The sequence below is a fragment of the Annulohypoxylon truncatum genome, assembly GCF_022578515.1.
Source record: "Annulohypoxylon truncatum strain CBS 140777 unplaced genomic scaffold F4807scaffold_13, whole genome shotgun sequence".
In the NCBI taxonomy this organism is placed as follows: Eukaryota; Fungi; Ascomycota; class Sordariomycetes; order Xylariales; family Hypoxylaceae; genus Annulohypoxylon; species Annulohypoxylon truncatum.
Genome location: NW_025953799.1, coordinates 1 through 408,827, shown reverse-complemented (window position 1 = coordinate 408,827; position 408,827 = coordinate 1). Strand labels below are relative to the sequence as shown.

Here is a 408,827-nt window from a genome sequence, read left to right as displayed (position 1 = left end):
TGTGGGAGCTTAAGTAAGACATTCGCTGATGCCATCGGGAGCTTCCGCCATTGGCACAGTTCAGGAACGCACGCAGCTAGATCGTGGAGCACCCAATCTGGCTGTTCTAACGTTGTTCCGACGCAGGCAATGAAACAAATATCCACGCTAGAAGGATCCGTGGAAGGAGTGGAAGGGAGGTAGACGAATGAGAAAGGCTGACAAGAAACTAGCCATGGCTTATTTCAATGACTGCTGGGGCGAACCCGCATTGCTTCGAAGGAAGGCCAGTTAGAAAAAAGCCTCTGAAACGTGGCATAGCAGCGGCCCTAAGAAACGTGCCTTGATAATGATATGTAGCAGTGATGGGTCCAGGTTCTAATGTGGTCTGAAAGTGGATAACGGACCCGACTGGTTCAGTGGTTCAGCCTTTTCAGCCAACGAGGCCCATAAGATGACGGATGGAGTAAGATGGATCCAGACAAGCCTGACCGGTGTCGGTGAGTTTCTGGAAGTCCGGATATCTTCCCTAGGTTGACACGTCGTCGACGCAGATTCGCTCGAAGGAAGCATTGACGACTTCCTGCTATCTTAGAGACGTGGTCTCGGTAGCTCGCGATGAACGAGTGGTCTGCACTCATGGCCATAGTGTCATGGTGGGAACTCTCCGGCAACCCTTTAACCCTTTAACCCTAGCACAAACCCCATGGATATGCACATCTGAGGTCGGACCGGGGGCCACCGGGGCGCGGAAGACAATCCGGGACGGGAGGGAAGAGACATAAGATCTCGCGGGCACTCACACACACATCTCAAACCGGTAATTGAGCGAGTGCCGAGATGCCTTGTTGCCTTGTTGGAGTTCCCTTAGAGTGTGATTGAGTCCTAATTGAAAGAACTTGGATTGACCCGGGGAAGACATTATGCAACATTAGAACCGTTGTCCTTGTTCCCGAATCTCGATGCCGTGGCATTGAAAAAGCCCAGATCCATAATTTTAATAGAAGCACCATTGTCTTGGATTGCACGTCAAAGAAGAATTGGATGGAATGCTTTTTTAGGGTGCCTTTGGGTATTCTGGTACTGTAACACCATTCGCGCTAACGGCACTTGGGGAGTGACGTGCCAGCATACCAGGGGTATGGTTGGTAGATTTCGAGAAAATATTCCGAAAGCTATGGGTAGCCCTTGCTATTTTCATTTAATGTCATTAACCGAGGGAGCCTTACGGCCTATGTACATAGTATCATAATAAGATTTGAATGCTTGAAGCGAGAATTATCGAGGTAATAGCTCATGGCAATGGTGAAACTTTCGAGGTTCGCACTTTCTGCTTGGAACAACTCACACAACTCACGCGGGCTGCACGGTACCTTCTGGAATGATAGGCGGAATATAGTGCCGTATCTAAGTGATAGATATGGAGAGGTACCACGTCTGTCGAATTAGGTAGGTAGGTACACGTAGACGGATAGTGGAGCATCGATTCATTAATTTAGATGTACATCCTAGCCTTAGCTAGGCCAGAAGTGAAAAATTCACGATGTTCATGCGATAAGGCCATAAGGCATCGCGTCTAGAACTTACTACACTTACAATACGTGGGGACTATCATTGCTTTTTCGCCTCGTTTCTCTCCCACCCGAGTTGTTTATGTATATTATCTTTTCCTTTGGGTCGATATGGATGAATCTTGTGGGGGTCACCCTTCTCATCTCGGCATATGCTCCGCTCACGAACCTGGTAACGAGGCGGGTTAATAAAAGAATCGAAAGAGCTGGAAAAGGCTAAGGGACCCTCAATGTTTGGTTGTAGGCCTCAATTGAGTAACACGTACTCAGAACTGTGTAGGGCTTTTGCTATGCCTGTAAGCCGAGGTGAAACATGCTCTTTGGAGTGAACTTACGATGCATAAAAAACGCATCAAATGGAATATGTAATTGTTAGAGCCCAAGCGTCGTGTCCGTATCGTATCGTGTCGAACGAGTGGGAACGCTCATACGAAAGGCTTTAGCTCTTAACACCGACGTCATGTTCCATATCTGGTTCATCCTCACGAGGCGCTATTCCAACGGACGCCCTTCAATCCCCGCCTTAGCCGCAAAACACACTGCGTATTAATAGCTATGACTGGATGTTTATTGCTCTTAATATGGGATTGATTACATCGTACAAGCTTACCGGACTAAGTAAGCATAATGGGCCTATGTTGTGTGTCAGGGACTTTCATCTCTTTGGCTAGCAAGCTATTTCTGATCGAGGCTGAAGTGCAAGAAAAAATTTTCATCTCTCTCGAGGCCTGAAACATGGCATCATATTTTCGTACCAAAACAAGCGAGACCGAATTAGGGACACGCCCTCGAGTTGCCCGGCGCATTAAGAGACAACTTGCAAGACAACCCGATTCTGCATACTGTCCAAGGCAAGGCAGGCAGCTAGGCTTTTTTCTTCTTTCTCCTCTTCTTCTCTCGCCTGTAGATAGTTGCCTCGATCTGGGAACGTCTGTGGCATTTCCAATCTTTCGATATTTCTGTCACTGTCCTACCGGAAAATTCCCAACAAATTTTTACAGTCTTCAGCCTGCTTGTGAGAAATTTGCATTGAAACTGTTCAACTTCGCTTAAGGATGTGTAGGGAGAACAAAGCATAACAATAAACATCAATAGAACACCATAGACCAAACATATCCGAGTATGGGTATGCTGGGGGCTGCCGTGTTTCTTGGACATCTTACGAGACACGGGAAAACTCTTCAAAATTTCTGCCGTTCACAGTATACAATCAATAGTCAGCAGTTCGCCTGTCGTCTGCGCTGTCTGGATGTCTATGGTAATATGCGTACAGTGAACCGGTACTATGTTCACTACATGTATACGTCTCGGCTGAAGTTATTTGTAATATGTAAAAACAGGTTTATGACGGTTTAGTGAATAAGGCTATCGTCGATAGACCAAGGATGATATCTAAATTTATCCCAATCCATTTTTATGTAATTAGGTAGGTAGGCAGGTAGGCAGGTAGGTGGTATTAGTGGATACATGTATTTGGTTAGGTATGCAGCTGCACGGTCTGCACGGCCTGCACAGCCAGTGCTCTTCCCCCCCCCCAGGAACCCCTTGCATAAACACACGTTCGTACCTGAGCTGGCTCGACTTCGTCTAAAGCATAACTTTGATAGGACTTCAGCGCCTTCATAGCGGGTCACCAGTATACATACCTACTGAGTAGATCATACATACCTAGGTCCATGGATGTGCTACCACGGCATTAGCAGTTCGGACCATTGAAAGTTAGCATGAACTTCGATAACTTGTAAAACGCCTATTAGAGGGACCCCTACCTAGTTCTAGGGCTCCAGGAAGTTATATGGCAGGATTGGGTTGACGCCAACCGGCAGATGCTCATTGGACCGATTGTCCGTCTGGCGTCTCGCGCGGGAAAATTGGTTTCGTTGACGCAACTCGGAATGGTGCAATTGGCCCTAATCTTGAGCCACTGGACTGGCATATCCATCCGCCAACGAGCCTCTTGCTTCTCGCTTCTGCTATGCTACTACAGCGTATTACTCAGGCAGCTCACGTCCATCGGCAGCTACGAGATTCTTTTCGACTCGTTAGCACAGCAGCCTTAGTGAGACTGGGCGCTGTGCGTGCATTTGACAATATCTACGTGGATGGAGAACTCGCTCTAGACTGTCTGGACCAGACGGCTCTCACCTCATGTCCGAGACCCCGGCGCCGTGCCGGAATTCTCTCTTGGTTGGTAATTTTCCGTACGACATGAGGCCTACCGCAAAGAGGTAAAATACGTTCCTCACAGTGTTGCTACGCATGCCCAGGTGCCCAGATATGCATGTAGCGAATGGTGCTGCAGGCGAATCCGTTTTTGGCCTCTCATAGAGTAGGTACTATAGTACTTCATACCATGGCCTCATTCTCAGCAGATCCATCTCTCGGCTGTGGTCGACAAGTAATTATCTAGTAATGTCCCTTATGTCCCCTAAAGTTCCTGATGTTTCCAATAGTCCTTGGGAAATTATCGCACCATTTCCCTCTAGGCAATACTCCCTTCCAAAGGGACACCGCATAGTGATATAGTAGGATAGATAGGACGTACATACTCTAGACTTCTCGGCCGCAGCGAAGCGAGAAGTGCAAAAATTCCTAATACAAACACCCCTTTTTCAGAGTTGACGTCCCCACGGGGCTTGGGGGCCAGTGGCGATCGTGGTGTTGTTCTAAAAGGTTTATCCCTGACTGAGAGTTATTGGAGCTAAAATAGTATGTATACTTGCGATTGTAGGTAAAACATAATAACCTTGGAAGTCGTTGAAGTTTTTTTCTTCTTTCTTCTGCTACCTTGGCACGCCGTTGTAGAACTAATTGTAGAACTTGGAATTAAGTGGTTTAGCTTCAGGGCGGTCGATAGCTCGTGGGCGGAAAACAGCATTAAGCGTTCCCACTACCCCAAATGCTAAAGGATGTCAAAGATGAGCTTAGCGATTAGGTGTTGCGCCTTGGGCACGATGAGTCTGACGATCACTTCTGAGCATATCCGGGGCAAAATGATGAAATCGGGCACATTTAGATATTCGCAAGAAAACCCCACCATCTATTCAATTTCTATTCAATTTTGCGACTCTGTATCCACCTTGAGCACTAAAATATGTAGCCTGCTAGAAATAATTGACTTTATAGTGATACCTACCGCTTTCGACTGGGAATTCCCACCAGAAGATGTCACCCAAGTTTCCCTCATTAGGAAGGTTGCTTGCTTAAAGTCTCCAAACACACTAGTAGCAACATCATAAGTCACAAAGTCACAAAGTCACATATTGTTCAGAAACATGAGCATGCACATGGACCATGGGAATAGACATAATTATAGCAAATATGCAATTGAGTAGAGAAACGCTTTTGTGAGGGGCTTGAACTGTTTTTCGATTCTTTATCTGAACGAAGCTCCGATGGTTCCGCATGAAGCAGAACCAGTTCGGAGAGACAAGCATAGGCTAGTCCTAGCTGCCTGAAACGAGTATCAAGTCCCATCAATCCACGGTGTACGCGGATGAGCCTGTGAATCGGGGATTCCCGTCACGGCTGCTTTGTCCTAATTCTAACGCCATCGCCTTGACAAGACGGCTTCCAAAACATTGTTCTAACCGACTGGTCTAGTCGGTTCCTGTGCCAAAACCCCCGGTTCCCGGCATCGACGTGCCATGCAAATAGAAAATCAAGTGATATCTCAATATTGTATCGTGGTACAACAAAGTCCGTGCCTATACCGGTAGCCCCCAATCGTACGCCCGCGGCTAGAAGGAAGTCGAAGACAGAATCCCGAAATGACCCAAACTTTTTATGATGCTGTGCTCCAAAAGATGCTCTTGTACAACAAAGTAACAAATAAAACGGAAATGTGATCCTTCATGCCTAGTCGTTCTGGTAAAATAGAGAGTAAGGAAAATCGAGAAGTGAATGAGTCGTGTAGGTTGCGTAGAACCGAAAGTTATAACATGCTTATTGGGTATAATAAGTGGAGTGTTGAATGTCGAATTGCGAGTTGGAATGTAAAATATATCATTAGTTCGGTTCGTCCACGTTTAGTAGGATCGTCGTCGTGATTGTTGAAGGCGGGTGTGCTCAAAGGAGCTGGCGTAGTCCCTCAATTGCTTCTTTGCCTTGTCTGACAGCTGTGACCCTTCACTTCCCGAGGAAGACGTGCTTCGGAGGGAGCAGAGGCTACTGTGGGAGCTAGATGGGGTGAGGATTCGGGCAGAAGACGACGAGGACGATTCCGAGCGCTGGGACAGGTATGACTGGGGTAGTGGTGTTGAACCGTACGGTTGAGCGTTGCTGAAGTCGTAAGCGGGAGGCAGGAAGAACTTGGCTTGAGGCCTTGGTGCTGTCCAGTTGTAGGAGGACGGGCTGCTAAGTCCCGGGGTAGTGACTGGTGTGCTGGCTGTGGACGACGTCTTCTCGAAATCAGAGAGCCTGCATGACTCAGAGCAGTAGGTAGCGCCGTCTGTTTGCCTGTCGCAGGCAAGGCAGTACTCGGGTTCCCAAGACAGATCTGAAGACATGGTGTGCGATGTTTGGTGTGGACGTTGTTATGTAGTATGTGAGAGGATGCGGTTGCTGCTTAGGCCGTGGTGTCGAAGTCGACTCGGTGGTGGTAGTTGAAGACGAAGGCGGTAAGAGAATCCGGCTGAACTGTTTATGCGTATAGGAGGCTATTTATCATATCCAATTTGGAAAGGTCGAGGTGAAGCCTTAGCAGATCGGAGCTGTATGTGTTGTATATGGTCGACGAGACGAGAGACGACAAGACCTAGACGTCCTGGTTGAAAGTTTTATACTCTTACAAGTAGGCGGTCGACAGATTGTATCATGTTCTACTCTGGTGTTGCAATGAAGCACGCAATAGCGGAGCAGCAAAGGACGACTGGTGAAAAGTGAGAGTTGTTGTCGAAGTTTACGGTAGCTAGCAGTAGTCCTGTTGGAAATAGTTGGAGGAGACGATGTTCATTTGTATGAATCCAGCTTACACAGCCAGCGGGTTGTACCTATGTACACACGACTTCTTGGTTGGGAAGGGTGCATCGATGAAGGTAGTCACATCAGAGAGCGTTTTGATCAGCGAAAGACAAGTTGACCCACATAGCCCACATAGAAAAGACAAGGGCAATTGGCTCGGTGGGGCCATTTTGCAACTCTACGACAGTACGAGGGTACCTACAGGGAGGGTAGGAGAGGGTCTGCTTTCCAGGCTTCCCTTGTCCTTGCAGGTGAATTTCGCATACGGGCTAGGCCGTGTTAGAATTAGCGCCAGAGCTGCTGCCGATCATAACTGGAGGGTTTAGCACCTGGGCAGGACTAGGGCAGGCAGGTACCAAGGTACCGTGCAAGGGCCTCCTCTGACGATTTTTTGACAACTTGGAAAAAATGTCTGCTGCAGGTGTGTAAGGAAAAATTAGAAGGGGGGCGAGAAATAGAATGGTGAGAGAAGAGAAGGGGAGGGGTGAGGGAGGATGGTGGGGAGGGGCGTGTGATCTATACCTTCCCCATTTTATTCTACGAGGCACACCCCTTTTTCCTCTCTCTCAGGCCTCTAATCGTTCATTGCTCCTGGCTATTCTGCGACCCTGATGGTTCTGCAACTGATCATTAGCAGATGTTTATGTATGTACATATCCTACATATCCTACATATCCATCCATGGATATTTGGCGAGTTCCGAGTTGTGGATGAATAATACGGACTTGGGTAAGAAAATAGATCAATTTGATGTATGTATTTCATTCAATTGCTTGGATTCTTGGATCCGTTCGGTATTCGAATCGTGATGCCTACGTATTCTCTCCCTGTTTTCCCTTGCTGCCTCACGAAAAGAGAAAAAAAAAACTTTTTCATAAGGGGTCTTTTGATACGCTGAAAGACTATGATCCCCTCCAGTACCTCGAATCAGAATGGCCTCGAAATCAAAGACTATGCGTAGCTCTCTATGTACGGTGCCACCCACACACGCTGCTGGCATGATTTGCAGATAATATGCAACATAAGAGGCTGTCGCCTCGTCTTCTCATTGGTCCCCTGGCTTAATGATAGTGTTTACTGTAGTCGAGCTATGCAAGCACTTGTTCTATGCTTGTTGCTTCGCTCGGTGAATTGGTTGGGTGAATAGTCTCTTCATCTTATTCTGGTATATTACGGGCTATCAATGCCTGTTTTCTGCGACTTGCATAGCAATGTCGCCTTTAGAACAATTACACAGTAAAACACTAGACCAGGTAGGATATTCCTAATACTTACATACATACGCACGACGTAGGTAGCAACAGGTTAGTAGCAGAAGAGAAGCCGAGAGACGAAGATGGAGATGGAGTGGAACCCGTGGGGGTGAATTTCTCAAGAGTCGACACCTTCAACCACGGTTGCCACATCGTAAGTGTAGAGCGTGCGATCGTCAATTAATTAGTTTACTGCGTAATGTCGAGCCGGAATTAGCTAATGCCCGCAAAGAGAGGGAAAAACTTGCGCTTCCTACATATGTCAATCTGGTTGGGCGATCTAGGCAGAAAGGACAAGATTGGTTCGTAGAGGTAGGCTAGGAACTTGGCAAGTTGCAAGTTGAGAATACGCAAAGGCGCAAGGCAGGACAAGACATGACAAGACAGGACTAGACAAGGCATACGTAAGGGTATGTAGGTCTATAGAATGTGTATATGCGAGTATGGTTGCACGATGATTATCATTTCATCAGGGTGTACGCGTTTGCGCAAGACGGGCTAAAGGACGAAAGGGTCGTCAGGAGTAAAGGATGGCGGATGGTAGATGGCGGATGGGGAGAAAGAAGGAAAATAAAAAAGTGGGTTACGTAGAAATTACGAGCAATAGAACAATGGGTAGATGAGATTGATGAGGAGGCGACGATGAACTGCGTGTATTGTGTTGCTGTTGCACTCGAAACATAAGAGAAAGCGCTCTCCTTCCCAGCCGATTCCGTGTTTTGCGGGGAAACAGCCAATTTTCGCACGATAATCAAACCATAATGACAGTCTTCGTTGCACAGAGCACTTTGTAGTGCGCAAGTAAAAGCCACAGGATACAACTTGGAACTCTCGGCCGACCACTCACCATACAAAATAAACCCTACCTACGTCTACTATACCTGGACATCTTCTACCTACCTATACTTTTACTGTCTTATTCGACGTACCCCCGGAGGAGGTACTGCGCTTTAACTAACGAAATAGGCAGAGAGTTGCGAAACACCCGAAGTACTTCCGGATGGGTGAGCTTTGCTATTAAAACTATGTATATAAGCCTAGATACATAGCCCCTATAATTACATAAACTATTTATTTAAGAGTAGATCAGCCATCATAAGCCCTATAATGCAATCAAGTAACACTTATTTTATCTACTTAAAAAGCATAGGATAATCTTCGGGTATTTTGCAACTCTCTGCCCATTTCGTTAGTTAAAACGCAGTACCTCCTCCGGGGGTACGTCGAATAAGACAGTAAAAGTAATGCCCGCGGTCCATGGATAGTGCATACCTAGGTATATAAAGGGACTGGTAGGGGATTAAGATGGGATCCAGTAGGATAGGATAAGATGGCATGGCATGGTATGGAAGTGGCAGCATACCACCGACGAAGACCACCTGAACTGCCCACGATGTCCATACAATCCACACAATCGTTGCAGGTCTTGCATGCGCTTCTCCGGACGCACTATCCGATCTGGACAATCTCATTGGTTCGAGCATACTTCTACGCTGGAGGATGGCAATTTATGAAAACCGCCTAAGGTGGCATCGAAATTACCACCTCTCTCACTATATTCCAATCATATTCACCCTCTCCCCACGAAACTTCTATCCAGGCTCTAAACGTGTGTGGCTATACCCCCTCTTTTCCTCTATCAGTTCCCTACCAGCATCGTTGTCGTTCGTGGGAAATGCCGCTGGAAGATGATACATACGTTGGAAACACGACTACATACATCTTCGCCTGCATCGATACGGCAGTCTAGCACGCATTGCGCGGAGACGAGAAACCAACGTCAGACAATAAACAACAATGGACATAGATAAAGAAGTCCATTGTTACGTATTTAAGGGCGCCACGGCTTGTGACATCATCGTACTTATTCCAAAACTTGACTGCTACAACGACACTAGCTATACTGAGCGGGAAAATCCCAGGATAAGGTCATTTTCATTTCATGGGTGTTTCCAACCACATCCACTACGGCCGGTACCTTACATCGGCCGACCAATCTACCAGTCATTTTCCGACCCATCCGATGAATCACGGGGAAAGGCTGGGATGGAGGGACCCTTCGTTATCAACATCATCACGGGTTGCCAAAAGGAGATTTTGGTGGTCAATTAGCTTCCCCTTCCTGCCTGCGATCCAATTGGGAAAACAGCTGACATCCCCATACTCCCTAGACTAATAGTATTAGCAGTATGCTGCCAGCATGAGCTGCACGATGCTCACGTCGTCAGCTCATCTGTATCATTCGCCCTAGTCCTCGAGGTTAAATCTATTGGGAATATTGATGCTGAAATGCTACCTACGCGCATTTCGGGGGCACGGTAGATCTACAAGAAAGGGCATAGACTATGGGGAAGATCTGACGCCTCGTGCGAGTCTGATCGTTGACTAAACCGAAATAAAGAAAAAAGGAGGCCATTGACGAAATCTTTTCCGCGTTATTTCCTCTAGCCTGGAGCTGTGTACGTAAGGTCCCTGGTACGCTAATCGAAACCCCAGCTTTTCATCTTTACCACTATCACTATGTCAATCCGAGGCCAAGTGGTGCCATTGAGAGCAAGCCTTTCAGAGACGAGCTTGACTGGCAGCACAGCAGTGGTCTAGGATGGTCGATTCGCAAGTAGCACGCAAAAAGCTCTTAATTGTGTGGCATTCGAAGGCGTGGCGCTAGGCCGAAACCGATTCGACCTGCGTCGAAAGGCGGGGGAATCTCCTGCAGGTTCTCGCAGCACTACAAGCAAGTTGGACCAAATGGTTCCAATCGACAGCCATCGTTCGTTCGTTGGACGTCGGTTTGGGAGTTGGTAGTGTGTGTGGATGAGCCACACCTTTTCACGTCGACTCAAGCTTGCCACCTGATGGCTCGTACCAAACTTGTCTGCTCCAATACAAATTGTCCTCGTGGAAACAAGAGTCTACAACCTTCGGTGCACCAGCAGGAAAGGAGACCGCAGGCACTCATAATCCAACAGGCCAATTCTAGACCTCTCATTTTGTCAGGACCCTGAATCTGCAGTTCTGCTATGTTTGTCGCCTCTTATAAAGCACATCCACTGTCCATTCGGCCGACAAATCTCAAGGCTTTCCAGGGACCGCAAGGTTGTTGAGATATGGTACTAGGTTGACGAATGCTATAACGCTACAACCTCGTCTAGCGCCATTGGCTTTGTCGATCTGCTGTAGCGGGTTACGAAGCCAACGGAGGAAAGGTGCTTAGCATACTAATCCTTTCAATTAAGCAATGCTCGATGATCCTTTCGTGCTACTCCATACATATTCCGCACTTGGACTATTAAGAGACGAATTGGTGTATCGATACCATACCTAGTAAGAGTCGACAACCATAGCTTACGTTACCTATACAAGGTTGATCTAGTCGGATTCGAAGAAATGCTAGGATTAAGTCCCGCGACGAGGCTGCCGCGGTTAAGACATAAAACAGAATTGAGATCTTCGATGGCATTGCATCTAACGTGGCCCTTCAAAGTAGTGATAGATGCTAGCATAATACTGCACGCAATTGACTATGGCAATATATCCAGAGATAACGTTCTCATCGAATAATTGGGGTCGTAAAAGCTGCTGAGCTGACATGCGCGATGCTGCGCGGCAGGCACCTGCGAATGATACTCGTTTCTAGAGGCCTACATACAGAGGCTGCAAGGCTTCGACCACATCCCTTGTTTCCAACGCACACCCAGCATCAACGGAGACGCCTACTGTTACCCTAGGTAGCTGCACCGTCGACGCAACGATACGGATTACTTGAATCGGGACATGTATATCTTCCCGTGTCGGCGTGTCCACCTTATCCTGGCTAGTTCCACGGCAAGAATTTAACCTCGAAACTCGAAAGGAGGGTCCGCGTGGGATGTATACTATGGTGTGTCTTGCCTTGGATGCCTATCTCTCTGATATGAATAGGCATGCGTCCAGAGCATGTGGAATATCCATCTGAAACTACTGGAGAATAGGTGGGTACATGATAGATAGGATAGATGGAGACCTTCAAGTGCGAGTGGAGCTCGCTCCCGCGATATAGTCACATTAGACTCCCCACCCAGATCTGGGTTTAATCGGTAGGGAGCTTGCGCTAGAAGGGGACAAGATGAAGTCTCCATACATAGCCACGTTATAATCAAATGTTAGTAGTCATTCAGTCTATTCCCTTCAGGTATGCCAAGCTCGGACTCTGAATAGCTAAGAAATATAGTGTCTAAGCGATTACGACATCTTGGTCTGTGGCTCATGATCATCAGGCCTTTCGTATGTAGCTACATACTAATAGATCTAGGAATAATTCAGAATTAGTGACCAAAATGCCGACTACCCGTGTAAAGTCAAAATCAAGGCCAGCGCTATCAGGGCTCCATTTCGTAGCGCAATATAGGTAGATGAGATGCTGTACGATGTAGCGTACATGTATGCGGTTGGGGATGAGGGTACTACATAGTATGTATTTGATCTTAGGTACTAGAAGCTCACTATTCTCCTAACCTGTCGCTAGGTCACATTCGATGCACATGTGCAGAAGCAGGCCCCGTTATATTGGGTAGGCAACCCCGTGAAGCTAGGTCATTTGCGAAAGAAAGGGGCTATTGTCTTGAATGCTGACGAAACAGCGTAGCACGCGGCTGGTTGCGACTTAGTACGAATGGGGGAAAGGCAGATTTCTCTTGACTGTCTCTACTCCTCTACTGCTGTGGCTTGGTTACCTTAATCTATTCCGAATATTCGCCGTTATCCCCTCCCCCAATCTTTGCATCTTATTGCGTCTTCTGCAGATGCGCAGATGCGGACAGGGGCATTCGAGGTGGGGAAAGAAAGAAGGGGGCTCGGAAGATACCTATCACATCTCTCATACATGGCGTTATGTATGCGAACGCCTCGCGACTAACTAACTAACTAACCAACGGCCTGACAGGTAACTGGCATGAACTGGCATGGAATGGCTTCGAAACGGGCGAACCGAAACGGGCTCGGAAGAAGAAGCTGAGCTACGAAGCCCTGAAGCCCAAACTCGGCCCGTAGCTCAATGCAAAAAAGGAAGAAGCTAAACAAAAGGAGCCGGTTTCTTCCATTTCTCTCCCATTATCTGACCCCCACGCGCAACTTTCGTCATGTTTCCATGGGTCAAGTTGACGTTATGTGACTCTTAAATACGATCAATATCCCGATCCAATCCGGCTACTTCAGATATGTAACAGTTTTGTTAGCTCTCGTACCGAGTCTACCCTTTCCCTTCGAATAGGATAGAGGGCTATTGATTGGCCTCCGCCCTTCACCCCAAAATATTACCTGTCACTTTTCCATTTTTGTAACTGAGATGCCAAGTTCGGCGAGGTCGGCAGAGAACGTGTGCATGAACAAGTGGGTACCGTGCAAATCCGTAGGGTATCCAATTAGCGACGGCGAAGGCATCATAGCCAAGAAGCTGTGGTCACTCGGATCCCCAGTGCTGGGAAGTTGTGTGACGATGGAACCCCTTAACCTCTTTTGGGGGCAGAGAATGCCAACTTGCCTCCGAGATTCCCTCGCTGCAAACGTCGTGAAATGAAACGATCCAGGCCAACGGGTTGGCGCTGAGTGAGTATGTTTGCGCGAAGACCCGACGAGGTGGTCTTTTTCTCGGCACGCCGCGATTCCGAGACCAAGGTAGACATAGGCAGGAATGTCGAGAGGGACGGGACGCGGCGAACTAACGAGCGCACGGCTTCGATGGGGCTTGTTGGTCTGTGACACGGCAAAAGACGTTATCCTTTTGAGGATATTTTTCAAGGTGCACCCCTACCTGTCGTCCTAGATAGCTAGACTGGGTGTGGCCCTCATCCACGCTAGAGCTCGTTCAGGGACAGCTTGCGACCCGAGCGCGGTTAGGGCTAGTGAGATAGGGACTTTCGTCAATCTGTTGATCGTCATCAGTTCGTCTGTTCTTTCAGCCTCTTCGGCGTCCACTGTTGAAATTGGCGCTAATAATTATACAAATCTTTCGCGAGCAGGCCAAACAAATCTTGGCCCGAAAGCCGAACAAAATATACGGCGGGCCGTCGCTACCAAGCATTCTATAAACATCGGCACACTAAAGGACTTGTCTCTGGTTCACATGGCTTTCATCCCTTGGAATCTGAGTCGCTAAAAGTCCGATGGCTTGACCGCAAGTACCAAGTTGGTGATTTTCGCCTAGCTAAGGAGGGCACGAAAGCCGCCATTCTCACGTAAGAGGTTTCTCTATTTGGAACGGAAGGGAAGCTTGAGCACCGAGACCGTAGTCCGTATCAGGTTCGGGAATCTCTTTTCCCAGATTGCTGGGACTTAATTTCTCGTGGTCATCAGCAATATTTTATGCACACCTTGCAGGTTCTACCACTCCTCACTCGCTCCTTAAGGTCTGGAGCCGAACCGAATTCCGATCGAGGTCTAGCTTGCCAGGGCTGAGTTAGACGTCAGATTAGGTGTGTTGATAGTTGACGGATCGATTGGTTAAGACGGAGCGAATACCGCGCATACTATGCGTACTATCGCCAGTTCGGCTAGGCCAGAGGTGGCCCCGTCGAATTTTTTTGGTCCTAGAAACGCTAGAAACGCTATGGGGCTGTACTTTTGGCAAAATAGTAGGCCTTAGCTTTCTCCTGAACGTGGTCGACAAGGTCGACGAGACCTTCAGTGGCGAGATGTACTATGTACGTACATCGACCACCCGAACAATAAACAATAGTGCATTCCAGCAATTTGGGTCGGCGACCAGATCGTGAACACTATTGGGCGCAAAAATTATTAGTAAATAGGTTAGTTAGGCGCAAGCTGGAACTTCCAGCTGCTTACTATAAAATTTACTAGACTACGTAAGTAAGGTACATAACAAAGAGCTTCATTTAATACATGAGCTGAGCAGACATCACTATTCGACAAGAACTAGTTTCGTTCGATTTCTTAATGAATATCGATGAATATAAACAACGAGGATCTTTTTTAGGGCCTCCACCACTCGACTATCGCAGGGTTTCATATGCAGGAACCAAACAGTCACACAATCCTGGACTAGCCTTTATGAAAGGCGTTGAGCATTTGTCAGATTGTTCATCTTAAGCCATTCCTGGACTTTAGTCGTGACTCTCTGTATCGGCTTGGCTAGGTGAGATTTTGGTGTTCCTTAGAATTGGAGTAGGTAGCGCTATGCAGGCTGCTTTGGGTGCCTTGCAGGTAGGCCCAATATCACTTAAGACAAGCCTAGAAGCGGAGGATTTTGATGACGTCTGGAAATGAGGTATGATTCTAGCTTGCTTACCGGCAGGATAATCTAGTCACATGAACATTGTTCTATACCATGTGGCACAGCCATAAATGATGTGATGAATAGAGAAGTAGTATGAATCCATCGTCGCTCTCGACTCCCCCTACCCATGTTATCAGGGCTCCTATCGCGTATACATCGTATTACCGCGACCACGCGAGAATTGGCATTCGCAGGGGCCGTTAGCTGTCTCGGCTTTGCGGCATGCTTTACGTGGTTTCCTGGTAAAATCCCTTGCTTCTAATAAGAAACCCTAGGGATTCCAAGTCACTAGCGGGATCTTACTGAAGAGAAGGGACCAGGCCGTTTAGCGAGAAGCCTTACCTACACCATCGCGACCATGGATTGACATCATCACGAGACTAGGAAAGACTGGAGCGACTCACATTGTTGAGGGACAGGGCTGTTGACGATGCCTTCAACCCTCAGATCTGGGTACTTTGCTACGCTAGCTTCTAGCCCACCAAGGTTGTCACCTTGATCTTGCCTTACTTATCTCGGATATCGATCGTCCTAGCACCCTCAAGGATAAGCGTGTCCTTAATACCAAGGCATAGCCTGCCTAGATTTGTATGATAACTAATCATGTATTATTAATGATCACGAATTTTGGACTATGTGGGCTGCCTACCACTTATCTCCGTCCGCTGGCCGTACCGCATCCAATTCAAGGTCAGGCATTGCGGGTGTAGTGTATTATCGCTAGGTTAGGACATTTATTGATCTTGTTATAGGCGAGCCAAACTCGAATTGACCTCGCCTTGTTCATATTTAGATTTTTTCATTATAGTGCCTGCGTAAAGACCGTTAAGACCCGTCTTGTCATGAGCTCCAGCGGCGCGAAAAGGCGGAATTATCAACCCCAGACCGTTCTTTTCCCCACCCCTTTCTCAGACGAAGCTGTTTGATAGCAAGGAATAAATGTATCCATGTGCTTCGCATCGGGGCTTTACCTGAACAAGAATGATATCCCCGACCAATGTACCGGCCGAGCCATAGTTTGCCTCTGTAAATCCCGGATTATGAATTATGAGCATTCTTTTCATGGTATCATATTTCGAGATTTATCAGTATTGAACCGGGTTTCGTCCAGATCTAGTTAAGGATCCTAAACGATTAAGGGGTAATCTTCTTGCGATTGTTCTAGTAGGGACGAGATCTACAACCTCCTACTACATACATAAATGATAAGATATCTTCTTTCTTCCACGCTGGCGCTCATTAAACGATCCCGAAACATCCATGGCTACCTACCAAGAAATTGGACTATCGCACTAAGCCAGAGAGATGGGGACATTTTTCGACGCCAAGCGGGAATAAGCGCCATTTCACCACGCACTTATCTTACGCCCGAAAACCATCCCTAAAACCGTTAAGTGGCAGAACGGATCCAAATTTGACACCCTCGACAAAGGGCTGCAAGGGTTATAATAGTTTCTCGATGACGACCAACACTACTATATTGATCGATAACATTGATAAGATCATCGCCCTTAACTGTGCAGTCCCTGAACATACACACGTGGGGCATAATGCGAGTCTGAGAAGAGCCTCCTTGACCTCCTGAGTTACACAGCAACGATATTCGTGAGATGGTGAGATGGAAAATTCCGCACCACAAGCTCACATACATGATAATATGTGTGTATGTATAACGCTGAGGGTCTATTCCATGTATCAATTCAAGCCTCATACTCTATAATGCTTTACATGCATGCCAGCCATATCATGCAAAGATGGAACTTCTTAAGAGAAAAGTTATCGGATGTCCGGTACGATTATGCCCGCACCTCGGCAGCCTCATTTATGATTTCTTCATATGACACGGTAATCATGCCGAAATGGAGTTATGGGAATAATCAAGCGACTCGTGATAGATTTAGACGAAATTTCATAGACCAAACTCCGAGACTCATCGTATGTTCTATCGTCGCTTAGACTGCCCCCCTTATTCGCCTCTAGGTAGTATGAATAAATACGTATGTACTATTTGGATAGCCCTACATTCATATATTCACATCTCAAGCGTAGTTCCATTTTATGAATAATGCAATCCAACTAAAACCCCGCATTCTTCAAGCTTGGCATATGCACGTACCTGTATTCTGTAAGTAAGATTCCCTTTGTCAGTTTTGGGCAATCCGCTGTCAAATCTCATTTTTACTTTTTCCCTTCAAATCCTCAATCTGCGAGAGTGAGGATTCCCAACCCTGCACCCAACCATGGAAAAAGTCGTCGTCAGCCGCATCACAGTATTGAGAGGCCTGAAGTGTACGTACCTCTCCAATCTCATCCATGGGTGAATCGCAAGTTACGAGATACGCCCACACCTTATCGAATAATGGAATGGATCGAGCCCTTGGCGATGGACGAAACTTGGTTCGCCAGAGCTGCCACTACATGCCACGGCGATCATACAGCCATCAGAGCTCTGGGGCCATTTCAATCCTGCCTGAGAGCTTCGATATTGGATTGACGAAAAGAGAGCTTGCCATGGCACGAAGTCAACAAAAGCAATCTACTGCATCCCTAGCGGCCTGAAGCTCCCTTCGTATTGGTGACCTCGTTTCATCCATCCCAAGTCACCGGCGGCAGCTTTCCTTAGGTTGCGTAGTAATATGTACAAAAGTTCGCCGAGGCAAGGTAGTCAAGGCGTTGGTTCTATCTAAGGCTAGGCCTGGTGGTCAAAACGGACGAGAGCCTGCCTGGAAGACGACATGTCAGGTCATACAGCGGGCTGTGCCCAACCAAAGCCAAACGCTTCCACTGTAGGTCCGCACACACTACAGGCGCTGAATCTTGCCTTTGCCTTGGGTCACACGGCACACGGCAGTGTTACCCAATACACAGAGTTATACACAGCATTCACGTAACCTGCCGCGTAAATTGCAATATACTGCCTTGCTGCACGCAATCTCTGCCGGAACACCGGTCATCGGCTGTTTTCCTGTAACAATCGTCACCCAGTTGCCTGCTTCTTGCAAAAGTTTTCATTTCTATCGCCACTGATATGCCAGTCCTAGCGTCGTGCACAATGCATCGGGCTAAACATCGATACGTTGAGAAACTTAGGCCGGCGAGACCGGCATCAGTGTGACGAGGCAAAACATGCCGTCCGTGACGATCGAACGCCTTGTTTTACGATTATTAAGTTGGAAGGGCAACATGGGAATTTCTCTTGCGTCATGCCCTGTAACATTCCAAGGTGTTTACGTAAGGTGTCCAAAACTGTCTTCTACATTAGATATGTTCCTAGTTCGTTCTTTTGCAGCATCACGATGTTACGAGGCCGTTTCCCTGTGTTCGAGGCCCGGCCAGACTCTCCCCAGCCACAAGTTGGCAAGGGCACAGGAGCTCTATAGCAGCTATGAATCTGGTCGGCTAGACGCAGGACCAAAATGTCATGCATGTCTCTGCTAGCAGAATTTGCTTTCTCAGTCAGGCACGCGATTTCCACGTTCTCCAACATGGAGAACTGATGAGCGCTCCTTGAGGATCTATCACGACATATCCGCACTAGTGGCAACGATGCTCACTCAACTTTACGTCAATTTCGCGTTATTTCCAGCGTGGCTGCGACGTCGTGTCGTAAGGTCACGCATGTTTCTCGTTAACGGCACACCCACTCCTCGTTTAAGGCATAAGTAAGCTAATGTGGCTTACCGTAGCATAGAAGGATGCCACCCTGCCCTCTCATTGGCCCCTCCGCGCCGACACAGCGGTTCCCATTTTCCTATCACATTCGTGGCTGCATCATGAAGCTTGGGGAAAGCCATGATGTTTACTGATTTTTGCTTATCGTCACCAGGATTCCACAAGGCGAGCCTGAGACGTTAGCGTCACACATTACCGTTGACTGGGTCGGCTCCCTTGCCTCTGTGGCTAGCTACTAGAGGTCCGAAAGGGCGGACGATGGCTTCTGATCCCTGGCGTAGACATGCCAACTCTAACATATTGATGTTAGTGCTGATGTTTTTCTTCCCAGACTCTGAAGCCACTCTTGGGCACATCTAGGATCGAAGCCCTATGATCGACCCAGGGAGGGAACGCCCATTACCTCGTTTGTCCCACCTGGCTGGCGCACGGAAATTTTCTCGCGTTATTATTCCCAATCCATCGGATAGGAGTTGGTTCCGACCGAAGGATCGCCACCGGCAGGCGATTGTGCTTACCACGAGAAAGGGGAACGACAGCTAAGCTGTGGCAAGCCGTGAGAAAATGTCCGTAGCTTGGACCCTGTTTCTGAGCAACGCAGGCACGGAACCGCGCTGCCGAAAACAAAAGTAAGATGGGCACGCTAGGTTCACTTGTGGTTCGGAAATAGTAAACTCCCTATGGTGAACCATCTAGGAACTACGAGGTGGCTTTGCCACTTCTTGTTTCTGTAGTACCATAGTACGATGATTGTTCCCCTTCGGGACGGCTGTGCGTACAATGGAAATGCGCAATGAGCAAGATACCTCATCAGCGCCTAAGGACAGCAATGCCCGTCCCGATGGCTTGCGAGCATCTCCAATTAGCGCTCACTGTACCGAAGGATCACAGTAAATCAGACCACGTCCAGATCTTGGGCGTTCCAATTGAAGGGCCCTTAGAAATCCCTTAAGGGACCAAGGGACAGAGCCCAATAGAGCGGGATGGGATTAGAGCAACAATCTGCGAACCAGGTTTATACAACTCAATGCAAAACCGTCTTGCCTCAATGCTATTCGATCCCCGAACAATCCTGTCCGGAGCTATGGACGGGATCGTGACGTGCCCCCAATGCATCTAGCTTCGGAGCTTTTTACTTAGTGACGGCACCTGACTTGTGCACCCTGAGCTTATTCGAGACTTCAGGGACATCAGGGATAGGAAGAGGTAACCCCTTTGCATAAGGTTGTGTGGCAGCACATTGCCTCACTTCGATGCTCCCCTAGACGGCCCTGCACGGGTAAATGACAGTTGTGCGACGCCGGTAAATCACCTTCTTTCATCGAGAGGAGGGCAAGAAGCGACCCGGATCGCGATTAGGGTCCGTCTCACTCGCCAAATAGATCCTCGATTTCATCTACGTTTCCCCCGGTCTTCCCCCTGACCGGAGAGGTTTTGAGTGGACGGTAAGAAATCGCATACATATTCGTACATGCCATACATGCCATACATATATTAAATGTGGTGTTAACATCGCAGTCTCGCCCAACGCTCCTCTGCGTGGTAGCCTTGTTAGGCGTCAGCAGTCATGAGACTTTCCGCGCATGCATCTTGCCGTCCTGCTTGTCTATCTCGTAGCGCGCCTGCGTCCGAGATCGCAGAGCCCTGCAATACCACGCTGGTCTTACTTGGAGGTCATCACCCTACTACCACGGCAGCCCGATTGTTTGCCTCCAATCGCGCCGCTTCTTTTGTGTTATACGCGCTTCTTTCTTTTTCGAACCCCATCGCGAAGTCTTGGACTTTTAATCTACATAGATGTTCTAGTCGCGGCTCTGAAACGTCGAATGTTGGTCGCCTTCGAATCGGCAGATACGAGCATTTGGGAGGTGGTGACGCGCAACGCACTGTTCTCGCTGTTCGCCGGCATCCTATTCTCGGGTTTCCCATAGACGTCGATATCGAATATTGAAATCGCGGTCTTGGTTTGATACGATTATTGCATATTGAATATTACCTACGGCTACGGGATCATTTCTAGAGAGATGCGCCCCCGTTCTGGTGAGCAGGAGGATCGTAGACGATGACACCTCTACTAATTTCTCACACCAGCGACAACTTCCTAACATGGTAAACCGTGTCATTTCGATCATCGTGGACATCACCTTCCTTGACCGATGACCCGCTGTGGACATCAACTACGACGAGGGGTACGTAAGTATAGTGGGCGATTGCTGATGAATACCTTCGAAGGCTTACCGCTTTCTCGTGAGAAATGTGTAGGAAGGCACTTTAGCCTGAATGGACGTAGGGCGGATATTGGTATCGTGTCATACTAGAGTGAAGGCGGATTCATGAAGCCGACAGCCGTCAAGCCTCAGTATTGAGTTAGGAGTAAGGTGGATATCTTCGAAGTTCGCAACAACTCACGTGAATAAGGTGGAATAAGCCGCCGGCAGACAAGATGGATCTCGTCTGTCTAGAACGTCTTCTCCAAGTAGCAGACGTATGTTTCCGACGGCGGCAAGAGGTCATACTCTCAGTTAGGCAAGCCCACGCGTGCATCAAAAATGGTCTCACCGTAGATATATCTTTCGATATTTATTCCCGAATTTTATATACTCGGGGTAGGATATATATCTAGGGTTACCATCGATGCATTAGCCCGCTTGAATCAGGAAGTAAAGAACGAATGTCGGCTCGTTCCTAGACTAATTTGTAATGACATGCCGTAATGGTATCGAGATATGTCATGATCTCATATATCTTATGAATGCTTCATAATTCCCGATTGTCAGGTAATTTAACCTTGGAACATAGAGTAAGAAACAATCGGCCAGATAATTTGTATTCTAGCAAGTACGCCTTCTTCGCCTTTTGAACATCTTGAACAATTGATAATGGCTACTAGGGCTGCACCGCGAGTGTTCCTTGCGTTTGTTGCACCGCAGAAATTCCTTATGGCTTCGTGTCGTAGAAAACTTTTGCAGCTTCTATCGAAAGTACTAAAGGCTTAATGTCACGGACTGGCCATATCCCCTGCAATAGATCGCAAGTTGTCCAACTTGTAAATTCTCGTCTTTTGATGGTTTAGCTCAATTGGCAGGTGAGAATCACCAAGCATAGGGCTCAGTCCTTACGTCCTGACACTTGGTCAAATGAATAGGCGGGGATGGAATAATAATACTACAACGACGAGAAGCCTCTCTCTGTCTTGTTTGACTGCTGATGCCAGACACTTATCTTTGACTATATCAGACACGAACCAGACTCTAAATGGCCGGCAAGCGTACGATTAGGATCTGTTAGAGTTAGCAGATTTGCTGTATAAGATGTTAAAGATGGATACTGCTCGAGCTCTTACTGAAATAATATCAGCAAGGAAATTATCGTGATCCTTGTCGATTGTCATTGATCCATCTCTAAGCACCATGGTCAGCGGGCTTTCCGCGGAAGTGCCGCTCCAGTTCATCGATACGATCACGAAATCTCTCGTATCTATATGTTGACGATTTGAAAAATATAATTTCTATACAAATTAGAATCAACCTTTCGAAGAGAAGGAGAGTTGATATAGGTATCAAGAAGTAGCTCTTGCGTGGTAAATGAGTGTAACAGTACTTTGGTACTTATATGACGTTGATTTAAAGTGTATACTTCGGTACATATATGCACAGACCAGGTGCCTTGCATGTGGATCCGTAGGCGCGGTGAAATAGCTTTTCCACTTCCCGCGGGGAGCTCCAAAATTTCTAGGTCGACAAGCACAATTTCGAGATTGGGATACCGGCTACGCGACGTGACATCTCAACCAGATATTGTCCTTTAGTCACTTGTGCAAGGTTCCATTTGGCGACTTTTATTCTGGTCCATTTTAAACATCCCAAGGAACCCTAGAATACACAAAAGCTACGCCGGCGAACCTCTTCCAAGATGCAGGCTCCCGTTGTGGTTATGAGTGAGCCCCTCCATAATCCATGAGCTTGCCTAGGTAGCTTCTACAAATCCGAATATGGCTAACCACCCTCAAAATAACAGACACCCAAAGCGGTGAAAGGCAAACTGGACGAAAAGCCCAGCTGTCGAACATCGCCGCCGCGAAGACGTATGATTACTCTTTCTACCCCTTCTACGCCCCGTGCCCCGCCCGCTAAACCCAATCTCTAGCGTCGCCGATATCATTCGATCATGCCTCGGCCCCAAAGCTATGTTAAAGATGTTACTGGATCCTATGGGTGGTATCGTCTTGACAAACGACGGCCATGCTATCCTGCGAGAAATCGAAGTGTCACATCCAGCTGCCAAGAGCATGATCGAGCTTAGCAGAACACAAGATGAGGAAGTAGGTGACGGCACAACCACGGTCATCATCATGGGTCAGTAGTCCAATATCTATAACTAGGTGTATTTGGCGGGGTTTCAATGCTGACAATAACATAGCTGGTGAGATTCTAGCATATGCCCTCCCGCAACTGGAACGAAACATACATCCCGTCGTTATCATTTCCGCCTTCAAGCGTGCGCTTAAGGATGCACTAGAGATCATCGACGAGATATCCTTACCTATAGACATTAACGACGACAAGGCCATGTTTGGCCTCATCTCCTCTTCTATCGGTACCAAATTCGTTTCGAGATGGACGGACTTAATGTGCAGCTTAGCTCTTAATGCTGTCCGGACAGTCACTTGGGAGGCTGGAAGTGGCAAGAAAGAAGTCGACATCAAGCGATATGCGCGTGTAGAGAAGGTCCCTGGTGGCGAGATTGAGGACAGCAAGGTCTTAGACGGTGTTATGCTCAACAAGGATATCACCCACCCGAAGATGCGACGGAAGATCGAGAACCCGAGAATCGTCCTTCTGGACTGTCCGTTGGAGTACAAGAAGGGAGAGTCTCAAACGAACATCGAGATTACGAAAGAAGAGGACTGGAACCGTATCTTGCAAATCGAAGAAGAGCAGGTTAAGGCTATGTGCGAGGCAATCCTTGCCTTCAAGCCTGATTTAGTCATTACCGAGAAGGGTGTTTCGGATCTCGCCCAACACTACTTCGTAAAGGCAAACGTTACCGCCCTACGTAGAGTTCGAAAGACCGACAACAACAGAATAGCCCGTGCAACTGGTGCAACCATTGTAAACAGGGTGGATGATCTTCAAGAATCCGATATTGGAACCAAGTGCGGCCTATTCGAGATCGAGAAGATTGGCGACGAGTACTTCACTTTCCTAACACAGTGCAAAACGCCCAAGGCCTGCACAATCCTACTTCGCGGCCCCTCCAAGGATATCCTAAACGAGATCGAGCGAAATCTCCAAGATGCTATGGGAGTAGCTCGCAACGTTATGTTCCACCCCAGATTAGCGCCAGGCGGCGGAGCAACTGAGATGGCAGTTTCTGTGCGGTTAAACCAACTGGCGAGAAATATCGAAGGCGTGCAACAATGGCCATACAAGGCCGTTGCCGACGCTCTGGAAGTTATCCCCCGAACCTTAGTTCAGAATGCCGGTGCTAGTCCAGTCAGGGTTCTCACTGAGCTCCGTGCCAAGCAAGCAGAGGGTAAGAGTTCGTGGGGTATCAACGGAGATACTGGAACGATTGTGGATATGCAGGAGTATGGCATCTGGGAGCCCGAGGCGATCAAGCTTCAGAGCATCAAGACCGCCATTGAGGTAAGATTATGTGGTTATTTTATTGATATACTGAGGTGCTAACATTGCCACAGGCTGCCTGCCTCTTGTTGAGAGTTGATGACATCTGCAGCGCCAAGAAAGCACAACAAGCCGGAGCCCCAGGACTAGGCGGCGGAGACGACTAAAGGAAAAAAGGAAAATAATTGAAGATGCCAAGCAAGCCTATTACATATGGAATACCAAGAGGACATACCCCTGTACTATCGACTGGTCTAAAATTCACGAGATAGATGAAATAGATGGATGGCTTTGCTATACCACTGACTGAGTCACGACGTTTGTGAAACCTTATTCACTAAATATTAGGGCTTTTCTTGTTTGATAGCACAAGATTAGTTTGTCCCAGGTGAGGTGGCGTTTGCTTCTGGCGTGTTATAAGTATCCCAAGATACGTGTTTCTAAGAACCTCATAAGCTCTAACATGTCATTATGAATATAGGCGATATCTCATGACTCAGATCCATATAACAAACCTCATCACGGAGAAAGAGCAAAGTAGATCTATTATCTGGTTTCTTGAAGCAATTCTAATATGTATAACACGTCTTACTCTTTCGAAGCTGGATTCTGCCTTGTTAGCGGGTATATAAGCTCACCAGCATCGCATCTAAGTGTTTGAGATCTCTACCCCTGAGTATAATTCTGGTATGTAACCTCTAACTCTTGATAAATATAGTATTTCGAAAGGTAACATAGATTAAATAATGAGTGAGGCATAATAACGTAGTCGAAAATGCAAACACGACCTCGTCACTTTCATCCTATATAATCGTATCCACAGTAGGAATGATTAGGGAAAGCCGTAGAGACATGCATCATGATACACTCACTGACTACTCTATGTATCAGTTTGACGCAACCATGATTACCGTAGAAGATAATCTATATTGCTCATACTTTCGCTCTCTCCTAGCAGCTAATATTTAAAAATTATATCTTCCATACACTCATCCTCCTTTTTATTCTCTTCCTTCTACATACACCGAAAACCTTTGTGCAACTCAATAACAGCAAGAACAACAAATACTTTGCGTATCGCAACAACCATACTCGGTACCTCTAAGAAGTCTCTGCTTTTACTTCTACCTTCACATCCATCATTTCATCATTTTTACGCCCCTTTCATTCTTCTATTCGCTTGCATCTAGCACCTGTTCTCATCATGCCTGTCCTTACTAGAAAGCGTAAGGCCGAACTTGAGGCTACAGATAGAGAAGCACAAGAGCAGCTGCTAACGGAAGCAGAGCATGCTGCGGAAGAACCTCCCTCTAAACGTCAGAAGCGTGATGATCCATTCAAGAGAATAGATCCATTCCGCCCTCTTGTATGCATCCCCCTTTTTATTTTCCTCTCCTGCTTTCTGTGTCGTCCAGGGCTTCCCTTATCAGCTCATGGGAGCCATCATTCCTGGGCTTACTTGGAGCCTCGAATATCTAAGGAAATATTAATTTCTCTTGTTGCAGTCTCCGCCTCCCAAGACGGTTATGCGCCGACGTAATCAGGTCAGGCTCTCCACGTTGAAGAAGAGGCCTGCCAAGTCGCAGCACCCACTGCCTATAGTTTTCTTCACCGTGCCAGAAGCCAACCCGGCTCGACAAATTTCAGCCAAAAGCCGAAGCAGCAATGATGTGGCCACCATAATAGCCACCAATTCTCTATTTGAACATGTAGAGTAAGTCATCATTTTTAACATGTCTTATTCTCCTCCCTCTTCACCCCTTCTAAATTCATCAACGCACAAGCTATTTCGAAAGACGAAGAACGAAGAAAACATGTACACATCAAAATATATACTAACAAAATGGATTAGTAGATATGGCGTCGAGGCGATGCCGAGCCACCAGGCTCTCGAAAACTGGCTTGAAGAGAATAAGGATAAGTTTGTTCAAGCCAGAAGACAGAGAACTCGTGAACAGCCCACTGCGGTTCGCCACATCCAAGCAGCACCTCACACCGTGGGCCCTACTGGATCTGTATCAGAAGCTCCAGGTGTCCACCATCCAGCCACGAGGCCTCATAATGACCGACCGGTAGTTCCCGTAGCTAACGGAGGAATATTTCGAAGGATGGCTCGCTATGGTCGCCGTACAATCGACGGCTTCTTGAGCCGAGCCGTTACAGGTCCCGACGAGCCTATGCCTGAAGAGCCGGCTCTCATAGTACATATATCTCAAGGGAATCTAGAACATCTCGACCACCCCGAACACCTCATTCAACTCAATCGCCTAAATCAGCCTGTCGCGGAACCTACCCAAGTTAGGCCAATAGTGCCCCCTCTCGACCCTCGCTTCTTCCACCCTAACGGACAGTTGCATTCCGTCTACAAGTATCTCACCGCTCAAATTCCCCTTCCACGACAGTGGGTGAGATGGGCCATTACCAATAACATCACCACCGTTCCCGGGCGAGGAGATATCCGACATCCTGGGACGTACATCGCCGACGACACTTTCGACTACGACGCGCTGTACCAAGCAGTCCACCGCGGCCACTTCAGGACCGGGCGCATAGAGATCGATTACCACCTGGACCATTGGCCGGGAGTGGAAGGACGGAGAGATGATGTGGTCGCGGACTTGGAATTATATGAATTCCGCGCCTCGCCAGACGAGAAGAGGATTAGTGATCGCACGTCAGAGAAGTCTGGTGCGCCGTCACCTGAGCCACCACCGCACGGGGCACTTCGAGTATCACCTGGTCGGCCCGAGCCCGGACTTCCCCACTCCAATCGCATGTACAGCCTCCTGAATAGCTCTTTCGACCCGGTCAACATTTGCAGGTGATGAGGATAAAGATCATCAGACGGCTTGGACGACCTAGGTCCGTGGAGTGATTTGCCGTATCAAACCCTAGGCGGCGGCAAGGCTACCATCAGCAAAGCCTTTGCAGCCGCCTGCGGTGCCCCGTCCTCGTTGATGGTGGGATATATATAAGAGACGGGTGGAGGGAGTGGATTCACTTACCTATTTACTCGTCAATTAAATGGGATAATATATAGGCCTGCCCTTTTCCCATTCACGAAAAAGCTGGCGACTAATTGTCAAGCACGACCTCGACGTCTGTGCGATGGGGTACAGGAGGTTAACAAATTCTAAGGGAGACACCTACTGTCCATATCGTAGGCTATAAACGGAAAGAGCAGCAGTTGATACGAAAAATACGCTTAGCTCGGGTTGTACCCGAGGAGGATGAGAATAAGAAGGGAACTCTCGCCCCTTTTCAGCAATCGACCGCAACCATGACCACATGGTGAGAGAAAAGGAACAACAGTAACCACAGCCAAGTTTGTTCGTAATAGAGCTATTATATTGACCGCAGTCCAATATTAGAAGTTCTTATTACAATGTCTTGCCCATCGGCATTGACCCAAGGGTTACATAGCTACCTAGCTGCCCAACCCATACATTTCTAACATACACACACATATATATTTATTCTGCCCCGATCTACAACGTAATGAGATGGTGCCTTCTCCAAATACTAGGATGAAGAAGATAATGAAAAGGTTGAAAAGAGGAACTCTCCCTCAGAACACCTGCTCCCGTTTAACACCATATCTCAGAAGATATAAGTAACCGCTGTCCTTCTAAGCGGAAGATGCGAGCCAGAACCTGAGCATAATGGGATGATGCTTAGGGCCGCTGCAAAGTTTCTGGTTAGACTTCTAGAGGTTGACGTCGACGGTAAGAAAGAGTTACAGGCTCCTTGGGTATAAGGAGAGGGAAATTCATGGGTGAACGGTGTTGGGTATCACGCCCAGTTTCCCTTAGCCGCCATTACGCAACACTACCGTATGTTATCGCAGTAATTTTCGTCGCGTTAGTCGGCATACACAAGCACCTGGAGAAAATCAACCGGAACACTTTCCTACGCTCGCCTGGCAGTATTCGTCTAAAGATCAGATTGAATAACAAAACAAACCCAGCAGCTTTAAAGGCTAGCTGTGCTCTGGGCCAACAGGGATGGGTTTTACCGAGGAATTTTTATCTATCATTCCATACAACCCGTCTGTTTGTTCCTAACAAGAAACAGTTCTGTGGACTGTTATGAAAAACTCGAGCTGAGTTTAGAGACGTGCGGATGGCCATCATCCGCATAGTTTACCACATTCCGTATCGAATTCGACGTGATGCTTCCACTCGTCCTAACGAAAAAGCAATGGATCAATACCACAACGACAATGTGGATTTAATAAGTTTTTTCTAATACGTCTGGCGTTATGACCACCAACAGTACAAGAACTCCATTGCTCGACAACGTAAAGAGAGACAGCATCAGAAAACGAATTAATCTAAATCACAAAAACAATAATATCAATATCAACAACATCAACAACCATTTCCTTTGGGGACTCCTGTCGATACGATCCTGGCCTGACCAGTGATCAACATGCTCAAGAGACTCGCGAGCAAGCGAGCGCGGTGGAATCTGCTCGGCAGCGAAGTTGATAAGAACGACGCCGTCCCAGAGTATTCCTCCGCCCACAACTCCACATCTACACGTGGACACACCACCCACATTCCAATACCATACCTCGAATGACAAAGTCGTGCAACGCCTTGGGGGGGAAGCCGCCGCAGTATGACGGCCATACATTTCCCACCTTTATAATGGATGCTTAGCCGAAGAGAACTGACCTTCCGTCACGAGGTGGTGAAAAAAGTGACGAGCCTTGGGATCGAGTTAGCAATGATGTGCTGAAGTTATATATACATTAATTAAGTCGATACGTATTTGACCTCAAGGTTTTTCTTTTTTTCTTTTTACCAACAAAATCCGCAGCAGAATGACGCCCAGGAAACCTGACACCGTGTTCTCGCGTGAATCGGAGAGGTACTTGGTTATCCAAGAGAATGGATATCCGACAATGTCAGAGGCACCCAATATAAGCGACGAGATCGCCGCTAGGAGCCTTCAGTGACATTCCTCACTCGGTAAATCACATCACACCGTGCGTCCTGGAGGCAACGGCAAGCTCGGGAAGGCTAACCGATACGCCAAGATGATTACGCTACGAGGATACCAAACGAAGGTATGGAGATGGGAGGCTAGACGGAAGGCCTTTCGATCGCTTCGGTTTTAACTTAACAGCGACCTTCGCCATCACAGATTTCAAATCACAAGGTATGACCTCGTCCCAGGCATACCTAAGCCTAACCAATAGGCGTTCCCCGACTTTGAATTCGGATTTCATAACTACATACGTGCAGTTATCACGGGTGATAGATCTGAAGGGGTTGTACTTGCTGTCAAAAGTAGACCCTGACCACTGGATGAGATTGAGCCTCCCCCACCGGTTGGCGGATGGGATAAGAAGGTTAATGGAGTTGGCGTTAGAAACTACGACGACTTATGAAGATTCTAAAAAATAAAACTATAAAAGTTTCAGTATTTCAGAGTTCCTTTTTCAAGAGCATGCGTAATTAGCAGCTTACTATTCAAGCACGAAAGAAAGGGTCGGAAAAGGTCCTAAAGTCGGGTTATTGCGGTATCCCAACGGGGTGCCCTCCAGTAGAGATGAGTGACCAGAAGGCTAATAGATAAGTTACCTTCCGGGGGAAAACTACGAAAAGAAGTTCCATGGTTGTAGTAGAAAGCAACTTACAGTCCAACACGAAGCTCCCATGGCGAAAGGTTATTACAATGGCCTGAAGGCATCAAGGGATCAGATGCGAACTATCTCCAGGAGAAAAAGGGATATATACGTACGTATGCGCCAAGAGATTGGGTATTGCGTGTACGACGGGAGCAGGGAGAACATGAGCCATTTTATGATGGCCTATGAGTCGTGTGCGGTCGTCATCTCGGGAGCACATACATGATTCGAAGCTCTGGCGGCTCGGTCCTGGATAGCAGATACAGTGGGACCAACTTATTCTCTGCCTGCGTAAACGATAGGCACCACATCCGAAGTGGAATGGCATGCTAACGAACGGATGACAGAGCTAGATAGACCAAAAATTACAAGGGCGACTCAATGAATAGGGATGGTTATGAGAGAAGGAGAGGGATGTGGATCCTACAGCCGCGGGTTTCTTAGGGTCACGTTGTAGACTATATTCTACGTAGCTTGGTTTCCCACAGACCCAACTTTCGATTAATCAAGTCATCACATATAAAGGTTTATTAGCCTAGTCTATCATCAATAGATTAGACCCGAACCCTTCGTGTTCACCATCGTGTATACGCACTGATATGTCTCAAGAAACAATACTCAACCTATAGACTCTCCTCTTCCTCTTCTCAACCCCAGCCAGAAAGCCCGTCGTACCATTCACAAGCAGCCTCGCCACAAGCCTAACACCCGTAAACTCATCGCCAGACCTCTCCTCAAGGCCATCGACCCATACCTCGCCGCTCAGCAGACCCGCGGTGCGGATACGAGCCCAGATGGTCCTGGTGGAAGGCGATATCTTTCCCGAAGACGTCTAACTGTATTCGTTCCTCCCTGTCCGGAGCATACACTGCCGCGCCCGCTCGGCTCAGGGGATTGCATAACCCTTTTCGTATTCCGCGTATTTAACGATGAGTAGGTTTTTGTCCGCCCGGATCTCCTCGGAGATGTAATGAAGTTTCCTTAAGTTGGGGAATGGGTAAGAGATTGGTTGTCTTGTTTCTCGTATACGCCCTGACATCGTGGATCCGACTGCGGTTCCAAGCAGTTCTAGCTTCAACGGACAGCTCCATATTCGCCCACAGCCAGGAGGCAAATATATCTTGGGGTGATACCGCTTCGGGCTCATCATGTTCTCGATGTTCTAGAAGCTGTTCCACCGCCAAATAATAGCTTGTCGTAGGAGGAATTGAGCCGAACGATTCTCTGGTCTGCAGCGGTATCCTGTATCGGAGTAGATTCAAGGAGAGAAATGTCTCCTGTTAGCAAGAGACCTGGTCTATGATGAAGCATGAGCTAGGAAAGACAGGGAAAAGTAAGAGGGATAAGACGTTGGGAGAAGTGAAGTGAATAGTAACGATAGATAACCGTTTGTAGAATGATCTCAGGTTGGGCGTCACGAGGGCCAAAGGATTCTAGTTGACCACCAGAAGCTTTGTGAATAGAAAACCAGCGTCTGAAAGTGCAGTACGTTCTTGAAAATGTGCACTCTTAGCTATTGGCACAAGAGCATCATACAAAGGTCTCGTATTTTCCAGTCTATTCATATGCGCAAGTCGTAAAGGGTATCTCCAATAGGCCAGAAAGAGGTAACATACATTGAAACCAACCACATTCCGCCTCAATAGACACTACCTCTAATACTTTTATCCTCGCGTTCTGCCTTGTCGATATCTTCGGCTTCGTCACCTCCGTCAGATCCTTGGTCGGAGTTGTTCGGCGCATCACCAAGCTTATTGGCATGCGCGTGTCGTGTAGCCGACGGATCTCTACCATTAAGCAATGACCTTTCACCATTTCTAACTCGCGCGACTTTAGCAGCAAGGCGTTCGCGGGCATCGTTTTCTGAGAATTCCTCCTCACTAGCGTGCCCCGATAACGTGCCGCCGAAGTCGCGCCCAGTATGTAAAAACGTCGACTTCTGTGGAGTCTTGAGCGCGTTTCGAAGCCGATCTTCGATCGTGATATATGAAGGTGTTCCATCTGGCGAGGAGACAACTTCTTCCTGGGCCTTAGTTACGTCGATGTGGGGTGCGACTCTGCCACGAGGATCATCAGAGTCGTCGTCGGAATTGTTAGGTCCTTGAACTCTCTTGGCTGGAGTACGGCGACTGGCTATAGTTCCATTCGTCTCAGGAACAGCATGGGCAACACCATTCGTAGCGTTGTCTTCGTCATGCTGGCGTAGCTCGGCTAGATCACGTCTTATCTTGAAATCCTTCCCATGGTCACAACCGTGAGGGCAGCCGCCCCATCGACGTGGTGCAATCGGAGTGCTGTTCTGCCTCTCTATCTTGCTTAGTTCCTTCTTCTTTCCGGTATCAGTTAGTTCCTTGTCTTCTTTTGCCTTTAGGGCTTCTCTCTCACGGCGTAGCTCAGACCACGTCCTAAGCTTATTCTCGAGGTCGTATCTGCCGCTGTCCTGCTGTTTCTTCATGATGAGAAATTCGCAGTGGTTGACATTGCGCAGGTCCTCAAAGTACTCGACGGAGAAGTGGTACCACTTCATCAGGAAGACTCGAGACATGAGACCATGGGTTACTAATCGGATGTTAGAGTGTGTTTTACTTGGTAAGGGCAATGAATGGGACGAAGACTTGTGTTCTTGTTACGTACCTAGGACGCAGACACTGGGGAAGTCGTCCTCCCCGAACTGGCGCCACAGACTCTCGTTGAAGCCCGATACACGGTCGTAAGCGTCGGCGGCGCTCTCACCGTTTGGAATACGATAGAAGAAATGTCCGTAGTCAGCGCGCTCTTGCCACATGCGTTCCATCTCAGCACTGCATGGTTGGAAGTTTCCAAAATCTTGTTCTCGCAACCGCGGCTCCTCATATACCTTCATGTTCCTGCGTTTGAAAGGTGAAGGGTCGGGGTCGTCGGATGTCAGGGTTTCTAGAATCCCTTCGGTCGTCTCTCTTGTTCGTCGGTAGGGCGATGTATAGAACTGGAGGGTGTCTTCTGGACGGAGCATGGCTCGTAGCCGGCGACCGGCATCACGAGCCTGCTGCCATCCTTCCTGAGTCAACTTGACTCGGTGGTCAGGAATGGACTGGTGAATCTCGCGATTCTCTGTTGTTCGTATTTGTAAGCTGCTGAACTTGAATCTTCGGTGGGGTTGGGGATTAGAGGTTAGGTGACGACGTACTATTGCCCTCAGACTGGGCGTGTCTGATCAGTATAATCAATCTCGGACGACCCATGGTTCGAACTAAATTAGATATTCGAGATCTTTCCCTGCAATGCGCCAACGATGACGCGATATCCTGGAGAACGAGGTTATGTGCTAACGAAGTTCGGGTGAGATCGAGTTTCGAGGTTGAGGAGCTTGTCGATTCAACTAAAAAGACACCGAAAATGTTCTAGGAGTTATCAAAGTAGGTGTGGCAAGCTGAGCAAGTCACTCGGTCGAGAACGTCAGAAGATTGGTCGGGGTAAAACAGAGCTTTGGCCTGCTCTGTGTGACTAAGACGGGTGATTCCAAATCATGAATAGATGGACACTCTCGGGATTTAAAGTATTTAGATTATATATCTCTTTACGGACTATCAGGCTGATCAAGGCAGCGAGGGCAGTGGCCAGGTGAGGTATAAAGTGATATAGAGTACCGCAACACGTTGCAGGCGTTGTGTTGTACAAGCGACTTTCAGATGATCTGGATGATATATGTATTGGAAAGTATTGGAGAATATTGAAATGTATTGGATGTGACGATTTTAGAAAATGGTGATTCTTGGAAGTAGGGGTTTTAACGCTGCAACTATGTTGGGCTTTTTGTTTCACTCCTGCCAACCATATTCCATGTGCTCCTTCTGCTGTGCCGAATTGTCGGGGTTTCCCTGCTAGCCATGCGTTAAGAAAGCCTAAAACGCTCAGTCTTCTGTAAATGCGAGCACCTGATTGGCCCCAAACACGCTTGCCATCTGGCCGACCCCCTCCAACCGATTTCGGCTCCAGCGTTGGGCTACGCTTGGATCTGCCTTTTAGCGCAACGCTGCAGGGACAACCCGGGGTCTTCTAAGCTTCTTATTCCTTACTGCTGTACCTTTGTACCGTAATACAATACAGAATGTACATCCGGTGAGATGTGGCGTTCCAATCCCGTTCTTTTCTCAGATCCACTTTTATTTTCTCTGACAGCCTCATCACCTTCGTCATCGTAAAACATTTCAACTCTCCTAATTTGCAGCCTTGCATCAAGAACTAGTCGCACAATCTTCTCACCACGTCTTAGAGTCAATAAGGGATTGACGCACCTGTTCCTTCGCGCAATCAGACTCCGTCGCATGCTTCTAGAAGCATCCAAGATCATCTCTTTTCGAACCACTACCTCTCGCCATTACAAAAAAGGCCATCGTGTCACGCCATCAACATACGACCACGTACTTCGAATCGCGAGAGCCTCTCATCCCAACGTCCCGACTATCGACGCAGAAAACGACTCACTATTACCTCGCTACCACCTACACGGGTAGGTAAACGGGAAAAAAGGGGGTTGGCGTCAAGCTCCACAGCTTAGCTCAGCTGTCATCCAGACGTGGATAAGCCGCCAATAACGACCCTACGTGCATACAGCCCAGGCAACCAGCCAAGGAAATAGATCCGCCTCCAAGTGTCCCGCAGCCTCCCGCAGCCTCGGCCGTAGCCTCATCCCTCCGGAAATCAGCCCATCCCATCCCACATCCCACCGCACCCGTCCACCCCATCTCGCAACAACAAAATGTCCGGCGAAGGCCCCGAAAGCATCCCAACATCCGCAGACCCGCGCTCCAAGCGCCCAACCAAAAAGCGCGCCCTCACGCCCCTCTCCGCGCAAGCGCGCGAAGTAGAAGTCCTCTTCTCCAAACCGGACCAAGAGATCCGAGTGCCAGACCCCTCTTCCTCCTCCGCGCTCTCCTCCAAGAAGCGCGCCCTCCCGCCTCCCCCCGAGATCGTGACGAACGTGCAGGGTTCGAGCGCGGGCGCCGGTTCCGGCGAGTTCCACGTGTACAAGGCGAGCCGGCGGCGCGAGTACGAGCGGCTGCGGCGCATGGACGAGGAGGTCGCGGACGAGCGCGAGCGGGCCGCGTTCGAGCGCGCGCGCGAGGAGCGCGAGAGGAGGGACGACGAGAAGACGCGGAAGAACCGCGAGAAGCGGGAGAAGGCTAAGGCGAGGAAGGCGGGGAAGGGGAAGAATGGGGGAGGAGGAGGAGGAGGAGGAGGAGGGAATAAGAATGGTGGTGGCGGGGCACCCGGTGCTACTACTGCTGCTGCCGCGCCGACGACGAAGGGAGTGAAGGCTCGGGTCGATGTGAAGAGGGACAAGGCGGATGAGGCGGAGACGGAGAAGACGACCGATGCCGAAGCTCCCGCGGCGGGAGATGCGCCGGCGGAAGAACCGAAGGGCATTCTCATTGAGGAAGACTAAGGGATTGGAATTTAATACCTACCTAATGATACCCACCAACCCATGATCTACTTGAGTGTGGAAAAGATACATAACAGGATCGGGAGGGCATACTTTGACATCGGAGTTACGGGTTGACTGAACGGACATCCAATGTTAATAAAAATGCCAACATTACTGTATTCTGGTATTGTAGCACCACCTGTAATTACAAAAGGACATATAAACTTGCAAAAAGGTATCATAAAATTACCTAAGCCCACGGTGAAAACCAAGTGATATCGCTCTCATCAGAAACCTTACCTGCCTACTAGCAAGAAAGCAAAGGCAAAACAAAAGAACATATTCAAGTCTCCGACCCCTTTATGGGAATATGAACATCTTCATCAAGGACCTTCGTGGCTGGAAACAGAAAAAGCCCCCTTATCCAGCCATTCCTTGAAGTCATTTCTAAGTAATGGAGAGAAAAAAAAGAACTACCCTGGTTCGCTTTTCCTCCAACGAAATTTCTCTATCGAACATCCCATTATGAGCCGTGAAGTCATCATGAATGCTAGCGGAGGGATATATGGGCCGCCGTCGATTGATTGCCGGCCTGCTTTTTGTACAAATTCCTCCTAGTAAAGTAGTAAAGCATCGCCAATCCCGCAATAAAAAAATAAAAAAGAACCCCCCCGATTGTCAACCCTGGCGTCTTTGGCCTTTGCCCTACCTATCATAGTGGTACATGCGCCAATTCAACAGAAAATACAAATGATTTTTTAAAATAATCTCCATCCTCGACCGCCCGACGATGCATTCGTGGTATACAACGCTGTCCTTTTTTAAAAAGCTCTATCTCCCGGGAACGCCGTACAGATGCACTTATCATGTCTTAAAAAGCACCCATTTGCTACTAATTGGCCGCCGTGTCATCGGGCTGATCAGAAGAACTTAGACATCGCCGTGCTGAGGTCAACGAAGTCGACCGGTTTCGTAACGTAATCGTTGAAACCTGCCGCAGTGCACTTCTCTTGGACGTCCGACATAACATTTGCCGACAGGGCGATTATAGGCAACTTGCGTAGGTTAGCCTGCTCCTCCCATTGTCGAATTTCTCGGCAAGCTTGATAACCATCCTTGCGAGGCATGTGAAGATCGCACTATCACAACCAAGTCAGCTTATTATCATAACAAATGATAGCACCGGGTCATTGACTTACCAGTATTAAGGAATAATAATAAGGGGGGTGCGCGAAGACCTTCTCGGTGCACTCCACGCCGTCTGCAGCGATCTCTGCCTCAATGCCCACCTTCCTCAGATACCTAACCAACACTTTCTGGTTGACCGGGTTGTCCTCGACAAGGAGAACCTTGTACCCCTTGTTTCCGATCCGCTTTTCTACATCTAGGTAGCTTTGTTTCTGGTTTTCGACCATTTGTGCGGCGCTGGAACGGTTTAAGTCGACGCTGAGGTCACGTTCTCTCCCGGGGTCGAAAATCACTGCAAATCGGGACGGCTTCACCGGCTTGTAAACGAACATGATTCGTTTTTCCGCCAGAAGCTGTTGGTGTTCGGCATCCGACGCCAGTCTAAGAACCGCTTGCCTCTGTACAGAGTCTGTCAGGACAAGTACTGACGTCTTACCGCCAGAGCCTGCGATTATCATATCAACAACTCCTACGATCTCTTCAGCCGATGGGAGGTTAAGGACGATATGAGTGAATGTTACGGATTCGTGTCCTCCGATCACCTCTTCAGCTTCCGACACGCTTGCCATCGCTGTAATCTGGTGGGGAACATCTTTCGGCAATGTCATTTCGATATGTTTCGTCGTGGCCTCTCTGCTATAATTCTGAGGGCAGATGATGAGGATCGAATACATCGGTGGTCGGAATTGTATTAATTCTGTGGGAAATTTGGTCCCATCTGGAGTTGGCATCATCTGGGGCGACATCTTTCCAGAAGGCATCTCAAGTTTCATCTGGGATATGTCTTGCCCACTGGCCTTTGCGGCTTCACTGAAATGTGATAGGCCGACATTGATAGACGAGACTGAGGACCGTATAGTATCCTGGGTACGGATGGAGCGGAGCGAAGGGTCTGAACTACCAGACGACTCTAACGCCGGTGATGCAACATCCATTTCCGAGCTGGGACTAGCAGTCGAGACGGAATCCATAGTTCTGTGCAGCAGAAGCGGTTTGATAGCATGTATTGGCTTGCCTTCTGTCGGAGATCGCATGGACGCGGTCATCGGCGGAGTGCTAATGACACTCGGATGGTCTTCAGAGCTCGGCAGACCAAATTTAGCAGTGAATGTAAATGTTGATCCCTTGCCAGGAACAGCAGTCCCGTCCATTCTCCCTCCATGGAGTTCCACAAGCTGCCTTGAGATCACGAGACCTAGCCCACTGCCACCATGCTGGCGAGTGCTGCTCCCGTCGATCTGACTAAAGGGTTTAAATATGAGTTCGGCCTCTTCTTTGGTGAAACCTCGCCCGGTATCGATGACCGAAAACTCCAGCATTATTTGGTGTTCGCCAAGCTCAAGGGCGTCACAGGCATAAACTCTACACCGACTGAAGACCTCCCCTACGGCGGTAAACTTGATGGCGTTGCCAATAACGTTGAGAAGTACTTGTCGAATTCGCACTTTATCACCTTTAACCCAAGATGGTACGTTTTCCTCCACGATGTAGTTAAGCTCGAGCCGCTTAGCAATTGCCATTGTCGAAACCAATTCGTTGACGTCCTCGATAAGGGATCGGGTGTGAAACCATTCGAAATTGAGTTTCATCATACCGGCATCGACCTTAGATAAGTCTAAAATATCATTTATAATCATGAGAAGACTGTTGGCGCTGGTCTGGATTGTGTTTGTGTAATCTCTCTGTTCTTCGTTCAGTATTGTATCCTGTAAAAAGCTCACCATTCCGGATATCCCAATTAGCGGTGTGCGGATTTCGTGTGACATATTACTCAAGAATCTGCCCTTTGATTCCATGGCTTCTTTCAGCTTCCCCTCTAGCAGCTTGTGATCGTTGATATCGGTCGCCGAGCCAAAGTAGGAGCTTGCACCGCTACCAAAAACAACGTCGTCGGTCTCCACGCATCTTATTAAGTGCCACCGATACTCCCCAGACTTCGATCTGAGTCGTACTTCAGTAGTATAAGAAAGTCGCCCATTGCTATCTGTTGCAACTTTGAGAATACCCTGTCTGAACAGTTCGCCTAGATCTGCCGTGACAAAATCACGTGCTGAGGTAGGACCGTTATTTCGAGATACGGCTCCAGGTTGTTTTTCCGACGCGCCCGTCAGTAGCAATTTAAATCCTGTTGATGTAGGGTCTTGTATAGACGCATCAACGTTCTCCTCGCAAGGCTGCGTTGCCAAGCGCTCTACCGGTATTCGACATTTCGCTAGGTCATCAGGATGCACAAAGTCTATAAAACCAAGACCTAGTGCATCTTCGTCGCTCTGGCCGGTGTAAGACAGCCACTGCTCATTTGCAAATGTTATCCCATCGTTTTCGGTCGCAGTAAATATTATCTGAGGAATCAAGTTCGCAAGTAGGCGATGCTTTGCTTCGGATATTTCGATTTCTTCTTGTCGGAGAGCCAATAACTCGGCAACCTTCTGATCGTGAATATCCATATATGAGCCGATGAATTGGACGATGACACCTCGCTTATCCCTCGAAGCTACCGCTCGCGCCTGATGCCACCGATATGCACCGTCGAAGCGACGTAGGCGTACGGATTGAGCGAATTGGTCACCGGATCGAAGAGAATGACCCCAAGCACGCATATACTCCTCGCGATCTTCCGGATGTAGACTTCCCCAAGGGTCTGCAACCAAATCTGCAAGAGTCTGGCCCCTGTAAGTCAAGTACCTACTATTAACCCAAACAATTTCCCCGTGTACCGGCAAGGCGACAAATACGTGTACCGGTAATAAGTCGAGCATAAGTCCTTTCAAGCGGTCTGAAGGCGGGAGCATAGTGACTTGTGGTGCAGACGAAGATCCAGGCCGAACTGGCGCTGTGGACTGTGACGTAGGTTTTGTGAGAAGGGATGTGCTGGGAGGTAATGACTGAAAGGATGACGAGAAATCACCACCGTAGGAATGCAACATGGTATGTCTGTGGCCACCAGATTGCATGCTCTGATTAGATAAACGTCTCCGGCCATCATCGACGTCTTGCCTGGACTGCTGGTTCTCGATTCCGGTATTCATATCTGAGGAGTCTTTCGACGCAGGTCTCTGTTTTGATATCTGACTAATGGTTGCTTCATCAAAGACGCCACTATTTCGAACGATATCCGAGCCTTCAGTATCCTTCATAAGTGAACTGAGATCCTGTTGGTGATGTAGAAGACTTCCCGACCGTCTTATTTGCTTGGCCATCGTAAGCCCACTTTCTTTGGCGCCAGCCCTAGAAGCGCGTTGAGCCTCTGCAGAAATGCTTCCACCTCTAGGGACCGAACTGAAGTAGCTGTCGCCGCCAGGTTGATTAGGGCTAGCGCCGGTGGTTCGCCTCTCAACAACGAACCCGAAAGAATTAGATTCCCAAAGTGGCGTCCCACTAGGAGAGGCATTGATGCTTCGGGATGGTCCTGAATATTCGCTGGGGCTGGTGAGGCTTCCGGTAGCTGAACGTTGAGACAGGTCCTCGGGCGAGGCGGCATTAAAGTGAGCGAGCATGGCAGGGTCTGCTACTGGTCGTCCGTCATGGCCAATAGCACCGAAGCCACTAGTAGAAGGTCTTTTCCGATGAATACCCATAACTTCTGTTTCGAGATTTGAGTAGTGTCGAGAAAGGGAAAAGGTAGCCGCTAAGTGAGGTGCGAGGTGTTCGAGTGAGTGGCGCAGATTAGCGGGATATGGTATAATGGGGGTTAAGATCGACAAGATTGCAATAGGCAAATTTTTGTTCTTCTTGGCTAATTCTTCGGTAGATGGACGGTCATGTAACATCGCAGAACTTACACTCGGCTCTGGATGGCTCCGTTGTGAAGCCTTGTGTTCCAACGCAGAGGGATCTAACTTAAATTTTTGAGGCGGCTTGGATAGGAGGACATGGTTGAGGGGTATATGGAGGACAGTCCAAGAGTTATCAACACCGATAGTCTCAGGCGGTTGAGTCGATGAGTAATCGTGAGGGCTCGGCCCAGGGTTGAACGACTCCTCGTCAACTACAGCATCCGTAAAAAAGGGGTTCTCTGAGGGATCAGCTCTAACGGCAGGCGAAGGCGCCGGTGATTGGGACCACGGAGACGGGGGTGCCTGCTCGTACTCTTCGTACCTCGGAGTCGGAGGTCGAGGTAGAACGTCGTCGAACGCTGAGAACAAACTAGGGATTTTCTTATCTACCGACAGTGATTTCCTATTCCGACTCAGGGAGCGTGGTGCGCCCGCGCTGGCTAATAGCGAGGATAGCTTCGTTTGGGACTCGGATCTAATGAATTTGCTTGACAGTTGTTTCCTATGGTCTTCCATCGGGACGGGCTTGGTGATCTTGGGCTGCTGCTGTTTCTCTTCAGAAGTTGAGTCAAGATAAGGGTAGGTGCGAGTTAAAGCAATCACTTTCCCTCGCTCGACAACGCGAGTGATGCCGTCATGGTCGATGAGCGGGTCAGCTTCAAAATCGAGACCTTGCAATACCTGAAGGAGACGGCCCTTCACTTCCTTCTTCGGCTCCATCTTGGCCTCCCATGTGGGAACAGGTTGTTGCTCCTCGATGGCGTCATGCTCTTCAAGTGTTTGCCTATTCAACGCCGGGTGGGGTGAGGCCGGGTCTAATCTGTCTGTCCCTGGATAATAACTTTTGCTCCTTTGAGTCAAGCCAGGCCGGTGAGAGTTTGAGACTGCCCCCTCCGTTTTGACTTCCCGGTTTCCCTTTTGATCTTCATACGTGGTGAAGGAATGCCGGTTCTGTATCACCGGTCGTGTAGGCTTGTCACTCTTATAAGGGTCCTCGGAAGTCGATCTAGGGTCAGGCTGAGACTGATCACCTTCACTACAGGCGGCGGTCCCTTTCGCGAGGTACCCCATGCTCAGATCATCCTCCTCCAAAGCGTTATAAGTAGCCTTCTGTCCCCAAGGCACATTTTCGACATCTGTTGGGTCAGCTGGCACAGAAAGAGTTACCCTCTCAGCTTTGTAATAATCAGTCATGATCTGGACGACACTAGTCCACCATGCCTCCAAGCCAGGCTCGGCGGATAGCATTAATGTTAAATCATAAAGACTAGGTGTAGGGAAGTCGAGGTTCGACGGTTTGCTAGACACGCCGGCAGGTAAGAATGTCATGGCCGATGCGGGGGTTGACGGATCGGATCTAATTTGGTCTTGCGTCATGAACCCACCAAACTGTGCGCCCACCGAGTTGACGACTCCGGTCGGAGGTTGTTGGTTAAGAACATGCTGCAGGTATGCCGCGGAAAAGTTGGGTGTGGTCATGCGTGGGAAGGGGTACGATGGTGTCCGAGCCGAGAGGCCGGGGGTCATACCGCCGCGGACTGTTCTGTTAGATTCTGTTGAGGTGGTCGGAATATCCGAATCAGTCGGCGGGGACGGCGTGGTACTGGATTCCTCCTTTATGGGCGATACGCGCGTCGCCTCTGACGCATTTCGCGTAGGCGACGGAGGGCTTCGAACGGCTTGCTCTCGACGTTCCATTTCTCTAGCGAGCTGTGCCCGGTACTCGTTAATAGATAATTTGTTATCTATGACTTCCGGCGAACCTCCTGCAATGCTAACTTCTTTACTCTTTCTCCTTGCACCCGAGCCAGCTCCTGTCGTTCCTCTCCTTGGCTCATCCTTTTCCGATTGCACATCTCTAGCGACGGATGGGGATAACCCAACACCGATCGCGTCTAAGCCACCACCCTTCAAATTAACGTGATTTACACTTGAAGATCCGAGAGTAAGCCAGGGTGCATCAGGATTCGTCGGCCCTACCGCGTTGCCTGGCAAGTTTCGCATGGAATCGAAAATGTCGTCAGAGAAACTAGTCCGGAGAGGACTACTCTGTTTCTCGGTATTCAATGGTTGAAATGTAGTTGGGTCATGGCCAGGGGAATAGGAGGCCGTTACGGTGTTGTGGTTACGTGGTTCGTCCGGTCCTGGGTAGTGGTGATGAGATGGCATTCCTCATTCACGGCGCCCCCATGCGGCAAAGTCGGGGACGAATCTCACTGCGTGCTCGTGATCTCGGCATTCGCATTCGTTTAATACCTATGGGTTATGGGATTTATCGTCGCTGTAGAGGGAAATTAGAGTATACGGACTATACAGAGCGAGCATACGACCGTGGGGAGGTGTGTGTTGAATTGCCGTATGTTGGTTGGGTGACAGTGAGGAATAAGGATGGTGATTCTTTTTCGGCTAGAAACAGTTCAAAACCGGTAAGTGGCATCGTCTTGTGTCGATTGCAAGGCTCATCGCTAGCGGTCGGTTGGGTCACTACCTACGTCAGACAGTGCCCCTGGTGGCAGTTTGATACGGACTAGCCGCGACTCGGGTACATCCGTAGGCTGTAGGCTGGAGCTGACGGTCCCTTAGCTTTTCGAAGTATTTTAGGTACACGTTCGATGTACGTAAGCAGGAGGCGATGACGATTTATCTGGGTTCCCTCTGCCTATCCTCCTATTTCTTCCCTTTTTTTAATTTTATATATTTCAGGTTGCAAAGGAAGGGTAAGGTGCTCAGGGTACGAAGGGTTACGAAAGTGTATGACAGGTCGACAAGTAAATTATTAGCAGCAAGTAATAATCATGATCTACCATTACCACTGGCAGCACTGGCTAAACAGAACAAGAAAAACGTCAGGCGGAAAAGGGAAAAGGGAAAGGAAGAGCATAAAAGTTGCATCGGTACATCAATACAGCGGGTACGCTAAAAATTTAAAAAGGGCAGGAAAGGGCAACATTGGCTAGTGATGGTAGGGAATAGGGCAGTAGGGGACATGGCAGGTGGGTTTTCTGTCCACGTTGATAATTGCATCTGCTTACCTAGACTGCTTAGACTTTCTCTGGATCCTCTCTAACCTAATCGAAGCCAATCAAGGAAGGCCTAGGAAAGTACTAGGTAGGGTACAATGGGTACAATGGATACAATGGATGCAGTGGTTAACGATGGTAATCTGCTTCCCCCGCCCAGCCGAAGTGTGAGCCAGTTCCTTCCAACTTCTGCATACCCAGTATCCAGCATACCTTGATCTTCAATTCTTCATTTACAGCCCACAGCCCACAACCCACAGAAACACGATTTCCATTTAACCACTTGACAACCACACCCACTCCCGCCTACCACCTCTCCCACCTTCTTCTCAGCTACACACTAAACTAGCCCTCCGCGTTCTCATATGACTTCGCCTTGTCACGAACTCGCTAGCTGCCAAGTTGCGTTACCGAAAAAAAGTCCGAGAGGTGGTGGTATTGGTGTCGGTGGTTGTGTTGGTAGTATCGTAGTATCAACACTTCAAATTTATTTATAACCTGCGCGTACGGAGAGAGTACGAATACATCACACCTCAAGCAGGGTCCGAAAGTCCCGTCATAATATATATTTTATATTTATTATATTACTCTGGTGTTATTATTATGTATTTATTTGTTTTACCACTTTATATTTTTATCGTTTAAAATGTTGAAGTACCGGTACTAAACGGTTAGCAGCAACACACCGCGTATCGATGCAGCATTATGTCATCGAAGAGGGAGAAAAAAATAAGAGAAAAAAAACTCAATAATAAGACCTTGTCGAAATAAGAGCGGTCAAGCATGAGTATAAAAGTCACACACGTAAATACGTAAATAGGGGGTGGGGGTTAGTGATCATGACCGGACGAATACCTAGGTACACGATCTTCCCGACCCCAGCCCTCCTCGAAGCTAACCAATCGTCATAAATACAGCAGATGCAGCTAAGAATCAGCTAGTTCGACTGGCGCTTTTTGCGGGCAGATCAGGTCAATGAAGGGGACTGAATCCAATGGTCTTTCGTTGCTGAAACGTCGTCCTAACTCTCTTATATCTTAGAGTGTCCAATCCAACTTGGGACATATAAGGCGAAAGTACTGTAGTTCGACGCAATGCATGGGAGGTGAAGAGGCATCTCTGCAACTTTGGTAGCACGAGCCAAGTGCGTCATTGCATTGTGTACGTCATCTTACCTGCATGGATGAGGGATGGAATTTTATAATTTGTTGCACGGTTGCTAGCTGTTAACGGATAAGGATGTCCGACGGGAATCCGCGTTTAAGAATAACTGTCGAACTATGTATGTCGCGGGAAAATACTTAGGTAGGCATTTCACTTTTCTTTGGTAGGTAGGCTTTGAGAAGTAAATGTCAAAGCGATGGAGTTATGGCGTTGCTGATCCCGAAGGAAGAGAGACCGCTGATACCTACCTAAATCTTCCGAATCTCGGTGTTCTACAACGCTGCAGGGCGGGCTGAGCGGGTTAATGAAGCGATTAGCAGCCGATGGACAATACCTGGGTACGAATCAATACCAAGCGCGCTCAGAAATCATGTCATTTATATCCAAGCTTGATGAAGATTAGCATACAAGCATGCGCACATTGTTGAACACGGTGTTCATTGGACTGCACCATCACAGAAACTTGCTGATGCCCCGAGGCTCATACATACATACCAGCTTACTGTACTCCAAACAGATAGCAACTCGCAACTCGCCAAATTCGCAACATTCACGTTTTCAAACTCTCAGCTGTTTCACATCTTGTATACAGTATATAATAAAGCATAAGCCCATCTACCATTCCAGTGTTTCACAATGACGAAATGTGTGTCAATTCGCGTGACACCGCAGGTAGCTCCTCAGCCTATCAATTGACGTTGTGAACCGAAGCATTTTTTAAAATGTTTTTAGTGTTTGCGGCCAATAGAAATACAACGGCAATTTTTAGGGGTCTCAGTTATCTAAACCACTCACACGGGTCATACTAAAGTTCAGGAACCTAGGTACCTACCTCATACCTGGCAGCTGCTACCTAGATAGGCACTTAGGTGGTATAAAAAAACCTTGACAGGAATTAAGGGTCTTGCTCTTCTCTAAACCTATTACAACCAAGGGACCGAAGCAATAAAATCGTCATTTCAACTTCTTTAGCATCTGGCATAACGAGTCGTCATCTCAGCTCTCGTATAACCCAGGTCGTCGGAATTAAGGCTCAATTTGTAGAAATCGAAATCTCAATTCCTGATTTCGATCGATAATATCTGGGTAGGTATTCATTCATACCCGGTACGAGGAAGAGATTGAGCTAGCCAAGAAAGGGCAAGAAGAGAACGCGTTGGCTGGTCGGGCATAAGTGACGATATTAAGATGCTCTATCATGTGCCCTAATCCCTGCATTTAGTCCTAATATTAGGATAAATACCAGGGACACCATTCGGTTCCTTGCGCAAGCAAGCGACGCTCACTGACAACGTCCACGCAGCCTTATTCTAAAAGAGTCCTAAAACAGTCTAAGAGGAACAAGGTAGTCCCGGTATGCCCTATAACGATGCAAGATTTTCAACCTCGCCGGCCGAGTCGTCCCCTCTTCTTGCTCGTGCCCCGTCAATCTACTGCTAGTAGTCTCCTTCACCATGCAGCCCAGCGGCTAAGAATACATTGATGGTCACTGCTCCAGGTCCACAGCGCATTAATCAGGCTATTATCCACCTCCCAATTAAGTACCGAGCACTGCAATGGGCCTTTTCTCGACACGGACGATGCTTGATGGGGTTAAGAGATGCGCTTAGGGCCGGCCACGGCATCACCAAGGGTCCTTTGCGCGACTATCGACTTCCCACGCCCTTTGGCTTCAATATTCGATATACCGTCCATTGACAGACGGGAAATCGTACGACGAATATCAGAATTGGGGTGTTTGACTAAGATCATTACGCACGATCTACGTTGTCTCATACCAAGTTCTCGGGTGAGTATTGTCGCCACGTTGAGCGGCATTGCTGGAGAATTTAGTGACGTGCCTACGCAGTCGTACAAACAAGATCAAGACGGGGGATACGCGAGCCTTGGGGTGTCCCCCACCAATGCCGGTCCGTAGATGACCTTCCGAGATAGTTACACGACAGCGTGCGCGGAGGCGGAAAGCCATATTCCATGTGACACCGCATGAGACTATCGCGCTCGGGTGGCTTGCCCCTTACTAAACTAGGTACAGCCATGCTGAAGATAGCCTCGTTTTCCCTCGCATAATATTAGTATTCCGGAAAGGCCAAAGTTATATTCATACAGTGTTATAACCCAGCCAGCCCGTAATCGCCACAATATCCCTAGCTTCGAGACGCTCGATATACCTTATGTCTCTGAAGTAAGAACGGAGCTGCCAGTAATGGACGCTAGGCCAGGAATCAAATATCGCAAACACTGTGACTTCATAATGAGGCGAAAACAATGGTCTTGTGATCCGCTCTCACGCGGTCACGATCTAGCCAAGCCAAGCACAAATCGATCCTTTGTTCCGTCTAGTAAGAACGCTCCACCTCGGTTTAGGCTCATGGATGAAGATCTCACTTTCATCTTCCTCCCTAAGAAGCCGGGACGCCATGAATTGGTTATCAGCGAAAGCCTCACCATTTCCCGGGGCGCTTATATGATGGCGATTTCGAGACAAACATGCTCAGATGTTCAAGCCGGACGGAATCTGGGGTTAGTTGGTCATAATTTGCCACGCGAGCCTCAGCTGGCGTCCGAAGCTGTGGGTCCGAAGCTTATGACTTAGTGGCCTGGAAAGAAGGCTGGTTCTGGAAATTCATATCTAGTAAGGGATGGTTCAAATGTGTAAATGTGTCAATATTTGCTGCATCTGTGGTTTCTGGTAAAGGTGAATGCATGTATGAACAGAATTAGGTAAGTAAGGGGAATGTGTTGAATAGGGGTCGGCTTTTGGCTCAGTCTCCCTGAACCAACTACATATACCACAACTAATTACCAACTGACCCCATCGAATATCAGGAACACTGGGGAACTTGACCATTCATAGTTCAAGGGATAGAAACAATATATTCATTCAAAAAGAAGATAAAAGCGTATACCACTAGGGATTCGCTAGTCGTCGCCGACCTTAATTACTGATCTAGCAGTATCTAATTTATCTAAGAGCAAGCGGACGGGATCCCGAGTTCCCCAGATCCTATAGTTGTATGCCGGGGCAGATAGGATCATGGCTGCCATTCCAAGCAAGGGTCTCCTTGCATGTATAAAGTGAGATACCTAGGTAGGTAGGTAATCAATTTACAACCCAGGGAACTATGCTTCCTCAGCAAACCTGAGAATCTACGCTAACATAGAAGATCTATTTGATAGGTATTCTGTCGTGCCCGGTTGGTATACTTACTAAAGCCACAGACGTCGAAAAGGTGCAGAAGGACATGCGAGGGTGTGATACTACGTCTCAAGAAGCCCGTCATCCGTGAACTTAGATGCGGAACAATACTTAGTCTGCAGGCTCCTCGGGGACTAGTGATAGGAGTTGACGTTGAGGGCACGGATGTGAAGTGGGTTTTAGACCCTGTGTTCTTCAAATCCATGAGGCCCGATCTTGTTTTAACGTGACGCTATTTCTTTCCCTGGGAGTGATGGGGAGCTTCACAGGGTGAAAAAAGATAGAACAGAGTCACTGGTGAAACTGTGCTATTTTATCTTAAGTTATCAGACTTGGGGGAACGTTTACCTATGGGTTATAGACATCTCGAATGGAGTGATGGACTAGATGGTAGTTTCGTTTGGACTAACACGTTCTCGACTTAAATGTTCTGAGATCAAGCAAAATGAGAAAACGATTGAAGTTTGGTTTATTAGGTTATAGAACGCCGATATGTATGAGGCATATGCCGTCTCTTGGAGACGTCGGCTATTGAGCGTGAAAGATCCTATTTTCTATGAATAGTATGCTACATTATCCCGATGATTAAGAGTTGGGATAAATCCTGTGTCAAGCATGTTGAAGCATACCTACCTAGGTACCTAACAGGTAGACAGACTGTGGACTCAATGCTGATTACCCAACTCAGCTAGGTTCAGCGATCTACCAGGTCTCTCAGATAGGGTCAAACTACGATGTCTCTATACAAATGGATGAGGTAGCAATTCGGTGATATGCCTCTGCCTCTTCCGCATTGAAGTCGAGTATGGCTCCTAATAACCGTACTCAAAGTTTCGGTTGGGGTCTTAAATGATGCCATTTTCCTTTGCCCCTGTCAAGTGAAACCTGGCATAGAATGACGTAGAATAAGTCTATTTTATCTGGAAACCAACTGATCTTGAAGATATTATATGATGAATTAACTCACTACACTACCTGGAAGATTGTCCAGATGCCCACTTTCTTGTGTTGATTCTGGGTTCGCCCTAGATAAATCCGATCCCGCTATATCAATATAGAACGTGCAGCAGTCAGTACACATATTTGATAGATATCGAATCTTCAGAACCCGCATATTTTGAACCACCTGCCGAACATTATTTAGTGGTACGATATGAAGGGATCCAAGCCTGGATTTCTTAATGAGTTCCACGCGTCGTGTTGCTTCACGCCATCGAAAGACCTGTTCAAACTCAATATTCTCAACAACAATCTGAATGAAAACCGTGGAAACTAACCGATATGATTAGAGGGTTGGAAGCGGTGATATATACAAATTGCATATCGATGAAGTTTCGAAATTGCCACGACGTTGAAAGTTGAACAGCACATAATGGATCCATCAGCTGTTTCGCCTTTCTGGGCGTGCTAGGATAAGCTTCCGCTAGCTTTAGCATATGACATGTCCTAAAACCAATCAGGTCCCGGCATTCGTTATAAATAGAGTAGCTACCCCAGAAATTGGTGCTTTTAGGTACCGGATGTGTCACTCACCGTCCAATCAAATTCGGCTTGTGGAGACCTTCTTTGCTCCGCCAACAGCCGTTGTAGATTTCTTGTTACCTTTCCCATTTACATGCCATTGAATCCGAACGTCACCTCATATATTATTCATTGCTACACATAAACGACCCCATTAACGCGGATATGTACAAATCTCTTGGATAGACATATTCGATTGTACTATCACGCTGTGGGCTTTGTCTGCGGGGATCGGGTTATACAGCTACGTTGATCGTAGCTTAGAAACTGGAGTCGACTTTGCCGGTGTCTCTTGGCTCGAATCCATCATATCCATCGTCACCAACTAGGCTGTAAACACAACATTCGAACATGGCTGACCGAAGTCGAGTTCAGAATGACGAACAAACACCCCTGCTTCGTGGCACGGGAAATAACCATGCTGACGGGAATGGAAATGATGCTGTCGGAGATGAAGATCCCTCCCAACTCGACGACGATCAGGTTAAAACCTGGAGGCGTCGTCGTTGGATATCGCTCTTCGTGAGCGCTTTCATCATTATCGCCTTTATCGTAATACTAATTGTATCTGGAGGTAAGTAATACCCATTAACTCCCAGCTCCAATGTTACTACCGTTCTCCAAGGCATATTCGAGATTGGACTTGCCGTCCGTGTTGTCTATTGTGGACACAAGTATTCTCCTAGCCACGTATCTCAAGTGCTGTATCAACCTCGAACTCTATCGTGTTACACTGCTTGCCTAAGACCCATCAATTCAATGTTCTCAGCCTAGAGCTAAGGTCACCCAAAATTGTATTCATATTCTGAGGAAATGGCAGAGTGGGAAAAAGAGAAGAGACCTATTCACCCGCCAATTCATCCTCTTCACCGATCTTGGGCTCCACTCGCACCTACACCATCGCGTCTGTACCTGCGAAACCTCGATCTATGCCTGCTTTTCCACTGAATCTCGAACTCCTCTTTTACCTATCCGCTTTCAAAGAATTCATCTGGAAACTGGCCTCTAATAGCTCGCGTTTATATAGTGCTGTCACGTGGTCGTCAGAAACCACCACCAGGCATGAATTCGTCGTTGTGCCTGACGCCGGCCTGCATTCACGCAGCGTCTGAAATTCTCTGTTAGTAAGGTCTAATGATACAATTTGAGAACAGAAGAACTTATGAAATCATTAGATAACTTGTCTCCGGATTATCAAACAATCGATGCTTGTACTCATTTCGATAACCTCGTCTGTGATGGCTTCAGCGACCGCCATGATATCCCACAGGATAGATCCTCCTACTCGACGGGAACTATCATGTCTGAAAATGGACAGACTACCTTGAGACATATCCTAGAATCTCCATATCCAACTAAGTCTGAGGTGAGTAATCATTTCGTATGGCTGAACACTTTCCAGACATAAACTTCCCAGCTCCTATCTCTTAATTCATGCTCGATCTACAGCTTCAATACGTGCTTCGAAAAATCAATTTATTAGACCGCAGCTGCGCATATCAAATATTTTATATGTATAACATGGTGGCCCTTACTAACGCTGATTTAGCATTCTTCGTTTTCGCCTCAGAATCTTATGAAGGTTGCCGCCTCCTCGGACGAAGACAACTTTAACATGATACAGGAGGCTTACAATTCATGCATGAACGAGACCACCCTTCAGAAAATAGGTGTCGCTCCTCTCGTTAGCTTGATAGACCAAATTATCGCCTCCTTCCCTGTTGCCGAGGGTGCGTCTGGATCAGTCCAAGAAGCAGATTATGCTGCCCTCAGCGAGACTATCGTTTTCCTAGAGAAGATCGGAGTTGGCTCATTTGTAGGTCTTGGTGCTGGAGCTGACGATAAGAACCCTGACGTTGTCATCGTCCAAGCGTACCCTGCGGGACTTTCGCTGCCTTCACCAGAGTATTACCAGGATGCCGACACCGTAGCCTCATATCAGACCATGCTCGGAGAAGTTTTTGCTGCTCTACTTCCAACTAACTCTTCAGGAGCATCGGCTCAAGGCCTTGCTCAATCTGTTGTTGACCTTGAAAAGAAGATTGCGGCTATTACACCGCCCCCTGAGGACCAGTCAGATGTTACTGTGAGACTCTAAGTTTATGCCTTAACTGACGAGGGAATGCTGACGAGCCTAGAAATACTACAACATTGTCCAACTTGCCGATGCTGGAAAGATTGGCCCAGCAATTGGGCTGGATTCAATTGTGAAGGCTTTGGTCCCCGAGAACTACACAGCAGACAGCTTAATGCTAGCATTCCCGGGATTTCTGAGCAACGTATCTCAGATCATCTCAAACACGTCGAAGTCCACTATACAGAGCTATCTAGTTTGGAAATTAGTTGACGCATACTCCTCCTATGTCGAGGGACCAGAGGTTCAGCCCATCGTCCAGTTTGGTAATGTTCTATCTGGAAAGGTACGTGTCCGTCCCGGATATACTAGGGTGGTAAAATGACTCATCATTCGTAGGATCCAAATACAAAGTCCGAACGGTGGAAGACTTGTGTTAGCTACGTCGATAGTACCCTCGGTTGGATACTCAGTCGATTTTATATCGAGGCAGCATTTTCTGATGAGGCCAAAAAGTACGGCGACCAGATCATAATGGATATCAAGCACCAATTTATCTCAAAACTGAACGATTTGAGCTGGATGGATGACTCGGTTAAGAAATTGGCCGCGAACAAGGTGAACAACATCGATCAAAAGATCGGGTTCCCCACGACTTCTCCGGACATTACGAACCCGGAGGCGTTGCAGGCTTACTATAGTGGCTTGACTATCTCGGACTCATTCTTCAATAACACACTATTGAGCAACAAACAGGAAACACAAAGAAGTTGGGCAGCCCTCGGAAAACCTGTTGACCATGGCGAATGGGGTATGCAAGCTGACATTGTCAATGCTTACTATAACCCCGTTGGCAATGAGATTGTTTTCCCAGCTGGCATCATGCAGTTCCCCGTCTTTGAATTGGGCTTGCCTGGCTATGTGTCTTACGGCGCCTTTGCCTCGGTTGCTGGCCACGAGTTATCCCACGCGTTTGATAACTCCGGTAGACATTATGATGAGCATGGCAATTTCACGGATTGGTGGACAAATAACACGGTCCAGGAGTTTGACAAGCGCGCCAACTGTTTCGTAGATCAGTACAGCAATTTCACAGTCCAGGGAAACAACGGCGAACTCCTGCACGTTAACGGAAAACTTACCCTCGGTGAGAACATCGCCGACGCTGGTGGCGTCTCTGCAGCTTTCGCAGCGTGGAAGGATCGCACGGCGTCTGCGCCCGATCAAAGCCTTCCAGGGCTGGACTTCTTCACACATGAGCAGCTCTTTTTCGTTTTCTACGGCAACTGGTGGTGCGGTAAGGTTCGAAAGGAACAGGCGATCCAGGGCATCTACACGGACCCGCATTCGCCAGCGTTCGCTCGTGTGTTAGGGACTACGGCGAACTCGAGGGCATTTAGGGAGAGCTTTAACTGTCCAGCGAAGGAACCTACTTGTGAGTTGTGGTAATCGTGGTGGTAAGTTGAAGATTGGAAGAGCATATGTAAGAGGGGAAATTGATTGACGTCCTCCATTTCGAATCTTGTTCCTAGGGAATCTTGGAGTTATCTAAATTGAACGAATTTGACATGGAATCTTCCAATATTCTGTTTATGCATTTGTGAGTGACGGTAGACGTAATCAGCCATTAAGAGGTACTTGGAGAGTATATTGACTAAGACCGTCTCTTTTCGCCTCAATGTTATAACGATGCCCGTATGAGTTGTTAGGACTACCATGGATCTGGTTTCAGATATTATTAATCGTATCTTGCTGTCATTGCTACATCAATCTCGCTTGCTTCAACCCTACCATAACATCAATAGTATCGTGTATTGTCGATTCATGCTATTTTGGATGCCGAGCCAGGACGTAACTAGGTACCTATCCATACTTCCAGTTTTGCTAGAACTCCGTCAAAACGAATGCCCTCAGTACCGTGGAAACCGGCCGTGCTACCTAATGAGCTAACGCCATAGCTAAAACCCTCAAGACGAGAACCAGAAAACAGAAATTCGCCCAATTTTGCCTTGAGACAGTAGAAACGGGAAAATGAATATCGCCGTTTCGTCGTCGTGCGTCCCGTTATCCGCCAGTCGGAGATACCCTCTTCCTACTAACTGGACGACCAAGTCGCCGTCGCCGTCATCGTCCCTTCACAAGCCGAGCTTGTGCTTCTTGATCCTGGGGAAGACGCCGACGATGAGGAGAACGAAGATGACGATGGTGGCCCAGAGCTTGATGTTGAGGACGTTGAGGTTGTAGTCGGTCTGTGTGGCGCTGATGACGGTGGCGGAGAGGAAGAGCAGGAGCGCGTAGCCGCTCGCGCGGTGGTACTTCCAGATCTTCTTGGCGGCGGCCTCGCCGCCGTACAGGGCGGGCGTGGCGAACATGGTGAAGCCGACGAGGTACTGTGCCAACAACCAAAAAGAAGCGATCACGCCCAGGTACCCGTGCGCGGAGTGGAAGTGGGCGCCGTTGTTGGCGACCTTGTTGTACTCGATGCTGATGACGCCGACCGCGAAGATCAGGAACCCGAGAACGTTGAGCCCGGCGTGGGCCCGCGCGCCGGCCTCCTTCTGCGCGCCGGTGTGCGTCGGCTGCACGACGAGGATGGACTGGATGAGCACGAGCAGGCCCGCGGACTGCGCGAGCGGGTGCACGGAGAAGAGGATCAGGGGCCCGTTGAGGAAGACGGCGGCCCAGACCGAGGCGACGAGCAGGACGCCGGCGGCTTCGGCGATTATGCCGGTGCCTGAGGATTGTATGAGCTGAGGCATGTTCACGGGGTGATGGATAGGCTAATATAGATAGGTATATATGGTATGTAACATCAAGTGTATATTGTAGCTAATGTTAAAGCGGAGGGACGAGCGTACGTATGCTCCAAAGGGAACAGCGAATCTAGCGACAAAAGAGGAGAATATCGTACCAAGAACGAGATTTTTGATTAAGGGAGCATCTTCTCTTTGAGAAGCATCTCCCGGCCGACCCAAAAGAGGCTCTAGATCCCCTTGTTCACCGCCGTCGTCCGGATTATTAATCGGGGGGTGTTGGGGTATTCCCGTCGCGGAAGCCATTCTGGCAATATTTCTTATTTAAATTGACGTAGCGCCGTTAGAGGGGTTCTACCGCACTTCCAGAAGGCTGGCGTATTATTAATGACGTTTACGAGGAAAAAGCTCGGTTCGCGATTCGCATCCGACAAAGAGTAATGTAATGATGTAGTGGAAATATTGGCAAACGTAGGCCCGTGGGACAAGAAAAACTCTCTTGGAGTTTTAGGAGTTTCGTTTCACATATTTTATCAAGTCGGAGTCGGAATTCCCTAAGGGCGAGGAGGCTGGCTAGGTGAGAGTTCGGAAAAGGATCGAGCTCACCATCGATGACGGACATGACGGAGTCCTGCTTAGGCAAGCTCCCGCCTATCAGAGCGCCGCGATTCTTAAGCAGCACACTGTACGTAGTGCAGGGCCCCATACCTAGTGCGGGCTGCGCGGGGGAGCTACAGGGAGCTACACAAGCAACCCCTTAATCAGGAAGGTTGTTGAGACCGCGAATGTGCGAAGTACAAAGAGCCTAGTCTAGTCTAACAATTGGTTTCAGTATTGACGTATCACAAAGATAAGCACATGTATATAGACTCTTTAGTACCTATATAAAAGAAGAGCATGATTCCGAAGATGAAGATGGGATATCAACCCTAATTCGCGTGGACCCAGGTAATTCATGAACCATCCATTTTAGGGGACATCCGTGCTGAAAAGGAGGGGAATATGGGGCTGAGATAACTGGAGGTGATATTAGGTGATATTGCACATGTCATAAGTGCCTCCAATCGCTGATTGCTAGCACGAACTTCATCAATTCGTCAACGCACACGATTGGTCGGTAACTCAAAGCGTTCACACTCAGTTCCATAATACAGCACTCCAATACATAGTCAAATTGGCAATGAGACTCCATATCGGGTGTGGCCGCATTCCGGAGCTCGCCCCACCAGGTTAGCGCTTGGAGGTTTCGAAGTCGGAATGTTGCTGCTTCGAGGTCGGAGGCTTCTAAATCGGGCAAACAGGTTGAAAGATTCCGCATTTGCTGTTCGTGCCATCCTTCTACATAGAAACACCACTCCGATCAGTGTAAAGCAAGGATATCATCCAATATGGCTGAAGACATCGAGTACAAGTTAGAGACCGTTAAGGTCACCCCAATTAGTTCGGACGAAATCGATAAGACGTTCCGATCCAGTTCCATCGGTATGTGTTCATAGCAACATGAAGGGGGAAGAGGAATTGTAAAAAAGATAATCCAGAACACAAATTTTCTAAGGCTAACTCATCCAACTAGACTTGATTTCTGGAACACTGGGAGGTAAAGTTCTAGGCTTCTCAGACCAATGGTTTGCCGATGCCGACAACCTATTGACGCCTACGCCCCCTATAAGGCAACCGGGAAAGATGGTCTACACAGGCGCTTGGTATGATGGCTGGGAAACGAGAAGACATAACCCAGAACCTTTCGACTGGGTTGTCATACGACTTGGTGTTGCATCGGGTACCGTGAAAGGAGTTGAAATCGATACCGCTTTCTTCAATGGTAATCATGCTCCGGCAATTTCTGTCGAAGGTTGCTTCTCTGAAGACGACAAGGTCCTGTCCTGGAAAGGAGGAAGAGGGGAATGGGAGCCTATTCTAAGCATCCAAGAGTGTGGACCCTCCCAGAGGTTTGGTTGGAAACTAGACAACCCTACTTCGAAGCAGTACACCCATGTTAGGCTCAACATGTATCCTGATGGAGGAATCGCGAGATTTCGACTGTTTGGTCATGCAGTGCCAGTCTTCCCCGAAGACGTAGATGCAATTTTCGACTTAGCTGCTGCTCAAAATGGTGGTGTAGCAGTCTCGTGTAGTGACCAACACTTCGGCACTAAGGACAACCTCATCCTGCCAGGTCGAGGCAAGGATATGGGAGATGGTTGGGAGACTGCCCGTTCCAGATCCAAGGGTCATGTTGACTGGGCCATCATCCGTTTAGGGGCTCCAGCTTTCATTCAAGACTTCGTGGTCGACACGGCCTTTTTCAGGGGAAACTTCCCTCAGAAGACGAAGATTGACGCCATCGAATGGAGAGAGGCCGGAGAACCTGGAGCTGATGCTGAAGGGTGGACTGAGGTACTGGAGCCTAGTAAGTGTGGTCCAGATCAGGAACACAACTTTACTAGCACGATAAAGGACAAGCCTTTCACCCACGTGAAATTGACTATTATTCCTGACGGGGGTGTGAAGCGATTGCGTGTTCTGGCTAAGAGAGCAGTCTAACCCAAGCTCTTTGGAAAAGGAATCACCTTCAAACTCATAACTCCATATTGGATCAAATTTTGAAAATGTACTCAAGTTAGGATGATGCTTAAAAGTTATACACGAAGACTTGTGATAAGTGCAAGTGAGGTTTAATTTGGATTATGACGGTCCTCCATAGGATTGCAAGTAGTTGCAAGTGAGAAAGAATATAAGTATAACCCTAGAAGAAGATTCGATGTTCGAGAAATAGTGGAAGTAGACCAATGAGATTGAGAATCCGGGATATAGTACTTAATTGGGATGGAAGGTAGGACCTGATAGAAGGATTGCGCACGGGCCACAAGCACTGCCATAACTGTGGCAGTTCCCAATGTGGCTACCTCATATCATCATCCTTAGAACCTGTCCGAACATTGAATGTCTAGTTTGATTGCATATAATACCTGATACTGTTTAATGACGAACGCCTAAAAGTCTGGGACGCAATATTAAAGAAAGACCCACAGCTCGACTAGAAAACACTCCTGAGAAGAATGGTTGACCTCTTGTTTGTTCCGACGAGTTCCTGAGCGAAATATTCCTATGCCGCCTCCTATCTAAGCCATGGATTTTGGGGACCTGGACTCTGATGGCGGGGGATTCGGCAGCGAGATGCGGACGAAGCCTCGTCCTCTCCCGGCTGACCTCCCCAAGTCCCTAGACGACCGTAGGGTAGTGTCGACCGAGTTGGTCCCGGAGACTGAGATGTACGATGGCTGGCAAGGTTAGCAAGCAACGGTTATCTATTAAATGACTACGTAATATACCTCCTAGATGCTAATTGTGACAAACTTTCCTTTAGGCCAATCGCAGTTTCTGACGAGCCCGATGATAGCGAAACCCCTTCAGTTTAGCAACCTAACTCTAGACGATCCAAACTACGATGAAGACTTGACTAAGGGCATGCCCGATAGCGATACACGACTGATGCAGATGCTCGCGGCGCAGGCACAGCATCTTGGAGGGCAAGCGTTCGGTGACGTAAATGCCATCGCAACAGACGATAAGCTATCGGACGACGAAAAGAAATCGATGCTACAAAAGGTTCTGATTATGTCCGCAAGCAATGGAGACCTCGACAATGTAAAGAGAATACTTGACGGCAAGGCGAGGCCGTTCGTCGACATAAACGCGCCTGATGATGAGGGGACGCCATCCCTAGTTTATGCAAGCTGCTTTGTTAGTCAAGAAACTCATACCAACCTTGTTCTTGTCACTAATGGTGCTTAGGGACACGAAAGTGTCGTGCAGGCCCTTGTAGATGCCGGTGTTGATGTGGACAGGCAAGACCGCAACCATTGGAGCCCCTTAATGTGGGCGATGACGAATAGGCACAAGAGCATCGCAAAAATATTGCTGGACAATGGGGCATCCCCGGAGGCGAAGACTTCTTCTGGGAGAACAGCTTTTGACTTCGTTCCACCAGACAGCGAGATGTCCTTCTATCTCCACGATAACGGCTACGGCATTGGAAACGCTGGGGTGACAGATGATTTCTACAATCCAGGCTTCTCCCAAGACAGATTCGAAGAAGAGATGGCCGAGAATGAAATACGGCGGCGCATGATGATGGACAGTGCACGAGATCTTGAGGTCGACTTAGGCAACATGGGAATAGATGACCAACCCGAGGTAAGCTGTTCCGAACTCAACGGAATTAAAGACGATATATTGACCGCAATAGCCCATGGACGAATTCGAAGAAGAGCTGCAGGAATTTGACTGGAGTCGATGTTTACATGATCAGATGTTCGTCTTTCAAGAGAGCGACCTGGATAGGATACTCGATATTGTTATTACCAATATGCAACCTCAGCGCTCGCCGTCTCAGAAGCCTGTCCCGGCAAATATGATATTCCTTAGCGCTAGATATGCTCACTACCATTCTAGTCGCGATTTATTGACAAAGTTGCTCGTCACTGCTCAAGATAAAATTAACGAAGTCGTGGAAGCTCATCAATGGGACATGACTATCTTGGCCTTTTGGATGTCAAACGCAACCCTCTTACTACACTATCTAAAGAAAGACGCCGGTTTAGTTGAGGCGACAACTGAGTTCCAAGCGCAACTTGCAGAACTCATCAATGAGATCTTCATCCTCGTCGTCAGGGATGCAGAGAGACGATTAGATAAGGTCCTAGATGCTGCGATGCTTCATCATGAGACCATTCCCGGATTAGATGATGTCACTTTCCAGCACGAATGGAAGATATTTAAGAGAAAAAAGGAAGTGAAAGAAGAGCCTCTCGAGAAGCGATTCCGACCTCCTTCGCCAAAGCAGCGAGCCAAGCCGGCTCCCCGAAACGTGACATCGCTTCTTTCATCTACTTTATTTGTCCTTGACCTTTACGATATTCATTCAGTCATTACGGCGCAAATCATATCACAGTTGCTTTACTGGCTAGGCGCGGAACTTTTCAACCGAATTATGAATAATAGAAAATACCTCGCCAGAACTAAAGCCATGCAAATCAGAATGAATGTTTCAGTACTGGAGGACTGGGCTCGTTCCAACAATCGCCAACCCGAACATTATGAGCATGGGGAAACAAGTTCATCCGGCGAGACGACGATGGAGGCGGCGCGCAGGCATCTAGCGCCTGTTGTACAACTCTTGCAGTGGTTGCAATGTTTCTCATCCCTAGATTCGGATGACTTGGAGGCGTTGGTTGGAACACTACAGCAGCTCAAGCGGCTAAGTCCGCAGCAGCTAATATATGCCGCTAAGAACTATCGACTAGAAGTTGGAGAAAAGGGATTGCCTAAGAGCGCATTGAAGTACCTTGATGCGATTCAGAAGGAGGCCGCACTCAGGAGGGACCGCAGGAGGACGGTATCCCCCATGCCGTCTAGCACGCCATCGACACCTGTCAAGACCACGTTCAACGGCGTTACCGCAGAAACTCCAGGCAGCTTCCAAGGCACACCGAATCCAGACCAAGACGACGACGATGATGTGCCAGAGGGCATCAATCTAGATCCCTCCTTGATGTTACCGTTCACTCTTCCAACTGTCACGGACATGCTTGTGACTTACGGTGCCGGATTTGGAGGAGTTAACCGGGAGCGGGAGAGGAAATACATACCAACAATCCCACCGGAGTTTCTTGATAAGCTAGAAGTGAGCGGTAATTCAAACCGACCAATCTTCGGCGAGAGAGATTGGGAGAATGAAGAAATTTGATGAGCTGACGGATGTTCGCTTAGTAGTCAGCGAATGAGTAACGACCGGTAGCTAGGGCCAGCTCAGCCTGCATGAAGCTCTACTCATCGCTACAAACCTACATACCTACCTAATACGTTGACATCACCGAAAGCCGTCGCGTTGGCGCCAACGGGAAGGTTATAGTTATCGACGCGGTAATGAACCCTATGCAAGCTGCAAGGGACAGACGCGTGGCGCAGGGGGAACTGGGGGTTTCAATTGCATACAGTAGCATGGATCTTTCGGGAGAGGCAACGGGATGAGTCAGATGAAGCCAGTAATACATCTCGAAACTAGCACTAGTGCATCTTACCGTAGTGTGCTGGACACGATAGGGATGCCTATTGGCGGACGTCTTAATAGGTATCAATTGGGAACCCTTAGGCAGATAACTTGTATGCACGGACAAGGAAGAGAAGATAGAAAAAAACTTTTTTTTTCTACCAACAGACTGGGCTGACTAGGTTCATCTCGACGGGAATGTGAGAAATGTCGTGGCTGCTGTCTAGCGGTCCCGTTCAACTTCAGGTAACCAACCAATGGAATTTTATGTTACCTACCGCTTGCAGAGTTACTCTGTGGTCTGTGATGCGGTCAGAATATATGCAGGCATGCCATTTGCCAACTGTCACGGTCAATATAGTGCAGCCACGTCCAATCCGGTGTTACCAATTCACTCCGTCCCTCGCTTTAGGGGTTACCGTTCGTGCTTGGCACGCAACCTGCCTCTCGGTCTTGGCAACCGGTTCTACGATGGGTTCAACTGAGAATCACAAGAAACTATATGGTACAACTAGCATCACGTTTCGATGCTACTATATCCGAATCACAGAATCAATTAGACACCGTCCAAATTTAGGACCCATGCTTCCTTCGGTTTTCGTAAAACCACCCGGACAGAGGTAAGTTCTAAAAGCCATCGTAGCCTTGGAGGTTACCTCTAATCAACCCCCGCGCTATTTAATTTTTTTTTTCTTTCGCCGTTCGTCTAATTGGTGGCGGGCGATGGAACTGACTCGGATGAGCGCTGGCTAAAATGGCCACGTCAATAATCTAGTCGAGGTCGGAGTTGAGGGACCCGCGGGATTATTCGAGCGATTCCTCCGTTTTTAGGAGGAACTTCTAGACTTGGCCCGGTTTCCCTCCAGTTTACGAGAGTGACGTATACTGATCGCTTCTTGATCGCTTACCCCGCCAGAAATCGGTGGGCATTCACTATATACCGCGATGACCGTTCGGTGGTCTCTGAGCATATAGTGGGCGTCGTTTATTAGTCGAATTATAGGCCAGAGGATGGTGTAGCAACGGTGGTATGGGTGGAATTTTCCCATCTGTTTTATCCTCCGCGCTCCCGGCTTGGCTAACCTGAGGTTGATCCTGGGATCTCGCATCCTTAAGGTAAACCAATAGAAAAAGAGAATGAGAGGAGCCTAGCCCCATACTTGCCGGCTTAACAACATTTTTCTACTTGACCTCCAATTTGTGTGGGGTTCTCTATACAGCATGAACGGACTTGTCGAGAGAAAGCTTGACATCGCGGACAGACGGAGTACCTATACCATTATTGACTACACTGAAGCCGTTTGCCACATGTAGGTATTGGATAGATGTGACGGAATCACAGAGAAATGACTTTGCGGGGAAAGTAAGATCTACCTAAAGAATTTAGATGTTCAATGTTGCTTGTTCTAAAGTCTATAGCTTCGGTGTTGCCAAAGTGGCTGTAAAAAGTGAAGTGATGTGACAATGTTGAACAACGGCTAACTCTCACCTATTTCTCTTAGGTGCCTACCTAGTATGAAGTGTTTATTATGTACCTAGTAGTTCCTGCAATCAGTAAAGATAAAAAGTCTTGGCAACATTAAATTTAGCAAATTATATACCGCTACTAGGTAGATTTTCCCATTCGAGTATACATATCTAGAGCAAACGGGAAAGAACGGTATGTGACCGCTCCCAATCTATCGGTCTAGCTTCGAAAGTCGTAAGTGCCGCAACTCGGCCAATGCCCAACCTTGTGAGCGGGCCACCTGTAAAGAGTGGAAACTGCGTCTCTCTATTCTGGCCAATTGGGAGAAAGGGTAATGGTGGTTGTAAGTGGTTGCGAGGGCAGACATGTTCGATGATGTGCATTGCTTCTATTGACGCCTTCCGCGTCCTAGTAGATGACCTACTAAATGACCTAAGTGACCTACTACCTACTAGGTATAGTAATACCGCAATACCGCAACACCGCACAACGTCCTAATGGAATTGCTGCCGCCACGACATCCGCTTTTGCACCTTTGCAACCTGCATGCTGGCCAGATCAGATGAACCCTGGCTAAGTCCAATTTTCCCTGGTTCTTCAAGACAAACATATTAAAGCAACCCGCAGCCACGGGCTTGTGATAGCCCAAGAAAAAAGTATGTACTTGTTTGCAAATTCACGACGTCGGTTGTGTAAGTCACCCAAAACATCCAAGACATTTCAGTCACAAGCACATACCTACATGTACTAACACTTAACAGCATTGGTTGAACATTGAACGCATGCCATTTCCCAATTCGTCTTTTGGTTCCAATATTTTAAGTTCACAAACATTTTTTAACGAAAGAAACGAGGAAGGTATAGATCACAAGCTTCATTTTTAGTCTAGGCTTCCTTCTCCCCAGGTACTGAAGGCACTGAATCGTGCTTGGTCATATACACACTAAACTTTCTCTCCTCATTGCACCTTTTCTATAATTGGCTTTTTCTCTCCTTGAACAACCCTCCCATTACCTAGAACAGAATCGCGCTAACATATAGCTAGTTATTTGGATCGGTGGGAGTGGGGGACTAGGCTTAAGGGACCTTATGCCGTGACTCGCAACGAAAAACGGGGATACCGTTCTTCACGAAGTAAATAAAGAAGAATCGCCATCTCTACCACGATCCCTTGGACGTGTCTTTACTACTTAAACAAGCTCCTCGCAGCTTGTCAAGGTCAAGCCCTTCAACCGTTGCTGGCAGCTTATGCTCAAGTGTCACACCAGACACCATATAAGCCATAGGCCAATTTCCGGAAATTGATCCTTGAGCGCAGTCACAGAGACAAATGTATTCGGTACACTCAGCCACAATGTTCGGAGTTACACCAGGCACAGTACCTTATGTGCCTCCGCCAACACCCCAAAAGAACTCACCCCCTCGGTACAGGTCTAAGTCTTCGAGTCTTGTTCCTTTCAGGGACGAGTCCAAGTTAGTTGCCTTGCGATACGACCAGACCGTACAAGCTGAGCCGCCAATACCAATACCACCACCTCGATCTTCTCGTCGTCCACCACCACGCCCTATTTCTTGCGACACGGCTCGGTCTCCCGTAGTGGTACCACCTCCTCGACCCGCTCCTCCTACCGAGCAGCACCCCGCTTTGAGAACCATCAGTAGCCCGCGAATAGAGGCAATTGAAAAGCGAGATTCCGGCCACTCTCCCGCGACACCATCAAGTTCTTGGACCATTCGCGAAGATAGCGAAACAGATGACGAGGACCCTTTCGCTTATGAAAACATTCAGAAGTTTCCTGAAATTAAGCCGCTCGCTTTAGTAACCCGCTCTGCATCCCCTTCCATTTATGCGAGAGTGAGCGAATCCGGTAGTAGGGCTAGCGCTCCTTCTATCTCGCCTGCGCTGTCAGATGGCGAAACTGTTTCACCGACATCACCAAATACGCCATCTTCTAATTTCTCAAGGTTTGCTCGAAGCTTTAGTTTGCGATCGAGCCGATCAAACTCGTCTAAATCCTCGTTTACGAAAATGAAGCGTCTACGGAAGAAACCTGCAAATGATGGACACGATGGGGGCCCGGGCGTTGGGAACCCCGGCTATCCACTAAACGGGCAGGACCGCTCGGCGCCTAAATCCCTTAGCGGCAGTTTATCGCCAGTATCTGACCCCCATGGTTCTCCAATTATTTCTACGACTATCCCCACCGAGAGCTTATTAGAAGACGACTTTATGACCCAGCTGTCCTTCTCCAAGCGTGGTAGCATCATCTTCGGTGCCAAACATCCGCGTACATCTTTTAGGGACGCGGGCACCATGGCCGACCAAGAGACCGCTGTCGCGAACGAAAACGCCGACCTTGAACAATCTAGAGAACCGCGCTCTTTTCCTCTTGTTCCTACGAAGACCTCTGCCAGCGCAAACACGAAGGAACCTGCCAAATCCTCAACGTTAGCCTCAGGGGCACCCGACAATGCCAAAACCAACTCCCTACCGCCCACACCTCGTCACCCCCCTCCTAGCGTCCGGGTGATATCTGCCGAGGCCGAGAAGGAATCTCAAAAGGTGAGATCGCTCTATGAATCCGGGGAAGGTCTCAATTGGGAAGAGGGAGCGGGATGCTCGTCGATTGACGGACGTCCCCAATCCTCAGCAGAACACCCACCAAGAAAGAATGAGAACGACGCGTACGGTTTCCTTATCTATCCAAATTCAATACCTTTTTATCGTGCTAACAAGTCGTGCTCCGTATAGGTCAAGCGAGCCGGCTGGAAACCCTATACCACTCTCGGTTTCTATTTCGTCGCCACAAGATAGGGAGTTGCGACGACAACACGAATTAGCCGGAGGAATCGAAGATTGGGAAGGGGTCCACGTTGGGGACGTCGATCGTTACGGTTTCATTTCTGTTCAACAACCACGCGAAACGCGACCGGCCACGGCATACGAAACCACATCTGTCCACTATTCGGAGCGCAAGCAGCGAAATGTTCTGGTCCGCAAAGATGCGGCGTCGCTTTCGTCGAGACTTAAGCGCGGGCCCCGAAGAAAGCTGTCGGCCCGCTCTTTGAACACGCAGGCGTCGGGATTATCCACAGCATCCCACCGATCCGCTCTGTCGGCAATTCGCCAAGCCACGAACTTATTGCCGCACAACCGGGACAGGAAATTGTTAGATGAGGCCGGAGATATCCTTGCCTCACACCCAGGCCTGTCGCATACCGACGAAGATGGGTCGGCTGAGAAAAAATTGACCGAGTCGAAGTTGAAGGAGACGGAGCGCGCTGAGAAATGGCGAAGGATGGCCAAAATAGTGAAAGCCGGTGCGGATGGGCAAGGTATGGTGTTCGAGTTTGACGTGAAACATCCGAAGCTAGTCGAACGGACGTGGAAGGGCATTCCTGACTGTTGGCGATCGTCAGCTTGGTACTCGTTCCTCTCCGCCAGTGCCAAGGCTAGCAACGAACCGTCTGCCACAGACGACGAGCTTAAGGCCGATTTTCACCGGCTCATCGAGGAACCGTCGCCGGACGATGGCCAGATAGACCTAGATGTACCCCGGACCATCAACCAGCACATCATGTTTCGAAGGAGATACAGAGGTGGCCAGCGGTTGCTTTTTCGAGTACTGCACTCTCTATCTCTTTACTTCCCTGAGACGGGCTACGTTCAGGGCATGGCACCGCTGGCAGCAACCTTTCTAAGTTACTTTGACGAAGAGAGATGTTTTATAATGCTGGTGCGGCTTTGGAAATATCGCGGTCTCAATCGAATATACCAGTCAGGATTTGTGGAGCTCATGGCTGCTCTGAAAGACTTCGAGCAGGATTGGTTGGCTAGCAGGGACGTGGCTTCGAAGCTTGTAAGTTATTAACTCTTGATACCTGATTCCAACTTCTGCTGACATCTGTTAGTCTGAGCTCTGCATCGATCCAACCGCGTATGCTACTAAGTGGTATCTTACTCTCTTCAATCTATCGATACCCTTTGCCGTCCAACTTCGTGTATGGGACGCTTTTCTTTTGCTTGGTTCATCGCCAGACGTTCCCTCTACTCCGAGCAAATCTGCAGTAGAGCAGCCGTCATCCAAAGGACTGGAAATTCTCCACGCGACCAGTCTTGCCATTATCGACACGCTCCGACCTGCCCTTCTCGACTCCGATTTCGAGAACGCGATGAAGTCTCTTACTTCCTGGATTCCTATCAAAGACGCCCAGGGATTCATGGACCTTGTGCAATTAGAATACAAGCGGCATCAGAGCAAGCAGAAGATCTAGGGGACACTACTGCTATTATGATGCACTGCTTGAATTGGACTTGGTATTTATTCAGCGACTTCCACGACTCCAGAAGGCGGAAACACGGGCTGCCTTCTTCAAACTAATATTCTCGAATGTATAATCTCGCTACAAGCTGGGTGGAATATATCATACTGGCTGGCGAGCCAGCGACGACGGGATGATCTCGTCCCCCAAACATCGTTCAGGTCGCGACAAGGACTTGACCTAATATCAGATTCCCTTTGTTTTCCGGAGAAGCGGTGATGTTTGTTGACGGTGAACTACATGGTGTAGGGCACGGGAGAGGTTGATGGATGGTTCTCGCACTATACCCCCTATGCATTCGATGGACGGTTAACGAATGGGAAAACTGGTTGCTCACGTTGATTATTCCTCCTACACAATACTATTATTTAATAAGGAGTCATACTGCATAGCCGAATGGAAGGCCTGTTGGCTATGCTCCCTAAACTATGGTCTAGTACTTTGTCCTAGAACTACTATGATAATATAATTTGATTTACCTCGTTTGCCTGTCTTTGATCGTGTCTCCGGACTTAACTCCAAATTATATTCTAGGCACCGACTTTTTTATATGAGACTTTTTTATATGAGACTTTTTTATATGAAGTAGGAGTAAGTGGCTTGAACATGGATTACCCTCCCTTCGGCTAAGGCGTTATCTTGGGCTAGCTTGCCACCATGGATCTCACTGCAGATAATCATGGCGTCCGGTTCGTGATAGCCGATATTAAATAACCCCGATTGGGAAATCGGGCAGTTGGAGAAGTTTCGCGCGGATAGGGCTGAATTCACGATGGCTTTTAGTTGATTCAGCTTATCCCACCATTCCAGGGACCAGAAATTTTTACTCAGAGCTCTGAATACCGCTATTCTTCTCGTAACATTGCATTAATATGATGTTATATGACAATCGACAACGTTGTTGCCCCGGGATGATCCCAAAGAATATCCTAATTTGGAAAGATGCTGCGCTGGGCTGAGACTTTAGCCCACGCGTAGTTGGGCAAGCAATTGGTCTGTCGTTACACAAGCATCCATGCGAGTTATCGAAGCCGTCGAAGGATCTGGCTTCACACCACACACCCCGGGCGGTGGGGGCTGTAAATGCTGGCCTGATAGGTGTATCTGGTAGGACTTTCTATATGTAAATGTTATAAGCGCGCTTAAGGATAGTAGCTGAAGAACGTGTATCACGAAGACCTTCTTTTAAGAAGCTAAGATACCTATTTAATTGACTAGGCCTCCCTCACCTTGTCCTTCCTTTCACATACACGTACGTGCGTACAGAGCACATACTACTCATTTCCATTCCCTTCGATTCAAACACACCTTCAAACATCTAAACCTCTAAAAATGGGAGACAAAACGGCAGAGAAAATGGTAGTAGACGCAAAGGCGGACTCCAAAGCCGGCTCGTCATCATCATCAAAAGCAGCAGACTCGAAAGACCCGCCGCCGCCGTACTCGTTCGCGGCGCCTCCCGGCGAACTCCAGCCACCGCAGGCGCAACCGCAAGGCCGACCGGCCAAGATCCCGCGCCAGTTCCCCCCCGCGTTCAACATGTACCGCGACGGCGGGCTCGGCGGGCGCCACTACACGCTGGGCGAGCACCAGGACCGGCCGCTGTACGCGGTGGCGCTGCACACGGGGTTCTCGGGCAAGCCGGACGTGGTGCTGCATAACGGGCCGAGCGATAGCCGCCCGCCCCTCGCGGCGGCGGAGAAAAGCGGCTGGAGCTCGCGCGGCACGGTGTACCTCCCGCCCGTGCCTGGTCTGAGTCTGGGTACGGGACCGGGAAATGGCGGGATACCGGCTGCGCAGGAGAAGTTTGAGACGGGCGGGGGACCGTTCGGGCATAAGACTTTTTCGTTTGGGATTGAGACGGGTGTAGGGGAGGGCCAGAGGAGGGAGATGTTCGAGTGGAGACACTCTTCTTCGGGCGCGGTTAAGGGGCTCGGGGGGCGAGGTGCCGGGTGGAAGCTTTGCCGCTTGGCGAATGGGCCGCCGGCGGGTGTGCAGGCTGCGGAGTTTGTGCAGGGCGGGGAGAGGGGGAGTGATGGGCGGGAGGTCGTTGCTGTGGTACGTCGTATATTTTTTTCGTTCCTGTTCACACATTTACCTACCTACCTGCTTAACTAGTATACATACTGACATCGTGGCGATAGTGGGCCTGGGCTAGCGGGAGCATGACGAAGACGTGGAAGTTCCAGTTCCTCGGGTCCGGCGCGAACGGCGTGCTGGGCGAGCGCTGGGCGGTCATGGCGGTCATGACGGCGCTGAAGATGTGGGACATCGAGAGGCGCGCGAGGCAGAACGCCCGCGCTAACGCCGGTGCGGCCGGTGGTGGAGCTTAGGTTGCTCTGGCTGCTGGTATGTAGTCCTCCGGGACTACTTTCTTTTGAAAAGGAAATATGCGTGGCTCGCGCATTGCTGTTGCTTGTTCATCATATTCCTTATTGTTCCCGAAGTCTTATTATGGCGCGTGGGTCCTCGACTGCTGGACTGTCCCCTGAGAATTCAACTCTAAGTATGTACTTATACCCTATGAAGTAACAAAATCTATTTATCTCGTTGTTTGAACTTGTTGTCGAAAAGTATCTCCTTATGTTCAATGCTATGAGCGTTGCTTGGTTGACAAATCAAGATCTATGATGTTTATCTTTACCATACCAGTACAGGCCCATAAAGGACCCTGGATCGACTCCCTGTCTGCGGCGAGGCTTAGCTCAACCTCGATTAACGTCGAGTCCACACTTTACATAGTGGACAGAGTGGATGATATGACATTCTATGCAAGTGAGGACCAACAATTTTCTTCTTTTGGATTCATGGTCCGTTGATTCCCAACCACCGTACCACCGTACTCGTGGCTTATCACCGTCGACTCCTCTGCTCCTGTAACAAAACTCACCGCATCCATACTTGTGGAATGGGTCTCTTATTAGTGATCACTAATCGCTAGCATCCTTCGGCCTTGCAGTAGTAATTGCTTGATGATTTGAAATAGTATAAAAAGCTCCGCTAAACGGGTTCTAATGGGCCATTGAAATACTAGACAGACTAGATCGACTAACTATATTTTCCAACCGCGCGGTGCTCATCGTTGACGGTGTCGATCGAAAAGTCCCCGTGGAGTAAACTGCTAGGCATACAAATTACAAGGGGTGTTGTAGGGCGCTGGTCAAGGGTATGGATGGACAGCTGAAGCTGATCATTTTGCTGTGCCGCATGGTGTAAAATAACATATCGACTCAGGGGATCGCGCACGACGATTTCTTTTCGTCTAGAGAAATCTCGATACACGTACTCCCTCTCTCGCGACCTTTTTCTCACTTTGGCATCGAGTAGAATCAGCCCTATGGCATGATAAGTCATTACTTTACAGACAGCGAACTCGCCGCCCTAACCCACACTAATTCCCACGTCATCGACCTTCTAAGAAAATATTTTGAGTTCACGATACTACCGTCATTGACGAGTTAATCCGGCGGTAATCAACAGCGAGTTCCAGCGCCATCACGGAACCGCCCGTGGTGACGGACATGCTATGCCGCAAGACGGGCACCTCTCTACCGGCTCTATAGTCGGTATCGTATTCGCCGTCATGGGCTTCCTCACCTCCATCTCACTACACATATTCTTCCACCTACGCAGGGAAAAGAAAAGAGAGCAGAAGGAGAGGGAAGAGAAAGAAAAGGCAGATAGGGAAAAGGCGGACCTCGAGAAGGGAAACGCGGACGGCTCCACCCCTACGATCGAGGAAGGAGGCCTCGCTCCCAAGCCGGAACTCGAGGGTACTATGGTCGGCGCCGTGATGCCGAAGATGGAACTCGACTCGCAGCCCGTAGCGGAGCTTCCCAACGTATCACGCGTAGGAGAATTAGACGGATCGCCGTCCGCATCAACGTCGCAGCTTGGCCAGAAATCAGCATCGACGCCGACCAAACAGCCTGGTGTTGCATACGAGTTACCTGGTTAAACCACTACTTCATTCGAAATCGATTACATACTTGGCGTTTTATATCTTGGATACGGAAGGGTTATATACCACGGCCTTTCAGCCACACGGAACGGACTTCCCCAACTATCGTCGAAATCCAGAGCGAGTATCTTCAGCGGGTGTTTTCGGGGAAGAATCTAGATTATACCATGTTCATTTAAATACAAATACAGAAACAATTGAGATACCCAGAGGGTTTTAGCATGGCAGTCCAATGGCTCGAATTTTGATACGCTGTCTTTTTTTGCCTGACCTTAGATCGCGGAGGATCTAATCCTCGAGTCTGACAAATATGCGAGTCTACCGAGAGAAAAGATTAGAAGGGATAAAGATGTTGTATTGGTTAAGTTCTCTTAGACCTTGGATCTCATTGTGGAGATCTTAAATACTAGTACAGTATTAATCGCACCTTCCTGCCAAGTATACTCCATCTCCGAGACGGCAACGCCCATTGTGGTACCTTGACTAGTACCTAGATTTGAAGCTTATTTTGCTTGGCATGACACATGGGGGTCTTTAAAGGTTTTATTGAATTGGAAGTCGCTGACGAAATATAACCCTAGAAATCTATAACAGACGGCTCACCACGAATACCTAAACATGGCATGTATGAATGCCGCCAATAACATCATGAACAAACACATCTCTTGTGAGGATACCTACTCTTGCGCTGCGGGTCTAGTGGCTATTTTTTATTGCTATTCTTCAGTAGGTATGGTAAATTAACGCCAAGTGACATCCTCGAATATTCCGCGTTTCTCCTCTAGCAACTCCGTATCTCAATGCTAAGTGGCATATCGAGAATATCCATTGAAATCTCGACCAAGAGTTCCCCAAGACCGAACCGCTTCAAGGCAGACCCCACCAGCTCTCATGCACATCCCTCAGATCGACCGTAGCCGGGTCCTTGATATACGGCGTAATGTCACTGCTCAAATCCTCCTCCTTCCTCGTGCTCCCGTTGCCGAAGTACCAAGCCAGCCTGTTGCCACTCTCGGACAAGTACTCGTACTCCCAGTCCTCCCAGCGCGGGTCGCGCAGGACGATAGTCACATGGGCCGCGCTGCCGGGCCAGAGCCCGTGTATCCTGCCGCCGGCCCGGCCGCCGTTGTACCAGGAGCTGCAGTTCTCGGAGAGCACGGTCGTAGCGAAAAACGCGTCGGAGTACGCGACGAAGTCGTCCGTAGCCGCGCGCGAAGGCTGCACGGTCCTGATGCCCTCGCGCGCCACCTTGCGCAGCAGCTTCGCGAAGAAGCTGACCTGCACCTCGACGCTGTGCGGCACCGTGCCCGACCTGCCGGACCCGTGCGGCCCGTGCACGAAGCCCAGATTCGGGAAGCCGGGCGTCGCCGTGCCCAGGTACGAGTAAGGGAACCCGAACTCGCCGTCCTGGCGCCAGAGCTGCGAGAGGTCCTTTCCGAGGGCCCGGATCGGGAAGGGCGGCACAAGGTCCACGTTGGCGCCGGTGGCGCAGAAGACGGCGTCGACGGGCCGGTGCTTGCCGTCTACGGTCTCGATGCCGGTCGCGGTGAAGCGCGCGATGCGCGTCTGGATGTACTCGACGTTGTCCTCGGTGATGGCCTCGAAGTAGTTGGGCCCGGGCGTGAGGCGGCGACAGTGCGGCGAGAAGTCCGGGATGATGCGCTCGAAGAGGTCCGGGTGCTTGGCGAGCCGCTTCCGGATCAGCTCCGTGTACTCCGCGCGCGACTTCTGGCTCAGCTCCGAGCCCTTGAGCCAGCTGGAGAAGCCGCGCCAGTACTTGGCCTCGAGACCCTTCCGGAACTTAATGTACTCTTGGGGGTCCTTGAAGGACTCGCGCAGCTCGGCCGATATGGGGATCGGCTCGATGGAGGTGTCGTCGCCGGCGAAGGAGGCCGTCACCCAGGTCTTGTTCCGCGCGTAGTGGTCCAGGTGCTTGACGCGCTTCTGCAGGTTGGAAGTGAGTTGTATGCCGCTTGCGCCGTTGCCGATGATCGCTACGCTCTTCCCGTTAGGGTCAAATGTCGGATCCCAGTTGGACGCGTGTCGGAGAAGGCCCTTGAAGTCGTTTATGCCGGGGTAATTGGGTAGTTTCCAGGCGTTGAAGCGGCCGATGGCCGTCAGAACAAAGTCAAACTCTTGGCTAGACGTCTCTCCGGTGCTGAGGTTATGCACCTTTACGTTCCAGACCGACTTCTTCTCGTCCCAGCTTAGCTCTTCTACCTTCTGCGAGAGCTGCAGATGCTGGTACACGTCGTACTTCCGCGCAAGTCCCTGCCAGTAATCGCGGATCTCCCGACCCTGAGCGAATTGCTCCGACCATTGGGTATTCGGGGAGAAGCTGGTCTGATATACGTGAGCTGGTACATCGCACCTAACTCCTGGGTATATATTTTCAAACCACGTTCCGCCCTGTATTAAGTTAGGTTAAATCTCTTGGGCTTTTGACAGCAATACTTACCACGTCGGCGTTCTTCTCGAATATTGTTAGCTTTATACCAGGGACCTTAGCGGGGAGAAGTATGCCAGCTAGGACTCCGGAAAGCCCTGCGCCAATGACGGCAACTCTTAACTGTCTTGGTTCATCGATATACCGGTTTTCTAATTTGAGGGTTGGGACAGGATAGCTTGAGAATTCTGGCTCTTTAAGGAGTTGCTCGGCCACTTCTTCCGCCTTTACTACCGGTACTTTTACGCCATTAGTTGACTTGTCCGAGGCTTCTTGGGGTAATGGAGATGGCGTTGCTCCATTTGTATTAGGAGTTTGTTCTAAGCCCTCGACAGTCATATTGCCCAAGTTAACCACCTTCGTACAGCAGAAACAAAAATTCAACCAAATGAATTTTATGTCTAATCATACTAAATATGACAGGTCAGGATCCGAGACTTATAGCCGCCAGACTGAAGTTATCTTGAAGCGCGTTATCATTCGACTAGAGCCAAGTCGCCCACCTACTACGGCATTTATAGGCAAAGCACGCAATAGCCCCCGCGTCTTTGCACCTCCGCTATAGGACGTCCGGGTAGCAATCAACACTCACGACTGACACCATCCCCTAGTTACTATTGTTGCATTGAGATTAGTTCAATGTCGTGATACACTTGCCGACATGGAAGAGACCTCTCTATATCATCTCCAGCTAGGCCCGTCCGGAACGTATGATGATCGCTTATCAAGAGTGGCGTCGTTGACTCTGGGCAAATTATACTGAAACAAGCTTCTTAGAATAGCGCATGTCAATAAACTCAAGATGGCTTCCCCGGAGAAGAAGCAGATTTTCTTGAACGCATTTGATATGTCCACTATTGGTCATCTCTCACCTGGTCAATGGAAGGTAAGTGTCTAATACCTTAATAAGACGTCTCACTAACAACTCATCAGAATCCCGTAGATAAATCAGCTACAAAGCGCAATCTTGACTATTGGATAGAGCTAGCCAAGCTACTAGACAGGGGAGGATTTAATGCATTATTTCTCGCTGATACATACGGAGGTTACGATACCTATGAAGGGAGCCTTGACAACTGTATCAGACGAGCCGCTCAATGGCCTGTCACCGATCCTACGATCGTAGGTTAATTAGAAATATTATTCAGTCAAACGGCAAGAAGTCTAATCATTTCGAAATAGCCAATCGCAGCAATGGCAGCGGTGACGAAGAATCTGTCTTTCGCCATTACCGCATCAACATCATTTGAGCCCCCTTTTCTGCTAGCCAAACGATTTTCTACTCTTGACCATTTTACGGGAGGTCGTTTTGGGTGGAATATCGTTACCTCCTGGAAAAAAGCGGCCTTCAAAGCCATTGGTCTTGAGAACCCTATTGAGCACGATGAGCGGTATCGCCAAGCTGACGAATATTTGAAAGTGCTATACAAGTTAGTTATCAGAAACCGCCCTTCGATAATGCGATGAGACTAAAAGAGTACCTGTAGGCTCTGGGAGGGGTCGTGGGCAGATGATGCCATATCCCCTGACCCGGCGAACGACAGCTATGCGGATCCGGATAAAATTCGCACCATTAATCATAAGGGGAAATACTTCTCTTTAAACACGCGACATATCGTCGATCCGTCTCCTCAGCGGACTCCATTTCTATTCCAAGCCGGAACCTCAGCGGCGGGCTCCGAATTCGCCGCGACGCACGCGGAAGCTATCTTCGTGTCCTCGCACTCACCAAGTATTCTCCGGCCAAAGATAGCCAAGATCCGGGAGCTAGCCGCGTCCAAAGGCAGGGACCCGCGCTCGCTCAAGTTCTTCGCGACATACACGCCCATCATCGGGCGCACGGACGAGGAGGCGCGCGGGAAGTACGAGGAGCTGCAGAAGTACACCTCGGTGATCGGGGGCCTCGTCCTCGTCAGCGGGTGGACCGGCATCGACCTGTCCAAGATCCCGCTGGACCAGGAGCTCTCGGCGGCGGACTCGCTGGAGGCGAACAAAGTGCGCAGCATCCTGGACGCGTTCACGACGACGAGCGAGGACATCCCGAAGTGGACGCCCCGCGTGGTCGCGCAGAAGGCGTCGATCGGCGGCCTCGGACACATCGCGATTGGGAGCCCGCAGACCGTCGCTGATGATATGGAGCGCTGGATAAGGGACGGCGATTTGGACGGGTTCAATATCGGCTACGTGACTACGCCCGGCACGTTCGAGGAGGTCGTCGACCTCTTGATCCCGGAGCTGCGGCGTCGTGGGCTTTACCCTGATCCGTTGCCGGAAGGGGAGAAGTTGACTGCGCGCGAGAGGATATACGGAAAGGGGCAGAATGGGCTGAGGGATGACCATGTTGGGTCTACGTATAAGTATGACCGGTACCAAGAGGAACCGCCATTTGTTGAGGATGAACGTGCTCAGGGTGGAGATGAATAAGGTCTTCTTGTAAGAAAAAAGCTGGAGGCTGTCATTTTCTAAGGATTGCTCTTCTACGGTCAATTAAAGGAGCTCGGAATAGTTGCATTATCATACTGCTCATCCAGTTGTTTCCGGTGAATATAGGTAAGTATGACAACAGTCTCAATAGCAGAATAACTATCTAAATGTGAAAAAATCCATTATATTGCTCATAGAACGGCTTGTTCCGCTAATCGTTCTGGTTGATCCAATGCGAGGAGACTCGTGATAGGGGTTGGTTCTAAGGTGACCTCATCTCACTTAACATCAATACCTAGCCAGACAACGATTACCAATTATTAAAAGCTATTATCTATCAATTCCCCACTCCCCATTGGATTGATACCTTCTCCTTCTACCGGAGTACGACGATGATCGCGGTTGCGACAATCTACCTAGAACCCCGCCCTAGTAGCTCCATTGCGTGATCGAAGTCGTCGTGTTGCGTGATCACAGCCAAGCAAGCCGGGACGCCAAACCATGCGGATAGCAACGCGCACATGCTACCGATACGATATCACGTAGTGCCGGCTAGCGGGCAAAGGTTCGCCGGCATTCGGAGGCGATGCTATTCGACTACCAAGGTAAGATGTTTAGCTTCGGTATAGTCAAGGGGGTATATCATCCGTTCTCCCGACAGCAGTCACCGAGGGGACTTTGTCAGTAATTCAACTTCCACATACGTATCTATTCTATCGAAAGAATACGATAGGAGCAGGAAATATGAGTAATGAGTCAAAGCCGAAGAAGAGCCTTGTGCTCAATGCTTTCGTGGAGATGTGTAAGTCCCAACCACCCTCAAGAGTGAAATATCACCGGCTTATACCGTATTTCAGGCAGCGGGCACCAGAGCCCTGGTCTATGGAGACACCCCGAAGATGAGTCGTGGCGCTTCAACGAAGTATCTCACTGGGTTGAGCTGGCAAAGTTACTAGAAGATGCCAAATTCCACGGCATCTTCATCGCTGACGTTCTTGGTCTGAAATACCCAACGTCTCGTCAATATCCACCAGACAATAATCGCTAACCGTAAAGGTAGGGGGATACGACGTCTACCGCAACTCCTTAGATCCGGCCAAGATCTCAGGGGCTCAATGGCCGGTAAATGAGCCTTTCGCGGTTGTCGCTGCCATGGCTGCGGCGACGAAGAGTATCGGCTTCGGTGTCACAGCTTCCACTACATACGAGCAGCCGTATCATTTTGCAAGGCGATTATCTACAGTCGATCACTTAACTAAAGGACGGTATGTTCTAACGTCTCATCCCTGACGAAACTTGACTGATCGCATGTAGGCTGGGCTGGAATGTTAGTTAACAAGACCTATGGAATCGTCTACCTGGACATTAACTGAATAAATATCTAGATTGTCACAAGTTACCTCGACTCCGCCGCCAAAAACTTGGGCTACACCGAGCAACCAAAGGTAAGATCATATAGCCCCAATAATACTACGTGGGGGCGCGGTACTAAGAAGACACCAACACCAGCACGACGACCGCTACGCGCAAGCCGAAGAGTACGTCAAAGTAGTCTACAAGCTCCTCGAGTCCTCCTGGCGCGACGATGCGGTGAAACTCGACCGCGAGAAGGGGATCTACACGCAGCCGGACCTAGTGCGACCCATCAACCACCGCGGCAAGTACTTCAGCGTCCCGGGGCCGCACATCTGCCAGCCGAGCCCGCAGCGCACGCCGCTGATCCTGCAGGCGGGCACGTCGCGCGCGGGCAAGCGGTTCGCGGCGCAGAACGCCGAGGCCATCTTCGTCTCGGCCCACGCGCCCGAGGTGTGCGCGCGCAGCATCGCCGAGGTGCGCGAGCCGGCCCGGACCGCGTTCGCCCGCGGCCCGGCCAACATCAAGGTCCTCGCGCTCGTCACGCCGATCCTCGGGCGCACCGAGGACGAGGCCCGCGCCAAGCTGGCCGAGTACCGCAGGTACGCCTCGCACGAGGGCGCCCTCGCTCTGTTCGGCGGCTGGACGGGCATCGATCTGAGTAAATACGGGGAGGATGAGGAGCTGAGACAGGTCGAGAGCAATGCTGTGCGGTAAGCGATGTGTTCATGCACCACCCAACCCCCTATTCCTATTCCTATTCCTCTTCATGATGTTAACGTTGGGTGTTTTAAGATCAACTGTCGAGGGCTATGCTAGATTTGCCCCGGGTACTTCCAAGTGGACGAGGCAGACAGTTGCGGAGCACGTCGCTATCGGCGGCAACGGCCCAATCTTCGTGGGGACTCCCTCGCAAGTGGCTGATGGACTCGAAGTCTGGGTCAACGAGGCGGACGTTGACGGGTTCAACTTCGTAAGTATTGCACCAATAACACCCCCTTAGCCGAATCCGCCTTCTTACATGAATTTACCTAGGCATACGCATTATTCCCACAGTCGTTCAAGGACATCATTGAGCTCCTACTTCCTGAGCTCCGCCGCCGAGGCCTGTTCTGGGACGATTATGCCGTACCCGGAGGGACTTACAGGGAGAACTTCTACCAGAAGCCGGGCCAGGCCGGCCCACTTGACGAGCATATCGTTTCGTCGTATAGGTGGAAGGCGGGCGTGCCTCCAGGAGAGCACGTCATTCCGGAATAAGACACCCCCTGAAAACGTGTCCGTGGGCTATGGGATCCATATCATCAACGAATATCTAGGTAGCTTTGACGGCGCGTAGGTACCTAGGTAGATAGGTATCTTGGGATGATACTAGGCGGAAAAGCTTAGGACGCAAAAGTTCATGTACTTGTAAATTCTCACTTACCCATAGTCGGATAACGAAACAAAAGTTCAAAGTCCTGCAATTAGTAATAGGAACCTATCATAGCCCATATCCTCTCCCATCCTACTCCTCTCGTAACGACGCCCGCTTGCCCCATCCAAATATCACACGTGCGTATACGAGGCCTCCGGCGCCCGTTTAATTACCAAAAGACCCAATGTGAGATCGTGAGGCTTGATTTGACGTTGGCATACGGCTTACATACGGCTTCACTGCCGGGCGATCATCACAGCCGCACCAAACCCTAACCATTCCTGGAAACAAAACACGAAGAGGCCCCGACTAAGCAGGAAAGAGGGCCAGAAAACGATATTAGCATCGCAAGGCTAAACGAAAGAAGGCAAAGCAGAGACGGGCGAGACCATTAAAATTCGGAGGAGCGTCGATAGATAATCCCACAAACATATCCAAAACGAACAACGAAACTAAGTATCGAGCCCCCCCATCGCGGCCCATAACTTCGATCTTCGTTGACGCCACCGTAGAAGGATCCGGCTAACGTCTCCCGAGCGTACCAGCTTATGTACTGCGCCCTAAGTAACTAGGTACGGTACATACACACTATCCCCATATCTATCGACAGGATTCTCGTCCCGTACCCACCGCTCGCTGCACGCTCTTTTAGACGTGCGTACATATATAGGTAGATACACACATATGTACCCGCGCGCACGCACGCACGTTCCCAAAGCGTCCGAGCACCTCGTCCCCATTAGATCATCGTGCGCCGGGAAGGACATGTGGCTGCCCTGCCTAGACAGGTCTCTGGGCGTCCTTTTTTTTCGTGGCTCCCTCCCTAGCGGGTGCCCGATTCGGAAATATCCTCATCCCGAATCGGGCAGGAAAGGAAATCCTTCAGCTAAGCTAGCCGGGGGAGGAGGGGTTTAGCTGAGCTTCCTCGTCTCCCGCTCTATACATATACCTAGTAGCAGCAGTAGCAGCAGCAGCAGCAGCAGTAGTAGTAGTAGTCTAGGTATGTATGTAAGTTAATAAATGGGAACCTAGGTATTGGGCGGATGGGGATCCTCCTCCTCTTCCTCCTCCTCCACCACCATCTCCTCCCATTTTCGGGAGTTGTAGTAATGTGGGCGGCGCCCGTTAGGGGAAAGAGAAACGTAAGGCTCTCGTCGCATTCGGATGAGGGCAGCGCTCCTGTACCTACCTAGTAATTTCGCGTGCGTTTTTTGCGCCCACGACCACGCGTTTTTGGCTTTTCTTACCTGCCGCGACACATGCGGTTGTAACGAAGAGAGAGAGAGAAGCGTCCACTGAGCCTCTCCCTGCCTAACTAGGTAGGTACCAGGTAGGAAGCTAGTAGGTAGGGCGCAAGGCAGAGGAGGCGTATTTGGCTGGGGAGTGATTCCGAAACTCATCTCATTACATAGGATGTATCTGTGTATGTAGGTAGGTACGTATGTAGGGTTGAGATGAAAATCCGCATGTCATGGCATGCCACTGACACATCAATCACACATGCCGACAATCAAATATCAGATCAGCCACGGGGCTTGCTTTCGTCAACAACAGCAACAAATAACAGCTTCGGATCGGAAAACGGCCGAATAGACGTTCCGCGGGGCTTGCTTGCCCAATGCCATTATCCAACGTTCTTACGTTCTCTTTTTGCTACCTTAGCTTGAGGGTACCGTTGCATTCCTTGCCCTGTATTGAGTATGTAGGTGTATGTGGGTGCATGTAGGTTGTGTTTCGGATAGATTGCTCTTATTAAGAAGCAGCAGCGCCAGAAAAGACAACCTTGGAAGAGAGACACCCACCACCAAAAAGAGCCAAGCTTTTTCTGCGCCTGCGAGGCGCTGCTGCGCCCGGCATTGGCTGCTCCCGTTTTCTGCCGCAGATGGGTGTTGCTCTGTCGAATGAGCGAAGAGGTAATGGACATGCTCTGCTGCCTACTAATTGCACCTAAGGGACCTAATGTATGTAGGTACCGGGGCGTCGCGCATGCAGTCAGCGTCTCATGCCGCCACAGCGTCGCATCGCAGCTCCGCTTTGGGCTGTTTGTCTTTCCCTGCTGCGTGAGTTTCTGTTGGAAAGGAAAAAAAACAAGGACGGTTGCTGACGGCGACGGCAATGGTGGCCTCGGGCCGCCTGTTGTGGTCGCGTCGCGTCCAGTCCAGCGCCAGAAAGGGTGAGCCAACCACGCTTCGATGTCGATGTCGATGGGATGTTCCCGCGAGCGGCTTGGGTAACAGTAACAGCGGAAGAGGCGCCCGGCGTTATTGTTACCTACCTACCTATACCTGCCTACAACCTCCCTACATACGTACATGCAGGGCCAGACGCACCCGGGAATTAACTACCTGGGCAGACAAGACGGAAATATTCTCGAAATCTTGGTTACTCTTCGGTGAGAGCTATGGTTCCTGGAGCCGTCTTGGTCTGGATCCTCTCCACTACGTTACCTACCGACTGGAACGCGCTTGTGTGTCGTCATCGTCGAAAGAATGCGGAAGAAGAAGAAGCGAAAGAATACTAAGAATACTACCTTTCTCTTGTGCCGGGACGCACCCATCTGGATTACATACCGTAAGTCTCTCTTCCTGTCCTAAGATCCGATGGTGAGATATCCGCCACGGGTTTCGCGAACGAGACGGCAGATGACGCCGGCCACATTGCTGAGTCCAAATTGGGATCTAAATAAAGAAAAGGCGCAGACTACGGAAGGTAGTTTTAATGCAAAAAAGAAGGTGATAAGTGTTCGTGAGGAAAAATTGACCGATTCTGGCTCGAAGGAATCACACCAAGCTCCCGAAAGGGGCCCTGATCTGCGGTCGCACTTCTCATACGCCTACTCGTAACCGGGTGTCGTCATGGTTCAGAGGCCGAGATGCGAGCCGCTACTGCGAGTCATCATGCATCTTCGTGCAATTGATATGCAACCCGTGGCGGCTATATAGCGTTGCCTGGGAAAGAGGACGCCCGTGATGCATGTTTGTATGCATGTAGGTCTAGGTAGGTAAACAAACAAACATGCAAGTATTTGCGCAGGTCGTTTCGAAGGCGGCTTTGTCGCATGATTTGGAATAGCTCGAACGGAGTCGCGTCGGTTCCTCCTGGAACCATCCCATACATAGGGTAGGGACCATCTCCGCGGTGTAGGTGAAGAAGTTACCTAGGTAAGTAGCACTGACGGGGTAGCAGGGAGTTCCGGCGACTAGCTTAAGAATCCCTCCCCCTTCCGAGGGGAAGGGATGCGTCTTACATCCATATCTCGATGCGGATGTGTATGGAGGATTACCTCGGCATTGAAAATGCTGTGCCTTTTTGTTCTTTCGACTGAGGCGCATCCATCCCTAACCCCGGAATGGTCAAAGGGCTGGTGAGTAGTTGGGAAGGAAGCGAGAGTAAAGCAAAAACTGCAAGGTTAGTGATGGTTGTTTCCCAAGTGCCGTCGATATCAGGTCACGGATGGTGGGTAGCGAGGCGGAAATGGCGTCGAGATGGTGCTGATATAAGCTCAAGCCTTCGAGAACACTTAGCTTACGAATCCGCGGATGGCGATAGGCATTGCCCATAATACAATTGCCGTCTTGGCTTGATCCCAGTTTAAGCCCGTCAAGGTAGGTACCTACTTAAGGCTTTTAGTTCTCATCTCGTGGTTTAGATGAACGCACATCTGTGGAGTTGACAGCGGCAATTGCAACATAGGGCCTATTCCGTCCACGCGACGTCTTCAACTCCTTAGTGCTATCCGATCATGTATATCTTGCTAATAATAGCAGATTCTAGATCGCGACGTAGGAACGCTATTGAGTAGTAGCATACTGCGGAAGAAACTTAAGCACCTAGAAAGATCATGGTCAGCAAGTTTATTCTATTCTCGGAGACTTGTCCACGACCTTACGTGCGTCGACCGCAGTTGCATGTCCGATTTGGGATTTATGATATGAGAATGATGATGGGATGAGGTGAGAAAAGAAGAAAGGGGAAGAGCAACCTCGGATCTGCCACACCTTCCCTCCTCATCCCCTAAAAAAAGAGCAGGAACTCCCCATTTCCCCCACGGGGGAAGGTAGATGAAAGAGGTGGTTACAATGTACATGTCGTTGCATCGCTTGATGGGATAAGCGGTTGGGGCGCATGTGGGCGCGAATCACGATTTGGTCAGACTAACCTACTTAGCCGTCTGGCGCGCGGGTATTTTCGCATCTTCTTTTGATCACTTTTTTCGCTTATCCTTCCTCGCGTTTCCTACCCTCTCGTCCGCGGACGGTGGACGGAGGTAAGTAAGTAAGCAAGCAGACAATGTGTAGGTACCTACTTTGGCAGTAGACACAGTCAAGTATCGTGCATGGGAGCCCGGGCATTGCTACGTGCCTCTAGGCGTAGGTGACACATGTGGCTGGCGGTCGTGTCGCCGCCACGACTCGGATAAGAAAGCCCGTTCTCTTGGCCGATGAATCACTTGTCGACCTTCTCCCTTCTCCTGTATGCGACGGTGGTCGAATGTGCAACTCTTAGCGAACAAGCACCTTATTCCGTACATACATACAGCCCTCTCACCTCTCTGTTGTGCGACGGTACCGAAGAACCTATATTAAGCAACCGACCAATCTTCCCGACGGCCTGCGCGCTGTCGTGCTTAATCAGTCCAGATTTCTCCAGCCCTTTCCCGTGTCACCCAAACAACGCCTGTGGACAAATCATTAAATCTCCGATAATTGTCAGGCCTGGCCGGCCAATGGCATCGCGCTAGTAATATATCGTAGATGTACAAATAACAATACGAACGTCCTGGGCGTCGGAAGAAGAGGCGAGCCATTGTATTAGGATACGCGAGAAACTATCCGCTTCTGGTGTCTCTGCGTCTCTGCGTCTCTGCATGAGGCTCTCATCAAGCCATTTTTCTGCGTACGAAAAAGCTTGATTTTTTTTTTTTTTTTTTTTCACACGAGTGACCATTCTCGAGAGAAGCCAGAAATCGATGAGTAAAAAAGTTTCAGTTCGTGATCGGATTGATCATCATCATCTCTCTGAACTCGACTGCGGCTATAACCATAGTTACCTAGATATATAATACACGCCGCATGAATAAACTCCCAGTCTTGTCCCCAACCGTAAAGACGCCTACCCCTTTTTTCACATGGTATCTATTGTAATGTACAGGCTCAAATGCGAATTTCCCGAAAAAAATGATGTGGAAAAAAAAGTCCGGTGTCCAGAAACTCCAGGTCCTCTTTTTCCTGACCCTATATTCTCCACACCGTAGAATGCTTTTTGTCCGTCGTTGTGTCCCCAAGTATGCAGATGGATGATTTAATACAGTTGTGATGCGAGCTAGTAGTTACAGTGAATTCCAGATGATCGTCGTAGCCGAACCATCTCATCCTAGACTGCGTTCTTTCTTGACAATATTTGGAAAGTTGACCTGGCGCATCTGTAGTCGCTTGTGTCCAGCCGTGGTCTCGATGGTCAGGTATTTGAGGAGAAAACCACCCTCTTCGATTGTTTGTTAAATTATCGCGTGCTAGTAACGTCCAGGATAATCTAAGCAATATTAGATATCCGAATTTGTCTGTCGTGAGATCTGGGCTCGCTTCCAGAATCTAGCATGAATTCCCCCTCTCCCAAAATTCGCCTCGGAGGCTGAAACGCGGTCGGACGCCATTATCCCACGCAAAAAAGTATGATCTTAATCAGTTTCCCGCCCAGGACCAGGATGACCCGTGGCTGATCCTACCCCAGCTGCGACACCACCACGCGACCTTTCTTCCGACGTCGCCGGCGAATTTCGTCGTTCGCCCTCGCCCTGCTGCGTCCTCATTTCCGACGGATATCGTGGAGATGGCTGATCTGACAGTAACGACGAAACCGAGTGAGCACCGCTCCGAGGTTGCTGCTGCTGCGATGGTTCGCCCCCGCCTGCTTCTCTCGACGGTCCAAGGCCAGGTGAGAGTCCTCGGTGAGGACCGAAAGGTTCAATTCGACCACGTCCCGCAGATCGATAGGTCGAAATGTCACTTCTCTGCCGGGAATGGCCTCGCCGTCGACCCGGTGGAGGGTTTGATAACGGTGATCCTCCATGTTGCCCGAAAGGTGGTGACCTAAATCGCGTTTGGCTCGGCGGAGGCGCTGGTTGCTGAGGACCAGTCGCTTTTCGTTTCTTAGGCGATTCTACTAATTATCGAAAGGCAACATTAGCCAAGACAAGGTTTTTTTCACTTGCTCGTTTTGGATTTTGACAAACCAGAAGGCGTTCCTGGCTGGTTAGAGCCTCCGTGGGTAGTCGGTGGTTGCCAATGATGGAAATATATCGATGGTGACTGAGTCTCTTGTTGTTGAGGAGCTCCCTGTTGCTGCGCTAATGCGTGTGCTGGGTGAGGAATACCAGACGGCCCGCCGGGCCCTTCGCCCGTACTTAATCGGGGCAGAGCAGAGCCTCCCAATGGTCTTCCCACGCCTCCACCCATACTCAAAGTGTGCGCTCTCGGCCTTGGAGAGCCAGGCCCTGGATAAGGGACAAAGCTCGCCTGGGCGCCCGATCCAGATCCTGGCGTTGACGGAACTCCGTACTGCTGTCCTCCATACTGTTGAGACTCTCTCCGGGCCTCCGGTGACGGCATAATCTGTGCTGTGTGCGCCTGCTGCGACATTATATACTGTTGCGCCCAGTCGAGAGCCGCCTGTGGGAGCGTTCCGCCGCTCATACCAGCAAACATAAGTGGCACCATTGGCGGTGGGATGCCGCGATCCAAAGATGTTCGGAGCATATCGTATTCTAATCTTCTCTGTTCTAGACGCAACCCCTCTTGTCTTGTCTTCTCTTCTTCCTGTCTCCTCCTCTCTTCTTCGGCCTTAGCCATCAGCCAACTTCTCATCGACTCCTCGGAACTCTGGTGCGGTGGTGGTGGTAATGTACCAAGCGACTGACTATGTGGTGAAGGGACTGGTGCCCCTTGTGAATGTAAAGGTGGCCCCGGAGCTGGTGGGTGAGGAGGGCCAGGAGCCGGGGGCGGTGGTGGTTGAGCTAGTGTCATGGCTGCCGGGAGAGGCAGGCCACGATGAGGCGCTGACATGGGCTTGGTAGATGGGCTCTGCTTCTGTGGGAGAGCTAGATATGGCTTCTGCAAAGGGTCCTGGATACTCAAGGGGGGCGAAGATCGAGGCGGCGTCGGTAGGTCATGGACAGGCCGGTACCCGTGATGAACTGGCTGCTTGGATGTGAGCATCATCTCGGTAGTAGAGGTGAAGAGAAACTAGACGATGACGTGGGGATGCATGCTAGGGGTTAGAAAAGAGCCGAGCGACGAGAAGTTGAGGGTGTATGCGGGAAACGAAGAGGTGGTGAATAACCTTTGCATAAGAAAGCTGGTGAGGGCGGCCAGCTAAGAGAAGGGATAGGACACGATCGGGGCTTATGGAACTTTTGGATCCTTAAGCCCAGCCTCATTTGAAGATCGGTGCCAGACACATGGGTAGTACTTTCTAAAGGATTAACTAGGGGGGAGGAGGAGTTGTGGTAGTTTGTTGCGTGGTATTTTGGGCGTTGCAACTGGACATGCGCCGACACAGCAGCGGTCGAGGAACCCTGGACGTCCTGGGAGGATCGGTGCCCAAAGTAGCTCCAAGTCTCGGGAAACACCAAGTGGGAAAGATCTTGGAACGGGACGAGAATGTGTGCCGATAGACAGATTCTACCACTTGACGCCGTTTTAGGCAATGCCCGAAGCGGAAAGTAGACGTCGTCCTGAGTGTGGAGTAAACGAGGGCCTGGCTTATCTAGAGGTAATGTGCGAACGTATGGACCTGGGAGATTTCATACAAGAACCGTAGACCGTCCTAACCGGATAGGAAGGAAATGAAAATTGAGAAGAAAACTTAGGTAGCTGAGCCGGATAGTTGGAACAGTTCTTAGTACCGGGTCCGTTTACGAAAGCCGCGATGAGAGTCGTCCGAATCAGAGGTAACCACTCGCTGTCAAAGTGAGCCGTTGCCTAGGCATGTTAGGTGAAACCGTTGCTAGCAAGAAACTAAGTGGTCTAGGTCGCCGGTTCAAAGAGTAGAACAGGAAGCTACTAAAGTAGAAGAGTGAGAGAAAAAGAAGAAGCTGCCGAATAGCAAGCTCGAGAGCTAGAGAGGTTTAGCTACGCAGGGTTAGCTCGAGGTAGTAGTTGAAGAGTGGCTGAAGAGTTGACGAGGCGTGCCTGAAGAGAGGAGGAAAGAGGAGGGGAAGCCTTCTTTTCACGCCACTACAATGACGAGGCTGATCAAGCTGGCGAGTACAGATCAGATCAACTTGGCCTGTCCTTGCTCTCCGTTAATAATTTTTCCAGGGTTGAGAGGCCCTGTCCCTCGCACAATAGGGCAGGGTTGCCAGCCCGACCTTGGACCTTGGGATGGCGTGTTTATAGGGCTAGTGCGGTATCTTTTCGCCGCAGGACCCCTTTTTCTAGTACATTTTCCATGGTAAATACATAAATACATCCTACATGGTGACATAGTAAACGACTAACCTACCCCGTTTCGAACTCGAGTTTGAAGGAAGCACAGGGCCGGGGGGTGGAAGACTTACCATGCAGGGTCGATCCCTCGACGTCGGAAAAAGAATGTCAAGGAGGATCCAAGAGTGACGAGCGAATCAGCAAGTGTGGGGGGGTGTGGGAAGTATTAGCAAAGCGGCTACCTAGCACTGTTTAGCTGCTTGCTTGACTAAGTAAGTAGGTAGAGGTGAATGGAGAATGGTGAGTGGTGAGTGGTGAATGGAGGTGGATGGATTGAAGAAGTGGAGTCTCGTAGAAGAGTGAAGACTGCACGGCGCATATGTGGGCAGATGGGACGAAAACTAATAAATAGACGCTTTTCTGTTGTAAGACGTGTCAAGAGCTCGAGACTTGGGCATAAGACGGCGCAGAGAATTCTCGCGAAGAGATCTAGAATTCGGCCGATCTCTTTTCTGCTCTTCTCTCTCCGTAGCGCTCTGCCAGGTTGAACGTGTAGGTATGTAAGTGTACAAAGTGTAAGTGTAAGTTGTAAGTTGTAAGTGGTAAGTGGGAGGAGTTTTACCAGGTTAATGAGCTTGGTAAATCTACTTACATAGCAGTATAATCGGATACATAATACCTGATACCTGATACCTGGATGGATATAGGCAATACTATGTAGTGTAGGCAGGCACACAACGTAGAAGCTAGACCCGGGTCTAGGTATATGGATCTATATTATGTATTTTTATGATCCAGTATACATAGCATACCATGTATGCATGTATGTGAGGGTATGTACATAGGTGAGAGTTATGTATAGACATTATGTATATTTGTATATATGTAGTTAGGGGATCCAACAGAGACCGTTGGTAAGTGCGAAACTAATATGGATAGGTTCTAAAGGGGCAAGTACAGTGCAGAATGTACTTGCTCAGCGTTCTATACCGGGCTTGGAAAAAAGAGCGTCAGCAGCTGAAAAGTGGAGTACCTTTTTTTCGCGCTCGAGGTATGTGGATAAGTACATGGTTACAGGAATATCTACCTACATTCGATAGAAAATAGCCTAGATCTATTGGTTACTTGATGGGCTGAGCAGCATACAATCCACATACATACATACGTATGTACCATACCATATGTACTTTCTATACCTAGTCAGGAGGCCGCCTTAGACAAGACCCAACTCTCGAGTCATGCCGCGAGAAGGGATAAGAAGGAGTGTGCAAATAACTGATCTCCTCCAGTCTCCCCCCAGTCAACAGAGCCCGTAACCCAGGTAAAGTCGTTGTTTGTGTGGGTGCGTGCGTGTACATATGTATGTAGGTAAGTATGTGTGTATGTGTGGCTGTACGAAGCAGACATATCTATCTACTACATCCATTGAAGCTCTCCCACTCGCACTCTCCCCCAGCTCGTGTACCCCAGCTGCCTATGTGCCGTATGTATGTTGTATGTATGTACAAGACCGAGAAACTAGAAAGTTGCTAGGTCGGGACGTAAGTACTCCATACCGTGCGTGACTGTACGGAATCGACGCCGGTTCTTCCAGTTTAGCGTATGCAGGCATGTAGGCATGTGTAGGTAGTCTGCATGGAAGAATGCACTCGACAAAAACCCCAAGCTCAAGTGATGTGAGCGAGCAGGTAAGCAACGAGTTTCAATACGTCTCGTTGCATCAAAGTATGATATACGGTAGATACCTAAGTATGAGGTTTGAGACTCTTGTGCAGTGTAACCTACCATAGCTTGGATATAGTCTAAGTGTATACTATGTAATGAAGTCTTTCATAAAATATCAAGGCATCATGCCTAGCTGACATGCGTCCCTCCACGGTTCGAGCAAAAGCAAAGTATGCACGATGGCGGGGTCTTGCTATTATTCCTCAAAACCAGGGGTTCGCCCATCCTGTAACCAACCTGTAAGATTCCAACGCCAACGATGTAAGCTGTAAGAGGGTTGTGAATATTCCCGATCTCGCAACAACCTGATAACGCGCAACGCGCAACGGGAACAAACAATCCTAGCATCTTGGCAGCTGACTTCCCCTTTGGAAAGATCAGCATTACCCGTATACCTACATAGGATCAGTCTAGGTTGGGTAGGTCGAAAAAAGGGTAGTTGGATAAATAAGATATACGAACAACAGTAATACAATTACCATATTACATTAGAGAGGTAAAGTTCGATACTGCGGCTGCTGCGGCCGCGTGGCTGCGGGTGCTTGTCCCTTGCCTGGGGGAGGAGACTAACACTTAGGAGAGATCTGACCTGACTAACTACCTAGGTAGACCTGACTCGACAAAGAAAAAAAAATGGCGATTTATTTACATATCTAGCAAGAACGCCGTGTCTCGGGACCGAAAGTCTTGACCGTGTTATGTTGTTTCGATTATGTATGGGTAAAGAAACAATCTAGTCTACTGTACAGATCTGTAGGCATTGAGCAATCAAAAATCGAATAGGCCAGGTATTTGCATATCTGCATGGTTTCGCCTTCTCGCAGCCCTTGTCGGCAATGTTTCAAAGTCAGCCTGATTAGGCAAGTCGATCTTTCATATTTAGACGTTTCAACTAAGGCGGAAGACTGGGGGGTTCGGGGAATTGAAGGAGGGCTGCAATAACGTGGTAGTAGCTCGTCACATACATACTATGTACCATAATACCATACAATATGTAGTACATAGCGTATAAATTGCGGTCATTTTCCAGAGTCGCTCAGCCGGGTCGACCATCCCAGTCCGCGGAATGAGAATTACCTCATCTAGATCCGACATTCGACATTTGACCAATGCTGTCCTGTGGAAAGAAGGAGAAGGAGAAAAAGAACCCGCTCTGAAACATCGATCATGTACTTTTACTGTTTTTTTACGACAAGGGGTTTCGGGTTTTCGATGCCGGGGGTTGACAATTATGTCGAAATAGGGAAAGGCTATCGTTGTTGCAGACATTTCAGTGGCGGAGCGTAGGGCGATTGACGGGAGGGGTTGTGGATTAAACCAGTTAGATCAATTGAGACTAAAGGAGGGGCAGGAGTTCGAAAATGCGCTAAGCCACAAGAATTCTTTTCGAGTCGAGTCTCTTTCTTCTCCCTCCTCCTCATAGGACGAACCAGGATAGCGAAGGGAGAGTACATACACTTGGTATGTACATACAATCCCAACGACCCTGAACATGCAGCCCAAGTGCTTCACACCTTACATGGGATAACATGGGTTGCATGCAGAAATCTGGTAACGCTGCTTATTTACACGAAGCCATCGCCCAATGTCCATGTCGTATTCTCGAGCGTTTCCATTCTCTCGTCACGACCTTGATAGTTTTAGAACGGAGTCCTTACAATTAACGAGTAATTATGTTGGTAAGATTCGTCGTAACAGATAGACTCAGATGCAACTATTCCCAACCGAATACGGTCTTTTCGTCCTTTTATCACGCCCAGCTTACATAGTATCCAGCTTGTCCAGCTCATCCCGCTCATCCAATTCCAACCCCGTACTTTCTTCCGTGCTACATGTGGCACCCCTCCGTGTAAGCCAGCATACATACCTACATACATACATGATGTAGTGCCATAGTTGACCTGACCCTGGACCACTTCAATGTTCCTTACCCGGATTTAACTCCTTGTCAAAAGCCTTCCCGTGTGTGCTGAAGATAGCGAACATGTCGAGTCATCAGGTGATGAATGTAAATGCCGGCATTCAAGGTTGCTTTTAACCTTACGTCATGCCTGGCTCAAAGCCCTGCCGAGGGCGAAGAGTTTACCATATGGATATGGACAAGGAATACCGCGTGGATTTTGCATTGATGCTACTGTTTTGGGTCACGTTCGCCGTTGCGATTCTCGTTATAGTAGGTTTTTGCTAGGTACGAATTTCAGCTTCGTGGCTACTGGGTGGCTGCCAGGTATGTTACAGTAGTCTATCGACGCCATAACCGAATGCTGCCGCTTGGCGCTAGGACGCAAATTCGGTACGGCAGAATTTGCTAGCTGTCTGGGCCCTTATAGCCGCAACCGTTTATAGAATAGTATCGATCACTGTCAGTCGATACGTCAGTTTGTGGCTGATGATGGACACAAGCAACATGAGAGCCTCACTGGACGTCGAACAAACGTTATCGACGGGGTAACACGGGATGCGGCACATGAATCCAATGCTAAGGATTCAATAAATATCGAAGATACAGAACTCCAGGGCTCCAGAGTTCATTCGTAAACGAGCCAGCCAGTTCTCGACCTACGGCGCAGTGGTTGACAACCTGGCTACCGCCTGCACGAGCACGTGTAATGTGGTGCAGCACAGCGTGTAACCAATAATTCCTGGGTAAACAGATCGTCTCTCGAACATACCTAGTTCCTATGCGGCACACCTCGTAAACATTGTCGCTCGTATGGGCCGTTGCCTTAACATTTAATGATTTATGACGGAGTGCGCAAGCATTGCCAATCGCTTCTTATCTGTGATACCGGAAGTTTTTCATAGGCAACTGTAGATTCTGTCTTACAGCAGCATTGGATACGAAGCACGGGCTCGATATTTATATGATCTTAGATGCCTATCAATATGTGTGGCGTCGTCGACTACCCATTCTCGTGCAACCGAATATACATAGCTAGCGATAAAAAGGTTCGACGAATGCGCTTAAGGGAACGTAAGTGGCTGTAACCTGTATATTCTGACAGGTTACTCAATATTCGCTCGCACATTTATGAACATGGCGTCTCATATATGCATCGTTTAAGTATGTATAAAATATCGTCATGCATGGTTGAAAAGGCTAGCCTACAAGCAAGAAAGAGATGTGTTGAAGGATTCCATTAATCCCATTTGAGCCGGAGGTACGGGAGTACTTACGTCTCGTAATTCCTAAAAAGGGAAGACGAAACGCCAGCAGGCCAATCAGCGACAGGCCACATAGTATAAGTCTTGGCCGGGATAGTTGGTAAGCTAACCTAGAAGCTACTAGGTGGAGGCTAGCTAGACCCATCCATATTCCAGGAGAAGCTACAACCAACAGGCAGATGTCGTTCGGTACGGAATAGAATAGTTAGGTATTGAATCAGGCAGGCTCGAGTAGCAAAAGACGGGAATGCATCCTTAAACCTTGTCCGACCCCTAAGACATCAGCACAGTATGTGCATCACCGCGCCTTCTTCAATGTTGGCTCTTACGTTTTCGCCCAGTTTGGAGATTAGGGTTTCCCGATGGAGACGAGGAGGCCACCTTTGAAACGACACCATTAATTCTAGACTTTCTCAACTCTAAAGAGTCGACAAATGTATCATCCCTTGAGCACTTGTTACCGGCTCCACGCTCCGTTACCGATACCAGTCCTCTTGCATCATCTACGCCGTCGTGGTGACCTCATCTGTGTATGTATGTTGGTAACTTGATTGCGCGCCATGCAAATCAAACACCAACTCGGCAACCGTTACCATGCCGGCCTAATCCATAAATCCGAGACTCGTCAGCCAGAGCCAAACAGGCCAGCGGTCGTGAATGAGTACAGAGATTCTCACGTTTTAACTTGTCATTTTCAAAGGGTTCTTACTTTTGCCCTTTAAGATTCAAACGAGCGGAAGTTATTAGTAGCTCATCTCGAATTCTATAACGTAGGTATCCTTAGGGACTCACTATCTACACAAATAGAACCTGCAGATACAGGTGCTGAGCTGATCTCCTTACAATCTCTGGTAGCGACAGCGACCTAGTGGAACCTATGAATGTTCCAGATCGAAAGCACTGCCCAGTTCCGAGCTTGCATGGTACAGCGCGGCTCTAAAAGAACGACAGCAGGATGTCTTAAGCAGGACCATGCAAGTTCATCGCGATGTTCGAGAGCAGCTTGACACTTGAAGCGTCGGCTTGCGGATGGGGTTTCCTCATTGGGGTTATTCCCTCCCTTCTAGCACCTGGCTCTAAGCGGCAGCGGTTCCTATTGCTCGGTAACTTTCGTGGCCATACCGACCCAGTTAGGTCATTGCCCTAGGCTGATGGGTCGTATACTTTGACCCGGTAATTGTCGCCTTACCAATTATAATTCGGGTCCCCAGGACTCGCTGTTACAACCGAATGGGCCTCCAGACTGGAGATAGTGGAGAGCCAAGAAGACGCACAACAGCGGATAGACTAATGTTAGTTTATTCGTAGCCGCCGACGCCTTGAACCGTCTCGGGCAAGCTAGCCTTAACTATTCGACCATAGCGTGCCCCGTTCCCTACATTTACTAACGTTGAACTAAGCATGTACGTACATATGTGCTTCCCTGTTACGAGAAACGCTGATATCAATAATACAGACAGGAAATATGATTGTACACTACTCACTTGACAACGTTCTCGCGCCTAGAATGTTGGCAAAAGGTCCACTTACAGTATCGAGCGCTCTCTCAGCAAACTGAGCCGGTAGCACGGGTGGAATTTGAACGGACTTCCGGAGAGCAGTACATATCTAGGTACTTTGCGGTAGGCTAGCTGCCGAGAAGCGCATACTGCATTCAAGTGATGCATCCGAAATGAAGATTGTAATCAACGTGTAAGCAAGGACTGAAATAGAAGGTATTACTAAACTTCTAATGTTGATTTTCTGCTATTTCCAGCTAACCAAGATCCCAAGGAAAACTTTCTAGTCGACTCTTCAGAGCCTTTACACCACTAACTTCTTAAATTCAAACCGACCTAGATAGTCACCATAAGTACGGTTTTATTTTTTTTATTTTTTTTCTTTCTTAATTCTTAACGATAATCCCGAAATTCTCACGAACAAAATGCAAGGGCTGGTTCTTCGGAAGTCTCATGGTCTCGTTATTTCCTTGGGATGGCTTTTAGTAACTCTACTCCCAGAAATGGCGTCGTTATCGCCCTCGTGGGCATCCACGAACCCCCCCTAACGATGCATTCCTCGAACGATATAGATAACTACCAGCTCGCATCAGCGTGAGCAAGTTTGTTTAATCCAACAACCGAGGTCCGACCTCATGCAAGAGAGGTGGTTAAGTATCCATTCCGGTATAAGCTGGACGAACTGATTGTTACCAGTCCTGCGTACCTACCAGGTTATTCCTGCCCTGGTGGTGTCTCTTAGAAAGGCAAGAATCCCGGGAAACAGTATGTACCTAATAAAGCAGGCTAGCGGCTACGGCGGCCGATCGTTGACCGCAGCGCGAGACCACGAGATTCCCAGTCGGGATGTCAAAATATCATACATGGAGGCGTGTGCTACACGACATGCAAGTATATACTGGCAAGCTTCCCATATTCCTGGCTCGCGCCGATCCTTTGCGTGTGAACCTTGACCATGGCATTGACAACGAGGTATGTAATCAATACGTTATGGTCAGTCTCTGACAGGCCTAGCAGCCACCTCTACTACGATCATCCCTTTCATCACAACGGTCAAACTTTTAATCTACCCAAGCGGCGGTCTGACCAGATCCTGCACCGAAAATTTGGAATTATTGGAACTACCGCTCTTTTGAAGCCTCTTTCTAACCCCCCACATGTTAACACGACTCACCGTATCTAGTGTGCGCGTGGACGCCACACCCTCCCGTTGCCACGGCCCTGTATCGACCGGAAAAGCAAGTATTATATATCTAGTAATTTCCATGCTTATTTGCCATTAGATTGGATTTTAGGTACGTGGCTGAAACACGCTATCATAACGCCTCCCGCTCTTCGGGGACGGGGTACTCCTGGCGATATTCTTTACTTCACTCCCACATATGGGCTAGGCTCCGAGCCTCGCGTGTGAAAGAAAGGGAAAGAAGGAGTAAAATGGATCGAAGGCACGTGCTACGCCTTGTTCGAGCCGCAATATTCCTTGTATCGTCGGCCGCCTGGTTCCGAGCCTGAGAACTCCATCGAGAAAAGTCTAACTAGCCCCGTTGAGTTGAACTTGGGGGATCCGACTACAGAAACTATTAGCCCTCAGACCTAGGAGGCTTGTCCTTGCTTATACATGGCCGTGAACCCTCGGTGTTCAAACACACGCTATCTGCTTTCAAAATATTCTCGAATACCTACTATCTATGGCATACCTAAACATGATAGGTACCTACCTACTCTACCAAACGCATTAGCACCGGAGGGCTTACGCCCTTTACTAGTCAATTTGGTTTGCTTGACTAATAAATAACGACAAGCCTTAAGGTCTCCGAAAAAGGCATCCCTAGAAGCCTAGTACCCCGACCGTTTGTGCTACCTGCTGTTTTCGTCCCTCGATGGCCTTTGCCCGGTTGATGGAAGACCCAACCATGGGACCATACAGTTTAACCAAGAAGCGGCCGGAGATAAGACCGCCGCGTAATTTGTTACACCGACTCTATAGTACCTCCCTTTCGCATCTATCCCGATCTACATCAGGTATCACAAATCGCAGAGGCGATCACGGCTACATTTTACAGCGGACCGACTAGTACGACTTATGAACCCGTCCCAGACTGTCGGGGCTATAGACGTCCATACACGAAGTGTGTACGTGCCAATTCACCAACCTAATTGGACGAAAACAGGCTAAAGGCCTTTAGTGGTGGGTCGACGAGCTCTTCTTTTCCTTCTAGATTTTCTCTTGCCTTCTCTTCTCGTTGGAGTAATTCTTTTATTTCCGGTGGGCCGCCTCGGACCGACTGGAAATCTCTACACGAACCGCCGTTACTTTTTTTTTCTTTCGCTCCGAAGCCTCGGGCCTTTCTGAGCGGGCGCCTCCTAATGAGATAGAATACGTAAGTCTCGACCACTGCTGCCGCTAACAGCGCCTCCCTTCTCAATTACCGCTTTAGGACGTCGACGGATCTGCATTTTTGACCGGCGAAGACTGCGCCTGGCGGTGGGAAATGGGCCTTCCACGTGGATTTTAGACATTGACTTAGCCAAGTGTATATCTAGGTAAGTGGCAATTCTCGCTAGCGAGACGTCGTCATCGAAGAGGGGGGAATAAGCCACGATCCGTCGTAAGTTGACGCCATCATGAGCGGACATCACTCACCGCAGGATTCTTAGTATATAGATTATAGCATAATACCTAAAAGTAGTCACATAGATCAGCACATCCAAAGACTTGTTTCTTTATTCCTAAATACGTATTCGCGTGTCCGGAGACTCTTGGCAACGAGGCTAATATCCTGACCAGGCCAATCCGACCTAATGGAAGGAAGGGGGCTTAGATCTTTCTTTCTTTACTACGTTCTTCCCTCGCCTCCCAGTAGGTTCGTAACTAGACCTGCCAGCTCGCCTTTTCACGAAGTGGAAAGACTTGCTAGACGATCGTTTAATAGGTAGGTACCGAGGCAGATATCCCGTCAAAACCACCGCGTCGCGTCGCCCAAACCATATGTGTATGTAGGTAGGTAGTTATTATCATGAACCAAACCCACTTTGCTTTGCCCAACGAAAAGTCATCTCCCCGTCCCGGAAACACGCCGAGGACCACGTAAACTCCGTGTGCGTATGTGTGTATATGTGTGTACCTAGGTAATGTATGGTGTATGCGTGTGCGTGATCATGTAACGCCGTGCCCGTGCCGTATGTGCGTGTCCGTCCCCCTTCATGTGTACGTATACGTATTCTATACTTGCGATGATAACGATCTCGACGAAACGCTCGCTAGACAACATTCAAGTAAGAAAGCACATTCGAAGCCCGTTCCACCATCAACCAATATCCCTTCCCGTTGATATTTTTTTTCCACCTGCAGAGAAAACCCGATCCGAAAACACATGAATAATGATGATAATAGTAATAATAAAAACATGAAAAGGGGGTTACAATAGAGAAGAAATGCCGTGTATGTTCCATGATCCCAACACCAAAATTCGCCCCGGCCGCCCCCGTATTCCTTGACCATGACGATTAGATACCGATTTGTTATGGTAGAAAAGGGATTACCCGCACGAGTTATCTTTAAACCCGTACGGGCGAGAAGTGAAGTCAAACAGAAAATAGCGTGGAAGAAAATAGACAACTTGAATAGATTCTAAACAAGCTACTTAGAATGAGCCTGTATGCGATCTGTCCATGAATAATCATGGTTCCATGGCAAGAAAAAAGAAGCATTCATGTTGACTACTTAGGTAGACATGATGTTTCTATAGAAGATGATGGGATTGCCATCAACCCATCTCGATGTACTTCGAGTTTCACTTAGACGCCCATAACTCCAGAATGCGTCTATTTGGGACTAAAAGCCCTCTACCGATCAACTACCGGCCCTGCCTGCGTATTCATAAAGCAACTTTAACCCTTATCATCAATCGTCATGGCTCGTATCGCTTTCTAGAAGAGACGAACTGCTTGAATATGGTTTCGGGTTCTTCTTAGTTAAGACAGCCCTCGGCTTATCGGCGCTACTGGTGTATACGATCTTCGTCTCGCTGTTGTTCCGGCTCTTCGTCAATTTCCGCGGCCGGCGCGTTGTCGGCGAAACGATCTCGTCCGATGTTTTCTCGCTGGATGAACCGCTGGGAGTGTATGCAGAATCTATATTCTGCATTGGTAAGATTAGAGGTGGAGAGCGGGCCATGAAATTGAGCGGATTCACCGTAGGAGGACTAGGGACGGGCGTGTCATTGCTACCCGATGATTCTGTCGGAGTTGTTTGCGTAGAGATAGGATCAGGATGGTGTGTAGCAGGTGGTGTTGGAGGTTGGATGATCCCCGTAGTGTAGGTATCTAACTTCCTCTTGAGCAAATCTGCCTTGACCGGTTTGGCAAGGTAGTCGTTCATTCCCGATGCGAGGCATCTTTCTCTGTCGCCTTGTATCGCAGAAGCTGTCATGGCGATGACCAAGACTTTTCTCACCTCTTCGATAGGATCTTTGCGGACAAGCGCTGTGGCTTCGTACCCGTCGAGGATGGGCATCTGAACATCCATCAAGACTACGTGGTAAGGAACACCCTCCCTAGCCTTCTGCCGTAGACCTTCTACCGCCTTAAGTCCATTCTCATAAGCATCAACCTTGTTATATCCAAGCTTGTGCACGAACTTGATAGCAATCTTCTGATTTATGAGGTTGTCTTCTGCGATGCAGATGCGGATTTGATCTTTCGGAATTTTGGCTAGGTCCATGACCGGGTGCACCAGATGCTGATTGTGTGTCGGCTGAGGAAAGTTGTTACGTCTTCCAACCACTGCAGGTGTAGTAGCGGGTTGGGCTTCTCCGGCTGTTACATCGGGCGTCGTCTTTTTAAATGTGACCGTGAACCAGGCTTTCGTACCCTTATTCTCTGTACTCTCCAACTTGATCTCGCCTTTCATCATGTTCTCAATAAGCGATTTGCAGATGCTGAGGCCGAGCCCGCTACCGCCATATTTGCGAGCAGTGCTTGCATCCGCTTGACTGAAGGGCCTGAAGAGTTTAGCCAGCTGTTTGGGTGGGATACCAATACCAGTATCTTCGACCCAGAAGGTAAGTTTCGCTTGTTCTGGGGTATTCATATCCACCTTGGTACCAATAGTGATAGAGCCATGTTCTGTGAACTTGAGACTGTTACTAATAAGATTCCCAAGGACTTGGTGTAAGCGGATTGGATCTCCATATATGAGCATTGGCGGTATGTCGATGTTTTGAATGATTTCAACGCTTTTCTTGGACGTCTTTTCTCGGTTGCTGTACGAGGCAGCTCTGACTACCTCGCGTACCATCTCTTCTGGGTTGAATGCAGTAATGTAAAGCTTCATCTTGTCGGCTTCCATTTTAGAGAAATCAAGGATGTCGTTGATAACCGTAAGGAGGAGGTCCGCCGAGACTCGAATGGAATCTGCCATCTCGAGTTGTTCCTTATTGAGATTACTGTCTCGTAAAAGCTCAGAATTACCGATAACACCGTTCAATGGCGTTCGTAGCTCGTGGGAAACATTGGCGAGGAAGATACTCTTGGCTTTTGCTGCTTCTTCGGCAATCTTAACGTTACGTTTAGCTTCAGCTTCGGCGTCTTTGGCTTTGGCCTCAGCATTTCGAGCTTTAGCGACAGCTTGTCTTTGTATCCGAACCATGGCCTCGTTCTCTGAGGACACCTTCTCGACTGCCTTCATGGCGAGAGCGTTGGAATAACTGATGCCAATCTGATTCACCAACAATTGCAGAACAGTGACATTCCTATCAGTGAAACTACCTGGTTCGCCCTCCAGGTATAGTACTCCAAGCAGCGGCTTTGAACCATGGCAGATGGGTATCGCAATGACGGCCTTGCTTAGCGAATTGCTTTGTAGCCAAGAATGGCTAACTTTCCCAAATCGCTCGTCGCTGATAAGATCAGGGATGAAGACAACTTCGCGGAATCGAGCGCAGTATAAAACGACGTTCTCGGCAACGAGTGATGAACCGATGAGCGGTTGTCCAGGAAGGTTGGCTGTGGCACCCCTTTCTGGATCCCCGCTAGCCGCGATACACCAGTTGTCCTCCTCGTCGTCTTCGTCCTGAACAATGATCGCTGCTTGGGTCGCGGACCCACCACAGGTTTGGAGGATAACGTTACACATCGTCTTGAGCAGGTCGTCAACTCGTAAGACGGATGAAATAACTTGGGACGAAACTAGAATGGCGTGCAGGTCGATCATATCAAGAGCAGGCAAGCCAGCTCCAGCTTCGGGTTGTGTTGAGCCGCGCCAAGCAGCCATCCGGGTTTCCTTCGTTTCTTCATTGACAGGTTGGACTGACTGTGGGACGTCTTCAGTATCCGCGGCAGCATACGTCACTGATGCGGAATCTCCGGCAAAATCGGTCTGTACGGCAACTTCGGCCGTTCTCGAATGGCGAGCAGGACTATGGAGAAGGAATGCGTGATCTTCCTCAATACGCTGTGCAATTCCAGCCGCCCCTAATTGTCGCCAGAGGGCAACTGATTCTCTCAGGCCCGCCGTTGCTGATCGCCTTGCCGACTGCCTGACGAAGAAGCCAGCCATTAAGGAATTCCCGAGGGCTTCCTCGAAAAGAAGACTGTACTCTGAGGCGTGGTCTAATGCTGCTTCGTAGTGCCGTATAGCAGAGCCATGATCTTCGCGGAGCTCTGCGATTTGAGCGTCTAATAATTTTGACCAAGCAAGATAGTTTGCGTCTGAAACGACCTGCCAATCTTTAATCTTTTTATTCAAGCACTCGAGCCGGATGATTGTATCTTGGACTTCGTTCTGCAAGTCTTCAGTAGCTGTTCTCGGGTCGTTAAGTTTGCGCTGCATCAGACCCGCAAGGGAAAGGCCATAGAAAAATATGACGGCTCGACTGTTTCGGGCGGACCAAATTAAATCCAACTTATCGAGACACCTTCGCCCCATCTCGCAGGCTTCTCTGTGATAACCGTACAAGTATAATGCAATAATTTCCATGGTCTCGTAGATTAGAATAGACCTGCCACCGTTCCGCGTTTTTATGCTAAGCCAAGACTTGTAAGAACTCGAGTTATGCTGATCGTCTGTCATCACCGTATCTGCCTTCGTTGCCCCCGTCTTGCCTTGGAGCGCACGACATATCTGTCTAACCGCTATCAAGAAAGTCCCGCCCCTAGTATCTTGGTGCCAAGCCGGTACTTCCTCACAGCAATATTGGCAGATCGATTCTAGATATGTAACATTCTCGCTCGCGAAAAACCTCATCTGAGTCGAGAGTCCAAAGCTGAGGATAACGGATATGCGGTCACCGGCGTTGGACGCGAATTCGACAGATTGCTCGGCGTGGTTTAGAGAAACGCTGATAGGAACTTGAATATGGCTGACGAAGCTGGCATACACCATATAACCACGAGCCGAAGAGAAAGAATCTCGGGACCGCTCGAGAAGCTCCAGACATTGGCTGCCGAGTTCGGCGGCAAATTCGACCATGTTGAACCGAGATAATGCGATCATGGCGACGTAGAGAAAGGCGGTACTGGAATGAGGGAAATGCTTTTGTTTCAAGGCGAGGACAACATGTGTAAGTGAAAGGTTGTAGAAATCCAAGTTGTCACTCCACCAAGCAGCACTGATGGCATCTATGAGAATAGCCCCAATGGTAACCTGGTGACTGTCTATAGCACCAAGGGGATCCAAGATCTCCGTCCTGTCCATACTTTTGATTTTGGTCGCTAACTCCATGAAGAGCGCATCGCACTTCTCCAAGCTAGGCTCTGGATCGACTTCAACTTTCAACTGAGACAGGCTTTCTTTTAGGATAGCAAGCGCTGCCTCCGCATTTCCATTCTGAGATTGAACTCGGGCCAGGAGAAGCCAGGCGGGGGCTTTGTCCTCGGCGTTTTTGGCGCTGCTAAGAATGGTATCCGCGAGATCGTGAGCCGTTCCGTTATTTCCCATGTAAATATAGCATTCCGCCGTACGCAAATGAAGTTTTAGGGTTTCCTCGTAGTCGACATCTTCGAGCCCATCCGTCCACGGGTCTGGTTGTAGAAGCAAGATAGCGCTGTGGTAATACTTCGCAGCGGTCGGTCTGGCGCCATTCTCTACAGACCACAGAGCACAGTCCATCAGATGCTTTCGGTATGGTTGTCGAATATGGACCTGCCGCTTAATTATGTGAACTGCTTCGGTGATATGCGAGGCGGTGTTATCTCTCGATTTGACTTCGGGTCGACCATGCCTTAACAAGGTTTGTGCGATAGCGAAATGCATTTGAGGGGTGTTACATTCTTTTAAGGACGCCGCCGCTTGAACATATCTATCGTGAGCAAACCGAAACCTATCATCAGTTTCACCTTGAACTATGATGCAAGCATTGATTGCCGCTTGTAGCCCTGCCACTGCCTCTTCTTTGGAATACTTGGTACGGTAGAGTATCCCGCTCATCTCATGGCCTTCTTCATCGTCAGTAAGTTCGTAATCGCCAGCTAGAAGCTGACATATCAGGCCAAATGAGAAGGAGTTTCCCAAAAGGGCTGCCCATGCCAAGATAGCTCGCGATGCCGCTGGAAGCTCGCTCAGTCGGCGTGTGATGAAGTCATTATTCAAAACATCATAATTATCCTCTCCTTGGAACTGTTCGAACAGCCAATCCAGGTCGAAGCGCCACCTGTTTTCCTTATAGTCATACCATATACACCTTTTGCGGTAGCAGGCATTCAACATCTCTCTCATATAGAAAGGATTGCCAGCGGTCTTCGACTGAATCACGACGGCCAAAGTAGCAACGTCTTCTAGGGGCCGACATAACGTCGACGCAACATACTGCAGTATCTCATATTCGGTTAGTGGCGAGAGAACAATTCTCGTAATTCTCGGGCCACTAGATTTGGGGCGTTCTGTTTTGACTTAAAACTTAGCTTTTATCATTGAAAGTGGAAGAGAAAAGGAATGAATTACCATCGGACTCGGCGGGCTGGAGTATCTTTTGGACCTTGTCAGGAGATAATTCTTCAGGCCGGTAGGTTATAATTAACACCATCTTCAGCCGAGCCGAAATCACTTGGGTGATCAACTCTAGAGACTCGTCGTCGGCAAATTGGAGATCATCCAGGCATAGACAAACGAAGTGGTGACTTGTGAATATTCTTAGTAAATCCAGGAATGTGTTCATTAAGCGGATCGTTTTTGTAGATCCGCCAGTTCGTAAAAAATCTTGGGAGCTCTGTGATGTTACGCGTGGACTCTGATGGCCTGGCCTCCCTGGCTTCCCAAGTGAGCTCACAGGGGATGAGTTACGCCTACTCGAAGGGATTTTGTTGGTTCGTCCGTTCATAGATACTTGTGGCAAAGGAGACGGGGCCGGTGTTGAGTCTTGCGGACCTAGGAGAAACTCGGGGAGCCCTAGTAAATTGTGAAGCATCGGCCATATCGGACGGACATAATCTTTCAGAGAACGGTGGAGAGGAGTATCGGTATTGCTTTCACCCCATACTTGTTTGAATAGAGAGGATACCAATTTCAGCAGTGGCCCAAACGCGGTTCTCCTGGCGGTGTCGAACTTCGCCGTAGCGCAATATCCTCTCCGCCTTGCATCAGCCAATACTTGTTGAACAAGAAAACTCTTTCCCAGCCCACCCGCACCCTCGATAGTAACGACCTCGCAATAGCCCCGTCTTCGAAATTTCGCTGACCCCAATTGCCTTGAGAGGCTGGAGGTCTCAGTGCCGCTGTGGCGTGAAGAAGTTTGTCTTTGCTCACTAAGGGTATCGAAGACTGTCTTAGGCTCAAGTGAGACCGATTGATGTCTATCCGAAGCTTTGGCTAACTTGGGGCCTGACTGGCTCGAGGAGATCGTTTCACCAGAGATGGTTTGAGTGTCGGTCCCATTGACCGAAGGTGGGAGAACGCTTCTCGCTGGCCTTGAATCTGAGAAGGATTGTGAAAAGGAGCCGCTGCGTCGAAGCCCCCCTTCCACAGAACTCGCACCTTCGCTAGAAACTTCAGCGGTATCGATGAGCTCGCTTGATAGGGCTGAATTGTCCGAAAATCGATTGGCTGCTCCAATACTCGCAATAGCGTGGCCCTTTGCGACTCTTTCGATGACTTTCACGATCTCGCCGTGCTCTTTCTGACGTCCAACCATAGCCGTAGGTAACATGAAGAATGATGAAATATCCTTCGAGGCTATGTGCCATTCTTTCAGGGCCGTCCAATCTCCATTTCCCAGTAATTTCTGGACCGTTTGTAAATCATGACGCAGACCACTAGCTGAATGATATCGGTCGGAGATATTCTTGGATGTGCATTTCTGTATGATGCGGCCAAGGACTTCGGGCACATCCGTCCGAATACTAGACACCAAAGGAATGCGACGATTTAGCACGCACTGGACGATATCTAAAGGCGTGGTCCCGGTAAACGCAGGCTGCTGAGTTAGAAGCATCCAAAATAGGACACCTAAAGAATAAATATCAGTCCTCGTATCTGGCTCTGCTGGCATGCGACCGGTCTGCTCTGGACTAATATAAACTAGTTTGTTCTTCGCTCCGAGCTCTTTAGAGAGCGTCGACCATCCAGTGCTAGTGAGCCCGTGTTCGAACGACCTTACTCCCGAGCCGAAAGATATTAGCTTTACCTTATTGGTTTCGATGTTGAAGTGAAACGCATCTGCTCTTATTTCTCCATGGACCATACCGTGGCCATGATGTAATATCTCCAAACACTGCGTAGCACCAATCGCGAAGTCGAGAAAATGTACTAGACTGATGGGAGGCTCCAGAGTGAAGTCGGTCCTTCGATAGGCTTCGAACCGGTCCTCGACTTTCCTAGCATAGTAAAATGCTGGCCCCAGATCCAAGGTTTTAAAGAGATAGTTCTCTCCTGGATGCTCGTAGATCGACACGATTATGGCCGCACGGTCACCCGGTTGCGGACTCAAGCGAATGAGGTCGATCGGCTTTACATTATGTATCCCATCTGGATCAGCCGTGGCCATCAGGTTCTTTGCTATATGAAATGTTCTCTCCTCGCGAAGGACATGGTAAGATACCCGCGCAACGATATGTTGCTCTTCGACATTGGAAAGGTCGGTATTTAAGCTAGAGAAGGCGGGAGGAGAAGTCGAGGAACGTTCGCTGCTCCCATCGCTCTGCGAGGTAAAGCCAACGACGTGGACGTCGCCGGGCGATGGGCGACTCGGGACTAATTTGACGATCCCCGGCGGGCTGTTTAGGGCTTGCAAGGGTGTTATCGTTGTAGTGGTGGAATACGGCGATACAAATCTGGTGCCATAGATATGCCTAGACAAAGACGATCCGTGTTAGACAGCTACCATTGTAATTATGCGAGACTCATCGCATTCGGGTCATAGGATACCAGTTGTCATAGCTTGAATGGAATGGCCTTCTCGACTCATCCCAAGTAAAACCGCCTAGTTGTCGGAGCCGATCGAAGATACGGGCTGGGGGATCGAGCTGGTCATCCGGCATGACCGCGGTCCCGTCCATGATGATATCCCGGCATACATAGGTAGGCAAGGTAGGCAGCGTAGGCAATGTAGGCAATGTAGACAAGGTCGGCCGGCCACGGTGTCGTTCAGTGGGAAAAGAGCAAGCGTGATGCCACCGTCGCGACACACATGGCTTGTCTGGCCACCTTCAAAACCGGAACCGAAGAATTCAAGTGTTTTCAGTGTCTGGGCTGACGATCTCCGCCCGGGGCTTTTGTGCTTCGGCTCGTGTATAAGTTGGCCCAGGAAACAGATGCACTAGTGTTTAGGGTCGTCATCTGCTGGTTTGACTGGTTTGTGGAATTCTGCAAGTGGAACTTGGTGCTTTGGTGCTTTGGTGCTTGTCGCTTAGTCTCTCCTAGGACCGGTTTGCTCTATTGTACATTACAGATCCAGGATCCAGTGATCCAGTTCCATAGCGCGGGACCTTGGTAAATATTGTGAATGGTCGGAATGGTCAGAAGGTCTGTGGTACAGGAAAATTTCGTTTAATCAACTAATAAACTAATACAAAGAGAGGAGAGACAATCCACCTCTTACCTACATACAGAATTGTAGATGAGAAGAGTTTATAGGTACGTTTATACATTCATACATCCTTTAGAATGTACATGGCTGGATGGATGGCTGGCGACCGCCCCTCATTGTGTCGAGTATTCCGCTAACAAGAGTTACATCTGAAACCTTGCTTTCCCCTCTTTCCCTCGCTAGCAAAACCAGCACCTAACCTTGGTCATGGAGATATGGGAGAACATTTGCCGCTCTTACCAAACTTAACTCCCTACATACCACCATGTACATACATACCTAGATTTACTACTTGGAAAGTGCGGGAGCTCCGAGCCGTGGCAAGCTGCGTGGGGTGTGACGAACATCGCTCCTCCTGCGGACCTGGCGCAGTTACGTAGCTTGAAAAAACTCCAACTCTAAACACAACCTTAGCGGATATCCTTGGCAGCGAATGGGGTCCCTTCGGCTACTTTTATTTTAGTCGACGCAAGTGGCATACTTAGGTACTTACCAAAGAGGATTCCCACGACTCTTCTTTTGACAACATTTCTTTAATTGCACGTAAAATCGTCTTATAGGACGCCAAATACGTCAAGTGTACTATGCGCGGCCAAGTTGTTATAAGAGGCAAAAGCATGATCAGGTACGATAAGAGACTTGTCACTTGTTACATGCCTCCAAGAGATCATCTACGAGCCACCTACGTAAACTACTTGTGTAGTAGCGTAGGCATGTAAGACTTTAAGAGCTGCAAGGCTATTGATATTTTCATGCAACTCTTTTCACTTATAGGTAGGTGGATTTCCCACCTTGTCCAAACTCATTGGCTAAGCAAGCCGAGTTACATCACCGTACATGCACTATGCGATTATCAAATAGCAATGGGTTCATAAATCTAATTTCTTTCTTTCTATTCATCAGGCTCTCTAACGCAGAGAAACATGGGTTTATAATGCCATATCATCACATGACCGCGTCTGAATCATCCTAACGTTCCATTACCGTCGCACTCATCAAACATGAATTGCCATATGCTCAACATAACTCTTAGAAGTTCCCTGGTGTTTTTATAGAGGTCTCCGGGAGACACAATATTAAGCGAGTATGTACGCCTTCAAGGACTACTCGTTATTGAGACGGACGTTTATTTGGGGTGCGAAGGCAGGCTCTTCTTAGCGGCCAACGGGCCTTGGTCAAGACGACGCTCAGTGTTTTGGCGGCTGTTGACGAAGTCGGGGTAGTTAAGCGTAAGCTCAACCGCGCCGTTTACGATGTGGTCGGCAGCCTCAACACCCAACATGAACGAGTGGTCCTGGTTGCCAACCTCGTATCTCCAGCTGCCGAATCGGCCACGAGAATAGATGTCGAGGTCTTGAAGCTTGGGGAGAAGTTGCTTCAGGACACCTTCACGCTCTAGCGAGGGAGTGGGGTAACCGTGGTCGAACTTGCGGTGGTAGGTGGAGACGATCTCATCCGTAGGCTTGATCATGTCAGTGTTGACCAAGCCCTGGATGCAGTCCTTCAGTAAGTTGGCCTCGTCAACGGGCTTCATCGAAGATTGAGAAACCTCCAACATGATAGACCAGTAGGGACCTTCCTTAGGTTCTGTGCTTGCAGGCTTGCTGCCGTCCGCGATCGAGATCGTCGGGAGCTTAGCATCAGCCTGGGGCTGGTTGTAGGGGGAGTAGTTAGAGAAGATGGTCGCTCGGTAGAACGGGCAATTGTCTTCGGGGAAGTATAGCTGAAGATGGTTAGTCATAATTGTTGCGGTTCAAGAGATTTCAATTTCTAGGAATAACTCACCCAGCACTTGTCACCGATACGCTCGGGTCGTGCGCCACGGAGACCAACACCGATGACATGGGTGGAAGAGTAGAACAGACCCTTGCTAAGGGTAACGAGCTCCTGGTTGCCCATGGACTCGACCAATTGGTCAACGTTCATGGTGGAGATGAGCTTGCCGTAGCCAATTGTCGTGCCGTCCTTGAGGGTGACGACCTTCTTGTCGGCATCGACCTTAGTAACCTCACCCTTCTTGCCGAAACGCTTCTTCTCGTCAGGGAGGGTGTTGGCAACAGCAATCCAGATACCACCAGTACCATCGCGGGCGGGGAAGCGGAATGTAGCATTGGGACCCCAGTTACCAGCAACCTTGTTAAGAACAACGTTCTTCACAACGTTCTTGACATCAGGGGCGGCTACACGCTCACCGAGCCATTGACATTGCATCTAGGGATCGCAAATTAGACGGCATGTTACGGAGCAATTCGTGATGTTATACGACTTACCTTAGTGGTGGGAACAGCCCAGACCTTGTAGTTGTATGGTCGCATGAACATGTTGGCAATGCCAGTACCAGTCATGCGCAAGATCCACTCATCGAAGTCCTTGGGCTTGGTGTTCGCGACGCGAACCTCCAAGGCAGCATCGATTAGACCGTCAATAGCCTCGACCTGATCCTCCTTAGGCAGCATGGAGATGTTGTTCTGGAAGGGGTAAGGGACCCAGAGGCCCTTGTAGCGGACGTAGGAGATACGCTGGTGGGTGTACCAGTCATCTTCCTTAGGAAGAGCCTCGTCGATGCAGTCGTCAAAGTACTTGTAGTGAGAGAAGATGACATGACCGCCAACATCGTAGAGCTGTTAAACAAGGCCAACGGTTAGCTTTCCCTGCTGGGCGGAAACGACCTTGGGTTCAATAAACTTACGAAGCCCTCAGGAGTGACGTCAGTAGAGGCAAGACCACCGGCCTTTTCGTTAGAGTCAATGATTAACCACGAGGGGCCATTCTGCACGAAATTATTAGTTCACGATACTCCAGTGTCTGAATGGCGGTGTGGCATACAACTTGGTTGAGGCGCTTCGCAGCACCTAGACCCGTAGGGCCAGCACCGATAACGAGAACGTCGACGTTGCTATGAGTGCAGATATTAGTCAATTGAATTTTTCCGAAGGAGCTCTTGCCAATTTAGTGTAGGATTTCTTTCTCCAATGTTCAAAGGACTAGGAAACTTACATGTCTGCACACATCTTGTCTTGGTTTCAACACAAGACGGGGAAATATGCCCGGGTCAAGTGAATCTCTATAAGCAGAAGGGTGTCAGAAAGACGAAAATGAATGGATAGACTATCCAAGTCAACGAAGGCTGAAGGATAAAGTCTGTCTAAGTCTATGGTTTACGCGAAAGAAGTTCGTGTGGCAGACGAGAAGTCTTGAGAAAAGGGACCGGTGGTCAGGAGAGAAGCGTGGTGTTTTTCTATGTATAATATTTTGCCCAGGTGGTTTATTTTGGAGGGGTACTAGACTAAAAATTGTGGAATTGTGTGTTAGCTCCAGGCCTGCTGGGTACTATATGCAAGTACCTAACTAGGGAGTCTGGGAGTGTACTAGGAGTTACCACACTAAAACTTGTGTAGGCCATCTATGGCCATGTAGTAGCCAGGTAGCGTGTGTGCGACGACCCGCTTATCACTACCCCTCCATCCCTGTCTCTCCGTCATGCAACTTGGCAGCATTTGAACATTTCCAATCTTCATCCGTCCAATTAGAGGGGGTCTTATACCAGATACGGTCAAGACGCTACATTATACCTGCATATGAAAAGTCCTCAACTTGACTTTGCAGCAGCTTTGTTATTCCAAGGTTATTTGGTTATTTATCACTACTGTTGCTACTGTACCTTATACACACTTGTTGAGGGAGATTCTGGAGCGTTAAGTGTCCATTTCAAGACTTGAAGCAGTCGAACCAACCAAACATGTGAATTCCAATGTCTTATATCCCAAGGGTAGGTATGGATGAAACATAACAATTACGATATTCGAATCATCGAGGCATTTTAGTAAAACGATGCCTCGTTTCTAAATTAGGATTGAAGTGAAGATTAAGTTGGCTGTTATTCCAGATTGGTTTGATCAATCTACTTTTCCCCTCGCTATTAAAAAACGGATTTGAGGCGGCTGCAGGGACCAAAGTCAACAAGTTTCTGTTAGAGGCATGTCCCTGAAAGCAATGAAGTAGCCTCGCTGTTGTGATTCGACCAAGTAGCACGAATAGTTAAACACCCAGACACCGCTTAGTTACCGCTAGTTTCCCCCCCCTCCTTTAGAAGCCACTGAACATCAAGTCAGGGGTAAACTTGGGAAGACTTCTCCTCTAACTTCCCTAATAGGTGAGATATGGATGATTATGACGATCACTCGCTACTATTATATTGACATGCTGTGCGTAAAATGCATAACCGACATTAGACAGACGTTAGTAGATGTCCGCATGTGAAAGGTGGTCGACCTCAGATGCTCTGATAGGAGCGAATTCGGTGTGCTACTGCAATTAAGAGCATAAGAAGAGAGGGTTGGTTTACCACCGGCACAACCAGCAACCACCAGGAAACCCCTGCTCGTAATTTCATAATTAAGATGAAGCTCATACCCGTCCCTTGCACAACGTCGCCCTCAAGCATCTCAGATATCGAGCACGACATACTGGTATGCGTATACTGTCTTTGCCTAACGCTACTACTGTAGGGGCGTTACACATTATCTAGATGAGTAAGTAGTCTCTTTTGAGCTGCCGAGCCTTAGTAGCATTTGACTAAGGCACTATATACGTAAGGCAAGACGAGTAGGTTCATGGTTTTATTCGTAAGCTTCGTCGACTCTGTCCATTCCAATACCCCCCTAACCGCATCCCTTTTCTCGCAATTGTATGTGTTATACTAAATCTGTGCCACGACAATTTGTCGAATGAGTGTGGCAACGGCTGCGCGAGTCAAGTTGTGGGAACGCTGATGAGAGTATTATCTACCAGTACCTATCTACCAAATGCTACACAGCCAGCCAGCTCTAGAATCCCGGCAGCTAGGTTGGCGTAGTGTACATAGTAGTGCTGTAGTGTTAAATCTACCTACCTATTAAAATAACTAATATCGGAGTAGAGCATTTCTCTTACTCTAGTTCTACATACTAGGCAATGTAGGCATAACTACTCCCACTTATCGCTCGCGATTGATGTGTTGCATTCGTCAATCAAATTGGGTCTCGAAGATCGTTTAATTTCGATAAGGTCGTGTCCCGTCCATGACCAGGTCGATGGCTATTTCTACCCACATGTACTTGTACTTCCACCTCCGACGATCTTGTTTTCCGCTCTCGATACTACCGAATTTGGGTCGGTAAGACTGTATCCCTTCTCGAACTTTGACTTCTAGTTGGAGCCTCAGGACCGGTTAGCTCCGCGAGATCGACAGCGAAGATTTGCAAAGTCGCCAAAGCCGCCGTCTCAAGTTGATGTTTTGGCCCACGGGACCACCGGGCGGCTCAAAAAGAAAACCCCCAAGTGGAAATACCGAGTTGATCAGTTCCGCTGGGTCCAAGTTGAGAATAGTTTCTTCTTGACCGTCCCTACCTACTAGGTATTTTATAATAAGTGAAAAGGCTGGCTCTCGGCCGGTTCTTGTACATGTTCGTAGAATGTCCGAATCGATAAGCCAAGAAAAAGTCGAATACAACGTAGGTACATCAATGATACGGTGAGAAATAATTTCTTGCATGTGTACATAGATCTTATCATCTTGCCGATGGCTAAGCACTATTTGGGTGGCTACTATAAATACATGTCATCAAAATGAAGTGGGCATATTACGCCATAATAGGGGTTAACCGTTTTCGTAGTGCATTCGATGAGAAGAAGGTCAGCCGTAACGACAACCAGAAGACGATCACTGAATAAACTACTCAAAATCGCAGAATCAAATTGGAGATAGGTATTATATATCATGGATATATATATATATATATTTCTACTAATCTAACTAAGCACATAAGCACATACGCGGCGATCCCAAAGACAATCCTCTTGCAACCATTTCATCATCTTGCATGGCCTGCCGTAAGAGTCGAATAGGTACCTGACCTAGAAAATGGCCCGCCGTCCCTATGCACTATTGATAACTGCATACAAAGCGAGCCGTCTACATAGTAGTAGGAAGGTCAGACAAGCCTTTGACTGCACGTGGCTACCAACCTTCGGCTGCTAACGTATGACACGGGTCTAATCAGCTTTCGCGGTTAGCTGACATGCAGCTGACGCGCCGTAGAAGCTTTCTTTGGTTGAAGGAATAGCTGTCAACTAGCGGGGGGGATATGCCGCGCCGTAGGTTTATCTACAGTACCTATCTGCAAGATGAGCAGCCATTCGCTTGGGACGTAAGATGCTGCTCAGCTACATAATGGATGGGGAAGATATTACAAAGAATAGGTTACCAACGATTCATGTAACCCGACGAACAGATGTAACCGGCCATGAAGAAACCTTCGAGGAGCTTGGAAACACACGTGTCGAAGAAAAGAATGTTAATGGAGTAATGGAGAGCCGCAAGCCGTAATACGTGGCCCCGAAGTATATATCCTGCTTTTGCATCTCGTATTTTTTTTGGCTGAGAAGCCACATGATGACGACGTTCCATACGAACAAACCTTCAACAGGTAAGGGGGGTATCCGGGAAGACTAGCACCCCGCGGAGCCTCAAGTTCACGATGATTCTTTTAATAGCCTAGTCAAGAGCTAGTCCCATCCGAGATGGAATGTTGGAACTCGGAGGTTTTCTTTTTTACATATATAGAAATTAGTAGGATATGTACTTTTTTTGTTTTCTCCATCATCTACGCCACAGAAGAGATATAATGGCACGGAGCACAATCATACTATGTAATCATAATCACCGACTACCAGACTACCAACCCAACAGCCCCAGCCTGAATCTCTCGGCTTTACTTAGCTTTAGATTCAAGCGGCTTCTAAATATGACGGGCAGGAGATGAAACATCCTGACATCGTGGTTAGCGAACGGCAAACATCCCGCATCCGTCTACGTCGATGTTTCTGTGTTATGCGACGTACTAGGCGTACTAGGTGTGTATACGAGTCTAGGCGAGTGGCCAATTACAAAACAGGAATAGGAAGCATGTAGAAAGCCTAAACCGAATCTTGCATGCCTCTTGTTAGACAGCTAGACTCGACTTACGAATTCGATATTAGGACGAGGAATGCTATTTGTTATTCGGCCCAAGATGTTGGTATGCGTAGTCTTCCACGTCTCCCGCGTCCTCTGCGTAGGGCGAAAGGGTTGTAAGAGTCCCTTTAAGTGTTATGATGAAACAAACTCTTAATTATGAACCGGCACATCAAAAGATGATACGCGGTTACAGCAACAAGATCTAAAATTGGATTGGACAGATTGGATAGAAGAGAAGCAAACGTGCTGATGTTCCAAGACTTGGTATCCTGTGGCTGGCCGTGGGGAAGGGAAGGGACTTTGTAAGGATTTGAAAAGGGATGGGCATTATGGATACTGTGGATGTATGCTGAATGCCCGTGATGAAATGAGAGCCTCTTAAAACGACATCAGTGGCTGCTACTGCTACTACTAGATTCAGGTTTTAGCTATTTTACCAATCGCATGCTATTCCTATTGGGGTAACACTACGCAATTACTTGCCCCTGGTTCCCCTGAGCGCAGGAATTCCAGGGAATGAGCCTTCAGCGGGTTAACGGGCTAGCGCGCCTGTTAGTGGGGGTTTCGCAAGATCAAATGGGACGCGATTATGTACCGGTACATACCTACATATCTGTGTACATACATCCATATACCTACTAGGTAGTATGGATATGTTGGTGGGGCTTGCCTAGTGCTCTTGAAATCCTAAGCACTTTAAGGGTGATTGGGGTGATTGATAGCCAGACGATGTGCGGGCTGTGCTTGCTGTAATTGTATGTGAAATCAGCGAAATCAGTGAATTCACTGATTACAGTACACGGCACGCACTGATAATTGATGCGACCGTGTCTGAAAGCGCTCATTTAATTGGGGCAGGTTTTGGGGCTAAAATTGTGCGGGATAAGCTCAAGCTCCAATTTGCTCCCTGTATCTCCTTGTATCTTTCCCCGTTACCACCCCCCTGTTCCCCTTGTATCCCCTGTATCCCAAAATTGCTAGGTGTGCCTGGGTTGGCCTTGTCGTAACGCGAAGGCGACTCGGTACCTTTCATAGTACCTTTCAAATTGAAAATTTATTAGCCGTACATCTCTTTCTTACCCTTCTTTTTTTGTCCTTTTTTCTTCTCGTCAACCTCTATCCCTCCAAGAGTCGACGACCTTTCTCTCCTCCGCACATACAAAACAGCCTCTATTTTAGAAGCTTCACGGAAGAGAGAACAAGAGTTCATCTGCACCGTCATCTCGGCATCGTGAATTCTTGAATCGTAAACGCCCCCAAAATTTATCTAAACCTTTAATTGGTCTCAGCAGGCTTGGCCTAGTCGCTCATTCTATCGTGTCATCTTCAATTCACTCACTACCAACCCCTTTTCAATTACATCGCACACCGCGACCCTATTCACACTTTTAGATCAAATTAATCAAGTCAACAATGGCGGACGAAAAGAGTCGTACATCCGGCGAGGTCCCTCGACCTGAGCCCAAGGGGCCTATCTTGCCCACTACGAACCCTGACGCTGACAAGCCCCAACCTCCTAAACCGGTCATTCACCCGGCTCTCTACGTTGCGTACGTCGAATTCTAGATAGAAACACGATCACTGTCGAGACGCGGAAGGATAGCTAGCTGACACCGAATCGTTACAGAGTATGGATCAGTCTGTCGTCATCCGTCATTCTCTTCAACAAATGGATTTTGGACACTCTCGAGTTCCGTAAGGAAACCCCCATTTTATGATAGACGCCGAGGTTGCGATCGTGAACAAGATCTAATGGCATCTTAGGTTACCCGGTTATCCTCACCACCTACCATCTGTCTTTCGCGACTGTCGCGACGCAATTGATGGCGCGCTACACCACCCTCCTTGACGGTCGCAAATCCGTCAAGATGACCGGTCGCGTTTACCTCCGTGCTATCGTCCCTATTGGTGTCTTCTTCAGCTTGAGTTTGATCTGCGGTAACTTGACCTACCTCTACCTCAGTGTTGCTTTCATCCAGATGATCAAGGTACGAATATCGATCCACCGTTGCGAATTTCGAAGTAGCTTGGTGCTGACATTGGAATGTTATAGGCTACCACTCCCGTTGCTGTCCTGCTTTCCAGCTGGGCTATGGGTCTTGCACCCCCCAACTTGAAGCAGCTCGCGAACGTGTCCGCCATCGTCGTTGGTGTCATGATTGCCTCGTTCGGTGAGATCAAGTTCGTCTGGATTGGTTTCCTCTACCAGTTGGGTGGTCTCATGTTCGAGGCTATCCGTCTCAACTTGGTTCAGGCCCTTCTCAGCTCTGCCGAGTACAAGATGGACCCCCTTGTGTCGCTGTACTACTTCGCCCCTATCTGCGCTGCCATGAACGGTGTTGTTGCGCTCGCCTGGGAAGTTCCCAAGGTATCCATGGCTGAAGTGTACCACGTTGGTCTTTTCACCTTCTTCCTGAACGGTCTCTGCGCCTTCATGCTCAACGTCTCTGTCGTCTTCTTGGTAAGTCTTCGAATCCATCCACTAGTTAATCGCGTCACGGTCGCTAACAATTTTGCAGATTGGCAAGACTTCTGCCGTCATCATGACCCTTTGCGGTGTCCTCAAGGATGTCATGCTGGTTGTTGCCTCCATGCTTATCTGGGGTACTCCCGTCTCGGGTCTCCAGGCCTTTGGTTACACTATTGCCCTTGGTGGTATGGTCTACTACAAGCTTGGATTTGAGGCTCTTAAGGGATATGCTGGTGAGGCCAACCGACAGTGGGCTGAATTTGGCGCCGCTCGTCCTGCTCTTCGCAAGATCATTGTGGTCGCCGCAGTCGTACTGTTCGTCTTCGTCCTCTTTGGTGGCTTAGCCCCTACGTACGCCCCTGACTACGACCCGTCGCAATACCTTTCCAGCGCTGCTGGCAAGTTCGGCGTCTCCTCATAGGCGAATATGTGACAAGACCGAACCTCCCATTTTCGCCATACGCATTTGTAATATTCTGGGTGGACGGAGGTTAAACTGAAGCTTTATAGAGCTTGGTATGATGACGGGTGAACGCTACGTGATGACCTAGTACGCGTTCTCCCTGAATTTTCGAGTACATACTTGCACATTTTCCAATTCATCTTCGCCGGGGGTGGTAGTAATTGGAGAGACATTTTTCTTTGTGGCCGTGGACACTGAAATGAGAAAGGTAGCCACATGGTTTTTTATTATTTTTGTACGGCTATAGAGAGCAGACAAAGGCGTCAATTGCAAAGGGCCGGGTTGCATCTGCTCGTATCACGATAGGGCTAATTCATGTAGCTTAGAAAGGTCATAGGGGGAACTAGGCCTGAATGAAAATGAGACTTAAAATTTGAACATGAGCTTGTCCATCCCCAATTCCTCGAGTTCTATGCGTGGTTGAATGAGTGTCTTGCTTGAATGGTGGAAACACTTTGAGTTCTAGGTCCGAGAAGATGTACATTTAGGCTATGTGCTTCGCATCTGGGCCATCAGGGTAATATAATCCTTCGTGACGGAGCAGACGCAGAATTGCCTGGAACATAACTTGATCAACCAGGGACATATCCCCGAAGTAGACCGGATCATGTAGTATTTCACGGATCTCAAGAATACGTCTGGCAACCCTCTTCTGCACAGTCAACGGACCTATCTTCTCGGTTAGGCATTGAGTGGTATGGAATATGGACATCGTCCTAGAAATCGACCGTTTTCACCTATATGCACGTTCACTCCTAGGCTATCGAGAATCCGGTGTATTGGCAAGTTCGGAAGCTAGATCATTATAACACACAAGGATACCGTAGACTATAGACCCTGTATACCAAGCAGCCTAGGATGTGTACGCCGTCATATCCATGGTTATGGATTTGGTCACCACTTGATGTAGTAGTGAAAGGTATAATGTTGATATATCCTTATCTGGACAACCAGATGTTCTTTCCAGTATTCAAGGGCCTAGGATTACAAAGGGTAAAGGGTATGAGGATTGGGAGGCTTGAAGATACAACTTTCGTATTGTCCTTGAACATCCGGTCCTTAGCCTTCCTCGTGCTTACGTTCTATCCCATTTCTCGGTAAAGTAGAAAACTGTGGAATTTAAAGAACCCGAACTTTAGCTCCATCGTTAATAATCTTGACACGCAAACTTCTAGCTCATGCTGTAAGCAGTAAGGAGGTGGGTTGTAGTTGAAGATATCCGGATAGCTTGGCACACAAGTCACATGTAGGCGTACACCCGGAAGCAAGTAGGTTCATTCGTCAAGTGTGTGTTTCATTTTCATGATTCTGAATTCAGAGCAAGACCCTTGAGGCTCCTAATGCCATTGATGATGCGATTTACATCCCAGACCGAACCCCCTAAGACCGAACGATGGAAGTATGCAGACGAAAGGATTAGAATTCTGTTGGAAGTATTGGTTAGTTCTCAAGTTTTCGCAGCAGAAGCTATGAGCATGGCGGGAAGAAGGAAACATACTCAGGGGAGTGAAGAACCATCGGTTCTTTCCACTTGTGTAGCGCTCCTCCAAGACTTTCTTGACGTTCTTCTTCGCATCCTCCCGTTGGCTGACCTCCTTGAAGGTCTCGCCGGACACAACACCCTTCAGGCCCTCAAGCTCGAGGGTGTATCGCGTGGGCATCAAGTGGTTGTAGTTGATGGCCTTGATGAAGGGCTTGATCTTGTTGCGCTTCTCTTGGCGCGTCTTGGACATGCGTCGGGTGATCTTGGAGGGGTAGCGCTCGATACCGGCGACTAGAGCGTGGCCGTAGGGGTGTGCCTTGTTGCCGCTGTCAACGGGCTGGATGATGACGACCTGTGGGAGAGAGGGTTTAGTTAGAAATTTGTTCCATTGCTTTATCAAAACGAATCATCGAGGAATGTGTAGATTTCAATTCTATGCGGTTTGTGGGAAAATTGTTTGCGTTGCGACTCGGACTCGGACATGTCGAAGGTGTAGGTATGGTGGTGTAGTGTGTAGTGTGTAGTGTTGTGCTCAAAACTTCCATCTCCAATCTATCACAAATGTCCGCGTATCTTCAATTATCATCATCATTTTTTTTCCTTCTCAATAACGTACCTTCTTACCGGCATATCTGCCGCGGGTGATGATGGCAACTCGGCCGACCTTGAGGAACTTCATCTTTTCGGCTTCGCTATCGTGTGTGTCGAAAGTGCGAAGTGAGTCGGGGGAGTTGAAAGTGGGTTGGCGTAATTGGTCGTTTGAAGATTGCAGTTCGGAATTGAGTAAGTTCGCAAGATCGCGATGGCTAAGAAAATCCAAAATGTGCCTGAGAAAATTAAGCGAGCTAAGGGTTATGATCTTGATTGGACGAAATTCTGTTAGTGGGGTGTCTCTTGTCTTTGTTGCATGTGGTCAAAGCGTTATACAATTAACGGTGGGGGCAGCTGGGGGGTAATGGTAGAGAAAGTCAATTGCGGGCGACGACAGCACCTGAGTTTTTACAATATACCTACCTAGGTACAATACACAATAGAGTACATAAGCGCACTGTGAAGAACGACATCTGGGTTCAACGAACAAGCCTGATAAATTCAAATACAATGGCTCCTCCGACGTATATCATTTCCCGCGTGGCAGACCCGATCTTCGCCATGGTCATTGGTCTCGGAGCAGCTGCTACAAGAATCAACCGTGAAGGGAAAGAGAAAGGGAGGACAACACAGCAGACTATCGCGGCCGGGAAGAGGTATATAATCGATATAAATAATCATGGTCTGGTCAATCTGCTAACATGTTTTCTCGTCTAGACGAGTTAGTAACATCTTCAAGTCAACATAATGATATTCTACCAAGTACCACCAGCCATTAGGTATCCAGCTTCATGCCATGCCCGTATACTACCTATAGTCAACGGCTACGAGATTCCTTGTAATCCAACTTCAAGCCTCGGAAGGGCTTTGCTACCAGGATCACCCACGGTATATATACTATACTGAAATGGCTGGAAAGAGCCAGTTTCCATATGCGCCTAAATCGGGACACGAACGATACTAGACAATATGCTGGATCCTACGGATAAATATTAAGACGAGCAATGATATTATTGTTTAAGTCTAACAGTCATTCCGCATAAGCCGGGCCATATTCCTTCTTCATAGCTTCCCTCACCATCTGTCCGCACAGCTTCGCAGTTGGGTTGGTACTCACAGCCAACCCTTTTGCGATCTCATTCCCATATCTCCCTCCCGAGGCGAAATCTCTTGACGCCGCCTCTTCAAATTCCATCTTTTTCCATGTCGCTTCCTTTCTTCCAGGGACACTAGCCGCATGGCCAGCTTGGAAGGACTTCGCAGTCATATGATAGATCGCTGCTCGTTGGGTATGCGCCAGCGATAGGGTCTTTCCAGCTTGTGGCGAGATGGAAGCGAAGAGGCTCTTCGGTGTTAGCAACGCGATGGCTTCATCAAGATCTAAAAGTGTCGACGCTGCTGCTTGAGACTTCTCGGAGTTGTCGATGTCCTGCAACAGCCGATTCGAGTCACCGACACCGGTTAGGAGCATTGTATCCCCGTACAGTCTTCTGAGAGCTTGTGCTCTGTTGTTTCGTGCGCTAGCATAGTTGGGGTATTCCGAGATGAGTTCTCCTAACCTTGACACACATTGGCGATATTCTTCTATCGGTTCTGTTGTTGTTGCAGGTCGCAGACCAGCTAGTTGCATCTCTAGTTGTTGCATAGCCAACACAATATCTCGTTCTTTCTTGGAGACGCGGTCGTACACGGATGTGTCCGTTATATTCGGATCTTTGGGCAACGTCGCGTCTACGATGACAGCTGTCAATGGGTTTGACTCCGGGTCTTTGATCTTCTCAAGCACGTTGAAGTCGCGTCGGCTAAGAGAGCTTGCCGCCGCCATGTTGACGATCTATATGAAGATATCGAAATTGTCGATGCGAAGGAATGCTGAGGGACTGCAGAACTGTTGGTACTGCAAGGTGATTGATGATGGTGACTTGGTATGGGATAGGCGGACGAGATATCAGTAATCTCGATGATACGAACTAATAGGCTACACGTGCATGGCCTAGAGGTAAAAAGCGACACGACAAGTATGCTACAGAAGGTGTGCTGACTTCTAAGGTTCACAATGGTAGACCGATAGTCAAATAGTCAATTACATATATCCAAAGAACAGGCCTTCTTCTCCACCTCGGCCCCTATTTCCAGTGCCGACAACCACTTACCTGCAGCTACCTAAGGTCAGTGCTGGTCAGCGTTGGTCAGTGATAAGGGAATAAGGGAAACAAGCTTTCGTCCCCCTCTAACCGCGCAAAGCCATTTCCCCTTATTGGATATGCCGTGGATCTTAGTGGGTGGCGTCGGATAGCTGCAGGGCGGAAGCGTGGAGTTCGGGTACGGCTAGCTTCGGCAAGCCATCTGACGTCTTTGTTTTCCGCAGCTTCATAGGTAGTTTCGCCCTTTCTCGCGGTCAGCAGCCCTGCCACCTGCCACATTGGCCGCCAAATGCAAATCAGAGTTCGGTAACCTCATTCCACGCATCAAATGCCATTATCGGCGCATATACTTTTGGAGATCTTACGTATGACTGTGGATTTTGCGTCCTGCCAACAAGGAACATCGAAAGCCGCCCAGATGCGCGGAATCAAATCCGACCCCCGAGCTTTCCATACTTAACCGCCATAAGGTCAGAGGTAGGTGAAAGTATAATGTAGGTAAGGGAGGTAGGTGAATTGTCTATATCTGTGTACTCGATTCTATTCCTTTGCTTAGGTCTTGTATGAATCTTATTGTAAAATCATATTAGTAGGTAGCTAGTCTCTGCTACCCCTATTCATCCCATCCCATCCTATCTATCCGCCCTTCTCTTCGTGATATCAGTGAATCAAGATATCTACCATCAAGCAAACACACGCAGACACACACATACATACATACACAAGCAAACAAACAACCATGGCCCCCTCGGCAATCTCAGAGTCTCCTCCCCGAGACGCAACCGTCCACCCCCCTCACACATCATCAGACTCCTACGCCGTCCAGGCCGGCGTTCCCGAGTTCCAGGGCTACGACCACATAACCTGGTGGGTGGGCAACGCCAAGCAGGCCGCCTCGTACTACAACACACTCTTCGGCTTCACCACCGTCGCCTACCGCGGCCTCGAGACGGGGAGCCGGTACTTCACCTCGCACGTCGTCGCCAACGGCGCCATCCGCCTCGTCTTCACCTCGCCCATCCGGTCGCTCGCGCACCTGCCCGCCGACGAGCCCATCACGGACGACGAGCGCGCGCTCCTCAAGGAGATGCACGACCACCTCGAGCGCCACGGCGACGCCGTCAAAGACGTCGCCTTCGAGGTCGACTGCGTCGAGGCCGTGTACGCGCGCGCCGTCGAGCAGGGCGCGACTCCCGTCCGCGAGCCCAGGGCCGAGAGAGATAAGATGCACGGCGGCGAGGTCCGGACCGCCGTCATCCGCACGTACGGCGACACCACGCACACGCTGATCTCGCGGCGCGCGTACGCGGGGCCGTTCCTACCGGGCTTCATCGCGCGGTCTCCCGCTCCCTCTAGCGTGAGCCTGCCGCCCGTCGAGCTGGCGCAGATCGACCACTGCGTGGGCAACCAGTCGTGGAACGAGATGGTGGCGGCGTGCGAGTTCTACGAGCGGTGCCTGGGCTTCCACCGGTTCTGGTCCGTCGACGACAAGCAGATCTGCACCGAGTTCAGCGCGCTGTCGTCCATCGTCATGAGCAGCGCCAACGGCGTCGTCAAGATGCCCATCAACGAGCCCGCGCTCGGCAAGAAGAAGTCGCAGATCGAGGAGTTCGTCGTGTTTAACTCGGGCCCCGGCGTCCAGCACGTCGCGCTGCTGACGCGCGACATCATCGCCACGGTGAGCGCGATGCGCGCGCGCGGCGTCGAGTTCATTAGTGTGCCGCCCTCGTACTACGAGACTATGAAGGAGCGCCTGCGCACGGAGAAGCGCAGGTGGGAGCTCGAGGAGAGCTTCGAGACCTTGCAGCGGTTGCATATCTTGATCGACTATGACGAGGGCGGATACCTCCTCCAGCTCTTCACCAAGCCGCTGATGGACCGGCCGACTGTCTTCGTAGAGATCATCCAGCGCCACGAGTTTGAGGGCTTCGGCGCCGGGAACTTCAAAAGCTTGTTCGAGGCTATTGAGCGGGAGCAGGCTCAGCGGGGGAACTTGTGAGATGAGATGGATACGTAGAAAATTTGAAATTTGGAAATTGGGGGGGGTTAAACAGCTCATTCCCTTTCGAGGAGAGGAGGGTTGGGCGAGAAGGCGGCGAGAAGGTGTACGATATGCTACACTATTATTATTTTGACGAGATCATGACATAGCGCGGCGGGTTTGGTCCATTGAATTGCATCGATGTATGCTAGAGGACCTGGGTAAACCTAGCATATGGTCCTGGATAACGGGACATCATAGTTTGAGCATAAGCAAGTACTTATAGCAATCAAGCTCCTCACATTAGCGGTATAGTAGCTAGTTTTTCTGTCATTCATTCGGATGCCCTTCCTCTATAGTTCTTAATAACATCATGTATCGTGGGATGGATAAAGTCCCCAAGCTCCTCTATGCGAAGACAAAGTTAGAAAAATACCGTAACCTCAAAACGAGGACGGTCATGATCAATCCCGTATCCTGTATGCGAGTTCCGCCAACGCCTCCCCCTTTTTGTCCATGCTGTGATGTGATATGATGTGATTGTTATGCCTGGAGCTCACTCAAATGTCGCCCCTCTACCACCCCAACATACCTCGTAGACTGCTAGAATGCAGACTATCGGCGAGGGTCTACCTACCTATTCGCTTCAAGCAATCCCCCTCAGCCGTCTCAGGAGTCTATCTCCATAGCCCCATTCGCATCACCATTACTCGTCCCAACCGCATTCCCGTTCTGCTTCTGCTTCTGTTTCTGCTTCTGCGCACCCCCACCGCCCAAACCCCTCGTATCGCTCTGGCATCCGGGACAATTATGCAAGACCTCATGAGCGAATAAATCGCAATCGATACAGAAATGGTTACCGCAGACCTCGCAAGCGTAACGCCCAGACTCGCTGAGTCCCTTCGGGGGCTGCGTCTGCACCACGCCTCCGGCTCCGGGCCCAGCACCACCGCCCTTAGCCGCCGGACCCTTCCCCTTCTCCGGCGTCTTGCCTTTGCCTTGACTCGGCTCGGCGCGCGGCGCCTCGGGGAACGCGGTGAGGCACGAGTAGCACGCCCTCGAGCGCCTAGCCTCAGCCCACGGGACCTCGACCCAGTTGCGCAGGGGGAAAAGATGATGATACGAACGCGCGAGATGCGTCGACAGGATGAGCGTAAGTCCACACCCGGGACATTCCGCGGGCAGGCGACACACCCTACTCCCGCAGCGCGTGCACTTGTACCCCTCGCGCGTGGGCCGGTTGTGGCACGCGCAGTAGTGTATGCTGTCTCCCGCGGCCAGGGTCCGCGACGGAAACCCCATCATGAGCAGGCTGGCGTTGCTCTGCTCCTGGGTGCGCGTGACGGGCGGCGTGGTGACCTCGAGCAGCAGGCTGCGGAAGTGGTCCTCGTCGAGCGCGATGGTGTAGCTCGAGCTGTCGCCGCCGTTGGTCTTGGAGCACAGCTCGTCGCAGATGGCGACCTGCGCCGCCAGGCCGACTATAGACACCCGGATCCGGTCGTTCACGAGCGCGGTGATGGTCTGGTGGATGTCGCCCGGGTCGCTGGACATGAGCGCGCCGTAGATGATCACCACTTCGCGGGTGCCGTGGGAGGGGGTGTGGCTGTCATTGGCGAATATTCGTTAGCTATTATTACATCCAATGGCTTCATACTCAAATTCATAATTCCTCCATCCTTTGTCATCGGGGTTGTAGAAAACGTACAATAGAGCACCCCGACACATCTCCAGCGCATTCTGCAGACTGGGATTTCCCTGGGGATCCTGCTTGACCCAGCCCTGCAGCTTCTCGAGGTGGTCGGCCGGGTTGCCGCTCATGTCGCTGATCCGGATCGCCACGCCGTCCCGCATCCCTATGACGGCGAGCTGGGAGATCGGGTTCTGCTCGAAGTACTCCCGCACAAATTGCGATGCGTACGCTATCGTCAGCTCGTACCGGCTCGGCAGCATGTCCTTCTCCAGCATGGCGAAGGACATGTCGACGACCAGCACCAGGTGGCGTATTATGCCGCGTTGGAGGGGCGTGGTGTCCCTAAGCAGCCGCGCCCGCTTCTCCGCCTCGGCCCGGCCCTCGATGGCCCCCGTGAGCGTCCCATCTGCGTCCTCGACGACCGCGTCCCACGAACGTTGGATGTCTTCCCAGGCGGCCTTAGCGCCTTTTCGGTTTCCCTTCTTGTTCTTGTCGGGTCTAGCGCGCGATCGCGTATCATGTTTCGAGCTGGCCGTCACTTGATGGTCCTCGAAGTCGTCGCTAGCGTCGTCGGCGTGATATTCGCCGTCGGAGTCGGCCATGGTCGAGTCGCGGTGGAGATATGTTTGTGTCGAGTCCGAATATCAAAGACCCGCAATGCTTAATTTGAAAAAAACGTCGTTTCTATCGTCTAAAGTTCGTCAATGCAGGTATCGATTGTCAAGTGAAGGAGAATAAAGGGAGAGAGAAGTGAGTAAGTATTAGGATGTTGCTATGACTTGACGCGCGACCGTTTTTTTTCTTACAACACCTCAAGGCATTGTTGACGGGTGAGTCAAAGGGCAGCATAACCCCAATAGACTACCTTGACACACTTAATAGATCGCTCCCGAGGCAGAATATAGCAATGGACCTTGAATGTGGAAATGGCAGGATTTTTATTACAAGGCGAGGCTACTTCCTCTTTGTTGAATGCGACCGCCGCAATTGCGCAGCCTTGTATTTAGCATCATAAGCTTTGGCCAATCAGACGCCTCGAAGATAATACTTTTTACGGATAAGGTACATAGGTACTTGCATATGTCTTCCTGTCATACATGTAGGTATGCTCATATGCATTATATACAATTCACTTCACTCAGTCTCATACACATTAAGGTATACGATAAGTATTGAAACTCAACAAACACATTACTGGCTTGACTCGTCTGCGTTGAGACTATTCAACCCTCATCATACGACGTCATATACATTAGTCGCGTATCTCCATCTCCTGGGTATACTATCAACCACGCTCCAAACTCTCCGCTAGCCAGCGAAGGGCAGATCTGCCACCATATGTATATGAATATAACCACCAACCCCCCTCCCCAAGCGTACTAACGTCGTTTCGTGTAGCGCATGCCATCGTGCTCCTTCGAGGCTCACCCCTTGCCCAAGCTATAACTAACTTTTTTTCTAGGTGATTAAATCTTCGATGTATTTTTTATCGCCGTTTCTCTCGAGACGACGCATTTATAGGACGCATCCAAGGAATGAAAAGAAACGAACATGAACGGGTATATTGGTGAACCTGAACGCCGACTCCGTAGTCAAAAAGAAGGACAAGAATTAAGGGTATCCCGTAGGCTGGCTGGCAATCGGCCAGTCATCTTCTGTGATACTCGACCAGAATACCCAGATCATCACTACTGAAAGCAGGGTGAAGAGCGTTTCGAACAACGCTCCGTCAATCTTGCCCGACGTTCCATTGCAGATGTAAGGGCTGATGACGTAGTTGAAGATCTGTCCTATGGCGAAAAGAAGAGCAGCACCTGTAAGATAGATCATCGGTCGGACCTCACCAAGGATTCGGAGCACGAGCACGGCCTCTAAAACGTAGAAAGCTACGAGAAAGATAAGCGGCGCGAGTTGATAGAGGACATATAATGCGATATTCCGGTAATGATTGTTCGGATCCGGAGTAAACTCGTTCGTCCAATGATACCCCGTGTCGAGCGTGATATAGCCAGTCCCGACGAAGAGAACGGCGCCGGAAATGAGCATTAGTCCTATCGAGAGCGGCGTTCCGTCGTCAAGGATTTGATAGCCCACGACAGCATTAAGCAACAAAATCCATGTATTTGCAATTATCATTCCAATATGGATTCCGGTGAAGGCCTAGGCAATCATGTTAGCTCGTCTTAAACACTACTGTTTTATCTTAAGGTATCGCGTACCACCCGGACTGTCCCACTGAGAGGGAACTCCCCAACGGTAAATATTTCGCATATTTCCATGATTATATAACCGAGAAGGAATAATTGCATTTCTCTGTAGCTGAATGAGTTGAATAGTCTCAAGATTGAAAGGATTCGATACGAACCTCCTACCGACCGCAGCCTTCTTTCTCTCCGAGCGCAACAGCAGTAAAGCTGACACGACAATAGCGACGCCGCATAGTAATATGGACCCTGTACTTCGTTAGCAAGGACTAATATGATGTATTGCTTGTAAAGGTCAAACAAACCTAGATTTCCTAGATACCGGCCACCAGACAACGGTATGCCTTGCAAATCGCAACCACCGAAACCTCGTTGGTCATGATTTGTAGAAAGAACCTAGCTTGGTTGTTAGTAACCTCGGACCTTTGGCTGGAAACCGTATAATTGTATCACTCGATGAACTTACATTGCAAACCGGCAAGGTCGAATCGCGACAGAACGCCTGCGTATACCAAGATTAGCGTTGCGCACAAGCATAACCAGGGCGTATCGATAATTATGTAGCTAGAAGGAGATACATACGTCGAAATTGCCAAAATTTGTCGACCCCATTTGGCTTGCGGCGCGAGGGGATCGCGCGACGATCGGTTCTGGAGGGGATTAAATGGCGTATTCGAAATGACTTGCGCTGACAGCGCCTTCTCCCGCTAGTTCAATAATCGAGTCGTAATATTCGAAAGCGAACGACGAGATAAGCTAGACGTCGCCCCTAGATCTATACCTGGAAAGTTGTAATAGAAATTGATGGGATTTTTCTTCAGCCGAGTTGAAGACAGCCTGACTCTGACTCGTGTTTGTCGGATTCGAAATGCTCGATTCGGATTCTTGCTTCAGAAAAAGTCGAAGGCTGGATTATTATGATGTAATTCGATTTATCCCCCTCAAACTCCCTTTCCACTCCAATGGTCGTATCCCGAACCTAAGCGTATTGTATTTTTTTTTTTCGTTTCCAAAATTAATGGTTTTTTTCTGTGTTTTGAATCTTCGAAGGAGAGAGAAATTAGATGGATTAGACTAGATAGGATTAAGATGGTAAGATGAGAGGAAATGAGGGCGCAACAAGGCCAGGGCAGAAAGGTTGTTAGGGTGACTGTTACTTGCTAAGCCAATCTTGGGGTCCCCTTCCTGCGCCTTCTACAACAAGAACAAGAACGAAAGAGAGACGAAGCTACCTTTAGCCCTGGGAGGTAGGCAAATCCTGGGTAATCTATCGTAAGTAGGAAGGCGAGGAAAAGCTAAGTCGAAGGCTCTGGTTGGCACAAGTCAGGAACAGTGGGTCATTTTAAATTGTCCCAAGCCTATTTTGGTCTGTCGATTTCTGCTGTTCCTGAGCGAAAAGGCAGGAACAACGCGATTCGGCTAGTGGACAGGGGTCGAAAATGTGGTTGTCTGGGTCTCGCAGGGGTGATGGCCCCAAATTTGAATTTCTCTTTCACACTCTCTTACCACTAGGGCCGCGCCAAATATTTATTGAGAGGAACATTTGAACTTAATTCCGATTCCATTACGGTACGAATATGAAGATATTGGATGGATCAAACGTTAATGTTAAGTTAATGCAACAATGCAATGATGGGTAAGCTCGGTGCTGATAAGCCTAAGTTTCCGGCCTCAGGCTTACCTGCTTGAAAAGAAAACTTACTATTATGTGATGACCTATCGAATCAATGCGGTGGATAGGAACAAGAAAATCAAGCAATTGGAAAAATAACGGCTCAATCGTTCGCGAACTGGCCAGCAGCCGGCTTCAGAGTAGGTAGATCCACGATGTCTTGCATAAAAGTGGTTGTGCGCCCTTCTTGGAATGGGCTTAGAAGTTACGTGTAGAAGCAGCTAAGCAGCTAAGGAATCGAGGGGGGATCCATCCCTGATCTGTACGTAATTTTGGATTGGATCATCTTCATGCGTGATGAGCTGTAGCCTCGAATGAGATAAGCGGGTTGGTCCTCAGCCACTTACAGCTGATACCATCCTTCTATTTTTTCCCAATGCAAGCTAACCTCTTGATATCAGACTGTCTCCAACAATGGCAATTGGGCGTTTAGCACATATCCATTGTATGAATGAAGGTGTACGGGTGGTTAATATGGTAGCATATTTCGAGGCCATCGACACTTGGCCATTTGGCTACTATGGGTGTCGCATACCTAGCATATTTAGGTACCTAGTGTAGCCATACGCAGTAACTTGACCGGGACGGCCCTAGAATCGAAAAGGCCGATCGTCTCGAAACTCTCAGGTACTTTAATAAAGCTGGTTAAGACACCTCTTTGGCGCCGTATCTCATCCCAGTCGAATGTTACTTCTACCCGCCGACCCTTGCCCCTTCATTTTTGCAATCTTGGATGAATACCCGCTTACGGTCCGTTTACCACAACGGTCCATTACCTAGCATTAGATAGTTGCGAAGTCTTACGTATATGAGAGATAAAGCGTATCGAAATGTTTGATTAGTGAAGAAGTGATTTGATGGCATTGTAGCGCACGGTAGCTACAGGAGAGGGAGATGCTATGCATTCCGAGACATGAAAAATTACCAAAAATGCATCGGACAATATAACCTAGACGTGACTTACCTAGTGGTGGTGAGTATTCATAGTTGGTAGAGTTATTGCATGATCTTTTCAGCCCTGGCGTTCTTCCCTGTGGCTTCATACTAGTATGTAAGCTCATAAATCCATAAGCCCTTCGGGGCGATGCATCCGTCACATGTTCTCGAGGCTTACGCCAGTCGTCCTCTTTAGCCACTACAGGAGCGAAACCTGACTTCACTTCCGCGATGGCTTTTCAAGTGAACAATTGAAAACCGAAGTGTAATAGAAGAAATTGTGTGCGTGACCATGAAGATAGCAGGGAGTAGAAGCGTTTCAGCCATCCCTCTTCCGTACCAACAGCATCCAATGTCGATTGTCAGCCGGGTTGATCAGCCTTTTTGTAATTCAGCGCCCTCGTTGCCTCCAGCCAGTCAACGCTCAAGAATGGCTCTTCATGGAATTAACATCGAGAGGCTCTCGCAAGCTTCCTTCTTGGGACATAGTCCTCAAGACACATGTGACTGTGTCCGAACCAGCCCTGAAGGAAGTAGTGGCCGCGGGGCAGCAGGGGGCGCACAGGCGACAGGCTATATCGGGTGTTCTAGATATTCCGTAGATGCTTCAAGCCGGGTCTATGGGATTTGGGTGACGTAGGTTATCTGATCGAATCGGTACAATCTTATGTCGATGTAGATATAAGTAGGTATTATCTTGCTCGACGCTCAGACTTAACCGATACGCTCGATATTGTTAACTTTAGCGTTATTTGTTAGTTTACATACCTGGCCAGGTATATGTAGTTTAACGTCTCCTATAGCGGCCTAAAGATGATGATCATGGCCAAATCAAACGAAAACGTTGGACCGAGATAGGGTCTGCGAACCATAGCGTACGTATCGGATCTCGACGAGTTGAGCAGCATCCTAGGTTAGTATATTTATCTTCCTTTCACGTGTATGCGGGTTGCAGGGAATCTCGAGGCTGGAATGAGGGGGCTTGGGGGTTAGAAAATCAGCCGAGTGATGGAGACGGTTCTCGTGATCAAGCTTCCCCAAACTTTCCAACAGCAAGACTAAGACACCGATAGAACTGGGAAAGGGTTCATTATGACGAGGAGCAAATCCTGGGGTGTTGCATCCCCGAGTGACATCCGTGCTGACCGCCTTGGTCCAAAGGTTTATACTATGATGCCATCGTGGGTCCTTTCTGCATATTCTGCACAATCTGCATGCCGGAGCCGCCATACCCAGATTGCAAGAACTGCTCGTCTGGGCTGAACATGCATCATGTCAACACCTGACCCGACTGGTGTTCTCGAATTCGCCTCAAACGATTTGCTGAATTGAGTATAGGATTTGACATGTGTCGTAGTGTATCGTATGCGGGTTCCCAAAAAGGGACTGATTTGCGCAGGCTCGTTTTCCAACTAGAAAGGGTTCCCCCCTTTCAGAGAAGCGAAGCTTGACACTGCACTGCACCGACCGACCACAGTCTAACCCCACAGACTTTAGATGCGTCATGTGACTATCCGTCCGCAGAAGTTGTGCTCCAAGGTTTGTGAAAAGACCCGGAGGTGGGTATAACGGTTCAAGAGAGCGAAACAGTAGTGTATGATCGCACGTGGTGTTTGACAATAGGCAGCTTACTTGGCTTTATAAATTGAGCATCCATCAACGATTCCAGACCGTTGGTAAATAATATTCAATGTTCTGGATTCGCTGACACGAATCGACACGAATCGCATCGCCATCCCGTGGACTTTATACAACACAGTTGTTTGGAAGAAACGGATACAGTACAGTACATTGCATAGTACAATTATATCGTATAAATAATGAAATACGGCACAGTACGTCAAATCCAGGTATCGAGACATGTCTTTCGTAAGACCTTGTGGGGGGTTTATTACCCCACATCCAGAATTGCAACTACCCTGAAACTCCCAAGGCTAAGGAAAGCTAAGGAAGGCTAAGGTCGCGGTTACCGCAGAAAAGGGATCAATTGGTCGGTGTTGGATTGTGTAGCACAGTATGCAAGTGGACGGAGTACATCCATTGAATTGTGCTTGGCTGGCTCAAGGCCAGTATCCAAGGCAAGATCAGCGACCAATTCTTACTCCCTGAACTTCAAAAAAATAGGGGATTGCAGATAGGAGCCCTGGAGGATTCTAATCGATCTGTCCGTCCTGTCCGTCCCAGACGGCATTGAACCCAGATTTTTTTTCTTTTTGTAAAACTTGCTTCACTCACTCACAATCCATACACATACGTACATTCATTTTTTCCAGTCATCGACATTGAATATCGAATTATATCCATACGTACTCCTCTCGCATTACCGACTCCTACATGCCTATGTAAAACTTTATCGCACCCCCCTTACATCTATCGAATTATAATCAATTCTTTCGCTATTCGTTACGGGAATTTATCGATACATGTTGTAACTTTATTACCTACTACTCTTTCTCCGTTCTCGGTTACTTTTTTTGCTGTTGTACCTACAGTGTGCGGTACCTTTTTGGTCGAGATTTTCCAAGGTTGCCTCTAGGCTACCTAGGCTCGTTAGGCCAGTTCAGTTGTGCATGTGTCTTGTGCTTGGTGATCCACCTTGGTGCGTTGTGGTCAAAAACTTGTCGACGCCTTTCGTCACTCGTCAGGCCCGGATGACACTGAATCTCGGGGCCCTGTCCTATATACACACTCCACCCATTTCCACATTCCCCAACTCAATTCCAATCAACATTATCATCGCGGGAGGGTGCTGCTGCCTCACAGCCCCAAAACCTCCAAAATTCCTTCTCCAAAATCAAACCGTCTTCCCTCAAACATCCCCCTTCGGACCCTAACCAATCGATCCGATCACGACCACGGCGCCCAATCGACGTCATTGCTGGCCGGCCACCACCGGGACCAGCCATCCCACGAGAGACGCTCTGACGACTCTGCCGATTCCGACTCTTGGACGGATACCGGTGATCTCGCTGAGCAGTTGGCGGACGAGGAGGATCCCTTGCGAAAGACTATCGCCGACACCTCCATTCATGAAGACCTCCTGTCAGGCGTGCTAAAGCGTCATCCTAAACATAAACGCGTCCAATTCAGAAGATCCGTCTCCGAACATAGCAACCATCGTTCGTCGAGATCTTTCTCTACAACCATCGATAAGGAAGCCATCCAGGTTCCCAACGTCCCTCCACGCCGTATCGGAAGAGCAGAACGTTTCATAGCCGCCATCATGCCGGGTGCCGGGGTTCACGGTTTCACGGGCAAGGCCCTAATGTTCGTAACCCGCTCTCCCAGATGAAGGGAATGAGCTTTGCTAATCATGCCACAGCTACTTTACGAGTATATTCGTATCGTTAGGTGTTTTCCTATTCGGATATGACCAAGGCGTCATGTCGGGTATCATCACGTAAGGGCTCGACAATGATTTAGGTTTAGCCAGACCGTTTTTCTTGTCATCTAACCGTATCTTAGTGGCCCGTACTTTAGAGATTACTTCAAGAACCCCTCCAAGGCGGAAGTCGGTACTATGGTTGCTATTCTCGAGATTGGCGCCTTAGTCTCGTCTCTAATTGTCGGGAGGGTTGGTGATATCATCGGTCGAAGACGGACAATTCTCTATGGGTCAATCATCTTCTTCGTCGGTGGTGCCTTACAGAGCTTCGCTGCCAACATGCCTATGATGATGTTAGGTAGAATTATCGCCGGTCTTGGTGTTGGCTCCTTGTCCACCATTGTTCCCGTCTATCAATCCGAGATTTCCCCTCCCCATAACAGAGGTAAACTGGCCTGTATCGAGTTCTCGGGTAACATTATTGGTTACACGACATCCGTCTGGGTTGATTACTTCTGCGGTTTTATCGAGAGCGACTTATCGTGGCGTGTTCCTCTACTGATGCAATGCGTAATGGGAGCCCTCCTAGGTCTAGGTAGTCTGGTCATTGTAGAATCCCCAAGGTAAGACTTCTTCATAAACCAAGGAGTTACTCAAAACTAATGGCACGTCTAGGTGGTTACTGGACAATGACCACGACGAAGAAGGCATTGTTGTCATTGCTAATCTATATGGTGGCGGCGACATCCACAACGCAAAGGCAAGAGAAGAATACCGCGAGATCAAGATGAATGTCCTACTCCAACGCATGGAGGGCGAACGAACTTATAGCGAAATGTTCCGACGCTACAAGACTCGAGTCTTCATTGCTATGTCTGCGCAAGCTCTGGCCCAACTAAACGGAATCAACGTCATCTCCTACTACGCCCCGTACGTTTTCGAGTCTGCCGGCTGGATTGGCCACGAGGCGGTCAAGATGACCGGTATCAATGGTATAACATACTTGCTCTCAACTATCCCACCATGGTATGTGGTTGATCGATGGGGCCGCCGAGTCATTCTCTTAACCGGTGCCGTCGCTATGGCAATATCCCTATCTATGGTATCATACTTCATCTACTTAGATATCAAGTCTACGCCGACATTGGTAGTCGTGTTCGTTATGATCTACAACGCTGCGTTCGGTTATTCATGGGGACCTATCCCTTGGCTCTACCCACCCGAGATCTTGCCGTTGAGCATTAGATCCAAGGGAGCAAGTTTGTCAACCGCTTCTAACTGGGCTTTCAACTGGCTTGTTGGCGAGATGACCCCTATTCTCCAGGAGTGGATTAAGTGGCGACTGTATTTGGTACACGCATTCTTCTGCGTTGTCAGTTTTGTTGTTGGTGAGTATACGGCCTTTTATTCCATTGGGCAATATTGCTAATTGCAAATAGTGTATTTCATATACCCCGAGACTTGCGGTGTACGATTAGAAGACATGGACTCGCTCTTTGGAGATGCAAGCACTGCAGTAGGGACTCCTGGAGTAAGGTCTGAAACGGGCTCTCTAGTTAGAGCTGGATCGCCCGTCCCGTCCCTCGACCTACGTGGACGACCTCTAGGCTCGGACGCCAACATTCCCCCAATGGATATTGACCCACCTGTGCTTAATATTGTTGACGGGAAGCCGCAGCTAAGGTCTGAAAGTCAAAGTTCGCGAGGCCGGGTAGGCGAATGGCTGACGAGAATGGTTGGGCAAAATCGGGGGTCGAGCAGTAGCCCAGCCGCCGGAGGCAGATATGCGCCATTGGACCAGCGAGATGACTAAATTCAAGAAAGATGTGGCATTAAATTGGTTAAGGGAGACTACTAGACTCTGATTCATATAGACGGCGCTACGGCGCGGCGGGGATTTCAACGGCCACGGCGGCCCGCATTCTAACATTACTGTACAATGTTTTGCATAGTCGTTTTCGGCGACTTAGGCAAGGGCCTTCACGGAGAGCGACAAGGTTCGAAAGAGAAACGGGGAAATGAGTTTCATAATGCATCGTAACGGGCGAGTTGTTTTTACTTTCGTATATTCGACGTAACCCTTGATGAGCTCGCGGTCATCAACAGGGATACGGCCTCAACTTTCGGTACTGGAGCAGAGATTGGGAGCATTAGACACTCGAGAAAGTCTGTTGAAGTTAATGCCAATACGCGGGACCTGTACAATTGCGCAATCAGCAGTCTGCAAAGTCCCTATTCATACTGCTGATACTGATTCTCAAGATTTAAGGTCGGCTACGTGCCTATGTAATAAGCCACGGTTTCTGAAGGTGGGAAGATGTACTGGGTTGGAAAACTAATGGTACGCAGGCGGAAGAAGATGGTTAATACGTTTGTTGAGAGAATATATGTTAAATATAGGTTGAAATGCAACGATGAAAATGACGTCTAATTCTTCAATTCGCAATTGCAAGTATGGAATGTCTTGTATCAATGGGAGGTCTAAACATATATATAGTTTCTGCTATCAGAACTGACCTCATTTTCATATGATCGGGGCTAAGGTACGGAGGTACGGAGGTATGGATACAGATTGGATTGGATTGGATTGGGCGGTACCGACTAAGTGGACAGGCTCCTAGAGTCCTGGGCAATCTGGAAGGTACGAGGTACATGTAATCGTACTGATCTGTACGCATAGTACGCGCGTGTCAGATAAATGAGCAAGGTGTCCCTAAGAAGGTACAACGAGGCAGGATTAGGTGCTAAGGTGCTAAATAAAGCTAGCTGTGCAGGGGTTTAGGGGGTGTTTTAGCGTAGGCTGTCCCTCACTTGTTATAATTGATTCAGCTGAAGCAGGAATTAAGAAAAAAAAAAGAAGTGAATTGAAGCCGGACCACGGCCCAGGGTAACCCGTATTTTGTGTTCCTATCGTCGTTTAATCGTACACGCCACGCAACCTTACCTCCCTTTTCCACTTCTCACTAACCAACCTTTCTTCGAGGAATCAGGTTCCCTATTCTACTTTCCTCATAGACAAGATTTGTCTAATTGTTCCTTTTTTTCTTTGTGGAAGAGATGCTCTGCTTTTGCCATCTTTGACCAACCTAATCTATTCTCTTCAGGTCCCTCCTTTTTTCTTGACGTTGACATTGTGTCCTCCGTAAGCCTCGTTCGTCTAACCTTCGACACTCGTTCTACCTAGTACCTTTTTATTTCTCCTATTCCTCCTTTCGTCCTTGGAAAGCAGGGCCGAGAGGTAATCTACAATCATGGCCGACAAGAAGGCCGCAGTCGCGTCCGGCGCTGATCCAGCCGGCGACGCTGCACGGCGACGAAATGTGCCGGGTGCTACCCCTGGAGCTTTGGCGCAACAGCCGGAGCTCGACGAGAAGAAGATCCATGGAAAGAAGAAGGTATTTAAGATGCACCATACATATGACGAGCTTCAAGCTTGAATAAAGACAGGTGGCTTACTTTAATGTGAATAGGGGACCTCCGTATTAGAAGTACTCGATCAGTGGGAGTTTATCATTGCGCCCCTAATTTTCACGGCCTTCGCCGTCTTCACACGTCTATGGAAGATCGGTCTTAGCCCGATTGTTACCTGGGATGTAAGTTTAACTATTCTACCAAGCTTCGAAACGCTCGCTAACAACTACATAGGAAGCTCAGTTAGTCTATCCCCTCTTGCCGTTCCCGTCGTTCCTTGACCGCCACGCTAACGTTTATGCCACGATAGCTTCGGAAAATTCGGATCGCATTACATCAAACGTGAACTATTCTTCGATGTGTCAGTACAACCCGAAATAACTCGATTGCAGTATAGAATATTGTTTTTAATACGTGTAACAGACATCCCCCTCTTGGTAAAATACTCGTCGGCCTTTCTGGAGTTCTGGCTGGTTACAATGGATCGTTCGAGTTCAAGTCTGGTGAAACGTACCCCGAAGAGCTCGACTACACCTTCATGCGAGCCTTCAATGCCTTCTGGGGAATACTATGCGTGCCATTGGCTTACTACACTGCGAGAGAATTGAACTTGAGGCGACCGGCTGTCTGGCTGGTCACGCTTATGGTTCTCTGTGAAAACTCTTACACGACGATCAGCCGATTCATCTTATTAGATTCTATGCTTCTCTTCGGCACTGTCGCGACCGTATTTTGTTGGTCCAAGTTCCATCGCCAACAAAAGGAGAGCTTCGAGCCCGAATGGTTCTTCTGGCTGTTTATGACGGGACTGAGCTTAGGATTCGTTTGTAGTATCAAGCTTGTCGGACTCTTCGTCACCGCTCTTGTTGGCCTCTACACGATTGAAGATCTATGGAATAAGTTCGGCAACGTCAAGATGCCGGTTCCGGTACTCGCTGGTCACTTGGCTGCTCGAATCGTCGGTCTCATTATCATTCCTTTCTTGGTGTATCTGTTCTCCTTCGCGCTCCACTTCGCAATTTTGACCAAGAGTGGGCCGGGAGATGCGCAGATGAGCTCGCTCTTCCAAGCGAATCTAGAAGGTAGCGAAATTGGACGAAACTCCCCACTGGAAGTCGCCATTGGCTCCAAGGTAACTCTTAAGAACATGGGCTATGGCGGTGGTCTACTCCACAGTCACGTTCAAAGTGCGTATATTGCATTCCATACTCTCGTATAAAAAGAAAACTAATTTATTAATAGCCTACCCCGAGGGTTCGGCTCAGCAACAAGTTACTTGCTACCACCATAAAGATGCCAACAACGAATGGTGGTTTTATCCTAACCGCCACGAGAAGGACTATGACCCAGAAGAAGAACCCCGATTCATTGGAAACGGTGATGTTATCCGTTTAATCCATTCCCAGACCGGTCGAAACCTCCACAGTCACGATATTGCCGCCCCTGTCACAAAGAGCCAAAAGGAAGTTTCTTGCTATGGCAATCTTACCGTAGGTGATGATAAGGACCACTGGCAGATCGAGGTTGTGAAGGATGTTGCTTCTCGCGACAAGAGCAGGGTTCGAACTTTGACTACTGCTTTTAGACTTAAGCATCCTATTATGGGATGTTATCTGCGAGCTGCCAACGTCAACCTTCCACAGTGGGGTTTCAAGCAGATCGAAGTGACCTGCGACAAGACTAACAACCCCCGCGATGCCTTCACTCACTGGAACGTCGAGGCCCACACCAACGAGAAGCGTAAGTTCTTCGGAGTAAACACGTGTATGCCCGGTTGCTAACCCATCCATAGTTCCTCCTGGAGACCCAGGCAAATATAAGTCGCCATTCTTCCACGACTTCATCCATCTGAATGTCGCTATGATGACGTCTAATAATGCCCTAGTACCCGACCCTGATAAGCAGGATGATCTTGCTTCTCAATGGTGGCAATGGCCTATCCTAAACGTTGGTCTACGTATGTGCGGATGGGATGACAAGATCGTCAAGTACTTCCTCCTTGGCAATCCTTTTGTCTACTGGGCCTCGACAGCCTCCTTAGGCGCCGTCGGCCTAGTTACTATCTGGTACATTCTCCGATGGCGACGAGGATTTTATGATTTGACCCAGGACGATATCGATCAGATCCATTATTCTGGTCTTTACCCCATTCTGGGATGGTTTCTTCACTATCTTCCGTTCGTCATCATGGCTCGAGTTACTTACGTCCACCACTACTACCCAGCATTATACTTCGCCATCTTGAGCCTTGGTTTCCTTGTTGACTGGGTCCTAAGGAACCAAAAGAAGGCGATCCAATATCCTATCTACGGAGTCCTTTACACTGTCATCATCGGACTCTACATTTACTTCATCCCCATCTGCTGGGGCATGACGGGTAGCAACCAGAACTACAAGTACATGAAGTGGTTGGACACTTGGCGCATTTCCGACTAAGGGACCAAATTTCAAGCGCCGATAAGCGAAAGGGGACGAGCCCGAGGGCCGAGGTAGGCAGTTCGGCCTCGGGGCTGTGATTCTCATATAGAAGCAGGACTAGACTAGGTAACATGGTCCGATCTGGTTAAAATGGCCACACGTCGATTCAGAAATCTCCATCTCCTCTACTACTATCTTCTCCGTTGTTTGATGTAACGATACGAAGGGCAAGCTTTGCATGAAAAAAGGGAATCAAGAGAGTGGAGTTCACGGCGGTAACGTGGATGAGGCATATTTGGGAACACAAAAAAAGATACTCATCAGTATACCGCTTTCTAATACAACACGCAATTTTTCCTTTTCTTCTTAAGAAAATTAGGGGGAGTTCTTGATAATGGGGATAAGCTGCAATGGTCACAATGTGAAAACGGTGGAAGATGAGTTTGTTGCTTTGTTTGTTTGCTTGGTATACTCAAGCAAAGTAGACATTAATACGTAGGGTATCATCGAATGCGCATGGACGATGCTTCCTCCTCGATGCTTCCTCCTGAGTGCGTGTAGCAAGTATGTAGCCTTTATGTACAAGTCCCCCAGACCGGAACACCCAACCCCCTTTAGTCACTCAGCGTCAGCAATAGTAGTAGCTGTTCAACCTACACGGGACGAGACCCGACATCTCATGAGCTTTGATCCGATCTCTGTAGTTTCATCTTTCATCTCATGGGGCGTTGAATTCATCCAATCCGATCCAGTCCGGTTCGCGTTCCCAGTCCCAATCCCTAAAACATCCCGCAATCTCAAAATTTCAACTTCGACGTACGTAGCAAGCGTAGCGTAAAAAATATAAATAAAAATCAGTCAGTAGTTACTTAGTTATTTTAACAGCACCCGCCTAGAGCAGCCCCCCTACCCGCATCCGGGGATAACTTGACCTGCTTCCCAGCGGCGGACCCGGGCCCCTTGACGCCGGAGCGGCGGTCGTTGAGGTCGTACTTGCCGGCGTTGATGTTCTCGAAGATGCGCTCGGCGACGCGCATGAAGGCCTCCTCTACGTTCTCGCCCGACTTGGCCGAGGTCTCGACGTACTGCAGGACGCCGTTGCGGCGCGCCCACTCCTCGGCTTCCTGCTTCGTGACCTCGCGCTTGTTGTTGTTGTTGTTGTTGTTGTTGTTGTTGTTGTCGGGGGAATCGGGGGTGGGCTGCGCTTGGTCGAGCTTGTTGCCGACGAGGATGACGACGATGTCCGGGTCCGCGATCGCGCGAAGGTCGGAGAGCCAGTCGGTTACGTGGGCGAAGGTCGCCTTGCGCGTTATGTCGAAGACGAGGAGGGCACCCGAGGCGCCACGGAAGTAGGACCGCGTTACGGATTTGTACTAGGTAAAGGGAGTTGCGGTTAGTTACTTGCGGCGGCTTGCGCTGAAACCAGGGGGGGAGAGAACTCAAGGCGCGGCGCATGACCTCGACTTCGAAGATTATGTATGCTCTTAGGCTCGGCGAGCTAGTGTGCTGAGTGGTGTATAGTGTAGTCTAGTGTAGTGTAGGACATACCGTCTCCTGCCCTGCCGTATCCCACAGCGATAGCTTCATGTGTTTCTGCGGCGTGGTGTTGGCTCGCGGGGGTTCGGGGAGACCTCCGTTGGCCTTGGGCGCGGCGGCTGGTTTGGAGTGCGGCGGTCCGACCGGCACGATCCTCGACCCGAATTCGACGCCGATGGTGACATCGTGCTGCGGGCTGAAGCGCCCCTCGCAGAGCCGGATCGTGAGGGAGGATTTACCGCATCCCGAGTCGCCGATACATACGAGTTTGGCGATATAGTCCCAAGGCGGAGAAGACATCGGGATTAGTTAGGGAAGAAAGGTATCGAGGCGAGCGAGCGTGGAGGGCGGTGGCAGCGATCACGAGGGCCCTTGGGTAAAGGGGGGAGTGAAGAGCACCTAGGTAGAGGGTGGTGTCTTCGCTGGTAGGCGGCGTTTCTAATGCGACGATGATAAGCAAGCCTAAAGAGCTCTATCGTTCCGAATGAAGAGTTAGCTTTTAGGATATACAACTGCGAGGTTATGCTCATGTGATAGGTAGGCGAGGAGAGAGACGGCAGAGATAATTAGGATAAATTACCTTAGCAGTATAAGCTTGGGGACAAAGAAGCAAGTCGTGTAGACAGATGACGAAGAACGAGATACTACGTAAGTATCGAGGTCTCAGGTCAAGTCAAGTGGCACTTAACATTCGATGATGTCTGCCGGGTTCTGACCTGGGATCGGCCTAGGTACTTTTAAGACCGCCTGGAGTTAAAGCTCCCCTAGCCTCTAACCCCTAGTCTATCGATAAAAGCGCCTTAACTCAGGTACAATGGCTACCGGTACCCATTTACCCATATAAGGAAGTACCTAAGTATCCAAGGTTAACAGGGGTTTCTCCTATCACAGGCTACTAGCCGAGTGAGGCGAGCGTCGGTGTTTTGAGCAGCTGGCAGCGCCGATAGCGCCTGATTAAAGGTGGATGACCTCACCGAGTCAGACACCTGGTATTCTATGAGAGGCTCGTGACAATGTAACACCATATATCGACATCTGTTAAAGGGTCATAATAGAACTAATAAAACAAGCAAGATAACTAATGACTTTAATGGCTATTCTCCTTTTACTTTTCTTATCTATATCTTGGCACAAGATCCATCATTATATCTATTGGTGAGGTGGTGAAGCGACAAAGTGACGTACTGATTTCTAGGCCTATGAAGTACAATATCCTACTTGCTCTTAGGCAGCTATGCCTACTACGTTAACAGATGTACATTGGATATCCAAATATCCATATATCTTATCGTAGATAAGCCTTTTTGAATGTGCAAGAGCAGGGGTTCGTTAGGCTCACAATCACCAGTACATCCGCTATATCCACTAGAAACATCCACTTTGACCGCTTCCGTAACGCATTTACGCATCTACAGGCAGCCTCTCAAGTCCGGATAAGCAGGTACTTGTACCTACTAGTAACCTTAGCTGCATGTGAGCAATTCAAGAGTCATCCATCAATCCTCCATGTCCCATCCTTATCCTACGTGCATCCATACCTACATTCGTACATCCACTCTTCACAATTCAAAGCATTTCGACGACGGTTGTTGTTGTTGCTGTTGACACAACGACCTCCATTTAGCAACTTATCTTTTTAACGTATTCTTCTTTGAACTTCATTCTTCCCTGTTGCGGATTATTCAAAGTCGATTGTTCATCGTTTTTATGCTTCTTTTATTGGCGGGTAATCCGTCCCCCCATTTAACGTCCGGTTTACGGTTTTACGATTAGCAGTCAACTGTGTATGGTTTGCATCACCGTGCCGTCGTCACCGCTAGTGATTAATTTACTTTTCTCACATCCTACCTCATTCTCCCTAACTATCTTACCTCCTTCTTAACCTGCTGGAGTCTACCTCCTCCTGCGCCGACCGAACATGTTTTCTGAATGTAAGTTGGGCTCCTATACTCATTACGCCAGGAGCATTTCCAGTCTGACGCCTTAGCTCCTAGATGCCTCAAGGTTTTTAGCCCAGTCGCAGTCCCGATTATCTAACTTCGGCCAACCCGACAACAACGACACCTCGAACCGACCATCACAAGGAACACCAGGTCGTTTTGGCAGACATCCTTCCCGATCTTCGTATCAGACCCGGCTCGGAAATCCTTATCAGCCTGCTGGTTCTCGATTCGGAGGCTTCTCGCGATACAATGCTACTTCGGATGCCCCGCTCTTCCATAGTGCTTTGAACGAGTATCGGGAAGACGAAGACGACGACGATGCGAGGGAAGCTGCCGATCTCCGAGCCCTGCAACGATCTCGCCGAGTATTCGTCTCAAGTCGGCTGGAGGAAAGTTCGGCTTCCGAAGGCGATGGCCTCGGTGCGTCGTCCGGGCACAATGGGAGTGAGTCACATGGCAACATGTATTCCAGCGCTCGTCCCATAGGAGGAATCAAGAGCAGTTGGAACGGTGAATCAAGCTTCAAGGATAGGCATTTCAAGCGCGGCGACAGCGGCATGGCAAAAGAGCCAGATGGTTTGGGCAACAGGCGACAGGATTCAGGGAGCGATGAGGGTGGAAAGATGGTTGATATTGGTTTAGAGTCGACAGTGCTAGACAATGAGGTACCCGATGACCTCTTACAAGAGACCCCTACAGATTCGTCACCGCCCGCCTTCCAGCAGTTCAAGTCGGCCTCGGGTGGACCAAAAGGCCTAGCCGCCGGCAGGAGAGGTTCGAACTTAGAGTACGACCAACGCATGATGCGTCAGGCTATAGCGGAGGAGGATGAGGATGAGGAGGAAGAAGAACGAGCAGAAATCCCTGCACCAGCGCCCGCTCGAATGTATGGTGAGATATTTGTGCATGATCAGTTCTTCGCCTGGATTTACCTTATAGCCGTCGCATCCCTCCTCGCCACTTTCGTGCTAGTATGGTTGCATACATCTGTACCTAACAGGAAGATTGGCGACACTATCTACACGACCCTTCATTCTTCTTTCTACCTCCTGGCAGTGGATACCTTAGTTTCGATTATCGTCGCCTTGGTTTGGATGGCAGCACTGAGATCCTTTGTTCAGCCCTTAGCCCTACTTATTCTGCTAGGTGTTCCCATCGTTCTCGTCTCTTTCTCGTTATACCCGATGATCTCTAGTTTCCAAGGGCCAGACCATGGGTCGCGAGTACAGGACGTTGTCATGAGATGGGCAGCAGTTATTCCAGGTATCTGCTCCGTCGTCTGGGTATGGCTATTATATAAGGGGCGTCATGAGATACAGAGAGCGATAGACATACTGGACTTCTCGAGCCGCATTCTCGCTGCCAACCCAGCACTTGTGCTTCTCGGACTTGGTTCGTTAGGCTTCGTTGTTGGATGGACGTGGATATGGCTGTGGATGTTCACCAGGATCTTCCTCGGCGGTTACTTCTCCAAGTCTATCTCGGCCTTCGTCATCGGTACTGCGACTTGGTGGCTCGCGGTATTCTTTTTCCTCATGTACGTCTGGACCCTTTCCGTCATGAGTGGTGTTGTTCGCGCCACGACGGGGGGTACCGTATCAAACTGGTACTTCTTCCGCAATAACCAATCGCCTGCAACATCCAACGCGATCGTCAAAGGCGCATTAGGACACTCCACAACCACGGTATTTGGTACGATATGTGCCTCTACACTTCTGTCACTGGCGGTTCGGGTTCCCATATTGATCCTACCTCGTCGTATCTCGAGTATATTCGAGTTCATAGGATGGCGACTGGCTCCCCGTCCAGTGTCTGTTTTAACTAACCCCCTGGCGCTGACGTATGCGTCGATTCACTCGTTACCCCTGATGGAGTCAGCATCACAACTTAGTAGGATCCAGTTTCTAGCTACAGGGCCGACTACGACTCTTACACCGAGCGCATTCTCCCGTCGCGGACAGTCAACGGCATCGTTAATGCCCTACCGAATGGCGAAGATGCTCCTCCATGCCGCCCGGTTCGTTATGTCGACAGCACTAGGGTTTGCGGCATGGGTTATGACTGCACGGCAGCTGCAGATCCAACTTCCAGATGGTCCTGGTATCAGGGGAAGCGCATATGCGTACGTTGTGGGTATGGTGGCTAGCATGATCGGTTGGGGTGTGTTAGGGGCTATGGAAGGTATTCTATCCGGCATTCTCGACGGTGTGCTCATATGCTATGCTAGCGAAAGGCGGCTAGGTAGTGAGCGAGCCACCTACTGCATTGAGGCGGCTAGACTCTTCGAGGAGAGGCGATATGATGAGAGGGATATGGTTTGATAACCTTCTTTTTTTTCTTCAACTACAGTTTACGCATTGCACTTTTAGCCTCGGCGTTTTGCGTCTAGGCCGCCAAAGACGGTGGATAGGAGTCTCGAGATTGGACAGGACAGCTTAGATTAGGTGTATTGAAACGAAACTTTTCACAGCATAAGCAGTACTTCCAATGGTGGCATATTGAGTTTGCACTGATCCCACAGAACGGGAGGGCTAAAAGTCTGCAGATATAAGATGGGTGCCCTAAGCACGCGATGTCTGTTCGTTTTTCGAGTCTAGCGGGGAGAAACACATTTTATATTTCCCACTTGGAATTCCAGACAGTCTTTCTCGCTTTTGTCATCATGGCTACACAAGAAGACAAGCCCGCCGAAGGCACCCAAGCCTCCGACTCGAAAGTCGCTGACGGCCCCGAAGGAGATGAGGAATGGGATAGCATCGAGCTTCCAGGTACATAACATCTTATAGCTTCAAAGCAGATGTCAAGTGCTAACCGGTATCAGATCCAGACACTGAATGGGAGCAGGTCTACAAGTGCGCAGCTGATCCTCGTAAGATATTCCCCTTCGCCCAATTTATCTACCCCATTCTCCTGGTGGGCTCATCGTCTACCTCTCATTTTATAGACGCCGTTGTGAGCGGTCAGTCTATGCCTGACCTAGGCGGCTAACTCGATAACTCCTAGATGCCATCGACTACTACCAGGACGAAGGCCTCGTCGAGAAGCCGATCGAGGACGGTTGGACTAGCGTAACCCAGATCCCAGAGGAACTCCGGAGGGAGAAGAAGGGGGAGAAAGTCTTGTCTACGCTGAACCTTGCCGGCAATCTTGCTGGCCTCAGGGCTAAGACTAGGAGGCGTCTCGCTAGGCAGAGAAATGTGAAGGAGGGTTCGCACCAGACGACGACGGCGGCGGCGGCGGCGGCGGCTCCTCAGTGCTCGACTAAAGACAGCGCTACAGCGGCTGGTGCCGGTGATGTCGTCGACGAGCCTGCTCCGGTTACAACTACGACTACAACTACGATTACGACTGCTGCTGCCGCTGTCGCTGCCGGTACCGAATCGCTAGTCAATGGATGGATACGTGCCGCATTTTCCTAGTGACCGCCTCCCTCTAGCTTTCCGGATGACACGCGATAGGACGTTAAGTGATATGGCCTATGGGAATTCCGGATTTTTCAAGAGTCGGAGGTTTCAAGAGACTATCTGAATACACATAAATCTCTCCCAATATCTATATGTTTCCTTACCCGGGACAATAAGGCTTGCTCATAAGTCCCCCTGAAAGCCACCTTGATAAATCAGAACGCGTAGGGGAGGAGACATCTACACTCACTTTAGCTCTCTGGGGATAAGATTATGATAAACTTAGCAATAGTAAAAGCTAACTTTGATCTATCAAAATCGTATTTCTGCAATTGTTTAAGAATTTGGACCTTTTGAGTTTATATTTCTAGTTTAGTTGATCAACAGCTTTGCCTTCCATTTCGGACTGGCTACATATTAGTTAACGACAATGAAGCTATTGGAGCCTACTTATGTATGTACCCGTCTTCCCGCTTTGCTCTGGTGGTATGAGATGGTTACTTCATTCAGATATTAAAGAACACTAGTCACATCCATAATTCAGATATATCTGTGTAAAATCCGACCTAGTTTATTTCGATCGGTTTATTATGGTTACATACCTGATCTACCCAAGAGATATGTACCTAAGTGATGCCCGACTGAGCCATTTAAGATAATGTGTGTAGGCACAATTACATGTACCTCGGAATGTATGTTGTGCACCGATATTGAGTCTAAGTATAGAATAGTACCTAGTGGCAATCTTTACTCCCCCTGTTTTCTAAACACCTCTAGACCTCTTAGTAGTACGCCACGTGAGGAAGATCCAAGCCATCCAATTCGTAAGCCATCGGGCACGGTTAGAACAGAATGTCAAATTATACCACTAGCACTGGGAAATGTCGTCAGCACCGGCGTCCAGATCTCCCGGAGTTTAAGACAGGAGATGTAGTATGTGTACAGCTCCGCCACGATATTTGTAACTCATGATTGGTTACAAGTTGAGGACTCCAGCAGTGGGGTCGAATGTCACTTTCAGTTACAGCTGTAACACGAAGGCAAACTGCTACTTCCAGGTTTCTAGTGGAATCTTAATCAATGCGTACATCCGCCTGTACATGATCGGGCTTGGAGATGCCGAAACTTTGGTATGCAGATATGCAACTGATGACTGGTAAGAGAGGCGGTGCTTTCCATTCAAGTCAGGTTGTACAATAGCTTGTTTGTACCTTACGTATTGCACATGTGTCCCTTCCTCGAATCATCTATCCGTAGTAGAATCTAGAAGGCCGTTTCTAGTCTTTGAACAGGAACAAGCAGCAGTAGCCACCCATCATGCAGTAGGCTATTTAGAAGCTACACATATTTAAATCGCAATAGAAGGACCCTGCATCTTGTCACCTACTTCTCTCACACATATATTGAACCTAAATATCTCTCTACATATCTGTTCAACCTATCAGATACTTTAATTCCTTGGTCCTTTTTCTAGACTGGCACAGAACCCCTCCTTGCCACAGAGGACCCCGCCCTTTTCGCTCCAGTTAACAAGAGTTAACAAGACCTACATACAAGCCGACCCATCAGTCGATTACTCTATCCCTACCTCATTTCGATAAATCGATATCACAACACCGTATCATATCTCATCACATTACATCGCCAAGTAAAATCTGTACGTATGGCAGATTTCGCGCCACCTACGGGCCCGCCGCCCCCTAAGGTACCAGCTGGTTGGGTCGCCCGCTGGAACGACCAGTACAGTGAATGGTAAGTTCTGAATTTCCGCACTTCCTCTTCTATCTACCCCATCCATTTCACCATCTAACCTCATCTTATTTAGGTTCTACGTCAACTCATATACCAAGAAGTCGCAATGGGAGAAACCCACCGAGCCTGCCCTCGATCCGAACGGTCCAGACGGCATGCCCCCAGGCCCTCCTCCGGGATACTCCCCCGGTTCCGGTCCCACACCTAGCGATTCCAAGTCTGCGACCGGGCACAACAACCCCTTCATCAACGAGTCCACGAAACCCGGCTCCAGCACTCACGTTGACGAGGACGCCGACGCGCGATTAGCGCGGCAGCTGCAAGAGGAAGAGAACGCCCGTAGTATGGGAGGAGGCACTGCGTCATCGTACGCTAGCACCCCGGTGCCGGGCCAGGGTTACTCGTCTTATCCAGATCAACTGCCCACGCGAGGTTCTGGCAGCGGGACTACCGACAAGGCAAAGGGCCTTCTAGGGAAGTTCTTCGGCAATAAGAACAAGCAGCACGGCGCGGGCGGATATGGTGGAGGATACGGCGGCGGATACCCCGGACAGCAATACCCTCCCCAGCAACAGTACGGCGGCTACGGCACACCCCCGCCACAGCAGGGCTATTACCAAAGCCCCCCGCCTCAGGGCCAGTACGGAGGATACGGCGCACCTCCACCGCAGCAGTATGGCGGGTATGGAGGTTACCCTCCGCAAAACCAGGGCGGGTACTACGGCCAACAAGCCCCGCCTAAGAAGTCCGGCGGTATGGGTGCTGCCGGAGGAGCGGCGCTGGGTCTGGGCGCTGGTTTGATCGGAGGTGCGTTGATCACCGATGCGATTGAAGACCACGAACAGGACGCATACCAGGATGGTTACCAGGATGGGCAGGACAATGACTATGGCGGTGGTGGCGACGACTTTGGTGGTGGTGATTTCTAAGGTTCTCTAGGACCGACTGAGATTATGGGAATATGGCATTTGTGATTCTAGGGCTGTGTTTATATCGCAATGTGTTTTTAACCTTTACACCCGTATGCATACTTCTCAGAGATATGGGAAGGGGAGAAGGAGAATGAACAGGTTAGACTGGAGATTCAAGAAAGGAAGCAATAAGCAATAAGCATGCATACGTTGAATTATGAATGATACGAGCCAGAACCGGCAATATAAATGGGATGAGAAATAAATAAGAAAAAGCAGACGGATGTATGTAAAACGTGAAATTTCGGCTTGTCTAGCATGTGCAATATAGTTCCATTTGTTACTTCGTCATTTATGTGAATATTGTAAATCTGACGACCGTCTTGTACGGAGATTGTCAGCAGAAAGGTAGGGATTAGAACCAATTGTTCGTCTATCTCATGCTCTTCTATAACCTGGAGGTGGTTGTGTATTCTATACTCTTTAAGTTATTGTTTCATGGTCTACCTCTTCCCACCTTTCTTTCCGCCACCACTAGACGATTCGCCCTCGCTCTTGCTGCCCTGTCCCGCTAGGAACGCGGCCATGTCGAAGTTGCCCATGGGGTTGGCGCCGGCTTGCTGGCCCCCGCCCATCAAGCTGTTCATCGGGTTGTTCTTCTGCTGCTCCTCGAACTCGGCGCGCATCTCGGGATCCACTAGAGGGTCGTTGTGTTAGAAAGTTACTCACGTACACACGGGTGAAAGGAGTGGATGGATATGAGGACGTAGAAGAAGGGCTGAACTTACTATTATCGATCAACTTCGGCACGCCGAGGAACAACACCATGCTGACTAGGCCCATGAGGATCATGGGGTTCTTGAGGATGCCGAAGATGGAGACTAGGTCACGAAAATTAGTTACCAGTTCAGCCCCTCGTGTATACATTCATAGGGTTGGACGAAAGAGAGGAAAAAGACGAAAACTCACAAGACCCCCTCTCAATATAATACTCCTTCGGCCCCAGCACCCTGACAGGGAACCTTCCGTACTCGCCGCCGCTGCGCGGCGCCTCCGCGCCCTTGTTATCCCAATCGTTGCCGCGGTACGTCTCCCAAGCCCGTACCAGGAGCCCCGTCCAAGCCTCTTTCTTCTCTCCTCCTCCGGCTTTACCCGCGAACACGTCGACGCGCAAGGGAGCGAAGGCGTGCGTCCCGCAGTGCACGTCCGCGAGGTAGGACCCGGGCGTCACGTTCCGGAAGGCGAAGGCGTTGGCCGCGGATAAAGGTGCGGTGTACGTCTGCTGCAGCGAGGAGAGCGTGGCGTGTGTTGAGGGCGGCAGGGCGTTCGGGTTCGGGAGAGCGGGCGAGGAGGGGATCCAGAGCGTGAAGGTTGTTTGCTGCTGGGACTGGGGAGAGCCGGAGGTGGCGGAGGCGGAGGTTAGGGAGAGGGCGCTTAGGAGCGCGGTTACGAGGGTGGTGCGCATCGTTTTTTCTTTCTTTTCCCCTTCTCGTGGGGGTTTCGGGGGTGATTGTGAGGATGTGGGTAGCTTGTAAGGTGTTCAATGGTGGTTTGAAGCTATGATGGTATATTGTAGAGTTGAAGTTACATAGACGTATGCAATAATTATGTGGGACCAGCTAGCGATTGGTCTTGGCATCAGCTATGCAGCTGGAAGGCACGTCCCAGGATGTGTTATGTTGGCTTCAAATAGGTAGAATCTTGAAGTGTATAAATTATGTAATTATCTCAACCTATTTCTACCTACTATATAGGTAAGTAGGTATTTTGCACATTGCAAAGTCTGTAGAATTATAGTGTTCTTATTGGATTAGGCTTGTTGTACGTTTCTCTAGCTTTCAATTATTAAAGCAAGGGGTTGATGGATCTCAAATCAGATAAGGCGTGAGTCTTAGGGGACTAACTACATTGCTACGGGTATAATCATATGCATAAAAATGCATATCAAGGGATGGGAATTCTTAGACCACTGTTGGTGCCGCTTCTTCCTTCTTATCCGCTCCTGAGCTTCCCTGCCCATCGGTGGTCGCAGCGGCAGCTTTCTTGAAAGATTGCTCGAAGTCAGCAATGATGTCGTCAATGTGTTCCGTACCAACGGAAATACGGATCAGATCCTCGGTTACGCCAGAGTCGATCTTCTCTTCGTCTGATAATTGCTCATGCGTCGTGGTCCACGGGTGAATAGCCAATGTCTTGGAGTCACCTACGTTGGCCAGGTTGGAGATCAGCTTGAACCCGTCAACGATCTGGCTACCAGCCGCACCACCGCCCTTGACGCCAAAGCTCAAAACACCACCATATCCCCTCTTCAGATATTTCTTAGCCAATTCGTGGCTGGGATGATCTTCTAGTCCGAGATACGACACCCAGCTCACGTACGGGCTAGCCTGTAGCCACTTTGCAAGCGCAAGGGCGTTCTGCGCATGCCTCTCGGCTCTCAAGCTAAGCGTCTCGAGACCAAGAAGGAGTTGTTGCGCCGCGAAAGGGTTCAAAGAAGCGCCAAGATCACGTAGAATCTCGACTCTCGCACGAATGATAAATGCAAGGGTACCGAAGGTCTCCCAGAAATTCAAACCGTGGTAACCTGCTGACGGCTTAACAAATTGGGGAAACCGGGCGGCGTTTTCGCCCCATTTGAATTTTCCACTGTCGACGATAACACCAGCAATTGTCGTTCCGTGACCACCGATCCATTTGGTCGCAGAGTGTACTACGATGTCCGCTCCGTGGTCGATGGGCCTGACGAAGTAGCCGCCCGCTCCGAATGTGTTATCGACCTGTTCAGATTAATAATGGTACTCTTATTTTATGTCACCGAGAAGGCACTCCAGCTACCTACCACGACAGGAACACCCTTTGCGTGTGCAATTTTAGCAATGGCTTCAAAGTCCGGCACGTTATATCGCGGGTTGCCAATGCTCTCGAGGTATACGGCTTTGGTCCTGTCATCGATGGCTGCTGCAAAGTCCTCGGGTTTATCACCCTTGATGAACTTGGTATGAATCCCGAACCGCGGCAGGAGAACCTTGAGCTGGTTATAAGTGCCACCGTAAAGGTTGCTCGTTGAAATAATGTTGTCGCCAACTTCTGCGAGAGCAGAGATGGCAATGAATTGAGCAGCTTGGCCAGACGCAGTTGCCAGACCTGCAGCACCACCTTCTAGGGCGGCAATTCGTTTCTCGAAGACATCAGTCGTCGGCTATTCGAAATGGGTTAGCATTGGCTTATATATGCTGAGAGCGGATGGTTTCTACTCACGTTCATAATACGACTGTAGATGTTGCCATTCTCCTTGAGAGAGAACAGTCTAGCACCGTGTGCCGAGTCATTGAACGCGAAGCTCTAGTGGTCGAGATTAGTCCATTGTACGTATACCTTGTACGAACTTCTAGGTGAACTAACGGTAGAGGCATATATAGGAACGGCGCGCGCATTGGTAGCTGGATCTATCTGCTGGCTACACAATGGTTAGCATCGAATGTTTCAGATCTCATATGGTATCATCCATACCCCGCATGGAGCTGCAGAGTCTCGAAGTTTTTGCTCAATTCCTCTGCCATTGCGACTGGCCTGGGTTACGGTCTAGTATAATCAAAGGTTTTGCGTATCAGGGAAACAAACAAGTGAGCGAGGAATAAATGGATGAGTAAGTCGTATGATCCGGATATAACGAAATATTTGAGTTCACAAGCTACCTAGGCAATGGCTTTACTCAGCTCTACGGAAGCACGGCTACTTGAATCTTATAGGTATTTCCCCGTCGCAAAGGGCCTTCCGATAATGGGATTTGGCGTTCGAGTTAATACTCACTTTCAAGCCCCTGTTTGGGGTACTGTGGAGTAGGGACACCAAGCACGCCATCGACCATCTTCGATAGGCTTGCCTTGTAAGGATTTTACGTCCAATAGGAAAAGGGACAAGACAGAATGCAACGGATAGCTACTGCTTTGGTAGCTATTCTAGCTCTCTTAGCGAGACGTTGGTTTAGGAAGCCGCTCATATCGAAGGGAACTTGGACGGATCTCGCTTAATTGACTAATGTCAGAGGTTAATTCTCAACATCTAGCGTATCTTGTTCCCCTTACATATGGCATTTGAGAGATCCATGAGATAACTCAAAGTCATATAGCTACTGATTTTGGGTTACACGCATAGTCAATGCTTATGAATTAATATATACGAGCTCTGGTTAACGAATATGGAATAATCGCGGGGGAATGCCATTGGATCTTAGAAAACCATTAGAGCTGAGAGGGCGTTGGCGGGGTAAGCGAATACATCATCCCACGGCCGTATGGCGACAGAGTCTAAGTACCCACCCAACCGGTAGATTGTGTATCACACCTATACCAAACTGTCGGAATCTGCAGCAAAGTTACCGAAGATTCAAGGTCACTGATTTGGGATCTATTAGTGCGAGACTTGCCGACATCGCTCGACGTCTTAACTTCCAACGTTTATCTAATTCACGACGAATAGGACACGATAGCTGCGCTGACGTCAAACAATGGTGGTATATTGGATTTAGTTCGTCCCGCCTTCGTGAAATAAGAGAGCACTACCGAATCGCTTTTCCCCTAGTCGAGGTATAACTATTACTCTGTTCGAAAGTATCGCATCCCAATAAAACTCCTAAACTGCGCCCTTTCTCCCCAATTCCGTGAACTCGTGGATCTTGTACCGGACGGCTAGTCATCTAGACGAAGCCTTGAATATCCGGCTCTCACGCTCGTTACTACCGTCCCTTTCCTCCCAAGTTTTGTAGTCCCAGTGATTGGGGGACCGGTTCGTTGAAGAAGAAGAAGATTATGATGGGAGCCTAGCTTTTGCCCAGTTGCAAATACACCTTATCCCAACTCCCCGCTACCGGCGCTGGCACCGTCTGATAATCAAGCGACGGCCGGTACGGCGACAACGGGATATCGGTGTACCTAGTGTGCCCAGGGGACAGCCAACCGACGCCCGCAGCGACGCTCATCCGGCTCACGCTTAGGCGGCCTGGGGGGCCTCCTTCATCGGGGGCACGCTTAAAGGGCCCTTGCTGCTGCCGGCGCCATTGCGGCGCAGCTTCGGGAGCGGGAGCGAAAGCCCTAAACCCGACTTCGACACCTCCTTTCCCACGAGGATGGCGGAGGCGGTCCAGAGCAGGAACTCCATGGCGCCGAAGGCGATGCTGGCCTGCGCGGCGCCGCACACGGAGCCCCGGCAGAAGAGCAGGCGCGACATGAAGACGGAGAGCGCGATGAAGCCCGCGAAGTAGAAGAGCGCGTTGCTGGCCTCGAGGCCCATGGCTACGAGTTGGTGGGACACTAGGGGGGATGTGAGTAGGTGGGTTTTTCCGCTGAGGGGAAGGGAGAAAGAGAAGCGGGGGGGCTTACACTTGGGGACGAATCGTGGTGTTAGTTCGAGGTATAGGACTGATATGATCGTGAAGATCGATACGGCTAGCAGCCAGTTGATCTGGGAAGGAGATGAGGTTAAGGTGTCCACGTTGTACCAGTGGGCGACTTGTTAAGACTCATGTTAGTTTCATGTTCAGTTCTCGTGGACATTGATAGAACATACCATAGGCTGTAAGTCCCATAACGACGACGGCGAAGACTACCTGCGCGGCTCGAAGGCCGAGGATGATGAAGCTTGAGGAAACCATGTTGGCGGCAGGGAATCGGGGTGTACGGTTGGGAAAGCGAGCGTCACGGTGCGTAGTAGTCATATAAAATACACTATTGTTTATACGACTTGTAAATAGGGAGCGACAACGGCGGTAAAATGTAGAAGAAGATTCAATATCCCAAAGAACGGAAAGAAGAGCACCAGGCACGTCGCAGACAGATTAGACAGAACGGATATTGTAGTTTAAAGAGGGAAGATCGAAAAGGAGAAGAATTAAGAATCAAAAACAGGAAATGCTACCTATTACCGGACGGTTCATGCGAGAAAACTCACGGGGGGTATCACTGGCTAATTATCAAAAAACAGATTTCATCAGGGTGAAAGGCGATCGCGTGGTGCGTAACGCAGTCGCACCGGGGCTCTGATCGCCCACAGCGATGCGATGCCCTTGAGACCCTTGAGACCATCTGAAACAAGCAACGATCAGGGGTTGCGGTGCGATGGCTTTATGCGCCGGCCGCATTTGAGAATTCCGAAAAGGGGAGCGGAACGTCCAGCCCAGGCCAATGATCTCGCAGCCATCTGCCGGGCCCGGTCCCACAGGGGGGTTCGCTATGCACAGAAGGGGACTTTGATACTTTGGTGCGTGGACAAGCTTTTTCTTAGATGTTTGGGGATTCTTGGGGCCGTTGAAAGATGAGAGATCCGAAAACCACATGTTTCTTTCGAGTTTTGGGTCTTTGCGAGAAGATCACTTCTATTTTGAATTGACACTTCATGATGAGAAATATATATGTAATTTTTTCGTATCTTGTGTTGAGAATGAATATTTCTACGGATTCAAATATCTCTTCATTTTTGAGGACATCCAGGCCCTGCTTATGTTGGCGGCAAGACACGAATTAGTAGCTAGGGGTATGGAACATGCCGTCGAGCGCCTACATAGTACATGCGGACGCTTACACACGCAAAAGCCTGCGTGATACATTCGTGGATACAAGCGCCCAACCGCCAATATGTATGTATCCACCCGCCTAGGCCTGAATATTGTTTCCATGTATGTACTCCTCCTATCTAGATGATAATAATATTAGCTAGAAACCGATGGTGACGAAGAAATTCAAGGAAGTGATTCAGAGATGGAAACAGAGATCGTGGGGATTGAGCCAAAAATAACTAATTGTTTTAGAAACAAGCCCGGAATCTTGTATCAGAGATGGTTCTGAAGTCTTAAAGCCATCTTGGCTACAAGAGCCAAGTCGTCTCGAGGTTGACATCATACACGGCCAAGAAAGCATTTGTACGCGATCAGACCTGGGGAACATGTGCTATGTAAGAAGAGAAAACTAATGCGGAAACGGGTTAGTGAAGAATGCAGCTATTCCGGGGCACTTAAAAGTGCTCTTTGAAATGGCCGGCCTAGACCAATGCCCCAAATTATGTTGGTCCCGAAGAACTGTGACCGCTCCGAGCGACCGTTCCGAACGGAAGTTTTATTAAAGGTCACACATAAGAGACCGACTCCGACGCACATATATAGGTATGTATGTACGCCCGTCTCCTGATACGATGGATTTGCATTTATATCTATCTGCTAAATGACGTTTTGCGAAGTAGGGGAATCTGGTCTAAGTAGAAGTGAAGGCCATGCTCGTTATTGCGATGAGTTATCGTGGCCTTTAGACTCTTATCAAATTTGACAATGCCTTCTAAGCCATTCCTGCTTCTAGGTTCTGATTATACTGACGATATAATCGTTAAGAAATCGAACGATCTTGCATGTACCTATGCCATGATTTCGGCGTTGAAGCTAGAAACACCGAGTCATTATCGGGTTGACACCTGTTCTCATTGACCGGAAACATTCGCTTAATCGCCTGACGATGAGTTAGATACCTAGGCAATCCTTCGGAAAAGAGTTACGACAACGGAAGGCCTCTTCGGATGTGAGCGCCGCGTGTCGGCCACGTATAATGAATCATTCTTGAGCTAGATGCCAAGTTCGGAAGGATTGAATTGTTGAGATTCCATATCGTACGTTTGAGTTACCGAAACGGTTAACAGTTAAACTCCGAGGCCTTCAGCATCCGGCTCAGCCACCTCTGCTTTTGTTCGACAAAGCAAGGCGAAAGCGAATGAAGCGAAAACCGCCAAATTACATGCAGGAAGCTGACGTTTATGTAAGCTCCTGTACGCTTATGTTGTACCTAGACTCCTGTAGGTTGATAAGAGTGACGTATTTTAAAGCATCTTTCACTTATATTGCTCCTTCCGACCAATCAGATCAATGATTTTGAAACCCCATAGTACGCTATTGCTCCGAGGTTCACGTAGCGACAAATCATATTCATTCGTTCTTTCCAAGTTGAACCCAAACCTCGGCTCAGCCAAACGAGTCCCTTGGCAATTTCGTGCATCGTTGGAAAAAGAAGCAAGAACATGTGCTGCGCACTCGACTAGCTTTATTCAACCATTGCTTATCCAGATCCTTAAAGAGTGGATAGGTGCGCAATGTTTTCAGTCTCGGGTGATTTTGTTTCCCTCTCGAAGTTTACATATGTTATTTCCAAGGTTGACAGGTTGATGTTTCCTTCTCCAGATATATCAAAGTTTAAGAGCTCTTAGAGCACTCCACACCTCGGTATCTATCATCCATACTAAGTGGGTCGCAGTTGCGGAAGTACACAAGCTTTAGAATAAAGATCGCGACTCGAGAGTAATAACTTAAACTTTCCCCCCTTACGTCGCTTTCTTTCATACATATCTCATATCTCAACTGCCGTTGGAAACCTGTTGCACCCAACCAATCCAATTGCAGCTGCAGCTTCGCCTCCAACATTCGATACACACACACTCTTACTACCCTTGACCCAATTATCCGGAACATTCGCCAAGTACATAACGATGGGAGGAATTGGCACTGATCAGCAGACTCTTGCCTATATTAAAGAATTATCGAAACCGCCGCCTCCGGGCTCACCTTACGCTTTACCTATCCCCGGTACGGAACGTGAGGGAAGAACTCCTATTTATAGGCATTTTAAATTCACCGACAAGCCTCTACTCGAAACTTACAATCCCGAGCTTCGCACATTTTACGATCTGTTCCAGGATGCTGTAAAGCGATTTCCCGACAACAAATGCCTTGGTACGCGACCCTGGAACCCGGCTACTAAGTCCTGGGAGAATCACTTTGTCTGGCAGACGTACACCGAAGTTGCCGCACGAAGCAAAAACTTGGGTTCCGGTATATACGAGCTACATCGTCGCATTGGAGTTCCTCCCAGCGGCAGCCATGGCGTTGGTATTTGGAGTCAGAATAGAGCCGAATGGCAGATTACAGGTAAGGACCTATTCTGATCGGAATAAACGCGACTTGCTAACTTGCCTAATATTCAGATCTTGGATTGACTTCGCAATCGCTCTTCTCCGTCTCGCTTTACGAAACCCTAGGTCCCGATGCTTCCGAATACATTATCAAACATTCCGAACTCTCATGCGTAATTTCTTCACTACCTCATATCCCAACCCTTCTCGCCCTTGCGCCTCGAATACCTCACCTGAAATTAATTATTTCTATGGACCCTCTAGACTCTGGCGAGCCAGAGGGATACTCCAAATTGGCGATGCTGAATGGTATCGCTGCTCAGCACGGCGTTCAGATATGGTCTCTACAGGATGTCGAGGAACTCGGAGCGAAGGTTGCCCACCCCCCGCGACCTCCTCGTCCGGAAGACATCCTCACTATCAACTATACGTCCGGCACTACCGGCGATCCCAAAGGCGTGATGCTTACTCACTCCAACTGCGTTGCAGCTGTTGCAAGTGCTCGCTCCAGCGGGTCTTACTCCGAAAGAGATGTCACATTCTCGTACCTACCCCTTGCTCACATCTACGGGCGAATGATTGACCAATGTGCCGTGACTACGGGTTGCGCCGTTGGATATTTCCATGGAGATATGCTGGGTGTTGTTGACGACATGAAGCTCCTAAGACCTACCGGGTTTGTCTCGGTACCTCGTCTGTTCAACCGCATCGCCATGGCTATCCGATCCCAGAGCGTCGAAGCGGATGGTGTGAAGGGTGCTCTATCGCGGAGAGCGATAGATGCGAAGAAGGCCAGCATGAAACTGCCACCTGGCCAGGCGCACAACAAGCATTTCCTCTACGACAGGATATGGACACCTAAGGTACGAGCCGCCGTTGGCTTGGATCGGTGTCGTTCTATGGTGAGCGGAAGTGCGCAGCTCGATCCTAACGTTCACGAGTTCCTTCGGGCAGCCCTGGGAAATTATTTCTGCCAAGGTTATGGTCTTACGGAATCATACGCCGCGGCATCTTTCCAGCTCGATGGCGACTTTTCGGTTGGTAACGTGGGTGGCCCTATGCCCGGCATAGAAGTATGTCTAGAATCCCAACCGGATCTCGAATATCTGGTTACAGACAAGCCCAGGCCACGGGGTGAGCTGTTATTGCGAGGACCATACATTTTCAGTGGATACCTGAAGAACGAGGAAGAGACCAAGAAAGCCTTGGAGCCTGACGGATGGTTCCACACGGGTGATATCGCCGAGATCGACGAAGTAGGTCGAATCAAGATCATCGACCGTAAGAAGAACGTCCTCAAACTGTCTCAAGGAGAATACATCTCTCCCGAGCGAATCGAGAATGTGTTCATGGGTAGCTCGCCTTTGATTGCCACCGCCTTTGTCCACGGTGAACCTAGCCAATCAACGCTAGTTGGTATTTTCGGCATAGATCCGGCTACGTTCGGACCATTCGCTGGCAAGGTACTGAAGAAGACTATAGAGGCCGGGGACATCGACAGCATTAAGGCTGTCGCTAAAGATCCTCGAGTGGTGAAGGCGTTTGTTAAGCATCTGGAGGAGATTGCCAAGAAGTATAAGTTCAACGGCTACGAGCGTGTACGCAACTGTCTTCTAGCAGTCGAGCCCTTTACCGTGGAGAACGAGCTCCTAACACCAACGTAAGTTTTATACCGATTTCCAACTCATCCATATTTCTGCTAACATAAACGGTCGTAGTCTGAAGCTCAAGAGACCGCAGACGGTAAGGAAGTTCCGGGCTGATATCGATCGGATGTATGATGAAATCAACTCAGAGACCGCAAACGTCAAAGCAAGACTATAATTCGGTAATCGAGTTTGTATAGGGTACAAGCTGTATATTCTGGTTCACTTTGTGTATAACACCGATGGCGCTGAGCCAACTTAAATAATAATGCATTGTTGCTTAATGTTTTAACATCATTGATGGTTTGATGGTTATGGTTACTTCGTTATAAGAAGTGAGGTTTCGTCGATTGTTGTAACTTTTCACTTTATACACACGTTTCGTTAATTGCATTACTTTGTGATTCGAACCGATCCGATTTATTTTTTAAAAATAACGATTTTTTATTTAAAAATATTTAATGTAAAAAATTTAAATAAAAAATTTATTATAAATATTTAATATTTAATATTTAAAATAAATAATATAAATATAAATATAATAAATAATAATAATTTAAATTTTAAAAATAATAAAATTAAATAAAAACTTTAATTTAAATTTTTAAAAAATTAAAACTTATCGAATTTAATAATTATTTTAAAGTATGATTTTAAAACGTTATGAGTGGGGACAACATGCATTATGGCCGTGAACGCGTCGAGCGTATTATCGAAGCGTAAAAAAGTTATCGACTTGACTGGCGACGATGTTAACGAAGAAAGTGATGTTATCACTCGAAAGAAGTCTGACTTACAATTATCTGCAAAACGGTTGAACCAGCATTCAAGCTCGACTCATGGCCATCGTTCGAAAGCGAAGTCAAACGGAGTCTCGATCACCAGCACATCACCGAGTGCTCCCATATCGAAGCGCAGCGAGTCAAGCTTTCCTATAAGGCCATCTAGCCAGCATAACCATCCTTCACCATCCTTACCATCGCCCTTCTCCAGCCAAGCTCAGGAACACCCGTCAAAGCGGCGAAAGATACAACACGGTGCTAGTCGTAGAGCAGCGTCGTCCTCGTCCTCGTCTTCGACCAACACGAAAGCCTTAACAAAATGTTTACAAACTCAGGTGTTCCCACACCTTGAACGTGCCACGAAGAAACTTGATCAAAATGTCTACGATGTCGAGAAGCTCGGTGGGAGGATTATCGGCAGAGTTGCCAACAAAGAATTTGAACGTCATTTCCATGATGGCAATGGCAGGCTGGCCCCTGACGTGGAAGCCTCCGTGATAATACAAATCCACGACCTAGTAATAGAGTTTACAAAGGGAAATGTAGGCCTCTTCTAAGATCTGCTGTATAGCTGTGGTTCTTTACTCACGCCTTTTAGGAATTTCGACGTTATCCTGCTACTGTAGTACCGGCACCAAAACCCATAGCTGAGCCTAAGACACATATCACAACCTCAGTTCTACCTTCTATCGAGCACCCGGTAAACGATTTCCCGCTCAACAGAAGTAGCGGGCACGAGGAATGTGGTAGAGAAGGACACTTTCGAGGTGATATGGACACTCAAGAATCTAGCCTACAGCATGTCCAGGCATCGCCCCGAGTCCCGCTGAAGAAGAAGCCACCACATTCACCACAGCAGCAACGGACAAGAACAAAGGCAACAGAGTGGCAGTCAGGTAGAAGTTATGAATTCAAAAGGGACGGGTCACCATTACAGATGAAAAACCGGTGGTTCGGCCTATCTTCAAGGCCATATCTACCTGCTGAGGAACGGCAGCTGATTGCGACGGGCGTAGGCAAAGGCCGGAGATTCCACCTTGAGGATGACGAGCTACGCCAGCCAAGTGTGTATCACGTCGACTTCAGCGACGAAGAAGTTAATTTTATGAGATACCTCGCAAGATCATTATACGGCAGACCATCTCGCGGCCAGAGGTCAGACTCAGAAGACCTACGTCGTATACTAAAAAAGTCTGACACCGACGCTTTAACAACTCGTATCGTCGACGTTCATCGTCACAGATATATCAATTTCCAACATCCTCCTCTATCCTTACTACAGCGTTCCCCAGATGATATCCAGAATTTCCTACATGATCTATACCACAAGCAGGTTGACGAGAATCCGAAATTGTTATTTCTCGAACGAGACGACGGGAATTCTCAATATGATACCGCGAGGACAACCGCGTTGCCGTCGTTGTTAATGGCAAGAGAGGTCGTCGGCAACCGCCTCGGAGCTACTAGACGCTACGTAAACTTCAATACAGCGTTCAAGTGCAATAGAGAAGATTATCTCGAGCCAAAGGTCGAGTGGACCAACTGTGCCGGTGATATCATGACTATTGCCTGGACTCCGGATTCTACCCACTTCGTCTGTGGCACAACCACACACTCGGACTCTCATAACCAGCAGTACAATAAACCCGGAAACCTTCTATTCGGTTCCGTGGCGGAGAATACCTTGCAAGCGTATCCTGATCACCGAATCCCTCGCCCTCTTGTTGAGCATGGCGATAATGCTTTACCATCGATGAGAGAATCGCAAGATCCCTGGCTTTACACTTCGGTAGTTTCGTCGGACTATGATCCCACGACCGGTTGGCTATTCACTTCAAGTTTCGATCACACAGTCAAGGTCTGGTGCCCTACGACGACAAACAAAAGCGGCATGGCCCTTCGCCATACTTGGGAGCACGAGGGACGCGTCAATTTTGTGGTGACAAACAAATGTGAAACCATCAGCAAGGTAGCCACAGCCGCTGATGTTCCTGAGAATGCGGTACGGGTCTACCGTGCATCATCGGGTGGAGACCCTTCAGAATATAATTACGACGAGTTGACTTGCAAACGAGTCCACGGTGAAGACTACGTACCTTCAAACAAGTGGGCTTACTTCCCGTCAGCGATCCGCTGGGGAGTAGAATCAAGCGTGAACCACCTTCTCTTAGTCGGCTACTCTCCGCGAAGCCTCAACGGCGACGATAACGATATACCGGAAGACAAGCTCAAAACAGGAGAGCTTTGCCTCTGGGATACGAATACCAATACCGAAGTCAAAGTGAACAGCGCCGCGACCTCGAACGTCTTCGAGGTGGTGTGGCATCCATCTCGGCCGAGTTTTGCCGCGGCAACCTCGGCGTCCCTGAATTCGGAAAAGATCGAGGAACATATCCGAACTCAGATCCGCCTCTTTGAGCCGAACGAGACCGGGCAATATGGCGTGGTGAAAACACTTGACTGCCCGGCTATCGATATCAATGAAATTCTAATCAGGTATGATTACGTTTTGCTCATAACGGGTTACTCGACTTGGAACGCTAACATAGAAGCAGACCCAACAGTATTCTGTACTCGTACATCGCTGCTGGGTGTACCGATGGCAAGGTCTACATCTGGGACTCGGCGAGGAGCGAGGACGACGATCCTATGTGCGTCCTCAAACATGGCGGTAAGAATCTAGTCTGCTTCTATCCTAATATATATCTAACGGTAGTTTAGACCCAGTCGAGGAAATCATCGGAGACAGAGAACAAGAAGATGTAGGGGTCAAATTCATAGCTTGGGCCACGACGACCGACCGTCTATACACCGGCTCATCCGACGGTGTTGTAAAGGTGTGGAACATACGACACGGGAAGGGGGTCTTGGTGAGGGACCTCATCGAAGTAGCAGCACCCATCACAGCCGGCACTTTCTCTCCAGATTTCAACAAACTACTCATCGGAGACGGCAGCGGACGCGTCTACCTCATGGATGTGGACAGCGACAAGGAGGACGGCCAGAATCAGAACCAAGCCCATCCAGCCGCCCTCTCATCGGGCTTCTTAAACCTGCAGCTCGGCGGGCAGCAACGTGCCATCCGTCGCCCTCGCCCATTTATCCCGCACCCCACGCCCCCACCTCCAGATTCGGCTGGGGAGCTCGAGGCAGAAGCCCAGATCGGACAGCAAACAGCCAAAGCCTATCTCGACAAATCAGAGCTTGTCCTGCACCCCGACCCCACCATCGGCGCCGTCCAGGGGCCCGCGTACGCCGAAACGAACCTCTTCCGCGTCGAAGCCCACCTCTACGGGGACGTGGAAGCCCCGCTGCTAGCCGCGTTCGAGGCCCGGCAGCGCGCGAACCAGGGCTTTGCGCGGAAGACTCGGTTCGCGAGGCAGAGAGGGGCGAAGGACTTGGATGTGGGCGAGATCGCGCGCCACAGGCATAGGCTGAACTTGTCGAAGGATGCGGGGGTGAGGCTGGACGAGCAGACGAGGAGGGTGCTGGAGAGGGAGAAGGCGGAGATTGAGCTTGATTGGAGGGATTTGGATTATGAGGATGATTGAGTTGAGTGAGGAGGATGGGAGAAATGAAGAAAAAGAAAGAAAAGATTGGGTTTGAGGGTTTGGAAGATTAAGAATGGGTGTGAGAGGGAGAGGGAGAGTGAGAATGAGAATGAGCAAAGGAGAGGAAAGAAAGAAAGAAAGAAAGAGACTGGAAGTGTTTGTGCGTCGGTTTGTTATAGCCATTGCTGTTGCTGTTGCTGTAGCTTGATGAACGGAGAAGAACGGATAGGTACTTATTATTAATTCATGGTGTGTTTGTTTAAACCTCGGATTGGAATCGTAAGAGAACTTTCCAAGTGAGATGTCAAGTTCTATGATGTGAATGGTATATTGATCCTTCACTATGTTGGTTTGGATAAGCTAGAGAGGTATAAGGATGTGATGTATAAATGTTACTAACTACAAAGTATCTCTAGACATATGAAGTAATTTACACGAAGGAGGTCATACAAGGAGCCGCATCTCCCCTAGCCTCTAACCCCGAGATAGCTTCTCGTAGTCAACGTAACTTAAAGCAGCCTTGAAATCTAAATCTATTAAGGCTCAACTTACGTTAAAGACGAAGGCTCGTGCAAGCGAGATTTGCTCCTTCTCGCTTATCTGGGTCAACATGTATGTGTGTATGTACAGTCGACACCTAGATCTCATATCTCAATTCTCGTACTGTCTTCTTGTCCCGTCTACATCAGATACGATACAATACGTACAGCATCCATCCATACGACCCGTCCATTAAAAAAAAGGGGCGCGCTAATACCGGTTACTAAGGTTTAATATATCGACAGCTAGTGTAGGTAGTTTCCCTCGCGTTCATACTTCCGAGTCGATAGTTCCCAGGCTCTTGTCTCACAGTAAGCCCGCGTTCTCCCGAACTCCCCGAAGATTCGGTTCAAGAGTGGCCAAGCCGGCTGTAGAGAGCTATTGGCTGTTGTGTCGAAGGATTTGTATTTTGTATTCATCCATGCTACATAGTAGATTCCAACTAGGTATGTACAGATGTGTTCACATGCCCGGAGGACATCCGGATGGTCCGGAGAGAACCCCCCACCCCTTCCATGTGTGACCCCCACCTATGGCGTCGGTTGGTCTCGCGAAATGCCTCACTATATCAGTGTACATAGATGAAAAATTTTGATATCGCCGAGAATGGGTATAGAGTTTTACAGTGGCGGGTTGCGACGTGGTAACGATTGGGTCGGGCACCCTCACAGACAGAAAATTCTTGATCACGCATGATATAGAGAGGGGCGCTAGAAAATATATTACCGGCTACAGCTATCCCTCTGCTCGTACTGCTACCACAACGCCGGAATCGAGGGTCTCGCAATCTACTGGGAGCGACAACGTGATACAAATTTGGCAAATGGGCACCCAAGAGTCCTGGGTATCGAGGTGGCTACAGGTTGCAACGCCCCTAAGCTACGTCTTCAAAAATGGACGTCTACGTAGTTAGGTAACTTGCCAATCACATAATTCACTGATTAAAGTCCATATGGAATCAACCTATTATTGATTCCCGCAGATACCTAATTTCCGACACAGAAGTTGACGAACAGCCGCCCCCTTCCTTTTTGTTTGCCCTCCCCAACGCCTTTCGTGCTCCGAGTACTATACATTATGTACTCTACTACAGACTCGAGTCTGAATAGAGTAGATCGTAGACTCCGTAGGGAGGGAGGTAGGCCAATGCTAGACCTCGAAGAAAGATAAGCATCAAAAACGGATGAAACCGCATACCCTGATGTGAAAGTTCGTCAAAGCTAAACTTGACAACTCGAAAGCAGACCGATATAGTGACATGTCAAGAAAGACGACCGTGGTCCTGTGGTCTTATCAATCTTAACGCAGAATACCTCCAACGCCGATCCATGCTACGTGATTCGTAAGGTGCTATGCACGTCTTCGCACTGCAAGCACCGCAACTACTACGCTGGTTCAACAAGAAACGCGAGTATCTCTGAAGCGCCAAGGAGAAACGCGATAGTTGAAAGCAGACGACAGCTTCAATTTTGCCATCCGTAGTCCGGCCACTGCTACTGGTCGGAGGTAGGGGGAGGAAAGGCAAAGCCAGGAGGGAAGACCGGCATGCCGTTAGGGCCGGTTCCGATTCCAAAAGGGAACGATGGGACAGCCGGCCCATTGGTCACACCGTTTCGGTCGTCTTGCTGCTCATCTTGTCGGCCATCTCGGTTTCGGCGCCATCGAGAGAGGTCCGCTTCATCGTCACCACCCGGGCCACGGCTGGATTTGGGTCCATGTCTTCCACCCTTGTCGGTCTGCATGCGACGACTAATTGCTTTCGATGAGACACCAGCGCCTATTTCGATGTCCGGCTCCTCAACCACCAGTCCCGTCTCGATGGGGCGGCCACCGCTGCCGCCGAATTCGGCGGTTAACATCCATTTTCGGTCCGCCTCTGTCAGCTTGTTGATAGGAATAACGCTAATACCAGTCTGGTAGTCGCTACAGTCTCTCGGTCCAAAGCCGACACCCCATCGAGTCTATTTATATGTTAGCACTATGAAATAGTAATAATGGTCTCAAAGACTACTCACTCTGAAGGTACTATTCTCCATGGCCTCCTTGGCGTTGACGGCATCCCGTCGAGTGATCATCTTGACAAACGCATGGCGCTTGTCCTTGTTGACGATGCAAGTTTGCACCTGACCATGGCGATTGAAAGCGCTGCGTAACTCGCTCTCGGGGCAACTATATGTTGGTTAGCAATTATCAGATTATTACAATTTTAAATATAAGGGCATTGCTCACGTGACGCCTCCGACGAACAAAGTCCTACTCAAAACCTTGATGTGACCTTGCGGGATAGTTCTGTCATACTCGACCCATTTGGTAGCCGGGGGCTGAGGGTATCCCTGGAGGGGCGTGCTAGGGCTACGGCCACGGCGACCGGGACTACGCTGCCGATAGTCGTTGCCTCGAGCGCGGCGATCACGATCGTCCATACGTCCTAGGCCGGGGGAATTACGACCATAACTGCCATATTCACGGTCAGCGCGACCACGAGGAGAGTCTCGAGTATCCCAATGACGAGGAGGCGATCGCGACCTTGAATGGTTGCGGTATCTACCGGGCGATCTAACTCCCTGATAATCGTGGTCACGTGAATCAACAGGTTGAAAGCCGCCTTGACCCCATGAGCCAGCATACTGGGGCTGGCCTACAGGGGGTGCTGCAGCTGAAGTAGCAGTAGGGGTCGATGCAGGCAAAGCGACACTACTGCTCTGCATGCTAGCTATGATGGCTGGAATCTTATCAAAAGGCACACCTTGGTCGACAAGAAGCTTGATCAACATAACCTGCTGCTGGACACCGGGGTCCATGCCAGGAACCGGCGCCGCAGAGGCACCTGGGGCTACACCAGGAAAGCCGGGAATTAGATTACTGGCAGCTGACGGCGGCGCGGGGGTTGGCGCCTGGACTTGACCTGGTTGGGGGAATGCATACGGCATGCCCGGCAAATTTACAGGTTGCTGAGGTGTAGTAGAATAAGGAACAGGAGGCTGACCCTGTCCCAGAGGCAGGACTGGCGACTGAACTGCGGTCGTCTGCGCGGGCGCTACGTTATACGCGCTAGTCGCAGCTGGCACACTGTTGTTAACTGGTGCAGCGGCCACGTTCTGTCTAGCGATGTTGGCTAGAGCCTCCATAATGGCGTTCGGAGCTTCGGTAACAGCAGGCTTGGATTCAGGCAATCCTGGGAGGCCAGGACCCGGCGGGGGACTACCAGGCGGTGTCGTGGACTTGGCTACAGAAGCAAACAAGGGTCAGATACGCGTCCTCAGAGACACAGCAACAATGACGAATAAATGGGGGTTTCTTGTTCATCAAATTTCAGGGTTGGGGGACCGAGGGGGGATCTGGAGGAACCTACTTGGATTGAGCTTCTGCTTGAATGACTCGATCATATCGAGTGGGAATGTCTGACCCTTTTCCCAGATATCAATGAGCTTCTTAATTTTCTCCTACACGGAATGATTAGGTAAGTACTTTCTTTTTAGGTCAATGTTGCAAAAAATGTCTTAGTTAGGCCAGTAGACGCGAGGGAACCAGAACGAATATTGGCCTAATACTAGGAAATAGCACGACTAAATATCTTGTGGCTTATCTCAAGAGCACCACGACCGATGTTTGACGATGCTGATGCTATCACCAAGACTACTACGACTGAACGGGCGACGAGTATATGATATAGCGTACCTTCTGTTCTCCGGGAGCATTCTGAATAATGTCATTCATCAGGACAGGAAGCAATTCCGTTACTCTATGCACACCGGCAGCGTAGGTTCCATCCTTTGCAGAGCTATTGATAGGTTGACCTTGATGTTTAGCTTGCTCAACCCATTTGCGAGTTACGGAATCTACGACGTAGAGAACGCCTAACTTGTGTGTGGCGGGGGCCTTCTTGAAGTGGGTATAGATCTTCTGGATGAGTACGGATTCAGACTGCCATGTTGATGATCCGAGTTAGCATTCGTAGACTGGGAAACCAAAAGAACGGGATGTACGGTCTAGGGACTTACCTCAATGTTGTCAACGCATAGGCTTGTAAGTGTTGAAATACGGGACGCGGTAACTCCAGGTGGCTTTAGGTTTTGCATGGCATTCAAGCCCGCCTCGAGCTCAGCTACGGGCGACGACATGATTGCTCTAGTGCTCTCTTCAAGAGGTTGGGACGATGACAAGCACAGTGTACAGCGAGGTCAGGCTCGCAGCACCTGTGAAATGATATACGATAGTCGCGCGATTGTCACCCAAATACCAGGGAGTCTCTTGTTGTCTTTTTGGCTCTCGGGCGATTACTTGTATTTGTGCCGCAACCTAACGAGTTACAGCTGTGTCAAGAGGCAAATTCTAGGTAGAGTCGAAGTGTGATGATCCTTTTTTTTCTTCTGTTTTCCAAATGCCTTCTTCAAAGTAGACCAGATTTTAGTTGGGTGAATGATGAAAATCTGCTTGCGAAGGTGAAGAATTTGAAGAATTTGAAGCGACAACGATTGGTACCATCAAAAAAAGATCTTGGGGTTCTTCTTGCACCTCTACTATGGCGCGTGGGAACGAGGTCCCAGATACAGGTTGTACGGGGTCGAACTTGGGAAAATTAGAAATCCTGTGGCTAGACTGCGACGTTATTGGTAAGTTTGACAATGCCGGTGCAAAGGTGCAAATGTGCAAATGCGACTTTGGCGCGGCAACTATGTGAAGATGTCGACGATATTTACAAATGCTGTGGTGATGGTAAGTTGATATGGGGAGAGTTCACTTGCGGATGAGACGGGTTGGGTTGGATGGATTGGAAGGTAGGAAAGAGGAGATGGAGAGACGAAGCGCATTTACTCGAGGTTTTAGCTTGGGTTGGACGGCAAGATTTTTTCAGTCGCGTGTTGCAGAGGTGGGGGGTACCTATGTAGTTGAGTAACTGAGCTAGCACTCGTACTTGCCCAGCCACAGTGACCCACAGAACAATTAGATTTACGTCCACTCGTCTTCAGGGCTGCTCGTCCACCACATACTTCGCACCTACCAAACTTAGGTGCCCAGACTGCCAGAAACTTAAAAGTACAGCAGGCGCAGTACGGTTTTATATTTGATGTCACAAAACATAATGATACGGCACACAAATCATCGAAGATCAGAAATATTATGTACCTAGGTAGCTTTGATCTTATTAACCTTTTTGATGACTGATGAAGTTACTACATATACATATCCATATAACAAACCAGAACTGATAGCTTTCGATGTTCCAAGCTTGTGCTTAGGTACTATACGTGTGCGCTTAACTACACCAGTCGCCAAAGGTACAATTCAGTATTTTACAACCACCCGATATAACAAGGCATGTCACCATATGTATAGGTAGATATTACTGTTCAACACATAGTATGTACCTTGAATCGTTCAACTTGAATATCCACCCAAGAATCAAATCACAGAAACTTGACAGGTCAAATTGTGAAAAGACAGAAACCTGTATACTGAATTTCAGTATTAATTATCTATATCACCCTGATCACCTAACTATGTAAGATATCCCGTAACGATAGCGATCTCTACCTAGGTATGTTAGGTATGATCTCGTGCAACTGTGAAGCTAAATTGACGTCAACCCTACAACAACCAAGCTACATGTGAATGGGAGGAGCTCTTGGGATCATGCTACGACTGGTCGGAAAAGAGGCAATTCCTACGGTTTTATGCGCGGATATGCGGAGACGAAATATCCGTTACGGCGCATTTTATTGGCTAGGCTTTCTACCTGATGTGGTATTTTTTGCTGAGGCTTCGGCCCCAATTGGCAATGACCAAAAAAGAGAAATAAGAAAAAAACAGTTGAAACGGTGCAGTGCGATGTAGGCCAACGTAGGTCAAATAGAGGCAGGTACGAACATGAAGTATTTCCGTATATACTGTCCTTTTAGTTGCCGGGACCACCTAAATTTTTCATCGGCTTCCCCATCCAACCGAAGCTGCCCCTAGTCCGTTCGCTCGTCAATTTACCTTGGTAAGGGCCACCCTAAGTAGTTTTCGTCTTGAGGCATTTCATCACTCTTTTTTAACCTTTTCTAAGAATTGTTGCATCTTCTGACTTCTTCCCAACACCACCATCACCACTCAATTCTTCTCCACTGCACCTCGCGCAATGGCTACCTCTCTTCGTTTGAGCACCTCTGCTCTCCGAACTACCTTACGGGTTCCTAGTTTCACTGCCCGTACCACTGCTTTCAACGCCGTGCGATGCTACTCTTCTTCCAAGAGCCAGGTCAGCAAATTCCTAACGACTGCTAACTGCTTATATATCTTTCTGCAACATCCCAAGCTTACCAATTGGCCTAGACTTTGAAGGAACGCTTCGCCGAGCTGCTCCCCGAGAAGATTGAGGAGATCAAGGCCCTACGAAAGTAAGTATACCTGTGTGCCCCTCACTCGGTACTCATAGCTTACGGTGCGGCGCATAGAGAGCATGGCTCCAAAGTCGTAGACAAGGTCACTCTCGACCAGGTGTACGGTGGTGCACGAGGAATTAAGGCCCTAGTATGGGAAGGTTCAGTCCTTGACTCCGAAGAGGGTATCCGCTTCCGCGGCAAGACCATCCCCGAATGCCAGGAGGTTCTCCCCAAGGCTCCCGGTGGCAAGGAGCCTCTGCCAGAAGGTATGCGCCCAGCTTGCGATCAAAATAGCACATACTGATTTTTCATAGGTCTCTTCTGGCTTCTTCTGACCGGCGAGGTCCCCACCGAGCAACAGGTTCGTGACCTATCTGCTGAGTGGGCTGCTCGATCCGACATCCCCAAGTTCGTCGAGGAGCTGATCGACCGCTGCCCTACCGACCTACACCCGATGGCCCAATTCTCGCTCGCCGTCACTGCTCTTGAGCATACTTCGTCGTTTGCCAAGGCCTATGCCAAGGGTATCAACAAGAAGGAATACTGGGGATACACCTTCGAAGACTCTATGGACCTGATTGCTAAGCTGCCCACCATCGCGGCTCGCATCTACCAGAACGTTTTCAAGGGTGGCAAGGTTGCGGCAGTCCAGAAGGACAAGGATTACAGTTTCAACTTCGCCAACCAGCTTGGTTTCGGAGAGAACAAGGACTTCATTGAGCTCCTACGACTATACTTGACTATCCACACCGACCACGAGGGTGGCAACGTCAGTGCGCACACCACCCACCTTGTCGGCAGTGCTCTCAGCTCTCCCTTCCTGTCACTTGCCGCCGGTCTGAACGGTCTCGCCGGTCCTCTCCACGGTCTTGCCAACCAGGAGGTTCTGAACTGGCTCACTGAGATGAAGAAGACCATCGGTGACGACCTCAGCGACGAGAAGATCACCGAGTACCTGTGGTCTACTCTGAACTCCGGCAGGGTTGTCCCCGGTTACGGCCACGCCGTCCTCCGCAAGACAGACCCCCGATACACCGCCCAGCGCACTTTCGCTCTGGAGAAGATGCCCAACGACCCCATGTTCCAGCTCGTCAGCCAGGTTTACAAGATCGCCCCCAAGGTCCTAACCGAGCACGGCAAGACCAAGAACCCGTTCCCCAACGTCGATGCTCACTCCGGTGTCCTACTTCAGTACTACGGTCTTACGGAAGCTAACTACTACACCGTCCTCTTCGGTGTCTCGCGTGCCATTGGTGTGCTGCCACAGCTAATTATCGACCGTGCGGTCGGCGCGCCGATCGAGCGACCCAAGAGTTTCTCTACTGCCAAGTGGGCCGAAATCGTCAAGAAGCTATGAGGAAATGGGAAGGATGGCATTTTTCCTTTGGTCTGAAAGAGCATGTTTCACAAACGGAAATAGAACGGTCTACTGAGGGCTCAGTGGTGTATCACATGAAGGGGAGTTGAATTAGAGATGCTCCTAACGATACCAAAAGCTGTGCTTGTACAATAATGCGTCATGATTATTTTTTGTATAGGTAGCTGCTATTCAAAGTTAACTAACTACATGCAACACTCCGCTTATTACATATCATTAATGAGATAAAATCCCCCAATGTAAATGCGTACTAAAATTAGCTATCGACGGAGTATAAGTCCATCTTGAACGCGCCTGGGTTTTAATAAAGGTCTGGCGCTCCGATAATTGATATTGATAGTGAGGAAAGATTGGGGAAAGTCCGGTCCGCTTGTTGAGCGTAAGACTTGCCCTAGCAAATTCGATTGATGGGGGAGCCGCAAAAATATCGGGCGGAGTATCTAGGGGGGTCCTTACTTGGAGCTTGGCAATTGTTGAGAAGGTAAGATCCAACAACTTCGAAGCGATCTGTACGTAACTTGGCAAGAGCACTGAGACCTCCTTACGTGGCTTGAGAAAAGAAAAATAAAAGAGAAAAATTCAGTTCATCTGGACCCAGTCTTACATAACCTCCGTAAAACATATTGATGAAGTTCACCAAGTAAAAGCTCCATCATCAAACTTCTACCAAATCAGGAAGTTTCTTTACTTGGGGTTCAACAGCTAGAGGAGCTACATAATAGGTATTACTCCATTAATTAATTGCCCCCTCAAGGAAGACCCCGAACAGGCCTAGGTTGGACTAAAATGCAATAATTACCACATGTGTCCGAGGCTGTTGAACCTGATTTTTGCTGACCACGCTCCCGGTATCAGCTGCAAGCTTACGGGTAATCCGAATATTCCTACACCGACACCAATCACAAGCCGTTTGTAGTAAAGCCCCCCCGACTCCGAACTACTTGGTCGCTTCGACTTGATTCCGTCTTGAATCCGTCTCACAACTTTCCTCTCAAATTTTATCCCTCACGCCGTTCCGAACATTCGACATTCTCCTCTAAGGCCCATCGCCGCCCTTTTTCTGCGAAGAAGCACCCGACTGCCTTGGTCAGGCCCCCTTCCGTCAAACGATCCTCGCTTGAGATGTCCACCGCCACCGCTGCCGCCTCCGGGGTTACTCCCCCCTTGACGGACAAGAGACTTGAGAAGAAGCCCATCAAGTTCTCCAACTTGCTTCTCGGTGCCGGCCTCAACTTGTTTGAGGTCACCACTCTCGGTCAGCCTTTGGAGGTCTGCAAAACTCACCTCGCCGCCAATCGAGGTGACTCTTTCGCCTCTGCGCTGCGCTCCATCTGGAACCGTGGTGGTGTCCTTGGATGTAAGAACACGTCAACTTCGTACCACTCCGTGTCATTTTCATGTCGCATACACTGACACGTAGTCCTCCTATCGTAGTTTACCAGGGTCTCATTCCCTGGGCCTGGATCGAAGCCTCGACCAAGGGCGCCGTGTTGCTCTTCGTCGCCTCCGAAGCCGAATACTATGCCCGAGTTGCCGGCGCTTCGGAGTTCGGTGGCGGAATCATCGGTGGCGTGACCGGCGGTGTCGCGCAGGCCTACGCCACCATGGGTTTCTGTACCTGCATGAAGACGGTCGAGATCACCCAGCACAAGATGGCTGCGTCGGGCGTCAAGCCCCCGAGCACGTTCGCCACCTTCATGGACATCTACCGCAGGGACGGCATCAGGGGCATCAACAAGGGTGTCAATGCTGTTGCCATCCGACAGATGACCAATTGGGGCTCCCGTTTCGGTTTGTCGCGTCTTGCCGAGCAGGGTATCCGCCGTGTCACCGGCAAGGAGCACGGCGAGAAGCTTAGTGTCGTAGAGAAAATCACAGCCTCGGCTCTAGGTGGTGGTCTGTCCGCCTGGAACCAGCCGATCGAAGTCATCCGTGTCGAGATGCAGAGTAAGAAGGAGGATCCTAACCGTCCTAAGAAGATGACGGTTGGCAACACTTTTAAGTATATTTATGAGACCAACGGCCTCAAGGGTTTGTACCGTGGCGTGATGCCGCGTATCGGGTTAGGCGTTTGGCAGACGGTTTGCATGGTGGCTATGGGGGATATGTAAGTCTTTTCTCTCCTACCGCCGTCTTGTCTTCCCTACCTAGTATGATGTGAAGAAGAACCAGATTGCTGACAAGTTGCGAAATAGGGCCAAAACTTACGTGGAAAAGTTGACCGGAGAGAAGGTCACTGCTAAGCATTAGGCGGCGTTATATGGAATGGTTGTTCATGATATGACAGATCATGAAATGAATGTGTGCTTTTTGATTTTCTGGTACTTGCTACCTATAGATCTTAACTTTTACCTGTAATTCAGGTAACTTTTGAGTGGCCCGTTTAAAAACACGGCGACGTTTTTACCCTCGTTGTCGATATTATACTATATAGACCTGGTCGCAATACAGGCTTTTGTGATCTTTGAGGTCACCTTATCTACATTTCTTGAATGTCATGCGTGATTTTCGGCTTTGGTTTGGCTTACGAACGTCACATGTGATTTGACTGCTGCAGTATATCAAATTGACCAGTAGAAATATGCATACCTATCGAAACAACCAAATAACATCTGTCAAATGAGAATAGAGAGTTCAATTTCTCTAGAATACTATACTTACATGATTCAATTTATAAAGCTTCTAGTCATCTCCGTTCTGCTACGGCATCTATAATCTTAGATGTTGGCTTCCACATTTCTTCGTCGGCTTGGCACCTGCCGGATTGCGGGATCTTCAGATCCTTTGAGGCTATACCCAACCGTCCCGCCAGCAAGCGCGGTTAGCCAAGCAGGCCGATCACGACTTGGCGCGTTCTCGATTATTGCCATATCGAGAAAGGCTACCTCCTCTCGGCTCTTGTGATATGCAGGTTGGAGATCCTCGTGGTTCTGTTAAGGGTTTTTATGGGTTTTTTTTTTGGTTTTTTTTTTGGTTTTTTTTTTTTTTTGGGGGGGGGGGGTGGTTTGGCTTAAAATAGGTTCGGTTTTATGGGTTTGTTTTTGGGCATGTATGTCAGCCTTGGCGGGGAATAGTAATACAATGAGACCCCAGATGGCCTCTGGCATGGGTTGTCGTTGACTGCCGGACTGGGGGTTTCAATGGCATATCTGGTTTGAAGGATTATAGTCGAGTTGAGTGCTGGTTCGTTCTGACTGGCTCTGCTTCCGTGTCGTACGGCACTTGCGTGAAGCTATCTGCCATAGGAGTGCGTAAGTGTCAATCCCATCTTGAAGCACTTGACAGATGAGATATGTACAGGAACCTCGAATACAGTGTAACTTCCTACCTGAAGGATCACCCGAGACACGATGTGCCCGATAGTGCTGTATGTTCTCGTGATAGCAGCGTGGCTTTAGGGGCCTTTTCTCAGAGTCTATCTCCCAGGTGTGAGTCCCAAACATTATGGCGTACTGGATGAAGGAGCTCATGTGTTAGGATAGGAGCACTATATAGGACTCAGCTCCTAATTTGTTCCATGCGGCACATATATGAGTCTACTTCGTACTCGAGGAGCTGAGGCAGTGTTGTACAAGTCGTGTTACCCGTGTTTCTAATACGAACACTTGAGAGAGAGCCGTTTTCCCTTGGTGATATATCACCTTACCAAGTAGTAATTACCTAGCTACCCAGGTAGTTTTACAAAATTCCCGGCGGCGCTCACCTGACTGAGTGGCGTATACTATGTTACTAATTGGTATAGGAATATCTCATCGTCGAGGTCTCGTAATACCACAGGCTGTCCCGCTGTGCCTCTTGTAATACGGAGGCTGACCTATATATCTCGTTATATTTGCCGTATCGTATGATTTACATAGTCATAATCCTACTTGTGTCTAAAAGTATGACCTTTGGTAGACTTTAATGTCTACGTGTCTAGACCTTGCCATACTATGGGTGTAAACGTTGAAATTGATATTGTTGGTTGTAAAGTTTTTCGAGTATTTGAAGGATCATAGGGACACGAATCGTCCACAACTGACGATGTGTAACGGGTTTGACTTATAAGTAAATCAGTAGACGGGTTAACCGCAGCGAGGGAGACATAGACATCATTGCCCAGACTCATCACAGTTAACTTGTTGTATCTTCCTACATGCCTATACGTTCGAAAGGTACGGGACGTTTATGGTGTAGGTAGTCTTGTTTGGAAGGGCTCAAAACAAGTACGAGATTCATATGAAATTTATCCATCTTCACTAGGTATTCACCGGTATATTAAGTATATACACTCTGTATAGATACATACCTCCAATGGCTAGAAATCACGCCAATGTAGGTACTTATCAAGATAAACGAAATATAAATCATTCTCAATTGTCAAATACGTGTTTCGGTATGTTCGCCAGGGAGAATTCTATCACTTAGACGAAGCATCAGTTGACCCCCATCTACGGACGTTCGAGAACAATCACGGCCGCACTTCCAAAGACCTGCATTCGGGAAAATCGCTCACTATGTCACCAATGCACCAGTAATAGCGGTATATATGAAGAATTTGACGTCGACTACCACCTTCAGCTCGGTACTCGAATGGGTGAGTTTCATTCAATGCTAGGTTAGCATCAGTGCCTGATATCTGTATATTAAACCATCCCGAGTTGACGGTGTCTGGATTCCCATGTCGGTTGATCATTACGCCGGGACTCTGGAGCGACGCCATTGGACACCGAGCCGGTCTACGATGCGCTCGAGTGACCTCCGTGGAGGGGTACGGGCCGATGCATTTGGCTGCGTCTACGTCGCCTTGGGCATCTAAGGCTGGCTGAGCCGTTTTATTCGCGTTGCGGTCGCATTCCATGGCACACGTAAGGCATAAGAAGAAAAAAAAAGCTGACGTCGGTGACATTTTCACATACACAACGTCGGGAAAAATCTGGAGAAAAAAAAATCAAGCCCGTGACAAGCTTTGTCAGGGTTTCGTTTTTGCCAAAGGAGCGGTCGTCAGCCCCCTTCCCGTGGTCGTAATTCAGGAGTGGCTTTTCTGGCGGTCAAGCGACCACCAACCACACTGACCAACGGCTTGCCGCGCATCGCCATTACCGCCGTCGCGGTGGGGGCCCACCTATGAACCTACCGACGAAGAAGCTTGGAAGGACAAAAAGAGAGAGAGCTTCGACCGCTGACCGGGAAAAAACAAGGTCAGGGAACAAGACAGGGAAAAACGCAGGGTCCACGCAAGCCCCAACGCCCGCCTTCCGCTCCCTCTCTCTTGCCCTCCTTTACCGTAACCCCAGTGTGGAGGGAATGGGGATAGGCATAATAGTTCCAAGCGGTAGTTTCGAACCGCCACGGGGCATTCCGGGGAACCCAAGTCCCGATCGTCGCGCTGCCGAGCCCGAGGCGGTCCGCACGTTATTCCTGCGAATCGGATGGGACCGCCCTCTCCTTTACGTAAGTCCGGGCTCGTGACAACCTTGGGGTTTGGAACGGGGGAAAGTCTTGGCTTTCTCTTCTTCCCCTGACTTCTACCGACAGGCTGACGAAGGAAGAAGGGGGGAAGAAGGGTCAGCTTTCGCCTGGATCGAGGCTGTCGGCAGCGTTTCTACACTAGTTTTTTTTTTCTATTTACGTCTGGCTAATGTAATGGCGATCTACTACACCATTGCACATATGTGTGTGTATGTATGTACGTTTTAGGTTCTGACCTTACCTACACTATCTCTCTTCTCCCTCTCGGTGTCTCAATTTTGCAAAAATGCCAATGCTTAGGGTATTGCTTATATCTTGGCCCTGCGGCGCCTGTCCAATTCGCGCCGCCTGGGCAACAATCTTCTGACGCAACCGGTCCTTTCTGCTGCTTGCTTGCCTGCCTACTCCCTTTTCTTTTCTGATTACGACGTAGCGAGCCTTCGCGCGCCAAGGAAATTATCGAAGATAAAAAAAGGGTCCTTCGCCTCCGCGAAGAGCACAGATCGTCGTTTCGTTTCGTTCGCGACGGGTCTTGGCTTCAAGCGAACCTTAACGCGTTGCTAAATACGTAACCACGAAGAGGCTGAGAAGGTAAGAATTGGGCAAATAGGCAAATAGATTTCCTACTGATGACGGAGGAGGGAAGAGGGATGAGCAAAGACCAAGAAAAGCCCAGAGCCAAGCTTCCGATACGTGTGGTTTATTTGTTTCTCAAATATAGAGGAACGTGACTATACGATCCCGATGGCCGAGAAAGGGAACGGTCAAAGTAATAAAAGTCATTAGGGGCATGTCTATGGCATCTTTGTGGTCGCTTGGCATGACGCGCAAATATAACGTGCCAAGACGACATTGTCTGATGAGGTCTGTCAACTCTTCCTTCGATAGTACAAGGAGTCAAGGACCGTAAACAGAACACTGTATGTAATTATTGTCTTTTCTTCGAGAACGCAAACTCGGATAGTTGCGCTCACCAAGACGCTAGGTAAGAGTATCGTACACATACATGTCAGATGCCCGCCACGATTGCCTCAAGTTTGGTTCTACGTATACACAGGATGGCATGTACTGTACTACCTGGTGTCCCGGTACCTCCCAAACTAAGCGGATGTGCACGCTAGGAGGGAAGCATCATCTTGGCGGCGGAGAAATCGTACAGCCAGATCTGCCATAACCTTCTGGGCAAGCCAAGCCAAGAAATAGACGCTTGCTAGGTTCGATAAGCTTTCAATCTTGCCTGCCCTGACTTTGGTTCGGTTCTAGACATATAGACATATTACCTTCGCTATTCGCGGAGTTAAGCAGCCGCGCGGACTGTCGTCGACGAGCGAGGTCGAGCTCAGTCTAGAGTTAATGCCAACGCGACGGCGTCGTAAAAAGCCCTTTTAGACCTTAGTAGCAGAACCATCGCCTCGGAACCTATCTGAAGGCAATCTATGAGCTAGAGATACCACGTAGAACCCTTCTTGCATTCGACGATTGAACTTAGAATGTTACTCTAGTCAACCTTAGCTTGTCATCGAGCTTCTAGAACAGGCAATAAATAAGGCTTGCCCGATAGACCCTGAGCCATCGAGACGGGAAACCTTTTACTTTTCTCTTATGGGGTCCAAGGATGTACCTGGATCTCGTAGAGGGCATGAGTAAGCGTGAGAAACATAAGACAGGAGAAAAAAGGCTCATATGTTGTACGATATAGCATGGGCGCAACCAACGGCGGTTTCGAGATGAGGCATTTCAAAATAGTAAACAATGATATGTAATAAAATGTTTACTGTACAGTCCTGGTTAGGTTGTTTCAACAAAGAACCAAAGAACCAAGCTTTTTATAGCCGGGTTTCATCGTCATGTTGCCTGCATTGGATCCTTGCTTAAACGCGCACAGGCGCCTCTGGCGTCTTATTACCAAGTCGAATATGTAGGTATCACAAAGGATACAGGATCACTCGTGAGATCCGATTCGTAGGGCTCTAGGAAATGATAAGGTATGGTGTACATCCATGACGAGCGCGGGCCGAGGAACGGCTAAGGAGCGGGAGACGTGGACGGCTGTCTCGCATGAAAATGTCAGATAAGGCGAATTTTACGAGGCTAGAATGACCCTTTTTTGAGGCGAGTCGTGGCGGCGCGACAGCAAGAAGCGAGAGCGCAGTTCGGTCGCTCGGAGACACGAGCGTATCGAATATCGGGAGTAGAATACCGGATAGGAAAAGCTCTCCCCGTGGAGTCTGTTAGGACTAGTTTGGACCCCCATAGAGACCCCCAAGCTAGGAGCGAGTAGCAGTCCTAGGTAAACAAATCATAAATTACGTCCTGAAAAGGAACCACTTAATGTCCGAATAAGAGCCATTGACCACTGATAGCAGCTCGAACGGGGGCCGCGAAATGGGAAAATCTTTTAGCGACACGAGCGGCTCGATCCTCGGATCCTCACCGTATAATTCCATCGTAGTTGCACTGTCCCTTACCACACCAAGTCCCACGTTCTCCGGCTATCCTGAATCCAGGCGCCCGCAAACGGGCGAGGCAATTCTGGCATTCTGGCATTTTAGCGCAATCACGCATACCTGGCCGGGCGACATCCTAGTCGGCACGAATCCCGATTTTCGAAGATTACTTTTTACCGCGAACGTGATTGGCGAAATCGTCAAAGTAAGGGTTCCAGAATCCAGGACCGGATGCATAACTATGTAACAGTAATGATAAGTTTATGATTGCCCACGCGACTACTTGCCTTACGGTGAGCAAGTGAGTGAGTGAGTGATATATGGTAATGCGGCTTGCTACATATTCTTATTTTCCCGAATTTACGGCGGGTATGATGTAGATGAAGACGAGCATACGAGACAGCCGAATAAGGGATAGGGGATAAGGCTCCATCTAATCATCATTCTCCATCGTCTCGCGACGACGAGGCAAATAATCGTTTTCGATAAGGCGAAGATGCCGATGACCGAAAAAAGGCCTTTTGGTCGATCTCTTGAGATCTAACTGTTCCGCCTCACTCGCAGGTTTGGAAACAGATACCTATAGCGTATAGCGTGAAGCCATTGCCATTCCATAGTCATTAAGGTTGGCCCGTCCGCTCTCTCGAACTACCCAAGTAAGGCGCCCCGTACTTAGCTCTTCAGGAAGGGGTTATAGGCGGATATCGGATGTAGAGTTTACTAGATTTGACGGTGGCCACGAGACTCCAAGCGGACAAGCTTGGTGGAGCAGCGGCCATACCGAGCGAATCTCCATCCGAGAAATTGCGGCAGGCCAAATGGCTCTTTTGCCTTTCACCGAGGTCTCCTTTGCCGGAGCGTGTCGGTGTAGAGGGTGCCGCGAGGACAGAAAAAAAAACTTTTAATAAAAATCTAACATCATCTACGTATCAACCTGTACTACCGTCCGAGTGGTCTGTGACCTGTTAGTGACCTCTTAGCTGGGCAGGCTGGGGTATGGAAGCGCAGGATTGGTAAAATGCGGGATTGATCCTGTGGTCCCCATGACGTATGAAAAGTAAGCCACACAAGCCAGAGTCGCAGGATTGCTACCATCGTTACCCGTCGTGTTCAGTGACCAGTGATCCAGCGGTGGATTGAATTTTAACTTCCCACGCTGCCAGGCTGCTTTCGATGGTTCGCGTCAACTCCCTAGTCGCGCTCTGATGCCCTGAAGCTCCGTTCATAGCACGAGAGCGATAGAAATCCGCATTTGGCAGGTCGCCGGCAGGCGATACCATACTGACCATAGTACGTACGGATTCTCCAGGTTAGACAATGACGATTGTCGGTTAATAGGGATGGACTGGCAGGGCGTTTTCTGGATCTCGCAATGGCGGTCTTGGGCAAGTGTTCAGTAGCTAATACATACCTATGCTACTGCGTAATACTCTTAATACCTATCCATATCGCATGGCATGCTCTTAATGAAACAGCAGCTCAAGGTACATCTTGGTCTTAGCAAGATCGGCAAAGTCTTGTGGGTTCCAGCGCCTTTCCGCTTTCGATAGCAGCCTCGTAGAATGGAAAATGGCTCATAATGCTGGTAGTTGAAGCTGTTAGCTGCTGCTACGTCGATAAGTAGGGGAAAGTACCTGGGTTACCCATTCTGTACGTACCGCTGACTAGCCTGGCTAGCATCTCTGCTGCTTTGCAGTATGCAGACTCAAGTGCAGATGGATGTATGGGTGAGTGGATAAGGGTTGCATAGGCACAGTTTACACGCCGCACTGACTCGCTATTAACTGACGACATTGCGCGAGCTGGCACTGTGCAGGGCTAACATGAGCCAAAGCATGGGTGGTCCCAGTCGATGGTTAGCAGCCCTCGCATAAGCCCAAGGGCCTAGAGAGGTTGACCGTGCTTCCCGAATGCAGAGCTCGTGGAATCTTGATTTGGGATGAGCCTGGAAACGAGCAGAAAAAAAACTCTCACACCAAAACAATTAGATCAGAGCTATTCCCATGCCAACCGTCGCATCGGGATAGGCGAAAAATAGGTTAAAATAGGTCAATTGAATAGAATAGATGGGTCTACAGCTTCAGCAGTAACTTCCGCGATATTTTCCTCTAAGCTTTGACTACAAATGACGAATGGGAAAAAGTCGGTGCGCTTGTCTGTCAGTCAGCATCTTGGGAGCAATCGAGTAATTCCCGCAAGATCAGAGAGTTCATGGGTCAGAATGGGTGCAAAGTGCTCTTGCTCTGGAGATGGGATGTGGAGTCCCTGCTGTCCAGGTACCGGATGGTGGAGCCTGCAGGGACCGAGTCACACTGTGGCAACTTTTTGCATCCAGTAAAATAACAAACCTTAACCCGATTCGGTAGGTTAGACATATTAGTTCAGGTACAGTACAATTCCGCACACTAAACTCTGTATGGGATGTGCCGTACCTTTAATCCCTGAGTACTGATGTGCATAGAAAGCAATTTCCCGAAAGAATTGCCTAGGTAGCTTAGGTAAACTTGGCTCTATTTGCTCCATGTAAGTAAACAAACCTTGAGTTTAACAATTTAGAGTTGGGTTTGTGAGTGAAGTTCCTGACGTGAGCTGAACTTGGAAGCATTTTTGATCTTTTTTGGCTGAACTACTGAAGGTACACATTACTTACGCATATTTGCTGATATACATACACGCATTCACTGCTGAAGTGATGCATGGTGTATTCATACTTTAATACCCTACGTACATAATATGTATGTGTAGGTTAGGATTCGAAGTTATTGTAACTTACATTGAACTTAACATATTGACGAATCTGCAATACAATCCATATCTGCAGCTGTAAAATTCGCGCGTTATACGTACATCCGCATACCTGCGTACCTAGAAAATAAGTCAAATAAGGATACAAGTACCCTTGTAGTATTGCGAAGGTCGTCCTAGCTCGGCCAATAGGGATCTACTGGATGTAAAAAAGTGGAAATGGTGGAAACAAACGGAAGGAACAACCCACACTGTATTGCGCTGTACCGATACTTCCATGCTTGGGGTGTGAGCCATTGGGGAGCCACTGGAAGCTTGGTTGACGAAGGCCCCACTTCTCGGAATTAGCTCTTGCTCTTCTCGCTCTATTTTCCACGACTTATTAAAGAAAAAGCTCGCCCACATCGAACGCGCTTTCCTTTCTCCTTCTCATCACGTTGAAGACTTGGTTACGGCTCGTCTGGCTCGTCAATTCCTCCCAAGGTCGTCCGTGGTGCCTTCCGCCCAACTCTCCCCTCTTCTCTCCCCTCTGTGTGATTAGTCTGAACGTCGTCCATCTTATCTCCCCCACGACTCACCTTCACCAAAACATCGTCAGTTTACCTATACAACCAACCTAATCAGCATTCCAGTCGATCCTATTGTCGATTTCTCTGCCCGCCTAACCTGGAGTAATTAATAATTTCACTGGACTCAGTCCTTTATCTGCACATCTATTCAATTTGACATCTGGGTTATCTCGATTTTGTCAACATTAGAAGCTCGCCGCCATGGCTGAGTCCAACAATGCCGCCGCGCCGGCGCTTCACACCAACATAGAGTCGGGCAATTTCAACGAGAAGGAAGCTCACCGTGTCGAGGATCCCGCTCCGGTCAAAACTACTAAGGGCGAAGAGGAAGAAGATGACGAGGACATTGACGCCCTGATCGAGGATCTCGAGTCTCAGGACGGAAACGCCTTTGACGATGAGGAGGAAGGTGACGGGCAGCCTGGTGGCACTGGTCGCGTTGTCCCCGAAGAGATGCTTCAGACTGATACTCGTGTCGGTCTTACGGAAGGTAAGCTTCGATCGCCTTAATTGCTTCAATCAACATTTTCGCCACGGCCGAAATGCTTCGAATTGGAAAAACTAACTGCTCTGCAGCTGAGGTTGGCAACCGTCGCCGAAAGTATGGTCTCAACCAGATGAAGGAGGAGAAGGAGAACCTCATCCTCAAGTTCTTCGTAAGTTCGCATTGTTCTGACCGCCAATTAAATCCAAACTAACATCACGCAGGGTTTCTTTATTGGTCCTATTCAATTCGTTATGGAGGCTGCCGCCGTCCTTGCCGCTGGTTTGGAAGACTGGGTCGATTTCGGTGTCATCTGTGCCTTGTTGCTCCTCAACGCCTGTGTTGGTTTCATCCAGGAATTCCAGGCTGGTTCTATCGTCGACGAATTGAAGAAGACTCTCGCTCTTAAGGCTGTTGTCCTCCGTGACGGCACCCTGAAGGAAGTTGAGGCTCCTCTAGTTGTCCCTGGTGATATCCTCCAAGTTGAGGAGGTGAGTGATTTTCCCTACACTATGTTATCAATGATTTTGCAAATCACTAATTCTCAATCGACAGGGTACCATTATTCCCGCTGACGGCCGAATCGTCACTGACGATGCTTTCCTCCAAGTCGATCAATCTGCCATCACTGGTGAATCTCTCGCCGTTGACAAGCACAAGGGTGACCAATGTTTCGCTTCGTCTGCTGTCAAGCGTGGTGAGGCCTTCATGGTTGTTACCGCCACTGGTGACAACACCTTCGTCGGTCGCGCTGCTGCTCTTGTCAACCAGGCGTCTGCCGGCACTGGTCACTTCACTGAGGTTCTCAACGGTATTGGTACTGTATTGTTGATTCTCGTCGTCTTCACTCTCTTGATCGTCTGGGTTTCGTCTTTCTACCGATCCAACCCGATCGTCGACATTCTTAGGTTCACATTGGCCATCACCATTGTCGGTGTACCCGTCGGTCTTCCTGCCGTCGTCACCACCACCATGGCTGTCGGTGCTGCCTACCTTGCCAAGAAGAAGGCCATCGTCCAGAAGCTCTCTGCCATTGAGTCTCTTGCTGGTGTCGAAATCCTCTGCTCTGACAAGACTGGTACCTTGACCAAGAACAAGCTCTCTCTCTCTGAGCCCTTCACTGTTTCCGGTGTTGACCCTGAGGATCTCATGCTTACTGCCTGTCTCGCGGCTAGCCGCAAGAAGAAGGGTATGGATGCCATTGACAAGGCTTTCCTAAAGTCTCTCAAGTACTATCCTCGTGCCAAGGGTGTCCTCTCCAAGTACATTGTCAAGGACTTCTTCCCCTTCGACCCCGTTTCGAAGAAGGTTACTGCTGTTGTCGAGTCTCCCCAAGGTGAACGCATTACCTGTGTCAAGGGTGCCCCTCTGTTCGTCCTCAAGACCGTTGAGGAAGACCACCCCATCCCCGAGGAGATTGACCAGGCCTACAAGAACAAGGTTGCTGAATTCGCTACTCGTGGTTTCCGTTCTCTTGGTGTTGCCCGCAAGCGTGGTGAAGGTGCCTGGGAAATCCTCGGTATCATGCCTTGCTCTGACCCTCCTCGTCACGACACTGCCCGCACTATCAACGAAGCCAAGCGCCTCGGTCTCTCTATCAAGATGCTTACTGGTGATGCTGTCGGTATCGCTCGTGAGACTTCTCGTCAACTCGGTCTTGGTACCAACGTCTACAACGCCGAGCGCCTTGGTCTTGGTGGCGGCGGTGACATGCCCGGCTCTGAGGTCTACGATTTCGTTGAGGCTGCTGACGGTTTCGCCGAGGTTTTCCCCCAGCACAAGTACAATGTCGTCGAGATTCTGCAACAACGTGGTTACCTGGTTGCCATGACTGGTGACGGTGTCAACGATGCCCCCTCTCTGAAGAAGGCCGATACTGGTATTGCTGTCGAGGGTGCCTCCGACGCTGCCCGATCTGCTGCTGATATCGTCTTCCTTGCTCCTGGTCTTGGCGCTATTATTGATGCCCTTAAGACATCTCGACAGATCTTCCACCGAATGTACGCCTACGTTGTCTACCGTATCGCCCTTTCTCTTCACTTGGAGATCTACCTCGGTCTGTGGATTGCGATCTTGAACCGCTCGCTCAACATTGAGCTTGTCGTCTTCATTGCCATTTTCGCTGACGTTGCTACTCTGGCTATTGCCTACGATAACGCTCCGTACTCCATGAGCCCAGTCAAGTGGAACCTCCCCAAGCTTTGGGGTATGTCCGTCCTCCTCGGTGTCGTCCTTGCTGTCGGTACCTGGATCACTGTTACCACTATGTACGCTCAGGGCGAGAACGGTGGTATTGTTCAGAACAACGGTAACATGGACGAAGTTCTCTTCCTCGAGATCTCCCTCACTGAGAACTGGCTTATCTTCATCACCCGTGCCAACGGTCCCTTCTGGTCGTCGATTCCCTCGTGGCAACTTACCGGCGCCATCCTCCTCGTTGATATCCTAGCCACCTGCTTCACCATCTGGGGTTTCTTCGAGCACGGTGCCCTCACTCACATTGTCGCCGTCGTCCGTATCTGGATTTTCTCCTTCGGCGTGTTCTGCATCATGGGCGGTGTCTACTACATCCTCCAGGACAGCGTTGGATTCGACAACCTCATGCACGGCAAGTCCCCCAAGGGCAGCCAGAAGCAGAGATCTCTCGAAGATTTCGGTAAGTTCCAATTAGCAAAATTTAGAGTTGTGTATATGGAATTTTTAGCTAACGTGTTTCATAGTTGTCTCCCTCCAACGTGTCTCCACCCAACACGAGAAGTCTCAATAGATCATCCCCGGATGAAACCGAATGGCCGCCCCTCAGGTGGCTGACGTCGCCAGGGTTTAGACCTAATCGGTGGTACATACTAATGCCCTTCGGTCTATAGATATATCCTCCGGACAGGCTTGGTTGTTCACTTCATTTCCTTCTTGTAAACTGAAATACCACGGCGTATAGGCCTTCGGTTATGTCATACCCACGTCTCTTAGGCTTAATAAGAATGAAAAAAATACAAAATACCCGGCATGTCTTATGTGACACTGAGTTATGTAATTGCATGTCTTTAAAGTTAGTTATGATAGCTTTCAATGTATATGCGTTAATTCTAACGAGCGAAATTGGTTGGGCAGTCCATCTGTCATCTTAAGTGCATGCTCTTCGATTGGATACTTGTATTACGTCATCCTTCTTTTTATTTTGTTACTGAACACTGTCGTCGTGGCTACATATTTTTTAAGTTTGGAGCTATTTCCTATATAAACCCCCGCTTTAATTATTGTGCCGTCCATGGGTTTTCCATTTGTATGGCTACCTAATTTTCTTTCGTCGACAATTCACGTTCCCTTTTTCTTAAATATCTGCCCTCATCGTCGTGCTACCACGTCTGATCCGCAACCTTTCTAGACATATATCGGACGCACCAGCAAGATGAGCACCAATTTTCAATCTGAGATTCCAGGGTATTTCTGGGGTATGTTTTTTTTTCTCTCTCCCTGAGATGAATATCATTTCATGCCTTACCAGTGCTTTAATATTCTAACATCTATTTTCCCGTAGATCCAGAAAAACAGCGCTACTTCAAAGTGGAACAAAACCATCACGCTGCTCGTCATGACGCGCCTTGGTCTTCTGACAATGTTAAGAAGCGCAAGCTCAATGAAGTGGCCGCAGCTGAGAAAGCCCACTACGAGGCTCGAAGCTTAAGTCGTATCACCCGGTCGAGAGTCTTCAATGAACCGCTGATGGGCGGCTTCCTTGCTCGTGAACATGGCGATGACGTTCGTGATCTCCGCGCTGCAAGTTTTGCACAGGGTTTAGTTGAGAAAGGCAAAACTTCTCTCAGAGAGCGGACGAATAGGAACCTCGAAGCTATGTTTGTCTCTAAGAAGAAGGACGAGAATGGTGTTTATCCGGTAGTGTCATGTAAGTTTTTTATTGGAATCCTTTTAGAATACAAAGGCTGACACGAGACCACATTTGAAGATGGCACATACATTCCTTATATCATCAAATTCTCTATAGCTCGGGATGAAGAGACTGGAAGGTAACATATCACACTATAACCTCTATACATGCTTAGAATCATCCCACTAACAGGATTCTAACGATAGAATGCAAGAGTCTCCAATTGCTCTCGATCTACACAGCTTACTTGTAGAAGATGGCTATCCTGTTATAACAGACATCAAGTGCGATGCAACTGGGAGTAGAGCATTTGTCAGTTCTACCTCTGTCGGCGCCGGGTCTGTAGGCTTCCTCAGCATACGGCTCGACTCGCCGGGGATAGTGTGTGATACAGTTCAATACGCGTATTCGTATTCCTGCCGATCAAACGCCATTTGTACATCACCACCAGGCCAAACTCTCCAATGCTTGATGGGAACAAATTTGGGTCTTGCGGCACTCGATGAACGAAATCACGTAAGGGTGGTTGCAGTCACGGACTTTGACTCTGGGGGAGACTACCGATCATCGGGATCTCACGATATTTTTGGCGTTGACTATCATGTTACCAATCCCAACCTCGTGTTTTTTGGTGGTCGCCCTGGCAAGCTCTGCATTGGTGATCTTCGTCAGAACGACTTTGAGTGGAGCGCTATCCAACTGCCGAAGTCTATCGCGCACGTCAAGGCAGTCAACGACAACCAGGTTTTGGTGGCAGGCCTTGAAAACATGATGTCCGTCTACGACATCCGATTTTGTGACCGCACCACAATCAACGACAACCGAGATATCAAGTCGGGACGAGGCTGCAAGAAGGGCGGTGATCCAATCGTGACAATGCAAGAATACAAGAGCCAGTCTCGCTTCAATACCGGCTTCGACTTCGACCGCACTTTGGGCATAGCGGCGGCAGCTCATGAAGATGGCAAGGTTGTGTTGTATTCCGTGCGCAGTGGTCGCCGCTTGCCGTCCCGAGATATCGACAAAATCCACTCGCGGTGGGGACAGATTGAATGTCTCCAATTCCAGACAATGGAAGATGATCACACGCCGACCTTGTTTGTCGGTGAGGGAAACGACATCAACGCCTTTTCCTTTGGCGTTGACAACCTCGACGATGAGTGTTGATGCCTTCGCTGAATGCTCTTCGTCTTTGTTTTTCGTTTCCTTTGGGGCACGGGGCCTCCTTGAGTTTCTGCTGCATGCTGGACGACAAGCTTGGGTTGCCTACGAAGGAACGAACATTTTGCATCTGAGGGAGGGAGGGATATGAAATAGGCATTTGCATCGTCGTTGGCATGTGAGCCTAGGTAACGACAGATGGGCTAGTTGCATTGGGAGGAAATGATTTGACTTGCATGATACCGGCGTTTGTTATTACATGATACCCGAGCCCTGCCCATAAGGAAGGGCTCGCATTACAGGTTTCCTTTGCCGAAAGCAATACCCCAAGATGAATTTGTCTTTCAGTCATATTATGGCTCTCTTTATCTGCTTGTGATGACGGCCCTTCTCCCACCATGTGCCCCTATCCAAATTTGTCTTTCCACGAGCACAATAATTCACGTATACCCCATTATAGTACTGAGTAGGGCACTGCTTGATCAGCACAATGATTTGTATTCATTCTGCGTTGCCAAGCTTTGTTTTCATGCTCCACAAGACGTACACCAAACAACCTTGTCATCGGATACTGATGTATTAAACTCCTCAGTATATATCTCTCCTACGATGTTCTTCCTAGCCTACCACAGTAGATCGCTATCTTTCCGTTTCTTCACTTTGACCCTACATATATAGCTTCGTGCTCATGCTTTCATCATCCCAAGATCGTGGATATCCATTATTTCAATTTCCTTTCATCAACGCCTCGCTATTATCTTCATTGCCCCCGCGGGATCCCTTATTCCTCCTGGGCAAGAGACCAAGACTAACTAACCCTTCCCACATACATATAAATACACGTACATACATCCATACATAAACACACCCATCATACCTAGGAAAAAAACCCCGCCCCCCCCTCACCCCCCACCGCCCATCTCCCTCGTCCTCGTGCCGACCTTCAAGTTATACGTGCCCCTGAGCCGGGGGAACGCGGCGTCGAACGCGTCGCCCAGCGTCCAGTTCTCGAACCTCCGCAGGTGGCGCTCGAAGACGGGGTTGATCAGCAGCTCGCCGCCGGCCGGGCTCCGGAGCAGCGCGTCGGTGCCCTCGTACGGCCAGTTCAGGCTGATCGTCGTCGTGAACGGGATGAAGAAGTTCTCGAACGGGATCGGTCCTTGCGCTTGTCCCCCCTGCCCCCCTTCCTCTGAGGTGGCGGAAGCGGAAGCAGAAACAGGAGCAGAAGCAAGCCGCTCCCGCATCGCAGGAAACGGCAGATGATCAACCCAAGCCGGGTGCGGCGTCCGCAGCTGGGCCGGGGTAGGGCGCGCGAAGTCCGGCAGCAGCTCGTAGTTCTCGCGCGTGGGGCTGACCTGCCAGCGCATGACGAGGAACATGTAGTACAGCACGGCGACGCGCTCGGGCAGCGTGCTGATGCCCGGGAAGGCGGCGAGGATGTCGGTGAAGACTTTGGATAGCGGGTGCGAGAAGGCGCTGTGCGCCGGGTTCAGGAGCGAGGATACCGACGGGTAGCGCGGGCCTACCACCTCGCGCGCGGGGACCCCTTCGTGGGCACGCTGCCGCCGCTCCGAGAGGAAGTCTAGGAGGAGGTTGTCTAGGGGGCAGGTCGGCGCGCTGTTTTTTATGGGCGCGGTGCGGCCGATCCAGGATGAGGGCGTCGTTGTGGGTGTGTCTACGTTTGGGTTGAGGGGGGTGTATTGCGGGGCGTACTCGATCCGCTGCTGCTGCTGTTGATGATGAGATACTCCATTTTCGATCGCGGTGCCGTTGCGGGAGGGTATGGAGTTCGCGTTGGCGTTGGCGTTCCAGTCGTGCTTCATGGGCAGGTGGTGGTACTCGGGCGTGTCCTGGGGCCCGTCGACGCCGGTTTGCATCCGGCTCACGCGCGCCGAGGGGTCGAGCAGGAAGTCCAGCTTCAGCTGCTCGCCGGCGCCAAGGTCCAGGCCGTGCAGCAGCTCGTGCCGCTGCTGGTTCAGCATCTTGACCTGCGCGAAGTGCGGGCTCGGGTGCGGGTGCGGAGCCTGGGCCTGTGCCTGAGCCTGCCACGACGAAGACTGGTCCGCCATGGTGGACGCGGGCGAGGCGGCGCTCATCGGCGTGGAGGCATTGTAGGTAGCGGTAGTTGGGAGAGAGGGCGACCGCTGCGTAGGCTGGGCGGGCGTGACGTTCGCGAAGTTCGATAAGGGCGGCGTGTTGTAGGCCCCTTCGACTAAGACGAGTCTTGTCAGTCTACTAGATTCCCTTTTCACTGATACGTAGCGGGTATCGTTTCACCTAGTCCCACGAACTGACCTTGCTGATTAGACAATATGGGCTGTATCATGGACATGATAGAAGCTAGGCGGCTCTTGATCTCGGCATTCTCAGCCTCGACGGCCTCCTTCGCCCGTATCACGGCCTGGAGCTCCTGGTAAGGCCGCTGGGACGTCAATTCGTGTATCCGCCTTTCGAGCGTTTCGATCTGGTTCTTGGTACGTTCGCGGATGGCTCGCTGCGCTTCCCGGTCTATCACGAGGAGACGATAGCATTGTTAGCAAAATGTGTATATACTATATAGGTAGGTAGGTAGGTAACGGCGTGACACTAGTATGTGCAATCCTCGAGAGGCAACAAGCTCAAGAGGCAGGCAGGGAGGGAGGAGAGCTGGAGATTGCAACCAATGCAGCGCGGCTTACGAAAGCTTAACTTAATAAGTACGAGACGTTGGTTTTGGTGATTTGGGTTGTATTTTAGGCTTCTAAAAGACGTAGCGGGAGCTAGGATAGGAGCTTAATACCATTGGCTCTCTTCTTCGCAAGCTGTTCAGGCGTCAGGTTAGCCACGCCTCTCGAGCCGGCGCCGAGCCGGCGCTTCTTCGTCCTCTGGTCCTCGACAGGGCCGCCGTCGCCGCCGCCGCCGGCGGAATCCGGGGACAGGCCGCAGCCGTCATCGTGGGAGGAGGAGCAGGGACGAGGAGGAGGAAGGGGAGCGCCGCGCTTGTGGGGACGGCCCGACTCCCCGTTCTCGGAAGGGCTCCCGTGGGTGCTGACGGGACCGCGGCTCGCGGTGGAAGGACGACGATCGGGGATGGCGGCGGTAGCGGCGGAGGTCGAGGTGATGGTAGTAGTAGAAGTGATAGGTGAAGTGGAGAATAAGGAGAAGCCCGAGCCTGCGACGGACGGGTGCATGTCACGGTGGTTAGTAATCCAATGTTACTAGCGACGCGACAGGTGCAATGTCGTGTTATCGTGGCATTCGGCGCAATGCTGCGCAATCGCGTAAATTCCGTATGTCCGGTAGACGATAGTGCGCGTATGCGGCGTGTGGCTTTCCTGGTTGACTGGTCACTGGTCAATCACGATGAATTTCCACATCTGACCCGCCCGGCAAACTCCACCGAGAATGAATAAGATCGTCCAAGCTCCTCCAAACATGAATCAACAGGCCCGAGTGGATCGCTACCAATTTCATTCTTACTCGAGTCAGCAAAACGTCCGACGTAAGCCCCTGCTCCCATCCTGATTGGCCGCTGCCTCATTATTCTGACCCCTATTTCCACCACGTTGGATACAAGCTACAGATTATATTAATTGTCACAAACAAACATCTACTATCCTAGCCCATGATATCATATCCCGAGCTAGGAAATTCTTCGGCATGCGCTCCGTGTTTGTATTAATCTAAGGTGCCAATGCAGGCCTGGGTTATTACCTAGCTCCCTGGCATTTTCAACATGCCCCTGGCCTTTCCAATCACTGTCATGTCGACGAGGCCGATAGCTTTCTCGGGATGTACCTCTTATCTTCATCAATTACTAATACACATCCAATACTAACTTGACTAGTCCGCGGAAGCCCTTGCAAGAGCTTCGTGAAGGTGTGGTGGGAACCGGTATCTCAGCTGGCTTGTATACGTTGTCAAGTCCATGCTGATCTGCTTGAGGTTATCGCACATCATCCGCCGAGTACCCTCGTTGCCACTGAACTGTCCGCTCATGAGTCGTTCCCTCTGTCGAATGCAACACGTGATCGTCCACATCAGTAAGTTAGGTACATTAATGGCAACTGTTTGCGACAGTCCCGAGAACGTAGCGGCGTAATGTCTGATTCTCGTTGGATCGCCATTAGCATCGAGGGGTAGGATCTCGAGCGCCCGAATTTTCTACGTGATTCGTTAGTAAGTTTGTCTAAATATCTAATAGGAACAACAGGAAATACTCACGTCCAGGGCTTCGGGCCACTGACTACCCTCAACCAAGGCCTTGATGTCGCTCATCTGTAGGAGGATGTGGCAAGCAATCCGGTTCTGGTCTTCGATCTTCGTGTAGAACATGGCGTCCTTCTCGTACATCGACATCATCGTCATGGCGAGTTGGATGGGATCATCGATGGATGCCAAGCTCAAACTACTGCCTGGTTGCGCCTCGGGGTCCTTACCATCCGATCTAGGCTTAACTGGCATAAGACGCATAGGATCCTCGCCAATCTCTAGTGAGATAGCCTCACTCAGTGCGCGGCTCACTATGGTTACTACGCTGTCGTAGTCAGCAGCGAGATGGTACAACAACACCGCATCCGTTGTTCGGCCGTTGTCGTCAGCGAACCGGGCCGCTTGTAACGTGACCGTCTTGACGAAGTCGTCTTCCTCGCGGAGTCCGATGAGCGGGGCACGCTCTTCAACTAGACCCGTAATTCGGTGTCCGTCCGGCCGGATGTCGCCGATGAGTTTGCTGAACTCCCTGCTCTCCAAGATGAGCTCCCGCAGAGCTACGTGACAAAGCTCTGCCTGCTGTCGTCCCGCCTCGCCGCCTAGATCGGCATTGAGACAGATTAATGTGAGATAATCGACCGCAGAGGCGACGTCGGCGGCACGGAAATCGCGCGTGTAGTATCCCAGCATACGACCAAAGCTTAGCTGTGGTCTTGAACGGGTATCGTGTGATAAAAGGGAGTCAGCAGTAGTCCAGGGGTCCGCGGGACGTATAAGACCGTAATATTCAAGAGCGATAGAGAAATGGATCGCATCCACGTAGGAAAAGGCGTAAAGGTATGCGATGGCCTGCTCAAACATTCCCGAAAGGATCTGGAGGAAGAAGTACATGCCAAAAGAGCCGTTATCATCTTCGCTTGGCGATTTCGGGAAGTGCTTGAGACCAATTTCCCGTATACTCGTTCGCAGGTCCTGTAATCCGTACGACTCAGCAGCCACTTCTGTTGCCTTGTCGTTTTCACGAGCCAGGTTGAACTGGAGCCATATCCAGTCCTCGATCTCCGTGTTAAGGCCATCGAGACTGCGATTGTTCACGTCGCAACGGCCCACAATCTTGTAGCACGCCATGCGGAATGGGTCGATAGAATTCTCCGGCGCATTGCGAGCTCTTTGGTTATATTCGTTGTTACAACGATCCTGTACTGCGCGCCTCAACCGTCTATCAGGGCTACTCACATACTCGAGGAGGTATGACGCGAAGGTGCGGTCGATGCTCCTGAATGTAGTAGATTGAGTCTTGACATAATCAGCTGCCTCAACAACCTTTCCGGACCGGAGGAGGTAGAACACGATAGCCCAGACGTACTCCCCATCGACTGACTGTAATTCGATATTATCGGGTACGAGATTCTTCCTCGTGTTCCGTAATCGAACGTATGCCTTGATCTTACTGATCACGTCCGGACGACCGCCCAAGTTAGCTTCCCGGGGGTGTTTGGCGATGAGACTCTCGACCTCTTGGAAGAACTTGCCCTCCAAGAAGGAATTGGCCCCATTGAGAATGCGTTTCCTCATTTCTACCGAGCCCGGGGACTTGTCATTCGGATCCAAGTATTTGTCCTTATATTGGCGTTCTTTGGCCGTAGCATCCCCCGCGAAGGTCTCTGCTTCCGGGTTCTCTCCTACGATAGCCATAGCAGCATGATAAGCATCGACCAGTTGCTGGGCGTGTCTATCGCCAGAACTGCCGGCCACTTGCGCGAGCTCATGTAGGATAGGGTACGGTTGCTTCTCGATGCGGGCATGGTTGAGCTGGCGGACACGTTCCGCGAGTCTACCTTGCTTCTCCCTAAGAAATCGATCATCGAACGAAGCAGCACCGTTCAGAGCACCCGGGCTTCCTGCCGTCTCCTGGACGTCCGTGAATTCGGACTGGTGAGAACCAATCTTGCTGGGAGTGCCAATGACTGACTTCTGAAGGTTTGATCGACCAAATGAGCTAGCCTTGATGCCAGGCGCTGTAGATCGCGCGGCCTTAGCTGTTCGTCGCGATCGGCCAAAGCCTGCATGTGACTCTCTGCCAGTGGCTGCGGGTTGTCCTTCCGCAGGTCCATCATCTTTAGTCTTAATACCGAAGTGTTCGTAGATTCTCTTCCTCTGAGCCTCCCACTCCATGTTGATGTTGTCTTCGAGGAAATTATCGAAGTCCCTAGCCGATCTTTCCAAGCCATCAGCGATCATGCTCAAGGTCGTTTTCTTCTGGATGTTCGAGAGATAGGCATCGACGTCGATATCTGAGGCAGCGGGGGCGGGCGCAGGTCGTTCGACGCGGCCTCCGATTCGAACGTCGAAGTCGTTTAAGTCTCTGACGGCTGCTGCTGGCTCGACACCAGAAGCCGCGAGAATGTATCGAGCTTTGTCATGGGCTACAGGATCGGCTCGCGGGCCAAGCTTTCGAAGACGTTGGCGAAGATCTCCCAAGCCAAGCTGAAGGCTGGGAAGGTCTTCGAGGGGAGACTGATCGCTTCCTTGTTTCTTGCTCTTCGAGAGGAGGCTGTCGAAGTAACCTGTAGTATTGCCCTGCGGCAACGTGCTGGCATTGAGCTGGCTATTTCCGAGGATAGACGAGGTTCCTTGAGGTAGGTTATTCGTAGATTGTCCAAGACCAAAGCCAAGGCCGCCAGCAGGCTGCTGGTTCTGCAGAGTCGCGCCAAACATACTTCTTTGCTGGAGTTGTTGTTGCTGCTGCTGTGGCTGCTGAGGTGTTTGAGGTTGTGCTGTGTTGAGCGAACCGAATAGACCTCCTGGTCGAGATTGTTGAGTGTTCGATGTCGCGCCACCAAGGTTGGAGAATGGACTGGTACCTTGAGCTTGCTGAGGTTGTTGTTGTTGCGTTTGATTGGAGGTAGCACCAAACAAGCTACTTCCGAGTTGGGGTTGCTGTGTAGTTTGCTGCGTAGGGCGTCCAAATAGAGAAGAGGTAGACTGGGTAGACTGAGCAGGTTGGCCAGTAGCTGTGTTGGCTGTTGGATTGAGGCTTCCTCCAAACAGACTGCTTCCAGAAGCCTGCCCCGCCGGTTTCGCTCCAAACAGCGACATGTTGGAAAGAAAAACGATAGGTCGGTCACTGTTTGCAGATGGTGGGGTAGTTGCTGCAATTGGTAGCAGCGATTATATCCCGATACCAAGGTAAAGTAATCGGGTATTGGTATTGTGAATTTATGAAGCTGGAAATTTCCTAGCAAGGCTGAAAAACAATCAACAAGGCAAAAACGTTGCTAGTAGCTAGCGCACAGACCATCACACGTACACTAAATCAGGTCAGCTAATACAGTCACTTAATAGTGGACCTTTTCTAGGTACATACCATTAGTAGCTTGCTCCACTGTACCGCCCGGGTTCTATGCTCACATTTCAAGGGTATCTTATCGTCTATATCAACTTCAGAATTCCGAGACTACTGCCTGAGCAGTCTTTTGTAATGACACCAATTGTATCAACAGTTTCACAACTACGTGTTATTCTTTCTAACCACTAGCGTCAGTCTCAACGTATACAGAATACAATACCTAGAATACCCAAACACAAGGTATATGCAAGTCAAACCGTCACCATCCGTACCAAGATGTTAGTCAACTCAATATCATAGCAAGCAAAGTCAAAGACCTCGGGTTTCATCGCGAAAAAGATCATTCTATCATCATTGCCTATACTCCTAGGTGTACCGGAACAATGATATTTTCTCTCTATCCCACCAGTGTCGCGCCTGACAACAATTCCAGTCCATTAAAGGTACCCTTCTAACTCACAAGCAAACCCCCAACCCCTTTTTTTGTTACCCGAGTGAGTTAAGTTACCTCCTATTTTCCGAATTCGTGGTCCCAGGTGCTGGTGGCCGCGTCGATTCTCTGGCGGTAGTCCCGTTGGGTACGGCACTGTTCTAGGAAGACTTCGTACTTGGCATCAAAGAGCTTTTGCTCGTTGGCATCGGTCCCGGGCTTAACGAGCCGGCCAGGTTTGCTCATGCGATCCATGATGGTCCACAGGTTCTCCGTCTTTCCTTCGCCATCTCCGCTCGCTGCCTTCGCACCAAGCATGGCTGCTCCATGTACCACAGCAGCGTGGACGTAACGGGGAATTAGTACCGGCTTGCTGCAGACCGTTGCAATGAGATCCATGAGCATATCATTCTGGCACTGGCTGCCGGACATGAAGATGGTCTGAATGTTGTGACCAGCAGTATTCATGGCTTCGATGATTTGTCGTGTTTGCAGGGCAATAAACTCCATTGTAGCATAGTAGTATAGTGCAAGGCCGTCCACGCTAGAGTCTGGACTGAGCCCGATCACCGCACCCTTCATGTTAGGATCCGCAATAGGCGACCGGTTACCCCATAAGTCGCCGTAGAAGAAGAAGTGTCGGCCAAGGTAGGAGACTGTGGGAGCACTAGTCTTCTCAGCCAGCTCCCTAAGATGGCCATTCATGTAATCATAAATGTTCATATGCATAGCTTCAGCAAGAGGTATCACTTCTTTGTGCGCTGGATGCGTCTCTATGACGTGCCTTAGAAGCTCACCCGTGGCCGACTGACCGCCCTCTGCTAACCAATAATTAGGCAAGAGTACGTCACGGTAAGGTCCCCATACTCCATTTACGAATACAGGCTTCTCGGACATGGCAAGATGGCAAGTAGATGTACCAGCTACGGCAGCAAGCCGAGTAGAGGCTTGGGCAAGGTCGTTCGCGGGAGCGCTCTCGTCGGAATGACCATATTCAGTGTCGACCTTTGCTCCTACAGTACCAACCCAACCAGCATAAGCATCGATGACACCGCTACCTACCGCGATGCCAGCGGGCAGACCTAGTTGCTTACTAGCGTTTTCGGATAGGTGGCCGACAAGCTCGCCAGCACTAAAGTATTTACCATTCTATAAATGAATTAGCGGAACAGTTCAGCCCACAACGAGCTACTGGGGTAGAAGGAGAGCTTACCACTCCATTTACTCCACCCATGCGCCTGAAGTTGTCTTTAGCTAGATCTCCTAGCCCAATCTCATTGAAAAAGTCCTCTTGCCAGCCCTTCTCACTCCCATCTACACCTACTGGGACGTAACCCTGTTTGCATACAGTGCTGCAGAAGCTTCGATTCTCATTGCCCGTGGCTAAGTGAGTCAACGCATCCGACAAGTCGTAGAACTTGCAACGGCTGAAAAGCTCTGGGGGCATGTTGTTCTTCAGCCATAGTACTTTAGGGATCTCCATCTCAATGCTCATCTTGCCTCCAACGTAGCGTAGTAGGTTGTGGCCGGTGCCGTTGATCTTCTCGGTCTCTTGGACGGGACGGTGGTCCAGCCAAAGAATGACGTTTCGGTCGTGGCCATCGTTCTCAAAGTCTGGGCCGGTAACTGTGACGGGTAGGTCATCATCTTCGGAGAAGACTGCTAGGGAGCAAGTAGCGTCGAATCCAATTCCCTTGATGGAGTCGACGTCAACTCCAGACTGGTGTACGACGCGCTGAACGCAATGGCAAATGCAGTGCCAGATATCGGTAGTCGATTGCTCCTAGATGGGTTGTAAGTTAATTTGTTCCTTTGATTAAGACAAAAGCAAGAAGCGGGAGCTTGTAAAAGAGTACGTACATAGTAGCCTACTTGTGGCTGCCATAGCTTGATAGCCTCCGAGGCCAGGGCCTTAATGTCTCCGGACGAGTCTATTAGACAAGCACGAGCGGAACCAGTGCCTACATCGATACCAATATAGTGATCCTGCATGGTAAATGTTGTCAATCAAGTGTGTTCAAGTAGCTTCATAGGAAACATGAACGATTGTTCGTCCAGGGAACGCACAATGTCTTCGAAGTGAATTACGTTCCGGGTACTAAATAGGAAAAGGAACGTCTTTGTGTCAGAACATGGCTTTTAACTCTCAGTCATACAGACGATTCAGGATTATTACTAACTCCATCGTGGGGGAAATAATGCCCTCAACTGGCAGGCACGAACAAGTGAATAGAGTTATTAATCGCACAAGAAACTTTGATCCGTCCAATTGTATGTGTTACTAGGGTTGTACACGATACGCCGTCGATGATACACAGATACACGATAGCTCTTTCCTTGAGGCTTTTCCTTCCGTCGTGCCAATTGCGTCGAAGGAATCGTGTGTGCGTCAGCTTAAGGAGGAAGCCGGGGGAACAATCAAATTCACGCAGGACAAGAACGGACAAGACGGAAAAAGCACTTATGTGGGAGGGCAGATGTAGAAATCTAGAAATTAGAAATTGCCCAAGTATAAAAAAAATTAATAAAAAAAGATAAAACTGTTCAGTGACCCTCGTAGCTTGCCTAGGTGCTTAGGTAGGTGCTCTAGGTGTGAGTTGCTCTAAGAAGCTCCCCCCTTGCTACCCTGCTTGCCCTGCTACCCTCCTTCAACCTTTCTACAGCATACAAGCATACTACTGTACCTGCTATGCAGTGGCTAGCGACTAGCAAGCATCGAAAGTCTGGGAATGGCCTGGGCAAGCCTGGGCCTTGGGCGAAGCAGTTGCCAATCCTACCCAGTTGCAGGGTACACCGCGATACTCTAGTGTCGTCACAAGGTGGGGATGGTGGGGAAGAGAGGCGCTAAAGCCAGCAAGACACAGCGATACCCCGCCAATCCTTGCCCCAATTCATCGAGCTCTTTCCCTCCGCGCGGGATAAGGTTGACTAGCACTTCCTAGCACCAGGTACCTATCCGTACCGACTCACAATCTTCCAACCATCCAGAAACCACCAAACTCTCACACCTGATAGGCATCGTGACTTTTGTTGGGTGACAAACCGCTCCAACCAACTCCACAAATATTCGGGTGAGCCGACAATAACGTGGGAGGCAAGAGAAAAATTTTATTACGAATATTGGAGACCCGTCCTTACCGTCTGGAGTCTTGTCTGCTTGTCCATCTGTCATCTGTCCTGTCTGTCAGAGATCGCACTAAGCAGAATCCACATTACAGCTGTACAACAGGGTTGCTTGGAATCCAATCCTTGGGACGTGATGCACATACTGCGTCCACCGCAACTTGGCTCCGGGAGTTTGCAGGAAGTCCGGTCTTAGGAGGATTGTCACGATGATCTTTTGGTGTGGCAATTCCGCCACTCCCTAAGACCGTCTGGGCTATCGGGCTGTCTGGCCTGTCTAGCCCTCGTTTGTAAGTACTTACATGTAGGCGAGACGACTGCTCCGGTCTGTTTGGTTCGTCAAACCCCCCTCCGCAAGACCGCCGATCAGCCAACATATCAAGTTAAAAGCCGCACGCCAAAAGCAAGGCAAAAGCAGGCAAAGGTTGCTTTCTTCGTGTGAGGGAATAGTAATTAATAAATTCCAAGTCGGAAACTTTTTGCAGAAACGGAAACTGACTGGGTATATCTACGCGAGCAACTCCCAATTCCGAGGTAGGAAACAAATTTTCAGCTAACCTAAGCCATTCGCCCGATGTCCGGAACGCCTACCTAGTAGATAATCGTGGATATTCGTGTAACCATCGTGAAAGTCATCGACTTCGCCATTACGATCGTAGGAATTAGTTTGTGCGTATTTCTCATCCCGTACCCTTGTCCCCCATAGCAGACCTGCAAAACACCCCCTGTGAAACTCCTGTCCGCCGCCTCCCCTATTCTGCATCTCCCGGTTGATCCTCAACAAGTATTACCACCGTTAAGGTTGCCGCGTAAGCCTCGCGGATAGCGCACGCCATGCTGTGTCGCATTAGCCATTAATCGATTAAATACACCATCGTCGTGCGACAGAAACAACTCACCAAGTCCTACTGATGTCCGCCACTACTGCGCTGAGTCCCCAGTGGGAACACCATGCCCGCGCCAAGACTTCGTTGTCGCTATTACCGAATGCTTGGATTACTAGCACTCTCTCCTCGTCGCTATCGTCGATATGATGTGTTGACTTGCTACCGCCAATTGCCAAAGACCCGTTGCTCCTTTTCTTGTCAATAGGCTTACCCCAATCAAGAATATCCACCACTTCATCAACGCTACGGAGGCTATAGACATAATCGAAGAATAGAGGGTGCGGTCCGTCAGAACACGGCCAAGCGCTGATGAACGAGACATCGAATGTCAAATGAAGGGGCCACGACACGCCGTCGATGGCGAATTGTATTGATGCATCGAACCATTTTGGGTTCGCTTCTGGCTTATCAGGAAGCGTCCTAAGATTGATTTGCTCAATTCGTATCGTATCGACGATGTCGTCCATATCTGGTGTAAGTAGATCATAATCTTTGACGGGAAAAACTTTAGAAGGCGGTCCTAAAGGGTCCGACCTATCACTCATCGATATAACGTCCTCTGGTGTTAGGTGATGGTGCCGTGGTTTTTTGGTGCGGATACGGGCGATCTGAGTGCGGCTTAAGTCACTCGTAGGTCGGGCCGGACCAACCCATCCGGCAACCTCAAGACAGGTTGGTGCAAGCACTTTCCCAACAATACAGGTTGAGGCCCAATATGTGTAGGACTTGCGGTATTGAAAGCCGCAGTGAGGATGAAGATGCGTTAGTAAGGCGAGATCGTCTGTTGCCTCGTCGGGATCAACATCGATCAGAGAGTTCATAATAAGATAAGGGAATGTTGGCTACGAATTATTAGCAAGTCCAACAATGTTATGAAAACAAATCAAATAGTAGGCACTTACTCCTGGTAGAACTAGACCACTAAAGAAAGCCATGGCATGCGAACTAACAGGCATCAGGGAGCCCTCCGCATCTCTCAGCTTCAGCTCATCCAAAGTTTCGGGCAGGTTCGGCCATTTCATCATCTGAGCGAATCTCTTCAACATCTTGACCTGCCTCTTTCTTAACTTGAACCGTAGTTTTACCTGATCGGCAGTTTCGCCGTAACTCTCGACACGAACGAAATCCCTCCAGCGCCTAGCAAGTGCTAAATTCCATTGAATCTTAGGTGGTATAGTCGAAATAAGTCTCTCCTTGGCCCAATCCGTGTGGAGCCTCGAATTGATTCGCAACTCCAGCTCGAGACTCAGAAGTAGCTGGTAGAAGAACTTGTGGTATTGCTGCTGATTTTCCGGGCCGGTGTCGTAGATGTACTTCGTCACAACCTGATTCTTCGGATTTGAGAAGTCAATCCAGTCTGAACCCGACAGGCACATAACCAGATCCGTAATCTGTCGTTCCATCGTCTTGTGCGGGTTGAAGACCTTGTCAGGGTCTCGGAGAAATCGTTTGTATATACGATACAGTAATTCATCGTCGTCATCTTCTAAACCAGCTTCCAAATCCTTCAATCGGTCGAAGATCTGAGTCAAACTAACTTCTCTTGGGAGAACCCCAGGATCACGAAGCCCGATAAAAGGCGGTATTGCACTAAAAAGGCCAGCCCAGTGATTTAGAGTAATAGTGCCAGGTCGAGCACCGTATCCAAATGCAAGGCTTGGTTGTTCGAGGGTCTCCCAGGGATAATTGGGCGGCCCAGAACCTTGGATTTTCAGGGTGGTAAGCTGGGTCATCGCATTATGCTGGTTCACGGTGTCTCCCTCATCACCATGGTTGCCTGCCGTTGTGGTGAACAAACCGTAATAATGTTCTGAGGCGTGCGGGATGGGGCGTTTGTGTCCCTTATGTGCCGGCACACCTCTCGAGATAAGCTCCATAGCATGTCCGAGGGTAAGTTCTTCCTCGCTAGACATACCCGACGGTGGCCATTCTGACAAGGGCGCTGGATCATATCTGTGGCCGTTTGAATGCTCCTTGCCCTTGCCTTTAGAGTCACGGGGGTCCGGACGGCGAGGTCGTCTGCGGGACCCGACACTAGTGAGTTCAGGTCGCTCAGACCGCCGTCTTCGAGAAGCTACGTCAACATCGCTAGCCCGTCGCGAAGGCGATGGCTTCTCCTATATAAAACTATAAGTAAATGTGAAGCCTACCTAGTAGTTGTCAAGAAAATACATACAAGCTTGTTGCTTCCTTGCGCGTTGTTAATCCTGCGGATCAGACCGCTCCAAAGCCCTTTCTTCTTTGGTTCGGCCATGGTTATGTCGCATCAAGTTTTGGCCCGGCATAAAGAAATGTAAAGTGCAGAAATATTGAGAATAATTTCAATATATTTCGAGGAGGTTCTTGAATGTCGATATGAATTACTTACGCGTCAGGCCTTGTGGCTGGGCACACTGCACACCTCAGGAACCAAGGCAGCCGGCAAATAACAAACAAGGAAATTGACCTCGAGGTAGGCTTCGGTACTCGGAGCCAAATAAACTCACTCAGCGATTTGATCGTTGTCTCATCTGACAACAACCTTAGAAAAAAGCGGACTAGTATCGCAGAAGCGCAGAAATGATGGATTCAATGTTCAAAGCTGATTTGCGAGATAAAAAGGTACGGAGCTAAATAGACTAATAAGTTCCAGTTGTTGCCGTGGCAGGAGAAATATTTATTGTGTTTTAGGTCCGTCATGTACATGAACGCACAAAACTAGAAGCTGCAGGTGCGTCATATGCACAATCCAGTTAGGAAGGGTCCATCGACGCCAGCCTCAATGCGCTTGCTGCATCATGCTTGAAACGAGTCATTGTATTCAGTGGACTGATTGGATCTAAATCAGAGGAAACAACCATTCAGGAACATAATACGTCGCTGCCACAGATATGAGCAAACCAATCGCTTACATAAACTGCCACTATGTATCTGCGCTATCCACTTACAACATTGAACAGCAACTCCCTTCCTTCATCTTCAGTGTTGGCAAGTTTCCATTTGTGCAACTTTTTGTTTCGGATAATAACAATCTCACCAAGAGCATTGAAGCCCAAGGAATTTTTATGCTCCGTCAAATTCTTCTTTGGTATTTATGCTCTCATACCTTCATGGCTACACATACTATGCGCGCAACAATTTTTGCGAATCCAATACCTCCAATATCCGGGCATCAACCACACCACTAGGCATGCAGTATGCAACGAACAAATTTCTTACACATATTTCCTCCAAGTGGTAACACAAATATTTACTACCGTTAACTTCTTTGCCTCTCTACTCTACATCAACTCGCCAATCGGAAACATGGCCTCGGTTTCATTCAACAGTTGTTTATCCAATCTCGCAAACGCGGCCCGGTACTATAGGCAAGTAGTTAGCTAACATTCTCTCCAACGAAGAAAAAGGAGGGAGAGAGTTATATAAAGGTTGATAGGTCTTACCGAAAACACAAAGTTCAATATCAGAGCGAGCATCAAGGCAGCGCTGACAGCCAGCGGCCCAATCATGTTGTCGAAGTCCTTGCCGCTACGCTCCATGATCATGTCGCGACGCTTGTGTAACATGGTATATCCCCAAACCCCGGCCATAATGGCGATTACGATATAGGCAATGCCCATGCACTCAGCGAGGAAATTCTCTCCCGCTGCTGTGTACAGACTGATTGCCAAACTGCCTAGTAGGATACATATATGCTGCCACTTGAGGAACGTCCGCTCGTTGGCGAGCCACACCTTCGGCTCGACTTGTAGCGGACCCGCGTTTTTGAGCCAAACCTCGGGCTTGGTAACACCTTCAGGGAGCTGCGCCCGTTGTCGCTTGGCCCGGGAATATCGAGACAGAGAAAAGCCGGGGAAGACGGATGAAAGGGTCCCATAGCTTCTCTGCTGTGTTGTACCCTCTTCCTCACCCGGCTCGACATCTTTGTTTACGGCGGTTGGTGGTAGAGAGGCTTTGGCATCCCGAGCGTCTCTAGCAGCTCGCTCCGAGAGATACGACTTCCCGACTGGTGAACTTGTTGCTGGCTTGTAGGAACCCATTTTGGCGGCGGCACCACCACCTAAGAAACTGCCCACGACCATTGCGTCTTCCGCCTGCTGCGCTTTACGCTGCTCTTCTTCGTCGTGCGCCGTTTGCGGATCTTTTCGGATGTCTGTTTCGAGATCGCTGAGCCATAGGGGTAGGTGGTTGACGTAGTCCTCGAAGAGAGATGCGACACCATGAACGAATTTTGAGAACCTCGGAGCTGCATGGACGAGATGAGAAACCATCAAATCCTCTACCCACCTTGGTCGTTTGCGACCACCTTCCTCCTTTAACTTGATCTCCAGGAGTGCATACGGAAATCTCGACACCTCACTCTGGTTTATATTCTTGAATGGAAACGTCATGTTACCGTTATCGATGTCTCTTCGGTGCCACTCCTGAGGATCGCGGCACGGCCGGTCACGATCTAAGGTATCTTCGCGAATAAAGGCAATATCGGTATCAATCGAGATCCGGACGCGGTCATCAGAAGGCTTCTGGAACGCCGTACGGGTATAATTGGCCCTTAGGATCGGTTCGAGCCTGCGCTTGATAATGAAGTCTTGGATCTCTCCCGCAGTAGTCTTGAAAGATTCGATAGCTTCGGCAGACTGGCCTTGTCTTTCCATCTTCTGGATCGTCTTTTCCATCTTGTAATCCCCATCGATGAATTGTTTGATATATTTGTCCTTTATGTGAAACTTCTTCTCCTCGCTGATGCCATTGTCATGTACTATCTTTTGTTCAAGGACAATATCGGGCTTCGAATCCAACTGGCCATACCAGCGCAGTCTCAAAGATGAGGCTTCAACCTGGCGATCTACCTTGATACCATATATTTCAAATTTGGAGTTATCAAAATAGAGGGACGTGATCTTGGGGTCGTTGTTGCCGTCGGGTTCTTTCCCGGCTTGCTGGGTGTAGACAAGCGAAGGCAGGTGTCGCAAGATGGCGGTCTTGACTTCAAGGAGGTTGTCGGGGTGTATCCAAACTGAAAATAGCACATTAGCTTAAATGTAGAGCTACAAGTGTCTCGGGTCCTTACATTTATGAGCGGTGTAACGTTCTCCGTTGTGCACCTCCTGCTGATTCTCCAAGTCCAAATCTAGCGGCTGTCGTTGTTCGCCCTCGTCGAGATTCTGGTTTATGGCATAGTACATCAATGACAGCTTCGTGAGCAGGGGCGAATACGCCTGCTCCGAATTGAAACCATGCTCGGACAAGCTGACCCGCATCATGGGCCGCACCTTATATCGGTCGCCACGCTTGCGGTCGTGCTTCTTCGCGATCTTCAAGAAGCCGGTGTAATTGGCGCTGCTGTACTTCTTCAGCTCCTTGACCTCGTTCGTGATAGAGTCGAGCTCGCTCTTGAGCTCCTTCAGGCGCGCCGTCGTGATGTCGCTCTTGGGCTTTTCCTTGTCGTCGGTCGAAGGCGCCATGTCCTTGAGCTTCTCGAAGGCTACCTCCGCGCGCTCCTTCAGAGAGCTGACGATCTTCTCTTGGAATCGCGCGACTTTGTCGAGCTGCACGTTGAAGATCTCGTCGCAGAACCGGTTCTCGTCGTCCTCGGTCCAGGGCACGTCCTCGTCTTCTCGTCGATCCTCCCGCAGCATCGTCTTCAGCTTCGAGTAGTCGATGTACTGGTCCTTCCATGGCGGGTAGATGGACTCTCGTAGAGTCTTTCCGAACCGCATCTTGGAGATTTCGTGGCTCTGGGGCTTTTTTCGTGCTTTTTTCCTCCTTCAATTGATCACGAGGTTTGGGGGGTTGGTATTGGAGTGCAATTACGTATTGGCACAGACAAGATTCGAATTCAAAACAACAGAAAAAATATACAATTAAATCGAACCCAATTGGGTCAGTTACAGACAGCAGAATACAGATTACGCATACAGAATTCGCAGTCAAGTGTCAAACTGACCGAATTGTCTTGGTACACGAGTAAGTCAAGGAGATTTTGAAGGAAGAAGAGGTTATATTTTGCACAGTACAAATTGCGGACCTGGCTTGTCGCAGCTCTTTCGTCACGACTCTCTGTTACCGGCGGGGCAACGAAACTTACGTATCCCAGCCTGCCCAGCTATTACCTAACCCCTGCCTCCCCTTCCCTCGATCCAGCCCCTAACGCGACCTAGATCTATACTACCCACGGCATAGTCCATTACGAACGAACGAGCTTACTTGCCAATGAAGCCTCGTATCTACAAAACGTGGTTCTAGAGCATCGCGGCTTAAACGACGCTAGAAGAAAAAAAAATACAACTTTGTATGGTGGATACTAGTAAGCGCCTACATGTGAAAGACAACTTCATGATCAACACTAAGGGAAAATATTGCTATGTAGAAACAAAATCTACACGCATGGGTATAGAGATAACTTAAACATGCTATAGCTCTACATGTCCTTCCTCACCGGGTAACATCATTTACATGAAGCTTAAAAGGATCTCTCTGAGAACCCTCAAGAATACACTAGAACCATACCTACATATACTTAAAATATCGCCGTGGATGATCATTCATATATATTCTGTTAAAGCAATCCCTCGGACGAAGTTGTCACAATTCATCAAGTGCCCAAGCAAGATTAAAATACAAAATATATATAAATATCCACCTGACTAAAGTATCATATATACAACCCGTACACTTTCATAATCATGTGAACTCCATGCTCGCGAAAAAAAAAAGGACTGACATAAAAAGGTATTCTGTTTTTCCGAACCGCCTACGAACATTCTCGCCCCTTTTCGTGGTATCGTAAAATCAAATCGTAATAGCAGCGAGCCTGTCCAAAAAATCTAGCTTTTGACATAGCTGTACATGAACTTCGTATCAATCTCGTTGTATAGAAAACTTTTTGTTTTTTCACCCTTTTCACGCCGCGACGACGCTGAGAATCTCCCGCGCCGTATGCTTGATAATGCCACCGGTGACGGGTAGACTAGTGTAGTGAGAGAGGAACAGGTCAACTTCGCGAGCGGCTTGTCGTCCTTCGTTAATACCCCTAGACGACTTTGTTAGTTTATGCTAGTTTGTGGGCGAGTAAATTGGCTTACCAAACGATCAATGACTGGCCACGACGGCAGTCACCGGCTGCGAAGATGCCGGGGACGTTTGTGGCATACGAACCGGGGGGCGTCTTGACATTCTTTCGGGCATCCTTCTCGATCTCTTCACCAAGTACACGAGCCTCAGGACCAAGGAAACCCATAGAGAGAAGGACGAGGTCGGCAGGGAAGAACTGCTTCGTGTCCTCCAGCTTCTTCATATCCCAACCGCCGCTAGCGGACTTGGTCCACTCAACGCGAATGGTGTTGATACCCTTGACACGTCCACTACCGTCGTCGACGAACTCCTCGGACATGATGCAGTATTCGCGAGGGTCCTTACCCATGTGCTGAGCCACTTCCGTGTGACCATAGTCGACACGGTAGATGCGAGGCCACTGTGGCCAGGGGTTATCACGGCCACGCTGTGGCGGAGGCTGGGGCAGAAGTTCGAAGTTAATGACCGATTTCGCACCATGGCGGACAGAAGTACCGATGCAGTCGTTACCAGTGTCACCGCCACCAATAACTACAACATTCTTGTCCTTGGCAGAAAGGTAGGCGCCATCAGCTAGCTCAGAGTCAAGCAGAGACTTGGTGTTCTTGTGCAGGAACTCCATGGCAAAGTGGATGCCTTCTAGGTTGCGACCCTTGATCGGAAGGTCTCGGGCAACGGTGGCACCAGTAGCAATGACGACGGCGTCATTGGCAGCCTTGAGGTCCGTCAACGTGATGTTCTCGCCGATCGTAACACCAGTCTTGAACTGAACACCTTCAGCAGCCATGAAGTCTGTCCTACGCTTTACAACACGCTTATCAAGCTTCATGTTAGGGATACCGTACATAAGCAGACCACCAGCTCGGTCGGCACGTTCGTAGACAGTAACGGTATGTCCGGCTCTGTTCAACTGGTCGGCACAGGCAAGGCCGGCGGGGCCGGAACCGATGATAGCGACCTTCTTGCCAGTTCGGACTTTGGGTGGTCGTGGTACCATCCATCCCATCTCAAAGCCACGGTCGATGATAGCGCACTCGATCGACTTGATACCAACGGGATCCTCGTTGATGCCAAGCACGCAGGCACCTTCACAGGGAGCAGGGCAAACACGACCAGTGAACTCGGGGAAGTTGTTGGTCATGAGCAGACGGTTAAGAGCGTCTTGCCATTGGTTCTGGAAAACCAACTCATTCCACTTCGGAATAATGTTAGAGATCGGGCATCCCGTATCGGATTGACAGAAGGGAACACCACAGTCCATGCAACGAGCTGACTGGTACTTGAGCTCGTCTTCATTTAGACGCTGAGAAAGTTCGGCCCAGTCCTTAGTCCTAGTCTTAGAACTGCGGTATTTCTCTGATCGTCGCTGGTACTTCATGAAACCCTTAGTCTTGTCGAGAACAAGAGCACGCTTCTTCTCGGATGCGTTGTCGCCAACTGTCTCCTCGATATCTTGGAGTTTAGCAGCTTTATCTTCTTTCTTCGCCTGGACACCAGACACGACTGGAAGGTTGTATTCGGCACGCTTAGCCTCGGCAGCCTTAGCAGCTTCCTCCTGGAGGACTCGCTTGTAGTCAACTGGAAGAACCTTGACAAAGCGCGGGAGAGCTCTGTTGAAGTCGACAATAATGCGAGCGGCCAACTCAGATCCAGTGTAGTGATGGTGATCTTCGATAAGGCCGCGGAGGAAGGCAATTTCGGTTGGGTCATCAACCTCAGAAGCTTCGACCATCTCCATGTTGAGCTTGGACATAAAGTCACCATGAATGTCAAGGACATAGGCAATACCTCCCGACATACCGGCGGCAAAGTTGCGACCAGTGCTTCCTAGGATAACCACGCGGCCACCAGTCATGTACTCGCAACCGTGATCACCGATGCCCTCGACAACGGCCGTGGCTCCTGAGTTTCTGACGGCAAACCGCTCGGCTGCGACACCTCGGAAGAAGCAGGTACCGCTGGTTGCTCCGTACAAGCAGACGTTACCAATTAATATGTTCTCCTCTGCTTTGAATACCGCTGTCCGAGGGGGGTAGATAATGAGTCGACCACCAGACAGACCCTTACCAACATAATCATTGGCGTCACCTTCCAGCTCTAATGTAATACCAGGAGCAAGGAAGGCACCAAAAGATTGACCAGCCGAACCCTTGATGTTGACGTGCACCGTATCCATAGGGAGGCCAGCTTCTCCATAACGTTTGGAAATCTGGTACGAAAGCGACGTACCCATAGCACGGTCGGTGTTGACAATGTCACACTCGATGCGGGATGGAAGCCCCTTATCGAGAGTCAACTCAGCTTCAGAAATAAGCTTGTTGTCGAGTCGGACATAAAGGCGGTGATCCTGTTTGCGGACGTTGTATGTGGACACACCGGGTCGAAGCTTATGGGCGGGGGTGAGAATCAGAGAGAGGTCGATATTGGAAGTCTTGTTGGTTCGAAGATCATCTCGGACTTTTAGACACTCAGCATGTCCGACCATTTCGTTGATGGTTCGGAAACCAAGCTGAGCCATGATCGCCCTGAGCTCGTTAGCGACATAGTAGAAGAAGTTGATCACATGTTCAGGCGTTCCAGTGAACTTCTTGCGAAGTTCAGGGTCCTGTGTGGCAATTCCGACCGGGCCTATGGAGAAGTCAGTAATTCATTCGCTAGGAAGGAGTTTCAAGAATCTCTTTCAAAAATAAGATTTTCTTGTGCTGGAGTTTGAAGAAATCATTATAATAACGTGGCTTAAAATGTGCGGACTTACATGTATTTAAGTGACACTTCCTCATCATGATACATCCCATGGCAATCAGAGGCGTTGTAGCGAAACCCCATTCCTCAGCACCAAGCAGACAAGCGATGGCGACATCACGTCCGGTTCGTAATTGGCCGTCAGTTTGGACGCAGACGCGGCCACGCAGATCATTGAGAACCAATGTCTGGTGAGTTTCGGCAAGACCAAGTTCCCACGGGAGACCTGCGTACTTGATTCCGGTCCATCTACTGGCGCCAGTGCCACCGTCGTGACCAGAAATAAGAATGTGGTCAGCCTTGGCCTTAGCAACACCGGAAGCAACGATACCAACTCCTGTCTCGGACACGAGTTTGACGGAGACACGAGATCGTGGGCTTGAGCACTTCAGGTCGTAAATGAGTTGCTTTAGGTCCTCAATGGAGTAGATGTCGTGGTGAGGAGGAGGCGAGATAAGGCCGACACCAGGCGTGGAGTGACGGGTTCGGGCAATGGATTTGGAAACCTTGTGACCAGGGAGTTCACCACCTTCACCAGGCTTGGCACCCTGCGCCATCTTGATCTGGAGCTCGTCGGAGTCTGCAAGGTATGCTGACGTGACACCGAATCGTCCTGAGGCGACCTGCTTGATGGCGGATCTCATGGTATCACCGTTCGGCATTATTTGGGATCGCTCAGGATCCTCACCACCTTCGCCGGTGTTCGATTTACCACCCAATCGATTCATGGCAACGGCTAGGGTAGAGTGAGACTCCATAGAGATCGAACCGTAGGACATCGCTCCTGTGCAGAATCTCGTAACAATAGCGGTCCACGGTTCAACCTGCTCGATCGGAATCGGGTTGCTTTCTTCAAACTTGAAGTCAAGCATGCCACGAAGAGTACACGCCTTGATCTGCTCATATTCAGAGCGCGAGTAAGCCTCATACGATTTGTCGTTTTTGGTGCGGACGGCATCTTGGATATTCGCAATTGAAGTTGGATCATTGATATGTGCCTCACCGCCATCACGCCAGTGGTATTCGCCAGACTCTGGTAGGCCGGGTATGCCGACGGTTTGGCGGGAGGGGAAGCCGCGTTCATGGAAACGGAATGCGTCTTCGGCAATGAGCTCAAAAGTAAGACCCTTAATGCGGGAAGCTGTTCCCCTGAAGCACCGCTCAACAACTTCGTCGTCGACACCGAGTGCTTCGAAGATCTGAGCGCCCTTGTAACTGGCTAGGGTAGAAATACCCATCTTACTCATGACCTTAAGGATACCACCGTCGCATGAGTGCTTGTAGTTGGCGATGAGGGTGTCGTCGGAAAGCTTTTTCCTGATCAAGCCCTCGCGGTTGAGCTTCAGAATACACTCCATCGCAAGATAGGGGTTGATAGCATCGGCACCGTAACCAAGCAGGACACACATGTGGTGAACTTCGCGTGCCTCGGCGGTCTCGAGAACAATAGCCGCCATTGATCGCCACTTGTTGCTTACGAGATGGTGGTGAACCATACCAGAGGCCAGGAGCGATGAAACAGCAATACGGTCGGCGGATGTCTTTCGGTCGGAGAGAACGATAATTCTGTCTCTAGCCTCAATAGCTGCAGTAGCTTCATTGCAGATGAAGTCGAGGTGCTTCATATAGCCAGCAACGCCCTCCGATTTGGGGAAAGTAAGATCAATGGTCTTCACAGTCCAGTCAGGATGTAATTTAGACATATTAGTCAAGGCATTGAACTCAGGGATAGAGAGAATTGGGCTCGGAAGTAGTAAGCGACCGCACTGAGAGGGGTCCATCTCGAGTAAGTTGCCTTGGGGTCCGACATAGCACTCTAGGGACATGACAATAGACTCCCGGATTGGATCGATGGGAGGATTGGTAACTTGAGCGAAGAGCTGTCGGAAGTATTCATAGAGCAGACGAGGTGCTTGAGACAGACAAGCTAATGGGGCGTCGTTGCCCATGGATCCTAATGCTTCCTTTTCATCAGAGGCCATCGGCGCGAGGAGCAGGCTGACCTGTTCGTGGGTGTATCCGAACGCAAGCAATAAGGGGTCTTCCTGAAGGCGCGTAGAATCTGGCTTTGCTGCTACGTCGATGGCTTTCTCCTCAGATACTTGGCTCAGGACCTTGGGTAAGCTAATAAGCTCCTGGTCAATCCAAGTGCGGAAGTCATTGCGGTTAGACACGGTTGACTTGAGTTCCGAGTCGTCGATAAGGCGACCAGCTTGAGTATCAACAAGAAGCATGCGACCTGGTTGCAGACGTCCCTTCTGAACGACCCGTTCGGGATCGACGTGGATTGTACCGACTTCAGAAGCGCAAATAATGCGGTCGTCATCCAAGATATAGTACCGGCAAGGACGTAGACCATTTCGGTCCAAGTTGGCACCGCAAAATCGACCATCGGCGAATGTGAACAAAGCAGGACCATCCCATGGTTCCATTTGGCATGCTGCCCATTCATAGAACGCAGCCTTCTTTGGGTCCATGGCAGTATTACCTTGCCAAGCCTCGGGGACCATCAGCATGACGGCCTCAGGTAGCGAAAGGACGCCATTGATGGTAAGCAGCTCCAAGACGTTATCGAAAGCGGCCGAGTCGGAGCCACCGGCTTCGACGATCGGGTACAGATGCTCAAGCTCATCACCGAAAATATCAGATTGCATGACACCCTCTCGGGCGCGCATCCAATTCTTGTTACCGCGGAGAGTATTAATCTCACCTAAGGGGGCGTTAGACATACGACGTACACAATTAGAGGAATCTAGAACTACACATACCGTTGTGGGCTGCCCATCGAAGTGGTTGGGCACGATCCCATGAAGGGAAGGTATTCGTAGAGAAACGAGAGTGGACGAGGGCAAAATGAGCCTCATAATCGGCATTTACCAAATCATGGTAGTACTGATAAACCTGTACTGGAGCAAGCTGTCCCTTGTACACAATATTCTTGTTTGAAAGGGAGCACAAGTAAAACCAATTATGCAGGCCGATGGAGTGAGTGGCACGCTTTCGAAGGACATATAACTGTCGTTCGAATAGCCGTTCGTCAAATTTCTCTGGGTCCGTCATTTCAGGAGCATTTCCAGAGCCATATGCAGACGCAAGCACAACAAAGGGCTGTAAAATGAATGGCTCGCGCGAGGATGCAGCAGGTCCAAGGAGAGAAGAGTCTACAGGAGGTGATCGCCAACCCAAAACTCTTAATCCTAGCGATTCGGCAATGTCTTCCAATTGCCTCTTCGACTCCTGCAACGTCTCCTCATCCGGCTTGAAGAAAAGGTTTCCCACAGCATACTGTCCTAGAGGGGGTAGTTTGACATTTTCCTCCCGTTCAAAATTCTTGATGAAGAACTTGTGGGGAATTGAAGTCATAACACCAGCACCGTCGCCATCTCGAGCATCAGAACCAACGGCACCCCGATGGGTCATGTTGCAAAGAAGGTTGCGAGCTACATATTGTCAATTAACGAATCCAGGAATGACTTAAGGGGAGAGGGGTTTATGACTGACCATCGCTGACGATTTTGTGGCTCGCCTTGCCCTTAATATGGCTATACGAATGGTTAGTGAGTTACTTCCTATAACAGGCGATATGATTTTATATCATACCAGGCAAAACCGACACCACATGCATCTTTTTCCAAGCTTGGATCGTACAATCCTCTATACAACTGAATTAGTTCCAAGACCACACCACAACCATTGCGATTACTGGGCACATACTGCTTTACCGGAAGGGCGCCGGCCCAGGATTCATTATTATCTGTCTGATATTCATAAGGATGGTAGGCGTCGGCCTCGGAATCTACTTGTGTTTGTCTATCGTCGAAGTCGGCAGGAAGGCCCATGTCAGGCAAACAGATGGATATGGCCAGATGGGGGTATGGAGCACTACGAGGGTCGGAGGTATCTAGATGCCTCTTGGGAAGCGGCCCTGGTGTATACGGTATACGGCGAATGAAAGCAGCTGACGCTGCTTAAACGTCAGGTCAAAGCTAGTCCACAAGTTATGTCAGCTCGTAGTAATTAAGTCTTGGATCGGCAGATGCAAACAACGGTAACAGCGCGAGAGATAACGCAGAACAATGGGTTGATCCGTTGATCCAATGGCGAATAGCGATCCAGGCAACGTTCGATATTGGAGGGTCCAGGGTGGCGGCGATGGATATCCAGTGGGAAGTAGATGCGGGGTGATTGTGATGGTACGCCCAGACTAGATAGACTAGCACCCAAAAGCGATTTCTTTTTTTCCTTCTCCTCTCTTATTTTTTTTCACTGGTGCTCCTTTATCTCTTTTGTATTGTATAGAGCGGAGTTTGCCATGTGATGCTGGCGGCCGAAGCGCAGTAGACAAAACTCTATCCGGACACTAGGACGGGTTGCAAAAATGTCCAACGAGCTTCGCGGGTATCCAATCAGGAAACAACTGAAGCGGATTGCGATTATCTCGTGGCAAAAGGATTCGCGACCCCTTCCCCGCCCTTCAAGTATCCAGAAAGTGTCATTCTGTCCGCTTGACCGAGAAGTAATAAGAGAAAGACGGAACCAAAGTTGGGAATCGTCATTGTCATTGTCAACGACGAATAAAAAGAGAACCAGAAAAAAAAAGCGTGGAATAGCTTCTTCAATATTCTCTATTCTCAATGATGCGCTTAGCCCCGAAAATGCACCACTGGCGTCATTGGGCTTGGATAGACAGCCCACCACGACACACCCATGTAAATGCGAGCTGAATCAGGAAATTGGATTGTCGAATCATAAGTGGTCGCACGTTCGCATAGTGAGAGCGTGGGGAGCGATATGACAACAGCCAATTGAATGGCTTCCAAAAGCAACTATGCGGCTATCGATCTTGCGTCTGATAGGTTGACGATCGTGCATATGATGCCCTTTTTGGCCCGATGCCTCAGTTATCACCGGTACATAAAGTACAGTGAGGGACAAGGGTTGCTGCATTTGGAGGGGCGGAGCGCTTCATCATCCAAGCAGCATACGACTCTTCAACACCAAATTTGACAACCGGTGTATAAAATCCATAGGTGATCGAATTGTTGATCCTCTTTTGCTTTCCGATCCCATTTCCGGTCCATGGACACAGCAGGTACTACTATCCAGGTATTCCGCTTTCCGGTCGACATCCGCCATATTCTCGTCGTGGCCGTTGGCGTCCAGGTCGAAGTGTTTCCCGTTCCGGTAGGGGAAATGTAGAAATATAACTATACTTACAAGTTGAAGTCTTTTTGCGCGATTCGCTTTCTTTTTCCTTTCGACTGAGTGTTCTCGAGAGAAATCGTAATACAAATTCAGGGTCTCAACGAGAAGTTGGGTATTTCGCTAGATGGTCTGGCAAGAGAAAGAAAAAGAAGAGGGAAGAAGCGGACGAAGAGGAGGTGCGGCAATGGCGTGGTTTTTATGGTTGTTACAAGTAGCAGAAAGGAGCCAAGCCGGGTTCTCAGATTTCAAGGCTGTTCAGGTGCGTCTACACAATTTCCTCGAGTAAGAATAGAGAGAGGGAGAAAAATATTTATTCATACCCTTAGTGAACAGTGACAAAAATTGGTATGCCTATGTAGAACCTAACATGGGACATGGGGGAGTTAGATCGGCCTCCTCCACCATTGTACCTTAGTATCCAGTCAGTAATAAGTGTACTAGTGCTTAAGTGGGGGAGGGGGGAGATGGCCGAAGGACGGAACGACCTGGTCTTTCATACCCCGGGCATACTGTTTGCGTCTATTGGTCTATTGGCTTATTTGGCTTAGCACTTAGCGGCTAGTTCGATTCGGTGACGTTACCGGAGGTCAATTGGTATTGCCTTCTGACATAGAGTCATTGAAGATTAACAAATGCGCTATTCTGATTGGCCGAGACTAACAAGGACTATGGCAGTTGCTTGGTTAAACCCATTACATACCTAGTACCATTTAGAATTTTTAGTGCCGCGGTACAGATACCTATACATAACTCGGACGCAACCTAAACTTTGCCTCCAAGTCCTTACACACACATAGTGCAACTCTTAGAGTAGTGTAGAGGCGAGGGAGAGAAGAAAAATATTCGCGCAAATTCGGAATCTGGTAACATATGCACCTACATGACATATAATTATATAACCCTTATCCAATGGGCGTTGCTCTTATTTCTGTGTGATCAAAACAGACGTCGTGAGAGGTAAAGTCAGGAGGATGACCACGTAAGTGCAAGAGATGGTGTAAGGGCGTGATGGTCTTTTCGTACGATTATCAACTTGTAAATTGGGAATTGGAAATTGAGGGACTCTGGATGATACGAGACTGTTTGCTACCTAGTAGTTCAATGTTGCTAGTTGCTATGTTGCTAGTATGTTATACATGGGTTGGTACAATTACTAGGAGATGCAACATGCCATCAAGTCTCTGGATGGTAGCTTTTCTCTGAAGAACCCCTAATTCTCTCTACATATTTCTAGTTACACATGGGCAAACCATTTATTCTAAATTTCGTAATATCAACTTATTTATTTCATGAAGGGAAGGGTCAGATCTTGTCAGCACTATTTTCGGTATTAAAAATCTAACATTCACTCTAACTTGAATTGCGTCTATGTCGTAATGATGCAGTTCGCAAAAAGCTTAGGTGTTTGACTTGCAACCCAGGGCATTGGTTCATTGGTAATCGATTTTCCGAGGATCGTCGTCCACAAGCAGGAGTTTATTCGCTTAGGCGCTACTTGGGGCCACAGCTGATTGATCTTGGCAAATAAGAAATAAAGCAAATCAATAAATTATAATAATTTTAGCTGTGTGCTTGCCGTTCATCGGAGGTGTCCTGTCTTTAAGCTGCGTAGCCGCAAGTGAAGATTTGAGTAACAGAAACGCCCCTCAACGCCATATGGATATAGCTACAGTCCATTCCAGAACGCACCCTGCGCACCCCACACAGACATGCATATCCCGAGCCAGGGGTCTAGCCAGGGAGTAGACAGGGTGTCTGGGACGAAGGCCTCTTCCGTGCAGACGGATTGGCGGGTGGGAAGCAGAGCTGGCCTAAAACGTCGAACGAGTAATTATACCTAAAGAAAGTCCGTCCAGACTACGGGATGGCCCAATCACTTCTGCCAACCCTTGGATCCCGAATCGTAAGAGCGCCATGGTCCGATGTCGCGTTACCCGCTACTGCGGAACACTATTGTTGTGTAATGTATGTATTGGGGGTAATATGCAGCTCGCGATGTGCTAAAATACTAGAGTGCTAGGTTGGGTAGCAGGTGGCAGGGTCCGACGAGAGACGAATGCGCTTACGAGAGCCTCCATTTGGGGCGTGCTGCGTGGCAGCGTGGGGTTTCCCCATCACGAGCAGACAAATACGCACATCTTAAGAGACTTGATTTGAGGAGGCACGGGGGAATCAACCAAGATGCCTCATTTCTTGGAAGTGTCTCATGTCGTATGTACGTCCCTCGTTCAAAGGAGTAATTGCCATTATATCCCGCAATGACGGATGAGCATGTAATCCGTCTGTGCCGAGCTGACGCAGCTGCTTCTTGTTTGCCCACGGGGTCGTGAATCGAACAGCCATAGGAGATAATAACTGAGAATACGGATAATGAGAAATTGTTTTAAAATGTGCTTCGAAGTGTGTAATCGTGTAATCTCATAAGCATGGCTGATCTCCGGACTGTATAAGAAACGATTGACTATAAAATGGTTCTATTGAAGTTATATTCGACCGTACCCCAATATCTATACAACCTCAACTGCTATATTACCTTCTAGGTTAGAGGCGATGAACAACTAGCCAATGAGGCGTTGTTCTAGGCATGCTAGTCTGAGAATTTGGAACAGCCATCTGAGCTCCCAACTGTATTATTCGGTGTTATTCTGCAGGTGAACCTGCATTTCATTTTAAGTAGGACAGGGCGGGCAGTGTTACATACATGCTGAACCGTACATACAGAACCTAGTCGTCGAAGATGTGACCGGGGCTACAAACCTGGTGCTAGGTCGATGTAGGTTGGCTGGCCGCGTGACCTTCCGTACCATTGTGCTGCTTAGTTCGTCCTCTCGCTCGCTTCGAAAGAAAAAAAATTGTAAGTAAAAAAATCGACAACAGCAAATAGCAATAAGCCGCCAATCAGGAGGGTTCTTTATGGCGACAAGTGTTATCTCTTGCGCTAGGCTTGGGATAGTTCCTTGCGAGCCGCTAACGAAGCCGTACATAGCGTAGTATGTACATATGTAGACCCGTAGACCCGTAGTCAATCTAGATCTCGGCGAATATATGACAGAATCGTAACCTCGTTCCGAGCGCAAAGAGCTACGCGTCACGGATGACAGCGTCCTGCGAGAACTTTGGACTTCGTCTGCTTTGTTACTTGAACAGCGGTCACACCCGGCATTTTCGATCAGTCAGTTCCTCTCCCAAGCCGAGCCGACTGACGGAAGGATCCATAGCGAGATCGGCCTTACGACGAAATAAGCTGGAGCAGAGATTCTCCCCTCCTGATCCTTGCGAGCCGCGGAGGGGAGCGGGGCGGACTTAATTAGACTGAAGAGAAGTCCTGGAAAGGCTGACGGGCGACGGCGGGGACAGGGAACATGGAATCAGGCCCTTAGCACGTGCACCACATAACGCACTATGTGATGTATGTATGTGCGAAATACAGTAATAAGAGGAGGTCGGGCGCATTCGTACGTTCGGCGTTTGTTCGTCCTTTGGAAGCGCAAAAGATTTCCACTTTCCACTTCTCGTTCCGAAAACTCCCGTAGTCGATGTAAGTCAAATAACAAGCCTATGGACCAGCCTAAATGAAAATATGCTAGTTGTTCGTTTCATAAGCCGCGGCTCTACTCACCGCTGGGGGTCTCGTACCATACGCTGCATAAGATGCCCTTGACTAGCAATTTAAGGGTATTCTCATTACTTGATGAAAATGTTCTTCACAGCGTTCTCGTTGGTAAGCGTATTTCGGAAAGACATGACTTGTCATAGACATAGGCTAAGAGTCTCAGAGCGTGCCGGGTACGATGTGAGGAGTATGGATATTCAGGAAGACGTGCCTGTAGTCGACTCACATCCGAAATAACGTACGGAGTGACAGCACATATATTACTATTCCGGAAGAGTATTTGATAGTCGAAGCAGTATTGTTGTATCGCAGGCTGCAAGAAGCACTTGACTTCGGAAACCAACATTGAGCGTGGATACGTCCGTTTGAAGTACTTGATCACATGTTTAGGCGAAGGGAGTCCTGGTTAGCCTTGTCGGGTTCCTTCTTTGGGTATTTGCGAAAGTCGGAGTGATGTTGGTCGTGTGTACACAATTTTGTAGATGTTATTCTGGAGTTGTTATTTTCATAAAAGACTTATGCTAGGATGACCATTCATGTACTCATGTAGTATTCAAGGATGCTGAAGGTAAGATGCATACTCCAGGGCTACTACCCCGGACAGCTGGAGAGAATACCTATTGGAAAGTGCATGTCGCCTAGGTAGGTACATACAGTAATTACAGGGCAGCTACGCCTGGGTTACGCTTAGTCATAACCAATTGTAATAATTTTTGGAGCCTCAACATCCCACCTTAGATCCTCTCAGATCTGCGTGTCCGTACTGTTACCGCAACGCTTCTTTTGAGAGCAGTCATTATTCCATTCCTCTTACTGCGGCAGGAAGAAATTAGGCGGGATGTCCTTCATGCCGCCATCTCACAAGACGGCCAATTGCATCTAAGTCCGTCCTAGCCCTAACCTGAACTAACCTCGACCATCATGTTGTCCCTTCTTCCCGACCTAGCACCGCGCGACGTAAGTCAACCCATCTCGGGCCCCTCTCCCCCTACCCCGAGTAGAAACCTCCGCATAACCCTACTAACCATCCCACTTGCCCAGTCCCACGCACTATGGTACACCTCGCCCCGTAACCCGCTCAGCTCCTCCTCCTCCGCCCTCGACGCGTCCGCCTACCCGCCCTCGCCCCTCGCCCCGCAACCGCAGCAACAACCGCACGACCCCTCGGGGCTCTCGCACCGGCGGGGCGCACACCTCCTCGAGCGTTCGCCCCTCGCACGCCTGCGAGCCGACGAGCAGACGCTAGAGCGGCGTCGCGCCAACGTGACCAACTTCGGCGCAGCCTGGCTCAAGCCTCCCGGGATCCCCAAGACGCTGCACCAGCTGCGCGAGGAGCGACGCGAGGCCGAGGAGCATGCCGAGGCCCTGCGGCGCGAGCAGCTGGCACAGGAGCTCGCCGAGGCCGAGGCCGCTGGGGGTGCCGGGGGTGTCGACGCCTTGGTAGACGCGCAGGGAGAGGAGGGCGAGGATGGGGATGGGGTTATGGATGATGTGCAGTTGGACGGGGCGCGGGATCTGGATGAGGATATACCCGAGGCGGATGATTTCGGGGTAGGTTCTGGGTCCGAAGAGGACGATGATGAAGAGGATGAGGATAGCGATGATGATAGTGACGAGGATGATGACGATGACGACGACCCGGAGCAGCGGGCGGCGCATGCACAGCAGCAGCTCATGGCTCAGCGTATGAGGCAAGCCGACGACGCGTTCCGCGAGTCTGTAGCCCGCGGGCGTGACGGTGGGAACTACTACGGCGTCGATGACGAAGTGGACGACGAGGACCAGGCCCAGATGATCGAGGAGGACGACCTGATCGGGCACGGAGACGGCGGAGACATGGACATGGACGGCGACCTGGACGATGAGATACCCGAGGCAGAGGACGCAGGCTACGAGCATACGGACTCGGAGGCGGATCTCAGCAGCGAGGACGACGGTGACGAGCCCGAGATGAGCTTTGCCGCGCAGGTGTCCCAGCCGTCTAGGTACAGGCACAGCTTAGCACGCAGCGATGCGACGCGGCATAGTCTCGCTATTAGCGACATATTATCGCACGACGAGAGCAGCATGCTTCACAGTAGCCCGGAAATCCAGCGGCGGCGAAATAGTGGACCTGCACGCCGTGGTCGAGGCTGAAGAAGGCGAGGCTAACGGAGGCATCTTGCTTTCACTAGGACTGTTCGTTATTGACCATCATCACATACACCACTTGCATTACCTCAAGATACCAAGATACCCCTTTATCATTCATTAATCCTAGCCTACGCCTATGGAGGTCCGTGTAATCAGCCAGCCAAAACTTAATAGTATTTACTATTGCCAAAAAACCCCGAGCAAGAAGGGACGAAGTAGACGATGGATTATGATACATTTAATTACAAACGTCGTATTCTTGACTGGCCAATAATCGTTCTCATATGTACTTCGTGAAACTTCGTCTCGTACCCGTACTTTTTTGCGGCATTACCCTGTGCTTATTCAGAACATCTTCCCACTTTTCCTCTTGCTCAGTCGTACCGTTGAACCGTCTTCATGCCAAAAATAGAAAGATAAAACACGCCACAACGCCATCCGTAATGTGATATAATGCTGCTCGTGTCTAAACCTTGCGTGTAGGTCTATGTTGTTCGTTCAGGGGGTTGGTTGTATGTAGGTAGGTACCCGAACGAGAACGATGTAGGTAGGCGTTCAAAAGAGCCAGACATAGAGGAAGATGAAGATCACGGCGGCGAAAAAACCGAGCCAGACCTTCCAGCCGACGCCCGTCCGCTCAGCCATGACCATCATCCTGTTCATGGTTCCGCGTAGCCTTAACCGCGTCGAGTCGAACGTGTCATTCATCTTCTCCGCGAGCGCCGAGGACTCTCTGATCTCGTCGCCGATAGCCACCGTCATCTTGCGCGGAGCGAAAACACTACGTTAGCATATTCTTTATCGCGGACGTTCTACACCCCCCCTTTTTCGCTCTCATCCACTTCGGCCGTTCGGCCCATCCACGACGCAGACAACTTCGCTGCTCCCCTCTCTTTCTCTGTTTATATTAATAGCATAGTATAAATATGAACTATCATAATAAAGCAAGAGAAACCGCTCCCCCTCAACTTACGCGCAGCATCAACAGCAGTATAAAACTCACATCTTTCAGGACTTTGACCTTCCCTAAGATGCCCTCGACCTGCTGGTCGTTCTGGCTTTCTAACTCGTTGAGCACCGCGTCGCTGTACTGGCCCCTAATTTTTCGACTCGGTATTAGCCCCATCTCCTATCTCTCGTGCAAGTCTTGCCTGGTGGCGTATGAAAGCGGGAGATAGCAATGTAGGATGTACTTTGAATTTGGCGTCGCGGGTCGGAACGACCCTCTGTTCTCTACACCAAGATGATTGCTCGCCGAACCGTTGCTACCTCCGGGGTATCCGTATCCGTAGCCCACGGCTGGGCTGGGTCGTCTCGCAGGGTCGGCGCTGTTGCGGCCGCTGCCACTGTATCCCTCGAACAGAGCGCTGCGGGAGTCCCGTTGGTGGAGCGTGGAGTGGCCAAATCTAAAGCCATTACATTAGCCTCCATTTATCAGCCCTATGCACTGTATACGCGCAAAGATGTTGGTCTGTAGTCAATAGTCCAGCCCTAGGAGACTTTCCCCTTTCCGAGCACAGGCGGCGCGGGTGTGATCTACATAAGATCTCTGGAGCGTCCCAAGGAAAGCATGTCCCCGGGTCTCGTTCCTTGTCGAGGACCCCGACCAAATAATAAACAGTCCCGTTGGCTGATTGATAGGAACTGCAGAAAACACATACCTTGATGCCATGCTGTCGTTACGTGTCGAAGTGGAAAGATGGCAGAAGGGAGAAAAAAAAAAAAATAAAGAGATTAGGTATAAGGTAGCATTAATTTACTGGGGATAAAAGCATTTGCCAGGTGCTGCCACGTGTGGCTACGACGCGCATCGGGTCAGCAATCCTCTTTGAATTTAACGACGTCACCTAATCGAACTAAGCATTCGGGAAGCAAGTAACCTTAACTCAAAACAGGGAACCTAGAAGAGAAGCCGCGTTGAAGTTGTGTCCAAATGACATGTATCGACTCTTTTCTAGCATTACATATTTCTTATTAATAACTTCTCCCCAATTCGATTTAAGAGAATGGATTCATTCATCATATATCACAAGAGGGGTAGTAAACTTCAGATACCACATAAACCCATCATTTCACAAGACTGTATCTAGCGAGCATATATACTCTGAAGCACAAGTCATAATCCTGGGAGATCCAGAAAATTATTAAATAGTCATACATATTTACCAACAGAGAGAAGGCTAGGTAGAAGTATAAGGCATTATAAAAATTCAACAGTATTCTCATTTATAGAACCGGTTTCTCGGCCGTAGTTTTCATTATTATCGAATGGGAATACCTACCTTGGTAGACATCCCCTATAGCTCCTCCTCTTTTCCCGAGATGGCCCGGACTCGACCTATCGCCGCATCCAGAACCACGCCAGTTACCTCACTATCCCCGTACCAAGTTTGCATAACCGTACACCTCCGTTCCATAACACGTCCCATCCTCCTCGCCCACCTTAGCTCCTCGTGGCCTAGATTCCAAATGCTGCTCCGTTCGGTGGACCACAATGGCATTTGAAGCCGGCTGAACGACGAGGTCGTACATCGCTTTACATGTGTGGTAAGGATGTCGATATTAGACCGTAGTATCTAAAAACACAAAAACGATCCGAACACCAAGGAGAGGACCCCAAAATGTATATGGTAGATAATCTCCCTGCCGAATATATACAGCAGTTGTCAAGTTCCCTTTTGTACGCTGACCTGGTAATTGAGATCTCCGAGAAAGAAAATTCTAAGACAGATTCCAACCGAGTTCGGTAGTTAAAAGATAATTATGCACAAAGGATAGTAAAGCTGTAATGCAAGGTCCGCTGAACGCCATTATTTTAGAATCCAAGGACAGGGCGCAAAACACGACGCATGACAGCGTTGTTTTAATAGAAAATATGTTGCGTCCAGTTCGGGTATCATCTGAACATGAATAGAAAAACGAAAGTGAATTTAGAAGTTCTGCGAGATACCGGCACTCTGTTGAGGATAGTGCGATGGGTTCTCGATGCGCGTGTTGCGTCGGGCCGGGTTATCCCGTATTATCGGCTGTCCTCCTAATTCTCCTGGGCGCTGTTGACCGTAAGCGCCGTCAGCATAGGGATTGTTACCACCGTATTGATCGAGATATGCGGGCCCACTATAGGAGCCTGCATTCTCACCAGAACCATCAGATCTTCCAGCAGCACTGTAGGATGACGAGGCATTCGATGGCCCGCGGTGTACGTTACCGTTGCCATTTCCGCGGTTGTCAGCGGCACCCGGGCCCATAGCGCCGAGAATTTCGCCTTCTTGTGGTGAATTAGAGCCTTCGCCCATTAAGCCGTCTCCTGATCTAGTGTCAGAAAAGTTTCCTCTGGTCGGCGAAGTTGCATCAGAGTAAGCCACACCTGCTGCACCGCCCGACATTGTAGTCGAAGCTTTCCTTCCAGTTGAACCAGCCAGAGTAGTTGATCCCCATCCACGGTAACCCGAAGATCCGCCATCTTCCTTCATCTCGTAAGCACCAGCACCTGCACCTGCTCCCATGTCGGGTAAGGTTGGGTCATTATTCGGATTGTAGCTGTAATCTTCCACTTCCTTCCTCCTTTCTTCTGCCGCGTCCCTTCGTTGTTTGCGCTTCCTCCAGAAGAAAATTCCTCCGATAACGAGCAATGCTACAGCAGCGATGGGAACCACAACAGCAACCGCAATTTTGGCCGGCTCGGCTATGGCTCCCGATTGGGCGGCGCTTGAGGTTATGACAGAGCCGGAGGCATCTGTGGAGGTTGACTGTCCTGTGGTTTGTGCGGTGTTGGTATTCAACTGGGTTGAAGTGACCGTGATAAATGCAGTGCTCCCACTTTCATTTGTGCTTATCTGCGTAGTGGTAATCACACTGGACGTCGTCGGCGGAGTTGTTGTTGTCGTCGTTGATGAGGATGGAGTCGTAGTACTAGGTGTTGTAGCCGTTGAGGTAGGTGTAGTAGCAATAGTAGAAGATGGGGTAGTAGTGGAAGTTGGTGTATCGCTAGTGGTAGGAGTTGTGCTGGTGGTTGAGGTAGGGGATTCTGTTGTAGAAGTTGACGTAGGCGTTGTCGCCTGGGTAGTACTAGTAGAAGTAGCCTCAGATGTCGCCGAAGTAGTCGGATCAGCTGAAGTGCTACTAGGCGTAGTTGCGGACGAGCTGTCGGCAGCCGGACTCGAAGCCGTCTCCGGTACGGAATTGTCCGTACTCGTGGCGTTGGTAGACATGGTGAACTGCCTCCCAACTTTCAATCCGAACAAATGACTAGGAGGCGTCATATTAGCATACTTGGGACGAAACGACACGAGGAGATAGCGGTGAAAGGCTTTGAAGATAATTGAAAAGAAGATGGTATAGATGTTAGAGAGGTTAGGCTAAACAAAGCGGAACGCCATTCGGCTGAATGGGGCGTTTGGAGCTGACGGTCCAATGAGGTTATCATGGAATGTGTCGCAAATCGCCACGGCATAAGTTGTGAATGTGCATTAAATGCCATCGCGTGTTTACTTGATGAATAACATAACATAGAAATTAAAAAAACATACCTTTACAGTGAACTACGTGTTAGACGCAGACAACTCAAACTGACTCACAGCCAAAGAAGACTGGATGAGAGTGAGCCGCAACTCTGTTGTGGAATCGACAATTGACCTTGGCTAATGTTTCGAGTTGGGCTTGAGACGCGAACGGGGAGGAGGTCGCCAGGAGGGTGGACGAAAAACGGGATGGGACAAAAGACAAGTACAGGCGCTGAGGTGCAGTGGCCCAGCGGACGGTGGGCAGTCCAGTCTTGATTAGTGTATGGAGAGGGAATTGTAGCAAATGAGCGAACGAATAGGCTAATGCATACGAGGCGATGATCGGTGCAGGGGGTTTCCTTCTTGCGGGTTAAGGCGTGGCTGAGTTCCTCTATTTTTTCCCGCTTGTGCCTCCGGCGCTGTCGTATGTGCAGGAGGATCGAAATTGATAGGGTAGGAATGCAGCGAAGCAGCCAAACCGCACGGATCTAGGAGTACTAGTTGTAACAGGTCTTAGGTGAGTAGAAACAGTGACGAGGGTGATGATGAATTTAGCAAAAACGAAGAACTAGGAGAGTTAGGTGAACTAGGTGCTTATTAGATCATAGGTTCGACAATGTCGTCAGAAGAAAACAAGAGGAGGGAAATGAAAATGAGAAAAAAGATATTAATGAATGACGGAAAAGTTGAAAGAAAATTAGCCCAGGGGCAATTCCTCTAAGTTGAGAAAATACAGAGGTAGGTGCATATGTAGTGACGATTGACAGAAAAAGTTGGAAATTTCCTTGCTGACCGTCGTAACTAGATCCAGTATTGTACCTGTGTAGTACCTGCTACGGCCACGGAGAATCCGGTAAAGGCTCTCAATTGAGTTTTATCTCGCAGCAGCTCGCAGGAACATCCCGGCGCTATGTTGTTTGTTAGTGGTTTCGTTTAGCAGTTACGAGGCACAGCTTGCCCGATAGCAGGTTAGCAGATGCCCTAAATGACCTAGTGCCGCTCTTCCGTACTTCCCCTTAAGGTCTGTGGCTTGCTCATCACCAATATCAATTGATCCAGCGTCGGCATCTGGCATTCGCAACCTACCTACGTAAGTAGTACATGATTCAGCAATCAACTCTGTAGTTGCTTAAACCACCAAGTGTATGTTGTATAGGACTTAACGGAAGAGAGAGAATGTCAACAACTGCCAGAACGGTTAGAGTGTGGGTATGTTTAACTATCAGTTCTTCATTACGAGGGTGAATTATGTTATTTTGCCCCTGACCTAGGTACCAAGACGCTACGTCTTAGTATGCTTCAGTACGGGTTATCTGACGTTGACTTTAAAGAGCTGTTGAACGTCAATTGGGCTACTTCCTGAGGACTGATCCAACCTTCCAAGAAGTTTCTTTAGGTTGCCACGTTTAAACAGGCTTGTTAGTAGCACTAGCTTTATAGTTCAACTTGTCTGTTGTGTCTAGCAACTCTATTTGAATAACGTTGAACCTTGAAAGTTTATACCACGTGTGTTTGAGTTGGCACAGGGGAACAACCTTCGATACGGATGGGCTAGTTGCTAGGTAGTTGCTAGCAACTTCGACAAGTCAGAAATGAACAGCCACACATGATGTTGTATTACCAACTTAGATCTTTATATAGACCATGAGCCCTCTATCTAGCCTACCACAACTCACGTAAGGGCAGATCTCCCGTAAATGGGGTCTCATCTAGCCGCCAGAGAAGCCCCAGAGTTCTCTGCAGTTCCAGCGCAGTTCCAGTGTAGGGCATAGCCCCTCTCCCCTCATGTATGTAACCCATCGATTCTGCACATAAAAACAGCACGAGAATGGCGTTAGCCGGGTCCGCGATATCCATCAACTCAACAAATTCTATCCGGTGGTACGATCGAGTCAGACGAATCGTTGAAATCTTATTCGTGAAGAGATAATCGAATAACTGACAACATAGAAGCGTCAATCATGACTCTGGGGCTCAAAATCCACGTAAAACCCACCAATATAACTAATACACACAAACACACATAATACCAAGCTTATAGTTCTCACCGATGCAGCAACTTCATGTCTATTACGTCGCGGAAATTCAATTATCCAAGAGGAATACGTAATTACCCCGAGTTCCCCATACATGGCGAAAATCATTGGGGATCTTCGATCCGACCTAGCAACCGACGAAACAGAGCTCAAATTGAGTATGCAAGCCTTCCGTCTGGATTCGGAGAACGTTCCGAGGCCAAGAGGATCGTCTAAATCGTGAATCATTTTCTATTTTTTGGTGACATTGTAATGAATATATTCGATGAGTCGATGTCAAGCGTAGACAAAGTTTAAGCAACTTCAATTACAGTGACAGAAGTCTAATATGGTACCTCAAGCACTTCTAAAGCAAAAGTAGATGGTTGCAAACAACCTTAGATTTATAGAATGGGTGATATCACGTCTACGCAACAAGCACTTGCGGGAATATTAAATTAGATATTCTTCAGCAAATACTGTATTCAAGATAATGACAACTTTCCAGTTACACGCCCAATCATTTCCGGAGAAGAAGCATCAACGACACAGTAACAAAAAAGCCAAAGCATTGCATCCATACCTCTTCGAGAACATCAAAAACATCATCACTGCCACGGAAGCTTCCCCTTTTCCGCAAACTCAAACAAAGAAGAGAACCTTATTAAGAACACGCTATGGTACAAGGCAAAAAAGACGAACTTTACAGCAAGGGGGATCCATACAATAATTCACACGCAACGCTCAACACTCCATTCAAACCAACCTGGTTTTATTCTGTTCAAAAAATACCTAATAAGCAAAAAATCCCTAGTTTTACCTCACTCACGGTAAAAATAAACTGCACCGATCCTTCTATAATGTGTTCCCATGCAAGGTTAGATGCTTCGCCGGTCATGATTTGGTTTCCAAATTACCTCCTCCCGGATGGAAGAATATAAAAAGGGCATTAACAGTACATATGTGTTTCTTCAGAGATATACAAGACGGCTGAAGCCTTGCCGTATTTGGTATGTCAAGCCTACGTCAGATTGACCAACTCGCCTTAAGTCCTCATGTTCCACGATGGCTTCAGGTTGTCGGTCATTGCTGCTTGAGTGAACACAGTGTCTCCGGGAAGACGACTGACTCTGCCGGCACCGGCACGGATAGCGCTGAGATTAGCAGACGATATACCGCTACGGTTGCTGACGACACTGCCAGTCTCGCTCATCGAGTCGGGGTCCTTAAACCGACGCGGGGGAGCGAAATCGAGAGCAGTGAATGTTCCTGATTTACGGAGTAGATGACTATATAACGTTAGATATATGGTTCCTTAAATACGGATCAAGGATTATACTTACGGGCTAGGTAACGCAGGAGTCTCGTCGAAAGCACTCACGAGCGGCGAGTGGATGGGAGTGTTCAGCATGTAAGGCTTACGCTCACCAACGGGGCTCTGGGACCGGCCAGCCGCTACATCCTTAAAGGTAGGGGGAGGCGCGAAGTCGACAGAGCCAAATAGAGCCATCGAATCATCCCTTAGCTTGGAGGGCGTGGGTAACGTGTTCAGCGCAGCAGGAGGGGGCATTGGCTTTCGGGGTTTCGTGTTGAAGTTGCGCGGGTTGGAAGCTGATGAATCAGGGCGAGGGCTCATTGCCGCCCATCTGCTGGCAGACATCGTCGAGCCGGCTCTGGGCCTACGAGGACCAGGCATATCCATGCTTCCGTGAGGGAAGCGTCCAGGAGGGCCACGCGGTCCAGGGGGTCCTCGTGGTCCGGGTCCAGGCATAGGTCGTCTATTGCTTGGAGGCGGAGTCATAGCACGACGAGTCACAGGCTGAGCATACGGCATAACAAATGCATTGGTGTCGGGATCGAAGAATGCAGTATCACCGAGGTAGTTGGCGTCGTAGTCTTCATGATAAGCAGGCTGCTGCTGCTGCGGGAGTGGTGGGGGCTTTCCGTTATCCGTCTTGATCTCCTCAAAGTACTCTTTATAGAAAGATCTAATCCTGTTGGCTCTGAACTCAGGGTCCTCGGAGTCAAGGAAGTCCTCAGGAGGTAGAGGACGGAATCCAACAGACAACCTCCGGTTGTCCTGTCCTGGTACGCCCAAGCCAGCCGAGTGTGGGTAATCGTGCTCTTCTGGCATATGCGGCATGTCAATTTCCACTTTAGCCATTTCATGGTCAGGCCCATCAACTTGGAAATGACCCGCATAATTCTGGTAGTCTTGAGCAATGTCCAGTCCAGCAGGCAGGGACTCCTTCCGAGGCGGTCTCGCACCTGATAGATCCGCCGAACTTTGGGAAATACGAGCATCAATAACAGGAGCGGGTCCGGCGATATTCGCCTTATTCGCGTCCATGGATTCATTTGAAAGAGGTCGAGCATTATGGGGACCCTGAGAAGCTGCTGCCGGAGGTTCTTGAATCTCGGGTACTCCAGGGAGAGTGATATTATCATCTGTGAAACGGAACTCATTTTTTGCTGGAGTGGGCACTTCTTCAGCAGAAGTACGACGCGACGGTGGCTGGGCAACGGGAGGCAATTGTTGAAGAGGAGACGGTCCCCGGCGAGGAGGAGGCGGGTTTCTGAACGGATCACGGTCGCTGCTAGCGCGTGTCTTTCCAGATGATACGGTAGAATCCCTATCGAGTCCCTTATTGAAGGAACGCAAAGACCCAACCTCACTACCGCCGTAACTGGTAACAGGTCGGTACGGATCATCTTGGTGAAGGCTCTTCGCAAGAGAGTTCATGGATTCTCGAGACTGGTGCAACGCTGGCGGGAGTAAATAAGGACTGGACAGGTTCATATCCATGGAGAGCTGCATCTTGTGATTTCCATCCTTCTCCTTTGCAAAGTAGCTCTGTCCCTTATTTTTCTTGACGACCACGTTGCCCTCGAAACCAAAGTCCATCGACTTGTACTTGTCCGTCTCATCTTCTCTCCTCTGCCTAACCGTAGTCCGGTGATGCAAATAAACTAGGACAATGATCGCAAGTCCTAGCGGGATGCTATATGAACGTTAGCCACGTCTTGATTCATCTCCACACATACGGCCAGTTCCTTACCAGACACCAAGAATGATCGGAACGGTCGTGGTACCGCCAACTGGCTTCTCGTCAAGATTGTTTTCCCTAGGAACAATTCGGGAAATGGTGTCGGCCCAAAGAGATCCGTGTTCGGCCATTGCTTCCCTTGTCTCCAGCTGGACTGGCTGATCCGTCTCGATATGCAATGCCCGTGAATGAAAGTGATGGTGGCCATGGCCGTGACCGTGGCCACGAGCTTGATGGAAATGACGCCCCGTCATCGCGTCAACTACTCCAACTTGATTCCTTCTCTGAATCCAACCCCGTCCTACAACTAGATTTTAAAGTCGAAAAATTGGTCGGTTCCTAAAACATCGGTTTTGATATATCGTGCCACGCCGCCTAACACTGTGTTGTCGAGGTCGAAGGACGAGCCAGGAACAGCAATTCCTTGATTTCGAAAATTGCAAATATAGCGGGACCGGAATCTATTCTACGAAATCGTCGTCTTGACACTAACGCCTGGATAACGCACAAGGCTGGAAAGAGTGACTTATGGTCGGGGCACAAAAGAATGACTGTAGGTTAGCTGTGAAAGAATGGCACGCCCGCTGGCAGGCAGTTAGGTCTGGATTGACCGGTTGTCGACGAACTCCTGATTAGGCGGTGGATGAGTAGGATGAAGGAAGAGAAAGAACAGAAAGCGAGGGACAAAAAGAAGGTGATTTACCGAGTACAAGCCACAAGGTATCCTTTGATGACGGGGATCAGAAGAACGGACGAATCAGAAGCAAGATTGGGGAAATGAACGAAGGGGGAGTGGAGTCTACAATACATCAAGGTTTACATGAGCTGGATGGGGAAGAAATTCCAATCGAGTAAAGGGCACTGTCCTCACCCACCCAAAGCTCCAATATTCATTAGACCGAAGACACATGTCATTGGCCATGATCGGCAAGAGATACACTGTACCGTCCCTGGCATCGGCCAGGGGGCCCCCTGACGGGCTAGCGCAGGAACCGATTGTTCGTCCAATCGTTCGTATCAATAGAAACGCTGATAACGGGTTAATCCTAAATGAGCTTAGACGATCTGGCCCCCTTTTTTGGTTCCTTGGCCAAGATGCTTGAATTTCTAGGCTGGACCTGGCCAGCTGCTGGCGAAGTTGTTGGCGCGACCAGCACGACTCTATCTCAGTAATCTTCCCCTTTAATTGGCCCCTTGACAAGTTTACATCTTGCTGAGATGAGAAGGAAATATCTATGTACGAATTCCGTCATGCATGAAAGACGATCCCGAACTGTGCTAGGTAGATATTCGTCACATCATCAAACTCTCTAGTCACCACCTATTCCAATTGACCGTTGATCGCTCTACCATAGTAGCATAGTGCTAATAGGTATGTATTCTGTAGTGCTGCGACGAATTCGGGCCTAAACGGGCCTAAGCGGTCCTAGACTTGGAATTCGCCTTTAAACCCGGCCCTACGTAATCCTGTCGCGTCCATTATAAATAGGTACAAGTACGTACGCCGTAGTCAGTCAAGTCGGACGATGAGATCCTACACTGTGAGTTGCTCATTAGGGAGGAATATACAGTAATCAAGAAACCTTGGAAAGATCTCTAAATCCGGGAATTCCCATACAAAGCTTAGCTAGCGCACCAAGCTAATAGTGAAGCCCTGTGTTTCTTTTTAAAACGAGCCCTTGCAATTGGCCATTCAAGTCTCAGCCTCAACAATATAGCTTCAATATTGTTTCATGAATTGCTTCTCTTAAACGAGAAGCCTCGACTGCCTTCCTCAGGTAGGCCTCGTCGTCGGAATGCGGCACAGCCTTGTACCGTCAAGTCTTCACTTCGTAGTATCCTGCCCCATATTCTAATAGCCAACCCTTTTCGATTTTGCTGATGTCGCGGATAAAGATCTTGTTGCCAGTTTCCATTACCTCATGGAAAATTACCCAATCAGCTCTGCGGTTAAACATGAGAGAGCTAGGGTGTGCGTGGAGCGTCGTTCCACCATCAATACTGAGAAAGCTTCCATCAGGCTGCATTCTTGCTGCATGGGCAAAGTAGCCCGTCGTGAGGCATCTTCGAATCTGCTCGCTTTTACCAGCCGTAGATCCCTCGTGACTCTCGTCCACCGTTATCCCAAACCGTTCTAAGTAGCGTTTCAACTGTGCTCTGATGCTCACAGCACGAGTCATAGCCTTGAAATTGATGTAATTGACATAGCAAAATAACGATGGGTCCTTTCGGCCATTTTTCAAAAATGATTGGTAGGTGTTCAAAAGTGTCAGATGATCACCTTCCTCAACCGAAAATCTCCGTCGCCTGGACTCCATCGACTTTTTCTCTCCCTCTCTCTGGATCCATATAGAGCCACCGAGGCTTGTCATTGCTGCTATTGTCAATATCTCGTTGACACAATTAAATGATGGGGCTGAGAGTAATGTTTTTGCCATCATAGGCTCAACCGCGAGTTCTGCCATCCGCATGCCCAGAGGTTTCGTCAGTTTAGCATACTCATCTAAAGCGCCTAATGAAAAGAGTAGTTCAGTTGCTTTAGCCATAAGTTCCGCAGGCGGTGGTGTCAGATAATCGAAGCGCACAACATTATCGATGCCAAGAGCCTTAAGTTGTAAGATAAATGGCGCAAGGTTAGATCGTTGTATTTCTGGAATGTTTGCATCAGGAAGCTCGATGAAGGCATCTTCGGTGTAAAGCCTAAAGCATTTGCCGGGTTTTGTGCGACCGGCTCTTCCCGCACGCTGCAATGCTGCTGCTTTCGAGACGGGCGTCGCAGTCAGTGACTCAATACCGGTTGTAGGGTCGAAAGCCCTTAATTTCACGAAACCAGAGTCTATAACGTAAACGATACCGTCAATTGTGACAGACGCTTCTGCGATATTAGTCGAGAAAATGACCTTTCGCGTATTTTCAGGTGGGCTATCAAAGACGGACATTTGTTGTTCGGTTGATAGTCCCGCGTAGAGTGGCAGGGCCAAAATTGCTTGACATTCCGAAGGAAGCTGAGCTGAGCGTTCTACAACCGCTTGTACGGCTGTATCGATTTCTTCGCGGCCTGTCAGAAAAACAAGAATGTCGCCCTCTGGTTCTTGAGTGTGGATATCAAAAACCGTAGATATCGCCTTTTCGACATAATCATCCGCGGGTGTCTCTAGGTAAAGAGTATCCACTGGGTACATTCTACCTTCAAGGCTGACAATGGAACCAATTTCATTCTTTTCGCCGTCAGAAGATTCTTGCTTATCGGATTCGTCCGAAAAGAAATTCAAGAAATCTTCGGCCTGGAGGGTGGCACTACTGATAATTATTCGTAATTCTGGCCGTCGCTTGCGTATTTTCTTTAGAAGACCAAGGAGAATATCTGTACTTATAGACCTCTCATGAGCTTCATCGACCATAATCACGGAGTAACGTGATAGAAGCGGATCGACCAGGGCTTCTCGAATGAGTAGTCCATCGGTCAAGAACTTGATTCGAGTAACGGCAGATGTTACATCCTCGAACCTAATCGAGTAGCCAACCTCCTTTCCTACCTCGCAGCCATATTCCTCAGCTACTCTGACAGCGACTGTTGTAGCTGCTACTCGTCTTGGCTATTACTAGTTAATATGAAGGGTGTTAAACAAAAATGGGGAGATCTTGCCTGAGTAACAGCTATTGTCTTTCCGTCTGAGCACCATCCTGCATTTTCGAGAAATTGCGGTATTTGTGTGGTCTTGCCGGAGCCTGTTTGGCCAACAACGATTGTGATAGGGTTTTTCTCGATGAGATAAAGCAGGCTATCATGGTGCTTGGCGATAGGCAGTAAAGCTGACGGTTTATGAAGAGCAGGGATGAAATTTGAGTTTAGATCAAAATCACCCATAGTAATTACTAGTCTCGTCAAAGACTTTGCGAATCGTGTTGCTTCACCAACGTCCTGAGTCGTTGTCTTGCGTACCTACCTGGCTCGGTACTTAAGGTAGTAGTTGAAACAATGGACCGTAGATCCATTCCATTCCTTTACCTAAGACCTAGGTGGTACAATGTCTATACGAGTAGCTGAATAGGCCTTCGGATAATATTCGTATAAGAACAGAACTATGAGATTTCCTTTTGAGGGGATGGATGTTGCCGACTCTTTCAAGATTGTCTAATAGATTCGAAGTCTCAGTTGGCTTGTAAAGTCATAAAGCCAAGCTCATGAGCCACAGAATGATGAGTATCTGTGGCGCAGGATCGAGTTAAGCACGACCATCATTGGGCGCTCAGCCCTGTTTGTGGCGGGGAACGTCATGCGCATCGCATCCTTAGAATTCGGGTACCTAGTAGGCAGTCGCAGTTGCCCCTCAGGGCCAAGATGTCATAAGTGCATTATGGGGGCTGTATGGGTTGCATAAGCTAGAGTTATATCACTGTCACTTGCAATAAATCTCCTGTTTTACAATTTAAGCTGGGCCTCAGTAGGCAAACGACGATTCATCACCAATCGTAACCGTAGCAATAATCTTGCTATTCTCCATAACATTGATTGTTCATTTTCTTATTCTATTGCATAACTTCTTAACCTCCCGAGTCCTTTTCTATTTAATCAAGATGTCAGCTCCGACTGATGCGGTAAGTTTCACATGAATTTCTTTGTAGCCAGTTATTGAAGCATTCATGCGACAGCGATCAGTCGCAATCTGCATCTAACTTTCGATCACGTTCTCTGTCGCTGACATCGAACTTGGTAATAATAGAACAAGATCAATCCGTCTTCAACCGTACCCGAGTCTCCTACCACCGTACGCCCGTTCGAGATGGACGACGATGATATTCAAGAGACGGGCGTTCTCGGTGAAGACAACGTCCATCCCACGACTGCGACGTCGACTACTGCCAACCCGACAACAGCCACCGAAGAATCCGCGCCCCCGAAACCTCCTCGGCCACTTACTGAGCAGCAAAAGAATGAACTGATTCTCAAGGAAGCCTTCCCTAACATCGAACTTACGGTTATCAAGGCCGTATTGATTGCGAGTGGCGGTCAAATCGACCCGGCTTTCAACGCACTTTTAGGTGGGTACGATATTACTTGCGATAAGAATGGTTATTGATTATAGAAAAGGTATGAGCGATCCGGATGCTGTCCAAAATGAGCCCGAACATGAGGCTGCCCCTCCACCCCAACCCCCGCGACCAACGGGACCTAGAAGTCCTATGTCGCAGCTGGAGGCAGACGAGCTCTACGCCCGCCAGCTTGCCCAGCACTACGATAGCGTCGGTGCCTACGAAGCGAGAACACAGAATAGGGGTCCCGGTGGCCATTACCAGCGACAGGCAACTGGTCTGAAGCCTAACGAGATGTACGACCGAGAGCACAGTTTCATCGATGACGATCTGCCCGTTATTAAAGAAAACCTGCGCAAAGGGTTTCTCGAGACTCAGACCAAAGTCAATTCTTGGTTTACGACACTAAAGAAGAAGATTGACGGAGAGTACGATGAGAACGAGGATGAGACTCAGCCCTCAAAGAATCAGCGCCAGAGTATGGGTAGGCGCAGCGGGGAAGGCTCGCGAAGAAGCGCGGACTACCATCGCTACGACGCTGATCCGCAAGTTCTCAGCGACGATTTCGCAGGGATGAGGCTTCACCCGGATGGAAGTTAGTGATACCTTATCGCGCCGTGAGGAAGATATATCGTATGGCTAACAGAGACGCAGGATCATCGCAAGAACGTCCATCAAGCAACCCAGTCTACAGACCTCCCCCTTCTATGTCACCGAAACCTGATGGTCGCAAAGTTGCTTTCAAGGACACCGTAGAAGATATCGACCAATACAATGCTTCCCCGAAGATCCCGCCGAAGGATAGTTCAACGCCACCTCCCGGAAAGCAGAGCAAGTGGCAACCTCTATCGTCAGTCGATCCCAGTCCAATCACGGATAATGATCCTTTTAGCCTTGGAGATAGCGAGGATGAGAAGGATACGAAAGACAAGAGTAGCGGAGGTATTAAGATGGAGGATACTGAGAGGCTTAAGCAAGCTACGGCAGATGCTATGGCAGACAGCTTAGTCAGCTCCAACAAAAACGCCGGCGGCAGCAGCAAATAGTGAGTGTACGATTCTACTTTTGGTGGGGAAATATGATGAGGCCGGGATGATGCAAGTTGATTGCACGGTGCGCGGATAGTTCATATGTCCTATCGGCCTTAACACCAAGACATTCGGTGTTCCTTTTCTTTTTTTAATAAAGATGCCCGTCCGGCTCGATGTTTGAGCCGAGTCTGAGTAGGTGTGTCCGGATTTCACATTTCATGGCACCGGGATACGTTTAAAGCCGTGGGGCAAAGATTCCGTATTCCGTACCTACGATAGTCCTACCTAAAGGGGACGACCGTCAAGAACCGCTCCACGCCTATGCCTACGCATGAGAGGAGAAAATAACAATAACTTGATTGGCCATCTGCTCGACAGGCATTCGTATCCGTATTATATCCTTGCTTGTGACACATAAAGTGCGGCCTCCCCCCGAGATTGTCAGCACGATCTTGTCCAGATGCGCTATGTACATACCGGCTCGCTTAGATCCGCAACGTCGCAGCCGTCCACTCCTCCTAAAACTTCTCAGCTCCTTTTCAAGGATGTCCTTTACTATGTAGCCCCGCACACCTCCATGAATCGGAAAGCTTGGTTGATATAATCGATCACATTGCCGTCTGAGAGGTCTGCGCGTAGAACATTCCGATGTAACGTTTATAGCTAATCGTGTATACTACCTGTATAAATACATACCTAGTCTATATATACTAGTTTTTGCTTCCTTTCTTCATGTGACGTTTGCACCTTGTTTAATTATCCCCCCACCCTCTCCCCCTTTTCTCACATATGAGTTTAAATGTCGAAAATCTCAGAATCGTTGGACGCTGGAACGTCCAATGTGGCGAAGTATGGTATACTCGCAGTTACTTTGGTACGCTTGTGAGACCTGAGGCTTTTTACGAACGATAGCTAATATCATGATACTACGCGGCGTAGATAGTTGCGTATCAAGCATATCAAATCATCTATAACCTCTACTTCCATCCTCTGCGTAACTTCCCCGGACCCATACATCATAGGGCGTCGAGATTACCTTGGGCTATCCGGCATGCTACCGGCTCGCAGGCCTTCCATACTCAGAAGCTTCACGACCAGTATGGGTCTGTCGTCCGTATCGGCCCCAACCATCTCTCCTTTACCGACGTCCGGGCATGGAAGGACATCTACGGCCACCGCGTTGGCTCGGAGAGCACCATGAACGAGATGGCTAAGGCTCACACCTTCAACAAGACGATCCGCCATGTCCCAACTTCGATCATAAATGCGGACCGTGAAGAACACTCGCGGTTCCGCCGAGCTCTCTCCCACGGCTTCTCTGATAGCGCAATGCGTCAACAGGAACCTATGATCTCGAAATACGTTGATCTTTTGCTGAAGGTGAGTCCCTACCTAAGCGACCGCAAAACCCATCCGCGTCGTTCCCGCCTCGAGTTGATTGGGCTTGAGACTTGACCTAGGTGCCCCTGAAACAGAAAACCGGGGTGCTCTTTTGCGTCATTCGGCGAACGGACCACTTATATTTCGATGTAGACTAACGAGAGCGTCGCTTAGAGATTACACGAGGAGTGCGGCGATGGAAAGAATAAATTGAATATCGAAGCCTGGTATAACTGGACCACTTTCGATATCATAGGCGATCTCGTCTTCGGCCAGTCATTCCGATGCCTCGAAAATATCCATTATCATCCATGGATCGAGTTCATTTTCAGCAGCGTCCGATTCGGTGCCGTCATTGTCGCGATGACTTACATTGGTTTAAGTGATCTGGTGCAGGTAATAGTTAGGGTCAGTGCAAATGCCGTCAATAGAGTGCAAAAGTATACCGAGGACATGGTAAAGACACGGCTGGCTATGGAGAAGGAGCGTGACGACTTGTTTGAGGGACTTGTCAAGAGGCGCGAGGACTGGGTGAGTGAATGCTTTCCCCACCGCTTGACTGATATTACCTATGATCTTGAATTCTGATCATATCATCAACTCATGTATAGGGCCTGTCGTTTGAGAAGTTGTGCGCATCCGCATTTATTCTTGTGCTGGCCGGATCCGAAACGACAGCAACCACGTTGTCAGGCGCTACGTTTCTCCTCTTGGCCCACCCAGAGATCCTAGAAAAGCTGAAGCACGAGGTTCGCTCGTCGTTCAAGAGCGTTGACGAGATCAATATCAACTCGGTTAACAAGCTGTCATATATGCTTGCGATTCTAAACGAGGCTCTGCGACTTTACCCCCCCGTCACATCGACTTTGGTGCGGACAGTCCCGCCCGGCGGAGATCAGATTGCGGGTCGATTCGTGGCCGGTGGCGTGAGTGCCCGTGCTTACACACATACATGAGCAGAAGATGAAACTGACACACGGCCACATAGACATTTGTCGAGGTCCAGCATTGGGCGATGAACCACAGCAAAGAGAATTGGAAGGATCCGTGGACCTTCAACCCCGACCGGTTCTTAGCGACCCCTGAAGAGGCTGCGAAAGCGGGGAACAAACTCGATGCGCTACAATCTTTCAATGTTGGCCCGAGGAACTGTATCGGCCGAAAGTGAGATACCCCCTGATCCTTGGAATGGACTAGATCGGCTAATGTTCTTCGTCGTTGTGAAGCCTTGCGTATACCGAGATGCGCTTGATCCTAGCCCGCATCATCTACGACTTTGATCTGGAGCTCTCTGACGAGAGTCAACGGTGGATCGAGAGGCAAAAGTCGTTTGCGCTTTGGGACAGGTTAGTATATATTTTCTTCTGCTCTGATCCAGCCAATAGAGGCTTAGAGTGTATCCAATTAACCCGATGTATTGCTGAAACTGCCGAATGGAATCGTCACTAACCCCTGAATCCTAACTCTAGAATCCCTTTGTATGTACACTTAACCCCAGTCAAGCGGTAGTCTCATGTTGTGGTAACCTATGGGTTCTTTTCCACATGTAAGGTATATAGATACCTATGTATAAGACGTGCTACTTAGATGGGCATGAATATGAGCGAAGGAACCGGAGTACATATTGAGGGTTATTCATATTGTCTTGTTTGTAATTATTGGAATTAAATCAAACCATCAGGTTCAATCCACTATCTTATCTACAAAATCACATGACATACACGCCGCCTTTAATGTACGTACATAATTCGGAATTCCCCAACAATTATTCAAGACACGGCCGGCATGAATCGAGCAAAGGCTAATTCCCCAATTATTTAGGCTATCAGAGATCCTAGGCGTAATAGTACTGACATATAGTGTTAAATCGAATCTTGGTGCTGTTCGAAATGTCCAAGTGAGGTTATTCCCACCACCAAAGTTCCTCGACTGTCTTTGGCATTGGTGTTTCGGCTGGGAGTAGTTCTCATCCCGGAAGGATATCGAAAATCATGTCTATTGTCGTATGATACATCTCACCGGCGACGGAAGTGCCTTGGCGCCCACCATAGTTTCCAGTGCTATCAACGGATGGTCGTTAGAAGGGCCGTTTTGGTGTACAGGCTTGCTGCCAATGCCTATCGATCAGTTTGATCTTGAGTTGCCAGGGTTGTAGCCCCATCAGGTTATCTTCCCTCCCTGTCGAGTTAGCAGACGTGCCTTGCACCATCACGTCACGTCGAATGCTGATCTTACTCCAACCCCAGCTGTATCCGCTATTCAGGTCTTCTTGTCCCACCACCGACGATCCTACTATGTTTTCGATAAGAGGCCGATATATGATACGGCGGCATACCACGATTCCTGTGCATACTTCTAGACCGGAAAGCACTCCCGGCCAGACGGTGTCGCTTATATAATGCCTAGGTCAGTCATGAAAAGAATCGGGGGCGAGTCCGAAGCAACGTCATGTGAACGTATAGTTCGTGTCATCTACGCTCTGCCCATTCCCCGCATCCACGTCGGTTCAGACCATCGGTACGCGCAGCTTCTATAGTAGGGGCATCGTAATCTCAGAATAAGAGGATCTAGCAGAACGTTGAATATGCCAATGACCAGGGTAACGGTACCATAGTTGAGACATCTTTCTGTGACAGAGCTATCCCACTTCTTTTCGATGGGGACGCAACTTAGAATGCTAGGAAGCCATACTGCCAGTGCCCAGGACAATACAATTGCACCAGGTATGAAGTGAGTGCTCCGAGCATGCCTTCCAGGAGAATTCTGATTGTAGAGGAAGAGAATCACAATAGCTTATGTTAGGCTCAGCTCCATGAGAGTATGTCAATACGTCGAGCGAATCCAGAAGCACTCACTGGAACATTTGACACTGGCCATCCCGAAGACATAGAAGCTCACGATGACGAAGCTACACTGGGCATCTATATATGAGTTTCCTTCCCAGACCTTGTTTAAGACGTCAAATGCATATTGTAACGGGGTTCTTACCTACGTAGATCTCAACAGGGACATTGAACGGAGGACTACGAACCATCTCTCGTATTAGGCTCAAACCACCAAAATTCTCGGCACCGTGGCACCTGTAGCAACCAGAGCGATGCGTGCTATTAGCGCAGCGCTGCTCCTCCTTCTAGCAGCCTGATCCTTTGGTACGATGGGCTTGGATAGAATGCCTTTGCATACTCAGCCAACTGGGGACTCGAGAGTCATCGAATGGGACGGCGGTGAGGTAGACATCATCAACCACTTCTACAACGTGGAAATTCTTGATAGAATATGGCGCGGGGATATGGCGACGTTCTCGACCTCTACTTTTGGCAACGATAGTGTTTCCTTATGGCAAGTCTTCTCATTTCTTGTCGACATTGGTCCCATATATGCCATCTGGATCTTGGAGTCATACTGCTAGGGGCCCACCCTTGACAGATGGAGATATGAGCACAAAATTCTTTCTGGACGTCGCGAAGTGTGGCTGACAGGGTCTTCGTCTTTTGTGCTAATAAGCCTCAGCGGACTTTGGAAGTTTTGGGCTTCTAGTACTAAGAGCGTGCACGGGGAATCCGTAACACTTGTTGGGAGCGGTGTAGACTTGTTAACGGTCACAAGGTTGTCCCGATATATCCGATCAAGTACAAGGCCTTATATAGCACGAGAGAATATACATCCTCTAGAGTTGAAATAAATCGATTTGGCCCCAAATTGGATATTTCCATGAATCGAGAAAGTGTAGGGGGAATATTACCTAAACGAATCTTGAAATACAGTCGAGTAAATGGGGGAATCCCGAAAGATGACTCGACGAATGATATTTCGGACATTCCTAAATGCTCATGGCTTACACCCCCGTCTTAAAAATCAGATCTGCGAATTTAGCCTTTGGTTGGGGATGGCTTCGAAGCGGTAAAGTTGCAACACGAAAACAGACGTATGGGAAGACGAGGTTGCCGTGATGGGTGCATTAGCTAGCGTAGAAAGAAGAACGTTGAAAATAGATTTTCCTTTTCCAAAAGTTGTGGTGAGTAAGGACACCCGTATTTGATAGGTGATAGGGGATAGGGGCGCGGAGCCGGACGGGGCAAAAAAAGCAGGAGAAGCAAAAGCAGGAGAAGCAAAAGCAAGGGAATAAGACAACTCAGCCGAATCAGCTTTCCTACGTGCGTATAAAATTCAGACGAGGGCAACATTTCTATCTCTATTTCACATACCTACTAGTATTCTACATACAGCTCTTTCTGGCTAGGATCCATACTTTATATATTATCAGACCGCCCTGTTCAGCTCTCTCCCCTCACTATGGCCGAATTCACGTCCACACGCGAGGGCTTTCAACGTGCAATGGAACTGTCCCTCAAAGGCAGCCCCGATGAAGCTAAATCTTACGCGGAATCCACGACACTGCCAACCTTCTACCATGTCATGAACGGCCATCGCCTGGAGTTTGATGTCTATGTTAAGGGTATCGTTGAGTGGCGTGGCAAGGTTAGCGACTACAAACCAGTCGTGTGAGTTGCCGCTTCCTTCATCTATCATACGCATAGGTAGATTAGAGACTCGAAGTTAACATGTGAGGTCTTCCTATTATAGGCACGAGTTTCTTCGCGACGGCGACCAGTTAGCGGCGCGCATGACCGGATCGATTAAGGTCGGCGGTACAGATACTGAATTCGAGAGCTTTATGTTCGGAAAGGTGGATAAGGCCACTGGGAAGATGGAATGGTTGATCGAGCGGTCGGTCTGGGGACCCGTCGCCGGGGCTTGATGTGAAATTGGCTAGGGGATATATATAATACCTGCACATTGTAGCTATTCGGGTAGGTTGGAAATATGATACGACTACACCTTCATGGGCGAGATTGCCGCGATATTGATACGTGCCTTAGTAGCTGAAGTATAAAGGAATGATGATTTGAGAATATTACCATTGGAGAACAGAAGGAAGCAGTAGTAAGACTTCGGTGATAATGCATCCATAATAATGATTGACATCGGAGGCCGATGATCTTAGTAATGACGGAGAAAACAACGGAAGAACCGGCACTCGCCGACCGGTCCCGGGTCTCGGAGGCGACGTCGAGGTCGAAAAGGCACGGGGTGAAGATATGGCTTCTCATTGGCTGGAGTTATCCATGACAAAGAGGAGATGGGAAAAGTAGCTGCGATGCAAAGTGGATCCATTGCCCACTTTGTAAGCTACTAGGTACATACTGCTGCAGCTCATTCCCGAATAAAATCATCGTTTTGAGATGTACTTGTACCGGGTCTGATCGGGGCATCAATCCGCCATGGGCATAAGATGTGCGTGTGTGCCCGTGAAGTACATACGTATCATGTACAGAGTACGGTAAATATCTACGTATGGATACCTGGTAGGCAGTCGCATCCAGCCGGCCTTTTCTTAGTGCCCCACTATGGAATATGTACGTGGTTGTCTTGAACTGAAAAAAATATCAATGCTCCCAAAGCTTGCCTTTATTAATCTAGAAACTCACATATATCGACGGGGCTCAACAAGTTCGGTTCATTACGTACTAAGTATGAAATATAACACTTACCTACGTGATTCGAATGATGAATTCGGTCTTTCTATCCACAACCTCATAGCTACCTAGTACGACAATGCGAAATACCAGTCAGATACCTAGACCTATCGTACTCAGGACCTACTAGGCACATGCAAGCCGTTACTAAGGGCCAGTAAATTGTCACTACCTGAGCACTAGCTTCTCGGCGTTCGAGACTGGCAGTGCCGTACGAGTTTGACGTCTTGTAAAGCACCGAAGCACTTGAAAGCCGCTCGACTCATGGGAATGTCTCCATATTTTCCCATGTAAGGTACCCTCCTATCCCTCCTATCGACCCTATCGATCCTATCGACCCCTCCACGGGATTAAACATCGTCATATTAAAGACTCTGAGGCACGTCCTCGTCACTTTTTTCCTGCGTCACATCCGTCTTTACTTGGACCTATCAGAAGCCTCTCCCTTTCTGCTACCTGCTAGGTAGAGCAGTTTCTAAGCCATTTCATCGGGATAACCAGCCGCTTCATGCAGAGAACAGCATCTCATTCCAACTCCATCTGACCCCCACTCTCTTCCACGGCCGCAGTCATTGGATAAAAGCTCCAGTGCTTTGGGCTTTTTGCGCATCATCTTACCAAACCACTCGGGTTGCCTGAAGCTCTAACTTTAGTACCGACGCGCTGTTATACGACCGGTCAGATCGTCGTGAGCGTGACCCTTTTCCAGTCACCACTCGTAGGTTCTCTATCGTGAGAATTCGGGTTCGGTTTAGAAGGTAGACTATGCCTGTTTGCTACATTTATTAGAACCAGCTTCCCTGTCCTTCATCGAATTGGTCTAATTTAGATTCCTCTATGCAGCATCCCGAGGTGGTGGCCAATATTCCGAAGTTGCAAAGTCGGGCGGGAATCCTGTTCAAGAGCTCTCTCCCTACCGGAACGCCCCCCTCCCCTGGAATTGCCACAGACTCGAATGTTAATTCACTTAGTTTCACTCACCTCTAGGTTTCATCATCATTCTTCCGCTTGTCTCTCGCAGCAACTTCTGAGCCCTCTCCAGCAGAGAATTATATGACTCGGGAGATAGAATTTGAATGCTTAGGCCCTCGTCTCTTACGTCGACCCTCCCGTGCCGCCAGTACACGCCTCCCCTAGTCTCCCCTGCTGCAGCCCGCATCCCTACGTTTAGTTACACACGGAAGACAATCGTCAAAATTATCTACTGAGACACGCCGTCTAAGTAAACAGCCTCCACGGGCTGGTTGCGGGCGCCTCTGCCGCACCATGTAAGTCCCAACCCGATAGCCGTGGACTATCTTTTCCTTCTACCTACTGCACCGGAACATGACTTTCAGCACCGGCAGGGTCCGCTAATACCTCTTCAGGAAGTTCGGCAAGCAAATCCAAAAGCGTCAGCTCGAAGTACCTGAATATGCCGCCAGCTTCGTAAATTATAAGGCGCTCAAAAAGGTATGTTGACCGTTTATTTTGTCTCACCTAGTAGTCAATGGCATTTGTTTTCCGCGGGGCTGTAGGGGAATCCGGACCGTGTCAAGCAGGGAAAAGGCTGAATTGTTATTTGTGCTATGTTAAATGAAACTTGTGTTGCTTGCAAAGTGGGATTGTATCACTAACATTAGCCAATAGCTCATCAAGAAGCTGTCTGCTACCCCGACATTGAGCGCTCAAAATGACCCTCACTTTACTCCCACGCCGGTAGACACCCAAGTTGCTCTACAGGCAAACAAAGCAAAGTTCTTCTTCCAGCTGGTAGGATTTCCCATTTTCTCGTAGATAATCATGTGCTCGCGAATGGCGCTCATAGTACGTAGGAACGAGAATTAGAGAAAGTCAACGCATTCTACCTTCAGAAAGAAGCTGAGGTATGTAAATTTATCGCTGACGGTTGCATTCGAGCCATTGGTACTGATGCAAGTCAAGCTCAAAATTCGACTCAAAACATTGTTAGATAAGAAAAGGGTTCTACAATCTCGTCACGGCGTCTCCAGGCGCTCGGCCAAGTTCACGACTCTAGAAGAAGGGTTCCAACAATTCGCGAATGATCTAAATAAGCTCCAACAATTTGTCGAGATCAATGGGACTGCTTTCTCTAAAATCCTCAAGAAATGGGATAAGACGTCTAAGTCCAAGACGAAAGAGCTGTACCTATCGCGTGCTGTGGAGGTACAGCCATTCTTCAATGCCCCTGTCATCAGCGAACTTTCCGACCAGGCGACGACTAGTCTGCAGGAGCTTGGGGCTTGGGCAGATGGCGATCATGTCCCGTTTGAAGCTCGTTCGGAACACATGGTGAGCAGCCAGCATCTGCTCGGAACGGACGAAGGCGACGCGGATAGTTTGCTCCTGGATACGGCAATCTCTGGTAACTTGGAATCATTGCGAGATCTCCTTTCAAGGATGAGAGCTGGTTCTAATTCGCCGTCCGGGATGGATATTTCTTTGATGGAGAGAGTGACTCGCACTTTTCTCGCTGCTATCCACGAGGCACCGCAGGCTTCTCTTGAAGTTCTGTTGGAGACCGGGCTGGTCGATATCCGATCCGAGGACGACATCAACGAGCGAAACTGCCTCCACCAGGCCACTATTTACGGAAACTCGTTCGTGTTAAATGTTGGCTTGTCGGGGGGAGTCGAGGTTAATAGGACAGATGTGTACGGGCGTGTACCGCTACATTATGCGAGTATGCATGGGCGATTGGATATGCTCGAGCTTCTACTTCGAGGTAAAACCAACTTTGACCCCTTGCTTGATGACATGATACTAAATTTGATGCATAGCCGACCCGACGACAATCGATTTGATCGACCATGACAACTTCACTCCGTTGATTCATGCGATTATCCACGGCCACCTCGCATGCGTCCAACGACTTCTTGCAACCTCATCGCGCTTAGATCCCGTATCAGAGACGGACCACATACCACTCAATCTCGCCTGCGAGCATGGGTCACTTGAAATAGTCAAACTACTCCTGGCTCATGGCGCGCAGATATTGCCTGATGCTGAAGGGCTATATCCACAGCATCTTGTAGCACGGTCGGGCCAAACACCTCGACTACTTCGCTTGTTGCAGGAATATGGTGCTGATTTAGATCAAATCGACAAGTTATATGGCTGGACACCCCTAGTGCATGCGGCGAGTGAGGGGAATGTGCCTTGCTTGGAGGAGCTCTTGAATGTGGGCGTGGATCCTAATATTGTTGACGAGAAAGACTTACCTGCCATGTATTATGCGGCGTGGGAGGGACATCTGGAATGCATCCAGAAGCTTACGCCGTATCAAAAGGGAAACGCGGAGAGTCCCCGTATGATGCAGACCACAGGTCCTCTCCTGGCTCCTTTGGGGAGTGGAAACACACCAGTCCCAATGTCGCTTGATGCCGACGCGATTCCAGTCCTCGAACTTCCGCCGCCGATAATACCTCTACGACGTTACGGCCATAACTTCCTAGATACGAAGGCCGTTATCCAAATTAGCTTCCAGGAGGACGGCGATCACCCATTAGTCTTCTTTCATGATAGCAAGTATCCTGCTGCACGATTAACCATTTCTTCTAAGTTATCAGATCTTATTCCCAAGAATATCATGTTACCTTTCCAAGAAGATACCCGGCTCGTATCTTTCCAGGTCGATAACCTTGATACATTCACCCTCGACTTTGACGTGTTCCCGACCTACGGCGCGAAAATCATCGCAAAGACGGTTGCGCTTCCGAATACTTTCCGAGCTTCTTGGAGTAGTTCAGGAAAATGTTGTCTTCCGCTGTTCGACCCCCGACTCAGAGCGATTGGCCAGATAAGCTTCAATACTCAAGTAATCAAACCTTTCCAGGGAATTCCACTAGAGATTACAGACTTTGAGACCTACTGGAAGGCTACGAGTCAGCTCGATCAAAAACCGACCATGTTTGTTACTGGCTCGAGTTTATCCGGCGACTTTGTTCAGCTATACGTTCAGCATACGAGCGATGGCATCCCCGTTGTATGGCCACAGTGGATGATTCAGTGCGGCGGCATTGATGTATCGATCTCGCGATTGTCATACGAACAATTCTCTACCGTTACATCATCAAATCCAGGGCGAGCTCAACTTTCCTTAGTACCATCCCAGGGCCTTAGCAATATTGCCGATGTTCATCGAGTGCTTAACACGGCGGGCGTATCTCTAGAAGAAGCACTTTCATTACTACCCAACTCAATGCACGTCGACCTCCAGATTATTTATCCATCGGAAGACGAGGAACGAAGGCTAGGGCTAGGACCGACTGTGAACGTAAATAGTTTCGTGGACGCCATACTTACCATGGTATTCGATCACGCGAGAGAACAGAGGGCACAGACGATGTCGGCTCCTGATACTGTTAGATCGGTTGTTTTTAGCTCGTATAACCCTACGCTCTGCACAACTCTGAATTGGAAGCAACCTAACTTCCCCGTGTTCCTCTGCAACGACCTTGGCCGGGAAGATGTTATGCCCTCGCCTAGCGTAATCCAGAGCAGTGGACGGAGAACATTTTCGGTCAAGGAAACAGTACGGATAGCGCAGAGCAACAACTTTATGGGGCTTGTTTGCTGCTCTCGACTGTTGGTAAGTTCATCTCCCTAGGACAGAAAAATAGTCAAAGACGTTTCAAGAACGTTGCTAATATGCGATTAGAATATGGTTCCAGCTCTCGTAGATGCTATTAAGTCCCACGGGCTGGCGTTAGTCGTCGATAAATCGGCCGAGCAAGCTACGGATCCATACCTGCACGCGGATCTCTTCCCCGTCCCCAAGGGCGTCGATGGGTTGTTGAAGGGTAATGGGGTATTGAGATTTAACGAGTCTATAGACGTATAGACAAAAACGCGACCTGGAGTATTAATTACAGCATCAATTGTGGAATCAGTTCCTAAGCTCCGTTTGTGTGCGAATATGTCATAAGACCCGACTTGGCTTATGATAAGGCTCAGGCATAGCACTAAATGAATGATATGAATAAAAACAAGTTACTCGATATTTTTCCATTCAGAACTAGAGCGCCACCGTAGAACGTAGAAGCAAATCCCCACTATGCCCCTATTATGCGCCCTTATACTCGTATTTCAGCGCGCTCAGCTCCCTCTCCGGGTCCACGCTGCCCATCACCATCTTGGCAAGCAGCACGACCCCATACACGATCGCAGGCAGATTGTTCAACCCGACATGGCCCCAGTGCCCCTGCGACGCGCCCGACCTCGTAACTAACCCGGCCACGACCAGCACCGCGCACAGCCCGACGTTCAGATACGGCAGGTACCGCGCCAGCGGCGAATCGCGGTGTCCTTCCGCCCAGAACGGCGTATTCGCTATATCGCCCCGACCCCCACTACCATCACCACCACCGCCGTCGCCGTCATCGTCGCGCTTATACGCTCTTACCCCCGCGTCGCCTCCCCCAGACCCAGACCCAGACCCAGCAGCCCACGCATCCAAAACCCGTATCCCCGTCACCCCCGGAGCGCGGACCCACAGCGTCCAAGCCGTGGCGGCGAGGCTCGTCAGCCCAAGCAGCGCCGTCGACCTATCGGTCCCGGTCCCGCTAGCCCGGTCGGGGGAGACGAGGGCGAGCAGGTACGGCAGCGCGGACACGGCGGGCATGCAGAGTAAAAGGAGGCGGAACTGCGCGTTCCGCGCGTCGTTTTGCCGGGCTAGCGTCGCGATCAGGGTTTCTTGTTCTTGCTCGTCGAGGGTGGTGGGTAAAGCGTCGGGAGATGTATCATTGTCCGAGTCGGAGTCGGCGGGGTAGGCGAAGGTGCGGCGGAGGCGGGAGGTTGGGTTTTGCATCGTTGGTTGTTTGTATGGATTTGAAGTGGGTTGGGTTGGTTGTCTCGGTTGGGTGGGTGGAAGAGGATGCGAGGTGATGCGACGTTTATTTTTTAGGGTTGGAAAGGCATGACAGAGGTAGGATTATGGCTCTTAGGATAGATAAGTGAGCTGTTGCTTGGTGTTTGTTTGCGATCAGGCTGATGTTGAGCTAAGGAAATTAAGTAGCCTTATGACATTGCGACAGATGGGTAGCTAGGAGTGACGTAGGTTATAGTTCAATCACCTAGTACGTAAGCATGTGGCTGAAGCTAGATCCGATCGTGGCTTGCTTCTATAGCCTTATATAAGCCGCATATGTTATACCTCCTGAAAATTAGCGTACTAATGTCAGTATTGTGGTTTGAAGTAGAGGAATAGGTGGCATCTAGTTAATTTCATGTGCTTTTTGCTCTATTATTTGAAATTAAACTGTGATAGATTCTTCTCATAGCTAGGCTGGGCAAGATATCATAACGGGCAAGCTGCTACCCAACCCAGGGCCAGTTCTAGATATTGGATATATAATAAGAATGGCCGGATAATACATGTGGCTCCGGATCAATCCCATGCGTAGCTTCATAAGAGCTTCTCATGACCCGCCTCAGGTTATCTCTCTACCTTTAAATTAGGAGACGAAGAGAGCTAAAGGCTCCATGTCTAAAGAGTTACGATGAACCCAACGACGGTAATGAAGCATGAGAAGATGGTACTAAAAACGAGAATCATATTACTCGGCAGGCACCTCTTTCAAAACGTCTGGATAGGACCAAGAGCGTGCTTGTAAGACCGGATCCATTCCCCCGGCCATTCGCCGAGGGGGATGAATGGTCATGAGGACCGTACATGATATACGGCAAGAGTTGGTGAGAAGCAATATATACAATTCCAAAATCTTGTATAGTGATACCTATACATAATATCTACGCCGTCGGGAACCCCTTAAAGTTCCCATTATTATCGTACTTCGCCTCTGCAAACCGCATTAGTCCCTCGTAGTCCAACGGTCTATCTCACCAATTATCTCAAAAAGGAAAAACAGAATAAGAAAGGGGTAAATAATATAGGAACTTACTAAAAAACGTATAACTCAACGTAACCTCATTAATCCCGCGCATGTTCAGATCATTCAGCAGGTCCGGGTCGAGGTAGAAAAACACGGGCATGTCGACGGTCTCGCCGGCGTTGAGGCGCTGCTCCTCGAAGCAGAAGCACTGGATCTTGCTGAAGTAGGGCGCGACCTGGGCCGGGGTGACGCTGTAGGTGGCGACGCCGATGATGTCGGAGTCGCTCCGGTTCGTCGCCGTGTAGAAGGCGAGCGCGGTCTCGCCCGGCAGCACCCGCACCTCGCGCTGCTGCGGCACGAACTTCCACGGCAGGATGTCCGACACCGACGCGTTGAAGGTCACGCGTATGCGCCGCGCGTCGGTCACGGGGATCACGCGCGACGCCGGGTCGAAGTCGCCGTCGCTCGAGGAGCCGCCGTGGCCCGGCGCGCGGATCGGTTGCCCGCCCCAGCCTGTCGTTTGGCAGATCTGTTTTCGATCCGTGGTTAGCTCTATCTACGTCGCCATTGCCTTATATTATATATGTATATGTGTATATGTGTGGGGTATATCGTGCTGTATACGTGCACGTAAAGTGAGAGTATGCCATACCATCTTATACATGGGAACCGACCCGTAGGAGAAAGCGACGGTACCGAGGATTATGCTGAGCGTATAATACCTATCAAAGCCATTGAGCGACGAACTTGCATAAACTATGGTATTCGACGAAGAGGGAAGTCGTACATCGTCGTCCGGTTCTTATATCTGTAATATTCCGCCATCCGTTCCATCGACGGAGCATCGGCTGCGCCCGTAGTCTGCGGCTTCATCTTCGTCGCGCTATTCGTTACGGTTCTACGTGGGGCTGATGGTTTTGCCCGGGCCAGGGCTCGACGGCATGATGCGCATGCCCATTGCGATGTCGTGCTGGCTCGTAGCGACCTCCACGAGGCCTGGTAAATGTTGTTCATTGTATCTTATAAAAATATGATGCTTGGAAGCTCTGTAGATGTCATCGTGCCATTTGTGGGGTCACATCGAAAAGCTCAAGGTCCCTACGATTTTAGTGGGACTGGTAAGCTTTTGGGGGTCTAGCTAGTGGTCTGCCCCGCTATATCGCTACACACCTACATCCACTAATCGTGGATGTCACAAGCAAAAACCGCCGCTTCCAAATAACATTGACTTCATCACCTTTAATAAAACAGAGAGCGAAGGATTGATTTGCTTTAACTTTCCATTGAACCTTTGGAGCTTTATTCTATTGTACATGTTTTCCTGATTGATTTACTTTAATATATTTAGCTGTTCTGTCAAGGTAAAAGTCGCTTGATATAACCCCTTCTTATCCATGCATTGCTGGAGAGGGTTGAGTCACTTAGTGGTGAGGGAAAGGGGAACATTATCACCTATTACCTAGATAACGATGAGATCCACGACAGCATGTGAAAATTATGCTATTATTCATTTCCATCCTAGGTGTTTTGCTACAGTCTAGGTAGGCAGACTATGAATGTTTCCCGTTCAACGTTTTCTTGCCTGTGCCATTGACCTGTGATGTTATTCTCTTGCTGGTTCTACCGAACATCCCTTCCAGCACATTTATAATGAAAACCTGGACGGCCATGATGATGAGCTTGACGAACAAGTCCATGACTCCCAACGTAGGTTTCTTCCCTCGACTGTATGTCGAGTCCACAAATTCGAAAGGTAACTTTGCTCCAAGGTGGGCGCTTGCCGCATATATCCCGCTGCTAAATCCATCTTCGTGAAACCCATATTTCGTCCATGCACCTGCATAGCTGATTCCTCTCGTATTCTGTATCTTAGGTAAAATTTGCTGCGCCCGAATCGCAGCGGGATTATACAATGGATGTGAATACGAGTATCGACCCTGGACAGTTTCAGGTTTCGGTTCCTGGATGGGATTCAGGGTGACCAAGACGTCACCGAAGCCTTCTCTTGGAATATGTTGAAGAATGTTCATGTTGTACGTCAGTGAGACTTGATCAATATCTTTACCCGTCCAGGGCGATGACACTGTGAGATAATTCCAAGCGGACCATGAGTTTTGACGCTTTGGCATATGCGACAGATCCGAGTGGAGAATGCAGGTGTTCTCCGAAGTTTTGAACGAAGACATGATTGCTTCTTCTTCAGGAGTAGCTGACGGCTTGATAATCTGATAGGCTTGATCTCCATGAGTAGCCAGTATGACATGATCGAATACTTCTGTCTTCCCATTCTCTAGATGTAACCGAACGCGTCCATTTTTGTCATTAGTGAGATGCTTGACAGCTGTCTTCAAGAACAAGTGATTCGGTGGGAATCCATTCATCACTGCGTCGATGTATGATTTTGCGCCGCCTTCTAGAGTAAGCCAGTCTGGCCTGGCGGCAACCGTACTTAAGAGGTGATGATTCCACCTTCATGATACAATTAGTAGCTATAATCCAACGAGGTTAATCAGCCCGACTCACATAAATCGGACAAGCGTGACAGCAGGAAATTCTAATGTACACTTGTCAGGGCTCGTACTCCACACAGCGGCCGTCATAGGTATCAGGTAGTCGTTGCGGAACGTCTCAGAGTACCCTTCCCGATCCAAATACTGGCCAATGGTCTCCATAGGGGCACCTCCCTTGGAATTAGAGTCGTCATCGCCATCGTCGTTTTTGAGCAGGTCCAGAGCAAATTGATTGAAGCGGATGATGTCAAAAATCAATCTCCACATCCTTAAGGAGAAGAGATTACTCTTTTGGCAGAATATAGAGTCTAGGTTTGTCCCTGCCCATTCAAACTTTCCTTTGTCCCGCGAAACACCGAATGTCATCTGAGTGGGCACGGTCTTTACTCCAATATTTTTGAGGAAGTTGATGAAGTTTGCTGAATCCTGTTAGCAAGGCCACATATTTGTAGATCTGTATTTTACGAACGATATGTTGCCGTGTTGAGGACGATGAAGCCCGTGTCTACCAGAGTTGTAAATTTGCCCTTCTTCCATTCTACCGTATTGGTATGACCACCGAGACGGTCAGCCGCCTCGTAGAGATACACATCATGATGGGTCCGATTCAGAGCCCAAAGAGCACCGATTCCAGCAGAACCACTTCCGACAATAGCTACCTTCTTCCTAGGTACCCGGTTAGTGGATGATGTCATGGATCCCTACACGGTAAGAGAGCGTGAAGAGTGAAGAAGTTATAATAATCAACGCGTCAAAATCTCATAAGAAAAATACTGTGGGGAGGAATGTTTGGGTGAAGAAAGGTGATAGTATCAAATGGAGGTCAGTGATCATAGGGCTCTGGCAGCGGAAAGGGAGGCAGGCTAAGAAGTGGCGGCCGACTAGCTATGTAAGTGTACGTCACACGACATTGTCCATCTTCAATAGTTCAGGTATGCCGGCCCATCCGTGACTGAAAGTAGGAAGGCAATGCTGGAAATGTTGGTGATTGGAATGGAAGCTTTGACAAGGCGAGTTTAAATCCGAGGCATGTAAAGGCGGAAACTGCATTTGCTGCATAACACCTTCACATGTACGATTCGGATCGACTCAGGTAGTTGCTGCTCCGGCTGGGATACTTTACACTCACATATTTATTTATATAACCTTGGCACTTGCTTCGATGCTTGAGCTATATCAAGGTTTTGGCAGTTTCGTTAAGCGCACATAGTTGGAATGAATGTTAATTATAAGGAGGAACGAGCGAGTTGATGTTTCAATTCCTTTTATCAAGGTTCAAAGCACTTAGACAGCTGTTAGGTTACATGTCTGTGGGCTGAAACAAGGATCCACCGCCTCTGTAAATATCCAGACTATCGACGCTTTGACTAGGTATAGCCACAAGAGTCTATGACATATTTTTATAGATTCTCTGAGACAGCATCACCAACAGCTTAAGTAATACATGTGTTACCAGTACGATTCAAGTGAGGCTCTTCTGCGCTTGCTTAGCACTGGTAACGGCATAATGAATATACTAACATAGCGTCCGCCACTCATTTCGTATGCAGTTAAATCTTTACTTAAGACTCTTTGCCAAAATCACCGAGGACATTCCAACCAGGACGTTCTTCTCGGGCTTCACCGTTCTAGTCGTCTTATCTTTTTATCGACTAAAACTTAGGGCGGGAATATCTATGAAAACTTTTCGTCTAATCAAGGAATGTCGAGGCTCAACGGGATCGAATATTCAGAGGCGGCAGTCCGCAAAGACGTTCGTCTAATATCCAATTCTTAGAAGCTCCATGTTTCAGTCTGCCCGGCTAATACAACTTCACGTCCGTAGAGAATAGAACGCAGAGCCTAATTATCTGCTTCCGGGGGTTCAACTTTCATGGAGAAGAAAAGGAAGAGGAATGTCAAGAGAAGCACAGGCTTCAATTCATTAAATAAAATTTCTGCCGAATGCGTTTCCCCACCTGATGTGGCTGGGAAATTGTGGCGGGTAAACGGAACGGTCTCAGTAAAACTTACGGTTAGAAATCCAAGACGTTCAAAGTTACATATCCATAGGCGTGGCTCAGGTATGTACACATGTACCTCTTGTACCTTTTATCAGGTTACGCAAACACGCATGATCTTCCTGCAACTTCGATATACCGTTGTACATATCGTGCCTGTAGTCATCCATCTCTAATTCAACCAACCACGTCACCGATTACCTACCTATCCGAAGACCCTCCAAAATCTAGTAAGCAGGCTGCTCGACTATCTTAATTCGACGACCATCTACCACGGCCTCTCCTTTTCCATTAAGATACTCTCCGCGAGAGTCTCGACAAAGCCCAGCCACAGCCAACGAATGAGAGGAAAGGAGCATCTATAATCCAAGAAGGAAATCGATTCAAACCATCATGGCCAACCCCCTCGACACCGACGCCGGCTCCGAGCTCTTCGGCAGCTACGAAGCCGAATTCAAGCTCGTCCAAGCCGACCTGACCCAAAAGCTAGACCAGATCCCCGAGCTGAGCGGCGAGCCGCGCAAATCCGCCATCAGCGCCGCCGAGCGAGCCCTCGAGGAAGCCGACGAACTGGTAATGCGCCCCCCCTTTCCTTTCCTGTCATGACATATCCCTAACCGACGTAAAAATCTCCAACAGCTCGGCCAGATGCGTCTCGAAAAGCAAAACATCCCCTCGTCCACGCGGCCGAAGATCAACCAGCGGTTCCGGAACTTCGAGACGGACGTCGACTCCTACAAGCGCAAGCTCGCTTCCCTGGCCTCCGACCGCGCCGCCCTCTTCGGCAGCCGGTACACGGACGACCCGTCCAAGGCCTCGCCGTCGGACCTGCAGCTCGAGCAGCGCCAGCAGCTGCTCTCGGGCACCGACCGGCTCGACCGGAGCACCCAGCGCCTGCGCTCGAGCCAGGCCCTCGCCAACGAGACCGAGGCCATCGGCGCCGGCACCCTCGCCGACCTGCACGCCCAGCGCGAGCGCATCGCCCACACGGGACAGATCCTGTACGAGAGCGAGGGATATGTGGATAGGAGTGTGAAGACGCTGAGGGGCATGGCTCGTAGGTAATGACTCCCCCCCCCCTTATCCCCGGGAATTATATACGTGTGTATAGAGAGCGTATACCTACGTATATACGTATGTGTACGTGGCGTGGTGAGCATGCGACGTGCTAATGGAATCGATAGGATGGCTACGAATCGGGTGATTACCATCGCCATTATCACGGTGTTGGTGATCCTGATCTTCGCCGTGATCTACAGCAAGTTCAGGTGAACAGGCAAGCACTACGAAGAGAGGAGAGGAGAATCGCTCGCCCTACCGTGCCACCCAACTAGCTGACCACGAAGCTAGGCCGAACCAGTCGGCCGGCCGTGGTTCAGGGGAGAATAGGAGAGACGAGTGGATGTGACATTTGTAAATTTTTTCCATCCTGTATGTCAAGTGTAATGCCGAGAGCAGTTTGCAGTTACAAGAACGGCGTTTTGGGAGCGTTAAACAAGGGGTGGGCCATTGGGAAGATTCTCATTATCACGGTCGTTTCTTCGTACATATTCCCTCCCGTAGTCTTCAGAGACTACGTAACGGATTGGCTTTGACTTCGCATTAATCAAGACTAAAGACGTTTGACGGTTGACGCAACATCTTTATTTTTCGTTCCTAAAAAGAAGAATTCATCTTCATAACCCGTGCCTATGTACGCCTAAAGCCATTAACCGGACTAACAAACACGTCCGTTGAGATACTCGTAACCATCTATGTAGAGCAGCAAGTATGCCGCAAACGGGTATCAAACTCGGTTCAGACTTACGATCCGCTCACCTCCGGCCGGGAGATTTCGGCTTGCCAACCTTGCCTGAGAACGCCGGGCCATGTCTCTTATCCTGCCCGAGCCCTCGTCTCCCAGAAGCGATGCCTCCCTTACCACTTCTCCCTCCGCGCATACCTCCGCCACGATGAGGACGACCTCCTCGAGGGCTGAAACCGCCTCTGCCACCCCTGCTGATTTGTGATTTGATGTTGGAAACATCTTTCTCGTCGACATCCATTTCCGCATCCTCGTCATCGTTTTCGTTCCCTCGCTTATTAGAGAACTTAAGACGCCCGCCTCGTCCCCTGCGTCCGACATCCTTACTCTTGAGAGCCGCGACGTAAGCTCCGACACCGCCCTCCTCTCCACCTTGAGCAGGTGTATCAATAATCATAGCGTCATTGTCGTCGTCCTCTTCGCCCAATATCAACTTGCCGTCCATATCGGTCTTGGCCTTGGTTTTGCCCGCCTTGCGTAATTTCCCAGGCTTTGTAGAGGAGATGTTAGCAAGGGCCTTGCGATCTAATAGGTCGAGAGGTTCGTCATCATCTTCCATGATGTATGTGGAGCCGCCCTTCTGTGCCTTTCGCGACTTTCCGAGGACCTCGGCGTCAGAGTCGTCAGAGGCATCTGATTCTTCGCTACTATATAGCGCCTCGTCATATTCGCTCTCGAATCGACCTCGTCGCTTGCCGGACTGTTGATCATCTTCGTTGCCTGCTTCCTTGGCAGCGTCCTTTCGTCTCTTGCTACGTTCCTTAGTCTTTCGGATGTTGGTTATCAGCTTCCGGTCCGCTTCGGGGCAATTCCTATTGACAACGTCGAATCCGAAGCGTCGGACCATTCGCTCGAGAATATGCTTAACCTTCGCCCTGCAAAAGTGACCTTTGTGCTCGTGTGCCCATACCATCAAGTTTGGAATCATAGTTGGTAAGCGTGGTAACATCAGTTCCGTTGGCAAACTAATCACGCATACCTTCACGAATCCCAAAACACTCCTGACGATCTCTCGGTTGTTAGATGTCAAGAATAGATCCATGGTCTGTACAAGATCACTGAGCACCTCTTGGTTCAGCGTCTCGCGGAACTCGTAGAGAATGCGAGTAAGGGCAGTGATAGAAGCAGATATCATGTGTGGCGTGCTACCCGCAAGTCCGGCACTAACCATAGTGATGTATTCTTCAATACTTGCAGATACGGGTGGTGCATCCTTTGGCATATGAGGAATTTTGCTGTTATCAATAGGGCTGCCCTTCGCTTCTGCTAGTTTCTGGCCCATAAGAACGAGTAGTTCGAAAGCCGAAGTTCTCGCTTTCTCATTTTGCTCTTTGCAGCATATAACTACCTCAGACAATACTGAAGGGATAAAGTGAAGCGACGTAGCAGGGATGAACGGCACCAGCGCAGTAATTGCGGCCAATCGTTCTCTTCGTGCAGGGACCGAGACTTTTTCTGCGCTGGATAGAATCAGGCCTTGCAATTCCCCATTTCGTTCCTGGAGCGCTGCTTTGCCAATCTCTGACTCGGCAAGCCGTGGAATTAATTTGTAGGCTTTCTTCTGTAGCTGGGGGGCGTCATCTCTCACTATGACAAGTGCCGCAATATTAAAGAGAGGACCAAAGCTTTGGCGAGGAAGGTAAATAGACATGGTAATGACCAAATCCATGAGTGTCTGACTCGTAGAGGGCATCTTCTCCTTTGACTTTTGGTTCTTTTCTTTGCTGTCATCAAGTTCAGCTAGTGACGATGCCAACATCGTGCTGACGCGGTCAAATGTCTCAACGAGTTCCTTTTCAGGCGTTATGCTCAGGTAGGAATTGATTGTCTGAAGTATAGGACCCCTGGATTGAGGAAGTGTCTGGCTGTAGACATTGAAAAGAACTGCCAGGAGGTTACCAGCAAAGTTCCCAAGATAGTCTAGATTCTTCTGAGCATCTGATTTCGATACTCGGCTTTTGAGAATCAAACTCTCGTCTTCAAGTGAAACTACATCTTGATTCGATTCAACAAGGGCCTTGAGGGCCCGGCAGACATCAAGTCTAAGTTCGACTTGCTTGTACAAGAGATTAGCGAGCATCTCAGCAAAGACTTGGTCAAATGCTACTGTTAGATCTAAGGGTAGATCGCAAAAGCCGGGTAATATAGACCAGGTTTGGTGTACCAGTGTTTCGTATATCTTAACCTCCATCGTCTTTGCGGCTTCACCGTTGTCCAGAACTCGCTGAAACATAGCCTCACTTAATGGGATGAACTCGGTTTTGAAATACTGGAGATCGGTGTTGCTAGTATAATCTCGGAGGATTGGCAGCATCCAGGCTCTACCAAGCTGGCCCTTAGCTGGCTTGACGAGGTTTAGAGGAAGAACACTGAGGACGGCCTCGGGGCCCATTGCTCGAATCGCTTTCCCGAGAACTTCATCTGCCTCCTTTTTGCCCATAAAAGAATCATTCCCACGAAGTTCGCCAACCGTACGCACAACATTCAGCATCGTCGGGTTGGCACGCCACTTCAGGGCGTCGAAAATGGCACCGAGGACGTTGAATGTTTCCATCCAGGCTGCCTGGTATTGTACGCTGAGGAGGCCTTCGGCAATCTGGGCTATTTGCTCAATCATTTTCTCATCATAGATAGAGGGTTCTACTATGACTTGGTCGGGAATACAGTTCGCCATAAATGATATCAAACATTCCGATGCAGATATTCTTATATTATGTGAAGATGATTCCATAAAACTAGATATCATCCCAAACAAGGCCGGGAGCTTGGAGAACGTCTCTTCGGGCTCGATCTGAGCGGAAACATCGTATCCTCGCGATAATATGGCGATCCAAGGCGGAAGTAATTGGGTATCGTTAGAAGAGGGACGCATCTCAGAGATGATTTCGAGAAGACGGGGCAGTTTAGTAGATGCAACCTCATCGGCCATGCCTTCAAAAATCATCTCGAAGATCTCAAAGACGGCCATTGTCATGTGCTCATTCCCACTCTTCGCAATGTTGAGTAAAAGTTCGCATAGAGCCTCGATATTCTTGCTGGGCCAACCACCGCTCGCCACCGCGACTGTCTTGACAAGCTGCAAGGCGTGTATAAGCGCAGGGTCGTGCTCCGCTGTCGATTTCTTCTGTTTTCTCGACAACGCTGCCTTGTTTGCTATATCCGTCAAGCTTCTCATTGCCGTTTCGGCGCATAGATCCGCTGCTGGGTGATCTAGTGACGGACTCGGAGGGGGATTCTTGAGGACTTTTCGTAAGGCATCTTGCGCCCGCTTTCGCACTTTCGGTCTGTGATCTAGAGCAAGGTTTAAGAGACCTGCGACAGCCCGTCGCGGACTTATCTCACTGGTCGAAAGTTTCCATGCTGCCGAATCCTGTGCAAGAAGTAGCGATTCCAGGCATCCGATTGAAGGCTTCAGCAGCGGCGCTTCAGCGTCTTTGAGTAGTAGGACAGGCGCCAAGAGTGTAAGAATTTGGGTGAATTTAGATCGAAGGAGGGGCTGCGGCGCAAAGGGTGTTACGACATCGAGAAGATAGACGACAGACGGTGTCAATTCTTGGTTGATTTTCCCATTCTCGAGAGATTGATTCAGCAAAGCTAACAAGGCAGCAAAGTGTCCTGTTGCTGTCGGTTGAGTATCCTGTTCTTTAAGTGTTTCCTCAACCGCTTTGAGAATCACCCCAGTCTAGTGCAAAATCCAAGGTCAACAATTCGAAATTGGTTATTCTTTAATATGGGAGATCGACTTACCTGTTGTTGGCTCTGGAGATTCGGCGACCGGATCTTCTCCAGCTTCTCTTCGAGAGTCGCCATTTTGAAAACGCAATCCGTGATTGATTGAATTGGTGAAGTTTCCGAACGATATTCTAATGTTAAGGAATTTTGGAATTTTTTGCTTATCGAGTTCTTATCGGCGTTATCGTTAAGCGTCAAACTCAACCCCACCATGGTTTGGCTTGGCAGAACAGCCCTACGATCCGAGGTACGTACCGGAAACTATAAACTTCCAAGTTCCCTTCTAGTACTGTGTATGCAATTAATGATAATAACCCTCCTAAAGTCGGGCATACCGATAGCATGAATAGAGCATTCATAGCTTTCAGATGTTACTCTCAATATATGATATATGTTAGTTAAATAGCGAGGAATGTATATCATTAACCCCGGTATCATACAACTCCTACTAAAAACAAATTGGTTCCCCTTGACCGGCGGAACTATACTGTGGAAATGTGGAAAACAGTGTTAATACTATCTCATGTAGGTGAGGTAGGTAATATTCAGTCTTTTGACAATAGTAGCTGGTTTTGCTACGATCCATGTTCTAGGCCAAACGTTGTAACCATGACTCTATATGCGATTTGCAAAGGTCATGCTGCGTCTCACCCAACCCAATGTGCACCCAAACGTCATGTTTGGCTGGGTAGCTATTCTCACGAAGCCTTCTGCTTATCATCGGCGTCTCGTATTTGCTCAAGAGAAGTCCTCACCAGCCTCTTCGATGTTGTTCTTGACTCGTACAAGAATCGTAGTCTTCCACTTATCAAGCTTGCTCATCTGGTCGAATTGGAACAATTTGTCCGTAAACTGATCCTGGTCACCCGCTTCGATGGCGGCCGCTAGGTCTGTGAGCAACTGGTGCTCTCGAGTGCTAGGGAATGTCGGGTCTAGATCTCGATACTTCTCAAGCGCGCGATTCGCGGCGACCATATCGCCCGTCGCTAGGTGGCAGATACCCGCCTTGAGGAAGTAGTCTTTGACTGAGTAGCGCATTAGGTTGTTGTTGATGGAGGCTCCTGCGACCTTCTCGTATTGTTCGATCGACTTGTAATAGTCGCCTTCGAGGGCCGCAATGTCTGCTACCTTAAGCCAGAGCTTGTTCGCTAGACTAAATGTGCATTTTAGTGGCCGGTCCTTTTCCGCGTCATCGTGGTATAGGACCCTTACGCTGAAGCATTATCTCCTTCGTACCATCCAGCAGCAGACTCGTAGCATTCGAGCGCACGCTTCGTATCACCCACCTCGTTTTCGAAGACTTCGCCCATATTCTCCTTGTGCTGCGCTGCCCGTCTAAAGTTGCCCTTCTTGCAGTATTGGTTGACAGCGACGTCGAGACATCGCACAGCATCTTCAGGGTTCTCTTTCCGGTAGACTTTAAAGGCATCAACCAAAGTGTTGGCAGCATCGTCGGGTTCGTTCAGCTGTTTTGTTTGCACGGCAGCCGCCTTTTCGAAAGCCTGGCCAGCTTCTCGGTTCATTTTCTGAATCCTGAAGGAATTTGCCGCCTCGATATATAAGTCTGCCGCATTCTGGTACTTGTCTTCTCGGCCGCCGAAGAAACTGAAGCCGCTGGAAGCGCTGGCAAGCGTCTTGTCCGCCTGTATTTGCCATGCGTGTCAGTAGCCGTCTGAGTAGGTGTGGGGGAAGATGGTGGGGCAATCGGACCAACCTTCTGTAGCAAAGCACGAGGATCTCCGGCCATGATGGATTGATTTATCTGTATTATTTATTAGGGCGAAAGGGGAGATAGGAATTATCAGTGTTTGAATTTAACTATTCGCTCTAATGTTGATGACAAAGGAATGAGAATGATAGGGAAGGCGCAGTTTGGAGTTGCGACACGGCTACCTAACATTAGGTAAGTCTCAAGCTATGACATCGCACGTCTCACATCAAAGTACCCCTGTAACGTGTTGCCGGGTACATAAGAGGTACCTCTCAAGTCAATCTATTAGATAAACACAAGCGCAACAAACTAATAAAGTCGATATTTTTAATCAGAAGAAAGGAAAATTAGAAGCGCTGTTAGAATATTATTAGTATTTATGTTGCAACAAACCTTTAAGATTAATAACACGCATTCTATATTGGTAGAGTTCGTCTCGAGTACAATGCATGCGAATGGCTCCGTTCAGCCTCAAGGACTTCATCTCTAACAGGGATCTTCCCTTCGTATTCAATCATTCACGCTTCAAGTGATAAATCGAACAAACCTTTGAGTCCTGGCCATTCCTTGATCTCCCCTATAACAAAACCGTGTGATAGGTCTTCATAGAAATATTTAAACGATTATGAATTCAGCAATATGCAGCCATTGCCGTGCGGCGTTCCGCCGATCACTTCGGTCTGTACGAACTCGCCAACCACATACAACAGCCACCAGCAGCACGAGGAAGAGCTCAAGCTCAGCTCCCCATACGACCCAAGACCTCGAAAGCATCCTCTCGAAGCCAAGTTGGTCCGTCCGCTCCCTCCTACCCCCTCCAGCCTCGGAATCCACAGCTGGCTCTCCAACAATCACCCCACAAACCCTACAGCATCTGCTCCGGCTCTCTGCTCTACCTCCCCCTAGGTCCGCCGAGGAGGAATCGAAAATGCTCTCGACCCTCGAGTCGCAACTCCAATTCGTCCGTGCAATCCGCGAAGTCGACACCACAGGCGTAGAGCCTCTGCGTTCCATCCGCGATGAAACAGCGCAGGGCATGCGTGAGCAGACCATCGGCCTAGACCAACTCCAGGAAGCCCTTGCGAAAGAAGACATCGTCGGGCACGCGCGGCGCCCACGACGGCGGCGGGCAGGAAAAACTGCAGGAAAGAGGGAACAGAAAATAGAGGAGAATACTGATTCTTCAGTAGAAGATTGGGACGTTCTCGGTGGTGCCAGTGAGACGGCAGGGCGATACTTCGTTGTAAGGACCGGATCGACGGATCCAACGCAAGCAGGATAGTAAAGTCATGGCTGGAAACACGAAAAGAAGACTTTCAAAGTAATATTCGTAATAGTATGCATTCTGGTATGTGAATTGGGTATGTGAGTCAAGTAAGTACAAACGTCCGAGCTATACTAACTTCATCCATCCATTCGTATGCCTCCTAACCAGGAATGCTATCACCACCTCCATGGATGGATATTTTGCAGAAGAGAATTCCATAGCCTGCAATCTCTTCCTTCCTAAACCATTGGGGGGAAAAGCCTATGATATAGAACCAACTCCCCATAACCGCCGCCTAAAACAAGAAATACCGGGTATCGTATCCGCCTTGGTGAATCCTAGAAGAGAGATTACCGCCTCGCCGCCAGACGTCCACATTACTTTTTGCCCTTCTTGCCACCTCCTCGCTTGTCAGCATGATTGCCAGCAGAAGCGCCAGCAGAATTGCTTGCGGAATTGCCTGCGGGAACGTCCGCAACCACTCGGATGTGTCCCACCTCGATGGCTTCCTGTTGACGATTGGCACTTACGCCGTTCTTGCCCTTCCATTGTAGCTCACGTTCTTCGTCCAGTTTCTTCAAGGACTCAATCAAGGCAAGCAACTTGCCCTGTCGCTGGGGGATAAGAGAGGTGTCAACGTCCTCCCAACCAACTCGAGAAAGGATATAGCCAACGAGGTAGGCCCATTGAAAGTGGCTAGTGACTATCTCACTCATGTCGAAATTCTGAATGTTCGGCACACCTTGGAGAGGCTGCAAGCCTGCAACACCCATTGGCCAATGACAAGAGCGATAGAGGAAACCAAGCATATGGTCTTGCTTGGAATAGACGTTGATGAAGCGTCCGGCTACGACGCTCTTCATGGCCGAAACAGCCCGAACTTCAGTTGGGCATGGTGCGCCCATCATAATCACGTTCTCTATCAAACCGAACGCTCGCTTCTCGGCTAGGGTCATTAGACAAGCATAAACGGCGCGAGCACCTTGGCTGTATCCCACGAGGGAAACAGGTCTCTCTCCATAAAGTCGATTCATCAGAATGTCGGCGAGCACGTACCCTGCCTTCTCTGCTCGAACCATTCCGATGCACCAAATATTGTCGATGACCTTGCTAACCTTCACGATGCCAACCGGCCACGTGGACTTGCGCAGCCTATCGAAGACTAAGATACAGATTAGCTTGTGCTCTAATTAAATGGGGAAGGAATTCTTACCATTCATTGAAGCCATCTCCTGTCTGGATTCATAACCGGGCAAAGTCCGCAGGGCAGCCATATAGGAACCGCCTATCTTCCTCATTACCTCCAGTTCATACCTCATAACGTATGCCTCGTTCTTGTTACCCAGAACTTTCCAGGGGTCAAGGAAACCGTCGTCGCCAGTTAACATGCCACCAATTCCGATTGTAACTCGCATTCTACGATCCCCGGTGGGCACGTCTTTGGGATCGATAAGTTCTGGCGTATTTTTTCCATGTATGGACACCATACCGAAATCCAGTACGTCCTTCCTATGGGCTTCGATCGACTTGCTGCCTTGCCGGGCTCCATACAGACCGAACAAGGTTCCAACCGCGACCGTGCTGTCATTCATGGGTCCTAGGAGTCCTGCTGTAGCGGAATGGCTAATTACGCGCTTGTTAAACACACTACCGATTCCGGCGGCGCTCAAAGGGGCTGAAAGTGTTCCGGGCTCTCCGCCCAGAGCTGACATAGCCATACCAGGCTTCCAGCGCCGGGAAGTTTTGGCCTCCTCGGCTCGTCTGGCCACAATTTCGTCGACAGGGATACCCATTATGATTCTCGAAAGAGCACAAGCGACTCTTTTTTCGTCGTCCAGGACAATATGCAGCGGGATATCCAATGAAGCAGCTATTCGCACGAGCAGGATCCTGGAGTACAAAGCATATTGGTCCAGTCCAAGAAGGATCAAGAGTGTGCAATGCATGATAAGCATACGCTTCTCCTTAGAACAGTGCTTAAGAAGCGTTACAATCGGAGGGTAAGCCTTCAGGAGCATAGCTTCGACTTCAGCAGGATCAGTAGGCGGGAGGTCGAAAACTAAGATACGATGTTAGCTCTTGCCAAATATCTTGGGGGGATGGGGGGCAGTCAGGTTGATAGAGACGTTAAAGGATAAGCAAAAAACTAGATTTGCTCTTCACTCACGGACCGGCCCCCGAGGAAGGACTTACCACTTGGTGTATTAAGTCTTCCTCTATTAGCATAGCCCGTTTGGGTGTTTGGCTGAGTGTATTGCTGACTCTCTTGGCGACTTTGGTGTTGGTCTTGGTGTTGATTGTGTTGGAAGCCTGGCTGTCTGGCATTACCTCGAGGGTTAGACTGCCCACCACGGCCACCACGGCCACCACGACCACCACGACCGCCACGACCGCCACGACCGCCACGACCGCCACGACCGCCGCGGCCACCATAACCACCCTGGCCACCATTGCCATTGCGATAACCGCCCATGTTGCCCGATGCTCCACCATTTTTGACCGCGATGTCGCCGAATCGCTTGAGTACGCTCAAACGCCATTTATTGAAATGAGCAAGGGCGTCTTTCTTCTGCTCACTGACACCCTCGAGCAGAACGTCTCTGTCTGTCTTTCCTTGTATTTTTCGAAGTTCATCGGCGTCCTTGGGATATTTCCACATATTCTTCGGGACCAAGGCGTATGTGGGCCCGGGGCGTTCAAATAACTGACGATCATTCTCATCATTGAGATTAGGAATGATGTGGCATTGTGTTTGAGGTGGGTTGATTCCTTGGTCATCAGGAAGAATACCTAGGTCGAGACCGTCGAAGTTGTCACGCATCTGCTTCTGCATGTCTTCGATAATCTCATTGATGAGGCGTATGAACTGGAATTTTTGATCCGCATCAAAAACGTCACTAAGGTCGAGCTCAAAGCGTTTGGCCTGACGGCCTCGCGGTGCATTATTTCGCCCCATGCTACCGTCGTCGTCAGATGACGAAAAGTATTGACGTGTTGGTTCCATCGTAAGAAGATGGATGGAAAAGTTAACAAGACGGACACATGAATAGAGTTGGGTTGAGAATGTGCAGGAAACTGCAATGTTGACGTTGCGACTTACTAGGTAAAAAATATTACCTAGGAAGTTCAAAGGGAAGTGCAATGTGTTGCAAAATACCTGGTCACTGGGTATTGGACAAGTAAGTGTAGGTCAGGTTGAGGGGAGTAGGTAGGTAGGGTCTGGTACGATAACCAGAGGTAGACATGTAGGTTAACGAGAGGTGGGGATGCGTGCACCTTGGGTACCTGGTAAGAAATAAGAAGTTGCGTGGAAAAGAAAAAGGAACGCAGGTATAAGATAAGTAGAAAGTGAAGGTGCGAGATGGAAGTAAGAAGGAACGGTAGGAAGTTTGGGAATCTACAAGAATCAGTCGTCACCCACCGCACTGTTCAACTGCCACCAACTTGCAATCGCAATCGCGATACAAGGGCAAGTCACTATAGAAAAGGAAATCGCGGGGTTAAAGTATGCATTACATCTCCAGGGAGATCTGTGCTACAGATTTAAAATACAATAACAAACAGCCTCGACTGTGCGCACATCCCATATCAGATGCATGAACGCGCAGATATCAAATGCTAGCCTTTGTCGTCTAACCACTGCAGCTACCCGAGTTCTTTGGTTTGACGACCGAATACCGCAGTATGAATACTGCCTCGTCAATATATTCAATCCAGCAGCTCCCTTCAATATTTTACGGTACCTATATAGATGTAGTAATCGTCTACTGGGTAGTTTCCTATACGATGACTACCAGAAAAGGGGCAAGAGTGTCTGTGCCTAAACTAGTAGGTAACCTTACCTGCCAGTGCTAGTAGAACAGAATTGGTCAATTCATGTGAGTGCCTACATCAGATGAATTGAACCTTGATGCTCTTGATATATTCGTCTTGGCTCCGGTATCTGAAACACTCCCTAAGTATTATCTATCTGGTAGCAAACTTACCTACCTTCAGCCTCTGAACTCAACCCGGTTCCTGTTAATCCAGCTAGTTTGGCGCCTAGTTACCATTAAAGATACTACATATCGATGTACGTGACACTCAAGATTAAGACTAGACTGCCTAGTATCCCGTCTGTTGGGTCACCGTGATTTATTACTAAGCATCCCTACCCTAGTAGTATATATAGTGATTAAGAAGCATGTGTAAGTTAGATAGCTACCTACCTACCTACTGATATACGCATAGGCAGATTCATGATATTGATGCTAAGCAAATAAATATATGAACCTGCTACATCCGACCACTATTCTCCTTGGATATCTTCATATACCTACTACCTAGTTACTTAAGGTAGATAATATCGCTATGGCTGCCTGGGTATATGCTACCATCCGTGATCCACAAGCTCGGGACCACTTCAGACTAACCAGATGTGCTCCTTGTTTTAATCCGTGAACCTCCAATGACAATAGGAGAAAGAGTAACTCTAACTTCACCGCATTATCCCTATGTGTTCAGTTTCAATTGCCTAAACCGCGTTCTTATATACATTACCCTTCCTACAATCTCATGCTTTGCACCGCTGTTCTCTTTCAGTCTTCATACCTTAAGCGATAGCTACATATATTCTTTCGAGAGATTATTTATATGCCTTCACGTCTACCCTGGCTATCAGCATAGAGGAGTCGATCGGTGCAACACGAAAAGGCTCGATAGCTGAGAAAAACCCATGAGAAAACGGGTCGACGGGACCCATAGTATATTATCATCTCGCTCGTCAAGACTCTTGGCAATCCCTGAAGTATCGGTATACTGCACTCAAGTAGTTAGGTTATAGTTATCAACGTCATAGCCGGAAGGACTATGATAATCGAGTGCAGGAAGCCCTTCATTCATAGACCAGGTCTCTCATGTCGGTTCGATAGTTCGGCTAGAATATGTTTCCTCCTAATTTCAGATAATGTATTATTTCGAGATTGTCAGACTACCAGCTGAGAAGATCCTCTCCTTCATTCACACCCATATTCAAGGTAGAAGGGACCACTCACATTACTCCTAAGTTGCTGCTTAAGCTCCCGCTTTACTTATGATACGAACACTACCTTCATACGATAGGAGGGGTTGAAGACATAAGAACATTCGGTAGTCTGCGGCGCGTTAGAATTCTTAGTGACGGCGCGCCGTGTTACCTTGCCGATGACACGCTATAGTGAACTCGTTACGACTGTGTCCTAAATTCGTCAGCTCTGCTACAATAGCTGAAAAGTTAGTATCTATCAAAATAACCGATAAAGTACTGGGAGGGCCCTCGCAACAGAGTAGTGCTTACACTCTCAAATATTGACAATAATCAATCCATGTTGTATGATTAGGAAGGGACGTCGTCATAGCAAACACCCAATTCTCAGGGATTATAGAATCTCACTTTCCTACCTCAGCATGTTATGAACTTGCATCGAGTAGTTCTTATCAGCAAGGTCTAACCGGCACAAGCAGCTGAGGATTCATATGGTTATTATTAGCCTTGGCACGACTATATCAAATCTGATCGTCTAGGTGCCTAAGTAGATAACCGCGAGGATAGACCAATGAGGTCTAGACGTCCGTCTAAGACCGACTTTGTCGGGGGTCCATTCGGAAGGCGACCGGTATCAAACGCTAGGTATGGCTAGAGCAGCTTTATTTAGTTAGGCACGGACTTCCCCCGAACCCGACCACGAGCCGATGATCCAGAACTCGGGACAAAGTTAACGTGCTCGCTTAATGGGTTGATCTAGGCATCGCAGTGGCGTGATACGTTATAATTATTTCCTTAGGAACCCCACCCGTGATTCTATAGTTCGGGTTCAATGGAAGGTATACATATGTTCGTTGGCATTGACGTTTGGCGTAAGTGCGTCGGAGTTGGAACACATCAAGGCGCGTCGCCTATTGGTCAACCAACCCACGTGCATATGGGGAGCTTTCTTAAAAGGATGAGAGACAGGTACCCAGGTACATATATAGGTGTGCTAACACAGCTCGAAGAAACATGATTGGCCTCAGTTGCTAATCAAGAAGTAGATCGGCTTCGGGTTGGCGTTGAGTAGCCGCCGTTCGTTCGCATTTAACGCGTTCCTCTCATTTCTTCCCATTGTGAGGCAGGAAGTTCGGATCTGGGCAAAGACGCTCATCCATTAAGATTGGGAAAATCCGGGATTTGTTTTAGTTAGGTTAAACTCAGATCTAACTATCACGAAAAATGTCCAGAAATACATAAATCCATATATGGATTCAGGTAAGTGCGGCCGATGCCCACGTGAAATCCAGAACTAAGTCCGCGCTTGCTCAGCTTGAATGCAGGGGTATGTAGGGAAGCTCCTGTCGTCAAGCTGGGGAATGAGTTGAATAGGTATTTTGCCAAATATATACCTCGAGGTACCTTGAAAAACTACTAGTGTCCGCTACAGGTGGGTGATATAACGATAGATCCGATGTATATATCAAGTCACTTTTGACTCGAGGATGTGGGATCATTGGCCGTATCTGTGGGCCCATATGATTTATTGCAGGGTCACTCCTCTAAGTGCTTCAGCTGAGGGGGGGGGTTCAATTGGAAGTTCATCCCGCAACCGGATAATTGAACTCACCTCACCTTAACCAGTCGACCCCTCGACGTCGTAATTTGAAGACAACCGAATTTAGTAGGTCTCCGTGTCATGATGACCTCCACTTAACATCATCCAACTCCCAACATCGGCTCCTTCTACCTTATTCAAACTCTTATCTACCCATCAAGACGGTGGCTGGCCGAGATCTAGCGGGTCTAGCGAGTGGATATTTCATCTCAAGCTTCCCGCACCGGATCTAAGGCTGCAAATACCTCCACGGTTAGCCTACATACAAGTACCAAGGACGGTTGCGTTGGTATGAGTTTTGTCCCTCATGGCCTGCGTCGTACTTCATGAATTAATATCCGCGCTCCAGGTTAGACGGCGCAACAATCACACAGCCCTTCGTCTGGTCGATATATTCCCACCGCACCCATATCGGTGAAGCCGTCTCGCGCATTTCGTTTCGTCACTTGTCCGACCTTCCCCAAGCATCGTCAGTGTATTGTTACACTGGGCTATCTGGTCGCCTAAACCACAACGGGTGTGTAACATTGCACGATAATCCGCAACGGCTTTCAACGAGGCAGGTGTTGAACCCTATTATACCCTATTGGACCTAGGTAACTCGAGGACGGCACAACCGATCAGGACATTCCAAACTGCGTGAGCGGCTCATAGCAGACAGTTCTATAGCTCTCTCTACGTCCTCATCAATATCTTCATCCTTCCCGAACACGGCTTCTTCGATCACGGACCCTCGCCCCGATTACTAGCTATTCCGATCAGAAAATATATCCCTTGATTCCCTACCCCTCTTAAGGATCCTCTTAGATTCCTTGTCGTCGGTTCACGGCTCGATTTAATCTCTGCATAGATATCATAAACGAAGTAAACCCACCCCTTATTACACCATACATACAACTATAGTCATGAGAGCTCTTCGGTGAAGCTCCCCATGCCGACTCTACACACTAGGTTACTAATTATATGTGATCTTGATGCTCGGGTGCGCTTCTTAAGCTCATTTCCTTAAGACTCAGACCGTGCGATTTATATAGCCGAGGATCAAGTCTTGAGTTGGCCACATGCGATCGACAAAATGGAGAGCATCAACATTTCTGTCATCGGGGCCAATGGAGTCGGCAAGTCCCACTTCATACAAAGGGCGATGTCCCTACCACGCGTTCCCGGCCCCAATCCCACAACCGCGCGCATTAATATCGATAATGTGCCTTACGCCGTTACTCTATTTGAGTTGGATCTCGAGTACTTCGACGTAGATCCCGATCGGCAAATTAAGTGGCCAAAGCAGATGGGCGGTGCCATTGTACCGAGTGTAAATGGCGTTTTGCTCTTATACGATGTTACGAACAGGGAGAGCATCATAGAGTTACCTCAAACCCTAAGTAAGTCGTCGTAGACGTCGTTTTATACCCTGAACATCTACAGTGAATTTGAACATGAGCAAAGACTAAATTAAATAGATGCTCTCGTGAATTCGTCATTGCCGGCAGTCCTGGTCGCAACGAAGTGCGATAACCCAGAGAGTTCAAGGCAGATTGACACGGAGGCAGTTGCTGCGGCATGTCAGTCATGCCTTGCAACTTTTAAAACGTCCGCGAACAAACCGGAGAGCGCGAGGATAGCTTTATCTACGCTTCTTAAGGCATTGGTGTTGCGGAGCCTGGGTACGTACTAGCTCAAGGCCGTCCCTCCCCTTACTTAAAGAAATATCTGAAATAAAATCGGTCATGATACGTTAGAAGTTTATATATTCTTGAGGCTTCCTAATTCTTGCTAACGATGACTACAGAGTCGGAGGGTACGGACGGGATAGGTCCGAGGCGCAGGGCAGCTTCGGCTGCGCATCTTGATACCCAACTAGAATCATCAAACGCCCGGCCTTTAAGTCAACATAGCAAACACAGCCGCGCTAGCTCAGATATGTCACTACTCCGGGGCTTTCCAACCCAACCAGGATCGGATTACCGCTCTACAAGGTCACCTCGCGTTGATTATACGGGGAGTCATGTCACCGGCCAATTTCCAGACACTTCAGAAGACGATCCAAACCAGAGCGTTTCGAGTATGCTCCGTACGACGGGCATTAGGTTAGATCGGTCCCAGAATGCTGCCTCGTTCCTCGATGTCGAGGATTCGGATGCGGAATCTATGAGATACTCCGATGACATACCTTTGCTGCAACGAAGCGATGAATCGGTTTTTGAGAGACCGGCAAAGAAACTTGGCGTCACTTTTGACGAGTTAGTAGAACGTCTTGTTGCTCCCAAGATGTCTAGGGCAGACAACAATTTCTTGGATATTTTCCTGTGTCTGTATCGCAAGTTCTCAACGCCTGGACACCTCTTTTCGTCACTTCTATCCCGGCTGGAACGCATCAAGGACGACAAATCTGTCCATTATCTCACTAAGACGGCTACGCAACTTCGAATCATTGAGGTGATTGCAAAGTGGGTCGCGACTTATCCGGGGGACTTTGCGCGGCCTGGGACAAGAAGAAAGTTGGAGGATTTTGTGAGACACTTGTCCACAGAGCCAATCTTTTCCGCGGCCGCACAGCAAATGCGTCGAACATTAGAGTATGCTGTGATCGAGGCAGACGACACAGGTTGGGAGAAAGCTGATAGCGCCGAGGACATCATAGCAGACGAAAGCGAACTGGCTGCAAAAGATGCCTCAAGGCGCTTTGGCGATTTATCAGAAAGCATGAGCTCCCTTGGGGTTGGTGAGCCGATCGAACGCCGACCTTCAGCCAGCTCGTCTCTGCAGACGGATTCCGGGACTGGTGGAAAGATTCATTCGTTCCAATTCCATTCGTACGAGGATTATGAACGAGAGGCGGCGACAATGGTCCCTACGTATACGTTGCCCCTAACCAAATTCCGATATCATATATTCATGGACACGCAGAACGACGACATCGCGGATGAGATGACGCGTATTGATTGGGTCATGTTTTCTTCGATTCGGATACGTGACTTGGTCCGGCACGTCAGCCTATCTACCGAACAGAAGGAGAAGTGCAGAGCCATGAAGAACGTGAACCGCATGATTGCCCATTTCAACCACATTGCGGTCTGGGTTTCCAATTTGGTCCTCATGCGAGATAAAGCCAAGCATCGCGCCCAGATGCTGGAGAAATTTATGAACATCGCCCTGAAGCTAAGGCAGCTAAATAATTACAACGGTCTGGCAGCCGTGCTTGCCGGCATCAACGGAACAGCCATTCACCGTCTTTCCCAGACTAGAGCACTCGTGCCAGCAGATGTCCAAAAACGGTTTGCGAGGTTGGTACTTCTAATGGGAACCCAGAAGAGCCACTTCGCCTATCGACTCGCCTGGGAAAATTCGCCATTACCACGCATACCTTTTATTCCGTTACATCGTAGAGATCTCGTGTCAGCCGAAGAAGGTAGCATGACGCTGGTGGGGCCTCAAGGGGATCGAATAAACTGGAAGAAATTTGAGATTTTAGGAGAAATCCTCCTGCCTATCATGAAGAGCCAGGGCACTCCCTATCCAAACTTATCCAAGCATGATACGGCAAGAGAACTCATTCTAGACTGCCTGATGCCTACGGACGAAGAGGTAATACGGAATTTATTGATTACACGCCCAATTAAGCAGCATACTCACTAACTTGGTAATCTAGGACATCTATCAGCGCAGTATTCAGGTAGAATCTCCTAGCGGTGGCCCTGTGGATCCCGGGAAGAAGAAATTCCCCTGGTTTGCGAAATCATAACGACCACGTTCAGTCTCACTTATGGTCGATAAAGGATTAATTTAATGGCCAATACTAAGAAGGCATGCTTATCGGATCAACGCGGGAGTTGGTGGTAGCCGGGCGACCTTAAACCCTAACCCCTGTTTCTGAATATGACTGTTTCAAGGGTAATGGTAGATTCGACCAGATGGTATATGAGGGACGGCTTTGGTTTTCAGTGTGGCCATTTCAAGCTTTCCAAATTTCCCAGCTATCTTTTCGAATGAAGGGCCAGTTGGCAAGGACTTGGGGCTTCTGGGCTATTCTTTTATTTTCGTAGAATTAGCTCCGTTGCCGCGATTTATTTGGCGCCCGTTCTGTTTTGGTTCTAACCATGGCAAATAATGTACGGATCTCGCGTCGTAGGCTTCGATACACTATTGATATACATACGAGGTATAGAGAGCATGTAAGGTAGCAGCACAGATACCTAAGCATGTGCTTATGTGCTTGCTCAGGGATGTATACCTGCCTAATGATGTCATCACACCCAATACGCCCAATACACCCCGCACATGCTTTTATTTCCCCTCACCAGTAGGTCTATGTACAGTGCATGTATTTCTTTAACAGATTTAAGCATCTGGCGGAGATAAGGACTAATAAGTTCTTCGTACATTCGCCGTGGCCAGACCATTCATAGACCATCCAAAGAACGCAAACATGGGACCCGGCTAGCTCGCTACATCCCACACAGCTACCGACTACTAATCGACTACCAACCCAACGGCTTACCTGAATGAGATAGTCGTGGACAAGCTCTACTCGCGTACCTGATTTGATTTGATCTGATCTGCAGTTCCAGCGCTTGTCGTGTCTTGCGTTGTCACGTCTTTCCTCTTTCCCTTATTAATATCTACACATGTGCCTCTTCTTATCTTGTGCTGTCGAACTCAGTCCCAAGTTGTATTTTCCCGTATCCTACCTAATCCGTCGTGCTATCTTGTCTATCTTGCCTATCTTGCTAAATTTCGAGAGTGCTGCCTCCCGACTGATGAGCTTATGCTAAGTATCTGAGTAATCTTCAAACATGGTTGTGGTCGACAACTACGAATACCTCACCGAGGAGGAGAAGCGTCTCAAGGAGGACGGTAATCGAATCAAATACTGGAAGAAATGGGGACCTTATGTCGCTGAACGACAGTGGGCTACAGGCAAGCCTACCGAGTCAAGGAATCCCCTCTTTCCGATTCCGCCAACTGACTAGTGATGTGCAGTGAGAGAGGACTACAGTGCAGATGGTGATGCTTGGAGCCGTGAGTCCATTATTCTATACTGCATGGTACATTTGTTAACTTGCAGCGACGTACAGATTTCACTCATGATGACGCACGATCTCGAGCTTTCCGCTGGGGTGAAGATGGTATAGCTGGAGTGTCAGATACTCATGGGCTGCAGAACATCGCCTTTGCTTTCTGGAACGAGCAAGAGTCTGTATCAGGAAACACTATAGCACGAATATAGACTTACTGACAATGATTAGTCCTTTCCTCAAAGAACGATTGTTTGGTCTTGCAAACCCCCAAGGCAACCATGGTGAAAGTATCAAAGAAGCTCATTTTCACCTTGATAACACACCTGTAAGCCTTGAATACCATCGCCTATTACTATATGGGTCACGTCACTAACAATTTAAATATAGACAGTAAGAAACATCATAACCTGCCCTATTCGCGCCTTTGCTCACGTTCGTCTAGCACTCCTATATGAAATACCTCTATAAATACCCGCAAAGAGCATTTCCATACAAAGACCTCTTAGATACGAATGCCAAGAGAACGAAAACCGAGAAGGAGTATCAGATCATTGATACTGGCATATTTGACGAGGACAGATATTGGGATATTATTATTGAGACTGCGAAGGAGGCAGACGACCCTGATGAGCTCCTCTTCCGGGTCACAGCATGGAATCGAGGACCGGAACCGGCTCCTCTTCATATCATCCCTCATGTATGGTTCCGAAACACTTGGGCCTGGGGAAGGGAGACTATAGACAAGAAACCGTCTATCTCGGAGTATTCCGAGAACATGGCCAGGTCGAAGCACTGGAAGCTAGGCAACCGATACCTGTTATTGTCACCCTCGCCGGGTGTGGGAACTAGCGGAGAAGATGTGCAGCCCGAGCTCATCTACACCGATAATGACACCAACTATGAGCTTCTATACGGAGGAGAGAACAAGGTTCCTTATGTCAAGGACGCATTCCACAACTACATTGTCGATGGCAAGAAGGAGGCCGTAAACCCAGCTAGGATAGGCACCAAATGTGCGGCCTGGTTCCAATTCAACGAATCAGGGGGTGTCGCTCCCGGTGAATGCGCCGGTACGTCACTGATAACTATTGGCGTGATAGAACATACTAACCCTCTTTATTAGTTGTTCGTTTCCGATTTTCAAGAAAGAACGAGACCTATCTAGACGAAGAGATTTTTGACGATATCGTTGAAAAAAGACGAGAAGAAGCAGATGAATTCTACTACAGGATAAGTCCTTTACCGATGTCCGAAGATCTTCGTAACATCCAACGCCAGGCCTTTTCGGGCATGATGTGGTGTAAGCAATACTACCAGTTCATATGGGACCAATGGGCCAACGGCGACCCTGCTCAACCACCGCCACCACCCGAGAGGAAGGCCATCAGAAACTCGGAATGGAGACACCTATATATTGATGACATCTTGTCTATGCCGGATTCGTGGGAGTATCCCTTCTTCGCAGCCTGGGATTCCGCATTTCACTGCATACCGCTGGCTATGATCGACCCAGAATTTGCGAAGAAGCAGATTGACCTCTTCACCAGGGAATGGTATTGCCATCCAAATGGCCAGCTTCCTGCGTACGTACTTACTTTTTAGCTGTATAATTGGGTAAAACGACTGATCTCGTTATAGATATGAATGGAACTTTGGTGATGTGAACCCTCCGGTTCATGCTTGGGCTACTTTCCGGGTCTTCAAGATTGAGCGAAAGCTATATGGAAGACAAGACATTGACTTTCTTGAGAGGGTATTCCAAAAGCTGCTATTGAACTTCACCTGGTGGGTCAACCGAAAGGATATGGACGGCAAAAATGTCTTCGAGGGAGGTTTCCTCGGTCTAGACAACATCGGCCTCTTTAATCGCTCCGAGCCCTTGCCAACAGGAGGTGTTCTTGAGCAAGCAGACAGCACGGGATGGATGGCGTTCTATTCGCTATGCATGTTAAATATTGCCCTCGAGCTGGCAAAACATCGACGGATTTACGAGGATATCGCCTCGAAGTTCTTCGAACATTTCATATTTATCAGCGATGCCATGACCTTCAAACACGGCGACAAGGACGAAAAGTCCTTATGGAACGACGAAGACGGTTTCTATTACGATGCAATTTCCTGGGGTGGGCCGTGGATTCAACAACTACCCGTCCGATCTTTGGTCGGCCTGATTCCTTTGTACGCAACCCTAACTTTAGAGCCGGAACTGATCAACAAACTGCCGTCTTTCAAAAAGCGTGTGGATTGGTTCATGGAGAACCGATGCGACTTGGCAGAAAGAAATATGGCAAGTATCCGGAAGAGGGGCAAGGGTAACCGAATCCTCCTTTCGATGGTAAGCAAAGATAGGCTGGAGAAGATCTTAAAGCGTATGCTCGACGAAGATGAGTTCTTCAGCGAACATGGCATTCGATCACTTTCGAGATATCATAAAGATAACCCATATTCCATGGACGTGAATGGTCAAAAGTTCACAGTAGGATACGTACCAGGAGACTCAGACAGTGGTCTATTTGGTGGCAATAGCAACTGGAGAGGACCTATTTGGCTCTGTGTTAACTTCCTTCTCGTGGAATCCCTGCAGCGATTCTACCTATTCTACGGACCTAATTTCCAAGTAGAATGCCCTACCGGATCCGGGGAATACATGCATCTTGGACACGTCTCCGAAGAGATCCAGCACCGTCTGCAACACTTGTTCGCCCGTGGCGATGACGGACGTCGGAGCATCAACGCCGGGAACGATACATTGGACTTCGACCCAAACTGGAAAGACTACATGTGGTTCCACGAGTTCTTCGACGGCGACACTGGTCGTGGGTTGGGAGCAACGCACCAATGCGGCTGGACTGGGCTGATCGCCCGCATGATCCACGACACCGGGTAAGTTGGCTTACTTTACATGGTCACCACGTACATCCAGATGCTAACCCTTAGAATAGTATGAGCTGTCGTCTCCCGCAAACACCACGCACCCCAACAGTGGGCATGGCACATTACTTCGACGACGTCTTCCACCGGCACGTCGGAGTGGCGAACGGCTCGTCTAGGCCGCATAAGGGCCATATGCGCCGGTCTTCGACGGCAAGGTCCATTAGCGCCAGAAGCGATTTCGATGCGTCGGTCAATGGCGAAGAGTTCGATGTCCGCAGCGAGGCACCGGATGACCCGGAGCGACAGGCCGCGAGGCGGGAGGCAGATGAGCATTTGAAGAATTATGTCTCGGAGCAGTTGCAGAGGGTCAAGGACCATGATGATGCGTTTGGTAGGTATGCTGACGTAGATGAATATGAGACGCAGGTTTAAGGGGTGTTGTGTTAGGGATCTGGGGTTCAGGGGGGAGAGCTTAGACAGAAGGGTTGGCTCCAACAGAGTGGAATGGAAGAGGGCCTAGAGGACAGAAGAGAAGAGAAGAGACCTGACTTGCTTGCTTGAAGAGCCTAGAGGATACACAGGCGGATATACATTGGTAGGCTGCATACAGATACAAGTACAGATAAATGGTAGAAGGAATACGAGATTACGAACTTAATGAGATTATAGATGATTGGGTGATGTGAAGATTTCTTGGTATACCTAGGTAAAGGCGCTTGAAGCCTAATTGAACTATGTAGGATGTGATCGAGCGCTCAGCTATTTTATTCCATGGCACTGCGGCTGGTAGGTACATGGCTTATGTCCCTACTTGAAGTTAACTTACTACCTTCTTCCAGTCTACTATACTACGTGAGTATATAGGTAGCATTGGGCTAAAAGGAAGCAAGAGAAGTAATATGGATATGCACTAGATATGGTCTACTCTCCTTGAGAAACCCCGTTACGCTGTAGGGCTACCTCCTTATACTGATGTTAGTACACCAATATTGCTTTGACAACGCCTATGTGTAGAAGACCTTGGCTTCTTCTATATTAGTACTTCGTTTAAGTAGGTAAAAATGTTCTCGATTACGTAGGTAGTTCTATGAACGGACGGCCGGAAATGGGGGACGAATGCTTCCTCTATTTTACGAGCCTATGCACAAATGGTATCTCAACGGAGAACCAACCTTCCCGTTGCAAATCGTCTCTCCGTAGCAGCTCCCTCGCTCGCACAAAAGAGAATAGTTTACAGAGTGTCCGTGAGGAGCTTGTTCATCTTGGCAAGCTTGGATGAGACGGAGAGATCGATTGTCCTGTCACCAATTTCCACGACAAGTCCACCAACGATGTCCGGGTTGACTTTGTTGGTGACCTTCAACTTCTTGCCCTGTCCAACGTATTGAGACTTGGAGACGGCAGACTCTAGGCGGGAGAGAATTTTGTTGTCCAATTGCTATGATTCATTAGCATATTCCTGGGCCTTTATACAGATTCCAACTTAAGAATAACGTACCTGGGCGCTGGTAACGATTAACTCAACCTCTCCTCGGGACGCGCTCATGATCTGGGCAAACTTCTCGCAGATTCCCTCGAGAATTCCAAAGCGGTTGTTCTCAGCAAGAGCCGCGAGGAAGTTCTTGACAGTTTCGTTCGCACTCGCGGCGCCCACGTTCTTCTGTAACTCGGCGACGATGGAGCTCTTGTCCTTGTCGGAAAGGGTGGGATTGCTTAGGATTGCGGCGAGCCTGGCATCTTTGGAGACGAGATCGCCTAGGGTGCTCAGAGCCTTTGCTGTCGGGTCAAGGGAGGAAGACTTCACGGCCGCCGTGTACTAAATAGCTCACTGGTCAACACAGCTCGTTTTATAACTGTTCAAAGCCTTCTCCCTAGATTTATTCCCCCCAATTGTAGTCCTCCAAAATCTCCAATAACAAGTACCAAGCTCCGAAAGAGGATTGACATACCAGGGCAGTGGCATAGGTACCGTCGAGACCGTAGACGGCGACGGGGGGTTTGACTGTTTGAGTAGAGGCGGCAGCGGCAGCGGCGTAAGAACGCATGGGAACCCGGGCAAGGGACCGCTGAGGAGCCGCAGCCCGAATTGAGCGGATTGCCTGTCGGGACAGCATGACGGCGAGGATGGGTTGGGTGCTGGATTCGAAGGGATTAAATGTGGTCGTTTCTCAAGCTCGGCTTCAATGAGGTTTCTAAGTCTGTAAGAAATCCAACCGGCGACTTTAGCGGGCCAACCTTACCCGATGTGGGTCTTAAGCATCTTCTGAAAATTGTAGTAATTGTGAACACTGAGCCACATGTCGTGCCACAACACTTTGTGGCTAGGTATGCGTTTGACTCGGCATCCATGCAACGTCGGGCACTTAAGGTTTTGGGAATGACCAATAATTCTCCTTACTTCGCCTTCGTGTCCATTCCTTCATCCTTCGTCATTGGTATAAGCATATAGGTACCTAGGTACGGATACCGCATGACTCCGCCTTCCACCTTTGGTTTTATGGGTCCAAGCGCCCAGCGACTTACCTTTCTTAACAGCCCGAATCTCATTCAGATTCGAATCTTGATCTCTCTCACCGTCAAACATCTTCCAAGACAAGAAGAACCATTTTTCTTGGGCGCGTTTTCTCCCCGCTCAACACAAGTGTTCTTTTTCGCCGTCGCCCTACTTAGAGGGCTTTTGACTTGATTGATTCTTCTCTAGGTATACACACTATTGTGACGCCCACTATCTACCTAGGAACATTTTCCGTCCAATTCTCACATTTTCATCACTATCACCTGCAACAGCAAAATCATTTGCCCTGATCGGTTTGACCGCATTTCAGGTTTTTAATAGACCAAGACGCAGATCGCGTTTGGATACATGAGATGCAATAGCCTGCCATTGTAGCCATCACATCTTTCTTTCACTTCAAGGTTGTACCAGTATCACTCACAGGACCCCTACTTTTTTCACGGTAAGGTTAGGATTACTGTCGTGATGACGAGAGAACGGAAGAAAGTCCCGGCGCCGACCCGTGGCGTGCGGGCTCTAACTCGTCGCGCGAAGATGGATAAACAACACCAGTTACAACAGCAACATGATGACAGATGGCGGAACTTGAATCCTCACAAGAACCCGCCCAAGATGAAACACAAGACAACCTTTGAGTTGGTCGAGAACTCAGACAAGAAGAAGAAACTCGAATGCGAGGTAGCCACACGCTGTATAAAAAAGGCGACAACTGCAGACAATGCTAACTGTCAACAGATTACTACCGACAGAAATCCACCCCCGGGTTTTGAATTCGTTCCCATAGGACACCCAGCACTATCTCACATGTGTAAGGAGATATCCAGAGAACAAGATGCCATGATATTCATCGTCTCTGTGCGTATCGCTATCTCACCATACTCGATGATTTACTAACATGGTTGCCTTAGGACCGCGAGAATCCGAATGCCCTCGAGCACCATATGAACCGAGTTGGTTACCATTATCGGCAAACGATTGTCGAACAAGCCCGCGAGAAGTTGGTAGCTATTGGAAAATCTATCCAAGTCCCAAAACCTCGCAAACCTGGCGAACCGGAACCGATCCCCAAAAACCAAGAGGAAATCGATGCCCAAGCTGATAATGTTCTAAGAGACCTTTTTCCAAGAATTCCTCATACGGACCGACGCGAGATCATTCAACATGCTTTTCGAAAAGTACGTTTCTATTCTCTACAATCCACATTTCTCTTCTGATGTACTAGTACTGACCTTTCCGCAATGCAGGATGGTAAATTCCATGGAGAGTCTAGAGTTGGCATGGTTAAAGAACTGACCTTAGCACGTCGTGTTCAACTCGCTGCGCTTGCTCACATTAGGCACACTCATACTCGTTATGATGAGTTATTAAAAGAGGCTGGTTGGGCTAACGCTCGAAAAGCTGTAGAAAAGCCGTGCCTAGATGTCATCGTCAAGTGGCGAGGAGATGAAGAAACCGGCCGCGACCAGCTGGATGAGATTCTTCGTGAAGTCATTGAGATCACAGATACCGAGGATTCCGAGGATGAGAATCCCATTGTAGAGCCTACCCCGGCTCCTCGCGCTAGCGTGATACCTACTGGAGTATCATCGAGGTACACAACGGATCTAACACATATGGTACCAGCTGATCATCAGTCACCTCGTCAGGCTCGAAGACGTGATCAATCCGTCCCAGGTGCCCCTACGTCATCCAAACAGAAAGCTCTTGCAAGAGCTGAGAAAAGGAGCACTCGGAAGACACAGCGATTCAGGAGATACGCTGCTGCTGCTGAGGCTCTCGCAGGCTCAGCGAATCAGACAAGTCATGACTATGATTCGAATGCGGCTCCCGTTCGTTTCTCTCCCGTTCCAGCGGATTTAACTGGGAGCCCCCATTCTGTTCAGATGCTTGATTACAGCCGCGAGCCAACAGTGGCGGCGCGCGGTACTCCTCACATGGAGCGTGGACCTCAACATTTTGAAGTGCGATCGGGTCTGCAGCGTTTGAATGTCCGTTCTCGGAATGAGAGGATGCCCACAATTCCTCACGATTATCCGGAGGTCAATATGCAAGACTCGCCTCAACGAGTGTATAACCCGGAAAGCCATAGACCCAAAGTTGGGCATGTACCAGCAAACTACGACCACCCGCAGGCTGCGCCCTCGACGGTAAGACATGGATTACAGGACATGTTATTACAGTCTATTGAGCCCGCATCTCAGGATGCTCCCCGGCAACCATATGAGGTTCTTCATACCTCATATGGTTCGCCTCGCCGCTTTGTAGAAGCGCCCCGTATCCTCCCTCGAGCCATTCATGAACCCGCGGACTCTATTCCCCGCCTTCGGTCACCCCCGATCATGAGTAATGGTAATGAGTTGATAGCAGAGCGCCATCGTCGTACCGATTATCCTTCTAAGCATGGCGATGCATCTACCGGACCGGCATTTATCAAACTCAATCGCCACCATTTTGGTGATGATCATCCAGGCGTGCCTGCTGGATTTCCCCCAGATTGGCGTCGTCCTATTGATGTGGGTTTGTACCGCAACCCTCCAGTTCATGGTGAGGGAATGGCACACTACGATGGCGATGCCAGGACAAACCCGATTATTATTGATGATGATGCGCATTACCGACCTCGTCCAGTGTTTGAGGTGCGACGACACCCTAGCGGAGACTACCATGCTCCCCTTTCAAGGCAGGCAGAGGTAATCCCTCACTCTCCTATTCGAAGAGAGACCCGCCTCCAAGATGAACCGCAAGTCGTATATGTTGATACGCCCACTGCTCGGCCGAGAAGCACGGTTGATTATCATGGCTCAGCTCACCCTCTCAGTCATAGATTCAATCCGTATCAGAAGCCAGACGGCCATAGAGTACCGATGTCGGAGCTACGACGTCCTGTTGACGCTTCTGTGCACCATGAGCCTAGTTATCCCAGAGAACCAATGCGTAACCATCACCAAACCCTTGGGCGGGTAAGATCGCCTATTAACACGTTCCGAGAAATGCGGTCCGTTGTGGGGCCAGATCGCCCTAACGTGTAAGTGAACATAATTAAAGATGAAAGTCATACTCTGTCTATGTTATGGGCATTTTGTAGTATCTAGTCTTTTACATGTCTTAACACGAGCTAATATGAATGTAGGCGCTACGCAAACAATTCACACCATTTCCAAGAGCGCTCGGAGTTTGCGCCTTTACCGAGCATGGAACAAGATCGACGAGACGTTCGATATTACAGATTAGGAGAACATCGTGAGGTTGTACATCCTCAGATGGAGTATGAACCCAACCACCACCAATCTCATCTGATCCCTCCTCCACCCCCGGAACATTACGTGGAACGTTACGGGTCTCCACTCCGACAGCAGGTTGCTGAACGTCGCATGGTCTATGTCGACCGTTAATCCTGTGTCGGCGTTGATGAGTTATAGATCGAGCTACGAATTTCCTTGATCCTGATAATGAGGTTGACCAATAGACGGACACTGGACAGCATAACAAAGGAAAAAACGGCGTCGGCATGATTTGGACTAAGTCACATTTGAGATACCCTTTGGCATTGATCGATTTCCCAAGCATCACTGCACAGCCAGGCGTTATTGGCATTTGCATCACGACAAAAGGCGCATAATCGGCACTTAGGCTAGAAGGCTAAGGAGTTAAAGGATTGCATTTTCAGCTTTGGCTAACAAGGTGTGTCGTCCCCAGCTAACAAGGGACAACACACCTTGCCCATCACCAACCAACGCCCTTTATTTGGAACTATTGACAATACAATGGCAACGGAACAATAGTGTGGAATGGAGCCTACCTAGATACAAGCTGAGCAATGAACATTTGCATATGAACACTTTGATTAGTTCTTAAAATTGTGAAGGTATACAGTATTTATGGTTTAATATGATGCTTGTAAGCGACAACCGAGGTATAAAGCGTAGTTGATGCTATCTTGTATCATCCACTTGGGAGTAGGTAGGTATAGAGTATATGGAGTATATAGGTCTTATGAATTAATCGTCTAGGTACTACTACTAGGTAGATTTGAGATAAGACAGGTTTACACATCAGATACATAGGCCTTTTACAAACACCTATTTCTAGCACAATCAGCAGGTAGAGCATAAGATATTGGATGAGTTTCCATTGTCTATTCATTGATTATGATAGCCGAAGCAGCCAACCGTCTTCATGATGCTATTCTATATCACCCTTAAGGTAAACGCCCAAGTTCCAAATCAAAACCGCTCCAAGGGGTACCACCTCGTACTATACACCCGAGATTTCCAACAATTGCTCGTGTTCCGTCCTCGATTATGTAGGGTTGCTCCGTACCTAGTTATATATCTGTGCGCTTCGGCTAGCGGTGCCTAGTTCATGCGGCAAGCATCGCTCTTCGTTCTTGTTCGGGTTCTTGCTCCTGAGGAGCTGCTGCTGCTTGCTGCTCCGTGACCGCGGCCTTGGGTATCTTATTCAGCTTGGTAACCGGTACGTTCGGCAGCGGCGCCGGCCCGTTGACTTCTAGCTCGAGAGCGGCGAGCTCGTCTTCGACTTCGTCCTCGTCCTGGTTTGTTATCCTGCCTCCTAGCATCTCGCTTACTTCCTGTAAAACAGAGACGGGTGTATATTAGCGCGACAGATTCCATAAGTGGAATAAGGGGGTATACGGAGATAAGGATATAAGGGAGAGGAGAGCGATAGGGAGGTAGGTAAGTAGATTGTATAAATTGACCACGTACCTTCTGGTAGGCAATAGCATCGGCAGTCTCGCCCATCAGCTTCTCGACGTGCTCGACGCCGCCCATCTCGGCGTGGATCTCCTTCAGGACCTTGGTGCCCTCCTGCAGGCCGAAGACGACGTCCTTCTGGATGAGGGCGAACTCGACGCTGCGCGTCAGCTGCTCGAGCTGGGCCAGCTGCGCGTCCGTCTTCTCGAGCAGCGACTCCTGGTACTTCTTGCGGCGCAGGGCGAGCAGCGCGCGCTTCTTGTCGCCGGCGGCGAGCATCTGCCGCGCCACCGCCGTCTCCTTGTCCGTCAGCACCGTGATGCGCCGCTGGTACTGGTGCAGCTTGTCGCGCTGGAGTTTGAGGTCGAGGATCGCTCTGTTTTTGTTTTAAGTGAACTTTGTTAATTTTCTTCAGGTGATGATGGTGTGTAAGGGGGGTGAATGAGAAAAAAGGGGACGAACTTGTCCTGGGCGGTTACTCTGCTCTGCTGGTTGCCCATGATCGCCGTACCCTGGAATCTATCGTGGGATCCGAAGCGCGCATTGTCCAGAGGTATTTGTGTGCTTAGATAGGTAATTCACAGGCGAACGCCCAGTAGAAAGGCCGCCTGCTTCGTAATAAGATCCGATATGGTGAGCCTTTTAAGAAGCATGTGTTAAGGAGAGAGGTGCGTGTGTACGTGTACGGCAGGAGGGAAGGACGTCGATGGCATTGCGAGTTTGGAAGGTGGGCATGGGACATGGGTTGGCTTATCGATTGCAGGGAAGAGGCACATTGTACCTTGTATATCGTGCAATGACGCACATCATGTTATTCGGCAACTATCTGATGCTCTAAGGCAACAGAATTCACCCTTCTAAACCTTGTGTCCATGTGGAAACCTCAGTTAAGATGAACTCATTATATATACGCTTCCTATTACTATTATGCGAGAAGGTTTTATGAAAGGAATGCAAAATTTCGTCAAATAATGGGGTTCTAATGTTGTTGTTGTACCTACCTACTTGAATGCAGAGATGTTTGCTGTACGTCCGGTATTCATCAAACTGATTGGTATAAGGTACAACAAGTAGATGTAATCTTGGTACGATATATATCCTTTCTATTGATAGAAGGCACGATCTACATAGGTCCAGTTTAGCTCGATAGGACATCATTTAATACTAAACGGAAAATAACTGTACTTCATAACTCTTTTCTTTGGTGAGAACCCACTCCAATCCGTCAGGGCATTGATGCACTCTAAATGCATTAATCTCAGTATAGTAATAAAGAGACCCACTTTATTTTCAAAGGTCAAAAAGTTCTGATTCAATCCAAGAATTTCTCAACATACAACGACGTCCATCTTTCCATGACATTCATTCAGTTTTCTCACTTGCTACCTAGCAGGTAGCCCATAGCCACAATGCCTCCAAAGTCACTTCACGGCATAGATCGTGACGTCTACCAAATTATCAGAAAACTTGAGGATGACCATGAGCGCAATAACTCCGATAAGGACGGGAGCAAGCCACTGAAGTTTACTATATCTGGCGTCTACGACTCTATCAAGCGCTCCAACTCCAGTCTCGGGCGTTTAAAAAAGCGACCACTAGAAGACTCTATTGAGAGAGTCCTCCGCATACGGAAAGAAGAACGAAAGGAAGAAGACGAAGAAGAGGCTTTAGAGGAAGCTTCCATGGACTCGCCAAAACCCAAGGAACGAGACTATTTTATGCTGAACAAGCAAATGACCAAATCCTGGGATGTACCCAGGAACCACTTAGGGACACCCCCAGAAGCAAGCAACATATGTGGTACCGCCCCAAGAGTTGATACGACCGCGGGATCAACCACTGTCGAGAGACAGCCTAATGGAGAAGCTAGATCGAAAAGGCGAAAGTACGAAAAACCTAAAGAGGATCGCACTCCTCCCAGCGACGTCTCTCTACTCGATCTCGGTGGTATGGATGACGCTATCAGAGTTCTCGCTGAATCAGTTACCTTTCCTATGCGATTTCCGGAAATCTGCTTAGAAAACGATTTAGAGGCTACTCGAGGCGTTCTGTTACATGGACCACCCGGCTGTGGAAAGACCATGCTCGCGAACGCTTATGCTGCCTCGCTTGGCGTGGCGTACATACCGGTTTCGGCTCCTTCGCTAGTCGCTGGTATGTCCGGCGAGTCTGAGAAGAAGATTAGAGAACTATATGATGAAGCAAAATCACTTGCGCCGTGTCTCATCTTCATCGACGAGATTGATGCTATTATGGGGAAGAGAGAAAATGCGCAGAGGGAGATGGAAAAAAGAATAGTGGCGCAGATGTTAACCTGCATGGATGACTTGGCACCCCAAAAATTGGGAGGCAAGTTTGTCGTGACATTGGCCGCGACGAATCGACCAGACAGCATTGACCCGGCTCTTCGAAGAGCAGGACGATTTAACCGAGAGATAAGTCTTGGTATACCGAACGAAGCCTCCCGTGAGGCTATTCTACGAAAGATGCTGTGTAACAGCAAAGTTTCATCAGATTTTGACTACAAACTAATAGCGAAGAGAACCCCTGGCTTCGTCGGTGCCGATTTGAAGGACGTCGTTTCTGTTGCCAAGAACGAAATGGTCAGAGCTACTATGTCCGAGCTGGCATATGCTGGATCTGAAGAGATGGACCTTGATCCAGAGCTCGACGTTGACCTTGAGCCGAACGTCAATCCGGATCAAAATATCTCGCCAGGACTTCGGCTACATCTTTCAATAATGTCGGCTCCTACTGAGGCCGTGTCTAAAGATAAGCTTATGCTCACAATGGAACATATGCTTAGCGCGATCGAGAAAGTCCAACCGTCTAGTAAGAGGGAAGGCTTCACTACGATTCCGGATACAACTTGGGCACATATCGGCGCTCTTCACGACGTTCGGAAGCAACTCATGCTCTCTATAGTAAAGCCTATCCAGAGCCCAGAACGATTCATCAACAAGGGTCTTGAGGCTCCCTCGGGCGTGCTTTTATGGGGACCCCCTGGATGTGGTAAAACTCTACTAGCGAAAGCAGTAGCAAACGAGTCAAAGGCAAATTTTATCTCCGTTAAGGGCCCGGAACTTCTGAACAAGTATGTGGGCGAATCAGAACGCTCGGTCCGTCAGGTATTCAGCCGGGCGCGCTCATCTGCTCCGTGTATTCTATTTTTTGATGAGCTGGATGCTTTAGTACCCCGGCGTGATGGGAGCGGATCCGACGCCAGCGCAAGAGTTGTTAATCAGCTTTTGACGGAGCTCGACGGCATTAATAGTCGGTTAGGTGTCTACGTTGTTGGGGCTACAAACCGACCGGATATGATCGATCCAGCTATCCTACGCCCTGGTCGATTAGGAACAAATATCTTCGTGGACCTTCCCGACGCAGATGGACGAGTTGATATTCTGAAAACTCGCATGAGGCGTCTATTGCCCTCTTACACGGATCATGACACCTTGGAAGCTGTGGCTCGCGACCCACGGTGCACTGGATTCAGCGGTGCCGATATAGATAACCTACACGTGGCAGCCGGTCAGGCTGCGGTGGAGCGCGCTGATGTTAGCGGTCCGGACGTGCTCACCCCTGAGGACTGGGAAGCTGCTCTTAGGAAGATCAAGCCCAGCGTATCCCTTGGTCACTCGACTAAGTTTAGAGAGCTGAAAGACCTAGGTTGGGACTGATTTGCAATACCCTATGCCATGAAAGCAAAACGATACCATATAATCTAAGAGATTTGATCATAACTTCATATGACTCGAGAGCATTGAATCGTGATCGGTCTTCGCCGTGAACCTGAGAAGCCCAGCATGGATTATATTACACTTAACCTTTTGAGTAACTAACATGAGTCGATGCCAATTTTGACCCTAATGCTATGTGAGCAAATCAATTTTTAAAATAATACCAACCCACGTACTCTGCCAAGTACATGTCAAACAAACTTCTATAAATAATTATAGAGATATTTCGATACTAACGCTAGATGTGTTGTATGAATAGTGGGTATAATTCAAGCTCAACTTCATTGGTCAATGGACTAATGGTACTCGACCCATACAAGACAGCACCATACTAATCTAATGTCAAAATATTTTCAAATCCAATTTGACAGAGTCAAACAGGTGTGTAGGCCAGTATCTAATAAGTTTTTAACAAGGTTATTATCACCGCTCATTCGAGTATGTGAAATGCTTACACCGCATATTACCTATACAGAACTGCTTAATTCTGGTTGGTTGAAATGCTCGGTTTTATTCCACAACAGGCATGGTTCTGAAACTACGTGAACTCTAATTGGTCATGCTTTGGGTGGATTTATACAGGTAATATCCAATATCATGGATTGCCTTCTTAAACCCCCTGGCGCTATGTAATAGTCTACTACATATTGTCCTTCATTCTACTTCGAACCTTTCTCTTTGGACACACGTTGCCTTTATTAGTCTTTACATCGCCGGTTCCCCCCTTGTTTGCCACGGAAGAATCAATGATACTGCGCTACAAGCTACGATGGTGGAGTGGGTCTTCAAGAGGCAATAAGAGCTAATTATCGTCTTGGTTCTGAATAGATCCTTACGTTATCATCATCAACAACTACGTCATATACAGCAGCACAATAATTTGGCCAGGGGGGCAATTCCAAGGAACAAACCAGGATTATTGGTCTTTGAAACATGCGCATTATGTTCAAGTATTTGCAACACATTATATTCAATCCAAGCCTCCGCACGAAAGCCTGAACTCCTAGTACTCCGACCAGGTATATGCTGCTCTGAAAGAAGGGGAGATGGGTATGTGTTCGCACCACGGCGGGTGGAAAAACGGTCTAGTAGTCTGTCTATAAGTACAACTGGCCGGTCCTGTCTATGCAATCATGATTGTATTGGTACACGTCTGTTTCGTAACTTCGTCTATGCCGTAGCCTCCTTCAAGAAACTATCAATAGGGTTAGTATTAGGGCTGCTGACTTTCTCAGGAGTATCTGCAACTCACGTAATAAGATCATTCCGGTCCTTGTCCTTCTTGAGACCACCGAAGGCCATCTTGGTACCAGGAATGTACTTCTTGGGGTTCTCTAGGTAGTCGAACTGATGGAGAAGTTAGCAAAGTTGTCCGGGAGTTAGACACCTCCGGATGTCACATACCAAAGTCTTCTCGTCCCAGGTAATACCCTTCTGCTTGTTGGCGTCTGTGTAGGCGAAACCCTCAACCTGACCGGTCTTACGACCGAAGAGACCGTGCAGCGCAGGGCCGACCTTGTTACCCTCGCCCTCTTTCAAAGTGTGGCATTGAGCGCATCGGGTCTTGAAGAGACCGGCACCCTTCTTGGCGTCACCTAGTTAATAGACATGTTAGCTAAGGTATTCTAGCGCCATAGTAAGTGCCCATGATCTAGGATATGGGTTTCAAGGCCAGAGAACCACTCCACGTCGACGCCAAATCATTTGCGGCCTTGAAAACCTTTGTGCGACTGCGTTACAGGCAAGCCGACGTAGCTCCGTAAATAGCGCACGCCGCTGTAACTTTCCTGGGCACCAGATCGCAAGGGATAAATAAGCCCGGAACAAATGCCCGATATGAAATGTATGGGAATATTGTATCCCTCAGAGACATATCGTAGTCGTACAGACAGTGGTGGTGGTTCAATGGCTCGAAGACGGTGACGTGTTGACTTTCTCATGAGGCGAAATCAGGGAATATGCAAGTAGCTAGACCTACCAGGAGCAGAAGGCATTTTGTCGTTTTGGTAGAAAACTGAAAGGACAGAGAGAGAGTATTAATGATTAAGCGCGGCGAGTGAACGCAGGTATGCTGTCGCAAGTAGAACGAGAGTTGATCGTCTAAGTAAAGTGCACTGAGGTTTGTATGAGGACAGGAGAAGGGAAAAGAAAAAAAATCGGCGCAAGGCGTTCTGGGAAATTTTAAGGCGATGAGCTCAGCGTTCAGGGCAATTCGGCAAGGTAGTACGGAAATTTTAGCCACAATGTGGCTCGTGACGAGCACTTTCCGACCAATAGGGTTGAAGTAGAAGTAATACGTTCCCGGGGAAAGCCGGTTTTACAAACACTTGGACGAATATTCCACTGTTCTTTCCTTTCTTCTAGGCTCGATGTACCCACTAAGCCCACTAAACAGCTCACTAAACAGTTTAGTGGGTCATCGATGCGGACGGGAGGAATTTCGGAGTCACAAGCCTAGAAGACTTACGAAAATTTTCGAGGAAACTGACACCAGAATAACGCATGCTTTGTGCCAATTACCTCAATTAACCAATGAACCTTCTTTCCATGAGAATCCATGTCAATCTTAAGGCCTTAAGCCGTTTTGGGTAACTCAAGCGACCGCCACCGACTCCCGATCATTTGGATTGGGAAGGCAAGAGGCTTCACCGGATTGGATCGTAAGAGGTGACCGATGCGAATTTGAATTTCGAAGTTCATGCAAAACGCGCTTAGATCTGCGGTGTATGCCCATTGCTTGCATTGAGACATCGAGACGCGCCTGCATCTTAAGGGACCAATTGGTATACTGTTAGACTGGACTGACTGGACTTGCTACTAATCCTTTAGTGGTGGACTTCTTTCCTAGAGCTTCAATTTCTTTTTACCCCGCGTTAGAACGAAAATTTCAAGTCTCACGATGGCCTCAAAAACGTCATACATCCCGCGATACCTGCTACCTCAATATGGCGCAATATGGCGGACCGTTGCACGTTCCAATGCTTTTACAAGACCCCTAAATGCAGAGCTTGGACAGGTACTAGTGCGTTATGCGTCTAAGACGGCCGCACCGAAAGGAGTACCTCCTAAAGCTGCCTTATTGAAATCGACCGCTGCCAAAGCTGCGAAGCATTCTGCGCCGACGAAACCACCTCCAAAAACCTCACCTCCTAAACCGACTACAGCCCAGCCAGCAACCCCCAAAACTCCTACATCCAAACCGGTACCTACCTCGAGACCGACTCCGGCAGCTTCCGTAACTAAACCGGTCTCGAATTCCGCCACGGCGCCGGAAACCCCGGCTCCTACGGCTAAGCCGATCGCAGCTTCAAAACCTGTAGACCCAACGAAGCCTCTCGTCCTCGAGAAGCCCGAGAGGTTCAACCCCCCATCCCACGGAGCACGGCTCCCGCGCTCGACCCCAAAGCATTATGGCGGGGAGTTATCTGAAGCCGAGTTCCAGGCCCAGAGCGCGAAACAGTATCCTGGTCTACCACCGCCGCCAAATACATGGTCACATTGGTTCCTGAATAATCGGGGTATCCATCTATTCATCACCCTGGTACGTTACATACGCCATCCGCGAATTCCTCAATCTTGATCTAACCTTTTACTAGGGCACCCTTACCTCTCTGGCCCTATACACTTTCATAGCGAACTTCAACGCTAAGTCGCCGTTCGCTGACCTGATTCCGCCCATTTCCGAATTCCCGCGACATCCGTTTCAGTACATCGGGGTAGTTTTCGATGTTATGCGTATGCACGAGGAGCACGAGGCCGCCGTGACAGCCGAGAAGCGCAGGATGCGGGTCGACGACGTAGCCAAGCGGGCCGAGTACCGCAAAGCGCACGGCTTGGACGCCACGCAGGGGTTCTTCGGGAATAGCAGCAGCGGCAGCGGCAGCGGCAAGCCGGTATCTGAACCGGAGACTGTTCCGGTCGTTGTGCCGGAAGCTGCTCCGACTGCCGAATCCACACCGGATGGGAAGCGCAAAAAGTGGTTCGGGATATTTTAGAATAGTGGGCAATATGAGGGGTACCGCAAAAGAAGCAGAAAAGGTTATAGACAGGAAGCAGTAGTTGTTCACGGCCTCCATAGGTGGATGAATCTCTGCTTCGGGACAAGGACAAGGCGTAACCTTGGTTTGATATTGCATTAAAAGTTCATGGTATCGGTAATTGCACGGATCTATCCCAAGTCGACAGCATCTAGACCTTCTAGGACCTCGTCCGCAACGCCCCCCTTCTCCAACACCTTCTGTACCATAGCTCCTAGGACGGCCATCTTAGCCCCTCCCCTCGGTGCCTTCCACACGCCCTCCACGTTATCCGTCTCCGCCGCCCTTGCACCCGGATCCTTCGCCGCCCCCGCGCTCTGACCCCACGCCGCCGCGTTCACCGCGTTCGGCACACCGGGAGCTGTTAGCCGCGAGGGCGGGTCTATTGTTCGTACGGAAAGCAGGCGTAACTGTCTGCTACTTCCCACTTCACCATCCACGTCCATCGCCTCCTGCGACTCGTCCATAGGTGACAATCTCTCTCCTACAGAAACCGCCAGCGCGGTATCCGCAACGGCGAGCTCTTCTTTCGACGGGTCGAATATGATGTTATCGCCCACGGCCATGACCAGCAACGTGACCGGTGGGCGCGAGCTAAGCACGCCGGCTTTTCGCGGGTAGATGAACTGCGAGGCGGCCCAGTCGTCGTCGAACATGGGGTCCTCGTCCGCCTCGGATTTTAACCGGGGCAGACGGGTCGCGAGGAGGGCGAGGTGTGTCGTTAGGCTGAGGAGGGGCAGGGGGTAGGATAGAGGCGGGGAGATGAGGATTATCTAAGATTCGCGGGACGTATATATTAGCCTCAGCTTTAAATACTAGAGAAAAGCTGTTCGGATATAAGGAAAAGACGATGCGAAATATGCGGGAAAAAAACTTACGTCGATGTACAACTTCCAGTGAAACCGCCGGTTGATGCGCAACTTCTGAGTGAACTCGCCGTCGGCTAGCAGCGCCTCGCTCAGCATCGTGGCCAGGAACACGGTGCTGCTGTCGTCGTCGCGGTACCCGGGGATCTCGACCGTGATCTCGACCCAGTCGTTCGAGCCCGCACCACTTCCCCCATCTTTCCCTTCTTCTACTACTTCATTCTCCTCCTCCGCCTGCTCTCTTCCACCACCGCCTTTCTGCTTCCGTCGCAGCTCCTTGTTCTCGTAGAAGTAGTCCAAGTAAGAAACGCGGGCGCGCTTCTCGACCTCGGCTTTCACGCCGACGATGGCCTCGGTGCCGTCCGCGAAGCACACGCGCGCGCTGCCGTTGGCGCCGGGCAGGACCCCGGTCTCGGCCGTCAGCGGCCGGAACTGCGTCGCCGTGCGGCCGTCCGGGCGCACGGGGGGCGTCAGGCGCAGCGTGCTGTGCAGGTAGGCGAGCTCGGCGGGCGAGAGGAGGAGGTGTTGCGTTGTCGAGGACATGGCTGTTTAGGTAGTTTGGCAGGGTGGGATATGTTGGAAGGATGGCAGTCCCGCGGGCTAGATGCGCCGCGGTTTGGATTGAAACTACACAGGTATAGTGTCCCTTATCTGTCGACCCAGGCCTTTTACTAAAGACTTCACTTGCTATCCCCCGACGTTGATGTATCGGATTTCAGTCGCAAGGCTGAGGTGGGAGATTTTTGAGCTGGAGACCAAGTTTGGTAGTTGATTGGCCTAAGCTTATGGTGGGGCAATTTATTTTTGAGAGATCGACGAGGCTAATCGTGGTTCTTATCGATAGTGTATTAGACTAAATATGCCTCTATCCGATTTCCGTCTAGTTACATATCATTATATGATGCAAACTTCGAGCTGAACTTCTCTTCTAGTTCATCATGATATTACGTTCCCTTTGTCTACCTACTCATCTATATTGTAAATCCATACAAAATAGTCCAGGTATCTTCGGATCCATAACGGGGGCAACTACCGAAGAATATACTAGGGGGCTCTCGGAGACAAAACACCACGGGGCAACACAGCGCCGACTCCAGCCCGCGAAGGATGTAGAGCTGTGGATAGCGTCAAAAAGTTGCCGAAATTGGTGACCTCACTTATAGGACATCGGCTCTGGCCTTAGAACTTCAGCTAAGTCTAGCTAAGTGACCAATGTTCTTGTAATAACTGAATAAGCAAGACATGTAGAGAATCTCCGGGTCGAATATGTAAGCAATGTTGATATTCCAAGACATTTACATGTTTAGGGATCTCTAGGTAAAGCTAATAATAGGATTAATCGACATATAAGATGAGGGACAAGACGATGGAGTTTCTTCAAAATAGCCTCAATTTCCTATTTACCCCTTCCCCTATCTGCTTACTCCAACGCCTATCGAGTTGTCTTGTGTAACGTCAGTAGTGCTACGTCATTCGACTATCGTTTATTCTTTTCCAGCATTCCATCAACTAGAATCCCAAACCCCATACCTACGTATACTTCCTTGAGACTCGGGTAGAGAATACTCGTCATACAACATGGCCTTCTCAATACAAAAACTCCTCATCCAGGCTTACATGAAATGGTTCCCAATCCCCCTTCCCCCACCGGACTCCTTCAAGGACCAGACCGTCCTCGTGACGGGAGGAACATCCGGACTAGGGCTCGCAGCCGCGGTACACTTCGTCAATCTAGGCGCCGCTGAGGTCATAATAACGAGTCGTAATTCAGCACGCTCCAAGACAGCCCTCGCAACTATCGAGCGGGAGACGGGAGGTCGCAGTAAAGGCCGCGTCCGGGTGATGGACTTAGACATGAGTCGGTATGCCTCGGTCGTTGCGTTTGCTGAGGAGGTAAAAAAGATCAACCGGGGGAAGGGCGGCATCGACACCGTCGTGCTGAACGCGGGTCTTTCCACCGTGGAGCCTACACGCGGTGAGGAGGGTTGGTAAGACTTCCCAAACTCCAATCCCTTACCCTTTTTTGGACTCTATAAAGATGAGGGAAACGACTGGTCGCAATGCCTGGGTACCTAGGCAGAGAAATGAGCGGGGTTAGCTAATTGGCGAAACAAATCAGGGACCAGAACATCCAAGTCAATACCCTAAGCACGGTACTCCTAGCTCTGCTCCTGCTCCCCTGGATGAAAGCGGAGCGCGCCAACCGTTCGGCTCCCGCGCACTTGGCCGTGGTGGGCTCGGGCCGGCATCTGGAGCCGAATATCCAGGAGTGGAAGGAATGGGCGTCCGAGACCAGCCTCCTGGAGCATTTTAGCAAGCCGGAGAATTGGCCTGGATCGAGCATGATGTACGCGACGACCAAACTGATGGCTCAATATGCGGTCAACGAACTGGTGAAAATGGCATTGGGGCCGGATGGACAGTGAGTGGTTGTTCCATACACTACCCCTATTCACTAAGACCCCCTTCTCCTCCCCCGCCCCCTTTTCCTCCCTACGATGGGTGCTGGTTAACGCTTACAAAAACATCTTGTTAGCCCCGAGGTCATAATTAACACGATGTGCCCGGGACTCGTGGCGTCGGATTTGTCTAGAGATCTAAATAAGATGGGGATCGTTGTCGCTCTCATAGCCCCCATTTTCCTTGGTATCTTCGCTAAGTCGCCGTCGAACGGCGCGAGGACGTACATGGCCGCGTGTTTGACAACGGAGAGCGAACATGTAAGTAGCAACCACCCTCGAATCTCTTCTCAATGGGTGATAAATATGTCCTGGATCATAAGGCCCGTTCAGTTGGTTGACATAATGATTTAACCTCGCAGGGGAAGTTTATCAAGTTCTACAGCTCAGACGCCGACTATCAGGAGTAAGTCTCTTCACTTTCAGGGCTAAACTTGGCATATCAGCATAGCTAACCCGTAGCTTAGAAAGGCAGACGTCGTTATAACCGGCGAGGACGGAAGGGAGATGCAGGCCTTAGTCTGGTCAGAGATGAAGGCTGAATTTACTGCGAAGGTTCCTGAGACAAGGGAAATCTTAAAGTTGTAAGGACGAGTGCTAGGCTATATCAACACACAATCGGGCTTTGCCTTCTTTCTTTTTTCGAGCGATTGTTTAATGTATACATACGGTTTCTACGTATCGTGCGGGTTTAGCAATGTGATCGACCCTTTACGTAGCGCCGAATGCCTCAAGTGTTCCTATATAGTAAATTTTCGCAATCTTATTTCAATCCATCGCTATAGTTGCAGAGCAACTGTTATTATGTAGGTTAAGCTCCATACGCTAGTCTCGCTCTTATAACCCCCTTCAATACAGGAGAACCCAATACTGCTCGCTGGCTATCCTAAACAACATCTCTTTTCAAGGGCATGGCTTCCTCAGTCTCAGCCGGCGTATAATTCGTAGTCTTATTTTCAATGTCTCCTGAAATCCAGGCAGATATCATGCACGAACTCTGGACCAACCGCTGCCACTAGTTCTGCAACCAACGCCTTAGCAGTTCCTTCGCTTGTAATGCTTTCGTTATGCCATTCAAACAGATCTCCCGCATAAATGTAGCCCCGATTAAGGCGCACCGCAATACGATCCAAGTCCATCTGGCTCATTTCCTCAATTGAAGGAATGCCGGGCATGTCACTTTTGAACAGGGGCGATTCTTCGTCGCTATCGCAATCGTCCTCAAGATTCATTTCCTCCTCTGCTCCCCCGGATTCTAATTGCAAAGCTTCTTGCTTCGTGGAGGATTCAGTCTTTGCGATGTTTTCTTCAACCTCTTGGAAATGGAGAAGGCCGTGATCGTCGAATTTCTTGATGATGTCATCGGTGAGTTCCACCCATCCTAGGGTGTCTGGATCGAGAATTTGCTGCGGTGAGAAGTCGATCTTATATTTCATCTTAGGGCATGTGTGGATATAAAAGCCAGGGTACCACCATCTGTTACTTGTCAACATGTATTGCTTAGTTTCAAAGCTCTGCTGTACGTAATCATGTCGCCAACCAATTTATATGTTCTCGTATGAAGATACGTTTGATTACCAAAGGATAAAGACGATTGAATATAATAGAGGGTAAAGAGGTCTCTTTGAGCACGTACCGGTAGCCTCCTTCAATTGCCAGCGCGATCTCTCGTAGAGCCCCCAGCTTTCCGGGGCTGAATCTGTGAATGGATTCATGATATAAAAAGTAGACTGCGCTGACACAGTCTGGAAGAAGGTCCAGGACACCTATCGCTACCAACTGACCGTCAAGTCGGTAACATTGATGAAATGAGCCGAGCTGACGTTCTCGTCCATCCGGCGCCGTAAACTTCTCCCGTCTTATTGGAGAGGAGCAGAGAAACCTCTTGAATCCTTCCCGGGAGATAGACGACGAAGACTCCCGATGGATAATTTTCTGGTAGTTTTCAAAGATGAGAAATTTCTCTTCGGTAAACTCATCAGGCTCTAACGTTACGGTGAAAGTATGGGATGGCTCGGGCGGTTCTTTCAGCAACGACCTCTCAGCTTCATGGATTCTCTCCACTAAATCAAACTCGGTGTCCCGCTTCCGAGCCTGCTCGCGTGACTTCGGATATAAGCGAGCAGCTTCTTTGGCGTAGAAATCGCCTATGATGTACTTGTTGAAGCGGTTGACAGCCTGCCGTTGATCTTTCGTTGGCCGAATACGGCCAGAGTCAAGGCGAATCGTATAATGCGGGCAGCATGCGTCCCGTTGATTTGGTCGATAGAGGAGCGACCCGGACCGCCTCCAACATCGATCCACCAGAGCCTGGTAGCTCGACGGCCTCATAGATGTCGCACGTGCAAAATAGGAGTGGCCTGGAAGGCACAAGTAAGTTAAATTTTGCTCAAATCACGATTGCAAAGTCTAGCATGTGCTTGGCCTGAAAATCCTTGTAAGACGCTACACAAAGTAAAATATTCAACTGATGATACGACAATAACTGGATAATTTACCTGAACCCTCTGAATATCAGTGGTTAGGTAGGTTCGCATACGAAGGCATAAGATCGTGAAGAAATGCTAGCATGGTCGATGTGACACATCCTTTGAGACTGACCGAGACCTTTGCGGCGGCAGTAGCCGCAACTAGATGATTTTCTATAGCCTAGAGAGGATTAGTTGCCGAACCTCTACACATCTGTATCGTGAGTTGTGAAGTCTGGTCTTTCAGCTGAGCTGAGTAAGAGATAGTTGACCTAGAGCGAACATAGGGGTCATCGTCGATCACTTGATCATGCCTGCAGCCAACACCTGATCTGAAAAAGAGGCGGGATGGGAGCATTTCGGAGCACCACGGAAGCGGAAGACATGCGGTGTTAAACCGTTGCTTCCGAGCGAGAATGAATCTGAGGTGGCACGCGATGACACGTCGGCTAGGTAAGAAATGGTGATTGCACGGCCGACAAAGTATGCGCAAGGTAGCGAGATGTTTGGCAGGCTGTGGCTGAATGCCTGGTATTTAATGGTTGCTTGGCATGGGCACCTTCAGTCGCCCTCAGTCGGAGGCGTTGTCGCTTTCACCTAGGTCCCTTACCGGAGCCGTTGCGGCGCTTTTGGAAGCCGCCCAGTGGGCTGGTAGTGGCGCGCCAACGAACCTGACGGAGTGTAGCATTCTCCATAAAACTATATGCAAACTAACTGGCCAACGATAAGGTCGAAATACTGCACGGGTCCGAATGGTTGGTCGAGAAGACGTGAGAGAGCTCAAGCCGGCTTGGGGTACTTTGTGTAGATAGACTTAAAGGCGAAGTTCCAACTCACCAATTGGCGATATATACAAGAATGCATCTTCAGGGGTGGCCTGCATCCTTCAGTAACGCCCCCCGCGCGGTGGCTAGGCTAGGCTAGATTTTTAGATGGTTGAAATGGCTGGATGGTCAGACAGTACGGTATTGCGTAGCGTACTAGGTATGTAGATGGTGCTTGGGTTCGACCGGGATTGAAAGAGTCGGTGTCGAGTCAGACGACGGAGGAATACTGCGTAAGTACAGTGCCCGGTTATCGTAATCTGCGTAGGATATGTACGTATATTCGGTATATCAGTATGGATATTTTAAGAAGTTGAGGTGTCTGCCATCAAAACCCTTGATGTTGGAATTATGGCTTGAGAAAGGTTGCTGTAGCATGGGTGACCTGCATATTGTTTATGTGGCTGTCCAAGTTTAGGTAGTAGGTTAAAGATATCGGGATAATGGAGGCGAAAATAGAAGATATTGGAACTTGATATTCAAAGTTCGGCCAGGTACTACCCAAGTGTGGGTATTTATTCTTTTGGTGGAAGGGTAAAACGCTAAAGATACCTAACGTCACTACATCAAACAGGTGTTAGCTGCAAGTACCTACCTACACACGTTACCTTATTAGCTTGCAGTTTCCTAGGGTAACAGCATCAAGTCACTACTAGGCACTTTAGAGGCTGCATGGTGTTATGCAGGAGCTATGACGAGTTGTGCAACCGAATTCGGTTTCCCGCCTGCTCCTCTAGCTCCTATGAGTAAACCCTATAAGAATGATCAAAGTATGTCAAAGTAAGATTGGTCGAGTGGTACGTGGAAACAGGGCAAGCTGCAAGTATACGAATATAAAGTCTGTCAAGTCTACAGTTACAGTTCCCAAAGCCGGAGGATTTATGTACGTACGGACGCATGTAGGTACTATCACGTAGTCTTAAACAGATGGGATGATTGATCTCCGTCAAACCCAGATGCTACGTCACTGACCCGGTTTGGTTCTATCATGCTGATGGACTTGCTCCTCAACACTTTTTGCCCAGTACTGGCTTTTATCGAGTTGATGATCTTGTCTTAGCCACTTAATACACGTTAGAAACAAGCATATCAACTTAGCATGCATGTCGGTGTCCCCATTCTATACTTACCTAGGTAGCAAGTACTACGATATATAGCAATATTCTCCACGAAGTGGCTTCAATTCGGGAATCGACGGTAGGCTGCAGACGAGGGGCCATATTTACCTTTACATGCCGACCGATACTAGGTAGAAAACAACAGGAATGAGCGCCTCTGAAGAACATTAATGCAACACTACCGTGGGTAAGCTTAAGGGTAACCAACATATATATATATGTGTGTATGATATTGTATACTTATATGTATATTCGAGGTCTCTTGCAAGTACATGTATCCATTTGAGACTTCGAGGCTAAGACGTTTAAGACACTCAAAACTCAAGGGTATGGGTATACACATATAGCTTTCAACCCATAAGATTAGACTTACCCATTCTAATCTCCTCCTATTGCTCTTTCTTTAACGTAAATATGTGAATAACGACCTGCCCTTAGCTACATATAATTAAGGTACAGATGTGGGGTTTGGAAGGAGCGTTGAATATAATTCATCAATCATGTTAAACATCTCAGTGAATGAAGTAAAGAGTTGCAGTTGCAGCATGCAGATAGCGGGGGTGCGGCAAGCCTATCTGGGCTCTCCCATTCCATTTCGAGAAGAAAATTTTTCCTTTCTCTATTTTTGCTCCTCCACTCTCGTGCTTCGTATAATATTAATATTTTATCTCCTTTTCTTTCAACAAATCCTCTACCCAACACGGGCGTTTCGTTAGCTTCGGCCCTTGAGACCCGTAGCCAAAAGTTACTGGGCTTTGGTCCTAGCCTTAGCACTGGCACATGGTTGCTCAGGTGCCCAGGTGGTCTTTGCAGCACGCAATGCCTAGAAATATAGGCGGATAGGCGGTACAATACATACATCCATACCTCAATAAAGGCAGACTGGCTTCAAAATATCCCGCGTATGATCTATACCGAACCACACATGTACATCAACCATCAACCCAAAACACGAAACACAAAGCTCTGGGCACCTGGGCGTGGTTGATCGTTGACATGGTTAAACTAAGTAGGGTAGGTTACCATTAAGCTGTCCTAGCCAAAGCTATGTATGGCTTGCCTTACCTTGTCTTTGTCTTGCCTTGCCTTACCTCACCTGGCATTAGATTCGAAGCTACTTGTATGTTACGTATCGAATGAGATATGTACCTACCTTGGACATGTGGGTGGATGTGCTAGCAGTGAGCACGGTACAGGTTTTAGGGATTTTAGGGTAGGCGCAGGTAGGGACTGGTAAGTATGGGATGTATCCAGGTACCTTCCAGGTAGTCTGGGCCCTGCATCTTACAACCTTACTAAAAAGTAATCGTACCTACCGTTACCTACCGTACTTACCTAGCTCATGCTTTCGCCCTGGTCCGCGGCTCCTCGCTCGTTTCTTAGACTGGGGGCTCCTTTTTTTCTCCCTTCTAAAAAAAGAGGAAGCACTATAAAAACCAACTCTGCCTGCTTTCCCTTGTCGTGCCCCTCCATTTTATTACAGTTATGGCACGAGACTTGCAACGGACGTGCTGGTCCAGCCAGAACAGCAGCCTTTATTGCAGCCTTTATCCTCACTCGTTAGTGGCTTATTCCGAACGTCAACATCGTCCTGGACACCTTACTTCACTTACACCTAGCCCTCGACTTCTTCCTCAGACAAGGAATTGTTCGCTACCTACCTGACCGCTTGCTCTCCTTGTCTGTTTGTCTACTCCCCACAAAAAAAATTCCGCTGCAGAACCAGAAAGAAGTCGGCGTGTGCGACAAGTTCGTCCTACCCTTCCGCTCCTTTGACTGCCTGCAAAAAACCCTCCCCGGATCTGCCGCGCCTCCTTTCCACGCTTCCGTAACGCCTTCGACCCTGCGAGGATAACCCCGAGGTCACACCTGGGTCCGAAAGTGCCTATGTGTATATGTGGACGTACAATTCTGCCAATACCGCTCATTCCATTTTCTTCTTGCTTATTAGGGCCGGATTTCCCTGGGTGCTACAATACCATACATATACCGTATTTGTGTGCATTTGAGCTCTAATTTAAGGAGAAACAACCCCCTGTAGGAAGAGCCAAGTAAGACGGGAAAAGCTAGGCCACTTCACACACACACAACGCCAACATCACGAGAAGACGCGATCATCACACCGCCGCTAATCAACAACACCGACTAATTCTCAGACTACACACGACCATGCAGCTCAACATTCGTCGGTAAACCGCCTTTAGTTCCAGCTCCATCTGGCCGGCACCCTCTACCCAGGATATCCCCTACAACCAAACATCTCAGCTCTCCGTCTCTATCTCCGTCTTATCTACTTCCTAGGTAGAACTGGAACGCACACGCCATTCCTGTCCCTCTATGATCTCTAAAATGGCGTCCGGCTCGTCAAATAACCGCACAATGGAGTCTCGTACTGGTAGAAGCAAACAACGTAAGTTTTGTCACGCTTCTTGACCGATTTGTCTTGATTTGTTCTTGTGGCGCGACAGTTCTGAACCGCCTACCCCGTAGACCAACTGACCCTTAAATTCCCAGGCTACAACGCAAAAGGCGAACGACTAGTGGCCGGAGTGGTGCCTCTCACGGAGGACAGGCTATACGTCTTGCTCATCCAATCGACTAGGAGAAAAGGCTGGGTTATTCCCAAGGGAGGCTGGGAATCAGACGAAGAATGTACGGAGGCTGCCGAACGCGAAGCTTGGGAAGAAGCCGGGATAGTTATCCGTATCGACTATGACCTCGGCGAGGTCGTTGACTCGCGGCCACCTAAAAAGCTATCCAAGGATGCGCCTAAGGCATTATACCGCTTTTACGAAGCCACTGTCCTCACAGAGGAAAGCAACTGGCCCGAGAAGCATAAGAGGGAACGCCAGTGGTTTACGTATTCCCAAGCGAAGGAGGCCCTCTCCGATCGGCCAGAGCTTTTACAGGCTCTTGAGCTATCTACTATGCATAGAACCTAACAATCCGAGTGCTTAAAGGAACCGTATTCAGAAAAGGCTCTATTCGCCTTCTTTCGACGCTCTTCGTCGCCCGATATACGGGTCAGCACTTATCTTTTTCTCTTCTCTCCAATCGATTTATTCGATCCCAGTCCGTTCTGGGGAAACTGCATAGACTAGGGTCCCGGAGTTATTGGTATCTCCCCTCGAGATATTCATTTCCATCGTGTGGCATTGCAATATTATCTCTAGTGCCCATTATTTCTAACCTACTTAGGGAGAAGAACCCAGGTCAAGATGACGAACATTGGCATCGCTAATATTACATTCCTCCCTGCTCTTCGTTGATATTCTCTAATGAAAAGAAGGCATATCGAGCTTGCATAAAACTAGGCGTTGTTGGCAGCACGGGATAGAAGTTGTTGAAATCAAGTTTGGTCGGCAGCGGGCATCACATATACACCTTAGTTGGTCGGGCGTCAAAATCGGTACATCTACAGAACAAGGTAGTACCAAGGAGAAGTTTTCAAGCTTCTCGAAATATTCCACAAAGACCGGGGCGATTTACCGCCACGCTTCCCCATTCCCCAAGCTGATATGCGTGGTGAATACCTACGTAAAAAAAAACGTGTGCAGCTGGATCTTTTTCCTGCATGTCAGTACGTGCTTGCATTAGCAGGTGACATGCAATAAGGGGTCAGATGAGGATCGCGTGTCCCGTAATCCCATGCAAATAGTCCGTGGAGCACGCACTCAATTTCCGTATTCTTCTACCGAGTTCCTTTTCTAGGAGACGGGCCGGCCAGTCGGTACTTGCTCGGTTTGGGGGGTGCTGCCAATAAACAATCCCCTTATCGTGGACGACCGGCCAAAGTAACTAGGTAATGACTCATGATATGTAAACATGTCTCTATTCCCACGAACCAACCACTCCGGGGTAGGGGGGTATTTCGACCGGCGTAGATGTATGTAAGACTATAGTATACCACATAGTAGCAGAATCGGGGGTCCCGAGGCTTCCCGCTAATCTGATATGTCGCCGGGAGGATCGTGCCGAACGTCGGTGCGTGGCATTTATGAATATGTTGGATACGGTACTAGGTAGTTCGAGTAGGGGGTCACATGGTACAATATAAATAAAGTTGGCCACGGCTGGGTTGGGTGTGTAGCCTGCCTACTAGCTATTAATGGAACTATCATGCCTGCAATTATCCGGATGAATTCTTGTCACGTATCGTGTCTTATATCTTGCATCTATCTGGGGTTCTGTTTTTTGCATTGGATTATACGGGATTACGAGGAACCGGCCAAGCAGGATAGGTGGCTAATAAGAGCGGGAGTGAAATATGCTTGGCTTTCCAAGCTATACATGCACGTATCAACCTCGAAGGCTTCCAAGTTGTTTCTCGACCAGGTACTTTACCACCAATACTACTACAAACGCGCGCTAAACACAGACAAACCCGAGCGGTTAAATGCAAGAAAAGTATTTAGACACTAATTCGATATGGTATTCCAGTTCCAGCCACGATTACTTGAGGTATCTCTTCCCCTTCCCCTTCTCCCGCCAGCCTTTAACCCTCTTGTCTTCCCATCTCTTTCTTTTCCTATCCCACATGTCCTTCCTATTACTTCTAGAACCATGGATGTGTGGTATCCTCCCACAAATTACATACCTATACTAACATTCTTCCATTATGTCCCGATCTCAACCTCCTCGATCCGTCCATCTACCCAACCCAGCCTGACGAGCTAGCTGTTCCCAAAAGGCCAATTTGGACCCCTTGTCTCCCTCTTCTCGGGTTCAGAGACGTCTTTGCTCATCCTCGTGCTATTCCTATCACTGTCGACCTCGTCCAACTCCCTCTTTCTCCGCTCCGCCTCCTCTCTCAGCCGCGCCGTAACCCCGTTTAGTCCTGAGCGACCCCTATTAATAATAGCCTCCGCCGCCGAACCTCTTGGGGGACCGTCACGAACACGTGGGAACGTGGCAAAGCTGGTTGGGCCCGCGTTCTTGGGGCGCCGAGGTGGGGATTGACTACCCACGCTCTCGGGACTCGTGGTGTTTGTACGCAAGGAGGCCGTGTTGGTGTTGCGCATCGAAGATACGGTTGCGGAACGAGAGCGTCGCCAGGCTCCCGTAGCCGGCGAGGGCTCGGCCGACTCGATGTCGCTGCTGTCGCGGAATCGGAGACGTTGCTGACTGGTCATTGTGTTCATAGTATACGCAGTACTCGCCGTCCCACTGCGCTTTATCGGGGCTGGCTCCGGCTCTGGGTCTTCAGGTGTTTCCGAGTTTCGGACAGCACGAACGGCTGCTGGTGGCGGCTCCGCAAGTTGAGGTTCTACAGGCGATAGAGACTCGACGGGTTGCGGTTGCGCCTGTACTGGAACAGGTACCGTCACCGCCACCGGTACCGGTACTCGTGCTAGCACCGATGCCACTGGTGCTGTCGACACCTGCGCAGGGAGAGGTGGCGGCGGGGAAGCTAATGGACTTAACAGGGCCTTCTCGTCTTCCTCATTAGCCTTGCCTTTATTACTGCCTACTCTGATAAGCCGTACGCTTGTGGCACTCTTCACGCTATTCTCCTTCTGCAGCCGGAAGCTAGTTGGTGAGACGCCATAGACGTCATCGTTGGAGCTATTAGAGGGCCCTGCGAAGGCACCATCTCTACTGCCGTCTCTGGGACTATAGTTGCTCCTCGCAAACCCAATATCGCTAAAGCTCGGGCTTGCTTCGTTGGTTTTCTTCTTGAGGAAGGGACTTAGGCCCAGGTCCGGAAGTTTGAACTTGTCCATTGGATAACCCGTCCCACCACCGAATGGTGTGAAGCGAAGGCTGGGACTTGCTATCGATCCACGAACAGCAACCGGTTTTTCATATGGCGTACCATATTGTTGTTTTTCGTTATTAGGATTTATTGCTCTGACCAAGGGTTCGCCACTACGCCGCTTCTTGCGTCGATACCGGGCAACGAAGTACGAAGCGATGGCAGTAAGTATAGCAGTGCCGACGACTGACGCCGTAACAATTATGGCAACGTTTGTGCCCGAAACCGAGTTTGATTGCACCTGCGAAACAATAGAATTTGCGTCGCCCTGTTATCTTATGTCAGTTGATCATGATAGAATCCATGAGGGTCGAAAAGATCGGAACACACCCTTATGCCGCTTGCGTCGGCCCTTGCCTCTTGGATTTGACTGGCGGCTATATTTACTGCATTTGACGCGCTCGAGCTTGCTTCTGCCCGAGCGGCACTTATAGCGCTATTTGCGCTGCTCTGGGCACTAGCTAAGTTGGATGAGATACGGCTACTCATGCTTGATAGTGATCGCGAAAGGTCGTCGCTCGCGCGAGCACTGGCCGCGGAGAGGGCGCTCGAGGCCGACGATATAGTCTGCGACAATTGCCGGTTAGCATCGTCGGCATTCTGATTAGCAGACCGGACCGCTTGGTCGGCGGACTGTCGAACGGACTGTGCGGATTGAGATACAAGACTCATGGCCGAAGATGCGCTCGACGAGACGGATGATAGTGCTTGAGTCGCGGATTGCGAAAGCGACTGAAGCTGCTGCGAGAGCGCCTGGACTTGGCCATCGTCCTGACGCTTTTGCGGTTGCGCTGTCGGCTGGGGCGTCGTTAAGGCTGGAGCCGCCTGTTCTTTTGGGTCCCTTCTCGTCGAGTCCGGTATCCTCTCTACTATGAGTCTCCCGACTGTACTGTCCTTTTCGACCACAACATGTTCAAAGTTATTCCATAAAAATGGCTCTTCCCCCCGTGGCGCTTGCGCCACCTTCTGTGGTGACGACCCAGCATCCCCCCGGACCCCTCCAACATCCTCCGTGGCCCATATCCCTATCGTGCCCAGCGCGATTAATAAAGAGCACTGCAAGAGCCTGCTCTGCTGCATCGTTCACGAGCCCATAACGAGTGACTAGAAGCAGAAAATGTCGCTAGGACGATGTCATCAAGACAGAAAAGAAGGTGAAAGAAGGAAGAGAAAAGATTGATGGACTCGGTTGAAACGAGAATCAAGAGAACCAATGTCCAAGCACATGACGGCTGATGGGCACGAACGACAGCTCTTCCCGCTGCCATCTTTGCTCATCCGCCAGGGCCGAGCTACCATGTTGAAAAAACGTGTTCGTTCATGCGATGGGTAGTTGGCGAACCATTGGCGTTGAGTCTGAACCGGGAAACTTGACATTGAGGCCCCTACAAATGCTCAAAATCGTAAACCGGGCTGACCGGGGTATGTATGATCTGCTCAGCTGGCCCAGTCACTCCCCAACCTAGTTTGGGTCAACTGTGTGATCTACGATCAGAAACGAGTTAAAAGGCTGCTGACTAGCTAGACTACGTCCGCTCGAGAGATCTAGGTGAGCCGCATTGAAATCGAGTCCGGATTTGGGCAAGCCGGCATCTTTGCGAACCTGTGACTTGTGACACCATTTGAAGGTGCCTTGTGATTCGTGGTGGTAACCAGGTAACTCATGCTCGACGAACAATTACAATTATGAGGGCTTATTTGTTATCTTGTTTCTAGGTCGACCCGATCTGCGTGAGAAGTTTGAATTGCTATTTGAAGAAGTTGTTTATGGCAAATGCTAAGAAAGAGCGTTTAGTTTCTACCTAAGTTTCCGAAATATAATTGAACTTTCTATGATACCTAGTATAAATGCGACATATCTACATATACCACTTGCAATATACGGATACATGGATATATGCATGTCCCCCTCGGCTGGTTCCCTCTCGGTAACGGTCAATACCGATAGCTGGGGAATGTTTAAAGTTAAATGCTACCATTCATCTGGCATCAAGATTTAGTTAGCACTTTGATACTTGACATACCTAAATTCATCCAATACCCCGTCTTGTGATATTTCAGACGAATTCATTTGAGATGGCACTTAGCCTCTTCCGTGCTCTGAAGCCGCATACAATGTGGCACCACGCAGCACGACTACGTAGTAAGAGCAGGGTACGCTGGTAATGGCTGAAACGTACGGTCGTCCTCAGCCATCCCTTTATCACCGGAAGGCGTAGAGCCGGATAGATATTGTCTCTCGCCTAAGAAAAAAGAAAGTTAAAGGCTCATATAGGTGGCTGTGATACTGTAGTTTTTTCACAGCCAATCGGAAGAGTTCCCCAGAGAGTATTGTACCTACTTGTGATGATTGAGCCAAGATGTCGCCGCATCCTCAGGGAGGGGGGGAATATGAAGATGATTGGCAACCCTCGTAGATCTTGGGCACGTGCTAGTATTTGAGCGGAAGAGCCCCTCAAAGGTGGTAGACAGTGTGTTTGGGAGGAACGACGTGCATACCAACTATGGCATATCGTGTATCTGTCAGTCACACCAACCCTCCAATGTGTCAATGTATCTACTTTTGAATAGTTTCTTATTTGGCAGCCTGCCACGGTGCTATCAACCACCACCAATATCCGTCAATTCCAATCCTGAGTCGTTTACAGATAGCCTGCCAAGTCCGCGAAATGTGTTCGTGTATGAGCGGCATACGATGAATAGACACCAGGTTGATGGCCCCAACATCGCCAAGGATCCCATTCATCAGTCCCAGTTTGAGAGAAATAATACATCCAGCATCGTCGAAGCGCACAAATAACGCGGTAGTCTCCAAACCATCAAAACACCCATGTAAATGCCGAGTCCTTCTAGTGTTGATAGAGGACCATAGAACAACCGATTCTAAAGCATCCGCGTGCTCCTTGAACGCCCATAAAACCATTAATGCGGCAGCTCCCAGTTTCGTCGCCATCGCGGCATTGGGAGTTCAGTGTTTGCGTCGAAACAGCCCTTGTCATTACACATTATTGAGTGTATGTATTTCCTCATGACCTAGAGAAGGACGTTCGCCATTGTTGCGAAAACCGCTCGGCCTCCTTGGCACAACTCTTGTCTCCCGTATCTGAGCAGTGGGCAAATACAACGGCAATATCACCGTCTTTGTATTGCGCGCCATGGTCATTGCTATTGTAGGCATTAATGATGTGTTGAGGAATGATCGCCAACTTTGACAAAATCGTCGGATGCCATTGAACAATATGCTCCTGGTATCTGTTAGAATTCCCTTCTTATGTAAGATAGATGTCAGCAGCGGCGTGGAACCTACCAAAGCATGAGTCTCCGCTTTCTGGAAGTTGTAGCTTCGATATAACGGATCAAACCAGGTATCGAGGAAGAACTTTGCCCATTCGCCGTTTTTTATCACAAAACTTCCCGAAGCAAGACCTTCTTTGTCTTGTGACATGACAAACTCAATATCACTTCCCTTGATATGCGAGAATGTCTTAATGATGCTATCCGGTGGAACCACTGGAAGGTCCTTCAGCATGTTGGCTTCAAGTTTGCTGGCGCTCATGACGTAGTCTTCCACCTTGAGATTTGGGTTCATAATGAACGCGTTCTGGTCAAGGTACCACATGTATTTGCAGTCGGGATATTTCGTGATCGCGTGGCGCATTGCCACGACCTTTGACCAGGACGCAGGTGCCCCATTGAGGTCGTAGTCGCCTACTTTGGCAAGTAATGTGCCGTATCCTATTCGATAATTAGAGAAGAAAGTCCCGGATCTTCAACCTGTAGTTTATCATACCATGCTTTTCCGCATATTGCATCCTATTCTCCCTAATATTCTTGTGATATGCGGAATTATCACTCCCTTCATCGAACACGGTAACTAGTACGACCGCCGGTTTTCCTGATATCGTGTGCTTCGTGTGTTTTGAGCTGCCCGAAAATAGCCATATCAATCCGATAATGATTAGTCCGAACAAAGCAATCGGTCGTAGATGGCTCCTTCGTATTCTCGGTATTCGGGAGGAACGAGGCAAGTAAGGTGGAGGATTCGAACTCTTCCGAGGAGGATAAGCGTAATGCATAATGGATGTCGATTAAGAGAGTGACCTCTCTTAGGATCGTCAGAAAATGAATAAACGTAGAGAGTGTCGGTTAGTTCGCAGATCCGTGGGCTGCTATTAAATTACGGCGTGTGGCAGCAGAGGTCAAGTCCTCTACCCTGATTACGATCGATATCTTGCCCAACTAATAAAAACACGACGACCAAAGGACGCAATTCAAACAGACAACCTCAAGCTATCTGATCAACGAGTGGTTGAGACAAAAAGCGAGCGGTTTGCCCCAATGTCTTGACGTGAGGGACGTGGCCACCTTGGCGCAAATTTGGCACGACGATGTGGTATGTACGGCGTAAAGCACGACAAAGAGGTGATAAGCGAAAGTTGGTTGCGATGATTAGGACTTCGGATGACTGACGGTTTCGAGTGGCATCAAAGTCACCTGAGAAGCTGACAATCAATGACTAAAGGCAAGATAAGTATTAATAGCCGTCGTGTTTGACATGTCGCAAAAAAACCATGTGCACCGCAAGCCCATCGCCAAATTACGGGAAACTCATTTTTGGCTACTTTTTAATTGACCTAAAGCTAAAGTGGCCTGGCCACCCCTGTTGGCCTGGAACGTGCAGAACATTGAACCTCGCGGTCAGTGGTCCCGACCGTTTGACCCCGGGTCGCTTAGCTAATCAAACTAACCTATTCCATCCCTGAATGTATCCATGTACCTTATCAAGTGCCTAAAGGAGAAGGTCCTCAACAGACCCTCAACCAATCAGGCTTCACAATCACTGGGTTAGGGGGGATAATAACGACGTGAGGCTTAGAAGATCGTCTATGGAAGATCGTCTGTATCGAAATAGCCAAACCACACCTCCATATAAAGACCATTGGAATATGGGGAAAGGGTAGTTGAGTCGAATGAGCTCAAAAAGAGCCAATGACGTAAGGCGAGAGATCCGACGTCCTTGCACAAGTCCGCGTACGAATAAGAGCAAGACGCCCAAACTCATCAGATAAGTAGCAAGGTATCAATCTTTGCACACAGACTAGTTGACAAGAAACGGAAGAGCAACTTCAAGGCAACTTAAGAGTGTGCAAGTTCATCGTAATATCGTAATTGGTACAATTCGAAAATTCGGCAAAATGGCAAAACGAACAATATCATGCTTCAAAATCATAGGGCTGTCAATTTCGTTTCGGGACTAATCGTCTTCGTCATCACTATCATCATCGTCATTGTTGTCGCTCTGAACATTCAGAATCCTTTGACTCGCTCTGTCAAGGGTCCTCTCGGTCCACTTTCGCGTGGCCTTCCAAACCGTCTGAAATTGTCAGCAGTATACTAATGCAGCCAAAGATGAAACTTACAAATAAAAACGTGCCGACGCCGATGAGAACAAGAATCAGGTTGATATTCTCCATTCGTTCACGTCCGGTTCCTGCACGACGGCCTCCTCCGCCTATTATGCCACTGGTTCGTAAATTCCACCATTGCCAGGGGCTCATAACGAGAAAGGCCTTGACGAAGCCAAGCAACCCAAGCGAGAAAAGTCCCTTCATAAAGTGAAGAGGCCAGCCTAGGTCGCCCAATATATCATCATCGTCGTCTAGACTGACATGACCAGTCGTAACTGATTCTGCTATTGTGCCGACGGGATCGAGCCACAGGTTGAGAATAGGATCGGCTATAAAACCAAGTAAGAATATAGTGATCACGAGTATGAGTATTGTAAGTCCAAGGGTGACAATTGGGCTTCGGATTCGCTGGGCCCAGGTCATTCGTTCCATTCTATATTGGTACAAGCATCGGTTGCATTTGAAAGCATTTGGGTTCTCATTCATCCAAAGCTTCAAACAACCCTCGTGGACATATTTGACGCTGCCCTTGCACCTGCACGGGTTGATGAGTCGGTCTCCATTCTCGGATATATAGGATCTTTTTGGTCGCCGATTTCGAATACCGTCTAAGAAACCCGTATCTTCGTATGTCGGTTCTACTTCGTCGTGGCAGATCCAGCACATTCGTACATGCTTTTTCGACTCGCTCGCCTTCGGTTCAGCATTTGGATCAGGGCGTCGTTCTGTTCGCTCCGATCTTCCGGGATAATCGTTTCCCGTAGCATTTCCAAAGTAAGAGTGGGAGTCGGTCATATTGGCGACGGGTTCTTTCTCAGACGATGTTGAGTTTTCGTTGGTGTGCTTTAGGAAGAGCAGTAGCTGCGATAAGAATTCGACCGCTGATGTTGTTGCTTAAGAGTACCTCACTGGACATACAGCTAAAACGATTGAAGGAATACGCGAAACATATATAATAAAAACCGAGCATCCCACTCAGAATCTCACCATTGTAGTAGAACCTAGAAATCTATAATTAGAACCACCTAGGTATTGTTCGACGTTCAATACAAAGCGTGTGCTAAGTTGAATAGAGGGTTCAAGCTGATATTGGTCAAAGACTTGACTTGACATAAACAATAAACAATAGGAAACAAAGGTTTGTGTGAAGCGTTGGGAGTCTCCGGACGAAAGTGCAGGCTGCCGTAGGAAGAATCACACTGTGTCGCTATACGGAGTATTGAGCTGTCAACCCATGGAAGCTCGATTCTCTCTTAACCCGGATTTGGTACACTGAGTGTCATTAAAAACTGTTTCGTGGGCCAACATTGGAATACGCAGTATATTCCAGCATGCTCGACGCCTTTGACTCCAACGATGTCTAATGAGCAAACTTATGTTAACGTGTGCTTTCTTCGAGGATCCCGGCTGGAGCTGCCAATTTTTCCAGTCTGTGATTGGAAGTTAAAGTGGCGTAAAATTGTCCTCCGGGAATATTATGTACCTAATGGAAGTAACCCGCTTAGCTTTCTTAGTGCCGGAGTACTGATAATCCGCTTTAGCCGTTGAGACGCATACACAGAGGCCTAAGTACCAAGGTACCTGGTAGGTGCGACACAATTGCGTTGAAGCTCACCCCGGGAGAAGGAGAAGGCGCTATGTAGTAGGTACTGAAGTGTACCTAATGTACCTAAGCTCTGACGCGCAAACTCGCGATGCCTAGCAAGCAACTGTAGCTCTCCACACACAGCTTGAGGTATCGTAGCCTCGCCATCTAATCCACCCAAACCACTTGCACACAACCTTGGAGTCTTTTAGTTTCCCACAGACATCATCCGAAATCCAGCCTCATAATATCTCCTTGCAGCAATGGCGGATCGTTACTCCTTCTCGTTGACCACTTTCTCCCCTAGGTAAATTCCTTTTAAACGATAATATTGCGTTGCGACCCCAAGCTAACTTCCTTGTAGTGGAAAACTAGTCCAGATCGGTATGCTTACTTTCCTGCCAGTCGCATGCCACTAGATGCTGGTGGATGACGAGGAGACTGGTCGTTGCAGTATTTCATGTTGTTTGCTAACGAACCGGTTCGCCAGAATATGCTCTCAACGCAGTCAACCAAGGTGTAACCGCCCTAGGCATCAAGGGTACGTATAAGACTGAAACCACCTCGAACTACATGGCTTACGGTTTGTAGCAACAAATGGCATCGTCCTGGCGACCGAAAAGAAGTCCTCTTCTCCTCTTGCCGACCCCTCCTCCTTGTCCAAGGTCAGCTTGATCACTCCCAACATCGGTATGGTTTATTCTGGAATGGGCCCCGACTACAGAGTGCTAGTGGACAAAGCACGAAAGGTTTCCCATACCGGCTACAAGCGAATTTATAACGAGTACCCGCCCACCAGAATATTGGTACAGGATGTTGCGCGAGTGATGCAGGAAGCCACACAGTCTGGTGGCGTTCGACCGTACGGTGTTAGTCTGCTGATTGCCGGATGGGACGAGGGTATTCTACCGGATGAGGAGTCCGCCGTTGAAGGCGAGATCGAGGGTGAGAAGAAGCCATCGGGCAAGACCGGTGGTATTCTGAGGGGCGGACCTATGCTTTACCAAGTTGATCCGTCTGGAAGTTATTTCCCTTGGAAAGCCACCGCCATCGGCAAGAGCGCAACAACAGCCAAGACTTTCTTGGAGAAGAGATACACGGAGGGTCTAGAGTTGGAAGATGCCGTTCACATTGCACTCCTGACCTTGAAGGAGACCATCGAAGGCGAGATGAACGGAGAGACGATCGAGATTGGTGAGTCGTAACAAAGTGCTTAATTAGAGAACGTGTACTAACCACTCGAAGGCATTGTTGGTCCGCCTGCTGACCACTTACTCGGAGTTGAAGGCGTTCATGGTGCAACCGGTCCACGATTCAGAAAGCTAACTCCACAAGAGATCGAGGACTACCTGACGAATCTATAAGCGTGATCATTACCCGGGTTTCGCAGGAGTTCACGTGTATCATAGAGCAGCATAGAGGGCCCAATTGAGGCAGAATCATCAAGGATCTTTGTCTTTGGTCAATATGAACGAAGTGCGCTGCCCTGCACTTACTCCGCAAACGATTTGTCCTACTCTTAACTGCAAAGATATCCTCGTCCACGCTCTTGCCTCTTTGACTGACAACCCTAGCTGACCATTCGTATTATCGCCAATGACGTATACCTCATGCTCAGAAGTGAGCACGATCATATGTGATTCTCCGACCCCGCAGTCAATTATATCGCTTTCTTTTATTACTACGGGTATCGGACTACCAGATAACCCTTCGAGAATGGCTCTTCGTCCCGGATGTCCGCCCCAAGCATAGAGATCATAGCCTTCCGTCAAGGCAAGGATCAAATATCCAGCGGCAAAGATTTTGATTATCTTGCCGGTCGGTAGGTCCTCCAGTTCTTCTACGAAACCAGGTCTCTCTGCTAGACTATCCCGTTGTAAGTCCTACTTACCCAAAACCAGGTAAGGTGTTAGAAGCTTACCTTGAATTTGTTGCCGATCTTCCGAGGCAATCGCTATAGCGCGCATCTCCCCAAGTCCAGACGCGACCATCTTTTGATAGAGCTACAAAGCCGGTTTCGTATGCTACCAGTTGGACGATTCGGCCCATTCCAGAAAAGTTCTGCTGCTCTGGTCCACTCCCAGAGAACTGAGATCCGTACTGGCAGATTGCATCGTGGCCATCATACTCTAAAACAATGTAAGCGGTATACAAAACCCATGATTGGAATAACATTTACCAGCTATAATGCCATTCCCTGCAAGAGCCGCCGTGAACGAGAGGAACTTCTCCTTGAGATTTGCTCGATTGGCATCGATGAAACCTGCTTGCCGTATTCCGGAGGTAGTTTTGACTACGTAATTCTCGTCAACGTATCTATTCGCGAGCCTAATAGGTAGGAGGGTAAGACTAACCAAAGGTACATTCTAAAAGGGAACATGGGTGTCCGATGAAATCATCTTTCAGGACGGACTGAAACGAGTGGATATCATCAGGTTCAGAAGATGTATCACTCTGCCCGTTATGAAATTGAAGTTGGCCCCAAGCGTTGAAACCAGTCGCAAGCAATTCCATAGCCGCGATCAAACTTGTGATACTAGAATATGACAGTATTGGATAAGTGGGACTTCGAGGTTGGTTTTTTATGCACCACAAGCCTCCTTTAGCCAATCAAATGTATTGGGTAGATGAATATATGCGAGTTCCCCTTCTTGCACTACACTACAACCTCAAAGTGTGTCGCTGCTTCAGACGGCAGCCTTGGAGCCTTACCGATTCAGAGCCCGTCATACTGACCTGTCGTTTCTGCCAACGCATCGAAATGATGTGGACAGTCGAGTAAATCAGTTTGGCTTGTTTTCCCGTTTCCTGTTTTTCGAACACCAAAAGTCATGCAAGGCTTCGCGAGTCCCTTCAAGCAAACTGCACCGAGAAAGACAATAGAAGACTACGCAGCGCACCTCAGTTGGACTAATTTCTTATATTAATTTGAACTCATATCAAATTTTGACAAATATTCACCAAGAGATGTCTTTATCATGGTTGGAAGACTCAAGCTCAGAATATTCAAGCGACGACGACGGTAATTCTCCTACTCGCCGAAACCAGGAAACACCCACTCTACCCCTGGTTGAGCCAAGTGAGGCTGTGGTCGAGGATGGCCTTACTGGAGACAGCCAGGCTACGGAACCAATAGTCATCCATGCTCGCGAATACCAGCTTGAAATGTTTGAAGAAAGCCTCAAACGAAACATAATTGTTACAGTAGGTGGGCAGATGCTGCCTTAACCGAGTCTCTAGGCTTATCAGCTTTTACAGATGGAGACGGGTACTGGGAAAACACAGGTGTAAGTCTACCGACCCGTTGGCGTGCAGCTTTCCCGATCTCGTAAATGTGTAATTAGCCATATTCTACTTCATGCGCGTGCTCACGGCCTTTTTAGCGCCGTCCTCAGAATACAAGCTGAACTTGAAAAGTCGCCAGCCGATAAAGTGAGCCATAAATATGAATTGTTATTTTTCGGTTGTGTCTGATACTAACTTTCACAGATTATTTGGTTCCTAGCTCCCACTCTCGCCCTTTGCGAGCAGCAAGTGAGAGTCCTCAGATCTCAGATTCCCTCTATCCAGATCAAATTTCTCAGTGGCGCAGACGGTATTGATACTTGGACGGATAGTCGTACTTGGAACGACTATCTGAAAAATACCCGTATCGTCGTCTCTACTCATCAAGTTCTCCTAGATGCAACCAGTCATGCATTTGTGCGGATCGATCGACTCTCCCTAGTCGTTCTTGACGAAGGTCAGTGAATCGTCTTCCCACAACACATCATAAGAAGTAACGTTGAACTAAAGTTGGCAGCGCACAACTGTGTCGGGAAACATCCTGGTAGCAAGTTCATGGCCTTGTATCATGACCGCAAAGCTGTTGGCCTTCCTGTTCCGTCAATACTTGGTCTGACAGCGAGTCCTATTATGAATTCGAAGCTTGACGCCCTCGAAATCATCGAAAAGACACTGGATGCTGTTTGCAAAAGCCCAACTATTCACCGAGAAGAGCTTATGTCTATTGTCAAACGACCGATTATGTACTACATTTTCTATTCTCAGCTCGACGATATCCCTCGCACCAGGTCGATGAATAGTTTAGCTGAAGTGTTCCACAATCTGGATATATACAAAGATCCATATATCGTTCGTCTGCAAACAGACAGAAGCGAGCGTAGTCGGGTAGCTATGAAAAGGGCCCTAGAAAAGAGGAGTACCTACGTCTTCAATCAGATGAAATCTTTATGGCGAAAGAGTTCCGAGATCCAGAGAGAGCTTGGATCAGTGAGTAATTTCCCATGACTTCTTTCCCTTCGTCTGAGATCAAACTATATCGGATTTCCTATGTTTGCTTATGGGCGATGAACTTCAGGATTGACGTTTTGGAGTAAAATCGCCCTCATTGCCTTCTTACTTGGTAGCTAGTAATAACTCTATGAAATAGTGGGCTGCGGATTACTTTATATATGCTAGCATATCTAGCTTCCTCGAATCGGTAAAGGAGAATGACTCTTGGTTTCGTGAGTGGGAAATTGAGGAGAAACAATACCTATCAGATGCCTTAGGAAAGATCACTATATCGCGGCCGCCGCCACTTGGAGATAACATACCCGCCGTCGATATCTCGAGCAAAGTCACAGCTCTTATACAGGAGCTCTCAGCTTCAGTTGACGAGATGATAGGTATTATTTTCGTACGGGAGGTCGCTACAGTGGCCGTCTTAGCACATATGCTCTCCATCCATCCCTTGATCAAAGACCGCTTTCGGATTGGAGCCATGATAGGTACGAGTAATCACGCCGCCCGAAAACGAGACATCGGTACCCTCAACAAGAATGGTGGTTATCAAGACCTAGAGAAATTCCAGAACGGAACACTTAACCTCCTCATAGCTACAAGTGTATTAGAAGAGGGTATCGACGTCCCAGCCTGTAATATGGTTATATGTTTCGACAAACCGGACAATTTGAAAGGTTTTATTCAAAGGCGTGGAAGAGCTCGGATGAGAGAATCAAAGCTTGTTCTACTTTTGGATAACCCTACGCGCCAGGTAGATGAATGGACGGCACTCGAGGAAGAAATGAAGAGGCGCTATGAAGAGGATCTGCGGTACATTCAAGAACTCGTAGAGCTTGAAGAATCGGAGCAACCACAAGTTGAACCGCTTTATGTAGCAGAGACCGGCGCACGTATTGACTTTGACCAAGCGAAATCCCATCTGGAACATTTCTGCAGAGGGCTTTCAACTCGACAGTATGCCGATTCGCAACCCTACTATATTTTCAAACGAACGCACACTTGGTTGAACGAATTCCCGAAGATAACTGCAACTGTCGTCCTACCAATGTCACTTTCTCCCGAACTTCGCCGGATAGAGAGCAGTGGATTCTGGTTTTCAGAGAAGAATGCAAGCAAAGATGCTGCCTTCCAAGCATATAAGGCAATATACGAAGCCGGCCTACTCAATGAAAATTTGCTACCCAAGACCCATGAATTCTTGAGAAGCTATGATACAAGGGCTGGGATGGCTGAGGTTCATGAGCGATGGAGCCCATGGACGCGAATTGCGCATGCTTGGGGTCAACAAAAGGAGATTTATCAACGTCGACTACAATTGATAAATCAGAACGGTGGTGTAATGTGTGAATTTGATGTCTCACTGCCTGTACCTTTTCCAGAATTGCCAGGTTTTGACATCTTTTGGGACAAATCGAATTCTTGGCGAGTCGAAATGGGAGGAATGACAGTCGTGTCTGCGACAGATCTCCACGCCGATCAAAGCCCGGCATTGATGGATCTAGCATACGGGCATCGCAAATTGGGTGTACGGGATAGCGCACAAATCTTGCACATTCGATCGCCGACTCAGGATATTCCATTTCACGAGCTTGTCGGTCATAAATGTGTGGAAGGGACCCACCTTGACGACACAGTTCTCATACGATATAACAATGGAATCCCCTTCGTCTTGAAAGCCTGGCTACCCGTTCTCGACCCAGCTATTCCAGTGACGGAAATGCTACGCGAACAACCATCAGATGTCCCTTGGTTGCTGTTAGAGAAATTCTCACGGCGAAAGAATTTCCTTCATCCCGTTCTTCTTGGAGAAACAACACCTACTAAACGAGCTCAAATAGCTATGCCGGCACACCTTTGTCGAATAGATGGCATCCATGCATCCAACGCGTACTTCGGTGCTCTTATTCCCTCGATTACTCATATGGTAGAGATCTACCTAGTTGCAAATGAACTACGCAATACCTTACTGAAAGATGTTGGTTACTCGGACATCTCACTTGTCAGTACCGCCATCAATGCCCCAGGTACTGGGGAGGGAACCAACTACGAAAGAATTGAGTTTCTTGGGGATGCGATTCTTAAAATGTTTACAACGGCCACTGTCACTGCTAATAGTATATCACCATAAATTATGATGCATGGAAATGATGAATGCTGACTTTACACAGATCCTAATTACCCAGAAGGGTTCCTTGACGCTATCAAAACAAGTATAGTATCTAATGCTAGGCTTTGCCGTTCGGCAGTCGAGACTGGCTTGGACAAATTCATTCTCAAAAAGGGGTTTGGGAGCAGGAAATGGCAATCCCTTTACGTGGAAGATCTTGTCAAGGCAGATATAAATGCAGATAATAAACGGACAATGTCAACCAAGACACTTGCAGACGTTGTGGAGGCTTTGATCGGAGCTGCTTTTATAGACGGCGGACTGACTGGAGGACTGGGTGAAGGACTGGCCAAAGCCCTCACTTGTATCCGAATATTCATCCCCGAGGTTGAATGGCGCAGCCTTGAACAATCTCGTGCTGCTTTGTTTAACCAGACTTCACTGAGCACGGAGCTTATCGCCCCTCTCGTCCCTCTGGAACAGCTGATCGGATATTCTTTCAAGAACAAGAACCTACTCGTCGAAGCAGCTACGCATTCCTCATTCGGCTTCGTGAATTCAACGGGATCATGTATGGAGCGTCTAGAGTTCCTTGGAGATGCGGTCCTCGACAATATCGTTGTCACCGTCCTGTGGGATTTCGAACGAGAAATGGACCAGCGGGAGATGCACCTTTTCCGCACCGCCTCCGTCAACGCGGATATCCTCGGCTTCCAGTGCATGGAGTGGACTATCTCGCAGGAGGCCACCGAGATCGCCGAAGACAAGACGACCGTCACAAAGCACGTCGAGATCCCGTTCTGGAAATTCATGCGCCACTCGTCGCGGGAGGTGGGAGTGCGGCAGCAGGCCACGGAGGACATATACACGCGAGAGAAAGAACCGATTCGCGACGCGATAAAGAATAGCCAGGGCTATCCTTGGGTCGAACTCGCTCATCTCCGCATTCCTAAGTGCTTCTCCGACTTCTTCGAGAGCGTGCTCGGCGCCATCTGGGTGGATTCAGGGTCGATGGAGACGTGTGCCCAGTTCGTCGAGAGGGCCGGCATACTGCCGTACCTGCGCCGCATGCTCAGGGACCGCGTCGACGTGCTGCACCCTAAGAACCACCTAGGCATACTAGCGGGGAAGTACACCAAGACGGTGGAATACAGGAACGAAGTCCGCGAAGTGGAAGACGGGTCTAGGGAGCTGTTCTGCAGGATCCTAGTCGACGGAGAAGTTATCGTGGAAGCTGGAGGTGGCGTTACTCCTGAGGAGATACAGACCAAGGCCGCGCACATGGCCTACAAGATCCTCAAGGCCCGCGAGGATAATGGTGAGTTGACTAAAAGTAACGCCAAGGGTGATGTTATCATGACATGAATGGATGTTTGGACGATTGGATGGATTATGAACGTGTCTTAGGTTGCTTTGGAGCGTTAGGCAAACAGGATGTTGACATGTTGAATGTTGAATAACGCGAAACGACCCCTATTTCATAGGTTTTAGTGAATTGGTGATTGGGGAATTGAACACAATCACATATCATCTGCAACTAAAATTATCTGCCATGGCATTCTTGAGGTCATATGCAACCTTTTATGTTGTCATTTGAAATAGACTGGAAAGTAGCACTTGATTACCATGAAATCGTACCCTTTCCCCACCAGCCTGCCAGACATTCTTAGACCCTTTTCAGCCCCCAAGCAAACCGCATTGAAGCATATGTGAGCATATCCCCCTTCAAATCGAGCTTGTGAATATTCCAGTGTGCCTAACCATGATCATACGACTTGACCACTGTCATCATCATCCAGTAACGACTTCCTTCCCATCGGCCATGATCGACGTCTTGTACTGCGAAAACAGCGTTGCTGGATAGGCCATCGAGTCATCTTCATCCACGCTTAACTGTCTTGCGCTCTTGCTTGACGTCCTCATACTCTTCACGCTTACGCTTATGGGCGAAAATTGTGTGGCTAGACTTGGGCTATGTTCCAGTCAGTGATTGTTTGATAAAGTGGCCATCTCAGCAATATAAGTAGGCTTACTTGCTGTAGTCGTTCTGCTGCTAGAGCCGCACTGCTCTCCTGCTTGAGTCCAGCCAGGGGTGCAGATTTTGTACCTTCAGTCTCTTCCTTCTTGATCTTCTGTTCTGATAAACATTGTGAATCAGGATTTGGTTGAGGTGGAGGGATGACTCCTTCCTGCGCTAGAGCCTCTATTGGATGGTTAGTCGAAAAGAAAAAGAAAAGGAGAATGATACCAAAAAAAGGCACGCACCTTTAGAACGATACATGAACTGGAAAACGGCGATAGGTCCATTATCTTTGGGCAAGGGCTTGCTTTGAGTACGATGGAGTGGTCCGACCACCTTTTTTGGAGTTGAGAATCTATTTCGGGAGAATCAGTCAAGGTGCACCTTGCAGATAATATATTGACTCGGAAGAAAGAGAACTTCTCTTACCCAGTACCGTGAGAGACTGTTTTACCCTTCAATGTCTCTTCAGCAAGCGTAAATCCTACTGGAGGAGCATATCGCTTCGGCAATCCGTTGTTGGATTTGATCCCGATAGCTCTATAGACTTTGACCTTAATGGTGCCCATTCCAGCAGCCACTCTGTCCAGGTCGTCGACAATCTTGTCTCTATCTGCATCTTCAACTGTATGGCAATATCATATTTTTGTTAGTCGGCCATGAAAGCTGCAACAGGAGGTGGGATTATGACATACCCTGTGTGATGCCCGTGAATTTGAACCCTTGCTTCACAAGTTGGTCCTTGTCGTCCGTACGAAATAAGTGGCCGATACTGAACTTCCAATCACTAAAGAAAGTGTCACTCTCATAACAATGCTTGCTCAGGCCGGTTGTCCCATCAATAATAGTAATGAATCGTAGGCAATGGTCCTCGTAGCCCCAAGGATACTCATCCGTGACCTTAAGATGAATTCTGAATGGGGAATCGTCTTCGCATTCGATGAACTTGGTGCAGACGGCGGCTTTCTTGTTTTCCTGTTCTTTCTCTGGAGCCTTAGGATCGTCATACTCTACGGCAGCTCGACCATTCATGTGAATAGTCACTTCGACTCCAGGGACCTCGGGGATAATTATTGCCATATTGCCGTGAGGGTGATTCAGGGGAGATAAACAATGTGAAGGCTTTGCTTAGATTGGGTTGCGCCGGATAATAGATGTTCTTTTTTAAAAAAAATATCTTCGGCGATAGATGGTTGCGATGAAGAATTGGGATGGAATAGTGGTGTATTTATAGTATTAGCGACTAGCAGTCGTCGAGGGCAGTGACTGCCATAATCAGTAGCTACCTACTTACCTAGGTACCTAGTAGTTTATATAAAGAGGAAGGTACCTTCCCTAGAAACTATATTTATTGCCTAGTTGCTCCTTCAGTTCCAGAGCTATTTTCATGGTAGTACTCTAAGTTGACAAGAACGACTGAAGGCATTGAGAGGATACGTGATATACAACCCAGGAAACTTTGAGCACTTCAAAGAAACTAACACTGAGCAGTCGTCGGGACTCATTATTTCCTCCTTTTCTTATATCTATTATATAGTAGGTATATATACGTTTATTTCGTCTTTCCTAGATAATATACAGCTTGCTGACTGGTTTGTCTGCTATCTTGCAGTTTGTGATAATGGAAGCCGGTAGACAGAGATGAAGTGAGACGCTTATATATAATTGGCTGAATCAGTGGTGTTGCCTACTAATTGCTAACAAGTACCTAGGTATTTATGTAGGTACAGTGGAAGGTCCGAAGGGCTAAATACCAGGTATGTATTTTCGGGGAATACGTTTTACCAGCACCCGAGCTGCAGGGGCGGTCCCATCGCGGCAGGGACTAGGTCTTGCTGATCTACCAAGAGCATACTGATGCATCATCCAACTCATCCCTGGCACTCTCAACCTTGGAAGTGATAACAACCTTCCTCCAATCGTCGCCCTATTACGAATTGTTTCCAACTCTACCAATTTAATCAGCCTATTTCAAATCGAAAACATCACAAACTCCGTCAATCAATTCGCGATACAACATCGCAAATTCGAATCCAGATTAACGCCTTTCCACACCGAATTACTACCTGTTTCCTAGCTCCAAACCTGCTATTCCGATATCATCATCCTGCACGTTGGCTATCTCGACTTGCGACAGGCTCGTCGTCCTGCTCCATAGGGCTGCCCAGTTTTGTTTTAGGTGATAGAATGACGACGATGAGGTCCCATACATGAGCCTTCTCCTTCGATTGGAAGGAGTCTCACCATGCCACCGGAAGGAGTACTGAGCAATATTCGAGTCTTCATAACATGGGATGACCAGACTGTCTTTGCTGGCGAGGATATCAAGTGTCACATCACTTTCAAAAATATTGCGCCTGGTCCAAACCAGACGAGATCTTCTAGCCAGCAACCGCCGACTATTCCCGAACGATCGAGACAGCCGTCACCCCTACTTAGTCCGAGGACAAAACCGAACAATGGGTTGACACCCCCGGCACCCACGCGAGGACATCGCTCTACCTTATCTCTGACAGTTCCCTCGAGTAGCTCACGATTAAGGGGGCCTCCCCAACAATGGACCCCGACACAATCATCGCCGCAACGGCCTGGCCATGCTCACAAAAGATCACTTTCTATAGTGTCTATAGGATCGGCAGCAACAATCGAAGAACAGTCGCATGGAAAATCATCTCCCGCACGACCTCCACGTCCTCCACGTGGCCATGGAAGGTCTGCGAGTTTACAGATATCACCAAGAGGTGGACTCATAAATGGCCCACAATCAGCGGCCTTGCCAAGTAGACGACCCTTTGGTTCGGAATCCTCACCCTTGTATAACTCCTTTCCCCCAACTAAGCATGGGTTTGGTCGCGCATCGGGTGCCTCGACCGTGCCGAACACACCCGGCTTCAATGGCTCACATCCACCTAAAAGAAGCCCCGGGGCGATGCCGGATTTTAAATTCCCCATGACGCCGTCGCCACAATCAACAGAAGGTGTCTCACCGACAGCCCAGCCGGTAGATTATTTGTCAGCGCCTGGGTCTGGAACGGGTGGGGTTGTAAGTCTCCCAGTGCGTTCAAAGGACCCAATTCCTACCATTACCGAACAATCTGTCCCCGCTGCAGCACGGATATTGTCTGCGGCGAGTATTGCCGGTGGAACTCCTAGGAGTAGTGGCGAGTTTTATTCATTGAGCAATAATTCATCCGAGACATTAGCATCAGAGTATGTGACGCAACCATTACACGGCGGGCGTAGGCCAGCCCACTTACGACGAGGCTCTGGCATGTTAAGCATAAGCCAGGCGCGACTGCCAGAGTCGTTAATGATGGGTTATGCACAGGTGCAAGGTTCCTTCACTCTTGATGGGTCCCTTATCAACTTGGGCCCCTTCGAGGCGGTTAAGCGGAAAGCTGTGTTAGGTGGGCAAGGAGGCGGCGTTATTGGCGTTGAAAGCTCAAAAAGGGCTAGTGGGCTCTTGACCGGCTTTGGCTGGGGAAGTCTCGGGAATTCCATCGGAGAGCTCCTTGGTGGCGGCGAACTCAGTAGCATCAAGCAGATGCGAGGTGTTGCCAGCTCCAAATCCATCCCTCTACTATCAACACCGCAATCGATATTATTCGTGGACTTGCAACTCGCTCCTGGCGAGAGTAGAACTTATGAATATTCGTTCAAATTACCAAAAGGCCTGCCTCCAACACACCGAGGCAAGGCTATGAAGATTTCGTATAGCTTGGTCATTGGCACCCAAAGGCCGGGTGGTACTAAGGAGCAGCAAGTGCGCTCAGTCGAGATTCCATTTCGCGTTTTAGGGAGTGTTAATAGCCATGGCGAGATTCTTGGCCATGACCTACTTTCTCCCTACATCATTCTTCGCGACCTTGCGAAGGTAAAGGCTCTTGATAAATCTGCTATTTATACCCCTTCGAAGAGGCATAAACCCGACCACCCCGGTTCCACGTACAACGGATTCCTTGGTTATGTCGAGGAGCTTCTTGACCGACCCCATCGAGGTCTCGGACTTCTATCCCCAACAGCCACGGCTCCCCAATCCCGCCGCACATCTGCTTTCGAGGAGTCGGCCTCCGCGAAAGACGCCATAGACCTTGCCATTATCCGATCAAATTTGTCGTCTGATTCCGGACAGAGCAGTAACCGCTTCGAAATAGCTCGAAACGGCCGACGCGTTGGCGTCGTCATGCTCGCGCGCCCCGCATACAAGTTAGGAGAGTCGGTAAACATGGCCATCGACTTCACTGGTGCCGAGATTCCGTGTTACGCCATCCACGCAGCCCTAGAGACGGCGGAGCGTGTCGAGCCAACGCTAGCGCTAAGGAGTGAGGCCAGCGTACACAGAGTCACGCGCAAGGTCTACGGCAGCTCCAGCGAGGCCACACTGTTCGCCCGCCGCGTCGTCTTCAGTCCCACCATACCCATCAGCGCGACCCCTGAGTTTGTCACCAGCGGCCTGAGCCTTGAATGGAAGATTAGGATCGAGTTCGTCGTCCCGTCGTCTGCCACAGAAGGCCCCGACCTTGCCGACTCGGATACCGGGACCCAGCCTCATCCGTTGTTAGAGGAGATTTCCCGCGATGAGAGAGGCGGGCTCGTGCTTGTTGCGGCCGAGAACCTGGACTGCGAGAGCTTCGAGGTCGCTGTCCCACTGAGGGTGTATGGCGCGGTATGTAATGGACTCGAGCGTCTTGAGAGAGACGAGGCGCAGCAGGAGGGGCTTGTAGTATAAATATCCCCTTATGTAGGATATGAAAGTGGAGAGGGGGTCAGCGGCGCGATTTGGTATAAGATATCTTCAGGTCTATACGGGCTAGAAAAAAAAGAGGCAAACGAGCAAACCAAACTAACGAACAAGCGGTCGGAGTAAGAAAAAATTATGGGATTGGCGAGGCGGCTCCAAAAACAACAACATCAAACGAGACAAATGTCACCCAGTTGGAATACCTTCAAATATCTATAGATGGATGTATTCTTGTAACCTAGTTTTGGAGATGATGAGATGGCGAGATGGGGACGAGTTGTGCAGTCCCGGTCCCATACGGTCTTATCCCCGTTTATAGAAGTTATGCCAATAGGGCTCAACTCGTCGAATTCATGTAATTATATCGGGCTAGCTAGCTAGGTAGTTATTACCATACCGCGCAGGACTGAGCTTTGCCTATTTTTTTCAAGAATACCTACCTACCTACCAACCTGATCTCCCAATCCACTGTGATTTTGTATGTGCATGTTGCCTCCCTATTTTCTTGGTCGCGGTTTACTTACCTAGGTACATACCCTGCCGAATAGGTAGTGTAGAAGCAAGAAAAGTCAAGCCTTCACGGAAGTCATATGTACAAGCGAAAGAAGAAGCGAAGTTGGAGCAAGTAGATGCCCAATGAAATGGGCAAAAGTCAATTGATGCGGTGTAAACAAAGCGGAAGGCAGCTCCCGTCTCAAGCTGATAGCAATAAAGTCTCCCTACCTCCGATTCCCTACCTAGCGCACATCCCCTCGGCGCTGTTCCCTTATAACTCCTATTTTTGTTTTTCTCCTGCCAAGTGGTATCATATTGAGTAGAAGCCAACGAGTTATGACTCGACAAACGGATAAGAAAAAATAATAAATCCACCATTATCCTAACGCCGTAAGTTGTGTCTACCTCCTCCTAGACACTTTACCGAAAAGAGCGGGAAAAAAGAATGTCCTGAACGCCCGTAGTCACCGACGACTACAACCCTCCATCCTTCCTTCGTCCCTCCTCCCCTTTTACCCACGTCGGCGGCGCAGGACGTATGTCGCGCATTTCGTGATATACAAAACGAATAGTACATACTAATGAAATGACAATTCGAGCTACGTCGAATTCGAATCGCTACTAGAGGCAGCCGCAGACCCTGCTGAAGCTGCTGAAGCTGCCGAAGCTGCCGAAGCTGCTGAACTAGGACGTTTTCTAGGCAAGTCTGGTTCTTGGTCTGAAATCGATCGATAGTTTAGCCGGAGTTTTTCGTCGAGCATAGCAACCAAACGCTCCGAGTACTGGTCGAGCAGGCCGTTCAGCAACGTGTCGCTCATAGCCTTGCTTCGCGTGGCCCGGTCGCCTAATGCAACCGCGGTAAGACGAAGCTCCTGATCTAGCTCAGCTAATACATCCTGGCTGACGGGATCGGAGGAAGCTAGTTTCTTCCGGTAGGTCCGCAGCGTTCGACAAGCCTGCTCTGTAGCCATGTTGAGGGACCCAAACGCTCTCAAATTGCCATTGCTTTTGGTTTTCGCAGAGTTGAGAGCTGGTAGAGACGGGCGCCTCTTTATTCTCGTCTTGGGACTAGCTGGGGGACTAACACACCGGCTATCCTGCGACGGTCGCCTAGACGGGGTATCCTCAACGACAGATAACGATGGACCTGTCTGAAGCGGAGGAACAGGCGTCTTTGCGGAAGAAGACGGTGATGCGGCTGACAAATTAAATATAGACCTCCTCTTTGAGACCGTCCTCGGGGGCGATCGTCGTCCGGCGGATGGGGAAGAGCGCTGGAACTCGGCGAGCTCAGCTTTGGATAGAACGCGCCGAAGAGTAGGTCGAGAAACGGTAGAACTATCTTTAATGGGAGACGGTTCACCGGTAGCAGCACCCCATGATGGATCCTGCAAATCCATCTCCCAGATCATCATCGTACCGTCAGATCCGACACTCACAATCCTCCGCTTACTGTCATTGCTCTCAAGCAATGCTAGGCCATTGATAGATTCCGTATGGCCCCATTCACGATCCAAGAAAGCCCCTGATTGGGCGTCGTATATCCTGATCGACTTATCTGTATTTGAGATGCCCAGAAGAATTGCTGGTTCTTTCTCAGTAGCGGATCGGGCCGTGAGGGAATCCAAAACGACAGATTCGATTCCGGTTTCATCGATACATTTAAATGTATTCGTGAGCTTTCCACCTTCCAAGTCAAATATAGAGACGGACCGATCCATTAATGAAACATACAATGACTTCCCATCCGAGCCCGTCGTCATGTTTGACGGTGTCCCTTTCAGGGGAAGCGTTTTAGAGGGGATAGCCGCCATGGCATCCGGTTCGCCATCTTTCGTTACTAGATCATGGATCTGTAACGTTCTGTCTAGAGAACAAGTTATCACTCTATCCGCTGACGGAACAAGTACTTGGACCACCCTAGCGGCGAACTCGAGCGTTTGAAAATGTTCAAATTCCCCACTTGTCGTCTTGTGGAATAATTGAGCCGTACGGTCTCGACCGCAAGTTGCGATGACAAACTTCGATTTATCCTCATAAGTGTCGATAAATTGGCAATCAGATGCATGTGCTTTCATAGATGCCACACATTTCTGAGTTGAAAAGTCGATGATCTTAACAACGCCAAGTTTATCCCCTGTAACGAAGAATTTGCCGCCCGTCGTAGCTCGGACCAAGGTTAATTGGTTAAGAAGATCAGGCTCGTCCTCAGAATAAGCCTCGTCGAGAGGCACCTGAAAAGAAGATTTTACCTGGCCATCAACATCCCACAATATGACCTGTCCAGATGCGGACCAACTATAAAAATCAGCATCTGGTGCATTCGGGCGCTTGAGAGCATCGACACCCAGAACGGAGTCTTGGTGTCCCGAGATCGGGATAGGTGACGTCAAGTCTACTTTCTCGGGACCTTCTAGTTTCTGGGGGTTCTGGTCAAATTCCCAAACGTGAATAGTCCGTTTAGTATCGACAGTTACCATGTTATCCTCGAGAAATCCCATCGCGAACAGACCCGCAAACGACCCTACGTTTGTTTCTAGGCAGTCCGGATTAGATTCCAAAAAGGAGGTCAGATTAAGGGTCGCCAGTTCCCCCGACCTGCCACCAATATAGACAACATTTTCGCGTATCGCCACGCAGGTTGTGCCAAAACCACTTTCGAGGACATTGGTCAACTTCATCTGCTTGTCCGCATCGTCGAATAGGCATATATCGCCCGTCTCAGAGCAGATGATGGCCTTTGTATCGTCGATAGCGGCGGCGCACGAGAATGTCGCGTCTATCATGTTACCGAGTAACACATTCCGACCGGACAGCGTCTTTTGGTGTGGCTGAGGGGCCGCGTTTGGCTCACCAATGAACTTCTGTTTCACGGGAGACGGCGATTGGCCCTCTTCAACCCTCCACACCTTTACGTGACGTACACCCAAAGTAATTAGGTTGTTCCCCACCCATATCATACCACGAATGTACGATGTGCATCTGTTTTGCTGAAACAGTTTAGCAGCACCTGTTTTGCTGTCTATCTTCCATATGAAGAGGAAGCCGTCGTTCGCAGATCCGAGGGAGGCAAGGTACTTCGAGTCGGGAGACCAAGCAACAGCCTTCACCCCGAACCCGTGCTCGCTAATAGACACGAGCGGGGTATCGGACGAGTTGTCTTCCAGGCTGAAGATGAGCACCCGAGGAGCATAGCCGGTTTCCCCAACGGCTAAAAATCTTCCCTCATTGCTGAGGGCTAGACACGTTGCGGCCTTGATACGTTCTCGACTTGTCCACGTCTTCGACGATGACGTCGGAGATTCGGACCAATCATGGGAACCATGGGATGATTCTCGCAACGAGACTCTATTTCGACTGTCGTTTGCTTTTGGAGTCTGTGTGGGGGTCGAAGGAGAGTAAGGATGCGGAGGGATACTGTAGATGGGGGTGGCAGTTGGGCGAGCTCGGTAAAAGCGCTGAGTATATTCAGCTCCGTCGACGTCGACCACAACCACAGCTCCCCCGGCGATATAGGCGAATAAAGATTTTACGGTGTCGAAACCTGTGGGCGAAACACAGGTAGTGCCGACGACCCGTTTCAAGGAGAGGCGAGGTTCTATCGAGGCTCTGCTACGATAGGGAGTTCGAGTAGGATGGGGCAGGTAAGGCGAGTTCGATGGGGTCAATTTTAGCCGATTCGAAGGAGTGGACGCCATCTTTTTGCCATTGATTGTTTTCTCTCTAGAATGCTATATAGATAGGACTGAAAGGGGGGGGTTGAACTAAAGAGAAGTTTCTTTTCTCAAGTAATATTGCTGGTGCTAGAAATTTCTATGCGGTGAAGTGTCATGGAGATCTGGTTCAAGTCTTGTGGATAAGAGAAGTTTGAAAAGGGCGCAGGCCAAGAGGCTAATTAATACAGTATAACAATGAGAAGAAGGCGTTTGTGTGCCCTCTTTGAGTTATAATAAGGGGATGTGTAAAAATATTAAGAGACAAGAGGCGCAAAAGGAGGAAAGATGAAAGGGTCAAAAGCTATAACAATGTCAACTAGGAAGCTACACCGCGAGTCATTGTTGTTCACTACTTACAGTGACGTGAAAGGAAAATATTGGAGGAAGTCTTATTAGGATTGCATGTAGCTCATGTAGCTCTAGCCGAAGGAAATCACGGAGAAGGACAAAGCCCTAATACTGAAAGGCTATTAGTCGTAGAGGATCTGTTGAGCTTCGCACACCTCGTTCGAGAGAGGGTCTAAAGATAGGTCAAGAGGTCAAGAGGTCAAGAATAGGGCCACCTAGGTATGCAGGCGTCTAGAAAAGAATGTCCATTATAATGCCCATAATGCCCGTTATTTTATCGAGAGCAAAAAAAGCGAAAGCCGATCCCTTAGACCTCTTGCAATTGGGAAGAAGAGGTGGCCAAAGTGGGTTGAAGGGACACAGATTTTCGGGCTCGAAAGCATAACGAGTGGGAAACATAAACCCAACCACCGCTTATGGCCAGAGACTTTTCTTCCATGTGGGTTTTATTGGTTTGTTTTCGCTCACCAGCAAGCTTAGCACTTTAGAACTGACCGGGGTGCTTTGAGTTTGTTGACGGGGAGAGACCGAAACTCTTTTTTCATTGGACTGTTCCTGAATTTGTGCGGGTCCTCCAAATCTCTCTAAACCCTTTTCGGTGTGACGGTTTATCGAAGAAGTCTTAACCCTGATCATAACCCTGGCTTGCCTAGACCTTCCCTGGTCCGCTTGCAGCTCTATGAGGCTGCAAGTTAACAGGGACGTCCAGGACGTCACATCAATTCGTTCCCCCGTATTTTTCCAAAGATACTGTTGTTACCTCTGTTGATATTGTGTCTGTCCCCTATTCGGATAGCGTCCGATCACTCCTTCTGATATAAGACCTAAGCAAATGAACTTTCGTACAAGATAGCATAGGTACCTAACTGAAATGAATTGGAAAATCTTATACACATGGCACCATAGCAACTTCTAGCGCGAGAAATCGTTATCCCATAGCTTGGTAAAACCCCGGTAACTACCGCCGTATCTTTACCCCCGCTAGCTCAGCTAGACTGAGTTCGGTAATGCAGGGCCGCACGGACGACAGTCCGCTCTAGCCGATGAGGTAAGAAAAGACAGGGGATCCCTGAGGTTTCCCGAATATCGTAACGATATCGTAACCCAACCGCTCTCATAACTTTTTCATCACATCTGCACATCTGCAAATCATCCCACTACAACGGACACGCGTACATTAACTTGTCAGCTTGCTCGATGAACTAACGGCCACGAAGCATGTAGAACATGTTCGCCTTTAGGGATCCGATAGTCTGGCTCCAAGCCACTGGCTATTGGTTAGCTAGTCCTCCAGCTCGTTCGTCATAGTGCTCTGTTTAATATCACAGGCTACTTTAGTACCGTGAAGGCTTCGAGATTTTGTTTTATTAGATGGTTACATATCTCCAACTTCGTCTAGGGCCTTGAAATCCAAAACCTCATACACGAATCTTATCATATCCCTTCAAAAGGGTTGCAATGGTACCCCTCACCGTTACTTCCAAAGCCTTGGAGTGGAATGCATTGAATTTGCATTCCAGATTTGTGTGTGCCACCTGGCGTTATCGTCATGCATTATTGTATAAAATTTCGATTTCATTGGTGGTTGATCTTCATTGCGTTTCTCTAAGCATCCTAGGAGAGTACCGGGTGATTCTACCATCATTCTCACAGCTACTGTAGAACGCGGTAAGTTGCGTGCTTCGGGATAGCATGATGATTGCGATTTAGGTTTATAGATGTGAGTGATCACTTTAAATTAAGTAATGAATGCATGAAGATCGATCTACACACTATACACGATAAGCCCTAGTACATAATTTTTATATAGACAGGCATTGTTCTTTATAGGATATTCATGGGTTACAATTTACATTTCAACATTCGACATCAACAGTCAATATTCCTAAATTCTTGCCTAGATGATACAAAGTATAGCATAGAAGGCAGTGTATTGGGATCATTTGAATGTTTATGCTTATTCCGTTCAGTTAAAGCCGAAAGGTTATCTAATCCAGACCCTGAATTATTCGAGTCATTTGACATGGTACTTTCAACCTTCATCGAAACCCAAGAAGTATGAATCAAAGGACGATAATAGTCCGACGAGTTGACTAGTATTGTCTGAGATGGTATATTCTTCAGGATAGTATATAATACAAGTATTGACATAGCCTTGAGTAAAGCAAGACTAGAACCGAGACCTTCGAGCACCCCGATTAGCATCTGGGTCAAAGCGTTTATCAAAAGCCCGGTCAAAAGCGTCCCGATCGGGTTCTCTATCAGAGCTTCTTTTGATCTCCCAGGACTCGTCAGATCCCCTCGCGGAATCCCTGTTATGGCCCTTGCTGAATTTCCTGTTAGGATCCTTACTAAATTTCCTATTAGAGCCCTTATTGAATCTTCTGTTAGACTTCCTGTTCATCTGCATCTTCATCTGCCTATGGAATTCTTCATTGGCATCTATAACATGCTCTTCTTTAGGCTCCTCGACGGACTCTATATTGGGGATCTCCTCGAAGACCGGATCAACGTCTTCATGATAACGTCTTGGTCCCCGTCGTTTCGGCGGCTGCGTTCTCGGGCCCTTTCGAACATTCCAAATCGGATCTCTCACGATACCCTCTTGGCGCCATTTGCGCGGGGGTTTCCTGCCTATTGCCGCCATCTGGCTCCAGATATTCTTGCCGCGGCTGAACCACCGCCGCTGGCGCTCCTCGTCCTCCTCGGGCGAGGGTTGCCAATTGCCCCTAAGAATTCTGCGAATGGCTTCGACGGAGACCATGAACTTATCCGCCAACACCTCCGTCGTGAAGTGGTCGGGAAATTGCGCGTGCAGCGCGCGTATGCCGTCAAGCGCATCCGGCGATAACCGCTTACGCGGCTTCCAGCCCTCCGGGAACTTCTTCTTAAGCGCCTCCTTCTGTATCCGCCAATATTCCTTCTGTTGCTTTCTGGGGAGACGCTTGACTTGTTTCTGTCTTCTTTCCTTCAGGTCCTTCAAGATCTTCAGCCTCTTCAGTCTAGAGGATTCCCTAGGAGGTTTGCGATCTACTTCGGGTTCGTCATGAACTGCGGGCCCGAACTTTAGATTGCGAGGTAAGGGTTCTTGGGGTGGCGATTCTTCTAGATCGGCAACGAGAGAGTCTATGGACTCAGGCGACAAGTCGAGAAGTACACCTGTGCTTTTCGCTTTCTCATAATCGCGAGTAGAGGTATCAAGCGCCTCTACGCTAGGTTGGTTTACCGTTTCATCGTTAGTTTGTTTCTTTTGCGTAGCTCTTGGTGCTTGGTGAGTAGCCAACGATTGTGAAGGTAATTCCCTGGGTACTATTACTCTTGATGGTACCCGTCGTGGATAGCTCAAGGCTGCAGTAGCAGTATAAGGTCTAGTCAAGATGAATTGTGACCGAAGAGCAACAGCTCTTGTGTATCGAGGTTGAAATGTTCGTGGAGTCGTAACAGTTGAATCAGAAAGCCGTAAATCTGTAAGGCTTTGGATAAAGACCCTTAGAGGAGTTGTGCGGCATGAGCAACTCATTATAATCCTCGAGCGTGGATTGCTTGAGTTAAGACGAAGATATTGATAACTTTTTTTTTCTCTATCAAATTATTTTATCAAGACTATCGTATGCGGGGCTCAACGGTTAAACTGCATACGTGTGAGCGATATGCAATTAGAGGATATTATAGTTCCACTACTTTTATGTTACGGGGGTGTATACGTAGCAGAGCTAAGTTGGAAAAGGGGGACGATGGGTGCGACTTGACTCGCCAACTACGTCAACGTCTTGACAATACCTTGTGATAATGATGGGATTCTCTTTGAACTCAATTATTCTTGGGTGAAAGCTTGAGTGGAATGATTTAAATAGTCATAAGTGACCATGGTGCCACCTAGTCAATTAACAGCACATATATGTACCTCATGCTATCTGACTATCATGAATCAATTTGAAATGTTCTCTCATCTTCGTGATGGGATCTCTATAAACTCATTCATAAACTAGTTGATTTCTGTGCTACTATCCACTGCTTTCGTTTCTACATAGGAAGTGTCTCATACTCCGTAAGAATTCAGTCATTCCTTATTTCATCTAACTTAAGCAGTTTTTCTGTCATGGTATTAGCACATGATGGAAATATCAATGAACCCGACTGGCGAGAATTTTGGGGTGTGAAGTTCAAGTGGACTCCAGAGCACTTGACATCTAAAGACTTCGAGCATCTAATACGTACCTACGACACCGTCGCCACTGATGCCGTCGAAAGATTAGACCAAATCTCCCATCTATCTTCTAAGATAGAGGTCCCTGGGGACAGAGACGACGCGCCAATACCAGAGAAGAAAGTCCGACGAGATCTATACGAACTTCTCAAACAACATGGGACAACCGATGAGAAGCTCAAGAGACTCTGGAGTGAGGTCAACACGGTCCCGGATTGGGTTGACTGGGAACAGATAGAAAGGGGGCAGAAGGTATTTTACCGATACGGAGGCCCCGCCATCACATCTGTGAGCGATCCAAAACCTAAGATCAGTAGTAAACCCCGAGTCAAGAGATCTCAACTGACGTGGATGTTACCTATAGTTAACATTCCTATCCCTATTAGGCGGCATGGGAAGCGGGCGAACCGTCGAGACGCTCGACCGCACCGGCGGTTTCGGGGCGGACGTAGTCCGACGCCGGCTCCTAGAAACGACGCAGCACACCCTCAACATAACGCGCGACCTCGCGTCCATCAAGCCCGGCGGCGACGGCTTCGTAGACTCGATCCGGGTGCGCCTGCTGCACGCGACAGTGCGCCGGCGCGTCATGCGGATGGCCTCGTCTCGACCGGGGTACTATGACACGCAAGCCCTGGGCGTCCCGATCAACGACCTCGACTGCATCGGCACCGTCAACGCCTTCTCGGCCACCGTGCTGTGGATGGGGCTCCCGCGACAGGGCATATATCCGCGACGGCGCGAGATCGCGGACTACCTCGCGCTCTGGCGGTACGTCGCGTACCTCATGGGGACGCCGCACGACTGGCTGTCCACACCCGAGTCGGCGAGGCGGATGATGGAGTCGCTGCTGGTCGCGGAGATCCAGCCCACGCGCGCGTCCGCGAACCTCGCCAACAACATCATCACGGGCCTGCAGGGGCAGCCGCCGACGTACGCCTCGCGCGGCTTCATGTGCGCGCAGACGCACTGGCTCAACGGGCGCGAGCTGTCCGAGGCCCTGGCCATCGACCGCCCGAGCCTGTGGTACTTCGCCCTCGTGCTCGGGCAGTGCGTCATGTTCATGGCGCTCAGCTACGTGAACCGCAGCATCGGCTATCTCGACGAGCGAAATATCAAGGTGAGTTCCCATATACCCACCTACCTCTCTACCTACCTAGATAGGCATCCCCCCTCCCGAGATTCGCCTTAGCCTCGTGAGGAGGCTGTGTCGTCGTAGTCCCACTTCGACTCCCACCGCCGAGGCGCCAAATACCCGAGTACGCCGGAACCGCTATTTTCCATTGCTGCCTTTTTGCCCATCTAGCCTCTCGCACTATGGCAAGTGGATAAGTTCGCATTAGACACTAACGTCCTTTTACGATGCGGCCACTACACGTATGCGTGATCAAGCGATCTGCGCCATCTCACACCCCGCGCTCCCGGGTCATAGATACGTGTTTGCATCGTCAGAACTAGCCAACTTACTTACGTACTCATAGCTAGTCCGTAAAGCGCTCTACCAGATTTTGCTGCTGGATAAATCCAAAGGCGCGCTGGGGTACACTTCCAAGTTCAATATAAGGTACCTCCCCTCGTTCGCCAAGACGACGACGGATCGCGGTGCGCCGGCGAGCCGCGAGACGCAGGATACGCTTGGCAAAGCGGAATGCACGGCGCTGATGTCGTTGTTCGCCTCTGCGGCTCTCGTCAGCGCTTCGGTATGGTATTGTGTGAAAGCTGTGAGATGGCTAGTTAGTAATTGATTGGAAGGTAATCATTAGCCTCGAGAGTCCTATTTACCTTACAGGTTAGAGCTAAATCCCCCTAGTTTGTTCAAACATCCCATAAATCGTGGCGATGCTCTCGTAGATACACGTGTTAGTAGTGATTTGAATTCGACTAGGCGTTTTAGTCGATTCGTAAAGGATGCTAAACGAAACAGCAGGAGAGATGAAACTCAACAAACATATGCGAATCCTGCAGGTTGGCACGGTGGCTTGGAGGCTGAACGGAAGATTTACCTACCCAGTTAGGTCACACTAACGCCGCAAATCCGCCCAGAGGCCATAGACACGGGCAAATCGCTTTGTACACTTCATATTGATATTAATCGAACTTCTGAGCTCTATTGAACGCTGGTACAATATGGACGGTCCCATCCTCTTGTCCTGCTCTTCGTTTCTGGCATCTCAACAATATGTAACGAAAACTCCCAATACGATCCATTCTATCCCTCGTATGCTTCTGTTGCTCTCATGAACAATGCTATGCCGTGACAAACCCCTCCGAGTGTTGACCTAGACCTCGGACTCGAGCGCCAATGATGAACCCCGCCGTAACGCCAAACTGGACCTGATTGTAACGGAAATATGCACTTTTCTTTAGAAGACTTTGATGCCCGTAAGCATGAAAACATGAAATCCCTATTCCATCAGCTCGACGGGAGGTCGGGCGGTATGCGCTTTGATGGGGCCTTCCTGGCTACTGGGGCTCAGCTCCATAGGATCGTCTGTCATATCATCGACGGATATGGCGGGTAAGTTCGGGCTACCGCCATGCTCGTCGGGATGGTAGATTAGAGTGCTACTCCTACTCCTAGTCCTGAATACCGAAGCGCCATCGACAGGAGAGACTGGAGAAGCTTCCGCTGGGGCGGCTTGATGACGTAGTTTCGACAAGGCTTCTGCGAGATCCTCTGCGTGTACCAGCTTGTTCGGGGCATCCTCTAACTTCATCTCCCAGCCGTGAGGCGGTGAGGGTGGCGGGCTGATGAAAAACAGCTTCCCGGCGTCGGGAAGCTTCAGATGCTCATTTTCGTGTAGATCTAATGGGGTGGGTTGGCCAAAGTAGACTTTACACCGCTCACCCATGATCGCCTCGCCGTCCCATACTGCTCGTACCCTAATTGCAGATTGCTCGTCGAAGAACGAGACTACGATACGGCGGAAGGACTTTAACGGCGACCAAGTGTATACGGGCGCTGTGGCTTGGATGAGCTCGCGGAGAGTTTGTAGGTTGTCGGGGCGGAAGATCTCAGTATCGTTTAGGTTGGTGATAAGTAGGGTGTTCGTGGGTGGCGTTGGTTGGGTCAGAGGAGGTAAGCTAGAGAAATCTAGTGATAAAGATCTAGATGACCCGCGACGTTCCATGAGGGGCCGCGCGGGTGAGGAGGGAGTAGACGTAGGTGATTGAGACCCGGACATGATTGACTGTCGTAGGTCGGCCTCGGATTCTCTTTGAAGTGGGACAATTGTGTGGGCGAACTGACGTCTACCAACGGAATACCTTCTGTTGTAGTAGTAGAAGCGTAGTTCCAAATCTGAAGTCCGTGTTTGATTGAGTTTCTGGTGATTTGGTTTTGGTTGTAGTTGTAGGAATGTAAACGAGGGGGGGAAAGAGATGGTGGTGTCGTGGAATTATGTATTGATCCGTTGGTGGCTGCGCAAAGTAGTAGAGTCAAATCACAGACAGACAATTCCTAAACACACCCTGCACATGCTAGTCGATCAGGTTGATATGGCGGATGGGTGGATGAGTGAGTAGGTACTTAGGTACACTTGACTAGTAGTAGATACCTAGGTACCTAGCGGACAGTGACCGTTAAAGGTCCCGGACCGTTTCGCCTGGAAAAAAAGAGACGTTGAACCGCCTCAGTGGATGCACAGTGCCACACAGTAAACCTAGCAAATACCCCAGCCATTGGAGTGGTCCCACTAACTTATCTGGTAGCTGGCGCTATCCCGCGAATCGACTTGGCCTTTAGCCCCAGCTCGCCGCTGTTGTTACCACTAACAACAGGGGGCGGCTATGCATGGGTGGTACGTATGCAGCTTGTGAGCTGGTATGCGTGTTAATGTTAATTCTCATTGCCATTGACCGCAGCAATCATTTGAATGATTCTCTGTTAACCATCGTACGTAAGGGGACAGTGATAGTCTAACAATATCGATGGATCATTCAACAATCTTAATTTCCCAACGATACTAGACGATGCTAAGCCATCGGTCAGTTGCTACTATGTACAGCTTAGGCCATCTTCATAGCATCGAACCAAATGATTCAAAGTGTTGTCACGAGAATCAACCTTATCGGCAAAGGCATTTACCGTTCTCGGCGTCGTGTGGAAGTTCGATCCATGGATGCTGTCGAGCTTGGTACTTCTATGCTATTGGTTGTAGCATGAATAGTAGTTGTATAGTTTCAAATCTGGAGTCGATACTGTATTTGTGTTGGCAATTGATCAATAAAACGCTATACGGCCAATTGAACCTTCCGTAACCATAAAGTTTCCAAAGTTTATTGTCTGTTGTACGACTTACCTAAGCCGCCAATGAGAAACATCTTATTGCTTTAAATTCGCCTCATACGCAACCTCGCTTCTAGGGGCTATCCATGATAGGATTGCATGCACATCCATGACAACTACGATATGTGCTATGGTAATCATCGCATGCTACGTTGGCAAGGGCAAGGTATGTAAACGCCGTCGGGTTATAACCTCGATTAATATGGGAATATTAGGTGCCGTACGCAGGTACAGCCGGGAATTCGTTGTCACAACATATTCGATGTCTTAGAGGCTTATTATCTCCATTTTCTCGCGGATATACTACCCAGGTAGGTACGTGACAACACACTGCATCTCTATCGACGTCTTCGCAACAATGCCCATCGCTTACCAAGGGTATAGAGCAAAACATGACGAGACTTTAAGACGATAGGCGTATCTCGGCGCCAATTCCGTTGAAACCTAAGATGAATCGCAATATGAAGTGAAAAAGAACTATTGATGATTGGGGTAGGTATAATGCAATCTGGAATTCCGAAGCGAAAGTCGGGTCCTGCATAGCCCCGTTGGCCTCTCCCCCACAATGGACTAGCATAACGCCGGCGTATCGCAAGCCGAGACCGTCTGATCGGCAAATTCAATGTTGCTATGGTGTGGCGTAACAACACCGGCCTTCCGTCGCACATTCCAGAATATCTTGAATATCTTGGTGTGACCCCGGATGGTTCCCTCTCGACGAAATTAATTCGGTTGACTTAGCCATCTTCAATTTTGTCAGCCGTCAAACTTATTGTTCATCTGTTATATGCCACGTGACACTATGCATGCAGTTCATATACGGATCCTCCGAGACGAGACCGTTTCTTGTCTCTCGTGTTAGCGGAGTCAGACGATATCCCGCACCCGAGAAAACTTTGCCTTTGCACTGCCCGGACTAACGCCGGATCAGATGGAAGAAATTGCACAATCTGTTTTACCAGTACCAACTTTTCTCTGACCTCCTATCCCTTGGTGCCTGGGCATTGCTAGTTTGGTAGGCATTGTATTTTGCACCTTTGGTCTCGTGAGTCGTGAGCCATGAGCCATGAGCCATATAGGAATATGAGGAAGAGTCCGATGCGTTCTTCGTTAACCATATACTTACCGACTTATACCCACTTAGAAGATGACATGTAGTCAGCTAACGCCTTAGCTACGGCCATGCACCCAGACACTTTCTGTGGCGTGGTGGTACCTCAACCTTTTTGATATGTTTCTTTCATGCACGCCACCATCGGGCTTATGTACCACGTGGTTAATATATCTCCATTGCCAAGCCCAAGGGAGTGGATGGTTGATTCGCGAGCTGACACACCTCATTGAATATGCCATCGTCATCATAGTCGGACTCAAATATATCGTGATATGTAAGCTTAGCATCCATATGTGAATGACTAGGGCCGTGCTAAGGTCATGCCGAAGCCACGCTTTCGATGTGACGATGCTCCCTCATATAGAAGTGCTTTTTGTGCCTTGTTAGTATACAGCTTGTCATATCCCTACCAGACACATCGGCAGCGTCCCATGTGTGAGAGGAGATGGCTTGGTATTCTTCATGCACCGTAGTTCTTAACATCGTCGATTCTCATCCGAAGTTCCTAGCCGTTTCTATCGCACCTGGGGCTGTCTGAATGACAAGTAGGCGCCGGAACCCCGTCGGACGCACGGTCTAGGTGGCTCCATTCTAGCTATTGTATCCGTCTGTTTCTTTCCCTGGAATTCCTATCGTATCTCCACACCGAGTTTCTCCACCAAAGATTCCCGGACCTTTTCATGCAGGTAATTTGCTTCTTTATTCGACAAGGTCCGCTCGAGGCTGCGGTAGTTGATACGATATGCCATACTCTTCCTGCCGGTCTTGGGATGCGTGAACTGGTCGAGTAATTTCGCATCTTCAACCACATCGCCGGCTACGCTGCGGAGGATTTCCATAAAGTCATTCTCGCACCATTTATACTTGTTCGCTTTCGTGTCGCCGCTCTCCACGAACGACGACGGCAGCCAGAACGATATGTCCTTCGCGCAGGCGGGGTACTTGGAGAATGGCACAAAAGGCTTTAAGGAATCTAGGTTGTCCGACATGCCCTTGAACTGGTTGTACCAGCGCTCGTCCTGCGACCAAAAGAGCCGGATGTCTGGTATCTGGAAGAGTAGCATGGCGATCCTCTCGAGGCCGACGCCGAAGGCCCAGCCTAGCTGGTTCGGCACGCCTGCGTTAATGTATAGGTCCTGCTTGACCACACCGCAACCAAGCACTTCAAGCCAGTCTCCGTCATAGTAGACCTCGAGTTCCCAGGAGGGACTAGTAAAGGGGAAGTACGCCTCGACCCACCGCACTTGAAGCGGCTCACCGACGTAGTTAGGATCGGCCCTCACGGCAGCGGCCTTGGCGCGCGTGAATATCTCTACGACCATAAGCTCCAGCGACCGCTTAAGATGTGCGGAAATGGCCTCGACCTCTGCCGGGGAATGATGAGCCTCTTGCCGAGGGTTCCTCTCGTCGTGGAAAGGGGGGTTAGGGTCCTGTACCTCAATGGGGTGGTCCGGCAATTTTTCTAGGTCCGACAGGATAGCCGCCGTAGCGTCCCCATTCGCTACCTTGGCGCGGTCCCACGACCGCGCACCCTCTACCTGGTGGAATATGGGGTAGTGGCTCTTATCAATTTCATCGCGGCGGTATACGTCGGCGCTAATTAGGTAGCCTTCGCTGAGGTTCGCCCGGAAGACGTCAGCTTGATGGGCGCTTGTGTGCGTGCGTAGTAGCGTATCGCCGTTGATGTAGTACGTATCCCCCTTCGCTCGGCCGGGATGGTCCTTAGGAAAGCCTAAAGAATCGAAGTTCTGATGTGTGGTTACAACCGGGTTAAATTCGTTGTGGTAATTATAGGTCGGCGGCGGGAAGACAGATTCGATGATCTGCCGGGTTATGTAAATGGGGTGATCTTTTTGGAGATGTAATCGGCGGGGGATTTTGTCGATGACGTTTGGAGGTATGTTGAACCAAGAATCTGTCTTGTACGAGGTGCCATTGATTTCAACAGTATCTCGAGACGTTGAAATCGCTCGGTGGTGTACCACTGGAATAGCTAGGGACGTTCAGCTCTTGAAGTGCATGAGGTGTGATGCACGATGCTAATTGGACACACCTCGCGACAAGATTATGCTATTATTTATTTGCTGCAAGAGAGCAAACCTGTTGCCATTGGAACTGTTAGCAATTGAGCTAGTTGTACATTTCGCTCGAAGACATGATGTACAAAGCCGTCTTGCCAGCAACATTGTTGCAAATAGCTTCAGGCTGTTGTTGGTGCCGTTGAAGCTACGGGTAGAGCTTGATAGTTGAGATACTTCAAATGTTGAGGCTCTTTTCTCGTGGTTGAGCTTGCACACAAAATTCACAAAATTCGCAAACTTCGCAAACCTTAAGTGGGATGATCTACAGGGACATCTTGTACTGGGTACATGGCAGTTGAGGATTTAGCCAATAAGGAACACTCCTTTGGCAAGAAACTTACAGCAATGCATGCGGAAGCAACCCTGGAGTAAAGCTAGTGCGAAGTACCGCGGTACATGGAGATAATCGCACTCGCCCGAAAAGCGCGGCCGCGCTTTGACGGTCTCCAATTTTCTCGGTCGAAAAAGCGCCGCACGAAAAATAATAACCGGTTAAGCCGAAGTCGTTTTTGTCTTCCTCGATCCTTTGGATGACTCGAAAAAATACATGCCGTCAGGTTAACCGCCAACTTTTCCTCCGAGCTGGATTCGCAATTGCACCATTCTTTATGTCTTGGGCTCGCTGTATTTGGTAGGTGAAGCATACATGGACTTTCTACTACCTATACAATATTCCTTACTACATTACTCTTTTCGACCCTTCATATAAGCAGAGCAGGGAAAAAAAAAGGAAAAAGGAAAAACAGTAAGCAGAGGCATAGGGATGGTGCTTTCTGCCCGCTCATTCTTCTACCTACGCCACTTTCGTCTAGTGTAACCCTTCCCAGCACAAAGATGGAGTCCGTTACCACTCCCCGGACCTCCAATGAGTCTCCGGTAGCCGCCTCCGCCGCGGCCGCGGCCGCCAAGCCCAAGAATCTGGAGAAGAAGAAGGCGGCATTGGCGCACGAGAGGATCTCGTATCCCTTCTGGTTCGGAGGCAGCGCGAGCAGCTTCGCCGCGTGCGTCACCCACCCGCTCGATCTCGGTACGTTGCGAACTCTGTCTTCTTCCACCTCCAGCTCTTAGCCTGACCGAGGACGCTTCACCGCTTCACCGACGGCTAACTAGTCCCGATGTGTAGTCAAGGTGCGGCTGCAACTGCGGTCCGGCGACGCCCCTAAGAACATGAGCGGGACCTTCATGCACATCGTGCGATCGCAAGGGATCCTAGGTCTCTATAATGGGCTGACGGCATCGCTCCTCCGCCAAATGACGTACTCGACGGTGCGTTTCGGCGTATACGAGGAGCTCAAGCGACGGTCGACGCCCGAAGGCACGAAGCCGTCCCTCCCGCTCCTCATCGGGCTCTCCACCTTCTCCGGTTTCCTCGGCGGCATATCGGGCAACGCGGCCGACGTCACCAACGTGCGGATGCAGCAAGACTCGGCGCTCCCGCCCGCCCAGCGGAGGGGGTACAAGCACGGACTAGACGGTATGTTCCGCATGCTGCGCGAGGAGGGCGTGAAGAGTTGGTTCCGTGGCGTGCTACCCAACAGCACGCGCGCCGCGCTCATGAACGCCAGCCAGCTGGCCAGCTACGACACGTTCAAAGCCTTCCTGATCACGTACACGCCCCTCGGCGACACCACCACGACGCACTTTGCTAGCTCGCTGCTCGCCGGCTTCGTAGCCACCACGGTATGCTCCCCCGTCGACGTCATCAAGAGCCGGGTGATGAGCACGAGCCACGAACAAGGGATCGCCCATCTGCTGCGCGAGATCTACGCCAAGGAGGGCGTGACGTGGATGTTCAAAGGATGGGTGCCGGCCTTTTTGAGGTTGGGACCGTGAGTATTACCCACTTCAACTAGTTCCCCATTCCCGGAGTAGTAGTAATAATTAGTTGCTAACGACGGGATAGACAAACGATATGTACATTCTTATTCCTAGAGGCGCACCGCAAAGGCTACAGAAAACTCAAGGGGCTCGAAGACTGAGCGGAGCTTGAATAATACTTACTTGCTTACAGACCAGCTCTCCATACAGCACTGATAGAAAGGACTGGATATAGAGATTATACCTTGGAAAGACGGCGTTTTCAGAATGGGTTTTCTGCATGACCACAGGCGTTTGGGCGGCATGATACTCTTACAGTTGGATAAATAGTAGAATAAGCAAATAAACCTTTATATGATTTGCATTATGTGATCTTTTCCTAGACTATTATTCCTCGAGGATGTGCAATTGCCACGTGAAGAATTCAAAGCATCATGCATGCAAGACCCTTTTCCCCAGACTAGCGTCTCCTAAACTCCGTACCATGCAATGAAATCAGAGACCCAATCTCAGGAGAACCAATTCTCGAACTTGATCTAGTGTCGTTTATCCATATTGTACAAGTAGCTTGGTGCCGCTACTCTCTCCAGATGTATCGAGTTCATCTAACATAGCGCACCGTCTAATTCCATCCGCTCGAGCCGGAGTTGCCGTACGGTGTCGTTCCATAGGCTGTCGCACCACCACCCCAAGCGCTAGCACCTCCGGTGTTACCGTAAGGTGTAGTGTAGCCTTGATCTAAGTAGTTCGCGCCTCCATCCATCGCGTCAGGGCTTCGGGGGCCGTCGTAGTCGCCGTTCATGCCATCGTTCTCACCGAGCCCGTGGATAAGCCCAGCCAACTTGCGCTGTATTTCCTTGACGCCCTCCAAAACAATCGTATCGGAAGAAATGTTGCCAATGCCCTCGACCTCGAAGTAGAATCGCGACGGAACAGCATCGTAATCGAAGATCTCGTTATCGCCGAGGGGCTCTTCGAGATCCGCGTACTTCGACTTCGGCCTACCAGAAGAGTTAATATTTCACATACAAGAGGAAGGAGAGGAGACCGGAGAACTAACCATTCATCCTGTATATGCTCGGGGTCCTCGTGCCAGAGATCAATGTGATGAAGGTTGTTGTGAGGGTCATACTCGAACCCAATGGCAGCAGCTGGGGACCACTTGGCATGCTCCTTCGCAATACCCTTCTTGGCAATGCATGTAAGCTTGAGCTCTTGTCCTTTACGCAGCTTGCAGATCAACGAGCCGAGGTGATCTGGATCGGTGATGACAGGGTTGCCAATAAGGTTGTTAGGTCTCTCTTGACGAACTAACAAATCTCTGGCGTAAACCTTCATAATATCATCCGTAGTGCACTTAGCATGTAGATCCAGAATCACACTGCATCGTTCACAGTTCTGGTCACAGTCGCAATCTCGCGAGTAGTTGAGCTGATCGATGTTGCTCGAGTTAAGGGGGATTAGTCCGAGTCTGTGGGAAATGAATTCGTCGGCAAGAACAGAGCTGTTGACTTCGATCTCGACAAGATCGATCGCGACGGTGGGAACTTCCGCATGCATGACGCGACGGAGGCCATTGGCAAGTGACAAGTCAACATTACTCAGCTCGAAATCGACATGGATTTCGTCGACCTATGGTATACAATTATCAACATGAAATCCTGAAGGACGTGATAGCAACGACATGGCTTACCGCAGACACCTGGACCTTGGGTCCAAAGTCATCCTTGAAGTCGCCATCCATCATGTGGTCGTACTCCATCGTGGCGAGAACACAGCGCGACTGGCTGCGGTGTCGTGGCTTGACGTGATATAGGCAGATAAAGTATGGTTTTAAATCGCAATGCAATCTTGAGGATATCGCGATGCGAAAATCAAGAGGGGTGGTTCGTTCTTTTGCGATTATTGTTGAACAAGGAAGATTACCAAACTTTCCAAGGCTGAAAGGTTTCCAGAATACATCAGCTACGGTAGGTGGGCCTTGCGTAGAGCGTGAATGCGCTAACCCTTTCTTGTGCTAGTGCCGTATGGAAAAAGTGTGCATGCAAGGGGTACCGATACAGTAGGTACGTACCGCACAATGACGTTGGTGGGCTGGTGGGTAGGTGCCGAGCTCATGTGAAATTGCATGAACATACCGGTACATAAACTCCATCGGTTTGAATTGAATTGAATTACTCCATGGTGCATCAAATTGGATTGGGATGAAGATATCTAGAGACTTGACTAGTCGTGACGTTGGTGGTACTCTACACGGAATACAGAATATTCCATATGGCGCTTTAAGAGCAAATCAAATCGGATCATTGAGCATCAAGCAAACCATCTCCTCAAGTAGCTCTAGGAAGTCATATCAAGAGCTAGGAATTACGAGTAGATGAATAGGAATAACCTGAAATGTAGGTAGTAAGGATGAATGCTTGAGCTTGGTTATCACCAATCATGAACCTTCCTCGCGACCCTGGACAGGCCAGAGACAGCAATGAAAATTCGCGTCACCTGGAGGCAGTGTGATACCAGGGACACAGTGGGAGCGATCATGCGCAAGCACAGAGGATGCGCTCCCTAGGTGCAAAAATAAGAATAATCACGATTGAGTCCAAGTAGGACTCTTTCAGAGATTAAACTGAAAAGAACAGATACTACACTTGATCTAAGCCAAAAGGCAAAGAGAGCTGAAGAAGAAAGGAAAAAAGGAAGAGAAAGTGAGAGGAAGAGCTGAGATTATATACCCTTGGGCCAGGTCGCACAGGGCGGTGGCGCTAGGCAGAAAGATAATGCCCCACCTGCCCACTAAGAAGCAACTGCCACCGTCAGCCGTCAGTATTCTACCGGCAAGTGACACCAGTGCGGGAGGGTGGGCCAATAGGTAGACACAGCTCCGCTTAACCAAAAATTTATTTGTATCGCCTCCATCTTTGCACATAGTAAGAGGCTTTAAACACCGTCCACTCAAGTTCCCCTCTCGAAAGCCATACGCTTCGAATCCGACATCATGTTAAAACAGGTCATTTCTAGGTCGTCCAGAGCTCTATCATCCAGCTCAAGAACAATTGCGCGACGGTCTCTATTACGGACGCAATTTTCTCCGGCACCTTCAACCTCCCTACAATCTGCATTCCGCCCAAGCCTAAGATGGTATAGCGACCAGACAGAGACGACAGCGAAGAAGGAAGGCGAAGAACCAACTGCTGAAACAGAGGCCAAGGAAGCCCAGGAGACCCAAGAGACCCAAGAGACCCAGCAGAATGAAACTTCCAATGCGCCGTCAGATGTCGAGGCTGAGCTTAAGAAGAAGCTAGAAGCTAAAGAGAAGGAAGTCATCGATTGGAAGGTGAGTGCGCCGAATGCGCCACACAATAGTATAGGTGGAGAAGTCTAATATTTCATGCAGGACAAGTACCTCCGGTCAGTAGCCGACTTTCGCAACCTTCAAGACCGCACACAGAGGGACATGAAGTCGGCACGCGACTTCGCTATCCAGAGATTCGCCAAGGACCTGGTAGATAGTGTCGACAATTTGGATCGGGCTTTGATAATGGGCCAAGAGAAGATCAAGTCGACGGAAGAAGACAAAAAGAACGAGGATCTAATCAACTTCTACGAGGGTGTCAAGATGACCGAAACCAACATGCTACAGACCTTACAGAAGCATGGCTTGGAGCGGTTCGATCCCGAGGGACAGAAATTCGACCCTAATGAGCATGAGGCAACCTTCATGACCCCGATGCCCGGCAAGGAAGACAATACTGTCTTTCATGTCCAGCAGAAGGGATTCAAGTTGAACGGAAGGGTCCTTCGAGCCGCCAAGGTGGGCGTAGTAAAGAGTCAATGAACGACCTAACGACTTGAATGATCATGATTACGATCCACTCACTACCACTCACCACTACCACCACTGTATAATATTGAAAAGACCTTGTACACCACCATCACGATGAGGTCGGCGTTGGGTAATGTATATAAAATGCTCCTCTCACGAAAAGGCGGCCGGCGGAGACGACTACTTACATAGTACGCATGATATGGCATGGCTGTTGATACCAAACAGCTTCTCTCGATCTATATAGATTCAGGGTTCAGGGTTCTTAGGGGTATTATGATGTGCAGAGCGGATTTGCACGCTAAGGATAAGGGCGGCCTACCTAGGAATCTAATGAATATAAAAACCTCCTCCTCGTATCCGACACTAGAGGTACGCGAGCAACCTGCGTTTACTATCAGGGGCACTAGGATCATAATTATATTAATTTCCATGACGACTTGGCTCAAACGTGCTAACGCATATACAGCAACGTCCTATTAGATTCGATTACCAGTAGCAACCAGAAGTACTTCGATGACCTCCACTATAATACAGTTTTACCACTGCACCATTTGAAGCTTCCAATAACAGGGCCAAATGCGACATACCTACCTAACGTACATATTGTTGGTTTATATGATTGATCATGTGTGCACGGACCAATGGGGTACCTACACACAGCTGGACAGACGCCTGAACGGACCACTGGATGACCGACGACGAACTTAGTTTTAACTTCATTTTATTTTATTTCACACATCATTCGTTTTGTCCAGGCTCCCCAAATAAACACGGGCCCTGAACAACATCACGCAATCATGTCGCTAGCACCGGCCAGCTCGAAGGACGGCTTCTCCTACGCCGGAGACTTGTTCGTCGAGGCTAGCGGCCACAATCGTCACCGGCGAGCTACCATACCCGAGCTCAAGGACCACTTCAAATCCGGCTCTGACAAGGATCATCCAGCTCATTGGTTCGAGGCTCAATGTATCCACTACGGCTTGCAGCCTTCCAAGACCAAGGCCGTTGCTCGCATGCGCCTATTTGATGCTGTCAACGGAGGTAAACTCGCCGTCCCGTCCCACATCAAGAAGCTCGAGTCCGAACTCAAGAAGGAGTGGACCAAGAACGAGCGCGAAGCCAAGAAGGCTATCAAGGACACATCGTTATCTGCAGCCAAATCTACGAAGCGCAAGGCCGCAGCTGATTCGGTTGATCTGACCCTTAACGTCGGCGGCATCAACATAACAGTCTCGGCCAATAGTGCAGCCAAAAAGTCCAAGACGACTACCAAAGCCACATCAGCACCTAAGACTTCAAAGACTACCACTACACCAAAGACAGCCACACCAAAGGCCACCCCGTCCAGCACAGCCAAATCTAAGGCTAAAGCCCCCGCATCGTCCCAGAAAAAAGCATCCTCAGCAGTATCTTCTTCTGCTCCTGCCCTTTCCACGCCCACTGCCAGAGGTCGCACACCCGGCGGTCGTGGCGGAATTCACCAAGGTCCCGGTCGCAGCAGCGTCCCGGCGCCTTCACCAAGCCCGGCCCCACCGCGACGTACCCAACCCGCCTTCGCCCGCTGCAGTCGAGGCCGGGGCCAGGGATCAAGCTTTAATACTTCGCAGCGCATGGGTCACAACGACGGCCTGGTTTATCTTAGTAGCGACGACGACTATAGTGGATATGGTGGCGGCTCCGTCAAGGACGAGGACGAGGACGAGGATGCGGATGAGTTGAAACCGCTAGGCCTTCTCAACGGCCGCTACACCCTCTCCAGCGACGAGGATATGGCGTATGGATATGACCTCTCCCTAGTCTTGACGCTGAACGGAAGCCAGCTTTGGGGCTCCTTCGACCTCGGCATCGTGCGTGGCGTTCTCAGACTTGAGAACCGACCGTACATGTCTTCCTACGAAAGCCTCGATTTTAATTGGCGCGGTAGGCAGGATGACGCGGGAAAGATCTCATTCGGAGATAACAACTGGGGATGGATCAAATTCCTGGGCGACGGCAAGATCACGGGCTTCCTGAGCGGCTACGATATCCCGTTTACGGGCCAGCGGATGCCTGGCCAGGGCACGAGGAGCGAGATCGACGCCGCCACGATGAGGGCTGAGTGGAACTGCTACACCTACGAGTTGTATACCGAGGAGAGTAGCGGATGGTACTAAGAGATCGTGCCTGCATTGCACCGGAGTTATAACAGAGGTTGGCTCGGGACTTTGCGTGCCCTGGAGACAATTGAATTCTACAGGTTTTTCGGATCACGGGACGGTTGAAATTGGTGCCGCGGCTTCTTGCCTACTGTGTACAAGTTGTGTAATACATCAGAATAGCACTTATAATCACGATTAAGAAATTGGATGCCCTAATACCACGGATCACGAGGAACTAGAAGACATCAACAAGAGTTTGGGGGGAAATAATTTGCATTTATGCAATGGACCTAAGGTCTCATGAAAAGGGGGAAATTCAGCTAGTGTACATGAAGGGAATAATGTACAAAAGCTCTGCTCCGCTACTTTCGATATCTCACTGGAATCGGGGCGAGTCACAACCCTTATCTTCCGCTGCTTTAGACGTAGTCAAGGAGAGTCACATCCTATGTTTGGCTGATTTAGACGTTCGGCGAACAGCCAAGGCCAGTCGCAACCCAGGTCCAACGGGCCAAAAATGGTAGTCGTTGGTACAGTAAGAGAAGAGATCGAATAAGCCAGCACATGTTGTATAGTCCAACATGTGTCTATGGACTTATTCGTATCACGGGTTGCTACACACTATGACCAATGTGTGCTCACTAGTCGTGATGTTATGTCGTAAAATGAGAACTTCCAAATAACTCGAAAACCTTTTGACTGATAAATGAGACGATGGGCGACGTATTGGTATCATCGTGAGGTACACACTCCGAATGCGTACTCAACAAATAGGATCGACTGACGATAGAGATCCACGTCGCAAGAACAATGTAAGTGTGTTGATAAGACAGGTCTAAGAAGACTTGCCACCCTGCTCGCCCTGCTTGGAGCTCTCGCCAACCTCCTCTTGAACGTATCGAGACGAATCACCTCGCTTCATGTCCTTCTCGACCTTAGGGCTAGCGTCGTAGAAGTCTCGCGAGTCGTTCTCGCCGAGGTGAGACATGCTCTTGGAGTGATTCATAAACTGCGTAAACGCGAGATCGAACTGGCAGCCCTCGCGCGCAACCCATGTGCCCTTGGGACTCTTGCTCCGCTGGATGGGGCTCGCGTTGTATATATCACCGCTATCCTCAGACTCGCGACGCAAAGGCACGGACGAAGTAGCACCAGGCTCGAAGACGGAGACGTGGTTGTGTTGCAAGCTCAGGCTCGACATCTGCTGGAGATCATCGGCAGCAGCAGTATCATTACCACCGCTGGCGGCGGAGACAGTCGACGCGGTATCAGTAAGGGGCACAGCGCGGTTAACCGCATCGTACACCTCATCGAAGTTACTCTTGCCAACCATAAAGCACTCCTCAGTAATCTCCTGCTCGAGGCGCTTGATATGCTCCTCCATCCCCGCGCGCTTCTGCAAGGACTCGTTAACACGCATCGTCGCGCCGTCCACCTTCGCTTTGACATCCATGACCCGACTAATCAAATGCTCGCGCACGCGGCCGTCGCGGTACTTGCGGCGCTCCTCCGCATCCTCGGCTTCCTTGCGCGCGGCCTCGGCGGCGGCGGCGCGTTCCTTCTTCTTCTCCTTGTGCGCGCGGGCGCGCGCCTCGCGGCGCAGGTTCAGGAGCGGGATATAGGTGTCCTTCAGGGCGCGGCGCTCGAGCTCCAGTTTCTCGATGTGCAGCTTCTGCGCGGCGATGATGGTCTGTTGTTCTTTGTCTTGGGCCTCGAGCTGCGCGACGAGTTGCAGTTGCTGGTCTAGGTAGGTGCCGTGGCGGTCAACGGCTTCGGTGCCGGTGATACCGGGAGGGGCTTGCGCTCCGACGACGCGTTTCACGTCAGACTAGGGGGGGGGATGGGTTAGTGATGATCTGTTAGGATGGCCTTATATATATATATATTCGGTGCTGATCAGGGGAGAGTGCGAGTGGAGTTTGTTCTTACCAGAGTGTAGCGCTCGTCGGCGCCGGCGGTCGGCAGGTCCATGACACGGTGCGGAGTCGGATGCATACGAGAGTAGAGTTCAAGGAAAGTGTTCGTCTTGAACGGCATTTCAGGAATGCCAGGCGGAGTGTAGACGATGGACGGGCTGGTAGGGACGTTGTACTCGGGGGTGACCGGCTCGCCGTTATTCTGGTCGAACTGAGACTTCGCGTCGTAGATATAGGTAGGGTACTTGTCAGGACGGAAAGAGGACGCCTCGGGGCGGACACGGGTTTGCTTGGCCAGAACCTGTCGGAGTCAGCGAGTAAATTCTACATAGAATGGAGCCGTAAGGGAAAGTAGAAAGACAGGGCAGAGAGAAAAATAAATGATAAAAAACTTACACCTTGGGGATCCTTCAGATGATCGGTATTCCAACGACTAGCACCTCGAGAAAAGTGAAGGAAATCTTCTGGTGTAATTCTAGCGCTGGGTGCGGAACCCTCAACATCATCGGGATCACCGCCCCAGCCAGGGTGCGGCGGAATCTTCCTGAGTTCCTTGCTGGGGATACCTTTCAGATCATCGGCTTGGGTACGCTTGGTAACGAGATGCTCTCCACTGAATGTGTATGTTAGTGATATGTCTACACGGAAATATCCTCATGAACAGTGGGATAAAAATAAGCGGTTAGCAGATCACGTACCGATGCATCCAATCTGCTAACGGGTATCCTTCTTGTCCTGCCACAGGACCGCGCAGCGCCGAATAGCCTCGGATGAAACTGGTTGGGACAGTAGGTGTCTCCTCCTTCTTGTTCGCTTTGGTCATCTTCTTGGACTCCATCGCGGCTGTTGTGTTCTTGGGTCGCAAGTACCCAACATCTACTAATGGAGCTTCTGGGTCTAGGTTTGTGTAAAATCGCATATTACCTCTCATGTAGTCTTTGCCGGGGACTACAACCGCCCGGCTAGAGAAGTAATGACACGCTAGACGAGGGAGTCAACACAATTGCATTATTGGCACGTCGGTAGCAATTAGTTTCAAGGGACACTTACCAGAAGACGCTCCGTCTTGGGGGGCCGTCGGCTGTGAAGCCATCGGCGACATACTGTGTGTTTGGTAGGTTGCTTGATCGTTTAGAATAATTGTTGGCTTTGACTTTGACATCGATACCAGAAAACGTCAAACATGAATTTTGCTTGGTAGTGAGTGGTTGAAGGGAAAGTAAAAGAATAAAAAAGGGACGGTTTTTTTTTCGTACTTAACCACCAAAAACTCTCACAATCATCCCGCCGTAGCAGTACCTTGGGGCAGAAAAACGCTGACTCATAGTACGTACGTACTAGTTAGTGGTCCGGCGTAAGTTATCGTATCTACCTACTGTGCACACGAAGTTGCTGAGCAACCGATGTCAGTATATTGTGAAGTAGGTACACACAATACAAGTGTGAATGCGTTATCAAGTGTTGATAACTGCTTTATACGACCGACGACGTGATCCCCTTAAGAAATAATACGGCTCGTAGAATGTGATAACCAGTATATATAAAGAACATATGTATAGATATAGCATAGAATAATCAATGTACTGAAGGGAAGTTATGGGGGCCCCTTACTCCCTAATTCATAATATTCATGAACTTGAAAACATCGGTGTATTATCGTCTTTATCGTCCACTATAAGTTTGCTCATCCAAGGTCTAGCAAATATTGATAGCAAAGCATGACATTGTTAAATGTTAATATGCGGTAGGGTTCTCACTTTTTTGCCTTGCCTTTTCCTCCAGTAGCCCTACCCTTACGCCCTTTTGCTGGCTTTTCCTCTTCGTCGTCATCGGCCTTAGCAGCTTTCTTTCCAGCCTTCTTTGCCTTTGGCTTTTTGATATATTTGTCCTTCTCGATATCAACATCGTCGTCATCCGCAGCTTCAGCAGCTTCGACTATCTCCGCACCATCGTCTTCATCATCCATTGCTTCCTCGAGATCTGGCTTGTCTTTGGCGACCTTATTCGGAGCCACCACGCTGCTAGCCTTCATGAAGGGAATTGGATGGGACATTACGTTGTACCTATATATGTTAGCCTAGATATTGAGTTCTGTTACACGTTTCCCACTTACAATCTTGTAAAAGTAGCCTTGGTCTGTGTATCAATGGCGACGTGTTCTTCGTCTTGAGGACCGACGCCGAGTTCTTTGATAGAATCGAAGTCTTCTCTAGTGAGAAAGTAGCTATCCATAAGATTGATAACCTCTTCGACGGACTCCTTGCCTTCATCGGCGAGTCTTTTTATGAGCCGTGTCCAGAGTACCGGTAGGTATTGCTGACGAATCTCGTGATGGTCGCCAGAGGACCTAAGTCGCATGTGTGAATGAATTTCGCGGATATATCTACCCAGCTTTCCATATTTACTGTTGTTGCCAAGCCAGGAGGTGAAGTTCGATCCTATCAGCTGGCCAGCTACGAAGCTAGCCGGCCGAACCGTGCTGAAGACCGCGTGAGTGGGCATCAAACTCCAGTGTTGCTGTGGGCCGTGAATCATCCGGTCTACAAGGTCACCATCGCTGATACTCTCTGCCGCCTTATCGACCATTTCTAGGGCCTTCAGGTTTTGCTCACGTTTATTGTATTGGTTCAGGTTCAGGACGGCTGGTTTCGTTCGAAGGTAGTTCTCTTGTATCATCAAATAGCTGAATTCATGGTCGTTGAAATAGAGCTCAATCTTATCATTGAGCGTAGCCTTGCTAGCCGGAGAGAAGAGACCGCCGCCGAGCATCTTCTGGCAGATATCCCACGGTTTTAGCACAATCGACTTCTCCCAGGCCTTTGACATATTTTTGCTCTGGCTAAAGTCCATCGACGACTGGTCCAGCTTGACTGTGGATAACATGTTGATGATCTGCCTGATATCCCGATTGCTACCTTCGACAAGGGCGTCGAGCACTTGCGGAGACAGCTTCAGCCCTTCACGATGGCAAATGGTCATCATTCGAGAGCGGATCTGGTCAACTGTTGGTCGCTGGAACTTGACGTCGAAGGCCACAAAATCGAAGGGTTTCATTTTCGGCAACTTTCGCTCGTTGCAGATCAAAATAAGGGGCACTTCGGTCTTTTTGCAGAATTTTGCAAGGGCACCCACGCCTCCACGGTCGCCAGCCGACATTCCATCGACTTCATCCATGACAAGGACGATGTTCTTCTTTTCCCTATCGACCTTCTTTCCATCCCCAGCAAAGAAACCAAGCAGGGATGTATTGTTCATAACCTCGCTGACACCTGATTCCACGAGCTTTTTGCTACGCGTGTCGCTGGCGTTGCTCTCTAAGACGTCGTAACCTTCGAGCTTGGCAGCAAGATGCGCTGCGGTTGTTTTGCCAATGCCCGGAGGCCCAGAGACGATGATAGCACGGGCACCACCCATACCATCCGCGCCTCGCTTTTGGAAGTTGTATTTACGATGCTTAGGCCAGTTTTTTAGCCAGTTCTGGATTTTCTCGACGGCTGCCTTATTGCCACAGATGTGGCTTGGTTGAGTTGGAGCATACTTCACCGTCCAGAGTTGAGAAAGGGGGGCCGGAGGGGTCTGAGCAGCGCCACCAGCACCACGTGCGACGGCTGCCTTTCGTACTTTCTCTGCTTCTACCTTTCGTCTTTTTTCTTCTTGTTCCATCTCCGCCGCTTGTTGTTTAGCTTTTTCCTCTTCCAATTTTCGTTTTTCTCGGAGCTTCTCGGCACCCTTTCCGGAACCGCCGCCAGGAGGTAGGCGACGAATCAGTTCAAATAAGCCCTCTTCGTTAATAGTCTTCGTACCATACTGGCGAATCTTAGCAAGTTTGCTAGGTCCGGCATCTTCACCTAGAACCACATAGCTAGTTTTGCTGCTTGGAGCACCGGTGATTTTCCCTCCATATCGCTTCACCAGGGCCTGGGCATCCTCACGTGCAATAGTAGATAATTGGCCAGTAAAAACAAAGGTCAGACCAGCAAGACAGTCTTCTTCTCCTTCAGGCAGTTCGGCAGTAGGGTTGGGTGCCGGGCCAGAATTTCCTCCCCCCGCCTTTCTCCAGTCAAACTTGGCGTCTGGGTCTTTGGCCGGCGGTGTTGGTGGTCTAACCATGGGGATGTCATCCAAGATTGCTTGAATCTCTGTGGATTCTGTTTCTTCTGCCTTCTTTGTTCTCGGGGCTCTAGGTTTCTTCGCTGCTGGCTTCTTACGGGACGGGGGTTCATCCTCGTCATCCTCTTCGCTAGATGCCGCATCTGGTGTCTTTCTTTTCTTGGCCGAAGCAGAAGCTGCACCACTTTTTACAGGCTTCGATGTAATTGGTTTTTCATCTCGGTTGGTTGGTTTGCTACGAGAAGCAATTCTCTTGGGCTTCGGAAGAAAATCTTCTTCACTATCCTCCTCGACGTAATCGTCATTTTTTCTTTTATTACGACCCCTTGCATCCGCGGCGAAAATGTCGTCCCCGGCGTCTTCGTCTTCGTCTACGAAAGCATCGTCCTCATCTTCAGGGTCTTGTCGCTTGGGCTTAGTCGAAGAACGCTTCTTTGGTTGGGTTTCATCGTTCTTGCTCGTGGTCGCAGCTTCGTTGATGACAGTTTTCTTGTGCCTAGGACTAGACCGTACTTCAACTTTGGGTTTCGGCTGTGACTTGGTTTCGGGCTTCGCAGCTGGTTGATTTTTAGACTTGGTTGAAGCAAAGTATTCACTTGCTGTTGTAGCAGTCCCCTGAACCTTCTCGTCGCCAACACTGGATTGTAGCTTAGCAAGGGGTTGACTTTTCGACTCAGGGCAGGAATACTACTTACGCTGCCTTCTTTCTTGGGGTAGATCTAGTAGCTAGTTTCTTCGTCCTTGATGGCTAGTTAGCTTCCATCCAACAATCGTACTTAGTAGATCATACGATTTCTACTTACTCAACTACATCTTCATCCTCATCACTGTCCTCTACGACCTTTCGTACTTCTAGTAGCTAACATTAGTGTGGTCATGATTAGACGCTGAGGAGCACACACTGTTACGTCTCTTAGTAGATTCGTCTTCCGCTTTAGCTTTCTTCGGTGCTGGTTTCGAAGGTGCTGCGGCACCACCCTTAGGCCCGAAGAAAGAACGAATATCCGCCATGCCAATTAGGTTCACGATGTGTTTGCGGATCGAGGAAATAGTCGGTTGTTGCTAAAGGGGGTAGTGTTTCGCAAGAAAAACGGATCGTCTATCAAAATGCTTGACGCGAATTATGACGCGCTGAACATCCTGGACTAATCCTTGAGCGGACCTGCAGTCTTAATGGGAATTATGTAAGCCGCGAATGAAGCACGGGCCACAGACGCCTAGGCTGCCACTACCTAGTACTTCCAAAGAAGTACCTACGTACTTCACTAGCGGCTAACAACCCGCATTTAGCTGCGGTGGATCTTTAGAAGCTTTTGACCTCGACCTTTGAAATTTCTAGAGCCGCGAAGTTATGACCAGAGCGGACAGAGCTTTTGCATATTGAGCATTTTGATCCCGTCAAAATGCGTCCCAATGGCCCGTCATGTCTTACCAGCGTATTTCGATCCCTTAGAATATCCCACGCTCCGACTGCGCGACCATCAATAAGACCTAACACCTCGATTGTGTCCGAAAAGATTCCATGCCGACAAAATGTCCGGTCTTTTTCGGCCACGGCTTCAATGGCCGGTAACTGGCTAGAGCCCAATTTAAATCGCAAGGATAAGATGATGAAGGGGCGGCCAAGGGTGCCAACTGGCGGCTCTGTCAAAGGGACGACGGTGATATGGGGCGACTACGGGTTACGGATGGTCGATCACCACCGAAGGATTAGCGCAAAACAACTGAAGATAGCAGAGGATACCATCAAGCAAAGGTTACGTGGTCAGAAGTATCGACTCTACAAGAGAGTATGCTGCAATATCGGCGTATTCGTTAGCGGCAACGAGGTTTGCCTCTCCGTGTCCACCCTTCGCGCTGGCTTTTTGGCTAACCTCTGTTGATAGATGCGAATGGGTAAAGGAAAGGGTTCGTTTGACCACTGGGCCGCAAGAGTAGCAGTGAATCAGATCGTCCTAGAGTTGAGAGGATTGATTCACGAACAAGTTGTCCGGGACGCATTCCGGTTAGCGGGTCATAAACTACCTGGTAAGCAAGATGCAACATTGTATGGGTATATCAGCTACATTAACACCATTTCTAGGACAATGGGAGTTTGTAAAGAAAGGCGAGCCGCCTGTAGTCGGAATTACCAAGCTAGATGGGATCACACTGGAAGAGTTAAAGAGGCCAAGGCGGAAGGTCCCTGCAGAGTCGCTCAGCCCAGTTCCTCCGCAAGCCTCAAGTTCGGAGACTCAACGAACACCCTTGGATCTTCCTTGATCCCGAGGTACTGTATTCCGTGTAAAAGTAAGGTATATAAAAATTGCCTCTGGCCATATCCGATATTACATTATGGATACCGTGAGGGCCAGTTCTATACTTCTCATAAGCTCACATCTTAAGATTGACGGCAGCGAGTACTGGGGAGTCGAAATAATGGACACCTACCACCATGTCTACGAAGGTAGTATTGTCTAGTCTATAGGGGAAGTTACGGTTCAATCTTATGAAGGTAGGTATGGCCGACGTCAACGGAACGTTAACCCAAATACTACTAGGTACTTCGAATTCCAGCGCTAGGTATTTCTAGAGGTACGCGGGCACGCACCTAAGCAGTCTTCGTGCTTGTTCCTTCCCTCGACCCCTTTTAGAAGCACCTATAAATTTTCCAAGTTAGGCATGACGATCGAGATCCCTTCCTCCTTGTCATTTCTCTTCACAAATCTACCTACCGACCTTCCTACCTTTAAAGTATGTAGGCATCTGTAACAATTACACAGACCTGCAATTATACCTCACTTGCCTATTCGGCTACTCATATGGATATTCATACTACCTATGCAACAAAAGATATGCACAGCATCGAGTGCTTCAGACAGGCTTCTTCGCATGCGCAGACTTGTTCTTGCTCTCGTTCAGGGAAGGGATAGGGACACGGTGATCACTCCGCCTTGCCATGGCCGATTATACGGAGCTTGAACTCAAGACTTTTGAACTTTCTAGTAGAGATTCTAATTCATCTTTATCCGTGACTTCCCTTGCGTTAATCTCTGGCCTTCCCCCTTTCCAATACCCTCCCGAAGAACTTTACCAGTTGATTAAGTCGAAACAGTTGTGGCTCATATCTCCGGGTATCTGCCGAATACAGATATCGGTATGCCAAGATCATGTATCCATGGCGTCAGAGGAAAGTGATGGTGGATTCCTGGAACATCTAGCCGATGCGATCTGCCAGTGCTCTGTAGGTCAAAAGTCATTGCCGACATTCCTTAGTGCTGTCACTTACATGCGACAATCTAGCTCTGGCCTGTCCTTGGACTCACAATCAAACAAGAGGACATACAATACCAACCCCTGTACGACGGCGCGCCAAACCTCTATTTCATCATCGAGCATTCCCAAAAGTCGTCTCTACTTCTCTCACCTCCACAAAGTCCTACTGCCCGCTTTAATGGGGTAGAATGTCTATTTCGCTATCAATCAAACTATTCCGAAGTTTCCTGTGCCGCCTCCAAACAATATGATATATGCAATACAGATATCGACGGCTCTTCCCCCGAGACTACCATACAACTCGAAGATTTAAGTACCACTAATACTTCCTGCGAAGATGAGATGACAGATAACCACTGGCATAACCTAATGATTGACACAGCAATAACCCGAACTCAGCAACAATGGGATGATGCGGCTTATTTGGCTCAAATGGCCCTACATGTGACCATTGGGATAAGGAAACGCACGCGTGGTTTGCGATTGTTCCAGCTCGATAACAGGCCTTCACTGCTCGAGCTAGCCCCTGCTATTTGGAATGCTCATTACTTTGAGGTCTCATATCCCCCTTTCCGAGAGTCGAGGTTATAACTAACGATAATAACTAGGCGGTGACATCTCATGTAGCTAATTTTCCTATCATTTCGAATATCCTAGCAACTTCTCCTTGGGGCCAGTCATCATCTCTCAGACAGAAGAGCACGAAGCTATTAATAGATGATGCCCGTTCTGAACAACCCGAAGACGGCGAAGAACCAGAGGGAGAATTGAATCTCTATCAGAGATCTGTCCAGCGAAGACTTTGGGGTTTACTACAAACAACATTAAAACCAAGCACTGGTATAAAGAATGTTAATTTAAGCGATAATCCGTGGAAGACCAAATTTACTAATGAAACCTTCGGGTTTAGATTAATGGAAACAGATGGGCTCGGTGAATTCGGAATTGATTCAGCTAATTTGTTTGACGGTACAAGTAGTGATAATACTGTTTTCGATGACTTCCCTGAAGATGGGCGCCTATCGCATGGATTCATGGGATACCGAATCGGGGATGCTAGCGGCGAGTCCGATATAGCGACAGAATATCAGCAGTGGTGGTATAGGAGAGAGGATCTTCATCTAGGAACCACCCACACAACAGAAGAAGCCCAGCCCGAAGACCTCGACAATCACTCAGACCTGAATCACTCGAGTTCCTTTCTAAGCCAACCCTCATCAAGGTCCAGCGAACTGCTCGACGTATCACCTATCTGTCAAAGCTTTTCTAGCGATTTAACGGGACCTATTATTAACGTCGACAATTTACATCCATCTGGCCATTTTCACGTCGAGACTATACATGGCACGTCGAATGAGACCTCACATAAATTAGAAAGTGTTCCTTGGCATGAAGACTATCATACCATGTGGCCAAATGAGGTTGTTATGGGTGATAGTCATTGCCAGGACGAAGATATGGGTTCTCAGGCTCCACAAATGTATGAATATTGACAGAAAATGTAACCAACAAATACACAATAATTAAGGTGCTAGACGCGGCCTGCTGTCATCAAAGCACTTCTAAATTCCACCATCCTGTATCTATCACTCCCTTCTCTCTTCTACACTGGAAATATGGATACCCAGACCATGAAGTTTGAGTCGCCCAATTTTCTGGAAGCTCTCTATCCCCATTCTTGATGTTTTCGTATCTTGGTATATCGTATCCATCGAAAGAACTCCGGAGGTATTCGATCGGGATATGTTGTGGGTAGTGTAATTGCCGAGTTCCAACGACACCCGTAATCCGGCCTTCGTCGTGATTGTTCTTTCGCAGACTATCTTTATCGTGCTGCCGGCGGCTTCGCCCCTGATTTCTTGCTGTCCTTGGGTTCTTTCTTCTTCTTTTGCTCAGGTTTCATAGTCGCGTAGTGTATGTACCAGATGAGTACAGACTGAAGGATCAGCGCGACGAGGATGACAACAAGAATAGTGAAAAGGTACGGCTGGTCGTTTAAAGTGGCAACGGCTGCGTCCGTGGCGCCAATCTTGGCCATGAAACCAAATTGACCCGACATTTTGAATTATATTCGGTGTTGCAACGACTTAAGACTTCGCAAACGGAGTGAGATTTAATTAATCGACTTCAAGCCGGAGGGTTCTCGATACGACGAATGGGAGCGAATGATCAAACGAGAGAAATTAAGCGCTTGTAAGAGAATTATGGTGCACCAGTCACACTTATAATGAAGAAAAGGAGAGGGAAAAGTGATGATAGCTTCACTTTTCTTTTTCTTCGGAATTAGGATAGAAGAGAAGACGAACAACCAGCTGAGTTGGGTAAAAGAGTCTAGAATTAGAATAAGTTGAAGGAGTAAGAGAAACGTAAGCAATCCTACACAGCGTTTTGGTTTTGCGCAGTTATGAGACAAGCGCCCACCTATTGCTTGCGGTCTCGACTGACTGGCAATCGGCGACAATCCCTGTGAAACTCTCGTGTTTCAGACCTGCGGCAAGAATCGACTGATTGGTAATAGCCAATCAAAGACGAAGAAAGAACAGCTCTCCGGACCCACTCTGATGAGGTCTCGAGTGCGATTCGTAAAGGAGTTTCATTCTGGCAATTGCGCCGCAACTCTGGAGAGGAAAGCCGCTACAAATTAGGCTTTCAGGTGAAATAGAGGATTCAGTTGATCATGCCATCTCTGAAGCTTGATCAATCTGTTGTGGAAAGAAGCTCCCCCTTGCTATCCTTAGGTACCAAGGTACTAGCCATTGAAAGATAAACCAATCAAAACGAGGCACTAAATCTGTGTAACCTACGTAATACCGGGGAGTGGGTCTATCGGGGGATTGTAAATCCGAATTAAGTATCGAGATTCTGAAAAATAATTTCGATATGCTTGATATGTACCAATTGAAGGTCCATACTTCCACGCGACAATACACCCCGCACGCCATTGCAGCCATAATTGGGCCGATATTTAGAGGCTGGGGATGCGATGAGCGTAGCAAGACCAGCACGGTGTCTGCTCTCCAGGCGGTTCGCTGTCGTGGCCAAACCAGCAGCACCACCACCGCAATGTCACGCCTCCTTCCATAGCTCGGCGCAGCTCGCCTCGAGGCGAAAACCCCGATTCAAGAGCATACGAGCTGAGGAAATGGGTCTTACCACACCGGAGAAGGTGGAGGAATATGGCAACAAGACGTTTCCCCGTTATACGCCGGAAGAGATGGAGATCTTACAGAAGAAGTACACACCCGAGCAGATGGCAGCCCTAGAAGCCGGTGAAGCGGCTATCGACCCCAGGGATTTGACGATACAAGGTCGAGTACGGAGAGACCCTTATAAATTGCCGTATATGGACGACTTCAGCAAGATCTACCCCATTATCGACAAGCGCCCTAAAATCTACCCTCCCCCAAACCCACGCGCCCGGTTCATGACGGAGGAGGAGGACGCCCTTGACCTGGAGAGGCGCCTTGAGGCATTGATTCCAAAAGACGTGAATTTCGAGGGCATGTCAGCGAATGAGATAAAGGGCATACTAGAGCAGCGCGTCGATTTCCCGATGGAGGAAGCGAAGTACTTTCTCGAGCCCGAGACTATGATGTACACCAACGGTCCGACGAACTCGGCTGTTGCGCCGGCCCTAGGTAAAAAGTTAGCTGGCGTAGCGGGCCTGTACAAGCCGCCGGTCGATCCGGCGGATGAAGGCTTGGACGACCAGGGCATATACCAGCAGGTGAAGCGGCGGACGGGCCTGACCGTTCAGGATATCCTAAACATCAGCACCAAGGTCCTCGTCGTCCGTTACGTCCACAACCAGACGCGTTTAGGCAAGATCCGCAGCACGTGGATATTGGCCATCGCCGGCAACGGCAACGGCCGCCTCGGCGTCGGCGAGGCCAAGTCCGTCGAGCTCGAAGTTGCGAAGCAGAAGGCGAAGCTCCTTGCCATCCAGAACATGCAGCCGATCCGCAGGTATGAGAGTCGGACGATTTACGGCTCGGTGAAGGGCAAGGTCGGCGCGACCATCGTCCAAATCGACGCCCGTCCACCTGGTGAGTTATATATCGAAAGTCTTTTTTTACTGTATGCTACCTAAACGTGGCGCGCGCTAACGTCTCCCGAAGGATTTGGCCTGCGCGCCTCCCATCGTCTCTTCGAGATCTTCCGCGCCGTGGGCATCAAAGACATAGCGGCCAAGATGCCGCGGTCAAGAAACCCAATGAACTCTGTCAAGGCCTGCGTACAGGCTCTGCTAAGCCAGAAGGATCCCGAGGAGCTCGCTCTTGGTAGGGGAAAGAAGTTGGTGGACGTGCGGAAGGTGTACTACGGCGGAAACGTGCATTGATACACCACCTAGCCGGCCAACTTAAGTGTATAAATATTATGCGGGTGAAAAGCCTACATTGATATAAATGAAGTTAAGAAGTTAAAATAAGCCAACTTAAGTGTAGCGCGTGCATCTGGTTTATTGATTTGGGTATCTCGTGCGATATGCTACGTAGCCACGCCGCCTCCGCCGAGCGCTCATTCATCATTTTTAGGCGCATGTTCTCTGATGACATAATGGTCGTGGTCAAGATATCCATCCCTTTCAGGCCGGTAAGACCTGATTACCGTAGACTCAAGCAAGGAATGCTTCTTCTCGCAGCTTCAACTGCTTAGAGACACCTTAAGTTAACATGCGCCGCGATTCCTGTCAATTGACAACGCGATACCCTAGTTGCCACGCCACGAATCAAAACGCCGAAAGCATGCGGCGCAAATTTCATCTTGCCTCTGCTATCGTTCGACGCTCGCTCAACCCCTGGCCTGATCGCCCCAATCGATTTCCTGCTGCAGCACGATGCTGTAGACGCTGGCCTTGAGCAGCGTGAATACTAAGCTCGTCTTGCGCTCGAGCTCGCGCAGGCCGTCGAGGATCTCGGTGGTCGGCTGCCCGGCCATGGTGTCGAGGACGCCGGCGAGCTGTGTTCACGTTAACAACCAAGTGTCAGCTCAGCTCGGAGTCTCGTGCCACTCTAGTGCCAATAAGGGAAAATGGAAAAGAGAACTCAATGGAAACATGACGGAGGAAGGAAATTGCGGTGGCGTGTTGCGTATATGCGCGTGTATATGTAGGTGATATAAGCTGACGCATGACCGCGATAATGGCTATATTATAATGAACATAGGAAAGATGACGCACGGCCTACCTTCTTCATGTTCTCGGCGAGCCGCTCGTATTCCTCGAGGACCTCCTGCTCCAGCGGTGAGAGCTCGGGCGGAGATAGTAGGGGATTTTGCGCCTGACTTTCCATCGCGAGATGATTATGGTGGTAGTTGAACTGGAAAACACGCAATGAAGTTGCACGTGTTTTTGAAAACGCGTGTTATTCACGAGGGGTCGTTTTCTTCGTGTAACACTCAGATATTAAGCTGAAATTCCCCCGCCAGTGACGTTAAGTTGCGCTTGCAGCACAAATAGTTTGGTGCGGTACGTAAAGTATGTACATATGCACCTAGCCTGATCAGGTAAGGCAACCCCGTACCCGGGAAGTGGATCAGGAACCCATAATCGGCGATAAGATAAAAATAGCCAATCGCGTGTCATAGTTTCGTAAGGGCAGGACCGAAATGGCTTTTTAGGATTTTAGAAGTCCCTTCGTATATCCGAGGCACGTCCTTCAGAAGGTCAACCCCAGAATTGGACATCTCACCGAGCCTCTCTTCTCATCAAACATCTTCAGTCTTTGTGTGAGCAATGCGCCGCATTTCCGAGTCGTCGACTGTTAGTCCGAACTCCGACGGCTGAAACATAGCAGGACACAAATAACAATGGATTGTAACTTATTCTCGTGTCGTCCGTTTGCGTCGGCCGATCGAATCTCGGTAGGGCTCATTGGCTCATGACTTATAGGAAAGACTGTTAAGAGAACAACCTTACCCTAACATCCATTTTTACTACCACTTGCCAGCATGTCTGCCAACTAGTAGACTTTATAGTCCAAGCCCCAAAATACTGCCAGGGACTTGATGGGTTTCATTAGATCATCGTCCACTAAGTTGATCATCAAAGTATCCTACACTAGCTCGGCCACGTCTGCCCAATCTGTCAGTTCGGTTTCCGACCTACCGAGTCTCGGCCGGTGCTCAGATGACCTGCCCAACGCCGCCTTTTCCTTACACGAGAGGATGCTTTTAGGATCCCATTTTGAATTCAGTAGACTGCCTGCTCTTTTCTTCGCCTGCCACTTTCTGGCCCCCATTTCGACTCACTTTTTTTTTTCAGCTACGCATGAAGTTGCCTTGCCCAAAGCTCAGCTCGTAGTATTTCTTCTTTAGTTTTTGAGATTTTCAAAATCCCATCACACTGTTCAGTCTAATTTTACGGCGAGAGACACAGCCGATGCGGAGGAAAGCCATGGTAGAACTTGAAACTACAGTTGCTATTGAATTTCCGCAATTCCCAAAGCTTCCAGCCGAGCTAAGGCTTCTAATCTGGCAGTTTGCTCTTCCCCACCGAGTTTTCGAGATCCGAAGGGAGACGGTGTCTATTAGGCAGGACGGCGAGGCGGACGTTACCAAGGAACTGGATCACGACGCTTGGCGCGTCCGTAGCTCAGACCTAGTGGCCGTGCTGTTAGCCCCGCCAGCCATACGTTCGGTATGTCGCGAGGCAAGGAGATTCGCTTCGCGGACTGGATCGTGGAAATGTGTTGGGAGTCGTCCTCGTGGTACCGGTCGAGTTATTAGGTTAGCGACATGGTTCGACTCTTCGACCGATACGCTCTGTTTCGATGACTCGGCCATTCAGAACGTCCCGGTGGAGACTACGGAACGAAATGGCCTCTCGATACCACACGTCACCAACCCTGCCGTGACGAGATTCTACTTCGCCAGTTCTCCGTCGAGTCCCATCTGTATAAGCCTCGCAGCATTAGCGGGGGCTTCGGGGAAGTTCTTTGTGGAGCAGTGGAAACGTAAGCGAGGCTTCTGGTCCGGCGTGCCGCATTACCAGTTCTACCACGATAGCATACTGATGCATCTGGGTAGATCTCCCAAGGTGCATGAGATATTTGGGAAGGGCACAGATATGTGTCATACCCTTCTAGTTGATGCTCAAGATCGTGGGAAACTTCGACAACTAAGAAAGTTGTACGTGGAGGAATCCGATCCAGCCTTCTTCCAGGTCAGTACCCCGGGCTTTTCATCCCTTTTTTAGTCAGGGAGTAGTCCTCTCGAAATTCGACTTTGAAGTGTTTGCCACCTGTCCAATTCCCACCCTCTCAAAGCAACCGACATTTTGAATCACTGAAAAGAACAGATACTGACACGTAAAGGTAACAGAGGAGAGTTGCAGACTGGCTCGAAGATATTATAAACCCAGAAGAAGGATACGTTCAGCAGTGTTTCAAAGACCTGAAGGATCTTTGGCTTAAAGGGCAAGAAGATGTGCCATCCTCGGCTCTAGTACTCTCACCAGATCGGGCAAACATTCAGATGAGGTCCCTGATCGAACCCGGTGCCGTACTTCACACGATACAGAAATTTGACCACGCCCACGACTGGTGTAAGGAGACCGTGAAGGCGATGCCGGACATGCAGCTCGTAGTCCATTTTCGATTGTGTATCACAAACCATGATCATGAGCGTGACCAGAAGACTAAGAGCCTTGAGAATTAAATGTTAATAGGGAGAGCAATCCGCCCCTGAATCTTGTATATACATTTAAGCTAAATATAACATGTTACATAATGCCTGCTCGTCGCAATGCATGTCTGTGTCTCTAAACCGTGTTCCCACGTCTCACATTCGTCGCCCAGTTAGGCGGCCTACCCTTCTTGAGCTTATAGATCCGGAAGACAGCCTTACACGCGCCCATCCATCCAAGCTGTTCCCTGCGCCACTTCTTCTTCCCGGCGTTCTTAAACATCTTCTCCACCATCATACCCGGCGGCTCATCCCACTCCTCTAATCCATATCCATCATCAGACTCGCACTCCACCATCCCAGGCCCCACGCCCGTCCCATCCATCCTAGTCCGCACCCTCCTCCTCGCCAACCCCGGCGCCCCCGCCCTCCCCTCAAACTCCGGCATCGAAATCCCCTCTTCTTCCTCCTCATCATGCTTCTCCTCCCCCGCCGCGCTGCCGTTACTACTACTGCTAGCGACCTCGATCCAAACCTCGGCCTTGCGAATCGAGTCCGCGTAGATGATGATTATCGCGATAACGACTAACGGGATGGACACGGCCCAGAAGACGAAGAACTGGCTCCCGCCCGGGTTGAACGGGTCGCTCATCGACAGGATGCTGGATACGATGGACAAGGGCAGGAGGATCCCGCCCATGTAGGATACCCGGTCCAGGCTCTGCTGGTTCTGCTCCGAGGCGACGGGGGAGCGGTGGGAGGTCTGCGGCGGTAGGCCGGTGGCGGCGAATTGGGCGCGGGGGTTGGACGCTGAGGATGACGGGGAAGGGGATGTGGGTATGCTTTGTGTGGTGGTGATGGTGGTGGGAGGCAGGTTGAGGTAGCTGAGTAGGCTGACGCGCCGGCTCAGGCGCGAGAGGAGAGATTCCCAGGCCGGTGCGGCGGATGATTTGACGTAGCTGCCTTCGGGCGCCTTGTCGCGGAATTCGGATTGGCTTAGGTTTCGCTCGAGGCTGTTCTGTACCTGCCGGTATAAAGAGCCCGTTTCAGATGAGTTGAAGGGGAGGTCCGCGGCAGGCAGCGCTTCGAAGAACTCGATCCACTGGTGTATGGCGATGTCTTCGATAAGCGTCGGCTGGTCTATGGACACGTGCTCGTCGATTTCTTCCATTAGGCTTTGGTATAGAAGGGTCTCCAAGCTCGAAATCTCATCCCTATCGCTGCTAGTGTGTTCGCTGTGTAGCGTATCGCTACCGACGCTGCTTCCCTTCGCCTTTCCGGCGTCGGGGATCAGGGAGGTGTTGACCGGCCCTGATGAGGGATAGGCTGCTTTGCGGAACTCGGAGGAGGGTCGTGTCCACGTTGGGCGGTCTAGGAGCAGAACTAGGGTCAAGTAAGTACTTAGATTCATGATGGTGATAAGCATATATAGACGGCTTACCATCTGCCTTAGAACCTAACCAAACCGAAGCACGGCAGAACATGACACATCCCCCATCGTTCGATATCACGTGTGTAGGCGCTTCGCTAACGATATCACCGCCAGCACCAGCCCTCGGCACATCCAAAGAAGTCTGCCTGCCGGTAGTAGTAGTCGTCGTCGTTGCCATCCTCCTCGCCGACGTCAACAGCTCCGGGTACTCGAAGCAAGCGTACTTAGCTTTCTTAGCCGAAGCGTCGCTCATATCACCGGCTCTACGCATACTCCGTTTGATTAGCGGCGTATAAGCCCGCCTCGCCACGTGTGCCTCGAGGAAGCGCACGTCGACGCCGAGCTCGTCTCGCAGAACCGGCAGGTACTCCGCGGGCAAGCCTTGGATGACGAATACGCGACGCCCTCGGATCCGCGCGTCTTCTTCCCCTTGGAAAATGCTCGCGCGCAGCTCCTCCGCGCCGCTGATGCGCTTCCGAACGCAGCCCCGTTGCTGGTCCGTCCAATCCAGCACGTAAGCCGGGCCGAGCAGGTCGAGCTGCTGCTGTTCTAAGCTGATATCCGGCGGCGGTATCTTCGCGATAGCGCGGTCGGACTCCGTGTGAGATATCGGCATGGTAAGGGTATGGCCGCTAATGCGTCCCGGAGGCGCTCTTGGCACATCCTTCTCGCGGGTATTCGGATGCGCCATGGTGGGCTGGATCAAACCACGTCATGTAGAGCGCGTTTCATCAAAGTTCGCGTCCTCGGGGAGGACAGGAAGTAACTTTCTAAATTTGCCTAGTATCTTTATGCCCAGTTCCTAGGTAATCACGATGCCATAGTCGCTAATCGCTATCGCCAATAATAGCGCCAGCTGTAAACTCGGATACTGGATACTGGATATTATGAAATAATTCGCGGTTCCGAGAGTGTTCTTGCGCGCAAGTACACTATGTAAAAGCCAAAATCTCTGCGTATCCTAGGATGACGATCCTACACGAGTTTTGGGAAGGCGCCCCCAGAACGGTACAAGACTAAGGCGAGTCCTAATAAAAGTAATAGCTAGGTAGGATATGGTCGTTTGTCCTCCAACAGCTAAAAGAAGAACGTCTAATTTTATGAGATTTACCTCGGAACGAACCGAATATAAGCGACCTAGATCAGTTTTCGGCTTAGGAAATGTCAGGACGTAGGACAAATGTCTATTATAGAAAAAGGCCGCCAGCCTCGTGTTGGAAAGGAGGTCACAGGGTTGAATGACCCAATACAACCCTCCGCGGCAAAGGTCATCCGATCAGCATGGTGTCAGCCGCAAGCCGCATCACGATCCCCAGTCCCGGGGTTGAACGTTTTAACTATCTGTATATTTTGTATCAATTTACATAGAGGTACGTACATAGTAGATTTGGCATGTTCGCCTTTGCTTTTTTTCGGTTTAATACATCAGACGCCGTGTAACATGGGAAAGGGGTGAGAGGAGGGCAATTAATTTAATAAACCAAGGGGCAGAGAATCAGAAGATACATCCAACGACGAAGCACGGGATAAAAGTAGCCGGGTGGAAAGGCGAAAAGGCATACAGCTCAGCTAACTAGTTAATGAATGCTATGTCAATCAGGCAAGCAGCGTGGGCCGTTTCAAGTCTTTTTAAGACAACAACATCGACGATAAGCAAGCCTTATTTGCAATGGTCATACAAGCCACTTTACTAATCCGCGGTCCCTTTTCTGATCTCTCGCCCGAAACTCCACATACCGAATAACGCCGTACATATGAATGCTTGATGCCGCCATAGCCCCTTTCCCTCTTGTGCTCAGTCCTGGTCGCAATCTTTAACATGAAAGGTGGTGGAGGAATCTCGTCAATAAATGCTGATATGGGTTTTTTTTCTTTGCTTTCAAGGTTCATAGTACAATTCATCAGTAATCCATCAATCAATGCTGATAACAAAACCATACAACTCGATGGTCGTAAGCTTGGTAGAAAGAACAGTTCTACTGCTAAGCGCTAAGTCGATGTAAGGCAGAGAATCGCTGTATAGATCGAGGTGTACTTCTCAACAATCACCTGTCGCTGTCATAATCATCGCCCTCGTGGTGTAATGTTATACTGTTGAATTCTTCAAAAGGATCGACAGTCTCGTTACCAGGTGTCGCAAGCTCGCTGTCCAATGGAACACCTTTGGAGAATGCCAACTGCCTTGAACCAGTGATATCGACGCTCTCACTCTCCTTGACGTTTCTAAAATTGACCGTGTCGACCCCGCGACCCGCATGCGGAACTATTGGTGGCTTCATATGTCGAATAAGGGCCCACTGAGTTGTCCGGAAGAAAGGATGGCCCTTGATATCGGAAGCTCCGGCCCTCGCACCCAATCTCCTCGTCTCATCCTTGATTAGCAATTTCCGTATTAACGACTTGCAAAGACTAATTGACGGTTAGTATAAGCACGGTAAAACAACTCCTCGGTCTAAACATACTGTGAAATTTGGGGTGCTCCGGAGTGCTCCGGAAACGGTATCTCTTCTCGAAGAATGTTGGCAAAAGTCGCATTACGATTCTTTCCCTTGAAGGGCGTGGTGCCGTATAGCATCTCGTATATCAAGATACCGAGGGTCCACCAATCGACGGCACTTGTGTGCCCGCTGCCCTTGATGACTTCTGGAGCGATATATTCCTCAGTACCCACAAACGAGTTCGTTCTGAAGTTGGCGATACACGATTTCGTATCTATCGTAGGGAGCGACGAGGTACTTGCACCATTCTTTCCCATAATCATGGTAGGCTTACCGCCGGGATCCGACTGTTTCGAGAGGTCAAAATCAGAAAGCATAATGTGTCCTGATTGGTGAAGCAAGATATCTGTAGAGTATATTAGCACGGCTCGTGTAAGAATAAGAGACAAACATACTCTCTGGCTTCAGGTCCCTATATATGAATCCCATCAAGTGAAGGTATTCTAGAGCTGCCGTGACCTCGGCAGCATAAAAGCGAGCATCGTCTTCGGGGATACATTTGCCTGGGCGGGTCTGTAATGCTCGGAAGAATTCCCCACCGCTACAATATTCCATACACAGGTATAGATGATCTTCGGATTGGAAAGAGTGGTATAGGGTTACGATAAAAGGGTGGTTACTCGTCGCCAAGATTTCCTGCTCGGCCAATGCCCTCTTGATCTTGTTACGTTTGATCATCTCCTTCTTGCTCAGAACTGCTTGGGTAAGTATAAATCTATAAATATCCAGAGAAGATGTTTACCTTTCATAGCATAGAGTCTAGAACTCTTCTTCTCCCTTACGAGGTAAACCTTTCCAACGTCACCCTTTCCAATGAGCTTAATCTTGTCGAAACTGGCGGGGCTGACCTCTACGGTGCGGACTTTGATCGAGTTGGAGCTGTACGTCCTACGAAACGCTAGGGAATTGGGGTTTGGCGGCGGAGGAAGCGCTCCGAGGCCATCATTCTCAGGTACGGCAAGCGTTCCGGCCTCGGCGAGTGCGGCTTTGGCATCGATGAACCCTAAAGAGGCAGCATTTGTTCCCTGGATTAAGGGTTCTTTTCCCAGCTCTGCAGTGGCCGGCCTCTCTCCGCTGCCCTTCCCTTGGTTAAAGAGGCCCTGAGCATTAGGGGCACTCGCAACTCTCCGCAATTTCCTCGCCAGCTCTTCCTTCGTAGCATTTGTGGCTTGCTCCTTTGCGCCGTCGGGACCGTGGATCTTTAAACTAGGAGTGTCGGGAGGACTCGGCGGCACGGAGCCTTCGTTATGATGTCGGAGTCCGGGTTGGCCCTGATGGGCGAAATATGGATTCGCATGGGCAGTGGGGCTGAGAGCGTCGTCTAGGGGATTTCCCTCGCTCGCGGTGGTAGTCGACCTAATTCTACCGACATTGGTAAAAAATTTCCTGGACTGACGAAAGCCAACTTTGCCCTCCGATTTCAAGGCATGGTCGAGGTTCTTCTCCTTATCTCCATTGGTATTAGAAGTGTTTATCCGGAAGAAATTCTTCAACTTTTGGTTGAAATGGCTGTTATGGCTATTGGTGCCGGCAGAGGTGGGTGACTTGATGGGCATGTTGTCGGTGGTGTGAGCGGTGTTGTTGGTATTGTCGCCTAGGCTGGGGTCCCTTAGGTCAACATTCGGATGATGCCATGATGTAAACCGCTTTCTGATTCTAAAATGAGGGCCTCGTCGATTGACGGATGTTGCAACGGATGTTGTTGGTGAGGGAGGATTGTTAGTATTTGGGGATGGATGATTGAGGTTGGAATGGTGTTCAATTGACTCGTCGGACCCCATGTCGGCGGTAGCGCGGCGGCAGCAACCCAGCTTCTACCTATCGTATGGCGGCTGGATCTGCCCAACTGGGACTGGTGCTAGGATGGTCTCGGGGGGGCAGGGCAAACTAATCGCACTATGCTCACTTGGTATGGCCTTCGGTCACTGGAAGCGAGGGGCTAAAGGGGCCGGGTCTGGGTGATTTTGAGTGGGCTTAGTCCCACTTTGGGATACGTTGCGTCCAGTTCCCTCTGATTTGGTCTAGGTTTGGTTGCTTGCTAATCAAGGTCCAGTAGACACTACTGCCCGTCCCATCAAGCTCGGGAACATGGGGTCTCTTAGATCGTAAATGTGCCAATACTCCCGACCCAAATCTCTTCTTCAAACTTTCCCACTTGCCACCTGTCGCAGTAATACGAAGAAAGCTTTCCGAAGGGCTTTTTCGGGTGCGTATGTGTGTATGAAGGTATGTATGTATGGATGAATCATGAATGAACGAATAGACGAATAAAATGTACTGGACGTTTGGTAGAAACAGGCAATCAGGTTCCGCAAGTTCCCAGGGTCTAGCAAGTGTGTTTTCCGATTGTTGCGGATGCGCTAATAAAGCACGAGCCTGCGTCGTACGCGACAAGTCTAGACGCTCCTAGCTAGAACTGATCGGTCCGCATGAACATTGGTTGGAGTGAGTTCATGGGTGATTCAGGAATTAATCCGTCCAAGCAAAATGCCCAGCCCAGGTAAGTCCCAGGTAAAGGGGTTAACAAGCGGAATGGGAATAAGGAAACTTTAGATTAACAGAAGGAAATCGAATTTAGGAATGACGAATACTTCTGAAGTTGAAGGGATGCGATTTCCCTTCTGATGGATTTGAATGATTATGATTAGAAAGATTTCAAAGTTCGGGCTTAAGAAACGCCTTTAGTTCTCCAGGGGCTTACTTGCCTCAAATGGATCTTAGCAGGTACTACATCTATATGTACAGGGCTGCTGTGCTGTAAATGCATATACAGTGCATAGCCCTGTGTTCGAGGACCTTCAGGGCTCTTTCCAGATGCAATGCCACCCGTTATTCCCTATTTCCGTATTTATAGCTACTACTACTACATATATACATACGTAGGTACCTCCATATTCAATTAATTATCGATAATTGGTACAATTCACTTTGCCATATACATACATATGTATATATCCTATAGGTAATACATGGAATGAAAGTGAAATTGCTAGTTGTTTGCTATTGTCATCTTCTGATATCCTATTAAAAGACATTCATTCATACGTAACTATGTACCAATAGTAGAATAAACGGGCTCCAACAATGCTACCTTGCCGAGTCAATGCCGGCTATGTTCATTACGTCATAAGGTGAAACTGTCAAATCCTAAGGGCTGGATGTCCGTTATTAGGAGTCCAGTGAGGAGACGTTAGGGGCGGTTGAGAGGGGCCGGGATCCAAATTGATTGGTCAGCCGCCGGCACTTCACGCCTTTGGTCTCTAACAACTTTAGCTTTGTAACGCATTGCATTTTTAATAAGAGTCAATGCGGCACACGCATCTATGTACCTTGACTGCTTTCGAGGTATCATACAACAGTCACAATAGAAGCATCTCAAAGCCAAAGGAATTGCCGGTCATATGCCGAGATATCTTTTGGGAAACGTTCATTCCTAAATTCATCTTCAACGAAATAAAAGGCGAGCCAAAATTGATAGGTAGGTACCTGGTTTGTATTAAGAGGTACGTGGCCACGCGACTTATCCTTTCAAAGCCATGCTCTGAGACCTGGCCAATAAAGCCAACGGCGAGCCGTTGAACTTAATGAAACTGCGGCTCGGCACGGAGTAAGCCAATAAGGCCGAGTCGAGTCTATCGAGGCATACAAAGGTTCAACTGCTTTGATTGTTGTGGTTCAGGAAATTCCCAGTGTCTGCTTTGTATATTCCTCTTCGAATGGAGCATTTTCCTCCTGTTGAATAAGAAGCTGCTTCAATTTCCGCTTCCTTTCCTTGTACTGATGGTCATCCTCGAATTGCTGCTCCTTGACTGACGGCGTAACCTGTTTGCCATCTTTGTCAAAAAGGTATTTCGGGAGTCCATCAGAATTGCGCTTTAGTGCTGAGATGCCGTCATTTTGGTAACCCTCTCCCATGTGCCACACAAGCGACCTAAAGTGTGCTTTCTCCATATGCTCGTCGAACCACGGATTTGCAGGGAACTCAATGGGGTTCTTCCTTGCTCCGCATCTTCCCCATCGGCAAGCCAGCGGCTCCTCCTCCCCATGAACGAGATCGATATGTTTGCGTAGCGCTTTCATGTTTTGTAGTTCTGCCGGACACGTTCTGCTTGGTGAATATCGCCATTCACATAAAAAGGGTAAGTATTGAGCGTTGGCCCGCAGGTACTGTTCCCTAGCCGATGGTAGAAGGGTGCGCGGAGGTCTCCCGCGCCGCTTCGCTTCTTTGGACTGGGTTTTCTTAGGCTCGGTAGGCTTTGCGCTTTCTCCGCCGCCTCCTTTGACATCTACATAGGCCATCCCGGGTTTCCAGCCCCTCGGTCTGCCTCTCTTCTTGGGTTGAGGACTGGTACCTCCAATCTCATTTTCTGCGGAAGGCAGAGAGCCAGATGTTATTTTCCCAGGAGTAATCGATGCTAGTCCCGATCGCACCTCCCGGCTTTTATCCTTGGGCGGCCTTCCTCGTCGAGGTTGAGACGGTGAAGGTGATGAAGTAGATCGGATATGTACGGCTAATTTTGTGTGCTGTGATGGCGATAATGCTATAGTTGTAGTTGAACCTTGAACCTTCGGTTCTGTGGTCGGACTTTGTTGTGATTGAGATGATGGATGTGATAGTAATGTCTTAGGGCCGCTATTAATGCGTGGTTGAAAGATGTCTGAAATAATAGGGGGAACAGTGGAACTTCTCCCAGCTTCTTTGAGATCATCAGGAACATTGCTGGCATTGGCGGCATTGGCGGTATTGGCTTGGTGGGTAGCCCCTGCCTCAGCCCGCTCCGCCACATTGTTATCAGCCATCGCGATCCCAGGTTTCCTCTATTGCCGTATATGAGTAAATATCCTTATTCTTTATTCCTCATTGCTGATGTTTAGTGACTAGAACTAGAGTGCTTCATAATCAAAACTTACAGTATTGATTCTTCCCCATATTCTTCAAAATATAAGACGTATAAAAGCCAGGCATTCAGGTGAGGCTCAGACGCGTCTTAACCGAGCCGGATTGCACGAAGTGCCCGTAACAAAAGTTTAGTGGGGACTGTATTCAGTAGTAACAACTAACGGCCAGGTGGGCTTTGTGGCCATGGCTCCTACATACATGGCTGTACCTAGGTACTACTAGCTAGATAGGTACATAGTACTATGTACATTCAAGCCCTCCCTCACTTAGGTAGGTAGGTAGTTACTGATGCTGCGCGTCACCACTCTTGAGGAACCAAGACGTTTGCATGCTATTTGATCGGTAGAGGATTGCGACATCTGCTAGAATTTGTCATCAGAACTCCAACTATCCTATTTGAACGTAGAATTAATAATCGATATCGCAATATACCCCCTCCTAGGAAGCTTTATAATTGTCGTCTAACCTTCGTTAGAACTGTCTCTAGATATTATAAGTGAGCTTCAATAGCCCGTCTAAATCATAAGGACATCTTCCTCCAAGAGCAACCCAGCTAGTCTAAACTTCTACTTAGTGTTCCCAAAAATATCTACGTCTTTCGCAAAGCAATTTAGCACAATGTCTTCTAAATTCTTCGCCGTCGTTGCTGGTGCTGGCCCCGGCACTGGCAGAGCCTGCGCTATCCGATTCGCCAAGTCATATCCCGTAGTGCTCTTAACTCGCAAGCCCGAGTCGTACCAAGATACCGTTGCCGAGATCAACAACTCTGGCGGTAAAGCCATTGGCATCAGCGCAGACACCTCGGATGTCAAGTCGTTAAACGCAGCATTCGAGAAGATCGCCAAGGAGCTGCCTGGTTCAAAACTCGCCGCGGCCATCTACAATGTTGGCGCTGGCTTTCAGAGGAAGCCATTCCTCGAGTTGAGTGCCGAAGATTTCGATGTCGCAGTTGGCGGTAATGCGTATGTTTCCGAATGTCCAACGTGCTTTGTTCATCTGGGTTAAACGTTTTAACAGGCGAGGCCTCTTCAATTTCGCCCAGAAGACCCTACCATTGCTTCTAGAATCTGTTTCCGACTCTGAACACCCGCCCACGTTGCTCATCACGGGTGCTACGGCTTCTGTCAGAGGTTCGTATATGTTCTCCACGATGGCAGCCAGCATGTTTGCTCGACGAGCCCTCGGTCAGTCTCTGGCACGGGAGTTCGGACCTAAAGGAGTACATGTGGCACACGCTATCATCGACGGTGTCATTGATATCCCGAGGACGAGCCACTACAATGTCAACAACGGCGTCGAGGATAGCAAGTTAAGAGCCGATGCGGTTAGTATTCGAACAATCCGAAGCCGTATTACAATGTTGACTAGAAAAACTAGATTGCCGAGAGCTACTGGAATTTACACACTCAGCACCGTTCTGCATTTACCCAAGAAGTCGACATGCGACCTTATGTTGAGAAGTGGTGAGAGGAGACCAGGGACACAATTGGCTCCTTCTGAAACAACCTGGGCTTTCTCAATATCCATGACCATGCTCACAAATCGCAATGACTTGAGCTCGTGCATATAGCTTCATGAATAAGAGGGCATGCCTAACGGCTAGAAAACTGATCGCTCGGTTTGCCTAGGCCTTGTCTTTCTTTGTAGAGTTATAAGAACGGATATCATAAAATCTTACTGCAATGAATTGAATGATGTTAATACGTCGTATTAACCGTAATGCGGGCGACGAAGGTACAGCATCTGAAAGAATGAATGATGGAGTATATCTCGAATTTGTTTCCGATTAGTACAATCTTTAGAATCCTAAGCTGGTAGACTAAACCCGTCAATTCCATGGCGAATTTGTGTTGTCTCGCATGGTCCAGAAGACTAACAGTAGCTCAACCCTATACGAGTTTGCTCTGGCCTAAACGTAACGGCATCATCAAGCTGTCGATATGTCGTTATCCTTGACGCGTCGCTTGTATTGAGTATCCATCTTTATGATGGAAACTCTACTGGTTGACCCAGACTTTTTTGGTTTTAGCTTTATTACCCCATGGTGTTGGAGGTAAGAACTTCAAGCGCCCGCAGTCACGGGAGTACCATCTCCGGTATCCGGAGGTTGGTGTGAATCGGCAGAGTAACCCGCGGCCGCAGCTAAACGGTCCGCTTCCTTCTTGTCTCGGATGGCCTGTGTCTCTTGCCTTAGCCTTTCTAGATTCCAAGCGCCGTCGTCTTCCTCATCCTCGTCTTCTTCTTCTTCTTCGGAGTCTTCTCCGTATCTCCAGTTACCACTTTCGAATAGAGCACGTCCGGTCGACTCCTTAGCTTGTCGAGCTTGTTCTTCGGCGGCCTTCTTGTCTAACCGGTCCTTCTTCCACTTGGCGAATGTCTCTGGGGTGACAGGTGTGAGCGTTCCCGTCAACTTGTGCCGCTCCGATTCTAAGAAGTCTTCAAGAGTCAAAGTCTTGAGCGGCGACTTGTCCATGAGAGCTTTCTCAGCTGCGCGCTGCTCTTTGGTCTTGAGTACGAAACTATGTTGACAAAGTTAGATAAACCACGCGATGCGTTTTGAGTTAGGGATAACATTGCGGGGCCAACTTACCCCGGTGGAAGTGCGTGCTTGTATTTGCACTTGTTGCCGTCATTGGGACATGTCCAGAACCAACCGTATTTCCCGTCTTCGATTGCCTCGATGAAGTATTTGCAAACTTTGTCGGTAGTGGTGACTTGGTTGCCCTTCTTAGAAAGAATCACCTTTTTTAACTTCTCCTCGTCCCAGTCTGCAGACGTCTCCTGCTTTTTCTTTTCCTCTTCGTCAGCCCGACCGTCGGTGTACAGATTCTTCTTTTCGGTCTTTCGTTCAACCGAGAGGTCGTGTGCGAACTTGCACTTCTTCCCCTTTTCGCAATTGCCCTTCTTGAAGAATATACAGACAACGGTTTTGGGATCGACACCGAAAGGGACTTTCTGTATCTGGGCTGGTTTGTTGAGAAGTGCTTCGGTCTCCCGCTTGGCGTCCTCGGCAGCCTTCTTCTCTCGGGCGCGAGCTTCCTTCTCTGCTTGCTTCTTCTTCTCTTCCGCGCTACCTCCAGCTTTGGCCGTCGCCTGAATCTGCTTGATATGTTTTTGGGCAACCGAACCCTTCTTGTTTTTCATACCAAATGTCTTGTCTTCGGCAACCTTTGTGGCAGAAGGTTTCTTGCCTTTGACATCATCTTTCTTCTTTGGAGGCATACTGACTGGCAGTAACCCAGAGGGTTGAGAACTCGGAAATGGGCTATGGGTTTTCGAAATGTGGGAATAGAGACTTCACTAGAAATTGCCTAGGGGTTAGTCGGTCAATTGGAGAAGAGAGTTGAGCCGCTGCTAGGTTATAGCGAGGCGTTTCTACATAGTAGGAACAAATTGGTAAAAGAGGGCAATCGTAATTGAACTTCACTAAATGAGACAGTATGTATTAGTGGGTTGGTGGGCTATAATACTAGCGGGGAAAATCTAAGAACCAATCATTGATGGGATAGGCATGCGGATTCTGAGACTACGTCACATGATCAAAGATGTGGCACCTTCCAGCAACTGGAAGAAACAAGACTTAGCCACATGGATGTCATTGGGTGTACCTGCCAATGTACCTGGGTACCCACCTTCGCCAAGGCCAAGTACCGTCGTACTGACTTACGTTGTCCCTCTGTACGTAACCGTGAAGCTGTTTGAATTGAGAAGCTCCAAGCTGGCCTCAATCATTCGACATGGGAATAAAAGTGTAAATAAATTCACCTACATCACATCGCATTATCGCCAACACGATACCACACTTCCACGTTCGTTTCTGTCCCTATTCTCACGAGACATCAGTGACGAAGCACTTCGTCGCAAATTTACAACGTGCGTCTCACGCAACCTTGAAGCTAGCAATGACAAATAATTAACATCCTATGTTAGGTTAACTCTCCGAAACATCGAGCAGACAATTTCGAAGCGCACCATTCACCATGATTTCTGACGACGACCTGTATACCCTCGCCCTATTCCTTGGCTCGGTGGCCGTGGTTCTCATCGTTCTGTACCACTTCTTCGAAGTCAATTCGCGCGAGGATGAGGTGCCGATTACCACCGAGAAGGGCGCAAAACCTCCCGGCGCGTCAAAGTGAGAACAACAACAAACTGGACCAAGGGCTTATGGATATATCCTGGACTTGGCCGTGCACAAGATGAGGAAGGCTCTCTTGATACTTGGTGGCGGGCCTACGTACGATTTGGGAGGGCACTCAGATACATGTCACGTACCTAGGTTATTTGGGACTCGACTCCATGACAATGCTTCTGATCAAAATCGGAGACAATCTATTTGATCAGTTGGACTTGGCATACATGATTTCGGGGGATTTCAACAGGTGGACCAATGCAGGTTGCGTCAGAGGACTTCCTGTACCTGTATCAATGATTTATGTGTATAGCTCCATGGTTATATGAAGATCAAACTGAGCAAAGTTGATTTGCTATCAACACCAATCATTATCATACGTGTGAACCATGTGTATTTACCGATAAGTATTAAAACATGGTTAGGTGCATACTTAGACAAAGCATATGTAGGGTACTTATATATACCTAACTCAGGTAGGTATCCATTAATCAGACCCGGATCATAACCATTTCTTCGATATGTATGCAGTGTAGGCGTTGCAAGAGAATCAGTTTAAGCAGGACTCTACACTAATGTGCAGCTGGTGAGCCTTCTGTGAGTCTAATCCAAATCAGGTAGTTTCGCGCCACGTAATGTGGGGACGACAATAGGCTCCACTCGACGGGGTCTTAGTGGCTGACTAGGCGACTCATTGTTTTCCAACGGTCCTCCCTCCCTCGCGCTGCTTTCTTATTTGATTTCCTTTCAAACACGACTCAACTTCAATCCATCTTCTCTCCAACTTTACCGAGAGATTCACAAAGTCGTCTTATTCTTTTACCAGCACTTCATCGCAAAGGAGACAACGTCGATAAAGTTCTTTTTAATATTATCATTTTATTCTCTATCGGCTGCATCCAACTTCGTCAGCCATCCATATTATCATCATTCATATCGGCTTGCCAACCAGCCGAATTACTTTGACAATATTTTATCAGCGCTTCTACCACTGTACCCAAACATTCCGCCACCTTCTCCATCTTCCATCGCGCGTACTTCTAATTAAAAATCCTCAGCACCGCGAAATTGTAAAGGTTTCATTTTCGCTGCTGCAAGATACTGCCGCCCTCGTACGCTCTTGCGCCCATTCAAACACACCACCCGTTGGGCCGAATAGCCTGATCATTCAACACGCGTATTCGCTGTGCTATTTTCACACGCTTCGCACAACAACTTCTATTTAAAACCATAATCAACAGCCATCAAAATGTCCGGAAAGCTCGACCAGTCTCTTGACGAAATCGTCTCAACCCAACGTCGCGTCGGCGGCGGCGGCCGTGGTGGTCGACCCCAGCGCCGATCCGTCGGACGTGCTGCCAAAGCGGCACCTGTTGGCGGCGTTCAGAAGACGCCCAAGCTGACTCGTGCCGCCGCGGCGAAGCAGAACACCGCCAAGGCAGCCGGTGGTAACGGAGAAAGCAAGGTGGTGGTTAGCAACCTGGTGAGTTGTCCACGATCTAGATTATGTTTCTAATTCTTACTAACCCGGTTTTAGCCCAAGGATGTTAACGAAGGCCAAATTAAGGTATGTTTCCTGAGGCTTTCGCCCGCGGAATTTCGTCGACATCTTCCTTGAATCGTACGCTCCTATTGTAGAACGATCGACATAATTATCCTTGTCCTCTTACTTAGAGATGGCTCATCCTGGCTACTCTGGGGTAACCAAATCGCTTACGCTCCTCCCTTGACGATGTACGCGCTTCATGCGACTACTATGTCGGGAGTTGAAGCTGTCCTAGTCGCGAGTCAATATTGTACGTCTTTTGGCAGGCTTGGCAACCCTCCACTATTTGGCTACAATTCGCGCACTCAGATGGACAATAGCATACCTTCACGAGTTTGTTATCTCAACCCGCGGGATTACTATCCTTGCCGGATCATCCTGTGTAGGGCAATGCAACACAGCGAGCATGGCAGTGAGCAACAGCGCTACAATAAACAGCAGCCCTAGGGGTTATTCTATTCTATCGACACCAACCCGGAGGTTGGTGACATTGGGTCTGCAGCGGACTAACCAAAGCAAGTCATCTGACCTTGTTGGCTGAACTTGGTGGCATCTTATGTCAGCCATGGCTCGGAGATTATCTTGTGGAACGATGTGGTGGTTCATCATCCCGAGTAGATCTAACCTTGCTACGATGCGTGGAGATTAGTCTGTGTTGAGGCGGTGTTCGGCTTTTGGGGGTTGTACATGCTCTATTGGATTCGGTGCTGGCTACTAACGCTCACTGCGTGCTCGTTGATGCTGATTTTACCTCGGATACGTACCGTAGACGATTCTCTATTTGCCAGGATTACTCGATGGTCGATATTGCTTACCGCGTTCTACGCGCTTCGAATGGATTTCAGGAGACTAACATTCGTGCCCTCCATAGGAGTACTTCGCAACTTCAGTTGGCCCCATCAAGCGTGTGGAGCTTTCCTACGGCCCGAATAGCATCAGCCGTGGAATTGCTACCGTCACCTTCTCTAAGCTTGACGGTGCTAGCAAGGCATTCAACGCCTTGAACGGTCTTCTGGTCGACAATCGCCCTATCAAGGTAGATATGCTCTATTTCTTATGGCTATACATTATATACTAATATCACAAAGATCGAGATTGTGGTCAGCGCGGCTAAGGCAGCCGAAATTGCCCCCCCAGCTAAGACTCTTACCGAACGCATTACCCAACCCAAGGCTCAGCCCAAGTCTGCAGCCAACGACAAGAAGAAGGAAGCGGCAGGAAAGGCAGTTGGTTCTGGTGCTCGCGGCCGCAAGCGACGTGGTGGACCTCGCAGCGGTCGCCCGGCGAAGAAGACAGCTGAAGAGTTGGACGAGGAGATGGCCGATTACTTCGAGGCTGGCAACCAGAACGAGAATGCCAATGGTAACGCACCTGCTGCCACCAACGGTGATGCCCCTATGGAGGACGAGATTCTAGTATGTGCTTCAGTGGAATAATCCGAATTCCTCCCTGCTAATCATGGTATAGTGAACGAATCGCATGAATGTGGACTATTTGAAGTTCGCAGTTGGGTTGGTGGTCCGGCTTTCCAATCGGGGTTTGTTCCTTTGCTCATGTTACGGCTCGGGTTTGCTTTCTTTCTACTGAATTTGGCAATGGGTGCATGAAGGGAACGCGCGGATCTGAAGGAGGAAGCAGGTATACCAGTCGAGATGCTCAATAGCCTATGCAGATAACCGTCCTGCTGAATGAAACGGCACTATTCCCAGGTCTTATTCGTTTGCAAAGTGTATGATTTTCCGCTCAACGTGAATTTCCTTAGCAAATTGGTAGTTTAATTTTGGCTGCTCTGCTTGGTTCTTTAGATTGACTACAGTCAATGTGTATCACTATTCCTTGAACGAAAGGTCGTATTGATTCCAAAGGTCTTGTAAAATCCATGATATCACTTCTAGTTCCCTCTACATCCATTGACTAGTTAGCATGTCACCTACACAAAAGGTATGTAAATATTGGATACAGCATAGTCACCCCATCAAAGTTGGGGTTCAAGCTGTCAATGCAATACGGTAATGAGACGGAGAAGAACAGTTCAGGGGGGAAGAAATGGGAAAAGCGTTTTATTCATCATCAGGCATCTAAAGGACCTTCTCAAACGGAAGTCCCTGAAATCCTTTTTCTACCTTCTATTTATGAAAGGTCTTGGACGAGATGCAAATGTCTCATGTACAAAGGAGAAGAGGATTGTGCCGGCGTCTGGCACACCTTGCGGCCAATGGCCAATAAGCAATGCCCAACCTAGACGGTAGACTTCTTGAACCTAAGATCTCGTTAGTCTGTCACATCTCACGTCTATTTAAGCAGATACACTTACTTGTTGACAACTCGTTCGATACCGTCACAGCCCATTCGCAGGACTTCCATCTTGGGGCCGTATGAGAAGCGGACGACTATTATGGACTGTCAGAAACCAGCGAAGAGAAAAGATAACATGTCAAAGGGGGTAAACTCACAATGGTGGCAAGGGCTATCGAACAAGTCTCGGCGACGGGAAGGGTTCAAGTCGAAGAAGATACCGGGAACGACGATGACCTTCTCTTCCAAGCAAGCCTGGAAAAAGTTCAGACCGTCGGAGATAGGGCCAGGGAGACCCTCGAGGTTCAACCACAAGTAGAAGGTGCTGTCAGGGACGTACTTGATTACGAATCCCATATCTCGGAGGCGCTTAACGACGTAATCTCGCTTGTCCTAAATTGAAAAGGCACGTCAATCTATGTTCAGACGCAACAGATGTCAAAGACTACTACTAACTCTGAAGTGGTGCTGAAGAGCTTCCATCTCCTTGCGGACGAGGGAAGGCTCTAGCATAGGAATTGCCGCCTCCTGGAAAGGGGCGTTGGCTCCACCATCAAGGTACGAACCACAAGAGCCGATGCTTGAAGTAACAAATTAGCTTGCACTTCCTAAATGACATAGCTTAATGAACTTACGCTTTGATGAATTCCTTGGGACCCAGGATCCAGGCGATACGCCATCCAGGGAGACGGAAGCGCTTGGTGAGTCCGTCGATAATGAGTACGTCATCCTCGTCCACATCTTCGATGTTCTCGGCAGCGGAAATGGTAGTACCGTCGCAGTCACTGGTGTAGTTGTAACCAGAGTAGAATTCGTCGCTAACCAAAGTCGCGCGTCCACGGCAGATATCCTGAATCTCAGCCAACTCGGGGTTGGCAACAACTCGACCAGTGGGGTTACGCGGGTTAGAGGTGATAATGACAGAGGTACCTCGGGCAATCTCCCGAGCGATCACATCGGGATGGATATGGTAACCGTCTTCCTCTGAGAGAGGAGTCGGGATGGCCGCAAACTATTTGTTATTAGCAAGCTTCATACTCGAGCGGGTCGGAATTATCTTACGTTCTTAAAGAGAGATAACATCTCGTTGTAGGCGGTGTAATCCGGAATGAAGAATCCGACGTAGGCATTGTTCAACACGGCCGCAATGCGGATCAGACCTGCTCGTCCACCAGGGACGATAGCAACGTTCTCCCATGAATACTGACTGTCCTTGCCCTGACGGTGCATCTCGTTGTACATTCTGGCAACGGCGGCACGTAGGGGTTTGATACCGGCAGTGGGACCATACTCTCGGAGGGCGACAGAGACATCTATGGTGTGGGGACGTTCGAAGCAGCCCTCGATGTCATCTTCAACCTCGGGGGCACCTTGACCAAGGTTTGCCCACTTCTCAGGCTCCTCGAGGAAGCCATACTCAGCAGCTCGCTCAGTACACCAGACTACACCAGTGGAAGCACGTGAAGCATCCAGACCAGCGTGGGGAAGGTGGCCTGGATTAGCCGCACGGAACTGACGATGAATTTTAGAGCTCGTCTCTGCCAAGAAATATCATTAGCGACCTATTATATCTTAAGTGAGACATGCCGCCGCAACGATGTGAAGTCCACGTTTGCCAAGCGCCAAGACCGCCACGAGCTATACATGATATACATGATATGTATACCATCATGGCCGGGCACAAGCACAGTTGGAACGTGCAATTCTTGGCGGGTATTACAGCATAATCAATATAGGGAATTTAAATGTCTATCCATACCATTGGCACTCGGGTCACCGATGCTAAAGCGACGGCGCGGCACACCAGTGTTTCGGTTCCTATTATTGAGTTTTAGTAAGAGTTCGTAAATCCATAACTAAGAAATGTGGCTAGTGAAGATTTTCGAATTTGACGTCATCAGACAAGAGAAGGAAAAACATGCGACGAAGAAGGAAAATTCAACTAGATAAGGTATTGATTAGGGAAGGACTTACATGGAAAACTTGCGGTTGTTAAACGACATCTTGGTGATTTCCTGAGCCTAACTAGTATGCGACGTTTAGTGCTGAAAGAGAAGGTTAGAAAAAATAGACTGGTTAAAGTAAGGTGAAAATTTGCATCGACGGTGAATTGCCGATTAGTCAAGAAGGACGGCAGTCCCTTTTAAAAAAAAAAGGGAAGATGGGAAAAGTGTAGAGTCGACGCAGGATAAATCCAGCTTTAGAAAGATCGGGAAGAGGGGAGGATGATATCGCGATAGTTGTCGGTGTGTTCTTTGGGTTCTAAAATAAAGTGGGGGTGGGACAGAAGAGGAACTTCGGTCCTAGTGGGTTAGGCCTGAGTTGGGGTGGATCATCAAGAAAAAAATGTACAAGATGTACGGCCAATATGAAGGGAGTTTAATGTCATGGGACGTAGGCTAGTGATCAAATACAAGCTGACATCCAATTATTAACCTACCTTCGTTCAAGTGCACGAAAGAAAAAAGGAAGAAAAAACTTCTTCACGTTCAAGCAGGACAGTGCTTGATAGAGGGGTAGCCAGGGGTACGTACTGTGAAAGTTGGGGTACCTCAAGCAGTACCCAAGTTGAGCAGGTACGGTGCACGTAGCTTATTGCCGTTCAGAATAAACGGCAAACCGGCAGAGAACTTGCAAAGCTTGCTAAGTATTTAAGTACATACTATCTTTAAGCACGGCAATTGAACGTTTTGGAACATTCAATGACTTGAAGCGCATAGAGCGCGCACACGGTGCTGACGCCACAGTACCTACTAGGTAAGTAGATTCATCAAATTGAGAATAACCTGGAAATACAGATTACAACAGATACAGGATGGCTCCAATTGGCATTGCGGAATGGCACACTGATCGATCTACATATGCAAGGTATGCAACCCGACAGTGTGCATAATAAGGATCCAAGTAACATTGCTTTGCCCCCTTTGCATATACAGTAAGTGGTACGGATCCGTACCTACAGATGAATGTACTCCTATATTCGTACGTAGGTCACTTTTGAAACCTCACCATGGAAGAAACCGGAATTCATATTGAAACGACGACAACATATCCCTACCCACGTAGCTACGCGGCCTTTCTCACATTGCCCCTATCTACCCGGCCGCAGCAAGAGACAATTGTCCGCGAGGGAGACAGCGATTGATATTCCCTATTCGTGCCACTACAAGTCTTGGAACTCCAACTCTCCATGATTTGCCTTCCCGACTTGTTCGCTTGCAGGCAAATAAGCAATATCGGACATTAACATCTCGATCATGAGATGTCTGGTACCTACATATTACCTGAGGCAGTTTCATTTGTCAATTAGGTACCTGTCTAATAAGTAAGGTAGCTTGAGTAGATACCTAACGTGCCTAACCAGCCATATCAGCTAACATGATTACGGTTACCCAGACTGCAAGCCAGTCGAGTGGCTGTCGTAGCTGTCTCAGCCGATTTTCGTCTGTCCTGCCTGTCGTGACGAGGGGCTGAAAACACCCCTCATCGGCATTGCCGCCTTTTGTACTTCCGCTTTTAGACAGACATGCAGTCAAGTCTTGCGGTTGAGTCTGCCAAAATTACGTAAGATTGTTTAGTGCCCCGCATTTGCCTAGAGAACTGCATGAGAACAGGCTTTTCCCTTAACTTAAAATTGCAGGCGGTAGTGAAGGGCAGAAACGACCAAACGCGTTCCAAAGTCAATTAACGCGTCCCCCATACTCTTGGCATTTTAGCTTGCTTCGCCAAACCTTCAATCAATATTCAGGATATTCCGGCTCTGAATTCTTTATATTTCCACAACCAACTGCAATAGGACATATCAGAAACTAAAGAGCAGCCAAAATGGCTCTTATAGTTGATAAACACCGGCCACGCTCTCTCGATTCTCTAACCTACCACTCGGAATTGTCTGAGAGGCTTCGGTCCTTAGTACGTATATGTAGCTCCAGCCTCCGCGCTTGCCTCGTACTGATAGGATCCGATCTAATAACCCATATCACAGGCCCAAAGCGGTGATTTCCCTCACCTATTAGTCTACGGTCCCTCTGGTGCGGGCAAGAAGACTCGTATTGTCGCCACCCTAAAAGAACTGTACGGCCCCGGTGTCGAGAAGATCAAGATCGATGCCCGAGTCTTTCAAACCACTAGCAATCGCAAGCTAGAATTCAATATCGTGGCCTCCGTTTACCATCTCGAGATAACACCTTCGGATGTTGGGAACTATGATCGAGTTGTCATACAAGATCTACTCAAAGAGGTCGCTCAGACCCAACAAGTCGACCAGTCAGCCAAGCAAAAATTCAAGGTCGTTGTCATCAATGAGGCCGACCATTTAACTCGAGACGCCCAGGCAGCTCTAAGAAGGACGATGGAGAAATATAGCCCGAATCTGCGGTTGATACTGCTAGCTAACAGCACGGCCAACATCATCGCGCCCATCCGAAGTCGAACTCTCCTTGTGCGAGTTCCCGCGCCAACGGTTGATGAGATCGCAAATGTCCTAGCAGATTCAGCCAAGAAGGAGGGCTGGCCTGTGGTTAAGGGATTGCATAAAAGGATTGCCGAAGAAAGTGGCCGAAATCTAAGAAGGGCATTGCTAATGTACGAGGCCGTGCATGCCCAAAAGTGCGTTTCCCGCTATACTCCAAGATGCTAGTTTCGCAGTCCCCTAACTAATACTAATGAATTGTAGTGAGAAAGTTACCGACGACACACCAATTCCGCCTCCGGATTGGGAGGCATTGATCTCACAGATTGCTAAGGAGATCAAGGAGGAACACTCACCCGCCCGCATCTTGCAAGTTCGATCCAAGCTATATGACCTACTCACACACTGCATACCACCTTCTATCATACTCAAGACGCTGACCTTTAAGCTCATCGTAAACATCGATGACGATCTGAAATCCGAGGTCATCAAGTGGTCTGCATTTTATGAGCACAGAATAAGAATGGGGAGCAAGGTCATCTTCCACCTGGAGGCGTTTGTCGCTAAGTATATGCGAATAATGGAGATGTATTTAATGAGTATGGAAATGTGAGTGGGCTTACTGTTCAACGAAAAAAAAAAGATTTATGCAAATAGCTTGGGGCTCGTGGAGTAAGCTCACGGAGTAACGGCTGGTTTTATGGCTATGGTTCGGCAAAAAGCTAGTACTTCGAAGATAACCGTGACGCATTCTGCAGCAATGATATCCGCCTTGGCTTGAATTGATAAACCAGTTCCACTATCGGAGACGTCTCAACAAAAACAACAAAACACAAAAACATGAAAGCAATCACTGCTAGGCATGAGTTCGATCGTACGCCCAACCCTGCGGTAACCGGTGTTTCGGAGACGTCGTTGACCACATTTTTTCCCCGAAAGGCCGAATTTGGTCCCGGCCCGCATGAGGTGTCGTCTCCTGAGGGTCGCATCCGGCAATGAACATGTTGAAGTATCCGAATGCCGGCAGCTTGGTTACCAGCCGGAGCGACGGTGGGGCACATGAGGCTCTAAGCTCGCATGCGTAGACATAGCCGTGACCATACGGAATTTTTAGATGTACCTCGGCTAGAAGAAATTTAGTATATCATACATACATACATACCCAGGGTATCCATACGGATCGGAAAGGCTTCAATGGGGCAGTATAGCGCCTCCAAATCCCTTCTCACGATAACCTAGGTATAGCCTAGGTATAACTCGGACAAGGGCACGCTGTACAATGGTAGTATCAGGTAGGCACCGACGTTTTTAACTTCAACATCCATCAAGATATACGCCTAGGTATATATAGATGTTTATGTATGTGCCAAGCTATATACATATGTATCACACCTGGTCGACCGGAACACCCTAGCTTCCCCCACAATCTTGCTATCGCGAACTGGAGTTCGAGACATGGGCAGATGGAAGCTTGGCGAGGAGTGACGGCATGGCGACATTTCTATCGTTTGACCCGTCTCAATATGGAATCGGGATCCAACGATAGGTAAAATTCGGGACCGGAGATACTGATGGCACCTTATTATTCGCTGGTGAATGGGCGGACACCACGGACACGTACTGAAACACATGTACCATTCGTACATACCTAGTAGCCCTAAACGAGCCGAGACTTCGATGTCATGTATTTATGTAAGCAACGTCAACTCGTATGGATTCAATTGGGTGCGCACGAGGGCAACGGAGCTACGGAGATATTTAGTATAATGATTAGCGTACTAAAACGGCTGCAAGAGCTTGTCTAGCTTGTCTAGCTTGTCTGGTAACCCTTGGAGGTCTGAGAGCGGATGCGGGGAGGGAATGGGGCGAGGGGTCGAGAGGGCGGGGAGAAGGGGTTTGGAGTCGTCGGTCCCCGTAGTTGGGAATTTGGTGGACATGGATACTGAGCAGGGTGTGTGAGATAGAGACGCGACTAATAGGGGTTGCAGAGTTATCACAAACTAAAAAACCAATAAATCACGACAGTGAGACGGGACATTGTACATTTTATGCTCGACGTATGTTTACTATACCCCCTTACGCTCGACCGTTACATCAAGTGACACGTTCGCTACCTGGCTACCTGCTTCATGTAGGTAGCCTTCTCTAGTTCTTGAGGCGCCGGGAACCAACAGGCGGTTCCAAAAACAGAGCCCCGGATGAACGGTTCTCGTCAGCCTACCAATGGTTGGCCCGGATTGACTCTCGGCCGCTTGCTTGCTTGCTTGCAGTTCTCTTTATTTATGTAGACCCTGCAAACCTGCATAGGCGGACCGTTATATCGGTATATGAGTTAGAATTGTCTACATTTCAAGTTGTGTTTTGAAGACATTCCCTGTCTGTAAATGAAATTAGTCAACGCCCGTGCAGTTACATGGTGTGACTTTCCTATGATAGCGACATGTTAGATTAGACATTCATCAAGTTTCGCTCTCAATGGCGCCTGTTTATTATAGGCGCATGTGTTGGTGCGCCTACTTCGAGTGACAAGGGCGTAAATCCCAACTTATCACCACCCACGTCCGGTCCAAAGGGTTTCTCGACGTAGGACGTTCTAAATTCACAGCTAGCCTATCCCGCCTGTCTACCCAAAGTACAGTACATGGCATTATATAGTAGGGTGGTTTAGAAGGGTGTGAGGTCAATACTGACCTGCGTATGTCAAAAGTCAGGTGAATCTGCAATCAGTGATTGCGCCGCTCGCGGACAAACCCTGTACAAGCTTGGGGCGCACTCTTACACTACACCCCCATAGACCATCGTGTAAGTCTAGAATGGGGAGAGACCTGGGGAGTGTTGAAAGACGGGGATTCGATAGAGACGAACGGTCGAGCGGAAGAGAAATATAGACCCACATGGCGTTCAACGACCCCCGGTCCGAGTCGGCGTATCCATTTTCCCCAACGCAGTCCAGTCAAGTGCTAACGGTATCTGATTATTTGGACCGCCCTGACTAGTAACTGTTCTAGGTTGGTAGTGGCTGGTCGGGATTTGGGGAATTTCGAGACTATAGGGGGCTAAGATGGAATGACGCCTGCTCGTGCTTTCCCACGCTTTCCCATGGAGGGCTACGCTTGTCTAGAGCTCGCCTGACTTTTACGGGGTGCAGGTACCTAACTGTACTTTACGCTGTACCTGCCGTACCGGGGACTGCATATGGGAATGTACTATACAATGCAAGTGTTGCGCTACGTTCCGTCCCTGCCCATTCTTCCCAATACTTTTTGCCGTAATACAAAAAGTGCCTCGTCCTCGTTTCTCTCACCAAATCTAGCTCTTACTCACTCTTCGTTATTGCTTTTTGTCTTTCCTGCTGTAACTCTGCTACTTCCCAAGCTTCGTCCGAAGCTGTAGTCATCCTTCCGTCGTATATATAAACTCATATCGATTACCTTACCCCGAATATATAGCGCCAATCCTTCTTACGTCTACATCTTCTTCATAACTGCTACCCCGCAGTGTCAACCCACAAAGCAACACCACCGCCGCCGCTACAACCACCAGCTACCAACATCACCAACTGCAACTACACCATCAACTCTACCCCACCATCATCATGGGTGACCAAGTCAAGGCCCCGGTGGTCGCTGAGGCCCACCTGGTCGACACCTACCGTGAGTTCTCTCATCTGCGCTCAAGCGTCTAGAAGTCAAAGCTCTCCGATGCTGACCATAATGCCCGCAGATCCTCCACAGAAAATGCTTGACAGTGAGTCCCCTCGATCGCAAAATGCACTATTCTTCAGGTGATGCGCGGAATACATTGTGCTGACATAATATGAACCTAGAGCACCCTAGTAAACCTCATCTTAGCGGTAAGATTGAGCTTGATTCTTAGGTATATAGAATTATGAACGCAGCCTTTCTAATACGCATGGTAGGCATCGAGGAGTACCAGCAACTTTACAAGGAGTCTATCACAGAACCCGAGAAGTTCTTCGGCAAGAAGGCAAGGGAATTGTTAACATGGCAACGGGATTTCGACACCGTTCGTACCGGATCCCTGACTAACGGCGACGTGGCCTGGTTCGTCGAGGGCCAGCTCAACGCCTCCTACAACTTAGTTGACCGACACGCTTTCAAGGACCCCAACAAGGTCGCGATCATCTACGAGGCTGATGAGCCGAATGAGGGCCGGAACCTAACTTATGGCGAGCTCCTTCGCGAAGTTAGCAGGGTTGCCCACGTCCTCAAGAAGATGGGTGTTCGAAAAGGCGACACCGTTGCTATCTACCTACCCATGATCCCAGAGGCAATCATTGCTTTCCTTGCAGTTATACGCATTGGCGCCATACACTCTGTCGTGTTCGCCGGTTTCTCCGCCGATTCTCTCCGCGATCGTGTTATCGACGCGCAGTCCAAAGTGGTCATTACCACGGACGAGGGAAAGCGAGGGGGTAAATTAATCGGTACTAAGAAGATTGTGGATGATGCGCTCAAGCAGTGTCCTGATGTCACGGGTGTGCTCGTTTTCAAGCGTACTGGTGCCGATATCCCCTGGACCTCTGGCCGTGACCTGTGGTGGCACGAGGAAGTCGAGAAGTGGCCATCGTACATTGCCCCTGAAGTTATGAACGCTGAGGACCCTCTCTTCCTACTATACACGTCTGGCTCGACTGGAAAACCAAAGGGTGTTATGCACACTACTGCCGGATATCTCCTCGGTGCCGCGCTGACTGGAAAGTACGTATTCGATATCCATGACGGAGACCGATATTTCTGCGGTGGAGATGTCGGTTGGATTACCGGCCACACCTACGTCGTTTATGCGCCTCTGCTCCTCGGTGTATCTACCGTAGTCTTTGAAGGAACCCCCGCTTACCCGAATTTCTCACGATATTGGGAGATAATTGAGAAGCATGAAGTCACTCAATTTTATGTTGCACCAACGGCGCTAAGGTTATTGAAGCGTGCCGGTGACGATTTCGTCAAGGCGCATATGCCGAAACTGAGAGTGCTGGGTTCAGTCGGCGAACCCATCGCCGCTGAAGTATGGAAGTGGTATTTCGAAGTTGTAGGCAAGGAAGAAGCGCAGATTGTCGATGTGAGTCTCTTATTCTCACTTTTTCAAAAGGGCAAATTCTAACAGGACAGACCTATTGGCAAACCGAGACCGGCTCAAATGTGATCACCCCCCTGGCAGGAGTAACACCGACTAAGCCCGGCAGTGCTTCTTTGCCTTTCTTCGGCATAGAACCTGCCATAATTGACCCCGTTTCCGGTGAGGAGATACACGGGAATGATGTTGAGGGTGTGCTAGCTTTTAAGCAACCGTGGCCTAGCATGGCGCGCACTGTCTGGGGTGCGCATAAGAGATATATGGACACGTATCTGAACGTCTATAAAGGTTACTATGTAAGTGAACGGCACGGAATAGCTTCTTCAAGATTACTAACCACTTCAAGTTCACTGGTGACGGAGCTGGTCGTGATCACGAGGGCTTTTACTGGATCCGGGGACGAGTGGACGACGTGGTCAACGTCAGTGGACACCGTCTGTCAACCGCAGAAATAGAAGCTGCTCTGATTGAGCACCACTCCGTAGCCGAAGCCGCCGTAGTTGGCGTTGCTGATGAGTTGACGGGACAAGCGGTCAACGCGTTCGTAGCGATCAAGAATGGTAGCGAGGCCTCGGATGCGCTAAGAAAGGAATTCATCCTACAAGTACGAAAGAGCATCGGACCCTTTGCCGCACCTAAGGCGGTATACATCGTGCCGGACTTGCCCAAGACGCGCAGTGGCAAGATCATGCGCCGTATCTTGAGAAAGATCTTGGCCGGCGAGGAAGACCAACTTGGCGACACGACAACTGTTAGTACCCCTCCCCTATGATTATCTTGGAAGTCTGCTAATCATTATGTAATAGCTATCCGACCCATCCGTGGTCGACAAGATTATTGCCGTCGTCAAGGAGACCCGAAAGAAGTAAAGACTGAGGCGGTGCTGAATTTTTTTCAACTTCTGATACCATCCTGTGTTAGATATGTGGCACGTGTGGAACGCGGGGGATTCAACCTGTTCCCTTTTTTTTAGGGTGGTCCAGGTATAATGGTGAATTCGAAGATTTCACGCGCGCGTTTCGAGCAATGGAAACGAGCTTTAGATATTATAGTTGAACAGCACCCCGCCAACAAAAAATTGAAAAACAATCTGAATCGACTAATTGTAATTTTGTAAAAAGAGTGGTGATGCAAGTTTTCCTTGGCGGATCGCTGCCCCATCCCTTAGTCACACAAAGTGCTAAGCTGGCCCATCGTTATCGTATGGGCCTCATCCTAACAGATCCAGGTATATCATTATATAAAAGTGGCATGGTGTGAGATCGTCTCAAGTTCGTTGTGTACACGTCTAGAATCCTATCCGAATAGCCGATTTCAATTGTAAATATGTGAGCAACTAGAAAGACCAAGACTTGGAGACGCGTCACTCGTGCCACTTGGAGTTAGCACTGGCGACCCGATCCCCTTGGCAAAGTCTTGAGTATAGGACTGGCGTCAGCGCCGTGTGCCGTCAAAGAGACACATGGTTATACTTTCGGGGATAAGCGAACACGAGGCTGTTTAGACTCAATGAAGAAAGAAGGGAATGGCGGAGGAGCGTGTCACAGCATGAAAGGGAAAAAAAGGGACACTGGTATCAGGGCCAGTCACTGCAGGCGTTGAGGTTTATATTCTTGACACTGCAGTCTGCAAGCGCGGCACGGACCGGCGGAGACACGGTCGAGACAATTGGAGAGAAGCACATTTATCATAAAATGGCCAAATGTATGGACGGCATGCTGCATGGTAATCATTGTTTAATATAAACAGCGTTCTTTTTGGCTCGCTTGGTGATATGCCGGAATTCCACATTTTCTGGAGTCGCAAGGCTAGTATGGCAGCCTTCTGAAACAGGACAATGACCTTAGAGGTCTGAACGGACGAACAGCCGGACATGAGCGTACCTAGGTTGGTCTCCATAATTAAGGAAAATAAGAGCAGGGATATTTCGCCTCAAGGTCTCATCAACACATGCTGATAGGTACCTATGTATCACGAGTTTAGTCCATAGTGTCTCTCAGCAATTGTAGATTGGTAATTCACAGACTTTCGTGGAAATTGTCTCGCTGAGTGACGGATGGTTTTGCTAACGAATCTGGTCTTCTCGTATAAGTTGGTACTAACAGCAAGCACGATGTAAATCCGCTGACTGCCAAGCCGGCTCGCGGGTTTTAAGTATCATGTACCTATCGAATAAGACCCCGGATCTTACAGTAGCAGTGAGTAGCAGTTGAGTAGCAGTTGCCCCCGCCCAGCCCGCCTTCGAGGCCGGTCTCACCTGCTATTTATCAATATTCAAATCAAAACAGGGATATGATTGGCTTAATTGCTTATGCAGGACTCAGCAAGCAACTCTCATCGCACATCCCTCCACCACTCCGCCATCCTCGCATATTCCTCTCTCCTCTTTTTTTAATGTCTTGTCTTTTGAGGGTCTTGGGTTCTTGGGTTCTTTGGTCGAGGCCTGCGCTGCGCAGCCACACATCCAATCTTTCCCTTCTCCAACCTCTTTTCGTTCTTTTCTCTATGCCGTCTAATCCGTAATTGAAACATTTCACTGCTTTCATGTTTCCTTTGCCGTCATTTCCCCATCATCAAGCAGGCACTTTAGTTTTGACCCTATCTCCAGATTATTGGACGGGATCATTTTAGCGTTTAAGGCTCCGGTGTTCCCATGCCTTATTCATGAGGATTGGCAAACGGAAAACAGGTTCAGCCCGGCAGCACCTAATTCTCCAATTCCTCCAGGTCCTTGGAATTGCAAGCTTAGAAATCTAAGACCAAGCCTCTTCTAACGTTGCTACAAAGCAGCGATAGTTGGCTTCTAGATTTTACTCGACCCGGCCCCCTACGGCTTCTGCTTCTCGTTTCACTTTACTTCTGTTCCCCTTCTTTCTTGGAAAGCTTGGCCCTAGTTTGAAGCTATTAAATGCTCTCCGGCGGACGGTCAGAAGACGATAGTTCTTAATTTTTTAATTTCCCACTTCCTAAAATTCGAGGCGCCCGTGGCGATACAATCCGGATCGCGCCGTCGCATGGGGTCTTGAGAACAAGTTATTGTCCTCGAAGCAGGGCTTCACCCCATTCGAATATGCGCGGCATCTTCAAGGCCGCGGCCATTGTCTTATCACTTATATCGCAATCCTCGCATGCGCATTCGGTTAAAAGAAATGCGTTGAATTATATTAGTCGCCTCGATAATCCCGTGATCCATACCGCCTCTAATCGAGTACACGCCTATTCCTCATTTGACCTCACATTCCTACTTCATAACGAACAAGACAAGGTTCGAATAACGTTAGAACCTAACCATGATGTGCTTTTCGACTCCGCTACTGTGCGGTATATCGGCGCTGACGGCTCCGTACGCGAGGAGAACATAGATAGGATGGATCATAGGGTATTCAAGGGTCACGCATTCGTACAGCATCCAGAGCACTTGGAATGGATTAATTCAGGTTGGGCAAGAGTCACAGTTTACCGAGATGGACCGACGCCGTTGTTCGAGGGCACATTTCGCGTCAATGGGAACCAACATCACATTCAGACCAGTTCTAATTATAGGCAAACGCAACACGAAGATGACCCCACCGCGGACGTGGCAGATGATGAATATATGGTGGTTTGGAGAGATTCAGACATCAAACCGAATTCGTACGATGTCTCGGAACTGAAGCGCGGGCTGGGTGAAAACTCATGTTCTTATGATACGCTGGACTTCAACAACGAAGATCAGCATCCGGTTCATCGCGGCTTGGATCTTCGTGATATGTCGGCTGTGGACTCAACTAAGCTCTTTGGGCGCCAGATCGACGGAACAACCGGCAATAATGGTGCTGGTGTCAACCTAGCCCAAAGCATTGGGTCCACTGAGGGCTGTCCTACCACTCGCAAGGTAGCTCTGGTAGGTATCGCAACGGATTGCACGTATACGGCCCAGTTTAACGACAACAGCGATGTACGTTCCAACATCATCCAACAGGTCAATTCAGCATCAGCAGTCTACGAGAGCTCGTTTAATATCTCCTTGGGTATCCAAAACCTGACTATCAGCGACAAGAATTGTCCGGGGACACCGACACAAAATGAACCGTGGAACGTCCCGTGTAGCAACAGTGTCACAATCACAGATCGTCTTAACCTATTTTCGGCGTGGAGAAATCAGCATAACGATACCAACGCATACTGGACACTCTTAAGCACATGCAATACCGATGCCGCTGTAGGATTAGCATGGTTGGGTCAACTTTGCTCTCAGTCGACAAGCACCTCGAGTGGAGGGAATGAGACGATTGGGGGAGCTAACGTCGTCGTTCGAACCTCAACTGAATGGCAAGTGTTTGCTCACGAATCGGGTCACACCTTCGGTGCCGTCCACGATTGTACGTCCGATACTTGCGCGGACGGTACATCATCGATGCAGAAATGTTGCCCACTGAGCACTTCTTCGTGTAATGCTAACGGCGGCTTCATCATGAATCCTTCTACGGCACAAGGCATCACTCAATTCTCGCCTTGCACTATTGGCAACATCTGCTCGGCGATGGGACGAAATAGTGTTAGGTCGACCTGCTTGAGTAACAACCAAAACGTCGTGACAATAACGGGAAGTCAATGTGGAAATGGCATCGTAGAGGCTGGCGAGCAGTGCGATTGTGGTGGTACGAGCGGGTGCGGCAACAATACCTGTTGTGATGCAACAACATGCAAGTTCAAGGACAACGCCGTATGTGATCCGTCTAACGAGGATTGCTGTTCGGACCAATGCCAGTTTAAGTCGTCAGGGTCGGTTTGTCGAGACAGCACTGGGTCATGTGATCCTTCAGAGACTTGCAGTGGCACATCCGGAGCGTGCCCTGCTGATGTCAAGGCGCCGGATGGCCAGTCTTGTGGCTCTAGTGGTGCTGGCTTAACATGTGCTTCTGGACAGTGTACTTCTCGCGATCAACAATGCTCGGCGCTCGTAGGATCAGTGACGAACAATAGCGATACGAAAGCCTGCGACTCGCAGACCTGTCAAGTTCGCTGCTCCTCATCTCAACTTGGACCGAACGCTTGCTATGATATGCAGCAGAACTTTCTGGACGGCACTCCTTGTGAAGGTGGTGGACACTGCTCTAATGGGAACTGCGAGGGATCTAGTTTCGTCGACCAGGTCGGATCCTTTTTCTCTGATAATAAGAATATCATCATTCCCGTAGCTGCATCTGTCGGCGGCCTTCTTCTCATCGGTCTTAGCTGTTGTATGATAACATCATGCCGGCGTAGGGCGCGGAGAAGAAAGATAGCGAAGACAGTCCAACCTAGCGGTAGTTGGGTAGGCGGAAACGGCGCCCCATTTGCAGCGAATTCCGTCTTGCGCCCACCACCGGCGGCCCGATCAGTTGGAAGCCGGAGGACAAGGCAACAGCCCTGGCAGGACGGACCTCAGTGGGGCCAGAGAGCACCTTCAATGAGATATGCTTAATAAAACTCGCTGTTAGAAGAAGAACCTGGGCTGGTAACTGGGGGATCTGGGAAACTCGAGTCACAGGATAAAAGACTCATTTTGCAATGACCTTATAGAGGAATATCATGGAGGTTCATCATATCATGGCGTTTTGGGCGTTCAAAGCCAAGCATGCATATTTGGAACCCGGGATAACGAGCTTTGGATTATTCGGACTTCTTTTTATAATAACACGGGGGTCATATCTTAGCACATATATATGCCCCTTTCCCGTTGGATATGATAGGAAACCGGGAAACAAATCGTGTGTTTATAAGAGAAGCAGACAAGATTTACTGTATAAAAAGGGAGGAGCCTTTTAAGTATTATTACTGCTCTCTAGATGACGAATGATCATGAAACGAAAATAACAAGAACAAACACACTTTAAGCCGCCGACTCTACCCCTTCTCCCCTCCTATAGGGGTTTTGCATTTGCATGCGTTCTGCCGTGACTGTGTAATCCTTTAATGCCGAATGTTTGTTTCTCAGTTTGTAATGACGTTTGTTCGATGAGAGAAATGACGCACACACTTGGGGTATCCATTAGGGCGGTAGGGGAACTGAGCAGAGAGCGTACCGTGCGCCTGTACCGCGGACTCGGGCTCTGTTCCTTCCCATGTCCTCTCGATAGCGAGGTGCTCGAGCGGAGAGACGGCACGTCAGGTCGCGCTGCTTCTAGAATCCCCTTCCAGTCTTGTATCTATATCTAGGGTTTGGACGAAATCACCTCTACTAACCGTCCTTCTGACTCCTCATCCCGTCTCATCTCTTGAAACCCTGCCACCTCCGACGGCCCCAGATGGCCTCGTAGAAGGGCCTCGTAACGTCACATAGCTGGCTAGAAAACAACGTTCCTGTCGAATCGAGCAGCCCGAGACACCTCCCCTTTCTCCAAGGACGAACACAACTATCACCGCCGAGCCGCGACCGCTGTCCCGCCCGACGAGGCCAATCACCGCGTGTCCTTCCTAGAGGGGCGGCCGGGCGTAGACACGCTAGCCACCCGCGAAGCAGGAACACCGCCCCGCTGCGGCTTCTTCGAGAACTGCTCGAGACCGCAGAGCATGCGCATATATCGTAAACGGGTTGCTGGTATACTCTGATGTTGTCTGTTAAGGAGGGGCATTGAATAATAGGGGGGGGGGAAGGGGAAGGGGTAGGAGAATACCTCATTATCTCGCTGCGCTGCCATCATGAGCAGCTCCGGACTATCGAGAACCTGGGAAGCCATACGGCGTCTCTCCACCGTGGAGAAGGCCTCCTTCCTGGAGCTTCTAGGCGATGTCTGTCAGTTACCTCCTATACAACGCACGCATGTACGTATGCGGCACGGCATCTTGGTCGAAAAGAAATACCAATACTGGCTGAAAGACGTATGGGGGAATAAGTGAGGCAAGGAAACTCGAAGTACTAAGGTGATGAGACAGTATACGTACCCGCCCTTCCGATACTTCTTACCGCCCTCGCTCGGCCAGTCGCCGCCGCTCCCTTCGGACGATTCATAAGGGTCCTTGCCCCGAGCCTGTCGATCCCGCATTTCGGGCGTGAACGACTCGACTGGCGCCGCGGTCGCCCCCGGCACTGGCATACCGATGGGCGGTCTAGCAGAGCCAAAGCCTCCTGCGCCGGTCTGGTGGGCGCTCATCGTTCTTCTCGTGGGTCACTCTCCCTTTCTCCCTTCCTCTATCCAGTCTCCCCGGGTCTCGCTAGCTCGAGACTATTGGTGGGTATCTAAGGCAAACTAGGGAAACGCTCTCGTCGGCGGGCGAATAGATGCTTATCTAGTTAAATTTCTGGCGATTATGGAGAAGTATACGGTTCCAAGTTATGATGTGTATGTAAGAAGGGTGAATGTATACTTGGGATTGTGCACTTGGCCTAATAGGGCTTTTTGTGGGGGGGAGGAACGGAGTATTACTGCGTAACTGCGTAATGCAAGCGCTGGGAAGCTGGCCCCCCGCGTAGTCGTAGTTCCCTCCCGTCGGGTGTGGGGGAGCTGAATATAGCACAGTACAGTGTACCGTACCTCTCTAACTTTAGATAGGAGACGAGTGGTCTTTTAACACGTCATAGTAGATCTGAGATGTGAGAAGATATGTAAGAAATGATCAGTCGAAGAGATTAGCTAAGATATATTTTCACCCTTTCCCGCTTTGACTCCAACCTACATACAGTACCATACAAATTCAACTTATACTATATAACCCAGCCGCGGGGTAAAAAGTAATATTTACATACATAAGCTACTAATAAAAATAGATTTGATAATTGTTCAAGCAACTAATCAGATGCATATTTTCAGAGACTAAATCTACACCCTTCACTATCTTTACACTACCCCTGACTGTAGGCATGCTTACTTTATCTAAGGGCCATCTAAGGGTACCCATGTGTTCCCTTTGAAGCGCACCTGTCTAGATGTCGAGAGAGCTCTGAGCTCTAACGATCGTCTCGTTGACTATCGAAACTAGACACCTGGAATACGGGGCCTAGCACTCCCGCTGAGTTATGCGCGCCAATCGGCGCCCCGCGGGCGAGATTCTCCCGAATGGGACAGCTTTCCGCAACCCGCGCCGGTCCCCGGTGGGTCATGATACGCTGAGGGGGAAAAGTCATGTAGCGGCCCATATGAATAACATGAAAGACCCGGGCTCAAAATAAGTCGTTCTCTCGAGTCTTTCTCCTATTCCTGAGCCTATCATATTTCCAACGGGGAACGTAATCGTCCATAATGACCACCTTCACGAAAATCACCGGGGATGAGACCCCTCTCATCGAAGTGGACGCCTCGAAGCGCCTGTCCAAGATAGATCCCATGATATATGGAGGCTTCACCGAGTAAGAGCAGCTAACATTCCAAAATCCTCGCAAATCTCTATATACATACATGTCCAAACATCCGCATACATATACATATATAACACATCCTATAATGACCAACCTCACTCACAAACACCACCAGGCACATGGGCCGCTGCATCTACGGCGGCATCTACGAGCCGGGTTCGCCACACGCCGACGCCGACGGCTTCCGGACGGACGTGCTCGCGGCGCTGCGCGAGCTCGACATCCCCGTGGTGCGGTATCCGGGCGGCAACTTCGTAGCGACGTACCACTGGCAAGACGGGATCGGGCCCCGAGCTAACCGCCCGAAACGGCCCGAGCTGGCCTGGCTCGGCGTCGAGCCGAACCAGTTCGGCACCGACGAGTTCATGCGCTGGCTCGACGCGCTCTCCGCGGGGAAGCCGCGCCGCGTCGAGCCGTACCTGTGCCTGAACTTCGGCACGGGCACGCTGGACGAGGCGCTCGCCTGGGTCGAGTACTGCAACGGCACGCGGGACACCTACTACGCGAACCTGCGGCGCGCGAACGGGCACCCGGACCCCTACCGCGTGCGCTACTGGGCCCTGGGCAACGAGGTCTGGGGCCCGTGGCAGGTCGAGCAGATGACGAAGGAGGACTACGCGAAGAAGGCGGCGCAGTGGGCCAAGGCCCTGCGGCTGCTCGACCCGGATATCCAGCTCATCCTCTGCGGCCAGGACGGCCAGAGCAGCTGGGACCACCACGTGCTGAACCAATGCGTCGGCTGGGCCGACATGCACAGCATCCACATCTACACGGCCTCCAACAACCACCTGAAAAACGCGACGGCCCCTCTGGCCGCCGAGCGCGCGATCCAGATCACAGCGTCGCTCATCGACCTCGCGCGCATCGAGAACGCCATCCCCCCGACCAAGCCCGCGACCAAGATCTGCTTCGACGAGTGGAACGTGTGGGACCCGGAGCGCGCCCCCGGCGACAAGGGCGCCGAGGAGCAGTACACGCTATCTGACGCCCTGGCCGTCGCGTCCTGGCTGAACGTGTTCGTGCGGCAGGCGCGGTACCTCGGCATGGCCAACATCGCGCAGACCGTCAACGTCATTTCGCCGCTCATGACTACGCACGAAGGCGTCGTGCGTCAGTCCACCTGGTGGCCGCTCCTGCTGTTTAGTAAGTACATGCGCGGATGCACCGTCGCCGCCCACGTGCGCTCCGGCTCCTACGTCGGCGAGACGCAGCCCGCCTGGCTGCAGGGCACGCTGGGCGAGGACGGCGCGCCGTGGTTGGATGTCAGCGCTACGCTAGGGGACGACGGGTTCGTGAATTTGGCCGTGGCTAACATTAGCGAGACGGAGGACTTCGCCGTGGATCTAAAGGGTGCGGGGAGTGATGTGTCCGTCTACACCGTATCTGGCTCTGGAGTGAATGCGACGAATAAAGAGGGTAAGGAAGAGGTTGGCTTATCCGAAGGGAAATGGAACGGAAAGGGGAAATATACGTTCGCGAAGCACACATTCACGCTGTTGAGATGGAAGGCATAAGCTAGGGCGGCAAGTCATAATAGGTACGAGCTACGATGGGCGAGAACATAGCACAGCGGAGCAATAGTGTTCGAACATAATAAAATTTTATCTGACAGGACTCGTACAAGTGTTTCCTAGGCCAAAACAAAAGCTTAAGCAGCAGTGCCATGGTATGCGATGAGGGCCGGGATTTTGCTCTTTGTATGACATTGAACAGCGTCGTTGAGGTTGATGGAACGTTGACGGGATGTGTGTTTGCGCCAAACCAGAATCCGTCAGTACCTTGATGCAAACTTGGCTTCGAAGAGGTCGTAAGGTTTGTCCCTCTCTTGAGGTATAATCACCATATCCTTTGCAACGATATGACGTTTATATAAATGGGTGAGTTCCGTTAACGCCTTACAATGCTTCATCCCGATATGCGTTAGTGGTAGTTGGTAAGTGCAAGTAAACTCGTCTTGGATTCTCGACTGTTCATAGAAAGTGGGTCATCGGTTCTGATGGTACCCTGGTGTGTTCGAATCGACATCGTTCGCTTTCGAGTGAATGAAGTCTAGTAATGGTCGTCTTGTGTGGACAACGACCTATTACGCTCATTCGATTTGTTAGTTAGGTTTCTTCTCTTTCTCATACCTGTCTCCAAAGCTTGCGAATTTGGAGTTCGTGGTTATTGCTCGGTGTGTTTGCGGTAATAAAATCCCAAGATGTCCTACGGCTTTGCTCTCTCGGCAACTCTCCTGTTGATGCGACGGCTCTCTGCTGACGCCCGTATAAGCAGACTTCTCCCGCTTCCCGCAAATAGCCTCGGCTGTATATGCGCAAAGCGCGGTTATCCGGACGTGTTCTGGCAGCAGCCGTCGTCATGCCAACCGGGCCGAGTAGGTTGGGTTCCGTCACGGCTGCATCTACAAAACATTATAAATGCGAGTGATCTTACGCTATCATCTGAAGTTGATAACGGCGAGCTGATTTCATTAGCTCGAATTCGATTGAACGATTCGGGCAGGTATATTGGGCGCAAGCGACAACTTACTCGACTGTTGACCCCATATGCTAACTTGTGACCTGTCGCATCCCATCCCAAGCAATGTTCGTCCTCCTCGTCCGATTCAGGATTCATTCGTGGGCTGAACCAGCCAGGATGAGGGATTCGACTCCAACTTGCACGCGGAATACTACATTCTCCTACCTTCCAAATTAGAATCCTCTCGCTCGTAGCTCCAGCAATGAACGCGCCATCGGGTGTGAAAGCAAGAGCGACGATAGGCGGTCCCATGGTCATCGAACATTTCGCTTTCCCGTCAGTAGCAAGTGCATTCCATATAAAGACTGCTCCGTCCTCCCCACCAGAAGCTAAAAGCCGCTCGTCGCCTAAAGGTTGTTGTTGTAGTGGTTGCCAAGCTAAGGCAGTGACTGCGTCACAGTGTGCTTTTATCTCACGTCGTTTACCGTTGTTATCCCATATCTAATATAGTACCTGTTAGAAGTTCACATCATTTTTTTTTTCCCTGGGTAATTACTTACGTCGACATAGCCTTTCTCTCCGCAAGTAGCCGCTAACGAACTTCTCCAGTCAAATTGCACCTGTGTTAAGCTGTCGTCTTCACGAATAGCGAATTTCTTCAACTCCTTAATCTCGCCCTCAGCGCATTTTAGAGCCATAAGTACATCGCCACCGCATAGTAAGAACTCGGATTCGCTTGTCCATGCTGCGTCCAGGGGTTCACTGTGTAAATCATGTTGAGACAGAAAGTAGCTCATCGAGTTTGCTGTCACAGCATGATACACAGTTATTAGAGCCCCACCGTTCTCCGGCGCAATTCCTAGAATAGCGGCATTGTTAGGATTCCAACGCAGTTTGATGACGGGAGGTTCGGCGACCTCGAAACCCTGCAGGTGAGAACCTTCGGGAGTCCAAAGGCTGATCCGGGCTTTCGAGTCCGAATCGGTAGCTACTGCAATGGCCGACCCGTCCCAATTCCAAGCCATGGCGGTGACGGTGGCTTTAGTGTGGGTGTCCTCTTCGAGTAAGGTGTGAAAATCATTGAAATTTGGAGCGACACCATTCACGTGACCATCAGATGCAAGGTCGGTTGTGGCTACACGCGAAACGTTCCAGATTCGGGCTAGCGCATCGGTTCCAGCAGCCGCCAAGATGGTGGGATCTCGGGGATGCCACTGGCAATGCAGGAGCACAGGCGCGCTTTCGCCATTAATTCCAGCCAATGCCGTGGTTGGAGAAGAAGTTGGTGCATCATCAAGCCTCTGGACGCCCAGGGGGATGAAAGTGGTCTCGGTAGCCAATTCTTCGACTTTTTCAATCTGCGTGCCCTGCTCGGGCCCATCAGTACGGGGAGTTGGCGTCGGCGCCTGTTCGCCTTCCTGGGGGGACGGGTAAGCGTGGTTGTCATGGTTCTGCCCGTCAAGTTCCATTGGAGTTGTGGCTGCATCCACCCCATTTTCGTAGCCGTTGCTAAGTCTTGGTCGCTTAGCTGGTGAACCATTGAGAAGCGGCGCCTGCGGTTGCTTGTCAATTTGACGTTTTCGGTTATTTTCTACCTCACCCCCGGACGTAGTTGTTGCCGTTGCTGGTAATTCGGCGACTTGCTTGTCATCTTGATCCATCGAATCTGCTTGCTGCTGCTCATCTTCTAGCTGCTGGTGAAGTGGCGGATGTGCGTGCACTGGACCAAATATCCCTAGCTGCATCGCCTCGGCCAGTGCCGCTACTGCGGCGTCACGAGGTACCTGCACAGAAAATAAAACTGTCAGTGCCCATTTGACCGGATCCCGGGCGAGATTGGAGAAGATCAAATTTCGCCTTCATCGCAACCCGTGTCGGATTCGTGTCTCGCTCGATGCATCTCAAGCAAAAGCGGATAGAAGTTTTTTTTTCTTTCTTTAAGAATAGGAACAACTTACTTGTGACTGCGCATGATCACGTTCTAATGAATTATACAGTAGACCCTTGTTGATAACATTGACTAGCGCATGGCTTTTGACATGTTGCGCGAAATCTAGCTGTCGGTGAGGTTCCTCGACGTGCCACTCTTTCTGGAATTTGACGGCTGTCTCTCGATAATCTGCAACCTCAGGTTAGTTTGACTGCGGCCGTCCATGTCACCACCACACATCAAAATAGCTATATAGCTCGAGATTTGCGAAATGGTCAGATATGTTAGCAAATGTTACGTACTGCCTTCGATTAAATATCTATAATATCATGTCAATAACCTAGTGCAGAGTGAAAGCATAGAAATGACAGAGGTAGGGAGAGACGACCAAAACCGACACAGGGTACGGTTTGGTGTTGAAGAAACCGGGGATACCTAAGCGGAAAAAATAACAACATACCTCCAAATCAAGAAATTGACTCGGTTAGAGTCAAGATACTCTTTCATTGTAGCAAACGTCAAAGCGACGGGATTTATACGATCTTACTATGGGCTTACTCGTCGGACAGAGGCGTCAAGATATTAGGATAAGCGGCATTTGGCGATTTGTTGTGAGGATGGTGAAGGAAAGAAGACAACGAGATTTTGACAGTGAGGCCTTGGAACGATTAAGATGCATGGCCCATGGGTCGGGGCCAAGCTAACTCAACTTCCCTTGTAGATCCACCCATTTTCATCCTAGTACGGAGTACCTGAATACCTAAATACTTCGATGTTCCGGCCTAAAATGTTGCAGATTGCTTACATCTAAAAGTACCTCCCAGTACGTAGATACTTACTTAACTTTGCATGATGAGTGGTACAAAGTTCTTGATGGAGACTGCGACTGCTAGTTGAGGGCATGTACCTGTGGTACACATTCGTAAAGGAATTCGACATCGACTATTGTCAAGGAGATTAAAAATAAAAATTTGTCGAAAATAATATCGTCGAGGTTATTGTCAATTCTAACATGCAATACCAAAATGCATAAAAAAGAAGAAAAAAAAGTAAAAAGAACTTGCATGGTTTCGCCTTGTCGAGTCACCTTATCTGCTCGTAAGAACACAATCGTCGACGTGACCAGGTACAGATTTGCAAGTCGAACGGAAATCTCTGAAAGTGTGCAGGGTCCTGCTTCGGGGGCGCCTTTGATTACAGTGTACATAAGTAGGGCTGTTGCTCCGCTGCGGTTTTTTGGTTTTGGCTGGGCTGGGCATCAGTCGACCTTGGTTCCGTATTAAGGACGCATCTCTTATTCAGGTAAAATCACAGTCCTATCAAACTGCATTGACGAATTGCTTTGCTGCAAGCACTCGAATCAAAACTTTGTCCGAATCAGGTTCGACGGGCTCGACGGGTTCGACATTGTAGCCTGCTACTCTCTCTTTTCTGCATCATCACTCATACTATGTACGTACAGTGCCTCGGTATTGTCTAATCTACCGTCTCCTTTCGCCAGTGACCCACGCGGCAGGGCGTTTCCTGGCGCTGCAGGTGTTCTGCTGGCGGGTAGGAGGATGAACGGAGAGGCTAGCCTTTATTTTGCTAGGTATCCATAATGGATTTTTGCTAGGGAAACAAGACGGCTGAGCCTATCACTTTAAACAATGGAAACGACAGCGAAACTCCAGACGACTCCACAACAAATGGTCCAGGGTTCTGCCATTTTTATTAATCCGTCATCCTAGCTTGGCTAACTGGCTAACTAGGTAGGCTTGGCTGGGGTACTCCCGGAATCGACAGGAATCTTAGATCTCCTAGTCACAGAAGAAGACGGGAAAAAATAGTCATGACCAACGTGACGAGTAATTTTATTAACTGAATTGATAGATAGCTTGTCCCGGTAGTTAATATCGATCTAAGATTTTAACATCCGAGGTAAGTTACCAGCATATGCTGTACGAAATGCCCATAAGTAATAATAAGCACAGTAGCGTATGATCTCAAAAAGGTACATGAAGAATAAGGAGTTGGAATTTTAATCTGAGTTCCGTACCGAGCTTAGGCAAGGAAACATCACATCGTCTGGACGATCTTTAAGTCTTTTGCCATCCGACTAACGAATCGCCTAATCTATTTTGGGATTAGTGCATTGAAAATAGGTCTGCGCACCCCTGCAGGAATTTCGCGGTCCTAGAAGCCCAGGAAGCCCTGGAGGTTCGGGGCTAAACTGCAGGTGGTTCAAGCTGGTTCAAGCTGGAGGGCCATGCACACGGACAACCCTTACGCTCCGTTCGGTAGATTCGGAGGGATTAGGTAGACGAGATGAATGCGTGTAGTTACGTGTTGTGGATAGATAAAGTCTGCCAGAAACCCTAGGAATCCCGAGATCTCGTTGGTATGAAGTATAATTTTGTATAGGATTCAATGTTCAATCTTGATGTTCAAAGTTATACCGTAGAAGGCTTAAGGTTCAACTGTACATGCCGTTGCGGTACGTACCTGGCTACGTTTTAACATTAAACAAAAAAGTGTCAGGCTTGGCTAATCAAGTGCAGGTGAACCCCGTTTCTAAATTCTACATTGTACAAGCCAACGGAATCAAAGCACAGACCACGTTAGGCGACTACCAGCCTTACTCAATCGTAAGGTTCTCACTGACCACTGACCATTTGATATGTGCGCCTCGACGCGATCCCGAATAACCGACTTCTGACAAACTCTGCTCCAAACTCAAGTCTCGAATATCCAGCCGCCACAATGCCTCCGCGAATAAACATTCCTCCTGTCACTCGCGTAGTGCTTGTGGTTCTGCTTCTGCAGTCCGTACTCAGCGCTGCCGTGCGCTATCGCCAGTGGTCCGCACATTCCGAAATCGTCGTCGAATGGCTCACCCTCATACCACAGCTATCGCTATTTTATCCTTGGACCTTCCTGTCGGCTACGCTGGTAGAGAATAATATCTTTACGTTGGGGATCGCAGGCCTCACTCTCTACCATGGGGGGAAGTACTTGGAACGAGCTTGGTCGTCTAGGGAGTTCGCCAAGTTCCTTCTCGTGGCCGCTTTGATTCCGAATACGCTGACCTTCTTGGTTCTCGTCACACTGTTCACGATTACTCGGAATGAGGATTGGACGTAAGTCATGTTTTTTGGAGCTTCAACCTATCTGCAACGGTATATCAGGATGGATGGGCTGACATGATAAATATAGATTGATGACCATTGCTGGCACGATTCCGCTTCAAATTTCTTTTCTCGTCGCTTTCAGCCAGCTTGTTCCGGCGCATACCGTCACACTCTTCCGAGGTGTTTTGTCTATGCGCGTACCCCGATTCCCTCTTCTTTACGTCGGCCTCGTCGCGGTACTATCCCTAACGCCATTGCTCACGAGCGCGTCTCTACTTTTGGCTATATTTGGTCTCTTGGCAAGCTGGACTTACTTGCGATTCTATAAAACCGTCTTTCCGGATCTCGATTCTTCCCAGCCGACCTCTATGCGCGGAGACGCTAGCGAGACGTTCGCCTTTGCCGAATTTTTCCCTGGTCCCCTTAAACCATTCATTGCAGTAATTACAGATCAGATATTCAACGTGTTGGTGGCAATGCGAATATGCACACCTTTCTCCCAGGCTGATATCTCTGCCGCGCAAAATGGTAACTTTATGCAGCGCACTGGCCACGGAGGTGTTAGAGCCGAAGCTGAGAGACGGAGAGCCCTAGCTTTGAAGGTGCTTGACCAACGGCTACATGCCGCCACTGCAGGAACCAGTGGCACTTCGCGAAGCCAATCCCAACCTCCTAATCAACCTTCTGGCCCGACGATACAAACCCAGCCACAAGCAAATGCGCAGGCGGCGATGACATCACAACCGACTGCAGTATTGGGAGAGACCAACTACAATCCTGACCAAGACCATGACAAAGGCGATTCTTGAAGTGACTAGTTCTTGATGGAGATATGGAGGATGTCCCTATAATCTGGGCTCCGAATCCTCTTAGCCCAGGTCAGAATACGTGTGTATTTCTACAACAGGAGCACTTGCGAGTTCGGAGTTGGGATTAGAGCATCAGGCATCTGGATCTTGGGTCTAGCGGGTGGAGCATTCTTGATCTAGCAACGCCGAAATTTCGGCTGTGTTAGATATTCACGAAGCGGCCGGATAGTTATCAGTCCTGGGCTGACTGGTTGCGCAAAAGCCGTTGTCTAAAAGATAGTGATCAAGATTACACGGTTAGTTTGTGTTGAGGGATGGCGAACGGAACTTGGTGTTTGGCACTTTATGTCAGTTCCTACAATGCATATAATATTAGTACTGTTTAGCGGTTGGATAATAGGACATGAGATCATACACCATACAGTTATTTACTTGTTCCCCTATTCTGTGACCCTGATTTCGATGTTGAATGGCTATTTACACAGGCCTCTTGTTGGCTCAAAATAAGTTATTTCTCGGCAAAACCCGCAACGTAAGTATACTTAGATAACGGGTATGTAATTGAAATGAGAGTCTCTATGTGTGGTTCTTACTCTCATTAACAAAGAAATAGTGAGATATATGATTTTGATCCATCATATCTGCTAAACAGGAAATTGCCTCATGTTATATAAGCACTATTCCGTTAAATCATCGCCCTTAATCTTTAAACCTTTGCTAGAGCCACCACCTATCTGTCCCACCTATAAGTTCCAAGTTTTACAGTCTTATGTATGTAGCCCCTTTCAGTCCTCAACGGATGACATGAGACAAGGCCGACGCCAACTCAGATGTGGCGTCAAGTTGCGGCTTGAGATATCCACCTGGGGAAGCTGTCATATTGGAAGAGCCCCAGTGGTCGGGTAGCACTCAAGTGGCTTAGGCTGTACGTCAGTCGGTTTGGGGGGGGGGGGGGGGGGGGGGAAACCACAAACAGGCACATATTGTAAGACCTTGTAAAAAATACCAAGGTACCAAGGTAAAAAGTTTTTTCCCCCCAAAATGTGAACAACCGGAACGGA

At 49.1% G+C, this 408,827-nt stretch overlaps 121 protein-coding genes across 121 annotated transcripts; 59 read left to right on the top strand and 62 right to left on the bottom strand.

The window, feature by feature from the left end:
• Nucleotides 1-4,877: 4,877 nt before the first annotated feature.
• On the bottom strand, nt 4,878-6,462 carry F4807DRAFT_423237 (uncharacterized protein). The gene has a single exon (XM_047997756.1). It carries the CDS (start codon nt 6,056-6,058, stop codon nt 5,579-5,581), a length of 480 nt encoding a protein of 159 aa, XP_047854911.1. The 5' UTR covers nt 6,059-6,462; the 3' UTR covers nt 4,878-5,578.
• Nucleotides 6,463-22,619: 16,157 nt separating this feature from the next.
• Nucleotides 22,620-24,751, top strand: F4807DRAFT_467158 (T-complex protein 1; the record flags this gene model as incomplete). Its single annotated transcript, XM_048002454.1, has 5 exons — nt 22,620-22,644; nt 22,725-22,791; nt 22,854-23,062; nt 23,127-24,355; nt 24,409-24,751. 5 exons carry the CDS (start codon nt 22,620-22,622, stop codon nt 24,499-24,501), a joined length of 1,623 nt encoding a protein of 540 aa, XP_047854910.1. The 3' UTR covers nt 24,502-24,751.
• Nucleotides 24,752-25,538: 787 nt separating this feature from the next.
• F4807DRAFT_459764 (uncharacterized protein) lies at nt 25,539-27,159 on the top strand (the record flags this gene model as incomplete). The annotated part of the gene is made up of 3 exons (XM_048001413.1): nt 25,539-25,700; nt 25,840-26,048; nt 26,187-27,159. The coding sequence occupies 3 exons, from the start codon at nt 25,539-25,541 to the stop codon at nt 27,157-27,159; spliced, it is 1,344 nt and encodes a 447-aa protein (XP_047854909.1).
• Nucleotides 27,160-31,366: 4,207 nt separating this feature from the next.
• F4807DRAFT_63466 (phosphoglycerate mutase-like protein) lies at nt 31,367-33,324 on the bottom strand. Its single transcript, XM_048003296.1, has 3 exons — nt 33,139-33,324; nt 32,607-33,062; nt 31,367-32,531 (listed from the first exon to the last, which is right to left on the bottom strand). Exons 1-3 carry the CDS (start codon nt 33,191-33,193, stop codon nt 31,612-31,614), a joined length of 1,431 nt encoding a protein of 476 aa, XP_047854908.1. The 5' UTR covers nt 33,194-33,324; the 3' UTR covers nt 31,367-31,611.
• A 689-nt stretch (nt 33,325-34,013) lies between these two features.
• On the top strand, nt 34,014-35,598 carry F4807DRAFT_423213 (uncharacterized protein). The gene has a single exon (XM_047997755.1). It carries the CDS (start codon nt 34,711-34,713, stop codon nt 35,395-35,397), a length of 687 nt encoding a protein of 228 aa, XP_047854907.1. The 5' UTR covers nt 34,014-34,710; the 3' UTR covers nt 35,398-35,598.
• A 243-nt stretch (nt 35,599-35,841) lies between these two features.
• Nucleotides 35,842-42,743, bottom strand: F4807DRAFT_63410 (uncharacterized protein). The gene is made up of 2 exons (XM_048003295.1): nt 36,579-42,743; nt 35,842-36,518 (listed from the first exon to the last, which is right to left on the bottom strand). The coding sequence occupies exons 1-2, from the start codon at nt 42,510-42,512 to the stop codon at nt 36,300-36,302; spliced, it is 6,153 nt and encodes a 2,050-aa protein (XP_047854906.1). The 5' UTR covers nt 42,513-42,743; the 3' UTR covers nt 35,842-36,299.
• Nucleotides 42,744-50,069: 7,326 nt separating this feature from the next.
• F4807DRAFT_63342 (endothelin-converting enzyme 1) lies at nt 50,070-52,909 on the top strand. Its single transcript, XM_048003294.1, has 5 exons — nt 50,070-50,367; nt 50,423-50,613; nt 50,797-51,333; nt 51,386-51,667; nt 51,721-52,909. Exons 1-5 carry the CDS (start codon nt 50,310-50,312, stop codon nt 52,768-52,770), a joined length of 2,118 nt encoding a protein of 705 aa, XP_047854905.1. The 5' UTR covers nt 50,070-50,309; the 3' UTR covers nt 52,771-52,909.
• Nucleotides 52,910-53,363: 454 nt separating this feature from the next.
• F4807DRAFT_63335 (eukaryotic cytochrome b561-domain-containing protein) lies at nt 53,364-54,867 on the bottom strand. Its single transcript, XM_048003293.1, has 3 exons — nt 54,681-54,867; nt 54,233-54,447; nt 53,364-54,055 (listed from the first exon to the last, which is right to left on the bottom strand). Exons 2-3 carry the CDS (start codon nt 54,378-54,380, stop codon nt 53,457-53,459), a joined length of 747 nt encoding a protein of 248 aa, XP_047854904.1. The 5' UTR covers nt 54,381-54,447; nt 54,681-54,867; the 3' UTR covers nt 53,364-53,456.
• A 45-nt stretch (nt 54,868-54,912) lies between these two features.
• On the top strand, nt 54,913-56,900 carry F4807DRAFT_423193 (Allantoicase). The gene is made up of 2 exons (XM_047997754.1): nt 54,913-55,556; nt 55,648-56,900. Exons 1-2 carry the CDS (start codon nt 55,463-55,465, stop codon nt 56,616-56,618), a joined length of 1,065 nt encoding a protein of 354 aa, XP_047854903.1. The 5' UTR covers nt 54,913-55,462; the 3' UTR covers nt 56,619-56,900.
• Nucleotides 56,901-56,948: 48 nt separating this feature from the next.
• Nucleotides 56,949-60,409, top strand: F4807DRAFT_423190 (uncharacterized protein). Its single transcript, XM_047997753.1, has 4 exons — nt 56,949-57,363; nt 57,442-57,818; nt 57,870-58,271; nt 58,324-60,409. The coding sequence occupies exons 1-4, from the start codon at nt 57,204-57,206 to the stop codon at nt 59,821-59,823; spliced, it is 2,439 nt and encodes an 812-aa protein (XP_047854902.1). The 5' UTR covers nt 56,949-57,203; the 3' UTR covers nt 59,824-60,409.
• A 2,020-nt stretch (nt 60,410-62,429) lies between these two features.
• F4807DRAFT_423184 (TBC domain-containing protein) lies at nt 62,430-66,400 on the top strand. Its single transcript, XM_047997752.1, has 3 exons — nt 62,430-64,279; nt 64,347-65,454; nt 65,507-66,400. Exons 1-3 carry the CDS (start codon nt 62,925-62,927, stop codon nt 65,867-65,869), a joined length of 2,826 nt encoding a protein of 941 aa, XP_047854901.1. The 5' UTR covers nt 62,430-62,924; the 3' UTR covers nt 65,870-66,400.
• Nucleotides 66,401-66,728: 328 nt separating this feature from the next.
• F4807DRAFT_423183 (uncharacterized protein) lies at nt 66,729-68,250 on the top strand (the record flags this gene model as incomplete). The annotated part of the gene is made up of 2 exons (XM_047997751.1): nt 66,729-67,975; nt 68,062-68,250. Exons 1-2 carry the CDS (start codon nt 67,250-67,252, stop codon nt 68,248-68,250), a joined length of 915 nt encoding a protein of 304 aa, XP_047854900.1. The 5' UTR covers nt 66,729-67,249.
• Nucleotides 68,251-68,877: 627 nt separating this feature from the next.
• F4807DRAFT_63182 (uncharacterized protein) lies at nt 68,878-70,062 on the top strand. Its single transcript, XM_048003292.1, has one exon. It carries the CDS (start codon nt 69,444-69,446, stop codon nt 69,873-69,875), a length of 432 nt encoding a protein of 143 aa, XP_047854899.1. The 5' UTR covers nt 68,878-69,443; the 3' UTR covers nt 69,876-70,062.
• A 545-nt stretch (nt 70,063-70,607) lies between these two features.
• On the bottom strand, nt 70,608-72,894 carry F4807DRAFT_63178 (FAD/NAD(P)-binding domain-containing protein). The gene is made up of 2 exons (XM_048003291.1): nt 72,337-72,894; nt 70,608-72,287 (listed from the first exon to the last, which is right to left on the bottom strand). The coding sequence occupies exons 1-2, from the start codon at nt 72,661-72,663 to the stop codon at nt 70,746-70,748; spliced, it is 1,869 nt and encodes a 622-aa protein (XP_047854898.1). The 5' UTR covers nt 72,664-72,894; the 3' UTR covers nt 70,608-70,745.
• A 232-nt stretch (nt 72,895-73,126) lies between these two features.
• F4807DRAFT_451370 (nitrilotriacetate monooxygenase component A) lies at nt 73,127-74,748 on the top strand (the record flags this gene model as incomplete). Its single annotated transcript, XM_048000231.1, has 4 exons — nt 73,127-73,210; nt 73,258-73,446; nt 73,507-73,754; nt 73,812-74,748. The coding sequence occupies 4 exons, from the start codon at nt 73,127-73,129 to the stop codon at nt 74,746-74,748; spliced, it is 1,458 nt and encodes a 485-aa protein (XP_047854897.1).
• Nucleotides 74,749-75,492: 744 nt separating this feature from the next.
• F4807DRAFT_459750 (Nitrilotriacetate monooxygenase component A/pristinamycin IIA synthase subunit A) lies at nt 75,493-77,361 on the top strand (the record flags this gene model as incomplete). Its single annotated transcript, XM_048001412.1, has 8 exons — nt 75,493-75,550; nt 75,606-75,746; nt 75,809-76,013; nt 76,063-76,075; nt 76,134-76,193; nt 76,258-76,814; nt 76,897-77,074; nt 77,137-77,361. The coding sequence occupies 8 exons, from the start codon at nt 75,493-75,495 to the stop codon at nt 77,359-77,361; spliced, it is 1,437 nt and encodes a 478-aa protein (XP_047854896.1).
• Nucleotides 77,362-82,649: 5,288 nt separating this feature from the next.
• On the bottom strand, nt 82,650-84,735 carry F4807DRAFT_467150 (uncharacterized protein; the record flags this gene model as incomplete). The annotated part of the gene is made up of 2 exons (XM_048002453.1): nt 82,650-83,680; nt 83,751-84,735. The coding sequence occupies 2 exons, from the start codon at nt 84,733-84,735 to the stop codon at nt 83,196-83,198; spliced, it is 1,470 nt and encodes a 489-aa protein (XP_047854895.1). The 3' UTR covers nt 82,650-83,195.
• A 2,980-nt stretch (nt 84,736-87,715) lies between these two features.
• Nucleotides 87,716-88,358, bottom strand: F4807DRAFT_423121 (uncharacterized protein). Its single transcript, XM_047997750.1, has 2 exons — nt 88,132-88,358; nt 87,716-88,064 (listed from the first exon to the last, which is right to left on the bottom strand). Exon 2 carries the CDS (start codon nt 88,051-88,053, stop codon nt 87,799-87,801), a length of 255 nt encoding a protein of 84 aa, XP_047854894.1. The 5' UTR covers nt 88,054-88,064; nt 88,132-88,358; the 3' UTR covers nt 87,716-87,798.
• Nucleotides 88,359-96,036: 7,678 nt separating this feature from the next.
• Nucleotides 96,037-103,489, bottom strand: F4807DRAFT_62842 (putative histidine kinase HHK1p). The gene is made up of 2 exons (XM_048003290.1): nt 101,275-103,489; nt 96,037-101,213 (listed from the first exon to the last, which is right to left on the bottom strand). Exons 1-2 carry the CDS (start codon nt 103,310-103,312, stop codon nt 96,238-96,240), a joined length of 7,014 nt encoding a protein of 2,337 aa, XP_047854893.1. The 5' UTR covers nt 103,313-103,489; the 3' UTR covers nt 96,037-96,237.
• A 1,728-nt stretch (nt 103,490-105,217) lies between these two features.
• On the bottom strand, nt 105,218-107,717 carry F4807DRAFT_423105 (FAD/NAD(P)-binding domain-containing protein). The gene is made up of 6 exons (XM_047997749.1): nt 107,351-107,717; nt 107,180-107,249; nt 107,043-107,123; nt 106,624-106,974; nt 106,139-106,564; nt 105,218-106,076 (listed from the first exon to the last, which is right to left on the bottom strand). Exons 1-6 carry the CDS (start codon nt 107,362-107,364, stop codon nt 105,480-105,482), a joined length of 1,539 nt encoding a protein of 512 aa, XP_047854892.1. The 5' UTR covers nt 107,365-107,717; the 3' UTR covers nt 105,218-105,479.
• Nucleotides 107,718-112,338: 4,621 nt separating this feature from the next.
• F4807DRAFT_423101 (TPT-domain-containing protein) lies at nt 112,339-114,820 on the top strand. The gene is made up of 5 exons (XM_047997748.1): nt 112,339-112,900; nt 112,978-113,045; nt 113,115-113,338; nt 113,404-113,811; nt 113,870-114,820. Exons 1-5 carry the CDS (start codon nt 112,764-112,766, stop codon nt 114,239-114,241), a joined length of 1,209 nt encoding a protein of 402 aa, XP_047854891.1. The 5' UTR covers nt 112,339-112,763; the 3' UTR covers nt 114,242-114,820.
• A 736-nt stretch (nt 114,821-115,556) lies between these two features.
• F4807DRAFT_423098 (ribosomal L27e protein family-domain-containing protein) lies at nt 115,557-116,671 on the bottom strand. Its single transcript, XM_047997746.1, has 3 exons — nt 116,383-116,671; nt 115,782-116,118; nt 115,557-115,707 (listed from the first exon to the last, which is right to left on the bottom strand). Exons 1-3 carry the CDS (start codon nt 116,443-116,445, stop codon nt 115,700-115,702), a joined length of 408 nt encoding a protein of 135 aa, XP_047854890.1. The 5' UTR covers nt 116,446-116,671; the 3' UTR covers nt 115,557-115,699.
• A 196-nt stretch (nt 116,672-116,867) lies between these two features.
• Nucleotides 116,868-117,105, top strand: F4807DRAFT_459744 (uncharacterized protein; the record flags this gene model as incomplete). The annotated part of the gene is made up of 2 exons (XM_048001411.1): nt 116,868-117,013; nt 117,075-117,105. The coding sequence occupies 2 exons, from the start codon at nt 116,868-116,870 to the stop codon at nt 117,103-117,105; spliced, it is 177 nt and encodes a 58-aa protein (XP_047854889.1).
• A 107-nt stretch (nt 117,106-117,212) lies between these two features.
• On the bottom strand, nt 117,213-118,364 carry F4807DRAFT_62537 (uncharacterized protein). Its single transcript, XM_048003288.1, has one exon. The coding sequence runs from the start codon at nt 118,180-118,182 to the stop codon at nt 117,388-117,390; it is 795 nt and encodes a 264-aa protein (XP_047854888.1). The 5' UTR covers nt 118,183-118,364; the 3' UTR covers nt 117,213-117,387.
• Nucleotides 118,365-119,010: 646 nt separating this feature from the next.
• On the top strand, nt 119,011-120,678 carry F4807DRAFT_62633 (4-hydroxyphenylpyruvate dioxygenase). Its single transcript, XM_048003289.1, has one exon. It carries the CDS (start codon nt 119,241-119,243, stop codon nt 120,498-120,500), a length of 1,260 nt encoding a protein of 419 aa, XP_047854887.1. The 5' UTR covers nt 119,011-119,240; the 3' UTR covers nt 120,501-120,678.
• Nucleotides 120,679-121,084: 406 nt separating this feature from the next.
• F4807DRAFT_62533 (TFIIH basal transcription factor complex, subunit SSL1) lies at nt 121,085-122,890 on the bottom strand. The gene is made up of 2 exons (XM_048003287.1): nt 122,188-122,890; nt 121,085-122,085 (listed from the first exon to the last, which is right to left on the bottom strand). The coding sequence occupies exons 1-2, from the start codon at nt 122,772-122,774 to the stop codon at nt 121,152-121,154; spliced, it is 1,521 nt and encodes a 506-aa protein (XP_047854886.1). The 5' UTR covers nt 122,775-122,890; the 3' UTR covers nt 121,085-121,151.
• A 743-nt stretch (nt 122,891-123,633) lies between these two features.
• Nucleotides 123,634-125,116, bottom strand: F4807DRAFT_62398 (chitin synthase III catalytic subunit). The gene is made up of 6 exons (XM_048003286.1): nt 124,959-125,116; nt 124,843-124,878; nt 124,682-124,772; nt 124,538-124,625; nt 124,392-124,485; nt 123,634-124,332 (listed from the first exon to the last, which is right to left on the bottom strand). Exons 1-6 carry the CDS (start codon nt 124,986-124,988, stop codon nt 123,784-123,786), a joined length of 888 nt encoding a protein of 295 aa, XP_047854885.1. The 5' UTR covers nt 124,989-125,116; the 3' UTR covers nt 123,634-123,783.
• A 5,272-nt stretch (nt 125,117-130,388) lies between these two features.
• F4807DRAFT_62304 (putative MFS monosaccharide transporter) lies at nt 130,389-132,258 on the top strand. The gene is made up of 3 exons (XM_048003284.1): nt 130,389-130,932; nt 130,985-131,697; nt 131,749-132,258. The coding sequence occupies exons 1-3, from the start codon at nt 130,505-130,507 to the stop codon at nt 132,120-132,122; spliced, it is 1,515 nt and encodes a 504-aa protein (XP_047854884.1). The 5' UTR covers nt 130,389-130,504; the 3' UTR covers nt 132,123-132,258.
• A 1,041-nt stretch (nt 132,259-133,299) lies between these two features.
• Nucleotides 133,300-136,676, top strand: F4807DRAFT_62307 (glycosyltransferase family 39 protein). The gene is made up of 7 exons (XM_048003285.1): nt 133,300-133,704; nt 133,780-133,902; nt 133,955-133,962; nt 134,031-134,081; nt 134,144-134,907; nt 134,963-135,460; nt 135,513-136,676. The coding sequence occupies exons 1-7, from the start codon at nt 133,561-133,563 to the stop codon at nt 136,154-136,156; spliced, it is 2,232 nt and encodes a 743-aa protein (XP_047854883.1). The 5' UTR covers nt 133,300-133,560; the 3' UTR covers nt 136,157-136,676.
• A 320-nt stretch (nt 136,677-136,996) lies between these two features.
• On the bottom strand, nt 136,997-138,311 carry F4807DRAFT_62297 (GTP-binding protein rab2). Its single transcript, XM_048003283.1, has 3 exons — nt 138,255-138,311; nt 137,687-138,146; nt 136,997-137,511 (listed from the first exon to the last, which is right to left on the bottom strand). The coding sequence occupies exons 2-3, from the start codon at nt 137,972-137,974 to the stop codon at nt 137,017-137,019; spliced, it is 783 nt and encodes a 260-aa protein (XP_047854882.1). The 5' UTR covers nt 137,975-138,146; nt 138,255-138,311; the 3' UTR covers nt 136,997-137,016.
• Nucleotides 138,312-139,453: 1,142 nt separating this feature from the next.
• Nucleotides 139,454-142,147, top strand: F4807DRAFT_62193 (uncharacterized protein). The gene is made up of 2 exons (XM_048003281.1): nt 139,454-139,605; nt 139,669-142,147. Exons 1-2 carry the CDS (start codon nt 139,593-139,595, stop codon nt 141,936-141,938), a joined length of 2,283 nt encoding a protein of 760 aa, XP_047854881.1. The 5' UTR covers nt 139,454-139,592; the 3' UTR covers nt 141,939-142,147.
• Nucleotides 142,065-143,558, top strand: F4807DRAFT_62010 (uncharacterized protein). Its single transcript, XM_048003279.1, has 3 exons — nt 142,065-142,385; nt 142,439-142,486; nt 142,621-143,558. The coding sequence occupies exons 1-3, from the start codon at nt 142,190-142,192 to the stop codon at nt 143,034-143,036; spliced, it is 660 nt and encodes a 219-aa protein (XP_047854880.1). The 5' UTR covers nt 142,065-142,189; the 3' UTR covers nt 143,037-143,558.
• A 639-nt stretch (nt 143,559-144,197) lies between these two features.
• On the top strand, nt 144,198-146,003 carry F4807DRAFT_423069 (uncharacterized protein). The gene is made up of 2 exons (XM_047997745.1): nt 144,198-144,773; nt 144,847-146,003. Exons 1-2 carry the CDS (start codon nt 144,685-144,687, stop codon nt 145,700-145,702), a joined length of 945 nt encoding a protein of 314 aa, XP_047854879.1. The 5' UTR covers nt 144,198-144,684; the 3' UTR covers nt 145,703-146,003.
• On the bottom strand, nt 146,004-147,292 carry F4807DRAFT_423068 (uncharacterized protein). Its single transcript, XM_047997744.1, has 3 exons — nt 146,654-147,292; nt 146,473-146,565; nt 146,004-146,381 (listed from the first exon to the last, which is right to left on the bottom strand). Exons 1-3 carry the CDS (start codon nt 147,147-147,149, stop codon nt 146,188-146,190), a joined length of 783 nt encoding a protein of 260 aa, XP_047854878.1. The 5' UTR covers nt 147,150-147,292; the 3' UTR covers nt 146,004-146,187.
• F4807DRAFT_62059 (O-acetylhomoserine ami) lies at nt 147,280-149,601 on the bottom strand. The gene is made up of 6 exons (XM_048003280.1): nt 149,389-149,601; nt 149,195-149,330; nt 149,087-149,141; nt 148,943-149,026; nt 148,524-148,883; nt 147,280-148,461 (listed from the first exon to the last, which is right to left on the bottom strand). The coding sequence occupies exons 2-6, from the start codon at nt 149,242-149,244 to the stop codon at nt 147,646-147,648; spliced, it is 1,365 nt and encodes a 454-aa protein (XP_047854877.1). The 5' UTR covers nt 149,245-149,330; nt 149,389-149,601; the 3' UTR covers nt 147,280-147,645.
• A 1,072-nt stretch (nt 149,602-150,673) lies between these two features.
• Nucleotides 150,674-151,334, bottom strand: F4807DRAFT_459731 (membrane-associating domain-containing protein; the record flags this gene model as incomplete). Its single annotated transcript, XM_048001410.1, has 3 exons — nt 150,674-150,993; nt 151,063-151,191; nt 151,250-151,334. The coding sequence occupies 3 exons, from the start codon at nt 151,332-151,334 to the stop codon at nt 150,674-150,676; spliced, it is 534 nt and encodes a 177-aa protein (XP_047854876.1).
• Nucleotides 151,335-154,041: 2,707 nt separating this feature from the next.
• Nucleotides 154,042-156,499, top strand: F4807DRAFT_61944 (acetyl-CoA synthetase-like protein). The gene is made up of 3 exons (XM_048003278.1): nt 154,042-154,640; nt 154,697-156,284; nt 156,343-156,499. Exons 1-3 carry the CDS (start codon nt 154,202-154,204, stop codon nt 156,446-156,448), a joined length of 2,133 nt encoding a protein of 710 aa, XP_047854875.1. The 5' UTR covers nt 154,042-154,201; the 3' UTR covers nt 156,449-156,499.
• Nucleotides 156,500-156,915: 416 nt separating this feature from the next.
• F4807DRAFT_61897 (WD40 repeat-like protein) lies at nt 156,916-160,996 on the top strand. Its single transcript, XM_048003277.1, has 4 exons — nt 156,916-157,594; nt 157,651-159,548; nt 159,608-159,723; nt 159,774-160,996. Exons 1-4 carry the CDS (start codon nt 156,956-156,958, stop codon nt 160,601-160,603), a joined length of 3,483 nt encoding a protein of 1,160 aa, XP_047854874.1. The 5' UTR covers nt 156,916-156,955; the 3' UTR covers nt 160,604-160,996.
• A 1,103-nt stretch (nt 160,997-162,099) lies between these two features.
• Nucleotides 162,100-165,379, bottom strand: F4807DRAFT_61891 (uncharacterized protein). Its single transcript, XM_048003276.1, has 6 exons — nt 165,145-165,379; nt 164,822-165,067; nt 164,496-164,586; nt 163,373-164,369; nt 163,159-163,312; nt 162,100-163,104 (listed from the first exon to the last, which is right to left on the bottom strand). Exons 1-6 carry the CDS (start codon nt 165,262-165,264, stop codon nt 162,637-162,639), a joined length of 2,076 nt encoding a protein of 691 aa, XP_047854873.1. The 5' UTR covers nt 165,265-165,379; the 3' UTR covers nt 162,100-162,636.
• F4807DRAFT_61881 (uncharacterized protein) lies at nt 165,380-165,782 on the top strand. The gene has a single exon (XM_048003275.1). It carries the CDS (start codon nt 165,496-165,498, stop codon nt 165,724-165,726), a length of 231 nt encoding a protein of 76 aa, XP_047854872.1. The 5' UTR covers nt 165,380-165,495; the 3' UTR covers nt 165,727-165,782.
• A 1,185-nt stretch (nt 165,783-166,967) lies between these two features.
• Nucleotides 166,968-169,117, top strand: F4807DRAFT_423011 (citrate synthase-like protein). Its single transcript, XM_047997743.1, has 4 exons — nt 166,968-167,384; nt 167,459-167,523; nt 167,581-167,774; nt 167,823-169,117. The coding sequence occupies exons 1-4, from the start codon at nt 167,265-167,267 to the stop codon at nt 168,863-168,865; spliced, it is 1,422 nt and encodes a 473-aa protein (XP_047854871.1). The 5' UTR covers nt 166,968-167,264; the 3' UTR covers nt 168,866-169,117.
• Nucleotides 169,118-169,370: 253 nt separating this feature from the next.
• On the top strand, nt 169,371-171,481 carry F4807DRAFT_61807 (mitochondrial carrier). Its single transcript, XM_048003273.1, has 4 exons — nt 169,371-169,608; nt 169,742-170,243; nt 170,321-170,993; nt 171,082-171,481. The coding sequence occupies exons 2-4, from the start codon at nt 170,009-170,011 to the stop codon at nt 171,134-171,136; spliced, it is 963 nt and encodes a 320-aa protein (XP_047854870.1). The 5' UTR covers nt 169,371-169,608; nt 169,742-170,008; the 3' UTR covers nt 171,137-171,481.
• Nucleotides 171,482-173,232: 1,751 nt separating this feature from the next.
• Nucleotides 173,233-173,883, bottom strand: F4807DRAFT_61778 (uncharacterized protein). Its single transcript, XM_048003272.1, has one exon. The coding sequence runs from the start codon at nt 173,772-173,774 to the stop codon at nt 173,337-173,339; it is 438 nt and encodes a 145-aa protein (XP_047854869.1). The 5' UTR covers nt 173,775-173,883; the 3' UTR covers nt 173,233-173,336.
• Nucleotides 173,884-180,185: 6,302 nt separating this feature from the next.
• F4807DRAFT_61697 (plasma-membrane proton-e) lies at nt 180,186-183,692 on the top strand. Its single transcript, XM_048003270.1, has 4 exons — nt 180,186-180,588; nt 180,675-180,754; nt 180,807-181,073; nt 181,138-183,692. Exons 1-4 carry the CDS (start codon nt 180,300-180,302, stop codon nt 183,391-183,393), a joined length of 2,892 nt encoding a protein of 963 aa, XP_047854868.1. The 5' UTR covers nt 180,186-180,299; the 3' UTR covers nt 183,394-183,692.
• F4807DRAFT_61698 (uncharacterized protein) lies at nt 183,693-185,821 on the top strand. Its single transcript, XM_048003271.1, has 4 exons — nt 183,693-184,034; nt 184,121-184,486; nt 184,547-184,607; nt 184,675-185,821. The coding sequence occupies exons 1-4, from the start codon at nt 183,992-183,994 to the stop codon at nt 185,633-185,635; spliced, it is 1,431 nt and encodes a 476-aa protein (XP_047854867.1). The 5' UTR covers nt 183,693-183,991; the 3' UTR covers nt 185,636-185,821.
• Nucleotides 185,822-186,531: 710 nt separating this feature from the next.
• F4807DRAFT_467134 (uncharacterized protein) lies at nt 186,532-189,248 on the bottom strand (the record flags this gene model as incomplete). The annotated part of the gene is made up of 3 exons (XM_048002452.1): nt 188,409-189,248; nt 187,925-188,137; nt 186,532-187,841 (listed from the first exon to the last, which is right to left on the bottom strand). The coding sequence occupies exons 1-3, from the start codon at nt 188,797-188,799 to the stop codon at nt 186,532-186,534; spliced, it is 1,914 nt and encodes a 637-aa protein (XP_047854866.1). The 5' UTR covers nt 188,800-189,248.
• Nucleotides 189,249-189,451: 203 nt separating this feature from the next.
• Nucleotides 189,452-195,591, bottom strand: F4807DRAFT_451355 (Nup93/Nic96-domain-containing protein; the record flags this gene model as incomplete). The annotated part of the gene is made up of 11 exons (XM_048000230.1): nt 189,452-189,772; nt 189,833-190,033; nt 190,067-190,096; nt 190,133-190,255; nt 190,292-190,731; nt 190,765-190,879; nt 190,916-191,022; nt 191,053-192,903; nt 193,752-194,748; nt 194,813-195,382; nt 195,460-195,591. The coding sequence occupies 11 exons, from the start codon at nt 195,589-195,591 to the stop codon at nt 189,452-189,454; spliced, it is 4,887 nt and encodes a 1,628-aa protein (XP_047854865.1).
• Nucleotides 195,592-197,286: 1,695 nt separating this feature from the next.
• On the bottom strand, nt 197,287-200,267 carry F4807DRAFT_61394 (uncharacterized protein). The gene is made up of 4 exons (XM_048003268.1): nt 199,786-200,267; nt 198,512-199,726; nt 197,622-198,451; nt 197,287-197,559 (listed from the first exon to the last, which is right to left on the bottom strand). The coding sequence occupies exons 1-4, from the start codon at nt 199,861-199,863 to the stop codon at nt 197,475-197,477; spliced, it is 2,208 nt and encodes a 735-aa protein (XP_047854864.1). The 5' UTR covers nt 199,864-200,267; the 3' UTR covers nt 197,287-197,474.
• A 555-nt stretch (nt 200,268-200,822) lies between these two features.
• Nucleotides 200,823-203,687, bottom strand: F4807DRAFT_61379 (SPX-domain-containing protein). The gene is made up of 3 exons (XM_048003267.1): nt 202,660-203,687; nt 201,032-202,605; nt 200,823-200,950 (listed from the first exon to the last, which is right to left on the bottom strand). Exons 1-3 carry the CDS (start codon nt 203,306-203,308, stop codon nt 200,870-200,872), a joined length of 2,304 nt encoding a protein of 767 aa, XP_047854863.1. The 5' UTR covers nt 203,309-203,687; the 3' UTR covers nt 200,823-200,869.
• Nucleotides 203,688-204,454: 767 nt separating this feature from the next.
• On the bottom strand, nt 204,455-211,372 carry F4807DRAFT_61438 (glutamate synthase). Its single transcript, XM_048003269.1, has 6 exons — nt 211,119-211,372; nt 211,005-211,058; nt 210,906-210,946; nt 210,173-210,844; nt 207,418-210,114; nt 204,455-207,290 (listed from the first exon to the last, which is right to left on the bottom strand). The coding sequence occupies exons 1-6, from the start codon at nt 211,241-211,243 to the stop codon at nt 204,670-204,672; spliced, it is 6,210 nt and encodes a 2,069-aa protein (XP_047854862.1). The 5' UTR covers nt 211,244-211,372; the 3' UTR covers nt 204,455-204,669.
• Nucleotides 211,373-216,773: 5,401 nt separating this feature from the next.
• F4807DRAFT_61143 (Apc15p protein-domain-containing protein) lies at nt 216,774-218,375 on the top strand. Its single transcript, XM_048003265.1, has one exon. The coding sequence runs from the start codon at nt 217,144-217,146 to the stop codon at nt 218,356-218,358; it is 1,215 nt and encodes a 404-aa protein (XP_047854861.1). The 5' UTR covers nt 216,774-217,143; the 3' UTR covers nt 218,359-218,375.
• A 376-nt stretch (nt 218,376-218,751) lies between these two features.
• F4807DRAFT_61266 (uncharacterized protein) lies at nt 218,752-220,325 on the bottom strand. The gene is made up of 4 exons (XM_048003266.1): nt 220,017-220,325; nt 219,549-219,761; nt 219,359-219,452; nt 218,752-219,117 (listed from the first exon to the last, which is right to left on the bottom strand). The coding sequence occupies exons 1-4, from the start codon at nt 220,025-220,027 to the stop codon at nt 218,911-218,913; spliced, it is 525 nt and encodes a 174-aa protein (XP_047854860.1). The 5' UTR covers nt 220,028-220,325; the 3' UTR covers nt 218,752-218,910.
• A 960-nt stretch (nt 220,326-221,285) lies between these two features.
• On the bottom strand, nt 221,286-222,566 carry F4807DRAFT_459714 (uncharacterized protein; the record flags this gene model as incomplete). The annotated part of the gene is made up of 1 exon (XM_048001409.1): nt 221,286-222,566. One exon carries the CDS (start codon nt 222,564-222,566, stop codon nt 221,286-221,288), a length of 1,281 nt encoding a protein of 426 aa, XP_047854859.1.
• A 2,769-nt stretch (nt 222,567-225,335) lies between these two features.
• On the bottom strand, nt 225,336-228,545 carry F4807DRAFT_467132 (uncharacterized protein). The gene is made up of 3 exons (XM_048002451.1): nt 227,932-228,545; nt 226,216-227,874; nt 225,336-226,161 (listed from the first exon to the last, which is right to left on the bottom strand). Exons 1-3 carry the CDS (start codon nt 228,171-228,173, stop codon nt 225,918-225,920), a joined length of 2,145 nt encoding a protein of 714 aa, XP_047854858.1. The 5' UTR covers nt 228,174-228,545; the 3' UTR covers nt 225,336-225,917.
• Nucleotides 228,546-229,315: 770 nt separating this feature from the next.
• F4807DRAFT_467128 (P-loop containing nucleoside triphosphate hydrolase protein) lies at nt 229,316-231,787 on the bottom strand (the record flags this gene model as incomplete). Its single annotated transcript, XM_048002450.1, has 2 exons — nt 229,316-231,515; nt 231,566-231,787. The coding sequence occupies 2 exons, from the start codon at nt 231,785-231,787 to the stop codon at nt 229,737-229,739; spliced, it is 2,001 nt and encodes a 666-aa protein (XP_047854857.1). The 3' UTR covers nt 229,316-229,736.
• A 538-nt stretch (nt 231,788-232,325) lies between these two features.
• Nucleotides 232,326-234,593, top strand: F4807DRAFT_422946 (uncharacterized protein). The gene is made up of 4 exons (XM_047997742.1): nt 232,326-232,518; nt 232,644-232,962; nt 233,012-233,548; nt 233,608-234,593. The coding sequence occupies exons 1-4, from the start codon at nt 232,498-232,500 to the stop codon at nt 233,997-233,999; spliced, it is 1,269 nt and encodes a 422-aa protein (XP_047854856.1). The 5' UTR covers nt 232,326-232,497; the 3' UTR covers nt 234,000-234,593.
• Nucleotides 234,594-237,064, top strand: F4807DRAFT_422943 (putative cytochrome P450). The gene is made up of 7 exons (XM_047997741.1): nt 234,594-234,858; nt 234,924-235,364; nt 235,539-235,895; nt 235,976-236,290; nt 236,353-236,528; nt 236,591-236,710; nt 236,834-237,064. The coding sequence occupies exons 1-7, from the start codon at nt 234,784-234,786 to the stop codon at nt 236,871-236,873; spliced, it is 1,524 nt and encodes a 507-aa protein (XP_047854855.1). The 5' UTR covers nt 234,594-234,783; the 3' UTR covers nt 236,874-237,064.
• Nucleotides 237,065-239,382: 2,318 nt separating this feature from the next.
• Nucleotides 239,383-240,548, top strand: F4807DRAFT_422929 (uncharacterized protein). The gene is made up of 2 exons (XM_047997740.1): nt 239,383-239,866; nt 239,949-240,548. Exons 1-2 carry the CDS (start codon nt 239,658-239,660, stop codon nt 240,121-240,123), a joined length of 384 nt encoding a protein of 127 aa, XP_047854854.1. The 5' UTR covers nt 239,383-239,657; the 3' UTR covers nt 240,124-240,548.
• A 980-nt stretch (nt 240,549-241,528) lies between these two features.
• F4807DRAFT_60804 (SPX domain-containing protein) lies at nt 241,529-245,855 on the top strand. The gene is made up of 8 exons (XM_048003263.1): nt 241,529-241,659; nt 241,745-242,169; nt 242,269-242,353; nt 242,531-242,653; nt 242,716-242,766; nt 242,825-243,626; nt 243,682-245,492; nt 245,562-245,855. Coding segments are annotated over exons 2-8 (3,057 nt in total). The 5' UTR covers nt 241,529-241,659; nt 241,745-242,167; the 3' UTR covers nt 245,745-245,855.
• F4807DRAFT_60824 (uncharacterized protein) lies at nt 245,739-247,044 on the bottom strand. Its single transcript, XM_048003264.1, has one exon. It carries the CDS (start codon nt 246,708-246,710, stop codon nt 245,967-245,969), a length of 744 nt encoding a protein of 247 aa, XP_047854852.1. The 5' UTR covers nt 246,711-247,044; the 3' UTR covers nt 245,739-245,966.
• Nucleotides 247,045-247,102: 58 nt separating this feature from the next.
• On the bottom strand, nt 247,103-248,825 carry F4807DRAFT_422919 (cytochrome c oxidase assembly protein CtaG/Cox11-domain-containing protein). The gene is made up of 4 exons (XM_047997739.1): nt 248,522-248,825; nt 248,387-248,456; nt 247,804-248,263; nt 247,103-247,701 (listed from the first exon to the last, which is right to left on the bottom strand). The coding sequence occupies exons 1-4, from the start codon at nt 248,746-248,748 to the stop codon at nt 247,652-247,654; spliced, it is 807 nt and encodes a 268-aa protein (XP_047854851.1). The 5' UTR covers nt 248,749-248,825; the 3' UTR covers nt 247,103-247,651.
• A 346-nt stretch (nt 248,826-249,171) lies between these two features.
• F4807DRAFT_60782 (FAD/NAD(P)-binding domain-containing protein) lies at nt 249,172-251,441 on the bottom strand. The gene is made up of 3 exons (XM_048003262.1): nt 250,714-251,441; nt 250,258-250,663; nt 249,172-250,203 (listed from the first exon to the last, which is right to left on the bottom strand). The coding sequence occupies exons 1-3, from the start codon at nt 250,937-250,939 to the stop codon at nt 249,285-249,287; spliced, it is 1,551 nt and encodes a 516-aa protein (XP_047854850.1). The 5' UTR covers nt 250,940-251,441; the 3' UTR covers nt 249,172-249,284.
• Nucleotides 251,442-252,234: 793 nt separating this feature from the next.
• Nucleotides 252,235-253,873, top strand: F4807DRAFT_422911 (V-snare-domain-containing protein). Its single transcript, XM_047997738.1, has 3 exons — nt 252,235-252,817; nt 252,884-253,305; nt 253,429-253,873. Exons 1-3 carry the CDS (start codon nt 252,638-252,640, stop codon nt 253,514-253,516), a joined length of 690 nt encoding a protein of 229 aa, XP_047854849.1. The 5' UTR covers nt 252,235-252,637; the 3' UTR covers nt 253,517-253,873.
• F4807DRAFT_422909 (NUC173-domain-containing protein) lies at nt 253,874-257,879 on the bottom strand. The gene is made up of 2 exons (XM_047997737.1): nt 257,796-257,879; nt 253,874-257,730 (listed from the first exon to the last, which is right to left on the bottom strand). The coding sequence occupies exons 1-2, from the start codon at nt 257,856-257,858 to the stop codon at nt 254,059-254,061; spliced, it is 3,735 nt and encodes a 1,244-aa protein (XP_047854848.1). The 5' UTR covers nt 257,859-257,879; the 3' UTR covers nt 253,874-254,058.
• A 191-nt stretch (nt 257,880-258,070) lies between these two features.
• F4807DRAFT_422908 (TPR-like protein) lies at nt 258,071-259,664 on the bottom strand. The gene is made up of 3 exons (XM_047997736.1): nt 259,495-259,664; nt 258,993-259,423; nt 258,071-258,933 (listed from the first exon to the last, which is right to left on the bottom strand). The coding sequence occupies exons 1-3, from the start codon at nt 259,525-259,527 to the stop codon at nt 258,519-258,521; spliced, it is 879 nt and encodes a 292-aa protein (XP_047854847.1). The 5' UTR covers nt 259,528-259,664; the 3' UTR covers nt 258,071-258,518.
• Nucleotides 259,665-260,116: 452 nt separating this feature from the next.
• F4807DRAFT_459702 (uncharacterized protein) lies at nt 260,117-260,773 on the top strand (the record flags this gene model as incomplete). The annotated part of the gene is made up of 1 exon (XM_048001408.1): nt 260,117-260,773. One exon carries the CDS (start codon nt 260,117-260,119, stop codon nt 260,771-260,773), a length of 657 nt encoding a protein of 218 aa, XP_047854846.1.
• Nucleotides 260,774-260,954: 181 nt separating this feature from the next.
• Nucleotides 260,955-263,031, bottom strand: F4807DRAFT_60697 (DUF726-domain-containing protein). The gene is made up of 2 exons (XM_048003260.1): nt 261,972-263,031; nt 260,955-261,920 (listed from the first exon to the last, which is right to left on the bottom strand). Exons 1-2 carry the CDS (start codon nt 262,774-262,776, stop codon nt 261,136-261,138), a joined length of 1,590 nt encoding a protein of 529 aa, XP_047854845.1. The 5' UTR covers nt 262,777-263,031; the 3' UTR covers nt 260,955-261,135.
• A 5,131-nt stretch (nt 263,032-268,162) lies between these two features.
• On the top strand, nt 268,163-271,254 carry F4807DRAFT_60608 (ras GEF). The gene is made up of 4 exons (XM_048003259.1): nt 268,163-268,742; nt 268,821-269,024; nt 269,150-270,945; nt 271,010-271,254. The coding sequence occupies exons 1-4, from the start codon at nt 268,436-268,438 to the stop codon at nt 271,100-271,102; spliced, it is 2,400 nt and encodes a 799-aa protein (XP_047854844.1). The 5' UTR covers nt 268,163-268,435; the 3' UTR covers nt 271,103-271,254.
• Nucleotides 271,255-271,677: 423 nt separating this feature from the next.
• F4807DRAFT_422897 (Six-hairpin glycosidase) lies at nt 271,678-275,928 on the top strand. The gene is made up of 8 exons (XM_047997735.1): nt 271,678-272,277; nt 272,341-272,379; nt 272,436-272,553; nt 272,607-272,703; nt 272,821-273,448; nt 273,502-273,961; nt 274,017-275,261; nt 275,321-275,928. Exons 1-8 carry the CDS (start codon nt 272,154-272,156, stop codon nt 275,682-275,684), a joined length of 3,075 nt encoding a protein of 1,024 aa, XP_047854843.1. The 5' UTR covers nt 271,678-272,153; the 3' UTR covers nt 275,685-275,928.
• A 317-nt stretch (nt 275,929-276,245) lies between these two features.
• On the bottom strand, nt 276,246-277,463 carry F4807DRAFT_422894 (OSCP-domain-containing protein). Its single transcript, XM_047997734.1, has 3 exons — nt 277,202-277,463; nt 276,751-277,068; nt 276,246-276,690 (listed from the first exon to the last, which is right to left on the bottom strand). Exons 1-3 carry the CDS (start codon nt 277,364-277,366, stop codon nt 276,484-276,486), a joined length of 690 nt encoding a protein of 229 aa, XP_047854842.1. The 5' UTR covers nt 277,367-277,463; the 3' UTR covers nt 276,246-276,483.
• A 193-nt stretch (nt 277,464-277,656) lies between these two features.
• Nucleotides 277,657-281,606, top strand: F4807DRAFT_422890 (uncharacterized protein). Its single transcript, XM_047997733.1, has 5 exons — nt 277,657-278,445; nt 278,503-278,622; nt 278,676-278,942; nt 279,012-280,792; nt 280,898-281,606. Exons 1-5 carry the CDS (start codon nt 278,233-278,235, stop codon nt 281,157-281,159), a joined length of 2,643 nt encoding a protein of 880 aa, XP_047854841.1. The 5' UTR covers nt 277,657-278,232; the 3' UTR covers nt 281,160-281,606.
• A 270-nt stretch (nt 281,607-281,876) lies between these two features.
• F4807DRAFT_422889 (Snf7-domain-containing protein) lies at nt 281,877-283,204 on the bottom strand. The gene is made up of 3 exons (XM_047997732.1): nt 282,942-283,204; nt 282,492-282,855; nt 281,877-282,355 (listed from the first exon to the last, which is right to left on the bottom strand). Exons 1-3 carry the CDS (start codon nt 282,977-282,979, stop codon nt 282,128-282,130), a joined length of 630 nt encoding a protein of 209 aa, XP_047854840.1. The 5' UTR covers nt 282,980-283,204; the 3' UTR covers nt 281,877-282,127.
• Nucleotides 283,205-283,822: 618 nt separating this feature from the next.
• F4807DRAFT_422885 (AAA-domain-containing protein) lies at nt 283,823-286,249 on the top strand. The gene has a single exon (XM_047997731.1). The coding sequence runs from the start codon at nt 283,889-283,891 to the stop codon at nt 286,157-286,159; it is 2,271 nt and encodes a 756-aa protein (XP_047854839.1). The 5' UTR covers nt 283,823-283,888; the 3' UTR covers nt 286,160-286,249.
• A 628-nt stretch (nt 286,250-286,877) lies between these two features.
• On the bottom strand, nt 286,878-288,378 carry F4807DRAFT_422884 (cytochrome c-like domain-containing protein). The gene is made up of 4 exons (XM_047997730.1): nt 288,198-288,378; nt 287,624-287,814; nt 287,472-287,566; nt 286,878-287,414 (listed from the first exon to the last, which is right to left on the bottom strand). Exons 1-4 carry the CDS (start codon nt 288,211-288,213, stop codon nt 287,390-287,392), a joined length of 327 nt encoding a protein of 108 aa, XP_047854838.1. The 5' UTR covers nt 288,214-288,378; the 3' UTR covers nt 286,878-287,389.
• A 576-nt stretch (nt 288,379-288,954) lies between these two features.
• F4807DRAFT_60476 (uncharacterized protein) lies at nt 288,955-290,572 on the top strand. The gene is made up of 2 exons (XM_048003258.1): nt 288,955-289,760; nt 289,816-290,572. Exons 1-2 carry the CDS (start codon nt 289,119-289,121, stop codon nt 290,212-290,214), a joined length of 1,041 nt encoding a protein of 346 aa, XP_047854837.1. The 5' UTR covers nt 288,955-289,118; the 3' UTR covers nt 290,215-290,572.
• F4807DRAFT_422879 (ribosomal protein S5 domain 2-type protein) lies at nt 289,739-292,061 on the bottom strand. The gene is made up of 2 exons (XM_047997729.1): nt 291,135-292,061; nt 289,739-291,029 (listed from the first exon to the last, which is right to left on the bottom strand). The coding sequence occupies exons 1-2, from the start codon at nt 291,663-291,665 to the stop codon at nt 290,388-290,390; spliced, it is 1,173 nt and encodes a 390-aa protein (XP_047854836.1). The 5' UTR covers nt 291,666-292,061; the 3' UTR covers nt 289,739-290,387.
• A 4-nt stretch (nt 292,062-292,065) lies between these two features.
• On the top strand, nt 292,066-294,324 carry F4807DRAFT_422874 (NAD(P)-binding protein). The gene is made up of 5 exons (XM_047997728.1): nt 292,066-293,110; nt 293,242-293,544; nt 293,659-293,842; nt 293,944-293,987; nt 294,049-294,324. Exons 1-5 carry the CDS (start codon nt 292,701-292,703, stop codon nt 294,167-294,169), a joined length of 1,062 nt encoding a protein of 353 aa, XP_047854835.1. The 5' UTR covers nt 292,066-292,700; the 3' UTR covers nt 294,170-294,324.
• Nucleotides 294,325-297,625, bottom strand: F4807DRAFT_422872 (arginine-tRNA-protein transferase). Its single transcript, XM_047997727.1, has 4 exons — nt 296,887-297,625; nt 296,183-296,230; nt 295,218-295,941; nt 294,325-295,057 (listed from the first exon to the last, which is right to left on the bottom strand). Exons 1-4 carry the CDS (start codon nt 296,930-296,932, stop codon nt 294,538-294,540), a joined length of 1,338 nt encoding a protein of 445 aa, XP_047854834.1. The 5' UTR covers nt 296,933-297,625; the 3' UTR covers nt 294,325-294,537.
• Nucleotides 297,626-300,340: 2,715 nt separating this feature from the next.
• Nucleotides 300,341-300,933, top strand: F4807DRAFT_459689 (NUDIX hydrolase domain-like protein; the record flags this gene model as incomplete). The annotated part of the gene is made up of 2 exons (XM_048001407.1): nt 300,341-300,401; nt 300,506-300,933. 2 exons carry the CDS (start codon nt 300,341-300,343, stop codon nt 300,931-300,933), a joined length of 489 nt encoding a protein of 162 aa, XP_047854833.1.
• A 1,605-nt stretch (nt 300,934-302,538) lies between these two features.
• Nucleotides 302,539-305,174, bottom strand: F4807DRAFT_60104 (uncharacterized protein). Its single transcript, XM_048003256.1, has 2 exons — nt 304,077-305,174; nt 302,539-304,014 (listed from the first exon to the last, which is right to left on the bottom strand). The coding sequence occupies exons 1-2, from the start codon at nt 304,824-304,826 to the stop codon at nt 302,665-302,667; spliced, it is 2,100 nt and encodes a 699-aa protein (XP_047854832.1). The 5' UTR covers nt 304,827-305,174; the 3' UTR covers nt 302,539-302,664.
• A 1,147-nt stretch (nt 305,175-306,321) lies between these two features.
• On the bottom strand, nt 306,322-306,699 carry F4807DRAFT_459687 (uncharacterized protein; the record flags this gene model as incomplete). Its single annotated transcript, XM_048001406.1, has 1 exon — nt 306,322-306,699. The coding sequence occupies one exon, from the start codon at nt 306,697-306,699 to the stop codon at nt 306,322-306,324; it is 378 nt and encodes a 125-aa protein (XP_047854831.1).
• On the bottom strand, nt 306,479-308,345 carry F4807DRAFT_422823 (glycosyltransferase family 34 protein). The gene is made up of 3 exons (XM_047997726.1): nt 307,537-308,345; nt 307,054-307,481; nt 306,479-306,991 (listed from the first exon to the last, which is right to left on the bottom strand). Exons 1-3 carry the CDS (start codon nt 307,820-307,822, stop codon nt 306,773-306,775), a joined length of 933 nt encoding a protein of 310 aa, XP_047854830.1. The 5' UTR covers nt 307,823-308,345; the 3' UTR covers nt 306,479-306,772.
• F4807DRAFT_422821 (uncharacterized protein) lies at nt 308,346-310,586 on the bottom strand. The gene is made up of 2 exons (XM_047997725.1): nt 309,167-310,586; nt 308,346-309,120 (listed from the first exon to the last, which is right to left on the bottom strand). Exons 1-2 carry the CDS (start codon nt 309,947-309,949, stop codon nt 309,001-309,003), a joined length of 903 nt encoding a protein of 300 aa, XP_047854828.1. The 5' UTR covers nt 309,950-310,586; the 3' UTR covers nt 308,346-309,000.
• F4807DRAFT_60135 (uncharacterized protein) lies at nt 308,547-308,942 on the bottom strand. Its single transcript, XM_048003257.1, has one exon. It carries the CDS (start codon nt 308,806-308,808, stop codon nt 308,584-308,586), a length of 225 nt encoding a protein of 74 aa, XP_047854829.1. The 5' UTR covers nt 308,809-308,942; the 3' UTR covers nt 308,547-308,583.
• Nucleotides 310,587-310,788: 202 nt separating the features above from the next.
• On the top strand, nt 310,789-312,187 carry F4807DRAFT_422818 (proteasome A-type and B-type). The gene is made up of 5 exons (XM_047997724.1): nt 310,789-311,046; nt 311,104-311,123; nt 311,230-311,280; nt 311,331-311,933; nt 311,985-312,187. The coding sequence occupies exons 1-5, from the start codon at nt 311,003-311,005 to the stop codon at nt 312,101-312,103; spliced, it is 837 nt and encodes a 278-aa protein (XP_047854827.1). The 5' UTR covers nt 310,789-311,002; the 3' UTR covers nt 312,104-312,187.
• On the bottom strand, nt 312,182-313,759 carry F4807DRAFT_467122 (RCC1/BLIP-II; the record flags this gene model as incomplete). Its single annotated transcript, XM_048002449.1, has 4 exons — nt 313,094-313,759; nt 312,919-313,032; nt 312,661-312,868; nt 312,182-312,605 (listed from the first exon to the last, which is right to left on the bottom strand). The coding sequence occupies exons 1-4, from the start codon at nt 313,251-313,253 to the stop codon at nt 312,182-312,184; spliced, it is 906 nt and encodes a 301-aa protein (XP_047854826.1). The 5' UTR covers nt 313,254-313,759.
• Nucleotides 313,707-318,498, top strand: F4807DRAFT_459682 (uncharacterized protein; the record flags this gene model as incomplete). Its single annotated transcript, XM_048001405.1, has 7 exons — nt 313,707-313,943; nt 313,998-314,026; nt 314,123-314,171; nt 314,229-314,481; nt 314,542-315,011; nt 315,172-317,140; nt 317,195-318,498. 7 exons carry the CDS (start codon nt 313,707-313,709, stop codon nt 318,496-318,498), a joined length of 4,311 nt encoding a protein of 1,436 aa, XP_047854825.1.
• A 263-nt stretch (nt 318,499-318,761) lies between these two features.
• Nucleotides 318,762-320,323, bottom strand: F4807DRAFT_60074 (uncharacterized protein). Its single transcript, XM_048003255.1, has 5 exons — nt 319,849-320,323; nt 319,583-319,778; nt 319,399-319,508; nt 319,167-319,336; nt 318,762-319,105 (listed from the first exon to the last, which is right to left on the bottom strand). The coding sequence occupies exons 1-5, from the start codon at nt 320,231-320,233 to the stop codon at nt 319,013-319,015; spliced, it is 954 nt and encodes a 317-aa protein (XP_047854824.1). The 5' UTR covers nt 320,234-320,323; the 3' UTR covers nt 318,762-319,012.
• Nucleotides 320,324-320,976: 653 nt separating this feature from the next.
• Nucleotides 320,977-324,146, top strand: F4807DRAFT_59960 (Rgp1-domain-containing protein). Its single transcript, XM_048003253.1, has one exon. The coding sequence runs from the start codon at nt 321,399-321,401 to the stop codon at nt 323,880-323,882; it is 2,484 nt and encodes an 827-aa protein (XP_047854823.1). The 5' UTR covers nt 320,977-321,398; the 3' UTR covers nt 323,883-324,146.
• A 731-nt stretch (nt 324,147-324,877) lies between these two features.
• Nucleotides 324,878-328,458, bottom strand: F4807DRAFT_59968 (WD domain-containing protein). Its single transcript, XM_048003254.1, has one exon. It carries the CDS (start codon nt 328,085-328,087, stop codon nt 324,989-324,991), a length of 3,099 nt encoding a protein of 1,032 aa, XP_047854822.1. The 5' UTR covers nt 328,088-328,458; the 3' UTR covers nt 324,878-324,988.
• Nucleotides 328,459-330,569: 2,111 nt separating this feature from the next.
• Nucleotides 330,570-332,284, bottom strand: F4807DRAFT_59913 (uncharacterized protein). Its single transcript, XM_048003252.1, has one exon. It carries the CDS (start codon nt 331,971-331,973, stop codon nt 330,624-330,626), a length of 1,350 nt encoding a protein of 449 aa, XP_047854821.1. The 5' UTR covers nt 331,974-332,284; the 3' UTR covers nt 330,570-330,623.
• A 268-nt stretch (nt 332,285-332,552) lies between these two features.
• Nucleotides 332,553-334,405, top strand: F4807DRAFT_459677 (uncharacterized protein; the record flags this gene model as incomplete). Its single annotated transcript, XM_048001404.1, has 3 exons — nt 332,553-332,976; nt 333,047-333,780; nt 334,142-334,405. The coding sequence occupies 3 exons, from the start codon at nt 332,553-332,555 to the stop codon at nt 334,403-334,405; spliced, it is 1,422 nt and encodes a 473-aa protein (XP_047854820.1).
• Nucleotides 334,406-334,723: 318 nt separating this feature from the next.
• Nucleotides 334,724-336,129, bottom strand: F4807DRAFT_422797 (Calcipressin-domain-containing protein). The gene has a single exon (XM_047997723.1). It carries the CDS (start codon nt 335,843-335,845, stop codon nt 335,066-335,068), a length of 780 nt encoding a protein of 259 aa, XP_047854819.1. The 5' UTR covers nt 335,846-336,129; the 3' UTR covers nt 334,724-335,065.
• Nucleotides 336,130-338,691: 2,562 nt separating this feature from the next.
• On the bottom strand, nt 338,692-340,248 carry F4807DRAFT_451336 (phenylalanyl-tRNA synthetase; the record flags this gene model as incomplete). Its single annotated transcript, XM_048000229.1, has 2 exons — nt 338,692-340,055; nt 340,116-340,248. 2 exons carry the CDS (start codon nt 340,246-340,248, stop codon nt 338,692-338,694), a joined length of 1,497 nt encoding a protein of 498 aa, XP_047854818.1.
• Nucleotides 340,249-340,639: 391 nt separating this feature from the next.
• On the top strand, nt 340,640-342,311 carry F4807DRAFT_422784 (mitochondrial dicarboxylate carrier). The gene is made up of 3 exons (XM_047997722.1): nt 340,640-341,170; nt 341,267-341,972; nt 342,047-342,311. Exons 1-3 carry the CDS (start codon nt 340,978-340,980, stop codon nt 342,120-342,122), a joined length of 975 nt encoding a protein of 324 aa, XP_047854817.1. The 5' UTR covers nt 340,640-340,977; the 3' UTR covers nt 342,123-342,311.
• Nucleotides 342,312-343,875, bottom strand: F4807DRAFT_422781 (insert subdomain of RNA polymerase alpha subunit). Its single transcript, XM_047997721.1, has 3 exons — nt 343,655-343,875; nt 343,022-343,593; nt 342,312-342,962 (listed from the first exon to the last, which is right to left on the bottom strand). Exons 1-3 carry the CDS (start codon nt 343,721-343,723, stop codon nt 342,584-342,586), a joined length of 1,020 nt encoding a protein of 339 aa, XP_047854816.1. The 5' UTR covers nt 343,724-343,875; the 3' UTR covers nt 342,312-342,583.
• Nucleotides 343,876-344,812: 937 nt separating this feature from the next.
• On the top strand, nt 344,813-345,894 carry F4807DRAFT_59773 (GrpE-domain-containing protein). The gene is made up of 2 exons (XM_048003250.1): nt 344,813-345,295; nt 345,356-345,894. Exons 1-2 carry the CDS (start codon nt 344,957-344,959, stop codon nt 345,794-345,796), a joined length of 780 nt encoding a protein of 259 aa, XP_047854815.1. The 5' UTR covers nt 344,813-344,956; the 3' UTR covers nt 345,797-345,894.
• Nucleotides 345,895-346,425: 531 nt separating this feature from the next.
• On the top strand, nt 346,426-348,074 carry F4807DRAFT_59781 (uncharacterized protein). Its single transcript, XM_048003251.1, has one exon. The coding sequence runs from the start codon at nt 346,585-346,587 to the stop codon at nt 347,938-347,940; it is 1,356 nt and encodes a 451-aa protein (XP_047854814.1). The 5' UTR covers nt 346,426-346,584; the 3' UTR covers nt 347,941-348,074.
• Nucleotides 348,075-348,760: 686 nt separating this feature from the next.
• F4807DRAFT_459670 (uncharacterized protein) lies at nt 348,761-350,943 on the bottom strand (the record flags this gene model as incomplete). Its single annotated transcript, XM_048001403.1, has 5 exons — nt 348,761-349,753; nt 349,855-350,142; nt 350,238-350,454; nt 350,561-350,822; nt 350,892-350,943. The coding sequence occupies 5 exons, from the start codon at nt 350,941-350,943 to the stop codon at nt 348,761-348,763; spliced, it is 1,812 nt and encodes a 603-aa protein (XP_047854813.1).
• A 391-nt stretch (nt 350,944-351,334) lies between these two features.
• Nucleotides 351,335-355,064, bottom strand: F4807DRAFT_422777 (replication factor RFC1 C terminal domain-containing protein). Its single transcript, XM_047997720.1, has 5 exons — nt 354,854-355,064; nt 354,755-354,803; nt 354,647-354,691; nt 351,955-354,588; nt 351,335-351,904 (listed from the first exon to the last, which is right to left on the bottom strand). The coding sequence occupies exons 1-5, from the start codon at nt 354,960-354,962 to the stop codon at nt 351,595-351,597; spliced, it is 3,147 nt and encodes a 1,048-aa protein (XP_047854812.1). The 5' UTR covers nt 354,963-355,064; the 3' UTR covers nt 351,335-351,594.
• Nucleotides 355,065-355,513: 449 nt separating this feature from the next.
• On the top strand, nt 355,514-356,213 carry F4807DRAFT_459668 (ribosomal protein L16; the record flags this gene model as incomplete). Its single annotated transcript, XM_048001402.1, has 3 exons — nt 355,514-355,780; nt 355,838-355,979; nt 356,035-356,213. 3 exons carry the CDS (start codon nt 355,514-355,516, stop codon nt 356,211-356,213), a joined length of 588 nt encoding a protein of 195 aa, XP_047854811.1.
• A 386-nt stretch (nt 356,214-356,599) lies between these two features.
• Nucleotides 356,600-358,865, top strand: F4807DRAFT_59751 (uncharacterized protein). Its single transcript, XM_048003249.1, has 3 exons — nt 356,600-357,174; nt 357,234-357,761; nt 357,815-358,865. The coding sequence occupies exons 1-3, from the start codon at nt 356,890-356,892 to the stop codon at nt 358,697-358,699; spliced, it is 1,698 nt and encodes a 565-aa protein (XP_047854810.1). The 5' UTR covers nt 356,600-356,889; the 3' UTR covers nt 358,700-358,865.
• A 166-nt stretch (nt 358,866-359,031) lies between these two features.
• F4807DRAFT_459666 (uncharacterized protein) lies at nt 359,032-359,265 on the bottom strand (the record flags this gene model as incomplete). The annotated part of the gene is made up of 2 exons (XM_048001401.1): nt 359,032-359,088; nt 359,140-359,265. The coding sequence occupies 2 exons, from the start codon at nt 359,263-359,265 to the stop codon at nt 359,032-359,034; spliced, it is 183 nt and encodes a 60-aa protein (XP_047854809.1).
• A 750-nt stretch (nt 359,266-360,015) lies between these two features.
• F4807DRAFT_422775 (ribosomal protein S5, C-terminal domain-containing protein) lies at nt 360,016-361,641 on the top strand. The gene is made up of 2 exons (XM_047997719.1): nt 360,016-361,252; nt 361,325-361,641. Exons 1-2 carry the CDS (start codon nt 360,190-360,192, stop codon nt 361,543-361,545), a joined length of 1,284 nt encoding a protein of 427 aa, XP_047854808.1. The 5' UTR covers nt 360,016-360,189; the 3' UTR covers nt 361,546-361,641.
• A 250-nt stretch (nt 361,642-361,891) lies between these two features.
• F4807DRAFT_59623 (DASH complex, subunit Dad3) lies at nt 361,892-362,632 on the bottom strand. The gene is made up of 2 exons (XM_048003248.1): nt 362,393-362,632; nt 361,892-362,165 (listed from the first exon to the last, which is right to left on the bottom strand). The coding sequence occupies exons 1-2, from the start codon at nt 362,495-362,497 to the stop codon at nt 361,998-362,000; spliced, it is 273 nt and encodes a 90-aa protein (XP_047854807.1). The 5' UTR covers nt 362,498-362,632; the 3' UTR covers nt 361,892-361,997.
• Nucleotides 362,633-363,600: 968 nt separating this feature from the next.
• Nucleotides 363,601-364,913, top strand: F4807DRAFT_467078 (uncharacterized protein; the record flags this gene model as incomplete). Its single annotated transcript, XM_048002448.1, has 2 exons — nt 363,601-364,368; nt 364,527-364,913. The coding sequence occupies 2 exons, from the start codon at nt 363,601-363,603 to the stop codon at nt 364,860-364,862; spliced, it is 1,104 nt and encodes a 367-aa protein (XP_047854806.1). The 3' UTR covers nt 364,863-364,913.
• F4807DRAFT_59621 (uncharacterized protein) lies at nt 364,684-367,196 on the bottom strand. Its single transcript, XM_048003247.1, has 2 exons — nt 366,271-367,196; nt 364,684-366,212 (listed from the first exon to the last, which is right to left on the bottom strand). Exons 1-2 carry the CDS (start codon nt 366,950-366,952, stop codon nt 364,966-364,968), a joined length of 1,929 nt encoding a protein of 642 aa, XP_047854805.1. The 5' UTR covers nt 366,953-367,196; the 3' UTR covers nt 364,684-364,965.
• Nucleotides 367,197-368,306: 1,110 nt separating this feature from the next.
• F4807DRAFT_451333 (Pkinase-domain-containing protein) lies at nt 368,307-370,315 on the bottom strand (the record flags this gene model as incomplete). Its single annotated transcript, XM_048000228.1, has 4 exons — nt 368,307-368,670; nt 368,724-369,105; nt 369,155-369,454; nt 369,502-370,315. 4 exons carry the CDS (start codon nt 370,313-370,315, stop codon nt 368,307-368,309), a joined length of 1,860 nt encoding a protein of 619 aa, XP_047854804.1.
• Nucleotides 370,316-371,747: 1,432 nt separating this feature from the next.
• F4807DRAFT_422760 (uncharacterized protein) lies at nt 371,748-373,791 on the bottom strand. Its single transcript, XM_047997718.1, has one exon. The coding sequence runs from the start codon at nt 373,557-373,559 to the stop codon at nt 372,435-372,437; it is 1,125 nt and encodes a 374-aa protein (XP_047854803.1). The 5' UTR covers nt 373,560-373,791; the 3' UTR covers nt 371,748-372,434.
• A 486-nt stretch (nt 373,792-374,277) lies between these two features.
• On the top strand, nt 374,278-375,530 carry F4807DRAFT_467076 (NAD(P)-binding protein; the record flags this gene model as incomplete). Its single annotated transcript, XM_048002447.1, has 3 exons — nt 374,278-374,621; nt 374,677-374,983; nt 375,037-375,530. The coding sequence occupies 3 exons, from the start codon at nt 374,278-374,280 to the stop codon at nt 375,124-375,126; spliced, it is 741 nt and encodes a 246-aa protein (XP_047854802.1). The 3' UTR covers nt 375,127-375,530.
• F4807DRAFT_59592 (uncharacterized protein) lies at nt 375,476-377,186 on the bottom strand. The gene is made up of 2 exons (XM_048003246.1): nt 376,250-377,186; nt 375,476-376,178 (listed from the first exon to the last, which is right to left on the bottom strand). The coding sequence occupies exons 1-2, from the start codon at nt 376,879-376,881 to the stop codon at nt 375,722-375,724; spliced, it is 1,089 nt and encodes a 362-aa protein (XP_047854801.1). The 5' UTR covers nt 376,882-377,186; the 3' UTR covers nt 375,476-375,721.
• Nucleotides 377,187-377,242: 56 nt separating this feature from the next.
• F4807DRAFT_422752 (Oligosaccaryltransferase-domain-containing protein) lies at nt 377,243-378,159 on the top strand. The gene is made up of 2 exons (XM_047997717.1): nt 377,243-377,532; nt 377,590-378,159. The coding sequence occupies exon 2, from the start codon at nt 377,640-377,642 to the stop codon at nt 377,796-377,798; it is 159 nt and encodes a 52-aa protein (XP_047854800.1). The 5' UTR covers nt 377,243-377,532; nt 377,590-377,639; the 3' UTR covers nt 377,799-378,159.
• Nucleotides 378,160-378,502: 343 nt separating this feature from the next.
• F4807DRAFT_422749 (RNA recognition domain-containing protein) lies at nt 378,503-381,260 on the top strand. Its single transcript, XM_047997716.1, has 4 exons — nt 378,503-379,274; nt 379,329-379,358; nt 380,209-380,373; nt 380,426-381,260. The coding sequence occupies exons 1-4, from the start codon at nt 379,041-379,043 to the stop codon at nt 380,771-380,773; spliced, it is 777 nt and encodes a 258-aa protein (XP_047854799.1). The 5' UTR covers nt 378,503-379,040; the 3' UTR covers nt 380,774-381,260.
• A 12-nt stretch (nt 381,261-381,272) lies between these two features.
• F4807DRAFT_422745 (PLP-dependent transferase) lies at nt 381,273-384,077 on the bottom strand. The gene is made up of 8 exons (XM_047997715.1): nt 383,607-384,077; nt 383,392-383,450; nt 382,695-383,170; nt 382,268-382,644; nt 382,089-382,212; nt 381,791-382,025; nt 381,652-381,727; nt 381,273-381,597 (listed from the first exon to the last, which is right to left on the bottom strand). Exons 1-8 carry the CDS (start codon nt 383,633-383,635, stop codon nt 381,576-381,578), a joined length of 1,398 nt encoding a protein of 465 aa, XP_047854798.1. The 5' UTR covers nt 383,636-384,077; the 3' UTR covers nt 381,273-381,575.
• A 1,117-nt stretch (nt 384,078-385,194) lies between these two features.
• Nucleotides 385,195-386,711, top strand: F4807DRAFT_59438 (P-loop containing nucleoside triphosphate hydrolase protein). The gene is made up of 3 exons (XM_048003245.1): nt 385,195-385,544; nt 385,618-386,240; nt 386,308-386,711. The coding sequence occupies exons 1-3, from the start codon at nt 385,458-385,460 to the stop codon at nt 386,654-386,656; spliced, it is 1,059 nt and encodes a 352-aa protein (XP_047854797.1). The 5' UTR covers nt 385,195-385,457; the 3' UTR covers nt 386,657-386,711.
• A 2,927-nt stretch (nt 386,712-389,638) lies between these two features.
• On the top strand, nt 389,639-392,710 carry F4807DRAFT_467070 (uncharacterized protein; the record flags this gene model as incomplete). Its single annotated transcript, XM_048002446.1, has 7 exons — nt 389,639-389,696; nt 389,767-389,790; nt 389,870-389,896; nt 389,963-391,125; nt 391,176-391,436; nt 391,487-391,891; nt 391,947-392,710. 7 exons carry the CDS (start codon nt 389,639-389,641, stop codon nt 392,007-392,009), a joined length of 2,001 nt encoding a protein of 666 aa, XP_047854796.1. The 3' UTR covers nt 392,010-392,710.
• An 806-nt stretch (nt 392,711-393,516) lies between these two features.
• F4807DRAFT_422712 (zinc metalloprotease mde10) lies at nt 393,517-396,999 on the top strand. The gene has a single exon (XM_047997714.1). It carries the CDS (start codon nt 394,211-394,213, stop codon nt 396,584-396,586), a length of 2,376 nt encoding a protein of 791 aa, XP_047854795.1. The 5' UTR covers nt 393,517-394,210; the 3' UTR covers nt 396,587-396,999.
• Nucleotides 397,000-398,728, bottom strand: F4807DRAFT_422709 (uncharacterized protein). Its single transcript, XM_047997713.1, has 3 exons — nt 398,047-398,728; nt 397,779-397,881; nt 397,000-397,709 (listed from the first exon to the last, which is right to left on the bottom strand). The coding sequence occupies exons 1-3, from the start codon at nt 398,253-398,255 to the stop codon at nt 397,563-397,565; spliced, it is 459 nt and encodes a 152-aa protein (XP_047854794.1). The 5' UTR covers nt 398,256-398,728; the 3' UTR covers nt 397,000-397,562.
• Nucleotides 398,718-401,037, top strand: F4807DRAFT_422708 (glycoside hydrolase family 51 protein). Its single transcript, XM_047997712.1, has 2 exons — nt 398,718-399,448; nt 399,573-401,037. Exons 1-2 carry the CDS (start codon nt 399,342-399,344, stop codon nt 400,969-400,971), a joined length of 1,506 nt encoding a protein of 501 aa, XP_047854793.1. The 5' UTR covers nt 398,718-399,341; the 3' UTR covers nt 400,972-401,037.
• F4807DRAFT_422704 (WD40 repeat-like protein) lies at nt 401,038-404,466 on the bottom strand. Its single transcript, XM_047997711.1, has 5 exons — nt 404,308-404,466; nt 404,150-404,166; nt 403,876-404,036; nt 402,478-403,701; nt 401,038-402,418 (listed from the first exon to the last, which is right to left on the bottom strand). Exons 1-5 carry the CDS (start codon nt 404,352-404,354, stop codon nt 401,783-401,785), a joined length of 2,085 nt encoding a protein of 694 aa, XP_047854792.1. The 5' UTR covers nt 404,355-404,466; the 3' UTR covers nt 401,038-401,782.
• A 1,759-nt stretch (nt 404,467-406,225) lies between these two features.
• On the top strand, nt 406,226-408,187 carry F4807DRAFT_422701 (DUF1751-domain-containing protein). Its single transcript, XM_047997710.1, has 3 exons — nt 406,226-406,323; nt 406,388-406,966; nt 407,043-408,187. The coding sequence occupies exons 2-3, from the start codon at nt 406,590-406,592 to the stop codon at nt 407,764-407,766; spliced, it is 1,101 nt and encodes a 366-aa protein (XP_047854791.1). The 5' UTR covers nt 406,226-406,323; nt 406,388-406,589; the 3' UTR covers nt 407,767-408,187.
• The last annotated feature ends 640 nt before the right edge of the window (nt 408,188-408,827 follow it).

Bases quoted from the DNA above. Each gene is read 5' to 3' on its own strand.
- F4807DRAFT_423237 (XM_047997756.1), bottom strand. From the start codon at position 6,058: ATGTCTTCAGATCTGTCTTGGGAACCCGAGTACTGCCTTGCCTGCGAC.
- F4807DRAFT_63466 (XM_048003296.1), bottom strand. From the start codon at position 33,193: ATGGGTCGTCCGAGATTGATTATACTGATCAGACACGCCCAGTCTGAG. The intron at 33,063-33,138 runs GTACGTCGTCAC...TACGAACAACAG, and splicing joins CGCCCAGTCTGAGGGCAATA to AGAATCGCGAGATTCACCAG. The intron at 32,532-32,606 runs GTACGTAACAAG...ACATCCGATTAG, and splicing joins CCCCAGTGTCTGCGTCCTAG to TAACCCATGGTCTCATGTCT.
- F4807DRAFT_423213 (XM_047997755.1), top strand. From the start codon at position 34,711: ATGTCCGGCGAAGGCCCCGAAAGCATCCCAACATCCGCAGACCCGCGC.
- F4807DRAFT_63410 (XM_048003295.1), bottom strand. From the start codon at position 42,512: ATGCCATCTCATCACCACTACCCAGGACCGGACGAACCACGTAACCAC. The intron at 36,519-36,578 runs GTAAGTCAATGA...TGGTTGTGATAG, and splicing joins ATTATTATTCCTTAATACTG to TGCGATCTTCACATGCCTCG.
- F4807DRAFT_63342 (XM_048003294.1), top strand. From the start codon at position 50,310: ATGAATTCGTCGTTGTGCCTGACGCCGGCCTGCATTCACGCAGCGTCT. The intron at 50,614-50,796 runs GTGAGTAATCAT...ACGCTGATTTAG, and splicing joins CATATCCAACTAAGTCTGAG to CATTCTTCGTTTTCGCCTCA. The intron at 51,334-51,385 runs GTGAGACTCTAA...TGACGAGCCTAG, and splicing joins AGGACCAGTCAGATGTTACT to AAATACTACAACATTGTCCA.
- F4807DRAFT_63335 (XM_048003293.1), bottom strand. From the start codon at position 54,380: ATGGCTTCCGCGACGGGAATACCCCAACACCCCCCGATTAATAATCCG. The intron at 54,056-54,232 runs GTACGATATTCT...TACAATCCTCAG, and splicing joins AATCAAAAATCTCGTTCTTG to GCACCGGCATAATCGCCGAA.
- F4807DRAFT_423193 (XM_047997754.1), top strand. From the start codon at position 55,463: ATGGCTGAAGACATCGAGTACAAGTTAGAGACCGTTAAGGTCACCCCA. The intron at 55,557-55,647 runs GTATGTGTTCAT...TCATCCAACTAG, and splicing joins GTTCCGATCCAGTTCCATCG to ACTTGATTTCTGGAACACTG.
- F4807DRAFT_423190 (XM_047997753.1), top strand. From the start codon at position 57,204: ATGGATTTTGGGGACCTGGACTCTGATGGCGGGGGATTCGGCAGCGAG. The intron at 57,364-57,441 runs GTTAGCAAGCAA...ACTTTCCTTTAG, and splicing joins GATGTACGATGGCTGGCAAG to GCCAATCGCAGTTTCTGACG. The intron at 58,272-58,323 runs GTAAGCTGTTCC...TGACCGCAATAG, and splicing joins GAATAGATGACCAACCCGAG to CCCATGGACGAATTCGAAGA.
- F4807DRAFT_423184 (XM_047997752.1), top strand. From the start codon at position 62,925: ATGTATTCGGTACACTCAGCCACAATGTTCGGAGTTACACCAGGCACA. The intron at 64,280-64,346 runs GTACGGTTTCCT...TGCTCCGTATAG, and splicing joins AGAAAGAATGAGAACGACGC to GTCAAGCGAGCCGGCTGGAA. The intron at 65,455-65,506 runs GTAAGTTATTAA...GACATCTGTTAG, and splicing joins GGGACGTGGCTTCGAAGCTT to TCTGAGCTCTGCATCGATCC.
- F4807DRAFT_63182 (XM_048003292.1), top strand. From the start codon at position 69,444: ATGCCGCAAGACGGGCACCTCTCTACCGGCTCTATAGTCGGTATCGTA.
- F4807DRAFT_63178 (XM_048003291.1), bottom strand. From the start codon at position 72,663: ATGACTGTCGAGGGCTTAGAACAAACTCCTAATACAAATGGAGCAACG. The intron at 72,288-72,336 runs GTAAGTATTGCT...AACTTAATACAG, and splicing joins TCGAGAAGAACGCCGACGTG to GGCGGAACGTGGTTTGAAAA.
- F4807DRAFT_423121 (XM_047997750.1), bottom strand. From the start codon at position 88,053: ATGCTGATCTTTCCAAAGGGGAAGTCAGCTGCCAAGATGCTAGGATTG.
- F4807DRAFT_62842 (XM_048003290.1), bottom strand. From the start codon at position 103,312: ATGGCCACGGCTGATCCAGATGGGATACATAATGTAAAGCCGATCGAC. The intron at 101,214-101,274 runs GTAATTCATTCC...AAGTCAAAACAG, and splicing joins CCAGCCCGCCGAGTCCGATG to AACGCCCCAAATCTAGTGGC.
- F4807DRAFT_423105 (XM_047997749.1), bottom strand. The intron at 107,124-107,179 runs GTATGCCACACC...AATTTCGTGCAG, and splicing joins CGAAGCGCCTCAACCAAGTT to AATGGCCCCTCGTGGTTAAT. The intron at 106,077-106,138 runs GTGAGTTATTCC...AACCATCTTCAG, and splicing joins GTATCGGTGACAAGTGCTGG to CTATACTTCCCCGAAGACAA.
- F4807DRAFT_423101 (XM_047997748.1), top strand. From the start codon at position 112,764: ATGGCGGACGAAAAGAGTCGTACATCCGGCGAGGTCCCTCGACCTGAG. The intron at 113,046-113,114 runs GTAAGGAAACCC...ATGGCATCTTAG, and splicing joins TTTGGACACTCTCGAGTTCC to GTTACCCGGTTATCCTCACC. The intron at 113,339-113,403 runs GTACGAATATCG...GGAATGTTATAG, and splicing joins CTTTCATCCAGATGATCAAG to GCTACCACTCCCGTTGCTGT.
- F4807DRAFT_423098 (XM_047997746.1), bottom strand. From the start codon at position 116,445: ATGAAGTTCCTCAAGGTCGGCCGAGTTGCCATCATCACCCGCGGCAGA. The intron at 116,119-116,382 runs GTACGTTATTGA...TCTCTCCCACAG, and splicing joins GCAGATATGCCGGTAAGAAG to GTCGTCATCATCCAGCCCGT.
- F4807DRAFT_62537 (XM_048003288.1), bottom strand. From the start codon at position 118,182: ATGGCGGCGGCAAGCTCTCTTAGCCGACGCGACTTCAACGTGCTTGAG.
- F4807DRAFT_62633 (XM_048003289.1), top strand. From the start codon at position 119,241: ATGGCCCCCTCGGCAATCTCAGAGTCTCCTCCCCGAGACGCAACCGTC.
- F4807DRAFT_62533 (XM_048003287.1), bottom strand. From the start codon at position 122,774: ATGGCCGACTCCGACGGCGAATATCACGCCGACGACGCTAGCGACGAC. The intron at 122,086-122,187 runs GTACGTTTTCTA...CGCCAATGACAG, and splicing joins ATGTGTCGGGGTGCTCTATT to CCACACCCCCTCCCACGGCA.
- F4807DRAFT_62398 (XM_048003286.1), bottom strand. From the start codon at position 124,988: ATGGGGTCGACAAATTTTGGCAATTTCGAC. The intron at 124,773-124,842 runs GTAAGTTCATCG...CAACCAAGCTAG, and splicing joins CGACCTTGCCGGTTTGCAAT to GTTCTTTCTACAAATCATGA. The intron at 124,333-124,391 runs GTACGCGATACC...ATGATTGCCTAG, and splicing joins TCAGTGGGACAGTCCGGGTG to GCCTTCACCGGAATCCATAT.
- F4807DRAFT_62304 (XM_048003284.1), top strand. From the start codon at position 130,505: ATGGTTGCTATTCTCGAGATTGGCGCCTTAGTCTCGTCTCTAATTGTC. The intron at 130,933-130,984 runs GTAAGACTTCTT...TGGCACGTCTAG, and splicing joins GTCATTGTAGAATCCCCAAG to GTGGTTACTGGACAATGACC. The intron at 131,698-131,748 runs GTGAGTATACGG...AATTGCAAATAG, and splicing joins CGTTGTCAGTTTTGTTGTTG to TGTATTTCATATACCCCGAG.
- F4807DRAFT_62307 (XM_048003285.1), top strand. From the start codon at position 133,561: ATGGCCGACAAGAAGGCCGCAGTCGCGTCCGGCGCTGATCCAGCCGGC. The intron at 133,705-133,779 runs GTATTTAAGATG...TAATGTGAATAG, and splicing joins AGATCCATGGAAAGAAGAAG to GGGACCTCCGTATTAGAAGT. The intron at 134,082-134,143 runs GTCAGTACAACC...TACGTGTAACAG, and splicing joins CGTGAACTATTCTTCGATGT to ACATCCCCCTCTTGGTAAAA.
- F4807DRAFT_62297 (XM_048003283.1), bottom strand. From the start codon at position 137,974: ATGTCTTCTCCGCCTTGGGACTATATCGCCAAACTCGTATGTATCGGC. The intron at 137,512-137,686 runs GTATGTCCTACA...CCCTTTACCTAG, and splicing joins ATACGGCAGGGCAGGAGACG to TACAAATCCGTAACGCGGTC.
- F4807DRAFT_62010 (XM_048003279.1), top strand. From the start codon at position 142,190: ATGTCTGTTCGTTTTTCGAGTCTAGCGGGGAGAAACACATTTTATATT. The intron at 142,386-142,438 runs GTACATAACATC...AACCGGTATCAG, and splicing joins GGATAGCATCGAGCTTCCAG to ATCCAGACACTGAATGGGAG. The intron at 142,487-142,620 runs GTAAGATATTCC...GATAACTCCTAG, and splicing joins CAAGTGCGCAGCTGATCCTC to ATGCCATCGACTACTACCAG.
- F4807DRAFT_423069 (XM_047997745.1), top strand. From the start codon at position 144,685: ATGGCAGATTTCGCGCCACCTACGGGCCCGCCGCCCCCTAAGGTACCA. The intron at 144,774-144,846 runs GTAAGTTCTGAA...CATCTTATTTAG, and splicing joins AACGACCAGTACAGTGAATG to GTTCTACGTCAACTCATATA.
- F4807DRAFT_423068 (XM_047997744.1), bottom strand. From the start codon at position 147,149: ATGCGCACCACCCTCGTAACCGCGCTCCTAAGCGCCCTCTCCCTAACC. The intron at 146,566-146,653 runs GTGAGTTTTCGT...TTCGTGACCTAG, and splicing joins TTATATTGAGAGGGGGTCTT to TCTCCATCTTCGGCATCCTC. The intron at 146,382-146,472 runs GTAAGTTCAGCC...ACGACCCTCTAG, and splicing joins GCCGAAGTTGATCGATAATA to TGGATCCCGAGATGCGCGCC.
- F4807DRAFT_62059 (XM_048003280.1), bottom strand. From the start codon at position 149,244: ATGGCAGAGGAATTGAGCAAAAACTTCGAGACTCTGCAGCTCCATGCG. The intron at 149,027-149,086 runs GTTAGTTCACCT...CTCGACCACTAG, and splicing joins TTCCTATATATGCCTCTACC to AGCTTCGCGTTCAATGACTC. The intron at 148,884-148,942 runs GTGAGTAGAAAC...CATTTCGAATAG, and splicing joins TCTACAGTCGTATTATGAAC to CCGACGACTGATGTCTTCGA.
- F4807DRAFT_61944 (XM_048003278.1), top strand. From the start codon at position 154,202: ATGGGAGGAATTGGCACTGATCAGCAGACTCTTGCCTATATTAAAGAA. The intron at 154,641-154,696 runs GTAAGGACCTAT...CCTAATATTCAG, and splicing joins AGCCGAATGGCAGATTACAG to ATCTTGGATTGACTTCGCAA. The intron at 156,285-156,342 runs GTAAGTTTTATA...AAACGGTCGTAG, and splicing joins AACGAGCTCCTAACACCAAC to TCTGAAGCTCAAGAGACCGC.
- F4807DRAFT_61897 (XM_048003277.1), top strand. From the start codon at position 156,956: ATGGCCGTGAACGCGTCGAGCGTATTATCGAAGCGTAAAAAAGTTATC. The intron at 157,595-157,650 runs GTAGGCCTCTTC...CACGCCTTTTAG, and splicing joins TAGAGTTTACAAAGGGAAAT to GAATTTCGACGTTATCCTGC. The intron at 159,724-159,773 runs GTAAGAATCTAG...ACGGTAGTTTAG, and splicing joins GTGCGTCCTCAAACATGGCG to ACCCAGTCGAGGAAATCATC.
- F4807DRAFT_61891 (XM_048003276.1), bottom strand. From the start codon at position 165,264: ATGTCGTCGCCCGTAGCTGAGCTCGAGGCGGGCTTGAATGCCATGCAA. The intron at 165,068-165,144 runs GTAAGTCCCTAG...TCAACATGGCAG, and splicing joins TATGCGTTGACAACATTGAG to TCTGAATCCGTACTCATCCA. The intron at 164,370-164,495 runs GTAGGTTCCTCC...TTGCTTCTGTAG, and splicing joins CAAGCAGAAGCTCAATCCAA to CCAAGTCCACGACACCGCCT.
- F4807DRAFT_61881 (XM_048003275.1), top strand. From the start codon at position 165,496: ATGATCCTTTTTTTTCTTCTGTTTTCCAAATGCCTTCTTCAAAGTAGA.
- F4807DRAFT_423011 (XM_047997743.1), top strand. From the start codon at position 167,265: ATGGCTACCTCTCTTCGTTTGAGCACCTCTGCTCTCCGAACTACCTTA. The intron at 167,524-167,580 runs GTAAGTATACCT...TGCGGCGCATAG, and splicing joins GAGATCAAGGCCCTACGAAA to AGAGCATGGCTCCAAAGTCG. The intron at 167,775-167,822 runs GTATGCGCCCAG...GATTTTTCATAG, and splicing joins CAAGGAGCCTCTGCCAGAAG to GTCTCTTCTGGCTTCTTCTG.
- F4807DRAFT_61807 (XM_048003273.1), top strand. From the start codon at position 170,009: ATGTCCACCGCCACCGCTGCCGCCTCCGGGGTTACTCCCCCCTTGACG. The intron at 170,244-170,320 runs GTAAGAACACGT...CTCCTATCGTAG, and splicing joins CCGTGGTGGTGTCCTTGGAT to TTTACCAGGGTCTCATTCCC. The intron at 170,994-171,081 runs GTAAGTCTTTTC...GTTGCGAAATAG, and splicing joins ATGGTGGCTATGGGGGATAT to GGCCAAAACTTACGTGGAAA.
- F4807DRAFT_61778 (XM_048003272.1), bottom strand. From the start codon at position 173,774: ATGTCACCGACGTCAGCTTTTTTTTTCTTCTTATGCCTTACGTGTGCC.
- F4807DRAFT_61697 (XM_048003270.1), top strand. From the start codon at position 180,300: ATGGCTGAGTCCAACAATGCCGCCGCGCCGGCGCTTCACACCAACATA. The intron at 180,589-180,674 runs GTAAGCTTCGAT...ACTGCTCTGCAG, and splicing joins TCGTGTCGGTCTTACGGAAG to CTGAGGTTGGCAACCGTCGC. The intron at 181,074-181,137 runs GTGAGTGATTTT...CTCAATCGACAG, and splicing joins ATATCCTCCAAGTTGAGGAG to GGTACCATTATTCCCGCTGA.
- F4807DRAFT_61698 (XM_048003271.1), top strand. From the start codon at position 183,992: ATGAGCACCAATTTTCAATCTGAGATTCCAGGGTATTTCTGGG. The intron at 184,035-184,120 runs GTATGTTTTTTT...ATTTTCCCGTAG, and splicing joins GATTCCAGGGTATTTCTGGG to ATCCAGAAAAACAGCGCTAC. The intron at 184,487-184,546 runs GTAAGTTTTTTA...CCACATTTGAAG, and splicing joins TGTTTATCCGGTAGTGTCAT to ATGGCACATACATTCCTTAT.
- F4807DRAFT_61394 (XM_048003268.1), bottom strand. From the start codon at position 199,863: ATGGCCGAACCAAAGAAGAAAGGGCTTTGGAGCGGTCTGATCCGCAGG. The intron at 199,727-199,785 runs GTATGTATTTTC...AGTTTTATATAG, and splicing joins CGCAAGGAAGCAACAAGCTT to GAGAAGCCATCGCCTTCGCG. The intron at 197,560-197,621 runs GTGAGTTGTTTC...AATGCGACACAG, and splicing joins GCGGACATCAGTAGGACTTG to CATGGCGTGCGCTATCCGCG.
- F4807DRAFT_61379 (XM_048003267.1), bottom strand. From the start codon at position 203,308: ATGCGGTTCGGAAAGACTCTACGAGAGTCCATCTACCCGCCATGGAAG. The intron at 202,606-202,659 runs GTAAGGACCCGA...TGCTATTTTCAG, and splicing joins ACGTTACACCGCTCATAAAT to TTTGGATACACCCCGACAAC. The intron at 200,951-201,031 runs GTAAGACCTATC...ACTTGCCTATAG, and splicing joins TATTGAACTTTGTGTTTTCG to TACCGGGCCGCGTTTGCGAG.
- F4807DRAFT_61438 (XM_048003269.1), bottom strand. From the start codon at position 211,243: ATGGGCCTTCCTGCCGACTTCGACGATAGACAAACACAAGTAGATTCC. The intron at 211,059-211,118 runs GTATGTGCCCAG...TCAGTTGTATAG, and splicing joins GGCGCCCTTCCGGTAAAGCA to AGGATTGTACGATCCAAGCT. The intron at 210,115-210,172 runs GTATGTGTAGTT...ACGCCCCCTTAG, and splicing joins TCGATGGGCAGCCCACAACG to GTGAGATTAATACTCTCCGC.
- F4807DRAFT_61143 (XM_048003265.1), top strand. From the start codon at position 217,144: ATGTTGTCCCTTCTTCCCGACCTAGCACCGCGCGACGTAAGTCAACCC.
- F4807DRAFT_61266 (XM_048003266.1), bottom strand. The intron at 219,453-219,548 runs GTACATCCTACA...TCGAAAAATTAG, and splicing joins CCCGCGACGCCAAATTCAAA to GGGCCAGTACAGCGACGCGG. The intron at 219,118-219,358 runs GTGAGTTTTATA...GCTCCGCGCAAG, and splicing joins AGGTCAAAGTCCTGAAAGAT to ATGACGGTGGCTATCGGCGA.
- F4807DRAFT_467132 (XM_048002451.1), bottom strand. From the start codon at position 228,173: ATGACGGGGCGTCATTTCCATCAAGCTCGTGGCCACGGTCACGGCCAT. The intron at 227,875-227,931 runs GTAAGGAACTGG...ACGTTCATATAG, and splicing joins CCGATCATTCTTGGTGTCTG to CATCCCGCTAGGACTTGCGA. The intron at 226,162-226,215 runs GTAAGTATAATC...AACGTTATATAG, and splicing joins ACTCCTGCGTTACCTAGCCC to TCATCTACTCCGTAAATCAG.
- F4807DRAFT_422946 (XM_047997742.1), top strand. From the start codon at position 232,498: ATGTCAGCTCCGACTGATGCG. The intron at 232,519-232,643 runs GTAAGTTTCACA...TGGTAATAATAG, and splicing joins TGTCAGCTCCGACTGATGCG to AACAAGATCAATCCGTCTTC. The intron at 232,963-233,011 runs GTGGGTACGATA...ATTATAGAAAAG, and splicing joins GGCTTTCAACGCACTTTTAG to GTATGAGCGATCCGGATGCT.
- F4807DRAFT_422943 (XM_047997741.1), top strand. From the start codon at position 234,784: ATGTCGAAAATCTCAGAATCGTTGGACGCTGGAACGTCCAATGTGGCG. The intron at 234,859-234,923 runs GTACGCTTGTGA...TACGCGGCGTAG, and splicing joins GTATACTCGCAGTTACTTTG to ATAGTTGCGTATCAAGCATA. The intron at 236,711-236,833 runs GTTAGTATATAT...TCCTAACTCTAG, and splicing joins TCGTTTGCGCTTTGGGACAG to AATCCCTTTGTATGTACACT.
- F4807DRAFT_422929 (XM_047997740.1), top strand. From the start codon at position 239,658: ATGGCCGAATTCACGTCCACACGCGAGGGCTTTCAACGTGCAATGGAA. The intron at 239,867-239,948 runs GTGAGTTGCCGC...TTCCTATTATAG, and splicing joins AGCGACTACAAACCAGTCGT to GCACGAGTTTCTTCGCGACG.
- F4807DRAFT_60804 (XM_048003263.1), top strand. The intron at 242,654-242,715 runs GTAGGATTTCCC...CATAGTACGTAG, and splicing joins CAAAGTTCTTCTTCCAGCTG to GAACGAGAATTAGAGAAAGT. The intron at 243,627-243,681 runs GTAAAACCAACT...TTTGATGCATAG, and splicing joins GCTCGAGCTTCTACTTCGAG to CCGACCCGACGACAATCGAT.
- F4807DRAFT_60824 (XM_048003264.1), bottom strand. From the start codon at position 246,710: ATGCAAAACCCAACCTCCCGCCTCCGCCGCACCTTCGCCTACCCCGCC.
- F4807DRAFT_422919 (XM_047997739.1), bottom strand. From the start codon at position 248,748: ATGAACAACATTTACCAGGCCTCGTGGAGGTCGCTACGAGCCAGCACG. The intron at 248,264-248,386 runs GTATGGCATACT...GATCGAAAACAG, and splicing joins CGGTTCCCATGTATAAGATG to ATCTGCCAAACGACAGGCTG. The intron at 247,702-247,803 runs GTAAGTTCCTAT...TGCGGTTTGCAG, and splicing joins GTTGAGTTATACGTTTTTTA to AGGCGAAGTACGATAATAAT.
- F4807DRAFT_60782 (XM_048003262.1), bottom strand. From the start codon at position 250,939: ATGACATCATCCACTAACCGGGTACCTAGGAAGAAGGTAGCTATTGTC. The intron at 250,664-250,713 runs GTTCGTAAAATA...AACAGGATTCAG, and splicing joins CCTCAACACGGCAACATATC to CAAACTTCATCAACTTCCTC. The intron at 250,204-250,257 runs GTGAGTCGGGCT...TGTATCATGAAG, and splicing joins GTCACGCTTGTCCGATTTAT to GTGGAATCATCACCTCTTAA.
- F4807DRAFT_422911 (XM_047997738.1), top strand. From the start codon at position 252,638: ATGGCCAACCCCCTCGACACCGACGCCGGCTCCGAGCTCTTCGGCAGC. The intron at 252,818-252,883 runs GTAATGCGCCCC...AATCTCCAACAG, and splicing joins TCGAGGAAGCCGACGAACTG to CTCGGCCAGATGCGTCTCGA. The intron at 253,306-253,428 runs GTAATGACTCCC...TGGAATCGATAG, and splicing joins CTGAGGGGCATGGCTCGTAG to GATGGCTACGAATCGGGTGA.
- F4807DRAFT_422909 (XM_047997737.1), bottom strand. From the start codon at position 257,858: ATGGCGACTCTCGAAGAGAAGCTGGAGAAGATCCGGTCGCCGAATCTC. The intron at 257,731-257,795 runs GTAAGTCGATCT...ATTTTGCACTAG, and splicing joins ATCTCCAGAGCCAACAACAG to ACTGGGGTGATTCTCAAAGC.
- F4807DRAFT_422908 (XM_047997736.1), bottom strand. From the start codon at position 259,527: ATGGCCGGAGATCCTCGTGCTTTGCTACAGAAG. The intron at 259,424-259,494 runs GTTGGTCCGATT...TGGCAAATACAG, and splicing joins CTCGTGCTTTGCTACAGAAG to GCGGACAAGACGCTTGCCAG. The intron at 258,934-258,992 runs GTAAGGGTCCTA...ATGCACATTTAG, and splicing joins GAAGGAGATAATGCTTCAGC to TCTAGCGAACAAGCTCTGGC.
- F4807DRAFT_60697 (XM_048003260.1), bottom strand. From the start codon at position 262,776: ATGCTCCTGAAGGCTTACCCTCCGATTGTAACGCTTCTTAAGCACTGT. The intron at 261,921-261,971 runs GTAAGAATTCCT...TCTGTATCTTAG, and splicing joins GGAGATGGCTTCAATGAATG to TCTTCGATAGGCTGCGCAAG.
- F4807DRAFT_60608 (XM_048003259.1), top strand. From the start codon at position 268,436: ATGGAGAGCATCAACATTTCTGTCATCGGGGCCAATGGAGTCGGCAAG. The intron at 269,025-269,149 runs GTACGTACTAGC...CGATGACTACAG, and splicing joins ATTGGTGTTGCGGAGCCTGG to AGTCGGAGGGTACGGACGGG. The intron at 270,946-271,009 runs GTAATACGGAAT...TTGGTAATCTAG, and splicing joins TGATGCCTACGGACGAAGAG to GACATCTATCAGCGCAGTAT.
- F4807DRAFT_422897 (XM_047997735.1), top strand. From the start codon at position 272,154: ATGGTTGTGGTCGACAACTACGAATACCTCACCGAGGAGGAGAAGCGT. The intron at 272,554-272,606 runs GTCTGTATCAGG...GACAATGATTAG, and splicing joins GCTTTCTGGAACGAGCAAGA to TCCTTTCCTCAAAGAACGAT. The intron at 273,962-274,016 runs GTACGTACTTAC...ATCTCGTTATAG, and splicing joins CCAAATGGCCAGCTTCCTGC to ATATGAATGGAACTTTGGTG.
- F4807DRAFT_422894 (XM_047997734.1), bottom strand. From the start codon at position 277,366: ATGCTGTCCCGACAGGCAATCCGCTCAATTCGGGCTGCGGCTCCTCAG. The intron at 277,069-277,201 runs GTATGTCAATCC...TGAGCTATTTAG, and splicing joins GTACCTATGCCACTGCCCTG to TACACGGCGGCCGTGAAGTC. The intron at 276,691-276,750 runs GTACGTTATTCT...AATGAATCATAG, and splicing joins TAATCGTTACCAGCGCCCAG to CAATTGGACAACAAAATTCT.
- F4807DRAFT_422890 (XM_047997733.1), top strand. From the start codon at position 278,233: ATGACGAGAGAACGGAAGAAAGTCCCGGCGCCGACCCGTGGCGTGCGG. The intron at 278,943-279,011 runs GTACGTTTCTAT...TCCGCAATGCAG, and splicing joins TTCAACATGCTTTTCGAAAA to GATGGTAAATTCCATGGAGA. The intron at 280,793-280,897 runs GTAAGTGAACAT...ATATGAATGTAG, and splicing joins GGGCCAGATCGCCCTAACGT to GCGCTACGCAAACAATTCAC.
- F4807DRAFT_422889 (XM_047997732.1), bottom strand. From the start codon at position 282,979: ATGGGCAACCAGCAGAGCAGAGTAACCGCCCAGGACAA. The intron at 282,856-282,941 runs GTTCGTCCCCTT...AAACAAAAACAG, and splicing joins AGAGTAACCGCCCAGGACAA to AGCGATCCTCGACCTCAAAC. The intron at 282,356-282,491 runs GTACGTGGTCAA...TCTGTTTTACAG, and splicing joins ATGCTATTGCCTACCAGAAG to GAAGTAAGCGAGATGCTAGG.
- F4807DRAFT_422885 (XM_047997731.1), top strand. From the start codon at position 283,889: ATGCCTCCAAAGTCACTTCACGGCATAGATCGTGACGTCTACCAAATT.
- F4807DRAFT_422884 (XM_047997730.1), bottom strand. The intron at 287,567-287,623 runs GTATGTGACATC...CTTCTCCATCAG, and splicing joins CCTGGGACGAGAAGACTTTG to TTCGACTACCTAGAGAACCC. The intron at 287,415-287,471 runs GTGAGTTGCAGA...CCCTATTGATAG, and splicing joins GACCGGAATGATCTTATTAC to TTTCTTGAAGGAGGCTACGG.
- F4807DRAFT_60476 (XM_048003258.1), top strand. From the start codon at position 289,119: ATGGCCTCAAAAACGTCATACATCCCGCGATACCTGCTACCTCAATAT. The intron at 289,761-289,815 runs GTACGTTACATA...ACCTTTTACTAG, and splicing joins TCCATCTATTCATCACCCTG to GGCACCCTTACCTCTCTGGC.
- F4807DRAFT_422879 (XM_047997729.1), bottom strand. From the start codon at position 291,665: ATGTCCTCGACAACGCAACACCTCCTCCTCTCGCCCGCCGAGCTCGCC. The intron at 291,030-291,134 runs GTAAGTTTTTTT...CGCGAATCTTAG, and splicing joins ACTGGAAGTTGTACATCGAC to ATAATCCTCATCTCCCCGCC.
- F4807DRAFT_422874 (XM_047997728.1), top strand. From the start codon at position 292,701: ATGGCCTTCTCAATACAAAAACTCCTCATCCAGGCTTACATGAAATGG. The intron at 293,111-293,241 runs GTAAGACTTCCC...GAAACAAATCAG, and splicing joins ACACGCGGTGAGGAGGGTTG to GGACCAGAACATCCAAGTCA. The intron at 293,843-293,943 runs GTAAGTAGCAAC...TTAACCTCGCAG, and splicing joins TGACAACGGAGAGCGAACAT to GGGAAGTTTATCAAGTTCTA.
- F4807DRAFT_422872 (XM_047997727.1), bottom strand. From the start codon at position 296,932: ATGCAGGCCACCCCTGAAGATGCATTCTTGTATATATCGCCAATTG. The intron at 295,942-296,182 runs GTCAGTCTCAAA...TGTGCCTTCCAG, and splicing joins CTGCCGCCGCAAAGGTCTCG to GCCACTCCTATTTTGCACGT. The intron at 295,058-295,217 runs GTACGTGCTCAA...GACAAGTAACAG, and splicing joins GCAATTGAAGGAGGCTACCG to ATGGTGGTACCCTGGCTTTT.
- F4807DRAFT_60104 (XM_048003256.1), bottom strand. From the start codon at position 304,826: ATGCAGCAGAGCAGGCTCTTGCAGTGCTCTTTATTAATCGCGCTGGGC. The intron at 304,015-304,076 runs GTGTGTTCCGAT...ATAAGATAACAG, and splicing joins CCGACGCAAGCGGCATAAGG to GGCGACGCAAATTCTATTGT.
- F4807DRAFT_422823 (XM_047997726.1), bottom strand. From the start codon at position 307,822: ATGCATTACGCTTATCCTCCTCGGAAGAGTTCGAATCCTCCACCTTAC. The intron at 307,482-307,536 runs GTATGATAAACT...ATTATCGAATAG, and splicing joins GCAATATGCGGAAAAGCATG to GATACGGCACATTACTTGCC. The intron at 306,992-307,053 runs GTAGGTTCCACG...AACAGATACCAG, and splicing joins AAGCGGAGACTCATGCTTTG to GAGCATATTGTTCAATGGCA.
- F4807DRAFT_60135 (XM_048003257.1), bottom strand. From the start codon at position 308,808: ATGAGTTTGGGCGTCTTGCTCTTATTCGTACGCGGACTTGTGCAAGGA.
- F4807DRAFT_422821 (XM_047997725.1), bottom strand. From the start codon at position 309,949: ATGACCGACTCCCACTCTTACTTTGGAAATGCTACGGGAAACGATTAT. The intron at 309,121-309,166 runs GTAAGTTTCATC...TGACAATTTCAG, and splicing joins GCGTCGGCACGTTTTTATTT to ACGGTTTGGAAGGCCACGCG.
- F4807DRAFT_422818 (XM_047997724.1), top strand. From the start codon at position 311,003: ATGGCGGATCGTTACTCCTTCTCGTTGACCACTTTCTCCCCTAG. The intron at 311,124-311,229 runs GTATGCTTACTT...CCGGTTCGCCAG, and splicing joins TGGAAAACTAGTCCAGATCG to AATATGCTCTCAACGCAGTC. The intron at 311,934-311,984 runs GTGAGTCGTAAC...AACCACTCGAAG, and splicing joins CGGAGAGACGATCGAGATTG to GCATTGTTGGTCCGCCTGCT.
- F4807DRAFT_60074 (XM_048003255.1), bottom strand. From the start codon at position 320,233: ATGGCAATAATTATCCCCGAGGTCCCTGGAGTCGAAGTGACTATTCAC. The intron at 319,779-319,848 runs GTATGTCATAAT...ATTGCCATACAG, and splicing joins ATTCACGGGCATCACACAGG to TTGAAGATGCAGATAGAGAC. The intron at 319,509-319,582 runs GTAAGAGAAGTT...CTCCCGAAATAG, and splicing joins ACAGTCTCTCACGGTACTGG to ATTCTCAACTCCAAAAAAGG.
- F4807DRAFT_59960 (XM_048003253.1), top strand. From the start codon at position 321,399: ATGCCACCGGAAGGAGTACTGAGCAATATTCGAGTCTTCATAACATGG.
- F4807DRAFT_59968 (XM_048003254.1), bottom strand. From the start codon at position 328,087: ATGGCGTCCACTCCTTCGAATCGGCTAAAATTGACCCCATCGAACTCG.
- F4807DRAFT_59913 (XM_048003252.1), bottom strand. From the start codon at position 331,973: ATGAGTTGCTCATGCCGCACAACTCCTCTAAGGGTCTTTATCCAAAGC.
- F4807DRAFT_422797 (XM_047997723.1), bottom strand. From the start codon at position 335,845: ATGTCCGGGTCTCAATCACCTACGTCTACTCCCTCCTCACCCGCGCGG.
- F4807DRAFT_422784 (XM_047997722.1), top strand. From the start codon at position 340,978: ATGGAGTCCGTTACCACTCCCCGGACCTCCAATGAGTCTCCGGTAGCC. The intron at 341,171-341,266 runs GTACGTTGCGAA...CCCGATGTGTAG, and splicing joins CACCCACCCGCTCGATCTCG to TCAAGGTGCGGCTGCAACTG. The intron at 341,973-342,046 runs GTGAGTATTACC...ACGACGGGATAG, and splicing joins GCCTTTTTGAGGTTGGGACC to ACAAACGATATGTACATTCT.
- F4807DRAFT_422781 (XM_047997721.1), bottom strand. From the start codon at position 343,723: ATGGAGTACGACCACATGATGGATGGCGACTTCAAGGATGACTTTGGA. The intron at 343,594-343,654 runs GTAAGCCATGTC...TGTATACCATAG, and splicing joins CCAAGGTCCAGGTGTCTGCG to GTCGACGAAATCCATGTCGA. The intron at 342,963-343,021 runs GTTAGTTCTCCG...CTCTTCTGGTAG, and splicing joins GAGCATATACAGGATGAATG to GCCGAAGTCGAAGTACGCGG.
- F4807DRAFT_59773 (XM_048003250.1), top strand. From the start codon at position 344,957: ATGTTAAAACAGGTCATTTCTAGGTCGTCCAGAGCTCTATCATCCAGC. The intron at 345,296-345,355 runs GTGAGTGCGCCG...TATTTCATGCAG, and splicing joins AGGAAGTCATCGATTGGAAG to GACAAGTACCTCCGGTCAGT.
- F4807DRAFT_59781 (XM_048003251.1), top strand. From the start codon at position 346,585: ATGTCGCTAGCACCGGCCAGCTCGAAGGACGGCTTCTCCTACGCCGGA.
- F4807DRAFT_422777 (XM_047997720.1), bottom strand. From the start codon at position 354,962: ATGGCGGATATTCGTTCTTTCTTCGGGCCTAAGGGTGGTGCCGCAGCA. The intron at 354,804-354,853 runs GTGTGTGCTCCT...GTTAGCTACTAG, and splicing joins ATCTACTAAGAGACGTAACA to AAGTACGAAAGGTCGTAGAG. The intron at 354,589-354,646 runs GTAAGTAGTATT...GCTACAATCCAG, and splicing joins ACCCCAAGAAAGAAGGCAGC to TGTTGGCGACGAGAAGGTTC.
- F4807DRAFT_59751 (XM_048003249.1), top strand. From the start codon at position 356,890: ATGGCCGATTATACGGAGCTTGAACTCAAGACTTTTGAACTTTCTAGT. The intron at 357,175-357,233 runs GTAGGTCAAAAG...GCGACAATCTAG, and splicing joins ATGCGATCTGCCAGTGCTCT to CTCTGGCCTGTCCTTGGACT. The intron at 357,762-357,814 runs GTCTCATATCCC...GATAATAACTAG, and splicing joins GGAATGCTCATTACTTTGAG to GCGGTGACATCTCATGTAGC.
- F4807DRAFT_422775 (XM_047997719.1), top strand. From the start codon at position 360,190: ATGAGCGTAGCAAGACCAGCACGGTGTCTGCTCTCCAGGCGGTTCGCT. The intron at 361,253-361,324 runs GTGAGTTATATA...CGTCTCCCGAAG, and splicing joins AATCGACGCCCGTCCACCTG to GATTTGGCCTGCGCGCCTCC.
- F4807DRAFT_59623 (XM_048003248.1), bottom strand. From the start codon at position 362,497: ATGGAAAGTCAGGCGCAAAATCCCCTACTATCTCCGCCCGAGCTCTCA. The intron at 362,166-362,392 runs GTAGGCCGTGCG...ACGTGAACACAG, and splicing joins TCGCCGAGAACATGAAGAAG to CTCGCCGGCGTCCTCGACAC.
- F4807DRAFT_59621 (XM_048003247.1), bottom strand. From the start codon at position 366,952: ATGGCGCATCCGAATACCCGCGAGAAGGATGTGCCAAGAGCGCCTCCG. The intron at 366,213-366,270 runs GTAAGCCGTCTA...ACTTGACCCTAG, and splicing joins GTTAGGTTCTAAGGCAGATG to TTCTGCTCCTAGACCGCCCA.
- F4807DRAFT_422760 (XM_047997718.1), bottom strand. From the start codon at position 373,559: ATGGCTGATAACAATGTGGCGGAGCGGGCTGAGGCAGGGGCTACCCAC.
- F4807DRAFT_59592 (XM_048003246.1), bottom strand. From the start codon at position 376,881: ATGCCTCCAAAGAAGAAAGATGATGTCAAAGGCAAGAAACCTTCTGCC. The intron at 376,179-376,249 runs GTAAGTTGGCCC...TTGTCAACATAG, and splicing joins AAGCACGCACTTCCACCGGG to TTTCGTACTCAAGACCAAAG.
- F4807DRAFT_422752 (XM_047997717.1), top strand. From the start codon at position 377,640: ATGATTTCTGACGACGACCTGTATACCCTCGCCCTATTCCTTGGCTCG.
- F4807DRAFT_422749 (XM_047997716.1), top strand. From the start codon at position 379,041: ATGTCCGGAAAGCTCGACCAGTCTCTTGACGAAATCGTCTCAACCCAA. The intron at 379,359-380,208 runs GTATGTTTCCTG...TGCCCTCCATAG, and splicing joins TTAACGAAGGCCAAATTAAG to GAGTACTTCGCAACTTCAGT. The intron at 380,374-380,425 runs GTAGATATGCTC...AATATCACAAAG, and splicing joins TCGACAATCGCCCTATCAAG to ATCGAGATTGTGGTCAGCGC.
- F4807DRAFT_422745 (XM_047997715.1), bottom strand. From the start codon at position 383,635: ATGTCGTTTAACAACCGCAAGTTTTCCAT. The intron at 382,213-382,267 runs GTAAGTTCATTA...TGTTACTTCAAG, and splicing joins CCCAAGGAATTCATCAAAGC to CATCGGCTCTTGTGGTTCGT. The intron at 381,728-381,790 runs GTGAGTTTACCC...AGTCCATAATAG, and splicing joins CGATAGCCCTTGCCACCATT to TCGTCCGCTTCTCATACGGC.
- F4807DRAFT_59438 (XM_048003245.1), top strand. From the start codon at position 385,458: ATGGCTCTTATAGTTGATAAACACCGGCCACGCTCTCTCGATTCTCTA. The intron at 385,545-385,617 runs GTACGTATATGT...CCCATATCACAG, and splicing joins CTGAGAGGCTTCGGTCCTTA to GCCCAAAGCGGTGATTTCCC. The intron at 386,241-386,307 runs GTGCGTTTCCCG...AATGAATTGTAG, and splicing joins GAGGCCGTGCATGCCCAAAA to TGAGAAAGTTACCGACGACA.
- F4807DRAFT_422712 (XM_047997714.1), top strand. From the start codon at position 394,211: ATGCGCGGCATCTTCAAGGCCGCGGCCATTGTCTTATCACTTATATCG.
- F4807DRAFT_422709 (XM_047997713.1), bottom strand. From the start codon at position 398,255: ATGAGCGCCCACCAGACCGGCGCAGGAGGCTTTGGCTCTGCTAGACCG. The intron at 397,882-398,046 runs GTACGTATACTG...ATCGCCTAGAAG, and splicing joins AAGAAGTATCGGAAGGGCGG to CTCCAGGAAGGAGGCCTTCT. The intron at 397,710-397,778 runs GTATTCTCCTAC...AGACAACATCAG, and splicing joins CAGCGCAGCGAGATAATGAG to AGTATACCAGCAACCCGTTT.
- F4807DRAFT_422708 (XM_047997712.1), top strand. From the start codon at position 399,342: ATGACCACCTTCACGAAAATCACCGGGGATGAGACCCCTCTCATCGAA. The intron at 399,449-399,572 runs GTAAGAGCAGCT...AAACACCACCAG, and splicing joins ATATATGGAGGCTTCACCGA to GCACATGGGCCGCTGCATCT.
- F4807DRAFT_422704 (XM_047997711.1), bottom strand. From the start codon at position 404,354: ATGAAAGAGTATCTTGACTCTAACCGAGTCAATTTCTTGATTTGGAG. The intron at 403,702-403,875 runs GTAAGTTGTTCC...TTTTCTGTGCAG, and splicing joins GTGATCATGCGCAGTCACAA to GTACCTCGTGACGCCGCAGT. The intron at 402,419-402,477 runs GTAAGTAATTAC...GTACTATATTAG, and splicing joins GAGAGAAAGGCTATGTCGAC to ATATGGGATAACAACGGTAA.
- F4807DRAFT_422701 (XM_047997710.1), top strand. From the start codon at position 406,590: ATGCCTCCGCGAATAAACATTCCTCCTGTCACTCGCGTAGTGCTTGTG. The intron at 406,967-407,042 runs GTAAGTCATGTT...TGATAAATATAG, and splicing joins ACTCGGAATGAGGATTGGAC to ATTGATGACCATTGCTGGCA.